Source organism: Phascolarctos cinereus, unplaced genomic scaffold, assembly GCF_003287225.1.
Source record: "Phascolarctos cinereus isolate Bilbo 61053 unplaced genomic scaffold, phaCin_HiC Scaffold_9;HRSCAF=440, whole genome shotgun sequence".
NCBI lineage: Eukaryota > Metazoa > Chordata > Mammalia > Diprotodontia > Phascolarctidae > Phascolarctos > Phascolarctos cinereus.
Window position 1 is genome coordinate 176,674,808 of NW_027556402.1, and position 575,267 is coordinate 177,250,074.

The window sequence follows — 575,267 nt, forward strand, 5'->3', positions numbered from 1 at the left end:
CAATATATATGTAGCTTATGAAAAAACAATTGTTTTTACATAATCTAACTTTCAATATACACCTTCCCTTCCCTACCACACTCCAGAAGTTTTCCTTTATTACCAAAAAAAATGAATAAAGTTTAACAAAACTTCCCAATGTACTGAATAAAGTCTAACAATATAGAAAGTGTTCCAAATCTATAATATCCTACCTGTGCCTTCTCAAACTGTTTCTTTAGGACCAGGCTTGGTCATTACAATTTCCTAGCATTCAGACTCAGTTGTTTTAGTGGTGTTTTTCCATTGCAGCATATTATTTTCCTGGTTCTGCTTACTTCACTTTACTTAAGGTCATATAATTTCCCCCATATTTCTCTGTATTCACTATATTTGTTATTTCTTATAGCACTGTAAAATTCCAGGTAATGTAACTTTTTTAGTCCTTCCCTGGTAGATGGGTAATGGTATATGGTTATAAATTTGTTAGTTGCTTGCATAAAGGGGTGTGTTAGAGTCAGGTTGAAGCAGCTCAAGAGCCAACTGTTAAATTTTCACTGTGAGCATTTGTACTTTCATAAATCAGCAAACCCACAAATAAATGATGCTTTTATTGTTTGCTGTCTAGAGTTTAAAAAGTGATGGAGAAAATGTGAGTAATGCAACTCAGACTTAAAAGTGTATTATGAATACATTTTTCCTCTCAGAGATCTGATTGTTAAGCATTTACCAATATATCATTTTGTATATTACCCCCCTATCAAAAATATTTGATAAAAAAATCTTTTCTTAGTTGGTTGTTTCACTTGTTATCCTAGTTGTGTTAATTTTAGTTGAGCTAAAGCATTTTAATTACATATAATTGAAATTTTCTATTTTACCTCTTGTGACCATCTCTATCTTTTTTTTTTTTGGTTAGTAATTCCTCCCTCCCCCCAGCCATAAGCTGTGAAATGTACCTGATCCATTTATTTTTTCAAATTTTAAAATATCATTAATATTCAGGTCACATACTCATATGATATATGGTGTTGTTCTAATGCCAGATTGCTTTACATTCTTCCCAGAAATTTGTGTCAATAAGAATCTCATCTTCAGGTAATTTGTTTTGGGTTTGTCAAAAAGTTTAGTTACTTCTGATTCTTCCTTGCCTAGTTCTACTATTCTGTTTTTCTATTTTTCAACTAACACCAACTAATTTTGTTGTTTACTGCTTTATAATACAATTTGAGGGCTGAAGTGCTTACTTTTCTCCCTTATTTTTTTTTATTACTTCTTTTGATATACCAGAACTTTTGTTGATTGAAACAAATTTTGTCATATTTTCTCTAGCTCTGCATAGTATAATCTTGGTATTTTAGCACTATTATTGGTATTATACAACTAAATCTATAAATTATTTTTTATAATGTTGCAATTTTTATTATATTGGTATGGCCTAGACAGAACACTGAATAGCCATACAATTATTTAGGCTTTTATTTACTTCTTTAAAGAGATTATGTGTGTGTGTGTGTGTGTGTGTGTGTGTGTGTGTGTGTGTGTATAAATATATAGACAATGTAGATAGGTAAAGGGATAGTGCTTTGATAGACTGCTACCCATAAATTTTATTTTGTAGTTATTTTGAGATTTCCCTATTATTCCCTCCTAGATTTCATTGAGATACACTAATGCTGTTTTAAAGGTTTATTATAAGATCTATAATTTTAATGAAGCTCTAAATTTTATCAGTTACTCTCTATGTTGATTTTCTAAGTAAAGCATCATCAACAAATAGGGATGGTGTTGTTTACTCTCTATTTTTATGCCTTAAATTTCTCTTCTTCATTGTGATTGCAAGTACTTCTAGAACTGGAAACATTAAGAAAGTGTCCTTGCTTTACCTCTCTGTTTATTGGTAAAGCTTCTACTATTTTATCACCAAATATAGGGTGTCCCAAAACTCTTAGTGTAGTTTTAAGCTTTAATAACTTTATAATAATAAATGTTACAAACTTAAAAAAAAAACATGCAAGGCTAATTATTTAAAATTTTAAAGTACTGATTCTTATTAAAGTTTAACATAATCACTGTTTTGTGATATACATTGATCTAATTTTTAAATATTGTAAAAACATGCATCAGTTGCTGCTTAATGATTATAAGTCAGTCAATAAGCATTTATTTATTAAGTGCCCACCATGTGCCAAGCACTGTGCTAAGCCCTGGGGATTCAAAAAAAGTCAAAAGATAGTCTCAACCTTCAAGGAGCTCACAATCTAATCTAGCATTTGTAATCCTAGTCTTAAGATCATCCAAACTACAAGTTTTGCTGCATACATAACAGTTTTGATGTGGTCCTACAAGAAAAATTTCTAACGAAGACAGGTATGTGACTGAGGTAGGCCAAGCATGATCTTCACCAATCCACTGATCTGAGAAAGCACAATCCAGAAACTTTTGCAAAGCATAATAATGATAAGATGTCCCTGTCAAAATTCAGATTAAAATTTACTATTCACAATTCATGACTAAAAAAATTCACAAAACTAAATAAATTTAAACTTTAAAATTATATATTTTTATAAGTTTGTGGCATTTATTCTAATGAATTTATTAAAGCTTAAAACTCTACTAAGAGTTCTGAGACACCCTGTATAAGGATAAATTATGGCTTTAGATACATGCTTTTTATAATTTAAAAATCTGTTTTTTAAAGCTTTTAGCATCAATGATTGTTGTACTTTATCAAAGGCTTTTTCTGCATCTAATAATGAAATCGTCTGCTCTTGTTTTTAGTATTATGTTGTTTTTCCTTATATTCCCAGTGTAAATCCAACTTACTATAGTAAATGATTTTTTGACACAAATTACTGTAATCTTTCTACCAGGATTTTATTTAAAGATTTTTAATCATCATTCATTAATGAGACATCTTGGCATAAAGATAAGATCTGGATTCAAGATCTCCTCTGACACATACTGGTTCTGTGATGTTGGGCAAGTCATGTAATCTTTCAGCTGTCTAGGCAACTCTCCAAAATGATAAGTTACAGACAAAGTGCTAACCTGTATTGGTAGAGGGAGATTTCTCACCCAAGTATTCTCCATAGCAATGAAATCACTGGTTTAATACTTATCTGTTAGGTCCACAGCTCCAGTAACTATTCATTAATGATCAAGTGAATAACCAAGCATTTAAGTATTTACTGTGTGCCAGGAACTGTGCTGGTGTGGTGAATGCAAATAAAATGAATTTTAAAAGTCCCTACTTTCAAGAAGCTACATTCTAGTAGAAGCAGACAAGTACTACAATAAGAATACACAGAATAAATACAAATACACAAAAAGTAGTTAAATACAAGGTAGTTTGAGAGAGAGGACATTAGTAGTTCAGGGAATCAGGAAAGGTCTCAAGTAAAAGATACTTGGACTACCTCTTAAATCCCTCTGAAGAGAGGGATTCTATACGGCTGAGATGAAAAGGGAGAGAATTCCACATATAAATAACAGCCAACGCAAAAACAGAGACAGGAAATAGTGTCCTTTTTGGGGAGACTAGATTGTAGAGTGAAGGACGGAGCACAAATTACAAGGTTGGAAAGATAGGATGGAGCAAGGAAAGATAGTTTGGTGCTTTAAAATCTAGACTCTTAGATATTATTCTAGAGGATAAGGCTTTTCGTAGGAGTTTCACTAAGAAAGGGAAAAGAGACACAAGAACAACTAAAGGTTTATTGTTAATAAAGTTAGAGAGCTGGGGACGTTTAGAGGCAGGAGGGAAGGAACCAGTAAGAGAGAGATGTTGGTTCCCCATACTGATTACTGTTTTTATTGTATTATGTGAAATGCAAGCATATAGTTAGCATTTCTGCCTTTTATATTATTTTTCTCTGCTTTGGTATAGGGTTAATTTTCAGAAAGGTGTCATGTGATGCTAAGAATCTATATTCTTCAATGTTCCCATTCAGAAAACACCATAAATCTTTTAGCCCTAACTCTGACAGTTTGTCTGGCTCTATATTCTTCTTGTTTTGTTTGTAAGGTATGTCTAGTTCTGAGAAAGGAATATTATTATTACCCTGCCTTTTTGCAATTCCGTTCACTTTTCCTTCATGTATTTATGTAGCCATTTGGAGCATGTATTTAATATTGCAATAGCTTATTTGTGGTTCCTTTAGGGATAATTTCCTTGTTTATCTAGACTGATATTTTTATTTTTGCTAATACAATTGCAGCTTCTGCTTTTTGGGGGTTTACTTGATGCACAGTAATTACTCTTTCATTTGATTTTGTTTTCGTCTAAAAAACAAATTATGAGGTTTTGTTTTCTTTTCCATTTTATCACTCTTCAATGTTTTTGAATTGTTTAGTCCATTCACAATTAAAGCTATAACTTAAGTTTGTTTTCCTCAATTTCCTTGGTACTTTCTTTTTTTAAAGAATTTTGCACACTGAGGGAGCAAGGTGGTTAGTGGGTAGAGTGCTGGACTTGGAGTCAGGAAGCTGTGTTAAAATTCTTCCGTAGACAAGATACAAGTTATTTAACCTTTCAGCTGGTTTCCTTTCTATAAAACAGATAATGGCATCTACCTCACAGGGCTGTTCTCAGAATCACACAATAAAGAGCTTTGCAAACCTTAAATTATCCTATTCCTTCTTTAAACTCATCGTGCGTTGCCCCAGTGATTAGTTTTCTTTAGACTCCTTGATATAATTCTATTCCCTGGGCTCTTTTCCCTAATTTCAATACCATTTGCCTACTGTTTCACCATTTGGGACTTTTATTTTTTTATGGACTTAGCTCTTCCCCTCTTTACTCCTTTCTTTCAGCTGTTGTGGTTAGCTCAAAAACTTCAACTTCTGTTTTCTTTTTAGTGTACTTTTCTTGAGTTTTCTTTGTTCTTTTCCCTTCTTGGCTATTTTGAACCTGTATTTTCTGAGAAGTAATGCTGGGCTGAACCAGTGCCATATGGTAAAAATTACGATGTCCCAAATTGTGTGGTCCCCTTCTATTCCCTACCTTCCCCCAGTGCTACGCTACCACATCTCTGGCTTGATGTTGCCATGTGTGGGATCCAGCTGCCCCAAAGAGTATAGATTAAGCTTTTTCTGCATCAGAATACTGTGCATAAAACAACACTCCTAGAGAAGACAGCCTCCCAATGCATCAATTCCTTTTAGATTTAACCCATCATGTGGTTTCCATCACACGTATGCACACACATGCAACACACACACACACAGCCTCTCACCTCTTCCACCAGGGGAGTACCCTTCAATAGGATCCCTTCCCTTCCTCAACCCAATTCAATCACCCAGATACAATCTCCCCTTTCTGCTGATAAAGCCATTCTAGCCAAGATGGCTACCCATCTGACTACAAGAATCTCCTTCCCTTGGTTGTTCATACTTTGGAAGGAGTTTTGCCCTTTTTCCCCTACCTTCTCTATCCCTGTATGTACCATCTAACAATTCTGTCCCACATAAGTTTCATGTACTGATGGGGGACAGAGGGGTGTTCAAGGTATTTGTCCTGGGCGTACCAATACTGGTTCTTTCTTTGGTTCTACATCTTAATCCCCACCCCCCCTTTTAAATTCTCTGGTTTCTTCTTAACTGCATATGAGAGAATTAAAAAACAAAACGAAACACTGCTTAACAAAAAGCAATTAAATTTTTGTTATTGATTTTTCTTTGGTAATTGTATTTATTTACTTTTATTTCATGTCACATATTTTGCTCAGTATTTTTCTGTGCAGAAATGCCCTTTGAGTATCAATTTTTGTTGTTGTTAATGATTAAGCTTAATTTTGTAGGGTATGCCATTGTTATTTTGGGGTAGTGGCTTTAATTTTTTCCCCCAAATTTGCTACTTTATTCTCTCCTGCAACTTCTAATCTTAAGAGGAAAAATCTTGTTACATTAAATTCTCCTTTAAAGGAATGTTTGAAGGTCTATCCCTTGGCTGCTTAGACAATTGTTTTTCTTTGCCACTGAAAATGTTACATTTAACCACTGTTTTTTGGAGTTTGAAGAATAAGGGTGGTGCTGGTGGTGGTAGCCATTTAGAAGGCAAACTTCTTTTAACTGGCATCTTTTGATTAATGTAGTCTTCTATATTTAAAAGTATCAGGCAGCTTTCCACCTCCTGCTTTGTGGTGTTCAGGTTTTCTGATTTACCATGTTTTTCTGGCAGACCTAGTGTCTGTAAGTCATCTATGTGTATTCTATTAGTAAGGTCAGTTGTTTGGCTGTTATAAAGTTCATGTGTACTTTTAACATTGTTTTCTTTGGCTTCTCCATTGTCAGATTTCCGCCATTTCAGTGTTTTTATATTTAAATATATATTAATCTCTCCGTTCTTCAGAAGTATTTTATAGTGTTATCCTCTATTTCTGTCTCATTCCATCATTTCCACCTTTGTAACATCTCTCATTTTTCCCCTTCTCTCTAAAAAGCCTTAACTCTGGTGCACATCTGGACTACTGCAATAGCCTTCCAGTTAGCCTCTATCTCCCTCAAGTCTCTCCTCACTCCAACCTATCCTCCACTCAACTGGCAAAATGTTCTTCCTAAAGCACAAGCCAGATCATGTCACTGTTACTCAAAAAACTTCACTATTAACTTCCAGGATCAAATATAAAATGCTTTTTGGCATTTAAAACCTTTAAAACTACGTCCCTCTATATGTTTTCCATTCTTCTTATACTTTACTGTCCTCCACATACTGTATGATCCAGCAACATCAGCATTCTTGCTGTTCCTCACACACAACTCCATGTCTTTTCAATGTCACCATACCTACAATGCTCTTCTTCCTCATCTCTGCCTACTGGCTTCCCTGGTTTCCTTCAAGATTCTGCTCAAGCCCTACTTTCTGCAGGAACTTTACTAATACAGACACTCCTTCCTCACTCCAACAACTGACTTCCTGAGATTACCTCCCATCTACTCTGTATATAACTTCTAGGTGCATATATCACCCACTACAATATGGAACCTTATGCCAGATACCAGGCTAAGCACTTTACAAATATTATCTCATTTGACCCTCACAACCACCATGAAAGGTAGGTGTGATTATCATCCCCTTCAAATAGAGGCTAAGTAAATTGCTCAAGGTCACATAGCTAGTAAGTAACTGAGACTGGATTTGTACTTGGGTCTTCTTAACTACAGGCCTAGCATTCTACCCATAGTGCCACTTAGCTGCCTCCAAAATCTGGAGTTCTATAAAACAGGGATTGTTACGTTTGCCTTTATTTCCCTGCAATTAGCATTCTACCTGGCACAGTGAGTGCTTAATACTCCAGATGACTGCACCCCTCTATCTTTCACACTCCCTCTGCTTTCTTTCCTATTGCCTACAGACATGCCCATTCCTTCATCCTCAAACACTTGATCTGTCCCTGCTAGTTATCATCCTTTATCTCTCATTCCTTTTAAAGCTAACTTCATTAGGGAGGTTTCCAGTAGGTATGTCTACTTCCTCTCACTGTTCACTCTCTACAGTCTGTCTTCCAACTTCATTATTCAACCAAAACTGCTCTCTGAAGTTACTACTAATCCCTTAAATGCCAAATCCAATGGCCTTTTCCTCAGTCCTCATCCTTCTTGATTCTCCTTCTACTTATGTGACCACTCATCTGCTTTGCCAGATCTTCACCCAGGTCAAACCTACTAATTATGGGTGTCCCACAGGGCTCTGTCCTGGGTCCTCCTCTCTTCTCCCTCTATGTCACCTGGTGAACTCTTCATTATCTTTTCCCAAACAATTTCTTATTATCTTCAAAGGCACTATCATCACTACTATCCTATGATTCACCCTGGCTTGCAAATTAGGTGTTATCTTCACTCTTTCACTCCCCCCTGCCCCCATCCCAATATCCAACCTGCTGCCAAGGCCTATTGATTTTACCTTTGTAACAGCTCTCATGTATCTGCCTCCTTCTATCCTCTGATACTGCTACCACTCTGCTCCAGGCTCCCATCACCTCAGCTGGACTACTGGAATAAACCTGCTGGTTGGTCTCTGTCACAAGGTGTCTCCCCACTCCAGCCCACCCTTCACTCAGCAAACTTCACGAGCAAATGCTGCTCTCCACGCCTAGAATGCTCTCTCCTCATCCTGCCTTCCTTCAAAGTCCCAACTACAATTCCACCTTCTATAGGATGCCTTTTGCTATCCCCTTAATTCTAGTGCCTTTTGTTAATTATTTCAAATTTATCCTGTATATAGTTTGTACCTACCCAGCTGTTTACATGTTTTCTCCCCATTAGACTATGACCTGAGGAACAAGACTGTCTCTTACCCTTCTTTATATCCCCAGTGCAGACGCTTAATTGGTTGATTGTCTGGCAGCAACTTTGACCAAAAAGTTAACTGGAATATTTTCTTTCTGGAATAAGGTTGAGCTGACTTAATCTTTTCTCACCACCCCTGGCCTAATGTGAAGAGCTCTTCTAGGTAATATAGGAAATCGTAAGGTAAAAAAGAATGAGAACTACAACATATTTATTACATATTTTTAAGGGGAAAAGGGTCAATAAGTTAACACTAAAAATTTTGTGAATACCATTTGGAATTTCAAGAGTTGAATTCTTAAATATCCCAATTTGCAAGTCACATTTTTTTAAGAAAATATAAAAAAAATAACATTTACTTATATATTAAACATCTAAACTCATGTATGGTTTTAGCAAGTTATAGTAAAATAATAATTTATGTTATAACACGACAGAATTTTACACTATTCAAACATTCATATTTTGAAATGTTCTGGATGTTTTCACCAGGCATTGCACATCATAAAAATACCTGTTTATAAGCAATAATTTATCAGTGAGTTACTAAACAGTTTAACCATTCTTACTAATTTCTATGATAGGTCTAAAAACCCTACAAAGTATGACAAAGTAATTATGAAAAATTAATGCAATCACTTAAGTGATACTACAACTGAAAGGCACTAAAATATAAACATCAGATCTTAAACTGTAAACAAAACCGTGGTCCTTAATACAGACCAAATGCAATAAGAAAAAAAATTGGTAAACCCCACAAAATTATCCCACAAAATTGCACTATAGAAGTCCTTTCAATAGTTTTCCATAATTAACTATTTTCCCATGCTGATAAATGCTTATTTACTATGATTCAGTGGAATCAACTTTGTGTATTAATTTTTATCACGTAAATAACAAATCAGTAGCTGTGATAAAAAAGGATCCTACGATGTTCACCACAAGCTTCTGACATCTCTCACCACTTAGCCAAATGGTTTTATCATTCCTTTGGTTTAAGAGCAGATGGAACAATAGGTTGGAATTTTAGCTTTAATAATCATAAGGCTGCCCTGTTGGTAGAAAAGATTTAGCATCATTAGTATGTTGTAGTACTCAGTGGGGCAGATTGATTCTACATATAATACTTTTAAACAGAATTTACCAAAAGTTTATTTAAAAATGGAAATGAAAAATAAGATAGTTTTTTAAAAAGAACAGAATATCATGTGTAGTATTAGCAATCAACTCTGACCAGCGAAGAGTCAAACAAAATCACTGAACAACAAAACTTATCAAAGCAGGTTGTTCTTTCAATGCTTATTCTTGAAAACTTTGAATTAGGGTAAGTGAGAGAAGACCTAACACTCAGTATGAATTGGGATAGCCTTCCCAAATGAAATTTGGGGCTACCTAAGGTGGTAATTGTTCAGTCATTCAGTTGTGCCTGACTCTGTGGACTGGAGCAGCTTGCCATTTTCTTCCCCAGTTACCTAAGGTTAGGATAGTACAAAGACCAGATAGATAGTCTAAAGAAAAGTCATAAAAAAATATAAAAATAAATAAGTAAATAAATGAATGAATAAATATATATAAATACACACACACACACACACACACACGGAACCAGCAGAGAGAAATGAAATGAAATAATTAATGCCTATCTTTAAGTATGATGTGAGTCAGAAGTCTCTAGGTATCTAAACCATAACATATGGCAGAAATATAATACATATTTAACTCATTTGAAAAAAAAACTAATAAGAGAAAAATGGATTTAAATCAATGGATTTAATCTTTATTTTTTAAGGCACAGAAAAGGGTAATTTTATTCTTAACTGACTTCGAAAGGCAACTCAAAATGACCAGTTCTCTGAGTACTGTTTCAAAGACAGCACCAAACACTTTTTTTTTTTGCTTTTTTGGCGAGGCAATCAGAGTTAAGTGACTTGCCCAGGGTTACACAGCTAGAAAGTATGATGTGTCTGAGAATAGATTTGAACTCACGTCCTCCTGACTCCAAAGCCAGAAGTCTATCCATCTGTACCATCTAGCTGCCCCTACCTAACACTTCCGATACAGAGTTTCAAATCTCCTCAATGGAATACTGTGAAGAGTATTTCTGAAAATTCTTCTATCTCATTTGGGGGAAAAAAAAAGAAAGAACAGGTACATTTATAAGTCCTAGAAATAGCGATAGAGAACAGAGAAATTCATTTCTTCATTCTATGCTATTATGTGCACAAATTATGCTCTATGGGGTAGAAAACACAATTCAAAGCCTCCCCTCAAGGAATTTGTACTTGAGAAGTACTGAAAAGGACAAGAAAGCATGGTGGATAGAGTTGGCCTCTAACTCACAAAGACCCAGGTTCAAGGCTCACCTTTATAACACCTACTGACTGTACGACCTAGCAGAGTCACTTAACCTTGCAGTGGTGTAGACAACTTCCAAACGCTAGAAGTAGTAGAAAAGATGCCTATCTGGATTAGTAGAGGTCATGAAATAACACAATACTCATTACCCCAAGAAAGCCACAAGAGAATCAGGCCAGATTTTCCCTCTAGAAGTGCCACAAAGCCCAGCCCTAACATCAGGTCTGAAGTCAGGAAACATGCTAAAAGAATGGATAAACAAAAAACATCATCATGATCTACTGAGACAGCACGGATGCCAAAACATCTACAAGCAATGCCTCCGTGAAGCAATAAAAAATATTTAAACAAAGTCAAAAGGCTGGAAAAAAGTCACAAAAGAAGTATTAACAACTGCCCTGTAAAACTTATTAAGGAAAAAAAATTAAGAATCACTAGACTATCAATGCCATGACCGAAAAAAGAAAAAGTCTATACAGCATATTTCAAGAAATCTTTGCTTTCTTAGAACCAGAGAGCCAAGTGGAAATAGAAAGAATCCACCAGTGACCTCCTGAAAGAAACCCCTAAATGAAAACTCCTAGGAACTTCACAATCAAAATCCAGAGTTCCTAGGTCAGAGAAAAATGCTGCAAGCAGCAAGAATTCAAGTACTAAGGTGCCATAGTCAGGATGACCCACAATTTAGTAGCCACCACCACGAAGTGAAGAACTTGAAACATAATATTCTAGAAGGTAAAGGATATGAGCTTTACTGTCAAGAATAACTTACCAAACAAAATGAGTATATGGCTAGAGAGGAAAAAGGAGGACCTCTAATGAAACAGAGACCATTCTTGATGATAAAAAGACCAAAACTGTGAAGAAGCTTTGAAGTTCAAACACAAAAGTGAAGCAAAACATAAAGGCAAACATAAATGAACAATGACAAAAGACTAAACAAAGATTAAAAACTGCTTATATTTAAAAATGGGGAGATACCTGTGTCCCCTTCTGACTCCCCTATCATCATCAGAATTCAGAGAGAATTCCAATTAGACAAGGCCTAGGAGTGGGTATATATCTTGATAATATTAAAAACACAGAGTTAGGTATAGAAATAACATTTCACTCAATAGGGAAATCAGAGGGAAATTAAGACAGCAGATTACAGGAGGGATTAGTCCTAAGCAAAGCAAAATGTAAGTATATCCAAAAATATTTACACAGCTCTTTTTGAGGTGGCAAATCATGGGAATTTGAGGGGCTACTCATAAATTGGGAAATGAATGAACAAGGTGTGGTATAGAAATGGATAGAATACTATTGTGCTGAACTCTTATCAGCACAATGAAAAACCAGGATTCCAGAGGACAAATGATAATACATGCTACCCACCTTCTGACAGAGAAATGAATTCAGAATAAGAAAAAAAATTTTGGATGTGAATAACGTGGAAGTTTGCTTTGACTGACAACACATATTTTTAATGGGTTTCATTTTTCTTTTGTTCTCAATGGAAGGTGAGGGGATGAGGTAGGAGGTTGAGAAGGTAGGTCTTGAATGATTAAAATACAAAAAAAATTTAAAGTGAGGAAAAATATTTAACCTTACAGTTGCTTCTAAATAAATGAAAGGAAGAATAACTTTTTACTCACACTTCCACCATGTTGTTCTAGCTTTTGTAAAGCGGTGGTGATTGACTCTTTGAATTTCTTATCCATTAGTCTCTTGGAAAGCTTGAAAAAGAATGACAACATATTCATCCAACATATTATGCACAAGACACTGGGTGACACAAAGACAAAAATGAGACTAAAAACTCAACCATAACCATATGAAAACTTTCCAAATTTCACTAACATACAACCCTTAAAAATAGGCTAATTGGGGAAAAAACACCAGTGACATTATTAGAGCATCTGGGCATTCAATTTCTTTTAGAGTAATTTTAAGTCTTCTCTTGAGAATTAACTTTAATAGAAATCTAAAATACACTAATGTATAATATTAAAAGGTACAGATTAGAATCTAAAATTAGACAACCTGTCACAGCTGGCCTCAAGTACAGAAAACTTGGGATTCTCTTCCCCCTGACTTATGGTGGATATGTGACCCTCACACAAATTCATTTAACTTCTCAATGCCCCTGGCAATTGTGGTAGAGGCGAGTAACTCAAATGGCATTTCCTCAGTGCAAGTTAAGCAATCAAATTACTATGGAAATCACAAGTCCAGCCCAAAAATTAAGAGGAAAAGCTAAAAATATTAGAGAACAGCACAATCAAATATTTTTGATACTTACACTTGTAAGCAAATGCTTCAGATGATCATTTAGAGAAGGCCCAACTACACCACTCAATTGTACTAAAGCATTTAATCCCCTTCCAAACACTTCACCATCTGAATGGGTCTTTTGGGGGAGAAGGGAAGAGAGAAAAGGTCATGATTAAATAAAATTCAACATCTATGACTACAGGATAATTACCAACTAAACATACAAGCTTTAAAGCTATAATTCTTACCCCAAGATCCAGAAACAAGTGCAAATTCTCAACTGTATTAAAAGCACTGGATATACTTTCCAATGGAAATATTTAGTGTATTATTTAAATGTAAATATAAGATTAATTTAAAAATATTGTTTACTCTTGGTACCTCCTCTAAAGATATCTGCCCTTCAAAACCAGATTGTAATTCTGAGAGCATCAAAGTAGATACCCAAGTTCAAAGACAGATCAGTCTTTCTTGCACAGATTAATTACATAAAACATAATTTGATGAAAACCAATTATGCTAAAATATTAAAAAATAATCCCTGCTGGGATTTTTGATTTTACACGAAGTCTTTGAAATTTAAAGGAAAAAAAAAACATACCAGAGCTGCCTTCAAGACAGGAACCAATCTAGGTAGCAAGGGCACAGTTTTTTCAGTAGCACCTTCAACTAAAAGTAATTCTTTAAAACCTTCTTTTGATACAAATGTATATGGATGTTTAGTCTCTCTTAGACCCTGTTAAACACATAAAAATGTGATTTTATATAGGTTTGGTCATATTAAGAAAAAAATCAAGAAGCATCATAATAACAAAAAGAATATGTTCATTATTACACCTTCCCAGTCAGGAAGTACAATTTCAGTAATAATCAGTACTACAATTAAAACTGGGACCAAAAGGAAAAATAGGAAGCAATTACCATTCTGACCTTCTAAATAAAACAAGGTGCCATCTTTGATACTTTTATTTTTCCTACTAAATATTAGTTGTATTCATGCATGCCTAAGGCTGTGCAACATTCCCTTAGCAAGAGAGGCTGTAAGGACACCTCCATAAAAGAAATCACCCCAACCTATTCTAAGATTAGCTGGATTTAAATTCAATTCAAAGATGACTTCTTTTCACATTTCTGAGTTTTAAAAAAGGCAACAACATGTAATGGAAAGAGTACTTTTTGTCAGAGGACTTGACTTTTGAGTTCCACCTGTTGTACACAATAGCTAGTTAGTGTGATCATGGACTGAACCTTTGACAGTTCCCTTATCTTTTAAACAGGGATAACTAATACTTACCAACTCACAGGATTATTGTGAGGAAACTGTTTTGTATATACAAAGCACTGTAAAATACTACGAATCCCTGTAAAGTACTATACTACAACCATTTTTATTAGACTTTTAACACCAAATTGATCCAGCACACTCTGCTCTATTCTATGAAAAAAGAGATCCCATAAAGTCATTGGTGAGAGAAGAGACAGAAAAAAAAATGAAGACTGCTATACACATTCATAGGAAGTGCAAATCCCTCAGAAACTTAAAAGGAGAAACTAGTATCCTGGCTCATGAGTACAATGATGAAATACTTGTTAAGAATATGTAAGATGAGAAGACATTTTCCCAGGGTCTATTTTCCTTCACAAGATGGCACAGTGGATAGAGCTCATCTGGGAGTCCAAGGCCCAGGCTGTGTGACCTTGGGCAAGCTCCTTAACCTTTCAGTGCTGCAAACAACTCTATAAGACTATAAATTTCAGAGAAACTACTCATTTGCACTGGTAGAGGATTTTCATTTGGTAGAGCATCTCTCTCAACCGGAACTTCCTGTACTGATGAAATCAATCACAGGTCTAGCTTAATAAATAATAAAGAAATCCCCCCTCAAACCTTTCCACTTATTTCCATTACTACAATAACAGGAAGGGCAAGATTTTTTTTAATAGGAAAAGAAAAGGTTCTGTTTTAATTTTTTTATTTATAAGACTATTAACTCTGTGACCTTCTTTATGATTATACTATTACCTATTTATATTAATGTGCTGAAAGCAGCAAGCCTAATAATTGGCTCAAGGGATATTAAAATGCAAAAAATAACTCACATTTATTTTCTAGAGTTCACAAAGTGCTTTATTACTCATAAATAATCCTCAAAAGTATATAGGTGGCCTCTTACTATTCTCATTTTAAAAAATAGGAAACTGGGGTTCATGGAAGTTGAGTGACTTCTTCAAAGTGACACACAATTTAGTGTGACAGAGCTGGGACTCAAACTCAGGTCTTCTGATTATAAGTCAATCAATTAGGAAAGACTTATTCAGTCCCTTCTACATAACAGGCACTGAACTAAACTTGGGACATAAAAAAAAAGGCAAAAATACTGACCCTGATCTTAAGAAGCGCACATCCAAATGGAGGAGACAACATACAAATAATCAGATACTTCTTATAAGATACATACAACAGAGTAGATGAGAAGTAAGTAATCTCTAAGAGGAAGGCACTAATCAGGTAAGCCAGGAAAGGCCTCTTGCGGAGACGAAGCAAAGAATTCCAGGCATGGGGACAGCCAAGTGGAAAGTTGAAAAACTGAGAGACGGACTGTCTTGTTGAATAAAGAGCAGGTCAGGGTAAATTCTGCAGTGCCATTTGCCTTTCGTAATACCAAACCCATGTGAACAGCAAATGCCTAATAGGTTAGAGTTCCCTGCAAGGCAAATCTATTTCTAAATTATAAGAAGAATTCTTCCCCACAGATGGCATTATCAGAAGACACTACTGCTTCCCCTTGGGGCTTCTTACACTACCAGCTTTTTTGTAATACAAATTTTAACTAAAATGCAATTACAGTGTCCCTTCCAAAAAAAAAAAAGTTACAAAAACAATGTATTTGAGTATTATGAAAAATATCTATAAATGTGTTGTTATAAAAGAATACTTATGTTATTAAAAAGATGTCAGTTTCTTATAACACATTATAACAAAAATATTAAATGTATTTTTTAAACAGATCAAATATTTGTCTCCTTTCATTTAAAGTTCTCATAGTATAAGCATTTTTCTTCTGTACAAAGATCAAGTATTTGGATTTTTTAAAAATCTAGTTAAAAATTTTTTTAGTCTAAAAAATTTTTTTTCATGTGTAATAAATTCCTGTCTTTGCAGAAAATTAGCTTCTTCTAGTTTATGAAATAGTTTATAATTAATCCTTCAGCAATGAATCAAAGGTAGTATTCCCACATCAACGTTTCTTATCTAAATACCAAAAACATTAAATAAGCTCCAGGAAATTACCTATTTCATTACCTAACAATTAATATGGCTTCAAAATGTTTGATAATAATTGGGGAGAAAGAAAGTCTTTACCTCTGCTAAAGTAATAAGAAGAGGATCAAATGGAAGAGTTTCAGGAAGACAGTCCCACTGTAATTTGTGTTTTACTGAACCATGTACCAACCTGAGGCATAAAAGACAGTGAATCAGTAAGTATGAAATGGTATTCTTTGTAAATATTCTTAACACAATAAACTTTTATCAGAGTGTCTACCAAGCTCAATTATTTTGTCATTTCCTAGTATACAGCAATGTTGTCACATGACAAAGAGCTTATTAAAAACATCTTGTGAAGTAGCTTTTAGTTATAGAAAAATTCTCCCTTGATAAGGATTCATGATCAAGTAATATTGATTTGATGAAGGAGGAACCATGCTGTAGTGCAAAGAACATTGGATTCAGAGTAAGAGACTCAGGTTTGAATACTTGAGTGACTTTAGGGAGGTAATTTAAACACATCTGTAAAAATGAAGGAGTTGAACTTGGTGACTTTTAAGGTCACTTCCAAGCTCTAAATCTGTAATCCGATGAACTCTTTAAGTACAACTAAATTTTATCCCTGTGGGGGATGTTAAGACATACCATTCTGGAACTCCAGCCAGTTATTAACAGGAAGATCCTTAATGTATGCCTTGACCTTAATTTATGGTCTTAACATTAATATTTAAATCACTGTTACAGCTACAATAACAAAGCAGCAATGTATGCTAAACATTTTATCTAAGGTTACAAAAAAAGAAAAGGTAATTTAAAGAAAAACTGAAGGTTTAAAAAAAAAGGTTTCAAATAAAACCAAAATTCATAGATATTGAGAAAGGTTTACAGTGGGCCTTAATCTGAAGAGTATTTTGCATGAAGACCCAGACCATAGGAGAAGAATATTTACTGATCATGAACAAGGACAGCAGGACCTAGATGCTGAACCTGAAGAGCACCTACATGAACTGAACTTCCACCCAGCTACAAGGGCAACAGCTATGCTAACATAGTATAGCAGTGGCAACAAAAAGATAGCCAACTACTACAAAAGGTGATTTGTTACCCCCAAAAAAACCTTCTGACTGAGTAACTTTCTTTTTTTTTTAAGGCAACTGAGGTTAAGTGACTTGCCCAGGGTCACACAGCTAGTAAGTCAAGTATTTGGTCTGAGGCCGGGTTTGAACTCAGACTGAGTAACTTTTGGGGAGGAGTGATGCAGTAGTTAGTAGAGGTGTGACAACAAATAAAAATGCTAGTGCTGAGAAGCTGGAATCAGGCTGCATTAGTACTGGGAAACAATCCCTAGAGCTTAAGGAATCAACAGTACAGAATCCTGTTAGGTTTTCCTACATTATCTATGAGTGAGGATCTTCATGGCATGTGGTGAAGAGGTGGGCGACAATGGGAACAAGCACCAGGGCTAATAACAGCCAGGGACAGCATCTAACATGACCCTGCCTGAGTTTTCCCAGCTCCAGAATAAACAACTACATTTCTTTCCACTAAATCACATATGGCATGATCTTGGAGGCCTTTCTCTGTGAACTTATAATTACATTAACAACAATGGAAATGTATATGGTACTTTTTAAGTTTGCAAAGCACTCTTTCATTTGAACCTGATAACAACCCTGCGATGTGGGTACCACAGATATTTCCATTTACAAATGAAGAAACTGAGGATCAGGGAAGTTTAGGTGTCCTGTCCAGTCACACAACTATTAAATACTCACGGCAAGATTTAATCTAGCACCATATTCCCCACCCCTTCTTAAAATATGGTGCTCAGAACTGAGTAATACTTCTATTATGGTCTGACCAGGGCAGAAGACAGTTGGATTATAGTCTCTTTAGTTCTGGACACTAAACCTTTCTTAAGGCAGACCAAGACTGTATTTGGTTTTTTGTTGTCATATCATGTCAACTCTTATCAAAACTTGTAATCCACTAAAATCCACAGATCACTTCTAGATGTGTGTGTGTGTCACGTTGTTGTCTAGCCATACATCCCAAACATAAAGTTCACGTTTTAAAATTCAAGTGTAAGACTCCACATTTACTCTTGTTAAATGTCACTGAACTAGATACAGCCCAAAGTTCTAGCATATCCTGCTCCTTTTCGGATTCTGAATATGTCATCTAACAAGCATAAGATCTGCAAATTGGATAAGAATGAAATAATTATGTCTTTGTCAAAGTCACAGAAAAAAAAAGTTTAATAGTATAGGGTAAAGCATAGGTAACTAGGATACTCCAATAGAGAACTTTCCCGATGACATTAAGTCCCAAAGGCAATTGATATTCTTAACATACTTAACCTATAAAAACTATTTAATTTGATTAAAGTCATTTCAGGAATATGATCTATTACATCGCTAATTGATTTTACCTGCAAGGAATACCTCCTTTGGAGTAAATAGCAGCAAATGCAGAAGGGGCACGTGGCTGATCACTAAACTGAAATGAAATTAAATAAGAAAAAAATGCTACTTTATTGTGTACATCAAGAGTTTGCATATAAGCATTACACTACTATATCTTCATAATATATAAGGAAGGCCCAACCTCTAAGGTAGTAAGATATTATATATAGAAACAGGGAAAAGATCAGACTTAGAAGCTACAATGATGGTTTAAAATATATACATATACATATATATGTACATATAAAATCTGTATTGGTTTTATATTTGTCAAAAAAAATTTAGATTGTAGTTTTTCATCACTTCAACCTTGTTATGAATTAGTGAGAAGTCTATACTTCAGGTGAACTAGGTATGATGCAGTATAAAGATACATGCTTACAAAAACTCTTGTCACTAAGCCACACAAGTAGTAAATGAAACTTTCTGGTCACCCAGAGGGTGAAAAAAAATTCATTTTAATTTTCCAAACAAGAGAGTTTAAGAGAATTCACACAAACAACATTTTCTTTTCTACACAGTGCCAAAACCAGAATATATCTGCTTTCTGAGAACCAGCCTAAATACAGAGAGGCCCATCAGCAGGGGGCAGGTCACTTGGTACCAAATTCTTTAGCACACATAAAAAAAAAAATGAAAAAAATTGCTGGGTCCTGTATGGCTTCCTACCATGTTTGACACTTTGATGGGGTGGTGGAAAAAGAGGACCAGAATGATAATAATTACAGTTTATAGAATATCTATACATCCTGTTAGAAAACGTGAGATTCTTGGCTACGACCAAAAAGTAAACACACAAAAAATTACTATCAGGCCTGACATTGTAGAAGTTTTAAGTTAAATGGAAGGATGACTCACAGGTTCTCCTTGGAGGAGTAAAAGAATTGGAATTCTCATTATTGTACCAAAGAGGGGGGAAAAAAATCAAGATTTATTTCATAGGATACAAACATTTTGTATCACAAGCTTGTCTAAGAAAACAATGAAAATAATTGCAGCTTACATACCAACATTTCCTGCAGAGGACATAGACAAACGCTAGCTAAAGACTCTCCAAATTAGATCAACATTTATTTTAAGACCTCGCGAACATTAAGGCAAAGGTGGAGAAAATCACACACATATGAAAATATGATTCAGGACTAGGAACAAGAAAGGTCAAAAGCCTATATATCATAGAAAAATCTCATGGCTATATATTATAAATACTTTCTTAGAAAAGAGATTCAGGAGCTATTGGATATGGAGAACACCAATAATATTATAAATAACTAAAATGACATTTTAACAAATGAGAAACAACTATTTACTATGTGAGACATTTCAGAATCAACTGTGTAGTACAACCATGAAATTATCAGAACAAAGATCAAATCAAAATCAAACTAAAAATACAATAAAAATAAAATTATCACCTGACTGATTTAAATAGCACCCTGTAATAAAAATGGAAAGCAGGTTAAAAAAAAAAAACAAAAAAACACTTGAACATCACCATTTTCTTGAGATATTTAACTAATGTAAGCTAACTGACAAAACAAAAATACCAAAAGAACTGCAGTCTAGAAAAAATAAAAAAAAAACACACAGAAAACTCACTTCAGCCAACACACCACGTGATCTTCATTCTAAGTAGAGAAATGTGTAATCAAAGGAGAATACTGGTTTAGAGGGAAGTTTGGGAGGCTCTAGGTAATGCTTTGAGAGTAAGATGATGAGTTCAGTTTTGGATATGTTGAAATTAAAATCCAAGTCATATGCCTGCTTTCCCATCTCTAATTTCATCAAAACTATAAAATATTTTGGGGAGATGTAACTATGGATACATTTTTTGTATGACTCTCTGATTATTATGCCAGTCAAAAAAGGGGAGATGAATGCTTGCCATTGTCAGGGAGGCTGAAGTTGAAATAGACAAGTTGTAAGGTCCACCAGATGCTACTGTTTGCAGATGATATTTATGCTGATTTCATCAAGCTTTAAAATGCTATATGGCTACCAAAATCATACCCATAACTGCCCAAGAAAGTGACCCAAATATACAGAATGGAAAAACTAAATGGATAACACATGCTAGTAGTTTATACTATGATATTCAATTGGATACATTACCCAAAGAATTGCTCAACCATTGTGTAAAGTGATAACGAACTCAATGAAGAACTGAATATGAAACTGACCTGTAAATTAGAGCACTTTAATGACCTTAAACTTCAGTCTGAAACTAAGATTTATGTTTCAAATATCTATCTTCTTCTTGTGATGCTTAATGGCTATAAATAATGAACTACCACAATCTCAAGGAATAACCAAAGGGCAATGAAGAAGGGCACATTGGGTACATATGCAAAACATTACCAACCAAGAACTGCAAAAGAGAAATGGCATTAAAAAATGTCATTAGGTAGATTTATGACCAGAAAAAAAAGTGGGCTAGTCATGTGGCAAGAGTAATTTACATTCTTCAAAAACTGTGGTGGTTCCATGACTTTTAGTCACAGCATTACTGAGAAGTTAAAAGTAGATAAATTTCTGCTTACTATAAGGAAGAACTTTCAAACGATTAAAACCGTTCAAGCTAAGCCTTTGATGACAACTGATTACATATATTATAGAAAAGATTCATGCATCTGGTAGGGGACTGAAATAGATGATTTACAAAATACATAATCAATAAAATGTTGAGATGTATTTCATTTTAGTATTCTGAGCTCTTCTTCCTCTTTATTACCACACCTATTCATTGTATTCTATTTTAAATTGGGGGTGAAGAAATTCAAGATATCAAAGAGATAACATCAATTATCACAATCAAGTGTATTCTTTTTAAAGTGAATAATATGTTAATTTTAAGGTACTCCTTTTACTTACCGGGTCAATAGTTTTAGGATTAAGTTTATCACTTGGCCGAGGGTGAGGTTTCTTTACAAAATCTGGAGAATTGTTGGAAGGTAATGACTTGTTTTGGTGTACTACAGATCTATGTTTTGCTTTGGAACCTGATGATGTTCTTTGTTCATAGGTCCCTATATGTTGGGGAAAAAAATTCAGGGTAAAATAAGGTTCACCTTCTGCACCCCTATGTATATAAAAATCCTATCATTAGAAAATGTACCAAATTATTTGACTACCTCTTCAGTGTGATACAAAGAACGTACCTGTCACTCTGTTTCTCATCTGTAGGCTTCCATGACTCTCAGATTTCTGCATTCTTCCTTTCTTAATGGTTGCTCCTGAAACTAAGAAAAAAATAACTTTAGTCAGCAGAAAAATCTATTAACAGTAGTAAGGCACAAAAGTAACACAGCCACAAGAAATAAAAGAAGGGAGTAAGTATACATTTTGCACCTATTACATGCCAGGAACTGTGCTAAACACAAATCTCTCATTTGATTCTCATAACAATCCTGGGAGGTAGGTGCTATTATTATCCCTATTTTACAGTTGAGAAAACTAAGGTAAAGAGAGGTTAAGTGACTACCCAGGATCACACAGTCACCAACTGTCTGAGGCTAGATTGTAACTCAAGTTCTCCTTGACTTCAAGCCCAGCACTCTAGCCACTACGCTACCTAGCTGGCAACAACACATTTTTCTTAGGCAGTTTAAAAGAGAAAGGAGAATTAGGAGAGCAAAATTCATAGTGTACATAGGAGAAATAACTGGCATAACAGAAAAACTTGAATCTGTGATGCCAAGCTTCAAAGATACAAGAGAGACAATGATTCATTTGGAATGCAAATACACAGAAGTAAAGAAAAATCTAGGAGGAGCAAAAACAACATTAAAAGAAAATATGCTCTCTAAGCAAAACATACTGATTTAGAAGACATGACAAGCAGAGACAAACCAAGAATTACTGGCCTCCCAGAAAAACAAGACAAGTCAAAAAACCTGAACAACATAAATAATACTAGAAATAAAACAAGAAAATTGCTCAGAACTTCTGAACACAGAATACTAATTAAAAGAATTCACAGGTTGATCAAAAAACCCAAAGCTACAAACTCTAAGAAACATAGTGGCTAATTAGCAATTTAATTCAGAAACAAATTCCCTGCAAGTAGAAACCTCTTCAAATACCCAGGCAGGCAAAGTTGAATAAAACAAGAGAGAATGGAAAGTATTCCAAAATGGAGCTTCAAAAGAATGGAGCTCAGGATGCAGCCCAGGGTGACCTGCCCTGCAAATCTGAGTTTAGCCATAAGTGAAAAAAAAAGATAGATGCTCAATAATAAAGAGGCATTTGAAACACTGTTAGAAAGAAAATCAGACCTGACGAGATTATATGCTTCTGACAGAGCAGAAAGACCAGTAAGAATTCTTTCTAAATGTACACTAGGAAACGGCAGTGAAAGGGGAAGTCAGGGCCTGGAGCATAAACAGACCCTGGCAACACACTACCTACAGGTGACTCAGTGTTTTTTTGTGGGCCTACATTATGAAACGGAAGGTTGTGTGAAATGGTGAGAGGAGAAAGGAGACAGAGGACAGTGTGATGCACATCTGGGTCCAATGAAGGTAAGGTCACTTCTTTGGGTTCTCAGGAAGAAAAGGGCCTGCAGAGTAGATGAGGAGGAGGGAGGGAAGATTAAATAGGGGACAGGAAAAAAGAGGGAGGCTTTGTTTTGGTGGTGGGACAGGGTTCCACTGATGAATGTTCCTGTGGCTGAAGAGAGGTTGGTTTATTTGACCCCTCAAGGTTCAGGTTAAAACAAATACCTGGGTTCAGAATTTCCAGAAAATTAGTACTCAGGGAAATGATACAATCACAGGCTTTATTGTTATGTCATGCAGCAAGCAGACAAACAAAGCACATATACACACTGTGGCAATAGAAAGATATAAAGGTCTGTCCCCACGTGCAAGAAACTCAACCCAGTGGGGCTGCAGTCAGCAAGATTACATACCCCCAAACAGGCTTGGCTGAAAGCAGGTAGGAGGGTCATTCCTAATCACAGCCAGATGTGTTCTTGGGGTCCTTCATGGACACCAGGCTTGGGTGAAGCTTGGACAAACTGGTGAAAGGGTCTAACATCAACTGAAGATAACTAACATCAACACATCGCACTCTCCTCTATCTCCTTTCTCCCCTCACCATTTCATACAGCCTTCCATTTCATAATGTGGGCCCACAAAAAACAGAGTTGCCTGTAGGTAAGTGTGTTGCCAGGTTCCACTTATGCTCCAGGAGAATGACTTAAGATCCCTACAGCAGATTTGAGTTCATACAACCAAAAAGGTGCAAGCCTTATCCACCTGATAGAGAACTAAAAACAGTGGGAAAATACAGCTATTTTTCCTATATGCCTCTATGGACATTAGGACCATTTAGTCTCAGTGATTCCATATCAAAGTCCTATCATTATCTCAAACAATATCCATGACATATGATATCAAACAACAAAAGTTTACAATTATCACAGAAGTGTTCTATGAATGGAGGTAGGGACCTTGTGCTGGATATGGTCTGAGGTATTTGGGGCTAAAAAAGACCTCCTACCTGGGGAAGGGACAGGCAGGGCTAAGAGGGCAGGGCAACGAGGGAAGTGGGAGGATACAGCCATAGGGAGATTCTGAGGAAAGTGGAGGTAGAGACTATCCCACCAAGGCACAGTATTCTCCCTGTTACCTGCAGGAACTAGAACTGTTCAGAGAGTGAGGGACAAAGGAGAAAGTGATAGAAACTGCTCAGAGGGAAAGGCCCAGAATGGGTACCTGGGAAATTCTGATTCCAAGAAAAATAACTATATGGGTTATGAACCAGAGAATGTGGATCTAGAGTAGAAAGAGTATGGATAATGAGGAAGTGAGAGAAATCCTTTCTAAAATAGGGTGAGAAAAAAAAAATTTTTTTAAACTAATGAAGACTAGTTAGTTTGAATGAAGAAGAAGTGGGATCTACGTGAAGGGCAAGGGCAAAAAGAGGGGAAGAATCAAATAACCATATAAAAGCAGGAAAGATAAAGGAATGAATAAACAAAATTCCAAGGAGAAAAGGGTGACAAATGGGGGTGGGAGGAAGAAGTGTAATTATAACATGAAAATACTCACTATTTGAGAGAAATGGAGGAATATGTGAATCTAATTCACAATTTTAAATGCGAATCCTAAAAGACAGAAGTTAAAATTATGCTATCTGACAAAAACAAAGATATTCAAAAAATAAAAAAGGAACAAAGAAATTACATTATGCTGAAAGGAACTAAGAAACAACAAACCAATGCCAGTAATAAACTTATACATTTGAAATGCCTTAGAACTAATTGATAAAGGAAACATTAACCCACTTACAAGATGTAGACAATAACATAAACAATGACAGGAGACATCAATATCCCCCTCTCAATTTTTTGGTTAAATTTATCAGAATGATAAACAAAAAGGCAAACAAATAATTGAATAAGTTCTTGGAGAAACTAAAGCATCTTCTAAATGGGAATATAAAAGAATCAGGTATTTTGCAGCACCACATGTAACTTTTACAAAAACTGATCATATAGCAGGGCATAAAGATTTCATAAACAAATGCTAAAAAGCAGAAATAGTAATTATATCCCTTATAGAACACATCTCAATAAAAACAGCCATTGATTCAGGAACCACAAACAAAAGACTCAGATCCAAATGGAGACTTAATGAATCGGTCAAGGAACAAATCATAAAAACTAATAATTATGTGAAAGAAAATGATAATACTGAAACAACATACCCAAATTTCTAGGTTGAAGCTAAAGTAGCTGAGGGGAAAGGGGGTTAATATCCCTATAAACATACATTAACAAATCATAAGAAGAGGGTTAATGAACTGAATACGAATTTTTCAAATTAGAAAAACAAACAATCCTAAAATAAGCACAAAACGAGATATTAAAAATCAGAAATGTTAAACTAGAAACCAAAAAGTCACATTAACGATAAAACAGCTTGCTTTTTTAAAAGATTAATAAAATTAATATACCTTTAGCTAATCTAATTAAAGGACAGAAAATCAAATCAATAAAATAGCAAATTAGCCAGCAATAGCCATATGCTAACAGAACTGAGAACACGAAAGAAGTAGAGTATTTAAAAAATATATAAAATACCCAAATTTCTAGAAGACCAGTTAAAAGATCTTAAATGACCCCATCTCAGAAAGGGCAATATATCTAGCTACAAAAGAACTACAAAAGAAAAGAGAAAAAAAAAACCTCTGTACCTGTTGAATCGATTGCCATCAAACTTTTAAACAATTAGTATCCTTACTTCATAAATTATTCTCAAAAACTGAGGGGGAAAGCATCCTACTAAAATCCTTTTGAGACAAATATAGTCCTAATACCTAAACAAGAAAAGAAAAAACACAGGAAGAAAACTATAGGTGAATATCATTAATGAATATCGCCTAAAAAAACTTAACAAAATCCTGTCAAACAAATGACAGCAATGGGAACTTGATTATATTTATATCTTCAGCTGTTAGCATAGTGCTTGGCACATAGTAAGCGCCAAAATATTTAGAGATAGATATATTTGTTATGTAGATATATGTATTTATTATATAGATGTATTTATCTATCTAAACAACTCTGAAAACGTCAGTGTGTATGGAGAGAGAGAGATAGTGAATGTGAGTGTGTGTGTGTGTGTGTCCCTGGCCAAATCACTTACTTTACTTTGTATGCCTCAGTTTCCTCATCTGTACAATAACCTGGAGAAGGGAACGACAAACCACTCCAGTATCTTTGCCAACAAAACCCCATAGACAGAAGAGTCGGAAAGGAGTGAACATAACACATTTGCCAGGCACTTTGCTAAGCAGTGGGGACACAAAGAAAGGCAAAAGGAGTCCCAACCTTCCAGGGGCTCACTTTCTATGGAGGAAGCAATATACAAAAAAGTACGTACACCGAAGAAATTCCTACAGTGTAAATGGAGGGTAATCTCAGAGGGAAGGCCCTAGCTGTGGAAGATTCTTGAAGGAAGTCAGGGCTTCTAAGAAGCTCAAGGGAAACAGCACACCACGCATTGGGAGAACGGCCAGTAAAAGGCAACGGAGTCGGGAGACTTAGTGTCTTTCCTCGGGGTCTCAGTTTCCACCTCCGTAAAACGAGGGGATTGGACTACCGATATCCAAAGACCTAAGGCGTTGCAGGGTCAGCCTTCCAGCCTGCACTGTTCTCTCGACCATCCTTCGGGCCAGCGCAGCTCTGCTAACAAAAGGATTAAAAACCGGCTCTCCAAATTCCCAGGCTGAGTCCGGTTCCAGTGAGAGGTAACAGGTCACAACTGGGTACTAAGAGGAGGAAGAGCGGGGGTGGGGGGGTCAGGAAGAGTAACAAGAGGTACCAGACATTAAGCCGAGTCACGAGAAACGTCTAGCGGTTCCCAGACGCCCCCCCGCCCACGCCCCAGGCAGAGGGATTTTCTCCACAGTCAGCCCGAGGCCAAGAGGGCGCCGGAGCCGCCACGGCACCATAGCAACGGGCCAGCCCGCCCGCCGCTGGGGACAAACAGGAAAAGCATCAGAGTCACCTGATCTCCAAGAGCGCAGGCCTCCGCCGCAGCCGTCCTACCACATAGCTCCCGGCCCCGAATCCCTAAGTCCCTTCATACAGGCCGCGATCGGCACAGACACCCGGACCGGGGCCGTCGGACCCGGTACCACTCGAGCCAGTTCGGGTTGCCGCGGATAAGGCGCAGAGGAAGAGACAACAGCTCCAAAGGTGCGTCATCTGCCTCGACACGTCGTCGCGGTGACGTCAGACGCTTGGCGCGCCAGCCTCCCGCTGAGCCAAGGAGAAGGCGCTGGCGGGCTCGGGGCGGGCGTTAGTGGCCCCTCCATGTAGGGGCGGGTCACGTGGTTCTGGAAAGCGAGAAAGAAGAGGCAGAAAAATGAAGAGATATTGGGAAATTCTTCCCAATTTGAACTAGTTCGTGGCGCAGTGGCTACAGCATTGGCCCTGGAGTCATGAAAATCTGAATTCAAATCCAGCCCCAGACACGCAGTAACTGTTAACGCTCTCACAAGTCATTTTATCAGCCTCAATTTCCTCATCTGTAAAATGAGGATAGTAGTAATAGCTATTTCCCAGGGTTGCTGTGAGGCTCAAATGAGATCTTTGTAAAGCACCTGGCACATAGTAAGCACTATATAAATAAATGTTAGCCATTATTAAGAGACCTATTCTGCAGTCATTCAGAGACTGCCCTGAGCTAAACTATCAGCATGGTGGAATGGACAAGAACTGTCCTGGAAATGAGATATTTGTGAAGCAGCATGGTACCTGGCATACAGTAGGTGCTTATTAAATGCCTGTTTCCTTTCCTGCCTGGAAATTAGGAGACCACCATTCATGTTCTGCCTCTGATACTTACTGATTGTGTGGCTCTGGGCAAGTCACTTAACCTCTTCAGGGCTCTAGGCCAGAAGTGTCAAATACACCTGGGGCAGCAGAGCTCCCTAGTACAGCCCAAAGCAGATTAAAATGTAATTGGAAATACATAATGAAATAAAAATACAATTAAACATAGATAACACTACATTTTGAACCTAAGTCAATGTGTGACCAGCAAGGACTTTATGTATGGCTTAGTGGCTCTCAGTTTTTCTCTGAGTTTGACATCGCTGAACTAGGCAACTGTCTAAGAATTTACATTTCAGAAAATATACTCATTTTCCTTGTTAGAGGGAGTTTTCTCATTCAGAAAGTTCCCTATACCAGTGAATTCACATTTTATCTAAAATGCTAAATTTACTTCCTGAAAAATCCACTCAGAGGACCAAATATAATGTGGCATAATGTCTGTAGGGCATGCAGGTGGTACAGTGGGTAGAGTACCAGGCCTGGAGTCAGAAAGGCAGTCTTCCTAGTTTAAAAGTGGCCTCAGACACCTAATAGCTGTGTGACTGTAGGCAAGTCACTGAACCCTGTTTGCCTCAATTTCCTCATCTGTAAAATGAGTTGGAAAGGGAAATGGTAAACTGTTACTACAGTATCTTTGCCAAGAAAATCCCAAATGGAGTTATGAAGAGTCAGATATGACAAAACTTAAGTGTCTGTAAATCAGTTTTCAGATTCACTTATTAGCAGGTTTCCTTCTAGGTAATTACAAACATTTTCATTTCCCTTAAATGCTTCATTGCTGTGTATCTTGGGAAAACTTGTAGACTGAATTTTCCCAAGATGGGAGAAGTAAGGTGGGAGCTGGGGCTGGGGGAGTGTTTGGAGATCCCAAGCATCCATTTCATTCTTATACAAAACACTGAAGTGGGGTAGTATGGGGGGGGGAGAGAAAAGACTGGTAGGTGGGAGCCAGAATGGGGGTGGGGGCACTTTAAATGCTAAGCTGAGGAGTTTATATTTTTATCCTGCAGGAAACAGAGATCCATTAAAGATTGTTGAATAGTGTGATGACATGTTAGATCTAGGTTTTAAGACTATTAACTTAGCTTGGCAATACCTTAGCTCTACTCATATAAACTGCAGCCTGGCTGAAACCCTCATGCCTGGACATGGGGGTGGGGGTGGGAAACAGGCTAGATAAAGGGTAACCAGGCATGAGGTAATGAGCGTTTGGGCCAGGCTGGAGTTTATGTGAGTGGAGCTAAGGGGCAGGGGCTGATAAATGAGAGGTAGGAGAGACAAGACCCAGAAACTGATTGGCTGTAGGAATTGAGGGAGACAGAAGAATAAAAAGTGTTTCGAGGTTTGTCATTAGGTTCCTGGAAAGATAGTAGAGTCGTTAAAAGAAATGAGAGATTTTGGAAGAGAGATGGGTTTAAGGAAACTATGTGTCCTGTGCCTCTGGAACAATGGAAGGAGAAATCCTTACCTGCTTAGTTGGAGAATGGTTCTTCTGTGCTGGAGGAGGGAAGATTGTTTTCTCCCTTTCCATGGAATATCTATGGAAATATCCATTTGCTGAAAAGGAAAACAAGAGGGTTGCCAGCTGTGTTGGACTTAGGTGCAGAAGAGAAAGAAACTATTGGTATTTGTATCCAGACATTGGTTTGATTATTAAGATCAGTACACTGAAAACATGCCTTCTACTGCCCTGTAGTTTGTGTGCCAGGGTGCTGCATAATCTAAGCTTTAAAATAGCTGTACACTACTTTTATATAGACATGTTTGAGAAACTACTCAGTGCTCATAGAAACTCTACTGCACCCCTGAAAAATAGTGACCATATGAAATGTGAACAGTGATAGATGAACCTTTTATATAGAGAGAATTTGATGTCAAATCAAAAAAGCCATATTTATTTCTACCTGAAATGCTTTCTGAAAATATTATCCCTTCTAGTCATGGCCTTTAGAAGCCATGTGTTTTTAAATACCCTATCTTAAATACACTATTTTAGGTTCAAGGATTTTATGATACAGATAAGTAGGAGTTCATGACGAATGTTTTCAAATAGTTTATTCATATGTGTCATAGGAAAGTATCAAGTTCAAGAACATATTTTGCATTTTTAACTTTGGTCTCAAACCTTTCCCAATTTTGTAATTTCTTGTCAGGAATGTTTGACTCTTTTGGTAAATCTAGATTGTCACATAATAAGAAAACATATTATTGTACATGCTAACTATGGAATGCCTGAAACCACTGGGAACCTTCTCTAGCTAATAATAGGGTTATGCAAACTCAGTTGGTGGAAAGGAAGCAAAATATATACCATATAATCTGGGTCCACTTGATATGCCATAAAATATACATTAAACATAGCATTCATCTTACAAACTTAGACAATAATTGAAAGAAATGAAGATTAGGAAAAGATGACATTGTAAATAAAACAGGCCATTTTTTTTTACAGTTTCTGAAAGCTCCTGTAGATATTAGCAATTCAAAGCTAGTCTTTATGCTAAGTCCTGTTGAATTACCCTGTATATTTGGATTTGTTCTTTTAATAGTTCTTTGACAGTTTAAAAGAACAAATCCAAATATACAGGGTAATTAAATAGCATGTACATAGTGGTATCTTTTCTAAAAAGATAACAGTTATTATGGACTTCCTCTTACTGTTATTAACATTAATAATATAGATATTACAAATTTAAGTTTAATTATAATTAACATTAAACAATAACAATGGCATTTACAATAATCTCTTGATCATTAACCATTTTTTGCACATGAACTAAAATGTCATTTTCTCATTAATAGCATATTAAGCATATTTCCTTTCATTCAAACTTTGTAAAAAAAAATGCTTACCATCATTCTGGAATTGACCTATATAGTTCTGTAAGTGAGAAACATAAATGGTTTGATGAGATGTAGGTAAACCTAGTTGGTATCTTGTATTTTGGTGGATCCATGATGAGTAATCTGAATTCGTACTTCCTCCCTTGGTGCTTATACAACTCCACTATGCCATTCCATTCTGTGTAAATCTGTATTTTTCCCTTAAATCCTGAATAGAAGATCTGCTCAACAAGCTGTATGTATTCCTCTTGTTCTTTCGATGTTCCAGGCAAACCGATGAAACAACTGGGCTATCCATCTGTTGTCTCTCATTCTCAACACATAACTTGCTCATCTCTTTTTCTCTTCTTACACTTGCTTGTTAATGTCTCTTCCATTGTTTCTTGTGTGTAGGTGGTCATTGGTAACATGAAGCAGTATGTTTATGCCCACCATGCCTCTTGACATTGCTCTTAACTCATTTAAAATTTTAATCCTGTGATTGTCACGTTTCAGGATTCACAACCATGTAAACATTGGAGTTAAAAATCACCTGCTGCTCTTTGAGCTTTTACTGGAATAGTTTGTTATCTTTTGAAACGTTATATTTCAAATGTGATGTAGCTTAATTTCAGTTCATTGACTATGACTTACCTGCCCTCTCATTCTGGCATTTCCCTCAGTGCCAGGGTGCTTTTATCCCATACAATGTACCTTTGCCATGCTGGACCCCTTGTCCCACTGGTAAGCTTCCGTTTTGGAGATAGGCCTAGACTGGCCGTTCTTCATTTTCTTCTTCATGCACTTCTGTCTCTACAGATTTTGCCATCGTACCCCTCTCCCTTCCAGCCCCCTTTTATATGTTAGTCTTCCACCATTAAAATATAAGCTCTGTGAAGGCAGGGACTATCATTTTTAGTTTGTATTTGTATCCCCAGTACTTAGCACAGTTCTTGGCACGTTGTAAGCATTTAATGAATGCTTGTTGCCTGCCTGATATCTGTAATACTTGTCAGATATAGATATAGATATAGATATAGATATAGATATAGATATAGATATAGATATAGATATAGATATAGATATAGATATAGATATAGATATAGATATAGATATATAAATATATATAAAATCCACTTTGTTTTTTCCTTGTGGAACATTACACCAATATGTGCAATTGTTAATGAAGAGACTTTGCAATATTCCAAACTCAGTGTATAATGCAGCATTATGCAGGCTAGGGAGAAGAACATTCAAGGAATAAATAATTGTTTTGTTTAGACTTTGGGCAAGATATCTTCTGATACATATAGGTCAATGTGTATCTTTCCATTTGACACCTTGTTGATGACAGTAGTCAGCAGATAAAGCCAAAGGGATCAAACAACAGGTAAAGAAAAATCGAAGTGAAAATGTCACAAAGTCAATTTTATAATGAAACTACATGAAGTTTTACAAATTCACTTATTTATAAGATAATAAAAAGGAATTGCTCCTCAGTAATTTTTACAGAACTGGAACACATTTCATTCAGTTTTTTACTTAGCTGATGAATGGCAAGGAAATGTGAATGACAACAAATGATTCCTATTGGAGTATGAAAAGGTACAATGACTCTTTTAAGCCTCAGAAAGTCTTATAAGCCTCTTTTAGACTTAAAAGAGCCATCATACCTTTTCATATTCATATTCTAATAAGAATTTTTAAATTTGAAAAAATCATGAATTTCCAATTATCCTAATATTTTATGTTTATATGACAAATATAAAATTTTTAGCCAATTCACATATATCATCTCTTCTGATCCAAAGCCCAAGAGATAGGCAGGGCATATATCATTCTAACTGTTCCTTCTCAGTAAAATGGGTATGTGGCTTATAAAATATCATACAAGTAAATGGGAGAGCCTGAACTAGACCCCAGGTTGTTCTGATTCCAGATACAACATATTTTTCATGATACATCCTGCCTCAAATATGAATTATCCCCATTTTTTGTGTTATGTACAAAGGTGTGCTCGAGCCAACTGGTACTAGCTTGTGAGAGCCAATGTTAAATTTTCATTGTGAGCATTTATACCAAATCAGGGCTTGATTTATTGTTCTTTTTGATTGCTAGACTTAAGAGGCAGCTAAGTGGCACAGTAGATAGAATGTCAAGCCTGGAGCCAGGCCTGGAGTCAGGAAAACTCATCTTCCTGAGTTCACATATGGCCTCAGATACTTACTGTGTGATCCTAGGCAAGTCATTTAACCCTGTTTGCTTCAGTTTCCTCATCTGTAAAATGAACTGGAGAAGGAAATGGCAAACCACTCCAATACGAAAACCCCAAATGGAGTCATGAAGAGTCAGACATGATTGAAAATGACTGAACAATAAAAGACTTTAGAAAGTAATGGGAAAATGTTAATAGCAAAGAGTAAGCTTAAAAGTGTGTCATGGGTGTATGTGTGTGTGTGTGTGTGTGTGTGTGTGTGTGTGTGTGTGTGTGTATGTATGTATGTGTATATTTGCACAGGCCAGTTGTTAAACTTTTCCAATATATCCCTGGTTATATGTTAAAAATATTGAACCTCAAATTGAGTCTCACCTGTCCTCCAACATAAATTTCAAACTGCCATGTCTATTAGTTACTGTAAACTGAGAGAATGAAAACAACTTCTTAGTGCCCCTCGATAACTCTCTAAGACTAAAAGTTGCAGAAAAGTTATATGTTGGTGAGGAGAGTTTTCTTATTGTGAACTCCCCATATCAGTGAAATCTTATGGTCAAGATCAAAAGAAAAATCTAGATCTTTACATCCATCTTAATTCTCATCATCATTATCATTATCACCCTGACTGTGAGGAATTCACTTGGTTCCTACTATTTGTTCCCATAACACCTTACTTTGTATTAATTCCATTTAATTCCATATATAAGCTATAACCACTGGTAGCATGTAAACTCCTTAAGTGCAAAGAATCTGTTATTTTTACCTTTGTGTCCTCAGTGTGCCTTGCACACAACATAATCTTTTTTTAAAATGTTATTAAATTCCCCTCAAAAAGAGTATAAAGGAGTAGACTCTTGAATGGAATCTATATATTCTAATCTATTTATTAGAATCTAAGTTCCCTGAGCATAGAGACCAGTTCATTTTTGTCTTTGTAGCCACAGTGCCTAGAACAAGAGAAAGGTTTAAACAATGTTTGTTGATTGATTGACATACAGGAAGATATAGAAATTCAAAAGGGTTTCTGAGTTAAAACTTATATCACTAGAAGAAGCACCCACATCAGTTAGATCCCAGATTCATCAGTATGAAGACTGTTATCATTAGAGATGATACAACCAACATAGATGTGTACGCTCAATATCCCCTATGTTATATGGGGGAGTAGAAATGACATGTAGAAACATGAGGTTAGAAAAAGAAGCCAAATCAAATAAAATGCACACAGAAGAAATCTGTGTTGAAACAAGTATAATTTTGAAAGCTTTGAGATCAGTTTTCAATATTCCTCAAAGAGGGAGTAAATATCACATACGATATTAGCCCTCAAAAGACATGAAGAGGCATGAGATGTTGTCCTTGACTCATTTCCTACCCGAGTATTCAAGACTATCTACAATCTGGCTCCATACTTGATTTATTTCCTTTAAGGAAACCAGTCTGCTCCATAGAATTGCAAAATCTTAAGTCAGAAAGAGATCTCAGAGATCATCTGGTCCATGACCAGTAAACTTATCTAATATCTGTCCCAGGTCATGCGTTTCTTCTGTTCCCTTCTTAGATGGCATTGGCAGTACTGGGAACAACTGCAGTAACTAGTACACTTCCCTACCAAGCATCATCCCTTCCCACCAAGAGCTCTCAGTCTCAGAAACATCTCTACTAGAGTCTACAAGGAAGAAATTCCATTGAATGATGAAACAAGTCTCTGCATGGACAAAAAAAGGAAACTGGGATTTAAAGGGCTGTATGCCATTATTGTCCCTGACATTTCACTGATCTCCGTCCCCATCATCACCTCTGTAAGGGGGAGGAGCCATTAGAAATGCCCTACTATGTATGTTTATATCTTGTGTCTCAAATTATATTGTAAACTCTGTGAGAGCAAGGATCCTGTTTTATATTTCTACGTATCCTCAGATGGCCAGAACATAAATGTTTACTTATGAAGAAGATGATAGTGGTGGTGAAAGTGATGATAGAATATTGTGTAAAGTTCATGTATGTGTCTGAGCACTGAGTCTAAAGTATTGAGAATTCTTTCTGAACATATTAATATCTATCATAAACTACATAAATATGGAAGCATAAACATGAACTTCATTATTTATTTTAGTAACATTTGTTAGTAGATTCTAGGTCATCAGAAAATTATTGCAGGAGTCTCCAACTTTCTTATTAAAAATTCTACAAAGCCCAATGACAGAATGTGTGAATTTGAAAGAAAAGAATTATTCCAGTATGGGATAGTGTAGGAGTACTGAACTGTTTACAAGGAAATCTGTGTTCCAGATTCTGATTTAACCTAAATTTTTGTGACTTGAGGCAAATCCCTTCATATTTCTGGGTCTACATTTCCTTGTCTATAAAATGAAGAGATCGTAACTGCTAAGGTCTCTTGCAGCTGTCATTTATAGTATACCTCATTTGTGTTTCACTATATTAGTGATAGATAGCTAAGTCTATGTACTTTGATCACAAGTAGATTATCTTGGCTCATACTAGCACCCTGAGTTCCTGCATCAGCCTCTTCTTCAACTTTAGGTAAACACCAGTGGCAGTTCCTCTGTTTTTTAAGGAAAACAGAGAAACAGGCATGTTACCTGGGTATCTGATCCAGCCATCTGGCTGCCTAGGAAAGTACAGAAAAACTCAAGGATAAAGAAACCCAGACTACCCAAGAGATAGTGCCACTATTATACATTGCAATGAGACTTGCTCTCATGTGTCTCATTCTCAATTTACTTAGAACTGCTCTTTGCTGATACAGAAAGAGTGGAGCTGGTTTCTTGATCACTGGTGATCCTTTGCTGCTGGTTCCTTCATTATATAGCTTGAAGTAGAATTGCCTGCAGGTGTATCTGCAGCTGTCAAGCCCTGTGTGTGAAGGCACTAACTCCACACTGTGTTGACCTGCTCCCCTGTGTCACCACCTACTATACCACTAATATTATGATCTTGGAGGAAAGAAATGAACACACAGGTGATCCAGTACGTTTGTCTTGAACCTTGCCCTCCTTTGTCCACATCTTCTATGTTATCAATCAAACTCAGCATTCAAAGCTCCCTACTTCTTCCACTCCCCCTCCCTAAGTTTTTCTACTCTGGTTAGCTTTCTTTTGTTAGTATGTGATTTCTTGTTATCCACTCAGCAGCCAGCTGCTCTGCCCCACTGGTCACACCATGAACACTTGTTCTTGTACCAAAGTCGTTCTTGTACCAAGCATGAATCAGAGATGGAGAAAAAATTGACTTGGTTTTGACTGAAATGAGTGATTGCCTGAATGTCAAATTTCATTAGTTTCATTTGTATATTTCTGTGTAAGTTTATTCATTTGTGCATTAACTTCATTTATTGATTAACTTCTCAGGTTAAGTTTGGGTTTTGGACAGATAGAGCTCTCAGACCTTAAAGGTGGTTTGGTTTGGTTATTCTGGAATGTTTCACATTCTGTTTCCTATTTTGTTTAATTCAGAAACTTAAAAAGATGTATTTTATGAAATAACTAGGTAGCTACTTTTTCCATCACTTTTCACCTGGATAGTTATGGAAAGCCCACTATTAAAGGATATACGCATACCTCGTACCAAGACTTTATGGGAAGTCACTCAAAAATTTAGTGTTCCAAATCTTATTTCAAACTTTGGGCTCAATTAACTACAAATCTTTTGTCATTTAAATTCTGCCAAAGGAGGGTAGCATACCATTCTCCCTCTCCTATATTGGGATCCTGATTTTGTAGTCTTAATGCCTTTTTTGAAAGTGGAAATCTTAAAGTGCTATATAAATGCTAGATATTAGCTATTAGAAAGAAAAACTTCATTCAAAATAACTACAGAATATATACGCTTTAGGGGAGTCAACTTATAAGACACACACACATGAACTATATGAATACAACTACAAAACACTCTTTACAGAAATAAAAACAGACCTGAATAATTGGTGAGATATCAATTGCTTATGAGTGAGCTGGACCAGTACAATAGAAAATGATTATATTACCTAAACTAATTTACTTATTCAGTCCTATGCCAATCAGACTACTAAGGGGAAACATTATGGAGAAGAAAAAACAATAATAAAATTCATCTGGAGGAACAAAAGGTTAAGAATCTCAAGTAAAAACATGAAAAAAGTAAAAAGGAAGGGGTCTAGCAGTACAAGGTCTCAAACTATTTTACTAAGCAGTGATCATCAAAACTATTTGGTATTAGATGAAAAAAAAAAGAGAGTTTTCTCTGTGAAACAGATTTGGTATACAACAAATAGAAATAAATATAGCACAGTTTAATAAAAGCCCTTAAGTTCTGGGGCATTTAATTAAGCATTCACTATTTAACAAAAATTGCTGGGGAACCAGAAAGTAGTCTGACAGAAAAAAGGGTTTAGATCCATATCAGGCATCATATATCAAGCTTAATTCTAAGTTGGTTACATGATTGAAATATAAAGGGTCACACCATAAGCAAATTAGAAGAACAAAGATGGAAAACATTGTGATTGTAGACATGGGAAGAATTTGTAACCAAATAAGGAAAAGAGAGTATGACAGAAAATAAAATAAATAGTTTTAATTATATGAAATTGAAAATGTTTTGTAAAAACAAAATTAATGCAATTGAAATGAAAGGAGAAACAGTTAACTGAAAAAAAAATCCTTGCAGCAAATTTCTCTGATAAAGATCTAATTTCCAAGATTAACTTTTAATCTTGGAATTTAACTTTTAAACAGCTAGGGTAGAGAGCTGGACTTGGGGTCAAGAAGACCTCAGTTCTATTTTGGCTTTAGACACTTACTTGCTATGTGACCCTGGGTAAATCATTTTATGCCTGACACCTCAGCTCCTTATCTGTAAGATGGGAATAATAATAATAATAATACCCACCTCCCAAGGTTTTGGTAAGGATAAAATGAGATAATGTTTGTAAAGCATTTCATAAACCTTAAAGAACTATATAAATGTCAGCTGTTGTTGTTGCCATTGTTAGACTGACTCAAATATATAAGAAGACAAATCACTCTCCAATAGATAAATAATCAAAGGAACTTGTGGTAGGAAGGATAATCTAATTCCTTGCCCCGAGTGAATTAAATTAACTCTTTCTTAAAAGGTTTGAGGCCTTCCTCAGGACTTAGTTGACTCACGAAAAAGGCTTATACTTGTTGCATTTGCTTTCTCATAGCCTTCAAAGTGGTCACAAGGAATTCCAGGACTGCTCTCATCATTGGTTAGTGGATCATGATAGTTAACTCAGGAAAAAAAGTTCACTCAACTGAATTAACTCAAAATTTTCTTAGTGCCTCTCCTTGCTGAATATATGTCATGCCTAATAAATCTCTCTTTTACAAAACTATTGAATGACAAGTGACTTATTTTGTGCCAGTCTAAACTACCAGAGGATGAGCCTGAAAAAGGCCCAGCCCAGTAAAGATGTGAATAGGCAGTTTTCAAAGAAGGAAGTTCAGGCTACTGATAGCCACATATAAAAAAATGTTGCAAATAATTAATATGAGAAATGCAAACCAAAACAATTCTGAGATTTTACCTCATAACCATCAGATCGGTGAAGTTGACAAAAAAGAAAATGACAATTATTGGAAGTAACATGGGGAAAAAGACACATTGATTCACGATTGGCATTGGTCCAGACATTCTGCAAGGCAATTTTGAACTATGTATGATCTTTGATCCAGCAATTCCACTACTAGGCCTATATTTCAAAACAATCAAAGAATGTTCAAAAATATTCATGACAGCTTCTTTTTTGTTATAGCAAACAAATGGAACCCAAGGGGCTGAATATTAAGAGATCACTGAACAAGTTGTGGTTTATAAATATTACAGAAACCTACTGTGTTTTAAAATATGATGAAAGGGAGAGCTTCCAGAGAAACTTGGGAATGCTCATATGAAGTGATGCAGAGTGAAGTGAGCAGAACAAAGATAACTCATACAACAACAATAGCACGGTAAAAGCAAACAACTTCAAAGGACTTAAGAATCCTCTGATCAAAGCAATTACTAACTACAATTCTAAAGGACTCATTTGGCAATAGGCACTAGGAACTTTAGAGAGCTCGATTTCTTTAGAGTGGTGGAGGCAGAAGCAAAATTGCAAGGGGATGAGAAGACATTGCATAGCAAGGGAGTAGAAGACAAACTTTTTAAAGAAATTTAGCAATGAGTTGAAGAGAGTTAAGGTAAAAGCTGGATGGGATAAAAAGATCAAATGTAATAGCAATAATATGTTTTTGCAGTGTCTGTGCTAGATGCAATGCTGTAAAGCTAAAGGTATACTTGGAAACTAGCACACAACACCCCTTCCCCATCCCTTGCTCTCTCAACGTTTGTTTCTGTTTTAGACCACTCAGGAACTGTGTGTTATGGTTCCATGTTCTTCTGAAATTCCACAGGGTTCTCTGTCTCATCAAATGTTAGATCAATTTCCTTTATTTTGCAGTATTTATTCATAGATGACTGAAGTGGTTTACTAGATTTGCAAGTCATATATCCTTTTCTTGTTATTATTTTTCCTATTGATTTATCAGTTTGTGTTCATGTCCTTTGAGTTTTTTCTTCCTGAAATTTTTGGTTCTTTCAGTCTTCCCTCCTCCACCTTATTTTCCTTATCACTCACTTCCTGACTCCTTCCCCTCTGATTGTTGTTTTCCTTGGGGACTGGATCTCAAAGCATTTAACATCCTCCCACATTGGACAATTCATGGTTCACCAGCCTAGGTATCTGCCCCCAATGATATTTTAATAGTCAGAACTGGTTCCAGCTGGGTGGCATGATCTTTTCCTCAGGTTTGGTAGAGTGCTACACAGCTTCACCTGTCCCTACCACTCTCACACACATGGTGTTCTGTCCTTGTGACCAATCCCATTCCTTCTGTTCCTTAGTTCTCTGTCCTGGTACTCGAAATTTAGTTCGTTTTCCCCAGCAGTTCAGAGCTTTGCAGCTCTGGAGCTTCTGGGTTGCAACCCCTGGAAGTGTTTTGCTTCTGAAGGACTGTGGTCAAGCTGATCAATAGGCCTAAGCAAACTTCTGGAGCCGGAGCCTGGGTCTCCACAGCACTAGAAGGAAGAAGGGAGGACCAAGGTGTAGAGGTGGGTTTTGGTGTTAAGTGTTGTGTCCTTGTGTCTGCTAATGCAACCAGTGTCATGGGAGGAGGGGCAGAGGTATTGAGTAAGTTCAAGGTCAGCAAGTGCCAATTCCTAAGTTTTTGTTTTGTTTTGTTTTGTTGTTATCTTCTTTTGGATTCTGGGTGTCCTAGATTTTGGAGACTGCTAAAATTGCTTTATTTTTGCTATATAATTTCTATTTTGGAGAGGTTTGAGAGGTCATGGGGATCAGAGAAAATGTCTAGGCTGACATCTTGTTGCTCACATGACCTGGAACATTCTCTCCTTTAGGAATTTTGTTCAACGACATAACTTTAACTTTACACAGTGATTGCATGATGACACAGATCCTCTATGCAGGTGATTTGCAAATTATTATCTTTAGGCCCTGAATTCTTTTCTGATGTTTATGTCTTCAGTGGGCGTTGGATGTCTCTAACTCATTGTCCATCAGCACCACAAATTCTACATGTCCAAACCTAAGCTTACTATCTTTCCCTTACAGTTGCTCTTTCTAAATTCACTATTTCTATTTGTGATTTCCCAAGTTCTGTGGCAACTACCATTCATTTCTCTAGTCTCTCGTATTTAAGGCCATGGTGTCATTTTTGACTTCTTCCTTTTCCTCTTCCTCATTTCTCAAATCATTTCCAGGGTCTTACTTTTATATTCTACCCCAGGAACTTAACTCAAATTTCACATTTCATTGTAGCAACCTTACTTCACCTTATCTTGCTTCTACCCAGGCCCAACAAACCACTTCCTGGACACTTCTGTATCATACTGCTATAAGCATACCCTTCCTGACTCCAGACCTGGCATTCTATCCACCTTACCATCTAGCTGTCCACCTGGCACATAATAAGCACTTAATAAATATTTTTTTTTCTTTCTCCCTTCCTTCCTTTCTGTTTTTTCATTTTTTCTTCCTTCCTTCCATATAGCTACTCTGTTGTCATCATCATTTCTGTTCCTGGGTTTGTTTCAGGAGGTAGACTCCTAAATGTTTTATAATGTCTGCAGTAAGTTTAAATGGGATTTCTCTTTCTACCTCTTGCTGTTGGGCTTTGTTGGTAACATATAGAAATGCTGATGATTTATGTGGGTTTATTTTATAGCCTGCAACTTTGCTAAAGTTGTTTATTATTTCAAGTAGTTTTTTACTTGATTCTCTAGGATTCTCTAAGTATATCGTCATGTCATCTGCAAAGAGTGATAGCTTTGTTTCTTCTTTGCCTATTCTAATGCCTTCAATTTCTTTTTCTTCTCTTATTGCTAAAGCTAAGGTTTCCAGTACAATATTGAATAACAGTGGTGATAATGGACATCCTTGTTTCACCCCCGATCTTATTGGAAATGCTTCTAGCCTGTCCCCATTACATATAATGCTTGCTGAAGGTTTTAGATAGATGCTATTTATTATTTTAAGGAAGACTCCATTTATACCTATGCTTTCTAGTGTTTTTAATAGGAATGGGTGTTGTATTTTATCAAAAGCTTTTTCTGCATCTATTGAGATGATCATGTGGTTTCTGTTGGTTTTGTTGTTGATATGCTCAATGATCATCATCGTTTCTGTTGATCCTCATTACTATTCACCTTCACCAATGCTATAGCCTACCAACAGGTTTTCCCCTATTTACTCTTTCCCTTCTCCAACCTTTCTCATACTTTTGCAAAAATAATCTTCCCTATATATACGTAGGTCTATTCATGCCACTTCCCTGATCAAAACTCTTGAATACCTTTCTATTGATTTCTAAGTAAAGTTCAGATTCCTTTGTCTAGTATTAAAAGTCCTGTATAATCTACCTTTCTAGCCTTATCTCATATTTCTCTCCTCTATGTGATCTGTATTCGAGGAAAAATGAACTATTCTCTGTCCGTTGGATGTGGCCTGGGCCTTTCCAACTCTGTTCTTTGGTGCATGCTGCTCTCTATGCCGGAAGAAACTTCCCTCTCCTTCTTTACTTCCTATGGATTCCTATCCATCCTTCAAAGCCTAATTCCAATGTCATCTCCACTAAGAAGCCTGCTCTGGTATTTCCTTTCCCTAATATCTCCCTTACAACTTACGCCCTAGCTTGTTTTATACTTTTCTACTTTATTTATCATCCAATCAAAAACTTTTAAGTAGGTATATTATCCCCTTATTATACTTATGAGCTTCATCATGGCAGGAACTATATCTTATCTAAATTTTATCTCTCTCCTCTTTCCCCTGAATAACTATTTGGTGAATAAACAAAAGATGCATCTTGGATAGTAAAACTTCAGTTACATCCCAAACTCCTAACCCAAGACCACTGAAACACTTTTAAAAAATTTGTGTTCCAAGTTGTATTCGATGTCTGTCTTTTACTACTATGAAATACACTAAGAATGGTTTGTTTAGAATGAAGTCAAGGGGAGGTAAAGGGAGATAAGCAATTACCTAGCCTTATCTATTTGATTAGTGAAGATAGTCGATCTGTCTCATTCTAACTCCCCCCCCCCGCAAAAAAAAATCCCAACAACCCCCAAACAAGATAAAAAGTCAACAACGAATTATCTTGATTGACTGTCTTCACTGATCAGATTTCTAGTTGACTGCCAAATCTTTGCTCTAATTAAGGTACATGTGGGCAGTATTGAACATACTTATTTATAAGATATTTGTCCAGGGGCTAAAGTGAACGTAGGTTCTATGTACATGTGAATTGTTTAAAAACCTCATTAAAGCAAAAATAAAGAAGAAAAATTATGAGAAGGTATGAAAACACCCACACAAGCTTTTCTCTCGTAGGTTATAGGAAAACAATGAAGGCCAAGAGTGGCCGACAAATCTTCATGTTGAGCCACTTGATGGCGCTAAGTCACTATCTTTTCAAAGCTTGGTTACCCAAGTCATCCTGGTGCTTCTTTAGATTTCACAGTTCGGAAATTAGAAATGGAAAGAATGAAGTCTATTCAGTGATGATCCTGGCAAAATAGAAATTTTTCTCAACGGAGTCTTGGACATATTTTTAAAATTTGATTGCTAAGGAAATGTTTTCTTCATTGGCAAATATTTATACCATTAAGAGCCGGAAACAAAACCAGCACAGAAACAAATGGAAAAAATGTGTTCTAAATTAAAGTAACAGGGCTTTGTTGGAACAGCTTTTGGGCTCACATATTATGTGCAAAGGAACAGCTATATCAGGTGTATTCACACCTGCCTGCTAAGGTTGTTATTGATCATAAGTGATAGACCTTTTGTCCATTATCTGCATTGACTGGAGTAAATACTACATAAGCTTCCAAGGGGGGCCATTAGACGGCTGCTACACATCTGTTTATTTTGAATTTAGTGTAGAGGCAAGATAGTCTTTCTCAAATACTTGCTCTGGGGCCTAGAGTTTAATCATACCACTGTCTATCCCCTTTAAATTGATTTAGATTTCATGAATACTTTTTAGGACCAAGAAACCATATAGTATATACATGTAATCAAGGCTTTGGGGTTTTTAGATGATGGAACTCACATGTGAAATGGATAACAGTATACTACCGTTTTGGAAAAGAAGATGGTTCACTATTTTTAGAGTTCTGAGGTTAACTAACAGCAGCATCTTTAGTGAGAAAAGTGGAGAAGATCTTGGCGATGATAATAATAACTCAGTCTAATGTATATAATAGCTAGCATTTATATATCACTTTAAGGTTTGCAAAGCACTGTGTATAAATATATATATATGTATATATATTATCTCATGTAATATATGATAGTGACTGGTCCTGTGATTTTGATGGTAGAGGGAAATCCTAAATGAGAGGCTTTCTTCTACCAATGCATTTTGGCACCTTCTCTGTAACTTTCAGTCTTAAAGAGTTGCCTAAAGCACTGAAAGGTTAAGAAACTTGGCCACGGTCAACAGAGGCAGGACTTAAGCCCAGGTTTTCCTAGCTCTCAGCCCAACTCTCTATCCATATGACATGTCCCTCTCTATATTATTTGCTTTCCTGAAATTCTGTTGTGAAATTTAAAATTTCAATTTGGGATTTAAAAACGAAACTGACAGTGCATAAGTATTGACTAAAACATGTTATGGGTGTGAAAATGAACTAGGCAAATAAGGAGAAAGGTTCATAAGAAAAATAATATCTAATAATTAGAAAGCCATTTCAATAGTCCAGGGTAGAGACCATACGGGTGGGGAGAGGGATGGGTGTGAGAGATGTTATGGAAGTAGAATTGACCAGACTTGACATTGAATACCTATAGGGATAAGAGAGAGGCAAGATTCAAGGATAGCTCCACAGTGGTCAGGCCGGACAGCTAGAAGTATGGTGGTATCCTTGAAAAAATAGAGGGGGTTAGAAAATGAGGTAGGTTGTAGAAGAAATATGCATTCATTTTGTACAGTGAATATATAGTTTTGCATCATTAGAATGTAAGCTGGTTCATAGCAGATACTTAAAGGATGTTTGTTGTAGTGAACTGAATTGCTTTAAGATTATGCATAACATAGCGGATAGAGTCACGATGCCTTGGGTTTGAGTTCTGTCTCTGACAAATGCTAGCTAAGTGATTATGGACAAATCACTTAGCCTTTCTAAGCTGCAGACACTATTGCTGTCTACACTGAAGAAGTTAGGAGACACCAGAAGTGTCTAGGAGCAAAACTCTCTTGTGCAACAAGATTAAAATGTAATTGGGAAATGTTAAATGAAGTAGATACAAATATAACACAATATAGATAATGTTAACTTGTGGTTTTCTAAATCAATACTGTCTTCAGGAATCTGTTTTTATTTGAGTTTGACAGTACTGATCTAGACCTTGTTATTCCCTCCAAATATCCCAATGTTTATGAAGTGCTTTGTAAATTTCATCTTGTTTGATGAGTTAGAATACTTTTTTAAAAAGTGAGGAGGCAAACTAAGGAATATAATTTGATACAATTTTAGTTATATATTTATTAATTATTTAGGGGAAAAGAACATGAAGAAGGTCATAGGCAATAACCTAAGAATTACCAATTCCTACTCATCCTCCCTTAAGTGATAGCATGGATTGGGGGAAAAGCATGGTGACCATGGAATCAAAGAATGACATGTGCAAAAGGAGTAGAATGGAGAAATTCTCCCCATTCTACAGCAAAGCAGCATGAAGCCTTCTTTCTCACAAGGATGAATTAGAGTCAATAACCTTATGAAGTAAGAAAGAGGGAATTAAGAGGATATTTACTGAACTCTCTTTTACCCCAGTGCTAAATCACCCTCCAGGAAGCACTTAGGAACGTGCCTTACAGCACTTTAGCATATTAAATAATGTCATAGTGACCTAAAAGGGTTAATATAGCTTCTTAAGAAACTAATTCCCTACTGAGGAGCTATTTGAACATGGGGACAATTTGCTTCATTACATTTATAAATGACACCTAAGTTGTGGGGAAGGAGTAAGCAAAATCTTGGAAAACAGAAATGAAATTCTATTTGTCTTGATAAATTAGAGGGAAATTATCCATTAAAAACCAGTTGATGTTCAATAAAGAGATATGCAAAGGTGTTATATGGGAAGGTTCATTTGATCCCCATTTTTAAAAGCATTTACTAAGTTTATAGGAACTTTGTAAGAAAAGTTTGGAGTGCCTTCCTGTGATTTATTCCCAAAGGTTAGGTCAGCATAGCATAACAGGGCTTATTAGGGGTGCCTTTGGTTCAGGGCCATGTGCTCAGCCAGATGTTTAGGATGATCTGATTTTTATTGGACCTTCAGCCTCATGGTAACAATACTTCCAAGGGGGTAGGGAAAGCCTTCATTTGTCCCCAACAGAACAAGCACCTGCCAGCACCAATGGACAAGCTTAATATTCTGTCTTCCTAATGCACTAGGGCAATATGAAGGGGTGAACCCCTAAAGAGGTAAGCACATGAAGATTTATTGTGGTGCCCAGTTGCTGGCTGAGTGCATTGGAGAAACCTGAGAACTTTCCTTGACAGAAGTGGAATGACAGCTGAGTTCAGGGTTTAGGGTCCTTCACAAACTGAATGTAATTACTCGGGGAGTTTATTTTACATTTACACTGCAAACTCTTGCACTCCAACTGATGTATTTGCAGTTGTCTAGCTAAGAGGAGCAAGTAATACAGACTGACTCAGAGAGGCAGTGTAGGATAGAATGTTGAACTTGCCTAAGAAAATCCTTGGTTAAAATCCTGCCTCTTACATTTATTTGGTGTGTGAACATGAGCAAGTCACCCTCGCAGAACCTTAGTATTCTCATATGCAAAATGTGGATAATAATAACCAAAATATCCACCCAAGTGGATTGGTGTAAGGATCATATAATGTGTAGTATAAGTACAGCAGAATTCACAGTTCTGTTTATATATCTATTATTATTATTGGTTCAGACCTATAATGTCATTGGTATAAGGAACTCCTGGTGAGGAAATTCCCTCCACCAATAGTTAAGCAACTGTTGAAACTTATTCTTGTGGTCTGGCAGTACTGAGAGTTTCTGATTGTCAGAGGTGGGACATGAATCCACTTCAAAGCTATCCACCACACCAGGTGGTGTCTCTAATAAGACTGATTGAAAAAGATGAAAACTGGTCCTCTGAGATAGGTCCAGGAAAATATCTCGATAACTAACACTTTAGCCACAACAACAAAATCAGAGGCAGAAAGGTAATAGACTATAGCCATAGCTTTTTGTACTATAGACTATAGTCTATAATAGACTGTAGCCATATGCCTTGGCTTTCTCAACTTTTGTTCCCTCAGTTGTTCCCTAGTGAGGATGCTATTTTATGTCCCTAAAGCTGGGCCTAGTATCCATGGAGGTTTAGAAAGCTTGCCCTTCCTGTGCCCTCCTGCTGGCTAAGGAAATGGGAGGAAACTGATCAGTCTTGATAATTTTTAGTCATTGACCTTATAGATGAGGGATTTTTCCCAAATGATTTCTAAAAGCAAGTTTTGATTTTACATAATTTGTGTGTGTGTGTGTGTGTATATATATAGATAGATAGATAGATAGATAGATAGATAGATAGATATAATACAATATATAATTATAATAATATAATAGTATATGTAATATAATATCCATCTTATATAATGCTAAAATATCTTGGTCAAAATAGAAGAAAAATATAGTCAATCCAGAGGTTTCTTGGGAATTAGGTATTTGGTGCCATGTTGACACATCATCTGTATGATTGGTTTAAATTTTTGGCTTTATCTGGATATTCTAGTATGATAAAAATATAACCTAGGATTAAAAGTAAGATTTTAAAACGGGCATGTGAAAACATATGAGAAACATTCAAAGTGTGCCTATTTTATCAAATCATCTCTGATAATAAGAATATAATAGCCTATAGTTAAAAATAATTGAAGTCCAGTGATTAAAAACAAAATCAATCATTTGCATGTTTGTGTTTTGATTGCCAAGTGAAGAACTAGATGGTTTTTTCTTGGACCTTTGTTATCAGATTCCTTTGCAAGATGACTGAAAAAAATCAGCTCCTTGAGTAATTCTAATTTTGATGAATTCCAGTTTTGATCAACTTCCTTATCCACTCTTCCATTGGCTCTAATAAGTTTACTTTCTCCTTTTAGCTACCAAAATAATCTTAGCAATGAGTATTCTGATGCTCTTGAGTATTTTCTCTGGCTGTCCCTGATACCTAAAACTCTCCCTCTTCAATTCTACCTATTAACTTCCCTGGTTTCCTTTGAGAAACAACGAAAACCTTATCTTTTATGGGAAACCTTTCTCAACACCTGTTAATGATTGTACCTTCCCTCCATTAATTATTTCCTACTTATCCTATATATAGCTTGTTCATACACATTTGTCTGCTTGTTGTCATCCCCCATTAAATTGTGAGCTCCTTGAGGGCAGGGACTGTGTGCCTCCTTCTGTATTCCCAGAGCTGGAAGGCAGTAGGGATCCAATAAATGTTTACTGATTAATATTCTTATCAATTGTAGTATATAATAGTTGTAGTACAGTGGTACAATGTAGTACAATTAAAATATATAAATAAATAAATAAAATATAAAATATGGAATAACTCCAACCAATGCATTTTCCAGGACAACTCCCAAACCTACTAATTACTTTGTCCCTTTTTTTCTGGACAGTACCTCCTACCTTTTATTGACCATCTCTATTCATTTAGTGTTACTGATGTTCAATTTATAACCATACATTATTAATCAAATAATTAAAGTTAGCCATTAAAGGATATTGACTTAAGCACATGCTTGTGCTGCTCAAAAATCAATTGTTTTGAAGCACAGTGGATTGTGTCCTAGGGTAATGTCTGTCTCTGCAAAGTCTTAACCTTTGTTAAATCTCTTAAATCAAAGGAAAGTGTTACATGAGTGCTAATTATTAATAATGAAAACTTGAAATTCATGAACTACTTTTGGAATAAAATAGTGAGAGTAGAGGAATGTAGTAAGATGGAAAAGCCATTGTACCTGAAATCAAGAGATCTGGGTTGGACACTGGACTTGGGTTTAGGAGGTCTGAGTTCAAGTCCTTGATTTGCTACTTACTAAATGGGTGATGACCGCAGGCATATTTTTTTGCCAGTCTAAGACTCAGTTTTCATGTGTGCAAAATGGGAATAAAAATAACAATAATGATAATAATTCATAGAATTCACAGGATTTACAGGTGAAAGTGAACTTAGAGGATATCTAGTCCAACCCCCCCAGATGAGAAAACTAAAACCCAGAAATTTAAATAACGTGCCCAGAGTTATGTAGGTAAGATGAAAATGGAATTTTTGCCTAGCTCTTCTGATTCTTTCCATGGCATCAGAGCTATTGTGAGGAAAATGCTTTCTGTGGTGCAAAACACTTGATAAATATAAGTTCTTATCATAGAGATACATGCTTTCATTTATTTGTTCAACAAACATTTGTTAAACACCTACTGAATATAAAGTATTGATAGGTATGGAGGACGGAAAGATAAAACCAGTGGCAGTCCCTGACCCAGCAAGATTACATTGTATTAGAGGGAGGCACGCAGTATGTATGCTTCTTGTTACTTCCTAGTAGAATGTGAACTCTGTAAGGGCAAGGATTGTTTTTCATTTTGTCTTTGTATTCCCAGTGCCTAGAACAGTTCCTGGCACGTAGTAGGCACTTAATAAATACGTAATTGATTGATCTACAAAGAATCTCTCTTGCATTTGGACTCTGTGTAAGAGATACTACATAGCAGTAATAACCAGATTTGATGAGCATACATCTCTCTCACTCAATACTGATAATCAGAGAATCATTTAACAAAACTATCTGTGGTTGTATTTATCAATAAATCTTAAACAATTTTATCATATACAAGAGGGGAGGAGCTCTTTAAGGAAAACTTTAGAGCTATATTCTGGCCTATGGCCTACTATGAAGAGCTTTTTTTGTAAATAATAAATAAATTTCTAAGGATAAGTTTAGGATTCATGAAGTTAAGTTTATAGGAGAAGGGATCTTCTCTACACCTTTCAGTCACTGGGTGATGGTAAATATGCAAGAAAAATCCTGAGAAATCCCACCTGTGCCCTTTTCCTAATATATGAAAGATAAGTTCAATATGTGTTAATCATCTCTCAGTTATAAGTTTGATAAAATAGCTACATCACTTAATAATTGCTGATTAGCCCTTGATAGCTTCAATGTCATCTATGATTTTTTTTTCAGATCATTTGTTATCTCTGTGATATCTGGAAAATCAGCCCCCCAGTTCTTTCAAATTGTGATGCCTACTTAAATATCTTTTATGTGTACCTGTTCTAGCTCAGCTACTCTTCCCAACTTTATCCTCTTTTAAACTCATGCACGTGCTCTGTTTTAAGTATCAATATGTAATTATGAGACTTTTGTAAGCATTTATTTTGTAAAGGAGGAAATAAATAGCTGTCCTTTATCTGTTCTACATTGAGTACCTTTTTGGGGAGGGCCCAGACATGAACCAAACTTAAAACTATCAGTGGTTTGCCCTAGGGATCTATAGTGGGAGTAGAAAGATCCAGGGAAAAATGATGAAGAACATGACTCCTCCTTTTAGAGGTTTGGCTCCCCCTAGGAATGAACCCAGTATCCGATCTAAGGATCCCGTTACTGGCACCTTGGACAATGTTGGTCTGTTGTTACACTAATCTAAATCATTTGTATTTTATCCTAAAGGACAGGAGTTCTTCACATTTTTTTTTCAGTTTTAGACCCCTTTGACAATCTGGTAAAGCCTATAGACCCTTCTTAGAATAATGTTTTTAAATGCATAAAATAAAATACATAGTATTACAGAGAAAACCTATCATATTAAAATGCCATTGCCAAAATATTTTTTTAAAAAAAAAACAAGTTCATGCACTGCAGGTTAAGAATCCTTGCTATATCTCAATGAGTGGGGGGGAGAAAAGGAGAAATTAAAACTGAAAAATTTTTTAAATGAATGTTAAAAATTATTTTTACATGTAATTAGGGGAAAATAAAGTATTGAATTATTCAAAAACAACAACAGCAACAAAAGAATCCCTGTTATAGGCAACCCACAGTTTTAGGTTCTGAGAAAAATAGAAAGCTCCAGGACCTAAGAAGCTTATAGTCTAATAGGGGGAGAGAAAACAAATACTAGAGAAAGAAATGCAAACCACTCCAGTATCTTTGCCAAAGAAACCCTATGGAAGTCCAAACGGTCATGTAGAGTAGGGCATGACTAAACAACAACAGAACATATGAAATATAGCACAAAAACAAAACAAAGAAATATAATTCAAATTTGAGAAGTGTATAAATGACATATAAAGAGGGGGCAGCTAGGTGGTGCAGTGAATAGAGCTATGGCCTTGGAGTCAGGAGGACCTGAGTTCAAATGCGGCCTCAGACACTTGACACTTCCTAGCTGTGTGACCCTGGGCAAGTCACTTAACCCTGATTGTCTCAACTCCCTCCCCCCCAAAACAAACAAACAAACAAACAAAAAACACCATATGAATTGCTTGGAAATCAGCTTAAAAATCCTTCCTATACAAATACAGTCCTTCTTCATGGGGTCGAGAAAAAATTGAGTGTCATGTAAGGCCACTTGCAATTGAGTTCAGTTTACCTCATGATTATCTCAGCAGCCTGAACAGTGTTAGACAAGTAGCCATACAATAAAACTCCCACAGAATCTGTTCATTCCATTTGGATGGGACCAGGAGAAGTCGGTAACTCAGTAGCTAGAAGGGTTTAAAGAAGGCTTAATTCATGCTTTGGTACCTTTCAGAACAGCTGAAATGGAGGTGAGGGTTGCTCTTAAGATAGCAGCCACAAAGCTTGACATGGTTATAAGATAAAAAAAAAATCAGAATTAAATGGATTAAGAATAAAGGCAGACAGGGCCAAGACAGTTTGATGATGTTATCCAGGTGGGATAAAAGGTTAATTCTCAAGGGAAAGTGTTTTCCTGTTGCTAAGCTGACTAGCAGTGGTGACTCAGTTGTTTATCTTTTTGAAAAAAAAACACACCTATATCTTTTTTCCTTGACAACTACAATATAATCTGTCTGGGAGTTGTTCATCATTTAAAAAGGGGAAAAAAAAACACCTCTCCCCGAAAGTGTTCAGATGCATGAGCCAAAATGATGATAACATCATGAGAGACATCATATTTTATCTGGAACATGTAAATCACCAGGGGCCCCCTCTGTGCATGCTGGCTAGAATGATGAATGACTGTATGCTGGAAGTGACCCTAAGGAATTCACCAGCAAATCTTTGACAGGGAGAACTGCCTCCCAGGTTCTTCTATTTGGGGAAAAAGCAGCAGCTCAACAAACTTGAAAACACAGAGATTTAACTACTTAGCAAAAAGTTTAGTTTAAAGATATATAGCCTCCTAGGCAAACTCAGTGCTGGAGTTGAACAATTTTTCCAGAAATTTGATCAATGTAAAATTGACCTGATTACCTGAGAGATATCGAAATCCTTCTCTTCAGGAGAGCATTTTTTGACCTGGCAAGTTAATTTAACTCTACATTTGTTAAGCACTTATGCGCAGATTATAATATGACAGCGCTGCTATTACAGGTTGGAGGGAAAACAAAAAAACAAAAAAAATAGTCCTTCCTCTCAGGAGCTTACTTAGGGGAGAGGGAAGGAAAAAGGCAATATATTGCATATACAAATAGGCAAATACAAAGTGTAATGGGGGCCCTTCCCCACCCTTTCACTTCTTACCTGATTGTTCACCTGGATTTCACTCTTGTCTCCAGCAACTCATTTTCCTTCAAGATCAAATCAACCAAGAAACTCATACTTCTTCAGTACCCCCTCCCTCCCTTTGACTCTGTGATTGAGAGGATGATAGGTGAGAATTGGAGAGTGCCTCCCAAATCCCGTATTTAAGAGGAGGCCCAGGCAGACACCTCATCATTTCCCAACTGGCTATAGGACCTCTTCATACCAGCCCTTCCCTCCTCTGCCTCTCCCCAAGTCTTCTCAGATTCTTTTGTGTTTTCTTGCCCTGTTAGATTGTAAGCTTCTTGAGGGCCTGTCTTTTGTCTTTCTTTGTAACCCCAGTTCTTAGCACAGGGCCTGGCACATAGTAGGCCTTAATAAATGTTTATTGACTGACTCACCCCACTCCTTCAGCATTCTCAGTTACCGTACTCTTGGTTCCAGGAAACCATGTGGAAGTTTGGGGGTGGGTCCTTTCCAGTCATGTATGAGGAATTGTTAAAGAGCTTGCAATGGGAGATATCTTAGAGACCCTCAAATAATCAAGGAGAAAGGAGTATTTCGTGTGTGTGTGTGTGTGTGTGTGTGTGTGTGGGTGGGTATGTGTGGACAGGAGGGGGAATCAGATGGAATGATCAAGGTACAATGATTAAAATGTGCATAGAACATTCCGGAATGGTGAGTAGGTCAATTAGGCAGAAACAGAGGGTTTGCACATAGAATAGAATAGTGGGAAATGAACCTACTGGGGCCTCTTGGATGCCACTGTCCAGGTGACATCATATGATTGCAGTGAGATTGTAAAGAAAGATGGTCCTTCTCTGCTGTGGTATCCTGGTGCCGCTTTTCATATGAAGTGTGGACTTGACAGGCTTAGATCAGAGACCCCCGGCTGCCTTTTCCCTGTCTGTGTTTGTCCTTTCCTGATTCTGATAGGGCAGACTGGGCTTAGAGTCAGGAATACCTGAATTCTAATCTGACCTCAAATAATTCTAGCTGTGCAATGCTGGGCAAGTCACTAAATCTCTGTTTACTTCAGTTTTCTTCCCTGTAAAATGGGGATAATAATAGCACCTACCTTCCAGAGTTGCTGTGAAGATCAAATAAGATTAATTGTAAAGTGCTTAGCATGGTGCCTGACACACAGTAAGTACTGCATAAATGTTAATTATTATTATTAGCTATTTTAGGTGAACTAATATCCAAAAGTAAATGTATTGAAGACTGACTGCCATCATGTGAGTTCAGAAAAGTTGGAAGGTGATAGGTGGCCTGCCAGGTGGTGACTGTGGTGTGTCCAGGAGCAGCAGGGGAAGCTTATGCATTGGAGAGGAATGAAAATTAACTCAGACTTTGCAGTTTGATTGGATAGTGCCCAGCCCAGAGGAAATGTAAAAAACCTAATTAGCAGTATAGCAAAACTGCTTAATATCATGATGTGGCTTAAAAATTGGCCTCCTCATTGACTGTAACCATAGTTATAAGTTGTTATTGAATCCTGTTAAATTTGTTAATATGTAATGTGATTTTCCCAAGATTAGCATGTTTTTTTCTGTGTAGAAATAAATTACATATCCCAAACCTTATTCATATTGTATATCAAGCACTTCTTTCACACCCTCCTTTAGGGAACCTCAGACTCTGGAGTTAGTGAACTGTGAGGTAGACTGTGGATAGCCTAATCCCCCTAATTGGAGGTCAGACTTCTCCAGGACTGAACCTAGTCCAAAAACTGCATGGCTTTCTACGGATCAAACTGAACTAAGATTTTTGGAACACTGTGGTGTTTGTGTGTGTATGCATGTGTATATTCGTGTGTGTGTGTGTGTGTCCTCCATCTGTTCGTGTCCGTGTCTGTGTAGCTATGTAAACTAGCCATTCTGGCCCCTATAGCCTGGAAGGCCAGGTAGGTCAGGCTTCGTCTCTCCCCTTTAGGGTTCCCTAGTATCCTTAAAGAGATTTGGGGATGTTGTAGCTCTTTGCCATTAGACCCTGCCCTGACAATGGTTTTCCCTCAAGTGTAGTGAGGATCCCCTGTATTCCAATTCCACTGGGCACTGGCAGCTGATTAGCTTTTACAAAAATAAATATTTATTTCAAAAGATAAAATTACAAATATGCCAACTTATTCCTGCAGTGTTTGGGAGGCATTATCCCTCTCCCCTCTTTGTATCACCATACTCTTTGGGGAGGGGAAGGGGGTGAGATTCATAGCTTGACTTAGTTCCTATACAGCACAGTCCCACTTTGAGTCTGTGTGTATATGTATGTGTATACATATGTACATATATGATATATACACATACAATTTGTGATTTTATGGATATAGGGAATTCTCAGTAAGGAAGTCCCCTATGCCTTTCCTTCCTTACCTCCCCCAGATAGCTTCTTTCAATCCTCCCCTATAACCCCAATTTCTTCATGGAGCCTTTTCTGGTCATTTAAAGTGTTAGTGTTTTTCCTTTGAGGTTGTTTCTAGATAGATAGAGATATAAATATTGATATAGATTTACACACACACACACACACACACACACACACACACACACACACACAGCTAGGTGGTGCAGTGGATAGAAGGCCAGGCCTGGAATCAGTATGACTCATCTTCCTGAGTTCAAATCTGGCCTCAGACATTTACTAGCTGTGTGACCCTCGGCAAGTCACTTAACCCTGCTTGCCTCAGTTTCCTCATCCATAAAATGAGATGGACAAGAAATGGAAAACCGCTCCACTGTCTTTGCCAAGAAAACCCCAAATGGGGTCACAAAGAGTTGGATGTGACCAAGAAAACGGAACAACTATGTATATGTACATGTATGCATATACATACATGTGCGTGTATATATGTGCACATACATATATGTATGTGTATGTATGCATATACATATATGTATGCCTGTGTATGGTTACATTTACATATACACACAAACATGTATTGTATAGCTGTCTGCATATATACACAATATGTACACACACATATACATGAATGTATATATTTACACGTGCACACATATACATTTGTACACAGTTGTTTGTATGCTGTTCTGTTAAATTGTGACCTCCTTGAGGGCAAGGACTGGTTTTGCCTTTGTGTCTCTAACACTTAGCACAATGCTTGGCACATAGTAGGTGCTTAATAAATTCTTCTAGCCTTGTCTAGCATCACACAGCCAATATATGTCATAGGCAAGACTTGAACTCAAGAACTTTTCTGACCCTGAGTCTGACTTTCACAGTATATACAAATTAATTTTTGTCATGAGAGGGTGCTAACAACTTGGGGGGGGGGAGTGGAAATCAGGAAGAGCCTTAGAGGAGGTGACACCTCAGCTGTGCTTGGAAGGAAACAGAGGAGCCTCCAAATGGTAAAGAGGAAGAAGTGTATTCTCCACAGAGAGCCCAGAGGCAGGAGATGGACGGACACCAGCTTGATTTGAGCAGAGGGTAGAAAAAGAAAAGGGATAATGAAATAGTACTGGAAAGGTTAGGTGAGAATCAGATTGTATAAGCCTTGAAATGCCAAGCTAGCCCAATAGCCATTTCAGCTTTCCCTTTCTTTGATGGTGTAATAGTCATAAAGTCATATAAGAAAGCCTCTTCCCAAAGAGGCATCTCTGGCTTTTAGGAGGTATTTTCTCAGTTGCCCAGCTGTCTCTCCACACTGACTGTCCTAACTATCCTTTGTTGCATGAAACTGACTGAATATATATTAATGTTGATGAGAAGGTGTTGGAGTGGCAGGAAGATCATTATTTTCTGGAGAAAAACTAGCTGGAGAGGTGAGTGAAAGATCAATAGGTAATAATCAGCAGAAGTTTCACTCCATTGTGCTAGTGATGTGTGATCCTAAGCAGAGCTAGGAAAAGGCTTTGGCACTCCCTAGGTGAGGTTTGAAAATGGGATTTTACTGAAAAAGTTGCAACAACAACAATGTGCCGTGGAATGAATAATTTTCTGGCATTAATATGTTTTTTATTAAAGTGTCCCTCTTTGTATTTGATAGATACCATCCCCAGCTTTCAGTCCCCCCCCCATTCTGACCCCAACCTACCTTTTGAATATTATTACTCACTACTTTTCAATATACCACTACTACCACTATTCCTACTCCTACTACTACCACCACCACTACTACTACCACCACTGCTATGAATGATAGTTAATATTTATATAGTACTTTAAGGTTTCTAAAATACTTTACAAATATCATCTCCCACTGCTTCTCAGTGTAATGTCTCTGCTGGAACAGTTGCTGGAAAAGTGAACCTGCATATGCTCTGGATGGAGCAGGGCCTTCAGTGACTGTAATAGCTCCTCACCAGACTCATCTTCTCTTGAAGTAGGCCAGACAGGTTACTTAACCACCGTGCATTTTTCAGGGCAGGACACATCTGCCTAACAGGTCAGTCTGTTGATTTCTGGGGCTCTCTCTTAGAATGACAGCTATAGGCTTTTTTCCCCCATGTTCAGCTATTCCCTGGGCAGGGTGGTGGTGGTGGTGGAGTGTACTGTACTCTCTTCAGCTGCTAGGGCAATGTGACCCTTAGCTTTTCCACCTGTTGTTCCTCCTCAAAAGTACCTTTCATCCATAAACCATTTTACATAGCCTTAAGATGGTCAGTTATTTTTTACCTCATATGTTCCAGATCTTATGTAGCTCATACAAAGGGGTGAATTCAATCAATGCCCTCCAGACATTCCTTTTTCAATTGTTAGAATACTAACATTCCCAGCCTTTTTGTGGTAGGGAAAGTCTATTTTCCACCAGAAGACGTCCCTCTTCACCTTTAAATGTCTCTGTCTTTTAGCTTCTATGATGTACCTTTAACTTTTGCTGAAGTCTCATTGGGGCATCCCACCACATATAAGTCATCTAATCCCTTTGGGCCTCAGTTTTCTCATCTGTAAAATGAAGAAGGTTGGATTAGATTACTTATAATGTCCTTTCCAGCTCTAAGTCTATGTTTTCATGATCTTATGATCATTTCCCAGTTCCTTCTGTAGGTTCAGTTTGGGGGCTGAATTTTCCAAACTCTCCTTTCTTCCAGCCCCAGGGAGGGCCTGTGAACTTTGCTGTCCTTTCGTTGACCATATTGTTGGAAAAAAAAATAAAGGAAAGTTGTGGTCTTTGCCTTCCAGTAACATCATGGAGTTGATTTCTTTGGGTTTGGCAGAGAAAGGGAGTTTATGGCATCTCAACAGTGTCCAATTACTTGTGGCCCTAATTGCGGCATATCCAAAATGGAGGACACATATTACGTGGCAAAGAAAATTCAACCTGTCCCAAAGCATCAAGTTCCTGTGGAAGCACAGGGCCTCTACTGTTGATGGCATTGCTCAGAGAGAGACAATTTGAGTTCAAATATTTTAAAAAATAATAGAACCGTTCCTGTTCTCTGCTGCCCTAGGTCATTTGTGTCACACACACACACGGCCTTCAGGGCCTCCAGAGGAACATAAAACCAGCAAGTCTGTCTTTGATCTCCCACCTTCTTTGGAATGTTTTAATCAATTAACCATGAAACTCCTCAGCTTCTCCTCTTCAGCCTTTGGTCTGGCTGACACTTTACTACGTACATCCTGAGATCAAAGATTGTAGCAAATGCCAAATCCAACCAGGATAATTATGAGATACTTTTTTCTCTAAAACTCTTAGGAATATCTTTGTCCCAAAGACAGAGAAGAGCAGAGCATTTGAATGTAGACTGAAACAAAAGCTTCATGAGTATTTAAGGAAGGAGTTGATCTATGCCTTATGGGAAGGCCAGGATTAACTCAACCCAAACAAAGTCTGTTTTAAAAGTTAGTAATGTATGTGACAGATGAAATTGGAAAATGTTCCTTGAGAGAATTTTAAAAGTGGTCTCCCATTTAGGAAGCCACTTTTCAAGTCAATCTAGTGCAGAGTGTTGGAACAATTAGAAAGATGGGAAGATGGGAGTAATCCCACAGGCCCACTAGTTAAAGTTTAATCTAATTACCTGCTATTATGTATCGCAGTCCATTCAAGGAGCCATCATTCCTGGAAACATAACTGCTTCTCCCAGGTATGCAATGATAAGGCTGTAGCACTGGCAAAGGATCTATTTATACTTAGGTTTTATACCCTAATTTAGTTTGGGACTATCAGTCCTCTGGGTGTGAAAGCCCAGTAAAAGCTTTGTATAGCCTATATTTTATACTAACAAAAATATTAGTGACTCATTATTTATTGTCACCTATTATTCCATATTGAAAATATTTTCAAAAACTTTCTCATAAAGAGAAAGAGAGTATTAAGAAATGCTTTTCCATAACTGACTGTTTACTTTTGAAACCAGAAAAAGGTGGTTAGCAGGGAAGTCAAAGAGCAAAGAAAAACAGTCTGACATTTGAATAGCAAGAAGAGTCAGGAAGTGAGAGAAGAATCCAGAGACCAGGGGAAGGTGGGTAGCACTTAGCCATAATCATAGCATAGAGCAAAGTGGCAACTTTTGAGATGAGATTTGGAAAGAAGAAATAAGCAATTCCGTGGCCTGAGAGAAGAATGAATTCCAGAGGGATGGGTAGCAAGAGAGCAAGTAGAAATTGGGAAGTCAAAGAGAGTATGTGGTAGGGGACGTGATTGGAAGAGTTGAGTGAATGGGGCGAGACGGAGGGAAATGGAGGTTTATTTTCACACATGGTGTGGGATAGGACTCAGTTGACCCAGAGTTTTGAAAACCAGAAAGATGGCTCGGATTTGAAATTAAGGAAGAAGCCAAGGAAAAGAACTAACATCCAAGGACATAAAGTGTGTATTTTAGGATACTTGGTACTGGACTTGTGTATCTGTCAGTTTACCATCTGAGGAAACACATATTATCTAATAGAGGGGGAAAAAATGGCTTGCAATCAATGCAAATATCACACATGTGGTATAAAGTCACTACAGAATCATGAAATCTGAGAACTAAAACCTAAACTAATCCAACTCTTGACTGAACAGAAATCTTCTCTCTAACATTTTGGACAGATTCAATTATTCCCTTGAAGATCTCCACATTTGGAGAATCCACCAGAGCAATAATGGGGGGAGGGGTAAGTAAGACTTTCCTCCTTGATAGTGAATTTAGAGGGTATTGACAGTACTTACAGCACTTCCTCAATGTAGAAACAACAGAGCTCAGTGCCTAGCCACCAAGAGTAATTTGTGATCATGTTGATCCCCATTCTTCTCTATCCCTTCTCTCTGCACTCATTTTGACAGAGATTCCCACAGGAGGTGGTCATGATGCTGCAACTTGCTCTCAGAGTCTTAGAAGTAGCCCTGGTGAAGGGGAAGACATTTTTACTTACAAGAACAATAGTTTCTGAGCCACTGTCAGTGTGCTTCCCACTTAACAAATAAGCCGAGATATCATTAATTGTTGATCATAAATATTTATTAAACATATGGCAAAGCAAAAAAATATAAAATATAAATTAATTAGTTAAATAGAAAAAATAGAAAAATTTATAACATTTCACCCACAAACTGGAACATACTCCTCTACCAATTCATATAGTGCCTGAGTGGCAGATTAGGCACAAACTTAGCATGGCGGCTCATAGGGGACATGCACCCAGGAAAATTTACAACTGTAGTATATAAGTCACTGACAGGTACAGTCACTCCTCTGCTGGGTCTTTTCTACCTCTCTGTTAGGCAAGCCTATTTCAGTGCATCCAACCCACTATCCTCTGGGCTGTTTGAGGAGATATCAAACTTTTAGTAAAACATAGACTCTAAGTCTGAGATTTGTAAAGCTTTTCTCATGCTGGTTCCTTGGCTGGGCTTTGAGGGCTTGCCACCTCTTAAACACTCTACTTTCTGAGACCAAAGTAGATGTCAGTGCAAGAAGAGGTGTAGCTAGAACCATTCCCCTTCAATTTGTTCTTCCAAGGAGCAAAGTTGTTTGTTTGGGTTTTTCTTCCTTCTAATCAATGTTTCAAAGCAGCAGGCTCTGTGCATATTGTTAGGTTTTCCTTCAGACTCTTCCCAGAACCACTCAAAGGTCTGCTCTTGACCAACCCTTTTGCTCCAAAGCAGGCTGTCTTGTGTGAAATGACTCATTTCTGTCTTATGGTAGGAAACCAAAATCCACATTTCCGTCAGCCAAGCCACCAAGCCACAAATAGGCAATATACAATTGTTTCATATCCACCAAATATTTCTATGTATTAACTTGTCCCTAGCTTTCAATAATAAGGTCCTGTCATAAAGTCTAATCATGTTAATTATACATAAGATAGATTCTGGAAAGATGGCATTTTGACATGTTGGCCAACTTTACTCTGTGTGAATCTGTTTTATTTATGGGAAGGGGAAGGGAATAAGCATTAATATAGTGCTTACTAGGTGTCAGGCACTGTGCTAAGCACTTTATAAATATTATCTCATTTGATCCTCACAAATTTGGGAGATAGGTACTGTTATTATGCCCATCTTACAGTTGAGTAAACTGGAGCAAGCAGAAGTTAAGTGATTTGCTCAAGGTCATATAGCTACTATATGTTTGAGGCTGGATTTGAACTCGTCTTCCTTATTCCAGTCCCAGCACTCTGTTAACTTCATGACCTAGCTATCTCCTTTTTCAATGTTTCTCAAACAACCATCTTTGTTTCTGTTCCTTTCAATCAATAAAATTGTCTCTGTCAGAGACTGGTACCAACTTACGTTAAAATGGAATGTTATCATGTAGCCTATGGGGGTAACTTTTTCTGCTGCCCCAATATTCCTTTCTCTTTCAGCAACCTCCCTAGTGACCTCCTCACATCGGGTTCCTTGGTTTTTTCCCTTCCCTTTCTTCCCCCCACGACCCTCCACCAAGAGGCAATGTTCCAGCCTGCCCCTAAGGGTACATCTTAAGCTGCTTTCACCTCCCACAGAAATTCCTGATTCCTTTCACACAATGGTTTTCCAAATACCTAAGGATGGTTATTGCCAACAACCCTCACCCCACCAGATCTTCTCTTCTCTAGGATAAAAATTGTTAACTGATCTTCACATGGCTTGATTTTCAGTGTCTTTGCCATTGTGATCTTGCTCTTTTGAATGCTTTTCAGCCTTTCCATGCACTTCCTGAAGTGTGGTGTTGAGGAATAAACATAATATCTACAGTGTGATGTGATCAGTGACATTATCAACTACATTTTTCTGAATATAATGCCCCTCTTAATATAACTAGAGATTACATGAGCTTTTTTTGGTGGGAATGCCATGCTGTTATTTTGGATTGAATCAATGAGACTAGCAAAATATCCAAACATCACTACATGATGGCATTTTCTTTAATATAATGGGATTAAAAACACTTCTTAGTTATGCAATAAATATATTTCCTTAATATACAGTTTGAGAAAACTGTTTTCAAATTCCTGGTTCAGATATCTTAGTAGAGATCATAAAATCATTAGAGCTATAAGAAACCTTAATGGTTATCTGGCTTACCCTCTTCATTATACAGATGAGATAAATAAGGCCTCAGGAGATGAGCTGGCATACCAAAGGTTGAACAGGAAGTAATAAGTGCCAGACTTGGGTTTTGCATACCAGTCCAGGTATAGCAGAAAGAACAACCAATTTAGAGTTAAAGGCTCAGGATTTAAATCTCACCATTGTTGCCATTTACAAATTGTGAAACCTTGAGCAAATTGCTTACTCTTTCTAGTCTCCCATGAATTTCTCCAAGAACTATTAGGGAATAGGCTAGCTACCCTTTTCTAGCATGTGGTTCCCTTTCCTCCCCAGTGTGAAACCAAAATGGGATCTCAAATTTATGTCTGAATTAAAATCATGTAATGCATGTGGCTTAAGAAAAATTTAGAGGTCTTTTACTTGGCCTCTAAATTTATAGGCTATTAGTTGATAATCAAAACAAAATATCTTTTGTGTAAATTCTAGCATACACTAAAAGATATCAGAAGATACTAACGTTTTTTGTATATGATAAAATAGAATTTAACTCATCCTCATAAAACTGCTACTGTTTAAATCTGATTTGTAATTTTTTTTACTTTTTTACCAAATATAACTTTGATTTATTTGTCTTGTATGTGTAACATATGCTTTTTTTTTTCTTTTGGTGAGGCAATCAGGGTTAAGTGACTTGCCCAGGGTCACACAGCTAGTAGGTGTCATGTGTCTGAGGTTGGATTTGAACTCAGGTCCTCCTGACTCCAAGGCTGGATCTTCATCCACTGTGCAATAGATGCTATTTCTAAGTTTAACTTTAATGTAAACCCTCACAGTATGTGATAATTTCTAGAACTTCCTAATACTTTCCATCATGATTTTCACATGGGTCTATTAGACTCAGACTATTTGTGTCAAACTGAGATACGTAGTTGATAGAGAGGAATCTGTTGGGCAGTCATTCTTCAAAGATTGTTTGGATATTTTCTAATTAAAATGTTGTTCCTAATATATTTAACTACTAAACACAGTGATTTAGTTTATTTGCTTACGTGGTAAGGTGCCATGTCCTTATACCTGCAGAGTCAGTGAACACCTAGTTATGGCAACTGAATGGCATTTTGACCATAGTATCCCTAATGCTAAAGGCCTTCAGGGTGGTAGAGTTCAGGGGATCCCCCATGTTTAGTTTCATATATTCACTCTTGAATACTGTGGATAAGTTCGCTTACCTTGGCAATATACTTTCTAGGGATGTACACATTGATAATGAGGTTGACACATACATTGCCATAGCTAGCTCAGTTCTTGCCAGGCTCCAAGGGAAAGTGTGGGAGAGAAGATATATTAGACTACCTATCCAGCTGAAGGTCTACAGAGCCATTGTGCTGACCTCATTGTTGTATGCCTGAAACCTGGACAGTATGCCAGCGCCATGCCAAGAAATGGAATCGCTTCCATTTGAATTGTCTTAAGAAGATCCTGAAGATCACCTGGCAGGATAAGATACCAGACACTAAGGGCCTTTCTCAAACTAAACTGCCAACCATTCAGACTCTGCTGCAGAGAGAGCAGCTACAGTGGGCTGGTCACGTTGTTTGAATGCCAAATGTAAGCTTGCCTAAAAGACTTTTTTATGGAGAACTCTCATAGGGCAAGTGTTCACATGGTGGTCAGAAGAAGCAATACAAGCCATTGTTTAAGTGGAATTTTTCTTTCTATCTCTTGCTGCTGGACTTTCTTGGTAATATATAGGAATGTTGATGATTTAGGTGGATTTATTTTATTTCATGAAACTTTGCTAAAGTTGTTAATTATTTCAACTACTATTTTAGTTGATTTTCTAGAATTTTTAAGTATATCGTATTTTTAAGTATATCATCATCTCTTCAAGAATGAAGGACAACAACCACCCAACCACCCAACCAGCTGAGTCTCAGAGTATTCAGATAGTGCCTGCAGACAAACTTTGGCCTAGGAGCATAGGACTCTCATTTTTCTCTCCTCCTCCAACAGGGGCCCAACATTTCCTTTCCCTTTAAGAGTGTCGCCACTCTTGCTCAGGTTCTACACAATGCAATTCCATTATACTGAACAAGTACGGCATATACTTTAAATTCTTGGATAAGTTCCAAATTTAATTTGTATAATTATAATTGTACAATTTATATATAATTGTGAATTTAATAAATATAACAATTTAATAGTAAAGTACAATCTCCATCGTACTTTGGTGGATTCTTGATTTCTTTTGTTTACATACTCCATCTCACAACTATATGCATTGTACTGTCTGTCTCCCATGCCTAGAATGCTTTCCTTCCTTACTTCTATCTCTTAGTTTCCCTTGCTTCCTTTAAAACAACTCAAATTTTACCTTCTACCTTTTGCAAAAAAGCCTTTCTGTGTCTCTCTAGATGCTAATGCCTTCTATTTTTAGATTGTTTTCCATCTCATCTGAATATATCTTTTATGTATTTAAGTATTTACATGTTTTCTCCCACATGTGAGTTAGTCAAGCATTCCATCCCAACAGGCCTGGGACTGTTTTTGTCTTTATTTCTTACCCCAAGAACTTAGTACAGTGCCTAATGAATAGGAAGTGTTTAATAAATCCTTGTTGACATACTGACCTCTTGAGCACGAGCCATTTCAGTAACATGCTGAAACCAACTTACACTCACCATTTATCTTCCATTATCCACTGGATTGTTGGTCATTTTAATTTAGTGTTACTATAAATTATGGTGTTTTGATTCATGGAAATAGTCTCAAACAGTCTATTAAAGAAGTGGTTAATTAATTTCTAGAAAGGGAAGAGGTTATCATGACAGCATGCTTTCATAAAAAACAGCTTATTCCAGGCTATTCTTATTTTCTTCCTGAACAGTGATACTAAGTTGTTAGATCAGGGTAATGCTGTGGTTGACTTAAACACAATATTAGCAAGGAATCTGAAGAAGTATCTTGAGATATTCTTTTGGAAAAGATGGAGGAATGTAGGTGAGACAATAGTACAATTAGATGTTTTTAGCAATTGACAAGTCAATTCCAAATTGAAAAGTGGTTTTCAATGGAATGTTCCAAGGATCTGTGCTTGGCCCTGTACTAGTTAACATTTTTATCAATGATTTTGCCTACTCTTTATGAACTTATCAAATTTTGCCTTTATTATCCAATCAGTTCTAAATATATTTAATCTACTTAATTATACTTTTATCTCATCCACTTTTCTCCACCTGAATATAATCCTGGGTGGGGGAAGTGGCTCTGATCCTTGGTTGTGGCCTCCACCAACTAGTTTTGCCTTCTCTTGAAATCTTGGCCAAGGTGGTATCCTGTGCACCTGGGAAAGAACTGGAACTCCTGCCTCTAGACCAGAAGGAGACTTGTTTTGGGAGTTTTTCTTTCCCTGAACAGGATTAACAACTTTGGGCACCAGATTGATTCTTCAGTCCTCTCATCCACTTCTCTGCACTTGACCCTGCAGCAGATTCTATATATGCTTATGCTTTTATTTATATATGACATATGCTTGTGCTTCAAGATGCTGTTGATGGTCCTTTTCTTCCCTTGCTATACTCTTCAAGGGGCACAGGGGAAATGGTGAAGAGTCAACAGCTGAATCCTTTCAAGAGTGGACTGACTAGACTGGCTCTGTTAGGGTCAGATCTGGGTCAAATTCCCTGTTTTTGTTTTTTGTTCCCCTGAGGCTATCCTTGCCAAGAGAAGTCTCAGCCAATCCTTACCCATGTCCTTTCATATGTAAATCATAAGTCTGAAAGGAGTCCATCCCTACTTCATTGCCTCTCTTATCTCTCTTCAAATAATTGCTTCAAGTAGTTCGGGAAATTCATTTAGTCAAAAGGACCCTCATCAACCCCACCCCTATTCCCTTACACATATTCACTTTGTTTTTTTGTTTTTGCCTTTTTTCTGTGCATAATTTCCCATCACACATTAGGAAATGATTTGTAGTAATCATGATGAGAATGAGAACTGAATTCCAAAAAGGAAAAACCCTGGACTTTCCCACATGGCCAAATCTTTGGTTCTTGCCTAAGGCTATTGTGGCTACACCCAATCTCCCAATTCTGTTACCCTTAACCTAGCCTAGACTTCCCTATGGCCTCTGGCCATTTCCCACACTTAATCCTAGCTAGACTCTATTGTCCAGGTCCCAGGAGTTCTGTTCACTCCAGTTTACTGGCCACTCCCATCCAGATTTCCTTAGACCCCTCCTCCAGTCATCCCAAACTACTTCGCCACTCCTAGATCCCTCCCATAGTCTTTCTGTATATAAGGTCCATCTTGTCTCTGTTAAGAGGCTCAGATTCCTAAAATATAGCCACTGTTCATATCTTTAGAATCTAGCCAATACTTGCAGACTCCTAGGTTCCTCAAGAATCTGGCAATAAACCTTTTTTTTTTTTTTGGCTGAAGGAAGGCTTGGGTTGAATTCTTTTGGACAGGACCCGTGTTTTGTGATCTCAGGTCTCAGCACCCCTAAATCTCTAGACCTCATCAGTCAGAGGCTTCTGCCTATCACCTATCTTGATCCCAAGGCCTTTCCTTCTTAGTTGTTTTTTTTTTTAAACTCTCTCTGGCTAGTTTCCCTTCCCTTGATTTTTGCCCTGGAAAAGGTCAAGGCCACGGATGGTGAATGGAATGCTAAAATAGTGAAGCCCCCTCAGGGTAGCTGACCCCTCCCTACATTTCTCAGAAGCTGCCTGTCTGAGAAAGCAGAGTGACACAAGTAGATCAGGTGACAGAGCCACATCCTGTTCATCCCTCCTCAGGCCCCCCTCCCTAGTTGTTGAAGCAAACCATTCTGTTTTGAGCCCTTTTTGTCCTTGGTGCTTGGGAAAAGTTTTGCGCTTAGACTGTGAGCTCTGAAGCCCAGCTAGTGGGAAGAAGAGCCAGTGGGTAGGTGGGGGAATTGCAGTTAGGATCTAAATAATCTACTGAGCTGAACACACTTCTGCTCTCTTCAGTCTGTGCCATCTTTTGGGTGCTCTGAGGGAGCCCTTTCTCAAGAAAGCCAATAAAAGAACTATTCTTTTTGTTAATATCTCTGAATCTCCGATTTATTGGTAAGGGTCTTTGTACCCCATACAATGGGAAGGAGAGTGAGTGAATATGGAGCTGAGCATTTCTCTGTTTCTCTAGGTCTTCTATGTGGGACCATGTGAATAAGTACATAAATACAGCCAGAATTCAAAGGTCATCATTCTTTGATTTTCTCTTGTTTTATTTCTCTGTTCCAAAAGGCAGGAGAATTGAGTTTCCAACTCTGACCAAACATTTTATCTTTTCTCCTGCTAGCAAGATGCTGAAAGTGTAGTTTTATTATTGTCATTATTGGTATGACCCTACTTCAAAGTATATTGTCAAGCACTTATGTGGGCATAGGTCTTTTGTGTGCAAAGGCAAAGGGTTATGTGGGTAGCTTTTAGAAAGGCAATTCAGACAAAATGTCAAATATTCTACTATATATACATACATACATACATACATACATACTTACTTACTTACATACATACATTTATAGCTTAGTGTTTGGAAGTCTCTGAAGGATAGTGTGGAAGAAAAGAGGTATTAGACTGCCTACCACACTGAAGGACAACAGAACTGTTGTTCTGACCTCATTGTTGTATGCCTGTGAAACCTGAACACCCAGAGCCATACCAGGCAACTGAATCATTTTTATTTGCATTGTCTTAGGAAAATTCTGAAGATCACCTGGCATAAAGTACCAGACACTGAAGTCCTTTCTTGAGCTGAACTGCCAGGTATTCAAACTGTATTGCAAGAGAGTGCAACTCTAATGCATTGGCCATGCTGTTTGAATCCCAAAAGCAAGTTTGCCGAAAAGACTATTTTATGGAGAGCACACACAAAGCAAATCCTCACATGAAGGTGAGAAGAAGCTATACAAAGACACTCTCCTGGTGTCTCTGAAGAATTTTGAAATTGATTTTGAGACATGGGCACAGGACTCCCAGCATGGTGTGCCTGTATCAAAGAATGTTCTGTGTTCTATGAGAAAAACAGATCTGTAGTATCTCAAAAGAAATGAGATGACAAATTTAGAGACTTCTCCACTCCAAATATTCATATGGACTATGTGCCTGACTTGTGATAGAGCCTTCTGAGCTCTGATTAGCCACAGTTGAACACACTACCATACCTTAACCCCAACATAGAGATGTCATTTTGGTCTTTGGTCCTCTTTGAGAGTGAAGGACAACCAACACACACACACACACACACACACACACAACACACACACACACACACACACACACACATATATGTACACACACATAAGTAACTGTTTAAATTCATAAAATTCTACTTAACACAACTTTATTAAGCACATATATAAAAAACAAAAGCAAAAAAGCGATCTTTGTCCACAAGAAGTTGATATTATTCTAGGGGGACATACAAAAATATGGATGACCATCTTTAATGTGATTATGAAGAAATTTTTAATATCATAGAAACCAAGAAAGCCCCATTTGTATAATATTTTATTATTTTTCATATTTAATTATTTTGTGGTTGGAAGTGAGCTCTATCCCCTACTTGTCTTTAACCAGATAATTTATGAGTTTGTATATTTTCATTAATTAATCTTCATGTAAAAATATAGCTTAATGTTTGTAAATGGCTATTATTTTAATTTAAAAATGTGCTATCATCATAAATGGTTATAATTTTTATTTTTAGTAATTATAAGTACATTTTTATCAGTTTATGAAAGTACCCAGTCATCAATTAGCAAATTATCAGAAAATCTACCACATTCAAATTTCCCCAATGTCCTGGACTATCCCAGCTCCTAGGCCTTTTGGCTTGATGGATCACCTACAGTAGAAGTAGCATTACCCAGGAGGTTCCACATTGCTTGCTTGACACATAGTAAGGTCTAAATAAATGCATATTGACTTCATTTCATAGGGTGGGGATAAGGAATCGTGGCATGACTTCAGACTGTCCACCAAAGGAAGAAAGAAGAAAAGCAATAGGTTGCGTGTCACCAACTGGTTGTTCAGTTCCTGGCTAATTGGAGGCTGCCTGCATTTTTCTTCCTTAGTCATTTTATAAGAAAATAATTCTGGGCCAAAGAAAACTTGCAAACTTGAGAAAAGAGGAGTTTTGGTTCCAAGTCTTTATAAACAACAAAATAAATCCAAGTCCCCAAATAAAATCTAGTAGACTTTATTGGATTGAGGATAAAGCTTCTTTTTATGAGCATAGAAATTAGCACACAGTAGGGAGTCCCTTGAGGCCCAAACTTCAAAGGGTGGTCTCTCTTTGTGTATACCTAATTTTTCAACCACAAAAACTTGCCATCACAAAAGCTGCTCACACAACTAATCATAGTCACCACTGGTTAATTGAGGTACAATTTCCCTCTAATTAGAGGTTGCCAGTAGCTCATTGAATCCCAGTCAATGTGGGCACAGTTAGTTATGCATATGATTTTACTACAGGCTGTTTCTTGGGGAGTGGGTGGCAATATGGCAAGAATGGCTCTGGGGATGAAATAGTCTCATGGATGGTTGATGTAGGTGAATCTTTCTTCAGTTCTTTGTCTATCCAAAGTCCCAGAATAGGAAGGTGGAGGAGAAGAAGGAGATAGAAGGAGAGAGGGGGGAAAGAGATAAGATAAAAGAGACAGAAACAGAGAAGAGGAAGGAGGAGGAGGAGGAGAAGATAGAAAGAAAGAAAGAAAGAAAGAAAGAAAGAAAGAAAAAGAAAGAAAGAAAGAGAGAAAGGAAGAGAGAAAGGAAGGAAAGAAGGAAGGAAAAAAAGAAAGAGAAGTACAAGAAGAAAAGGGGGAGAGGAGGAAGAGAAGAGAAAGAAAAAAGGAGACAGAAAGGAAAGACATCAAGGTGAAGGTTGGTGGATGATAACAGTAGGAAAGGAAGCACAGGGTAAACCTGTTCTGTGGCCATATGAAAGGGGAATTGAGAAATGTTCCCAGGAATTTACAACTGCAGGCTGTTTTGGCTTCCACTAGGCTCTCAGCCCAATGCCCAGGAGCCCTTGATCTGGATCATCTCTGAATCACATCCTCTGTCCCACCTCTAGCCCCATGTTTTTCTGGGGTCCTTGGCTCATGTCAAGGAAATTATGAGGACTTCGTCCCAGGGAGCAGACATGGGGCCAGCTGTTGTAGCTCCTGGCTTCATCTTATCTGAAGATATTCATGCAACCACCTCTGGGTTTCAAGCCCAGGTTCCCTTCACTATAGTTTGCTTTTGCTTTCACTTCCAAGTCTTTTGTCAGTATGTGGTGCTGATATTTCAAGTTGTAATTATGAATACATTTCTTCATAATGACATTACTACTCATACTGTATTTGGGGGTATGGTATAACTCAAATGGAAGTTGGTGGGCCAACCTGAGAACACTACGGGAAAATATAATATGAATTCTAAATGTTTAGTAATGATTTGCAAATTATGTATAGCCTGTATACCTGAAGTTGTCCATTTAATTAAAAATGAAACAAAACAATAAATCTGAAGTTGTCAGATAATAAGTTTTCTATGAAATGTGCTGTTATAGGTGTTTATGTGAAATTAACAAGATGCATATTTATTGAGAACCAAACTCTTTGATTAGAAAGTAAGCCAGTTTAAAATAATGGCCAAATTTTCCAAGTTGGATTTATTTTGAGACAAATATGGTTGCAGTGAAACACATTAGTATGTGACACTCTTAGTATGTGACCCCACATACATCTAAAATTAGTGTTTTATGTCTTGTGGGAAAAGTTGTTGGGCAATTGATAATATTGAATGAAAACCTTGCTGATTCAATTTAATTCAATAGTTACTAATATCTACAAAGTACAAGGCACTTAACTAAATTGGTGCTGGAGATACAAAGATGAAAAACAATACACTTCTTGCCCTCAAAGAGCTTATAATTTTCCAAGGTGGAACATGAAATAATATACACAAATAAATATAAATTGAAATTGAGTGTTATAGAGCAAAGAAGAGGCCAGGTACTCTAGGAAAACTTAAGGAGCAAGAGGATACTTTCAACTTGCCCTCAATAAGGAGCTGGTCAATGACGATGTCCATAACCTGTCAGTCAATAAACATTTATTGAGCACCTTCTGTGCACCAGTCATTGTGTTAAGGGCTGGGAGATCAAAACAAAACAAAACAAAAAACAAGAACAAACCCCACCAAAGACAGTTTCTGCCCTCAAGGAGTTCATATATAATGGGGCAAGAAAACATATAAAAGAAAGCTAAACAGGGTGGTGGGAGGTGGTGAGCAGGAAGTTACCAATATAGAAAGGACCCTGGGCAGAAGCATGATGGTCATGAGTCAGAGAAGTTTCAAAGCAATGCAGCCATGTGGGAAATGAGAAGATGGCTGTACGGGCTCCCTCTTTTAATGGGGATTTTGGAGTTCATGGTTGTGTCTCTCAATAAGAGGGGCAGAAGGCAGGGTAGAGCTTGACTACCAAGGCTGATTCCATTTCGTAGGATGGTGAGGTTCCTAGAGCATGGTGGAGAAGTTAGAAAAAAGAAGTAAGCCCTGAAAAGAAAAAAAATAAATAAATCTCACAGAATTAGTATAAGACAGAGACAGAAACAGAGGGTGGGGGAAAGGAAGGAGACAGTCAAGATATAGACACAGAGGGGAGGGAGTAAGGGGAGGGAGGAAGGGGAAGGAGAGAGAGAGAGAGAGAGAGAGAGAGAGAGAGAGAGAGAGAGAGAGAGAGAGAGAGAGAACAAATAGTGACAAAGAGAGTTAAGACAATTACATCTTACTAACTGTAATACAGGCTATGGCTGGGCCTAAACTCATGACAAAGGAGGGTATCAGCCCTCTGGTACTCATAGGATTTGGAGGACATAAGTCCCTAGGTTGTAGTTTAGTTAGAATGTTAGACTTTGTGGGAACTAGGGAATACTGGTGACTAATAATTGCCATGTAAGCAGCTAGAACACAAAGGTTTCTTTTGATTCAAGAATGATGAAAGATTTTGCATTAGTGAAAGGGTACCTAAAAGGTTCACAGAGATATAAAAGCATGAAGGAGGCCCTGTGCCTTCTCAGATCTGGTAGGTTCCTCATTCCCATGGGGACTACCCCAGTCAACATTATGGGCATATCTTCATGGGCAAAAAACCAAACCAAACCAAACCAAACAAACCAACCAACAAAAACAAACCCAAAAGCTACAATGGAGAGACCAGCAAAGGTCAGGACTTTCAGCATGTATTTTTAATCTGGGTTGACAATTGTATTTTTGTGAGCTAAGTAAATATAATTTTATACGCGTGGGTTATATAAAATCAATCATTTAGACTACTCTGGAACCTAGATATAGGATGGCTCTCTTAGCTTCCTACAATACTAACTCATCTTGAAGCAGGTAAAAATTTTTCCTTCTTCCCTTCCTTTCCTTTCCTTCCTTCCATCCTTCCTCCCTCCCTCCCTCCCTCCCTGTCTCTCTTCCTTCCTTCCATGGAGAAAATGAGGTACAGTGATTAAATAATTTGCCCAATGCCATCCAATCCAAATCCTCTGACTCCAGCCAATATGATGCAATATGGCTTTCAGAGGAAATTGATAAGCAAGATCTTTGAGCAACTACATACAATGAAGTTGGAGAGATATGTTTCTCAGGTAGAGCAACTTTGGTCCCTGAATAACTTCCTCTGTCCTAATAAGTACACATCTGTATTTTCATCTTTTTTTTTTTTTGGCAGTTGGGGTTAAGTGACTTGCCCACGGTCACACAGCTAATAAGTGTCAAGTGTTTGGTCTGAGGCCGGATTTGAACCCAAGTCCTCCTGACTTCAGGGCCGGTGCACTATCCACTGTGCCACCTCGCTGCCCCTTTTTTTCATCTTTTTTTTTATATCTGTATTTTCTAATTGATGGCAGTAGATAGCCAAAGATGTTAAACAAGTCCTTCCAGAAGTTTAGTCTGGAATAATGCAGATGACTGTAGTTTTGGTAGCTTGGCTGTCTCTGACCTTGTGATCAGTTAGGCCTTGACTAGGGGGCACTACTGTGCAGCAGTTGAATTCTGTTGTTAGAGCAATGATTGAATGTGGTGTAATCCAGTTTTTTTCAGCTTACATAGCCACAATCTAAGAATTATTAGCAAGATACAAAGCACTTTTTCCTAGAAGAAAGACATAGAAATATCTAGCAAAAGGAGCTTCTCTGAGAATGAGCAGATCTGGTGATTTCACTTATCCACAATCTCCTAAATTGGTATTCTAAAGAAAAGAGGAAAGATGTAAATCTTTGAATCTAGGCAGTCTTGCAGGCACCTGGTTCCCCACACAATATTACTATTCAATAGCCTCAATCACCAGTCCTTACCTTCAATTACAACTCGATATTGATTTTTTTTTCCTGCCCATTATTCCTGCTTTAGCTACAATAGTTCTCTTCTGATGCTTGTCAACTCCATTTTAGGAGCTGTTAAATGAGAAGGAACACATCTGTGAATGACACACACAATACACTGCTTGATTAGGAAATAAACCTCTTAGCATTTGGGGAGAAGTGAGGTGGTCTCAAGGTTCAGACAATGAATGAGGTGGCAATCTTGATTTCTATAGCTCCTTTCCCCCCCAACCCTTTTATTTGTTGTCGACTAGATTTTTCCAGACTGAATGAGGCCCATTGAGAAAGTATTTGCCAGATAAAGGTAAGTGTACAGAGACATGTGTGCCCTGTTTGAAATAGCCAACCTCACATCTAGCCCCACTTGCACATAGAAGCCAAGATTCTTTGCGAGGTGCTACCATGGAAAATGTTTTAGAAGTGCAGCAGCTGTGCTATGATCCCATCTGAGCTGAGCTGAAATGTGTCCTGCAGCAACATTTCACATTGAAATTAATTGATTTCAAAGTCAGGACAGATTAAGTCCGATTCCATAACTCTGGACATCTTGGATCAATAGCTACTGGTTATTCATTCCAGCTATTGAGGGGGGAAAATGCCTTTGGAAAACTTATCTGCAATCAAATAAATATGGAAGTTTCATATCATTGTGACATTTAAAAACGTTTGAGAGTAGTTTCTAGGGAATTTAATAATTTTATTAATAAGGCCAGCGCACACATTTAGGGTTAAATAATAATAATAATAATAATAATAATAATAATAATAATAATAATGATAATAATAATAATAATAAAAGATGGTCATTTAGAGTCTCTCTTAGACCAAAGACAATCATGGCAGTGACTCAGAGTTTATATATCCTTCAAAACAGTAGGTGGTCTATCAAACAGCCATCAAATCTAATTGATTTGTGATTGGAAGTGGGATATATTAAAATGAAGGGCTGAGTATCTCTTGGTTAGGGAAAGTACCTCTATACCAGACCACCCATAGCTTTAGGCTATCAGTTCAAAGAATATATACCCCACCAAAGCTTGAGCAGAACACTTTGAGCTCCCTACCTTAAATCAAATTCTTTGTAATGTTGGGTGGGGTCTGACTGAGATTGAGGAGAGTGAATGTAATTTTATTATCAGTAAAGTCCTACAAGAAAACTGAATTTGAAATCAGGACTTTGGAAGAAGACAGGGAAGCTCTGAATCTCCCTAAGACTTTGGTTATTAGTAATCATTTCTCACATCATTTATCCAATATGGATTTATTAGGTATTTATGTGCCAAATATTGTGATAGAGGATGAGAATACCAAGATAAAAACATAGTATTCCTCATCTCCAGAGATTTATATTATATTAAGGAAACAATATGTACTTACATGAGCAAGATCACTGGCTTTGGAGTCAGAAGTCCTGGGTTCAAATTCTACCTCCAACATTAATACCTATATGAACTTGGACAAGTCATTTAACTCCCTTTAGGGCCTTAGTGAACACATTTATAAAATGAGGAGGTTGGCCTATGCCACCCTGCCAGTTTGAGATCTATGATGCTCTGTTCCTAAGTGACTTTAGATTTAAATGATAATAGTACCTGTCTTGGAAACAAAGTCTCTGGATAAAAGAAGAATTTTTTTCCCCTTCATTTTTCAGTTGTGTCCGACTCTTCATGACCCCATTTGGGGCTTTCTAGGCAAAGATACTAGAGTAGTTTTCTGTTTCCTTTCTAACTCTCTTTACAGATGAGGAACTGAGGCAAACAGGATCAAGTCACTTGCTCAGGGTCACACAGCTAGTAAGTGTCTGGAGCCAGATTTGAACTCAGGAAGATGAGTCTACTCTAAGCCTGGAAGTCTATCCACTGCACCACCTAGCTGCCCCTAGAAGAAGTATACCCTTAGTGAAATAAAGAATGACTTTTGGGAAATACTATATAGTTTCCATAGTCATTGGAAATCAATCTTTATCTTTTCCTAATCTTTGTATTTGCTACAGGTTTATACCTATAAAACTCTATAGGCTACTGCCTTCAAATGGAGATCAATTCATTTCAATTCAATAAGTATTTAGTGATTCAATTAGTAAAATATTTAATGAGTCATAAAAAGAGACTAGTCAGGGGCAGCTAGGTGGTGCAGTGGATAGAGCACTAGCCCTGGAGTCAGAAGGACCTAAGTTCAAATCTGGCCTCTGACACTTGACACTTACTAGCTGTGTGATCCTGGGCAAGTCACTTAACCCTGATTGCCTCACCAAAAAAAAAAAAAGAGAGAGAGAGAGAGACTAGTCAAAAAAGCGATATGGAAAGCAGTGGTGCACTTAGCATACTTGACACTGGAAGCAGGAAATATTTTAATACCTTGCAACAAAATTATTTTCAATAATAATCACAAAATGAATAATAATGCCCAGAAAAGAAACACAGTGAAAATGTTCCTTTATTGTTGTTCTTTTATTAATGTTCTTTGTGTATGTGATCACGTCAGTGAAAATAAAATTAATATAGTATTAAAAAAAGAAAACTATAATATAGTAATGCTTTTAAGTTACATTGATATATTTTAGGGTTGTTTTCTCCAAAGAAGAAGCCTCCCTTAAGCTGTGGGAAGTTGCCCATTGTCAGGTCCCTACAATTCTTGCAGGTGGCCCTACCTTCTCTGGGTTTCAGAGGAGAAGCTCTGAAGCAGCCCCCCAGGGCAGAAGCACATCACCCTCCCTCCAACACCCTGGGACTGCCCATGTCCTAATCTCAGCCATTCATTTTTGCAGTTTTCACTCCATGATTGCTACAGGGAAAACCAGTCTTTGTCTGGGGACTCTCCACTTTCCTCTAGGCTATCCTTCTTAATGTACTCCCTTATTGCTTGCACCTGGGGCAAACTGCCTCCCACCACCTCAGCCTTGATACCACCATTGGTGAAAGGTATACGTGCTCCTGTGTTCCTTTTTCAAATAAGCTAAATTCTGTTTCTATATAACATGCGACCTCCAAAAAATATTCAGTTCCCACTAATAATGTGCACTTCACTGTAAGTAAATCCCCGGAGACTTGTGAGACCACTGAACAGCTTTCACTCTCTCTTCAGTCTGATTGTTAGAGCAGTAATTTGAGGTCCATATTTTCTGGCCAGTCAGATGTACATGACTTATCCTCTTGGCAGTGGTCAACTCGTCTGACAAGAGTGCAGCTGTAAAGATCACATTCTACTGCCATTCAGCACCCAGGAATCCCTCACTCTTTGGACTCATATGATTCTCACCAGGGCTTGAAACACACATCTCTTAGGATTGCTCTTTGGTCACCTGTGCTTAAGGAAAGAAACACAAAGCACAGGAGGCAGTCAGGGATTTGAGATCTAGTCCTAGGCCAGTCCTTGCTCCCCTAGAAAACTATATGTTCCTCTTGTCACATGCTGGCAACTTCTATGCCTGCTTCTAGGGAGCAAGAGGGGAGAAAAATCTCTTAAATCCTTCTCCCTTCCTGCACCTAACAGTCCAAGGGAGGACTGGCATTAGTTGTATCCTAAAAAATAGGCTGCCTCCAAAAGAGGGAGTTTTTCTTCTCATTCCCTCATCTAGTCTAGCAATACTTCCTGGCTCAGTCATCAATCATCTTCAACACACCCTCACAGTTATAGGGACTAATAAAAGAATTGCTCTGTCACCCCAAAGCACAAGTCTGGGGGGACAACTAAGTTTACTATATCATCTCAAATGACAAGTTCATCAGCAAGGGGCCAGAACATATGTGGTCCACCAGAAAAATCTAGATTATAGGCCCATCATTTGATACGCTCTATGAGAGGGCCCACTGCCACAGATATCCAGGAGGGACATGCTCCGAGATTTCGTTCTCTTATATCTTCCTTCCTTCCTTCCTACAGCAACTCAAGCTAGGTAGTATAGTAGTGGCCTTGGAGTCAGGAAGATCCTGCCTCAGGTACTTACAGCTGGGTGACCATGGACAAGTCACTTAACTGCTATGTGCCTTAATTTTCTTATCTGTAAAATGAGAGGATTGAACCCAACGGCCTCTGGTACCTTCCAGCTGTAAATGTATTATCCTATGATTCCTAGTAAAAATAAGGTGAAGTTGGTCTTTGATGGTTTTAGACCTTCTGTTTCAAAATGTCCCTTCTCTTTTCTAGTGATTGATGTTTCTCTCTGCTCCCCCACCCTCCACTGACATTTGTTCAGTGTCTTGTTATTATCCACTGTTGACTATTAACTGGGTCGGTAGCCTGGTAATATGAAGGAGTAATAGGAAAGAAATTAGAGCAGATTTCAGAATAACTCTTAGGTTCCTTGGCTTCCTTCATGATTCACTTCAAATCCCACTTTCTGCAGGAGGTTGTTCTAGCTACCCAAGCTAAGAGTTCCTTCCCTTCGGAGATTTTCTTCCATCTACTCTGTATAGATCTTGTATATACTTACATGTTGTCCTCTTCTCCCCCATTAGACTGTGAGCTCCTTGAAGGCAGGAGACTAGTATTGCCTTTCTTTGTATCCCCAGTGCTTAGCTCAGTGCTTGGTACTGTATAGATGCTTGATTACTGACCAATTTTTGAAATTTTAATTCTAATTAATTTAGCTGTGTGACCATGGTCAATTTCTTTAGCCTCTTGGGGACTCATTGATATTATATATGAGGAGATTAGACTAGATGACTTCTTTTCTTATTTTAAATGAGTTTTTATAGTTCTTTTGTTTTTTACATCATCATAGCTTTCCCCAGTATCTTCCCCTCTCCCTGTTCCAGAGTCATCTCATATAACAAATTGTACTTTTTAAAGAAAAAAAAGAAAAAAAAGGAAAAATCTTCACAATTTCTCAATGTATTGAAAAAGTCCCATACCATGTGTGTGTACAACATCAGCAGATTGGACTTCTAAAAATTTCTAAGATCCTTTCCACATCTCAAGTTTTATGGTTCTAGAATTTTAATCAAATGCTCAAATGCTATTCTGTAACAACTCAAAGTTGTATTTGTGTCTGAAAGGATAATTTTAAAGCCTGGAAAGCTCCCTGCCCACCCCCACTACCACCCCCCATTCCCATCTAGGGAAAGTGACTGTCTCTTCTGAACCACAGAAAGAGAGAATGAATGGTTCACCACTTCTAAAAGTTTGCTAACTGTTGGTCTAGAGCAAGAGTTGCAAATTCTGGCCTCAAAACCACTGGTTTTATGTGGCTTGTGAAGTAAGGATGGTTCTTATGTTTTTAAATACAATAAAACTTATTTAAAAATAAAAAAAAATCTGCTACATTCTTGATTCACTGGCCCTACAAGAACAGGTGGTCAGTCAGATTTGGTCCACTAGCAGTAATTTGCTTACCCACAGAAGGCACACAAGGAGACCTGTATGTGCCTCTGCCACTAACCAACTTTTGTAATTATACCCTAGAGGCTCTCTAAACCTCAGCTTCTACATCTGTTAATCCAAGAGATTCATCCGTACTCAGCCTTTTATATCTAAATGAGGGACATATGTCATAGGGATGTGGTCAAGATCGAATAAGACAATATCTGTAAGAACACTTTGAAAAGTCTATCTAAATTTCTATTATTACATCCTCTTGGCATGGCTACCTTATCTCCTGTTCAATTCAGCATTTATTAAACATCTGTGTTCAAACAGGCCCTTGGTACATTGGCTATACTCCATGTACTGTTCTAGGTCCTAGGGATAAGGAGACAAAAATGAAATGTCCTTGACCTCAAGGAGTTTACATTCTACCATTCATTTATCCTTTAATACCGATGTCTTCTTTCCAAAACTGTATTTCAAATCCCTGGTGAATAGGCTTCCTATCTATCATATTTCTTTGTGTCTTTATTGTCTAACCTACTTTTTACAGGATGACTTATAGCATTTTGACATGTTAACTATCAGATGAGAAAATAAGGCTCACAGAAAGCAAATCTGTGTGGTTACCAAAGAGAAGTGGAGCTAATTTCTGTAATGGGATCTTCCCTAATGACAATTTATATACCTGATATTCTAAATACTTGAAAAGGAATTCATAACATATAGGTGGTGAATATCCATTTAGACAATATTGTCTCAAACAAGATGCTGCTGAGAACCTTGATAAAACATGCAGAATAGCTTGCTTAATGATTTCATTAACTCCAATGGGTTCAATTATTATCCCTATGCAGATGAGTCCCTGAATTATTTATATAGCCCTAACCACTTTCCTGACTTCCAGGCTTACAGTAGCAACTACCTCTTGGCCATTTTGAAATGGATATCCCATAGACATCTCAAAATCAACTTTCTAAGACTAAGATCATTACCTCCCACCCCCCCAAAATTCCCCTTTTCCCAATTTTCCTATTATTGTTGAGGGTACCACCATTCTCTATTCATCTAGGCTTCCAATCTTGGTGTTATCCTCAACTTTTCCTCACTCACAGTCACCCTTCCTCTATATCTAATGTGTTGTAAAGTCTTATTGTTTCTACTTTCCTAACATCTCTTGTATATAGCTCCCAATGTCCACTCACACAGTCACTACATTGGTTCAGGCTCTCATCACCTCATATCTGAACTATTACAATAGGCTTTGGGTTGGTCCTCCTGCCTCAAGTCTCTCCCTACTGCAATCCATCCTCCACTCAGGTGCCAAAGCAATTTTCCTAAAGTGCAGGTCTGACCATGTCACCCCCTTCCCCACTCAATAAACTCCAGTGACTCCCTATTAACTCAAGGATAAAATATACAATGTTCTTATTGGAAATTAAAGCATATCATAACCTGTCATTCCATACCTTTCCAGTCTTATACTTTACTCTTCTCCATGTACACCATGAACCAGCTACACTGACCCTTTTGCTGCTCCTCATTCATGAATTTCAGTCTCCCAACTTTTCACTGCTTGTCTTCCATACCTGGAATGCTCTCCCTTCAAATCTCACTTTCTGGTTCCCCAGGCTTCCTTTAAGATTCAGCTAAATTTTTTTGCAAGAAGCCTTTCTAGATCTCTCCTCACCTCCCACCCACAATTACCACTGCTAGTATTTTCCCTTCCATTTATACTGTATATGTCTTGTATGTATATAGTTGTCTGCATAGTCTCCACCATTAGAATGTGAGCTGCTTGAGGGCAAGCACCAAGTTTTTTGTTGTTGTTGTTGTTTTTTATTTTCTTTGCGTTCCCTGTGCATAGCAGGGTATTTAGCACATAGTAAATACTTAATAAATGTTTGTCCATTGACTAACTGGTTCACTTTATGAGATATTTTTAGGTCCTTTTAAGCTAATTAAACATCTATAGTCTTTAGTGTAGCTGTATTTCATGAGGTCATATTACTGAAATAATGGAAAAATACAGATTTTGTCTTTATGTTGTATAACTTCTCACTAATGCATAATTAAGAAGAGTTTCTTAGATTGCCACAATATTATCAAAGGATTGAGACATTCCATTGATGTATGATAATTTTTCTTACAATAAAGTTCACTATAGACTATAATTCAGATCTGAATATAAGATCCTAAGGAGTAAGCAATGTTTTTGCCTTTCTTTGTGTCCTTAGCTCTTAGCTCACAGCCTTGCACAGAGTAAGAATTTAATACATGCTGACTGATTGGTTGATCTAAAGTTCCTTTAAACATGGAATTTCTCCTGTGAAATTTAAATGATCCTATCTGCACATGAATTTCAGTTGTAACTCTATCATATAAAGCTAGAGAGTCAGGGAAGCTTAGTGCATAGAAGGTCTGCCTTGGAGTCATGAAGGTTTGAGTTCAAGCACTGCGTTTGAAACACACCAGCTGTGTGGCCTTGAACAAGATGCTTAACCCACCTCTCACTGTCCCAGGTCAGTGTCCAAGACTAAATTACAGAGATGTTGCTCATATGCACTGGTAAAAGAAATTCCCACAGCAAGGAGTTCTCTCTACTGAAAAGTTACATATGAGCAACAAAAACAGCACAAACACACACCTCTATTGTTGAGATAATATTAATCTTTGAAAACCTCTACAGAACATGAAGTCTGACACACGCTAGAGACAATGTTCTGATTTTCAAAGAAGGGGAGAAGGCAGATTCTTCACACTATAATCTAAAGTTTGACTAGCTTGATTTCAGCTCCTGGCAAAATTTTGCAATATAGTATTTAAATGGCTAATATTTGAATCCTTGAGAAAATAGTGATTACTAACAGTCAGCATGGGTTTAGAAAGAAAGGATTATTCTAGACTAAGTTGATTTCTATTTTAACATAAATTAAACTGGCAATTCAAAAGAATTCCATGTATACATTATACTTGGATTTCAGAAAAACACTTGACAAAATACCTCACACTAGCTACTGTTTTCCTATCCTGTTTCTCCCTCAAAGCTCTTTGAGGATAGGGGTTGTTTTGTTTTTGTCTTTGCATCCTAGACACCTAGTGACTTAGGTGTTTACTAAAGGTTTTTGAGTTGTGTATAGGATGAAGAAATGTGTGTTAACTAGATGATATAATTGTTAGATTCATTCAAAGGTAGTTTGATGTTTTGCCCCCCAAATTAGTGATTTTAATAATAGTGATTTTAATCTCAACTTAGGACAATAAGATTCAGTGCTATATAGCATCTGAAAGTTCATTTTATCCAACATCCACATTTTTCTGATGAGGAAACTGAAGCCCAAAGAAGTAAGGTTGCCTGCCCAAAGTCAAACAGGTAGTATGCAGCAGTGCCAGGATTCAAACTCAAGCCCTTTCATTCCAAATGCATGAGTACAAACTCAAGCTGACTGCTAGTTATCACCATTCCCCCATGTTCACACATTAACCGTTTAAAAATTCCAGAATTTTGTCAGGAATTCAAATTGAGCTAGTTAAGATTCAAAATATAGTTTGAAGATCCCACTCTCACCCTCCCACCCTTTGAAAATCATAACATCATCTGTTGCTATCCTTATGGCATAGATAGACTAATCACTATGCCAAAGCTGTTTCAGGAGGTTTTTAGTGTAGAAAGGTCAGGGATTTGTCCTTGGTTTTGTTGCATTCAGTGTTTTGTTGTTGTTTTTCAATGATTTCCATGAAGGCGTAAATGGCATATGTTTATCAAATCTGGAGACAATACAAAGGAGTATTGAACAACAAAATGGGCACATAAAATATTAATACCTAATCATAGATTTAATCTTGGGTGAGATCTAATGGTGATAAATGTAAAGTCTCATACTAGAGTTAAAAAAATCAATGGCAAAAATATAGGATAAAAGCATGAGGGCCGTGTGACTAGAGAATTGTTTCCATGAAACTGACCTGAACATTAGTATGGATTGTAAGCTCAATATAACTAAATGTGGCATGGTAGCCAAAATGACTAATGTGATCTGAGGATAGAATAATTGAAGACAGATTGTGTTCAGGTGAAGGTAGCAAAAATATTAGAGATTTGGAGACAATGGCATATGAGGATAGATTGAAGGAATTGTAGATGTTTGGTCTAAAGAAGAGAAGACTTATGGGATACCTGATTGAGAGATGTCTTCAAGTATCTGAAAGGCTGCCATATGGAAGAAGGACATTTACTTGTCCCCAAGAAGGTAGATCTAGTAAAATGGGTAGTTGTTCCAGAAGGACAGATTTCATTTTTTTCAGAAAGCAATGTGTCCTATCCATTAGGACTGTCCAAAAGTGAACTGGGTAAAGCCAGTGAGCTCTGGGTTGCTCAGGTGGATCATTATTTATCTGTTGTAGAGATTTCTTTTGGACCATCATTGGGTGGGTAGAGAAGCTGCTGGTAAATACACCCTTAGTTGGAATGGGAGTAAAATGTTGAGTGCAAAGGCCTCTGGTACATTTTTTTTTAAAGCACTAAAATCTTACCTAGCACATTTACATGTGTTCAGTCAGTCCTTTTGATTGGAGAACCAATGATAATGAAGAAGATAATATTCCCTTTTTTTGAGCAACAAAGTTTGTATTGTGAATGAAATATGGACCCCATTAATATAATAGGAAAGCCAGAGAAGAGATAAAGTTAATTATCGAAAGTGAATTGGTTGTGAAGAGAATTTTTGGTTATCAAATTATTTCTTGTATTTGTAAGTCAGGGGCAAACAAGAGTCCTAGGTGTCTACAGACTATACCTTGGAACAATCTTTTTTTTTTTCACCCTTGTCTAATGAGTGTAATGAGGAATTGATGGCAGCTTTTTAGAAATGAAAAGTACAATAATGACAAAAAAGAAATTGAGTGAAATATTTAAATACTAAAAAATAGCGGGGGGTGTGTGTGTGTGTGTGTGTGTGTGTGTGTGTGTGTGTGTATAGATGGTCAGGAAGGAAAAGAAATAGGTATTGGGCAGGTTAGAGAGGAAAAAGATGTTTAATAACTTTCATGTAGGGATGGGAAACTGGGGTCCAAGGCTCACACAGTGAGTTTAAAGTAACATAGCTCCTTATTGGTATGCCAACAGAATTTGGACATGGCTTACTTTGTGACACTCATTGATAATAGGAAGGCCACAAAGTCACTGTCATTGATTTCTAAAGCTCCTTGAGGAGCTCCTAGCTCTCCAAGTGTTTGTAATTTTTCATTTTAACACTTTAAAACAAGGTTTAAGTTAATAGCTAAAAGGTGTCCATTTCCCAAATGCCCAAAGAACGCCTACCCTGTGAGAGCAAGCCCAAATGTTATGATGTCATCTAGGAGGGATAAATAACCTTTTCTAAGGTACAAAACACTCTTGGAGATCTAGAGCTTAAAAATGTTCCCAGGATTCATCTTATTATCATTCACTAATGTGGAATCCAAGAAATTTCTTAAGGGTCCTAAATTACTTTTTAAGAACTTAACATGAGATTTATGAGGCATACTGAAATGTTCTTGTTCATCACAAGCTTAACTCACTTTACAGAATGGAAATATTTCTCATAGTATTTTAGCTGTATTTTTTTTCAGGGGGAGGGGAGGGAAGGTGCATCTGATTATGTTTGAAATTCAGTAGAAGTATGGTCTATATAGAGAGATTCTGTGGTGAACCTGGTACAGTGAAGAGTACTTTACAAAATGAATAATCACCTCTTAATTTAGCTATTTGGTAAGGTCAAAGTTTTGCAGATATAGTCTTCTTGAAGTGAGGTCCACTTGCCCCAAGGAGCTTGTGTCTAAGCAAATAATGCTTTGTGAACCATTTAATCAATTTCAAGTTCAACAGTGGCTGCATTTTTTGTTTATTTTGCACATTCAGCAGCAAGGAGGAGAAAAATACAATCTTAAAACTACTCAGACTCCACTTTGGGTTCAAAGTCGGCATTTTTCTTAAACAAAAGAAATCTATAACAATGAGTGAACTCCTGGTGGTATCCCAGAGGAATGCCTTTGTAGTAGCACCACTTAGCATATACCACATCTTCATTTTGATCAATAGAAGAGGTTTTACATTGTACCAAACTCAGAGTCCTTTTTCTCTGTCTGATGTTTCATCTTCACTGGTCCTTAAGGTAAACACTGTTCACATTAATATATTCAAAGGAAATAAACACAGGTCCAAGAAAAATAGCAAACATAAACCTAAAGTAAATATTGCTTTACCTTCATAAACATTTTGGTTCAATAATAAACATCACTCAGCATTGCACCCAAGAGACAAGACTTCAATGACTACAAAGTAAATGAATGAACAAACAAGTAAATGGAGGTACAATAAAGACTTTGTCTGGGGGAATGAGGATTACCCATTGAAACCAACCTGTTCCTCTCTGTCCTAAACAGCATTCCCTAAGAGTATAAGTGAAGTGAGGAACACATATATTTGCTTTTTCTTTTGGAAATCATAGGTCAGACACTAGGATTTGGGGTGGAAGAACCTTTAGAGATAATCGAGTCCAATTGTTACTTTTTAATGAATCTCAGACTCTGTTAGGATTCATAATAGTGGTCCAAGGGGTTCACACTAAAAAATTCTTTACTGATACCTTCGTCAGCAAATAATTGCTTATGAGTAGCATATTAAATTACCCTAGGCATTCACAGCACATTTTGTTGTTGTTATAGAAAGGGACTTACATAATAAACAACATTAGGACCACTGATTTAATCTAAATCCTTTAAATTGTTGTGACCCAAAAAAGTTCCGTGACTTCCTAAGGTCACACAGAATGTATATAATATAGTGAGTGTTTAAACTCAGCTTTTCAAATACAGTGCTCTTTCCACTTTCTAATGCTTGCTTAGCTTGCTTAGTTCTAAATGTGGGTGGGATCAGAGACAGACATATTTGGCTCAGACAGAATTCACCTGAAAATGCCCTGTGGAATAACTTCACATTAGAATTTGTTTATAAAAAGCATGGACTTCATTTTTAACACTGTTTTCCTGTGGTCATTCCCAGGTCTGTGATGCAGTATCATGTTAAGCATGCAATAAAAAGGCACGTTTTCTTCTACCCCTCCTCCCACCATGACAACTTTTAATAACAACTAATTAATTAAGGAGAACCCCACCTAAAAACCTCCAAGTTTCTAAGAATGCCACCAAGCTGTTAATGAAGTAAATATCTGTTTAATTTACAAACATCAGTAGCATTACTGATATTAGTCCAGATAAGACAAAGCACACTGCATTATACATGTACATCTAATTTTCTTGGTTTAAAAAAAATGGAAAGAAACATCTGCATTTTACAGGGTACCCTGGGATTTTAAAGAAAGAAGAGCACAACCCACTATAAATCATTACCAATTCTACGTTGTCATTTAGCAGCAAACATGTTAACATTGGGAACAGGGTAATAAAGTAGTTTTATTATTTGGAAAAAAGTCGCAGTTCTTGACATTACAGTTTTTTAAGGGTAAAGAACTCTGAGGAAATATTAATCTGTAAAAAGGTTTATTTTCTAGAGTGATTTTTCTATATACCATCTTATTTGGGGGATGTATATGTTGAACTGGGAACATTCCCTTCTCTACAGTTGCCATCTAACACAATGAAATTTTCCTCTCATACCTTACAGATTCTTGGGAAGTGTCCTGAATGTTGACAACATTTATAATCAAAGGTCAAATGGTCACTTGTGGTTTTAGGTTCTTTTAGTGATACCAGAGGGCAGATGCTAAGAAAAACAACTAGACCGAAAATATTTACCCCAAGACAACAGGCTATGTTAGTCCTATTGCAATAATAATAATAATAATAACAATAAATCCTGATTTTAATTCTTAAAAAATCCAAAATACAAAAATATCAGGACAAATATAAATTAATATATATTAACCATTGAAAAACAGTAAAAGGGATGGCCTAAAAATGTTAAGTACAAAGTACTTTGATATAATAAATATTTCTCAATGAAACTGAATACTGTATAGGGCTGTTTAAACTCATAGAAACAAAAACAATCACATTACTAATTTATCCATCAATAATCTATTGGTTCTGTGTCCCCTTTAACATTTATTTATATTACAAAAAATTAATACTGGAAAAAGGTAGATGAACACTTTTGTGTGCTTCTTTTGCTAACATGCTTGACGTTAAGAATATATTTTGAGAATATTTTAAGAGATCTCATTCCTCTTATGTTTTAAACCAAATCCTTTTTTCCATTACCGGAACCCATCTCTTCAGGATATTTTCCAATTATGCCTAAAACACTCTTCTTATCCATATACTCTGGATTCCCATTAACCCAACTTATATCCTCATTTACATGTGTGTGCATGTATTTGGGGTGTGTGTGTGTGTGTGTGTGTGTGTGTGTGTGCGCATGTGCGGGCACGCTTGGTATGCTCTAATGGAACAGTGATATGTACTGATATGAATGAGTGCACATATAATAGGCCTTCTGTTCAGGTCAATCTTTCATCAAAATGCTCTGTAGGCTGAATGTCCCTTGGGTATTGCGTCCATTTGTCTTCAGCATGTTATAAAGAAGAATCTGCGTTAAAAGCAGTTACGCTTCTTTCCTTCACTGCTGTAATGCTCTTTGTATTGTCTTTCTTCAAGCTCCTCTGGCCTAGGAGAAGTCTTAGTTCAAGCACTTCAATCTTTTGCAAATGCAGAAAAAAAGTCTTTATTCTCATAATAAAAATAAGTCTGTTCTGTATTTTACAATATATTTCAAATATTTCCACTATGAAGCATTAATTAGTCCGACATGGTCAATAAGTATACATTTTCAAAGACAAAGGTGCTGGGGACATGTTTAGGAGGGGCACCTCGTACAGCCACATTTCACCACTTTCTCAACCTCGTCCACAAAGGACGACCCATCAGTGCATTCAAAAGAATATTTCCGTCTCTTGCTCCTCAGAGGTCCACAGCACTGGCCATTTGAGCAGCTGCCTTTACATTCTAGTCGGGATACCTTTTTAGTTGTCTGGCAGGCAGCATAGCCCTGCTGCTTTTGATAGTAATCTCGGATGCGTTCCCCTCGACAAGAAACTTCTAGGAAAGAACAAAAAACAGCAGTAGGTCATGTGCTCTGTAAGAAGAGGATCCCAAATTCAATTTAGGGGATGTCATTTAAAAAATGTGATCGCTTTTTTTAGTGCTAGATTCCAGTAGGTATGTCTTATTGGCTGGTGCCACAGCCCTGCACTGTTTAAAAAAAAAACACCCCCAAGAATAAACAAGAAAAATTCTTGTGTTCTCTTATTTTCAGCAAAACAAATGTTATGTATACTGACTATAAATACAATATTATTGCAGCGACAAGAAAATTGGATTCTTAAATCTTTTCCTTTATTACAAAAATACACATCTTTAGTTTTTTACATGGCTAACAGCTGGTTTTGTTTACCAGAGGGAACTGTTTCAGAGAGCATACAATTTAATTTATTAGACCTGGAGTTTAATATTATTCAATCTGTTACTTAATATAAGTTACATTCCACTAACTTCATAAATTACCCAAGTATAAACCAGCTCAAAAGGAGACATCTGCTAAAAGCTTCCATGGGCACGTTCCTCAAATCTGGTCACACTGATACACAAAACAAAATAAATAAATGCCAGCTGCCGTGGAAAAGGAGGACAAAGTTTGATAGACAAAGGGAATGGGAGAAAGGTGAGTCTAAAAAGAGTCAGTCCATTTTCATCCATCTTACCTGCATAATTTGCTGTGATAAATCAGTTGGACCTGAGAGGTCAAAAGCAGAGTCTGTGACAAAACTAGAATCTGGGGTATAAGATCTGGCTTCTCAGTTGGAGAAAGTAGAGAAATAATACATACTGAAAGGTACAGAACGTAAAAGGGAAAGCTGAGCAGAGCAAAAAATAAATGCTTCTGAGTAAAGGAAAAAAAGTTTTTATAGCAGAACAAATGATAGGCAAATAATTCCATATCTCTAATGTTGGTACAGAAGCTTGAAGGGTTGCTCACCCAGGGCCTTTACTAAGTCATTTGAAAGGAAAAAATAAATTAGTAAACGTCTTTGTTGGTAGTGAAAAATTGGTGTCCTAGTTCTTTTTTTCTTGCATTTTGAAAAAAAACAACAGCCTTATTTCTGAAGCCTTTCATACCCTCCATCACAGCTCTGAGTGATATGAACAAAGCAACTTTACTTACCTCTGTCACAGCTTTCCCCAGTGTATCCACTATTGCATTCACAATAGGCCTGTCTGAGCCCCGAAAGTCGGCATTTTCCATGTTTACATCTAATGGACTGGCAGGGGTTAAACAGCTCTTCTTCCTCATCACATAAGACACCTCCGTGCCCTTCCAGACACTTGCAACTATAGGAAAATGCATTGATTGGCAAGCAGGTTCCATGCATGCATCTAGAGGGGAAGAAAAAGAAACCCAAGAGAATGGAAATTCATTAAACAGGATGCATAGTGGGGAGGGATATTCATTTAGATGAATGAATGGATATAAGAGATATAATGGCAATGCCTTGAGAGTTCCCTGTTTATAAACCTCTTCCTCCTATAGTTCTCCCCTCCCCCTAACATTCAATACAAGTTACCATTTGGACGTACTTATTTCCAAGACAGGGATCATTGGTCCGCTGGTCGCACAGTGGCCCCATCCATCCTTCTTCGCAATCACAGGTGAAACCTGACTGGCTCGATGCCTGGCACGTTCCATGGGCACACACCTTTTTATGGCATGGCTCACAACCAGGCAGAATGCCTGTCTGCATGGGCACCTTCCTGAAGTCTTGAAGTTCACTATTGATGTACAGGTGGCGAATGCACCCATGGAAACTGGTGCCATTCTGTCCTGGGGCTTGGCGCAGAGCTGCAACATTGTTCTTTCCAGGCATTCCTTGGGGAAGAATACACCATCGTTAGAGGGCAGTTCTCTTTTCTGGCCTCTAGCCACGCTAAGATCTTATGAATGAATGTCGCGCCAACTTGTACTATACTACCCATGGAGAAGTGGCTATTGAGCTGATCATTTGGGCCCATTTTAGGCTCTGATCTGTCAGAGGCAATACTGGTTGGGATGTGGTCAGGGCTCAGTGGAATGGTTAACTTTGGAAAGAAAGAACTAACCACTGGGGAAGGGTGTGTGATTCATTCATCTACTTTTCAGTCACTAATTGAAAGGGAGTCTTCCAACTCCAAGACATTAATAACTAAAAATGGGATGGCTTGGCAAACAATTTACAACCACAGAAGGAAATATAATGAATGTGTGTGTGTTTGTGTATACATACCACAAGTGACAGTCATCTGGTAATTCCTATATTGGCAGAATGGAACAATTTTTCCAAAGGTCTAAGCCAGGCCTCGGGGAAAAAAAAAATCCCTGGATGGGTTGCTGATGCAGCAGTCAACCAGTTCACCTCAGGGTCAAGAGAAAGTCTGGATGCATCTGTGGAAGCAGATTCCCTTCTCTTCCCTTTTGTACACATCCTTCTCTACCCAAGGAAGGACTACATGTTTAGGGTACCTCATATTCTGATCCTGGTAGTGCAAATTGCCAGTACAGACCAACAGAGTAGGTTTTGAGGCTTTGAATTCTGGCAGATCTCACTTCCTCCCAATAAAGCTGAGGGATGCAGCTTTTCTCAGTAGTACAGCCCTAATTTTGAGGTCCTCTCTGGCCCATAAAACTCCATTATCAGTCTATTAAACTGTGTATGATCATTCATCTAGCAATACTGCTCCAAGGGCTATTCCCTGAGGAAAGAAGAAAAGGACTTGGATGCACGAAAGCATTTATAGCGGCTCTTTTTGTGGTGGCAAAGAATTGGAAACTGAGGGGATGCCCATCAATTGGGGAATGGCTGAACAAGTTGTGGTATATGGATGTGATGGTATACTGTTATTCTATAAGAACTGATGAAGGAGATGGCTTCACAAAAGTCTGAGACTTATATGAACTGAGGCAAATCGAAGTGAGCAGAACCAGGTGAACAATCTACAAAGTAACAGTAATATTGTAAAGATAATCAACTGTGAAATATTTAGTAACTGATCAACACAACAGCAACCACATTTCCTAAGGCCTCATGATGAAATATGCTATTATCCACCTTCAGATTGAGAACTCATGGACTCATAGTGCAGATTGAAGCATATTTTCAAAAAAAAATTAGAACAGGCTATTGTGGAATATGTTTTACATAACTATACGTATTTGCAATAGATTTCATTTTTCTTGCATCCTCATTGGGTGGGGTAGGGGGTAGAGGGAGGGAGAAATTAGGAACTAACAAAAGAATAAAAATGTCTCTGTTCTTTAAAAAGAATAATAACTCATTTATTTACAAACAATTTTTAAAAATATCAAAAGCTATTTAGTCATCATTATTTCAAAGTGAATTTTCTATTCAAGGTTTTACCTCCCTGTGCTGCTGTTTGCCCTGTGTCCTCTTCATTCTCCCCTCCCATAGCAGTTCAAAAGACTTGACAAAATAGTTTTTTAATCAAAACTTAACAAAATCAAGATCAAGGGAAAGTACATAATAATCACCTCACAGTTAAGTGATGCAAAGCACTTTTTTATGGCAACCCTGATGAGAAGGGAATGCAGGTACAATTAGCCTCATTTTGCAAATGAGGAAACTGAGGGTCAGAGTGGATAGTTGACTTTCTTCTAGGGCATATGACTAAGGAGGGACTGGAATTGGAAACTAGATTTATTGACACCAGGCACAGAGGTCCTTATATTATGCCATGCTGTAAGTGAATCAATAGGGCTCTGCTTCATCCCCTGTGCCGAGCCCATAAAGAAAGCTTGGTGAGACTCCTATTTGGTGTGAGATCTGCTATAAGGGTTAAAGTTTTTAAAGACAAATTTCCTTTTGAAATTTATTCTGACAAAATATGAATGTTCTTTGTAAGGCCTTTCAACTAGGGCCACAGAACCTACAGGTTGCTTTCACTCCTCTGTTGTCATTGGACTAGCTTATACAGTATAACCAGATTGCTCAGTTGTTTCTGCTGGTAAAAAATTACCTTTTTTTTTTCTCTCCTAACATTCAGCAACAGCTTTGGCCATGTCTGTCTAGGCCATAGACATGAACTAGGGGTGAGGGAAAGCAAGGCTGACAGAATGACTCTTCTCTTATTATTGGTAGACTCTACTTACTGTTGCTCAAGGTCACAAAGCTGAAAGTATCTAAGGCAACATTTGAACCAAGGTCCAAGAGAGAGTCCAAGACTCTATCTACTGAACCATCAAGCTGCCTAGGATCAAGAGAGAATAGATTGCATTTGTGAAAGTACACAGTGCTTTTAATGATCCTAAATCTTTACCTGAAACAAAACTCCACTTTAGGACACCTGATCTTTTGGTGGTGACATGTGGCTAACTTATGCAATGCCACAATTTCTAAAGAACCAAAATTGAGGGTTACTCAAAGGACAACGGGAGGCAGCTAGGTGGCTCACTGGACAGAATTCTGGGACTGGTATCAGGAAGGCTCTTCTTCCTGACTTCAAATCTGGCCTCAGACACTTAACTAGCTGTGTGACTCTGGGCAAGTCCCTTTGCCCTATTTGCCTCAGTTTCTTCATCTATAAAATGAGCTAGAGAAAGAAATGGAGAACTGCTCCACTATTACTGCCAAGAAAACCCCAAATGGAGTCACAAAGAGTTCAACATGATGGAAAAACAGCAAAGCACAATGTAGAAATGTATTTTGGGGAGTAAGTGGGCTACAGGATATTACTAGTGATGACTTATAGAAAGTGGGATAAAATGTATTATATAAGACATCAATGACTGGAAATGGAAATGCCATTCATGTAGTAAGAGAGAAGGATAAAAGATGGTAGTCCATGTGCTTCACTGGAACAATACAATGTTTAAAAACCTAAAGGAAGGCCTGCAGAACATTAGGTGGATCCTTGTGGAAGATTTGTGGCAGGATTTGTTGAAAAGTTATATTGGTTGATAAGGCATGAATGGGCTGTCATCCATACTGTTGGAAGGTGTATTCGTATGGATGATGTCACAGAGTCTACTCTTGGGCAAGTCATTCAATTTTTAGGGTGCTTATGAGTGATATTAGAAATTCACTTTATAGTAATACTTTGGTTTTCATGCGAGTAGCCACCACATTCCTTTGTTAGCACATTGATTCTGTACTCTTACTACATGCCTTCCCTTACCTACAACACCTTTTGATGGTTACTGTCTCCATTTCTGGATCAGGAACTAGTGAGGGCAGATGAACAGCTGGTGTAACAATAGCAGGTAAGTAAAGAGTTCCAATACAGTTCAGTAGTTGTATGCTTATAACCTAGCAATTTTTGCCCCAACTGTAATAGAAGTAGGTGCATGTGTGCTCAAATAAGAGGTATATTTTTTAAATAAAACAAATCTACTACCAATTTATGATATGGAATATTTCTTGGACAAGCAATGCAGATAGACAATGGGATGGGCACAAAATGGACTGAAGGGCAGCAAGCTGGATAACATCTGGAAAACGGCCCAACTGCTCCCTAATACAAAAGCTTCTATTTTTAATGCTAGTATTCTCCCAGTAATGGAACATATCTATTTCAGAGATATGAAAATCAAAAAATCAACGCAAGGCAATGGAAAAATGTATGCAAAAGCAAGGTGATACTAAGTAGGTTGCAGCATACTGCAGCATACCTACTATCAAAAGCTAACATTTATATAGAATTTTATATATATTATCTCATGTGAAGATCACCAAAAAACCCCCTATGGAATAGATGCTATTATTTTCGTGCCCAATTTGCAGATGAGGAAGCTGAGACTCAGAAAGTTTAGATAACTTGCCTAGGGTCACATGGCTTGGAGTGTCTGAATAGGATTTGAACTTTTTGAGTTCTGAGTCCAGTGCTTAATCGACTACACCACCTTAGCTTCCTCTACTGATGACTAGAATGTGACCAAGGATGACTTGGCTGTGGGAAGAGATATAAAGGACATCACAAATGGCATACTAGACTAGAACAGGAGGTTGTCTGGTTTTGCAGTGAAAGTAAAGGAAAGCAGATGAAAAGCCCACATGTGACACTATTGCTAATATCTCCTGCACAAGTGCTACAGATAGATAATGACCTGGGTCTAAAGCTGAATAGTAGGAAGAGGCGATTGGGCTGGATTGAATTAAGGAAATCATGCAGCACAGAAGATATCAATAAACTCCCTGCTGAAACATTAAATAAGACAGAGAATGAACTCCAATGCGTTGAGTAAATACTTTACAAGAGATTTATGGAAAGACATGGACAAAATTCAGAATTTCAGAGTTTCAAGGGACCTCAGCAATACTCTTGAGAAATCCTCATGCAGCCTTTGCTTGAAGCTCTTTTATGGAGGAGTGGGGTCTCACAGGATGAGAAAGTATGATTTGCAATCTCCACTCGAGGAGAATATACTCACATTTATTAGCTTATGGGCACCTTGGAGTAATGAAACAATCTCCAAAATAAGATTCTTTTCCTGAGGTTTGGGGCTGAGGCATCACCCTGATATTTACATGCCTTTTGAGTTTTTTTTTTTTTTGGCAGTGTAAGAGGTATGATCATAAAGAAATAAAACTCAGTACCCAAGTCACACATGAGAACCTGCCCAATTGCTATCTATTTACTCTTTGTATAATTATTTTATATGCATTTGTTTGTATCCATTGTTACAAGACACAATGGGCTAGTTTTTCAAAAAAGCATATAACCAACCATTTCCAAAAGGATCAGTATAACTCATATTTTAGAAATAATCAGAGTTTCATAGAATTTAGAAAGAGACTATGGATGTGTATTGATTGCGGTAAAGAGAGAAGTTTTTATTGGTACTTGAAACAAGAGCTCCTGTCTGCTTTTTCTTCCAAATACTCTGAAATGTCTTTTGACCTCATCATTCAGCTGAGACTTCACTCCAAAGTTATTGATATCTTAATTGCTGAACCTTGTATCCCTTTTTAACTTCTTCCTTCTTGAACTTTTCGCAACCTTTGATAGAGTTTAACACTACTCTTTCCTCTGGGTTTTCATTACCCTGTTCTTCTGCCTGGTTCACCTTAATAGTTGGAGCTCCCCTTCTCAATTCCTTTGTTACATCTTCCTCCAGATCATGTCCACTAACTATTGCTATCTTCTGAGGCTCTGTCTTGGATCCTTTTGTCTTCTTTTTCTATTCCACCTTGCTTGGATCTCCTCAACTCCCATGGCACCAATTACTATGCTTGTGAAGATGATTTCTGGATCTATTTATGTGTAGCTCTTACCTTGATCCTGATGTCCAGCCTTACATTACCAATCACCTCTTGGACATATTGAACCCGATGTCCCTCAGGCATCTCAAACTCAGCATATCCAAAGTAGAACTTATTATCTCTTCTCCTGAATTCTCTATTACTGTTGTTGTTCCCAGTAATCCAGCTCACAATCTTAGTGTTTTCCTTAACTCCTCTCTTGCAAGCACCCTATATATCAAATTTTGTCAAATCTTCTTGTTTCTCTTTTCACAGTATGTCTCCTATGTGCTCCCTTTTTTCAACTCACAAAGCTGGTCCCCCTGGCTCAAGCCGTCATCATCTTACTCCTAGACTACCGCATATTTTCCCCACTCCTGTCTAACCCTCCCTAAGCTACTAAAGCATTTTTCAAAAGCAGGTCTGACCATGTCACCTACCCTAATTAATAAACTCCAATATTTCCCTACCACTTCCAGAGTAAAGTGTAAAATGATTTGTTTGGCTTTTAAAACCCTGAACAATTTCACCCCCTTGTAGCTTTCTAGTCTTCTTATAACCATACTTCTCCGTACATACTCTATGATCCAGTGACACTGGCCTCCTTGCTGCTCCTTACCTGTGGCACTCTTTTTCCTCCTACCATACATTTTCCTTAGCTGTCCACCGTGTTTAAACTGTTCTCTTGCTTAATTTCTGCCTCCTGACTTCCCTGGATTCCCTCAAGACACAGCTCCCAGTCTACTCCTGCAAAAGGCCTTTCCCACTCCACCCTCACCAACCCTCTACTAGGGTCTTTCTTCCAAGTTTACCTTTAATCTATGCTGCATATTGTATGTAAAATTTTTAACATGTTTTCCTCAATGGAAGGTAAGCTCAATTAGGTCAGGGAGTATATTTTGCCTTTCTTTCTTTAGCATTTAGTACATGCTTGTTAACTAACTGCCCTTAGTAGGCACCATAGTTTCCTTGAAAAGTCATATTTGGCAGCAGTTCCAATGCCAAAATTCACTACTTTTTAAAAATCAATTAGAAAGCATTTATTAAGCACCTACAATATTCTAGACACTATATTAGGCACATCAGAGATGGTCTGATTATGACTTCTAACAGTGAAGTGGCTTTCCTTTCACCACTGAGCGCTGGGAACATAATGGATTTGTGAAGTACTTTTAACAATTAGTCAATGTATGTTAAAAGGATAAGCAAATGTTGAGGTTGTCAGTACTATCAAAACCAAGTGAAAATGCTATATTTATAATAATGTGCTTTTATCTTCATATGCAGATTAGATGTATTGCATCTCTCAAGGATAAAAATCATCTCATCTCTATAAGAGAAATTCTTCATTTATGATTTGGTTCAGAGTAGTAATATTTGAAAATTCTAATTATGGATCACAGGGAGAAAAGATGCCCAATATAAACATACTGAAAGTTAGAAGAGACCTATTTCACACTAAGGAGAATTAATAACCAAATTTTAGACTTAAAAGATCACCTCATCCAATTCCCTTATTTTATAGCTTAGGAAACTAGAATTTAGGAGAGTTCGTGCTCACACAACTTGTCAGTTGAGGGGCCTAGACTAAAATCCTTCTCTCAGCTCCCAGAGCAGTACTCCTCTTTCTATTACTTATCTTTCTAGCTGGCTTATCTTTCTCTTAAGTCATCAGTCAGTACCAATCTACAACTCTGTAATAGCTGGGGAATCACATCTTTGTAATAATCTTGCTTAACCTTCTTGTAATAGGAGTGGCTCATATCAGGAAATACTTGGATTTAAACAATTCCTTACCTCCTACATAAAGTGGGGAGTCAAAATTCAGAGTGGATTGCTTTGATAAGTTGGTAATGGTTTTGGGGCTTCCACCATCAACGGATAGTGACAGACTCTGACCCACTGCAATCAGTTCCACTATGTGAAAGTTTCCATCATTAATTGTCTCCACGCTGCAATAGAAAAAAAAAATAGCATTTGTTTTAGGTAGTTGATTTTGGTTCTGAACTTCTTTGATTATTCTTGTTTTTAAAATTTAAAAGGAGGCTATACTTAGAACTCCAATAAACATTCTATTTTTAAGTCAAAAGCAACTAATTAATAAAAAGACATCTCAGATATATAATAAATCAGCATTCTAGTTATCAACATAGATAGGTTCATGTGTTTGCTTCTCATTGGAGAAGAGTAGAAATGAATAAGTTTTATCATAGTTCAGTCAGATTTTCTTAATACCTATATAGCAAAGAAAGAATAAATTATGTGTTTGCTTTTAAAGATTGCTGGAATCTCATTTAGTAAATTAATGTTTCATTGTATTGAATAGTATTCTAGATCTAAGGTATCTAAATAGTGCCTAATATAAAAATGGAGGAATTTATGTTTGATAAATGTCCACTTTCTTTCAACTTCTGCAAATGAATCTCTGAACCATCATTTCTCAAATTTTTTCCACTGAGAATTCTTTCACAGGACTGTTACTTAAGACTTTTGTTTTCGGAGTCTTTTCCAAAGGATGGTGATGATGATGAAAATAGCTGGTCCTTTAAATTTTACAAAGTGCTTTCCTCACAACAATTCAATGAGGTAAGAAGTATAAATAAATGACTGCAAAGGGAACACTACTCAATGGAGAAATGAAAATAAACATAGGCTAAAATATCTAAATATAAAACATTCTCCTTGTAATATTGTTACCCACTGTAATGATCATTATTTATGATTCTGCTTCAGAAAAGCAGTGAGATATGGGATGGCAAGTTTCTTTTTTTGTTCTATTAAAAGTTCAAGTGGTGAAGTTATTCAAGAATACATTAATCTTTCATAATAGAAAATGAAAATATACAAAGAACATGGAGTAATGAGATTTTGCGATAAAGAAAACAAATAATTTCTCTTTGTGTAACAGGAATGTAATTAAATGTTAAAAGGCAGTGTGGTATAGTGGAAAGAACCATTATTTTGGAATCACAGGACCTGAATTCAAATTCTTTTTATTGTTATTATTTTTTAAAATTTTTAGGCAATTGGGGTTAAGTGACTTATACAGGGTCACACAGTAAGTGTCAAGTATTTGGTCTGAGGCCTGATTTTAACTCAGGTCCTCCTGACTTCAGGGCCGGTGCTCTATCCACTGCACCACCTAGCTGCCCCTTGAATTCAAATTCTACTTCATTCACTATTACCTAGGTGACCTGGGAAAAGTTACTTAACTTCTATGGCCCTTAGTTTCTCATCTATAAAATGAGGGGGTTCAACTAAATAGCCTCCTAGCTTTCTTCTAGTTCTAAATCCTATGTTTTAATAATAATAGAATAAGCATTTAGAAGAAATGTATGAGGGAAAAAAGCTACAAGAAGAAAAGACCAACTCCTTTGGGTAATGTCTGGAAGGAGTTCACTCTCATGCATCTCCATTCATTTAATTGCCATCAAAACAGCCCTTAGCCTAAAAGAGAAGACTGACAAGCGTGCAGAATATTTACAACTTTTAGTGAAATAATAGTTTGTACACCATCTATATTTGTGTTATTATTATTTTTTAAATATTACCTCTTTTTTTACAAACAACCTTTATTTCTGAAGCTTATAACTTGTGAATGCACGACTGAAATTTATCTTGTTATTGACTCAAAAATTAGAAAATGTGAGACACAAAATAAGACATGTGTTTCTGAAAATAAATTGCCTCAGTAAGGTTTTTAGGATCTCCCGAAGACTGATTTCTCATTTGGTGAATGGCTATTGTGGAAATAAAAAAAAATTAATCCTTGAAGTTTAGAGAAACAAAGACAAACAGTACTGCAATTTCAACAGGATACTTAATCTTTGGTATCACCAGCTGTTTATGAAACTTAGCTGTTTTCTAATTGGGGAGCAAGCAGTGTGTGATTTGAGAAGCATGTGTACTCATCTGTAAACCCCTTCACACTCAAGAAGACAGCTAGGTTAGTTAGTTAGGCAGATGAACTTCTCTTCTCGCAAAGATTCCTTTATGCTCTTTCTCGTTTGTTTGGTGACAATTAAAAAAAATCACTGGAATTACTCTTGGGTGTTTTACTCTTACAAATGTAATTACTGCAATGCTTAACACTATTTAAAACACAGTAGGGGAAAATATAATGGACAGGGATAGGGACTGTCTTCTAAATTAAATTGTAATGCTAGTCATTAGTGGCCTCAAATACTTTGCCTTTTCTAAGCAATAGTGAACAGCCAAATATTATTATGAAGTTTTTACTGGGAGGTGATTAAACATTTTTAATCTTTGATATTTTAAATTAATTATAATTAGTTATAATTAACAATTTATTTTTGTTATTAAATACTATTCTTTGGATTTTTTTATTATTATAATTAAAATTCTATAGTACGTTTAAGATAACAAAAGGCTTTTCTTTCAAAAGTCCTGTGAGGTAAGCAATGTATTTATCATCATCTCTTTATAGATAAGGAAAGTAAGGCTTAGAGGGAAAAAGAAATCTGCCTCATCAATAAAAAATAATTTATTAAGCACTTTATTTATGCCTGACATTGTGCCTGTGGTACAAGGAATAGTTCATGCCCTCAAGGAGCTTACACTCCAATGGAGGAGACACCATGTACATAACTAAGTTCATACAAAATATATGCAGAGTAGAAGCAAGGTAATCTCTAGTAGCTGAGGGGACTGAGAAAAGCTTCCTGCAAAAGTGATTTGAGCAGAGATGTGGAGGGAAACAGAGTTAGAGGTAAGGAGGGACAGCATTACAGAAACGAGAGACAGCCTGTGCAAGGTGAGATGAGAGCTGGTCCTGTATAAATATTGCAAACAGGCCAGTGTAGCTGGATCATCAAGTGGGTGAAGGCAAGTGAAGTTCAAGAAGACTAGAAAGGTCACCTAGCTGTTCAGTGTCAGAACCAGGCTCTGAATCCATGCAACTTGACATCTGTCAAGTGTAGCACTCTGTCCACTATGAACCATACACAAATAACTCAGCTGATCCAGTAGAAGGCAGACAGACGCTGGCACCAACTGAAAGGTTATATTTTAAGTATCATGTAATATCATAGAAAGTTAGAGCTGGAAGAAAAAAATGTAGGCTCAGCACAGCTGATTGTTTCTTCCCTATCAATATTCTTCAATGATAACTAGAGATGAGTTTTGAGTGATGCACAGGTGGGCAGCCTCAAGAACCTCTTGCCCTTTCAAAGATCAAATGGGACCCACTGCCTTCAAAGGAATGGTGACATCCAGCCTTCACTGTTGTAATGGTCACACCCAGCTTCATAACCAGTTTCACAGACACAATCTGTGAGCTAAACTTAACCATTAAGTGATAGGCCAGGGTCACTGATGTTGAGGTTCCTTTTTAGTACCACCAAAATTATTCTCAATACAACACTTTACCTCTTATAGGTTACATATATACATAGATGACAGTAAATAACTGGACAGTAGCTGTGTAGGCCTATGGAGTTGAAGTGACTAGCCTAAGTCACATAGGTCTTAACTAGTACACTTGAGAATGAAACTCAGGTCTCTTGACTCCAAATATTCTAGTCTTTCTACTGTAAGACAAAATTACAAAGTATCTATTGGATGAGTGAATGAATGACAAGTTGAATAATGTTGATTATAAATAGTATCAAAAAGGCAACTTAGCCTGCAGCCCTTCTTGAGCAAGATCATTGGGCCAACTATGAGTCTAAGCCAATATATCGATGAGAATGAGGCTCCAAAATCTATAGCTACAAATCAAAGGAAAATCATAGTGTATGGAAAGGGTTATAGTTAATGTATTGTGTTATTATGATGAGAATGCATTAATGCATTTGATACCACAGAGGAATCAATTGCTCATAATTTTATAATTTCTGATGTGACATGACTATGTGGGATATGTATGGAAAAATATAGACATAATCCATAAACATCCATATATAGGTAATGGAAGGAATAGCCAATAAAGGCTCATTGAAATATGAGTGATGGGGTCTTCCTTGGCTCAGCCCATGAGTAATGTTGGTGAGTATTCTTCCAGAACTGCATGATGATGAATATTGGAGTGGCCCATTTTCTGATTCAGTGCATGTACAGATATTCACTAATAGTTTCCTGATGGTTTACTATGCTGTGATTAATTTTGATTAGCTGCTGAACCAAAACTGAGGATACATACAGAAGGAACAAACAGATGAAAACTTTCTCTCTCTTTTTTCAAGTGAGAGAGAAGAAATTCTGTAAACCTCCAGGTAAGGGAGCCTTTTCCATACCTGATCACCTGTGAATGAATGTCACTTTTTGTTTCTTTCATTTTTGTTACATTTCTTCATTTCTGTCTTAGGTGAATGAGTATTAGAGATAGAATGGATCAGCCATTGTGAGTTTCAAAAGGTCCAATGACAAGAGTCATAGCAGCATCTAATAGCAGCTAAAGTAGCTGAATCCTGGGCAGAACCCAACGCTAAGGAATGACTTGCTTGATTCAGCCCAGCGGTGCGTTGACCAGACTACCAAGACACCTTGTTCTGAAAGCAAGGAAGTGATTCATTTATTGGCTCTATTGCACCTAAAAGAGAACTTGATGGGAAGAATATTTTTTGCAACCACTTTTAAGTCAGAGAGCCCACTCTACCTGGGGAGTAAGGTGGTAGATATGGTCATGCTTTCATTTGCGAGGTTTTTGTATGTTAAGTCTTGTGATATCTTCTCAGTAAATATCCCTTTGTTAAAGCTAATTAATTGAGGTTAAATGATATTGAGGAGGTATCAACTGGTTATCAACAATATTGAAGACAATTTGTCAAACTGGTTTTGGGGAGACATTAATTAGTGATTTATATTGCAAGGGTAGCTAGGTGGTACAGTGGATAGAGTGCCAGGGCTGAAGTCAGGAGGACTCATCTTTGTTCAAATCTGGCTTCAGACTCTTACTAGCTGTGTGAACCTGGGCAAGTCACTTAACTATATTTGCCTCAATTTCCTCATCTGTAAAATGATCTGGGTAAAGAAATGGCAAACCACTCCAGTATCTTTGCCAAGAAAACCCAAAATTGTGTCCCAAAGAATAATACATGACTGAAATGACGGAAAAACAAGCAACAATTAGAGAGGCTTCTGATACAGCATTAGAAAACTTCACAATACCCACAGGGTTGCCCCTAGACTCCTGAGTGAGGGAAGAAGTAGTCTTGCTCTATAGATTTACTTGCTAGTTTATATGTGGGAGAGTTACTCTGGAGCCTATCTGTGCCACACAAAGTTAGCTCCTGCACTTAATGGTGCTGATTACATGGTTGGGACTCAATAAACATTCATGAGTTAAGTGATTTAATGTCTGTGTTTATACATTATTGAGTGTAAAACAATGACTATGAAGAATGGTCAACCCTTGGAGCAAAATTTAATACTGAAAAGGTCCTGGAATACTATGCTGTGCATTCCAAAAAAGGATATTATAAAACTGGCCATGGAAAACTACCATGACACCTTATAGCTCTTTGTAATAGGCTACCATAGCAAATACTAGGGAGATAGTAGAGGGTGATGGAAATAATATTGGTTAAAGAGCCTGGAGACATGTAATTTTAGCTCTGCCATTAGCTTCAGAAGCTGGAGAACATTTCCTATTACCTCTATTTTCTATCTGTAAAATGAGGATGACACCTGACCTCCCTCAAAGAGTTCTTGTGAGAATCAAATAAGACAATGTATACAAAAGCACTTTGAAAAGTAACAGTTGCTATATATAATTCAAGCTATTATAAAAACTACTAAAACTATTCAGTATTCCTTTTAAAAAAATCAGTCATTCAGTAAGTATTTATTTAAAAGGCATAGCAGTGAGGTTCTAATAAAATAACCTGTCAATAACCAAGACCCTGTCTGAAACCTACTAATATCCATGTGGAGTAGTACCTTAATTTGTAAACTGGTGTTGACTTTCTTCTTGTAGAAGAGTAAACCCCAGAATAATTGCAAAGTTGTTAAAGCCAAGTTAAATGATTCTGGAAATCTTTCACAAAACAAACAAACCAACCAACCAACCAACCAAAACACAAAAAACCCTTTAAAGTTCAAGCCTGGATATTCTAGAACTTCATAAAAAGAACTCTCCCATTCATTTCTATTGGGCTATCAAGGAAATTGTGCTGGATTGGGAGATGGGAAACCCTGTTTCAAATCCATGTGATATCACTAAACTAGTGGGTGACCTTGAGCCAGCCACTCTGCTCCTCTGGGTCCCAGTGGCACCATCCATAACACAAAGGGCTTGGACTAGGGGAATCTTTGAAGTTCTATTCATTAATAATGTCCCAAGAGTCCATGAGTGAAAAATGAGAAAATTTTGGAAAAAACTTACAGACAACTTTTGGGCAATGCTACAAAGAGCTTTGAGGCACCTCTCAGGGTTTAAATAAAAAAAAAAAAGGAGGGGTAATTAAGAATATGTGATTGACCTTGGCCACTTGACAAATAGTGAAGTATCTGCACTGAAATATATTGTTCTCCTTTATTTTTTAAGACAATGCCATGATTTATGTGGGTGGCTATGGCTTAAAAGAACAAGTCAGAACCAAGAGTCCTTTCCATGCTGGGCATTTCGCAGAGGTTTCTTTCTTTTTTTAAACAAACAAAAACATGAGAGGCACTGGACAGTGTCCATCAGGCATTTGCATATACAGCCTTTAAAATGAAAACTGTCAATTAGGAGTCTTAATGCTACTCAATAAAAGAAGGCCTGGGGTGAATCAGCAAGGTGGCCCCCTATCCCATCTTTATATATCCACCAGCAATACAGTGAAATCCTTTCAGATCATGATAGGAATTGACAAGCCCTCTTTTATTACTCCCTTGGGAATGATATGTTTGATGACTCATAAGAGTCTTGATTGAACCATTTTGTTCTGGGCCTTTACGCTGAAAGCATAAATTGCGTTTATAACCATTATTATGTAATTTAACTTTACTGCACCTATCTATTACCTGAAACTTTATTTCTTCTATTTCTGGGCTATGTAATGGATGTATGAAAGCAAAGCAATTACTAAGCTATGCCTTGAGGGTTTGTTATTAGAAGAAGTGGGTTTTTGTTGTTAAAAAAATCGTCTTAAAAAAGAGAGAACAAGATCTTAACTTGAAAAATCTGGGTTTCTTTTTCTGTTGCACTTGTGCCAGGATACATTATAATGGGGAAATCATATTTTATTTTAATCAGAATTCTGAAGACTTACAGATGGTTTAAGAAATAAAAAAAAGTTTATTTATTAGGCTTGGCTTTATGAAAAATCAGGATTTTCTATTTAAATTTAAAAAAAAATCTGAGAGAACAGTTTAGTTTAAAAAGGGGTTGGTGTGGGTATCAGAAGAAAAATTAAATTAGACATGCTACTTACTCCCTCTAGGCCTAAATTTCCTAATTGATATTCAAACACGTAAGTGGATCTGCAATCTCCACCATCTTTCCAACAATGCAGACATGTATCACCCATGCCTGCTTACCCTGTGTGACTTTATTCACATTCTCCCAAAAGTTCACTTCAAAGGGTTCACTCAATGGGCCATAGCCTTCTCTGCATTCTCCCCATATCATAAGGCTATCAATGGAGCACATCACTTCCACCTCTCCATCCCCTACATGTTAAAGGGCTAGGAAGCCAAATGAAATTATAGATGTGTTCATAGGCTATGTGTCTTTCAGAAATAAAGTGGTTTTTTTTATAAGTTAAATATTAACTTTATCTTTTAAGACCACATTTTTAAAAGCATATCAATACAAGACCACAAATCCCAGAAGGAAGTAAACAAAAAGTTAAAATGGGAATGTTGGATTTGAAGAGGTAGAATATCAAATCTAAGGGACAGTCAATGACATTTAAGTTATTGGTATTTCAGCGCAATGGGGCAGAGCCTCGGGGTAAATACAATCCTTTCTGAACTGTGTACCACTAACTCACAAAGCATGCCCTCGGAGCTAGCTCCTTAGGATCTTCAGAACTCAGCTAATTCCTATAGCTTTGATCTTTAGACATCACATAGCACTTTGTTTTCCACTTCTCTACTTAATTAAAAAATGTATTACTGTATTTGTGTCAATACCCTCTTAGACTGAGATCTCCATGAAGACAAAGGTCCTGTCTTTAATAAATTTTGTATCTACCCTAGGGTTTAGCACAAGGCTCTGCACACTATAGGCACTTGATAAATATTTGGTCTCTTATCTATAGCTCTCTCCAGATACTACCAAATGCAAATGTTTTATAAGGATCACTGTTCACTTCCAGATGATAAGGAAATTTGTGTTCTTTACTGACTAGTCAATAAATATTTATTAAATGCCTACTATGTGCCAGGCACTGTGCTGTGTTGGGAATACAAATACAAAAAAAAAGTCCTTGCCATCAAGGAACTTACAATCTAATGACTTGTCTTCATAAACTTAGATTACTGAGTATAGAATCCTATATACTTTACCCTTAAAATGATAGGATGTCATGTCAAGGACTGTCCCTGTTTATGTAGGTGGACAAGGATGTATTGGATATTGAAACAATAATTAAATGTGTATACCAACTAAATTCTTCCCTCCCCCTTCAACTAATTAAAAAATAATATCAAAGAATAAAGATATCTTGGGTTGGGGATTCTTAACCTGGGATCTTGGACTTTTTTTAATTTTGTACATAATTTGATAACTATTTCAATATAACTAACTTTCTTTGTAATTCCTTTGTATTTTATCTTATACATTTTAAAAGATTCTGAGAAGGGGGTCGGTCTATCGGCTTCACCAGACTTCCAGATGGGTCCATACACACAAAAAAAGTTTAAGAACTCCTGCCTTGGATTCTCTATATTTGAGTGACTTAGAAAGCTAACTTAATTCAATTCAGTAAATATGCATTAAAGCGTATGTGTATGTGCTTTAATAATAATTCCTAATCCTAATTTAATTCATAATATCATGTAAAAGGTCATTTTTATTTTTAATTTCAAATAGCCTCTAGAGAATTCTAATAGATTTAATTATTTGTTACAATTAATAACATACCTCTCAACTAGTAAATAAACCATTTAATTTTTTCCCTCATTGTGCTTAACAATGAGGAAACAATGAAAATGTCATGTGTGTTATGAAATTATTATAAATTTAAAATACATATACAATATAACATTATTCCTTTAAATATTCAAAAATTTTGATTAAAATTTGAATTAAACATGAGTTAAATTTAACTTATTAAAAATGTAAAAATTATGCAGCATTTCAATGGAAAATTATATTAATATGTTCTAAGTTTAAAAAACATTAAAATCTATATAAATATCAATCAATTACTCAATAAGCATTAATTTAGTTCCTACTAAGTGCCAGGGCACTGAGCTAGGTTTTAGGGCTAAAAAGAATGAAACAATTCTTTCTCTCAAGTAGTTCATCTCCATATTCACCTAGTCCAACCTATACTTAAGCAGGAATCTCATTTATAACACTCAACAAATGGTTATCCAGCCACCACTGTTTACCTTTTGTGAAGGTAACTTATATAACACACTTCACTTTTGGATACCTTAAATTATTAGGGCTGTTGTTATACTAACCAAAATCAACCTTTATGACACTTCCCCTACGGCTCCTAGTTCTGCCACGTGAGGGCAGAATAACAAATCTAATCTCTCCTCCCCATGCTAGCTCTTCAAATACTCCAAGATAGTTATCATGTTCCCCGTGTTTTGTCTTTTCTCCAAGCTAAATATCCTAAATTCCTTCCACTGCTTCTCATTTGGCATGGTTTCCAGTTCCCTAAACATCCTGGTTACCATCTTTTGCATCAACAAACTCCAGCCTTACTGGTATCCTTCCTAAAATGTGTGTCATCCCAAACTGAACGTAACACTCCTTAGTGATCTGACAAAGACAGAGTATGGTGAGACTAGCACATCTCTTGTCATGGGCACCATGATTCTGTTAGTGCAATCGAGGATCACATGAGAGTTTTTGGTTATTATTCCACACTGTTTATGTATACTGGGTTGAAAGTCGACTAATATATTAAAAGTCCACTAAAATAAATATAAAAGTCCACTAACCATTTTCACACGAACTGTTGCATAGCAATGTTTTTGCCATTCTTAACTTGTAGAGTTATTATTATTATTATTTTAAACTGTGACTGGAAGTCTTAACATTTATCCCTGATCAATTTTATCTTATTATATTTGGACCATGGTTTTAGTCTATGGGGAGTTTTTTGTATCCTGCTTCTGTCATGTGGCCTATTTAGCTATCCCTCTAAACTCTTTGTCATCCATTCGTTTGATAAGAACACTACCTTCCATTCATCAGAATTACTGCTAAAAATATGACCAGAATTGGCACTCAAGTTAAACTTGAAACTTGAGCTGTCTGCTTAGTTTAAAGTGAAGATTTAGTCTATGAAACTTTAAGAAATAGTGAGGCCAAATTGGGGTGAGAGGATAAAGATAACGTAAAAAAAAGGTGAAATTTATTTTTGACATCTTACCACTTACCATCTCTTCCTCCTAGGGTGTTTGCCTACAGCCTGCTCTGCCAGGTGTCTATAATGCATAGTATTCTTAAAAGTCTAGTTTTTAGCTAGAGATCAACTGATTTCAACTAATGTGTTACTGATAACTGTACTACCTATTCAAAGGATATAAATTTTGCTGGGGAATTCTTGAAAATAGAAAATAAAAGACTTTATGATCCAAAAGAATTTGTCTAATGGTGGGATTTTAAGTATAAGGAGAAAAGTTATGGAAACAAAAATTGTGGGTCTGTGGTTATGCCAGGTGACTGTTAAATTATACCACATGCCCTAGAGGAGTATCATGGTATAATGGATAGGGCCCTTAGTTTAGAGTCAGGAAAATATTGGATTCAATTTCACTTCAGATGCTAACTCGTTGTGCAGACCTAGGCAAGTTATTTAACCTCTCTGTGCCTCAATATCTCCATCTGTAAAATGAGAGGGTGTTGAACTAGGTAACCTCTTAAGTCCTCTAAATCTCTGAGCCTATAATCTTTATTGCCTACACTACATAATTAAACAGCCACCAATGCTATCAAGAGCAAGAGATTGGTATAGAATCAAAAAGTTAAGCAAATGATTACTTTTTATGTAAAGGTACCTTTTAATATACACAGATGTGTATGATGTATTGACTTACTGACTTTGTCAATATCTGTTATATTACTTATGCAATATTTAATTGAACATTATATGGGGACATTGTTGTTCAGTTATTCAGTCATGTCTCACTCTTCATGACCCCATGGACCAAAGCACAATCAGGCTCTTCTATCCTCCACTATCTCTCAAAAATCTGTCCAAGTTCATGTTCATTGTTTCCATAACAGTTTCTATCCATCTCATCCTCTGCTGACCCCTTTTCCTTTTGCCTTCAATCTTTCCCAATATCAGGGTCTTTTCCAATGAGTCCTGTAGTTCCATTATGGGGCCAAAGTATTTAAGTGTTAGCTTCAGTATTTGGCCTTCCAGTGAATAGTATGAATTAATTTCTTTAATTATTGACTGATTTGATTTTGCTCTTCAAGGGACTCGAGTCTTCTCCAACATCATATTAGTATACATTTTTAAAATGTTTTTATTGTATTTAGTGCACAAAATTTATTACTGATAGTGAGTTTCTCTAAATGCACATATTTAAAGACCCTGAAGTAGTTACACTAAACCTATATAGTTTTGGAGAAATACAAAGGCAGAGTGAAAGAGCAGTTGGTCTAACCATCCACAACAGAAAAACAAAGTGGAAAAAATTGCCCATTGTCTAGATTATGACATAACAAATAGTTTGTTGAATTAGTCCATTAATATTTGAACCATGGATAAGCTACAAAAAATGGATAAACTAAGCATAATGGGAGGATATTACGCAAAATTACATTTGAGAAATTGTGTAGCACATTTAATGATCTCAAATTGCTTGCTGCTAAAATCAATCTCTTTAATATAAGTATTCTCCTGGTTAATATTATACTGCTATAAATCATGAAATACCATGAAGTTAGAAGAATTAATGATTACAAATAACCAAAGGGCAATAGAAAAACCTAAGTGGCCATAAGGAGGGTATATCATGTTACTTGAACATAAAAGGTAGTGTGAAGAAAACCTCCACATTATTGAGACTATACGCAACCAGAAAACAAGGTGAGCCAGTCATTTATCAATCATAAGGGCAATAGATGGACAATCCATGTAGGACACTGGCACTACCATTATACTAAAAGAGCAAGAGGAATGCCCCTGGAATTTAGAATAGGTTCTGGATAGAGAGCTGTGAAGAATTTATAGGAAAACGTAGACAAGATGAAAAAATGGCTGGATTGAGATCTGAATTAGTAGAAAAAGCCACTGAGAAGATCAGAGGTCCATTGCTATATAATGTTTAGAGTTATTGGTTGAATCAGTAAAAACATTAATCCTTGGAGTACTGACATATTAGTCTTACATCTTCTAAGAATACACATACATACATATACATATATATATATATATATATATGCACTCTTTTTTTTCTTTGAAATTTTGAAAAATTGATATCTTTTGGGCTTACTTACTAGCCAAAGAACCTCTGAATGGAAGGGACCATGCCTCATACTTTACCTCTCTCTCTCCCCTAAAGCTATTCCACAGCCATTAAGACTATCTTTGAAAGGCAGGGAGGGGTTATAATCTATATTGGTGGAATGGAACAGCCATTTCAAGATTATGGAGCTATCCATGCATCAAAGCAAACACCATGTGATCATGACACCTCCTTTCTCAGAGCTCATAGCATAATGTAATGTAATATAATATAATATGATATAATATAATATAATATAATATAATATAATATAATATAATATAATATAATATAATATAATGTAATATAATATAATACAATGCAATATAATATATATGGAGAGAGAGAGAGAGAGAGAGAGAGAGAGTTGATACAGCTGCCCAATGTTGCAAGACAAAACTTATGTTTTCAGGGTATCAAATATAAACATAGGGCTATATTGTCATTCACCTTTGAAAACTGTCTATTACTTCAGAGTAAATCTCTTTTGCAAGATGTATCTGAATTAAAAAAAAAACTGATGGCATAAGTCAGGTGAATGTCAACCTGGGTGAGGATTCTGGATCACTGTATTCAGATACTTTCAGTAAGGCCAAGCACTAGTCCTATGGTAGAAAGCTTGTAATTGAATGGATTTTAAAAATTAATTTTATTATTTATATATATATATATTAATAATTTATTAATTTTATTATAATATATTATTTTAGTAATATTGAAATTTCATTTCAGCATGCTGAAGAAACATTATATTAAAGTCACAAATATATAGCTGGAAAGTCTCAGTAAAATTGGGCCAAAAACTTAAAGTCAATAGCCATAGAATCAAGATTAGCTGCCTACCTGCCAAATGATTAGAATTTGTCAGAGTTGGGGAACCTGTGGCCTTGAGGCCACATGTGGCCTTCTAGGTCCTTGGGTGTGGCCTTTTGACTGAATCCAGGTTTTACAGAACAAATCCTCTCAGGGGATTTGTTCTGTCAAGGTTGGATTCAGTTTAAGGGTCACCCTTGAGGATCTAGAGGGCCACATGTGGCCTCAAGGCCACAGCTTCCCCAATCTAGTTTAGGATACTCTCATTTATCATTTCTTGTCTCTGTTGTCTGACTTAAAGAATAGCTACAGTAACAAAATTATGACTCTGCCAAGGTCGGTTTGCAATGGCTACCTAAGGTGGGTAATACTATAGTCCTATTTGTTGACTGACATGTAAAAGTGGTAGAAAAGTCTCTGGTCTTAGTTTGTCCCAAAGTGTCAATAGGCATGTGAAATGTATGTAAAAGGAGCTCTCAATTAAATCTCATTCGTGACATGATCATCTGTTATCTATAAGCCAAGTCTGGTAGTATTTTGATGCTTATTTCAATATGGACCCATATTTAAATATGGCTTATTTGTTGTCTGAAGACCAGCCTAATTAAGATCAGTGAGATTTATCCCTGGGTTGACCATAAAGACCTTTTTCTCATCTAGAGAACTCTTGAAAACCAAATTTCTAGCATGGACAAGTTTCAATCTGGCTGGTGCACCTACAACCACAAAATCATGAATCCTTGAAATATTCAAGCATTAGGTACTATCAAATTTTGCATTTAATATGCTGTCATTAGCAATGGTGATCATATTTCAAAGTCTTCTATTACTGTTCTTTGGATGAAAAGAAATGTGTTAATCCAAAATAGATTTAGGAACTTACATACATTGGATACTATGATTTGACAGTGCTACCTTGAAAAATGGAATGTTAGAAGCAATATCTAACTTTCTGGAGGTACATTAACACTTTGAGTCCATTATTTACATATAATTTAGTGTCTGCTTGAATCTTATTCATAGGGTACAAATGCTGACCATTTGCCATTGGGACTGACATGAGACAGTATTCAAGTCTTTGAAATATAGTCCTAGAATCTAGACCAGGGGTGTGGAACTTGTGCCTTTGAGGTCACAGATTCCCCACCCCAGCTAGACAAATGCAAGGCATTAATGTTATTAAGTCTAATATCTTGACCTTATTCCTTCAGATAAAATGAGATTGCTTTAATTGGAAACTGATTTAGAGAAATTAAGTAACTTGCCCAAAATAATTAGCAGAATTGGTGTTTTAGTTATGTGGGAACTCAAATAAGTTATCCTAACTCACCTTATTCAAAGAACCCAAATCCATATTTAATTTTAAAATTATAGCAAGCAGAATATAAAACATACATTCCACTAATATCATAATTTCTACACATTGAATTTTATCATATCAAACTTTCACATTCAACTACTAGCTTCAGTTGTGTTATTATATAACATTAAACAAGAATTTTAATCAAATTATTTCTTTCTCACCCATTAGAGATGACTATATGGGAAGCTAATTTTTTAAATAAACACTTTTTTATCTCTACTGCTACTTTATGGGCCTTCACCTGTAAATGGCAGATGCCGGATAAGATCCTGTGTCGTAGCTGGCCCGCACACGCCCACGATACAGCTCCACTGCTATATGATCTTTGTCACCTTTATACAGAAGAATTCCACTGTCCTCATCTGTGGCAATCTAATGAGAAAGTAATCACTGAATTATAAGGAAAAAAAGTAGTCACACTAACACAATGCTTCATTCCAAACACAGTGGGAAGACTATGTGAATTTAAAGTCTGTTTTCTTAAAGTAATGGGGATATATGAATGCATGCCATAATTACCTACTATAATAGGAAAAGAAATTCTAGCCTTTGCTTTATAGTGAAGTAAGGAAATATTAAACAAGTAGATAAAGCGGTGGTGGGAGGTGCATGTGTCCAATTGATCAAATAATGATAAAAATTTTCCAGGCTATTTCATCTGTTGTTGCTGCTTCATTAATTAATTAATTCATTCATTCATTCATTTATTTATTTATTTATTTACTTACTTACTTACTTATTTATTTATTCATTCATTCATTCATTCATTCATTATTTATTTATTTATTTTTAATGGATGTTTGCAGTGATGCTTATGGACCTATGTAACCCTAGACAAATTACTTAACTTTCCTAGGTCTCAGTTTCCTCATTTGTGGGCTTGGAGCAAATGCCTCCTCAGGGTCCTCCTAGCTCTAGCTATGCTCCTATATTTTATATTTCATTGGCTTTCTACAATAGCTCTCATTACAAAATGATGAGCCTGGTTTTGATAAGCTACCCTTACACAAAGCTAATCTCATTACTTAAGAATCACATCATGTATGTGACAACTTAAAAAAAATTCTTTGTTCTTTAGGTCTCAGAAATGACACTGAAACCACTTTTGGGTGTGAGCCCCATGGCCTCCTGAGTTTTTTTCCATCTTGAGCTAACATAAGAAATGTTGGGCAACAGCAGAAAAGTAATTGGATCTACTAAACCCATCCTTGGTTTATTGTAGCCCAATGTCAACAACTATTTCTTCTTTCATCACCTTGAAAATTATGTATTTATACACACACACACACACACACACATACGCGTGCACACACACACACACACACACACACACACACACACACACACACACATTCTCTCTTATAGAGAACTGGGGTATATGTGAGGGACAGTTTTCCCACGTAGCCAGGCTATATTCCATTACAAGGATGGCTCTACGTGGGTATTTCTTTTTCCTTCTCTCAGTCTAGAATGACACATGAGGAAATATTATGTATCCTCATTTACATGTTTAAAAATGATAAAGGCCAAGTGATATTGTTCACAAGTTGGTATGACCATGAATCACAAAACAAAAAAAGTTTCTAATTTTCTGGTATCCTCAGAGGTTAAAAATTGACAGCTATTTGGTGAATGAATAGTGAATGAATGAATTTGAACACTGCCTACTCCTTTTCTGCACTCAAAGACTACTGGGATCATTACGTAATTACTCTTTTTGCAATATAAAAGTGGCAAAAGGGGGGTAGAAGTATACACATTTTTAATGAAATTTATTCCATGGCTAGCAGAATACTTACAGCTTCTTAGCTGTAAATATTAGCATTTTCCCTGATGCAATATATTTATAAAGTAATTACTAATGTGCTAGGTACTATGGTGGGCCTGAGTGGAATAACCACAAATATTTATTGAGCACCTTTTGTGTGCAAAGCACTATGCTAATGCTGGAGGAGATAGAAACTTGAGAAGAGACATGGGCTCTGCCCTCAATGAGCTTACAATCTAGTACAAATTATTATGTGCAGATTATTGTTCCAGGTGCTATAGATATAATGACAATGAAAAAGCAGCCTGTCTTTAAGTGATTTTTTACTTTCTATTGATAGTGATAGAACATATGAGTGACATAGCCGGTAAACAGAGAAATAAATACAAAGTGATTTGTAGAGGGACAGAACATTAACAAGTTGGCTGGGGTTCTTAACCATTTTTGTCATGGACCCTTTTTACAATCTGGTAAAGCATGTCGACCTTTTCTCAGAATGATGTTTTTAAATGCATAAAATAAAATACATAGTATCTTACAGAAAAAACAATACATTTAAATAAATATGTATTTTTTTTTCTATCCAAGTTTGCTGACCCCTAGAACCCACTGAACTAATGAGGTCTGGAAAGGCTTCAAATAGGATATGACCCCTGAGCTGAGGCTTTAAGAAGGTCCAGGAATTCTGAGGAACAGAGGTTAGGAGGGAGTACAAGGGACCTTCTAGAAGAACCTTTGAGTTTTCAATTTTGATAATAGTTGCAGTCAGAATTTTGAAATTATATGGTTTTCTTCAGATATGACTAAGTATATAATAATAAAACCAACAGTTTCCAAGAAAACAGAACTAAAAAGACTCACTTTTTATCTTCTGCATTTTTATCATTAGTTCAGTTAATAGAATTACATAATTTCTATTCAATTTTAAATACATATGTTTTGGGAAAAAAAATTATTGAAGCTTTTCCCACCTGAATTTTGTCTCTCCCCTTTCTTCAAGGTTTAATAAAGCCAAGCAATCCTCATTGGCTGCTTTTATTTTCTTCTTTTTTTCTTTTTCAGAAAAGTATGATCTATAACTACCCCAATGTCTGCCTTTCCAAACAGGAACAAAACAAAACAAAACAAAACAGAACAAAACAAAACAAAACAAAACAAAACGAGCTTTTGCTCAAGATTAGGCATCTTACCTGTAGAGTGATGTTTGTCTGAGGCTGAACCTTGGCTGAAGGTATTTGAAGATAAGATTCCTTGTTGACAAAATTGACACTGACCAACTTTTCACACTTTTCACCCTGGTATCCAGACAAACACTGACATATTGGCTCATTTATCTTTATAATGCACTGGGCTCCATTCTGACACTCAAAATTATCACAAGGGCTGGTGCGTGGTAGAACCATTGGTGGAGAGAACTCACAAAATAAGCCACTGCATTACGAACAAGAGAAAATTATATTTTACTTACTTATAGTCTGGAATGAATGAAAAAGAGATTAAGTTTAAAAACTCATTTCTAATTCTTTTCTTACCTGTAACCTTCAGGGCAGATGCAAGTATAGCCATTCACTGCATCTGTACAATGGGCTCCGTTCTTACACTTGTTATCCTGGCAGTCGTCATAGTCAATATCACAGTGTTCACCTACATATCCAGGGGTGCAATCGCATCTGTTTTGATAAATAAATAAGTTGTTACGTCTAAAAATGAGATGTCACCCTCTTTAGTTAATTGATCACAGTAGCCTTGAAAAGAGACGGATTATCTGCAAAACTTATCCTCTTTCTGGAGTAGAATGTAAACTCTTTGAGGAAAGGGCCTATTTTTTTTTCTCTTTTACCTCTAGCCCATCCCAATACCTGGAGTGCAGTGGGTGCTTAATAAATGTTTGTTGATGAGCATCATTGCTTATTTACTGTCTTTCCTTGTATTTCACACAGCTTAAATTTATGTAGGGCTTTTCAGAAATCATTTCAATTTATGTAGGGCTTTTCAGAAATCATTTCAATTTATGTAGTGCTTTCCTTACAACCTTTTTATGAAGTCTACAGAATAAGTGTTGTTGAGTTGTTTCAGTCATGCCTGACTCTCTTTGACCCAATTTGGGGTTTTCTTGGCACAGATACTAGAGTGCTTGCCATTTCTTTCTCCAGCTCATTTTGCAGATGAGGAAACTGAGGCAAATAGGTTTAAGTGACTTGCCCAGCGTCACACAGCTATAACACTGAGTTTAAAGTCAGGTCCTCCTGACTCTATTGTTGGCACTCTATCCACTGAACCACCTAGCTGCCTAATAGCACAAAAATATTATCCATGTTTTATAGATAAGGAAACTGAGATTTAGAAAATCAAAAAAGCCTGCCCGAGGGACATATAATAAGTAACAAAAACAGTACCCAAAGTGAGGTCTTCTAAATCCTAATACATCAATCTTCCTAAGCAGGGATAGTCTTACTTTTCCATTTGTATCCCTAGCATTTAATATAGTACTTTGCACATAGTAAGCACTTAATAAATGCTTTATTCATTCATTCCTTTCTTCTACTATATTATAATGGCTCTCTTACTTATTAATGCCAAAGTGATATTGACTCAGCTAATGGCAATAACTATCAACAATGTAAGCATTTCTGGAAGCCAAGATGACAAAGTAATGGGTCATTCTCATACTCCCTTGTGGACCCAGAAAATATCACCCCAGGAGGAATCCTGAAACAGTGGAGCCAGCAAAGAGATGGGGTGCAGTAGCCTTTGGCTTATGAGGCTGGGGCGATTGTCAGGAAGGGTTCCTCTTGCTGTGGCAGAAGGGGACCAATACAGGATGGGAGGCATCTTGGCAAGCCCCACCTCAGTGGAACAGTGGGAGATCCTGAGCCTCAGAGTGGTGGAGTGGGCAAATGCCAACACAAGAACTCCTGCATGCCTGGGCACAGCCAGGGGAACCAGCAGATGCTAGCATGGAGAACCACTTGTGCTGATGGATGGGCATCCATCAATGGCTGAGCTTACCTGTGCTCTAGCACAGCCCCAGGTGAGGAGGAGACCTGCAATGGCCTGACTACCCCCTTCTCCAACCCCACCATGTGAGCTTCAGTGTAATCCTGGGGAAACACAGAAGGACCCCACCTCAGCACACACCAGCCACCACCACTAGCTCAGCAACAGGTAAGCTACCAGGCCACTACAACCTCTAGCTGCCAGCACCTGAGGCCCCAGCACATAAAGTCAGTAGCCAGGCCTCTGGCCCCTAGCACAAGAAACATGGGATAGTGCCCCCTGTGCCCTAGAAGCAGAGATCACCTTTAAAAACCAGAAAAAAGCAAACACCATGAGCAAAAAGCACCAAAGAAAAACAAAGACCATAGATTGTCACTATGGGGACAGGGTAGATCAAAACACAGATTCAGGAGGACAGCATTGTCAATATACCCACATCTGAAACCTCAAAGGGAAATATGAACTGGTCTCAAGCCCCAAAAAAGCCTTCTTGGAAGAGCTCAAGAAGGATTTTTAAAGTCAAATAAGAGAGGTAGAAGAAAAATTGGACAATTTCTTTAAAAATGCAATTGACAAAATGGGGAAAAAAGTACACTGAAGAAAACAACTCCTTAAAAAAGCAGAATTGGCAAAATGGAAAAAGGTACAAAAGCTAACTGAAGAAAACAATTCACTAAAAATTAGAATTAGGCAAGTGGAAGCTAATGACTCTATGAGATACCAAGAAACAAACAAAATTAAAAGAATTTTTAAAAAAATAGAAGAAAACATAAAATACCTCATTGGAAAAGCAACTGACCTGGAAAATAGATCCAGCAGAGATAATTAAAGAATTATTGGTCTACCTGAAAGCCATGAACAAAAAAAAAAAAAGAACCTGGACAGCATCTTTCAAGAAATCATTGAAGAAAACTGCCCTGAGGTCCTAGAACCAGAGGGTAAAATAGTCATCAAAAGAATCCATCTATCACCTCCTAAAAGAGATCCCAAATTGAAAACACCAAGTAATATTGTAGCCAAATTCCAGAATTATCAGGTCAAGTAGAAAATACTGCAAGGAGCCAGAAAGAAACAATTCAAATATCTTGGAACCACAGGCAGAATGACACAGGACCTTGCAGTTTCTATATTAAAAGATCAGGGGGAATGGAATATGGTATTCTGAAAGGCAAAGGAGCTTGGATTACATCCAAGGATCAATTACCCAGGAAAATTGAGCATAATCCTTCAGGTGAGGAGATGGACATTCACTGAAATAGGAGACTTCCAGACTTTCCTGATGAAAAGACCAGAGCTCAATAGAAAATTTGATCTTCAAATACAAGACTTAAGAAAGGCATAAAAAGGTAGATAGGAAAGAAGAAAAAAACATGTTATTCAATAAGGGCAACTTGTTTACATCCCTACATGGGATGTAAACATGGGAAGATGATACTTGTAACTCTTGAGAACTGTATCTTTATTATGGACATTTAGAAGGGATATGCATAGATACAGGTATGAGTATGAATTGACTTTGATGTGATGATAAAAAAAAACCTAATGAAGTGGTGAAAAGGTATTGCAATGCAAGAAGAGGAAAGGGGAGTCGGAAAGGGTAAATGACATCCCATGAAAAGGCACAAAGACATATTACAGTACAGGGAAAGAAGGGAGGGAGATGAGCATTGTTTGGACCTTACTCTCATCAGATTTGGCTCAAGGAGGGAATAACATACTCAGTTAGGTGTAGAAATCTTAGAAAACTTGCCCTATAGGCAGTAGAAGGGAAAAGGGGAAAGAGAAGGGAGGGGATGTTGAGAAGGGGGGAAGATGTAAGGTAAAGAAAAGGGAGGGGGTTGATAGAAGGGAGGAAAGATTGAGGGAGGTGATGGTCAAAAGCAAAACTCTAGTGAGGAGGGAAAGGGAGAAAGGAGGAATAAAAGCATAAATGGGTAGAGGGGGAGATGGAAAGAAAGACACATAACTGTGAATGTGAATGGGATGAATTATCCCATAAAAAGGAAGCAGATAGCAGAACAGATTAAAAACCATAATCCTACAGTATATTGTTTATATTTGACATATGATTATATTTCATATTTGAAACAGAAAGATAAACACAGAGTAAAGGCCAGAGTAGAATATATTATACTTCAGCTGAAGTAAAAAAGAAAAAAAAAAGCAGGGGTAGCAATCTTCATCTCAGACAAATCAAAAGCAAAAATAGGTCTAATTAAAAGAGATAAGGAAGGAAACTACATCCTGCTAAAGGGCATCATAGAAAATGAAGTAATATCATACATCAATGTATTTTTTATTTTTTATTTTATTTTTTGGCTAGGAAATGGGGTTAAGTGACTTGCCAGGGTCACACAGCTAGTAAGTGTAATGTGTCCGAGGCCAGATTCGAACTCAGGTCCTCCCAAATCCAGAGCCGGTGCTTTATCCCCTGGGCCACCTAGCTGCCCCCCAATATCACATATCATCACTAAACATATATGTACCAAGTGGTATAGCATCCAGATTCTTAAGGAGAAGTTGAGGGATTTATAGAAGAAATAGACAGCAAAATTATAGCAGTGGGGGACCTCAATCTCCCCCTCTCTGAACTAGATAAATCTAACAACAAAATAAAGAAGAAAGAATTTAAGGAAGTGAATAGAATTCTAGAAAAGTTACATATGGTAGACTTCTGGAGAAAACTGAATGGGGATAGAAAGGAATATACCTTTTTCTCAGCAGTACATGGCACACAAAAATTGACCATGCACTAGGGCATAAATCCCTCACAATCCAATGCAGAAAGGCAGAAATATTAAATGAATTCTTTTCAGATCATGATGTAATAAAAAGTATATGTAATAAAGGGCCATGGAAAGATAGACTAAAAATTAATTGGAAACTAAATAATCTAATGATAAAGAATGAGTGGGTTAAACAACAAATCATAGAAATAATAACTTCATATGAGAGAATGACAATAATGAGACAAAATACCAAAACTTATGGGATGCAGAGAAAGTGGTTTTTAAGGGAAGTTTTGTATTTCTAAATGCTTACATGAATGAAATAGAGAAAGTAGAGATCAATGAATTGTGCATGCAACTAAGAAAGCTAGAAGAACAAATTAAAAATCCCCAATTAAATACCAAATTAGAAATACTGAAAACCAAAAGAGAGATTAATAAAATTGAAATTAAGAAAGCTATTGAAATAATAAATAAAACTAAGATCCGGTTTTGTTAAAAAAAAAACAAAATAGATAAACCTTTGGTTAATTTGATTAAAAAAGGGAAGAAGAAAACCAAATTACCAGTATCAAAAATGAAAAGGGTGAATTTGCCACCAATGAAGAGGAAATTAGAACTATAATTAGGAGCTATTTTGCCCAACTGTATGCCAATACATCTGACAATCTTAGTGAAATGGATGAATATTTCCAAAAATATAAATTTCCCAGATTAACAGAAGAGGAAATAAAATACTCAATCCCATTTAAAAAAAGAAATTGAAAAAGCCATGAATGAACTCCCTAGGAAAAAAAATCTCCAGGGTCAGATGGATTTACAAATGAATTCTATTAAACATTTAAAGAACAATTAAGTCTAAGTACAATGTAGACTATTTGGGAAAATAGATGAAGAAAGAGTCCTACCAAATTATTTTTGTGATACAAATATGGTGCTGATACCTAAACTAGGAAGAGCCAAAACAGAGAAAAAAAATTATACACTGACTTCCCTAATGAATATAGATGCAAAAATTTTAAATAAAATGTTAGCAAAAAGATTACAGCAACTTATCATGAGAATAATACATTATGACCAGGTAGGAGTTTTACCAAGAATGCAGGGCTGGCATAATTGACCATGTAAACAACAAAACTAATAGAAACCATATGATTATATGAACAGATGCAGAAAAATCTTTTGACAAAATACCACACCCACTTATATTAAAAACACTAGAGAGCATAGAATAAATGGAGCCCTTCTTAAAATGATAAGTAACATTTACCTAAAGCCACCAGCAAGCATTATATGTAATGAGGATAAGTTAGAAGCATTTCCAGTAAGATTGGGGGTAAAACAAGGATGTCCATTATCACCACTAATATTCAATATGGTACTGGAAATGTTAGCTTTAGCAATAAGAGAAGAAAAAGAAATTGATGGAATTAGAATAGGCAAAGAAGAAACAAAGCTATCACTCTTTTCAGATGATATGATGATATACTTAGAGAATCCTAGAGAATCAAGTAAAAAATTACTTGAAATAATAAACAACTTTAGCAAATTTACAGGATATAAAATAAACCCACATAAATCATCAGCATTTCTACATATTACTAACAAAGCCCAACAGCAAGAGATAGAAAGAGAAATTCCATTTAAAGTTACTATAGACATTATAAAATATTTGGGAGTCTACCTGCCAAAACAAACCCAATTGAACACAATTACAAAACAGTTTTTACACAAATAAAGTCAGATCTAAATAACTGGAAAAACATCAGTTGCTTATGGGTAGGCTGAACTAATATAATAAAAATAACAATTCTACCTAAATGAGTTTACTTACTCAGTGCCATATACCAATGAAAACACCAAAAATTATTTTATAGAACCAGAAAAAAATAGTAACAAAATTCATCTGGAACAACAAAAGGTCCAGAATATCAAGGGAATTAATGAAAAGAAATGCAAGGGAAGGTGGCCTAGCCACGCCAGATCTAAAACTGTATTATAAAGCGGCAATCATCAAAACTACTTGGTACTGGCTAAGAAATAGAGCGGTGGATCAATGGATTAGATTAGGTACACATGACACAGTAGTCAATGACTATAGTAATCTACTGTTTGATAAACCCAAAGACTCTAGCTTCTGGAATAAGAACTCACTATGACAAAAACTGCTGGGAAAACTGGAAAATAGTATGGCAGAAACTAGGCATAGATGAACATAAGATGTTCATATACCTTATGCAAAGATAAAGTCAAAATGGATACATGGTTTAGATATAAAGGCTGATACCATAAGCAAACTGGGAGAGCAAGAAATAGTTTACCTATCAGCTTTATGGAGAATGGAAGAATTTATGACCAAACAAGAGATAGAAAATATTATGAAATGCAAAATGGATAATTTTGATTACATTAAATTGAAAAGTTTTTGCACAAAGCCAATGCACCCAAGATTAGGAAGAAAGCAGAAAACTGGGAAAGAATTTTTACAACCAGTGTCTCTGATAAAGTCCTCATTTCTAAAAATATGTAGAGAACGGAGTCAAATTTAAAAGAATACAAGTCATTCCCCAATTGATAAATGGTCAAAGGATATGAACAGTCAGTTTTCAGAGGGAGAAATTAAAGCTATCTATAGTCATATAAAAATATTCTAAATCACTATTGATTAGAGAAATGCAAATCAAAACAACTCTGAGGTACCACACCACACCTATCAGATTGACTAACATGACAAAAGAGGAATATGATAACTGCTGGAGAAGATGTGGGAAAATTGGAACACTAATGTATTGTTGGTAGAGTTGTGAACTGATCCAGCCATTCTGGAGAGCAATTTGGAACTATGCCCAAAGGGTTATAAAAATGTGCACATCTTTTGACCCAGTAATAGCACTTCTAGGTCTGTATCCCAAAGAGATCATACAAGTGGGAAAACGACCCACATGTACAAAAATATTTATAGCAGCTCTTTTTGTGGTGGCCAAGAATTGGAAATTGAGAGGATGCTCATCAGTTGGGGAATGGCTGAAGAAGTTGTGGTATATAAATGTCATGGAATACTGTTGTGCTATATGAAATGATGAGCAGGCAAACTGCAGAGAAATCTGGAAAGACTTATATCAACTGATGCTGAGTGAAGTGAGCAAAACCAGGAGAACATTGCACACAATAACAGTAACATTGTGCAATGACTAACTTTGATAGACTTATCTCTTCTTAGCAATGCAAGGATCTAAGACAACTCCAAAAGACTTATGATGGAAAATGCTGTCCACATCCAGAAAAAGAACTGTGGAGTCTGAATGCAGATCAAAGCATATTATTTACTGTTTCTTTTCCTTTCTTTCTTTCTTTCTTTCTTTTTTTGTTGTTTCTCCTTTCTCATGGTTTCTCCCATTGGTTCTAATTCTTCTTTACAATATGACTAATGTGAAAATAGGTTTAATATGAATGTATATGTTGAGCCTATATTAATTTACACTTCCTCTTGGGGTAGAGAGAGGGGAGAGATGGGGAGAAAATTTGGAAATCAAAATCTTGTGGAGGTGAATGTTGAAAACTAAAAATAAATAAATTTATTTTAAAAATTAGGAAAAATAACCCATCACAAGTATCATGAACTGCTTTTTTCACTTTTATTCCATTTTTTCTTGTGCTTTCAGCACAATATTTTTCATGCTCTGCCTCTTTTCCTTGAGTCTTGTATATGTGGTAATGATAATTTAAATACCTGATTTCTAATATTAAACATATATTTTAAATATTTGCTTAATATATTTTATTTCCCAGGATAGATTGGAAGCACTTGTAAATGCTGTGAGGTTAAGAATGGATTTAAACATGTTAACTTTGATAGAAATTAATTTATAACTCATTCCATGTTTAAATGTTGATAAAGATGATACTCTAGGTTAGCCAATCTCTCTGGGGTCATTCTAACCCATTAATCTATAACTAGGATTATTATTATTATCTGTCATTCTAGTACCTAGTAGAAATTGAAAGAATCTACCAATCACCTCCTAAAAAAGATCCAAAAGCAAAAGTCCCTGAAATATTATAGTCAAATTCAGGTCAAAGAGGAAATATTGTAAGCAGCAGAAATAAACAATTCAAATATCATAGAGCCACACTCAGGATAACAAAAGATTTAGCAGCTTTTACATTAAAGGATCAGAGTGCTTGGAATATGATATGGTGGAGGGCAAAGGAGCTAGGACTACAACCAAGAATAACTTACCTAGCAAAATTGAGTATAATCCTTTAGAGGAAAAGTAGACATTCAATGAAATAGAAGATTTTCAAGTATTCAAGATGAAAAGACCAGAGATGAATAAAAAATTTGACTTTCAAATACCAGATGCCAAAAAAAAAATAGTACACAGAAAAGAGAAATCATAAGGGATTCAAGAAGGTTAAACTATTTAGATTCCTACATGACAAAATGATTCTTTTAACTTTTAAGAACTTTATCATTATTAGGGCAGTTAGAAAATGTATACATAGATGGAGGGGATGGGTGTGAGTTGATTATGAGAGGATGATATATAAAAAAATAAAATTCCCCAGTCAATAAATGGTAAAAGAATATGGACAGGCAATTTTCAGACAAAGACATCAAAACTATCTATAGTCATATAAAAATGTTCTAAATCACTATTGGTTAGAGAAATGCAACCTAAAACAACTCTACCACCTCACACCTATCAGATTAACTAATATGACAAAAAAGGAAAATGACAAATGTTGGATTAGATGTAGGAAAATTGGGATACTAAAGCACTATTGGTGAAGTTGTGAACTTGTCCAACCTTTCTGGAGAGCATGGAAGTATGCCCAAAGAGCTATAAAACTCTGTACCCTTTGACTTAGCAATACTACTACTAGATACTAGAGATTTAAAAAAAGGAAAAGTTCCTATAGGTACAAAAATATTTATAGCAGCTCTTTTTGTGGTGGCAAAGAATTGGCAATTGAGGGGATGGCCATCCATTTGGGAATGGCTGAACAAGTTGTGGTACATGATTATGATGGAACACAATTGTGCTGTAAGAAATGATGAGCAGGATGCTTTCAGAAAAACCTGGAAAGACTTACATGAACTGATGCAAAGTGAAGTGAGCAGAACCAAGACAACACTGTACATAGTAATAGTAATATTATATGATGATCTATTGTGAATTACTTCGGTATTTTTAGCAATACAATGATATAAGACACTTTTGAAGGACTCAGCATGAAAAATGCTGTCCACCTCCAATGAAAGAACAGATGGGGACTGAATGCACATTGAAGTATACTTTTTTAATACTTTATTTTTCTTGGTTTTTGGGTTTTGGGGGTCTATATTTTCTTTTACAACATGATGAACACAAGAAATATCTTGTGCATAATGGCACATGTATATCAAATTGTTTGCCTTCTCAATGAGGGTGAGGGGAGAAAAAGAGAGAAGGAGGGAATTTGAAACTCAAAATTTTAAAAAAATGTTAGATTGTTTTTTATATGTAATTAGAAAAAATATTTAATTAAAAAAAGTAAATAGCTGAAAGTCAATGAATATAAACAATGGTGGGGCATGTAGTTGAAAGCAGTCAGGTGTAATGCAACTGACTTTCAGTTTTGAATACCATACAAAACAAATCATTTTTGGCTAAGAGTGATGGCATTATGGCAAGTTTTGTGTCTCACTATGAGAGTGCGTGTGTGTGTGTTTGTGTGTGTTTTAATCATCACAAAAGCTAAGTAAAAAATTTGATTGAAGATGGCCACTTAACTGATACTATCCATTCTCAACTAGCTGGGTAGGCACGAGTCAGAGATCTTCCATCAGTGTTAATGGGAGTAGTGTAGCTAAGCCACTAAGCATTAAGATGAGGAAAAACTTTGAATTATTTATCTGAAAAAAAATCAAAGGAAGAGATATGAGAACCATATGTACAGTGCAGAAGCTAAGAGCTGATTTTGTATTCTCCTCTACACAATTTTTTTTCCAAGTCCATTATAACTTGAAATCATTTTGAGAGGACCAATATCTCTGTCAACTTTTTACTCACTAAAGTGGATTTTATAACACAATGTATAAATTTAAATAAAAGACTCCTAACACCAGGAATGTCAAAATACATATCATATGCTCTCAAGTCACTTTTGTGACAAAGAGTGATGGCTAAGTAAAGAAAACTAAAAATATAAACTATTCGATTAAGAAGCTAAAAAGCTGACTAAGTGAGATGCATGCTTCAAAGTACTGTGGATGGCACTCTGGCATAAAAATATCAAAGAGCAATATAAAAGATTTATGAGATAGGTAATAAAGCAAGAAGGGTAAAAATCAGCTTTATTGGTGTGGTGCAGTTAAAAATGAACTACCAGTACAGCTCAGAACTACAGTAGATAAGAGTTGGGGCTCAGATTCCCTCTAATAGAACCCTCTCAATATGAGAATGAGATAAGTGAGCCTTTGGAAGGTGTATCAACTTACTCAAGGTCATACAGCTAGTTAGTTAGCTATCTAACAGCTCATTAAGCAGCTGATAGAACAGTAGTCATAGGTTACTAGAACTGGGAGTGAATTTAGAGGCCATTGAGTTCAATCAACTTCCTCATTTTACAGCTGAGAAAATTAAGGCTCAGAGAGAAGGGATGTGACTTGCCTAAATTCACACAGAATAAGTGTCAAAGATGAGAATCAAATCCATGTCTCTACTCCTCTATACCACAGCATGCTGCACTAAAGAAAGAGAATCAGCATACTAATTAATGGAGACAGCAGAAACAGAAGCTGGGGTCTAGGGTGGGTGAAATATATGTCAGAAAAACTATCTTTAGCATTTTCAAATCTGTTTTGTTGGTGTCTTTTGACTTCTATTTCCTTTCTTTCTTCCCAAAGAACATATGTCACTGACATATGCAAGGAGGTTAGTGAAAGCCAACACTTTGCCTTATTAACTTGTTTTTAGCCAAACTAGCTATAGAAATAAAACCAGTGTTCCCACATTACTGATAGAAATAGCAGGTTTTCCAAATCTGCTAATTCATGGCTTAGTAATAACTACTTTGTAACTTATGCATCTTAATTGATGAAAATAAGGGAGTTATTTAATTGTGGATTAGTCTTTCAGAAGATGAATTCCTTTATTTTCAAATGATTTCCAATGAGTCTTACTAATAACCTATCTTGTAATTACCACTTAAAAAGCACTGCAGTAATCCTGCTCTAATGTTAATTGCAGTGAAGTCTATAGAAGAAACAACCTGTGTTTGAAGACCGCCTGCCTCCATGGCTTACTCTTCTGAGAAATGATTATATTCTTTATATGTGTGACACATTCTGAGGCCAGACTTTAATGACCACCTGTGGTATACAACCATGGAGTTCACAAAAGCTCTAGGGGAAAAAATGATCTCCCAAGGAAGAAATTTCATCAAAATTAGTGCATTTTTTTCCAGATTCAGAAATAAAACCATTAATAAACTTGTTTACCCTTAAGCAGGGATCCAATCTGAACCCAAAAGGTAAACCAAAATATGTAATGAAACACACCCCAAATTATTTTATCACAACAACAAAAACAGCTAAAACACCTGCAGAAATATTATGTTCCAGAAAGAAATCCACAAGACTTCTAAAATGACTAAACTGGTACATAAAATGTGTTTCTAACATAAAAACTGATGGAACCCAAGCTTCGTTTATAAAAGGCAATATAGTCTTGGGAAAGAGCATTGTCTTTGAAATGAGAGGATCTACCATTTACTAGCTGTGTGATTCTGGGGAGTCTCTTCTGTGCTTCCATTCCCTCATCTGGTATATTAAGAAGTTGGACAAGTTCAAGGGTTCTTTACCTCTTTTTTTTTTTTTAATACACGCTTAATAAATACTTGTTGACTTGACGTTTTTGTGTCATGAACATCTTTGCAAGTCTGGGGAAGCCAATGGACCCCTTCTCAGGGTAATATTTTTAAGTGCATAAAATAAAATATATAGGATTAAAAAGGAAATCAATGACACTGAAATAAAATGGTCATAAATGTTAAAAAGGGCTCTTCACTCGGGCACAAGACACAAGCCTGTGGATAAAACCCCTTTTCTAGATTATTTAATTCCCCTTTCCTATAAAAGATAGAACAGCTTTTCCCTCCCCTGAAATATCTTCCTTTTCTTTTTTTCCACCAACCAAAAGCCTACATTTTGTTCAAAATGCAACACAAGTATTATCTTCCCCATGAAGTCGTTCATGATTACCCTCCCCCAATCATCCTATAACATTTATAAGCTATACCCCATGATGCAGAAAAGTACATGAAAGCATTTAGAAAAACCCCGAAGTGGTATATCAATGTAAGGGAATGTGATATGTACTTATTACCTTTTTTTTTTTAAACTTTACAATATTGGGCAGTAGATACTTCATGGGGATCAGTCAGGAGACATGTTAGAATTCCAGCTTTGGCCCTTATCAGCAGTGTTAACTTAGCAACTCATAAAATGTCTCTGAGACCCAGTTTTCTTATCTAGAAAATGCAAATATCCATACACACATTCCTTATCTGACAGAGTCTTATGAAGAAAGTACTTTGTAAAGTTCTATATAGTTATGAGCCATTATTTTTTCTAGGTGATTCATATGTGGCATATCATGTCTCACTAAGGAGAGTGCAAGCTACTTGAAGAGAGGCTGTGTTATTTTCTTTTTGTATCTCCAGATCACTTAGTACAGTAAAAGCTACTCAAAAGACATTAGGAACCAGTAGAAAAATCAGTCACTTGTGGGACAGAAGAACTTGTTCTAGATATGCCAGTAATTTAGCTAGATTTAGTTCTATAAACATTGAAGTGTCTATTATGTTCAAGCACTGTGCTAGGAGAAGGGAATACAAAGATAAATATGGCATATACCCTGTTCTCAGGCACCTTAAAGTCCCCTGGAGGATGTAGGGAAGGGATACATATAGAAATAAGCATGATAAAGGAGAAGCTGATAGAAGCACAAAGGAGATATAGCCTAAGTATTGTTCTATGAGAAATGTAAGATGGCAGAAATTACTTTCAACTAAAGGGCGAGGATGATCGAGGGAAGACTACATGAAGGAGGTGGTACTTGAATTGGGTTTTGAAAGAAGGGAAAAACATCAATAAATGGAGCTCAGAGGAGGTGAGTTCATTCCAGGTATGGAGACACTATAAACAAAGGCACAGAATGGGAAAGGGTAGGACAGGAATAGAGGGTAATCCAATTTAACTGGGATTGGGGTTTGATTTTAGACGGCCTTAATTGTCAGGGTACTAGTAGGCAACATGGAGCCACTGAAGGCTTTTGAGTAGAGCACTGGCATGATTGGAGAAGTGCATTAGGAAGATTATTCACATAGCATTTTAAAGGATGGTTTAGAGAAGGGATAGAATGGAAGGAGAAAGACCAGTTAATAGGCTATATGTCTTAGACAAGGCACTTAATTTTCCTGGGTCTCAGTTTCTTCAGACTTAAAGAGACTGAACTAAATGTTCTGTAAGGTGTTCTTTCTAAGTAGACTGGGTAACTGTGTTTTTCCTCCGTAACACACAATACCCAAAAGGCTTTTTTGCTGACAGAGATTGCTGCTCAAAGAAATCGAACTCTTATTAATTTTCTTCTCCAGTGCTAAGAAGTAATTGTGTTGTTCAATGTCACATATGCTGCTAAGAATGCCATTGAGACCAGTGAGCAAAGGCCTTATTTTTCCTGAGCGAAAGGGGCTGAAGGGACTTTTTTAAGGAAGAAAATCTCTACAGGCCACAAGATCATCTGGAAGTGAAATATGAAAATATTTCCACGTACTTGTATCCCTTTGGTGTCAGGATGCACTTTGAGTCATGCTGGCAGGGGTTAAGATCCTGGGCACAAAAATCGAGTTTCTCCTCACACAACTCACCTGCAAACAGCAAACAGCGTTAGTTCAGTGGGGAGGTTACTATGAAAAGAAAATGAAGCTTCAACAACTTCCCTCCGGCAGCAAAATAATTCAAGTTGGCCAAAAGGTGACCTTTTTATAACTAACTCAGATGGAATTAGAAGGACATCTGTTATTTCCTGTCTTTTTATTTTTTTTTTCCACTAGAAAAGAGTGACTCAGAATTACATCACACTTTCACAGGTCTCCTCAGGTGATGAGATAAATTACTGGCTAAGAGCATTCTAGGAATATAGTACCTTTAGAATAATATCAAAAATTCTAAACAGTGATGTTTCCAACTCACTCATCCAAATCAATAGGAATAGCATGTACAAAATGGGGGTCAAAGTAGATAAAAGTCATGCATAATCATACAGGCTTTAAGAAACTCATGAACAAAACTATAATTTAATAAATGCAAGCATATGATATCATTTAGTAGCTCAGATATGCACATCCATTTGGAGTATTTATATTTATTGCCACATTTATGCATCTCTTAGAAGGATCCCTAAAGTATAAGTAGTAACATGAGTCCATTTTCTTGATCTACAACTACTTAGCACAATTCTGCCTTTTTATAATATGATTTCCATGGAAAGCAGAAATTTTCAATTTCTTTTATAATCTATCAAGTCAACTAGAAAAGTACAAACTACCTTAGTATTGAGTCTTGTTCTGCTTTACTTCTTGACTGTATGTGGACTTTAGAATATGCACAAATATTCTGTCACTGTTTCTTGATCCACTTACCATATAGTGAAGAAAAGCTTTTCAGTTGAACAATTGAGATATCACCTCTACAGCACTTTGCAAACTATAAAGTGCTACATAAATGCTAGCTATTATTATGTCTAAATTAATTTCTAATTGTTTTCTATGTAACAAATGAACCCAAAATGGCTTCATCAAATAAACCATTGGTCATTTCCCAAAGAGTGACACGGGCTTTCATTTACTGCAAGAACTAGGGATTGAATATCATTAATTACATAAATAATTAACTATATTCAGTGCTTTAGGTGGAATTTATTTGTAAGAAATGTGCAAATAAACATGTGTTAGTGGGGAGATATAGTTCCACTGGTTCACTATTGCTCACCAGATCAAGTCTGAACAATTTAGAATGCCACTCAAAGCTCATCTCAGTTTGCTGAGAATAAACATGACAGAGTGGATCAAGCCCTGGCCTCAAAGCCAAGATGACCTAGGTTCAAGTCCCAACTCTAATACACCTTGTCTGTCTCACCCTGGGAAAGTCACTTAATATCTCAGTGGTCTAGGCAACTCTTGGAAACTATCTAAGGTGCAGAGATGGAAACTGCTTCCTTACCTGGGAATTTCCTACTGGTGAAACCACAGGTACAGTTCCTATCCCTTACTTTTACAACCTTTATATCACATTACTTCTTATTATATACTTTATGCTACAGTGAAATTGGACTAGCCACCACTTCTATATTAATACCATGGTTTCTGGCCTCTGTACCTTTTTTTAATATACCACTTCGGATGTTCTCCCCCTCTCCCCTAATCAATTCTTCATGATTTGACTCAACTGGCATCTTTTCCATAAATCTTCCATGACCCCATTTTGCATATTGTTTATGCTTTTACCTTCCTTATTTAATAATGGCTAATTGTGTCTTATTCCTTCCCTGTTCAATTAAGGGAACACGTCTTGTTGATTTATGTGTCCTCCTCCCCCAGTCTTTGGAACACTGCTTTGTAGAAAGTAGATATTTCATGTTGTTGTTATTGTTGTTTGTCCTTCATTCTTGAAGAGGACCATGACATTAAGAAGGTGATGCCATGACTTGAAAATGAATTGGATTTAAGTGACGGAGGGCTGTGCAAAGTCACCAGTCTTACTTTCTCTTCTGGAGATACTTTATAAATACCTTTTGAATTGAACTTAGTTACTTTTGGAAACTTCTTTAGCAATAAAAAAGAGCATACATAATTAATACATGACTTTGGATATATTTCAGACAATATCATCTTTCTTGAAATACACCAATGTAGAGTGAAAGCCAGATTTAACATAGTTGTTCTTTCTAGAATAACCTTGGCCTTATCTCAAAAACCAGCATTCAGCAAAGGGATCTTTATTGTGGGCTATTTAAAAAACAAGTTCCAATTAAGACAGCAGCAGGTTTTCCATTGAGAATCACTTTAAATGGGACTATGTTCTTAGACCTTAGCTTGAAAAGGCCAGGGTCTCCCCCCCCACTGGATCCTGGGCCATCTCCAGTTCTGATCCATATCTGGCCACTGGACCCAGATGACTCTGGAGGAGAAAGAGAGGCTGGTGCCTTTGCACAGCCCTGCCTCACTTAAATCCAATTCACTTGCATGTCATGGCATTACCTTCCTGATGTCATGGTCATATTTGAGAACGAAGGAGAAACAGCAACAGCAACTTAGCCTGGTGCAATCTCTCACAATGGACTGACTTCAGAGCATGCACAGGTCTTCTGGGAATGTTTCCTGTCCACTTGTCACATGGAGAGGAAAAGCTTTTGGACTGGTTTCTGAGCTAGAATTGAGCATGCATATAAAAGGCCCAACTTTGTCCTCTTTCCTGCCTAGCTGTGTTCCACTGAGGAAGAAATAACTACTGCAAGCTTCCAGTGACGAAAACACCAGTGGCCTATTCATCTCATCCACATTCAGATAAAGCCATCAAGCATTGCCCATTTTACTTCTACCTCTGCTGTATCTATTCTTTCTTGACTTAAGTGAAAGAGTAGTAGAAACAGAATAGATGAAGCTGTAATCTAGTGAGCTTCAACAGGACAGGAGGGAACAAGGAGTCCAGGATCTGGAAACCAAGCTTGTGGATTTTCTGAATGCATGCTCAGTTATGGCTTGGAAGCCAACAGAAAGAACCTTTTGGAACCACCTGGTAAGGGGATCAGAAACAGTCACAGAAAACCTAGACTTGCCTCAAAGTTCACTGGAGGGATTGTTTTATTCTGAGCATGCTGTCCATTCATAAGGCCTGGGGTCTCATTGACCAATTCTTCCTTCTATCCATTTTAAGTTGTTTTAGAAAAAAAAACATTCTGAAAGGATACCTTAGAAATCCATTCTTAAGATCTGTTTTGTTAAAGCATTTTCTTTCTAAGGAAATTTATAGAAGCTGCAGGCTGGTGGGAAGTAATTTTTCTTACTAAGAGAAGCATCATTGTGTGTGAATATCAGGCTACATGCAGCTAAGGTACTCAAAGGGCTATAAGAGATGCTTCATTCCTCTTCTTGAGAGTGAAATAGGCAGGAAAATCTATGATTGAGGATGGAGCTATATGAACTCTTCAGGTCTCTACTAGTCTTAAGTCTGTGATCTTATGAAGTAGATTTTATAGTACAGGCAAGAAATAGCAGCCGTGTGGTGTGCTGAGTTTCTTTTCCTATTTCTATAAAATAAAATGAAGGGCAAGAAGGCTGAGGCAAGAAACCAGAGAGAAAACACACTGACTTCAAGGGGAAAATAGAGAATGCTGGGCACTGACTTAGCAAAAAAACCTCTGGTAGTCTACTAGGCTCATAATACATTAATTATAAATATATGTTACATTAGATATTGAATATTAATTATAGATTATATTAATAGCTTATGCAAATGCACATATGGACATTCACGTAGTTATATGTGTACACACACACATATATGTATATAGTCATGTGAGCATGTGTATATATGCATATATACACATGTGTATCGTCTAACAGCTGAGGAAAAAAGCTAACCTTGTGAAAAAAAAAAACTGGTCTAAAGTATCTTAATTAGTTCTTTGGCCCCTGTCAGAAATGTTGGTGAAAACCTGTGACTTGATGGAGGGGTTCTACCTTTAGCACATTTCTTGGCACTAAATTTTCTAACTTTGTTGTTCCTAAAAAGAATTTTTGGGATTAAGTGCTCCTCAATTCAACAGACTTATACGAAATATTTATTATATGCCTGGCATTGTGCTAGGTGCTGAGATACATGTTAAAAAAATGAGACAGTCCTTGTTCCCACGAAGTTTATTTTTTTAGGTGGAAAACACAATGCACATAAAAATTTAAGAAGTATCATATATATATTTTTAAAATTTTTTTTTTTTGCTGTTTTTGTTTAGCCATTTCAGTCACATCTGACTTTGTGACCTCATTTGGGATTTTCTTGGCAAAGATACTGGAATGATTTCTCATTTCCTTCTCTAACTCATTTTACAGCTGAGGAAACTGAGACAAACAATATGAAGTGACTTGCCCAGGGTCACACAGCTAGTAAATGTCTGAGGATAGAGTTGAACTCCTGACTCCAGGTTTGGTGCTCTATTTACTATGGCGCCACCTAGCTTCCTGTTACAAAATATATACAAAGAAACTTTCTGGGGCGTGAGGGTAGGGAAGAGAGGGCACAAGTAACTTTGGAGATTGATAAAGACTTCCTATAGGAAATAACACTTAGGTGGAGCATTATTTTCCCCCTAAACCAGCTTCTCCTTTTTAACTTCCCTAACACTGGTAATCATATCATAATTTCTCATTTTAATGAGACATCATCCTTAGGGTTTACTGGGACGCACAGTCCCTGACCTTTTGGCTTCTAGATTGACCTTCCATGAGATCATAGACTTAGAACTGTAAGAATCCTTAAAGGCTGCTGAGGCCAACCTTTGTACTTTAGAGATGAGCAAACTGAGACTAAGAGGGGTTAAGTGATTTGCTCAAGGGTCACATGGCTAATAAGTGCCAGACACAGGATTTGAACTCAGTTCTTCCTGATTTCAAGCCCAGAGCACTATCAGCTGTCCCACCAGCTACTTCCAAAAACTTTAGGCACCAGGGGTCCTGGCCGGAGTCTCTCTCTGTCTCTGTCTCTGTCTCTGTCTCTGTCTCTGTCTCTGTCTCTCTCTGTCTCTGTCTCTCTCTCTCTCTCTCTTTCTCTCTCTCACACATGCACAGCTGAAAGGGACTTTAGAGTTCAGATTCAACCCCCTCATTTTATAGATGAGGAAATCGAGCCAAACGGGTGAAATGTCTTGCCCAAGGTCACACAGAGTTAGTGGCTTTTTAGATTGACTGAATAGTACTAATAGTCCACTGAAAATCATTCAATGACTACTCAGTGGATAAAATCTAATACCTTCCATCTGGCCTTCAAGACTCACCATAAGATAGCTGTGATTCGTCTTTCTAGCCTTTCATCTTTCATATTCCTGGCTTCCATACAAATACTCCACATTGAAATCAAACTGTACCACCACTGCCTGGTCTTGCTCTAAACTCTCCTTCCCTCTGCTGGCAATGGCCTAGCTTCTGTCTCTTAAATCCTCTAGCATTCAACCCTTTTTCAAATTCCACATCCTTCATGAAGCCTTCCCTGATTTCTCTAAATGAATGTTCCCAAGTTTTTTTTTCTTGTTACCTCTCTTTTCTGAATCCCACAAACTTTGTTTTTACCTCTGCTAAGGAGTATTTTTTTACATCTTATTTTTTAACTATAGTTATTTGTTTCCTTGTTTTATCTATCTTACCAGATGTAAGATCCTTCAGGGGGAAAATGTCATTCATTTTTGTATAACTCAAAGGGCTGTGCTATGTATATCATAGGGGCTGTGCTATGTATATTATAGGGCCTCAGTAAACTTTAGCTAAATTTAATTATGGAAATCAAAGTGATCTTAATTTGAATTTACAAAGAGGGACTAAACAGAAGCATAACACTCAGAGATGCTTTTCTCTGATGTGATAGATGATAATTTGTAGGTGATAGCTAATACTACCACTGTTTATTCTGTCATTATGGTACTTTATCAATTATCCTTCAAATAGATCTTTCCATTTGAAAGGTAAAGTCCCAAGTGAATTCTTTGGGATACACACACACACACACACACACACACACACACACACACACACACATATACATGTATATGTATAAAAGTTGTGAGCCCTATATTTTAAAAAAAAAGGTAATCTACAGTACAGCAATGTTCTCTGGAGTTTGGCATCTAGACCAAAAAAAAAAAGAAAGAAAGAAAGAAAGAAAGAAAGAAAGAAAGAAAGAAAGAAAGAAAGAAAGAAAGAAAAAAGAAAGAAAAGAAAAGAAAAACAAACATAACTATAGCTTTTGGCTCCCAGCATTCTTTTGTTGATACATTAGGAACTTAATTCCACCCCCCAACACTACTGGCTTCTATGTCCTACCCAATGAATTGCCCAACTTAACAAATAATGACATGGAGAACATTATATCTCATTGGCTGACCATGACTGCTCTACTTCCTGAATTGCTGCTTAATAAATGTTTGCTACATTGGATTGCCTTCACTTTTAGCATGGCATTTTATCTCCTTGACTTCTGATTTGCCTGTCTTTGCTGATAGGAATTTTATCTTTTTTTTTTTTTGAGAGGAAAAGGGAAGAGTAAACTTACAGAGGGCAGATACAGATTTTTAAAAAATTCTGGTTATACCTAGGTCAAATCAACTCATAACTTTCAGTCTGCTATATTTCATTTTCCAAGCAACCACAACCACATTAATGTCATTTGTGAATTTCATAAATATATATGTATATAAACATACACATATGTGTATATATGCTTATACATATGTGTATATATAATATATACATACCATTTATTCTCTTGAAAAAAGTCAGACTACTTCATACCTAACACATTTATAAAAACAAGTAAAAATTAAAATTATATATATTAAAATATATATTAATTTATATTAAAATTTATATTGTGCTTGGTAGAAACTAATATACTTCTATATTGTTGGTAGAATTGTAAATAGGTAGGATCTTTCTGGGAACCAAATTGGAAGTACCACATGAGTCAAAAAAACAGTCATCCTACTGTTGGGAAAATATCTAAGGAAGCTTATTAAAAACAGGCTATTCAAATATATAGAAGCATTATTTGTAAGTGGGAAAAAAGAAAAACAAAGAATCCCTATCTCTAACAAATACAAAATGGCCAAATTACTATATACATTAATATAAATAAATACTACAATGCAACTAAGAATGACAAAGATTAGAAATATAAACAAATGTGGGAAAACTTGAAATATACACAGATGGTTATACAAAAGGAAAATACTGTAGCACATGGACAAACAATTTAATGCCATACAGAATAAGAGTGACTTAACATTATGGTTATCTGCATGTTAAAGGTGAATCACTTAAAACATTTAAATCATTGAGAATGTTAATTTAATGAGCTTTGTTACTGTTTACAGACAAGTTCATAATAGTATTTTTTAATATAATTAGTAAGTTGATGATATATGAATTTGAGTTACAATTGCTCAAATTTCCAATTTTATATCTCTTAGGATATTAAACCTTTGGATTAGACCCAAATCAGATTATTTTTCAGCACGATTCCACCTCCCATAATACACTATGTTTTCTTTCCTAGTTTCTTAAGCACTCACACTTGAACGTCTGAGAGCTCACAAGATTCCTGCCTACAGCAATTCAGTTTAAGACTAATGTAGAGCAACATTGAGAAGTGCAGAGACTAATATCAAAGAAAAATTCTTCAAAGAGCACTTGCATCTGAAATGTTTTCAAGCACTGGCCTGTGACTGTACCTCAGTGGTGTTGTAAAGATTCTTCTTCTCACCTTTCTAAAAGCACCTGCAGAGTGAAGGCAAAGACTGTCTTCTATTTTGTTCCACTCCCCTCCCTTACCCCAAGACCTCTTAACACCTAACACCGAGGTAGCCCCTTTACTTATATCAACTGAATTAGTAAGGTAGTTCTTTAGTCAGTAGGGAACCGAATTTTTGACTATGGAAATTAATCTCTTTCAAACCATTGATTATTCATGTTGAGGCCCAGTCAAAAAAGAATACTGAAAGCAAATCACACAATTTGCTCCTTTGTAATCCACCCCCTATAACTTTAATAGTAACCTCGGTTAAGAGTCACCCTCAAGATGAGAGCTGTTGAAGGCTGTATTCCAAGATAAAGGCTGACACTATGATCTTAGACATAGACTCATCAAAGCAAAGATTAAATTAGGGTCACTGTGTGGAAGACTGAATATTGTGGATTTTACTCCTTGATTATTCATAAATCCCTCTGTGGGTCAAAAGAAAGAATGAGGTTTCAGGAAGACCTCCATTCCTGTCACTCCCTTGCCCTTCTACATCCAGGGCAACTCCATTATGAGTTAATGAATGATGTATAAAATCAAAAAGTCAGATTCGACTAAAATGACTGAACAACAACATTGAAGAGCTAATGGTCCAAAGAAAATAGTACATCTGTCCTCCATGGGTCTTGGCTTATTCATTTGAAAACTGAAGGGGTTGAGATGCTGTCTGGTGTCCATCCTAGCTCTAACATTCTTGTTGTTTGTCCTTCATTTTGAAGAGGACCAATGACATCACAGGATGATGTCTTGATTTATGCATCAATTATATATAAGTGAGGCAGAGTTGCACTCTGTCTTCAAGAGTCATTAAAATCCAGTGACAAGACAAAAGTCAAGACAACTGGGGATGGCCTGGGATGCCTTGGTGTCTTTGATATCTGACCAAACTCTAAGAGCTCCACAGTGCCTGCCGGTTTCAACTGCCTTCATGGCTTTTGGAACAAATTATTCTTATTCACCCATTTTGCAGAGGGATGTCTTCACCCACTGATGGGTTTGAGGCTTAACATTTGAACTCAAACATTCTATGATTTCTTTGATTCTCAAATATCTGTTATGAGGCACTATATGCAAGGAACTTTGCAAAATCATAACTCTATATAAATGTTAGCTATAATTTATTAATGGGAAACTACAAATTAAAGTATCCTTGCAGCAATCCCTTTCAGCTGTCCAAAACTACACAGGTGCCATCTTAACCGGAAACAAGGTGATGCTAGTTTGCTGGACTTGGAGATGGAGGACCCAAATTCAGATCCTTGCTCTGCTACTTGCTACCCATGTGACTATGGGGTCACTTAAACTCTCTGAGTCTATTTATTCATCTCTAAAATGAAGATGGAGTATATTACCTCTAAGTTTCCTTCGAATTCTAAATCTCTGCTCGTGTGCCCCTATATTTTTGAAATAAATCAGAACTATGAAATAAAAGAGGGAAAAAACAAAAGGAACAATTCGTCCATTATAAAGATAAAACAATTTTGAAAGATTTTATAACTCAAATAAATGCAATGCCAAGCCATTTGAAGAGGGCCAACAATGAATCCTGCTACCCACTTGCCAACAGAGAGGTGATGAATCCAAAATACTCAATAAAGCATACATTTTTAGATATCACCAATGTGGGAATTTGCTGTGGTTGACTAAACATATTTTCCTTTTTTTTTTTTGTTCAATTCAAAGGGCAAGAGGAATGGTGGGGGGGGAATAAATGCTTGTTAATTAAAAAAAGTTAAATTAAAAAATAAAGTGAAAAATAATGTAGTAAATCACAATTAAATATCAGGGTAAGTAGAACTGTGACTGGAACAACCGGGCCAACAAGCTGCAGGTCTTGCCTTGCCAGCACCACAGTAGTAATCCAAGGTGACATTGCAGTGAAATGGAAGTTCCTTGAAGACAGGGAATGTTTGTGTCCTTTTTTTTTTTGTCTTTGGACCCCCAAAAAATACCTGAATGCCTGGTACACAGCAATGGCTTAATAAATGCCTACTGAATTAAATGGAATTCTTTAAAATAACTAATGTTTGAGAATGCTTCCAGAAAAACCTTAAAAGACTTACATGAGCTGATGCAAAGTGAAATGAACTGTGTCCAAAGTAATAGTAATATTGTAAGATGATCAGCTGTGAATGACAGCTATTCTCAGCAATACAATGACCCAAGACAGCTCTGAAGGACTTATGATAAAAAATTCTATCCATCTCCAGAGAAAGAACTGATATTGTCTGAATACAAATTGAAAAATACTTTTTTTAACTTTATTTTTCTTGATTTTTTTTTGGGGGGGATCTATGTTTTCTTTTTCTTAACTGTAAATATAAGATTTGTTTTTTTTCCTTTTTAATTTTATAAACAATTTTTTAACATGTGTTTTTAAAACTTTGCATTACAAATTTTCTCCCTTCTTCCCTCCCTACCCACCATCACTGAAATGGCAAGCAACTCGATACAGGTTATAGATGTGCAGTCATGCAAAACACTTCTATAGTAGTCATATTGTGAAAAACTAAGTATATTTCCCTTCATCCTATTCTACCCCTCATTTATTCTATTCTCTCTTTTGACCCTGTCACTTCTCAGAAGTGTTTGCTTCTGATTGGGATCTATGTTTTCTTTCACAACATGACTAATATGGTAATATGTTTTGCATGTATAACCTATATTGAATAGCCTTCTCAATGACAGGAGTGGGGAGAGAGGAAGGGAGAAAATTTAAAATCCAAAGTTATAAAAATGAAAGTTAAAAATTATTTCTTACGTGCAATTGGGGAAAAATAAAATACTAAATTAAAAAAGCCCAATTAAAAAAATTTAAAAATAATTAATTCTTGGAGAAAGCAGGAAAAGACAAACCTTTTATTTCCATTGGTTTCAGTCTCCTTTTCAAAATGAATTATGAAAATCTGTAATTATTTGAATATGAGGGCTGAAGGTATATATTAAAGTAAAGCCTTTCTGCTGATAAATTATTTGCTCTGTGCTTTAAAAGATCATTGATGCAAAACTTTCTGAATATCAGTATAGGAGGAAAGACATTTTACCCAGTAATGACATTTTCATTATTTTGAATTTAAACTTAGGTGAAATAGCAAAATCATATGCTAGGTTTATGTATGTATTTAGTGAATACTATGCCATTTATTTGTGAAGAATTTATTAAATGCCTACTATGTACCAGGAACCTTGGTAGGCACTAGGGAGACCCAAAGACAAAATGAAGAACAGTCCCTGCCTTTAAGGCACTTATATTCTATCGAGGTGGGACTTTTTTTTTGGGGGGGGTGAGTGGGAGGGTAGAATAAAGCTAACCAATTAGCTACTATAAAGAAAATGATCATTAATTTATAGACATTTGTGATTCTTAAGGCTCTCAAAAGAACGTGCCTGATTACATGATTAATAACAATTTATGGCAGGCCAACAAGAAGTAGATTTCACTATCTGGTCATCTTCGGTACACAGATTTGAGGGATGAAAGATAGATTTATTTAATGCATCATTTATTATTTAAGGATATTTTAAGGACACTATCAAGATGCCAGCAGAATTTAACATAGATTCATTACAGATAAGAAAAGGAAAGCAATCATGTTGGAAATTATGATTAAATAGTGATATAAGGATTAATATGAATAAACAATAGCCACGTGAGTTTTAGAAAAGCAAAAAAAAAAAAGATGTTCAGGAAGTCAACAAAATGATATGTGAACTTAAAAAAAGTCAACTGGAAGACATTGATATATAACATTTAATAAACTTTTCATAAAACCTTGTTAAAATATATTATTGAATTTTAAAGAGAAATCTACTTAGTCTGATGGGGAAAATGCAAATGTGGATTAAGGTATGATCCTTCTGTTCACATTGCATTAGAGTAATATCACCATTCATTTCAATTCAACTAATATTTATTAGGTGCCTCAAAAATGCATTAAGTGCTTCCCAAAATGAACCAGTTAGAAAAAGATCATTATTAGGTTCTAGCTGAAATAAATATATTTGAACAGTCATCTAAATGAATCTTTGCTAACAATTTTAAAGCATTATCACTTTTGAAATACTTTTACTATTATTTTTAGAATTATTCTACAATTGCCTTTCTTGATATATTTTAGAATTTTTCAGCAAATAAACGGAAAGGCAGCATGGTGAAGAGGAAGTAACATTAGATTAGAAAACTAGATATCTCAGATTTTCCTTCTGGATATTTTGGAGTAAATGGCTGTGTGATTTTGGGCAGCTCTAAAATGTAAAAAAATGATGTAGTTGAGCTATATCATCTCTCCCAGCTCTAAAATTCCATGATTTTAAATCAGATTTCAATATTGTCATGTGACACATAACAGTTATTAGAAGTCTAGGAGAGATAAAATAACTTTTAAAATATAGTTACCAAGTACTGTCACTTTCATTATTTTCTCTTCTTCTTTCCTAATTTTAAACTTGTGATTCTCTTCTCTCTCCAAACTAACTTTGGAAAGGTTTCTTCAATCACATAAAAATTCATTAGATTGGGTTTGTTGTGTTATTAACTATCTATATTACCATGGGCAACCTACTTTACCTCTTCTAGCCTCAATTTCCTTATCTGCTAAATGGTGGGTGGGGAAGGAGACACTGTGAGATTATATTTTTTTCTAAGTTCCTTTTTGAACTCTACACTCTATAATACTTAGTAAGTAGCACAGAATTTGAACAGGATTTAATTTTGCTTCCATTACTGATTCATGTTGAGAAAAAAACAAATCAAAGAAATAACTCTCTACCTCACTGCTTCCTTCACTCTTGTTCAACAGAGCTGAAAGCTTGTCTGACAAATATTTTTGCTTATGCCTCATCTCCTTCAAGATAATGCCAGCTTAACTCACTTCATTGGGCCCCAACAGTAATAACTGACTTTTTGGAGGATAATCCTGACCCATCGCACCACACTTCTAGCAGTTAGGTGCCCCCCCCCTTTTTTTTACCCATTCCTGGGCTTCTACCTGGGTCCCCTGGTTCTTAAGTTCCCTGGATTTTGAGCTACTTCCCTGGTTCCTTGGGTCTTTTGGCCCTAAAGATCCTTCTTTGTTCTCACCAGTCCTCCCAGGGAACATTCCTCTGATGCCATTCTTCAACTTAGATGTTGTCAACTTTCCTAAAAAATAAGAATTTTTTGGAATTGGATTTTTCTGGGTCTGTTCTTCAAGGAAAATATAAGTTTTCATTTGGAGGCTGAGAGCAAGATACAGTGGGAAGGCTCCCTAAAGTTTCTCTTTCCTCACCTGTAAAATGTGGGGTTGGATCAGTTGGTCTCTGTGGTCCCTTCTGTCTTTAAATCTATGATTCTATGACTATATAACTTCAGGAGGTCTATATTCCCCTAAGAAACTATATGAATTAAAATTACTATCATGATCACTCATTATTATAGCAAAATTTAAATAACATTATACAGGACAAAATAATTTCATCATTCTACCTATTAGAAAATCCTAATTAGTTTTACTTAGAAAGTAACATTTTAAAATCAGTCATGGGCATTTATTAATTTATTTCCCCTCCCAAAGTAACTTCAACAACATGTGTAGACATATTCTTTTCCTAGAGCATCTTTAGTGGAAAAGAAGATTGTCATGAGCTCACTGATTTAAGAATTTTCCCCTTTCATTATATTTACAATACATTTAAACCAAATGGGACAGGAGAACATGGATGAGTTTAAGGTATTTTTCCAAAGGTATCTTTTTATGTTTAAGGCATTCTTTTCTATAAAAGATAAATCCTCTGGGAGGTTGAGTTTCCAGTGAGGGGCAGTGTTGAATAGAGTACTATGTTTCTTAAATCTCTTCTTATGCCAGAAGATGCTTTCTCCCTATACACTTAAAGCATGCATCAGTAAAGCAGCACAAGACAAAACAAAACAAACAGCCCCCTTCCCACACACTAGTTTTAGGGGTACTCTGGGACCCGAGAGGAAATGGAGCCATATCCAAGGGAAACAATAAAACACAATGTTCTTTGGTTAGCTACAACTGCCAGATTATCCTTCTTGTGACATTGCTGCTTGACACTGGGCAAGTCTCTCAATCCCCCCTCTCATCTGTCAAAGAAAAAGGTTGCAAGAGCAAGTCTCCGGAGCTTCTTCCAGCTCTAACAAATTACTGGGTCCACTGATACTATTTTTCCTATTCAAAAATTGCCTGAGGCATAGCTTAGTTATTTTTCAACCAGAAAGAAAAATTCATATTGATAACTAAAGGGAGGTTGCTTAATGTGACAGCGTGAACCAGAATGCTCTCACTGAACTTTATTATATATGACATTTTAAAATACAATTTCAAGAGAGGCATGAAAGTTTGTTTGGTTTCCAGAATCCCCAGGGTACAATATAGATTTTGGAGACTCAAGCATATTGTTCTTCCAATGTTTTTATCCTTAGCTACCACTTACATCCATAAAAAAACAACATAACAAAACTAATTAGAATATGCTATTGCCCTACTGTATATATTGGCATAAAAAAAAAAGTAAGTAGCAATTTAGACTAGATGGTCTTTTTGTTTGTTTTTTTAGGCAATTGGGGTTAAGTGACTTGCCTAGGGTCACACAGCTAGTAAGTGTCAAGTGTTTGGTCTGAGGCCAGATTTGAACTCAGGTCCTCCTGGCTTCAGCAGGGCCAGCGCTTTATCCACTGTGCCAGTTAGCTGCCCCAAATTTGGGCACAGCAAATAAAATTTATTTGCTTACTAGTCACGGCCAATCCTTGTTCCACTACTTCATATAAGGGACTACTTAATAACTGCCTTTGATGACAGTAAAGCAAATCAATCTAAGCTACCAGATGACAAAATTAAAAAAAAAATCTCATCCACAAAGGGGCAAGAGACAAGTTTAGGGAAGTAATTGAAATAGGAAAGGCCCACAGGTGAGATCTATGCCTGAAAAGCATGTCTTGAGGAACAGAATGAGTAATTGTTGTTATATGACAGTGGGAGAGTAGAATGCTATCACATCTCAAATTATATTTCCACATATTTCCTCATATATCGAAGGCGCAGGGTGAGCTCAGAAATTGAGGAAGTACGTGCTTAGAGGACTGGGTAGGGAAAACATTGACATATTACATGAGGCCATTCCTTATCCCCCCAGTTTTTAGTGCTTTTTTCTTTCCGAAATTATTTTGCATTTACTTTGCATCAACTGTGTACTTACTGACTTGTATCTTCCTATCTCCTGCTTATTTACTGACTTGTCTTATGTTGTATCCTGCTAGGAAAATACAGTCTCCTTGAAGGTTAAAAAAATCCTTTTGTCGTTTTTATCTTAGATCCTAGAACAACTCTTTGTACACAGTAGGTGGTTAAAATGTTTGTTGAATTGAGGTTTAAGAAATTTTTAGATAAAGGGAATCTAGGAATCCCCAAAACAACATTTTCCTAATTTCTGTTGGCTTAGATTATTCATATCTCTTGCTGATCTGTTCAAGATTAAATTAAAAGTCATTAAAATTTATAAACATAGGTAGGCCCCAACATAAGACTCTGGAAATTCACTATAAGTAGCAAATTATTAGTAATTGTTAATGAAGTCACTCTGACCTATGAGTAAGTTATTTATTGGGTTTGATGTGTTCCTTTTTTTGCAGAATGGGATTTTATGTCATTTAATAATAACTCACATTTTCGCAATATTTTATAACTTTACAATGAGCTTTCATTTTTTCACATGAACTCTCTGAAGTAGGTAATATATGGGCTTTTGTCCCCATTTTACAGATGAGGAAACTGACATTTTAAAAGGTGAGTGACACATTTATGGTCACATAACTAAATAGTGATAGAACTATGATTTAAAGAGTCTCTAGATTTCAAGTTCAGTGCCATTTTTATTATGCCACACAGCCTACATCAGTTTACTAAATGGATATTGCTTTAATTTGTGCCTAGCAGTCTGAAATGCATCCTATTACTCTGAAATAATTAATTCACCTTCAAGATATAAGTAATAAATTCCCCAGAAATAGTTTATTTTCCAGCAGGACAAAACTCATTATCATTAAAACCCCTTAAACCTAACTTAAGCACAACCCTTTGATGTACTCCATTACAAGTGAATTTTTGGTGGTGGTCTTCTGTGGATTAAATAAGATGATGCTCAATTTCCTTTTAATTTTAATAGTGTATAAATCTTGTTCCCTGAGAGTACATGGGATAAAAGAACCATAAACATCCATAAAATAATACTATATTCTAGCTCATGACACTTATGTCCCATAATATTCAGTGAAGTAAATTCACTCATCATTCAGACTATCAAGAACACAGAAAAAAAAAGGACTGATCAAGATTATTCTAAAAAGTTATAATTATATGGGAATAAAATTATATTGTCAAATATTGCTATTGCTATTTATTGTTTTCTTTTAAAAATATTTAAATGAATCCGTGATTTCTGTGGGTTTCCCATCTAAAGATGTACATTGCAACCCACTTATGATTGTCTATCCTGCCCATGTCCTCTTGTAAGTTCATCTTAATGGATCTATCTAACATTCAGGGGACTTGCCTTCTTTTGTCTTTACATTTAAAAATAACAGTGGAGCATAAGGGTTTATCCCTTACTCTTTCCACACAGGATAAGAGATTTTATAGTTGGCAGAGAACTCAGAAGCCATCTAGTCCAAAACTTCAATTTTACAAAAGATGAAACTGAGACCCACAGAGGTTAAATGACTTGCCCGCAGTCATATTTCAACCTAAGTTGTTTGACTCTATGGATAATTCTCATTCTACCATACCATCCTGTCCCCCTAGCCCATCTTCTTTATCACTCAATATTTTTCTTTGATGACGTATTTTATTTATGCCTCCATGATAGTTCTACTCTGCTATCTCATTTTAGCATGAAAGAGATCCTAGGTCCTAAAAGTCTATGTTGTTGGAGGGCAAGTTCTCGTGCTTCTTACCAAACTGGAAAAATGTGGGTCACTGGCTCAGCAGTGAACTATACAGTCTATTGTCAGACAACCAGTCTAATTAAGACAAGAAAGACTGATCATCAGAAGTGTGACAACCAGTCATGATTTCTTTGAGTCACAATAATTCCTGATACTATCTTCCAATAAGTGAAGGATTTGTAGAAGGACACACACTAATGAAGTATCACAGCAAAAGAAATTTATAGCTGGAAAAGACCCTAAAGGTTATCTAGGCTAACCTGCTCATTTTGCAGGTAAGGAAATGAAAGGCAATTAGAGACTCAGTGACTTGCCCACAGAAGAAAATAGACAGGCATTTTGGCAGAATGAAAGCATGCTGGATGTGAAGTCAGAGACTCTGAGTTAGAATGTTGGCTTACTACTCACTTACTACCTGGGGGCCTGGGGACAAGTGACTTAACCTCTCCACACCTCAGGTCATTCGTGAGATGAAAGGACTGGGTAGATCAATAGTGCCGAACTCAAACAGAAACAGGGGCCACTAAACCATATATAAGAATCATATTGATTTAGAAAACCATAGATTAAAATGATCTGTTTTACTGTATTTTTATTTGTTTTGTTAGATATTTTCCAATTTAATTTTAATCTGGTTCAGACCAAGCCACAGCCTGTGGGCTGTGTGTTTTATCCCCTCTGGTGACATAGACTGTGATATTCCTTCCACCTCTATATCTATGATTGTTTGGTCATAGATCTGAAGTAACTAATTTATTACAAAACTGTAAGGAACAAACACCAATTACAAGTTATATATAAAATTTACCTTTAAGATAGCCTAGCTTTTGTTTTCTGGACAAAATTAAAGTCTGTTTAATAATTCTTCAGTGACATATGGCTTATTCCTACTGCTTTGGTGTAGAAACCCTTTATTTCGGGAATTGTTAACTTTTTTTGTGTTTCATGGACTCTTGTGGTAGTCTGGTAAAGCTTATGGATCCCTTCTCAGAATAATGTTTTAAAATGTGTAGAGTAAGATACATAGGATTATGAAAGAAATCAATTATATTGAAATTGCTGTTGTTGTTGTTTAGTTGTTTTTCAGTTGTGTCCAATTCTTTGTGACCCTATTTGGGGTTTTCTTGGCAGGGATACTGAAGTGGTTTGCCATTTCCTTCTCCAGCTCATTTTATAGATGAGAAAACTGAGAAACAGGGTTAAATGACTTGTCCAGGGTCACACAGCTAGTACGTGTCTGAGGCCAGATTTGAACTCAGGATGATGAGTCTTCCTAACTCCAAGCCCAGTGCTCTATCCGCCATACCACTGAGTTGGCAATACACATGATTAACTCAATATTTAGAATCCAGTTTACTGCCTTTGAAAATATTTTCAAAATAGTTCTTTCATCCTAAAATGACATTGTGCTGCTTTTTCTCCAATTCCATCACAATTTCATTGGCCACTGAAAGCAGCAAAGGGGATGGACTTTTTAGACATTATTTGAATGTTCTGTCAGTATGTCAAAAATGCAAGAATGTGGAAGTTCCCCAAAGAGTCAGATCTCATGGTCTTAGAAACAGCCTAAAGAGGTTAAGTGACTTGCCCCTCATCACACAGCTGAAAAGTGTCAGAGCCTTAGGTTGAACTCCAAGCCTCCTTAACACAAAGTACTTAATCCGCTATGCCAAACTGCCTCTCTAAATAAAATGAAATAAAACTTGAATTACCAAGGTCTAAGATAAAGGGAGAAAAAAGAGTGAAAGATGGGGGAAAGTCTTTCCCATAAATTAATATACTAAGTTTTAATTTCCATTTTCCCCTGAGAATATACTATGATTGGTATTTGGGTTTTATGCATTATTTGTATGGTCGTGTAGATTGTGTAAGGTTGAAGGAGAAGAAATATGATTCACACTTTATTCACATTTATTGGGAAGGCAGCATGGTATAATGTAAAGAACATTGGACCTATGGTTCCAATATTTGAGTTTTGCCACTTACTAGCCATGTGGTCTTAGGCAACTCCTTAACCTTTTTGAGTCAACTTCCACTTTTGCAAAATGGCCATAATATTACTAGTACTGCTTGCTTCACGGCATTGTAGTGAGAATCAAATGGGAAGATGTATTTTTTAAATATTAAAGTGCCATGCAAATATAAGCTGTTATCATTGTTGTTGTTGCCTTGTCTATGAAAGCTGAACACTCAAAATTACTCAGGATCCTTACAGTTTGTTAAGGGATCCATAATTTGTTACATGGAGCAGCAAATAAAGAGTACTTTCCTCTAAGATACCCTAATCTAATGTCCTCTGATCACAGGACTCCTTTTGCAAAGTAGAACTGTGACACCACTATAGAACCATTTTGTATATGGTAAAGAAACAAAAATTCTTTACCTCTTTAAAAATCTTTCTTGTTTTTTTTTTCTGAAGTTTAAGTTAATTTTAAAATTATTCTGAAGAAAAGAAAGGGTTGGTTCTTTAAGGTAAAAATTCAGTTAGTAAGGTAACTTTTGGAAAGCAACAAGATCTTCCAAAGGGATGAAGACAACTATTTAAATGATTTAAAATAGCAAAGCCTTACTCTGTGTTTTCAGAAGGAGGAGGAGGAGGAAGAAAGGTATGGATTCATTTAGGGAACTCCACAGCACTTTCAAAGAGCCTAAGTTCTTCCCCATGATTGAAGCCCATTTTTCTAATATTTATAGCGTCATACGTATGTGAAATGACTGTAAATTACAAAACACAAAGAGCTCAGAAGGATCAAAATAGCGGGTTACCCAAAGGACATTGGAAAGGCAAATGGCAGCACACAAACAGTAACATGTGGCCCTCAATGGTTATGTGATGTGACAATGAAGACGTCTTCAGTGATGGGACCTACAAAGCTGGTGGCTGGTCAAGTAGGGAGAGGGAGATATAACAGATGAACAGCTGCAATGTTAAAATACTGAAAGGACGAGAGGAAGTATTACAGATTTTCTGTTGAGAATTTGTAAGATGTGGAAAAAAATCACACATGACAAGAAGGTTTGGGTAGGTGGAAGCATATTCACGTAGATGAAAATCATAGATTCATTAAGGTGCAAATAACTATTCAGAAAACCCTATGAAGTAAGTATCATGATTTTCTCAGATTTATAGGTGGAAAAAATGGAGGCTTAAAAAGTCATACAATTCATAAATAAATAATTAATAAATGCAGATAGCATTTGAACCCAGGCCTTATCTGATCTCAAGTGCATTGCTCTCCCTACTACACCACATTGGCTCTCATCATGTAAGACAAAAAAAAGGTATTAATAGCTTTTGTAGGTGCTAAAAGGATGAATATTTGCCCAAACAAGATATAACTGTTGCATGAACTTACTAAGAATTAGACATGTTGCTCTGTTGACTCCTAAAAGAACCCAAATATACATTTGTATAGATGCATTCAAATAAGTGACACAAGTTGGTTGCTAAACCATAACCAAAACAATACAGAGCAACCTTAATTTTGCATTACACAAATAATACACAAATAAAAGTAGGAAGCTGCTAAATGCAGTATTTCTTTATTCATTCCACAACCCTACTTTATATGTCTAAGATTATTTGTTTCCCTTGATAAGTATGTACTGAAGTCTACATGGAATTTTAGCTCTTTTTTTCCCTCAAGACTTAATTCTTCTTATTTCAGCCTGACTGTGGATATAGCCTTAAAAACAAGGCAACTAGGTGGCACCGTGGGTAGAGTGCTGGGCCTCAAGTCAGGAAGACTCACCTTCCTAAGTTCGAATCTGGCCTCAGACACACTAGCTGTGTGACCCTGGGCAAGTCGTTTAACCCTGTTTGCCTCAGTTTCCTCATCTACAAAATGAGCTAGAGAAGTAAACAGCAAGTCAGTCCAGGATCTTTGCGTAGAAAACCCGAAATGGGGTCACAAAGAGTCAGACAAGACTGAAAAAATGACTGAGCAGCAGTCAAACCTAAAAACAGCTTGTGAACTAGTGTGAAAATGAAGGTCTAATCATTTAGCAATTACAGAACAGCATGCATTAAGATCTATATTGTAAGTTTAAATTCTCAGCTCTACCTGCAGTTTTTTTTACATAAATACCTCCCACTTCTTTCCTTTTTAGTTATGCTTATTATTGCAATGACTTTCTATACTAATTTTTTTTGGAGGGGAGTCTATCATTTAATACCAGGTAGTAAACTATTTTATATCACCATAAGCCTATATGGTGAGCTTTGCAGCATTTATCTTATGGAATATGCCAGCCAATGCTATATCTATGAAACTTGTCCCCCAGTCTGTAAGGACCTGAAATAGATCTGTGATTTCATTGCTGTAGGGAATTCTCATGTTAGTAAACTTCTACCAATTCAGGTAGTCACTGCCTCAACTTAAGGGTTGTAAAGACCAGTAAGAGGCTAAGTGATTTGCCCACAGTCACATGGCCAGTATGCATCAGAACTGTGACCCGAACCCAGGTCTTCTTAGCTTTCAAGCCAGCTCTCTATTCATTACACCATGCTGCCTCTGTTTACCAAATTTATAACAGAATTATTAGACATTTTAAAGTAATGGGGTTTTCCCTACCCCTATTCGCATAACTGTGTTATAATTTCAGGATGTTTGCATTTTGGAGCACATGATTCTTGTTGGTATTTTCCAATAATTTTAAATGTAGAAAGGTATCTCTCACTATAAATATACATACGTACAGGAACATATATATCCCCACAACACATCAAGGATGTAAATGTCTGATCTGACATCTTGATTTTGGGGTTTCACATTATTTCTTTTACGATGCTCAAACAATAGAATCCATGCATCTTTAAAGGGAAAGGAAAGCAAGACACGAAAAGGAAAAATAGGCTGAAAACACAACTAACCTTTTTCCACCTCATTCAGATTAGCAGCTGGCAGCAACAAAGACAGAAGAGACAAAAGACTTTTTACATTCTAATACAACAGCACAGCACATTAAGCCAATGCACAACTATAGCAGCAGAGATGCCAGGTTGACAGCAAAGTGAAGCAAGTTTGATTTTTTAAAAAACCTATAGCAGGGCAAAAAACAAACAAACAAACAAACAACCCCCGCCACAAACACACAGAAACAAAGTAAAAGAAGTATGGGCTATCCCTGTCAATGAAAGAGATCACCATTAACTCAGGATGGCCAAGACTGAATAGCTGATGGTATCATGCAAAAGAAATGACTGATTGATTTGGAAGATGTACAGTTAATGGCAAATATTTAAGCACTACGATTTTCTTTTAAAAAGTGAATGCAATAAAAATTAAAAGTAACCCATACTTGATACAATATAGCTATAAATTTTGTTTCAGTGTTTTGTGATTTCTGATTTGCATCTATTCTTACATCTTTTTATTGCTAAGTTCTATGGCAATGTTGGACCACATGATGTTTGTGGCATCCTTGTACATGGCACTGAGATTCTGGTGTTAATTAAGAAACATAATCTTGACACTGTAGATACAGTATTCTGACTGTTAGAAAATATGGAAAACCACAGTTTTTCAATTCAACACCTAAGTTAATACCAGCTGTTAGGAAAAGGCGTCAATTTTCAAAACATCACGGGGCAGAGGAAGGAGTTGCATGCCCCAAATTTCATTTTTTCCCCCTTGTTTCTAGCTCATCTTGTCTAAGGAATGGCCTCAAAGATTTACTTCCAAGGGATGTCTTGATTGTTGGTAATTAATTTGAGACTGATTCCAACAATCTTATCAAGGTAGAACTGAATCTCAAAGTGCCTGATTTAAGTATCATTTTGACAATTTCAAGATCATATTCTTCACGGCAACTGATTCTGTCCTTCTTCAGGATAGGGATTTTAACTCTAAGTTGTAGAGAACCTTCTTTTCAATACCCTACGTGACTATGAGAACAGATAATGGCTTGGACTGGATAGATAGATAGATAGATAGATAGATAGATAGATAGATAGATAGATAGATAGATAGATAAGGAAGAGCAGCTTTGATGGGGGAAGTGAAAAAAGATTACACACATATGTAAAATTATCTAATCTACATCCATCCATCTATCTATCTATCTATCTATCTATCTATCTATCTATCTATCTATCTTTTTATGACTCATTCTGTCACTTCGTGGGAAGTGAAAGAAAAACACTTTATAACAAATCCATTACTATACACTGTGTTGTTTTAGTCACATGAATTTTGGGAAATAATTAAAGCCTAATGATTAATTAAAATTTTCCTTACTAGTATTTCATTTTGTTATGAATATGTCAATGAATATGCCCCCCTAGTTTTCCTTTACGTGCCTAATGGTTTCCCTGTCAGTTTGTTTTTCATTCTCTGTTATTTAAGAATTTTGTCTTACTAATTACATGAAGATCTTCACCTGGACTCTTAAAATACTTAAGTAAGTGCTTTTGCAATATGAATTTGCAAGGATTTATTTTATAATGCTGTTTTATTTGCTCCTCCTTAATGGAGTTCACTTATCTCTCACTGTAAGGCTTTGAGGTACATTGGAAAAAAATACAAAACTTTCAAAGAAAAAGCAATTTGTGACTTGAGTGATTTTTAAACAAAGGCAACATTATTTTATTCCCTGAACAAAACAGTGTTTCTGTTCCCAGGTCTCATGCTCGTTAATCAGCATTCTAAAGTTAAATTTAAAACAATACAGCCACATTAAAAAAAATCCTCCCTAACTGCAGGCTTGGATGAAGCAGGATATGGAAACCCTCGGGCCCAATTTATACTTTCCTATAATTAAATGTGCATCTATGTGCCACTGATTTCAGTCTTTGCAGATGGCTGTTTGATATTTTGTAAATGAGCTCATTTCACATATGGACAAGAACACCATAGATGTTTCAACTCATATTCAGAAACCTTCCAAACATTTTGCAACTCATAATCAGAAGCTTGTTTGTTCTGTGGTTGTTAACTACCTGGGAAAGAGTAAGACAGACTCCGTCCAAAGTCAAAAGGGTAAAAAAAAAAATTCAGTCTTTGTATTGCGAGTACTTCTGAAGAGTCATCATTTTGTTTAATTTTTTTTAATTTCTTTGAAAAAAATCTGATATTTGTAATCTGTTAAATATTATCCAAAGTGTGCTAATACTAATTGAAACTGATTTTAGAATAACTTTAAGAGTTCTTATACATATGTGCTGAACCCATGTGGTCATCTGAAATAGGCAATGACAAATTTGAACGACAAATGGACAGGCTTCCACATTTTGTTTCCCTTATGTTTTTGGAGAAACCTATGCTGTTGTTTGTTTAAAAAGTGTTTTGGCAGTGTTGGGTATATTCAAAAAACAGGTTGGAAACAGTTGCTGTCAGTAAAAGCCAGGTGACTGATAATGTTTCCTAGCAGAAACTAGAGGAATTGGTAAACAGTTCCCACTGTGTCATAAAGAATCCTTAAGGCAGCTCTGAGTACGACAGATGGTAGGAGGAGCTGATAGGAGTGTGTCAGGAAGACAGCTTGGAGAATATAGGTGTACAACATAGGAAGAAGTCTCAAAAGAAAGGAATTAGAGATGAAAAGCCAACAAGAAATGACTATGCTAAAGACAAAAAAAAAGTTAGGTTTAAAAAGAGAGTACAATCCAACTCCTCATGTAATATCTTATGTAAATTATCACACAAATGGAAAAAAGGTTAAATAACTTGAAAATCAAAGTGTGCCAGGTTATTACTTCTACTTATTCAGGTACTCATCAGAAAGACACACACACACACACACACACACACACACTCACTCACTCAAGATTACTAAGTCAGCCCTAGGCACAAGACACATATTAACATGCTTCCAATTTGTACAATTGAAGAGACGTGAACCTTGCTTTCCTGAGGTTGTCATTTTGCTAAACGAAATATTTAATCATGTATTAATTGTTGTTCAAGTAAATATTCTTGAAAAGTTCCCAGGTAATTGGGGACTCATGTATATAATATATAATAAAGCCCAATGTAACTTATTTTTCAAAATTTTTTTTCTTTGAAAAATTATATGCAACCTTTGCTTATAAATATCAACGTCTCTACATATTGAATTAGTTATTAAGGAATAAGTTTATTAAAATATAATGCTCGTTTTGGGGAAAGGAGATGACTGTTCATGTTAATTATCAAGCAAGTAATCTATAAGTCAATGGAAATGGTTAAGGCTAACACGTTGTAAACTTGATGTTTTCTTTATGGCAAACTAGCTTTGTTCCAGGACAAAAGTATGCACATGATCAATAAAAATTTATAAGAGAAAGAGGTTGAACAGTATGGAGAGTCCTAGGAAAATTGATACTTCCTGTTCTATTTTGGTGGCATTTCTGCCATCTTATTGGGGCCATTATGAAACTGCTATGGTAGTGAAGAGCTTACATGTGTAAGCTCTTTCAGTGTCACTATGTTTTGATTTTAATTTTTGATTGAGCCATTATCTGTTCTCATAGTTTTTGGTTGAGTCACTATGTTTTGTTTTACGTATACATATGGCCTGGTTGGCACTGGGGTACTTCTTTGTCTGCTAACACCATTCATTTGAGAATCAAAGCTCTGTATAGCTCATACAGGCACATCTCTATGCTCATGGACCCTTTATTACTCAGCTTGCCTGATCTTGTTCTTGGCCCCAGACCAGCCATAAACCATTTCTTTATTTGAATTATCTCAGATTTCTGAAAATAACTCACCTTTCCTTCTCAACTCCCACAGTACATTTTACTTGACATACCCTGTCTAGTCTTATTGAGGCTTTAAAAAGGCACCCTGAATTGTTCCCGCAGTACTATTAGTGAGTGTAAGGAAATCCTACCTGTGTACTCAGGTGGGCAAAGGCATGTGTAGTTGTTAATTCCGTCGACACAGGTGGAATTATTTTCACAGTCATTGTCTTCACAGTCATCAACATTCACTTCACAATTTTCTCCTTCAAATCCATCGGCACAAGTACACCTGCAAACCAGAAAGGAGGAAACAACAAACATTTCCCCCTATATTTCTGAACACTCAGAGTTCATGTACTGAAAATTACAGATTCACCAATTACAGAGCCTTTCAATGTGTAGAAATTGAGTTTTAAGTGACTTTAAATGACATGTTGCAAGTACCAATTTAAAATAATGCCCTGAAAACCAGAAACTAAAAAGCCTCTTTGGAAAAGGAAAAATCATGCTTGTTTTTATGATGGCAAATGGTTCTATGTCCTTGAAAGTCAAAAGTGTGGGTATATTTGCAAGTCAGAAACACAAGCAAAGTGTATTCTAATGTCCCAGATGTTTTCAAATATCTAATTGGGCTCCTGTGACATAATTTGTGATTCTGTTGTAAGGTTGCTCATGACTGATGAACAGCTGGTTTGGATTTTAAGAAGAAACCTATTATCCTCTCTTTGATGCCCTTTTCCTGGGGGTGGGGGAGAGATAGAAAAAGTTTGGTTTTTGTGGGCTGACAAACTGTGTCTATGAACCTTCAAGTCCTAATTAAAATACAACTTTGATGTGGTATAAAATGTTTACAGTTTCATCCTGATTAAGTAGCCAAATAATCTTTGGCAACAGTCTAGATGGAAAATATAGGGATAATTTCTTAATGAATTGCAGGAATGAAGAACGTATCTTTTAAGAGTGGCATTTCTAACAAGCTTGAGCAGTAGATTAGCATTCTTATGTGAAATTATTAGAGTCCTTTAATAAAGAACTGTATTTCATAATTCATGAAGTACATCTGGACTAATTGTACTGTATGATTAAATAACTCCAGATTAAAAATGCTCACAGCATGTTTATCTACTGGCATAGTAGCTTAGAAATGAATCATTAATTTTCTGTTTCACTGGGATTTACATCTTATCATTTACATGCTGTCTGTTAAAGCAATACACAAAACAACAGCTGAATATGAGACTTTCAGCAGGGGGCTAGCCAGCTATTAATTAGCATAATGGAACCAATACTATGCCATCCCCTGATCTGCCTTGACTAATCATAATGTGTTGTTATTTTGTAATTCTCATTTTAAAAAGCACACTGAGATTTCTGAGGACGCTGCAGCTTCTTAACATTTCATGCCATGAAGAGGGGACAGAATGACAGTATCCTTATCAACATATTCTCAAGGTTCTCTCCCTGTTAATATCTGGGATGTGAAAGTAAAAGCAATTTTTGATTAGTTTTTCTTTTTCCAATGTTTCAAGTTCAGAAGGTTGTTTACACATGATATCAGCTTACCAGAATCCATCCTTTTCTCCTTCTTTCAAGTGACAAGTTCCACCATGTTTGCAGGGGTTACTGATGCAGGAGTGGATTGGAACATCACAATCCTGGCCCTGAAAATCACACAATCAAAGAAAGCAAACGTTGAGTGTCAACAAAGCAGCACTTGAAGTACATAGATGCAAAGAGGGAAAAATGTTCTCCATACTCCCTTTCCCCATCTCTGTCTATACTCGGACACAATGCACTCTCTCTGACTGTCTCTGCCTCTCTGTCTCTTTCTCTCTGTCTTTCTCTGTCTCTGTCTCTTTCTCTCTGTGTCTCTCTGTCTCTATATCTCTGTCTCTCTCTGTCTCTGTCTCTCTGTCTCTGTCTCTGTCTTTCTGTCTCTCTCTCTATTTAGAATATCTTTTTCCTGAGCCTTTCACTCCACTTACCTTGAAACCGTATGGGCAAGTGCATCGATAGAAGTCGACAGGATCATTGTTACAGGTGCCATCATTTTTACATGGATTCGATAAGCATGGGCTACATTTAGCAAGTATGTTAACATCCACAGGACCTAAAAATAGTTTGGCATCATCAGAACCTATATTACCTAGGCCTTCTTTTATTGCTATGAATTTCCACCATTCTTTAAAGGAACAGTGAATTATTTTCGTTGTACATATTAGTGAAGTCTCAAGATATATTTGAAGTTTTCCTTTATGCTATAAGCTGAGAAACTATTTTATCATCATTAAACTTTGTTAATAAGATGATTCCTTGCATAGTATCATAGAAATCTTTACCCTTTGGGGGATTGCATTCTATCATACATAAATGAAAGTCATAAACAAGAAATAATGTTTCTATTTTCATAGGACTTTTAAAAAATACAACTCTTGGATCTATGAATTAATTTTATTGTGGGTTGATAGATTTAGTTCTGGGAGGGACCTTGGAAATCCTCATTATCCACACTATCATTTTACAGGGGAGGAAACCAAGGCATAGAGAAATAAAACAATTTGCCCAAAGTCACATAAGTAGTAAGTAGTAGAACTGGGATTCAAAAGCAAGTCTCTGACCCCAAATTCGGTGTATCATTTTGCTGCACTACACTTTTAGTAATCTTATGAGATATAGAAATTAAGAAATAGAGAGTTAAAGTGATTACCCAAGTTCATATAGCTAGGTAGTGATGAAATAAGAACAAGAACTCCAGTTTCCTGGTTTCCAGCTAATCCTTTTTCCCCCAGAAAGAGGTACTTCTGATAAAGAAATACTTAGTTTTCACTATTTGTAAAGTGGGGGCCTACGAGTAAAGGATTGAGGAAGGAAAATAACAAAGGAAATAACTATTGTGTTGGGTAGCTTCCTTATGGGAACAACTATAGGGAGTGTTGATGTCAAAGTAAGACGGTGTTGTTAGTTTAATTGGTTGATGCCTGGTGCTAATGGGGCCAAGGTCACAGGTTCAATTCCCTTAAGAGCCCGTTTGCTTTTGTGGCTGTGTTCCATGACCACAGACTGCACCCTTAACCCTGGCCAGCTGTCTTGGAAATATATGCCATTGGTCCCAAGGGGGCCTGGATAAGGGGCGGGAGGAGGGGATGGAGATTGGATGAATATGTGCAAATTCATCACCTCTACTGGGGGGGGGCCAAAAAAAACCCCCCCAAAATGAAAAAAAAATAAAACTGGTACCACATGCTAATTGTGAGAGTAGATAAGCAGAATGATCTTTGCACAGGCAACACAGACAGGCTCATTGTTTAATGTTGTGAGAGTAGTAAAGGGCAAAATGTGAAACTGTTACCTGTTTTACTTTCTGCTTGCCTTCCTTCAATAAGGTGACAAGCGGGTTTATCCAAAAGGATTTGTATACTTTAGTTCTCAGAAGTGAAACATACAAGTAATGGATGAGGTTTCTGTACTTCCTTTTCCAAGAATAAATTTCATTGTAAAGCAAAGCTGTTTCTATCTGATCATTTAGGAGACACTTTTAAATATAGCAAGGATATATGGGTTTTTTTCCAATGAAAATATATATGTATATGTAAGTATATGAATATATACACTTCAATGGAGAATACCCACTCCAGTGAGATTTCTTATTTATATATTATATATGTATATTATGTACATAATATATATACACACATAAGAACTATTTATATCCATTTAATTAAATTATTAATATATTTATACATAAACATGTTCATTTAATTATGTGATTGTATGTGTGTGAAATCTCTCCATTGAAGTAAATGGCCATCTCTCTGTGCCTTCATAGATGGCCTCTGTACATTCTGGTGGCCTGCTCCTTGAATGCAGAACTGCTCCAAAGTCAGCTAGGCTTCTTCTTGGAACACAGAAAGGCAACTCTAATCCCTACTTGAAGCATTTTCAGGTTGGTTGCACCCACCAGAACTTGGACATGGCTGGCATTGCCTTCAAGAACCTTCCCAGGTCATCTCCAAGGCCACACTGGGCTCTGGAGTAGAACTTTATGGTAAGAGGAACTTCTATAACATGCAAAATAGAAAAATATGGGCTAAGTGTAGAGGTGTCTTATAGCCTTCTCTCTCTGGCAGCACATACTATAGCTGAAATGAAAATTCTACTGGTGTACAAAACTGTACTTCCTGTCACAGAATAGTGGACCACTAATTCTACTATTATTGCTCCCTCTTAGAAGTCGGCAGCTAGGTGGCATTGTGGATAGAGTGCTGGGCCTGAAGTCAGAAACATTCATCTTCATGAGTTCAAATTTGGCTTCAGATGCTTACTAGCTATGTGACCCTGGGCAAGTCACTTAACTCTGTCTGCCTCAGTTCCTCATCTGTAAAATGAGCTGGAAAAGAAAATGGCAAACCAACCCAGTATCTTTGCCAAGAAAATGTCAAATTGAGTCATGACTAAAACAACTGAACAACTAAGACGTTACTAGAATTCATTTTGGGAACCATAGTTAAATAAGTAGTATAATAACAGGGAAAGATATATTAAGCATACATATATTAGGATAATAGCATTGGTATTTGATGCATCTTTAAACTTGATGTAAATCTGCCTTTCTATGCTTATCTCGTACTGTTCCCCTCTGTGTGCATTAGGCCCCATTCAAAGTGGAATATCTGATATCCCTTTAAAAGACCCAGGATTTTATATCCTCTATTCCTTTGCTCAAATTGTTCCTTTTATCTGGCTCTTTACCCTATCTCTACATCCCCATCCACAGCCTGTCTGGTTCTATATCCCTGTCTCTTCCCACCTGTCTTTTGAAATCCTACCCATCCTTCAATGTCCAGTTCAGATGTAACTTTGTTAATGAGGTCTTTCACGATTCTATGTGGCTGCTGCCTTAAGGAATGATTTTTCAATCCTCATACCACATTGTATCATTCTTATGTTTTCATGTTGGTTTCTTCCACATAATTATTGGGTAGCATTACATAATTGTGTATATATTATATCTTTCCTTGCTAGATTGTAAGCTCCATGAGGCAAGGAAAGCATATCAATTATCTTTGTATCTCACCCAATACCTACATAGTGCTTTGCTTAATAGGCCCTAGATAAATGACAGAGAAAACTCGCTACATACTTTTTGTTGTTGCTGTTTTTAAGATTGGGTCTCCTTATTTTGATGTGGCTGGAAGTACACTGGAAATTCATGGGCTGATCCCGACAATACCCAATGGTTGGTACTGAAGCTTTAACCAGATCATTTTTTCTGACTTGGCTGGTTCACCCCTCTTTAAGCAACCTGGCAACCTTATGATCCCTGAAGGCTCACCATATTAATGTTTGTCATACTGTGGACAAACCATAGCCTTAGTCCTTCTGTATCTCAGAACCCTGAAATCAAGCAATTCATCAGCCTCTGACTCCCTAGTAGCAGGGATTATAAGTCTGTGCCACCTTTTCTAGTGGTTAGGAAGATAAAAAGGGGGAAGTCGAAAAAGAGGTCGAAATAGTAGAAAGATAGGTAATAAGGAAGCTTCCAAATCTCAACATATATTGAGCAATACCTAGGAAGTTTATATGATTTAACTCCATGTTGTCTTCTTACATTATTGCTGTTATTTCTGTTTAGAATTCTATAGCCAGGTAGTCATTCTCACCATCATTATTAATTACAAGCTGTTTTTATTTGCACTTCCAAAAGGTTTATGCATATAAACCCAGAAGCACTGGGTTTGTGGATAGAAACTGTTATAATTGAAAATCTAAATCAATTTTTCTCTCCATACAAGTAATATATGTTTAGTGATCTCTTTGCCCTGACAAATATCAGAAAATCCTCTAGTGATACTTTTTGTAAGGCACAATCCAACAAGTTATAGGAAGGAATTTAGTTTCATAACCTAAACGTGTATGCTAGGGAGTAGTTCAACATTTCTTTTTGGACAGGTAATATACACACATCCTTATTTTTCTTTTAACTACCTGGAAATAACTGGTAGGACTAGGGATAGTGGAAGAAAGATACATGTCCTGCCTTGTCCATTATTACTCCCTTTTCTACACTTTATTTTCCCATCATAGTGCATTACTTTCTGTCTCCCATTCTTGTTCTTCCCTCTCCCGTCATTATATCTATGCTCATATACTTCCCCGACACGAGTACTGGAATGGGCCCTCTCCCTGATCTCTGTCTATTAAAATTCCCTTTTTCTTTCCCAGATGGCACTTTCTTCCCAAAGCTGTCCTGGGCTACACTGGTGAAAATGATTTTTCCTACTTCAAATTTCTTGTGTCATTTTGCCTGAAGCTCTTTTTTTTTTCATGGTTATTTGTGTTTCTTGTTGTTATTTGTGGCCAGTTATTTGTGGACTTGTCTTTCTTCTTCAAACCCTCATTAGATATAACAATTCTTTAACAGTAGGCCTTTATTGTATTTTTCTTATTAGCCCCAGCACCTAGCACATTGTCTTGCACACAATAAACATTTAATAAACATCACTTCAATATGGGTAACAAGTACTATCACTCCTTAATTCAAACTGCATGGTGAAATAGACTCTAAAGAAGAAAGGATCAGGTGGCTTCTATTATCATTGCCTACCCCAACTCCTTACTGCATAACAAGGGAAACTAATGCGTTTGATACATCAGATTGTGGCTAAGAGCCTGCCGCCATTCATTCTGAGACAATCCTCAAAGGAATCTAAGCTCTTTTTCAATAATATACATTAAATGCTTTATAATCCTAGTGAGAATTAAAGTCTCATTGAGTCAAATTATATATGTATATGTATGTATATATGTGTGTGTGTGTGTATGTGTGTGTGTGTGTGTATATATATATATATATATATATATACATATATATATATACATATATATATATATATATAAAATCTAACTACTCAGTGATGTAATATATTTCTAAGTAACCAGGCTTATAAAGACAGTGCTATAAATGCAAATATGAAGTTGTCTTAGGTTAGGATCATTTAACTAGACTAGGGAAGAGAACATCAAAACTTGGAACAGAAGTATAGGGTGAAGCCATTAAAATGTATAATGGAGAAATATTCTGAAGGAAGGGAATCAGTAAATTCTGGGAATGTTAAGACATTTATGTTATTTTCTGCAGGAATTTTTGAAACAATTGGTTTTCTCTTTCTGTGCCTTCAAGTAATAAAATTATTTTGATCCGCAGGGACAAAAACCATGCATGCATGAATGACAGTAAAGCAGTATCTGATCAGGCCAACCAACAATGAATAAAACTGGGTACAATGAGCCTTCTGTTAAGCATGTACACAGTGAATGATCTTTATGATTATAAGTTCTACCAGTTCTCATTGGAGTGTGCTGGCTACAAGAAATAACTATTTGTGGTCAATTTCATCTTCCCCACCCCCACTGCTATGGAAAGAGTTCAGATTTCTCTTATACATTTTCATGCAATTTACCTTCCTTCCTATTTATCAGAGTGCAAGGGATTACAAGACACATTAAAATAGCAGTGTACCATACACCAGCATATTCATATGGTAACATACACAGAAGAGAAAGGAAAACACTTGAAGACATAGGTTGTTTCCATTGCTCTTGGAATGAAAGCACCCAATCTATGCTCTGATTTAGTAGCATTAGGAAAGCCTGACAGCATAGGTTCTCCCATTGTCCACAGACAGGGATGGGCTTGGCTTAATAATTCAAAGGGCACAAAGTTTTGATGAACAATTTGTCTTTGCCATTTCTTTTCATCTTTAATGGAAGTCCTGTCAGGCCTTAAAAACCATTACAGCTTATATGCTGGCTTGCTTATTTGACTCAAACGACTGGCTATGCACCTGATACCAATATTGCCATCCATAGAGAATAGGATCTCATTTTGATTTATTACCAAAAGCTCCAGCCAAAATTTTCTAACTGTAGCCTGGAGTCTGTCCTCACTCAAGCATCCCTCAGAAACATGAATCAAATAATAAAATATTTTATCACTGTCCTTGTATAGAAGTCAGAGCTGTATCAAAGACAACTCAGGAAATACTCTGGAAGAATTTTATGTTGAGACATAATCACTTAAAAGGAGGTTTCCACTTGAAAGCAATGATTTTAAGCTCCACATGTTTGTAAAACCACTTTTGATGATAAGCCTATCAAGAACTTTGACATCACAATTAAGTTTCAATTGAAACACAGTAAATTTCCTTTATATAAAGTCACAATGGAAAGAGTAGAAATTTTCACAAGGCTGTACTTTTTCAATATAAAAAAGATCTGTTCTAGATTTTACATGGGACTTGTTCTCATTACATATACATATATATATGTGTGTATATATATATATATATATATATATATATATATATATATATAATTTTTTAAAATGAAAAATTAACCAAGCTTTATGGAGATGTTGCTCTTGGCTACTAATAATGGATATGCCTACATATTTTTATTAGTTTTTTCTTCTAAACTAACTCTCTTGGCATAAATCCTGATTGTCTCATAGTTTAATCTGTGTACCAAAGATAATAAGCCTCAAATGTTAGAAATTTTGGCTAAGAAAGCAAACATTTGCCAGCTTATTGTTTTTAAATGGGACTAAATATCTTGGGAGGTTAAAGAATCTCTAATGAGTTTTTAGTTATTTCTAATTTGAGCCAACTGATTTAACCATACTTGTATTTTCACTATAAAATTCAAAGTTAATAAGAGAAAGCAGACTTACATATTCCAGTCTCTTGCAAAAGAATTGAGAATTAAAGTCACTGTCATTTAGTCAAAACTATGATGTCATAAATTTAATGACAAGTGATTTAGAATTTGTAACACAAATTCCAGAAATCAAAGGCCTTTCAATGACTAAATCACAAACAATGGATTCACCATTTTTGGCTAAAGGCTGACTCTTTAATAATATGGCAAAAGTCTAATAATGAAATCAATAGGAGAAAGAACACATACTATTATGCAAAGAGTGCTAGACTGATTGTTAGAGTCCTGGGCTGCAGCTCCAGGACTGTCATGAACTAGCTCTATGACCTTGGGCCATTCAATGAATTTTTCTGGGTCTTGTTCTCTCATTTCTAAAATAAGATGGTTGAGCTCTCTCTATGTTCTGTAAGTTCCCTTCTCACTCTAACATCCTATGAATCTATTACTATGCTGTAAGCTAACCTTTTTTCACGACTCAACAAAGTATTTAGAGTGCTACTCTCATTGGAGCTTTCAAGGCTTGGATAAGAAAGAGGAATCTTTTATGCTGGCACAGCATCTTGGCTTTTGGTACCCTTTCTTCTTCTGCTCTACTTCGATTATATATATATTCTCTGTACATAGCCTCAAGACTTTCATAGAGTTCTGGAAGATATTATTTGTTTTGGTATTTCATATTCTGCATTCCAAATTTTGTTATTCACTATATGTTATGTTTTGCTAATCCACTGTCAATGAGGGGACTGTATGTACAGCAATGGTGCACATTCTATTTTTTCATATTCATTTCCTTACAAGAATCTTTTCTATCGTTTGAGACCTGTGGCCTCAGCTCTTTGTAGGCTGCCTGATTACATGAATCTTTTTTAAATTTTTTTGGTATTTTGGAAGGTGAGGAAGGAGTTGTTGCAAAGCTCAACCATGATCAGCACAGGAAATCACTGATTAAATTTCTAATAATCAATTACATTGTACAAAATTGAATTTACCTAATCTTCTCTAAACTTCAAAATTCCACTAAAAATAAAAACAAACAAAATAAATACTCCTTTGCAAAGATATAAAAAAGTATCAGTTGATCAAAGGAACAACAGATTTTTTCTAGCTGAATAGAAGTCTAAAATTAGATTTAGATATAGCAGTTTGTCTTCAAACAATATATCTTTTTTACTGTAAGTATACATGAAAAGTGTCATCAGCAGAAATTCTAAATCTGCCTACTAAAATTATAGAATTACAAAAATCTCAGAGGTAGAAGGGATTTCAGAGGACAGCTAGTCAAGCCTCTTCCTGAGCACCAATCTTCTTTCTGACATAGAAAAGGGGTCAACCAACCTCTGATGGAGGATCTTTTTTTGTGAAACCCACTATTAATTCAGAAAGCCTATTCCACTTTTGAAGAACTCTAATTATTAACAATTCTTTTTCTTTTTAAAGTATAGGTAAAGATGATTCTTCTGCAAGTTCTACCCATTGTTCCAAATTTTACTATGTGGGTCAAGGAGAAAAAATGTGCCACATGATGACCCTTCAAAAAGCTGAAGACAATTATCATATCTTCCCCAAACTCCCTCACAAATCTTTTCTTTTCCAAGCTAAATATCCCCATTTATTTGAAATGATCCTGAAATGGCCAGAGGATATAAACAAGCAGTTTTCAGAGGAGGAAATAAAAACTATCAAGAGACACATAAAAATAATCTAAATCACTATTGATTAGGGAAATACAAATTAAAACAATTCTTGATTTACCAACTTACACCTATTAGATTGGCTAATATTACAGAAAAGGCAAATGACAAATGCTGGAAAGGTCATGCTAAAAATGAGACACTAATGCATTCTTGGCAGAGTTGTGAACTTGTCCAACTTTTCTGGAGAACAATTTGGAGCTATGCCCAAAGCACGACAAAATTGTGTATGTCCTTTGACCCAGCAATACCACTACTAGGTCTGTATCACAAATAAATCAAAGAAAAGGAAAAAGAACCTATTTATACAAAAATATTTATAGCAGCTCTTTTTGTGGTGGCAAAGAATTGGAAATTGAGGGGAGGTTTATCAATTGGGGAATGGCTGATCATGATAGAATACTATTGTGCTATAAGAAATGATGAGCAGGATTATTTCAGAAAAACCTGGGGAGACCTGTATGAACTGAAGCAAAGTACAGTGAGCAGAACTAGGAGAATATAGTAACAGCAATATTGTATGGATGATCAACCGTGAAAGAGTATCATCAAGACAATGATCCAAGATAATTCCAAAGGACCCATAATGAAATATGCTCTCCACCTCCAGAGAGAGAACTGCAGATTGAATCATTATATTTTTTACTTTCTGTATACTTCTTGGTTTTATTTTTGGGGGGAAGGGAGGGTTCTGTGTGTTTTCTTTTGCTACATAGCTAATAAGAAAATATGTTTTGCATGACTTCACATGTATAATCAACATCCTATTGCTTGCCTTATCCAGGGGTGGAAGAGTGGTGAAAAGGAGAGAATTTGGAACACAAAAGTTTTAAAAAGGAATTTAAAAAATATATTTTACATGTAATTGGTAAAAAAATTAATGAAATAAATAAAATATATTTTAACAATAATCCCTATGTGGCTAAGTTTCTAGTCAGCTCATCATTTTTGTAGACTTCTGGATGGACTTCAGGTTTGTCAAGCTTCTTCCTAAAATGTGATGTTTAGAACTGAATGCACTGGATGGAGAAACATGAAATACAGTAAAACTATTACCAACTTGACCCTGGATGCTATTCTTTTCCTAATCCCCCCAGGCACTAGTGAGGGCCTTTAGCACAGACTTGCCCTTTAGAATATTAAGCCATGAAATCTTACTTATTTTTCTTCCAAACTTTTAAAAATTGTCTTCTCCCAAAATCTAGGATGCACATCAGAGTATGTTTGGCTTTTCTCTATCACAGACTCTAAAATGGAATGTTCATTTCTTCCCAAATCCATCATTTCTAATTCAGCAACCAGTTCCTTTTTATTAGCCACTGTGAGGTCCAGAACAATAGTTTTTCTCATTATTTTAAAAAGTGAAATTAATATTCATTCAAATTGAAAATATGTCAACTGTTCAACTTTTTGCTGAGAAAGAGCTCCTGCAGAAGTCCAAATAATGGAAACCCCTAATCATTTTGGATATTGCATGTCCAAGCCAAGTTTGTAGCCAGCCTCTAGAAATTATCTCTTTCCTTCTTTCGGCCAGGTAACCTGTAGCTGACTCCTGCCATCACATCACTTCTGTTTCTTTTTCCATTGATTCTTACCCAAGAGTTCATCACTGTTTTCCCCTGCTATGCTTTCTTGCATTTCTTTGCATGAATAAATCTTTGAAATATACAATACCACTCCACTACTTGATTTATCTATCATGTTCCATCTGAATAAGGTATGTTCTTTAAAAACTATATTCCAGTCAAGAATCTTATCCCATCAAGTCTCAATGATAACCAGGATGTTTAATTTATTTCCTTATGTTAAGATCTTTTGTTTTTGACCTATATTTTCTCCACTTTAAGATGGGTATCTGTGACCACAGCTTTTAATGCTAACCTTTTTTTTTTATATTGTCTCCTATGAACTGCCAGGCCTCTCTAATAATTACTTTCTTCCTGTATTGTTAAACTCTACTATTTCAGGGTTTCTTGTTTCATCAGTCCACAATCAGTTAATGAGCATTTTTAAGTGCTTACTGTGTGCCAGGCTCTGTGTTAGGTGCTGGGGATACAAAGAAGGGCAAAAATAGTCCCTGCCCTCAAGAAGCTCACATTTGAATACACCTGCTTGGCAGATATATGTGGGTAGTTTCTCCTTTCCCTTCCATTTTAAGTTTTAAGCTCTAGTTATTACATTCAACATTTCTAAGCAGATGTTCTTTTACAAGTCCTCTTTATGTAGATGCCACCCCGGCAATGATTTAGTCATTCTTTGATCTTCAGCTGGGGCCTAGAAATCCAAATCCTATTCTTAGACACCATCTTCTAAACCAGAGTGTTCATTTGATCCTCACAACAACCCTGTGAAATAAATAGCTGCTATTATTTTCAACTCCATTTTACAGATAAAACTGAGGTCGAGAGAGTTTAAATAACTTGCCTAGGGTCACATAGCTTGTAGGATGTGAGGTAGTATTCAAATTGAGTTCTTTCTGACTGCAATATAAATCCAGTGCTCTGGCAGCTAAGCCAAACATGAAGACAAAGAGATTGGCTAAAAAGCATTGGAGGGAGGGAGGAAGGGAGGAAGGGAAAAAGGGACAAGGAGATGGAGAGAGAGAAGGAGAGAGAAAGGGAGAAGGAGAGGGAGAGAGAGACTCAGCTAATGGATAAGAGTACTTTGTCTAAATGGTTTATAAGTAAGTGATTCTTCAAAATGTCTGAAGATTATAAAAGGTTTTTTTTATAGCTTAAATGCTATTTTTAGCAACCTTATTTAGATTATTCATTTGCTTGAAAAAACCTTTCTTCACAGGTGCTACAAAAGTTAACTTGTATCCTATTCCTATTGGAATAATCTAAAATTTTGGGTCAGTGGAGTCTGAATTACGAGATTTCACTGTACTTACTTGCAAGTTTTTGAAAATTACTAAGAAAATGACCTATAAAGCAGTTCCTAAGGGTATCATAATTTCCTTTGTCTCAGATGCAGAGGAAGATATTAGCTGGAGATGTTTCCTCATCTGTAAAATGGGGAGGTTGGCCTAGGTAACCTCTGAGGTGTCTTTCAGCTCTGGATCCTAAGATTCTCAGATGATCTTTAAGGAACCTTGCAGCTCTAATATTCTGTAATTCTAAAGAAGGCACTAAAGGATTAAAATTTCTGTAGGAAAAAGAGCCCTATCAAAATAAGTTATATTTCTTTTGTCTTTAATATCTACACAGCTTCACACTTTGTCCAAAGAAGGCTTTAAATTGATCTGTTCTGGAGCTTTGTTGATTTATTGCCACCTACTATTTGTTATCATTCAAGACAAATTAAGGCAGCTGGGTGGTGCAGTGGATGGAGTGCTGAGCCTGGAGACAGGAAGACTCATCTTCCTGAGTTCAAATCTGGCCCCAGATGCTTAATAACTGTATGACCCTGGAAAAGTCACTCAACCCTGTTTGCCTCAGTTTTCTCATCTGTAAATGAGCTAGAGAAGGAAATGGCAAACTACTCCAGTATTCTGCCAAGAAAACACCAAATGGGGTCACAGAGTTGGATTCAACTGAAAAATGACTGAAGAGCAAGACAAATGAAAATCAATGATTTGCTCATGTAGAAGATAACCAGAATTAAATTTAAACCAATTTATCTTGGGTCATTGTTCCTCCTTTAAAAGAGGGCACTATTCAACAGACAGTTAAGGCCTTGCACAATCGGGTTCCAATCCACTTTTCCCACCTTTACTCTCCTACAGAAGCCCTCCACTCAAGTCCCAATTATTTCCTCATTCATCTCTCAGAGGGTCTTTTTTTTGTGGTGCTTTTCTGTCTCAGTGTTTTTTTTTTTTTTCACATTTCACCCACTGGAATTGCCTTTCTCCCTTTGCTGTTGTATCCTACAACACTGGGCTCAAATATCACCTCTTTTGCTTTTGTTTGTTTGTTTGTTTGTTTGCTTTTAATAAAAGCCTTTCCTAACTGTCTAAGCCTGAAGTGTGGTTTATTTCTGGTCTCTCTCCTCAGGTTCTAGTCTTATGTCACCAAATACTACCAGATGTTTCAAACTGGATGTCCAAAGGATAACTCATTATATCTCTGTCTAACTCAGCCCCCTTTGGAACTTCCCTATTTCTATCAAGAGCATAATCATCCTTCTGGTCACCCAACTTCACAACCTCAGTATCGAATTCAAATTTTTATTCTCACTCAGTCCATGTAGATAATAACTTGGCAAATCTTGACATTCCTATCTCCACAACATCTCTTCCTCTTCCATGGGTCTCTTCTCTACCTACAGCTACCACTCTATTTTAAATTCATCACCTCTAGCCTGAATTGCTGCAGTAACTTCTTTTTTGGTCTCTTTGCCTCAAATCTCTTTCCAAGCCAATCCATCTTCCACACTGCTGATAAAGAGCTTTTCCGAAAGTATAAATGTCACCATATTATCTCCCTACTCAATAAACCCTACTGTTCCCCTGTTATCTCCATGATCAAATGAAAACTTCATCTGGAATGTAAAACTTTTTATAACTTGGATCCTCTTTGCCTTTTAAAGCTTCCCACACATCATTTTTTTCCATGCACTCAGTAGTTCAGGGGTACCAACCCATCTGCTGTTCCTCACAGAACACTTTCTCCTTTTTCCTTTCTCCTTGCCTTTGTCCTAGCTGACCCCCATGCCTGGACTGTTCTCTCTTAAAATTCCAGGTTTCTGTCAAAATTCAGAAGTCTAACCAATCAATAAAAATTTATTAAGTACCTACTGTGTGCTAGGCACTGTGTTAAGCACTGGTTGCCTTGTTACAAGAAGCCTTTTCTGATCTCTTTCAAAATATCTTGTATTCATTTTGTATGTATTCTGTATACACAGTATCTCAAAACTGTGAAAGCTTGAAGTTGAACTAAGACTTTTGGGACACCCTGTACTGGTACATTTTATTTCACTCATTAAAATGTGAGCTCCTGGAGAACAGGGACTGTTTTACCTTTGTCTTTGGGTCCCTCACACTGAGCACAATACCTAGCACGTAGCAATTGATAAATACATTTTTGTTGCCTTATTGATGGATTGATTGCAGATCTGTAGAAGTAACTGTTTTAAATTTAGCATTAATTATTTAATATTAAAGAATACATTTAGTAATTAATTTTGTACCACTACCTTGCACTCATTTTCAATACTGATCATTATTTGCCTTTTAGACATGTATGTCTTGTTCCTCAAAGCACAGACTAACGGAAAGGGCATACCATTTGGCATCAGAAAACCTGATCTTATATTCTAGGTTCCCTACTTACTACCTGTGTGATCTTGAGGCAGTCTCTAGGCATCTGTTTCATTAACTGTAAGATGAAGAACTTCAGTTAGATGATCTCCAAGGTCCATTCCAGTTCCAAATTCTATTGTTTTATTTTCTTTAAATCATAGAATTTTAGGACTAGAAGGCCTTTTAAGACCATGTAACAAAACTCCTTTACTTTAAAGATGAGGAAAGAAAAGTCCAGAAAGATGAATCTATGTGCTGAAGGTAAAGCAGCCAATTAGCAGCAGAGCTGGCCCTCCAAGTCAGGCCAATAGAATCTATGTCCTAAGGGCTTCCTTTTCTTCCCACCTACCACTTGCAAGCCCTTGGAGGGCAGGGAGTGTCCTTTATATCTCTGTCAACCCCCTACAGTGGCCAGCCTAGTGCTTTTGACAAGGTGTTCCATCAATATTTACTGATTGACCTTTTCTAGAGTCTAGGAGCTGTCATGCACATCAGAAGATTTTTGTTTTGCTTTGTTTTGTTCTTAGGCAATTGGGGTTAAGTGACTTGCCCAGGGTCACACAGCTAGTAAGTGTCAAGTGTTTGGTCCGAGGCCAGATTTGAACTCAGGTCCTCCTGACTTCAGGGCCGGTGCTCTATCCACTGCACCACCTAGCTGCCCCCAGAAGTTTTTTTTTAAGCTATCAGTGGCTCTTATGTAACCCCCTCCTTCCCAAAAAAAGTATGGAATAATACCCAGAATTCACAAAAAACATACACCAAAGGGAAAGAGGCTGAAAATCGAAAGTCTGGATTACATTAGGGAAGTCAGAAGGTTCAATTTCAACACATAAGAGTATCCATTTATTACCTTACCTGGTATCAGAAAATGACAGGGCCCTGGAATCTCTAGAAACAGGGCATAAGTGGTGGAAGGGCAAAAGTAGAAGAGTAAGAGTTTGTTAGAGGCCACATGAATGAAGAACTTTTTTTGGTCAGGGAAGAGATGTTTTATGTTAAAAAAGAAACCAGAATAGTTTTGTAGGTTCCCCTTCCCTCCCCCAATTTTAAAAGACATCTTAGTAGTTGCCAAAGAATAATGGGATCTTTTCTTTAATTAAAATGAATCATATTTGAATAACTTAACTTTTTCTTGTAAAATGAGATCCCAGCAGACAGTTGCTATGGTTATTGAAAAGGCCAGACTTTGGACCCAGTTAAGCATGGAAGAAATTAACTAGGCACAATGTATCAGCCTGCCAGGTTATAACAGAATTTTATAACAGAATAGTGATATCTTGTTGTGTAATAATCTTTTATAAATTTCTGCATAATCAGCAATCAATAGAAGTGTACCTTGGCATGTAAATTTTTTGGATGGTGTCGTGAGCAGTAGTTTGTCTGCCATTTCTCCAGGACCAGCACATCGAGCAATTCCAGGTTCTTTGTATTCTGATTTGACCCAGTCTGATAACCACTGCATATTACAGTCACAGTAGAGAGGGTTTGCACCAATGGCTCTGAGAAAGAGCATAAAAACAACAGCAAGAACAAGACAGGATATATTTGCTTTTGTTTTTACATTACAGTAAGTCAATCAAAGTGTTAACTTAGTAGAACATCTCCATAGTTAAAGACACTCAACACTCAATAATAGCTTACATTTCTATGAAGGTAATAATAGTGAAGGCAATAATAACTTACATTTCTATACAACTGTTATTTACAGATCATTTTGTGGAGATAGTATAAGCACTATTATTGATATTTCCTAGATGGTGAAGCTAATTAAATTATATAATAAAAAGATAGAAATTACGGAGATATTAACTTCTAAGAGGTTAAGTAACTTGCCCAAGTGTCAGAGATCTCAACTCTAATTCTAGCCCTCTAACTTAGAAGAAAATTGAGATATTCATATATGGTCATTACAGGGATAAATACTAAACTCGTAATTTCATTAGCATAAGGAACTCCCATGTTAAGGAATGCTTTCTATCAACACAGGCTGGTGCCTTTTCTACAAATCAAGAGTCTTAAGAGAGTTGCCTAGAACACCATTAGGTAAAGTGACTTGCCCAGAGTCTCATAGCCAGTATATGTCAAGGCAGAATTGAATTCAGGTCTTCCCGGCTCCTAGGCTAACTATCTGCCATAACACGCTGCCTTGTGCAAGTAGCAAATATTTGAATTCTATGCATATGATATTTACAGACTTAATATTAATATAAACGTGGATTTTTTTCTGCTAATATGGCTGTCATTAAACTACATAAAAGAGAGGCAGCTAGCAATAATGCTAAACAGGATTGATAGACAGGAAATATTAGTCACAATTCAAGATTACCAGTTTGTTATCTGTTTGACTAGGGCCAAATCATTTTACTGTTCTGGGGAATCATTTGTCTCTTCAGAATAAAGGAAAGCAGACTAGAAAGTCTCTATTGTCCCTCCTAAGTCTATTCAATAACTCTTTCCTAAAAGCCAGATTATAATTAGGTGTGAAAATATCTTAAGCAAATACTAATGCCTAGGTATCCCTGAAATTATAGTCCAGGGGCCAATGGTCTAATAGGAGAACCAAGAAAATTAGAACTCTGAAACTGTTTACTTCTTATGACAAAGAAATGAATGACTTTGAGTATTTAATTTTTTTTTCAGTCTTTCAGTTTTGGTGACTCATCTAGAAAAATTACACATCAAAACTATCAAGTAACTCAGAAAAATATGTATAGCTGTTTTACAGTCCGATAAACTTATGATGCTCATAGATATCTCTGTAGAAAATTTAAAGCTTTGGGATTATGATAACCCATACCTCATATAAGCCAGCTTTAACCTTAAGAATCAAAAGGATGCAACATCATTGTGAGTTGTTGAACTCTCAAAATGGTGACAAAGGCTAGGATATATTTGCCACTGAATTACAGAATCTAAGAGTTAGAAGAGATAACAGAGACCATCTAGTTCAATTCATACCTAAAAAAAAATCCCCCCCCCCAAATTCCCTTTACGACATACCCAAGAGGTAGAACTTAGTACTTCCTGAAGCAGCTCGTTCTTCTTTTGGAGAGCTCTAGCTATTGAGCAGTTTTTTCCTTATATCAATTTTATTTTTTTCCTTTTTGCAATTTCTACTACATAGTTCCACCTCTGTCCCTTAGGATGAAGCCAAACAAGTCTAATTTCATTCCCAACATGACAGCCCTTTAAATACTTGAAGACAATATCCTGTTCCCCCTAATGCCTTCTCTCCTTCAGACTAAGCATGTATAGTAACTTCAACCAATTCTCATATGACCTAATACGAACCCCTTTCATTGTGATAATCTCTTCTGGACACCCTCTAGTTTATCAATGTCTTTTCTAAATGTGAAACCCAGAACTGAACATAACACTTCACATATGGGATAATGAGCAGAGTCTTTCTTCTTGCCTATTCATTTTTCACATAGCTGTGAATACCAAATAATACTGAACAAACAAAGAGACAAACAAACAAAAAAATCAAGTTTCTGACTGAGCCTCCTGCACAGCCTGTGTGATCCTATTAAATTTGCAGCCTCCCCCTTGGAAACTGTGACCAGAGGGAGGTTGATTCTAGTATTCAGAGGATTTGTGCTATATCATAATGAAACACGGTAGATCAGAATATGAATATTTTAAATAACATTTTTCTTCATATTTGGGGCAATGTTCTTAGGTCTATGGAAGAAAAAAACAAGTTCCATTTTATTTAATATGAGGTAACCTATACACATTATTCTCCTGTATTTTAATTTGTAGTGTTTTAAAACCTACTTAGTCCTGATCAGTTTCTCTTACATAATTAAATAATCAACCTTGGGTTCACTTGTGATTGGCAGACTGAAAAATGCATTTTATACTAAAATGGCCGGACATCTTTTCAAGCAATTTGAGTGCTTTATATTTTTTTGAGAAGACTCAATATACTGAGATTTGGGGCAGTCAAATTATGTTTACTTTTTTTTTCAAATACAGATGAGAGACTTTAATGCACTTAAATAGACATTAACATTCTTTATGGAAGAACTACTCACAGATGGGATAAGGAGGAAAGATCATTGAAAGCTCCTTCAGGTACAACAGAAATATCATTTCCATGTAAAGACCTAAAGATAAGAAATAACAAAATTAAATCTGTTTCTTTGAATAAGTAACTTATAGCATCATTAAAAAATAATGTATTTTATATATGATACATAATCCAATAAAATGAATCTATAATTAACCAAAGCAGAGTTTATTATTGTATGGCATGCTAAGACATTGATTCCCTACTCCCCTTCCAGAAGTAAATTAACTTTGTCTGTCTTTCCAACCCCCAATCAATCAGGAAAGGAATTAATAAGACAAATTACCTAAGGACATTATTAGTAAAATGGGCTGCTTGTATAAGATGGCATTTTATTAAATGAAAGATTCTTACAGTAAACGAAGAGACTTCAACCCATCGAAGGTCCGAGTGGGTATACATCGGAGGCGGTTGTAACTAAGAATTCTGAAAATATATAGGATAGTTTTTTTTTATGGTAATAAAAATAAGAGAAACAGAAAATAATTAAATGCAGTTCCTGTATCCAAAGCAGTTAGGAAAATAGATGTTTTCTAGGCTTCTAAATCAAATAAGATTTTAATACTTTTCTCATATTACTTGTCTACCAGATATCAATTTTATTCAGCATGACTTGTAGATTTTAACAATCAGTGTTACAAGTTTAAACTTACAAGGTCAGTAGCTGTGTCATGTTGCTGAAGCTCTGATTAGAAAGTGTACTGATTCGGTTGTTACTTAAATCTCTACAAAAAAAATGCAGAAACTTAATTATTTGGAACAAGGCAAAAATCTGAAAATGTAAGAAATAGTTATAAGAAAATATTGTTTTTGTTAGTAGAAATAGTCAAATTATTACTTCAGACAACGTAAAATTTTTTAAAATGCCTAAATTTAATAAATGAAACTACATTCAATTTAATAAAGGGGTCATTTGAACTGATTACTTTGTTATCTTAAAATACAATTGTAAGGCATATTGTATCTAAATTTATAATTGTGTCCAAAATAAAGACTTTGATATAAATATTGATTTTTTTCATATATCATCCCGATGAAATTTACATCTAAGAGAGAGTAGTATCTAAAACACACACACACACATACAGAGATACATACACGATTCCAGGTTCTAACTGTTGTGGCTATCATCTGAGATCTAAATGTACTTTATATTTATTCTTCTAAAAGAAAATAAGTCTCTTACTTGCACCATAGGGTTCATAGGAAGGAGTCTTTGAACTTATCTAGTGCAACTACATATTTTTAAAGACGAAGAAGCCAAGCCTCAAAAAAGTGAATTGATTGCTTAATGTCATGAGATTAAGCACCACACTCATGACTTGAGCCTAGGTCTTATGGCAAAATTGAAAGGACAGATAGACTCCATCTAATCAATTCCTATTGTTTTCTGTATGTTCCACAAACTACTTATCTTCAAAGATCTTCAATTTTTCTTATTCAATTATGATTACATCTCCCCCCATTCAAACAAATCTGTTCATATTTCTTCAAAGTGTTATTTTCAATAAGCAGAATTATTGGTTCTCAGAATCAAAAGGTGCCTCAGATACGATCTAAGTCAATCCATAACCAAACAGGAACCCCTTGTATAACACCCATTACAAAAGCTCATTAAACTTCTCCTTGAAGAACTCTTGAAATGAGGATATGCTTTCTATATCCCTTAGCAGCTTAGGTTATACTTGAAGAACTCCTGGAGTGCAGAAGTCTTCTCCCTCCCTTAGGAGCCCATTTCCATTTTGGAGGGCTCTAATTGTTAGGAAGGTTTCCCTGAATAAAATTGACACCTGTCTTTGCAACTTCTTTTTTGTCTTGGTTTTGCCTTTTAGGACCAAGTTTGAAAAGTCCAATTCCTCTTTCATGGAGGGGCCCTTAAGTTACTTGAAGATGACTAACAATTGATACAACCTTGAAAATTATTCCAGCACATTGACTGATCCATCATAATTTCACCAACCTCATCCTGAAGAGTGAATTTTTATTTAGCTAAGAAAAATATTTCCTGTCACCTAGTCATCTGGCATGTACTTTCATACAAACACATTGACCCATCATAAATCTCTCAAATCCTTGTAGAATTCTATGGAAGTAAATTAAAATGAAAAAATGTTACCAGCTTGTTGCCTTAACATTTATCATACTTATTACTCTAAAGCTGCGGCAATCAAAATGGTGAAATATATGTGCTCTTTAATTATTTAATTACCTGATTTTTTTATATTTAGATAATTTTTAGATTTAGATATTTAGATACTTCATTTTAAAGTACAAATAATAAAAAATCCAAATACCAAATAGGGTAAAATTGTATGTGACTCTGTTTAACTTAATAATATGACCTAAAAGATTACGTTGTCTAATATTAAATCAGAGAGAATATGTCAGTAGGACATTACCACAACAGGAAAATGAATGAAGTTATTTTGTAATTCATTATATAATTATGATAAACTTATTTGAAGACTGGATCTTAAAGAATTTGTAATACTGAGATCCTTTAACTTACATAACAAAAATATCTATAAAGGTAAGATCTAATAAATTAAATCAATAATAGAGTCAGCAGACATTATCAGCCTTGTCAAGAGAGTTCTACTAGTGATATGATTGTGGACAAGTCAATTAGCTTCTGTGAATATTGGTTTTATCATCTGTAAAAATATCAACAGTAATGCAAGCAATGGAAGTTAATACTCATAAGATTTCTGTGAGGATTATAGGAGCTAATCCATGCAAAATGCTTTGTAACTGAAAATATTATATCATAGGCTAATACATTTAGAGGTGAAAAGGATCTTTGAGGCTATTTAGCTACACCTTTCATTTTACAAATGAAGAAACTAAGGCTTAGAGAATTGAAATGACTTGCCCAGAGTCATATAGATAGTAAGGGCCAGAGACAGGATTTTAACCTTTTTTTTTTTCTGGCTCGAAAGCCAGAGTTTTTTTCTATTACTTTTCCTCATGGTCATTTTTCATTATGAAAGGTCCTCTTCTTCAATGCATGACATGAGATCAAGAATACATGATAACGTTTCTTTATGTTCTTGGTTTTATTTTTTAAATCAGTGGAAGCTTCCTATTTTCATGACCATTTATACCATTCTATGTTTAGCCAGACAAGACATCACTGTGGTTGTGTTTCCCCAAGAAGTGAAGGAGAAACCCTGCTCTAGGACTCTATCCTATTCTGGTATATATTATATGTTTCCAGATGTGGCTTATGATCCAAACCCAGATGAGAGAAGCTGGAGGCATCTGTCTGTGAAGGACTTGTATAACCTGAAAGGTTCATGACGTTTTCTACAATGCCCTCCCTGTCTCTCTTGCACCCCACCCTTACCCTATTTCATCAAACAGAACAGAAAGTCTAAAGAAAAAAATACTGGGGGAAAAAAAGGTACTCACATAAGTGTTAAATGTTTGTAGTTAGAAAGTTCCTTGGGAACCAGGGTAAACTGGTTCCCATCTAAATACCTAAATACAAAGAAAAATACATTATTCATGTTAAAATAACAGCAGTGTCAAAATATATTAGCTTAATGATATTTCATTTTTAATCAAGGCCAGGGATTATACAACCTAACTTCACGACAATATGTGCTTCAGTGGGGATCCATTACTTAAGGGTGAAGAAAAGATTACATCTGTTGAGTGTGTGTGTGTGTGTGTGTGTGTGTGTGTGTGCGTGTGTGTGTATGTTAAACTTCGGTCAAATTCATCCAGCTGTGGACAGAGTAGTTGGTTCATTTCCCCATGGTTAACTTAATAGAGTCAAGTACCTATGTATTCACATGACAGTAAGATAGTCCCAGTGAATTTAGTCAACCAAATGTTTTGCTCATCATTCCTATTGCCTGTGGTCACATAGTCTGATCCCAAGGACATAGTAACTATTAATAGGAGCTTACCAATGAAGAAGAGATTTATTATACTATTCTCGTATGCATATAAACTGATAATCTTCGGGACTGAGACACTGTGACATATCAGAGAATATCTCATTTAGAGATGAATAGATGCAAATAGAAAGCTCCTAAGATTCCTTTCATCCCTCATTTTAAAGATAAGGAAACAGGCTTAGAGAGCATGAGTGGCTTGTCCAATGTCATATAAAGAGTAATAGTACAGCTAGGATTCTGGCTCCAAACCAATGCTCTTTCAACTCTTCCACAGCTCTGATAGACTTAGTTTTACTTTAATATAATAAAGCATCATTTTGTTCAGAATGTAAAATTTTACAAATACCTGCTAAATTATTAGTAATTTTAATAGGAGATGTCAACGAACTGTAGTTGAGTATTCAACAATGCAACCTGAAACTTGTCAAATATACAAAGAAAGCCTACATATGGTGAAAAAATAGCCATGTAAACAAATACATTTGTATGTGCCGTGTCCTGTCAGAGCCAAACAAAATCAAAGGAAATATTGATAGAATTTTAGCCTAATCTTCATCTAGAAAGTCCTTATGCCAATGAAATTTCTAGTCTAGTTCCTATCCTATCCGTCAAACTAGAAAAATAAATAAAAGATAAAATTCATGCGAAAAGAAAATTCATTTCTACATCTTGGTCCAAAGGCCACATCTTCTCCCACAATCTGTTCTTTCTTAGAATATGGATGCTGAATGATGCAGATATCTTTGAACAACACAAGCCATCTGGCTGTGAATGTGTCTACAAACAGTTTTGGCATGCTGGACATGTCACAACTCCTACTTTACTGTTGTGGAAAAGCTGCAGAGTGAAAGCTGAGGCTGGTATTTTTTTTTTAATATATGGAGGAGTAACTGTGAGAAGATTCTTAAGATAAAAATTTGATCCCAGTACTTAAAAATGAAAACTGTTACAAAAACAACATATAAGATGTTGAAACCCATAATAGATATTTGTATACAAATGGGACATCAGTCATGATTCCTTCTTAGCCCCACACAAGTTTTCTGCTCTCTGCCCATTACTTTGGCCTTATTATTATTATTTTTTAAAATTTATTTCCTTCTGTTCTTTCATCATCTCTCTGTGGGTTGAAGCCACTAGAGGGAGACAGGATCATACATACTTGAGAAAGAGAGAGGTATTTTGAGTCTTTATTAGAGCCTTACTGGAAAGTCAGAAATATTCAGTGTGTGGTATTGAAATCTAGATGTTAAATAACGTTAAGGGGAAATTATATGACAATGATTAAAAATAATAGAAACCATTTGTCCATACTTGTCCAGAAACATCTACTTATATTTGTGCCAAATTATGTAATAATTTAGTATTATTTCACTCACATAAAGGATCTTGTCAGTGGAATTTGATTCTGCTATAGGAGTAAGTTGCTTGCATATAAAAATTCATATCAGCATATATGACTACATATTTCCATTACATGTGCAAAATATTTTAGTAGAAAGCATTATGTTTATTTTGTGCAGAAACATTAGTGTATATGACACTCAAAAGAAGTGCATAGTAAATAGATTTAAATCATCTATGATTTCCCATATATGCATTCAGTAAATATCTGCTGAATGAATGAATGAGTTAATATTTCTAAAGCTGATGCCTGCGTTCTTCAGAGGAAGTCAAGTAAAAGGACAGGGACCATCTGGTAGAGAGGGATGGTACAATGTGGGGACCACTGAAGCCCTGATTATAATAGGTCACTGCTTCTACACATAACAATTCTGTCACTTAAGTGCTAAAGTTCAGGAAGATACATTTGAGAAGAAATGCATGTACATTGTAGTTATCAAATGTTATCTGGGAGGACAAGATATTTTAAAATGTACATATTTAGGCTATTATTCATTGTTGCAATTAATAAAACGGAAAAAGTACTGAAAACTTTAAAAGAATGGAAATGAAAGACAGTTAAGGGATTTCTCCATGCTATTTTATGCTTAGGCAAAATTCATTGCAGCAGGGAAAATGCACTGCCTCTAGAGTTAGAAAATCTGGTTTCAAATCCCACTTTTGATGATTACTGCCTCTGTGACCTTGGACAAACAACTTAAGTTCCTTGGGCCTCTACTTCTTAATCTCTTAAATGAGAGGTTTGGACTGGACGGCTTCAGAGGTCCCTTCTCTCTTTAGATCTATGATCCCAGGAAACTATAAAGAACAGGTCAAATGCAAATCTGCAGAATTATAAATGAAACAAAGTGGAATCTAACAATTAAGTAACTCTTTTGAATCACTGTATTTTATCTTAAATGACTTAAGTCAAATACGCTGTTATTGATTAAAAAAAAATAGGAGCTATAAGTGGAAAGGCTGTTCTTATAGAATAGGATGAAAGCCTTGAGAGATATAAGGAACTTTAAGGATTATCTTTAGTCTGACCCCCCTCTCATTTTCTTTTATTTTTTGCTTGGCTTTGTGATTTCACTGGAAGGTCTCCCAGAGAAACCTCTTCTACCAATGGAGATTTGCAACTGTGTTGAAACTGATAGTCTTAGAGAATTATATGGGGAAAAGTGTCACCCAGGCAGTGTCAGAGATGGGACTTGAACCCAGGTCATTCTGATTCTGCGACTGGCTCCCTAGCTACTACATGAAGCTGAGTCTTTTATCGTATCTTATTTTGCGGTTAGTTTCCTGGTATCTTTTGCTTTTTATTTCCTAATACACATGACTTTTCCCCTATCCAGTGAGTTAAGCCTTTCCTTGTAACAAGGATTAAAAAAACAAAACAGTTTAGCAAACCCCACCACACACTGACCACATATGACAACACATGGAACATCCCACATATATCATCTTCCACCTCTTCAAAGAAAGGAGAGGTGAAGTTAGGATCATTCACAGCTCATTTCCTAGCTTGATCATTATGATTACACAATATTTGATTCAGTTTTCTTGTTCTTTAAATTTCCATTTTCATATTCATTGCATGTATAATATGTGTGCTTAAATTCCTCCATTTTACAGATAAGAAAACAGAGGTCCAGACAAGGGAAGAGACTTGTTTTATATCCTCTCTAAAAGAGATGCCAGAACTGAACATAATGTAGTCTGAAGGGATTTGAGGTGGGGAGAGAGTACAGAGGAATTATCCATTCTTTTTTAGGGAAGCACTATCTTCCTCAATAAAGCCTGACTCCATTAGCTTTCTTGCCTACCGTTATGAGCCACATTGAACGCTTGCAGTCCAAGAAATCTCCCAGATCTTTTTTTCAGATAAACCACTGTCCAGCCATGCCTCCTCTGTCTTGTTCTTGCAAAACTGGTTTTGTGAATTAGATGTAATACTATTTAATACTGGCTAAATTTGATTTGATTTTATTTTTGACCCAATATGCTGGACTGTCAAAATCTTTTTTAATTCCAACTCTCATCCAGCATGTTAGCTATTGCTCTTAGCCTTGAATCACCTGTAAATGTGATAAGCATGCCACTTGTGCTTTCATCTAAATCCCTGATAAAAGTTTTAGGCAGTACAAAGCCAACCACAGATCTCGGGGGCAATCCACTAGAGCTTTTCCAGCTGACATCAACTGATTAGGGACTCTTCTTTTGGTTCAGTCATTCAAGGGGTTCCGAATTTACCTAACTGTACTATCAGTCTCTCCACATCTCTTCATCTTTTCCACAAGATTGGTATGAGATACTTTATCAAATGCTTTGCTAACATTTAGGCAAACTATCTGTATAGCATTCCCCTAATTTATTCAACTGACAAAATCACTTCTGTTTCTACCTCCACTCTGATTCCCAGATATTCATCTTCACATGAACACTAGGGTGGCAGTGGGTAGGAGACCTTTGATTTTATTGCTGTAAGGAAATCTCAATGAAGGGAACTCCCTTTACTAATTCAGATCTGGGACTGCTCTGCAAAATACAGCCCCAGAGGGTGGGCTATGAGTACACACACAAAATCATATTTTGGTAGTCAGTCTTATCCCACTCAATGAAACCTGCAATCTCAGATTGGCCTCCTTTTATTAGGATATCTCTATATTTGTATCCGTCAGATTTAAATATCGTGTCTTAGATCTATGGCTCTAAGGGTTCTTGTAAGCTATTTAGGATGACTCCTTCATTTTAGAGATGAGGAAACTGAAGCCTAGAAAAATGAAATAATTTTCCCAAAGTAGGCATCTGGCTAGGTGGCACAGTGGATAGAGTGCTGGGCCCGAAGTCAACACAACTCATCTTCCCAAGTTAAAATTTGGCCTCAGACAATTACTAGCTGTATGACCCTGGGCAAGTCACTTAACCTTTGTTTGCCTTAATCCACTGGAGAAGAAAATGACAAACCATTCCAGTATTTTTGTCAAGAAAACCCCAAATGGGGTTTCACAAAGAGTTGGACCCAACTGAACAACCATAAAACTAGCTACTAATGCTAGCCCCTTCTCTCTGCTGATTATCTCTAAATTACTCTGTATATAGCTTATGGGGACATTGTCTTTACATTCTCTTCCCCATTATATTGTGAGAACTGTGTTCTTGAGAACAGGGGCTGTCTTTTGCCTTTTTTTGTATCCCCAGCACAGTGCCTCGTACAGAATAGCAGCTTAATAAATGCCTATTGATAACTGAAAGTTAAGGTCTGGGATTTAAATCTGGGTCCTCTAACTCCAAATAAATTACTCTTGTTAATCATACTTTGTGCAGTTCTTTATAGAAATGTGAGGCTATGTGTTTTATTATTGGGTCCTTTTGTTCCCTGGGCTCCTCTTTGCTGTTAGCCTTCTTTCTACACTGTTGCTACTCGATACACTTTAGCTTTGTGGCTATAATTAGGAAGTTTTCTTCTTCCCTCTGTTCCATTTAAAGACCTTCTGATAACGTTTTTAAGACCTCAGGCAAATGCATTCTTACCATCCCTATCCAGGAAACTTCCCTTCCAAACCCCATTCTCAGACACCATCTTCCTAACCAGCTGCTCATTTCCCATTTTAAATACAATGCATAGAATAACTGAGGTGGAACGATCTTGGAAATCATCCTCTTCTTTTTGTTTTTTGTTTTTATAACTGAGGAAAGACACTAAGTTACCTTACTATTGTCACAGTACTAGTATATGGCACAGCCAAGACTTAAACTTAAGTCAGCTTACTTAGCCTGTGGGTCTTTCCACTATAGGGCAACTAGGAGGCAAAGTGGCTAGAACACCAGGCCTGGAGTCAGGAAGACTCATCTTCCTGAGTTCAAATCTGGCCTCAGACACTTACTAGTTGTGAGACCCTAGATAAGTCACTTAACCCTGTTTGTCTCAGCTTCCTCATCTGTAAAATGAGCTGAAGAAGGAAATGGCAAATCATTCCAGCATTTTTGCCAAGAAAACCCTAAACGGGGTCATGAAGAGTCAGACACAACTGAAAAACTGAACAATAATAACTTTTCGTTATACCATATGCCCCAAAGTAATATACAGCTGATTGTTCTAATGCAAAGACAACATGCTGTTGACAGTATGGGTTTTCTTCTGTCCTACATCCATTCACTATTTTTCTTTAGTATCTCTAGGTGGAACCAGGGAATTCCATTTGATTGGTACATGAACCTTCTTTGGTCGTATTCAACTCAAAGTGCTACAAACACCTGAGAGAAAATATGGCCTTGGAAATTAAGGAAAGGAAAGTATGGGGCTTACTTACAGTTCAGTGACATCTTTTGGGATTCCTTTGGGCAAGGCTTTCAGTCCCTTGTTACTACATCGGACCACAGTATCAAGGCAAGTACATTCTGCTGGGCAGCGGGACAGTGGAGAACAACTGTTGTCATCATTTCCTGATTTGCCAGAGGAAACACAAATATGCCAAGTTTTATATCTTTGAAAACGACTTTATAGCCAGCAGGAACTTAATCTACTTAATTCTATTTAACAAACACTACCATTTTATACCACAGGATCTCTAAAGGCACAGAACATTAAGCTACCACTGAACACTTATTTATATACATTGCATTTCAAAAGACACCAGGAATTTTACATAATCCTTTTTTTTATAACCTTTTAAAGCAGAACTCCAAATAAACCCAAAATGTCTATAGCAGCTTCTCATGTGATATCTTTGTTTAGCTACTTGTAAGAATTAAACATAGATTTATAGAAACAAATAAACTAAACTAAAGCAAAATCAGTAATGGAGAGAGTACAGTTAGGTTCCAATTAGTGAAGATAATGAAGCCCCTAAAGTGACTGCAAATATTCAAATTTAAATGATTCCAAATTAAAATTATATAAATAGAAGCTACTTCTAGCCCAATGAAACTTCAGTGTGAATTCAAACAATCCAACTATTTCATGAGATTCATTATTTGCACTAATCAAGACCTAGCTGTAAACATGTTGTCAATTATTTTCTGTATGTGCGTTATCCTATGCTGAATTTAAAAAAAAATATACTTACAAGATGAAAGAATCAACAACTGGTATTTAATTTGTCAATAATGATATCACTACTAATGATAATTTCCCATTTATGCTATACTTTATAGCCTATAACATTTTGTCACATATATTACATCTTATTTTCTCTTTGCAACAACTGATTGAGGTAGGTAGGGCAAGTTCATTTACCTCTATTTAGCAAGTGATGCACCCAAGGTTAAGAGTTCAATTAGCTCTCCTAAGATCACATAGTGATAGAGCTGAGACCAGAACTATGGGCTTCTGTGTCTTTCATAGCTCTTAGAAGCATTGTCATTATTTTCGCTATACACACATATTGTTAGATTAATCAACATTTTTATTTTTAAGCAGCCCTTTGATGGAGAAGCTGTAGCTCACATGAATATGATCCCTTGAGATTTACAAAGTAGTTTCTTCACAGTAGCCTTATGAAGTACATAATTCTATTATTATTGTTCCTACTCTACATATATATGTTGACTTGGTGAAGGTAACACAAAAGAATAGCTGAAAGAATAATTTCCAATCATTGAGACAATAAAGCATTTTTGAAGCTATGTTAGTTACATAGATATCATTGTAGAATCATGGAATCTCTGAGAGCTGGAAGGGACTTGGGGCATTCTATCTCACTTTCACATAAAGAAACCTAAAGGTGAATAGGATGAGATGTCCTGGATCTACTGCAATCTTGATGAGATTAAGCATATTCATGAGATTGTAGACTCACTGAAATTTGGAAGTGTAACAGTAGAAGCTGAGGCCTAGAAAACTTTTTAAGCTGGACTCAGATAGTGGCAGAGAGCTAGGACCAGGACTTACATCTGCATCTGCATTTTTAAGAGTGCTAGGCCACACTGCCAACACAGCAGTATAAATAAATATTAGAAAGTAGTCTTGTTAAATATTCAGAAACAAAATCACATGTAAAAGTACAGTTGATGGAATTTTAAAAGCACCAACACTTCTGGGTATATACTTAGCTGCTTAGATATGTGACCTTGTCATAGAAAAGAAATATTTCCTAATTGAATATTATCTTGGTTAATTTTGAAAGCATGAAAGCAAAGAAACCAGCCATGTGAAAGTTTCATTGACCAAATATGTGGCATAGAGCCTTGTACATAGTAGACCCTTAAAAATACTATATGAATTAATTCCATATAATTAACATTTCTAAGTACCTGTTATGCTCAGCACACTGTACTAAGGACTAGGCTTTAGAGAAATAGTTCAGATAAGACATTGTTCCTGCCCTCACAGAGTTTCAGTTTAGTACAGAAGAGGACATATAAGGAACTAATTATGATATAAAACTGCACATAACAAGTGAGTACACAAGAACATAGAATGAATGAATGGAAGCGCACAAATGAACATCTATATTTCTTACCATCATCACAAGTAAAATCTTGAATTGCAACATCCTGGATTGGAATCTCTTTTAGGAAGTAAGGCTTCTGACATCGAGGATTTCCTGTTACAATGCGTTTCTTCCTAAGCCAATCTCCCAACCAAGCCAAGTAGCAGTTACAGTTAAAAGGATTGGCCAAGAGGTTTCTAAGAACCATATATAAACAATTCACAATTTAGTTATGCAACTTTATTTTTTCACAAAGCACAGTATGTTAATATAAAGACAGGAAGCCTTTCTTGGAGCCTACTAGTTTAGTTCCTGAGAAGAGAAGATTGTAGAATGCAGAGAGTTGGGGGTAAATCTTTTGAATTGCTTCTATATTCTTCCCATCTCTCATTTATACACAGGTATACACCACATACGAGATGTATTTTCCCTGGCTCAAACATTCCATTTATACTTGGGAGAGAAAAAAAATCCCAGTAGAAAATCCTTCAAGTGATTCTATACAAAAAATAAAGTTGAAGGCAGCAATTTTGGATTTATGCAGTGTATCTTGATATATCTCATTTAGAAGTAATTTAAACTTGTCTGAGATCTGACTTGCTGTCAAACTATCCTGCACTGATAATGCGGTAATTCAATATAAAGATGAAGGCTGATTACTTTATATTATTGGGTTTAACCTGACAACAGCTATTTCATTAATTTGTCATCTCAAGATTTCCATCTCTTATTTGCTCCAGAGAATAGGTTTCCCATCTAAAGTGACAGCTGAGTTGATTACATGCCAGTTATAAAAATGAATTTACTTCTACAAATCCCAATACTTTTGGCATCTCACCACTTGAACACAAACCTATTGACAATTCCATTATTTATAAACATGCCATCTTTAATATGCACAAATTAGTCACTAGGTGTAAAATGTCACATTTCATGTGGAAAGAGGATTAAGTGCTTTACTGATGGATGCTTCCCTCAGAAATAATTCTGTTAGTGACTTGAGTTATGTGAAACAAATTTTTTTTTCCCTTTTCCATCCTTTACAGTAACCTTTATTTCCTACCTATTAAATTATAACAATATATTTAGATGCAAACCACTGCTTGGAAATTAGTTATTTCCAACACTACTGTTACACACTATACAAGGTATGAATTAAGTTGTAGGCACACAATACACAAATAATCTCTGAGAGGCAGCAGCACACTCATCCCCAACTCTTTTTTCTGAGATTATGAAAATTCTTTTCTTCAAACTTTAGGAAATATTTCACTAATAACTTGCTCCCAAGCCTGCTTGGCTTAGGACTTGTAGGGTTGGGAGGGACCTTTAAGGGTATCGAATCCCTCCCCCTCACTTTAAGAGTGAGAGACCTGAGCATCAGGGAAGAGGAGTCGCATTCTCTAGGGTTCCCAGTTGGTCAATATGAGAGGTGGGATTAAGATCCAGGTCCTCTGACCCTAAATCTAACATGGCTTCCACTGTCCCGGCTAGGTTCTCTTTTCAATATAATAACTCCACACTGAGAATTACTTTTATGACCCACCTTACCAACTTTATTTACATTATAAATAATCAAGTCAATGTAAATTATTGGGTTGGGGAGTATGCTAACAACTTTTCTATTTCAGTAGTATCATGTTATAAGATGTAGAAATAGTTCCATTGGTTAGACTGATTTATTCATCTGTCTTGTCACATTTCTACTTGATTAAAAGAAGCGATCTACATTTTTGTATAGAAGTCAGTGTAGTTTTAGAGTTAAAATAAGCAAAATCCATCAATTTTCCACTTTTTAAGAAAAACGCACAAGCCCCTAAGTAGCAGTGGTGTCTTGGACACTGAATTTTTAGTAATACTTTTTTTTTTATTATTATTATCTATGCCTAATGAGGACATCATATTGCTACTGAGACATTATTGAAAATATGTAACTAAATCTTCAATTGGCTAATTCAATCAATAAATAAATTACCATCAATACTCACAATGTGGATAAGGAGTGAAGGGTATCAAACGCTCCTGGAGCAATTGTTGTAATTTGATTGTCATACAAAGAAAGCAAACGTACGGAACTGAGTCCTATGAAACTGTCATTTCCTACACAGGTTATGCGATTACTTCTCAACATCCTGAAAAAAAAAAGGACATTGTTACAGAAATAAAAAATCATATTGACATTGTATCTAACAGAGACCTAGAACAAACCCGTCCTATAGAATTTCATTGTTATTTTCTGTATAATTTATTAATAAGAAGTATATTGATAAGCCACAAGCATAGTGCTTATTAGTGAAACACTGCAAAAAACAGTATTATGTCTGAGTTTAATATAGCTATAACTACACTCTTATTTCCAGTGCTACTGTCATAAAAAGAATTATACTTGATTATAAGAATTTCATTAGTAAGATTCCAATGTTTATTACCATATATTATTATTACTATGCTGTTGCAATCATGATTTCTTATAATGAGCTTTTTATAACATTGCAACAAAAGTGATTCTGCCCATAAAGCAGCTGAATTGTTTATCTCTTGACTGAGAAGTCTTTTTAGAGGTAAAATTTTGGCTGATTATTGTGATATTCTTCATATATTCCTGCATCATTTAAAAAACCAATTTTCCTGTTCATGCCACTAAATAAATGATATAATATACTAAAATATTAAAACAGGGGCATGATTGCACTTCCCTGAGATGCATTTAAAAACATTCCTGTACACAGAGAATACATCTCAATTACCAAAACGAACTGTTATCCTAACTTCATGGATACTGATATGAAACATGGTAAAAGGTTGAATGTCTTTATATCATTATACAATACGTAAGAGATACGCGCTTTTATCAGCAGGAAATCCTATGCACCTTAATGAGTAAATCCTGGGAGGATGTCTGAGGCACCTGGAATTTCAATGATTTGTCTGGAGTCACATAGACAGAGGTGGTACTTGAAACTGTTCTCCAGATTCAAAGCCTAGGGATTTATTCACTTTGCCATTTTGACTATATTATTAAAAGCAAGTAATAGGGGATAGTGCACAGTTTGGCTGTCCCCCCTCTCTAGAAAAGGGGGAGATATAGCTTGAAATTTATTTTAAAAGAATGCCCTGTCATTTATCTTCAATCATCAAAAGATGTGAAGATCTAGAATCAAAGAATTTCAGAATTGGAAGGGATTTCAAAAGCCATCGAGCTGAAACTGTACTAGAGAAGAAATTCTGTTGTTGTTTAGTTGTTTGCCTCAGTCGTGTCCAACTTTTTGTGACCCCATCTGGGGTTTTCTTGGCAAAGATACTGGAATGGTTTACTATTTCTTCCTCATCTGTAAGATGAGAAAACTGAGGCAAACAGGATAAAGTGACTTGTCCAGGGTCACACAACTAGTAAGTGTCTGAGTCTGGATTTGAACTCAGGTCTTCCTGACTGCAGGCCCTAGTGCTCAGTCCATTGCACTACCCATAACTTAAATAGTGTTTCTATTCAGTTCCAGAAAAATATAGCTGCTTGGCTCTAGCAATCATAAATGCTGAAAAGCAAAACAAGAATGAACCAGGGTCTTGAAAGGACTGTGGCCTGGGTCCTACCATGATCTGGTTAATTCAGCTCTCTTGAACATTTTGAAATTAGAATCATAGCATTCTAGATCTAGGGCTGCAAGAGTCAATGCCAGAGTTGATCTTCATAACCTACTCATACATTCTCATTCAATTAGTAGGCCGAGGAGAAATAACAGAGATCCGAGGCAATGAGAACTATAGTGGGAAGGATAGAGAAAAGTTTGAGAATGAACGGCTTCATCATCTGTTAGTTACATGGATAATTACAGAGGAAAAGGCAGGAGGATCATGGAAGAATTCCCATTAAGTAAGAATTGGTGATATAGTCTAGAGAAAAAAATACATACATACATACATACATATCCAACTTACAAATAGGTTGTGTTCTAAAAGTTCATTTGCAATTAATAATTAAAGCTAGCATTTGTAGAGTGCTTTAATTTTTGCAAAGTGTTTTAAAGAAATTATTTTATTTTGGGCTGGCAATAACTGTAGGAGGTAGGTACAATAATTACCACTGTTTTGAGATGAGGAAACTGAGGCAGAGAGAGGTTAAGTTACTTGCTGCTAAGTGACTGAGTTCACATCTGAACTCAGGTCTTCTTGACTCCAATTCCAGTGCTCTATCTACTGCACAACCTAGACATATAATTTGCCTTTGTTTGGTGCTTAGAAAGAATTTTACCATGTATACATTGCTTACATGGTGGTTAGATTCCAATCTATTCTACTGAAGCATAATGTAACTGAGGCATATCATAGTATGGTGAAAGATGTGTGCAGGGCTCCTCAAGGGAGAAAGCTCTTTAGGTTAGCCCCAATATACACATGGGTCAGTGAGAAAGAGGAGTCTGCAAAGAAGTAAGCACACAGATATTACAGAAATGTATTATCATGTCTGGTCAGATTAATTGGAATAATTTGAGAGCTTTTCCCCAGTCAATATGGGTGTGAAAGTTTAGGCCAATCTTCTTTATGGAGCATCCTCATCATTCATCATGATCACAGCTATTTACTCTTGCTTAAAGCAGGCAAGAACCAGAAACTCAGATGACGTGCTTAATCATTACAGGGAATGTCGTGATATTTAAAACAATGAGTTAGGACATAGGTGAACCAGCTATAGGCTTGATGCCTTAAGCCTTAGGATGGTATGTGTTCTCTTTGACATTATTTTCTTTCTCCAGATTTTATCTTGTCTAGAGTTTCATTGTGATTGATGCACTGCCTCAGTTCTTCAATTGCGTGGAGGATCTTCCAAAAACTATGTAGATCAGGAAGGAGAGAGGGAACTGAGAAGGGAGCAGGAATATAGTTCTAGTTTCCATGCCTCATGGACAGGTACCACTGATGGAAAAACAGCTGTGCATAGGATTGAACATGAAGAGAGCAGTGACCTGGATCATATTTGGGAAACTGAAGCTCCCAATATCAATAAAATCAGAGGTCCAGTAAAAAAATTTCAGATCAGAGTACTAGCCTCAATAAATGGTTTTCCATGATTTCTGTGGCTGAAAAAATTATCATATTATAGTTAACCTTAGGTTAGGCCTTTCTGAATTTAGCCAGATTGGTCCTTATCTTGCCAGGAAATGGGCTATCAATTCACTTCCTGGTCATCTCTATACCATGCCATCCATCCATATCTCAGTCCTTTCCATCTTCCTTTTTATGTATTGCTTCTACACGTAGGCTCTTTGAAATCAGGGACCATCTTTCCTGATTATATTTGTACACCCAGCACTATTTATCACAGCACCTGGAATCCAGTAAATACTTAACTAATGGTGGTCTGTCTATCTATCTGTCTATTGATCTATCTATCTACAAAAAGAGACATACAACTTATCAGCAGGCATGTCTTTAAAACCTTTTGCACTTGGTACAACTGCTATAAGTTGCAATCCACTGCCATAGACTTTAAGAATGCACTATTATCTCCACACAATCATGTGGTGACATAATAGCAATTCAGCAAGGAAATGTTTTATTTTCCTACTAAATTATGAGCTTGTAGAAAACAGAGACCACATTAATTTCCATTTTTGACTCTTTAGTATCTAGCATATTGCTTTGCCAGGTATTATATGATTAATAAATTCTTGTCGAACATAAATTTCTGTACCTCTTCTAGCAAGGGAATATGTACACAGTAGGTGCATAACCAGTGGCTGCTGAATGAATGTTTGCCTATTTTAAATTACCTCCATGTGTGAAAAAGACAATTATTCACAAAAAAAAGTTACAATGAAAACAAGGATGCTTACAGAGTTTTCAGGCTTTCTAATCCCTTGAACATCTTATGGCGAACATTTTCCAATCGGTTACTAGTGAGAAGAATTTCATTTACACCAGAGGCTCCTTCAAATGCTCCTTCTTCAATATCTGTGATCTTATTGTTGCTGAAGTTTCTAAATGAAAATCAATGTGATAAAGAAAAACAGTTGGGGATTTCTTCATGATTATTAATGGACATCAAAAATAACATATATTGAAGAAGAATTGTATACTATTTCTCTGTGTGTGTGTGTGTGTGTGTGTGTGTGTGTGTGTGTGTGTGTGTGTGTGTACCTAAGAAGCTAGTTATCCTTCATTTCTCCCCTGGCTCCAGTTCTGATACCTGCCACCATGCCTCAGCTGCCTTTTTGCTCTCAAGGTCCCTCTAATCCTTACAATTATTTTCTCCATTGGTGAGTTCTTCCTAGGACCTTCATTCTGAGGAAAGGCTCAGGCCATCCATCCTTCATTCCTCAATTGGCTCAGTATCTGACTCTGGACTTTGCTACAATGCCCCCAGGTGGGTACTCTCTTCCACCCTCCTCCCTTCACTTTTCAGTTCCCTTTTATGTGTTATATTCATCCATTAGAATACAAACTCTTAGAGAGGAGGGATTGCTTTTTTCCCCTTAAATTTGTATAGCTTAGCACTGAATTCAAACCTATGCTTTTCTGGATTCCAAGTTCAATGCTCTTTTAATTATACCATGTTGCCTCTCTTAATCCCTCTACCTGTGACCTTTAGTTTATTTTCTCTATAGTCCTTCAGGAATTTGTCTTTCAGTTTTCCCTTCTTTCTGACTGGACAAATAATTAAGCACTTTCCTTGTCTTTTCTAATGGTACTTCCCATTTATTAATCTCTATGAGAGAGATGCCTATGTCTATTGCCTTCACTTCAACTCTACTTGCTTTTGTCCCCACCACTCTACTGAAATTGTCCTTTCAAAGATCTATCTCCCTTTTTGTCAACTCATACAGCCATAACTCTAGTTAAGGCTCCCATAACACCTTTCCTGAATTATTGCCATGGTCTTCCACATGGCCTCCCTTCTTTAAGTCTCTGCCTATTCCAATTCATTTTCTTCTCACTTGCCAGAGTGATTTTTCTAAAGTAGGGGTCTTGTCATGTGCAAAGTACTGTTATCAATGATTTCTAGCAACTTTATATTATTCATAGGTTCAAATAGAAACTTTTCTTCTTGGCAGAGAAACTCTAGCCTTTCTTTGTATCTTCAATGCTTAACATAGTTCATGGTACAAAGTAAGCACTTAATAAATCCTAATACAATAACTCTTTAGCAGATCTTCCTGAATCCTCTTTCCAATCTATTCTACAATCTTTTTTTTTTCTCCTTTCCTTTCCTACTCTCTCTTGATAATCTCATAATTTTCCATGGGTTCAATTTTTACCTCTAAAATGACTCCTAAATCTCTGTAATGTTGCCTTAGATATTTTTCCTAAATATATGTTCTTCATATCCAGCTGCCAATTGGATAGCTCTATCTCCTACTGTAACCTTGAATACAATATGTCTAAAAGTGAATTCATTATATTCTGTCTTAGACCTGCCAAATCTCAAGACTTCTATTTCTACTACCATCCCACCAATTGTTCAACCTCAAAACCTCAGCATCATTTTCCATACTTTCCTCCTGGCACACATCCAATTATTTGCCAATTCTTCCCAGTATAATGTAAGCTCCCCAGGGGAAGGGGCTATTTCTACTTTACATTTCCAATGCTAGCACCCTTAGATACTTCACAGATAGTAGGTGCTAAACAAATATTTATTGAATTGAATTAGTAAATGTTTATTGAATCCATAAGTACTGCCACAACAAATTTTCCTTCCACATAGATATGTCCATGTCAAACCTCTGGTCAAAAACTTGTGCCCATTAAAGAGCATACTTCTTTATCTCATATCCAAGTTCCTACATAACTTAGCACCACTTTGTCTTTCACAATTACTTCATGTCACTTTCATTTGGGTACTCTATGCTCCAATCATACTAGAGAGTATTACTAGTCCTTAGACACCATGAATTTTTCTGCCGCCACAGTTTTGTTCATCCTGTTTCCTATATTCTCTCCTCTTTTGCCTATTTATACTTATCCATCCAATTTAAATGTTACTTATACTAGGAAGCTTATTCTGATGTCCCAAGTCAATAATAACCTTTCATAACTGAGTTCATATAAATATCAAGTACCTTATACTAAGTCATTGGATATTATAATTATCTGTGATTAAGTCTTAACATATTATTATAATGTAACCATAAGGACAATCTTTTCTAAACTTTGCATCTTTCCTACTCCTTCAGAGAGTGATCTACACACAGTAGGCCCTTAGTATCTTTTTGGTTGAGAATGAATGAATGAATTCATTCAACACCTCCTCAATGATGCCTTCCTTCCAACTCCCTACCCCATTTCCCCAAGTGAAAGAGAATAAAGATGGCTTTTGATTCCATTAACTCACAAAATTACCAACATAATAATTAACCCACAAAATTAACTGTGCTATATTAAAAACTTAAGATCTATTTCAACTTAGAATTAATGTATCATTATAAGGCAGAAGATAGAAACAAATTAATATTTAATATATATCTAGAAAGAATATGTCCAATTTTATACCATCTAATGAATATATCAGCTCTTCACTAAGCATTTAGGTTAAAGGCTACAAAAATTTTTGTTTTGAAAAAAATCTTGAAACTGCTGAGTTGGTAAACTTATTTTACAATATGAATTGTGGACATGGAATGACGTAGATGAGCTAACAAGTCAGTTTTCCAATCATTTGATTTTGATTATTTTCTGATGAAAATTTAATGAAGCAAAAAAGTCAAATGTTTTTTCTTTGATATGCTAAAAGAGGCATTAACAGTATGGTTTGGGGAGTAGTAAAGGAAGTTACAAAACATTACTGGGTGCATTTCTGATGAGCTTAGATTGCTACATTCCTGCTGTGTCTTCATAACCGACCAGCTGTCTAAGTCTAAAAGAAGATGCCCAAAGATGCCATGATAAGTCTTGCTTTTGCTCGTGTCTAGACTTAGAGAACAAGAGCAGTCAGCTCTGACCTCCATTCATTAAGCTAACCCACAGAAGAGCTAGCTCATGGGGGTTTGATTATCTGCTGGGCTGGCACTTTTCACATTTCATAATTTTCGAAGATGCTGAGAGGAAATGCACACATGTGGAAAGAAGATGAAGAAAATAAGCTTACATTTTACGTAGCTGAGGGAGCTTCTTAAAGATCCCTGTAGCTTCCAGTACTGTGAATTCATTGTTATTGAGACGGCTAGAAAACACAAATAGAAACAAACAAATGACAAGTTAAAAAGTCAAGAGAATTCCTGTCACTACTGATTAGCAATGGATTTACAGCCAGAGGACCTGGGTTCAAATCCCACCTCTGCCTCTTATTACCTGTGTGACTGGGCAAATCATATGAGTCCCAATTTCTTCATGTGTAACACAGTTAACAAGTACCTGTGTACAAGGTATTAACACTTGGAGCCATGAGAGAGTCAAAGAAGTATAAGTTCTTGCCTTCAAAGATCATAATTTTGTTTGAAAGACAAAGCATACATATAAAGAAATAATCGATAATACAAGGCAAGAGATGATAGCATGCCAAATGAGTGGCACAGATAGCAAGTGGTAGAGGACTCTAGGAACAGGACAAAACACTGTCTTTTTAGACGACTAACACTAAATAACAATATGCAATACTATGTCACACTTTTTTTAAACAGAAAAAGGAAAGAAGAATTTAATTAAAAATCAAGTTGCCCAATTCCTAGTTTTCTTAACTATATATAATACTTACATAGAAAGTATCAGTTTTTTGTCTGCACTGAAATATCCCACTGTTTGGATATTCCTATGGTCTGGTGAAAACTGTCATTTAGAGTTAAGTGTTTGATATTCACATAATGCCTTTCATCCCTTGAACTCAAAGCAAGAGTTAATTAAAAAAATCATATTAGTCTCCCCTAATTAAACTCTCATAATTAACAGAAATTTCCAAATAGTGACTCCCATTAGCACTGCTAGTGCTAACTGCACAATGAGCTGAAAACTGATTTCTTGAGTTCTCCTTAGGGGCAGAGAGATGAACTGAGATACTCCCTAAAATACTAATTTACACAGAACAATGGTTATAACAAAGTGTATCAATTTGAAGAAATTTTAATTATTGAGAATACAACAAGAACATTGTAATTTCCACTGAATTAATTCCTTCATTTAGAGTCAGAAGACACCTATTCTTGGCTTGGCTCTGACAATTGCTTGCTGTGTAACCTGGGCAAGGCACTTCAACACCCTTGCTTTCAGTTTCCCATAAAATGAGAGGGGTGGAGGATGACTATCTTTAGGGTGATTTCTGGCTTTAAATATGGTCTTTTGATCCTATTTATCTCCTACCTATCATCTAGAATTGTTGTTATGCCCCTCTTATGGAATAATGAATGTGAAAAGCCCATTGTAAGCAATATAGCACTACGAAAATATAAAGAGATATCATGTGGGGGGTGGTGTGTGGGGTGAGATGGACTCACAGTTCTGCAGTGTACTGAGGAATGTGATCTGGAATCTTGTTGAGTTTTTGATTGGAGCAATCTACCGTAGTCCCTTCACAGCGGCACTTTTCAGGGCAAGCCAGATCTGCAAAGCAGTCTCCACTTAATTTTGATCGATAATCTTCTGTGCCTATTGAGGAGTCAAACCAAGACAGAGACTGAGCATGAAGTTTAAGATATTATTCTTTTTTTGAAGGAAGGAAAAAAATAAAGACATCTCCAATTCAACAGCAAGTGTATAGCTTGGGCAATATTTGGTCAGTACTGTGATACGGCACAGACAAAAGGGTGTCAGGAGAGGGTTAATGCAAGGGCTTGAAATTCACTAGGGGAAAAAATGTGACCAGATTCACATGATAGGATAACATTAATAAGTTGAGCTTTTCACAGCTGTATTTCCTGCTGATCCTGTTATGAGCCAATCTAGCCTGCTTCTCAGCTAATCACACAATTATTGCTCTTTATTCTCCCAGAGTTTATTATTCCTCTGAGTAAAGATTTTAACTGACATCAGTGTATCTTTGTATGTCATCTTTTGTTTAGGGCTTTTTAATGCCCCCTTCTCAGTTGACTGGGCATTATTCAGTCTTCAGGATTCATTTATGGCTCCCTACCTTTCACATAATCTCAAAAATACACCAAGCCCTCTTTTTAAAAATTTTGTTTTAAAAATGTATAATCCTGATTTAAGCCTCAGCAGCTTGTCATGCTGTAGAAAGCTGCGTGACGTTCCATGGTGCTTGACAGAACCATGTTTTACTCATACCTCACAACCACATGGTTAGATCAAGCACAACAGAAAATCTCGCCACATAATCATTACGGCATCCACTAGGCCAAGGATCAGACCAAGAGGAAAGACAAAGGAATTAGGGGGAAAAGCAACAGAGACTGGCAGTGGAAGACGGTGTACAGGAAGGACATGCATTCTCCTTGCAGACTGTTTACCGCCAGAGTTCAGTGTTATGATTGCCTCTTTATGGAAAAGACAAGGAAAGGGCTACACTGAAAAGACCTCTTGCCATTTCTTACAATCTACAGAATGGAAGCAACACCTTTCCCTTTTTCAGAATACATCCAGGAAGAAATTGAGGATTTGTTCCAGGGAGAAAAGAGAGAAGCTGTAAACACCTTTGGCTTTTCAAGCAAAGGTGCGCAGGCTAAGACTAACAGTAGGAGGTGCATCAGGATTGGGAAAGGCCGCCATGATTTAGTTCAGACACTAAACTTTTTACTTACAGCCAAAATGGTGAACTCCTGCAAAAGTAAAGATAGCCAAGAAGGAAAGAGTAATCCTATTTGCAATCAAGGCATGCAGCTTAACTTTTCCCCCCCTCTCATTTATATGGGAACAATCGGTTACGCATTATAGGGGTTCTTATGTGTAATACTTATTATCTTTTCTGTAGTATAACCGTTTTACTTAAAATGAGACCACTTATTTTGTGGCCTTTTAATTTATCACTCCTATACTGACAGTGAAGCAGAGAGAACTGAAACCACAGAATCATAAATTCTGGCGTCTCTTCTGAGTACTGGCAACTAACATATGTGGATTGTCCCCATTAGAAAGTAAGCTCCTTGAGGGCAGGAACTGTTCTCATTTGTATTTTTGTATCCTAGACACCTGGCATAGTGCTTGACACCTCAAAGGTAGTTAGCTATTAAATACTCATATAATTTTTTAAAAGGGTAATGGCATAACACGCACATTACAAATTTATTTTTTAGCATACCTTTCTATTTTGGTGACCTGTACCTGAAATTTGATTGGTCGGTGAGTTTTCAGAATGGAAACTCCCTCTACTGATACAAATAAACAATTCTGTAATTTACGGTCACAGAGAAATGCCAGGGTACTAACTGACTGAGTGACTTGTGCAGGGTCACATGAACAAGGAACGTGGACCCATGTTTTCCAGTCTCCAAAGCTGGTCCTCTGTTAACTCCATTGTGCTCTCTCTTCTTGAACATTTTACAAAATAAATTTGTCAATGTAAAATCTTAAACTATATAGTGTTGCTATAGCAAGTGAACATTTAAACCAATTAAGAAAAAAAAGGGTTCAACAGATATTGAAAGACTGTAGCCAGTGATTTTAAATTAAACTTTCACATGTGGCCTAACAGGTCATTATATTCTAATTTCCAAATATCGTTCAGTGAAATAACACACTTGCTGCTTAGACAATGCAGGACAGAATAACTATTTTGCCACTTTTATGAATAAATAGAGCTGAATGATGTGTTTCAGCGATAGACCAGTCCTTAGTTTCTGAACATAGCTACAAAAGATGGTCATGAACATAGTTTAAATGTCAGGAATGCTAGATTTCTCAGCTACACAATGTATACATTCAATCCATTGACAATGATGGCTCTAATGATGATTTTCCAGGTTCAGCTTGAATAAAATGGGGACCTGTATATTCTTATGAGATCTGTCTTTGACTAATCAGTTCTCCTAATGGTTCAAATGAATAGATGTAGGACTATATCTAAGTCATGATCTTTGATATTTCCTTTGAACACCTTTTATATTTTAGTTACTGGCAGTAAAAGAGTGCATACACATAAACCATAGTTCAATTTTTAGATGAATACTTTGAATTTCTTCTCTTCCCCAAATGAAGGGTACAATACTTTGTTTTATCTCTTTCTCTGTTATCAAAGAATGACATAAATAAGCAAAACTAAGCAATCTGAACAGCTTGGTACTGATTAGACAGACAGTGAAGAAACATCACCATCCGAGGATGCAAATCATAGTGACTATTTTATAGGCTTTCTAGTGACAAGAATACAGCTGTTCCACCCATTATTAATCTCAAATGGTCTGCTACTTTGAGTAATCACAAGATAGCCAATCACCTTCTAGTTTATTTCTGTTTTAAAATAAAGGGGTTTTTACAACTGCCAAAGATGTTAAATCATGTGCCTCTTCCATTGCTAATTTTCCCATATTCAGTCAATATATGAATGTGAGAACACAGAAACATCCCACGATTATTCCAAATATACCATATACAAAAGAATGAAAATGAATGTCTTAAATGCACCAAGTTCTCAGTAAAAACTGTAATCAACCAATTCTTCATTATTTAAGCTAGGGAACAAGTATATACCTATTGTACTTAAAAGTACAATTATTGCTTTCACAGCCAACACTGTGGCAATTCCTTTATACTAATAACTGACAAAAATACTTGATAGTTGGAGGATACATCTAGTTGATGTACATTGCTAATCAATTAATGAAATATATATGTATATACATTGCTTTATTTTTTTAAAGCAAAATAACAAACCAAGAACACATTACACACATTTTTGCAGGCAAGGAAAAAAGAAGAAACACATTTCAAAGAGCTAGGACCAAAATCAGCATTTGCCTCAATAATATTAAAAAATCTGAAGTAGTAAAGATTTATTGTTTATTCTTTTAAACCTACTTACATCTGCTTAAGTTACTCATAGCATATGGGATCCGTGTGAACTTCTGATGCCTTTATGAAAGACACCAACATTCTTTTTGTGGAATTCTATCATGGTCCCAGAAATGCAGGGATTGTGAGGTCATAGGTGAATAAGTAACAGTTGCAGACAGTCTGCAGGAAACTACTGTTTCAGCATATGAAGGCAAAAGAGGAGAAAAAATGACCCTTAAAAAACCAAAACCTTAAATGTTTGAAACTGACCAAGTAGAACTAGCTCTTTGACCGTGGCAAGATCTGTCTTTAAAACCAGCTCAGGAAGCTATATTTTAAAAACAGAACAAAAGATAAGATATAAAAGGTAAGCAGTAAAAGTGATCTAAATAGAAAGCAGCAGGTTCTATCTAGTGTGAGTAGTTTTAGACAAATGTGCCAATATGTGAGTGAGAAAAAAAAGTGAGACTTTATTTTAGATCAGAAGCTTGCATGCAAAGGCCACATCTTCAGGAAAGAACTACTAATCATCTATGTAGGAGAGGTCAACCTATCTAAAAGACACTCCATTTTCAGATACATGCATCAAAATCTAATATGTTTTGAGAAAACTTTGTGTTTCAGGGTGAGAAAAGAGTGTCTGCAGTTAGTCCTACTACAGAGCAAAACCTACCTGGAATGAAATACTGTTCTTTAGCTAAATAAAAAAAAAAAGAGAAAAAATAGAAGAGGCACCTGAATGTCAGCAAGCAAAGATATGAAATATATTAGATCAAGAGTGGACTGAAGTTTCTACAGATAATTAAGTGAAAATGTATATTTGCAGCAGGAGCTATAACATAACAATGTAGAATGAGTTGTAAATGTATCTTGGATCATGGACAATAAATAATTATCGTTTAGTTTTAGCATTAATTAACTGCTAAAAATAAATTGCACCTGTAACAACTGTATATCACGCTATCAAAGATTTAAAACAATTATTTACAAGATTTTATAATAGAAAAAACAAGTTGTAATTTCAGCATGAAATTAACTCATAATTTATATTAATATAATATTATCCTTATTTAGCAAAACGGTATACAATAATTTGGATATTGTTAAGTTGTCTAATGACGGTGTCTTTTCAAAGTATAGTTAGCCTGATGTCCTTGGTCAAATTAAGAGAGGACCAGTATGAGAGGGTGATATTAAATGATATAAAGTCAGAGATCATCTCTTCCACTTAAGTAATCTGAACTTGGGGAAGTAGTTTTTTTCCCCCCATTCTTCAGTTAATTTTGGGGAGAAATGAAATATTTGGTTATACTGAAGTTGTTCAATAGAGAACTCAGTAGAAGACAACAACATTTACAGAACTTTCTAAGATGGCTGTAAGGTCCTACTGGAGTCAAGGGTATGGCACAATATGGTTTTCAGTTGCTTTTCAATGTGTCAGATAGTCTCTTTCTTCTGCTGTATATAATACCCAAACTACCTCCAGCAATATCCCATGAACAAAGTCTAAAGTCTTCCTCATGGTCCTTTTGTTTAGTGGCACAAGATAAAAAAGTAAATTCTGCAATGTTTAACAATTCCAACAATGTTCAACAATTACTTCTGTAACCACTGCTTTGGGGCAACACAAAGAAAATAACAGATGAACTAAGCAAATTACCTGAGCACCGGAATTTCTTGCTTTTGATCTGTCCAATCCTTTTGTTTGCCAGCCGACGGGGGCTGGTGCATCGGGCACCACTGGTCTCAATAGGGTTTGTATGAAGATAATCCGCTAACCACTTCAGATGGCAGTCACAAATAAATGGGTTCTGAGCCAAATGCCTTTCAGAAACATACACATACACACACATACAAACAATTTTACTCATTATTTAAAACTGGCTCAACTATTTCTAAAGACAGAGCAGACTACTGGAATGAAAAATGCAAAAGGCTCAGGACCATCAAATTAAATCCAAATTATACATACAAAGTCTGAATAGCACGCAGGGGTGAAAAGGTGCCCTTGGCAATGGTCTGTAGTTTGTTGTCATACAAGGAGAGAAGGTTCAAGTTGTGGAGATCTTGAAAAGCATCTACTCGGAGGCAGTTTATCTTGTTAGCATTCAGTAGTCTGATTGATCAAAGACAATAAATTAAATTAGTTTTCAAGTCATTCAGCTTCTTTGAACTGTCTGTTCTCTGAAACCTTACCCCAAATAATTGTTTCTTTTGAGTACAATCATGAAATTTTAATTTGAAGTATTTAGGAGCTATGTGACACCACCATGTTCTATCAGTTAATGGAACAATGTTCAGTCTTATTGTCTCACAAATCACAATGTCACCATTATCTGTTATCATTTGCATGACTTTGCTCATATTTTTTTCCCCTAAATGGTGGTGAACTGCCTTCTCCCCCGCCTCCACCCCCGCCATTAACTCCCCATTACTGTAAAATGATTCAAAATCCTAGTTGTCTTTAAGCCTTACTCAGGTTCCTTTTCTTCCATTTCTTCTTCAGCTTTCTTCCATCACACAAACTCACCCTGATCTTTTCCTCAATTTAATTTAAGTATTAATTACTAATTGCAAGGCAATATGCTAGACTCTGGACATATAAAATAAAAAAAGGGATATAGTTCCTGGCCTCAAGGAACTTACATTCCATGGAGGAGTAGACATTATATCTATATCTATATCATCTATATCTGTATCTGTATCTATATCTATATCTATATCTATATCTATATCTATATCTATATCTATATCTATATCTATATCTATATCTATATCTATATCTATATCTATATCTATATCTATATATCTATAGACATAAAAGATTATACATATAAAGATTTCTGCAATCTTGAAAGTGTCATCTAAGTCTCAGTGGCAATAATTATTGCACAAATAAATCTTTGAAAAGGTAAGTTAGATAGAGGCATGGGAGATATACAAAGTATTCTAAGAACATTTAATTAAGGAGGGAAATATTTTCTTCTGGGAAGGGTTCATAGCAAAGAAGTCACACCTTGAAGGAATTTATTGCTCTTAACAGCAATAAATGACAAGGAGCATATTCTGGATATGGGAGACATCTTTACAAAGGTAAAGAGTGGAGGGGCTGACAGGCAAAAGGTCAAGAATCAGAAAATTACTAATTTGGCTAGGACTTAGTGTACCTATAGGGAGTTAGGTGAAATAAGGTTAGTAAAGGTAGACCAGGTATTGATTTTGAAGTGCCTGAAATGCCCAGTCAATAAATTTGCATTTTTTTTCCTATATTCTACTAATGGTATTTGAGCAAGGGAGTAAAAGATCACACTTGTGAACCAGGAAGCTTAGTTTTACTGTTCCATAAAGGATAGATTCAAGAGAGGAGGAACCAGAGGCAGAAAGATCATTTACCAGTCCGGTTAAGGGGGTCTTCAAAATTCTTGTAGATATTATTTATTTTTGATGACCAATCATGTTTCCAGGTATTATCATTTAACAACTATTTAATGTGTCTGTCATCTCTCAAATAGATTACCACTCCTTTTGGGTTGGCAGCCCTGAATAAATTTGTTACTAATAACACCTACTACATTGTTTTCATACTGTAGCAGTTAGAAAATCTATATTCTAGTCCTCAAGTGTGGCCCTTTGACTGAATCCAAACTTCCCAGAACAAATCCCCTTAATAAAAGGATTTGTTCTGTAAAACTTGGACTCAGTCAAAAGGCTGCACCCAAGGACCTAAAAGGCCGCACGTGGCCTCAAGTCTGCAGGTTCCACATCCCTGTTAGTCCAACCCTGCTACTGACTTGCTATGTGACTATAGGCAAAGCCACTTATCTTCTCTGTGCCTAATTTTCCTCATCTCTAAAATTGGAAGATTGAACTAGATGATCTTAAGGACTCCTGACTCCAAATTCTCTGTCCCCTGCCCCAAAACAAAATAAAAACAAGAAAGCAAACAAAAAACAAGTAATAGGTGGGAATGGTAGGGGCAGTAGAGACATCAAGTGGTGGTTATCAAGTTGAGTTTAGCTACTTGGAAGTATCAGGACAGAGAAGGATGTAAGGAAAAACTGGCAAATGGGATATACTAAGAAGTAGGAGGGTGAGTGATAAACACAATAACAAGGAATGGACAAAGGTATTAGACATTGACTGACTTTTTTGCTGTTCAGTCCTTTAAGTCATTTCTGACTCTTTGTGACACCATTTGAGGTTTTCTTGGCAAAGATATAGGATGCCATTTCCTTCTCTAGCTCATTTTACAGATGAGGAAACTGAGGCAAACTGGGTTAAGTGACTTGCCCAAAGTATTATAATGTAGAAAAATTTTGTGACTATAGTTATCACTTCACATCTATATCCATGGCCATCCCTTTTCCACTCTGGCCATTATCTCTATCACTTCTCTACTTGAACCTTGGACTCCAACCCAAGAACTACCTTGGCTTACTGATAACTAAGTGGTCTTATCTTTCGAGGATCCAGACTTGATCTTACTTCCCTACCATCTCCATGCCATGTTCATCCTTCTTTCTAGTCCCCTTATTGTACTGTCTTCCTCCAATAGAAGGAAAGCTCCTTGAAGGGAGGGAATGTCTTACATGTTTGCATTTAGAACCATAGCACTTAGCACATTCCTTAAAACATAATAATTGTTTAATTAATACTTTATATATCTAAAGGGACTAAGGCCTTTGTATTACAGATTAATATATCAAGGTCTAGAAACTTAAGTTAAATACTCTACCCCCCAAGCTCACATGGGTAGTATGTGGCAGAGATTCAATATCTGGTTCTATAAGTCCAAGTTTAGGGCTCTTTTGACTACCTTAACCAGTCTCCCAAATAGAAACATTGCTTATAAAATTGCTTCTTAATGTATAAATCACTGTTGAAAAATTAAAAAAAAAAACCTTAAAGACAGAAAATACTCCTCTATTCAATAATCTTAAGGTGGTAACAATAAAGAGGTGCTATATTTGTGACTTTTAGATATTAAAAGTATCAGGAAGGTGTTTATCATAGTGGTTGGATCTCTATGAAAGACCTCTAGAAAGATATGGATGAGAGTTGTGTAAGATGAATAAACAGGAATGGTTACACCTTGGACCAGTGGAAAAAATACTCAAAGCAATGAGACCACAGATTCAACTAAGTATACAAGTGCAGAGGAGGAGAGAAATCCACTTTAGAATGCACAAGTAGACCACATCTAGAGACAGCAAAACTGAAGTGTGTCATGTAATAGTGACAAGACTGGAAATCAGATGAGTAATAATTTGTCAAGAGCTTAACCTTTTTGTGTCATAGGCCCCTTTGGCAGTCTGGTGAAGCCAGGGGATCCCTTCTCACAAGGATCTTTTTTGAATGTATACCACAAAATACATAGGATTTCAATGAAAACCAATTATGTTAAAATGTAATTCAAATTATAATTCAAAATATTAAAAATATAACATTCTGTGAGGTTAAGAATTCCTAGAGTAGATGAACTGGAGATGTTTATGTCTAATTAATATGTTAAACAGGGAGGGCAAGTTAGATATCTTCAAATATTTCAAAGGTTGCCATATGGAAGAGGGATTAGATTCATTCTAGCAATTTAAGGGGTAGAATTAAGAGAAAAAGGTAGAAATTATAAGAAGACATATTTTGGCTCAGCATAAGAATTTTCTAATAATTATAACTGTCAAAAATGAAATTGCAGGCCTTGTAAGGTAGGAGCTCTCTCTAACTATAAATTTTCAAATAAGCTTTTGCTTATTAAGAAAAGTGGAGAAGAGATGTATCTACTGGGTGGGTCATTGATTACACGTCCTACAAAGTCCCTTCCAGGTTGAAGGTCTGATGGTTCCAGATACTTCCACTCATGTCTATTACTTAGTGTCCAATCGTAGCTCTATGAAGTTTGGATAATGAATGCTTCTAATCAATGAGTAGAATTTTTTCTGTAGCAATCCAGTGATTTCTAAATAATCTTCCCTATGGCACCATTGTTTCTTTTATGACCTACTGTACAGCATCTATTTTGTTGTCGTTGTTGGCGGACAGCATTATTTCAGCACTGCTGCTCCTGCTGATTCTTTTAACAAAGGTTGATGAACATGCCATCATATTTCTCCCCTTTCCAGCCACTGTTAAATCAAGACAGAGTTGTCTCACAAGACCAAGAGCAAGGACTGCACAAGTGTAAAGTGGTCAAACAGCTGGAAATCATAAATGTGTAACAGTGTGCTGAGAAAAGTTTTAAAGCTAAGTGAAATTGTTGTTTCTCTAAACAAATGATCTTAAATAATACTACCTTTAACCATTATTTTAAACTTTTTTGTTAAAACATGTCTATATTGGCCCACTTTTTCTGAAGACTAAATGGAAATTTACATTTTCAGACTGACAAAGCATGGTAATTACATTTAGAATTCTAAAAATAAAAAAAAAACACCAAATACTCACAGAAGCTGTAAAGAAAATAGTCCTTCAAACAGGCTTTTTGGAAGTTCTGTAATTTTATTTCCATAGAGGACGCTATTTTAAAAAAAAGTTAATGATTAGGAAAATCAGAAAGTGCCAAACGTAACTATAGAATATGCGCACATCATATTGGAATCTGTACTATCACAACATTAAGACATATTACAACATTATGAAAATCTGATTTCTAGTTCTGGCTTCCTTGCTCATAAACAAGTCAAATAACCTCTCTTTATCAGAGTTTTCTCATTTGTAAAATGGCAACGATAATGCTTTTTTTTTCCTCACAGGACTGTTGCGGGGATAAAATACCATATTTGAAAATGGGCTAAAAACTATGCTAAATGAGAATATTTAAAAGCATGTCTACTAATAAGCAGATTTCAAAAATCAATATGCTCAAAGACAATTTACAAATTTTTCAGTGATCTAACCACCATTTATCAATGCTCTCCATTTACAGGCTAAAATAGAGGATGAGTATATTTTCAATAAATGTGCCCAGTTTTCTCAAAACTATTCCTATAAGCCCCCAAAAATGACCAAAAAAGAGAAATGGAACAGAGTAGACATATTTTGATTATGTGCTGATTTTCCTTGGGTACGATGCCTGATTTCTTTTAAATATAAGTCACTGCATTTTCATAGTTATGTCTATAAAGTTCTAATTAATTAAGTTTTTAACTTTAAAAAAAACATTAAGGACCATTTATCTGTCATTTAGGAATAAGCAGTGTACGAGGTGAAGTAGTATTACATTGATACCTACGAGTATCAGTACATAGGAATTAGCAGAAAAAATTGAAAAGTTGAAGTAGAAAAACAGCTTCTGTGCAACTAGTAAGATGGCTATAATGAAATTGTTGTTGTTCCAACTTTTATTTCCTAAGCTAACAGCCTTCAAGCTTAACTCCCTGCTTCCGGTTTGCTGTGAACAGTATTGCTAGCCCAGAGTCGTGAGCTTTCCAAGGCCTGACTTTCACTATGCTACTCCTACCTCAAAGACTTCCTTATAGTGGCTTCCCTTTCAGGGCCAAGTACAAACTCTCCTCATTTGTTTTTCAGAGCCCCTCAAACCTTCCCCTGCCCTGATAATTTGTTCTCACTTTACCTACCCTACTGTATGGAAACTCTCCTACTTCTCCTCATCGTGCACTCTCTGCTCTAATCAGGCAAGGTCATCTCACTGTCCCCATGGGTAGATTTTATGTCTTATCAACGTGTCACCTTAGCTAACATGAGAGACTTACTATTACCAGAGGCTGGCCATCAGATAATTTTTTCACTGCAATCCATGAAGCCATCACAAATGACACAGAGGGGTTATAATCCAAAAGATTAGAAAAAGTTTTGACACTAATGAAGTCATAGACATGGTACTGAAATAAGTGTCTGTATCTTTACACCTAAACATATTATACTGCCTGTCTGTAAGTGACATCTGTCACTTCAAGTTTGTTTTAAACATATACACACATGTGTGTGTGTGTGTGTGTGTGTGTGTGTGTATATATATATATATATATATATATATATATATATATATATATATGTACATGCCACTTATACAGAGGTGATGTGGAATAGAGAGTTGGCCTCAGGGACAGGTATACCTGGGTTCCAGTCTTGCCATTGATATTTACTGTGTAATGCTGGACAAGTCACTTTAGCTCCCACTGTTCCAGACAACAGTCTGAGACAAAAAAAAAAATTGCAGAGAAGGTGCCAACCTGAATTGATGGAGGGAGTTTTTACTCTGAGAGTGCCTTATATAATCAGTGAAATTCTACATCATGTTTCTGTCCCTATGATCATTTACGGTAAAATGACTTGATGTTCTTGTGTTGTTTATTTAATTGAGCTGAAACGTACATGTGAAAAATGGATCACTAGGTGACACAAAGGATAGAGTGCTGGCTTAGAGTCAGGAACACCTGTGTTCAAATCCAGTCTCAGACAGTTACTAGCTGTGTGACTGTGGCTGGGCAAGTCACTTGACCCTGTTAACCTCAGTTTCCTCATCTAAAAAAATGAGCTAAAAAATATGGAAAAATGGGTGATCAAGAGTCACACATGACCAAAAAGTTACTATACAAGAAAATATGTAAAAGTCCTTCATAAAACGTACAGTTTCCTCTTACCTGACAGAATACATAATGATAAGGCTAAATAATCTTTCCCCACCCCACCCCCAGGAAGATTTATGTGAGGCCATTCAGCTTTTGTACTATAAAAATGCCAGTGTCTAGAATAGCAACAGAAAGTGCTCACATTGGGGGAGAAGAATGAAATCTCTGGTGCTGAGGTGAGTATAGTAGACTTCACTATAATAATTCCTACATTAAAGAAATTACTGGCAATAAATATATTATACTTTGGCCTCTCAATTCCTCTCCTATTGGCCAACCATCTGGAACTAATTGTCTTCCTATATACTTTCTATTCCTATAGACTGGTTCTTGGATTTTTGGCTGCTGTATCCATATTCCAAGCTTTTCCAGCTGGGTGGGTCCTGCTAGAGGCTGTACTTTGCTATCACAACTTTTGGCATTCCAACATCACCTCCACAATACAAGGCATTGGAGTGTGTGTGTGTGTGTGTGTGTGTGTGTGTGTGTGTGTGGAGAATGACCCAGAGGACAATGAAAGGTGAATGTGTAAGTAGTTTTTAGGTTATTAGTAACCTTGACATGCAGGCAAGAAGTGGAGGGAGGTAAGGCTCTAAAATGGCCTGGATACCCATAAGAAAATATATGTTCAATTTAAGAAAGGTAGATATTAAAGATTCAAAAGAAACTGAAATTGTAGTCTGTCCCCCAGTCTTGACTCAAAGAAATGCCATCATACTGTATCATGTTGGCAGTAACAGAACATAATGAGTATACCAACTAAGCTGAAACAAAAGTCAACTCAACAAAAGTGTAAGCAAAATAATAGCACAAAGAGAAATATAAGTGTTAGAAATGTAAATATGAAAGATGGGCTGGTGAGATCAGTAAATGCTTGCACAGTTTCTCAAATATTTCCTAGCACATTTTTTTTTCTCCTTATCAGATTTAGGGCCCATCTCATTGTTCATTTTCAGTTTGTGTCTGAGCATCTTCAGCCATCAGGTGCAAAGGGAAAAGAAAAATGTAAAGCTGGAATAGAAAACTCCATTTACAAATGCAGTCAGTCTTTCTTTCCTTCCTTCCTTCCTTCCTTCCTTCCTTCCTTCCTTCCTTCCTTCCTGCCTGCCTGCCTGCCTGTCTGCCTGCCTGCCTTTCTCTGGTGCAATTTGTTAAGGAAAGTTAAGGGGTCCCCTGAACTTATCTTTTTGCATTTCCAGAAACACTGTACCTAGATTATACAAGAGGCCCTGAATGTGGCAAGGAAGAAGCCCCACTTGAACTGACATAATGTGTTGTATGCATCCCAAACTGGATGCCCTGTGTATCCGTGTGAGTCAAGACAAGTGCCAGTCAGTCTGCACTAGGCTGGGAAATTGCTTGTTTAGCTAGGACCTTTGTAGATAAGTAGACCATCTTGTCTTCATGGTCTAGCAGTTCCCAAGGGAAAAGAATGTGGCTTTTGCCATCACCTTGTTCTTCCTCTTCAAGAAGGGTTTTGTCCTTTTCCCACCTTTACTAAGTCTTTCCCTTCCCATGCCATATCCCTTTAAATGGAGATTTGTGTTTTCTTCTCCTTCTTTTGTCCTACTGTCATAAATAAACAAACTTCTGTATGGACTGTGAACTCTCTGGGTACCACATACATGCTAATTTCTCTTATAATAGATCTAGTTTTCATGTAAGTTTCATGAAATTGTGATTGTCTGCTGACATGTTAAACTCTAATCTTAAATTGAACTAGCAAAATAAATTACTACATTTCTACAGGATCAAAGTGATCAATTAAGTTTAGCTTCAAAGAACCTTCTAGAAAATAAGAATAAGATTTTAAAACATTAAATCTGCCATATAACTCAAGTACTATAGTTCTTACTTCCAAGTTAAATGCTGATATTAACATTTACTAGGAAGGAATAAAGACATTTTGGAAATTTGGTAAATATTTTAAAGTTTTTAAGAAATTATTTCAATCCAAATGGAAGATTAGAAGATAAAGTGAATCACTAAACTCTTAAGGTGGCATAAATGAAGATATCAGTGTTGGCTCTGATCATTTCAACTGTACTATTTAGAGTTCACAGGTGCCTTCTCTCCAAGGAATACAGAACACTTTAAAAAGAAAAATCTGTCTTGCCTGCAACTATGAACTACTTGATTCTGCCATGTTTCCCTTATGCAACATATTTATTTTTAATAATATACAAACTTCCCTCCTCCACTTCCCATTTGACCTTACTCTCCACCCCAGATACACACAAAATTTTGAATTGGAAATATGACATTTTCCTTTTCCAAATTCTTTCTTTCCCTGAACTGCCACTGTCAACAGCAATAAGCCAAATAGTAAATTAGAAGTGACTACTTTATGCTTTCCCAAGACCAGATCATCAGGTCAGCTTGGTTTAGTATTTCTGAATACTCATGTGAACACCTGAAAATAATTACTTCTCCCTTTGCTCTAGAAATGAAAATAACTTTCCCAAAATGCCACAATAATATCTATTATAGAATATTAGTCTTAAGTAAATTATTCTGCTGGCAATTGAAGGTGTTTATTAGGGCCCTGAGGCATGAAGGTAAGTTGCCACCTATTATTAATACCCTTTGAAATTCTAATTAGTTCTACAGCCCTATTTCCATAAAACCCCTTTTTTCCTTTTCCAAATATATTTTTTATTGATATATTTGTTAATATTGCCTAAATTACTCATTGTATCCCCTTTTCTCTCCTCCCAGAGAATCATCACTAAAAGAATTTTTTCTATTCTTTTATGATTAAGTTAAATTGGGAAATTACACACTTAATTTTATTTTCAAACTCTGAAGTTTAGTTTTTTTAAAAAAATTCTAGATTTTTTTTTTAGGCTCATTTTTTTTTTTTTTGCTGTGGAATTTGGAGTGTTCTGCAAGAAGAAAAGGAATGATCTGTGATAACTAAACAAGCTTTGGAAACTTCACCATTTATCATCAGAAAATCCTTTTGTTAGTCAAAAGCTGCCATTGTGGATTTAGTCTTTGAGAGATGAAAGTGACCTCTTTCAGAAATGTCTTTAAAGTTATGAAGTCAGTGATAAAGCCCTTTAGCGATAGATGGCTCCATCACTTTTCACCACTCCAACTCCACTTTTATTAAAGAGGCTTCATCTCAAAAAGATTTCTCTCTTTGATAGTCATTATTAGGTTCATCACTATTAGGGCACTTTCAATGGAGGATGCTTCTTTTCCCTATTGTAGAAGTAATATTTCTTGGGAGAAAGTAGGAATGGGATATAGATGTGAAAGGGTGTTCTTTAACTCCCACTTAAAATACTAGACACTATTTTTTTCTCTTGAGATATCCTAATATAAAATTTTGTATCATAGTACAAAAAGTACAAAAAGAAAATATACATAGACTAGATCAGTATTTAATCAGACCTTAATGTTATTAAATATTTGCTATGAGAATACTTACAGCGAGTTCAGTGATCGCAGACCATGAAAAGCATCTGGTGCAATTTCTGAGATTTGATTATTGCTCAGGTCACTAAAATGAGAAATTAGTTTATGTTATATTAATTCAACCTGATTCTCTAAAAAGTAACAAGTAATATAGAATGACTTAGCATTGGAAAAAATGAAAAATTTCCCTGTAAAGTATTTGTTTGACATCTACAGATGAAAGTTGAAGATTGTTCCATAAAATACTATTCTTAGTAAAAATAAAAGGTCATATGACTACAAAAATTAAAATCAGTTATGTGAAGCTCGTGTTCCAAAACATTTATAGAGAGATTGTACTCACAGATTCTGCTTTTGAAAAGAGAGAACGTCAGAAATTTTTACTTCGAAAGTTCACATTAATGAAAAATCAATCATTAATCATGGATCAATGAAAATCTAAGTTAAATGAAACAATGCTACTATTAATGAACCAAGAATTACCAAAGAGCTAGCTAGCTATCTGTTATGTTAGTGAGTAATCAAACTCTCTTAAATATCCATGCTCATATGGGCTTGTTTTTACAAACATGAACTATTTTTTAAAAAACACATATAAATTGCATAATATTCTAGAGTGTTTTCTAACTCACATTCTTCGAAGCTTTTTATATGGTGAAAAAGCTCCAGGAGGGATGACCTTGATTGAATTTTGTTCTAAACGTCTAAAATGAAACAGAAAAAGAAAACAATGTTAAAGTAGGAGGAGAGAGTTTTAAATATGCATAATGCATGCCCAGATTCCTAAAAGAAGCCAAATTTATGATCACTATAAATGCTCTCATACTCCTTTTCCCAAAAGCATTTAGAGAACTTGGGGCCTAACTGTATTTATGCAACAATTTTGAGGGTGGGGTGATCAGACAAGACTTCATGAAGAAACTAGCTCTTGATGGTTTGTGGGATGGTAATAGGTAGAGGGAGGTGGTGGGCTAGAAAATTATAGAGATAATCTCTGTCCCTCTCCATATAGAAAAGCTGACCTTAGAATTCATTATTTAATTCTAGGCTCAATTTTTGTTTTTATCCTTCTGAATTTTTTTTAAAAAAGCAATTGTATATATGTAAATTTTTATTTAAAGGTTTCTAAAAATCTGAGAACCATCCTCCCTAATTCTGTGATTGTTGATTTGATTCCCCTTCCCCTTCTATGCCATATAACTTTTTTTGATGATTCCTTCGTAAATTAACACATATAAGATTCTCCTCAGCTGAAGCTACCAAAACAAAAGTGAAGTGGCTAAACATGATTGGGAGATATCATCTTGCCCATTGTCCTGCTCTCCCAACTAAAATTTTTATCCTAGAGATATCCAGAAAGTAGGGAAAAAAAATTAGCTCTCTTTTTGGGGATTGGAATCTCTTTAGGAAAGATTTGCCTTCTGTCTAAATTGCAACCCAAATTTTGTGGCTTCAGACTATTTCTCTTTTTTTTCTAAGCACGTATTACAAGTGGATCAAAGAATCATCAGTTAAGAGCTGGAAGATAGGCCGTTTAGTCAAACCACCTCATTTCATAGATGAAGAAACTGAGGTCCAGGGAGGTAAATGACATGTCTAGGATAACCTGGCAGTGTCAAGGGCAATATTTAAACTGAGTCCCTTTGTCTCCAGAACCAGGGCTCCTTCTACTATACTAAGCTGCCTCTTCATATCTTCAACTACATCTTAATAGTACAGAATTTCTCTACTTCTCCCTACTCTATCCCACAAATCGGTAATAATCAGCCCCCTAGTTTTCTCCTGTCTGATTTTTTTTCTTAGATTTCATTTTTCCCAGGTTTCCCTTGACTCCTTTAACCCACACTGAAAACCCTGTCTCTGAGTTCCTACTGCACTTATAGTCAAATTTATACAATTTTGTACTTAACTATTATCTATTTGACATGTTACTTCTTGGTAGTTAGAATAGATATTATACTTAAGGGCTCAATAAACACTTGTTTGTTTGATTGAATTGATAAGTATACTATTAATTTAATTCAATCAAACATTTATTAAGCACCTCTAATTTGCAGGTTACTGCATTAGGACTAGGAATAAAAAACAAAATAAAATTGACATACTATGACATCGATGATTCTACCTTCTACTAGAGGATATGACATATAAAAGATAAGTAAACATCAGATCATTTGAAGACAGAGGAAGCATTACAAACTAGAGAGCCTAGGAAAGGCTTGGTATAGAAAATGTCATTTGAGCTAAGCCTTGAAGGAAGCTAAAGATTCTAAGAGGTAGAGGTAAGGAAAAAGTCTATGCCAGCCATAAGGTAAGGAAAAAAGCCTATTCTAGGCATGAGAGACAAAAATTTGCAAAATCCTTGGAGGTGGAAAGTGGAATGCCAAGTTCAAGGAAGGGCAGGGAGACTAATTAGGAGGCTATTTCAGTCATTCAGGTGAGAGCTGATGAGGGCTTGAACCAGGATGATGGAGAGAAAGGCACAGATGTGACAGATGTAGAGTGGACCACAGTACAGTCAATCTGGTGTTTTTAGACAGCCTAATGACTAAAATGGGTTGTCTCACAGTGTTGCCAAATCCTGTTGGCTCTACTCCAGTAGAATCTCTCACTTTGATCCCATTCTCTTCATTCCTATAGCCATAACCCTAGTTCAGGTGCTAATTCTCTCCTATATGGAATATTTTCCATGTTACAATAGTAACAAATGTCTAGCTGGTTTACTAGACAGCAGTCTTTCTCCTTTCCAATCTATTCTTCACACAGCTACCAAAATAATCTTAACATATAGGACTGACCTATATGTCACTTCCATGCTTAACAATCTATACTGAAGACCCCCAGCATCCAATTAAATACAAACATTAGGTTGGCATATAAGTCATTCACAACCTAGCTTCAATGTACTTTTCCAGCCTTATTCACGCTACTTTCCACACGTTTTAAATTCAAGACAAAGTAGACAACTATTTCCTGATCTTGTCCTACACTCTTCCAACCACCATGTGCCCTTATACATGGTCCTGGAACATGCATTCTCCTTATCTTTGCCTATTGAAATTCCTTCCTTCAACAAGGCCTAATTCATATGGTACCTTTAGTTATGAAGCTTTTCTTAATTCTGCCACATGAAAATGTTATTTTCTTTCTTAAATTTTCCTAAGCTTACACTGTCAGCACCTTCCATTTACTCTACCACACTCTCATTTTCATCATGTGTGCATATCATATGCTCTTCATCGAAATATAAGCTTCTTGAAGGCAGAAATTGTATGGATTTAATACACAGAACTATCCGATCCATATAGTAGAAACTTAATGAGTGTTTCTTGATATCCAATTAGTTGATCCACCTAAGAAAAATCAATGAAGCTACCAAGTCAACCCTTATGCCACTGATTTCTCAGTAACATTTAACAGAAAAGGCCAAAATCTGCTTCTAAGGAATTTTGGATGATTCTCTTCAAAACCTTTCCAAGCAAATGGTAATTAAAAGCAAAACTAATACTTATTACCAATAGAACACAAAGAAACTTGATTCAATGAGTATTACCTAAAAGCCCACCAAAAGTTATCTGCAGGACACAAAGAACTTGAGTGAGTCAGAAGTCAATTCAAAGAGGTATGATATGACCAGGACAGAGAGATTAGGTATTGCGCCTCAAAGTGATGAATCTGGAGAACATTGATAACACTCGTAGTCCTTCAACAGAGTGGAAACAACAGTTTTGTTCCCAGTTAGCAATAATGATTAGTTAAAATAATGAGCTATTAGATGGAAAGCTGGCATGATTCCTCTACACTAATCAGCTGCGTCGGTTTATGGTGCCTGCCTTGTGCACAAAAATTCCTAGTATGACATCTATTTTCTTTTACCACTGCATCCAAACAATGACAACAACAAAATTAAAATAATCTTAAAAGGCACCAACTTAGACAGACATTCCTGGAATTTTCTGGGCAAAGGAATCACCGTGCATTTGTGATAGTTATTAGGAGAGGGATATTTGGGAAGTTTATGGCTCTGTGTAGACTTCTTCAGGCGGGTAATTATGATATTCAGCATAAAAATGCCGGACAAAAGAAATTCTCTGTTCAGGATATTTGTTTTGTTTCTGGTGAAATTTTCTCCATGACAAACAGGTTGTAAAATGCTAATTCCATGAACCATTGGAAATTTTCCCATGATTATGAAGGTACCTAAGGATTCTGAAATTATCCTGGGAGACAAGAAATGTGACTTAATAATGTGAAAATCTGGACTTATGCACCTGGATTATTTATGTATGTCTTATAAAACAGCAAAAAAGATTTCTAAAGCTCTAATTACATACAGTACTGAGATTTGGATCATTTTACAGTTTCATATTTTGCTAGTATAAATGGAATTCATGGGGGCATATGGTTTTCAGCTTGGTGCATGCCTGCAATCATTTTTAAAGGTTATTTTCATCTCTTTAGTTCATTATAAAAAATTAAACAGAACAACAATGGTCAGACTGCAGTTGGAATGGTTTCTTGTCATAGGGCTTTAAAAGCTAAAAGATTCAATCATCACTGACAACTTGCATTAATCTTTCAAATAAACCACTTTTCAAAAACATTGCTTTGCTAGATCCCCTTTTTTTCTTCCTTTGTAGTGCAATGAGATTATAATGACCTCTGTTGTTTTTCTCATGTATATTGACACAGCATTAAAATGAGGGTAGGCAATAAGGCACAAATATCTTGAAGCAAGTTACTTTCACTATTTCTGTTCTAAATCTGGTCAAATGACTAGAGTGAAGAAGAGACAGTCCAATTCCTCAGGGTGCCCTAGAACCTTGAAAGGAAATATAGCAGTCTTGGCCATGGGAGAGTAGGGCCAGAGTACATGTAACAGATCCTTTGTTCAGAGGCATGCATATTTTCAAAGAAGAAAAAATATGTGATCATTGACAGATACTAAGCAAAATATTTTGAAGAGTATTAAGAGAATTAATTTCTTCCTTTTAATGCACAGTTCATAGACAAATGTACAATTCTGGGATAGACTTTTAAGATCTTCTGTACAAAGGGTCTGCTAACAGCAGAATGGCATAAATATCTATTTGATTAACTAATACCAGTGTAAACACCTCATTTTATAAGACAGCCTACCATAAAATGGGGACGGTAATGGTGAATCAATTTATGTAAATATAAAAGAAAAAACATTGGGTATTCCACTTTGTTCACAAAGGAAGCAAAGCAAATTCATGTTTTCCAACTCTGTTATCCTCTAATCTTCTGCCTTATCTGCCTAGAATCTGCTGAATTTCAGAGTGCAAATTTGTATCCACCCTTCCGTGAAGAATCTAATTAAATACATGCCAGGGTCACTAAAACCGATAGAGTAATGTCTAAAATAAATTTGCATGCTTCTGACAAAATCCACCATAATTAAAAGCATTGTGTGTGCTATTCCTTCATGGAAGATTCAGTATTTTGAATTTTAAGATGAACATGAATTTAGTCAACTGAGCAGAGGGAAAAAAAGGAAAGGTGCTCATAAACCACCCTCTGCAAGGCAATCTGATGTGACAGTGGTCAGTGGAATTTTCCGACATATTCAGGTGAATTTCAAAAAATATTCTATCACAATGTATCTATACAAATAACAAAGAAATGGCTTCAGTTTCTTCTTAAGGTGATGAACAAAATTTTATATTCAAACTATATGAGATATGATCATGGAGACAATTTAGTAAATAAATCATCAAAAAAATTCATTCTTTCAAGTCTCACCAAGGACAGAAATTTCTCTTCTTTCCATATGCATTTCCTCTCTCTCTCTCTCTCTCTCTCTCTCTCTCTCTCTCTCTCTCTCTCTCTCTCTCTCTCTCTCTCTCTCTCTTTCTCTCTCTCTCTCTCTCTCTCTCTTTCTCTCTCTCTTAATCTCTCTCTCTCACTCTCTCTCTCTCTCTCTCTCTCTCTCTCTCTCTCTCTCTCTCTCTCTCTCTCTCTCTCATACACACACACACACTTTCCATCCCTCCCCCAACTGATTTTTTGTTGTTATACTTGTTACTAACTTAAGCATGAAGTTAGTGAAGTAAAATGAATATATGTCAATTTACATTATCTCTCTCAAAGATATTTGCTGCCCAAGGAAACTTACAGTTATTACTGAAAATGGATTTTTCTTTCCCCATTCTATTCAAGTGAGCAGTGGTGTTCTTGCATGTCTATACACTTTTATTGAGACATCATTACTATGTGTAGCTCTAAATTCCAGAGCCTACTATATTAAAATTCTGTCTTTGAACATTTGACTCTTCTTCTCTAGTGAGAAAGCCACTGTGACATAAGATATATTTCCCAGTAGTTATGTGATAACCTATGTCTTTTAAGTTTACAATTTAGGACGTAATTTGGTAACTAAAGATGATGACTAGCATTTGACAAATTTCCGAGACATTAGACAATTCTCATTCATTTTAAATGACTCTCAGCTCACTGGCTTTCAATTCTCATGAATGATAGTCAATATCTTTCTAATTAAATTGTACTGACATACTTCATAAAATAACTTCCACATGCCAGATTTGAAGTAGTTAAATTAAAATATACTTAAACATTCCTCATACTACATTTCTGTTTATATGTAATCTGTTAAGTAAATCTCAGAATAAGAATCAATTGAAACTCTAAGTTATAAACTAAACATTTATGCAGCAAGCAGTATTTTCATATACATTTTCAATTTATTTTATTCAAGACTGAGTGATGGAGATTATACAGGTATACATCCACATGGATACTGTCAAGATGGAGTTTACTTTAAATGACCCAAATTGTTAGAAATGTGGTATTTGCTTATTTTAGAGTTGTTTTTGGGAGCTTGGAACAGTTTTCACAACACAGACAAAAAAGTGTGAGCTCTGTGATGTGTGTGTAACACACTGCACAGATGCTGATTATGCATGGCAATAAAGCTCACAGTTCTTCTCTGCATTTTCCCCATCTGCCTTTAAAGTCAATGGCAAAAACAGCTGTCAGAGAGCAGAAAATAGATTTCTGCGGGGGGATTCTCTCCAGCTTCTGAATCTCAGGAACGTCTATGTGTAGCCAACACATTTCTCATCATAGGTAACATCTGCCAGTCCTTTGAAAAGGAGGGAGTTGCAATGTTCCTTTTGCTTCAGGGAATCTCCAGGCTATTATACAAGTATCTCTGAAGTATTTACTGTTAAGGAATGTTGCTTCTAATTTTAACGACAAAAGAACTCCACTGAAATCTGTGATATCATCTGTATGTAACAACCAAATGTATTTTAAAGTATAATACTTTTGAGATTTAAAGTCTTCAGTCGATTGTGGACATCATAAAAACCCCTAACAATTTAGTGAATATTTGCACCCTGAATTACTACTACAACATAGCCTACATTCTCTAAGATTACATATGTGCTAATTCTTTATTAATTAAATGCTTTATTGAGATGACTGGTTCTTTTTTTTTAAATCCATTTTCTCGTTCTTAGTTTTTTTAACTCTAAAAAACAATCTAACACACAACCAAATTTAAATTAATTTCAGTTTCCCAAAGCCTAATGATAAGTATCCGTTAGAACTTTAAGCATATAATCAAGCCATAGCATAGTGTTTGTTGGTGGGTGTTCTTTCCCCAGAAAATGGAGTGCTTTTCAAGATCAGTCCTTCCCAGAAAAGGCCAGAGCTCAAGGTTTGAAGTCAGGAGCATCTGGCTTTGAATCCCAATTTTGCCACTTAACTTTTGATGTAAGTGGGTCATAGTTTCCTTATCTGTGAAATAAATGGCTGAATCAAGTGACCCTTATGGTTGCTTTCAGTTAAAAATTTATGATCTTATAAATTGTCTTTGCTTATACATATACTAACATGGTCACAAATATTCACATACATCTACATATAAACCTTACACTCATAAGTTTTAACCATACTGAAAACCTTAGAGATCATCTAGTTCAACTCATTTATTAGGTAAAGAAATATAGGCACAAGAAGATGAAATATGTCCAACATCACTCACTAGTAAGTGGAAAAAATGTAGCTCACACCTGATGATTTGGAGTTCAGGTGCTTGCTACTAAATTATTAATAACATGAAATTCACAGAACACTTTTAAAAATGAAAGAATTTGACAAAAGTCTGATATTATCTGTAAAAATCACCAAAGAACGTATTATCAGACCTTTTTTTTACTGTTTGTATGTGACTATTGAATTAAATAATACATTTCTTAAACCAACCAGTAAATTAGGTACATCTTTTTGACCAATTTCTTGATTAAACTGACTTAATAGAATCTAATGCCTCTTTGAATTCTCTCCTCTTTTCTCTATTAAGAAAGCTCCCTGTTCTATCCCATCTCCTACCACATATGGCACTCTCATGCACTTATTCAGTATCTTCATATTTTATGATATTACTGTTTCTCTACGCCAAGAATCTTTACTAGATTGTAAGTCTAGTTATGAGCTCAATGAAGTCGGGAGTCATATCTTAACGAATTTTTCTTCTTTCCCAAATTATAGATATTTACTAATGATCTACTGAATGAACAAATTGATGCGTACACAGCACTATAAAAATGCTTGTTAAACACAGAATCATAGACATAATCAGATCTTCAACTAATTACTAGAGTTATTCTCCTTGGTTTTCCACAGAAGGCATTTTCCTAGATTGATTTACAGGAGGAGTTCCTTAACAATTTAAACATTTGCCCTCTCCCATTTTCCAAAAGCCAAAGTACCTCATCTATTTTGAATGACTGGAGTATTTGCCACATTCAGCCACGTTCTAGTTACTTCTATCAATCGCATTCAATAACATATTGAATAAATTCAATTTCACATTTGTTTTGAATGCCATAGTCCTCCTCTGGTGCAATATAAGCTGAGGGCAGGGAATGTGCTTGTTGTAAAGTTGTGTCTTGCTCCTCATGACCCCATTTAGGGTTTTCTTGGCAAATATACTGGAGTGGTTTGCCATTTTCTTCTCCAACTCATTTAACAGATAAGGAAACTGAGGCAAACATACTTAAGTGACTTGCCCAGGGTCACATAGCTAATAAGTATTTGCAGCCAGATCTGAACTCAGGTCTTCCTGACTCTAGGCTCTCTCCACTGTGCCACCTTGCTGCCAATGTGCCTTTTAAAAATCTTTATATTTTTTGTGTCTAGCACATTGTTTTGTGTATAATAGTTTATTATAATTTATATTATAATAAATAATTTTAATAAATGTTTGTTAATTTAATAACTACCTACATTTATGTAGTGCTTTATAGCTTACACAACTTGCTTGTTTCAACAGTTTATGAGGTTGTTAGTTGAAGCATAGATTGTTTCAGTAAGAGTTCCTTCTAACTTTGAGGTTCTATGAAGCATTGTTAGCTCTATTTTACAGATCAGATAAATCAGGCTAAATGAACTGCTCATGGTTACATATCTACTGAGAATTAAGTGATGGGATTAAATCTGGGCCTCCAAACCCTGAGTAGTCTAAGTGCTATTTCTACTACATCATCTTGATATAAATGTAATTCCAAATTTTGAATTTCAATTTATTACCATTATTGTTCTACTTCCCAATAATGAGCACTTTTCTCTTATCTTTATGGCTATATTTCCATAACTAGGTCCTAGAAACTGTCTCTCTTACTGTCCCTTGGCATGATCCCAAAATTATGACATCTACTTTTAAAAAGAAGGCTTTAGCTTATTTTAAACAACAAAAACAATTGCTTGCATTTATTTCACATATTTATTAGCTTGTAAGTCTACAGGGTCTTAAGAGATGGTAGGATTCACAAAGGCAGGGGTGATGTCTTAATTATATTTATATAGTCCCCTAGACCTAGCTTAGTATTTAATAGAAAAAAGGCACTTAAGTGGTCATTGAATGAATGAACAAATGAATTTTAGGCAATGTGGGAAATATAAATAATAATAAGATCTGATCCCAGTCTTCATGAAGCTTAATATTGAGCTTTGGGATATTTATTAAATGAGTGAATGTGTATACATAGATTGCACTACAAGAATTTTGGAAAGGTTATTTTTAATTATATTCTTGTCTATACTTCTATCTTAATTTGTTTTTCACATTCTTTGTTCAGACAAGTACAATCAATATTCTTTTGCTTCTTAAGATTATCCAAGATACTGGGATTTAGAACTACAAGGAAACTTAGAGGTCATTTAGTCCAGACACTAGCTGTCTATAGCCCCAGCAAAACTCCCAGTTTTACCAGAACCATATTAGGTAGGTAGACCTACCAGTGTTGATTCTACCTCCACAAAAGCTTTGGAAATTTTCCTCTTTTATACTCCCATGGCTACTGCCTTTTTTTCAGGTCTTTATCACCTTTCACCCATCCATGTCATCTCTGGTAATAATTTTATATATTAATGCTTTGACAATGACATGAGATAATGGAGAGGATGACATGACAGGATTTTGTAAACTGACTGAAAATGGGAGATAACTTAGAGAAAGAATCAAAGATAAACTCTTTGAAAGGGAGAAAAAGTGGAAAGCTGGTGGTATATTAGTACCAAGAAATAAAAGAGTATTTAATCACTTACTAAATGTCAGACACTGTGCTAAGGACTGGGGTTACAAAGAAAGGCAAAAAACAGTCTCAAAAAAGAAAAACTCTCAAGTAGTTCAGAATCTAATAGTGGAGACACATAAACAACTATGTACCAAAAAGACATATAGGAGACAACCTCAGAGTCTTGCAGAAACACCTCACACCATATTCTATGATAAGCTCCAAATGGAAACATGGCTCAGATATAAAAGTCCCACAACAAATTAGAGGAGCTAGGAAGAAATACCTTTTGTGACTATGGATAAGGAAAGAATTTGGGACCACATAATGATGAGGTAGAGAGGATCATAGAAGGCTAAATGGATAATTTTGATTAAAAATTTGTTAAAGTTTTTGTACAAACAAAACCAATGCAATGACATTTAGAAGGGAAATAGTTAATTAGGGAAAGTATTTTTACACCAAGTCCCTTCAGTAAAGGTCTTATTTTTAATAAAGATAAAAAACTGATTCAAAATTTTAAAAGTGCTCTTCCCCAAAAGATACATGGTCAAATGATATTAATAGGTAGCTTTTAAAAGAAAAGAAAAAAAAACTATGATCAGTACAATTACCAATCAGAATTCCAGAGAATAGATGATAAAGCATGATGCTTACCTCCTGATGGAAAAGTGAAGAATTCAAGATGCAGAATAAGAAATATATCTTCAGATATGGCCAGTAAGTTTATTTATTTTGCTTTATGCATATTTGTTACAAGGATTTATTTTTTTTCCTAGTTGAGGGGGTGGGGAAAGAGGGATTAGAGATAGGATAGTTCTTCTAAAAAAAGAAAAAGAACTCATTGAAGTATTTTTAAAAGTATATGCTGAAAAGAACAAAAGGGAAGGTCAGAAAGAATTAGAGACCACCGTGGCAGGTTAAAATCGATCTGTTAAGTTTGTAGCTTATTTAATAAGAAAATCAAATTGTATAAAATAAAGATTCAGATTTTCTTTCTTTTTTTGTTTTTCCCATTTAATGGTATTTTATTTTTTCCAGCTACATGTAAAGATAGTTTTCAACTTTTCATAGTTTCTTTCTTTCTTTCTTTCTTTCTTTTCTTTCTTTCTTTCTTTCTTTCTTTCTTTCTTTCTTTTTTCTTTTTTTTCTTTTCTTTTCTTTTTTTGTCTTTTCTTCTTTCTTTCTTTCTTTCTTTCTTTCTTTCTTTCTTTCTTTCATTCTTTTTTTAACTGCTCTCCTGTGTACATAGAAAATCTCATTCTATTTGGTGTAGCAAATAAGCCTGGATGATTAGTCTTCATACTAAAAGAAATAACAATTTGCTATTTTCTAGCTGTAATTGTTAAGGTGAATCTCTTTACCTTTCTTTGACTCAATTTATCTATCTGTCAAACACATATAATATCTTCTACTTATCTAAAAGGATTGGCCTAAAGAACATGTTTTATAAAGCAATGAACACTGGATTGCTACAAGAAAGAGCATGACAGTCAAGCTCCCAGTGACTCCATCCTTGTGACTTCCCAAACGGATGCTTCCTTCTGTAGCCACCACTCTCTTGTATGTGTTGTCTCTCCCTATTAAAATGAAAGGTCTTTAAGGTCAGGGATTGTCTCATTTTGGTATTTGTAACCCTATTGTCTCTCACATGGTTCCTGACAAATTGTTGTGTTGAATTGTTTCAGTCATGTCCAGCTCTTTGTGACTTCATCTGCAGTTTTCTTGGCAAGGATACTGGGGTATTTTGACATTTCTTTCTTCAGCTCATTTTACAGTTGAGGAAAATGAGGCAAACAGGGTTAAGTGACTCAGCTAGTGAGTGTCTGAGGCCAGATTTGAACTCAAGAAGATGAGTCTTCCTGACTCCAGGTCAGACACTCTATCCACTGCTTCACCTAGCTGCCCTGAGAAATAGAAAATAATGAATTCATATTAGCCTTTGTCCATAGACAATTCATTTAACCTTTAAGTGCCCCTGGTAACTCTATAAGACTAAGTTACACATGAGTTTCTGCTGAGGGAGTTTCCTCACTGAGGGTGTCCTACACGGTGAAATCAAAGGTCTGAACAACAGCATTATTAAAGATAATAATAGTATATATTGGATAAGAATGGGGAAATAATAGAATTTTATAGCAGGCAGGGTCTTCAAAGGTATAAGTATAACTCATACCTTAAAAGGCTACGGTAGTACTAAAGCTAATGCAAGAAAGTAGAGAAGGAAATAGTGTAGAATAAGTAATCAGGAAGGAAAGAGAGGTCAGAGTTCACAGTCATTTGAGTCATATATGTATTAGTGACAATTAAAGCAATCTTTTGAATGACAGAAATTGCCTGGGGAAATGAGAGAGAATTGAAGAGGGCCAAGGGAAGAAACTGAAGGATAGAAAGAAAAAGTAGTTGTAGATATGGAGGGGGCTACAGAAGGGAGCATCCGTTTGGGAAGTCACAAGGATGGAGTCACTGGGAACTTGACTGTCATGCTCTTTCTTGTAGCAATCCAGTGTTCATTGCTTTATAAAACATGTTCTTTAGGCCAATCCTTTTAGATAAGTAGAAGTTTGACAGATAGGTAAATTGAGTCAAAGAAAGGTAAAGAGATTCACCTTAACAATACAGCTAGAAAATAGCAAATATGAGATTTAAATCCAGGCACGCTGACTCTAAATCTAATGTTTCCTCCACAATATTGCCTTATTTTAGAGATTCCAATTTCATTCTCTCTTCATACTATACCCATTTGTCTCCTACAGTAATATAAACACTCATTCAGTCTACATTCTTCTAAGATGCAGAGATACTTGGCTTTTGCTTGTAAACTCTTGCAATGTTTCCAAAAAATATGAACCAAACAGACATTTTTATCCTTGTTGGGGGAAATGAGACAAAAAATCCACTGAAATTAGTTTCTTGTGTTCCCAAGGGCACCCAGTCTTAACACAAAGAAGGGTGTTTGTTTACTTGGGTTTTTTTAGCATAAATGGGGATGAAAAAATTTTTTTAATGTTCCTGTTTGTTGGAAAGACAATAACAGAAATATATATTTTTTAAGCTGCAAACTTTTTTCCTAATGAAATCACTTCCAAATCATTCTTATATGACTAGAAATTAAATTATATATTTTACACACATATATTTAATTCACACATGTGTATATATTACACATATATATACAGACACACACACTTTTTAAATACCCTATCTTCTTTTTTTAATGCCCTATCTTCTGGGAGAATATATTATGTGCTCATGTTTCATACATGTCTATATATTATGGAAACACAATGAATTTATTTTTTACCAGGGTATGAAAGTAAATTAATTGGAATCAGAGGGTGTATATATATATATATATATATATATATATATATATATATATATATATATATATATACATATATATATACGTATGTATATATATATATATACATATATACGTATGTATGTATATATACACACACATATACATATGTATATGTGTGTATACATATATACATATATATGTGTGTGTATATATATACTTAAATATTCATACATATATGCATATATGTATATATATATATTTAGAGACATTTATAGTACTTGAATAACTTGGAAGACAGAATTTAAAATAATTGAGAAGAAAAATAATTGTGATTAACATCAACTATAAAGTATAGCTTTTACCTCAAAGGATGCTATACATTCTCTTGTAGTGATTAGTACTGAAAATAATAGGATTGGACCATAGAACTCTCTTTTTTTCCTATCTCAAAAATCTTGTTAGAATTCCTTAAGAAGAGGCAGCTAGGTTGCGCAGTGGATACAGCACCAGCCCTCAAGTCAAGAGGACCTGAGTTCAAATCTGGCCTCAGACACATAACACTCACTAGCTGTGTGACCCTGGGCAAGTCACTTAAACTCAATTGCCTCACCAAAAAAAAAAAAAAAAGAATTCCTCAAGAATATGGTAATTATTGGTTTACATTAATACATTCATATGAACCTTTCTTTTAAGCAAAAAAAAATCTATCTATATTGTATTATATTTTTATTTTGTTGAATATTATGCAATTAATATTTTTTGGGGGGCTAGGCAATGGGGTTAAGTGACTTGCCCAGGGTCACAAAGCTAGTAAGTGTTATGTGTCTGAGGCTGGATTTGAACTCAGGTCCTCCTGAATCCAGGGCCAGTACTCTATCTACTGCACCACCCAGCTTCCCCTATCCAATTAAATTTTAAGCTAGTTCCAGTGCATGTGCCAGCTGGCCTTGAGTCTAACACCATCTGATATAAATGATCACATTATAATCAAAGTACTAGGAATTTTTAGAATGTTGTCATATTCTTAAGTCCTCTGATTAGAAGTAACAAATTAATGCAAAAATGGCTAATTTTGGTGAATGTCTGAACTTTTAAACTTTTAAAATGACTTCTTAATCATGCCCATTTTCTATTACAGTCCATAATCCACTGAGTTGAATGCATTCTTTCAGAAGTTTTCATCAAATGTGCTTAAATGCCAAAGGCAAATTGAGACCAAAGCCTGAATATTGACTGAAAATATCTTTCATACCAAGATAAATTTAAGGAAAAGAAAAAATATATATATTGTCGGGTTCCATAGCTGTGCTAGCTAGCATCTTGTTTAAATATTTAGGATGGAAACTAAATTTGTTACATAAAAATTCACTGTGAAATAACAAATAAATGGAATATATTTCAAGGATGCAAACACTGTGGCGTAAATTCAAAGCCCACTAACTCTTCTGGGAAAATGGTATCTTTACTGACTGCTCATATACTTTTGAGTGCATATTTGATAAATAGAAAAGTGATGACTTATTCTGGAAGTATATATAATTATTCAATGCAGAATGGACATCTTCAAAAGTGAAGATTATTAAATTTGACTTGCATATGGCCATCACTATTTTTCATTGCTAAAGATAAATGAATTGAGATCATATGGGTCAGAACAGGGAAAGAAGATGAAAAATAATGTTTCAAGAAGGGGAGATACTATATTATAAGAAAGGGAAAAAAATAATGTTAGATCTAGGAAGAACTGGTCCTGTAAAAAAAAGACTTAAAAGGAACAGAGGGAAAATTAATATAACCTATAGGAGCAGATGGTGCAGTGGATAGAAAACTGGGCTTGGAATTAGGAAGACTCACCTTCCTGAGTTCAAATCCAGCCTCTAACACTTACTAGCTTTTGTGAACCTGGGCAAGTCATTTAACTCTTTTCCCCCAGTTTCCTCATATGTAAAATGTGCTGGAGAAGGAAACAGCAAACAATTCAATTATTTTTGCCAAGAAAATCCCAAATGGGTTCATGAAGAGTCAGACTCAACTGAATTGACTCAATAACTACAACTTATGTATAGTAAGGATTTTGTATTCATCAAAAATGTCTACCTAGATACACTGGTTAGGGTTTGTGATATCCAAAAGTTTTCCATGCAATATGATCTAGGTGATTGGTCCTTCATTTGGAAAAAAAAAAAGAAAAGAAAAAGGACATAAGGTAGATACTAAAGGAATCTGAATTATTCAGTTTAGCTAATTCAATTCAAGCTAACAATGGTCTTCCAATGCATTAAATGGTATTGCAATGAGAGCTGAATACTCTTATTCACTGTGAACTCAATAAGAAAAAAAGGAATCAGAAGCACAATACCAAACCAAGGGTGATACACTGTCACATTTTATGCTATTAAATTTTACCATTATATAAAGCTCATAAACCACCAAAAAGAGAACTTCACTGCAAATCAAAGCATATGGAAGTATTTTCAGTATGAAATACTATAAAACTGTCATTTTCACCTCACATTTCTATTTCTATGGCTATTCTTCCTTTCTCACAGCCTCCGATGAAGGAGTTTTCCAATTTTCCAAAGTGAACCTTCTGGTTTTTTTTTTTTATCCCATCCCTTACTACCTCCTGAGAAAACTTGCCACTGCTCATATTTTCTCCCTCTCTAGTATAGTCAATCTTTTTGTATTTCAACCGGCTCCTTTTAATTTTCACTAAAGTATGCTCATAATAAAAGTAATAATAATCAATATTTTAGAGTGTTTTGTTTTACCAAGCACTTTATGTACATATTCTCATTTTTAACATCAACACCATGATATAAATATTATAATATTATCCTAATGTTATGATTTATCCTAATTTTATGAGGAAACTGAGGTTTGGCAAGATTAAATGACTTATAATTTTCACACAGATATTAAAGAGTCGAAGATGGGATTTTAACTCAGGTATCTTCTGATTCAAATCTATTTCTTTTTCCACCATACCGTACCATTTTCTATGTTTAAAGAACAGGTTTTGTTGATCCTTTAACTACTGTCTCATTTCTGATAATTTCTTTCATTGAAAAAATTCTCTAAAAGTTTGTCATACAGACTACTTGTTTTACTCTTGCTTATTCCTTTAGTGCTTTTTCAATCTACATTCTATATTTAGCATTCTATAGAAATTTTACTCTGAAAGGTCAACCATAATTATTAGTCAATCTCCTCCTCCTCCTCCTCCTCCTCCTCCTTCTACCACTCTACTACTTGTTGTTCAGTCCTTTCAGTCATGTCTGACTCTTCATGACCCCATTTGGGGTTTTCTTGGCAGAGATAATGGAGTGGTTTACCATTTCCTTCTCCAGTTCATTTTACAGATTAGGAAACTAAGGCAAACAGGGTTAAGTGACTTGCCCAGGATCACACAATTAGTAAGTGTCTCAGGCCAGATTTGAACTCAGGATAATGAGTCTTCCTGACTTCAGGCCTGACACTCTCTCTACTGTACTACCTAGATGTCCATACTCCTCCTCTTCCTCCTCCTCCTCCTCCTCCTACTACATTATCATCATTTTCTTCCTCTCTCTCCCAGGCTAGACGTGAAGAGGCACTATTAGTAATAGGCTTGATCTCAATATCCCAATACTGTTTGGCAAAGAAACTTTAACTTGCTCCCTTTTTCTGACCTTGGCACTTTTGCCTGCCCCTCCCTAATGCTTTAGCCCAGGCAGCTTGGTGGTTCTCTGCCTCATTCTTGTACTGGACTTAGTGATGACATATGATCAGAATTATCCCTACTATCGCTCAGAACTCCCAAATCCAAGACATCCACCAGTTCCCTAGTGGCACAGACTACAAGCATGTACCACCACACCTGGGTCTTCCTTAATGTGTTACCAGTATTTGGCACTGTTGACTAATAATCTTGAAAGCTCTTTCCTCCTCGGCTTCTATGAATACCACACTCTAAATAATTTTATGATAATTCCTTCCTTGTGCCTTTTGCTTCCCTCTTTTTCCTCAACCACTAATTGCACATTTCCTGCATGGTTCAGTCCTCATTCAGAACCTAATTTTCCTCCCCTACATTCACTTTCTTGGGTTGCTTTTAATTCTCAAGTGTATTCTAATGACTCCTATATCTGGATGTCCTATCTTGATCACTCATTCCAATTTGAGTTTCTGTCATTATCTTCAAAATATTTTCTAATAGATGTCCACTGTTACTTCAGTCTTATGTATCTTTAGTTCTTTGTCTAAATCTCAGTCTATATAGCTAAAAAGGTTCCATCTCCATCTTTACTTTGGTATTTCTGTATATTCTCTCAGTCATAAAACTCTTGAGTCATCTTCTTTCATCATTTTCCTTTATGTTTCAAGTATGATCATTCACTAAAGCCCTAACAATTTGTATTTCAAAATGTCTTACAGAAGCCTTACTTTCATTCTCACTGCTCCAACACATGGCCAACTCACCATTAGATCATGATGGCCTATTTTATCAACTCTAAATTATTCTTTCTGTGTCTGGCCTCTTTAATTTATCATCCACATTCATGCCTTATTATTCTTTCTAAAAGGCCAATTTTATCATCGTATTCCCATGCCTAAGCATAATGGTTCTTATTAGTTGCTGTATTAAAACTAAAGTACTCAGTCTAAATTTAAGGTTCTCACAATTGTGTTTTAGCTTCCCAACTCCGTTTTTCACTCTTATCAAAAATGAACACTTTGCTCCATTTATGGTCTTGTATGTATCCATCAAGCAACATGTTCACTTCTATTGATGTCTTTGGTTCATGCTGTTTTCTCACATGGAATGTTTCCTCTACCAGTATCAATTTTATTCCTATTTCAAAATCTGATTCATGCCCTACTTCTATGCTCTTTTAGTTTTGTTATACAAAATAATAATATACTGTTATATTTTATAAAGACACCATGCCATAAAGCACTTTATTATGTCATTTATATAATCTTAAAATGTGCATAGATCCATTTGGTTCATTGATTGTTTCACATGGACAGATCATGTTTTCCTAACTAGAATCTAAGATTTTTGTCGTTTAAATTGATTTTAAGACTCTATCAAGTTCAGTAATATTCATATAAAATTTTTCATTGATTTAATGATGTGGTGTCTTGAGTAGTAAGGATATTTTGAGTTTTCAAAAATTAATTTAATAAAAAATAACCAATTTGTGGGAAAAAAACTTGATGAAATTGGTTGTTTCATGTTGAAAGCAATCTTGCTTAGTGAAATCTTCAATTTTTAATAAGTTTTGCATGTGGCATTGTAAAGATGATCACTGCTCTAGCTTTTGGAAATATTAAGCATAAAAGTGTTTTCAGATAGAGTTCTTCATTCTTCTCTAGCTATTTGGTTTATATCACTACATCAAAGTTTTCTTGAGTGGTCTTATTGATTTTAAAATGTGCCTATGCAAAGATGAGAAAAGATGGGAATAGTCAAATTTGGAGGGGTTGTAGAAATATAGGCATACTATTAAGCAGTGAATCAGTACAATCATTATGGAAAGCAGTTTGACATATGCAAATAAATTGACTAAAATGTACAGACTCTTTGACCTAGTGATCCCATCACTAAGCTTAAATCCCAAGGAGGCCAGTTAAGTGACTTGCCCTGGGTCACACAGCTAGTCTCAAGTGTCTTGTCTGAGACAGGATTTGAACTCAGGTCCTCCTGATTCCAGTGCTGATGCTCTATCTACTGCGCCACCTAACTGCCTCAGCGTTGGTTGCCTCTTGCTCAGTTCTCTTCATGAAGCTCATCTTATGCTAGGCATCTATTACATCCCTTCTTAGATTGATGTAAAGCATTATTCTCCCTTTCTAAAGTTGTGGACTTATGCTTTTCTCCAGAGAAGGGAGGTAATTATTTTCTCTCTAAAAAAAGTCTTCTTTTAGTTCTTTCTGGGGCACAGTAAACAACGATCCTCTTCATATCAACAACACATCAGTGAGAATCTAAAAGCAAGATTTGCTTTGGGTGAGCCCTTGGGTTACTTTTCAGTAATGCCTCAGATTTCCCACAAATTATCATGACGGACATGTACTAGAAACTCGATGAAGAAATGAAATAATAATAGAAAAGATCAAATGACATACATTTCAGTGATGGTTTCTGGTAGATTGGTAGGTATCTCAGTAAGACCTTTCCCACGACAATCCACAATATTGTTACTACAGGTACATGCAGCTGGACAATGTAACACACTGCAAGAGGGAGCCATAAATGACTGGTGGCCTGAAAAAGAAATTGATAGTAATTGTTTTACTGTCCAGTACTGTAAAATTCTTGGAGACATAGTTTTAACTCAAATACACTGTTACACTGTTATCGAAAGTGTAGGGACAGTGTCTCATTTAAACTTTCTATTCCCCATTTCCCCCTAGGACTTAGCACAGTGCTTGGTGCACAGTATTTGCTTTGAAGTGTTTATTTTACTGTATTGTATTTCACTGAAGCTATGTACAAATTATGATTTATAATTATTTATATCAATAAGTAATATTTAAAAAATTGGATTAATCCCAATAAATAATAAATTCAAATTCACAATTAAATTTCCAGGTAAAACAGTAGTGGGTTTCAAAAGCAACAGTGATATTCACATAAATTAAATTTTGGGCCCAATCCTAAGTTTGCTTTCTTTCAAGTAGGAGTACGTTTCTGTGGTTACTTCTTTTTGTCTTCCCTTAAAAAATTATAGGAATAAAAAAGGATATAGTAATGGACATACAGTATACATACACACATGTGCGCGCGCGCGCGCGCGTGTGTGTGTGTGTGTGTGTGTGTGCGCGGCGCGTAGATAGCATCATGGCAATATGGGTAGAAAACCTTACTTGATGGTTGCTTATAAATATGAATATAGAAGTTGTACTACTAAATTGCATCATACTACTCAAAATAATAACATAAACAGGTAACTAACTGTAGCTATAAATATAATCACTCAAAAATTTGAAAACACAGAGATTTAGTCCATTGTCATTAGCAATCTAATTTCAATCCTGCTTCTGTGCTGGAAGAGAACAAAATAGTATATATGGTTATAAAGCACTATTATTTCCTCCTCTCCTCATAACATCTTATTTAGCAGATGTGACATAATTTACATTAGTAACAGAATGACAGGTAATTCCTTCATACCCATTTTTTCTTGTTGTGTAGTAACGTCCCCCAAACAGAGGTAAGAAATAGAGGTGATTATTAAAGCACATCAGAAACAATCATCATGGCTACCTACAATGAAAATGGCTATTGAATTGATGAAGCACTGGGTAGTAACTGTAGGACATTTACTATTTGCAATTATTTTAAACAATCTATACACTTTCACACAAAATATATACACATATATGTATTCTAAGTGTTTTTTTTTAAAGAGAAAGATAGAGAACTTGCCTTCTTCCTCATCTAGAATAAAAGGAAGGGAAAAGAAGTAGAAAGAGAGAAAAAGTGGTTAGTAATGAATGGTTAGTCATTTCATTATTTAATTACAATAAACATTCAGGTGAATTAAAACATGCCAAAGGCATTGTTGGAGGGTTTTCTTTGAGGTTATGCAAAGTACTTGAAAATGCATGCCCTCTAAAAGGACTTTAACCTCTTTGTCCTTCAGTTTCCTCAACTATAAAATGAAGGAATTGAACTTTCCAAATTGGAATCTATGATTCTATGAAAATAGAAAACTGAACCAGCTCATACTTTCCTCCTACAAAATAGGTCATTTGATATATCAAGTAACATTTATAGTGATACAAATTTTTAAAGGATTTAAAAAATATCTTTAGATATGCCTTAGACTGATATAAGTGATATAAACATATATATAACCTTTCTTTCACATATATTTGTGTACATATCAAAGATATTTGAACCTAGATAATACATGTACATTTAAAACTTTTGTTATTGTCTCTTCATTTGTTTTAAGTGAGATATTCCATCCTGATTGAGACTGTTTGTGTCCAAGGGAAACGGAAAATAGTTTTGCTCTTTAAAACTGTGTTTGAATTTCTATACACCTTGCATTTTATGGCAGGATTCTAGGATTAGCCAATGCTTTCATTATATAATACCCATTATCCAAGCATCAGATCTTATTGAAACTAAAAAATGGCTTATTCTCAGCAGCTGAAATGTAAGCACAATCCTAATCCATGAATTATCTCATTCTCCTCCCCCAAGTCTGGACACTAGTTATATTCAATTTTTAAACAAAATACAAATGTGAATCATTTGTATGTTTGTACTGGCAAAACATCATAAAATTTCTCAGAGCTCATTAATATCATCCAAGAAAATGCATCTAAAAATCAGAGAAGGATTAGTGCACAAATGCACGTTAGTGATATCATTACATTTTTTAAAGGATTCATTAGAGACAGAATTTGTTCATAAAACCACATAAAAGTAGTAAAACAATTTTTCTCCCTTACCACTGCAGACAAATTCACGTTTCTGAACTTCAGCTACATTATGGCCCTTCAGGTGGGATGGACCCATACATTGAGTGTAGAGGCCAACCCGTGGTCTTTGACGGAGCCAATCAGAGAGCCAGGCCAGGTGGCAGTCACAGTAGAGGTTGTTGGAATGAAGTCGACTAAATGAAAGGAAACAAGTCAATATGTTTAAATTACAAAGGAAAAAAAGATTACAGTTTCAATGACATTGAAGACTTATTGATAATAAGCTTTTAATGAAAATCAAGTTTTCAAAATTTCAATTCGAGACCTTTCCCGGTTGGCATTATTTATTAGCATGCCAGTGTATAAAAAACAAGCAAGTCAAAATCTAATTAGTTTAATTTTAAAAAAAGTTTACTAACACAATAGTAATTTTGTATAGTTTCTTCTCTTTTCCTTCATTTTGAGCTAAACAAATATATGAGAACTTGAAAATACCTCTGGAATTCTTTGGCTTGGACCTTTGTAAAAAGGTGAGGAGACAAAAGTCTAAAATGAATTGCTCTGCAATGGTAACATACTGACAGTGAGGGGGAAAAAAGGTTAATAAAAGCTTTGGCTTCCAATTAGAAATATCAGTGAGTCTTGCCATTATTAGTCTCTATAGAAACTGCTTACAAAATCCTTTTAGCAGGTCACATGCATTTTCTGCTGAACAAGACAGAATAATAATTCAATATGAAACATGTCTTTCACGTCCCTTTTCTGATTTCCTTCCTTTTTGTTTAATCATAGAAAAGGGGATTAGCTGCTCTTGGCTCTTGGGAACCCATACTCAAAGCAGTGCCTGAAATTCAAAGACACGAATGGCAGCCAGTGAAGGAATTAAGTAAGTTGCTTCTCTGTTGGCAGAGAGCTACACAAGACCATGGCTCCTTTCCAAGTGGCAAAAAGCATTTCACCATTAATAAAATATAAGACAAATGTATTCATTAAATTAGGTAAATTACTTCAAACTGGCTTTTATGTTTTCACAAACTAAAGAAAAAGACATTCCAAGCTATAAATCAAGGCATTGTTTCCAGAATCATCCATGACAAAGCAATGTCATATTAGAACTTTTTTTGCTGATGTGCTCGATCCTAACTGAATAATAGTAATGCACTGTAAAACATGGAACTCAGTCCAGAAAGTTAATTCGACCATAAAATGGCATTTTAAAATGACATTAATTCTATAGAATGATAAATCAACCGAAGCAGAGAAATTTAAATTTAAGGAAGATTGCTTCCAGTCTCACTGAAAATTAGGAACAATAGCACATAAGGTACAAAACAGAACCTTCTACTAAAGAGAAGGCACTCCACAGTACCAAATTAGTGATACTGAGATAACCTTTGTACCTTTTTCCCTTTGAGTTCTCAGTGGCACATTTTTGAAACCTAAAAGTTCATTCTCCATGTTGGGAAATCTCTTCCTGAATCATTCTTGCAGAAAACCAAACAACTGCAATGACTCAAATACGCATGAATGAATTTTAAATGAGTACACAATATAAAAAAATTCATAAGCTAATAGGCTCCACTGGTTCTCTGGATAGACTATAAAAATTACAAAGAATCTGTCGAATAGATTTTTTAAAGCCATAATTACTATGTTTATTCACCATCAAACTAGTTGTCTGATTTAGAATCCCTGAATGACAGAACTCAAAGAGAACCTAGAAATAATAATAGCTGACGTATATGGTTTGCGAAGCATTTTACAATCATTTTGTTTGATTCTCACGGCAAACTTTCAAGCAAGGCACTATGGGTAATGGTAGCCCCATTTTTTGGATAAGGAAATAGGCTAAGAGATTAAGTGAGTAAATGATTTGTCCCCAGTTACACCACTAGGCAATATTTGAACTCCAGTCTCTCCTAACCACAAGCCCATGACTCTTTTGACTATATTTTGTTTCCATCCAATTCTATGAATCATTTAATCAAATCTTTTCATTTTATAGATGAGGATACTGAGGCTTAAAGATGTTAAATGGCTAGTAAGTGTCTGAGCTTGCTTTTATATCTAGGTTTCTTGCCTGCAACTGCAGTATTCTTTTTATTAAACTATATTAGATCAAATAAGTGAAACAATGTATTAATTCTATAAAGATATAATATATGTCACCTAGATGAATTGGTCAGTTAATGCTAGATCTGGTAGCTTCTCATAGAATTGTCCAGGTTAACCATATTAGCTTTTTTTGAAAGTTCGGTATTTAAGATAAAGGATCACACCTCTGGGAGATTATAATTTAAAAATAATCTCATTCAAGACACTAAATTGATACTAATAAATCAAAAAGGTACCTAATTCAATATATGATACATTTGCACAAACCTTTTAAGTATATACTCTCTCTCTTTCTCTCTAAATGTATAGGAAATAAAAAATCCCTTTGGGAGATATACAATTACATTTGAAAAAAAAAAGTAACAAAAAGCTTCTGGCAATGATTCTACGCAATTTTTTTTTAAAAGTTACTGCTTTTTTTAGGTAATTTTTGAGACATCTAAGATAATAAATTTAGTATTGGAAGAGATCTTAGAACTAATCTAGTCCAACTCCTTAAATTTACAAATGAGGAAGCTGAAGCCGGAGAAATTCAATGGCACGTAAAGGTCACACTACAAGTAGCAGGGCCACAATTCAAACCAGGATCCTCTGATTCCACATATGGTGCTCTTTCTACTGCACCAAATAACATTTATTAACATCAAATAGTCAATGCCTGGTTTTAAGGTATCTTTCTCATTGAAATGTAACAAAGACCAGCTATGTCTTCGGAAAGTATCTTTCAATTAGCCTGGAAGGCATTTTAATGTCTTATAACTTCTAAAGAGGTGTGTGTATGTGTGTATGTGTGTGTGTGTGTGTGTGTGTGTGTGTGTGTGTGTGTGTATACCAACACAACCTTACTTGTAACAGCACCGGAGGGGTATGCTCTTAATATTATGTTACAAAGAATGTTGGAGGGTCAGTTAGGTTTGATTATGTCTACTTGCAGAATGGTAATAAAATCATAAAGATTTCTCATTCATCATTTATGATGGCCAATCAAAAAGACTTCCATTTCTTAATGAAATGTGACCTATATGAGTATAAAGTAAACCATCTCTCATCATAGTCAAAACCAATATTTTAAAATAAAAATTTCAAATTGAGATGTAACTTAACCCTTCCCTTATTACCTTCTCTTTCATTAAACACACACAAGCGCGCGCACACACACACACACACCCACACTCATACTCCTTTATGTTAGCACGTTAACACCAAAATTAGACTCTTTAAAAGATGAAACTGGTATGCAGTTTTACAGTGACTACTTACAAAGTCCTAAGTTTTGGCATATGGTTGAAACTTGCCACTGATAATCTAGTAATGTTGTTATTGTTGAGAGTGCTGTAAAATATGAAGAAATAAATTAGATAATTTCAGAAATAAATATATACATATTGATATATTTCCAGATTTAGAAAAAATCTAAAGAAATACATATATGATGGCCAATTTTCCTGAAGAGACACAGGCTGTGTTATATTATAGGCAAGTTGATCATTTCTGAAAATACATTATCAATTTATATTTTGAACTATTAAATACTTATTTCAGTTAAACCTCACAGGTATGAATATGGTATGTATGAATCCACAAGTATGTGAATTTGTGATTATGTATGTTTTACTCTGTTGAGTTTCACTGTAGATGGCAAAGAAGATGAAGATAATAGTAAATGTTGTAGGAACTGTGGAAGGACAAGAATACTAATAATTGTGGGTGGAGATGTGCATTCGTTGATAGTTTTTGGAAAACAATTTAGAATTATATCAGAAAGTTAATAAAATGTATAAAACCTTTGACTCAGCAATATCACTGAAAGGTTTATATCCTAAGCAGATCAAAGAGAGAAAAAGGTTACATATAAATATAAATAAAAGGATAAATATATGCACATGCATATATGTTTATATATATAAAGAAGATATATGTACATGTATCTTATATATGAATTAGCTTATGTATACATATGTATATTAATGCATACATACTATATATATATATATACACACACATACATATGTATGTGTACATACATATGTGGTGCATATTGTGCAGTTGCAAAAAAAAAATGGAAAGGACAGTTAATATCCATGGATGGGTTGGGAAATGGTTGAACGACTTGTGGTATATGAATGCGATGAAATATATATATATTTTTTAACCATAAGAAATGACAAATAGGAAGACTTCAGAGAAACTTGGCAAGACTTACATGAACTGCTACAGAGACAAGAAAGCAGAATCAGGAAAATAATTCACATAATGACTACAACATTGTAAAGAAAATCAATAATGTAAGACTGCTAGACTCTCATCAATGCAGAGGTCAATCAAGAATTCAAAGCAACCACTGTAAAGTGTCTCCTGCCTCTTGTCCAAAGAGCTGAATAGAGGTGTGAAATAAGGAATGGATTGTCAGTCCTGGCCAACATCGATTAATTTCTTTTGCTTAAATGCACTTGTTTGTTACAGGTGATGGTGCTATTAAGATGGGATGGGAGTTAGAGTCACTGGGGAGTAACAGAAAAAGACCATAAATAAATTTTTAAAGTTAAATATGAGTTAATGTAAATAACAAAATTTTAAAAATGAGCAAAAACATCAATTTATAATTTACATTTTCTTTTCAAAGGACTACCTTTTTTGTCCAAGGAAAGGTATTTGCGTTTGTTTAAAGCTACTGGTATCCAGGAGTGAATTATAACATGCTTAGTTTTCAATGTAACACTTCCCCAAAATGTGAAATTTCAGTCAATGCTCATATACTAGCTACTATAATTCAATCATGTGGCTTTAAACTTACAATGTTTACAATTCATGACAATGGGCATACAAAGAGGACTCTGTTTCTAAAGATCTTGTCTGCTTCCTTGCTGAGGAAATAGGCCACTATTCAATCTTGACTTATTAACATCAATATTTATGGTGAAATGCTTGAGTTACATGGGATGGAATGAAATTATATTCTTATATACCTTTGCTAAGGGTTTCAATTGCATTGGCATTTACTAATCTAGCTTATTCCTTCTAGAGATGGGGCTTCTCCTCCCACTGTTGAAGGAGATGATGGAGGCATAGTGGCAGTGCTGATGGTGAGAAAGTTTTGTGATACCAAACATAAGAAGGGTGGGTGGTCAGAATAATTGTGGTAGTAGAATAAAGGCTAGTTGTTGCTCCAATAATGCAGTTTCTGGTCCTAAATGAGCATTTCTCTCATATATGCTATGTGTTCTCACATGTGTATATACACCATATATTCATTTCTCATACTGTTCTCTGCTTCACCAACGAATTTCACTCCTAATTTATAAATGGCTGGTGTCCCTATTAGCTTAGGAGCTTTCTAAAGACACAGTATGTAGTTATTTTTTATATTTGTCTTTCTTATGTTTAGTATAGTGCCTTGCAGGAGTGCAAATGCTTTTTAAAAAATAGCTCAGATTGAACAAATGTATGTTAAATACCTTCTATACAGAACACAATAAAGACCTTTCGCTCCCAATGCAGATTGATAACTTCTCTGCAACTTAAAAGTCTTTAAGAGTTACCTGGGCCACTGGGAAGGGAAGGTGCTTACCTAGGTTCACATAGATTTTTGGGACTCTTAGGCCAGCTCTCTAGAAACTACGCCATTTTGTCTCTCCTAGAATGACTATTAGAGTAGTTTACATGTTGAATCAAAAGGAACTCAGTTAATAAAATAACTACTTTTTCCTCTATGAGAATCTGAGATAATCTAAGACAATGAACATTTTCAGAGTAGCTAAAATATTGAAAATACGAATTCAGGAATAAAATTGGTGAATTATTAGTACAAATTAGACATTATTAATTTTGACGGGTTGTGACCGTCCTCTTACCATTACAAAGAAATTTAAGTATTTCATAAATGTTTTCTGATGATAAAAGCTGCCTAACATCAATTTGAAGACACCCCTTAAATTTTCTGCTTTAGTTAAAGAAGCAAAGCAAAATAGATTGTCTTGGAGGTTACAATTAGTGTTGGAATTCTATAAAATTATATTTGTGCTAATAATTAGTAAACAATATTATACATAATCAATGACAGTAATAATTATGAATAATACATCTCACATTTATGTGGTCATTTAATATTTTCAAATCTCTCTCATTACAATAATCTGCATGTTAGGCAGTGTAATTTTCATTATTATTATCCCTATTTTACTGAGGAAAATGAGCTTCAGAAAGGTTAAATAACATGACAAAGTTCATATATCTAGTCTTAGATTAGATTCACAAAATTATGTAATTTGAATAAGTATGCTAACTCTCTACCCAAAATGCCCTGGGAAATATCTAATATAGAAAAGAACTTATGCATATTCTGTATTTGATTTAACAATAAACTTAATGCTGATATATTCTAAATTGAAATCAAGGTAATATTACTTATACTTCATTTTTGTCTTACTTTAGTTAATGTTTGATAAGTTATTTAAAGCACACCCTAACAATGCTTTTAATGTTTATATTAATGTAACAAGCACTCTTCTCCATGAAAACATTAGATCAGAAGAAAAATTGTAGCAGGACATATATAATTTTTGCTTTGATAACAATATCATTCTTGGTAAGGCAATATCTGCAACAATGCAAATAGTCTATGTTGACCATGTCTTTCAATTTTTTTTTTCATATAAGGATGGACAAGCTCGCAAACTCTTCCTATAATTTCTTCAATGTGAGGGCATCTTACAAAGGCACTGGTCACAAAGTCTCATTAAAAGTATCCTTCCCCCTCCCCCTGAAATCAAGACTCTCCTAGAAAATCTTTGATCTTTAATTATCTACAGCATGCTTGAATAAGAAATCTGAAAGACTTCTAGAAATTATAGATAGTGAAGTTATATAGAAACAATTCCTAAGGGAAATACTTGTGATTAGTAGGTTAGGGTTTTGGTGCTGAATTCTCAAAAGTTTGCTGTCAACATAGTTCTAATTCACCGGATGATCTCATATACACATTTTACTTTCTAAGACAGTCCAAATGATGATCATCTTATTTTTAATACCTTGCTTTCTGAGATGGAGGTCATTTACAAGAAAAATGCAGAAGTAAATTTATTGTATGAAGATGGTTTTACATCTCTACAACATTTCTTTCTCTACCATGGTGCCCCAAGACATCAATATACAGTGAAATATTTACTGGGAAATCACAATTTCTCTCTTGAGAAATTTCTACTCTTTTCATAATCTGTATCTGCATCAATGCATGGCCCACTTGTACCACTCATCATAAATGGCTTGTGTTTAAAACAATCATACCCTTCTCTTTATTGTCTTATGGTTTGCCAAAACAAATTTCAGAATTGAAAAGTGTACTGAAGTAGAAAAAAATGCTACTTTGAGAAACTTGCTGATTCTGCATATGATGACACATTTTCTAGAATTATGAGAAGAAGGGGGGGGTGGAAATAACACCTACCTTTGGCAATTCCTGTGTGAAGCTCAATAAATACAAATTCTCCAATGCACATAGAAACTCATAGTCCTCCTTCCACATGAATTTGATTGACCATGTTTTGACTTCAGATAACTGTTATAAATGCTTTTTATTCTTTTAATTATTCCAATTCCTATTTCATAGTATCATAAGCTCATACAACCAAGCTTAAAATAACCTGAGAGGCCATCTGATCCAAGCTTCTCATTTTCCAGGTGAGGAAACCGAGTCCCAAGCCCTCTGTCTCCAGAGCCACTGCTCTTTCCATTGTACCTTGAATGATGTCAGATTTTTTTTGTCTTTTATTGTAGATAAATATATATATCAACCAGAGTTTTAATGAATCACAAAATAAAATGACTTATAGGTATGAAATCATGATTAAAGATTTTCTCTTACTGTATATTATACATTTATTTTTTCTTCTTTTGAATTTGTTATGATCATTAGTGAAAATTCAAGTGTATGTTAAAGTTTAAGGAAAAGGGGGAGGGCTTAGCTATGTAGTATAATTCACAAAGTTACCAATAACTTCAAGACTCAAAAGTATTCCTCTAAAGTTCACTTAAATACTATACATATAAAAATATTGAATATACAAAATTCCACTGGATTTGAAGTATAGATTGTAGAATCTCCAACATTTTATTGACTTGCAATGAGAAATTCACACAAAGATTGTTACTAAATTTGGGACAATTTTATGGAGCTAAATGTAAAAAGAGGATGTCAATGATTGTGATTTCACATAATACATGCCTTAGAATCCTTTATTTATTGATGAAGAATTATATATAGATATGAAATATTTGGAGGAAGAAATAGAGAAGAGTTACATATGAGAAGAAGGTGTGGGTGGGTTGGAATATGTGCTAGTAGAAGGGATTCTCAAATTGACAAAATCAGATTGACCCAAGCAATAATTAGATATGCAAATGTGAATATATATATGTGTGTATAATATTATCAGTATATTGAAAGTTTTTTGTATTAACCAAACTTTCTCTTTTTGATTCCATCAATCAGCTATCTTTCCCAAAATATATACAGAATATTTATCTTATGTTTTATACCAGTTTTTCTAGGTAGAATCACTATTTAGAATATCCGTTATCATGCCAAACAAAACATAATAAGTGAATGTGCTTCCAATAATTGGCTTTTCAAAATTATGTTTCCAAATTTTAGGAAATCTAGACATATTCAATAAAGAAACTGCATGATTACAATAATTAGGGACAAAAAGTTATTTTACATTGCAAATGCATTTATATTTAGTATCCAACAATTTATGTATGTGTGTATACATATGTATGTATATATAAACATATCATATATGTTTATAGGATTTAATTTAGCTAATCACTTAGCCATGTTTCCATGAAAATTAACTTGAGGTAATTTTGATTCTCTTTAAGGAGTCTCAGTTGTAAATTTGGGGGGGATGAGGAGGAGATTACATTTAACTGAATTACATATACATACGTACATACATACACTTATTTCCAGGCACAAAGTTTAGTTAGTTTGTCTATCTTTTTGACACAATGCTACTACTATGGGATCACGGTCTAACTTCAAGCATGCTGGCTTTGAAGTGTCACCAGGAATACTATCATTTTTAATATTATTGGCAACAGTTTTATTGTAAATTTTAATTTAGGCAGTGTGCTAGAACAGCAGTGTAGTAGATGAAATTTAAATCATGACTACTTTAGATGTGTTTCTTGGAGGTAAACTTACAATGCCCACAGGATTTTAAAAACAAGTTTCCAAAACATAGCGGAAATATACAGAACAACTTAAGTGACTAAGGAATATTAAATATCTTAATCATTAACAATTTTCTTACCACCAATTAATGTGCTTTTACATACTGATTTTTAAAATATCTATTAACACTTGGTAATTGAACTGACTCTATTAGTTTACTTAAGGGATTGAAACTAAATATTATGAGGGAAAGTATAAAATATACTCCAAATAAAGCACTGCCACTGAGCAAAAATCTACTGTTGCTGCATAAATGCTGCTGAATCAATTTATTTGATTGACCACATTCTGTTTCCTGAACTCAATTTATCAGGAGAATTTTCTGAATTCTGGATAAATTCCAATGAAAAGACTGAAAATTCAAAGCTTCTCTTTGATTTTCTGACTATTTTATTTGGGTTGAGGATGATTTAAAACACAGGGGAATGCTTTGCTGGGAGAGAGCAAAATTCTTTTGCCTTTCTTGAATGTAAAAAAATAACCAGGATTGTAAGGTTGGCAGGAAAAAAATATTCCTGGAATGTATAAAAGGCTTCAAATCCTTGGTAATTACATTTTCATTTTCAGTGAAGTTACCATTTTGAGGTGAAGGGTTGTGAGTGTACATTATTTTATTATTATTTTCTACTTTGCCAGATATTTCAAAATAATAAAAAGTAAACATTGCAATAGAAGATCAATTCTTGTGTGTATGTGTTTTCCACTTCAATATTAGTTATATAGTCCCTGAAAATAAACTGCTTGGGTAGTTCAGAAAATAATGGTGTTGATCTAAACAATTAACTCTTCCAAAATACTGTTAGATTATCTCATTGAAAAAATGACATTTTTTTTCTTAGAAGAAAAAGTTATCATTGGCACAATAATATGCAGTATCAACAAGATAATATCATGTAAACAATGGAACACTTTACTGCCAAAATGGCATCATTTGTAATTTTTTCCCACTTTGGGTTAATTGCATTTATCTCAATATTTGCCAATTCTGGTTATCTATGAAAGAATTCTGTAAACAATCTACCTTACTATATGAAGAGATACTTCCATGGCAGACTATGCATACGTATTTGTGCATTTCTTCCAATATACAAACAGATATATGCATGTATTATCAATACTAATATTTAGGGATCTTTTATAGCGGGTAACTGATTTATTTAAGGTGTCTCTTCACTAGGCCATTTTGACACAAGGATTTCTGTTAGAAGATAAGCTCTTACATTAGAACTCCCTAGATATAAAGCTTTTCTTAAGAGTAAGAGATACAAGCGGTACTTACAGCACTTCCAGGTCCCGTAGAGCCCTAAATGCCCCATCTTCAATACAGCTGATCTGGTTGTAATCCAGTTGCCTGTTAAACAGATTAGGAGGATATATGTAAAAAGGAAGGAACACTGGTAGTGTTATTCCTAAGAAAGTCTCTTCAAGGATCTATGAATCTAGGCTTCACCAAATGAAATGCTTTCCCAAATAAACTCATCTGCTTAAGAATGTCACACGCCATTCTGGCCTTGATACCGCCACTGAAATCTCTTTTTGTTCTGAACTGTCTGTGCAAACAGCAGTCTTGGGAAAGCTCCAGTAAATAATAACTCCACCTTATATTAAATGCCATAGGAATGCAATTTCATTACATCAAGAAAAGCTATCCATTAAAAGCTCTCAGCGTCATCTTGCTGAAACAATTTCATTAAGGTAAAGGATTGTAAATCACTTAATGTCACATGCATCCCCTCAGTGACCTAACAGAATCCATTTATCAGAGAAGCCCAGCTGCATGTTAATTTCACTATCCTTGGCAAGAAAAAGCAAGAATACTTTGAGTTTTCTTTTTAAAAAGCTATTTCCTTCTGGAACTCCAAATCCAGAAACAGAAGAATCCTTCATATCTGCCTTCCTTTCCCCAAATAATATGTTTTAGAAAGCATGCACTTATTCTATATCAAACTTGATTCTTCACTTAATTTGATTCCTTCAAATTATCTGCATTGTAAGCATGGCTACTTTTGAATTCTGTAACTTAAAAGTGTATAATATAGATATCTAGAGTATACCTTACTAGTCTTCAAGTGACTAAATTTTGGAAAATAATTTTTTCCATTGGATGATATTACTTCATTTACAAACTCACATTTCACATGTAGTACATTCCACACAAGGATTGCTAAAATCCATTTTATGTCCATACACTTCAGCACAGTAAAAACTTAAATATAGCACTGTATTCAAAATAGCACATATTTCAAAGTAACTGCTTTTCCCCTATTGAAAAGAGTACCTAAATTGTTTGTCCTGAATACAAAATCAAAGAGTAACTCAAACCTAGTAGTTTTGAAGTGTCCTTTTCCTTTTTTTAATTAATAGGATTTCCTTATAAAAAATAGCAATCTGCTTTGTTGAAGTAAGCATCCAAGTACAGAAGCAACAAGATCTTCATCGTGAACAATTACTTTTCAGAAGGGTAGCCTGAAGAGTTGTTACTTAAAGCAGGTGACGAGGTACTTGAGGTTATTATTATCCCAGAAAAGCAAGTATTTCAGTGTTTCATTTGAAAGAGTAATGGAATGTTACCAAACTAGTACAAAACAAAACAAAACAAAAAGAAAGAAAAAACCCCCATCATTTTCAGATGCAGAGATGAGTAAAACCCATCATACAGAACTATGAATATGACCACAATACAAATACACTTGCCCTTCATGTTTCTAATTCTGTATTAGCCACTGGGACTACTTAAGAGCTATTTCTTGAAGCATTGGCAAGCATATGACTGCAGGCTAAGTGCTTTCCTCATTAAAACATTGCAAACCAGCACAATAATTTAAGCTAGTCACTCCTCAGAATGCTTCTTTAAGTTTCTTGACTTATACATTATATATAAATATAATACATATGCACACATATAGGAAGTAGACATTGTTTATATGTACATATATAATATATAACCATACACATATATAGTGGTGTCAAGTTCAACAGGTCCACTAAACTGGACATAAAGATCCCTGTGGGCCATATATTGACAGTTTAAAATATAATATTATCTATATTTTATTGTACTTTTAGCTTTGTTGTTAATTATTTCACAATTACATTTTAATCTTTTGGGGCTGCACTTTGGAGTGGACCACTTGCAGCCTGTGGATAATGCATTTTAAACCTATGCATATACACATACATATATTATTATACATATACACATATGCACATAAGCATATGTGCATACATAACTTGTCTGTATACACATACACATAAATAAATATACACATGTTCATACATATGCATGTGTGTTCATATATACACATACACACATACATGCATCTTATGATGTTATGATATATCTCATTTTGAAAGGCATCTGGAGTGGCCGCCATTATAAATGGGTACACCTTTACATGATGTAAACAGTACAATCCATGCCATCCAATCTAAGATCAAGAATGCTACTCAGAAGGCTTAGTTTTTGTTGCTTTATAGGAAAAGGCTATCCAAAGTGAGATCTACTGCTTATTATGATATAGAGTACCAGCATTGTTCTTTGTGACGAATTCATGAAGAAGAATAGTTTTATTTTCTAAGGCTCCTTTTAAAGCAACTTGATGTGATTTTGGAGCCCGAACATTAAAAGACAAAGTTTGTATTCCTGAGTTCTCTTGTTTTTTATAGATTAATCTCATCTAACAATTAAGTTAATAGCCTTTTTTTAGAGTGTTAAAATATATCCATAGTACCATTTTCTAACCTCTAGTACAATTTATCAAAGCCATTTAAATTAGTACAATGGCATGAAATGTTACCCTTGACACAGTACAAAAGAGAAATTGTTTCCAGACAAATTGGCAAAATCTTTTAATGCCATCAAATTTGCCTAATGCAGTCAGCCTGCAGGTTAACCTGTAAGAGGGTGAGCCTTGTATTTGCCCATATCTTATTATCCTTAGCTGTCAATGTATAAATCAGCGCTGACGCAGCTTCTTTTAAATCATCCAGACTATAGACAGAGGGAAAGCTCAGCATGAGAAAAAGCACTGAAGCAAATCTTGTCCTACAAGAAATAACTGAAAGGCAGATGACTTCTTTCAATAGGTACAAGTTGAGGCTAGTCAGAATCAAAACAAAACAAACAACAAAAAAAACTTTGTTGTCATTAATATTGTTGGTGTTCTCTTGAACAATGTCTATATTTGCACAATACATGTTTCTTTAGGCTACTATTAGTAATAGAAGTGCTTCCATAGGTTTAATCACTAGGGTATTATGGTCTTTTGGGGATGTTGTGAACAAAGTACAGTCTTACTTACCCATTCCTCTGGGAATGATGCTCCTTTAAAACCATTTTGCAAATGTCAAAACAAACTAACACAGTCTCCATAAATCATGTGAGTCAGGGTTAGGATCCAAAATCCAGCTCAGTGACAGTATCCCTGATAAGCTCCTGTATGTCGGCACCTCTGTGACATAAACATCTACAAGTACTACTTTTTGTGGGGAGGTCAGTGTTCCCTTCTCCACTTTGGTGGTATTGGTGGCTGTAAGTGACCCAGATTGCATCCTCCTACCACAACCATCACCACCTGCAAATAGCCAGTGTCCTCCTGCTCATCAACTCTCAATATCAAAAAAGGATATAAAAAAGTTATTAATACTTGTGGATTAGCTGAATCCACAAGAATTAAATACTTTTCTTTTGCACTTAAGCCTGTTGCCTCTTAAATGTGGTGCATCACAGGATTAGACATCAAAGGGATCTTAGGGGGGCAGTTAGTGTAACACTACCATTTCATAGATGAGAAAACAGACTCAAAGAGATTGTAGTGATTCTACATTGATAGTTAATGAACAAAGATTGAACATAGAATAATAATGATAGTAATAATAATAGCTAATAATTATATAGAGCTTTAATTATATAGAAGCTTTAAGCAAATCTTCTTTCATATTATCCTCACAATAACCCTTAGTAGTTATGCTATCATTCCCATTTTGTACATGAGGAGACTGAGACAGACAGAAGTTAAATGACTTGCTCAGCATCATATAACTAGGTTGAGGCTAGATTTGAACTCAGGTCTTCCTGACTTCAGGACAAACTCTCTCTCCACTGTGCCTCCTAGCTAAAGAGTACTAAGAGATAATGATGCTTAGCACTTTCTGCTCATCCTTTGGAGCCATTTAAAAAATTTGATCTCTTTCTAGGTTGCCACTACATGTAGCACCTAACATCAAAGTTGGCAATAGGCAGCAAGACAAAAATTTTGAGGATAATTTATCCAAGAATGAAGGACATTTTTGATCACAATAAGAGAAGGGAGCAGAAAGACTTTTCCTGAAGACAGGTACAGAAAGCCACACACAGACACACAGACACACGCGTGCACACACACATATGTATGTGTATATATATGTATATAGATATATATAGATATGTGGGTGGAAAGATTGGGTGTGGGAGTGGCAGGCTCCTTAAACAATGCCATATCAAAATGCCAGTACTAAAAAGCCCACCAGATTTAATGCTTTCATGGTGATAAGAGTAGCAATGAGGAACTCACACTAGGTATTCTGCCACCTGTGGTAAATTCAGCTGAGTACTCTTGGGGATGGGAGGAGAGATGTATGGTATGGGTAGTTCTAGGCACTGACATTTCCTATTTGTGGCAGAGGTAGACCAGAGATAGAAGACAAACTGGAATGTCTGGGTATACAAACAGAGCTGTGGATGGAATGAGGAAGAATACTTTGTATTAAGTACTAAATGAATTAGGGAGCATGAAAAGGTCCATAGATTACAGAAATAATCATCTGGACAAGGTAGAATGAATTTTTATTATCAATCAGCAACATTTTGAGGGAATGTCTACAATTTCTTTCTCCTCTCACTTCCACATTTTCCCTCTTCCCTTAATGAGACTGTGGTGTCTTAATACCTGAATATCACTAAAACTGAGAGAGAGACTTTTCTGAAGAGGGTAGTTTAAACTGAGTCCTACTGATGAATTCTACATATCTGATGAATTCTACATATACTACATGCTCCAGGGACTCAATTTTAAATTAAATATTATTTCTAATAAATAGTAAAGCATTTCTGATTTGATAAGCCCTCCTAGAGACTGCACTCTACTTGAAAATTCTTTAATGGTGCAGGTTTAGCTTTGCCCTAAGATGAGGAAAGAATCTGATTATACAGGAGTCACACAGTGATGGACTAACTATAATCCAGGGATCAGCCTAGTTAAGCATGGAGGCTCATCACCAGGTAGGCTACAGGATGATGAATTTGGGAGCTTAAATAATATGCCTTTCAAAGCCACCCAGTAAGCAGTAAAGAAACTGGAATTACTGTCTTGAGGAATTTATATCATTAGCAAAATCACAGATCTTTAAAATTCCTTAGAACAAGCCCAATTTACTGACATAGGTGTTCCAATGCTTTAGTGCTTTTCACAATTTTAAGAATATTGAAATACTGAAAAAGAAGGAATATCGAATTAGATTTAAGGAAACTGATCAACTCTAAACCAGAAGGAGAACGCCCTCTTAACAAGAATGTTTTCTAATGCCTCATAGAACAGAAGCAGTAGGAGTGACCAGATAGATTTTACAACTTAATCCCATCAATGGTGAATCAGGACTAGTCACTTTTCTATCAATTTCAACTTATCTCCTGGTACTGGTGAAATAAAAATTTCAGACTCTTCATGAACATTCTAAGAAATTATTTACCTTTACAATATTTGATCATTCATCCATTTTTATTCACCAAAAATAATTTATGGAGCATATGCCACGTGCAAGACCTTGCTCCTGCTAACAATGCAGTAAAGGAGGTGACAACCACCAAAAGAACCAAATGACAAACAGACTGCAAGAGCTACCTTCCAAGCATGTTTGAAGTTTGAATTATTAAGAGTGGCCCAAAGGGCCAAAAGGACTATGGCTTGAGGATCAGGAGTCTAAATAGCTGCAGAATATTGGATAGGTCAAGTCACCACTCTAGTCTTCAATTTCTTCACATTTCAAATGAAAGTTTTAGAATAGGGTTTCCTATCCTGAAGTCCACAGATTTCAATGAGACAGTAAACTTGAAGAGGAAAAAAAATATATTTTTATTGCAATAAGTGAGATAACATGTAAAGACTTTGCAAACCATAAAACATATAAATACTAGCTATTATGATTATTAGCAATTATAATAACATAATGCTTCCTTTGAAATTATATGGATTTCATTTTATGCATTTGAAAACATTCTGAAAAGGGATCCATAGATCTCACCTGACTTCTAGAGGAACCAGGACAAACAAAATGTTAAAAAATCCTGGTTTAGGCTATGTCCTCTAAGATTTATTTATAAACACAAAGGCATATGCTGTCACACCCACATATTATTTACCTTTCCTGAGGATATGACATATCAAGTTTGCCTCTGTAGTATGCAAAGTATTTCCCTCCTAACCATCCTTTAAGGTTGGTAGTACAAACATTATCATTCTCATTTTACAAATTAGTAAGAGTTTACTTTAAGGTATGCAGGAGAAGCATGGCTGGTCCTGAATCTCTGTATACGACATCATTTCCCTTCCCTTGGCTCCTGCTGAGCCTAATAACCTTCTTTTGACTCAAATCCCCAGGCCAGATAGCACAGGGAAGTTTGGAGGAAGCCACTGGATCCTGTGAAGGGGCAGTCTTGGGGATGAGCAAGGGAAAGGAAGTAGTCTAAAAGTAGGCCTTTTATACTGGTGAGAAAATAGAACACTTCCTCCCATCCCCAACATGTCACTGCCTGGGGTCATAATCTCTCCTCATTCTGCATTATTTCTGGTTTTGGAAGAAAACTGATTTGGTGACTATAGAAGGTGGCCTAGCAAAAATGTATGGAAGCCTATTCCCTGTAGCTTATGGGCACAAAGAGGCATGTATTCTGTAAGCAAAGAAAGAGTCTGGCATTTGGAGTGATAGAATCCAGAATCTGGATGCCAGTTCTGCCACTTAGAATCAATGTGACCATGAAAAAGTCACTTAAGCTTTCTGGGTCTCAGTTTCCTCATCTGAAAAATGAGAGGGTTGGACTATTCCAACTTTAGAGCTTTAGTGCCTTCTTATTTTCTGCACAGAAGTTGCAAGAGAGAAAAGGAAAAGAAAGAATCCTGAAAAGAATCTTATGGAGGTTCTGTAAGCTTATTTTAATAGTTCATGCAACAAGAATCTGTCATTCTAAGTTCCAATTAGGCAATTATTAGGAATTCTCTATAACCTCTAAATAAATAACTGGGATGAATGCTTAAGGAGGCACCTCTAAACATAGTGGCAATAAACAAGGCCCACATCCTATAATTTTGCCAATTTGATTGAACTTATCAAAACGGATAATGAATCCTCCCAATCAACCTCCCTTACATTCTTGTTCCAGCTAAATATTTGTGGGCAAAGTAAACGAAACTAGAATGCTTTGGGGGCATATTGGTTCACATTCACAGTTCTGGATAGCTCTCTGGTGACTTAGGGGAGCTCTATCAGTTGTATTATTCAAGGTCCTGTGCCCCCCAAATGTCCATGATTCACAATTCTTAGATACTCCCTAAATTACTGTCTTGTCCAGGAACATTATTGCTAGTGTGATAGGTGATTATTTACCAGCTAAGTAAATATCTATACAAACTCAATTAAAAAGCTTTACAGGTTTTCTGTAGCCTTTGTGTTTGTAAGATCCTGTCAGAATGCAGAAAAATTTTTTTAAAAAGGAAAAGTAAAACAAACAACTCACAATACAAAAATTTTCTTAGAGAAGTCTAGTCCAGACACAGATGAGCTGCCAAAATGTGTGGGATTACCCCAACTAGGATTTGGGATTAATTGCAAATCAATCACTGACCCTCAGATGAAAAACCAAAGTATCCTTGATGATATTTTCTCCCTATACATCTTAAAAATGTGTATTGGGCAATGTGATTAAAGGTCCAAATGGAGACCCAAAGTCAGCAGATGATAAATGTGAAAGGCTTTCAGAGAAAAGGAAGGTCATTGTGGATTGAAGTATCATGGAGGCCTTATTGGGAGTGGTCAGATTTGAGTTGGTATTTGCAGGATAAGAAAGTAGTACTTGGGGGCAGCTAGGTGGAGCAGTGGATGGCACTCTGGCCTTGGAGTCAGGAGTATCTGAGTTCAAATGTGGCCTCAGACTCTTGACACTTACTAGCTATGTGACCCTGGGCAAGTCATCTAACCTCGACTGCCTCAACCCCCCCCTAAAAAAAAAAGCAAGAAAAAGAAAGTAGCATTTATAGAGATAAAGAGAAAGCATTAGCATTCCAAAAAAGAGGTTGTGATGGTGAAAAAGAAGGAGAATATACAGCATATTTGGGGGATAGTGAGTAGATCAGTCAGCTAGAGTTGAAAGCTATTACAAGAGATTTCTAGAATGCAATGTTAGAAAGATAATTGTGGTTCAGATTGTGGAGGACCTTGACTGCAAAGTTAAATAGGAAATGTTGACTATGGTTAACAGACAATCACTGGAGGTTTTCAAACATGGAAGTGACATAATGAAAGCAATGTCTAAATTATTAGGCCAGTGGCAATCTGCTACAAATATATGATAGACTAAGGCTGGAGGAAAAGGTATAAAGATTCTGCAATAATTTGGTTGTATGAGATGCAGTTTGTAACTCAGGTTTCCAGGTCTTCTCAGTAACCTTCGATTATTCCCTACTAGATGGAATATTACATAGGCTGTAGTGAGGCGGAAGGGGGAAGGGTGGCTATGCACAGAAATGAAGATTATTGGCTGCTTCTGTCCTATCCAAGTTCACCCAGAGAATCTGGCACTAAACCAGACTTTGGACTAGGAAAGACCCTGGCCTTCAAGCATAGGTACATGGTACCATGGGACTTTACATATAGGGGGAGGAAGCTTGATCCTACTCTGAGAGTTTCTTTTCATCTCATCTTTCCCTCTGAACTTGCTTCAGGTGTCCCAAAATGACTTTGGGGTAGAAGTCCTAAAGTTGTGCTTCCTTACCAGACATGGAAAGTTTAGGAAGAGAAAGTAGAAAAGTAGAACCAGGGGCTAGGAAGGGGATTATCTCTCATAAGTTTATATACCACACATATAAAATTAGAAGGTATTTTAGGGGACATCCATTCCCTCAGGTTGCAAACAGAGGTTAAGTGATTTGACCAAAGTCACATGGATAGTAACTAAGATTCTCATCTAAACTTAGGTCCTCTGATCCTACATATGAAACATTTTCCAATGAATCCATCCATATTTCTTCTCTGCCTCTACTCTTACACACAAAATAGATTCCTTCAAATATGTCATTCACCTTTCTTTCTCTTGGTACTTTGGAACCATTCTTTTAAAGAAGCCCCCCTTCTCTACCTCCTGTAATTTCTAAGTGATTGCAATCCTCCAGTTATGCAAAAATATGGTCAATTGGCCTGTGATTACTAAAATTAGAAGGTTCAAAAATTGACTAGGCTGATGGTAGAAGGAAGGGAAAGAAAGCAGTGTATGCAATAGGCATTATAGACAGAACAGACCAGATTAAAAATTTTAATTAATTGAACAATCAGTGAATAAGCTCATATTTCTCAGAGGTAAACAGAACTTATTTCATAAGACAATAAGCTTCAAATTATTGGTCATTTAATTTGTATAGTTTCTACATACCTGCAACTCAGAGATAACATAGGAGTTAATAAGACACATGTTAGAAATTTTAGTATCCTTAAAAAGGTCTGCTAAAGGTAATTAAAATGTTTGCAAAGTATAAAAGACACTAGACAAGGAATCTAATAGTGGATTTTTCCTAATCCTAGATCTTTTAAATAAGGTCAGGGAGATGTGGTTAGATTTTTGTAAGGCTCCAAGTTTATATTGGGGAGACTCAAAATCTTGGTAATAATTTTATAAAACTTCCTTTGTCAAGAAAGAAAAAAAAGTCCTCTAACTTATACTCAGGCTGATATAACAGATTAGAAAATATAGCAATTTGGATGGTCTAGGCTAGGGCATCAAAACTTTTTTTAAAAATGTAAATGAGAAATAAGTTAGAGGTAGTAAGGCAATCACAGAACCATGGATAGCTCCCCATATGAATTATTGTTCTTTTAGAAACTGCATGATTTCTGAAGCCATTTCTATCCCTTGCTACTGAAAGATACGCAAGTTCATTCCAACCCCTAAGCAAAACTTTCTGGATATTAAAAGAGCCTTATGTAGCTCTGACCTTCTTGTTATAAGGAATAATACTTCTAACAAAATGTCACTTGTGTGAGCTTAGGGAAGTTATTTTATGTCTCTAGACTTCAGGGTCTTCATAGCTTTGATGACAAATGTTCAAAATCAGAACCATAGCCTCCAGATAGATTTGAGGCTCATCAAAGAGTTTTATATCACCAAGAAGTCCTCTGGGGTCATGTTATAAGCTGTTGATTCAGATACTGTGAAAGAGGCTTCTTCATTGGAGTTTGTCTGTTCCTCTCCTCTCATCTGATATCCCCAATCAGGTAGCCAGACATACACTTATACAGGAACTAAGGCTCTAACAGACGTATGGGAGGCACTATCAACATTAGATTAGGCATAAGAGATTTTTACCTTTCTGATATCAGGAAAGAGCTAAGTAATTATAAAACTATCTGAAGATAAAACATTAAGCAATACTTATTAGAATGGACAAAAATTAATGGAAGAAATAATTGTCAAGCACTTACTATTTGCAAAGATTTTGCTAAATACTGGGGATGCAAAAACAAAACCAAAATAAGACAGTTTCTTCACTCAAGGAGCTCACATTTTAGTAGGAGGAGACTGTCAATCTATCATCCATCGAACTATCTATCTATCTATCTATCTATCTATGTCTATCTAATATAGATATTGTTTGTATTTATGTATGTGTATATATGTATATAATACGTGTTATACATACATATAGACAGTTTTACCCACAAGTCGTATGGAAGGGTTGAGTGCAGGAGCAAAGCAGATGGTCTTGCATCTTCTTTAACTGAATTTTCATTCATTAAATAACATCTGACATTGAACCATCTGGTGGTGCCAAGAATTTTGGTAAGACTTTTCTTTTCCAGGTCCTTAAAAGCTGTGGCTCTTGAAGAAGTAAGGTTGTAGCATCTACAGAAACATTTTCCAAGTCCCAACTCCAAAAGGGTTGTTTCTTTCTATGTCTATGGGCCCCAAACTGGAAATAGTCTCTGTAGTCTGGGAGGTGCTGCTTTTTCAGGGACTCTTGGACTTTGGATCCTACATTCTCTACATTGGTGTATGAGGGATAATGTTGGTTAGGGTAGGGTGGTGTGATTGGCTTGACCATGGTGGAATATGCTACCTTTACTCCTCCTTTTTTTTCCCTTTGCTTTTATTAATTGGTGGCCTGACATTTTATTTACTTGACTGTTTGTTTAACTTTATTGATAGCTTTTGTTTTTATATCATCTTTATTTCCATTTATGTCCCCTTCCTACCCATCTCCAGAAAACTATCCTTTGTAGTAAATAATTTTTAAAAAGCAAAATGCAGTTAAACAAAGATAATCAGCATATCAAATCCACATTCTCCCATTTCTTTAAAGAAATAAGTGAGGTGTATTTTCTCATCTGTGTAGGGACAAGTTTGCTCATTTTAATTATACATTATTCAATTTTGCTTTTTTTGATCTTTCCACTCACAGTTATATTCATTATGTATATTGTAGTATTGGTTCTACTTACTTTATTTTGCATCTCTTCACATAAATCTTCCCAGGTTTCTTAGATTCTTCACACTAATTGTTTCTTAAGGTATAGTGATAATGTATTATGTTTATACAAAATAATTTGTTTAGCCTTTTCCCAATCAAAGAGCATCTAAAGTGCAAGAAAAAACTTGGTTTTTAGTTACTTTCTTCCACAAAACGTGGTACAATGAATATTTTGATGTATATGAAATTTTTCTTTCTTTTTTTTAACTTTCTTGGGGGTACATGGTACATACATAGCAGCGAGATCTTTGGGTCATGATGTGTGGACATTTTATTAACTTTCCCCATCCCAAAATTCCAAATTGCTTTCCTGAATAGTTGGAGCAATGTATAATTCTCCAAGAGACTGAATTTTTTTTAACAAATTCGAAAGAAAAGATATCATGGATGATATTATCCAAAAAAGGCAAGCAAAAAAACATTAGTAACAATCTATATCTACCTGATTCTCATCCTCATAAAAAAATTTTATAAAAATGATCCATGAAAATACTCTTGAAAAATGGCAGAATTCAGATGATTCTTTACAGTAAACAACATCACAGGCACAAAACTATTTGAAATATTTCAAGAATAAAAAGTAGTACTCATGCAAAGATTGGGGTAGGTGTTGGCATACCCTGGAATGGGAGCATTAGCACTTCCCCAAACCTTCTATCACCACATTCTCCTAAAGGGAAAAGTCAGTGGTAATTCTCTTCCCATGGTATGCAGGTACACCTGTAACATATGATCTACTGTATTCATTATTTATTGATTATGAAAAAGATGGACAAAAATTGTGACTAGCTACAGCAAAACAAAAAGCCCTCAAGGTTCTCTACAAAAAAAGGTACCTCTGATATGAAATCATACCTTAAAATTATATAGTATACTAATCAGTTTAACCATTGAAATATGTTTGTCTCATGATTCTCGATTGCCAATAGCAAATGAGGTATAAAAGAGGGAGACAAATGCTCCTCAAAATCATATCCCATAGTCATGAAAGATGTCTTGGATAAAGGCCAACTGGAACAAGGAAATATGGAAGACTGTTCTCCATGTGACATTATGCTGATTATGTTGAGTCTTAGACCACTATGGAGTCTCTAGTATGAGATCCAGGTTCATGCAAAAGATTTTGGCTGAGTAATTCACACAGCACAAAAAGAAGTGGATAAAGAATTAGTATTACCTAGATTATGAAAGATGTATGGGAAAACTAGTTAATTGATCAGTACGCATATGTAGATATGCGTTGCTGATGGATAATGAATTTGGTTCAGAATTCAACAGAAGACTTGATTGAATCACATTTAGGAAATTCATTTTGCCTTCAACAATTAAATATATCTTTACTTTTATTTTTAAATTATTTTTTAAAATTCTGAACTTGACCAAATTAATAAATATAAAGATGCCCACTAAGAGTAAAAAAGAGGATTTTATATCAAGTTGTATATAGTTAGTCTTTAAGTATGTAATAAATTCAACATGTTACAAACAACTTTTTTAAACATCAGTATACTCCAATGGCACTATACAACTGGTAATCATAAACAACCATAGTCTAAGAAATGATAAGATATTTAATTAGTCCATAGCATATTACTAATAATGAGCTCTGTATAAGAAATAGTGGAAAAGCCATCATTAAGAAATAACAGCTAGATGTTGAAGAAGCATCTATGAAAGAATAAAAGACCTTCAGTGCATTGGGTAGATATCTATAGATGGTTTACAGAATGGCATCTGTATTGTTGGATTTCATGCAAAGAGTAGCCATGTAGATGAGATTATGATTAAGCTATATTGTCAAATACTGTTAAAGTGGAGATAGCCATTATTGCTTTAGTCTGAAGCATATAAAGAAAACTTATATGAACTTAAATACACATGTTCCTCAACTTATGCAATGTCTATATTATTTTTTTAATGATTCTATGATTTTAAATAACCATAATGACCTCATTAATTAGAACTGGTAGTTAATTTTATTATAATACAAATATTAAGGCTATAATTTGAAGTATCTTACCAATTTATCTCCTCTATGTTACTATTATTATTTTCTGCATATTTGTTTTCCTTAAGGCAAGGAATAAGAAATGAAATAAAAAGTGCAGTCTAGTTTAAGAGAAAATTTTTATGTGTTTCATTTATGAAGCTAGAGAATAAAATCTTCATGATGAGGGCAAGCTTTTGTTTGTATATTTATTGATCTCTAACTAAGTAAAATAAATCTGATCACATGTTTTATAATATATATCAATTTTTTTCAGTTTATTAAAGAATAAGAATACAATATAATAAATTGTGGAGGACAGAACAAGATCAAAGAAGGGATAGGATTATTGCTTAAGGCAGATGGGACAATAATATCAGAGAAAAGGTTGTGATAGTGAACTTACACATTTTACCTCTGGTTTTTTGTGAATGATTGCTAATATATAGTTGATAAACAGATGAAGTAATGTAACCAAAATAAAAGACCTGATGATCTACATTCTAGGATACTAAAAAGCTAGTGGATATAATTACTGAGTGACTAAGTATATACCCATGTGGAGAAGGCAACCTCCATCCTTGTCATCACTAAAACCAATTGCCAACCAACTGCTACAGACAAATGGGAAAGCCCAAGAGCCCAGGAAAAAGCAGTCCCACACCTCCTCCTAACTGCTACTATGAACCCTTCTTTTAGGTAACTACTAGAAACATCATCTAAGGAAGTAACCTTCCGGAAAGCAACCTTCACTGTGGAGATATGACAAGGCAATTGCCTGTTATGGGTGCCATATCGCCCACTTCCTCAGAAGCCTTTACTCCTAAAGACCAGAAAAAAAAGTTCTCCAAACAGAGGCCTACTCACTATCCAATGGCTCAAAAATAGAGAGGCATGGTTTTATTAATGGAAATAACACAGAGAAGATGCATTGCCATCTGATTTCCTGTTGTACTCTAAGGTCCACTGGGCCATTTCATCTGATTTATAACTGAAACCACCTTTAAATCTTGTCTCTCTTTATTAGAATGTAAGTTCTTCAAGAGCATGAGCTGTCTTGTTTTTATTTGTGTCCCTAGAGGATTGTATATAATAAGCACTTAATAAATGCCCCCTTTCCCATTCATTTACAAATCCATCCATCTTAAAAAGCTAGAATATTGAAGTAGACTATAATACAATGAAACCAAGTAGAGAGAAACACAAAGTCTACATTTCATTTTTTTAAAATTGAATTTACAAGTAAAAGGTATGGGAGGCATGACTAGAGAGTAGTACATCTGCAAAATAACTTGGGTTTTAATGAATTATAAGCTCAATGTGAACCCCCCAAAATAAGCTGAAGATGTTAATGTAATCTTGACCTGTACTTGAAAATACACAGTGCTCAGGATAAGGGACGTGAATCTTGTTATTAGACCATAACTGGATCATTGTGTTCAGTTTGGTCCACCCCATTTAAGGAAGGGCATTGATAAGCTGAGCAATGTCTGAATTAGGGCAACCAGGATGTCAAATAATCTTGAATCTAGGCCATTTGAGATTGATTATTATAAATTGACTATTATTATTATAAATACCCAAATTAACTGCAAAGGACAAATGAAGGAAGATGCTATCTACTTAGAAAGAACTGATAAATAGTTTTACATATGTAAAATATATACACACACACATATATATATATATATATGTACACAAACCACATATATATAAAACCATTCTATAAATACTTCTATTTATCAGTTCTCTCTCTCTTTATATGTGTGTGTATATCTACACATATATACATACACATACATATATAAATACGTATATATATATATATATATATATATATACAGTCTCCACATACACACACATACACACACACACACACACACACACACACACGTATCTATTGTATCCATCAGTGGGGGGGAAGAAGAAAATAATAAAGTTACAAGATAACTTTATTATATAATTAAAAGGAATAGCAAGTTGTATATAATAGATTGCAATTTCATGTACAATCATCTTTTTTTATTATTCTACAATGTTATAGAAATACTTGTTTTATTTCTTAAATTCAGAATAAAATAAATATTTTTTAAATGTCAAAAAAGATAGAAGGAAACGGACATCACTGAAAGAAGAAAACATTTTGGAGACAATATATCATTGATTTCTTCAAGTATTAGAAAGGCCATCAGATGGAAGGTGAATTAGACTTGTCCTATTTGGGCCAGAAGGCAGAATTAGAAGCAAAGCATAGAAATTGAGAAGATGCACATCTAATATTAAGGTAAAGGAAGGGTAGTACATTTTCTCCCTATGTCTTTTATGATGTCTTTTAACATCACTGGCCCTCAGTTTCTTGATGTTCTAAACATCTCAGTATATGTAAAAGACTAGGTTTTTAATCTTTTAAAAAACATAACAACGTATAAGTCATGCCCATATTATGAAAGAAGCCTGGGAACTAGGTGCTCAAGAAGAGTGAGAGGCAGTGTGGTATGATGGATATCTTACTGGCCCTCAAATTAAGATCCCATGCTTCAGAAAAAAGAATCTGGAGATTGAAGTTTGATGCTCATCTCAAGTACCTCCTAGATATATGATCAAAGGCAAGTCACTTAATCTCTCTAAGCATCAGTTTCTTCTGATTCATAATCTTTTATTATTGATTTGCAAAGGTTGTGGTGGAGGGGGGAAAGTGTTTTGAAGACATTGAAATATTAGGTAAATTGTTTTTATTAAACATAGTACTAAAACAGTTATCTTACTAAGCTTAGAAAAATACCTCATTTGCCTAATTGAAGAAAAAGAGGAAAATTATGCTTCATGGAAAATTTTCATATCGCTTCAAAAACAGATTGCAAATATCATATAACTTTATAAGCAGATAAGAAAAATTATAGTCCTGATGTCATTTGCAGAGATTTTTAAAATTTATTTTCTACTTATTCTCCAAACTACTGTTGAAATCTAAGAATATATACATGTTACTTCCTAGCATCCACTAGAGTTCAAACAAAATCACTTTTATGGCATAATAAAGTCTTTAAATTTTTAAAAAGATATCCATTTGGAAATACTTGGTTTGTCACTGAGTTATCTTAAATCATAAAAAAGTATACACTTCAGGAACTCTATGCACTTAAAGGAAACACTTATACATGAGATGCTGGATTAAAGATTTATCTAGGCAAAGAAAAGACTGACATATGTCTTTTTTAAAAAAAAACATGGCATAAATACATTTTTCCATGAAAGATATAGAGGAATATAGGATATGAAAATATTCTTACAAAAATGTAAATGTGCTCAGGTGGACTCTTCCTCAAGCCTATAGAATTTAATGAAAATGATTACTGAAAGCCCCAGGCAACACAGATCTTTAAAAGAAAACTGTTATCTACTCTGGCCAGCAAGAATATTTTATTCCCTTTCCAATAAACACCTATACTAACTGAGCAATGGATATTAAACTTGGCTGGAAAAAAGGGGAAGAAAATGCAACTTTAGCAACACCTTTTAATCAAAGTTACATTTCAGGTTTCATGACATTATTTCTAAGACTTGAGGAATCATTTTGGCAATTAATAACAATTGAATACTTCTTCCTTATGCAGCCTTATTCTGAAGAGCTTGTAAAACCACACTTCAAAGAATCTTTGGTTACCAACTTTCCAAAATTTCAGAATGTAGTAGTTTTCTTTGGATAATTTTAAGATATATTACTTACAATATGGTTCCAATCTGGTCTATACATACATACATACATACATACACATACATATCTGCATACATACACACACGCACACACACATATGTATATGTATATATAACCCAACATAAAACTCTTTAGGAATATACTTACAGGTTTTTAATATCAACTGCACCACGAAAAGCCTTCCTTGGAATTGCCTGAATCTGATTTTCACTGAGATCACTAAAAACAACAGCAAAAAGAAAAAAAGTAAGAATAGGCTGTAACAAATAGACACTTTAGAAGTGTATGAAAAAAATGTTAGACACATTAGACTACTAAAGAAAATTCTACAAAGCAAATTTAAATCTACAGTATTACTCAATTTAATACACGCAGAATGTGCATCACATGCAAAGTATCATTATCTAGATAAAGAATAAGAATGATAAAACATAGTACTTTGCCCCCAAGAAGCATATGATCTGGTAACATAATATAGATTTAAAAAATCCAATAAAAGGAGAGCAAAAATAAATGTGCACTTAAATGGCCTCTCAAAGTATTTTCTATTTCTCTAATTCCATAATTCAATAGACTATGTAGTTCCTTTTTATCTGAGGCAGTGTAATAAAATGATTCCTTTAAAAAATTCTAATGAGCAAATAATTCAATTTCAAGTTATTCTAAGGCTTAGATGTTTGGTGCTTCTCCAATTTCATTGAGCTATCCATCAGACTACACACACACACACACACACACACACACACACACACACACACACACACACACTTCAGTTTAATCTTGGAAGAAGGGAAAAAACAGATTAAACCTATCAAGTGTGATTAAATTTTCATAGAACTTTAAGTAATCTTGGAAATGGAACATGACAGCACTAGCTGACAATAAAGCCAATGCCTATGCATGAAATATTAACAATGAACTGATTTAAAACCTTCCTTTAAAAATTCTGTTATAACTATAAACCCAGAAAACCTATATTTACATTTTATTCTAATTGAGAAATAAATTCCATTTGAGTAAGGCAAAATAGCTCTTTTAGATAGAATAAGAGATTAATAAAAATCATTCTTATCCTATGAAGTAGATCATTATTATCAAGCCACATGTTTCTACAAGAGCTCATCTAAGCTTTCTCAATCTTTATACTAAGTTATACAATTGTATAGTCAAGTCAAAAACTAGAAGAAGAGAGGGCAGTGAGGTGGCACAATGCACAGAGTGTTGGGCCTGCAGTAAGAAAGACTCATCTTCCTGAGTTCAAATCTGGCCTCAGACACTCACTAGATGTGTGACCCTAGGTAAATCGCTTAACCCTGTTTGCCTCAGCTTCCTCATCTATAAAATGAGCTGGAGAAAGAAATGGCAGACTACTCCAGTATCTTGGCCACGAAAACCTCAAAAGGGGATGTTATGAGTAAGACATGACTGAAACAACTGAACAACAGCAACAACAAAAATATAATTGTGTAGTTAAATAAAACACTAGAGGCAGAATAGCATAATTGAGTATTAGACTATGAATGAAGATATCTGAGTTCAAATCTTACCTTAGTCATTTATATATGACCCTAGGCAAGTTTTTGTACCTAGGAGAGATTGCTTCCTCATGTGAAAAATAGGTATGATGACACTTGCATAGCCTATCTCTAGGGGTTGTGGTAAGGAAAGCACTTTGCAAGTCTTAAAAAATGTTAAATGTGGGTTATTAAAACAGAAATCTGATATTTCTTTTTAGGTGACAATACCACTTAACAGAAAGCTGAAATAAAAAGTAGATAAATATTAATAATACTTGAAGATATACAGTCCTGCCATCCCTTTTCATGTCAGTCATTACTATAAGTACTTGAAAGCAATCATACTTCATGTCCCTAAAACTATTTAATTAATCAAATTTTTCATTAATCCAAAGTGACCAAGAAAAGAAAAGGCTCAAGGGAGACATGAAAGTTGTCTTCAAATATCTGATGGGCAGTCACATGAAAAAGTGATTAAACTGATTCTTTGTGTCTCTAAAGGACAGAACTACAATGAAGAAATAGAAATTGAGGGGGAAGAGATTATAGTTTAATATGTAAATAACTCTCAATTCAAATTGTCCAAAATGGAATAGGTTGCTTAGCAAGCGAGTTTTCCAACAGTAGAAGACCAACACTTACACCTGTGGTGAATTTGTATGGGAAAAAAAGGTATACTTATTTTCACTAATATTTAACTGAAATTTAGTATTTCCTTCAATTATTTAAAAACAGTATTCTGAGAAGCCGTTTACAGAGTTTACCACGCTGTCAAAGGAAGTTTGTGACATAAAAAAGGTTAAGAACCTCTAACTTTAAAAGGATATGTAGAGGGAATTTCTGCATTTATTAAGAGGTTGAAGTAGATGGTCTGAAATATTCTTTCCACCTCTAATTTTTTTATGATTCTATGAACTTGTCCCTCCCTTGCCTTTTGGCAAATTCATGAAGCTTTTATATTGTGTAAAGAGAATGATAAGACTTGTCCACTTGAATGGACATGGGGGAAAGGAGAGAAAAAAAATCAAGGGTGACTAAGATTGTAAACACAAGTAACTGGAAGGATAGTGGTGCCCTCAAAGGAAATAGGATGAATTAATATGAATAATCTAAACTATTAAGGAAAAAAGTCAGAGAGTTGTTTAAATTCTGTTAGAAGAATATATAACTTTGCCAAGTATTTCCTCAGGCATTTCAGTATGGCCTGTTTTTTTTTTCTTAATAGCAACTAATTTAGATTTAAAAAACAGTTTAACTTAGGCCATTTTGCAAAAAGCCAGGGAAAAAAGTTTTTGATACAGCTTTTTATATTCAACGTATGACATACAAACAAGTAATCAACCATTCACAAATTTACAGGATACCTACAACATGTAAGACCTTGTACTAATCACTATAATACAAAATATGAGGTATAGCCTCTGTCTTCAAAAAGCTTATAAGCCAGTTGAAAAAATAAAACATGAATATAGTATATTTATTTCAACAAATGTTTATTAAGATTCTGATAAGTACAAGACATTATTCTCAGCCCTAAAGCAAATATGGAGATAAATATTATTAATTATTCTTCTTCAAATGGAGCTTTCACTGTAGTAGATAAATAGCAATAATACAAAATAGAACAAAATACATAAATAAGAAAAATGCCATGTAGTTAAGGAGATATCAGTTGGGAAAAACAATATATCACTAGGTGAATCAAGGGTATTTTGTATACATTGGAGAGTTAAGAGACCTAGTGATTCCTGAATACCAGGATAATGAGATTTGCTTCTATTGAGTAGGTAATGGGAAATCTTGAGCAGGGCCCTGCCTTGATCTTACTGGTGCTTAACTAACATTAACCTGTCTAAGTGGAGAGAATGGAGGCAGGAAGACTAGTTAGGAAGCTATTGTAATCATTCAACTAAGTGGTAATGAGGGCCTTTAGTGCCACAACTCATGTTTATAAAATGCTTTGTGATTTGCAAAGCATTTTCTTCATAACTTTTTTTTTATTATTTTCGTCAAAGAGATGAGAAAATTAAGGCTCAGAAAGGCTAAGTGGTTTGCCCACTAATATACAACTAGTAAGCATCTGAGCTACAATTCAAAGCCCAGGTCAGCAGATCCAGTGCAAATCCCATTTCACTAAGCTGCATTTCTAGACCTAAATTCTCTAAGACTGTTCAATGACTCCTCTTTTTGTCTTCTAGTAGCAGGAAGAAACTGAAAGAGGCCAAATGGTAACATCTGAAACAGAAAGATGATGGCATTGCAATAATCCATAAGGGATGGATTTGGAAAATAATATAGAGGAAGAATTGAAAGGTTTGGTGACTGAAGGATAAAATAATGACATTCGATTTTTGTAAATGTTTCCATATATATTATTTTTCTGAATTGGAGTGTACAAGCACCATTATGCCCAAAACAAAGGAAGCTCAGCAAAGTTAGATAATTTGTCTAAGTATTAAGTGGGAGAGCTAAGACTCAAACCCATGTCTAGTGATTTGTGAATGTAGATTCCATGACCATACTGCCTACGATATAAGACAATATTTATATATGGAAAACATTGCACCAGGACTTCAGGGAATATTCATTTTGATATGGATTGGCAAGAGAAATCTTCAAAGGATACAAGATGTCAGGTGAACTTTGAAGTATGGATGGTAAAATTCAACTGGGCAGTAAGAATACCCTGAATAAAAACATGAAGGGAGCCATGTGAATAGTTTTGCAGATGGAGAAACAAGAGGCCAAAATGGAAAAATGGCTTGCCTAACATTGCAGAGAAGGTAAGTAGCAAAGAGGCCAGGACATCATGACTCCAAGTTCCATCTTCTTTCCCCTTTATTAAGCTTAGTATTTTGTCTTGTAACATTTCTCTAGTTGTTCAATTTGCATCACCTTGTCTACTAGCTCACTAGACTACTATTTCTCAAGGCAAGGACAATCCTATTCATATTTTGTTTTTCTACAAAGTGCCGTGATTATGACTGTTTCACAGTCAATGTTTATTGGAGAGATGAGATTTCAGTTATTTCTTAGCTTCATCCCATAGTGGCCTTAACATAGAGAAAGTAGCCTCTTAACACTGATACAAAGCCATGTTACTAAAATACTTCATGTACAAGAACACATTAGAGCTGGTAGTGATTACTGGGGTGAAGGTAAAAGAATTCACCTGCTTCAATCAAAAAGATAACAAAACTATAATTCCCTGGATAAACAAGAAAATTGTCAAAATTTATGCCGCTTCAAACTTTATATAATACAATATCTTCTGATTAGCTATACTAATCTAGACACAACGGAGAATGATCTTATAAAGCCTCTTTATTATTAGATAGGGACTGTTTTCTCCCCTAAATCATGTCAATCATAGGGTTATTTCAGAGTTGCCAAAATCACTTTCATCAATCTTCTCATGTAACTAACTCACATTTCAAGTTGCCTATAGACAACGTTTAGACAAGGAAATGGCAAAATACTCCAGTACCTTTGCCAAGAAAACTCTAAAAAGGGGTCATGAAGAGTCAGACACAACTGAAAAATAACAGAATGGGCTAACTACTTTGTTTAAACTTACAAGAAATGACAAATTGTGAGCTCTATCTGTGCTCAGAAATACAATATAACTTTCGTCTATAGATAGTTTGAATAAGACAAATAGGCTCCTTATCCATTCCCAGGACACAGCTAGCAGTACCATCTTATTCTAAGGATATTTGCCTATTTATCCACAGAGATACAAATTTATTAATCAATATTATCGATTATTATCAATATAATCGATATTAATCAATGAGTATGTATTTAACATTTATTATGTCCAGGCAATGGCTGTGTTAAGTGCCATGAGTATAAATGCAATGAATGAACCAATCTTACCCTCAAGTGTCTTACATTTTAATGGAGCAGACAAGTATATTCTGCATATACAGAATAAATACAATAATTATATAGCCAGCAATAGCAAGAGTGTAAAGCACGTTCAGTGATTTTTGATCAAGATGGAAGAAGATCAGAGACTGTTTTACAAGAGGATGAGTTGAAATTAATGAGGATTTTTAGCTTAGAGAAGAGACATATTAAGGGAGACATGAGATTTTCCTTCAAGTATTTGAAGGGCTGTTGTACAGAAGTACTATTAGATGTAATATGTTTGTGTAGGACTGGGAGCAATAAGGAGACATTTAAGAGGAACAAATTTCAGCCCAGTGTAAGGAAACAACTACTAAAAATTAGACCTGGACCAGATTGGAAGAATATCTTGGGAGGTACTATGTTCTTCTTCTCTAGAATTCTTTAAGCAGAAGCCAGACTGACATTTATCAGAAATGCTATAGCCCAGATTCCATATTGGGTTTGGGATGGATTATCTTCAAACTGTGATGATTATGACTGAGTGAAAGAGATGAATGCACCAATACATGCTTACTGGCTGGTGCCTATCAATGACCCTCAAATCATCAGGATAAGTTTATTGACATTTATCTTTTCAATTTCATGGCTTATTTTTCAACAAACATTTATTAAGTGCACAATCTGTCCAAAGCTTTGTGCTAGGCACTAGGGATACAAAGGCAAAATTGAAATAGTCCCTGTCCTCAAAGAGCCCACATTCTTCAGGAGAGTCAATATGCACAATTTAAGGACGGTTGGAGTGTGATCAAATATCTCGTTCAGGTATTGTTAGTATTTCCAAATTATGTTTGGCGTTTGCTGAGCCTGACAAGGCAATACAATATATCTATGCTTATTTTAGTTTTTTTTTCTAGGCTTGTCATATTTTAAAGATCCATTCTTATAACAACTATCTAATGAAGGAAATCAAATATGGTCTCAAGTTTGGAACTTAAGTCTTAAAATCAGTATGATATATTCATTTACTAATCATTGATGGACTTGGTACATATGCTTAGCACATAAATTTTGTAAATCTTTAAATATGGTTTGAAGATTGTGGGTCTATAAATCTGTGCTTTTCAAATTCTGAATTATATCAAACCAAAAGATCATGAATGGCAACCAGCAAATAAAAAGTACACTTAATATTAACTCATTAAGCATGTACTGAATACCCTCATTCCTGCCAAATATTCTACTAGTCATTGTGGGGAGATGTCGCTTAAGAAAATGGCACTGATGCTCTTCTCAAGGAGTTAATAGTGTTCCAGAGCAAATGTGCATCAGAAATTTAAAAAAGGAAGAAAAGTCTGATTAGAGTCCAAAGTAGACTAATGACTTGCCCAACTTTTTTGTAAAATCAAAGTCTCAAATCTTTGCATAAAGGATTTGGCAATACCAGAGACTTAGGGGAGAATGATGAATGTATATTGCTCCAACTAGTTGAGAAGTGATCTAGGTCTTCAAAGAAGTAATAGAGGGTTCTCTCCTTGTTGAGTAGACAGTATGACCACTGTTACAGAAATAGAAATCAGAACTAATACAGCTTTCATTTCCAATTCAGAATACCATAATAAGAGCAAATGACTTTCAGGAACAAAGTTTTTAGTGTTTTTTTTTTAAAGGGGGCAAGTGCTGTGAATATAATGAGTCATATCTTTTAGTGAGAAGACAAAGCTCCTGGAGCCAAAGCATATGCTTCCATGAGACCACTCCTATTACAGAAAGAGAAAAAAAAACCAGTTATTTGAAATGAACCAACAAAGTTCTGACAGTGTTTGCAGCATTATGCATCCACAGCTCCTACCCTCCATCCCTCCTCCCTTTTCTATCAAATGGAGGGAAATTCACTCACTCATCTCTTCCAGTTATTTTACATGTAGTTTATCAAGAAAATAATTAATGTAGCATATACATTTAATCTTATACACATATAGGAATATAAATTTATATTTAAAGGCAGTATCCAGGGGTGTAACTCTTGTGGTACATTGTTCCCTCCATTTTTCTTTCCCTTTTTTTTTCTGGTGAGGTAATGGGGTTAAGTGACTTGCCCAGAGTCACACAGTTAGTAAGTGTTATGTGTCTGAGGCTGGATGAGAACTCAGGTTGTCCTGACTCCAAGGCCAGTGCTCTATTCACTGTGCCACCTAGCTTCTCCTTGTTCCCTCCATTTTTGATAGCAACACCAACCACTAACCAATTGTCACGCGTGTGGAACAAGCCTTAGCTAAAGCAGCAAGGAATCAGGAAGAAGAGAAAGGAGGAGTACTGTGCCAATGCATCAAACCACAGCCACTACCCTGAGCACCAACCACCTCTTCTCAGTCCTTGCTGTGGCAGTAGCTTGGCACCTTCCAGGCTGGGAACAGCCCCTATATAGAAAGTCAGTTTGGCAAGTGCCTTTGTATGTACTACTGCCACCGTCTCTTGAGCATTACAGCTCCTGAAGACCCAGAAAAGAAAGTTCTTGCTACAAAATTCCTTGAGCATGTTGGAGGATCCAACCTCAGAAATAGCTATGATTTTATTAAAATTTACAATAAAGAAAATGAGCCACCATTTACCCTGCCATTTTTCTGTCTGCATTCCCAGTGCTTATCACTGTGTTTGGCACATAGGAAAAGTGCTCAAATAATTTTCCCCCCATTCATTTATTCAATATAATATTTGAAGGGAGGGTCAAGAGTCCCTAATGGAACATTATGATCTTCAACCAGAAAATTATTTTTGAAAAATTTCCAAAAGTGTTTATTAGGAAAAAAAGTTCAAGTGAAAAGTGATAAAGAACAAATAATGAGTATGTAAAACAAGTCCTTTTGATTCCACTATTCCTTGTTTTAATGCCAACTCATATTCACAAAATGTTCGTTTTCACTTTGTGCCTTTGGACAAATTATTCTTGTCCATCGACATGACCTCCATTATTGGGGACCCAGTTTAAGAATCACTGCTCTGAGCAATATGTCCCTTCCTTAACCCAAACTCACTCTGTGTTCCTTAATCTTTTGTCTATCTCATATATACTGCCACAAATTTTCTTTTTTTTTTTCTTTTGGTATTTCTTGTTCAGGAAAACTCAATCTGAAAGGATTTTAAATATGAAAATGCTTTCACCATAGGTTGTTATGTGAGCATATTCAAATCAATAACAACCTTAGCTCATATATGGTTGATTCAATGTACCCTAAGAGTCCCTTGTAACTCATTTGCCTTCTGTTTAGTGATTCCTAATACTGCAGAATCCAAACGATAAGACCATAATCATCAAGAACTAGTTAACTTTTTTAAGCACTCTCTGACCTCTTAAGATACAACTATCCCTGGGGTTACTGAGACTGTTTTGGGTCAAATCCATTAGTTCCTAAATTGTATAATCCCTACTATAATTTTACTTCCTCCATATGCCTGAAACCCTTCTACAATATAGAATAGTAATCTTAGGACTAATATAAGAACAGCAGCGGCAGCTTTAGGTTTAGCCTGAATGTGGTATGAAAGAATAAAACTAAGTGGGCATATTTTATTATATGCAAGCGAATGATGTAGCAAATACATTTACTACCATATATGTATACAATCACATATATCTTTAAAGAGACTATAATTCAAGACATAATATGCATTAAGACCTACCTAATCCTCTTAGAAGTCTAAATATAAAGATTTATATCCTAAAATGTTTTATATATAGCAGAATGATTGGGAAAATGAGGAAAGGGGAATAATTTCCAGTTATGTTTCTCCTATAGACAGACTCTTCACATTTTAGGTTGACCAACAAAACAGCTTTCAAGAGCAAAATCTTGTCATTGGCCCTTTCTTAGCTTCATGCTTAGCTTAAAGAAAAAGAAGCAGTAGAACTTATTATAAAAGCTTCTGATAGTCAGCAGAAGCTCTTAACAAAAGGAGCCAATACTGCAATGCGGCTATTTTATTACCCAGTACATATGGTTTCCAGTTGAGTATACCATTAACCTTACAGCATAATGATATCATTTTAATTATATAAATTGAAATAGCAATGTATAATACCTATATCATGTAAGGATGGATCTGCTCTTTCTGTGTGTGAATATAAACTATCTTTCACTTGGAGGCAATAAATTTGTTTTAGATGGCAAACCTGCTTGTAAATTTAATTACTGGTAATTTTATTTTCCTCCATGTTTTAACCTCCCTCAGAGTCTGACCAGGAATACCATAAATCTATACTTCCATTGACTACTTCAGAAACTGCTGAGGAAAGTACTGAGTAATGGGTAATGAGTAATGTGCCCTGATTTTAAAAGGGAGAAAAAAAGTGTAAATGTGAATGTAGATGGAAAATTTGAAAGGCAGCCTGTAAAAGCTATTATTTCCCATTATGATATGATGTGCAGTTTGCCTTATAAATTTCCATTTATTAAATCTCTCTATAGATATGTAAATGGAGAATAAATCTTTTTTGGAATAATTGCTTTTAGGGATCTGAGCTCCTAAGAGCTGCATTTAGGGACTGAAGCAACTTTGGGGTTCATATATTAGTGAGATGCAAGGGTCAATTTCAAAGAGAGAATGACTTTTATTATTATAGTATATACAATTATTCAGCAGAGTTACAGTATCTTAGTGGAGAAACAGAATCAGAGAACTATTTCAGGATTTCAATGCAGAATGGGGATAGAATGGTAGGAAGTGAGAGAGAGAGAGAGAGTGCATATAAATGGAGTGCTGTTTCCTTTCCTTTCTTGGAAGCTTCTTTTTAACCAAAATGTGGGCAGTTTTACAGATAAAAGATGAAATAGGTTTATAGAACATGGCAGGTAGCATATTTTCATATTAATTTAATATGAAGTATACGAGGTGAATATAATCTCAAGTTCCTCTTTGGGAATAGTTTGAAATGGAAACTGGGAAAATCTTGACATTTGCTTTGCCTTCAAATGGCTACATATCTTCTTACAGTGAATTAGAGATCTGCAGTTGCATAAGAAAATCATTGAGATTTGAATTTTCTTTTTATGCAGAAAGTGTGTCTTAGAAAGTGTCATGGTTCATACTTTGTAATAAAAAAAGTATATACCAAATGAGGATGTTATGGTCAAGTTTAGAACAAAAATATTCTGCATCTTTACCATTATCACACACTTGTGTACAAATGAGAATAAACAAGACACTTTAATTAGTTAGCAAAAATATTCATGTAAATCATTATGCTTGATTTGTTAATTTTCTGTCCACTAATATGAAGTTAAGGATAAGGAAATGACCAGTGATTTTTTAATTAGTATTAGAGAACTCCTGAATGAGAAAGGCCCCTCTACCAATGCAAGTTAGCACCTTCTCAGAAACTTATGGTCTTAAAGAATTGTTTAGAAATGGAAAATTTGTGACTTTTCCAGGGTTACATACCCATTATGTGTCAGAGGCAGGACTTGAACCCAGGTCTTCATGGTTCCCAGTCTAGCTTTCTACTCATTATGCCATCCTTTACCTCTACTTATAGGAATGAAACAGCAACAAAACCCAACATGCTGTTTATATCTCCTAATGTATACCTTCCTTAATACTTGTCACAATCACTGTCGTCACTAACAAAGGATATTCAATTACATGAATATTCCTTTTTATTTAGGAAGTTAAATTTTAGAACTTTTAAGTCCAGGAGCAACACAGAGACATAATAGCAACAAACAACTGAGTTGAGAGAGCTATTAGATAATTCCCAAGTTAAAAAGAAGAATGTAAGAGACTCATATCTCAATTCTGAACATTGGAGAACATTCTAAATATCACCCTGAAGCTATGTTATAATAACAAAGTAAACACTTGTACTAATGTCCCAAAACTGAGTTAACATATTCACTGTACAATAACCAACAATACCAAACATGCAGTTAGGAGACATTCATGAAAGTCTGTTTTCCTAGCTATGTGACTTCTGATTTCTGTTGAGAAAGAAATGAACTGCAAACTGAAATGCCAAGAGACAGTTACAAAGTAAATGCTTAATACTTGTTTGTTGACCAATGGACTTAAAGGGTTTATCTCTCACTTGTGCAAAGGGAAGGAGGGAGAAGACAGAATGTAGTGTATATGGAACAGTGAGCAGGCAGTTTGAGTCAAAGGGAGAGTACATGTAAGGGAGTAAATGATACTGGAAAAGTTATATGGGAACCAGATTGTGGAAGGCTTAAATAGTTGGCTGAGGAGGAGACCACATGGACCAGACTCATTGACTTGGTCAATATGAACCTTATTATTCATTAGACCCAAGTTCCATAAGATGCAGATAAATTCATTCGTGGAAGATATGTATAAGATTGCTAAGGGGAACCAGCATGTACAGAGGTATGTCTGGAAAAGCTCGGTTTAATTTCAAGGAGAACAGTGATACTCTCTGCATAGCTGTGTCTCCCTGACCAGTGTCAGAGAAAGATTGGAGGACTAGTTGGACAATGGATATATAAAAATAATTATGATTTATGATTGTTTAGAAATGCTTCCCTTATAACAACTTAGGTGGTTGGTACAAATTTAATAATCTCCATTTAACAGATGATGAATCTAAGTCTCTGTTAGGTGTAGCGACTCAAGCCCAGCATCACATAAACTTCTAAGTTTATGAGGTAAAGTTTCACCTTTGAATTAATAGGTGAATTCAAGATCTGTGTTCTTTCCACAACGACACACTACCAATTATTTTTACATCCTAATATTCCCTAATGGTTCCTAAATAAATGAATAGAACCAATGGGATCTCCCACAGCACCCACTTAAACACATGCTCCTTAATCAGTCATTGTGGCCCTTGGATTTTTCCTTCTGGCCAGCTTTTGAAAAGCATCCCATTTGTATGAGACACTGTCCTGTAGGAAAGGTGGATGTTAGCTAAGGACTCTCCAGGCTTGAAAAAAAAATACCGGATATGCCAAGGTTCTATTAGCTCATCAATACAGGGAACTTCAACTATGACATATCTTGGGGATATATACAAAGAGGTAGAGTAGCTTGCGTATAGTGACAAAGTTACAAAGTATCTGAGGCAGTATTTGAATATCCTGCTGCCATCTCCAGACACACTTTTTAAGTGAAAGATGTTATAAATAATGGTATAAAAGGGATCTGGCATGCACCTATTGATAAAAAATAACCAGCAGTTTCTATAACAGAGTGCGGTATAGTAGAATAAATATAAGATGTAAAGTTAGGTAAAAACCCTGGTGGTTAAAACCCTATTTTTCTTTTGTTTTTCTTTTGTTTTTCTTTTACTCATTATACAAGTAATCTTAGACTAGTCACGATCTCAGGAACACGATTTCCTGATCTGCAAAATCAAAGAGTGGAACTAGGTTATCTAAAATTCTTTCTGTTTCTAATCCTATAAACCTATGAGGATATTGCAACTAATTACGTACTAAGGTCCTCAAAGACAAGTACTGTGTGTGTCTCTCTCTCATCCCTACTCTGAGCACCTAATGTGTTGTGCTATAATCAGTGAATGTTGCTGACATTTCTTCACTATAAGATTATCTTAATATACACATTTCATACTTGGCTATGTATCTTCTCTGATTCTTTAAATATATTGGAAGTAGCAGCGTAGGACTTAGGCTGTCCAAATGCCAGCTCTTCTTCTCACTTGTGACCCGGCCCATCTCCTTTTCTCGTCAAACATGTCTAAAATGATTTTTTTCCTATGCAATTTCTTTCTCACAAGTCATTCTAGGTAACATGTTATAGTCTATTTCCATGTGTTCTTCCACCCTCTATTTGTCTCTTGATTACACTTAGGGTTACTTATAATTTTAGCTGTGCTGAAATTATTGTGCTTCTCAGTTCACAGCCAAATAACATCCCTGGGATTCAGAATGCTGGCACTAACAAGATGGGCTTTTGTAGTATAACACAGGCTGAGACATTGAATATACTATGGAATTCCTCAAATGCAATACCACCTGGTCTGCTATTCCTCCTCTATTCATTGTCCATCTAAAATTCCTGCCTCAGATTACATATACATATATTTAATATATAATACATACATACACATATATAACATATACACAAATGTGTGTTTATGAGTATATGTGTTTATACACCAACTTAATAAGCTACTTGCTCATTTTTTATTTCAGACTCTATTATGTCTTTTAACCACACTGTTTTTCTAGGAGCACTGGGCAGACAAATTTCTTGAACCGGCATGGATCTCACTGAAAGGGGTTTATAATGTTCATGGGGAACTTGATAATTACTTTTAAAAATATGTGACTCCTGGGGCCATTTTTTAAAATTTATTATTTATTTTTAACATTCATTTAAAATTTTTTTGAGTTCCAAGTTAATTCCCTGCCTCCCTCACCCATTGTGAAGGCAATAAATGTGATAATTAGACACATAAAATAATGCAAGGCATATTTCTATATTAGCCATTTTGCAAAAACAAGAAAAATCAAGAAAATTTTTAAAATTGTTCAAACTGCATTTAGACTCCAGTTCTTTCTTTGGAGGTGGAAAGCATTTTTCACCATAAGTCCTTTGTAATTGTCTTGAATCACTGTATTGATCAGAATAGGGACTTGAAAATTACTTTAAAATTAACATCAAAGAGGAAGAGCTGGAGAACTTCCCGATTGATAGGCAATCTTTCTGTTGAACTCTATTCAGGATGTCTTCTGTGATGATGGCCAAAATATAAAGTAACTATTTTATATCCTGCTGAGTGTTAATAATCACAGTATAATTAAATAAAGTTATCTATTAGGATCATCTATAACAAAGTGTTATATAATTTTAATGTATGAGTGGGAGGCAGTGAGTTTGAGGGAAGCATTTAAGATTACATATTGTTCTGAATTAAATGCTTTTAACAACAAGAAAATACAAATACCAGGATATTATATTGACTACACCTTTTGGTCAATTATGTGACCATTAAGATGTGATTTGCTATAGAAAATTCTTTGTGAAAACCTGCCTATTCCCTTCTTTTCTGTTCATTAATGTATGCATAGTTTACTCTCATAAATATTTTATGTAAGTGAGAAAGTAAGTATAAGGGCAATTAATTACTACTGTCTTCTAAGTTGAATTTTTCCTGGTAGAAGCAATGTCTATGATTTTTTTCCCCCATTTTTTGGAGTCTGTATCACTTTGATATCTCTTTAAAATCCATCCTAAAACATGCCTTTAAAAAGATGTGTTGGCTCCAGCATCCTCTTAGTTTTATATATATTTGGTCAGGTTGAATCATTCTTTTTGACTTCACTTTTTCAAGTGATATTGGCACTTCCTCCCAAAATAGATTGTGTAGTTGAGATGCTAAAGTATAACTGTGATGGTTACACTATCACAATTAAAACACATTATTACAAATCACAGGAAAATCTTTCATTTTAGATTTGTTTCATCTATATATGTTGGCCTTTATGTCAAGCTTTATGTAAGTTCCTCTTCTTTTCAACTCTATTTTTTTGTTACTGTTTTATAAGGCCATACTGCTAACAGTCTTTCATAATCCTTTGCCAAAATTAGCTTGTACTCTCAACTAATCTTATCCTTTATGGACATGTCTCTCTGTGTGACAAGGAGATTGAGTTGGTAAGCTGCTACAGCAGCAATTTATGGGCTCTCTCAACCTCTTCATTGTGGTGACTGTTTGGACAAGTTCAACTGATCTAAGAAGTACTAAAAAACCAATGTCTTCTCTTGTATTTCTTTTTTTTTTAAACAATCTATCAATTAGTAGCTACTATGCTCATGTTGAGTATAACTCTCATCTTTACTCTAATTTGCTCCTTTGATTCTAGTTCTTTAATCATAAAAAATAGATTTTTAGAGTTGAAAGGAATTAAACCTTACACTGACAGTTATTTCTAAAATGACTACTCTGCCTGTTACCATTTGTTTTCTGTTTGTAAAAAAAGAAAAATAAAATGAGTATCGTTGTTATGTCATCTGGTACTCGCCAAATCTTTTGATTCTCTTGTGGAAGAAATGATATGCATGATATATATGTTTGAGGCTAAGTAGTCTACAAGCCTTTCACTTCTTTAATTACTTGATCTTGATTCATTCATTCAACAAGCATTTATTAAGCTTCCATTAGGATGTCAAGTACAGTGCTAAGCACAGGAAATACCAAGACAAAACAAAAAACAAACAACCCAGTCCTTGGGCTTAAGGAGTTTGTACTATATTGGGGGTATACAACATTGTCATAGTTAAAAGAAATACAAAACATATGCAAAGTAATAGGTGGAATAAGCTAAAAATTTGAGAGGATGAGAAGGCAACTAAACCTTGAATGAAGCTGGGAATATGAAGCAGCATAGGTGAGAGGGGAATGTGCTCCAGATATTGCAGATAATTTATGCCTAGGCACAGATTCTAAAGATGGAATATTACGTACAGGAAACATCAAATATGGCAATTTGGCTGGCATTTAAGGGAGGAATGTGCAATAAACCTAAAAAGGAAGGCTGAAGCCAGATTGTGAAGGGCTTTAAATGTCACATAAAAGAAACCCATATAGGCTGTCCCAAAAGTCTGACAGCAGTTTTTGACAGCTTAAAACTCCTCTAAGACTTTTTTGGGACACCTTGTATTTTATGTCAGAGGCAACAGGGACCCACTGCAGTTCCTCGAAGAAATAAATGCCATGCTACAGCTATGCTTCTGAAACATATTTAATCCCTTCAGTTATAATGCAACATGATCTTTATAGATCCATCTATCTCTATTTTTATCGAGTTTTCTTTATATTTAAACATATCCAACTATTAGCAAAATACAAAAAAATTGGCAATCACTTCCCACTACAGGATAAGAAAAGAAATAAACAATGAGTATGTGCTAATTTTAGGGGAGACTATCTGGAAGGAATTTTGCTTTAATAAAAGGAGTGGTGATTATCCACCACATATTAATATGGGATAACAGCAATCTGGAACTAGGACACCACCATTCTGTTAAATCAAGATGTGGAGCAGAGCAGTCTGTGAAACAGTGATCTGTGACTAAGTGTAAAGAGGCCACTGGTTTATCAGGGAGCCTTGAGTCCCCATCTTGTGCATGGATGCATGTGTAGCCTCTGTGTGTGTGTGTGTGTGTGTGTGTTCTGAAGGTGCAAGTGGCTCAAATGGAAACTCAGGGAATGAATGTTTTCAACTCTACATTTTCTTGACTGAGTATGCTTTGAGAATAAATGCTACTGTTAGTGCCTATCTGTGCTACAGAAGTAATCAGAGTAGACAACAGGATAGAACAGCTGTGAGGTGAAAATGCCTACAAGAAGCCAAGTTCCTCTTAGAGTTAACTGCCTATTGAGGAGACAAAGGTGCCTACTTGTCCCTTCCCTTTCACTCATGGTAGCATTCATAGTGGAGGAGTCTCACCTCAGCCAAGTATTATATTTTATATCGTTACCTGTGATGTTTACTATATACAATTTCAAACAAATTTGTCTCAAAATTTCTATCATTTTAAGACAATTTCTTTTTCTGAAATGCTATGGATATGTTTTCTTTCTGTACACCTCTAGGTCAGGCAAAAAACTGCATTGCAGAATTTTCAATCCCTGTCATTTATTTAAAACTGTATTTAGATGTCAGAATAAAACAAACCTCAGTCTTGCTTTGAAAGTCAATGTATCGACCACAGAATCAATTCCATCTTACAATCGTTCCAAAAGAGCACTTAAATCAATTTGTTACAAAGGCTTTGCATAATTTTTTATAAATGCAAAGTATATCTTGTTGCTATATGCAAACAATTAACTAAGCAGATTAATTGCTCATACTTCAGGGCCCTTGAGTGTCTTAGGGTGACATACAGTAATTATGAAATTAAAATACTTCAGTCAGAAAAAAAAACCCCAGCAGAACCCAGACATATGCATTTTGGCATTAGGGCAGAAATCACAATAAAAAAGAATACTCTCTTACAAATTTAACTCAACTACTACAAAATTAAATGCATCATTTTCTTGATTACACTATCTCTTTTTGCTGTTTTGGCAGAAAACAAAAGGATCAACCTCTTACCATCTGCAAAGGAAACAGCAATTAGACAGATTCAGACAGAATGTCAATGCATTAGTTCTGCAGAAAATAGAACTTGAAACTCCTAAGATTGAGGGAGAAATTAGACTTATTATTTCTCCCCCAGCAGAGAAAGTCACATTGGTCACACCAATAGAGGAACCTGAGTGACAGCTATTGACAGCTTGTTGTCAAGCATTTATAATGAGAGTGCATGTCCCTTGATGATTGGTGAGATAACAGCACAGCTGGGAAGTGTAAGGACACTACTGACCTATAACCTTAGCTAAAGCTTTCCTACAAGGAGGTGACTTTTAGCAGTATAAAGAGAAACTCTTCATTATGGCTTCAAAGAAAGCAATATATTCAAATATGTATATTTTAAAGTTGGAAGGCGTCTGTTTGGCTCATTGCCATTTTTGTAATGCAGCTGAATTTGAATTAATGTTCTTTTGTAAGAAGTTATTTTGAGGTCTATTCAAGAGGCTCTTTTCTTTTTTTTTTATACAAGTTAACCATTTTCTTCTAAATGTAGCTTTAAATACCACTACTTAATCGTTTGATTGCAAAGGTAAAATATCAATTACATATTACTACCTTACTATTATGATATATAAAGGGATAGAATGTCAAGTCAAATGTCACATTCACACTTTATTTAAATCCAATAAACAAAATAAACATTGTGATATCTATACTGTACCAGGCAATTGACTAAAATTAGGATGTAGGAGCCATTCCTTTATAGAGGCTTTTTTTTAATTACTGGAAATATCAATACATCGTTTTGGAGTCTAGTTAATTGATAGCTTTACCATAGCACAATGACTTGTACTTTGTAAGCACATAATAAATGCTTATTAGATTTAATCTCAAACAAAACTGTATGGAGTTCATTTTTAAAAAAATATATCAGTAAAAATAGGTTATCTTTTCAATTGTCTAGAAAGGATCAGCTATACTCTGTTTGCAGGTAAAGGAATATGACTACAACCAGATCTGAATCCCTGATCCTATGACCAAAGTCCCTACCACCTGGTGACTGAAAGTTTCTAACAAAAACAATTTTTCTTCATATTCATTTAGAGGCTACATGGGACTAAGGTGGGACAAAATGCAATTTAATCTCAAATGCCTTATATCTGATAAAATGATTGTGATTTAAAAATACTTAAAGCTATTTTTTCTTAATGATCCAGAAAAATGAAAAAAAAAAGGTGACCTGTTGATTGGATCCATTTACTTAGGCCTAATAATTAAAGATTTGTTATTTTGGACAAGTCTTAAAAGTAGCAAAGATTGATTAGTCTTATAACACCACACTGGAGCAGACAACCCTTTGTCCACTTGACAGATAAAGAAATTAAGGAACAGAATAGTTTGGCCATTTATTTTCTAGAGATCAGGAAGTCAGCATCAAAATAAAGGAAGATTCAGGATGCCTGACATCCAATTTGGTTTTAATTAGCTAAGATTTATCAAAGACACTTTTTCTCAATCCAGAGGAATGAAACGATTCTACACAGAGTAGAGTCTATATCTTTTTACTATATGGTTGCACCCTTGGAAGATTAGCTTTTTCAAGATTTTTTTAAAGAGCTCTCCACAACAAACTTTCCCATAAATACCAAAAAAGAGCAATAAATTCTAGCTTAACATGTATCTCATAGGCTATATTGTTTAATCTTAAATGTAGAGTTGAAAATGAAGTTTTTGTTTTCTAGTTCTGATATTTGACCCATAAAATACTGGCAGTGTTACACAATGGATAGAGAGCTGACCTGAGAGACAGAAAAAACTTGGGTTATAATAGTGCCTCTGGAACATATAGGATAATATCATTTAATCTCTTAGTGCTCCAGACAGTTCTCTTTAATATTGTTGTCATTCTCTTTCTTTTAAAAATAATTTTGATGTATTTCTATATTTATAGTGTTATATTTATTGTAGATATTGTTTTCTGGCTCTGTTTATATAATTTCATTTTTTTATACTTCTCTATCACGTTTATAATTTCTTATAACACACAGGAATATTCCATTACATTCATGTATCACAATTTGTTTAGCCTTTACATAATTGTAGAAACCGACATTCATTTTCATTCTTCACTAGATGACTAAAGAAATGTTGCTTTTGTATGGCCTACACAATACACACTCACTGCTGTGATACCTTTCTCATAGCTCACTTGAGAAAAGGCAGGGATCTAGTGAAGGGAATAAGTCTGAGACAAAACTCTGGGAAGTGACACCTTCAAACTCTCAGACTCTGTGATCTGACTGCCTAGACCTAGCAGGTTTCAAACCACTATGAATATCTTTCCCTAACCATTTAGAATCATTTAATTCTATCTATGAAGGGTCAAAGGAATTAACCTGGAGTTAAGAAGGTAAAGGCTGCCGTAAGTATGTTCTTTAAGCACACATGGCTATTATTCTGAGAATAATGCCCAGCTGTTTTCAATCTCCAATGGAGAAAGAACAAGAGGAAATGGAGTTACTCTATCATAGGAATAATGAGATTTAGGAAGAGGAAGAACTTTTTTGATGGGGAGAGCTATTAAACACTGGAATAGGTTATCTTCAGGATAAATGATTCTTCTCTAGAGGAAATAGCTACTTTATTACATGCAGAAGTGCCTGGAAGACAGGGAAATTGCCCAAGTTCTTTTTCAGCTTTTTGATTTTGTGTCTAAAAATCTCTATAAATTGTCTTTATAAAAATGGTAAAACTAATGTAGAAAATCTTAAAATGTGATACTTGGATAACTACATTTATAAGGTAGTGAAGTAATTTTTTTTCTTTTTCATTTGGTATGTAAATACCAAAAGTGAGTATTTCCATACACATTACAGAACACAAAAGGAATATTCTCTATGAAACTGAGTTTAATTTCATACTGCATACTTTTTAAAAAGTAGAAAAAAGATAAAAGCTGAGAATTTTTTTTTGCGGTTTCTCTGTTCAAGTCTCTTTTCTCAAATGTATGAAGTACTAAGCCAAATTTGTAAGAATAAGAGCCATTCCCCAATTAATAAATGATGAAAGGATGTGAACAGGCAATGTTCAGAGGAAGAAATCAAAGCTATTTGTGATTACATGGAAAAATGTTCTAAATCACTATTAAAATAATTCTTAGGTAGCACTTCCTACCCATCAGGTTTTCTAAGAAAAAGAAAATGATAAATGCTGGCAGGGATATGGGAAAGTAGCTACACTCATACACATGTATGTTGGTAATATTGTGAACTAGATTGTAACATCCTTGAGGGCTGGGACTGTCTTTTGCTTCTTTTTATATCCCCAATGCTTGGCACAGTGCCCAGCACATAGCTGGCACTTCATAAATGTTTACTGAATTATTGAATTGAATAGTCCAACCATTCTAGAGAGCAATTTGGAACTATGCCCCATAAGCTATAAAATTATTTATGCCCTTTGCTCGAACAATATCACTACTAGGTCTACACATGAAAGAGATCAAATAAATAGGAAAAGGACCCATATGTACAAAAATATTTATGGCAGCTCCTTTTGTGACAGTAAAGAATTAGAAACTGAGGGGATGTCCTTCAAGTGGGGAATGGCTACAAAGATATAGTATATGAATGTGATGGAATAATTTTGTACTGTAAGAAAAGATGAAAAGCATGATTTCATGAAAACCTTGGGGGACCTGAATGAAATGATAAAGAGTGAAGTCAGCAGAACCCAGAGAACAGTGCAGACAGTAAGAGCAATATTGTACAGATAATCAACTGTGAAAGATTCAGTAACTCCGATCAACACAATGCTCCACCACAAATCCAAAGGACTCATGATAAAAAATGCTATCCATCTCCAGATGAAGAACCAATAGACTCAGAGTGCAGAATGAACCATATCTTCTTTTTTTCCTTTTTCTTGTTTTTTTTTCCCAGGCGGGAAGGAAAGAAGAGGGGGAACATGGTTAATGTGAAAATAAGTTTTGTGGGACATCACGTGTATGTTGAATATCATAATCCTTGCCTTCTCAGTAGGTAAGGGGGGGAGGAAGAAATTGGAACTGAAAATAAAAATAACATCAAATAAAAATATATAAAAAGTATATAATAAATTTTCCCCACTATTTTTAGAGTCACTCTGCTTTTCTGTGCTTCCTTCTAACCTGCCCTCTGCATAAAAATGTTTCAATGGTCCTCTTTTTGGGGGAATCTCTGTTATTACTCCCTCCTCCCTAACCATCACCCTAACTGAAAAAAAATATGGCAAAGCAGTCTTGTAACATATATGCATAGTCAAGCAAAATAAATCCACACAGTGGTCATGTCCAAAAATAAATGTCTCTTTCTGCACCTGTATCTATCATCTCTTTGTCAGGAGGTGGGTAACATGCTTCATCACAGCTCCTCTGGAAACATAGCTGGTGATTGTATTGTTAAGAATGCTTACATATTTCAAAGTTGCTTTTCCTTAGAACATTGCTGCCTTTGTATAAATTGTTCTCTTGTTACTATTAACTTCAGTGTCAGTTCATGCTACCAAAGATTCTATGGTGCAATAATATTCCAATACATCAATATACTACAATTTGTGTGGCCATTTTTCTAATTGTTTCAGAGGCCAACTAAGTACTCCTTTAGATTCTAGTCCTTTGCTTTTTAATTCTTTTCTTACAATTTTATTCTCCTTTTAAGGATCAAGGTATTTTTTTTTGCTTGCAGCTAGTCTTGCCCTGAGTTTATTCTCACTTGTAATGCCCCTGCCCATCCTCACTTGTTTTCCTGTGGAAATTGATATCTTTCTACATCAAGTTCTGTGTATGTGTTCAATATTCCTTTGTCTATTTCAAATATAAGAAGTTCTAATGTTCACTTTCTCCATATTGGCATATACTCACTCCAATTATGAGAAGTAGCTAGGTCCACTCCCTTCCTTTTTTTCCCTACATTAATGTATTTCTTTTGTCCTACCTTCTCTTTCTCCTCAAGCCTTCAGGACAGAACCAATTTACTTTGAGAACCTCCACTTATTAAACTCTCTCAATATCCTTTGAAGACATTAAGGTTCTGAAGAGATACTTCTTTCCCTATCATAATGTTAGCAATACATGAACATATAGCCCTTTCTAATTGCTCACATAAATTACCTTCTTATGTTTCTCTGGACTCACATTTTCAAAGTCCCTATTCAGCTCAGGTCTTTTCATAAAAAAAGCTTGAAACTCTATTATATTAAAGATACATTTTTTCCTATAAAATTATATTAAACTTTGCAGGATAAGTTACTCTTGGTTGTAAGCCCATCTCTGTTGGGATTTAGTATATTATATTTCAAGATTTCTTCTTGTTTGTAGTAGAAGTTGCCACATCTTGTATTTCTTACTTTGTGAATTCAACCGGCCCTTTTAGTCAGAACTGAATAGTGACAAATGGAGGAGCTCTGGGGAAGCATTCCAGTGCTCTTGATGAAGATGAGCTTCACCAAGAAGAGGACTGGCCCAAACCTGGCCCATTTTACCAACATACATCTACTAGAAATTGGTTGGACAGTTCAGAGCTGAGGGGAACTGTAAAATATCTAATCAGTGATCACACAAACTGCTTTGTAGTTTAATGAGGTTTAAGTGGTAGCTTCCCAGTAGACTGTAGGTATAGGGACTGGACATGGGATTTAATTAGTATAAGGAACTTCTGGGTGAGGGAACTCCCTCTACCAATGCTGGTAGACGTCTTCTACACACCTTATATTATCAGAAGTTTGATTAGAGCACTGAGAGGTTAAATGACTTGCTAAGATCACATAATTATCATGTGTTAGCAGCAGGACTTGAACTCAGATCTTCCTTACTCTCAGACTGGATCTTGATCCTCTGTACTGTGTTGCTTCTCAGCAGATTGTAACAGTAATTATAAATACAGTTACTGAATCTCGTTTTAAGTTTGTTTTGGTAAAATGCATGCTTAAGAATTTTTAATGTATAGGAAAAATATTCATCTTATTCCTAAATCATATTCTTTATTAAGTACCTTTTTATCTCCCTTACTGGGAAAACACTACATATAAGCCTAAATCTAAGCTTTCAGTAATTTATCCGGGAGGTGTAAGTCAAATAATATAGGGAACCTGATCTCCTTTACTAGAGACATAAGACATAACATGAACTGAGTGTGGGCCCAAAGGTAAAGTATCCCAGCTATATTATACACAAAATACATACATGCACACATACATATATAATACAGTTTGATGGATTAGAATTGGGTAACTGGCTTGCAACTGGAAAACTATGCAATAATTTCAATGATCGCAAAGTGCTTAATGCCATAAAGGCCATTTCTTTAACAATATTCTAGAGAAGCTATGTGATTGTGAATAATAGGATACCATGATCTCTGAAGAAACAAAATTACAAACAACACAAAAGGAAATGGAAAGACAAATGATGAGTATAAAGAGGCTGTAACACATTACCAATAATGACTTCCAGTAAAAAAGTGGGGTAAAAATGTCATCAAGGACATCTGGAAAAGGAATGGGGTCAGCCATGTATCAAGAGTGAAAGGCCAAGTGTTGCATTGGTGTCCTTCAGATATTAATAAAAGATGCAGAGGAAGGCCTATAGTTCATTGGGTAGATTCTCTATGGAACATTTAAAGCAAGACATGGACAAAAAATTTACAGGATGTGGAGATGTGGAAGAACTCAAGTTTCCATTTTGGGAATGTATATCCACACTGATGAAATCATACATTTATTTAAGTATCACTACCAGCAGTCTGTTTCTTCTGATACTTCATTATCTTTACAGACAACTGGAAATCAAAAATTGTAAGTCTGTAATGATTTTTTTATAATTATTAAATCATTAGGAGATTTATTGGTTCTAACTTCTCTTGTAAAACATGGGTAGATGCAACTACCAAGGTCCATTTAATGCTCAGTCACCGGAGGTCTAATTGAGAGGCAAAGATTGCATCTATTAATATCCAGATCAATGGCCAAAATAAGGAAGCCCAGTGCTCAAAGAGGATTTTGAATCCTTTAGTCTTCTCTTGTGAAAAAAGCAAGGACTGATAAAGGTAGCAGTCTCCTCTGGCATCTGAGTTGTACTACATTCTTCTCAATGTACAGAAATTTTAAACAAGATAATTTGCCTATATTGAAGTATAAGTATGAGGACTGTAAATTCTGATAATGTAGATACTTTCACATGTTTCAGAGTTTTCAGAAATCAATATGATGAATTAAAGGCATACCACAGAAATATCATTTTGTTGTATTTTTGTTGTTGTTGTTGTTGTTGTTGTGGGGGGGGGGTTGCCCAGAGCTGTGATTTTATTAGTAGAGGGAATTACTTGGGGGAAACTGGTATATAAGGAACTGGTCTGTAACTTAGAGTCTAAGAGAATTGCCTGGGATACTGAGAGGTTAAATAACTTTGCTGTGGTTACACAGGTCATATGTGTAGATTTGGGTTATAAACATAAATTTTCATGTTAAGATTGTCCCTCAAATATTTTATTAGTACTTTATAATAAAAAAGTAATGTTCAAAACATAAATAGAGGGGCAAGCTAGGTGATGCAGTGGATAGAGCACCGGCCCTGAATTCAGGAGGACCTCAGTTCAAATCCGGCCTCAGACCAAACACTTGACACTTACTAGCTGTATGACCCTGGGTAAGTCACTTAACCCCAATTCCCTAAAACAAACAAAAAAAAGGCAAAATATAAATACGAGAACCTTGAACCTCTCTGCCTCCCCTAACTTTTTTCTATCTCTCCTCCACTTCACAGATCTCATAACAGAAGATAAACACACTAGTTAGCCCAATTTCCTATAGTTTTATGTTGAACTTCCTAATGAATATTAACATTCATGATAATGAGTTATCATTAAATATTGGAAGATTTTCAGTCTTTAAAAATTGATTATATTTTCAGTGTACTCTACTTGGACAGAAAACAAACTTTTATAAATCTTTCAATTGAAATGATTAAAATAAAAAAAATATTTTTAAGACTCATTTAAGAATAAAAGAAATCATAGGATCACAGAGTTGGAAGGGACTTTGAGCCATGTAGGCTAATACTCTTCATTTACAGATGAAAAAACTGAAAATCAGAGAATTCATGTGACTTGCCCCAGGTGGCCACAAATAGTACAAGAACATCCTTGTCCCTTCTGAAGGCCTTCCCTTCCTTTGAGTTCTAGCTCAGCTACTATCTCCTTCATTAGCATACCCAAATTGATGAAATTGCAGATCCTAATAATTAAAGATGCTGTCCATATTAACCTGAAATAGTTATTCAGGGATGCAACCAATTTTGTCCACATTGCAAATGCAATACTGTAGCTTGCAAGGCACAATTTTTTTAGAACTCTTATAATGAGTCTGATATGTAATCTTTGCTAAACTTTCACTCAACAGTAGATTTAAGATGTCCTGGAATTTACTAGGATAGGAGTGAAAGAGCCACATCAGGTCACAGATAAATGAAAGGCCCTACACTGACTTTTATGGAGTCTGTGATTGAGAACTAAGGTTGAAGAATTTGGAGTTTACATCCTCTGAGACCTTTGCCCTATACAACTGCCAAATTAAAGTTGGTAAAGAAAAGTATTTCATAGTCTATATGGAGGCCATCCAGATGTTCAGATTTGGAATGAAATTGAGAAGATACAACTATATTTGAAATACAGAATGGAGTTTCTCCAGAAATAACCAAATGAAACCTTTTCAGTAATTTAGAATAGCATATATGTAAATACATATACCTTTGCCAAGCCAATCAACAATCAACAGAATTATTTGATCTTCAAACAAATTGAAACTTTATGAGAGTATTATTTCTATGTCTGGCTCCTCTTAGCCTCATTTCTCTTGAAAGCATTAGTCTTCAAAGTTCTATCCCCACAAATTTGCCCAGATTTCTGTAAAGAGGTAGTACGTTCCTGTTTGGGAAAAAAAAATCTATTTGTCTCTGCTCACAACGGAAATGTAAGTCAAAAACTTTTACATATGTTTTATTTTAAAAAACTGGAAGGGATCCTTTGTACCCTGTTTAAATTTCTCTTTTAAATAAAAGTTTTTAATCTCTAAATTTGTTTGCTTATTATGCACATGTAATATGAAAAGTACAATCTTGAAATGTCTCATTACATTCCAACTATGAGGAGAATGGAATCTTGTCAGGAATGATGTGATCTGTGTTAAACTAAATTCTTCCACATTAAAAGGTATTTATTTTTTATCCTTGCTACTTAAAAGCTACTGAAGCAGAGGGTAGAAATCTTTCCTACTATATAATATTATATGCACAATTTTTATTTTCCATTTCTTTCTTTTCCTTAGTTACCTTCTCCTTCATGTCTCAACATGACATTAATCATTACCTAGAAAAATATGTATAAATGCAACTTTAGAGATCATTTCAACTGCCTTTAAAATTTTGTTACATTTCTTGGCAATATAGTAAGACAACTTAATCTTTCCCCTCTGTGTTTTGCTCAGTATACTATAATCTGCTTAAAGTTCTTAAATGACTCCCTTGAAAATTAAAATATAGTTAAATGATGTTTAGCTTTTTAAAAAGAAAAATACTATTTCCACACATGTGAGTGTGTGTGTGTGTGTGTGTGTGTGTGTGTGTGTATCACATTTAATCCAAGAAATTGAAAGTAACTATAACAAGGTTCTCACTGAAAGCAGAATTCAGAACTCTGGAAAGATTTAATAATTTAGCCAAGAACAAGGCAAACTTTATACCGTAAGTTGGTAATATTACAAAATATCTAAAGACATGAGAATAGGTATGTAGGGTTTTTGTTTTCACTTTTTATTTTTCATATTGCCATATGTTTTGTGATATCTTAGGCAGCATATGTCTGATGAAGTTCACAATATTGTATGCTATTTTATGGACATATAGCAGCCAACATCTGTAGAAAATGTTCCAGAAATTGATTTAAAGCCTGCAACATAAGCATATCCAATCCAATTTCTACATAAGACTATATATCTTTGTTGGAAGACTGACACATGGATCCCACATGGTTGGGTGATAACACAATCTTGCCAGACTTGGACATCTTTCTATCTCTGGAGAGATGGATTTTAATGATAAATAGGAATAACCCAATCATATGAACATTTTTATTTATAAACCTGAAAATGTAGCATTGACAGCATTTCTATAATTCCCTACTGCACTTCAAGCACATCAAGATATTCTACCAGGAAGACAAGCATATGATCAGATTTAATGGCATATAAAGATATGACAGACTGCTTTTCAAAGCAAAACTTACTAGTTGGAAGTTTTAACAATTAATTGAACTTCTGGCAAACCTATTGAAAATTAAATTAGATACTGGAACTTTTTCATTAGAATGATCTGGCAGAATAAACCTAATAGATATAAAGTTTTAAGTAATTAAAATTGACAGGTGTGATGCTTTCTGGGTGTTTTAATATGCTTTATCTGCCAAAAAGTTTATAAAAAATTATACTTAAATTTCTTCCATTATACTAAATACTCAGAGAAGTTAAAAAGTACAGTTATTATCAGAAATACTGAGTTTCTTTTACAAGGGTTAACAAAAAGCTATAATGACCAAGAAAATATTAATTTGTACAATACATTGAAGAAATTTTAACATAAATGGGGGTTTATTAATTGATTGATAGCTAACTACAATAGCTAGCCTTTATATGGCACTTTAGGTATACAAAGAGCTTTACAAATATCACCTTATTTTATCCTCACAACATCTCTAGAGGTAGGTGATATTATTGTCCCTCTTTCACAAATGAGGTAAAAAGTTGTCATTTCAGGCCATAGAAGCATGTCACACAGCTACTGAGTGTCTGAGGCTGCACTTGAACTCAGGTCTTCTTAACTCCAGGCCTAGCACTCTGTCTGTTGCTTCATCTTCCTGTACCCCTGAACAATTTGACAAGTTCCCTCAGTTAGTTTTATTTCAAGGCTTCAAGACGTAGACTTTTTTCTGAACTCATTTTCCAAGGAGCTAGATAGGCGCTCTAGCATCTTTTTGAGATGCCACAAGGAATTCCTTTGATTGGTTCCCAAAGACTAGGACTGTCTCCAAGACAATTGGTGACAAAATGATGAGGGATACTCTTTCTTGGAAGAGCTTACCTTCCCCTTATGGTATATAAAAACAAGTTAAGAGAACAACTGGCTTCTTTACTGTTCTCTGTTTTGCTCTTAGGCTTCTAGATCTAAATTCAGCAAAAATGGGAAAGAGGGGAGGTGATTTCTCCTTTTCCTCTTTGCCCCCCAAACCAGAAATGCTAATTTGTGAGAGAAACACAGGGTAATGCTGGGAGGACAGTTCTTGGACCTCCAATTCCTGGCCATGACATACTGCTTTTTTGTTTCCTTTTCTCGTCACAGGGCAGAAATTATAGGTCTTGAGAAAGAACTTTTTGTCAGTCTTGGAGGCTATTGTATTGGCAGTTCCAAGTTTGTGAATTCCTGAATTTGAATGTTTTAGATACTATACCTTCCCAAAAGATATTATTTCCTCAACAGTGGAAAAATAAAAGGACTACCTGGTTAATGAAATACTGAAGCTATGAAATGGGAGTGGGGTGTATTTGAAGATTGGCAAGCACCAATCCCTTTAATGCTATGAGTTGTTAAGACAGTCTGATATGCATGGAAATTATTTGTTCAGTAGTTCTGAGAAGTGACAATACCTTGGGGGATGAGGGGAGCAAATCTGATGATGACCTACTTAAATTCTTTATATTTCTGTATTTGTGGGTTCCTGTGAATCTTTCATATTTTATATGTTTTCTGACAGATAAAGTAAACGCTGACCTATGCTTGAAATCCACACTGTCCATTGAATTCTATGTAGGAGATAGATAGAATCCTCTTCCCTCGATTTGGGGAAATAGACACAGGGTGTTATTCAGAAATTTTGTCAAAAGTATAGTTTTGGGATGAGGAGAAAGAATCAAGAAAAAATAACACTTTCTGGGTTAGGGTTCCAGGATTGGACCCAGCTTTGTGAGCCCAGAGCACTGAGAGATACTCAATAAATTTTAGGTCAAATTAATTATTTTATTGCTATTACAGTTTATTCAACAAAGTCTACAAACACTGCTGTGTGCAAAGAATCATCTGAACCTACAACCATATGTCTTCAAAGAAGTTAATAGGGAGGGGGGATTAGATAAGAAAGAGTCTAGTGTACAATATGGCACCTAAACTATACTCAGATAAAAGACAGAGATCTTAAGAGATGGAGGTGAGAGAAAATCTAGAAAACAATAACCCCGAGGATGTTGGGTGAGTCTCCAGTGTTAGACATATGGAAGGACATGAGAAGGAGTGATAAATGATGGAAAGGTATGGATGGGTTGAAATCTGCATCACTGGAGAGAGGGTCTGCATTGAGGAGACCACAGATACATGGAAATATCTAAATAAGAGGCAGCTAGGTGGCACAGTGAATAGAGCACTGATCCTGGAGTCAGGAGGACCTGAGTTCAAATCTGGCCTCAGACACTTGATACTTGCTAGCTGTGTAACTCTGGGCAAGTCACTTATCCCTGTTTACCTCAGTTTCCTCATCTGTAAAATGAGCTGGAGAAGGAAATGGCACTCCACTCCAGTATCTTTGCCAAGAAAACCCCAAATTGGGTCAGGAAGAGTCAGACATGACTGAAAAAATGACTCAACTGAACAAAGTAGAACTGTCTACTGTAGGAGTCAGTAAATTCTCTTCCATTAAAAATCTCCTAAAAGATACTGAATGACCACTTGTTGGTTATATTGTAGTGAGGATTCTTGTTCAGTTATGGCTTAGATTAGATGACCTCTTAGGTGCTTTCCAACTCTGATATTTGATATCCTACTGATTTTTCAGAGCCCAAATCAATTCCCACATTCCATGTGAGCCCTTCCTTCCTTAAATGCTATAGAACTTGTCTATATCACTAATTCTCAGATTTAATCTTATATTTAACTTAATATGCTGTATTATATTTTAAAATATTTTATGTTCTTTGTCTTTTGAATTAATCTAAGTTCTCAGAGAAATTATTGTCCTAAATCCCTTATATCTTCTTCAGCATCCAATATGGTATTCTGCACAGAGTAGACACCTAACAAATACTTGAACAAATAAATGAATGAATTAGTATTTCTGCCACAAAATTTAAAACAGAGTAACTATACAGATGATAAAATATAAAAATAGCTTTGACAAATTCTAAGATAACTTCAACATTTTAAGATATACAGTGCAAGAATAATGAGAAATCATAATTAATTGTAAAACAGGAGGTTTTACCACTAATTAATTATAAACATGTCAAAGTTTTAGATTGTCAAGTCCTATTTAGAACAATCAAAAAATGAATTGTCTTTAACAATGCTTTTGTTTCTTTTCCAATTTAATGGATTTTAATGAATGATAATCACATTCTTAATTGTTAGTATGCATTCACTCATTCATTCCTTCATTCAGTAGGCATTTGTTAACATTTACACTGTACAAGACACTTCACTAGACACTGGGGATTCATCTACAAAGAATGAAATAGTTCATTTACCCAGGAAACCCACACTCTTATAAGTCAATAACAGGCACACATGCACACATAAATGCACAGCAAATACAAAATAATTTGGACACTAACATATATCAGGCTCATCTAAAGCTTTGTTGAAGGAGATGATTTTTGAGCTCAACCTTGATATTAGCTACTCCCCCAAATCCCTTAAAAACATACTACATACACACACACATCTTTTATTCCAAATGTGACTCTTTGATGAGGGTAGTTTCTATTAGTGTGTGAACACAGGAATCAACCATGCCCAGCCTACAATCTTAATGATTGCCAATGAACATTCATTATATAATTGATGAATTTAGTTGTAAATATGTGTGTATAAAAATCTGTGATGAAGAGAAACTGAGGCACAAAGTCTGAGCATGATCATTTATTAGCAAGGCTAGCAATTGCCAATAACCCTTCAGTGGACAGGGATGCATTAGATTAGACAGTGCTTTCTTTTATGCAGTTGGTAAAGATGTAGGGTGGGCTTACAGGAAGAGATTTCCAAGATTCATGACAACAGAGTTAATCAACATTCTCTGGAAAGTCTGGTGTTAAACAACCCTCGACTTATGACTGACCAGCCAGGACATCTTACGACTTCAGGGATTCATTTCCTCCCACCTCCCATTCTGGGTCAAAAGCACAAGCTGTAGCCAAGAAAAATAGTGAAGTTATTCTCATAAAGAAGTCAGAACTTCTAATGTTAAGTAGTCAAACTGGGCTTAAATCAAGCTAATTCATAACTACTGATTCCAGTGATTAGATACAATTCTCAAGCAATAATAAATAATACAGAATAAAGTGAGGCATCAATTTTTTATTTCACATACTTAAAATGTTCATATCTACACAACTTCAAATCATTATATTTTAAAATATAGCTACTGCATGATCACTGTCAAAGTGTACAACATCACTTAAAGAGCTCAATGGGCTATTTGCCATCAATTTCATGTGAAATTAACATAGGTAGGTTGTATTGTACAAGGGAGAAGTATGTTTTAAAAAACCTTGTTGATCCAGAAGGCAAACCATTTAATCATGTACTGACATTAAAATGAGTAAAGGGTGCCCACACCAAAATATGAACCACACCTATAAAATGAGATCTCTTTGAAAACTGTGCATATCTACGTCTATATCGACATGTATATATTGATGCTTATATCTACACATGTCTAGATATAGATGTCTAATATAAATCTATATATTTAATAGCTTGAAACTACACAAAAACTTTTGAAAAACCTTTTATATAAAATTAATCTCCACTACCCCTTTTTTAAAACAGAGAGTACTTAGATCCCAACACTTCGACAGGCTTTTTCTAATGGCTGAAGAGTAAGTTAACATAGACCATCAGCCCTTCTTATGTTTCCTTTCTTCCTCCCTCCCCTCTTTTCCCTATATACTCTTTGAACAGTTCCTATTTTCCCATTCCAGGATTCTGTGCTTCATAGAATTGCCTGTACAGCTGCAGCATTGCTGGGGTCATCTATCTGCAACTGGGAAGCAGAGCCCCAATGGAGAGACAAATTACAAACTCCTGAGATCTCTTCCCACCACCTGCAGAGGAGGGAGGGAGGGAGAGCTGATCAACTTTGCAGTGAGGTCCATGTTCTCTAAGAAGGGACCCAGACATACACAAGCAGCAGCAGGAGGGACTTCCTTGGCAATGGAACTTGAGTCCTGAGGTTCCTTCAACAAGCTGACTGCTCAGTGGCAAAGATATTGCTACTGCTTCTCCTGCTGTTGTGGACACCAGGGAGGTTTAAGCTTTGTCCCTGATACTAAAAACATAATTATAAACCACACTAGGTTTTTATACAAGGCAGATTTAGAGAAAAAAGTGGTGCCAATATTCAAATCAGTAATATTATTTTATATAGCTACTCTAGCTATATAAATGGACTTCTTGTCCATTCAGGACAAGAAGATGAAAAAAAAGATCATAAGTAAGTAAAATTCTGACAATCTAAATAAAAGTGTGTTTTTAAAAGTTAATCCAATTCAAATCATACACTTTTTTTTTGCAAAAGTAAAAAATAAAATTTGGTCACAGACGTGTGAATTTGTTAGTATTTGGAGAACCAATGTTGGTCAGCATTATTCTACAAATTAAGAGTTGCTTTGGGTGTAATGATTTGCTTAGGGTCACAAAATCAGTTTGTTTTAGAAGTCAGTCATCAACATGTATATATTAAGCTCCTACTATGTGCCAGACCCTGTGCTAGATGTTAGGGAAAGACAAAATCACTATCTCTGCAACAACACAAACAAAACCAGTCCCTGTTCTAGAGGTACTCACCCTGATTCTGACCACTGACCCTGAGCCCCTATGCCCTAGTCCTCTGAATTTAAGCAATCATAGTGGTTAATTCATTGTGATTTTCCACCTACGACTGAATCAAACAAGTACTAAGGTTCTACTATGTACAATGAACTGTGCTAGGAATTCAGGTACACAAAAAAAGACATGATAAGACGCTTACATATAGATAAAAAAGATAGTAATTTGAGGTGGCAAAGAACTCTGAAAACTGAAGGGAGGGTTGGTTTGGAGAAGGCTTCATTCCTGAAGTTCTGTGAGTTTTTCTCCAGAGGGAGATAAAGATTTTGAAAGCTGTAATGAGGATGGAGCATGCATTCCAGGCACTGGTGAAGTTCATTGTGAATAAATAGAATTGTGAGATGGAGTGTCAGGGAAAAGCTATTAGTTCAATTTGGCTCAGATGTAAAGTATAAGAATGGTAGGAAAGTGAAATTAGTCTGGAAAGGTAGGATAAAAGCCAAACTGTGGATAGTATTGAATACCAAACTGAGAAATTTTTGTTTTATTCCATGGGCTATGTTGAAATCACTGGAGGTTTTTAAGGAAGGGAGTTATGTAGTCAAACTTATGCCTTGGGATGATTATTTTATCAACTGTGGGAAGGGTGAATTAGAGAAAGGAGAGTTGGGAAGCCTAGAGAGCAATTAGGTGGTGATTATAATAGTTCAGGCAAAATACGATGAGAGCAGAATTAGGGCTATTGTCTCTGGACAGAGAGAAGCCAATGGTGGCAAGAGATGTTGAGAAGGTAGAAGAGATTTGTTCTCCTGTAGATTAGCTTTCTTTCAATTCCTATTGTATACACAATGAAGGGCTCATTGGCTGGTGCCACTAGACATTTCATTTCATTAGACAGCAACGTCCCACGTTCATTCTAAGATGCCTAGAGTTAAGTCACCATAACGTCAAGGTCAAGTTGAAATTTGCTAACATCTTGCAGTGGTTTTGATCAAGCTAGTGGTTTATTTGACATTCCTGGGCATGTGATTTTTTAAAAAATTAAATGGGAGGGAACTTTTGAAGTATTTTCCTGCAAGTCTTTGAGAAACTAGACATTCTAATTCACAGAATATTACTTTTAAGAATGTTGAGTCTTTCTTTTTGTATAGTTATCAAAGGGAAGATAAGGAAAGGAAAGAAGGGAAGGATTTTCTGTTTTAAAAAATTTAATGCATATGAACTTCCTAAAACATAATTTGCTAAAGTTAAAATTATCCAAACAAGAATAGCAATACTTAAAAATTAAAAGTACCTCCCTCCTCCACTTCTGTTTGCACGTTCTCTGCAATTAAAGTAATGAATCTATTCAAGAAATCAGTGTTGAATTTTTAAACAGTTGTTCTAATTGCATAATTTTTTTGCAATTTGTAAAATTTATAACAGCACTTCAGATTTTCCAAAACACTCTTTTTATATCATAGGGTAACAAAGACTTTGAAGTCAGCATTTATGTACTTGAAACAGAACACAGGAACAGCCTTAACTGTTAAATTAACTAAGTCACTTTCTTTCACACTTCTGGTGGCAAAGTCAGGAAAAGTCAAAAAGTCTGAAGCAATGAATGAATGCTCTAGGACTCTTTCATAACATTAGAGTTGATTGAGGCCCTATTGGAGAGGTCTTACCTCATTTCCCACACATTTTCTGACCTATTTTGTCTGCCTTTTCTCAGAAGGATTTTGCCTACTCTACTGTGGGCTAAGCAGTAAACTAATTATCTTGTTCAAATCCCTTTGTAACGCCCCTAATCCTATTAGTTATAAGACTGTCTGAATAAGGATTGCACAACTTTTTTAAGGAAGAGAGACAGACACACAGACACACACAGACACACACAGACACACACAGACACACACACACACACACACACACACACACACACGCACACACATCCAAATGCCAAATGGCATGATCTAGGAGTATAATCTATTCATTGGTCAGATAAAGCAGACATCCCAAATTTCAAACTATCTAGTATGTAGCAAAGATATCCACATCCTGAGAAGGGAGAAAATTCTTAGCATCTCAAAAATGGATTCAGCTGTTATTTATGTTTAGAAGTTCCTGGTAAAAATAAAGTTCTGAACTCTGTTACTCACAGTAGATCTTGCTGAATGGACCCTGGCCCCAACTAACAGCTCAACTCATTTCTCCTTATAATGAACATTTTAATGAAGAGGTTGACAATATTACAATGTGTCAAAGAAGTCATATGAAGTGTAGGAAATGAAGAAATGTTAGTACAGAGCTGTATTGGCCCTATGAGCCCTGCTTCTTTTCTTCAAAGAATCCTCCCCAGCCTTATTAAAGGGCTCTCATTCTGCTGAAGATAGGAAGGCTGTTGCCTCCTGCTGTCCAATACTGAGTGAACTTTAATCACTTTTCCTATTTTGTCCACAATGGGGAAGGAGCCAGGCTCTAGTGAAAAGCCTGCAGTCACAGTGGATGTTAAAGAGCATGAAATTTATCTGACTTCCATAAAAGATGAGCTGTGCTCTTCCATTCCTCCTTTTGCTAAGCTGGCTGCTTTGGGGATAACTATTCTCTCCTCTAAAAACAAATATTTGCTTTTAATGTGGATGGATGAAGCTGCCTAGGAGCATCCCCTCTACTCCCCATTCTCCTTCTTAATGACTGCAAAACTAGCTTTGTGTTTGATATTTTTCCCTACTAGGAAGATTATCTGTCTTCTCAGAAAAGATATTTAACTTTATCACACTAACATAATTATTCTACAAAGAATTGTTCTGAAATATAAGCAATAATGTTTTTAAAGTGACAAATATAAAGGTTGTTTGAATTGGTAGCCAAGGAAGACATTTCTAGGAATTCTATCAAATGGGAAGAAATATGTGAAAAGTCCTCCTTGAACTTTTTCTGGGGACTCAGAGAACATATGCAAAAAAATAGTAAAGTGTCAACTGTGGAAAATTGATCAATTAAAATATGACTTGTAAAATGAATTGACAATCCCTTCCTTCCTGGAATTAAATATTATGAATGTCTTTAATTCAAAAGCATTATTTAATGTCCTACTGTAGGATGACATTATGCTAAGCATTGAAGATATAAAGAAATGAGTTGACAGTCTCTTCCTTCCTGGAATTAGATATTATGGATGTCTTGGCCCTAGGAAACCAACCAGAGCCTCCTCAAGAGACAAACATCAGGGGGCAACTAGATGGTGCTGTGGATAGAGCTCTGGCCTTGAAGTCAGGAGGATCTAAGTTCAAGTCTGACCTTGGATAATTGACACTTACTAGCTGTGTGACCCTGGGCAAGTCACTTAACCTCGATTGCCTCAGCAAGAAAAATAAAAATAAAAAAGGGAGAGAGACAAACATCAGGCTTCATTATTGGTGGCCAGGGTCATGGTTACCTTTTGTTAGGTAAAAGAGTAACTTTTATTATGTTTTAGGATCACAGTTGGAAAGCCATGAAGTCATAAGGAAAATACTAAACATTTGTCATCAGTTTGTATTAAAAAAAAAATCTCAGGACCATTAAAAAAAAAACAACAATGGCACTATTTTCCAGTATTTGGAATTGCTGGACTGTTCAATGGATCCAGAGTGCTTCCAGTGGTGAGCATAATCACATTCAGACAATTGACTTGAGTTCATTTCACAGACAATACACTGATATTGGGAAGGAGGGAACAGGGGACTATCAATGTTAGAGGAAAGAGGATAAGCTAAATTCAGTAGAGCATAAAGGAGGTGTAATTGATCAGGAGAATTCAGGTATGCTGTAAGATAGAAAAAAAACCAGACTCATTAGCTCAGCAGTTAGGCAGACTTAAAAGTTGGAGTTAAGGGAAAATGGAGTAATGATTTGGCTGCTCACTGATAAATAGCAAAATTCATAACATACATGTAAGGATGGGTGGGTGGCATACATGTATGATTCCTGCTTTTAGGGAGACTAAGGTAGTGGATCTCTTGGAAATTGGGAGTTATGAGCTACAGTGATTAAGTAGACTGTTGTCCACACAATATCTGGCAGTAATATAGCGAGCCTGAGGATTTGGAGAGGGCCATCATGCTGTCTAGGGAGAGACAAAAGAAGGTAGGCCAGAAATAGATCAGATTGAGTTCCTGTGCCAATCAGAGGGATCCAGCCTATGAGTAATGATTAAATTACCAGATTGGATAAATAAAGACTTGTTTGTTGTTCAATCATTTTCAGTCATATCTTACTCTTGGTGACCCCCATTTGGGGTTTTCTTGTCAATGATACTAGAATGGTTTGCCACTTCCTTTTCCAATTCATTTTACAGATAAGGAAACTGAGGCAAACACATTAAGTTATTTGCCCAGGGTCACATAGCTAGGAAGTGTCTGAGGCTGGATTTGAATTGCGGAAGATGAGTCTTCCTGACTCTAGGCCTGATACTCTATCCATTGTGCCACCTAGATGCCCTTAAGAAGAGAGACCAACTCTTAAGATGATGATGATGATGATGATGATGATTATGATGATGATGAAGAAGAATCATGTAAACTGTCTTGGACATTTATTAATGCTTATAGTGAAAACAACTGAATGATAACTAGTTTCTGAAGGTGATGCATGATAGGGAGGCCATAGCGTGATGTGGTAAGAGAAAGAATACAGCAACTGAAATCAGGGCAGCTAGGTTCAATCCTGGCTCACTGCTAGCCACCTGTGTTATTGTTTTGACACATCACTTGATGAGCTTCTGCTTTCTCATCTGTAAAATCAAAGTTTTGGGCTAGATGACCTCAAAGGTCTCTTCCAGCTTTGAGGTCTTATTATTACATACATTAGGGTTGTTGTGAAGATCAAATGGGATATTTGTAAAAGCACTTAGCATCATGCCTGGTACATAGTAGGCATTTAATAAATGCTTGCTGCCTTCCTTCTCCACCCCTCCTTCCCTTATGTATTTTTATGCAATCACAACATACACATTTATTGGGGACATCATAACTGTAAAATATTAAGGGGCAAAGGTACAAAACTTGTTTGGGGCTTACTTTTCCAAAGAAGATGATGCAAGAGCTGAGCTATCAAAATAAAATATTACTATCTTTGGGTGAGGGCAATGTCTCTATGGAACAAAGTGACTCTGAAGATGGGAATGAGTGAATAATCACTACAACCAGATTTACAATTCTTACTGATGGGCAGTTTATTCCCTGGTCTGAAACAAACCATTTCCCCCATGAGGTCTCTGCTGGATAATTTTTAAAAATAAGGATAAATTTTAATATTCAGATAAAAATTATCAATGGGTTTTTGCCTTGGTTTGCACCATCTCTTGTTCAACTGAATTGGGAATTTTGAGAACTCAGTAGAGAAAAATGTGATTTGTGGGCAAATTATAAATTATGCTAATGTAAATGAAGGGTTCCACTGTACTATGCTTACAGGAAATAGCATACAGCTGCATACTTTTCCCAGTGCCTTCCTAGTTTCCCACGTACCCATTCACCCTCCTCCTTCCACCAAAACAAGCACAGGAGATAACCTAAAATGTACAGGTTAAGAAATGGCCAAATTTCATTCTATATGTTTACCACCAATCAATTTTGTTTTTCTTTCAGAGAATCAAAATTAAAAACTGATTTAAAAAAATCCATCTACACCCTTAATGCTTCTTTTTCCTTAGAAATATTTCATTTTTTTTTTTACCAAAAACAGTGATTATGTTAATAAGAAATTTTTTTTACCCTAAAATGTGGAAATGGAATGCACATGTAGCTTCTTGTAGTTCTACCTGAGAAAAGTCTTCCTTGAGGACTAAATTAGGGCAAGAACCACAAAGCCCCATTTGGTGCATGCTTCTTAGACAAAGTAGGTATCACAAGTGGTATCCATTTATTTCCATTTCATTATTAGAAAACTTCTGCAAAATACAGTATGTGCAAACAATCTCCATCTGCTCCAAAGCAGCATGACCTCACCAAGAAGCTTCAAAAGAAAGCAAAAGGCAGAATTTTCATCTGTGCCATTAAGAGATCTGACAAGAGTAACAAAGCTACAGCAAATGGACTTGCTCTCTAAGATAGGAGAGTGTTCAGAGTGAATAAAAAGCTGTACTTATACACTGACCATCAACTCTGCATGCCATAACCCAATCTAATCCCCAATTGATACTGACAACTGCAATAGCGAGGGCTAAATTGGAGTCCTAAGTGGGAGTAATGATAGACTGCCACTTCAGTCTGTCAGCAATTTCCCGATTAAAAATGAATGCCACACAAATGCCCTTCTGTAAAGCTAAGACTTTTATCAAAGCAAACGAACCGCTTGTTTAATAGAAAAGCCTTCGGAAAGCGTGCCGCTGAAAGTTTGAGAACAGCGACCAGGAGACAAAAGAAGTTAACTATGTCTCAGAGAGCAGGAAGGAGATAAATACCCCAAAGCTATAACACGCTGTATTTTTAGTTATGTCCACCTAGGGGCACTCAAAGGCTTAGAAACAACTTTTAGATTCCATATTTTTAAACAACCACTATCTCTGATGGGAACGTACACAATGTATATATCTTCAAACTCTTTGCCTTGCAAAACCTTCCCTGAAGTCTATAACAACATATTATTATACCTTTTTCGGTACTGTCACTTTTTTTCTTGTGGCATTTGGCTATGTTTAGCCACCTTTTGGGAGTGCATTATTATTCTAAAAGCAGAATAAAAGCCAAACACAAAGCTTATAAATAAATCTGAACGTCTTCTCTCAGTGTTTCCCAAGAAACTATTCTAAGACACATAAAAGAAAATGCAGAAATAAATAGATGAGCGATATCAAAATAATGGCTCACCTAAGGATTATAAAATATGCCCCCTTCTCTCCTCTGACGCAGGCCCTCATCCCCTCACGCATGGACTGTGCAATAGCCTGCTGGTAGGTCTGCCTGACTCAAGTCTCTGCACACTCCAGACCATCCTCCATTCTGCCACCCATGTGATTTTCCTGAAGTGTAAGCTCCAGCTAATTACTCCATTACTCAATAAACTCCAGTGACTTCCTATCACTTCCAGAATCAAACACAAAATCCTCTGTTTAGTGTTCATAGCCCTTCACAGCCTAGCTCCCTCTTACCTTTCTAGTTTTCTTATACCTTTTTCCCTGTCATATACTTTTCAGTCCTGACACTGACCTCCTGGTTGTTCCACAAACAAGACACTCCATCTCTTGGCTCTGGGCATTTTCTCTACAAGTCCCTGCTCCCCCATGCCTAGAATGCCCCCCCCATCTCTGCATACGGTCTTCTCCGGTTTCCATTAAGTCCCAACTAAAATCCCACCTTCTACAGGAAATATTTCCCAACCTCTTGTAATTCTGGTGCCTTCACCCTCAGTAATTTCATATTTACCTTGTCTATAGCTTGTTTGAATATATTTGTTTGCTTGCTGTCTCCCCTATTAGACTGTGAGCTCATTGAGGGCAGGGACTATCCTTTTTCTCCTGTTGTATCCCCAGTGCTTAGCACAGAACCTGGCACATATAGTAGGAACTCAATGTTTACTGATTGACTGGCTGACTCACCACTTGGTGGGGTTATGTTTGCATCTAGTGATTTCATCAGTGTAGGCAACTTCTAGTATAGAAATTCCCTACACAAGGGAGATCAGCAACTCATCTGTGACTTAGTCTTAAAGAGTTGTTTGGGACAATGAGAAGTTAAATGGCATGCCTCTGGTCCTACCACTAGTATGTGTCAGAAGTAGGACTTGAACCCAGGTCTATCCAACTTCATTCACTGATTACCTTTCATTCACTACACCATGTTGCCTCTCATTATCACCATTTTGTAAATGGGAAAATGAAGGTGCTGAAAGGTTTAAATGAATACACAATTAGATTGCTAGCAAGTATCAAAGGCATTATTTGAAACCAGCTGATTCCAAGTCCAATCTCTTTGTACCATATTATGCTTCCACCTTTAAAGTTAATTTGAAGTTTGAGTCAGAAACTTTGGAAATGAAAAATGAAAAAAAAAAAAGCAAGCACCACTACACTAGTAGATTCCATCCTACAAAACAACAAAATCAGGAAGCTGCTTGTGGTCCGGAGAAGGTAATAAATTCGTCCACGAATCCAGTGTTGCACCCTGGAATGCATTCTACACTGGAAGTCAAAGGACATGGTTTTGAAATTTAGCTCTGGGAATTACTACCTGTGTGATCTGGGGCAAGTCAATTAACCTCTCTTGGACTCAGTTGTATTGTCTCTAAAATGAGGGAGTTGGACTAAATGGTTTCTATGGAGTTTTCCAGCTGTAATATATATACCTATGTACCCTAGGGAGGAAAGGAGGAAGGGAGAGGATGGAGGAAAAAAGGAAAGAAGGAAGGGAGGAAGGAAAGAAGGTAGAAGAGAAGTGAGGAAGGGATGTAGGAAAAAAGGAATCATTTATTAAGCAACTTCTATATGCCAGACACTGGGCGGAATGTACCTTGGACCGACCCTATGTACCATGGACCAACCTCTAGTCTCAGAGATAGAATTTAAAAATTGGTTTTCTCAATTCCAAGTCTAACATTCTGTATATTAAGCCAATCCAGGGGAAAGTCTCAAGCGAAAACTGTTGAAAAAATATTCAAAGTAAGGTTGAAAGTAAAAAAGGAGGGAAAAAGAAACAAATTCTAGAAATATCAAATTCCAATTACATTAATTTCTTCATATTCAGGTGGCACAGTGGATAGAGCATTGGGCCTGGAGTCAGGAAGGTCTTTAGTTCATATACAACCTCAGATGCTTTCTAGGTATGTGACCCTGGGCAAGTCATTTAATCTCTGTTTATCTCAGTTTCCTCATCTGTAAAATGGGAATAATAATAGTACCTACCTCTCAGGGCTGTGTGAAGATCAAATGATGTATATTTATAAAGCACTTAGCACAGTGTCTCGCATATAGTACTTCCTTAATAAATGATTCCTTCCTTCCTACATCCCTTCCTTCCTTCCTTTCTTCCCCTCTTTCCTTCTTTTTTTCCCCCTTCCTTCTTTCCTTTCTTCCTCCTTCTCTCTCCCATTCCTCTTTCTAAGTCAGGAAGTGCCACTTTTACTTAAGACTTCACAGGAAAGGTACATTAGAGAAATGGGAGAGGAAATCACTTGTTTAGGTTTAAATACCAAATTTTAGGAATCTTCTAGCCAACTATAATGTTTTATAATCATTTTTATAGTATGAATGTTAGGACTCTTTGTCATTTAAAAAAATAGTTCATTTAAAAAGTAAGATGCAAACGCACTGCTTTCCCTTGTGGCTGATTTCACTTGTTCAAAGCCTTAGAAAACCTTGGAACACTGGCCTGCAGCTGTTATTAACTAGCTTTGGATGCTTAGACCTATACACATAAGTGCCTCATGGAGAGAGGTTTAAAAATTGCTACCATATGCTTTTAACTTTTTTAAGCCCACAATGTGAAAATTTTTCAAATGATATTTTGCTGCTATGGATGTACAAATATGTACAAATAAACCTGTATTTCCCTATCACATTTAATTACAATAAAATAGTGAAATAAATATATTTCATATACTCTAATTGTTCTTACAAGCAAAATAAGATATCGGATCTTCATACCAAATACTATTTCTCCTTTAGAAGCTCCAATTCTACTTAATTGTCAAAAAGCACCCAGGTACTCCCGATTGCTGGTTTTCAGGGCTCCAAATTATAAATGAGTATATTTTGTTCTCTTCTGAAGGTAAATTTTATAAACCTGTTTATCCTACCTTTATTGTATAAAGGAAATACAATGTACCCTGCCTTCTCCCAATCCCAAGAACGTTAGCTTCTTGAGGGCAAGGGTCGTTTCTCAGTTTGGCTTTGAGTCCCCAGCTCATAGCACATGTCTATAGTGTAATCCCTGCTTAATAATTGCTTATTTGATCTGTGCCTTACAGTTTTAATTGCTAGACAGGTCCCTACAAAGTTCTTCGGCCTCCTTCTGTCTGTGCCTCTTAAAAACACAGGGACAATTTCATTTTTGGTTTTCTGCTCCCCGTGCTCAGCACAGGGCATTGCATATAAGAGACACTTAATAAATGTTTGTTGATTGATCAAGACTTGGTAGGCTTTCCTAGCTCATCAAAAATGCCGCCATATTGCCTTGATCTTAGGGTTAACCAGTTTACTTTCTACCGTCCTCCTACCTTCTTCTTTCTGTGCCCTATTGTCCTATCATAATCATGCCAGATACTGCTGGGCAAAATCACATAATTGTGCTGACTGCGACTACAACAGATTTGTATTATGTAACCTTAACGTGGATATCAAAGATATACAGTTATCCTCTGAGCTGACAAGCGTTCTCCCCAAGACAGTAGTTCTAGGATGTTTTTTTTCAAGTCCCGTATACTATCCTCTTCCCTTTCACCTCCCCCTAAGATGTAGGGTTTCTTATAGCGAGGTCCTTGAAAACTTGCTTTTTAAAAATATTTTGATAATTTTAATGTAAGTGGTTGCCTCTGTAGTACTTTTTATTTTATTTTATGCATTTATTTAAAACATTTTTTGGGGAGAGTTCACCAGATGGCCAAAGAGGTCCATTAGCCCCTCCCCTTAACAAAAAGTTTAAAAAGACTTGTTCTAAAGAGATGCTCCTACCTTCTTCTTTATTAGAAAACTAGACAACTTGTAGAGATCTTCCTTTTTGCTCCTGTTCTACACCTCAGAACTCCTCTGCATCATCTCCTACTCCCTCTTCCCTGATTCCAGCCTATGCCAAAGTAGACCAAAAATCTAAGGCTAATGGCCTTTCTTCTGTTTTTCTTTTCCTTTAAATTTCTGCAGCTTTTCATCTTGTGCATGACTCCAGTCTCTGGGACAGGCTCTCCACTTTTGACTTACAAGGAATTCAATATCTTCCCCCCTCAATCCATCCCATTTCTTGATTTTATTGGAGGCCCTGTTGTTCTTCCACTTGACCAGAATCACAATCTCAAAATCATCTTTAGTTCCTTATTGGCCCTCATCCCGATATCTTATAGTTGCCATGTGTTTTAACCTTCACAACAGCTCCTATATTTTCCCCCCTTTTTCCAATTCACACAGCCACCCCCAGCCCCTGGCTGAGGCCCTTTATCACCTCTTTGCTAGATCATTGTAATAGCTTTCTAATTAGTCTCCTGTTTCCATTTTCTCCCTTCTCCAATTTACTCCATCGAACAGCAGCCAAAATAACATTCTGAAGACACCAATTATGTCACTCCCCAGCTTAAAGAAAACAAAACAATGCAAACAAAACCAAACCTTGTAGTGGTTTCCTTTTTCTTCTAGGACAAAACACAAACTCTTCAGCCTGGGATTTCAGGCCTTCCACAACCTTGCTCTACTCAGCTTTCCAAGTTAATCTCATGATTTTCCCTCACAAATTCTATGTTCTGTTAAAACACAGCATGCCTTTTGTAGAAGCATGTAGCATGAAGCATGTAGCAGCATGACTATCTGTTCTTGATATTCGACACTCCATCTCCTCACCTTTCTGCAGACCCAAAAACCATAGCACATGTGGAATCCCCTCTTCCCTCACTTCTACCTCACAGAATCCTTAACTTTCTTCAAAGCTCAGCCGAACCAGCCCCCACTTTGTGAGACAGACCACTCTCAACCCTCCAATTACTGTTAACTCACCTAATTGACCTTGTATTATACTCATAGTCGGACACTTCAGATGTTCCAGTAGAATCTAAGTTTCTTGAGAGGAGGGACTGATACCTTTTTGTTTCCACATCTAATGGCACAGTGTTTTGATGGTAGTTGGTGCTTAATAAATGTTTGTTGAACTGAATTAAGTATCTTTGTACTCATTACTGCACTATAAACTTTCTTCACATAGATCTTAATTTTTTACTGTCTTCCTCTCAACATAACAAAAACAAGTTTTTCTTAACTTCAGAAGACTCCTGAAATCCCTTATTAGCTGTTTTTATAGACATGTGAAATTGAATCTTTTTTTTTCCTTGCTTAAAGTCTTCTATATTAGAGATGCATGGTAGCTCCTTTAAGACTGCCTATGATATCTCTGCTCTCTAGATCAATGCCGTCTCTTTTTTAGTTCAACTCAATTTCACCTGATAGTTTGGAAACTGTTTAAGAAAAATCTATCCCCAATTTCTTTTTAAAATATATTTGGACATATTTTTTTGAACAATATACAAAGAAATATATGTCTGTAATCCATATCTCTTTCCATTGTTTTGGTGAATTCAGCAGTTCAAAAAATGTATACACATTTTGCTTACAGGCCTAAGGAATATACTATAGATCTGTCATTCAAAGCCCAATCTAGCTAAGCTTGGAGAATCTCCTCTTTACTTTGATTACAGGTCAAGGAATTTTTCAAGCAATCCACCAAGGAGCTGGGATACATAGGCAGAAGGTGTTCTCACTGATGAAGTCACAGATGCTTTATTACTTCTATGAAAATGTATGTGGAATTTTTTTTTACTACTCATAAGCAGATAAAATTGTATCAGTCTGAATAAGTAAAACTATAAGCCAAAAGGCATGTGCTGTCAACAACTGATCTCCATCTCCCTACTCTGCATGTTCATTGGTTGTCCTCCATGCTAGAAAGTCTCTCCCTCCTCATCTCCATCTCCTGGCTCCCCTAAATTCCTTCAAGCCCCAGTTAAAATCCCACCTGCTAACTCCCTCTTAATGATAGTGTTTTCCCTTTGTGATTATCTACAATTTATTTTGCATATATCTTATTTTGCATATAAATGTTTGCATGTAGTCTTCCCCATTAGACAGAGTTGCTTGGAGTACAAACTTTTTTTTTCTTTGTATCCCCAGTGCTTAGCACAGGGCCTGGCCCATAGTAGATATTTAATAAACGCTTACTGATGAGACCAAAAAGAATAAAAAAGAGCCTAGGTTGTGTATCAAACATATGTCTATTTCCATGTACCTCTTCTAGATAGTTCTAAAAATCTATCATTAACTTTAATTTCCAGACTGAGCCCTTAGATCTGGGACGACAGGCTGACATATATCTTCTGCTGATAGACTAATTGATGTTAAGGGTCCATGGCCAAAAGCAAACCACATTACTTTCATTGGATTACTCAAATTTCATTGGGCACAATTGCATAATTAAAGAGCAAAAACTTCCTAGCTTCTTAACCCAGTGAACATTGCAGAAAAGAGATGAACAGTTGTTATCTGTGAAAAGCATCTCCTTTTAGCCAGTGTGTCAGTGAAAACCCTTATTTCCGAAAAAGCACAACACTGCCTTCTTGAGCATAGTGTAGCAGATAGAAAGCTGGTCTTTGAATGGGGGAGATCTAGATCCAGACTGTATCTCTGACACATACAATATGTCTGATCTTGAGAAAGTCACCTAACCTCGAAGGCAACTCCCTAAAATTAAGTGGTATGCCAATCTGCTGATGAAGAAAATGTCCATGCCTTGAGGTCCCCACACTGATGAAATCATCTGGTTTGGACAAAGCAAACCCAAAAACACTATTAAAATGAATCGGATTCTAAATGCCATGAGCTGGTTAAAAACCATATTAAATTTGAACACTCTATCCAATTTCTATACATGTGCAGAAAGATAAATGGATATGCCTAAGCACATATTCAAACATGATAATTTTTTTTCAAACTACAGATTTGGCTTGTGGGTAAAATTTGATGATGTCTGATTTTTTTTATATCTTCATTAACAATTAATATATACTTCACTTAAAAATCACAGAAATTTGCCCAACCTTCCTGCAATCTGGGTGTGTAGACATATACATTTGAAAGAGATTAGAGAAGGATTAAAATCAAAGTTCCCTTTGGAGGCTAAGCGGACTTTGCATACATCATCATGCTATAAACAAGCAAACACTTACAACTGAAATCTGGTGGGAGGCAAAGACAGTAAGGAAAGAAAGCAAATTTATACCAAACACTAAAAACAGTTTGAAATCTGACTTTATCTCCTGTAGTGGCACAGTAGGTGGGTGACAGAAGCATATTCTGATAGAATTCCATCTGTGGGATACCACAGATCTGGGGGATACTTAGAAAATCTCTAAGCTATTTTCTAGAGGACTGTGATAAGATTGGTCTGACTCATATCAGAGAGATCAACCAATCACTACTTTTGAAATCAAAGCAAAGATGTGCCAAATAATCCTATCTGGGCAAGTATAAGCATTGTCAATCAGGGAAAGGGAAAATCAGAAAAAGGGGGCGGGGATGCAAAGGTAATTACAGATCACTTAAAGCTTCTATCTAAGATGGATTTGATATGTTGCTTGCTATTGTATTCCAGGTACTCATGTGCTTTAAACAGCTTTTTTCTTTTTTTTACCCGTCAACAGAGTAAAAATTAATCTTTTGCTTTTTTTGCATACCTATGGAAAAATGGCCCTAAAACTGTGACCATCTTTTAATTATGCTTATTTCTTACCAAATATTAAAGGACTACTTCTTTAAAGTAATTGAAATCAGAATCTGAACTACCTTCAATACCAACGACTATAGCCAAGTCTAAGTTATTTCTCCATCTCTTCCACTTACACTCCATTTAATACCAACAATGAGAAGATATATGATGAAGAATTATTAACAGTGATACCAAGTCTGAAACAACCTTCCTCATCTGAGGAAAAAAATAGCTTTAAGTGTAAAATGTTGCTAACAAATATGTCAACAACAGGACTAGGAGTTGGAAAAGAATGTGAAGGAAAAACTGAAATCACTCCAACAGTACTTTACACAACAATCTCATTTTATTATTTGAATTTCAAAGCTGCATTGCCAGGTGCCATGAAATACAAGAATTTGCATGCAGAATTTATAAAATAAAACTTAACCTCTTTCCCCTGAAATCTGCTGTTCCTTCTGACCTCATTGTTTAAATTTGTGGCACTAGCTTTCAACTCATCTCCCATCCTTAGTTTTATCTTTGACTGTTCTCTCTCATTCTCCTCTTATATTAAATCACTTGCTATGGTCCATCAATTTTACCTTGAAGTTTTCCTCTCCTCCCTGTTCCCACTACTACTCCCTTGGTAGTTATTGTGACCTGCCTGGACTACTGTTAATAAGCTTACTAGCATTCCTTAGCACTTTCCTTTCCTCCCCACCTCCTTCCAATTCATGTTTATTTTTAAATGTAAATGGTCTCCTTATTAACCCTATATATTTTGTTTTATGCATTCAAAACATTTTTCTGAGAAAAGGTTCATAGGGTCCACGTCTCTCTCTCTCTCTCTCTCTCTCTCTCTCTCTCTCTCTCTCTCTCTCTCTCTCTCTCTCACACACACACACACACACACACACACACACACACACACACACACACACACATGGAGAACCCCTGAACTTGTCTTATCTTGTGGATGTATGGACACCATCCAAGAAGTTTTAGTTATCAGAGTTACTAGTGCATAGTGGACTTGTGGGAAGGAAGGACTCATTAAAATTACAAAGGATTTTTGGGTGGGTAAGCCAAAATTCAACAGCTAAATAATCTCTGTTTACCATATTCACAATATCAGGTGTCCTTAGCAGTTTATGCATTTCCCCTCAAATAAAATAAAATCTGTCCCTTCACAAAATCATATTGTACATTCAGTGCCTTTGCAGGATTTGGGGACTCTGCTATATATATATATATATATACATATATATATATATATATATACATATATATATATATATACATATATATATATACATATATATATATATGTATATATATATGTATATATATATATAATGTATATATATATATATATGTATATATATATATATATATATATATATATAATATATATACATATATATATATATATATGTAAGACACCCTCTACAAGAACTATACCTAAGTCTTACCTTTATCTTGGATACTTTACTAGAATTAAACTAGATGGGGGCCAATGGGCCAAATGAAGAGCATTTGACCTTTGAGGTCAGGATCCCAAGCAAACTCAGAGCCTTCTTCAAATATATCTACCTGCTGCAGGCTGTTTGGCAATGCAGAGACATCTCAAAATATCACATGGATGATTTGTGCGATTCATCCATGTGTTTCCATGTCCAACTCTCTCTTCCCCATCAAAAATTATTACATGAGAACCTTATTTTTTCCATTGATTAAAAACCTTATAGTAATGCTTTTTCAATTGCAATCCAAAGACATAACTTCAAACTATTTTGAGCTTTGCTCTTCACAGGAATTCATATTGACCACTTCACACAAAGTGGATAAAAATCATTTGAAACCTCCTTCCATATTCCTACAGCAGAGTGTTTCATCATAATGGGCACTACTGTCTTAAGTCCTTATGTTTTCCAAGTTTGGCTATTGGCTTAAAATGAATGCTTTTTTAATGGGGGAAAGCTGTATTCTTTCACATTGATCTGGAGAGTGCCTTGTTGGGTACTTTCCAGTTGATAAGAGTCCACTATTACAGAAGAAGTAAGAGGCATAATGAGAAGGTTTCATGTAGAGACCACCACTCTAATAATGTATACTGTCTGATTAATCTACACTGTGGAATTTTACTAAAACTGAAGAAATATGAATTAAATATGAAGAAAATGGTGGTTGTCAAGAGGGAGAGCAGAACATGCAGCATGTCCCCTAAATCTCAACAACTACACGAACTCAGGAATCACAGTTGAGGTAGATGCCTACTTCTAAACCAGGGGTATGGAACCTGCAGCCTTGGGGTGGCTCTTTAACAGAATCCAAACTTCACAGAACAAATCCCCGTAATAAAAGAATTTGTTCTGTAAAACTTGGATTCAGCAAAGGGCCACACTTGAGGACCTAGAGGGCACATGTGGCCTTGAGGCTGCAGGTTGCCCATCCTTGATCTAACCGACAAGGAAATCATCTTCTGTGTGAATTTCTAGCCACACAGTCTGTATCTCATCCTCCTCCCTCTCCCTCTCTGAATACCCCACTATTGGGCTCAAAAAGGCCCAGGAAGGCATGGGGCTTTGGGCTCAGAGGGAACTGTGTGCTACTATTCTTACTACAGTTCTGTGAGTTAAAGAGGCTTTTGTTGCCTACCCTGGGAACGAAGCATCATTTATGATACTGTTTCTATGGGAAAATATGTTCCAAGGCTCAAACAACTACCTTATAAACATACTTTCAAAACATATAATTTGGGAACTGTCCATAGCTGTCTGTCAAAATCTGCTGTGACAGGCTTTATGATCTGTAAAGTGCAGAAAGTAAAGTGTATATTACATTTTTGTTGCTGCTATTTTGTTTGTTTTTTTCAGGTGATTGGGGTTAAGTGACTTGCCCAGGGTCACACAGCTAGTAAGTGTCAAGTGTTCAATCTGAGGCCGGATTTGAAATCAGGTCCTCCTGACTTCAGGGCCAGTTCTTTATCCACTGCGCCACCTAGCCACCCTGTCATTGCTATTTTTGAAGAGACCTATGATTTCATTAGTATAGCATATGGGACTTCTAGTAAGGAATATCCCTTTACCAATGCAGATTGGTACCTGCTCTGCCACTTATAGATTCACAGAAGTACCAAGAGCACAAAGAGGTCAAACAATTCCCCCAGGGTTACACAGCTAGCATGTGTCAAAAGTATGTCTTGAATATATGTGGCTTTAACTCTGAGGCCTATTTTCTATCCACCACACCAGAAGAGTCAAATTCAAATAGATACAGGGGTCCACAAAACCACACGAAAGGATCCTTGCAAGATACATAGTGACAGAAAACCACATATTAAGGTTATTTATATTCTATTGTATTTTTATTTATTTTGTTAAATATTTCCCAATTACATTTTAAACAGATTAAAATGTTTGGTTCACATTTGGTTCACATTTGGGAGTATTGCCGGCCACAACCATATGTTTGATACCTTTGTATTATACTGTACTGATATGAAATCATAGAATTATGTGACTAAAAGAAATCTTGAAACACTGCCTGCCTCTTCCCCTTGTCTTCAATGAACAGTGTGTTGGACTTGGAGTAAGGAAGACGTGAGGTGAAATCTAGCCTCAAACTCTTACTAAATGCTGACACTGGGCAAGTCACTTAATTGTTTGCCTCAGTTTCCTCATCTATAGAAATGAGATAATAATAGCATCTACCTCCTAGGGCTGGGGTACAGATCAAATGAGATATTTATAAAGCACTTTGTACATTTTAAATGCTAGTTATTATTATTATTATTACTATTGTTGTTCAGGCATATATCACTAAAATCAACCTAGATAAGGTTGCTAATCAAAGGATTAAAAACTTTTATTGTCTAGAAATTTTCTACCATAATTTCATTCCCATTTTCTCTTTCAAGACTGCATATTAATAATAATTCCATTTGCATGGTTCTTTATAGTTACAAAGAACTTTCATATCAATCAAACAACCAGCACTCATTAATTGCTTATGATGTTCCAAGAAGTGTGGAAGATGCTGAAGATACAAATACAAAAATGAAACTGACCCTGCCCTCAAAGAGCTCCCAACCTATAAAACAGGTATATTTAGACATGTGTGTATACACATGAACACATATAAATGCAGCTACGAATTATATTTTAAAAAATTCTGGGCAAGAGGATGTTGGCAACTGGAGGCATCAAGTAAAGTCTTCACTTAAGGAGAGGCAACTGAGATGAGTTTGGAAAGAAACAAGGACTTTTACAGAGTGGAGATCCTCATATCAGACTATGACAGGTACTGATAATATTAATAATTACTTGTACTTATAAATAAGTATCACTGGTGAAACTTACAAGAAGACTCTTGAATTCCTTCAGCTTACTTGTGCCTCCAGAAACTATACATTTTGCATTTATTTATATTATGTACCCATGTTACTTTCCCCTCAGAATGTCACCTCTGATTTTTGACTCTGTATCTGTTGGCACCTAATATGCACTTAATAAATGCTTGTTGATTGATTAAGGAAACTGAGGACCAAAGGTAATGAATGGACTTGCTCAAGATCATACAGAAACTACAAAACAAAGGTAGAAAGTAGACTCCTGGCGAATGAAAAGGGCCATGACTTGAACCCAGGTGTTCTGACCAATTTTTTTTCCTGCTATACCACTACCTACAGGGAGGAGAGAGGAAGAGAGGCAAAGATATGGTTGGAAAATATATCATAGAGTATATAACAGTGGAAAAGAGGCAGACAAAGACCTACATTCAGATTCTGCCTCTGATAGGCAACTTCTAAGGCCTATCTACTAAGTCATGGATGGGTCCATAATAGAAGGTGGGGGGATTTGCCAACTGAGACATCACAGATCTTTCCCAAATTCACTTGGCTGCAGACAGAAGAAGTGAGGAGAATAAAGAATTCACAACATTAAAGTTGAAGATCACATACAGAAATGATTTAAAATTTAGGTAAATTATGAATTTCTACGTCAATGGATCCATGAACTCATCAGTGTATGTACTCCTTTCTAGGGTAGATTATGAATTATGCAATAAAACCCATCCTAGGGTTTGCACCATATTATAATTCATGGAGGCCAGAGTGAAATTTTAGACTGTCAAAGTATTTTTGAAATTTCATAGTCTTTTTTTTAAAAGACATACACTTTTTCAAAATTATTCCTAACCACAATGACTTTGCAGCTACTTCACTTAGCATGGCCAAACAACAGTTTCAGTAACACAGTGCCATCTACTGGGAAGACACCATCAGTTTATTAAAAATAGGGATGACAATACATTTAAGGATAACAAAACAGCAGTTTTAGATCCCTTTGATCAGTGAATATCTCCTGGACAATGTAGGATTGTGTGTGTGTGTTGGGGGGAGGGGCTGTTGTCATTTTTGGCTTTTTTTTGTTTCACGCGTTTTGTGTTCGGTTTGTATTCATTTGGTATGAGTAGCCTCTCACTCAGTATCCGACACTTCCCACCACACCTTTCTAGTGTGTGTGTATTTACTGGACATAAAATTTAGAGGTATAAAAAAATCTTAGAACTTATTCATGTTTTCTCCTTATTCATATTCTCTTTGCCTTATTTCTTCCCTTCCAGCAGGTCTGCCCCATCCCCAAATTGATCATTCTCTTTCCTTGAATAGCAAAATAGATCAAATAACTAGCAGAGGATCTGAAACAAATGCCCTCCTCTGGGTGCTCACTACAATTGTTTTTGCATCTAAAATACAGTCATTGATCCCTGGAAATGTCACTCAGAGCTTTGCTTTGGTTCCTTGATTCATGTAACATTCAATGGGAATTGGTGAAATAATCCTAAAACTCTTATTGTCATCTGTTAAAGACTTTCTTACAGGACTAGGATCAAATCACACAGGAATGAAACCTAATATTCATTTCTACTTGTAATGAGTCTAACCAGTACCTTTAATGTATAACTAGGGTTATCTGAGTATAGGAATGATGAATCATTAGTCCAGTTTCTAAATTTCCAATGGGAAATGTATTAAACACTCCCACCCCAATAGATTAATAACAAAGTTCTAGTTACCTTTGAGTAGATGTATCCATATGTGTCTATATCTTACTCTGAGTGGGAGCCATGGAATACTTATAACCACAATCTGTCTTCTCTCATCACCTAGTACTGTTATACACACTTACATATACCTTGGGTTACAGTTTTCAGGAAAGCAAACCAACATTTGTGTAAGAAGAATACAATGGTGAAATTCAAAGTGATTTTAAAATAAATGATCATCTTTTACTCTCCTACCATTACTATGGGTAATTAAAATACGATTCCTATCCGTTACTGTGGATAATTGAATCCATGATCACACATATTGATCTATATGAATATTATGGGAAATATATAATAGGATATAATCATAATGATGATCAGCATTTACACAGAGCTTTAGGGTTTTCAAAGCATTTAAAATATTATCTCAGTATACTCATAAGACCCTGGGGAGGTAGGTGCTATAACTGTCTTCATTTTACAGATGAGGAAACTGAGGTGGAGAGCAGGTTTAATGACTTACCCAGGATCACAGAGCTGTTCCGAGATTAGAGTTAAACTGGTCTTCCTCACTCTACATACAACACTCTACACAGCTTGGGCCAACTTGCTGCCCTCTAAGTTTCCATTCTCTTATAGTATCCAACTTAAGAATGGTACTCAGATAATGTGTGTGTGTGTGTGTGTGTGTGTGTGTGCATGCGCGCACATACACACACATACACATATATACACATGTACATATATACATACATATGCACACACACATACATATATACACACATATATGTATCTATATATTATTGTTCAGTCATTTCAGTTGTGTCCAACTCTTTGTGACTCCATTTGGGGTTTTCTTGGTAAAGGTACTATAATGGTTTGTCACTGCCTTCTGAAACTCATTTCACAGATGAGGAAACTGAAGCAAACAAGGTTAAGTGACTTGCTCAGTTTCACAGAGCTAGTAAGTGTTTAAGGCTATATTTGAATTCACAAAGATGTCTTCTTGACTCCACTGTACCACATAGTTGCTCCAATATATATTTAGAGCCCTTAGATATCAAGTTAGTTTTTAATCCCTCTAATCAAGTTACTTTCATGCTCCAAAACCTTCAATGTCTCCTTACTGCCTACAAAATAAAATTCTCATTCCTCAGTATGACATTCAAGATTTGACATATATTTCCAGTGTAATTTAGATTTTGGACAAGTCACAATCTACTTGTGCTTCAGTTCCTACATCTGTACAATGGAAACAAAATATGTTCCCTAAAGATCTTAACAACAAATGTTAAAGATCACATGGAAAAAGTACTTTGAAAAGTATAATTTGCTAACCAAATGAAAGGTATAATTATCTTATAGAACTACCAGGCAATAAAAACATCAAAAAGAAGAATCTGTATAATCTTTTCTAACACACAAATTCCAATTAATATAACTCCCTTCTGTTTAGATTTATTATATTCAGGCTAGAATTATTTCCTCTGGAAATATGTTCTTCATTGAAGTATAAATTATTACAATCACAATGTCCTAAATGTTTTGAATCAAAAATAGATTGACTGAGAATGTTTGCTTATGGATCTTCTTCATGTCTCTCCCCCCATATGTGTTATGTGGCAGGAAGGAAAAAATGAGAAATGAGGAGACCAGCTATGTAACTTCTAATTCAAATCTCTCCTCAAATCCTACAACACGATCTTTCAAGACGACAAACCATAGGAAAAAACAACCCATTGATATATACATAATTTAGACAGTAAACAACCAATCACCAAGCTACTTGACTCTGAAATTAAAAGCAAAATCCTTTCAGTAGATATTTGAATAGTTGGCAGGAAGAGACAGGAATTTGCAGTTAAGAAGTAAAAAATACACAGACTGGTAGCCAAGTTAAATAGGCCATTTGGTTTAATTTTTTTTTTACCTAAAAGGGGAGAAAATTTCCAAATGATCCTTATGTGAACTAATAATGAAAATAACTTTAAACTTTGAAAAGTGCTTCATAGAGATCACCTCACAGAAACCATGTCCAGTTGGTACTACAGTATTCCTATAGCATGTTAAAAATAAGGTCACTGTGATAAATATGATCTCATTTTATACTCCCAAGAACCCAGGGAGGTAAACCAAAAACAAACAAACCAAAAAACAGACAAGCAGCTTATCCAGAGCCATATAAGCTAATTAGGTGTCAAAAGTGGTGTTTGAACCCAAGACTTCCTGGGTACAAAGCACTGATGAATTATGATGTGATATATTTATGAAGGGGACTTTTTTCCCCACAAATTTTTCAGCTCTTGATTTTTAAATCTGTTCTAAAACTAATCTTCAAGTAGACTAGATTTATAGCCTACTAAAAGGCATATTCCATGAGAAAATTATCAAAAGATAATTCTTATAGAGGAAGGGTTAAAATCAGTATTTATATAGCACCTACTTACATGTCAGGTATTGTGCTAAGCATTTTAAAAAATATTATTTCACTTGCTCCACATGATATGTAATGTGGGTACTATTTTATCTTCATATTGACAAAACTGAGAGAAACAGAGGTAAAGTGACTTAATCAGGGTCATGCAGGTTAGTGTCTGAGGCCTGATCTTCCTGACGCCAAGGCTATCTACTATGCCACCAGCTACCTCCAATATTTACACTAATTTTTTAATAAAGTAATCTTACTTTAAAAATAGACATTATTTTGATCTCATATCTTTAAGGATAATTTATCTTTGCAAAAGAGACAACATGATTCACCGCCATAACATTTGTGTTTAGCAACTCAGTAATGTCATCTGGGGAACATAGGAAATGTTAAATAGAAATTCTAATGAAATGTGGCATTTTTTTTTCCTCCTATCTGTTTACATTTTAATGGCAAATGTTCCCTTAGAATATCAGATTAATTATCCGAAAGGAAACTCCAGCTCTGGAGTCTGTTACAATGACAGTTACAATGACAGCCCATGTGGCAGAGATTCTTCTCTATGTTGTGATAAGCATCTTGTCTCTCCATTCCAAAGGGGTGATTTCCTACAAAGGGGGAAAAGCAACCCACAGCTAGATCTTTAAATGAGTCTTCTGTGTTATCTTGAGTCAAGGTAATCTCATTGGTGAGATGCACTTTAAATTTCTCTCTAGAGATAGCTCCTTAAGTAAAATTCTTTTTGTTTAGCCCTTTCTCCTCTTCTGTGCTCTCTCTTCTTACTTTTACAAATAATCTTTGTTGTAGCCCTTGGGGCAAACCTTCCTCTAAAATTTACTAGCACCAATTTCCAGAAAGCCAAATCCCTACTTCTTTGAGGCACAGTACTGCTTTAGGGAAGAGAAGGGAATAAACATTTAAACAGAGAGTTCAAATATGGCCTCAGACATTAACTGGCTGTGTGACCTTGGGCAAGTCACTTAATCTTGTTTGCCTCAATTTTCTTGTCTGTATAAAGATCTGGAGAAGGAAATGGAAAACCACTCCAGCATCTCTGCCAAGAAAACTCCAAATGGGGCCACCCAGAGTGGGGCACAACTGAAAAACCATTCAACAACAACACCCTGTGCTACGTACTGTGCTAAATACTTTACACAGATTTAATTTGATCCTTGTGGCAACCTAGTGAGGCAGGCGCTGTTCCTATCCCCATTTTACAGTTGAGGAGATTGAAGTCAACGGAGGTTAAGTGACTTGCCAAGAGTTACCCAGCCAAGAAAGGGTCTAAGACTAAATTTGAACTTAGATTTTCCTAACTCGAGGCCCTGTTTCTAAAGGTATTCTACTACTGTGATTGCCAAACACAATGCTGCTGTCATCTGAATAACCCAGAAAAACAATCATTTATTAAATATCCTCGGAAAAATGCTAGCCAGAATGCTGCCACTACTGGCCAGCATAGAGGCTCGTGCTTCCTTGTCCTTGACATCTCTTCTAGCTATCGTCCTGCGTTACTTCTCTCTTTTGAGGCTAAACTCCTTGAGAAATCTGTCTACAATCAATGCCTCCACTTCCTTTCCACTCACTGTCTTCATAGATCTCTAAAATATGGCCCCAACCTCATCATTCAACCACAATTACTCTCTCCAAAGTTACCGGTGGCCTCAACTGTCAAAATCTAATGGTCTTTTCTCAATTCTTATTTTTCTTGACTTCTCTGTGCAGCCTTTGGCACTGTCCATTACCATCTTTTCCTTGATGCATTCTTCTAAGTTTTTTTTTTTTTACACTCTTCTCTTGGTTCTGCTCCTATGGGTATCTTTCTCAATCTCTTTTTCTGGATCTTCATCCATCCATGTCACATCTACTGCCTGTAGGTGCTCCTGACCTACATATTCATTGTAGTTACAAAGAAATATAAATATATAGAATTATAGAATTTTAAAATTAAGAGTATATCTATAGCCTATATCAGATTGTGAGCCATCTTAGGGAGGGAAGTGGGGGTAGAGAGAGGGAGAAAAATTTAAAACTCAAAATCTTATGAAAGTGATTGTTGATTAATCAAAATAAATTAATAATCATCTAATCCACTCCCCTCATTTTACAGATAAGAAAACTAAGGCCAAAAATAGTGAATTACTGGTCAAAAGTTACATCTCTAGGCAGAACATATCCAGTCAAATGCTCCTGTCTTAACACCACATTAACTCATTAGGGATGTCCCAGTGGAATTATTATTTGGGAAGGTTCTGTTATGTATAAAAGCTGTGGGTGATTTTTGAGTATTAACTTTATGCGCTACCTTTTGCTGTTGACTTGAGACAAAAATAGAAATGCATCCATTAGGTTGGCTTTTATTATTCACCAAGCTCTATTATGCTAGTTAGATTCATTCCTATTATCTTAAGGATTAAATATAAATCTTCTGTTTTCATTTTAAAGCCCTTCACAACCTACCTACCTTCCAATCTTCTTACACTTGACTCCTCTACATCTATTTTGTGATCCATTAACATTGGCCTTTTTGTCTGCCTCCCATAAAACATATGTAAATAATGTAAAAAAATATTATTGGACACTATTCATCTGTAGTGGGATCATTTCTTCACAGCTATATATTTTTATGGTTTCTTTCTTTTTTAAATAGTTACTTCCAAATCTAGAGCCATTCTAGATGTCCAGGTTAACAGACAGCTGGTTTCCAAAGAGCTTAGGCTTTAGTAATAAATCTGTCTCTGTCTTTACCATATTATATTATGACCTGCTAAAGTACTTACCAGGAAGGGAAATTTCTGTGATTCTCATACTTATTATCCTTTTGACTTACCAAAACAACAAAATAGGGGCACAAAGAAATTGCTAATGCATTCTTCCTCCTGGCTTTCTGAAAGCTCTCTCACAAGCTGAGAATCATGGTGTCATACTGCCTTATGTCATACTAAACTAAAATGATGGCTAAGTAATGGTAGTGATTGCCAAAAGGCAATGCTGAATTAGGGTAGTGGAGGAGATGGCAGGAGAAGTTGAGGAAAGACATCATTTGGCTTGAGCCAAAAAGAAATAACAAAGGCCGGAAAAGTTAGAAATCCTTTCTGCCTAGTTTATTTTTTCACAATTTGAAAAAAAAAATTACTTAACCCCAAATTGTAATGAGCAGCATTCTAAGAAACCATACTTAATTAATCATGTGTGTCCATTAATTTTCTTTCAAATGGACCCCTTCTTCTTCTTTGCAAAAAAAAAGATGAAACCTTAATTTACTAAAGTGAATGAAAGGAAGGGGGAAGAGGAAAAAAAAAGATTGAGCAGGAAAAAGACTCTATGGCCTTAAAAGTCAATTTTTCCAAAAAATGAACTGCCAGCATCCATAGTATACATACTACTTTTTGAAATATTTTATTGTTTCCCAAAGCAGCATCATGTGCCCACAGAAATGGAGGCAGCCTGGGAAACTAGCTAGCATATATTGTGGACCAAATTTAACCTCTCCCGATTTATTTCTTAAATATTTCGAGATACTTAAGTTGATACAAAGGTTTATGGTTTTCATCCTAATGACCAAAGTAAGACTATTTAATGGTTGGCTTAAAAATTTGTTCAGACAGAATAGTTTTGATGATTAAAGGGAGCATTAAAACCCTGTGGATAACACATATACTTGAACTCTGAGGTAAGCTGCAAAAATTGCACCTGTTCTGAATATCTGGCATTCTTTTATTTAGTCACATAAAAAGACAATATTAAGAAGCCACTTTAAGAAACTTTAAGAAAGAAGGAGGGGAAAACGCAATGAAAAATCTGAAAACCTGTTGTCTTAATCCAGGCAAGCTAAAAGCTGTTCTTCAACCATTGAAAGAGATTGCCTAGAGCTACTGGGGAGCTTACTTCCTGGGCATATGGAATACCAGCACTGTACAAGAACAGAGAATGTAATCCTTTTAAAAATGTTCTGGTATAAGAAGAAATTATATGGTAAAAGAATGTCATTGAGGATATCAGAAAGGAGGACTAATGGTAGGAGAAAAAAGTACAAAAAAGAGAAGAAATCCTCTGCAGAGGAAAAAAAAATCACATAACAAAGTAATAATGAAATAATTGTTAGATCATTCAGTCGTGCTGACTCTCTGTGACCCTGTGGACTGTACTGCCCACGGATTTTTTTTTTTTTGCCAATGAAACTAGAGTGGTTTGCCATTTCCTTCTCCAGTGGATTAAGGCAAACAGAGGTTATCTGACATGCCCAGGGTCACACAGCTAGTGAGTGTCTGAGGCCAGATTCGAACTCAGGTCTTCCTGACTTCAGGCACAGCATTCTATCCACTGTCACCTAGCTGCCCTACTGAGCCATCTAGCTGCCTTTAATGAAAGAATAAGATCTAGCATGTATATAATGCTTTTAAGTCTGCGAAATACTCCATATATGTTTGCTTATTCAATCTTCATAGTAATCCTTTGAGAAAGGATTGTATTATTGACTCTATTTTACAGATAAGAAAATTGAAGCTTGGAGGGTTTGGGTGAATTGCCCAGAGTTACACAGCATGTAAGAATCTGAGGCTGGATTTGGAGTTTAACTGTTCCTAACTCCAAGTCAAGTACTCTGTGTCTAAGCCACCTAGCTGCCTCAATGAATACAGAATAAAGCTCAGCAACAATCATTAGGGTAAATGAAAGCAAGGATAAATATTTGAACAGGAAAAACAACACCCAAAATTATTAGATCTCTAATACTGTACCTTGTTCTAACTTTTGAAAATTGCAACAATATGATTGAAGGAAACTAAACTTTAAAATTATAACCTGAAGATTAACAAATCAACCTTATACATAAAACTAATACAATTGCTAGACAGATTAGGAAATAGAATTCAACAATAGCTCTCCTATTAAAAGCATATCTTCGTTTGAAATTTATTGCCATTTAAAGTGATTGGCTCCAATAAAATATACAATGCTAATTCCACTAAAAAATAAATTGCAATAATGATTTCAGATAACACAACAGTAAATATAGTTAGATCAAAAGGGATAAACAGGGAAACTACATTATGCTTAAAGTTACCAAAGATAATTAAATAATATAAATGCTAAATGTATATATACCAAATGGAAAAGTAGAAAAATATGTAGAGGAAAGGCTAACTGAAATTAAAAAAAATAACTAGAGAATAGGACTCTAATTGTAGTAGACTTCAAATATCTTTTCTAGGACCTTCTCAATTCTAACAAATATTTTTTAAAAGAAAAATTGTAGACCAGAACAGAATTGGAAAACTGGATTTGATGCCCAATAGACAACTTTGAATGAGAACTTTAGAGAGTGTACTTATGTGAAAAATTTTAGGACTTTAAAAAATTTGATCATTCCTGAGGCTGTAAAGAATTAAAATTAAATGCAGAAAGGAAAAATATTAAACACATCCTTTATAGACTATAAATTCAATAAAATTGTAATCAAGCCCAGTATATATAGAAAAAATGATGACTGATTAAACATACACATTTTTATTATCAAAAGCACAGAAGACTAAATATTGACATATGGTAAACATTTAACAAATGTTTGTTGACTGACAAAGGAAACATTTGTAAAATTTGATATTTCTTTGGTCATAGCCAATTAACATTTATTAAATGTATACTATGTGCTGGGGATGAAAAAAAATTAAAAAAGGAATATTGCCCTTGCTCTCACGGATAAGGGAGGGTACATGATAAAGTTACAAGGACTACAGCCAGGTGGGAAAAGAAGAGATGGTAGCCTGAGTGCCCTAAACACATGAAGGTTTTGGGAAGAGCTTTTGTTCTCCCCTTTAGTCAGGGAGGCAGAGAGAACCGATGAGGTGTAAGTACCAAGGCTGAAGCAATATTGCAGGACGATCACTATTGAGAGCAAAAGGTTAAGGAGATCCAAAGAGTAAAAGCGGTGCAAAGATTAAAATAAATAATTTAGCATCGGTAAAAAAAATGCCTTGAAGGTTTAAAACGTAAAGAAATCAAAAACAAGAGTCTTTTTTAGGAGTAAGTGGAAAAAAATTCTAGTTCTCTATAATTTACAGAAGTCCAACACAAGGAAAATATTAAGAGGTTTCAAACAAGAAACAGAGAATTTATGCAACATTAATATAACGAATGACGACAGTTACGTTAAAGGAGGTGACAAACTGTAAGATCCATAATTCCTATGGACTCCTCAAATGCTTCACAGGGGTGTGTGAATTATTAGCAGATACTCATCCAGCTTCCTTTCAGTTCCCAATTTTTTAATAAAGCCATAATATACCTATTACTCAAAGATTTCAACACCAGTAACCCCCTATAAATTGTATGTTTATGTACTTTATTCAAAATATTGACAGTTCTTATCACTAAAAAACAAAGTCTATAAACATTCATAAGGAAACAATATACTTTTTGAAGAGCAAAAAAGGTCCCAGGAGTGTAAAGAATAACTTATTATCAATTCAGTAATTCAGCTCCTTGAAAACACATCAATATTTATACTGACTGCATACTATCACCAAGCCTTTGGCTCAGTTCTGCACTCATGGCTTATTCACATACTGCAAATACATAAAACAGACCCAAACATGGCAGCTATACTAAAGCCTTTGATATCCATGTGGAAAACTAGTCTCTATAAAATATACCAGCAATATAATAATATAACGTCAAGAACTATTGCTATGAAACATGACATTTTTTTCAAGAACACTGTTTAAATCTATTACAGTTTTGCTTAGCCCTAAATCCATAAACATCTGTCCTAAATAGAACTAAGTATAGCTTCCAATTTAAAGAGCTAAACAAAAATCTCTTATTAATCACTTTTTTTATGCATGGATCACACCTAGTTATATGGCTCTATTGAAAAAACACATTAAATAATTGCTTTATCTCATGGAATCTTTGCCCAGTGACATCAAAAATATCATTTGAGTTTGTTAGTATAAAGTTCTGAACATAAACCAAGGAAAGATAGAAAATGAAGCTTCAATTTTAATAGCTCAATGGAAATAAGCAGTGTGAACTCAAATATTTCCACTTTACAGGATTCATTATTCAAACTAGCTGGAATCTAACTGTAAAAATTTCAGGGCTAACACCACAAAAAAGTCTAAATAGGCTTTCAAAACTATCCCTTGGTTTACTTGTACATTTTCTTTTACCTCGTATAAATCGAGAACGTGGACAAATTCTAATTTCTGGTGTATAATTCTACTTGTCCACACATTTAAGAGTGTGGTGTAGTATTTGCTATTTAGAAGTAATTTCTGCATCTGGATTCAGTGCTAGATTCTAAATTCTAGATGCTGGTAGTGGAAGGGACCTTGGTAATCCCTGATTCCACCCCTTTATCTTACAAATAAGGACACTGAGGCCTAGGAGTTGAAACAGTCTACCTGAGATTAAACAACCAGTAAGTAGCAAAGATAGAAATCTACTCTATATGCCATGATGGCAAATAGATGTAGTAAGTAGAAAACAATGGACTTGGAGCAGAAGGCCAAGTATTTTGAATCCCAGTTGTACCCCCTTTTACTAGTTGTGTGACATTGGGTAAGTTGCTTTAAAACTCTGTAGGCCTCAAGTTTCTCATTTGTAAAATAAGGGGCTTGGAGTTGACCACCTCTCAGTTCCCTTCCAGCTGTCAGCCCTGTAAGATCCAATTCTCATTCCCCACTCTACCATACTGGCTTTTACATTTGAAATCTCCTGTTTCATGGCTCCCCCAAAATCACACAGATGCCAAATCTGCTTCTTGCTCTTTTCCCAAGAGATGAACATGACTGTACTTGAAGATAATGTTCATTTTAAAGCCTTAAAGTAAGATGGGGATCTCCTTGTTGACACTTGGTAAACTTGACATACTACACTAAACTACAGTAAGACCAATAAAGAACTGAAAAAAAAACAACTCATTGAAACAGCTCACACAGACTCATTAAAGTAGAACGTGTTCAAGCCCCTGTTCTGAGCATTGGCATAGGCATGCAATTCGCCTCCATTTATAAACAAGCAAGCATCTTTAACTCTTTTTTTTCAATGTGTCATGGTCATCTTTGGCAGTCTTGTTGTATCTGTGGATCCCTTCTCATGATAATATGTCTAATACATAAATAAAGTACATAGGAATTCAAAGGAAATCAATTACATTAAAATATAGTGATCAAAATATTTTAAAAACAAAAGTAATGGATCCCAGATTAAGAACCTCTGCTATGAAGGATCAAAAGATCCTTCTATGTGGATCAAAAGATATTTTCCAAGCTGCGAATTTTTTTTTTAATCAGCCACTGTCTGTGGACTTCTCTTCAATTTCAGCAAGTCAACTAATAACACCAAATAATCATCAATAATGCCCCCCCTTCACAGCTAGTTGAAATTATGTGAAAATGTTGCACCTGCACGAGGCCCCAACTTGCAGAGGGTCCTGCAGAATCAAGCCCTTCTTTAACAGCAGTTAGCCTTTGTATCAGAATCACAGCAGACTCCTTTCTAATAAAGTCCTTCTTTTTTTTTTTTGTTAATTAAGACAGTACAAAAAAAAAGTTACTTAGTCATGAGGACTGAATGCTCCCAGTAGGTAGTCTTCTCACGATTCAGTTTTCCCAACGGGCTCAGAAGAGGAAATGAAACAACAAGACATACCCCTGATGATCTAAGCAGAAGCTGCTATTCTGTGGGGAAGCCTGCTAGGTCAATTAGTTCATCATGTTCACAGAATAGCAATCCAGAAACCAGTGTCCCAAAGACAAAGGGTCCAGAATGGGAATTGCAATGGCCTGTTGTATGAAATTCTGTTTTCAGGAGAAGTTCTTAACTCAAAACTGGCCTATAGGTTAGCCCTGTCACATTGTAAAGTATAAGAACAGCAAGGCATCCAGAAAAATCCAATGGAACATTATTTTGTACATAGATCAATTTATTTGTTGCAATTTTATGAGACTACATGATCTTTACTGGATGTTATACTCATTTTTTCTAAAAAGGCAATTTTTCGTTTAGTTACCATGAAAATGGCAATATTTATCAGAAATAAACACTGTGTTTTGTTCTAACGAGTAGTCTTTTAAAAAAAAACCCAAATTTTAATTATATCTTCTTTTGGGTTCCAATTTAACTCTGCCCTTAGTGAGTGTGTATATGTATGTGTGTGTATATGTATGATGGTTTTTACATACAGTTAATAATACAGTGTGGAAATTTGGGACAACTGAGTTTATTAAAGTAATTGAGAATTTGTTTTTCTTAGGGGCTTTATTTATTTGGTATAAATTAAAATTTTAATCTCAAATGAATATATATATATATATATCATTTTATGTATCTTGCTGATATTTTCTTTCATTTTCCATATATGACTCCTTAAATTAAAAATGGAAAAACATACCACTGATTCTACAAGGGTGTCCCAAAAGCCTTAGTGCAGATTAAGCCTTAATAGCATAAAATGGCACTATGATTTTTGGGATAATCTGTATTTATACAAATGACCCATGGTCATTTTAGTAGTAGTACTAGTTGTTGTTGTTACTAGTAGTGATAGTACCTATTTATCTAATCCTAATATTCAACTTGCACTTATTTTATCTATCTGTGTAACAGCTCAAGTGACATTGAATGAACAGCAATAATAGCAGGATAGTGACTTGACCTTTGCCCTTTCCATCTGAATCCCATTGAAAGATGAGAAGAATGAGAAAACATAATAATGGAAATGGAAGTCCTTGGCCAATATCATTATTCTTACTTTATTTGAAGGTACTGAAATTTTGAAACATAGCAGGATAATCATCTGTGATTCCTAAAGTCTCAATAAACACTCTGGCTTCTAGGTTCTAATTTGTTTTTTAGCCCATTAAGAGACAATAGCTTAAAATTTTATAAATCACCTTTTATGAAATTATGTTGAGGATTCAAAGCAAAATATGCTGTATAGACAGAGCAAACTATACTACTAAGAAAATATTAGAAAATGAATATGTCAGTGTAGTTATTCATATTAATAGCCCATTATATTCGTTACAAGGAAAGAAAACAAAGGGGTTTTTTTGATAAATGAATCAATCAATCAGTCTTGGGAAATACAAATACAAAAGCAAGATAGCCCCTGTCTTCAACAAAAAGGGTGAGACAATGCATAAAAGGAAATGGTGACTAGGGCCAATTTTTTATGGATAGTCAAAGGGATGGTCAGTGAAAACACAGAAGATAATTGTATATATCTACATCTATGTATATATATATATATATATATACATATATATGTATATATATGTACATATATATACATATATATGTATATATATGTATATATATATATATAGTCATATATCTCTATTTAGCTATCTATCTAGTTTCTAGTAGTAATGTCAATATTGATGTGATCATAATTCCAAGAGCAATAGGAATATGTCTTGATGACATATATTTGCCTCACATTTTTTTCTTTGTTTTTTTTTATTAGTTTTTTTAGGCAACTGGGGTTAAGTGACTTGCCCAGGGTCACACAGATAATAAGTGTCTGAGGCCACATTTAAACTCAGGTCCTCCTGATTTCAGGGTCAATGCTCCAACCATTGTGCCACCTAGCATCCCCAAGCCTTACATTTTTTTTTAGCTTTAACTTCCCACTCTTTTTGTTACAGATGCAAATGGAGAAAAGAGAAAAAGAAAAACCTCAGGTTTCATGAAAGTGATCAAATCCATTCTCTCAATTTAAATGGAGCATAACATAAAATGATTCAGTTTGTTGTGTCTTGATTCTCACAGTAATGTCACAGGAAGGACATGTAAAGAAGGGGAGTTTCTTTTTTTGTCTAAAAAGGTTTTTTTTGGTAAGAGGTACAGTTTAGCAGCAGTGATTTACCGGAGCTTAGTAAAGTTCGTGGCACGGAGTAGGCACACAATAAATTCTGACTGACTTGACTTGAATAATAAATGATAGTATTCAAATACACTATAGATGGGTTTACATAGGACACAAGTAAAATGGTGACAGAAAATGTTGATATTGATGGCATAGGAACTCTTATAATATTATTCCTCCTAATATTTGTCTTCTATCACAGGGACAAAACAATTTTCTTAAAAACAGCATATAAGCATTGAATGCTTACAACATGTTCCTGTCTTTAGAAATTTCTGGCAATTCATAATTAGAAGAATAATGAACTAAAGTTTAATTTTCCTGTTTGTGTAACATGCTAAGATAGGGCCCTTATTTTTACTAGATTTTTTTGCTATAATAGAATTTTTACAAGGTCACTTTAATAGTAAGAAGCTAGGTATTTAAATAAAACATTATTAATATATCACACATCATGCTGGTATTAAAGATTAGAATTAATTTTAATAAAATGATTCTTTAGTAAAAGTCCTAAGTAAATTTTGATCAACTTATAATTTGTATTCACAATAAGGAAAATTTAAAATTACCTTATGATATATACATGACTCAAGGTGAGGGCTATTAGTTAAAGGTATGCATAATTGTCAACATATAATAAATGAAATGAGATACAATCATAGACCTATTCCTATGCCTTCTAGAAATTTACAACCTAAAGCTTGTATTATTTTTTGGCAGAAAGAATACAAATAGAATAAAATTCAACAAACATTTACAAAGTACCTAGAAAGTGTTGGGCACTAAGAAAGCTTTTATAATCTAAATCAGACAAAACTCTATTCTTGAAGATTTATAACTTAGTGGATTATATAATTTAGCGGATAAGCTAAATAAAACAAAATGTGGTCAGAACATGAGAAGCACAAAGTTGTATAAGAGTTGAGAGAATATTGCTTCTGGCTGGGGTGGGGAAGGAATAGCCTCATAGGGGAAGGGATATTTGAGTTGAAGGAAAGGTAGGATTTCAACAGCAGTATACAAACATTTTAGGAAGGGGTATTGTGGTCAAGAATGCCTTCATGAAGGATGTGGGGCACAAACTTAACTTTGAAGTAGTGCAAGCTACTGGAAAGAGTAATGGATTTGGAGTCAGAAGGCCCGGTTCAAAACTCAGCCCTACTACCTAATAGCTGTAGGACATTTAGCAAGTGATTTCACCACTAAAGGAATTCAGTTTCTTCACCTAAAATTGATAGGAGTGATGATGATTATAATAGGTGATTTCCAAATTCTTGTCCTATGCAAAATGACACTTCTCCATTTGGGACACTGTCAACCTACACCCCACCAGAACCACGGACATAGCTACTGGAACCATCCTGGGCTCTGATTGGTGCACTTTTGCCTTAGCATGTCTGGAATCAGATGTCTACATTATTTCTCAGCCATGTCCAAGCCATTTAAAAGGCAAATCCAGCCCAGATTCCCCATCCCTTTCCATATCCCCTTTTATGTTGTCTTTCCCCATTAGATGGTTAGCTCCTTGAAGGTAGGAGATGTCTTTCTGGTATTTGTACTCTATGACCCCAGTACTTAGCACACAGTAATAACAATCACAACTCTCTCTGTCTCTGTCTCTGTCTCTCTCTCTCTGTCTCTCTCTCTCTCTCTCTTTCTTCTTCTTCTTCTTCCTCTTCTTCCTCTTCTTTCTCTTCTTCTTCTTCTTCTTCTTCTCTTCTTCTTCTTCTTCTTCTTCTTCTTCTTCTTCTTCTTCTTCTTCTTCTTCTTCTTCTTCCACATACAAGAAGATCTAAGGATGTTGACCTATTGTGATCTGCCCAGCCTATAATCAAATTCAGATTTTTCATGACAATGAAAGGGCAGAAATTTGGTTGCAGACTAATATGTGTACATGCCAGGGTGCTAAAATCTACATAAAATTCCATGAACAGTAACAACCCTAAAGTGGTTTATATCTCATGATGAGTGCCAATGACATATGGGAAAATGTCATAACACTCACATATATGACTATTCTAACCAAGAATCACTACACCTGGTGCAAATCCAGTTGAGGAAAGGGGAAGATAGGTATGAGGTGAGCGAGAATCTTAGAGTATAGTGTGACTACAGGTGTAGTCTTTCAGGGAGAAGAGGCAGGACTCTCTATTCCCTGCCTCCTTCCACTCCAAGTTTCAAGTCACCAAAGATTTGGGAGACAAGGTGGGTACCATGGTAATTGGATCCTGTGGTTTTGTCTAGAGACAGAAGTCAATGCAGAAAGGAAATCCACCCTCCAGGGAAGGAAGTGATTCCTCTTGGGAGGAAATATGCCCTCCTAGGTATTAATACCTGAGCTAAGTCATATTTGTCCTTTATTAGTTTTGGCTCTTCATAATACAGTGAAACATCATACACAGAAAGGTAATACTGCAGCAAAATATATTCTGCTCAAGATTTAAACTTTGTATAAAATTCAGGTCTAGATAATTTAGAATGGCTCCATATATAAGCTCTACATATGAAAGATAAAGAGATCCCCCTGTTTATTTAGTAGAAATGATAGAAAGACACATTACTGGGCACATCAGAAGTACAACAGATTTGTGGAAGAGGAACCTACACTTTCCACCAGAATGTCTCTGAATGTTATTATTATCTATTTTCTGAGAGAAAGAGAGAGAGAGAAAGAGATTCTTTTCCCCCATGGGTTGGTCACAGCTGTACACTATCAAGATATAGAAAGAAATGGGGATTATTCTGTCCTAGTTTACTGCCATCAGCTACTAAAATATTAGACCTCAGTACTTTATTTACCAAGTTTCCTACTGATAAAAGATAGCACTGTATAGTAAGTACACAAATTCATTTTCAAGAGTAGATCTTGAAAGCTGTTTTTTTTTTAAATGCCTTCTGGCTGCACTACTTGAATGTACTGTATGCTGACAGTCAGAAGGGACAATAACACAGATGTGCTTTGTTTGGCTTCTAATGGATTCAGTACTGAGTAGCATGAAAAAAGCTGCAGCTTAAGTATTATCCAATGGTTTGGATCTCTCTCTCTCTCTCTCCATGTGGTCCTACAGTTTGAAGAATAGTAGGATATGTGTACAGTAGCTTTTCTATTTAAAAGAGAACATAGTCCTGTTGTATTTTTTTTTATTTTCCAGTTTGAATAGATAGGAGATTAGTAGTTTCCTAGGACATAAGTAATGCTAAAGAACATCTTGTCTATACAGTTAAAACTTCATTAGTTTGAAACACTAATACCCCACAGTTCCCAGCAATGAGGTGTACCACTTCAACTTTCTGCTCCTTGAAGGGAAAACTTAATAAAGTTCTCAGCCCAGTTCTACACAAGGAACAAAGCTCTGAATTTGAAACATTAGTAAAATACAATCTTGAATGTCATTATGAAATGTGGATAGCATTGTAGATATCTGCAAAGCTGTACTATTTTCAGTAATTTTTTCGTTACATTTTAAAGCCCAATTCTTTTTACATGGTGCCACAAAGTAAACCCTTAATATTTGCTTGATTTTAATCCATGAGTTGGGAACATTATCTGAAAGAGTCATGAGACGCCAGCTGTCAATACTCCCCACTGACATTATCATGAATGTTTTTATTGTTAGGCTATGACCAAGTATCACCAAAGAAAAGTCATCAAATTCAGTAAAATAAAATAATATCAGCAACATCATTTTTTTTATTAAATCATGCTGTGCAGGGGAAATTTGCATATAGATCTAAACACCATGGGAGCCCCATCCTACAGATGTGATTTATTGGATACCACTGGCTGTTCCCATTCAAAAGTAGAATCCAAAATCCCTAGGATAACCAATATAACTAATTTTAATGCAGATGCTTCAAGAAAAAGCTAATCTACTTTCAGTTTGACAAGACATTAATTGTCTATAACAAGTCTGAACTTACAAAGTACAAAAAAAAAAACCATGATGACTTCACTGTCTTATGAAGGTATTCTTGTCAAAAGAATGGGGGATATGGAAGAATAAGCAGAATGATATATAGGATGTAAACCTGAACTATAATGCAATGCTAGCACAGAACTTACATGGCTTAACAATTCAATCTACATTCCACGGGACCATGCACACGTTGTCAGCTGTAAGCAGTATAGTCAGGTGGGAATCAAAGAAGCCAGGATCGCCTTTTGTGAATCGACTGAGAGCAAGCAAACAAAATAATAAAGCCAAACAACCAAGTTCCTGAAGTTTTTTCCCTCCAGATCCCCTAACAAAAGTAAAGTCAGCGCTATAGCAACCTATGGAAAACATCTTGCTAACAGCAGGTGATAAAGATAATTCATGTTGGAAGATAAAAAAACTGCCACACAAGGTCCGTAGTTACTCATTGTTCACAGACCTCTTTTCCTAGGGATGGGCTTTGTGCTAGATGGGGGATATCCAGAATTGAAGAAATTTATTGGATTTCTGGATTTGTGAGATGCTTTTTCCAAACCTCAGGGGAAAATACTATTAATGAAACAAACTGAATGGCCTATTTTAAATCTCGCTTTTGACTTTCTTAAAAGTGATAGAAGAAATTTGAGGCCAACCTAACGAGAAACTATTTACAAGTGTCCCTTCATCAAAAAAAGAAATATTGGTTTTTACAAAAAGATTTATAGCAGCTCTTTCGGTGGTGGCAAAGAATTGGAAATCCAAGGGATGTTCATCAATTGGGGAACATCTAAACAAGTTGTAGCATGAAATTGTAATGGAATACTATCATGCTATAAGAAATGATAAGGGGGGGCGCAGCGGAGCCAAGATGGCGGAGTGAAAGCAGTGACTTGCTTGAGCTCTCCCCCAAACCCCTCCAAATACTCATAAAAAATGGCTCTAAACAAATTCTGAGGCAGCAGAACCCACAAAAAGACAGTGTGAAACAAATTTCCAGCACAAGACAACCTGGATGATTGATCTGAAAAGTGCATCACGCCGGGCTGGGAGCGCAGCGCAGCGCAGTGTGGGCGCGCAGGCTGCAGCAAACCTGGAGCAGGTCTCAGAGGACTGAATCTCGGGCAGCTATGGAGGTTTCCAGACTCCTCAATCCACGAATACCAAAGACAACTTAGAAGGTCAGTGGGAAAAGTCTGTTTCTGTCAGTGGTCAGAGAGGAAGGCTGGGTTTCAGCTCCATTCCCCAAGAGCCTGGCCCTGGGGGGGGGGGCAGCTGCTTCCCGAGCTTCCGGCCCACAGACTGAGGGGGAATCCAGTGGCTGATCAGAGAGGGACTGCAGGGATCTCTTTGCCAGTGCTGAGGCAGGAATCTCTTGCTTTGCCCTGTGTGGATCTGGGTCACAGTTCTGGGCAGTGCTGGGTGAGGAGGAGCGCTGGCTGGTGGAGCTTGTAGTGGCTGTGAGAGGAACCCCTCCTCACAGTTACAGGACAGAAAGGAATACTTGTGGTCACAGGCCAGGAAAGGAGTAAACACCTCACCCCTTATCATACCACCTTGGAAGAACTGAAAATTTACAGGTACAAAGTATCTCTGAAAACAGCTACACAAACCCCTGAAGCTTGGGACAGTACACTCTTTGGAAGCAGACTCTTACCTTAACAAAGAGTTTAAAACTCAAGTAATTGGCTGGGATCATGAGCAAGCAGCGCAAAAAGAGTCAGACTATATTATCTTACTTTGGTGAAAAAGAAGATCAAAATATACAACCAGAAGAAGACAACAAAATCAAAGCTCCTACATCCAAAGCCTCCAAGAAAAATATGAATCAGTCCCAGGCCTTGGAAGAGCTCAAAAGGGATTTTGAGAAGCAAGTAAGGGAAGTAGAGGAAAAACTGGGAAGAGAAATGAGAGTGATGCAAGAAAATCATGAAAAACAAGTCAACAGCTTGCTAAAGGAGACCCAAAAAAATACTGAAGAAAATAACACCTTAAAAAATAGCCTAACCCAAATGGCAAAAGAGGTCCAAAAAGCCAATGAGGAGAAAATGCCCTAAAAAGAAAAATTGGCCAAATGGAAAAGGAAGTCCAAAATTACTGAAGAAAATACTTCCTTAAAAATTAGAATAGAGCAATTGGAAGACAGTGACTTTATGAGAAATCAAGACACTGTAAAACAAATCCAAAAGAATGAAAAATTAGAAAACAATGTGAAATATCTCATTGGAAAAACAACTGACCTGGAAAATAGATCCAGGAGAGAGAATTTAAAAATTATTGGACTATCTGAAAGCCATGATCAAAAAAAGAGCCTAGACATCATCTTTCAAGAAATTATCAAGGAAAACTGCCCTGATATATAGAACCAGAGGGCAAAATAGAAATTGAAAGAATCCACAGATCTCCTCCTGAAAGAGATCCCCAAAGGAAAACTCCTAGGAATATTGTAGCCAAATTCCAGAGTTCCCAGGTCAAGGAGAAAATATTACAAGCTGCCAGAAGGAAACAATTCAAGTACTGTGGAAACACAATCAGGATAACACAAGATTTAGCAGCTTCTACATTAAAGGACGCAGGGCATGGAATATAATATTCTGGAGGGCAAAGGAGATAGGATTACAACCAAGAATCACCTACCCAGCAAAACTGAGTATAATCCTTCAGGGGAAAAAATGGTCATTCAGTGAAATAGAGGACTTTCAAGCATTCCTGATGAAAAGACCAGAGCTAATAGAAAATTTGACTTTCAAATACAGGACTCAGTGGAACATGAAGAGGTAAACAGGAAAGAGAAATCATAAGAGACTTATTAAGATTGAACTGTTTACATTCCTGCATGGAAAGATGATATTTGTAACTCATGAGAACTTTGTCAGTATTAGGGTAGTTGAAGGAAAAAAATTGTATGTATGTATATATAGATAGATAGATAGAGGGCACAGGGTGAGTTGAAGATTAAGGGGTCATATCTGGAGAATAAAATTAAGGGATGAGAGAGGATGATACTCGGAGAAGAAAGGGAGAGGTAGAATGGGGTAAATTATCTCACAAAAAAAAACAGAAAAGAAAAGTCACAGTGGAGGGGAAACAGGGGAAGGTGAGGAGGGAATGAGGGAATCTTATTCTCATAGGATTTGGCTTAAGGAGAGAATAACATACACATTCAATTGGGTATGGAAATCTGTCTTACCCTACAGGAAAATAGGGGGAGAAGGGGACAAGAGAGCAGGGGGTGATAGAGAGGAGGGCAGATTGGGAAAGGTTGTAATCAGAAGCAAATACTTCTGAGGAGGGACAGGGTCAAAAGAAAGAATAGAATAAATGGGAGGGCAGGATAGGATTAAGGGAAATAGCGTTAGTTTTTCACAACATGTCTACTAAGGAAGTGTTTTGCATAACTGCACATGTACAACCTATATTGAGTCACTTGCCTTTTCAATGAGGGTGGGTGGGGAGGGAGGAAGGGAGAAAATTTGGAACTCAAAGTTTTAAAAACACAATTTAAAAAAATGTTTTCACATGCAACTGGGAAATAAGAAATACAGGAAATGGGGTACAGAAGTCTATCCTGCTCTACAGGAAAATGGAAGGGGATAAGAGAAGGGAAGAGGGGAGAGATGGAAGAGAAGGCAGAACAGGGGAAGGGGTATTCAGAATGCATGCCATCTTGGGGTGGGGGGAGGGGTGAGAAATTTGGAACTCAAAAACTTGTGGAAGTGAATATTGAAAACTAAAAATAAATAAATTTATATTAAAAAAAAGAAATGATAATCAGGATGATTTCAGGAAAACCTGGAAAAACTTAGATGAACTGATTCATAGTGAAGTGAACAGAACTAGGAGAAGATTGTACATAGTAACAGCAATATTGTTTGATGAAGAGCTGTGAATTACTTAGATATTCTCAGCAATGCAATGATCTAAGACAATCCCAAAGGAGTAATTATGAAGCATATTATCTACCTCCATAGAAAGAACTGATATTGATTGAACACAGACTGAAACATGCTATTTTCCACTTTCTTTCTTTCTTTCATTTTTCCCTTTTATTCGAGTCTTCTTACACAAAATCAATAATATGGAAATGTTTTACATAATTATATATGCATAACCTATATCTGATTACATACCATCTCAGGGAGGGAGAAAGGAAGGGAGAGATAGAAGGATAGAATTTGGAACTCAAAACTTTAAATAAAATTATGAAAAAATTGGAAAAAACAACAAGTCCCTCTTGCAAAGCTACATCTAAATGCTCCAGGCATTAAGAAACCCCAGGTCTTCTCCATTTCACATTTAAACACAGTTGTCAGACTGTTTGTATAAGACTTTGTATACTTTATGTTATTGCATCTAGGATCAGATACAAATTCCTCTGCTTGGTTATTCAGAACTGGACTTCAACTTATCTTCCCCGGATTATTTCATATGACTCTCCTTCACTAACTCTATGTTATGGCCAAACTCGCCTTCATCATTCCATCCCCCAAATTCCCATGCTTTTTCCTTGCCTTCCTGTCATCTATGCTTGGAATGTAATTCCTAATCCTCTCCACCTCTTAGAATCCATAGCTTTCTTCAGAGCTCACAAGTGTCTACATGAGATCTGAATCCATCGCCGCCCCAAATGAAAGTGCTTGCTCTGAAATTACTCTGTATGTTTAGGCATTAATATAAAATATTCCGAGTGATTCATTGCTCTCTTATGCTCGACATCATATATTACCTATTTTGGTCTTGAATAATGGGGTTGTTAATAAATTCCACTACAATTTCTACCTGATTGTTATCAAATTTTTATTTACATTTAGAAAAAAATGAATGCCTTCCAAAGATACTGTAGGAAAAATGTCTGGATTCTTAGCAACTGGTTAGTCTTACATTATAAGTGCCAAGATACACAGGACAACAAACATGTTTTTGTTTTGTTTTGTTTTGCTGTTTTGCCTAAATCCCAATAGGTACAGAGGTGGCATTTAGCCATATGAAATGTTCATTTCTGCTTTTGTTACTAAACAACTTATAAACCAGGATCCCAGGAAAATTGTGAGCTTTTAGTAAAGATGGCATTGGTCTCAAGGCCTTCCTTAGCTAATACAGCTGTAACAGGTTAGATGAAGAAAACTTGTAAAAATCTTTGTTTTAACTTCAGATACAATCTCTGAATTCTTAGGTACTGAACAATTCAATAAGTCTGCAAAAAAATATACATGCTAGCTTGAACATGATTATTTTCATGCAAAAATTCAGATGTAATAAAACCTTTGGCACTTCTCCTGGTAGTCTCAGATCATGTCTGTTTAGTGCCAGTTACATCTCCATTTCATACACTATGCCTATTGTTCTAACCAGTCATCCCATGAATCAGGGATAGTGTGACGACACTTGAGTGATTTGGTTCATTGTAGTAGATACTTCAAATAGCTACCATCATCATCATCACCCAAAGGAAAGCATACTAGCTGATATAAAATTCTTTTTATTAATTAATTTTAGTATTTTATTTTTAAAAAGGGACAGATAATATTTTTCCAAAAAGGTCTTTTGGTGCCAGAAGCAAATAGGTAGATAAGAAGATGGAAAAATATTATTTGGCCATTTCCTGACTCCTGGGATTTTTTCCATGTTACAATAGATTACATATACATATACACATATATGTAAAAATTAGCATGACTGAGAAGGAGATATAAATAATAACATATTCAACAGATCTTTTTTTTTCAGGTTCACTTTCAGTCTAGATTGAAAGCAACCAAGATCTTCGTAATCATGAAATTAATGACATATGATAAGCATTACATCAAATGTATTAATATAATGCAAAAAAATTAATACTTTTTAAAGAAATAATAAAAGTAACTTTTGGCATGTTAGCATATTGTACAGCTTTTAGTACATTTAGAAAGCATAGTCATCAGTTTCATTTTCTTATATCTATAGACATGTCTAAAAAAGGTCAAACTTGGTACTTTTCTGAGTTAACTGTTTTAACAGCAGCCCCTTAGAAGTATCAAAAATGCCCTTCTAATGTATCAATACTAGTGGGTGAAGAACTGCAGAACAGAAATCTGAACTAGTTCTTTTCTTCAATGCAAATGCTGCCCTGCAGTGCCATAGTAACTTTGTGATGTATTTTTCAAAAGGCCTTTCAACTCAACCTACCAGGTGGTTTTAAGAATGCTATCCATGTCCTGGAACCCCTCTGTCAGCAGATATCAAAGGATACACAGCTTGCATCCTAATATTGCAACAGTATATTCTGATTTTCTCTATCATTCTATTCTGTGTTTATAATATACTTTGAAAACAGGAACCTTAAAATCCAGTTAAATAGCTTACTTTGCCTACTTTAGTATTTTTTTAATGTTCTCCATTGGTAACATACAATTTCACTGTGTTAATGTAATCCACTCAGAATATCATACATTTCATTCTAAGAGACTTGAGGATTTGTTTAGACAGATGCAGCTACATTTTAAAACATATTATTTGAATCTAGTATTTATTTTTTCCTTCTGGTCAAACAAAATGTGCTGTGGTTTGAGTTTCTCAAAGGGTATCACTTTATACTTTAGAAATCATAAGTTGATTTTCTTTAAATACTTTAAAAAGTTCCATTTCTTCCTGTCATGAAAAAAAATTACCTACATTTTTTATTTAAAAATTTTTATTGCCTAAGCAAATTAGTTCATCTGAGCTTAAATAGTTTTCTTTTTTTTAAGTATTTGGATGTGGGGGGGGCAGTGAGAATGGTAAGGGATACAAGACATATTTAAGGAAGCAGGTCATGAATTCAGCAAATTTTGTTGACACCAGAAGAAGAGACCCATAGGGTAGAGTGAAAGGGATTAATAAAGGTTCCAGCAAAGTTGGGATGGGGTAGCAGAGGGAGGGGACACAGAGAAGTGAGGGAGCTAAACTGGACCTAACCAAGAATGCCAAAGGAGATATAAGAGTTAAGGGATGTCTCCTTCTCTCATTGGTGAATTCTTCCCAGAACCTCCATTTTAGGGAAAGGTCCCAAACCAACCATCCTTTACGCTCTGGACTCAGCCACTATGATTCAACACCCTTTCTCTTCAACTCCCCTTCTATGTATCTTCCTCCATTAGAATATAAGCTCCTTGAGGGCAAGGGCTATCTTTTTGCTTTTATTTGTATGCGCAGTGCTTAGCACAGTGGTGAGTATGCAGTTAGTGCCTAATAAGTGCTTGTTGACTAACAGGGTACACCAACTTCCAAAGTTGCACAACTTTTCATTCAATCCAATTTCACTTTATTCAGTACCTACCATGTGCAAAATATGCTAGACACTAAGGGATATACAAAGACAGTTGAGGCTGTCTCTGATAGAAACATGGTCTCCATCAGAATGGGATTTACATTCTTATAATTATTTATTTCATTAAATAATAATCGCTGACCTTTGTATGGCCCTCTAGGTTCTGCAAGGTGCTTTACATATGTTAATTTATTGAATTCTCTGATTCATGTATAAATCTGCAAAAGCTTCTGTATGTAGCTTTATAAAATCCCAGCCTTAGGCCAAAAAGTCAAAGTTTCAAGTTCAATATTAGTAATTTCCATAGTTCACATAAAAAAAAATCACTGGGGCTCTACCAACTAGTTACATTACAATACTGTATCATGAGAAAATACTAATGATAGGACGAGACTCTTTAAGTACCATCTTCTAAATTAATACCAAGACATATGCTATAAAATCCTTAATTTATCAGAATTTCAGCTAATGTAATAAAACACATCATGACCTAGAAGCAGCAAGTATCCAAAGTGTCAAATGGGACTATGAAGCTGATAGGGATCAGGTTTTTAATACACAAGGTTGGTAAGGAGATAATCAGATGTCGGATGCCAGATTTGAACTCAGGTCCTCCTGAGTCCAAGGCTGTTTCTCTATCAATTGCACCATCTACCTGCCCCAATGCTATCTCTTAATAAGTTTTATTACAAACCATCTATTGAGTTGATTCCAAAGAGAACTTCAACATTAAACACTTAAATCCCTCTGATGTAGATGGCATGTTCTTCTAGAATATCTTCTAGAATCTGTAGACTATTTAGAATAACAAATTATCCCTTGCATGGATCCTGAAAAGTAAAGTGAATATTACCAGAAACCGGCTGTTTCTTAGTAAAGCAAAGCTTCCTAAATACATCTAGATTCATAAACTATAAGAGCTGGAAGAAACTGGACAGATCATGCAGTCTGTTCCTTTTGTTTTATAGGTTAGAAAATGGAATAACAGAAAAGGGGTATGACTTGACCAAATTCACATAGAGAAAAGTGGTAAAACTCAGGTCTCCTGACTCCTACTAGTTCGATAGTTTTTCTGACTGTGCCATTAGTCATGCTTGTTAAAACACTGTGGGAAATAATTTAATATCTTATTTTTGAGCTGAATGATTTGATTAACCCTAAGTATGGCATGCTTTCTGCTGTAACTTCTACAAGTCTATTTTAGAATGCAGTGTTATACCACTAGATGAAAGTTTCAGGGAAGCATATCTCAGCTGAACATAAGGAAGAACTTCATTTGATATGTCCCAAATACAGTGGATTACCTCCAAGGATCCATTACTGATCCATCATTTGACATCTTCAAGCAAGGGCTGAATGTCTACTTGACAGCCATGTTCTTCAAGTAGGAGCTAGACCAGCTGACCTCTAAAGTCAATTCGAGGATCACATAATTCTATGATACCAGCTTTGTTTGGGCAAGTCCATCTGGTCAAGTCAGAAATTTTGGTAAAGATAAACAATAATTCTTCTACTGAAAAGTACATAGTCAAGGATTAAAGTTTCTCTTTGCAAACAGTATTTAATATACAAGTAGGCAAGTCAAAAAGGACTTTATTTTAATGTAATATTAGATGTCACAGAGAGATCATACCAGACCATACACTGGCTCTTGAGCCTTTTCTGCTTTACTATATGCCTCTAATCATCGAACTAAAATAGCAAATGACAAGCAGATTGCAAATGCATGGCAGAAGCCACTCTAGATTTACTGCTGCTTTTTTCATTTTGTAGGAGTAGGCACAAATATGCAGAAGAGAAAGAAATCAGTGAAAGCATTTTGTTCAAATTTCAAATTTTATAGTTTTCTTGATTTAATTTGGAGAGATAGAGGTATAAGTAATACTTTCAATTACACCCCTCCCAAATGATAAATTAATTAAAGTTTTGAAAAGGGTAGAATGATATGACCTAAAGAAATGCTCCAAATAGGATGTGGAAATTTACAGAATTGATACATCTCTAAACAGCACTAAATAACCTCAAGGTGACATGGAGCATGCTGTCAGCAATAAATGAAGGGAATATACAGGGTGTTCCAAAATATTAGTACAGTTTTCAGCTTTAGAGCCTTAAAAGTACACTAAGACTACTGTAAAACCCTACGCTATGAGAAGCTAGATTATAATCTGATAGACACAGGTTAACGGCAGCAATTTAATCTATTTGGAGTAGAATAATGTTTCACTAACATTTATCTTTGCTTTTCATTATGGAAAAAAGATAGCTTTACATGACACATAGGTATGGAATTATGCATGTCTATGAATGGGAGCCAGCTGTTCTCTCTTCCTGGAAATCTCGACTATCTTAAGGTCATTTACAGGTACTCTTTGTGCATGATTTTTAAAACATGAAGAGAATGTGGTCACCTGAATGTGGTCCTAAGCAAAAACCCGTAAAGGACCAGTGTCAGAATATATGCATTGTTGACCTACAAGAAGCAAGTCAAAAATAACGCCTAATAAAATCAAATTATTCCAAAGTTTATTTTTTAAATAACTCAAAATTGTCTTTCTCACATCAAATTACTTTCAAAAAGTAAAAAAGAAAAATGTCATGGAAGCAAATTTTCAGTGGCAGGTGGACTGACTATAAATATAATTGATGCCCTTTTCCTTGCATTTGGGAGTCCACTCATAGATACAATGATATCTCCCTTAAAACCCACAAAAGACAAGTGGTATGAGAACCCCTCAGAAGCTCTCTAATTCACTACCTAAAAAATTCTTCACTCTCTCCCCCCCACCTCCTCACTTATAGTCAGCTACCTGGCTAGTTTTAAGAGAAGGCTTCCTTGTTACCTTCCTCCCTTGTCTGCAAGTATAGGAAAACTGCTACCTACTATTTCCACTCAGACTCACTCCTCCCTCTTCCCCACAGAGCTCAGATCTTTTGGCATGAGTTCCGCCTACTCCCACCCTGCCATAAGAACAGAAAGAGATCAAAACCTTGATGTCTCGAACTTTAAAGTGGGCCAAGCTCTGCTTTATTTTGTCTTTAAATTAAGATGCAATAACACAAGAAGTACAAAGAATCTTACTCAAAAATTTGGGAGGGGGAAACATAAACAATATTTCTTATTGCTGAACAATTATTGTCGTAATAGCTAGCATGTATCTAGTGTTTGCATGTTTGAAAAATTCTTCACATACATTATCTCATTCAATTCCTCATCAGAACCTTCAATGTAGGTAGTGTTTTTATCCCCATTTAACAGATGAAGAAACTAAGCCTGAAAAGTTAAATTGCTTGCCTAGGGTCTTAGAAAAAGTAAGTATTTGAGGCAAGATTTGAGTTTGGGTCTTCCTGACTCGATGTTCAGCATGATATCCATTATACCACCTAGATGCCTCTTTACTATGCCTTCAGTATTACCATTCTAAATAAGAAATGGTGCCAACCTGATGCACCAGAACTAAATTGCCCAAACAGTAAATCATTTCACTATACTAGAATGTAGACTAGTGCTCTGATTTATTATACCCCTTTACACAAAATCTTAAACAGAAGGATTAGTAGAAAATATCTCTCTATCTACAATTATGCCAACACTTTTAAGAATTAGAAACTTGGTACTGTAGGATAGGTATAGCAGGTCAGATAACAGAGGGTCTGGCAGGGCCACATGGTAGCATTCTCTGATGTTTCCTTTTTTATGTGTTCTGTGGAACTTCTGTTTCATTATTGGCAGACTCTTCTATATTGTTAGACTTTTCCCTGACTGGTTCCTCTACCCCCCTTTCTCTTTAATTGAATCTTTGCTCTCCTTAGACAACATCAATTTCCCTTCAGTTCTTTTCAATAGAATTTGCTCTTGTACTGGCTCACTGCCTCAAAAGAAGAGGTGTCCCTCCTCCTTTCCTAGGATTAGTTCTGAACTATGCTCCCTTTTGCATCTTATTCCCCTTCTCTACGACTGTGTTGTATTGATTGTCCTCTCTGTCTTCACCATTAAAACTCTCCCTCTGCGATGGCTCCTTCCTCTCTACTCAGGTGGACAGTATGCAAATAACAAACTAAAAATTCAATGTGTCTAAAAGTTAATAAGTCACTTTGCTTTATAGCTTCCTTTCCTGACATCCCATGTTTGTTAATGTCACTAACATTTCCAAGTCACCTAGGATGCTAATTTCAGCATTATCTTTTTCATTCCTACCTCTTCCATACCTCCAACTTTCAATCAGTCACCAAAGCCTCTTGATTTTTTTCAAGCTATTATCCATCATATTAGTATGGCTTACTATCATTAAAAAAATCACTTAGTAGTCAATTTTCTGATTACAAGCCTATCTTAACATATCTGAATTGGTCCTTGATGTACAGTACATCCTTGTACCCACAGCTGAAGTTGTAGCTCAGTAGGGTCTAACAGAGTCTGTACTGTGCTAATTCAGCCTTTGAGAACTCAGTTACCTCTGTACCATGAAGATACATGACTTGTAACCTTAAAACTGCAAAAAGATTTTTGGAACATTATGTAGACTATATTTTTATTAGCTTATCTTTGAACAAGTAGCTATATATCTCAGGGTACACGGTACTCCATTTAGCATTAGGAAGACTGAGTTTGAATCCTGACTCAGGTATTTACTAGCTGCATGATCCTGGGTAAGTCACAAACTCCTCCGTGCCGACATTTCATCATTTAAAAAGTGGAGACAATTAGAACACTTAACATCACAGGGTTGTTGTAAGAATCAAATGAAATCGTGAAGTGAAATCATGAAGTGAAATAATAAAACACAAGCTATTATTAATATCCCATGTTTTATCTCTCCTGCTAGAATTTAGACTCTTCTGTAGGGGCAAGGTGTGACTGTTATACACATTTAAAAAAAATTCCATACAGCATCTAGCAGTGATGCTAAATATTTTTTGAAAGTATGAACTATATAGTGGGCCATGAGGTAGAACAATTATAATCAACATTTACTAATTTCCCTCCTTATCCAGTTTCAATCTCTGCCATTATTTCACTTAGAAATTCTATTCATAGATGACCTAGAACTCATTGCTCTGCAGGAGATATTCCTTTAGTTATTAGACTATATCAACTGAGGGTAGAATTATGAAGGTAGTATGGAGACCATCCAAATTTAATTTCTGAAAGACACTTTTTAATAAGTACACTCTCATTGGACAGTAAATTTTAAAAAAAAGCAGTATAAACTTAGAGAAGATCAGAAGAATGGTAATTGTGATTCTTCTACATTTCGATATTGTCAAAGACAGAAATACATAATGGCAAAGAGGCTTGGATTTTGCCCATTTTGTGACAGGGTCAGAAATTCAAAAGTACAGATTTAATTACAAGATATGATGGGAAAACCTTTTGACAAACAAAAACTATCAATGTTCTTTGACTCTGCCATTTTTTCAACTCCACCTGGAAAACAAGGAGTTAATTGAGACCACAAGATAGATACTCTGGAGGTGAGGTCATAGAAAACAAGTACTAGTTGGAGTCAGCTGACCAATTCTTTTCGGAGTAATCCATTCCACTTTGAGATGGCTCTAATTGTTAACAAGTTCTTCCTTATACGGAGCTGAAATCTGCTTCTCTCCAACTTCCATTCCTGGCTCCTCGTTCTGCCCTCTGGGGCCAAGAAGAACAAGTCTAATCCCTTTCCTACATGACAGCTTTTCAAATACTTGAAGACAGTTATCATGTCACCAAAAGTCTTCTCTTCTTTGTGCTAAAAACATTCCCAGTATTAGTTTCTAAATGTTCAGCTCTATTCCTTCCTTCTTTATTTTCATCCATTCACTTCTAAGCAGAAGGATTAGAAAATAAAAACCAATGGGAGAAGATGAGGAGAAAAGAAAAAAGAACAAGGAGAAGAAAAAAAAGTGGTAAAGGAAACAAAAGTAAGGAAAAGAAGAAAGAATAAAGGAAGGATCAGTGGTTTGTAAAGGAAAAAGGAAATGGGATTTACAAAAATCAAACAGCTAGGAAATGCAATATAATAATCCTCAAGGAGACAACAGAGTGCTGAACTAGTTAGCAGTAGTAAAAAGGAGAACAAATGATAACTGATGTGCACATATAAATATTGTTAGAAAAAGAACATAAGAAACGTAACCAAAGAAAAGCAAAATTACTTAAGTTGAAAAAAACAACTACTACTATGTCCCATTTTCACTTAAGTTCTCTCAGAGGATCTAGTTCTAAAAAGAATAATTTTCCACCGAATTATGCAACCGTAACATCCTATCTTCCCAACTAAATTATATTTATATGTAAGAAATAAGAAGCATGATGATAAATGATGGGATTCAAATTTCAGCTCTGCTAATTGCTTCCCTGTGCACCAATAGACTTCCCATTCTGGCCTTTGACTTCTACATCTGTAAAATGAAGGGCTGGGCTAGATAGCCTCTAAAGTCCTCTTCCACTTTAAATCCTCTGGGTCTCTGTCTTTATATTTTTATCAAATGTATGTTTTCTTTCCTTCATATTTTTATAACATTGTCAAATGAAAACATTCAAATCAATACATTTAATCCTAGTATGGTGATGATAATATCTACTACTACTACTAATACTACTAATATTTTGTTGGCTCAATGGATCCATGATAACATCAGATTACAATCTTTTCATACTTTCTTATCATTAAAATTCTCATTCATGTTTTCCCATATAAAAGATCTGCTTAACACAATGTAAGAGTGTTGATGTTTGAAAAGTTCTTTACACATATTATCTCATTTAATCCTCATAAGAACCTGCAAGTGATTTTATCCCCATTTGACAGATGAAGAAACTGAGACTAAGAAATCAAATTGCTTGCCTCGGGTCTTACAGAAAATAACTATTTGAGGTAAGATTTGAATCTGGGTCTTCCTGATTCCATGTTCAGCATGATATCCAGTATACTACCTAGATGCCTCTTGACTATGCCTTCAGTATTAACATTCTAAATAAGAAATGGCATCAACCTGATTTCTCTAGTTTTATTCACATTTTGTCAATGAATAAAATAACATTCATTAAACATTTACTATATACTAAATACTCAATATTTAAGATGACTATTTCTAGTATGTCACTTCTATATAACCAGGTCCTTTTCCAATGATATTTGCCATCAGTTTGTTTTTAATGCCACTTTAAGAGGGTAAGTAATCACTTGCAATTTTCAACAGCCTATTTATACTCATCATGCTTCTTTCAGTCGTCTTTTGGGTTACGTGAATTATTTTTCATATTTCCACTGTGGTACAATTTACAGCTATAAAGTACCATGAAATTTATATCAGGTGTGGAATAATTTGCAACCATACACACAATACCAATGGTGAGAAGATATGATTCTATGGCAGAGACAAGCTCAGGTCTTTAGAATATCATCTATCATTTCCTAAATGCTTTTCAATCCATTCTATGACTTTCAGTTGTGGATCAAAATTGCTGTTCATCACCAATGCCTGGCTAGGACATATATCTGGATTATTTGCTGAAACTTTTCTCATAACTTAGCTACTTAGCTTCTCTGGCTTTGCCACTATTCCTCTGCTGCCTTCTCATCCTCAAATTTCCTTCTGTGGTTGTGTATCTTTAGACCTCGAACATCCTTCTACTTTTCCATCACCCTTCTATCGTTTGTGAGTTTAACCAGGAGCCTCCATTTTGAGGAAGGCTCCAGGCAAGCCACCTTTCATTCCTCTCCCAGCTCTGCCTCTGATTCTCTGGACTCTGCTACTAAGCCCCTGCATGGGTATTTCCTCCCCTCCACCCCCTTTCAGCTTCCTTTTACATGTTGTCTTCCTCATTAAAATCTAAGTTTCTTCAGGGCAGAGATTGTCCTTTCTTTTTGCTTGTATTTGTATTCCCAGAACTTAGCACAGTGTCTGGCACTCACCAAGCATTTAGTAATTACTTACTGACTTGTTGACTAAGTGACTATTATAATTCAGATTGGTTCACCAAGGGGTTGAGGTAGGGAAGGGAGGAAAGTACAACTAACAGAGAGGTGAAAGCTTGGGAAAGAACTGAAGGGTTAAGAGAATGATGGTCACAATAAACAAGGTTAAGTTGTAAGGAATAGGAAAAGATGGAATGAGAAAAGATTAGAATCAGATAAAAGGAATTTCAGAGTTTGTGAACAAAGAAATAGCACACTTGTAGGTAATGACAAGATGAAAGGAATAATCAACTTTTTGAAGATGAAGTAGAATGGAAGAGAAGGTCAAGGGAATGGAGTAAAGTGATGTGCTTCATCACAGCCATGTGCAAATAAGATGCCAACCCTATGGGTGCCTAAGAAATGGCAACTACTAGCACGAGACCCCCTCCATGGGCTCTAGTGGAGCCACAGGAAAACAGAAAACAGGGAAACCCCATCAGCCTCAGCACATACCAGACACAAGTACTAGGCTTCATTTCTAAAATATATAGAGAATTAAGTCAAATGTATAAGAATAAAAGCCATTCCCCAATTAATAAATGGTCACAGGATATGAACAGGCAGTTTTCAGATAAAGAAATCAATGTTATCCATAGGCATATGAAGAAGTCCTCTAAGTCACTTTTGATTAGAGAAATGCAAATTAAAATAACTCTGCGTTACCACCTCACACCAGCGGATTGGCTAATATGACAAAAAAAAAAAAAAGGAAAACGATAAATGTTAGAGAGGATGTGGGAAAATTGGAACACTAATGTGCTATTGGTGGAGTTGTCAACTGATCTAATCATTCTGGAAAGCAATTTGGAACTATGCTCAAAGAAATGATGAACAGACAGATTTCAGAAAAACTTGGAAAGTTTTACAAACTGATTTAAGTTAAATGAGCAGAACCAAGAAAACATTTTACACATTATCAGTCAACATTGTGTGATGATCAATTATGAATGACTCAGCTCTTCTCAGCAACATAATGATTCAAGACAGGTACAAAGGACTCAGGAAGGAAAATGCTATCCACATCCCGATAAAGAACTAATGGAATGTAGATCAAAACATACTTTTTTTCACTTATTTTATTCTTTTTCATGTTTTTTCCCTTTTGACCTGTTTCTTCTAATTCTTCTAATATGGAAACATATTTTACATGATAGCACATGTATAACCTATATCAAACATTTTTCTAAAGATGAAGTAGATGCCAATGTCTTCTTTAATACCATATATGTCTTCCATTCTTTTTGAATCTTCCCTTTTTGGAAAGGTAAGTTGGTAAACTGACCCCTGAAAGACTTTAAAATTATTATCTCTGGTATAGATTTCATAGCAACATAAATTTAGAAAAGAACTTATAACCCAAACTCTTAATTTTACAGATGATGATACTGATGCTCAGAATGGTTCACTGAATTGCTTAAAGTTACATGTCTTCACTACCCAAGTCCTCTGTTTCCAAATCCAGACAGTGTTCTTTCCATATATGCACATACATACATCTATACGCAGTTTTTTTTTCTATAAGTAATTGGTCTCCAGACATTTCCAGAGAAAGTCCTGAATTACATTGGAAGAGAGATTTTTGCTGTGAGCTCCCTATGTTCATAACATTTTATAAATCATTTCATATTTTAAATCTGTTTTGCTCTTAGCTGTTACATTTCTTTGTTACTGTTCAGTCATGCCTGACACTTCATGATGCTATGGGCCACAGCACATCAACACTGTGCATGGGTTTCTTGACAAAGATCCTGGAATGGTTTGCCATTTCCTTCTCCAGCGGCAACCAGAGGTTATGTGACAGACAACTAGCAAGTGTCAGAGGCCGGATCTGAACTCGGGTCTTCCTGACTCCAGGCTCAGTGCTCTAGACTCTGAGCCATCTAGCTGACTATATTTTTCCACTTGGCAAAAAATATCAAGTCTTTCTCAAATTTCTCATTTCTCTAAGTCACACACACACACACACACACACACACACACACACACACACACACACGAGTTAGTATCTTTATATTTAGTCATTAGTTTCCTGATAAGATACAATTAGTTTCATTTGGAGGGATGTTATTCCGTGTCCCCCACTTCTAGTGCCTTCTAAGTTGCTTTTTGAAGAAAATATTCACCTCACCTGACAATGTATTCAACATCAGATTTACCAAGGAGTCAGTGGTGTGCTCGTATGTGTTTAACAAACTCCTTTCTGGGAAAAAATGTATGCATGACACATTTTAAGTTTTACTTGTATTATTCAGACTTTCTTAAGTTTAGGTGGCCAACAAAACAATAAATCAAGCCCTGATTTGTAGCATTTGTAAATTTCAAAGGTGTAGATACTCACAATGGAAATTTAACAACTATCTTTTAGAAGCCTATTCAAGCTAGATACAGTTTAAGAGAGTTATGTTTCATAATCTAATCTCCCAGATCATCAGGCATTTTTCAATAACTCAGAATTTAACTTCCTTTTTCTTCACATTGTTGGAATTGTGTTTATTGTCTATTTGGTCCAGCTTATTGCACTGTCTCAGTTCACTTACATCCACTCATGTTACTGTAAATTAATCATTTCTTTCTGCACATAATATTCCATTACATTGATATGCCATTGTTTTTGCAGTAATTCTCCAATAATGGGTGCCCATTTCCCCACTCCATATCATTGCAAATAAAGCTTTATTTCTTTCTTTGACCTCCCTGGACCATATGGATTTGATTGATGACTAGGTCAAATGGTATGGACAGTTCAATCATTTGTATTTCAAAATTCCAAATTAACATCAAAGACTGGCCAATTTATAGTTTTACCAACAGTTCCTGTCTTCCCACAACCTCTCAAAATGTTCCCATATTTGTTGTCATCTTTGACAATTTGCAGTCCCCAATATATTTTTCAATTTCTTCCCTTGTGCCCTCCTTCACATTGAAGTCACCAAATATCAATATGTGTTGATATGGTTCAGAGATTTTTGCTACACTCTACACAGGATTTTTCTACTTCTTCCTCTGCAATGCATGTTAGTATAAAAGCTGCAATTATCCTCATTGCTCTCAGCTTGCTTTTGTTTATTGTGAGGGCTGCAATGCAATATGCCCAAGTGTACCATGAAATTGTGTTTCCTTTTGTTGCTTTCAGGTGCATGATGAAATCAAGTCTGCAAACTTCTTTACTTTTCTCTCTGAGGAGAAACTGTGCACAGTCCTTCCATTTAGATGCACTTTTTTTCTTCTTGTTTCATTTATCTGGATATAGGTTAGTTCTACTAGTAGTATGTATCAGCTTGTTGCTCACTGGAGAGAGACTGTACTTTTTTAGCACCAACAGTAAATTAATATTTGTAGAGGTTTTGATTTGTTTCACTTTCTGTCTCCTTTTCCTTTACTACAGAGTGTATAAGTACAAACAGACCATAATGGACTGAGGGTCATTTTGTCTTTTTATCTCTTTAACAAGTCACCACAGCTGGAAAATTCATTGCCTAAATCAGATCAAAACTTTGTTTATTTAGCTATGCTAGTCCTTGGACAGGAGACACATTCTGGTGCTGGGATCATACAGAATGTCTTTCTAATTTGATGAAAACTACAGGAACTCCTATTTGAAGAGCCAAGAATCACCTCCATGGAATAAGGCATCAGAAAAGGCATTCTATGGAAAAGAACACAAAACTTTAAAGCAGACTTAAAAACTGTTATTGTTATTGAATTTTAATAGGTTGTTATCAATCTAATAACAATAACAGTAAAAATTCAAACAAAGGCCTTTTATACATACCTGTAGAAAAGGAAATATTGGAAATACAGAAGAGCTCTTTTGGCAGTCAACAAGCATTTATTAAATACTGCCTATGTGCCAGGTACTATGCTAAGTATTGAGGATAGGAAGAAAAATACATGGTCTCTGCCTTCAAAGAACTAACATTCTAACGGAGGGGGCAATATGCAAACAACTATGCTTATGCAAGATATAAACACAGTTGATGGAAGATAATACCAGAAGGAAGACAGTGACAGAGGGTGGGAGTGAGGGTGTCTGAAAAGATCTCCCATAAATTGCAGGACTTTAGTTGACTCTTAAAAGAATCCAGGGAATCTAGGAAGCTTAGGTGAGAAAGGAGAATATTTAGAATATTTCAGGTATGGGAAACAACTAGCAAAAGGCATTAAACTGGGAGATGAAGAGTCATGTAGAGGAATGGCAAGAAGGCCAAAGTCCCTGGATCACATACTACATGGAAAGGAAGAGGGAAAAGAACTAGTATTTATTAAGTTCCTACTATATGCTGGACAGCATGTTAAGAATTTTACAAATATCATTTCCTTTGATTACAACCACCCCATGAGGTAGGTGCTATTATTATTCCTATTTTACAGTTGGGAAAACTGAGGCAGAAAGAGTTAAAATGATTTATCCAACATCACAAAGCCAGTAAGACACTGGAAACCGTATTGAATTCTAGTCTTTCTGACTCCAGGATCAGAGCTCTACCCACTGTGCCACCCTTCTGACTCTAGGGAAGCACATGGAGAGAAGTAAAGTATAAGAAGACTGGGAAGGTAGGAAAGGACCAGATCTTAAGTGTTTCCAATGCCAACAGAGGAGTCTATACTTGATCCTCCAAGTAACAGGGAGCCACTGGAGTTTATTGAGTTGGGAGTGGAAGTGACATAGACAGCCTTTAGAGTGAGGAAAATCACTTTGCGAACTGTACAGGAGATGAATTGAAGAGAAAAAAGCTTGGAGAAATGACTTGGGCACTTAATAGTTAATTAATAAATATTTGATGATTTATTATCTGCTATCTCAATAGATAAAATGTGCTTCTTTTAGGGTAGGGGGGAGGAAGGAAGAGAATCTCTTTAAGTCTCCATACTGAAAGCAGTTCAGTAAAGGAAGGTGAGGATTGGGGGTTGGGAGAAATGGGAAGCTTTGTCACTAAGTAGTTTTATGGCTTTGGGTAAATTGATTGACTCTCTGGGTCTCTATTTCCTAATCTCTGAAATAAATGATATAGGCTAGATTGTCTTTAAGCTCCCAAAGTTAAAGTGTGATCACACTATTTTTCTAAGATAAGTGGTACCAGGTCCAATATAAGGAACAACAGAACAGCAATCCTATTTTCAATCACACTGAATGATCAATGCCAATGAGGAAAGGGTAACTCTTTCAACTTCCTCTGTTATGCAGTTACACCTACCACATACAGAAAGCAGATGCTGATGCATTGCCCTTAACAGGAATTAGTAAAGACTCTTTTCAACAGCAACAGAGTAGCTAATGCTAGACAAGATGAAAAATGAACAAGATGAGTTCCTAAGAACTTCATGTGTTTACATTTAAAAAGATATGGAGTCATCATGGTTAGTGGAAGATCATGTGAAAATGTGATTTAGATGCAAAAATAAAACGTCTTATTGTAATTTCTTAAGCCTTTTCCCCCAAAGGCCTCAAATAGATAATTTCACTAATTATCACACCCTACTAGATCAGTTTCCTAGAAATTGGATACTGAGTAAAAAAATGTTGTTAAACTTTTACAGATCAACAACTTAAGGTAGAAAAAAATCTAAAGATACACTAGTAACAAAGTAGCAGGTTCTTGGGCGTGATGACAGAGAAAGGAAGTAGAATCACTTCTTTGTACCGCACTTCTGGCTCTAGATCTCTGAAAGCTGCCAAATGAATTTTACGTATAAAATCCCTAACAGGCATGAGAACCCATGGGAAGAGGAGGTCAGAGGCAGATGCTTTAGTTGAAAGATATGATTTGGGCTTATGAGTACTTGGATATGATATTTTTTCCACATATAAACATGATGAAATTTATCATCAACAAACATTCCTTTAACACTTACTCCATAGGAGGGACTGACAAGGTAATTGAGTAAAATATATTGTAGTTGGTCAAAAAGCACCTGCTTTGTCCTATTGAGCTTATCTGCTAAGATGTTCACATTAATGCAAACATATATATATATATATATATATATATATATATATACATATATATATATGTATATATATGTGTATATATATATATATATATATATATATATATATAAAACAGAAAGGGTTTAAAAAGACTACTGATTTTGTCAAATACTAGAGAGATACTATATGTCTTCCTTAAAATCAATATAAAAGGACAAAATCACGTATTTTTAGAGTTCAAAGCAGTTTTAAAATCAAATAATCATCTTTTATGTCATTTACATAATTTGGTCCAAATAATGAAAAGGTAATTCAGAAAAGAAAAAAAAGAAAGCAAGAAGGAACAAAAGAAAAGCTTATAATGATAGCTAAAACTTATAAAGGATTTTAAGGTTTAAGTGCTTTTCATATACTATTTCCTTTGATACTCACAATAGCCAGGTAAGGTAGGTGCTAATATCATCCCTTTCCCCACCCCTTTTACATTTTTACATTCATTTTTTAAAAATTTTGAATTCTAAATTATCTCCCTCCCTCTAGTTCCTCACCAACCCACTGAGAAGGGAAGCAATATGATACCCATTATTCTTGTGAAGTCATGCAAGACATATTTCCATATTATCCATATCATCCAATTTTTTGCAGATGAAGAAATTGAGATGAAGAAAGGTTAAGTGTTTTGCCCAGGGTCACACATCTAGCAAGTGTCTGAGCCAGAATTTGAACTCAGGTCTTCCTTATTCCAGGGTCAACACTCTATCTAGCATACCACCTAGCTAGAAAATATGACATGCATGTTTTATTAAAGAATATGCTTTTTTATAATCTGGAAAAAGAAAAAAATGGGGTTACACAGCAATATTCACATATTCAGAAAGTTACGTAGAAGGATTTAATATTTTCAGGTTGACCCCAGACAACAGAGTTAGGAATAATGCAAGGAAGCATATTCCATATAAGTAAAAGCATACTACCAATGAGAGCTGCCTCTGAGTGGAATGGACCACTTCTAGACAGAGTGGTTAGAGACCATATAACTGCTTATTCATGATGTCATCATGATATTTAAGTAGTTAGTCTAAATGAATATTAATTCTGAAATTCTATTGAAATGGAATTCCTCATCTTACTTTTAAAATCTTTAAATTTGAGACTCATATAATGGAATTAAGTAGATCATTTTATTGGGTTATTTCTCATAATTAAAGTAAATTAGAATAAAATAATCCTTGAAAAGAAATTAGAAAATATAAACTTTCAATGTTATTTGTTTATTTAGGGATTAGGACAGCCACTCAAACTGGAGTGTATGTAAAGTAGAAGAAATCTTTTTTGACTCTAACCTGATATATACTGTGAATTAAGCTAGGCACATAGCTCTCTGTAAAGCTAGCTAAAATGGTAACATTATGGAACTTAATAGACTCCTTGTTAGTACACTGGAGGTTTAGAACAAAAAAATCTTAACTATAGCACTCTAGAAAAAAATGTCTTGAGAAGTCAGAGTATAAAAATTTCCTTATGCAAATTCTTCCGCTGATATATTTGGAAGACTTTCATATGAAAGCTCTCATGTTGTGTCCTAAACAGTGTATCTACTTGTATTTATTTTTTTAAAATCATAGAATTCTCTAGCCGGAGGGTTATATAAAAATAATTGTACTATGAAAAAAACTAATAACTGGATAGTTTCAAAGTGCTCTGGTGGTGTAAAAATATTCTCTCTCCCTCCCTCCCTCACCCCCCCATCTCTTTGTTAACTTTCTTCCTTCCAAAAACAATCTGTCTTCGGATAAGAAGCTGAAAACTCTTGCAACACAGGCTCCCCTGAAATAACCTTGGTCCTATCACCACTTTAGGAAGTATAAAAGAACGAGTCAAATAGAACTTGTTTCCCTGTAAGCTTTTCACTGACAGAATTGACCTGCTTTCTGAAAAGATAATGATTAGATGAAGCAGTTAAAAAAAGAGTCAATCATACTCCAAAATCCATCTTCTTCTCAGCCTTAAACACTGATAGGAGAGAAACAGGGACCAGTTAACCAGTCAGAAAATTTTAATGAACTCACTTCTACTAAACAAAAACAAAAATTGGCATTCTAGAAGATCAAACAGAAACATCTCTCGCCTAAAGCTGTCTGACCTAATCAACTACACAGCAGTTTAAAATAATTCAAATGTCAATGTCTTTTTAACAATGTCATAAATGCTTAGAACTACCTCTCTGAGAGATATGGTGCTGTTTTCCACACCTTTATTCCTTGAAATTTCATATATATTTGTCTGAAATGCTTGAATTAATCTTTGTTACTTCTGTGATGAGACCACTATGATTTGGTATTCTGGTTGGCTCTAGAGAGATAGTGGTTGGTCTGTACACTTTATTTGACTCTGACAATTTTTTCCCCTTCATTTAATTAGAGCATTGTTACCTTTAAATAATAACTTTATAAAATTAATTCAAATATCTTTACTGATTTGGGAGCAATAGAAAAAAACCTTACCAACATTTATATTTTAATTTGGACTTGATTTTATGTTAATTTGCCTGATTTTATTTGCATGCTAATATGCCCCATACTGTAATAATTAAAAGCATTTCTTAGCCTAAATAAAGTTAAGCTAACAAGAAGCTGGAAAGTTATTTAACTTCCCTCTCCTTCCTCCAGTTCAATTTCTCAGTGTTTCCACTCTATTCTAGCAATAGGTGGCAGCACCTTTTAGAATAATTCAAAGGATAGTTCTTAAAACAGATGTCAATTATCATTTACATAATTTAGTCATAATCACTTGATCACATAGTAATTTGACTAAACCTAATTCTGAAAGTAGTACATTTACCCAGTTCTTGTCATTTTGGCTCACAGACACAACTAGTAGTGGGGCTTTCAAGAATTCAGAAGAGTCAACTTTAAGATATCATAATGGCATAGGTAGACCCTTATCTCTAAGATCTGAAGAAATCATTTGAAAGGCTGCATTAATCTGAAAACCATCTTTTATTAAATGAGATTTAATTATACTTTGGCATCATGAATAAATTTACCTAAAACAGTCTGGCTTCAAGTAATGGTTAAACTAAATTATCTGGTGGGAGTCCTACTGGAAATAATATTTCCATTTTCTGAAGAACATGTTGCCAGGTAAAATGTCCATTCTAGATTGATGGCTCTGAATGAAAGCTTTATAGAACAATCCTCAAAATTATTTTGATACCAAAAATGTGCATGACTAGTGATTTCCAAGCCTATAGAGGTATGGTATTCTATCTTGAAAGATGCCCTTTTGTCTTCTAAAAGTTTGGGGTGACATACTTAAAAAAACCCTAAAGCAATAAATTAAAGTTAATTTGGTTAATGGATTAAAAATCTTATAACAACCTTTGAGAAAAATGCAGGCATCTACTTGTTCATAAAGTAGCATATATGTATATGAAGGAAAGAACATAAGACTTCTCTCAAAATAACCTTCAAAAAAAAACCTCAGAATGATATATAAGAAGATCCTACAGTAATTTTGAAAAAAAATGAGAAATTGGGTGGTAAAATCATTAAGAATGAAAGTTAAAGGAAAAGACTATTCTGGCTAGGAGTTGGAGGGAAAAAAACCTAGAAGATAAACTGAAGAAAAGAATGACTATTTCTTGATTCTCAAGTAATAGAATGATGCTTCAAAGAAAGAATACATATTTATATTGCATTCTCCTAGTCCAATAGCTACAAACTTTACATATCCAGGACATTTAATTTTCCTTTTCTCTTCATGGGAGTAAGATGATATACAACTTATCCTTCCATCTTGAACTCTAAAATCTTTTCCTTTTGAATTATTTGAACTAATGAAAATGAATGCCTCTACTGGCATAATTCGAAATATATAGTGTAGTGTGCATACAGTTTTCTTTGTAAACACAGAATTTCATTTTTGAACCCTACATGTGGCACAGATTTTATATTCCTCTAATTCTCGAAATACAAAGCTTGTCTTTGAGAATAGATCATTTGCACTGAAGCTGAGAAAAGCAATCCTCTGACTAGTCACAGCGAAGTCCAACTTTCACTTCAAGCACTATTCAATGTGAGAAAATCAATGGAAAATGGACTTCTGGAATAGCTATTTTCTGTTGTGTAAAGTGAGCAAAAAGAAAAAAGAAAACATTTCCAAAGACCATTATAAAAAACACCTAAATATACAAACTGGACAGCAGTTATTAAAAGAAATATTTATATTAAGTATTTACTTTTATCCAAAACTCTCTGAAAGAAGTCAACATTTCATCTTCCTTCCACATGAAATGCTATTCATACATCTTTAGATTTTCTTATGGATGTGGAATTTATTTCCAGCTACTCAAGATCAATGCATTGCACAGCCTTTTGTATTCTATATAGTGAAATAAATGTTGCTAATATATGAGTTTTTCATTCAATTTTTTTTATTGTAAACATTACCTTCAGCTTCTTGATGAGAGTAAATAGGTCCCTCTTATTCACAAATTTATGTCATACAGATTTGAGTCTGCCCAGAAAGTTTATGTGCTTTGTCTTCTTGGAATACAATTAAAACATTTTTTATTGACTGAAATTTCTTCTTATTAACTCACACCAGATTTCAAGAAGAATTTTGATAGTAACATAGTACTTATGTGTTATGAATTTACCCAAACTGAAAGCCCAATGGAAAACAGGTGGCCTTACTTTTACATATTACTGTGGGACACAAGTAAAACTCAAGGACAAAAGCAAAATTAATAGAAAATAGATGTAAATTCTCTTCATCTTATTCTTCTTTGTCCACAGAAAAGAGCATTAGTGTTGGCATAACTGGTTTCTGCCAATTAACAGTTTCTATGAATTATATATACATTTATACCTCTCTCTATATATATTCTATATAGAAATATATTTTAAAGGTTTTCTGGTTTGTTTGTATGTGATTTATGTAGCATGTTAACTATTATACATGTGTTTCAAATTACCAGAAAAAAATCATATATCACATATATTTGGATTCTCTTTTTAATGTCATGACTGTTTAGTCTATACGAATACTTTTTCATATTTTATAGATTATTCATTTTTAAAGAATGTATTTTTTTGTTAAAGTAGCAACTTCTGTGTTTAACATATACTGCTTATGAATTGAAAAGTCAAACTTAATTGTTTTTATTATCAAAGAATGTTCTTGAAGTGCAAAAAGCCTTTCCAAGTACATATTTCCATTGTTAATACTTCCTTAAAGTTTGAGGCTGAAACCAATGATTGAGCTTATTTTTCTTTTTCATATATATATATATATATATATATATATATATATATATATATATATATATATATATTTATCATTTTAGTTGAATAGACCAGAGCTTCTGGGACTGATTTTTATTTCTGAAAGTACATCTCAATTACGGACAGTTAGAAAGCCAGAAACGACAGTAAGCACCAACATTTCTCTTTTTCATTGGAGATACTTTTGTAAAATTAGTTTTTCAAGTAAAAATAAACAAATAGAAACTATAATGATGGAGAGGAAAAATTCTTTAGATGAAACCACTATCAGAGAAGAATGTAAGTACTTTAGCATGATTATTAATTTAAGAGATTAATTTGTCAAAAATTAGTTTGTAAGAAAATTGAACTGGATATAAACATTTACAAGATTAAATTAGAAAGAATATTTAAATATAAACTTTACATTATATAATAAATACATAAGCAACTTTCAAAATGAAAATAGTGCCTATTACTATAATAATGAAATGTTCATTTTAAGATGTTCAAAGGAACACGTATCAAATATTTACCTAACAAAATAGCTTTTTTAAAAAAACACTTCTGAAAAATTTCAAGAGAAACCACAAGAAACTTTATGCTATCATTTTAATAATCCAGTTTAAGATGGTGATAATTTGCAGACCTGCTCACAAAACAAAAATGATGTGGTTGACTCTGTGCTGCAAAAAAAAAAAAAAAAAAGCTGCTCCTTCTTTCCATTTCTCACGGCTTCAGTAAATGTGCTCATTAGGTCCCGCCATTTCTCAAGTACCCAATACCGCTTACTATTTTCACTTGTGATTCTGCTCGGCCCTGTCAGAGCTGCAACTTGTATTCAGTTTCTTGTTATGGCATTTTCTTCCCTTTCTTCCTCTCCCCATCCCCCAACTTCTTAAAAAAAAAAAGTTCCATAAGGCAAGCCGGGTAGTCTTAAAAAAGCACGTTTTAATCTTCAAGTGAAATCAATATATGCTTTGTTCTGGTCTAATGATCTCACTTAGTGGGATAGTTTCATGCACTCTCACCCTACCTAAACGAAGATATTATCTTGTTTGGGTGAAGCAGGAATGAGGGAGAGAGAGGGAAAACCTATGCTAATCACGCTGACACTTGAAAATACTTCTTAGACAGGAGACTCCAGTCGTTTCTTTCTTCATAAACCACAGCATATTAGCATTCATTACAGAGGATGAGAGAAAAAAGGAATTGTTATTGAGATTTGTGATTCAAAATAACTTTTATCTTTCCACACATGCTCATTTAAAGAACTATCTGAAATTCCCTAAAATCCAAGGCATTTTAGTACAATGGTAAAAGCCCAAAATGATTTTAAAATACCCAGCGCTCTCCTTGTTGTTATAATTTTTTTTGCAACATGTCTGTGTTCTTATCACTTTTACTTGATAGCTATAAGTCCACAAAAAATAGTTACTTATTAATACATCCATTATAAAGTTTCTTAAGTACTGGAAAAATACACAGAACACTATAGGAGTTGTTCACATGAACACAAAATTTAGACAACATACTGCTTTCCTGGGCTTCATAGGGCTTATGGTCCAGCCAGTTATTCACAATCAGGTTCTATGATATCTAAGGCTACCATTAAGACTTATGAGACACAGAAGGAAAGATAGTATAAAGAAAAAATTCTTAAATCTTTTTCTATTGTTTCAAGTCTAAGAACTATGTGAATTTCAGTCAGGCAAATACAAAATTAAGGAAAACCAAACCAAATTAGTACACTAACTAGATTTAAGCCACAAGGGTTTTATACTCTATCCTGTCGTATAATAACAAGAGCTCATATTTACATGAATTTTAAAGCTTAAAGTATTTGCATAACACTTTACAGTTTGTAAAATATTTCCCTTGTCACAACTCTGTGAAGTACACAATATAAATGCAACTGTGTTCATTTTATAGATTTGGAAGCTGACTAAGGCTCAGAGAAGATGTGATCTATCTATGAAGAGCTGGAGCCAGGACTGAAGACTTCAGGCTTTAGGGAGAAAGTTCAATGCCTCAGAGTCTCACCTCCCACTATGTTTCTTATATGAGATAATATACCTGTTCAATTCCCTCACATTTCAGACTAAACGCAAATACCACTTTTTGCAGGAGGTCTTGGACAGTCAATCCATCTAGATGCTAATGTTTTCACCTTGAAAGTTTAATCCAATTTACTCTTTATGTCCTTTGTACATCCACATACATACATGTATACACATTCACATACACACATGTAGTCTCCCCTCTTAGAATGTAAGTTTCATGAGGGTAGGACTGTTATTGTTTTTTCTTTGTATCTACAGCCCTTAGAATAGTGCTGGGTACATAGTAAAAGCCAGACTGCTATACTTGGAATTTAAAAAAAAAAAAGAAACAAAACAAACAAACAAAAAAAACCCTGAGTTTGAACCTGGCCACAGTCACTTACTAACCACATGATTTGTGCAAGATAATCTCTATGGACTTCAATTCTCTCATCTATAAAATGAGGAGGATGTCCTTGACAGCTTCAAATTTTCCTACCAGCTCTAAATCTATGATCTTTTAATCATTTGATTTATAGATCATATACATATCAAAAAAATATTCATTTTACAGTTACCTTTGCACCTATTTTTTGTCCCTAATGATATATCTCTAATTCTAGAATTCAAGACTGCATTGAAACTTACAGACTGGCCTGTGAGGCAGGAACTTCCAACTTAAGTCCTGATTCTGCCACTTAGTACTGTGTGATTTGAGGTGAGTCATGAGTTTATTTCATCTTTTATATAATTAGCACAATAACATTTGCCCTATCTGCCCTAAAGCATTGGTGTGGAGTGGGAATTTATAAAATATTTATGGGTAAAAGTGATTTTAATCAGTAGTAAATAATAATAATAGAAATAGTAAAAAAATAGTAAAAAGTTGTGCAAAAATGTTGTTGCAAACCAAGAAAATAGAAAGAGCATCTCACTTTTTTGTTTATCTTCAGTGTCTTGTTTGCACTCAGTATTAAGTAAATAAATGTTCATTTAATTAAATCCGTAAATTTAAAACTCAACATTTTGTCACTTTTAAGTCTACATAATGCAAGGGAAAATTTTTCAATTATTTGGGTAAGTAAAGAAATCTTTCTTTAAAGAAATGCTCAGTTTGGTATGTATACTTACAGAGAAGCTTCATTATTTAATAGCTAGTTTTGACCCATGTGTTTTACCTATATGGAATTTGGTAATGGTAAGTGAAGCACAAAATATCATTACATTTAGCCTTTTTGAGGGATTAGGGTTGGAGACCAAGCAGAAGAACATGGTACATATTAGAGTAAAGTTGCATTATAATTTAAATAACACATTTCTGTACTATTTATATTCACAAATGTCAGACTCAGTCATACTTGGTTAATATACTGATTTCTCTGTCCCGGATTATATTCCAACCATTTACAAGAGTTGGAATGAAGAGTCAACGAAAAAGACTAAAAATCATATAGATTTAAAAGTACTCTAAAAAGTAAAAGCCATGTAGACATTGTAGTGTTCTACCTTTAACTCACACACCTATTTAAGAAATGTTATTTTATTTTACAAGTAGGGAATGTGAAAAACAGAAAAGTTAAGTAAATTGTGAATTGTCATTGAATATGTAAAAGTATAATATTTAAAACACAAAAAGGCTCCAAATGAAATCTGTTGCTGAAATGACCATATCATGTGGCTTCTTAAATTCAATTTCATTTGCATAACCTTCCAACAACAACTGCTAAACTGTAAATCCAAATTAAAAATAAGTTTGTTGAATGTTGAGGGGCATGTGCAAATAGGTATGCATGCAAAATGTTTATTAAATAAATATGGTCAAAGGACATGTGGAAACAATGTTCAAAAGACAAATAGAAAATTATCAACAATTGTGAAAATAAGAGAAATGAAATTTTAAACAACAGAGGTTTCACTTCACATTGAAGAAACTGCAAGGATGCCAAAAAAACATAAACAGTCAATGGGCTCATGGGAAGTAGGGCACATTGCTGATGGAGCTGTCAAGTTGGCCCCAGCACTCTTAAAAAGTTTGGAATTGTGCAAGAAAAGTAATTAAACTGTTCATACCCCTTTGACTCATCTATGCCCCTGCTGAGCATATACCCCAAGGAGGCCATAGAGAGAAGAGAATTGATCACAAATATATGGAAATATGCATAGCAGTCCTTTTCTAGGATAGCAAACACACTCCCACACACACAAAAAAAGTGGAAACAAAATGAGTGTGTATCAATTATGGAATTGTTGAACAAACTAGTATATGAGTGGAATGGATTATTATTTCCCTGTAAGAAACAATGAATAGAAAGAATTAATAGAAACAGGGGAACTGTATTGCCAAATGAAGTAAACAGAACCAGGACAAGAATATACACAATAACTACACTAGAAACATAAAGAACACTAAAGGAAGCCAAATACTGTGGAATTTAATGGTCAATCTTGGTGTAAAAGAAGATGCAAAGTTATGTAACGCCCTTCTTTCTTTGGAAAGGTGGTGAACTATGATTATAGAACATTGCATATGTCATCAAACACAACTGTTTGTGTCCATTGGTTTTGCTAAACTGTTTTTGTTATTTAAAAAAGGCTCAGTGGGGGAGGATAGTGGTAGTGGGAAGTGTATCTGACAAGAACTGTAATATAAAAACCAATGACATCAATGAAACTTTAAAAAGAAAGAAATACTGGGTAACATCTGGCAAACCACATATATTAGTTATTCTGAAAAGTCACGTAGCTTCTCAGAAATAAGTTGTACAGCTTTGACTTAGAAAGAGAGAATGAAACAACAAATTTATTTTCAAAGAAGTCTCTATTTAAAATTTAAATGCAATAAAACCTAAAATGCCAATGGATATCCTATTAAATTTAAAGATGTGGATTTTATTGAGGTGTTCCTTTCATTGGGGAACTTCATGTCAAAACTTAATGGTTATAAAGGTAGTCCATGAAGAATATATCTCCAAAGAAGGGGCAACTCATTTTAAACATGTATAAACTTCCCAAAATTCTATGTCAATTCTGTTATTGATAATGTTTCTGAATATATTTTGCTATCATTTTAATCTGAAATGTCAACAACATTTTATTTCAAATATGTCTGTTTCTCCTCCACCTACCATGCTCAATAGAATGGGCAACTGGGTGACTTTCTATCTTCTATATTTATAACATTATTAGCTTCTTAAGGAGGTCTCAAAAAGCAACTCTAGTAAGCTGAAGTTTACAGAATCTTTAAGCACTGGACTGGGAGGTATGGAAAGTGATTGGAGAGCTTTACTCAGTAGAAGGAGGGTTTCTAAGCAACCTTACACAGTTGAGCAACCACAAGCAACTGAAACAATGGCTAACATTGGCAGTGATCCATTAAAGGAAAGTCTGTGGGAATACATTGTCATTTTTTTTCTTGGGTGGTGTGTGTGTGTGTGTGTGTGTGTGTGTGTGTCTCCTAACCACCAATTAAAGATGATGAAATAAACTGTGAGTAATAGGCAGGGAAAATCAATAGTAGGAAAATAGGAAATGCATTTTAAACCTTGACATAATGCACATTTTTTTTGAGGGACGTTCTTAGCTAAGAATAAAGCCTTCATTTCTTACTGGGGATTTCAACATAGCTGATCACATTTTGTAAAGATCTGTCATGTAAACAAGTTATCTGGTCTTGCACTAGTTAGTAGCTTCAGGTTTGAAGTACCCTTAAAAAAATGAACTCTAAATCTAAAAACCACACCATTGGAAAAATGAAATGAGAACATTTAAAAAACACCCAGGAAGAGTTCAGACATAGCCTTTCTTTAATCTTGTGTTGAATCTTCAATCAAGAATTATGTGATGATTAGATTCTCAAAGCTTCATATTCAGTTTCTCATGCAGGTTTTCATTCTGACACACCTTATGTATTTGGTTATTAATAAATTCAATCAATCTTTGGTATTGAGTAGCAGCCTAAAATGATTTTTTTCCTTCAAAAGCAGTATCTTCTTACATGAAAAAGACATGCAATTTTCTTAATCAGAACACTTTGTCTCCTCTTAACTAGTTGTATGAAAAGCTGGAAAGCCACTTGAAAAATTCCTTACCCTGTTTCTTCAGTAAACAAAGGATGTAATTATATTTGTAAATGACATCAAATGATAATTAAAATGTAAAAATAAAGACTCTTACTTATTCCATTGGTTTAAGAAATACCTAGAGTTTTGAATCACTCATATAAATTTGAGGGTTCAAATCTGGTGATTCTCCTGTAACTTTATAGACTTTGAAATGCACACAAATATATGAAGAATGTGTCATTGCAGAAAAAATATAGTCTTTTTAATTGTCTCAATATTTAAAGCTTATTCATATTTTAAAAGTAAACTCTTTAACAATGAAATTGCAAGGAAAAATGATGTCTCTAAGGAACACTAAATTTGTATACGTTCTAGTTTGAATGATTTCCTGAAATGCACCCCCTCACCCAATGTTCAGATGCTGATGTACTTGTTAAAAAAAATTAAAATCTAGAAATCTGCCTGTCTTTCATGGCTTTTAATGTCAATTGTCATGAACACACATTTTGTGGAACAAACCAGAAACAATAAGTATATACTCTTTTGAAAGGAATTTTAGAAAAAAGAAAAGAAAAGAAAAGAAATGTGAGCAGCAATTAACCACATCACCCTTGTTTTGCATTAAATGAAATAAAACTAGATTTTCTGTTATGCCCTGATAAAGTGAGAAAACACTCAAAGGAATAAATTACCCCAGTCAATTGCTCAGCAGTAAAAGCCATCTAGAGAAGCTAGATCAATTTACAGGCTAAGGCTGAATGAAGCATTCTCTGTTTACCAGAAGAGGAGGTATTAAGAAGTATGATTTAATATTTATTTAACCAGAAGAAATTCATTACACAGAAAACATATGTAATGTTGTTAATTACACACCTGTTGTCATAGTCATTTTGAAAGTTGAAACAGACAGAATTAAAATTCTAGCCACAAACAAATCACCTTAACCAAAACTTGATATAACTTTAATCAACTTGAGACCAAAAAAGACATTTAAAATATTCAGTGTTTCAGAGCTGTAATTGGGTAGGGAAAAAAAAATCAGCTTGGCTAAATGCAGATATAGCTCTTCACATCCTTAATTTCTTTCTGTGTGTTTCTTAGACATTCTTATAAGCATCCCACATGTACAAATATTTTTTCCGTTTCAAAAGCTGAAAGTGCTGATGTTTATTCTGTTATCATATTTCAGCAGATGGTGATAATGTATAATTAGATTTGGTGGGCTTAGCTCACTAAGATCACTTTCTATAGTTTCCTCCACCATTTAACCATTTAGATTGTTTGCAAACCGTATTTAATAAAGTGCAAAGACATTTATATCACACTGTGCTCATTCATGTAAAAATATTGTTATTTTTAAAAATGAACTATAACAAGGTATACAAATGAAATTATCTGAATATGTGCCACTAAGAGAAGTTTCTAGATTTGGAAAACAAGTCACTTATACCTGAGAACCTTTTCTGCTTTCTCTAAAAATTGTACGTAGCTATTGCACAGTTGGGTGAGGGTTTTTTTTTTTTTTTGGTGCCCTTAGCCATCCAATCAGTCCAGAATCCAGATTAGGACTGTCAGGTTGTGTCAGGACTTTACAGTGAGTGTTCACTCGAGTGCCTTTAATCCTCTAAGGTTTACTCAAATGTCACAACCATCTGGAGGAAAAGGAGCTTCCCTGCTGAGTTCCACTGACCACAAATTACTTTCTAAAGAGAAGGACAATAGAAAGCAGTTGATAAATATTTGATTTTTTTTCCAGAAATGTTAGACAAAAAGTACTTTTTCCCACTCTAAATTAGGATTAAATGAATCCCTCCAAAATATAAAAACAACTAATTAGCAATCATCTTTGGAAGTTCTATGACAAAAATGCAATTATCATTATAAAATGCTGAAAAGCTTGAAAAACAATTTCAGTAACACTGATAATGTATGTCTCCCATTAGTGTTTGCATTGTTTTTCTACTTTAGAAAAAGCTGACCAATTCTGAATATATGATTTTGATTCATTTGAAGCCAAAGAAAACATGCTTTTCTTTGCTTTATTTTTGTCTCTCTTTCAAATAATCCTGCAAATGCAGATTGCCAGTCATATTCTTTTAAAACATTGGAATTCATTAAAGCTTCTTACAACTCAACAACAACAAAAAAAATTCCTTCACAAACAGCAATGAGTAGTCAAGTATCCCCAGTGCAACTACTCAAAGAAATCTGGTTCTAGTTTTCCTCTTTTAAGGCTATGACCATAATCCTCTTCTCTAAAGAAAGTCACTTCCTTGTCTGGCAGAGAAAACACTGAGAACCCAGCTGCACCATATCTTGTAAGTGACAATATTTGCAGCTGCACTTTGGTCCCATACAGTTCCTAAGTTTCTACCTGAAGCTCTCCAATCATCAGAAAATGCTGCTGGTTAATACAATCAATTCAATCCTTAGAACATATTTATGTAACACAAGGGGAATGGAATATGGTTTATTCTAAATAAGATTTTTTTTCTTTCTTTCTGGTAAAATGTTTTACATTCTCTGCATTGACTCTGGCTGTGGGTGTCCACGTGATATGTCAAGGCATGAAAATAAATGGGGAAAAGGCCTGAAGATAGTGTTCAGCTTTCTTACATCTTGATCATACTACAGTCTATTATCATTGGAGCTGATCATTCTTTCTGTTGGTGCTTGGGTAAAATCTGATCCTCTACCATCATTTCTGGCAAATGTAATTAAAATATATGATTCTGCAATTTGTATTATGTTTAAAACCAAATAGATATATGCTTTCCAGTAGACTTATTTTTATCTTTCTTGAAGGCCTAACAGTGCCCCTCTGCCAAGTATCTACCCACTGCCAAGTATCATGTAATTTAAAAGCAACCCCTCCCCGTCTTTTAAATAAACACAAACTTGAAAAAAAATCCTGGATGGGAGTGGGGGAGAGAAACTCACTATTCACAAAATACTTAACATTGTGATAGAACTTGACAGTTCATCTGACACTTCCCTGTTGTATTGCTAAAGGTCACATGACATAACCAGATTACACAAAAAGCACATTCAGTTAATGCAATTTACTTTAATCTTATTTATAGCAATATGGGGAGGGGATAAGATTTCTGCTCCAGATGAGGCCTTTTTTGAAATGGTACAACATTTCCAAAGTTTAACATAAGGTAAATATACTTGATTTTGAAAAATAATAAAATTTGAATAGACTAAATTCATATTTTCATGACCATAGCCATATTTTAACTGAAGTATTTTTTATCCAATTTGACATATTTATATGAACAAAAACTCTGGTCATCATTATTCATTTTCATTTTACATCATTATAAATACCTGACCTCTTTATTTTTCATTATCTTGGCAAAAAAACCTTAACTGTTAATAACACACACAAAAGAAATGATAATATGTCAGCTAAAATATGGGTATATAATACACTAAATCTATCTGTTATTCTAGACAAGAGAAAAAAAGTAGCTTTTATTCATCAGGGTGAGCAGGACTATAACAGGTTAGCAAGATGACAGCAGTGTTATAAAATGAGCTATAGTGATGATTCTAAGTCCAGTAAGTGGCAAATGTAAGTACTGCTGTACCAGAGTGGCTCAATCAATCAATAGACAAGTAAGAGAATAAATGACAGCATTAAAGAAAAAAATGCATGCATCGAGGCACCCAGAATTGACATTTTGCTAGAATGAACTGAGCAACTATTCAACAAGCAGCAGATATGTCATTCCCACCCTACAAAATAAATAGAAAGATCTGCATGATTTAAAACATAAACAAAACCCAAGAATTTGACTGCTGGGTGTCAATCTTTAATAAATGGAGAGAAAATAGCTAAAAGAATCAAACTATAAAATATAGCATTATTTATGGAACTTTTGGAAACTATGATCACAGGCAAACTCAGCAGCATCAGGTTTTCAACACCTCATCAATGTTCTATTGCCTATTTAATGAGATAGATGCTCAAAGAGACATTTATTGCTGCTGCATGCTCCATAACATGAGAGTCAAAACTAATTGTCATAGCCAAACAATATTTATGTTGTTTTACAAATATATGCTAACCCTCAAATCTCAACTTGGACAAAAGAACTGCCATGTTCAAAGAAAAAGGGAAAAAAATAGACACAAATGTTTAGAAGCATTTTATTTTAAAATGCGTATTGAAAAGCAATGATGAATTTTAAAGGAAAATATAGTATTTATAAATTTCATCCACATATTTAAATTCATTGTAAAGGATTTTTTTTAAATCACCTAAAACACAGCATGTTTGTGCCATGATATTTATTATACAAAGAATGAGTCATTTAAATATAGAAAAGAAAAAAAATCTAATGTACTTACTTCCTAACTTCAGAATGATTAATAGCTTTCATTTCTCAACTCACAAAATAATTACACATGCTAGATAATAACTGTGTCACAAAACAAAAAGTTCCTCTGTGTTAACAAAGCTAAAAAAAGTATCTAAATTTCATTCATCCTAAATAACTGTACAATCTTGAAGTGTGTCATTTGCATAAGTTAACTATAAAAGTATAAATGTTATTAATTGAACAACTTGAAACTTGCACATGTTCTAGAAAATGTAAAGGTTTCAGGTTAAAATGATAAGAACAACCAGATTTAATCATATTGATATATTAACCATACAAAACTCAAGAAAAAAAAACAACCAAAAATATGGTTTCAAATATCATAAAGAATAATTAAGGAAATTTGGAAGGATTCCCAGCTCAGTAAGTATTTATTAAGTTATATTGTTCATTCTAGTTGTAATAACAAAATCTTTGCCTTAAAAGAGCTTACAATCTAAGTGGCAAATTCAAAATGAACTGTGGTCTACTCTCTATTATCCATATTAATGAAAAAGAGAAAAGGAGTAGATTATCTAATGTAGCCATTTAAAAAAATTACTACTGCTAATTTTTGAAAATATATAAAGAAACTGGGATTTGTTTTCCATACCAACTACTTACTAAGTTATCGTGGTTCCTTAGGAATAATGAAAAAAATTGAATTAAAATGAGAAAAATGAGAAATATTTCAGAATAAAAATGATTTTCAAAAGCCTGTAGACTATATAGTTAACACTATTGATAAATTCTGTAGTAATACCTGAGGGAACTCAGTAAGGAAAAGGATTTAGGGAGTACCTAATCATGGAATTCAGATAGCTGCAGGATTGTCAGATTAAAAGGGAAAATAGACTTATTCTGCTTGGCCTCAGGGGAATCTAGGAGAAATGGGTTGAAGTTAAAGGGAGGAAGATTTCAGTCTAATTTAAGAAAGAATTTCATAATAATGAGAGTTGCCCAGCAATTCATGGAACTATTTATCTAAATAGCAATTTAACATCTAAGGATATGTTGTTGTTATTGTAGAGGTGGTTGTGGTAATAATAACATCTATAAAGCACATTAACAGGGCTGCTAGGTTGTACAGTGGATACAGCACTGGCCCTGGAGTCAGGAGGACCTGAGTTCAAATCCAGCCTCAGACACATAACACTCACTAGCTGTGTGACTCTGGGCAAGTCACTTAACCCCAATTGCCCTCACCAAAAAAAAAAAAAAGCACATTAACATTTCAGAAGTACTTTTCTTGTATTATCTCATTTGTTTCTCATAAAACTCTGTAAGATAGGAGCTATAATTATCCCACATTTTACATATGAGGAAACTGAAGCCCATAAAGATTAACAGATGACTTTAAACTATGTTGAAGAAAAAGTAAGCAAAGCCATGTTCCAATAATGAGTATAATAATAAAAAAAAAGGAATCAGATTTTATTTATCATGGCTCTTATGTATTGCTTTATATTTATTTGAATGATAATCAATATTATTTGAATGTATAAGCGGCTAGGCAGGATTTAAACTAAGGCCTCTCTGACTCCATATTCCATACTCTATCCACTGTGTTACCTAGTTGTCAAGGAAGGCAGGGACAATAAAGAAGAAATTTCTGCACTAGAAATCAGACTAAATGATCTCCATTTGAAATCCAACTTGAACTCTCAGCAAGTCTCTTAACCTTGTTTGCCTCAGTTTCCTTATCTGTAAAACGAGCTGGAGAAGACAATGGCAAACCACTCCAGTATCTTTGCCAGGAAAACCTCAAATGGGGTCATGGAGAGTCGGACACGACTAATTGACTAAACAACAGCAACCAAAGAAGCTGAGTCAAGCACTAAGAGCGAGGAAGCTGTTCGATAGGAGAGATGATTTCCCCATGTGCACGCTGATCTGATAAGTTAGTGTATGTAAAGTGCTCAGCAAAGCTTAAAACATTACATAAACATCAACTACCACTAGTAGTAGAATTTAAAGAAAGATACTCAAATGTGGGGTGGTTAACTTTAGCATGGCGCCAAAAACGTATCATCCTCCACATAAAGCATAGACTGGGTTAAACTTCATCTTTGCGGGCTGGTGAGAACATTCTCCATGTCGTGCAGAGGGTATATAAAAAGAAATGTTGTGGGTTTTTTTTTTAAATTCGGGAAGAAAAAAAGGAAACTGGGTTAGATTTAAAGAAGAGGTAGAAAAAATTGGCCCATGGGCCTTTCATCCTATGAGCCCATTTCATCTGAGAAATGGAATAAGACAAGGAAGACAGGGAGTATATCTTATGATTCTTTGGATTTCCAAGTAGTAGATATTCAATGAATATTTGTTGATTCTATATCTCTCCCTCTGTCCCAAAACATACACAGATAAGGAGATGGGGATGTAACTCAATAAAGTAATATTTCAGCATATCTATATGTACAAGAAACAGAAAGAGAAAGAGAGAGAGAGAACACTCATACATTCATTCATTCCATCCATTCATCAATATCTAAGCAACCATAATGTGCTGTCTGGAATATTTATTATATAACATATAACAAAATGTAACATACAGTACAATATAACATGCGCACATACAAGTTGCTACTGTCAAAGATCTTTATAATCTAGTAGGACTTCATGAGCAGGATCCAAGATTTAGAATTTTTATAGACTTTAGAGATCATTTAGTCCAATTCTTTATTTTATAGATGAGGAAACAGGCCCAGAGAGGTTAAAGTCTTATCCAAGATCACAAAGGTAGCTAGGCATAAAAGATTTAAGCTTAGGCTATTTCACTCCAAACACAGCTGAGCAATTACACCGTGTAATTACACTGTGCTGAGCAATAATATATACATTCAAATAATATTGATTATCATTCAAATAAATATAAAGCAATGCATAAGAGCCATGACAAATAGAATCTGATTCCTTTTTTTATTATTATACTCATTATTGGAACATGGCTTTGCTTACTTTGTTTTTCTTCAACATATTTTAAAGTCATCTGTAAAATATGTATTAATATTACCTGTCCTATAATTTTACTAATAATAATCAATATTAGCATATGTCTTTAGAGTTTTAATACATTTTATCACATTATTTCATTTGAGGTCACAACAATCCTATTGTGTAAGCAGTTAAATATTATTATTCTCATTTGATAAATGAGGAAACCATTTCACAGAAATTAAGCTAATTTTACAAGGTTATATAACTACTAATGTTCAGAAATGGGACTTAAACACAGTTCTTCAATGAAACAATCAACAAATATTCATCAAGCATTTACTATGAACCGGAAACTGGGCTAAATACTCTTGATACAAAGAAAAAGAAAAAAAAGTCCCTGCCTTGGAGGAATTTTCTTTCTAATGGCAGAGACATTCTAACCTTCTTCAATCTGTGGCACTGTTTCTCTAGATGCAGGCAGGTACTTTAGAAGTAAGCTTGTCCTTACAGAATTGTTCTGTGGGGCAGCTAAGTGGCACAGCACCAGCCCTGGAGTCAGGAGGACCTGAGTTCAAATATGACCTCAGACACAAAACACTCACTAGCTGTGTGACCCTGGGAAAGTCACTTAACCACATTTCCCAGACAAAACAAAAACAACAACAATGACAAAAAACCAAAACAATTGTTCTGAAAATTAAAAATGATAGAGCTACAAAAGCCCTTTACAAAGAATTCAGTTTGATTCAAAAAGCATGTATTAAAGGCCTATTGTGCATAAATGTGTACTAGGAATCAGTGATACATATTTAAACATCAAACAAAACAATAAACAGGCCTTACTGTGGAGAAACTTACTAGGAGGGATGTATCATGTGTGCACACAGGGACATAAATACAAGGTAATACAAGGAAGGAAAGTATCAACAACTAGAGGATGGGAACTGAAGGAGTTATCAGTTTTTTCAGTAGATGTCATCAGAATGAGTGTCAAAAGGAAGATTAAGATTCTAAGACGTCTCTAAAGAGTGAACAGCAGAAGGGACAGTCCAAGTGAAGGAAATGAAATGATAGTGGGAAAACTTGAGTGAGAAAAACACCAACAATCTTACTTTCAGGCCTTAGGCCAGGAGCAGATTCTTCTTATCAGAAAGCCTCTGCTATATGGACTAAAATCCTAAAAATAAGGCATTTTAAATGTTCAACCAGAAACATGTCCTCAGGATGAATATTATATTTTCAGGTGGCTGTTCTCTTTATCTGTCTAACCAGGAATTATATATCCTTTCCCCACAACAAACTTTATGACCTAAAGATTATATTACCAACTGGTATTGTTCACTCTGTTTGGGTTCAAATCCCACTTGTTTTCAGTAAGTTTCAATTTCTGCTGGAAGATGTGACTCCATATAAATAACACAGAAAGGTCAAGGTTGGCTCTGCCTGTTTTTTTTTCTTTTTTTAGGTTTTCTCCCAACTTTTACTTTACTGTATGACTGACTGAATATGTTAGATCTAAAATATAATGTTTTCCATTCAATATTGCATTCTCTTCATCCCAAGGCTAGAACACATTTACACCTGGGTTACATTAATTGGAAATTTGCTCTTTCAAAGTAAAGAGAGAGATACTTTCAAAACGATAAACTCCCAAGGCTTGAAGTTTCCAAGGATGACTGCATTAGAACTCAGGGTAAGTCTTGAAAGATTGATGGGAAACTGCACCAGCAGGCTGAATGAGAAATTGTCCTCGGAATAACAACTGGATTCTTTCATGCTTCCCAGATTCACACCATTATCTCAATCATAGCACAATGCCTTTAGTGCCCTGGAGATAATTACTTAAATTCACAGATACTAAAATATTGGTTATCATATCATTCTTAATAAGGAAAAAAAAAACATCCTTTAGCCAAGTATTATAAGTGCAGTTTTTGAGGGTATGTCCTAGATCCTGCTTACTGTACAAAGTGTGCCCACAAACTAGGGCAAGATCTTCTATAAGAGCTAAAGTCCCCTAGGATATTCAAAGAACTATGCACCATGATCACTGCTAACAAAAGTTCAGGGAAAAAAATATGGAACTTCCTTGATATGAATGAACCTTTCCCAACTATGAAGCCTATCTTTTTCAAGTTACAAGATGCCAAGTGGCTGTAAATCATGGAATATCATGATCCCTAAAAATGAAGATTGTTGGCAACCCAAAGAGCAATAAAGAGCTTTATGGCAGATATAAACAGATTACAGCTTATTACCAGTGATAATTTATGAGAAAGGAGTCATATAAAAGATATAATCTAAGACAGATACAATCTAAAAAGAAGATCAGTTTGTGTACAGGATAAATGAGGGGTGGACAGCCAAGACATTACAACACAGTGGAATGAGCACTGGATTTTGAGTCAGATGACCTGAGTTCAAATATTAATTCTCCTCTCTTACCTTTGTGACCTTCAGCAAGTCACCAAGTTCTCTAGACCTTCGTTCCTCATCTTAAAATAAGTTCATTGGGAAAAAAAGATTGGACTAAAAGGTCTTTAAGATACTTTCTAGTTCTAAATCTCTGGTTCTTTGTCTCCACTTGCTATATTAGTAGCCACAAAAATGATATAAAAAACTGAGAGGAGCATCTCCAGTATGTTGAGAAGATCTATCATAGAGGATTTATTGGATAACATTGAGAAGAACTTCATGAGATGAGGATGGATCAGGAGAGAAGGCACTATCTTTTGCCTTCCTTTGTATCTGCAGCAGCTTAGCACAGGGCATAGCACACAGGAGGCTTTTATAAATGTTTACTGACTACATCAGTAAAGGGAGAATCCACAGATGAGATCATACACCCACTGAAATACATTCAGATCTCAATTAAGTACTAATTGTATGGATCACTAGTATGAATTAACAAATCAATCCACTTGTGTCTGTGGACTGGCCTCCATTTCCTCAGCACTTTAGGTACCACAGGGAATAATGCAAGATTAGCAGAAATCATGGTTGGGCCTTGGATGAATTATAAAGTTGGCTGAAGAGAAAAGATTGTATAAAAAATAACAGGAAAAAAAGGCAGAGGTTACATGTTATCATGAAAAAAATCAGTCAGTTTAGAATTGGATGATCTAGGTTCAAATCCTGACTCAATCACTTAGGACATGTGGAGGAAAGTCACTTAATTTTCCTGGTCCTCAGTTTCCTCACTGATAAAATGAGAGGTTAGGGAAGTGATGGTTTAGATGACCTCTCCCAACTCAAAACATATAAACCTATGAACCAGAGTATTGCAACATCATAGGAATTAAAAGAGGAGCTTCAAAAAGTAGGTATGGCATCAAGTGGGAAGAATAAATGTCTCCAGTGAGGAAAGTGCTTTGCACACCTCAATGTTCTACATAACTGTGAATTAGTAGGAACAACACCATCACCATCATCTAAGCCATGAAATGGAAAGGGCATTTAGACTGAAGCCACTGGTCCTAGTTAGAGGATGGTAGCAAATGATACTTGAGAAAGTAGCTTAAAGAGACTATATACAGGAGGAAGTTAAAGAAACAATGAATGAGAAGCATGGTATCATGGAAAAGAGCATTAGATTTGGAGCCAAAAGTTCTAGGTTGGAGAACCAGCTCTGCAATTCTGCTACCCATCTGCTCTTGGGCAAGGCTCTTTGGGCCTCACTTTTTTAAACTGTAGAATTCAAGGAATGGCCTGGATAATATCTAAAATATCTTCCAGAGAGGGATGGGTATAGTTAATTTTCAAGAATTACATAATAAAAGAACAATTTTTGAGAAGTATTCCCCAGGTGAAAACTATTGTTTAAATAGGAGTAATATATGTAAAAGATTATCAACAACAATTAAGGTAATTATTTTAATAAGTTAAGAATATGGTCTTATTATTATTATTATTTCTACTTCTATGATTCCAATGTGTTTAAATGTAGAGCACCTTAGATCGCCAATGCAATATATAAGAAATTTATCAAGTTTATATCACTGTTGGCAAAAATATCCACAATTACTTTATGATGCTATATTGTGAAATCCTAAGTCAAAAAATGTTAAAAATTGAGAAAGCTTTACAGATTATGGTACAACCAAAAAAATTTAGACTAGGAAGTTCTGTGTTCAAATGTTGTCTCCTTCTACTACATGTATAATCATAAGCAAGTCATATCACTTCCCCAAGCTTCAAATTTCTTATGTTTAAAATGGTAATACCTTCACCACCTACCTCAAAAGCTTATTTTAAGGGAAACACTTTGTGGGAAGCACTAAGCAAATGTGAGCTATTCTTGTCAGTAGTAGTAGTAGTAGGAATAAAATAATATAATTATAAACACATAAATAAAAGAATCCAAATTGATTTCATCATACATCATGAGATACTAGGATTTCATAATGAACTTCCCAGATGCTAACTGCATTATAACACCATTTATCAATACTTGGCTTTGGATACACTATAAGTAGAAAATAAAGTGCTATAAAACAAAATAACTACCTGTAGTACAAACTAGATATCACAAAACTTTAAGAAGAGTCTCAGACTTGTTCACTAAGACCAATATTTTAAAGTCCAGTGTAATTGCTTTAAATGTTATCTCAGTGACTAACCTATCATCAAATTTTCCTTTACTTGAAATTTCTTAATACTCTTTACCTTATCTTTCATTTGCCAATACCTTCTTTACATTGCTTTAAAAAAATTTCAAATTAAGAAAGACGATATTACAAATCTGTATCATTATCCACAAAGGTTGACACATAAGGAGAATCAGTTAATGTATTTTAGTGGCAATGAGGACAAAAATAAAAGGGGAAATATAATTTCTTTGAAGAGCTATTAGTCCTGAATGGTGATATAATTCTCACACTTCAGAGATTCATGTCCTAACTAGACTGTGTTAAAAAAGAGTCTAGCAAGGTCCTATTACCAGCAGCTCAGAAAATGTCAGAGTTTGTCCTGACATTGACAGCTCTTTCTGGAGTACTTTGACAGCTGATGAATTCTTCTTGGGTTTTGATTTCTGGGAAGGAGAGATACCACAAAGCAAAAGATGCAAGCCAAAAGATACATTACTTGGTACTATAATTAGTAAATATTACCCACATAAAATATAACCAATATGTTCATAAATCATTAAAATATAACTGGAGGAATTTTTTTTAAGTTGACTTGAGCCTGTTTTTTTTTAAAGAAAATTTGAAAATGTCAAATATCCAATGTAAACACACAATTTAAATGACTTCTAGAGTTCAACCTTTCAAAATGCTAGGGTTACTGAGTAAATGCTAAGTTCCCAGTAGAACCTACACTTTGTTTTTCAAAACTCATTCAATTTTACAATTGCAGGATTTCTGTCACAAAGTAAAGGCCTGTTGCCTATTGTTGTACAATAGTAGAAAGAAACAATATGCCTCCCTTAAATATAATTACTACTCCTGTCAAATGAAGGCAATCAGGGGTGTTCCGCTAGATTAAACTCCCAGACTGGATAAAAAGGTTCATTTTATCCACTCACTACTCTTTTGCTGCTGATTCATGTCAAAGTAATGAATGCCAAATACCAAGAAGAATTTTTCTTTCATACTGTTTGAAAACAGTTCCATTAAAACTCACTTGAAAATGTTTACACAGCATTAAAAAGTTATAATAAAGGGTAACAAAAGGTGGTGAAGCCTAAGCAGGTTTAGGCTGAACTCAAATGCCAATATGAAAGATTTAGTTATTTTGAGCCCAAATCTTAGTTAATGAAATAATCTAATTCTCCCATGCACAAGGGAGGACCTATGTTGCCCTGGTCACAGGGAGAAAAAGGAAACTGATTTCTTCTGTTACTCTCCCTGGTGTTGCACATATTTAGCTGTAGAAGAAACTTGTTAGGAAAATGTTAACCTGTCTTTAATGATTTCATTCATTTATTCATACATACATGAAATCAATAAGTATTTATTGAGCACCTACTATGAAGAAGCATTATTGTAGATATAAAGTTTATGTCCTATCCTTCAAGTAGTTTATACTCTAGTAGGGACACATTTACAAAGAAGCCAAACAAAATACAGAATATGAGAAGCAATATGAGGAGTCAAAGCAAAGTATTTTAAGATTTTTGAGGAAAGAGATCATTGTATCAGAAGTCAGCGAAAGCTTCCCAGAAGTGGCAATCAAGTCCTTCATTTTGCATTTAAAACTCTTTACAGACTAGCCTCTTCTTATATTTGTAGTCTTCTTACTCTTCAATTTCCTCCTTGAATTCTATGATCCAGCCATATTACCCTACTTGCTATTTCTTGCATATGACTCTCCATGTTCCATATACGTACCCTGTAATAGATGTCCCCATTTCTAGAATTCCCTGTGACTTCATCTCTACCTCTTAAAATCTCTGACTGCCTTCATGACTTTGCTAAAATGCCATTTTCTTCAGGAAGCTCTTCCTAGTCCCTTTAGCCGTGAAGGACTTCCCCTCTCAGGTTATCTTCCAAGTACTCTCTATATATTTTGCATATACCTCCTCACGTACATGTTGTCTTCTATCCTAGAATGTAAACTTCCCAAGGACAGAGGCCATTTTTGTTTCTTTCTATATACCCAGTGCCTAGCACATAGTTAATAAATATTTTTGAATGACTGATAATACAACTACATATGCAATTTGAAGCTATTGAAAAGCCTACTTAGCAGTTCCTTGAATTAGTAAAATATGTGCACAGACCTGAACATAACAAATAAAAGAGAACAAAATCCCAAAGAAGGCAACTTTTTGTATTCACAGGCCTGCCATGACTCTCATTTGACATTCTGATAATGTGAGAAAGCGTGATCAATTTCCTGGAGAATGAGATGGGTGGTGAGGAAATGAAGCTATTAGATATAAATAACTTATTTAAGAGTTCTGGTCTTGACATTAAAGATAAAAGTAGGGTGGCAGGTAACACCAAAGTCAAATACAGTCGTGCGTGGTGTTTTGCTTTTTTTTTTGTTGTTCTTGTTCAAGATAGGACACTGATGAATATTTAAAACAGGGATAAAGCCAAGGGGAAGGGATAGATTCAAATCACATGTGCTGCCTAGCTAGGCTATCTAAACTTATCTTTCCTCCAGCAAGGATTACTCATTCTTCCCCATTAAATCGTGCTTTTGATAACTGCATTTTTGCCTTCTTGTCTGTGATTAATCCCCTTCTCCATCTGGTACCGCAGACCCAATAACTGTGCCCAGTAAATAAGTTCATGAGAAGCAAAATCTCCATCTCTTACTGATGCTATTTAACATGACTTTCTTTTCATTACAACTATATTCAGGCTAAAATCTTAATCAACATTCCCACCTAAGATAGTTGGAAATCTCCATATAGCAAGGACAGGAATGAAGAGATATAGTCTATGTGAGGCTCAAAATATAAAAGCCAAAAGGAGAACCTACCTGATGAGAAATTGAGATCCTGGGATTAGCCACATGGAACTTCATTCCCATAAAGGGCATGAAGAGCAGCCTCCTAACTGTCCACAGCCAAGTCTTCTATATCCTTAGATTGTGGGAAAAGAAGGAACCAAGCCTCTGGTTTGGAGCCCAAAGAGAATATATGGGGCAGCTAGGCAGCACAGTCATTAGCAGTGCTGGACTTGGGGTCAGGAAGGCCTGAGTTGAAACTGTCTTAAACACTTACTAGTTCTGTGACCTGGGCAAGCCATTTAAACTCTGTACTTCAGTTTCCTCACTTACAAAATAGACATAATAATAGTACCTACCTCCTAGGGTTGTTGTGAGAATCAAATGAGATAACATATGTAAAATCATTTGCAGACCTTACAGTGTTATGTAAATGTTACCTGTTGTGATCAGATGGGGAAGTGAATCTTATAAAAGATAATAATTCTCCAGCAAGTGAGAACGGGATTGCCTTTGGGCCACTATGGGGTAGATTAATTGACTGCAAATTCTTTTTTGCATCCTAGAGCAGGGCCAAAGCTGAGAGTAGCATCAGGGTCAGAGGCAAGAAGAATTGGCAATCAGCATGGGGTCAGAGAAAATATATCATTGGAGTGTTTGGGGAAAAGAATACTTCACTAAGAAGAAGGGGACCAGGATTCTAGTTTCAATTCTGCAAGTGACTGTGTAACCTCAGGCAAGTCAACTGACTTCTCTGGTATTCTATTTTCTCATCGATAAAGGTGAAGAGTTAGACCAGAGAGGAAGTTTATTAATTTTCTTCTAGCTTTACAATCCTGTATTTCCATGGTCCAGAAATTGAAGTAGCATTTTTAGTAAATGAAAGCATTCAGGCTTCCAAGATAAGTAAGGGCAATAGGGAAAAAAAGTTAATGATCTCCTCATCCTCTAGTGCTATTATCTAATAGGCAGAAAAGGAGGAACCTTTAATCTGAAAATGTGAATTTCCCTTACAGTCACTCCAAGGTCTAGGCAACTCTCTATTTGTAAGCATTCCAGCAGCTGGAAGGCTGTATTCACTGGCCTTCTACACATCATTGGTATAATGATAATTGTTGTTAATGATGATAACCCAGGGAAGCTGGAATATCCTAAAGTGCCTTCTGATTAATGGAAGAAAGACTAAATTATTCTGATCACAGTTTAATAGCTAAGTGTAGGCTAGTATAGGCATTCTGGATCTTTTAAAACTGGCAATCAACATTTAGTACATATGGACATTCACTGAGTATGTGATTAACCAGGACCTTTCCTCCTCCATTCCATAATCATGTTAGATAAGTGAATGTTTAATTCCAGGAATGATGTATATGACAGAGTCTGTTCTCATGATAAGAAAATGTACCGGTAAGAGGAACACTGTTATGATTCTACTTCCTCCATTAAAAAAAAAAGTTATAACTACCTCCTAGAGCAAGTTTGACCTCCATTCTCCCAGAAGATGTTGAGCCAATTGGTTTTTGTGTTCAGTTTTCCTGAACATATGTGTCCATTTTCCTGAAATATGTTTTCCATGTATGTCAGGAAATAATGTGAATTTCACCTGACATTAGGCTTCTTGCCCATTTCTATTATTTACTGTGATATTACTCAAAGAATGGGCCATATAAATCACATTACATCTATCCTCTGTACTTTTGCCCAAACTTGATCCTAAGGAACATGATGCCTCAGTACAGACATGTCAAAATCATCTTCTAAATCTATTTTAGACTCTACCTATTTCCTTTTTATTTTGCTAAGATGCCTTTTTGTACTATTAATATTTTTAAAAGTCATAATGGCCATAAATACTTTTGTAAATTAAAATTTTGAGTTTTAGGTTAGACACCTATCCCTTTGGCAATTCTTTAATTTTCGAACATGTAAAGAAACATCCAGATGAACAGCTTCTCAAACTGTGACAAAATTTGAATGAATGCAATTTTTAAAAAAGAGGGAAACTGACAATGAATCCTTTAAATATAAAGAAAAAAATATTTGATTATGAGCAACATGCTTGAAAAATTACCTAATAATTTACCCAGAATGAGAACTCTCCAAAAATGTTATATTTGGCAAGTTTCTCACTTCTTTGTGCATTTACAAACAATTTATTAAGCACATTTTCAAGCAATTTCTATGGGCTTAGAGCTTCAATCTAATGAAAAAATCTGCATACTTAGCAACACTTATCTTAGAAAGCAGATGGTACCCCTCAACTGAACTTTTGGTTTCCTTTTACCTGAGAGAAACAATAAAAAACAGTGAGAAATTGGCAGAAGGAAGATGGAAGACATTTCTATCTGTGAAGATTTGCTACATCTTATCACTTCCCCAGGCATATTGAATGTATAAGTTACATACATGTTGGGGTTTTAATCCTTATTCTGTTTATCTAGAAATAGTTATTGCCTTAAAGCATGCCAAAGTGGTGGGAAAACTATTGAATAAGAGTTAAGAAACTTAGGTTTTATTCTTAGCTCTATCACTAATTAGCTATTTGACCATGAATATATTAATTAATGTTTTCTCATTTGTCAAATGATAATGAAAATGGTAATGATAAGACCCACTCAATCAATTTGTAATATATTAAATAATTACTATGTGCTAGGTGCTAAGGGAAGAAAGACAGATGTGGCACATATCCTGCTATCAAGCACATGCATACTCAAACATATATACCAAAATTGAAAAAATAACATCATTATGCAGGAGGGAATGAGTTAAGTACAAAGAAAAGGCATTGGTAAAGTACTGTTAGAAATTTAATGAAGAGGTAACTTTCAGTTGAGAGTCAAGGAAGAAGTTGAATGGGAGAGAAGGATATAAACCAAATGTTGCAAGATGGTGGCCAGGGATACAGTATCTTTCAGAGGCATCCAGGCTTCCATGAACACCTAAAGATGGAAAGAATGTGAGATGATATAAAATAGGTAGAAGGGAAGATTGTTAATAATACTTTAGGGATTCCAAAAGTCAGAATGAAACAGAAGGACAAATGAGGATATGGACAGGGGATGAGTAGTACTGAGATGGATAGAGATTAGGGTATAGAGAGAGGTAGAAGGGACTAAGTACTAGGCGGGCAGAGAACGAGTTGATCAAGGTTTACGTACAAAGGGTCCTATAGTGATGGAGCACAGATTTGGTATTGGAATAGATGCATCCCCTTATTTGTATTGTAACTCTAAATAAGAGGGATCTGGGAATAGAGACATGAGGCAGAGGGGACAGGAAGTTCTGTCTGGGCTCCTGGGTGATAGAATATCTGGTGTTCAGGCTCCCTGGGCCAGAACGAACTCATTTTGAATAGCAGCCCTGTAGTCTCAATTCAACATAGGAGTGGATATGGTATACTCCAAGGATAACTTTGTACTTACATGGAGAAAATACTTAGATTCCATTCTCTGAGCCCTGGAAACTTAAACCATCAACAGGAGTTCTTAACCTGGAGTCTATATTTGAATTTTATACATTTTGACAACCGTAGTTCAATAGAATTGGTTTCCTCTGTAATCCGTTGTATTTTGTTTCATACATTTAAGAACATTATTGTAAAAAGACGTCCATAGGCTTCACCAAAATGCCAAAATGACACACACAAAATGTTAAGAATCCTCGTTCTTATACCTTTGACCTCTTGAAATTAATGATCTGTTAACTCTGCCCAGGGTTACAGATGGATGTAGATCTCCTTCATTAAGGTACCTTTAGTGCTCCCGACTCCATAAGTCTTGGGACCACATATTTCTGAGATCCTTGGGGTGGCTGATGATAATGCCTGAATGCTGGGGGACAGAACTGAATTTGTGGTTGTGCAGCCTTAGTGGGCCTCACCACAAAAGGATATACAGAATCCCCAAAAGATTACTCTCTAGAGGAACAGAATCTCAGCCACCACATTCCAGCTAGTAACCTGGCTGTTTTAGAAACACTGTGGCTAATCTTGACTGGACATTAATGTTAATTATGGTTTACTGCAGATACTGATGAATTTCATAAAAATGCCAGATGTGCCTCTCTGCCAAATCTAAATCTATCAACTAGAAAGTTACCTATTTACTAACACCCTCCAGAAGGTGTTTGGTCTGGTGTAGGATATGATACCACTGGGACATGGTATCCACACCCAGTACTCTATTCACCTTGAAACTGAAGTGCTCATAAGGTGCAACTGTGGCAGATTCAATCAACTGGCAAATGTGGACTCAGACAAAATTCTCAAGACTCACTTTAATCAGTAGTGTCAAAGTCAAATAGAAATAAGGGATCCCCGTGGGAGGCAGAATGACTTACTTTTAAAATGTAATACTATTTGTGTTTTACTTTGTTTGTTTTTATTTATTCTATTAAATATTTCCCAAATACATTTTAATCTGGTTCTGACCACACTAAGGAGTGTTGTGTATTTGACACCTCTGACTTCATCCAAGCCCCTCATTTTTCTAAAGGTCACACAGGTAAGTGATGAACCAGGACTCAAATTCTCATCTTCTGGCTCAAAATCTCAGCCCTTTCTATTACCTCGGGCTGATCTTCCCTTTTCTAGAGCACTGCAGATTTGTATCTTGCTTAGTCATTGATGACTAGAGGATGGAAGGAAGGGAGAAGGCTGTTAGTCGACCAAGTTTAACGTTCTGCTATAGTTAATAAATGAAAATAAATTGAATTGGAATGTCAATGGGGATACTAACACTTTGTTTCTTTGTAATAATAACCTATTTCCTTCTTAGAAAGGTGATAAAACAATCCAATGAAGTAATATCTTTGAACCTACATCCTAGAGTGAATTTTGCAGTGAGAAAAAGGCTTCCTTCCCAAACATTTAATTAGCAGTGAATCAAGATGAAAAGTTTATCACGCATGTTGTCAGAATGAAAATTGGGTTCTGTGACACAGCTTTAGTGACCACTTCTAATTCAACTCAAACACCCAACTAGTGTTCATCCATATTTTCTATTAAGGAAAATAGATATTTATTAGTTGCAATGATAGAGACATAATAAGGAGGAAAAGGGAAAAGAAGGGAATAATTATACCTAATATGTGCCAGGCACTGTGCTAAGCACTTGACAAATATTATTTCATCTAATCCTCAAGACAACTCTTCGGGATAGATGCTATTATTATCCTTATCTTACAGTTGAAGAAACTGAAGCAAACAGAGGCTACATGACTTGCTCAGTGTTGCACAGCTATGTAGTAACTGAGGCTTGATTTGAACACAGGTCTTCCTAACTTTAGACCTAGCACTCTATACACTATGTCACCTGGTTTCACAAAATTGAAATAATCTATTCTGAGATATTTTCTAGCAGATATACTCCTACCCACCCCCAACATTTCTAGACTTGCTTTCATAAAAGAAAGTTGAATATAAATGAACTGCTGAATTCTGATAATGTATAGATTAAATGGACTTGAGGGTTGTTTTAATCCTGAGTTTGTTGGGAAAACAAAACCAATCAAAAGCACTTCTTTCCAAATTTAAAATTTACCATTTACATATTGTTCTGCCGATCTTTGGGAAGCTAAATGGCTCAATGGATATATTGCTGGGCCTGGAATTAGGAAGACCTGAGTTCAAGTATAGCTTCAGAGACTTACTAGCAACCCTGGACAAGGCAAACCCTGTTTGCACAGTTTCCTCATTTGCAAAATGAGCTGGAGAAGGAAATGGCAAATCACTTCAGCATCTTTGCCCAGAAAACCCCAAAATGGGGTCACAGTAAGTTTCTGAGCTTGCCTTGGAAGCAATCATTTTCGAACTGCTTAATACAACACTGCTGGCTAAGTCCACCATGGCTAATTTTACATTTTCATTATAAATCAGAGGATATTCCAATATGAATGCAGTTGAGATACTAGTTTCATGCCTCCTCCCATAAATTAATTTCTGAACATTTTAAACACCCATTATCACTAATCTATACAGTGAAGATACATACACATAGAGCTGTAGATGGAGTTATGAATACATTTGTTTGAATCTTGCTTCAGACACTTAATGGCTATGTAACCCTGGACAAATCTGAACCTCAGTTCCCTCACCGGTAAATTAAGGATGATAATAGTACCTACCTCACATGGTCACTGTGAGGATGAAATGAAATAATATATGTAATGCTGCTGTTGTTCAGTTGTTTTGCTTGCTTCCAACTCTTTGTGACCCCATTTGGGATTTTCTTGGCAAAGATACTGAAGTGGCTTGCCATTTCCTTTTTCCAGTTCATTTCACAGATGAGGAACTGAGGCAAACAGGAATAAATGACTTACCCAGGGCCATACAGCTAGTCTCAGCCTGAATTTTAACTCAGGAAGATGAGTCTTCCTGATCCCAAGCCTAGTGCTGTATCCACTGTACCACCTTGCTGCCCCAATATATGTGGTAGTGCTTTGTTAAACTTTAAGTACAATCCATGTTTGTGTGAGTAGTCAATTCCATGTACTATACCTTTAACTATCTTTTATCATCATCATCATCATTATATTGATAATAACAGGAGAAGTCAGACTAATAACAGCTAACATTTATATAACCCTTTAAGCTCTTTACATATTATGTCATTTGATCTTCAAAACAACTCCTGATTCTTCAGGAAAAAGGGACTTCTATAAAACAAGATATGTTTGCTAACACATTCTGCTACAGGACTATGCTAAGCAAACTGACCTGACATTTCCGCATCTAAGGAGAGTTGACTTGGATCAGCTTTAGAAAAAAACATCGAGACCTGTCTTCACTAGATGTAATTTGATAGACAAAGCAAGCTGGGACTATTCCAAAATCAATCTACTCTCAGGAGGGAGGAAAAAGGTGTAAAACATGCAGACAAAATTGCTAGAAGTTATCACATAACAACTTAAAGGAAAAGGTGTGTAAGACCTTTATTGATTTAGGGGCCCATTCTGGTAGAGCCAAGGGGTTATTGAATTGTACATTCAAGTTTACTCCACTGAGAGAAACAAAACAAAACAAAACAGAAACAAAACCAAAAAAGATTGATGACATCCAGAGTCTATTTCCTAAGTTTTCAATTAAGATTGTCAAACTCAAAAGGCACCTCAAACAATTCATTTTAGCAAATATCTATTATCAATGCATATCAGAAATGATTCTTTTAATGACAGTTCTAGCAGCATGTTTAAAAGCCTCATTAACATATTTAATTGTAAATGATTGTGGCTAAGGGAGTTTTCACCCCAGTATATATTCTTTTCACTCTCATACCTGAAGAGTATTTAATATCTATATAAATGTTAAGGTTTTAATCTGCAAATCAAGTTTGTTTGAAAATTCATTGAGAAGCAGTGTTTAAAAGGTCTGGATTCAAAATTATATTTTCAAGGAAAGTTACTCTTAGCTCCTCAACTGATGCTTCTCTGAGGTGAGCCCTTCTAGGTAGTACAGCCAATTCCGAAGACTTTCATTATTAGATATTACTTATCCTGTGCCTCAGTCCCCCTAGTAAGTTAATGGATTTTTTTTGACCTCAAGTACTCATGGCTTTATGTCTTACTCTTTTCTCCTCCTCCTTCAACTTCTCATCCTTTCCTTCTTCCTCCCCTACTAGATCTCATTTCCTTCTCCCCCCAACACTTCTACCATAACACATGCTTACTAAGATCTTCTATTTCTTATCCCAAAGGAACATGTTAAGTCAGATTATTAGACAGTATCTTATTGGGGAAGAGGTTTTTGGACAGGGAGGCCATTTCTGTAACACATATCTTGTAAGGTAAAAATCTTATTACATTTGTAAGCTCTAAATTTGAATTTAAATTTTGAATTTCTTTTTTAATAGATCCCAAATAGATTTTTAAAAAATACTCCATTGTTAATGTATTAGCATGGCATAAACCATTACTAAAATAGAAAAATTAAGACACTTTTGAAACTGATGGCTTACTCAATAAATTTAAAGGAACAATAACTATAGAAATATTTCTGTCTTCAAGTATATCAAAAGTGTCATTAGTATATGCATTAATTAGGATCCTATCTGTGGTTCTTTCATAAAGGACAATAGTTTCATAGGTTAATTGAGACCCATGTTTTGAATATAAATGTAAGTACGTAAAAATATTTACTGAAGCAGCTGAAAAGGCAATTCATGCAAAATTAAAATATACTTGTGGAATTTTAAACAGATCATCATTGTTTTGATAATGCGTACAAAGTCTTCCTTCTCCAATCCATCATCCACACAGCTGTCAAATGAACATTCCTCAGATAGGAGTCTGACCATATCATTCCCCTAATCACAAATCTTTAAGGACTGGCTTCCTTTTGCCTCTAAGATGAAGGAGAAGCATAGAATCAAGACTGTAGAGATGAATGAGCCTTCTGAGAGACATCTATAGTCCAACCTTAAATTATACAGATAAGGAAACTATGCCCCAGGGAAGTTAAGTCACACAGATTCTAAGCAACGGATCCAGGGTGCTCTTTCTACTATACCACCCTGTGTCAGCTGGGCATTTAAAGCTCTTTTTTTAACCAGTTTCCCAACCACCTTGAAGAACCCTAATAGCTGACATTTATGTAAAGCTTTAAGATTTGTGAAGTCCTCCTTCCCATATGCTAGAGAAGAGCTACTACTTCTCCAACTCAGTGCCCCATTTCCTATCTCTTTGCCTTTGCACATGCTGGCCCAAGCCTTGATGAACAGCCTTCTCACTTTTACCCTTGATGATCCCTAATTTCCTCCAAGATACACATCAGGCACTACCATTCATTTGAAGCCTTCCCTCTCCCTGCCTCAACCTTGACCCTCCCACCCTTTCCTGTCTAGATATTAGTATAATTTTCCTCTACAAATTAGAGATATAAAAGAAGTCAAGTTGCAGGAAATTAGAATCTTAGATATAAGACTGGAAAAAAAGGTCATAATTCATCTGAAAAGCTTTATTGTAACAACTGTCTTTATACTACCTCTGTCCTCTAATATGTATCATCTTCCTAAAGGAAAACAAATCTATCAAGGAAGCACCAAAACACTGTAAGAAATTACAGTCTATCTGTTTGTATTAAGAAATATAAATAATTATCTTGGTGTATTACATAAACATTATATGTAAATAATTTATGCTTCCTGAATGCTTCTAAGTTATTAATTAGATTTTTCTGTCCAACAGGCTATGAATAAGGCCATCCATCAGTATGTCAGCCATCTTACCATGTTAACCCCACCCCATACCAAAAAAAAAAAAGTGAGTGACTTACCCAGCAGAAAATTACAGCATAGTACAAGGTAGTCATGAAATTCAGAAAAAGTCTCTACCTATTGCCAAATATTGTACCTATAACATAATCGCTAAAAAAAAAAAAGACAATTTGCCTCTGGATTTGTTCATGACAGGTACATTGACAATTTCCATGGCATCTGAGACCTCTGACAAAACTTGGTTGAGTTTTTGCGCAGTCTTGTAATATGATAGACCAATAAGCTACACGTACTGCCAAAGCGTGCTAAGTATTGATTCACTCTATGTACAGATTGAAAAGGAAAAAAAACTATATTTAGTTCAACAAACATTTCTTCTTCTTTTTTAACAAACATTTCATAAGTTCCCACGATATGCATGGCACTGTGCTTCATGCAGAGATGTTATATACGACTGAGGTCCTGCTCTCAAGAAGCATCTCCATAAATCCAATTCAACATAAACCAGAAAGCACCTACAAGGTGCCAAAAACTGTATCAAATACTGGAAATACAAAACACAAAATCAAACAGTTTCTGCCTTCAAAGAGCTTACATTCTCTTGGCTTACACATTATGACCCTCTTTTCTGATTTTTCTCAATTTTGTTTGGTACCACATAAACAAATTTTAAATTTAACAAAGAAAATAGTCTTAAACAATGAAGCCATCTCCAAGGGGAAATGGCTGAATGAAATTTATTATTTAAAATATTTAAATTTATTATTTAAATATAGTAAAATATAGTAAAGAAGTTTAATAGGGAAAGGACAGAGATTTTAAAAGTAAGAAAAGGACAATGTGAAATAACTGAACTGTTGTGAAACTACTGAAGCAGGGAGGAAAAAGTTCTATTCTGATCATGAAATGTCTGGGGCAGATCAATAATGAAGGGACAAACAGCAAGAGAGCTTTGGTATTCCTAGCCCATCTCTTCTGATGGACACTGAGCATTTTTCATTTAATAATGCCAGGAGTCTAACACCATTGTTACAACTTAGATGTGGTAAAGCTTTGCTTTAAGCTTTGTTCCCAAATGTGCATAGTCTTGGCAATAAAGCTAAGGCAGATTTTTTTAAATTGGGCATTGTAAAACTAAAACCCACAGCTTCTTGCAAGAAGTATTTCTAATGGAAATGGGTTCAAGAAATAGAGAAACCATAGTCACAGCAGATTATTAATTAACTTGTGATTAAGTGATTTTATTTTTGAAATATTTTATTTTTTCCTACCACTTTCACTTAGATAATCCATGTTCAAAGTAAGATTATTGTGATCTGTATTAAAGATTCTCCATAGATTCCTCAGTAAAGTTGCATTTTGATAATGATAATAACCAGGGCACAGGAAAATTAGGAACTTAATGTCTGTCCTACAGGTGGGGTAATGGAAACACACACACACACACACACACAACACAGATTCAGAAGACCTGAACCCTAATCCTGACTCATAATTGACACTTATTTACTAGATGTTAGACCATGGACAAGTTACTCAAACTTTCTAAGACTCAGTGTTCCCATCTATAAAAGAAGGATGATAATAACTTGAGGATTTGTGAGTAAAGTGATTCTGAAATGATTAATGTTACTAATAATTATGATGTTAGGATCACAAAGTTAACCTTCTACCTAACCAATCTAATGAATATCAGAGCTACAAAATTTCAGTGAAACATGTTACCTATGGTGACTGGCCATAATGTCCCCGACAGGGACACAGAATGTAGTCATAGTGCCACAATCCAGGGTCCTCAAATAGGAAATCATATTCTTTTAGCTACTACTAAATAGCCATAGATCCTTGAGAATGAAGGACCGTAGAATGTTAACCTCTGACAAGTCTTAAGAAATTGATGAGACATCAAGTATGGGCCTAGAGATAGGCTGTATATCTCTTATCCCATAACTAGCTTAGCTAAGTGAGAAGAGGCCAGAGGATGATGAATCTGCTGGCAACAGCACCTCTCATATCCTAAGTTACAGCTATGGCTCAAATCTATGTGAATGGGAAAGAACCTACCCCAAGGAAATCACAAAACATTGAAGTACTAGAAAGAGTCAAGGCAGAATGGGTGAAATTGGGATGACATAGAGGCAGCTCTGCTAGAATTCGGAATAGCAACATTCAACTAAGAAAAGTAATGCTCATGATGAGGGCGAAGATAGGGTTATGGAAAGTGACTCTAATTTCTAGGAAAATTTCACAAAGGTTTTAACAAGAAATAATAATCTATTATAATTGGCACCTTAAATCTTTAAGTATGGAAACCAAAAAAAAGGCAAGTTTACATTTGCATTATGAAAATTGTTTGTTACACAAATTAACAAGATAAGCATGGAGTGGATTTGTCATTTCATAGTGACACCAACAACATTTCTTTTAATTTTAAAACCACTTTAATGGCAACAACTTGCCTATAAATATTTAATGATCTCTTAATTGCAAATGATTCATATCAGCTATTAGAGAAGGAAAATAAAGTGAGCACTAAATAGTCATCAATATCTTCTTAGAGACAGCTAGGTGGCACAGTGGATAAAAGATCTGGGCCTGGAGTCAGAAAGACTTAAGTTCAAATTTGGCCTCAGACACAGCCTGTGTGACCCTTCACAAGTCATTTAACTTCTGTCTACCTCAGCTTCCTCAACTGTAAAATGGGGTTAATAACAGCACCTACCTTTCAGCGTTGTTGAGAGGATCAAATTTGTACTCAGCACAGTGTAGGTTAGCTACACATAGTAGGTAGTTAATAAATGCTTGTTTCATTATTACAGTTTTTTAAAAAATTTGCATACCTCTTTAGTATTTTATTTTTCAGATGATTTACTATTTCTAAAATGTTAGGGATTTTTTTTTTTTTGCCTTTTTGGTGAGGCATTTGGGGTTAAGTGAATTGCCCAGGGTCACACAGATAGTAAGTGTCATGTGTCTGAGGCCGGATTGGAACTCAGGTCCTCCTGACTCAAAGGCCAGAACACTATCCACTATACCACCTAGCTGCCCATAAAATGGTTTGTAATAAAGAGTGCTGATGTGTGGTTCTGTGGGAAGAACACAACACTTAGAATAGAAGCCCTGGGTTCAAGTCCCAGATGTGTCAAAAACCTACTGAGGTGCTTTGGGTAAGTCATTTTACCAGAAAAGGGCTCAATATCATTAGCAAATATGAAGGGTTTGGAATCTGACCTCCAAAGCCTTCTTCAGATATGACACCATGATGCTAGCATTTGTCCACCCCTTCTTATACCACCACATTTATGTTGAACCAGTAAGGTTTTACTGTATAAGTGAACAAAATGAGTTTCCTGGAAAAATAACTGAGTAGTTTTAAAAAATAAACACACAAAAAGCTAGGTATCCTTCTCAATTAGCCAGACCTCTGCTGGGTCTATGTTTGATGTCATAAAAACAATGAAATAATCTGGTAAATGCAACTGTTAGGTACTAGCATCATTAGGACAAGTCAGGAAATTATTGCATTGCTGTGTGTCATCAGCATGTGCTTGATAATTAAAGGCATATGATGCAATCAATCTGGAAAGAATAAGTATTTTAAAAGAAAAAAAAAGAACATAAGCTGGTTCCGAAAATTGATTACTTATTATATAAGCACTTCATTTTTTTAATATTTGAGAGGCAAAATTTCAAAAGGGAAAGGTAACTATCGATGAATTTTTATCACATTGGTAATTAACATGGATATATTTTAAACACGGAGGTTTTAATCTGTGAATTTTGTCAACTATGTTTAATGAACACTCACAAAGCAGAGCACTGACAAAGGTGTTATAAGGGTCATAAAGAGGAAATAGAAGAGCTAGACCCTGCCTCAAACAGTTTATCTGGGTTGGCAGAACACCTACTAACACACAGTCATATCATAGTCTAGCTCGTCATCCTTTACGTGTGACGCTTTTTTTTTAACCAGAGACTAGGGTTTTATATTATTCCTTATTAAATTCCTTCTTCTTAAATGTATTCCACACAATGACTTAGATTTTTTTTAAAGCCAATTTATTTTTTTAATGTACAGAAGATGAAAATAAGGGTGGTAACTGGGATAGATATAAAAGATTTGAAAATAATGCCAGCAACTCTTAAGTGAAGATTGAGCTGAAATTGCCAGTGGATTTCAAGAACAGAAAGGATATTTTTAGGTGTGTTTGGGACAAGAGGAAAATCAAAGAAAATTTTCGTATCCAATTTGTTGTTAGAGATGAAGAGCTTTGCCATTTTAAAGCACTATACGAATGCTAGCTATTATTGTTATTGTTATTATTGTTGTTATTTACTGCTGCTATTGCTTTGCTATTACAACTGCTGATACTTCCACTATTGCTACTACCACTATTACCACTGCTGCTGTTGCAGCTGCTGCTTCTACTACTACTACTACTACTACTACTACTACTACTACTACTACTACTACTACTACTACTACTACTACTACTACATAAGCTTCCTATCTGGAGTTCTTCAGAATCAGGTCAGATATTGAATATTGTAAAGGGGATTTTTATTCAGGCACAGGTGGGACTATGTTACTGCTACCTGACATCATTGAGACAAAGCATAGACTCTGGATTCAGAGCACCAGTCTCCCACTTCTGACACTTATTACTCATAAGACCTTGGGCAAATGTCCGAACCTCCTTGGGCTTCCTTCCTCATCTACAAAATGAAGCCAATATGATCCCTTCTGGGTCTAGATCTATTGAAGCCTATGATTCCTGGGAATCCCATCTAACACTAGTGTTCTATGATTATCCCATAGGGCAGGATAAATATGGAAATGTTGATGGAATCTAGAACTAAAAAAAAAATTCTAGGAAGGCTAAATCACTTAACAAAAGCATTTTAAGTCACTTTTGAAGAGAATGGCTAAGAGCAGAATGAACAATTTTCAGATGAATAAAATGTTATCTATCAAAGCATATGGGAATGTGAACTGACAGACTTGCTTAGCTAGTGTAAAAAGTCCACCCTGAGGAATAACAAACAATGATGTTGGTGAATTGACATAGCCTTGAAGGTACAGGAAGGAGGCAGAAGAGTTGACAAAGACCAATGAAAGCAAAGCTCAGAATTTCTAATTGCTACATCATTACACATTAATGTTAATAACAACAACAACAAAACCCTGTATATTACTAATTCCACAGAGAGGCTATCATCCCAAGGCAGTCACAGAAACATTAACACTTTCATGTGTAAAAGGAGGAGAAGGATTTATAGACATTCTAAGAGCCTATAGACAAATAGGTTTTTTAAAAAGCTATACAAATTTATTCAGCACCTACTGTTATTTCAGGAACTGTGTTAAGCACATAACAAATACAATTTTATTTGATCCTCACAGCAACTCTGGGAGGTAGGTGCTATTATTGCCCCCATTTTATAGTGAAGAAAACTGAGGTTAACACCAGTTAAGTGACTTGCCTGGGATCACATAACTAGTAAGTGTCTGTGGCCAGATTTGAATCCAGGTCTTTCTGACTAAGGCCTAGGACTGCACCATCTTGCTCCCTCTACTTCTAGAATAAATAGATATCTCTTCACTAATAGTAATGGCTGATGATAGGTATATGCCATTGGATTTTTCTGATGTAACTGGATGAAGACTACGAAGCAATGACCATCCAAAAGCAACATCTGCATAGACTTAGGCAACTCTATAGAAACAAAAAAGAATCAGACGAATCACTGAGTCATGTGGATCTGTGTGTAGAAAGAGTGGTTTATGATGCCAGTTAAGGACCAGCTCACAGGCTGAAATTAGAAACTACAGAAAGCTTACCCTTAAATGGCCCAGACTTGGTGAATAAGGTAGATTGTGAAGGAGATAGTGGGAACAGTATGACACATCAATGCAGGCCGCAAAAATTTAGCACCTATCAAAATACCTAGAAAGGCATTACTTGGTGACTTGAATTGCACAATCAGAAGCATGCAATTTTTCATGGTCTGACAGACAACAAATCATGATAATGCAAATACAGACTTCAAAATATCCTGGAGAACTCAACCAATAAAATATAGAGAAATTGGATCATCACGGATGCATTTTCTATGTAAAAACCTAAAAAGAACATTTTAAATAAATTATGCCATCTAAAATCCTCATAATCTGTAAACTACATGGAATAAAAAAGGTTTCAAAATGTAAAGACCTAGTCAAGGGGATAAAATCAAGAGAGAAAGGATTAGGCACACATCATCCCTGTTTTCTTGCCTGATAATAAAGCTATATTAAGGATGCTTTTGGTGACCCTTCAGAGGATGGGTTTATACCCTAATACTGTTATTCAACTATAAAATATAGTCATTTTATCACCCATGCAATCATTTATAAAACAATCAATACAAAGGAATAATAGCAAAATAGTAAATTGTCCCAGAAATGTTTTTCTCTAAACCCTTTAACAGTAAAATATGAGAAGACTGAGACAACACCAATAATAACTACCCTCCTCTAAGCCCAACCCATTATTCATGTCATAAGGGGGGGGATAAAGTGAGAGAAACTCAACCAGCGTGATGTGCAAAGTGAGACTTCAATTGTTCTGAAATGGCTGAAGCTCTGAAATACTGCTGGTCAAACAGGCTTCTGCTATATCATTGATTGGGCAGATTTGGCCCAACCCCTGCACATTAAGGAGCCTAAGAAACCCAACAACATATAAGAGCTGACTATCCCTATTGAAAGCTGTCATGATGATTAGCTTGATACAGACAATACCAAAACAAGCAGCACTCTTTTTTACTCTGGTACCACAAGAATGTAAAATCGATCTGAACAAAACAGAAATATCAATACCCTATGTGCACATGCAATATAGGAATAGCATCTAAAGTAGTTAACAATTACATAATACCAGTCTTCACGTATGCTTTTAGCATGATATTGACGACAGTAGATAAAGGAGTTGTCAAAAAAAACCCCACATTTTAAAAAATACTCAAAATATCTTTTTTGGTTTTTACACTAAATACATTTCTCCTATGTCCCTCTTCCCCTTACGCTCAACCTTTAAGCAAACAAAATTTAAATGAAAATAAAAAGAGAAAAAAATCAGCAAAACCTATGAATATGTCAAAAAATTGACAGCATACATAAAGAAACACAGGAAGCTATAGAAAGATAAACACTTCCACTTCAAAAGGGAGGAGGACTGATGGGTGTTCTGAATCTACAGCAGAGGAGCTTATAGTTCAATTCTTTCCTTCAATTATAAAAATAGTTGTTTTATCCATCTGTGCAGTAATTGGCAGAAAATTAAATATAGAAGAACAATAGCAAAGTAGCAACTTGTCCCTGGACTGTTTATTTTTTAATTCTATTGAAAAAGATAAGAGCAATAATATTAATAATAACAAGAACAGACACTTATATGGGTTTTAAGCAACTACACATCATGATGGAAATAGTGTTAAACAAAGGAACAAAACCAGGTATTTGTATGGATAATATTAAAAATAGATGAGTAGGAACATTTAGCATTTTCACAATATAATAATAAATAAAAATTTTAAAGTACATGTCTTTCAGGTGACTAATGATGGAAAATGATGAGAAGAATCTAGGAGAAAAGCTTTTCTAAAAGTCATGGTGAGTAAATTAATATTTTGGTCTCCAGGGGCAGCTAGGTGGCACAGTGGATAGAGCACCAGCCCTGGAGTCAGAAGGACCTGAGTTCAAATCTGACCTCAGACACATGACACTAGCTGTGTGACCCTAGGCAAGTCATTTAACCCCAATTGCCTCATCAAAAAAAAATGGCCTCCCATAATGAAACATTCCAACAGATAGAAAAATTGCTGGAAAAATTCAGATGAGAAAGAAATAATTTATAAAATCTTAGAAAAGTCAGGTGTTATGAAAGCATCATAAAATCTTGATGTTGTCCTGGAATGTGGACAAAAACATTGATAAATTGGACATTTTAATATGAATTCTGAATACTAATCTGTAAACAAAGTCAAAATCCATTTTTAAATGCAATACTATTCAAGATATTTTGTTTTAAATTAATGATCACATGCAAATGACCTCAAATTTCTCTGCATGGAGGTCTTATGCATGTTACATATACACAAATATATATACATATATGCATATACAAAATATATATGTGTATACTATATATACACACTTATATGTAAATTCTTTTGTTTATATAAACATCAGGGAAAGAATTAAATTCATTCAGCTTTTTACTGGTACACAGAGCTGTTGACTTTGGGGCCACCTGAGAAAAAGATGTATTTCTTACTGTTTAGGATTGTACCAAATATAAGGAGGTGATCTCAGGGGTAGCAAGTAGTGGAAAGAGTCCACCCCATTACCAAGAAAGTACAGGAAAAATCTTTTTAAAATAAGCAAAACTTCCCATGATAACTTCGCTTTTACTCATTGACTTTGAATAACAGGTCTTTTGGTCAGGTGAATTTTAGGCATGTTACACCAGGTGGAATTGAAAGATTCGTTCTTTTTGCTTCTCTGAGGCTCATCTAAATTGCCTTTATACACTGGGGACAAGGAAATAGAAATACCAGTCCTGCCATGCATGTGCAGGTCCCCTCCAGGGATTCCCCTCTGGAGAATATCAAGGCTCACATGCTTTGGTCCTGGGACTGATTTGTCTCTGCAAAGAAGACTGACCAGCATTAGGCTGAGCTCTTAATTGTTTTACCATATGAGCTCCTGATTGCTCTCTTCCCTGCTCCTTCTTCGTGTTACTTTTTTTTATGTTTGCCTCTACTGTCCTATTTACCTCAACTCTTCTCCTTGTGTTTCTTTGGTATGAACTATTTTACAATTTATTATTTGAGAACAGCTTGCCATTCTATGGAAATGCTTTATCCTACTCTGGGAAATACCCAGAATAAAACTAGTAAAGTTAATCTAGTTGTAAATATTCCCTCATGCCATAAATTTTATTGAGTGCCTACTGTGTGAAAGACTCCAGAAATGTGACAGAGACCTATACCTTCAAGCAGCTTTTATTTTACCCAGGGAGACGTAACCAAGCTACAATACAAGATGATATGTGATGTGAATTACAAAAGCAGTATTTCGCATGGGAAAGAAGGCTAGCCATGTAATTAGAAGACACCAGAGGTCAAATCCTGCCTCTGATATTTGCTGATTGTGTGTGGTCCTGGGAGGGTCACCTGACCACCCCGAACTTCAGTTTCCTCATTTGTAAAGTAATTGTAATATTTGTATTGCATATCTCTTACATGTTTTTTGTCTAACTTTTAAGTGCTGTAGGAATTTGTGCTGTACTGGAAATTGGCATAATGGAAAAAGCACTGAATGTGAACTTTGGGAATCTTGTTCAAACAATAGCTCTGTTAACTAACTACTTGTTTAACCTTGAGTAATTCCCTCCCTGGGTCTCAATTTCCTCAGTTAACATCTAGTAAGCAGCAGAGCCAGTACTCCTAAACCTAGTCTTCGGTTTGTAAACGTGGTGGCATGTGTATATCTCTATATGCATATATGTATTTTATGGGTTGCTGTACGTATATGTAAATATACATGCATGTATGACTGTATGATGTGTGTATAAATGTGGACCCACCCATGATTTCATTGATTTGAGATTTCATTCATATAGAAAACAACTTTTGAGGAAAGTGCTTCTACTTATGAAGATCAGTACCAGGTCTGCAAATTGGGGTCTTAGAGTTGCCTGGTACACTGAGAGGTTAAGTAAATTGCAAATTAATACAAGGTAATTGGCAGGGCTCTGGTATCTAGGGGGAAGGGTGTCAGGAAAAAGTCTTATGTAAGCCATAATATTTCATCTCAGATGTGAAGGAAATTGGGGATTCTAAGAGTCTGGGGTAAGGAAAGAGTGCATTATTTACAGGCATGGGAGATAAAAGCAGGGAAATGGAAGATGAAATTCCATGAGTGAGAAACAAAAAGGTCAGTTTGGCAGGACCATAGAATGTGAGGGGTGAAACTATGGGGGAAGAGAATGAGCATTTATTAAGCACCTACTATATGCCACTGCATTACAGACTACATGGAAAGGAAGAGGGAAGAGAACAAGAATTTATTAAGCTCCTACTATATACTGGGCATTGTGCTAAACATTTTACAAATATTATCTCATTTGATCCTTACAACAACATGGGAAGTAGGTTCTATTATTATTATTGTTATTCTCATTTTACAGCTGAAGAAACTGAGACATAAAGCTTTAGTGACTTGTCCAGAGTCACATAGCTTTTAAACATGTGAGGCCAGATTTTAACTTAGTTTTTCCTAACTCTAGGCCAAATACTGTATCTACTGTGCCACCAGCTGCCTATAATCATGTCAGGTATGGTTGAAGTATTGGTTGGTTTTGCTTAACTGTTTTTTCTTTCTTGATTGTTCACTAGACAAGGTGAAAAGTGGAAAAGTGAGGTAGGGATAAAGAAGGACCCTATGTGTTTGGAGATGACTGGTATAAATGCATGACTATTTTTAAAATAGCTAAGTACTAAACTATATATGAAATATAAATATTGACCTGATATATTGAAAAAAAAGTTTGATAGACAAATTAAATCCGCCCAAATACTTCCTTATTTCTACAGGGTACAACAATATGTGATCCAAGCCACAAAACAAGAAAAAAAACCATTACCAATAATGTTCCTAGTTTCTGATCCAGGTAGTTCAATGAAAGAATCATATTTTGTCAGCTGGTAGCCTATAGGGCCATTTTGAGACTTCAATAAACACCCATGAGAAGTATCCACACAATAATGAGGAAAGGGCATGAGGATGGTTCCGCTCTTTGGAAATTTTTGCAAGGAAAAGAACAATCTTAAATTTCCTCAATTATTACAGGACTAGATCAATCATGAACATAACTCTACTCCCACAAACATGTATGCAATTGGGTGAAGTGGGGGAGTGGGATTGAATGGATTCTTCCCCTTCCCCTGGAGTAAAAAGTTTTCCAGCTGTCAGGGTCTGGCTTGTTCCTAGAATAAGATTATTAACAGACACTGTGGTATCCAGAAGTGATTACTGGACAATCCTAAACTATTCGTTGCAATTCAAGAAAGGTCATTATCTTTTTGGGAAAGAATTTAGATTGAAGAGGAACTGATTGGATATGGGACAGGGGTGGGGAGAGGATGAGCTTAGATAATGAAGAGTGGAGGATAACTCTGAGGCTGCAAACCTGAATGTATGGAAGGATACTGGTTCTCTCAAAGGAAGTGGACCAGTTCAGAAGAAAGATTGGTCTCAGGAGAAAGAAAATAACTCCTATTTTGGTGATGTTGTATTTCAGATGTGTATTGAACAGCAAGGTGGGAAATAACCATATAGTGGACTGTTTATAGTGCTCAGTAGCAACATGAGGGCTAGAAAGATGGCACACTCCACACAGAGCTTTATGGTACACACTTGCTTGGAGAAGGATGGGGTGGAAACCTCGATGATGATTTAGCACAAGAGTCTTTTTTTTTTTGCAAGAGTCTTAAGAGGAGTTGTCAGACAGGAGAACCAAGAGAGAGCAATTTCTTGAAAACCCAAGAAGAGTAAGAACCCAGAGGAGAGGATGGCCAACACTGTCAAATGCTACATCAGCCTAGTTCAAACTAATATGGTAATGCATTAACAGGATAATGGCTTAATGTGGGATTTCCTGAATACAGGGAACATGGGATTTGCCTGGCACAAAGTAGGCACTTAATAAATGTTTACCGATTGGGTGACTGACAAATTATTTGGACAGACAATCCTTCCTTAAACAAAAGGAGGATTCTGAAAGGTGGGAACTTCAGATTGATTTTCTTTATAATGATGATTTCATATTTATTGATACCTGTTTGTTTTTACATTATATTTATTTATGAATCTATCCCATATTCCACATCCTGCAAAGACTCTTTATAATATAGATTTTTTTAAAAGGCAGTTTGGCAAAACTAACCAGCACATTGACCCTCTCTGATTTAACAGTGTATGCAGTATTCCACAACTATAGTCCCCATCTCTTCAATGAAGGAAAAGAGACACATTTTTCAACTCTTTTCCAAGTCAATGGTTAGCCATTTTGCTTACATTGTTCAGATTTGGTTATTTTTCTTTTCTCTTTACATTTGTTTTAGTTATTATGTGTGTTATTTTCTTGGTTCTGTTTGCTTCAATCAGTACTAGTTCACAAAACACTTTCCCATGTTTCTCTAAATTCTTCAAATTTATTATTTCTTATGCTATAATAATATTCTAATATTTTTAAGTACCACAAATTGTTTAGCCATTCCCCACTGAGTATGCATCTATTGTTTTCAATTCTGTTTCCACAAAAAGTCTGTACAATATTTTATACCCTTTCCCCCACATATAAGCTGACCCTGGAATAAGTTATTTCATTTATTTCCATTATATGTCAAACAAATTCAAACCCCTGTCCTTTTTTTAAGCAATTCTGATTATTGCATTAAGGAGAATGGGATAACATATTCATGGCTCATTTCATCAGTGAGGACTGGCTAGATAAGCAAGATGTGCTGTTTCATCTGATATGACACAAACATCCACGTTTCCTTCAAATATTCTCCTTAATCACATAAAATTCATGTCAGTGAATATTCCAAAACCTGGAAGCCTAAATCTAAAACCTGAATCTTGAATTAAAAAGAACTTGATTAAAATCTTGCCTTATGTTATAAAAATATTTTTCATTCATTCATTAATTCATTCATCCATTCATTCATTCAACAAATACTGATTGAGTACCTACTACAATTCATTTGTTCAGATACAAAAACAAAATGAAAAACTGTCCCTGCTTTCAAGGAGCTGGAGGGTGGGGAGAGATGGAGGATTACAACATTTACATGGATAAATGCAATCAATAAAATGCAAATAAATGCAATAGGGTTTACTGGACAGTGAAAGCAATACCAAAATTAATAAGATAAAACATAAACAAAAATAATTTTAGCTTTTAAAAATAGAAGAAACATGGAGCAGCAAATACAGAGTTGGCAGGGGTAGGCTCAAGTCAAATGAGATATTTGCAAAAAGCTTAGCAGAATACCTAGCACACAGTAGGTACTTGAAAATGCTTGCTCTCTTCCCTCTTTGTCTCACACTTCTAACTATACTACCTATTTGATCCAGAGCAGATCATTCATCAACTAAGGGCCTCCAGGCTACTCTCTAATACTGTTAGTTGCATAGGAATTACATACCTGCATTAGCAGGACAGTTTATTTGCCAAGATCACAGGATACCACTTCAGAGATTTTCTAAATTTTGTTTTTCCACAGTGAAAATTAACATCTATTGCAGGAATTAATTCTAAGTACAGTAGTTTTTTTGGTACCATTTATTTAATATGTGGATATGATAAGTTAAAACCAGCAGTGATATATATGAATAACTTTATAGATTAATAATACACATCCCCCTTTTGCCATTTACATTTGTAGTTTAGGAAATTTAAGTAATGTTTTACATATAAATAAATGAGAATACATATGTGAGTGTATATTTTTGTTTGTTTTTGCTAGAAACTGCTTGGGTGCTAAAAACACAAAGAAAATTGTCCATTCTTGCTTTCAAGTGGCTTTCTATCTAAGAGGGGAAAAGAGGATATTTATATGAAATTTTTTATGTATGTATATGTGTGTATATGTACAATATATGTATATTTATATATAAATGTGATATAATGACTGCATTACAATGCACTGTGACCAATCTGAAAAAATAGGAACAACTTAATAGAAATATTTAGATCGCCTCTAATTTAGACAGATAGTTCACTGGGCAAGAACTGTGTCTAATTCTATGTTAGTTACAGCACACAGCAAAATCCTGGCACTCAATAAATGTAAAATACTAACAACAGTCTGTTCCCTTTTAAAGTATATAATTACAAGTACCCCCTACTGAGAACCGAGAGCAATGACAGATCTTTTGTTTACTAAATCCACAGGCCTGAAGGCATGCAGCCCTATGCTGCAATCAGAGTTTCAGCAAGTTCCTCTGACTTTAGGTTAAAAAAAAATTCAATGTCTACAAATGCACAAAGATCTTGTAGCACCAGAGTGCTCATTAAAAAAAAAAAGATATAGAACCTTCTCAGAGCCCCCAAAGTAGAATGCTGACACCAAGGCAGAAAGTATTTGTTCTCAGCTGCTTAGGAAATATGGTATATAGAAGTAAAATTACTCTTAGTCAATTTACCAATTTCTCAGCTTTAAAGGAACATGTGAAGTGTTAAATAAGGCCTTTCAGGCTTCATAGAAGAAGCATTCAGTAGGCTCTGATGTCTGTGTTCAGAGTGAGCTGAACTTTGGAGAAAAACAACTCAAGGACAGCTTTAAGTAAGACGTGCATCAAAATGAGCCGAGTATGGGAACAGGCCAACTTTACTGCAGGAAAGAAGAAAGCAGCAGCAGCAACAGCAGTAGAAAGCCCCCTGGCGGGGCATTTTGGATGGGAGAGAATTGACTGGCTTTATTTTTGTCATCCCCAAATTTCCAGTGTTCATGCCTAAAGTTCAGGTATTTGGGCACTGGTTTCTCAATCACCTATTTTCCATTTGGTATTAGTGAAGGTCAAAATATGCATCATCTATTCACTGCTACTAAAACAAGAAATGCAAAATCAGTTAAGGATGTGGTAGGTCTACTGTTAGGCAATGATTTTTTTTTTTGACAAAGTATCACCATTAGTATAGAAGGGTTAATGGCAGAGGCTGATGAGCGTTTAAAAATTCACATTACCAAAGTGGATTACGTTGCATCTACTGGGGGGGGGGATCAACAATATAAGCCTACACTAAGCCATTATTGCAGAAACAAAGCTTTCATTTTAAGCCTTTGGAAACAAGCATAAAATGGACAAAAGGAAAAATTCTTCTGATGTAAGAACAAGGCAAACACTACATGCTTTTCATACAGACTCACATTTCTAGAACCATGCTGGTGTATACATGAAAATGGACTGATTCCTCAAAGAGCTCATCATGAACTTCTGAGGGGATGGAGGAGGATGGACCCAACAGAGAGATAGATTGTTAGTTACCCACAAGTTTCTTTTAAGTCACAAGGAATTTTTTTTTAATTCTCTTTCACTTCTGCTGAAAATACAATGATTTTAAGTCTCACAATATTAAAACATGGTTTCTTTTGCACTCTACATTTGTTTTTCCTTGTGTAAAACAATGGTCTCAAGATTAGATCACAGTGGAAGACAATGAATCATGCATTTCTCCAATTCATCCAATTTCTCCAATCCAACTCAGAATTTTTAATTTAAGGTACTAGAATACACACACACACACACACACACACACACACACACATACACACATATACATACACATATATATGTCTGTGTGTATTATATATACACATATATACATATACATACATATATGTATGTATAAATCTTTAAATAAATTTAAAATTTATTTTGAAAATATGCCACAACTGAATTTTGAACCACTTAACAATTTTTTTTTTTAACAATTAGAGGTTATCCTAATATTAAGAGAAGATTCAGCTGGCTAATCATTCTATTTAAATGTTATGGGGAAAAAATGTTACATCTTACTCTTCACTAAGGCTTCACAATAATGCCGTCCACGCCACAGAGCCAATATCACTTTTGGTGTGTTTTAGCTAAACTTTCTTGAATAATGTCTCCTTTTTTTTTTTTTTTTGCTAGGCAATGGGGTGAAGTGACTTGCCCAGCTAGTAAGTGTCAAGTGTCTGAGGTCATATTTGAACTCAGGTCTTCCTGAATCTAGGGCCAGTGCTCTATCCACTGCACCATCTAGCTGCCCCTTGAATAATGTCTCCTAACAATATGGATTCATTCTATTTACTAACTTCAGCATAATGTTTCTCAGATACATGTTACACCAAAGACTTTTATCATTAAGAACATTCTAAGAATAATAAGGACTTCAAGGAAATAATAGCATAAGTTTCAGCTTCTAAACTGAAGTCTAAGATCTATTAGGATAGACAGTAGACCTGTGATTTCATTATTACAGCAAACTCCCTCTACAAAATGCAGGTTGGCACCTTTTGTACAAATTATAATCTTAGAGCATTTCCTGGGGCACTGAAAAATTAAATGATTTGCCCATGGTTACACATTCAGTACATATCAGACTGTTCATGTTAACAATGACATTAACACTTCACTCATCCGAAATTTATTGATTAGCCAACCTCAGCCATCTAGAATAGAGAAAAAAACCAGGAGGTAAATAAAAAACAGCAAAATTCATGACTTGTTATTTAGTCATTTTTAGTCCTGTCTAACTCTCTGTGACCCCATTTTTGGGGATTTTTTTTGGCTGGAGTGATTTGCCGTTTCCTTCTCCAGCTCATTTCACAAATGAGGAAAATGAGGCAAACATAGTTAAGTGACTTGCCCTGGATTGCATAGCTAGTGTTTAAGGCTGGATTTGAGCTCTACCCCCTATACCATCTAGATGCAAATCCATGACTAACACTCATCAATTAAACAAGAGGCAGAATTCAAGACAATCAAACTATTATAGCCTCAGTTTTCTTTGTTAATAAAATTAAAAATAATAGTTATACTACTTACCAAATAAAGTTGCTGTGAGAAAATAACGATCACTATTATTTTGCTCATGAAAGAATAATTTCAGTATCTACAACTGTGACTAAAACAGAGGCCTCCCATTTGGGAGAGAGAATGCAAGTTATCAATCACCTATATTGGCAACCTTTTAGAAAGGCCAGGTAGGTCGGATAACCTCCTTGGCTCTTTGCTCCAGAACTTTACCTTGATCTAGTTTATCCCTTGACCTTGTCTCTGGATTCCATCATTCTCACATTCTCAAATCTATTACTGTATATTACAGAAATTTTTTTTCACCTCTGAAAATATAATTTACTGACATACTCAAAATGCCAGGCAGGCTGAAATTAAAAATATGGGAATGTAAAGACATAGTTTTAAGTTTTCTAGAAAATTTAGTAAAAGAACTAAATCCTAGTTGCTATTTTCAAATATTTGAAAACTTGTCTTGTGCAAGATGGTTAGGACTTGATTTATTTGGCTTGAAAAGAAAGCAAAGGACAATGGATAGAAAGCATATGGAAAATCTTTCCAACAAATGTAATTGTACAAAAATTGAATGACTGAAAAGACAGCAAATACTTTATCACTCTGCTTGATATGGGATTAAATTTTGTGATAAATTTATGGTGATAATAAGGAATTGTCAGGAGCTTGACTGAGTGGGAAATAATTTTCTGAACTGGAAAAGTATCATTTTATTGAAGTGGGAATCATCAATAACTAAAAAAAATGCCCCTCAAACCCAGAAAGGTCAAGTAATTTATAAACTTTATTTATTACTTTATTAGCAATGTTAATAAGTCTAACCTAACCATAAGTAAATAAACTATATGCTATTTGCAGGTACTACATAGAGAAGTGTGATCTTTAAAAAGTCAGATCTCTAGTTCATGTCCAATTATATGGCTATTACATAAATGTGACTATGTGCTTAGCAAGCAAAGCATTTTAACTCTTTAAAACCCCAATCATACCAAATGCACCATATCTGGCTGGGTAGAGTAGTGCAGAGCAGAAGAAAGCACAATGAACATGGGGTCCAATCCCAGGTCACTTACCCAGCTTCAAGACCTTAGGCAAGTTCTTGAATTCCAGTTTCTTAATATTTAAAATGGGATAACACCCACTACCTCAGAAAGTTGTTGTGAGGGAGAGTAGTGTAATAGATAATGCTGGATTTGGAGTCAGAAAGATATAACTTCCAGTACTTATTAACTCTGAAAACATGGGAATGTCACTTTGTGACTATGAACCTCACCTTTAAAATGGGCATAATACTACCTGCAGTACCTACTTTACAGTGTAGGTGTGGGTTCAAATGCATCAGTAGGATGAGAACATAATGTAACAATAAGAATACAACTCCAGCAGAAGTATATTGTCATGTAGATATTTATGTCATATGTATATTTCTATATACATATATATGTACATGTGAATATACCTCTTTACATGTGTGTATACATATATACACATCTCTTTATATACACATATATAACTCTGAGACCTACAGAAACAAAAGTTCAGGATCATTTTTTGACAGAAAAAAATAAAGAGCTAAACAGAGGGTTAACTCCTACATATGATTAGGTAAATTAATATAGTAAAAAGTTAGCAGTCCTAGATTGTTATACATTCAATGTATTAATTAATATATCAACAGCCTATCTTATAAAAGAATATCAAAAGCAAGGATTGCAAAAAAAGATGAATTGGAATTTTCCCTGTCAGATTTAAAAATATATTATTAAAATTACTTTATACTAGATTTAAAGATAGAAAAGCTCATTTGTGGAACAGAAAAGAAAAATTTAAAAAACATTAATTCATATTGTTTAAACTGCCATATCATGAGAAGTACCAGCCATGCTTTTATTACTCTCCACTTCCAGCTCCCCCTCAGGTCTACTCTACCTCCACACCAGCTTTCTGGCCCCCATGAGTGTACCATTCCTCCCTACTCCTCTCCCTTTTTTTCTTTTAGTCTTTCCAATTAGAATGTAAGCTCCTTGAGGACAGGACTTTACTGTTTTCTTGTTTTTGTAACTGCAGCACCTAGCACAGTGCCTACCCTATAATAAACTCTTTATAAATACTATCTATCTATCTATCTATCTATCTATCTATCTATCTATCTATCTATCTATCTATCTACCTACCTATCTATCTATCATCTCTATATGCATATATAAGTAAAAATAATCATTTTCGATATGAATTGTTGAAAAAATTTTGCATAGCAGTATGCAAAAAATTAGTTTAGACCTACATCTCTTAGGTCAATACTTAGACCTACACACATATAATGAGTTTTACCTACATTGATATAAATATTTTAAGTATGGTGGGTAGGAATAAAAAGTGAGTAGGGTAAAAACAGTGGGTAGGAAAGAACATTATTTATCTCATAGGTAGCAATTAGCAATTTTTGGCTATCTGGGCTCCAGATAAATCTCCCCATCAACCTTAGAATGATTTTTGACAGAATTAAAGAAAGACCTGGACAGTTAGAACAATATTCAATATGGTTAGTATATGTGCATTTGTATATTTAATGGAATTAATCAGAGGAGCCCCTCTGCTCTGTGGGATTGGGGGCACTTCTCAAGACCAGAGCAAGAACATGCACATTAGTTCTTTCTAGTGGGCCACATGCTTGGGACTCTTAGGAAGGGTTCATCAAGTTAGAAAGGCTAGCGCCATTAGAAGTCAATAGTTCCTAACAGTTCTTTATTTCAAATTACAAATTGCTGGAGAAAAAATAGATGGTTTTGACTATATCAATTACACATATACATATACGTGTATATATACATATATATGGGGTCTGTCTGTGTATGTATAGGTACATATGTGTGTGTGTATACATATGTATATATATATACATATAATACATGTTTCTCTATATTTAAATTTTTGCACAGCAATAAGTAAAAAAACATCAAAAAGAAAATAAGTAGACTGAGGGAAAAGTTTTTGTAGTAAAAATTTCTGAAAAAAGTGTAAGATTCAGAAACTGACTAATGATACAGGTCTTAATTGCAATTCCATTTCCTTTTTGCTTTGAGATCTATTTGTACTAGGTTTATAACATGATATCATTGTAAAAGAATTTTAGAAACCAGATTAAATACTAACAGTTTCATCCTACTGCCAAATTTTATGGCCAGTCAAATTCTCCCAGGGAAGAGACTTATAAAGGGGAGACAGACACATATATAATGAGCTACTGTAGAAAATACCAGTGCTTATCAGGGTTGGTTCATAATGAGAGACTGACATATAATCATTGCCATAATGCAAGTATTGTCACAGAATCACTTGTATAACACTATTAAATGAAAAGCCTTCCCACCCAGCAGCCAAATACTTTCCTGTGGCAATTCAAAACCTTTGGTGTTATTCCTTTATTCAGGGTTACAATTCAGTTCTTCTATTCCTTGTCAATAAACCTTCTATGTGAAAGAATATTCTTAAAAGACAAAAAAAACTTGGTTTAAGGGTGATGAAACAACCTTGACCAAGAAAATTCTTTAAAGATCAGAACACTTCATTTTCAAATGTAATGTTCATTGCTATTGCTATTCATTTTATGGCAGTCAGAGGCCCTACAAAGCACCAGTCTTCAAATAAAATGTTACTAAAAAATACACATTGAAATGATATTAAATTTGGGAAATAAAATCTTAAAAAGGATAAACAAAATAATATATTTTGAGGAGAAAAATATTAATTATAAGATTTTTGCTAAATAATATGTATTGTATTTAATTATTAATCTTAAGTGGATACAAGATCATGAGTTGACTTTATTTCTATAGCCTATCAAATATAAAACTACTCTAAACATATTTAATATTTTTTAATTTAAAGAATAACTCATAATTTTAAAATAATATGTGACTCACTGAAGCATAGACATTTCTACTTGCAGAGAATAAAAATATATACATAAGATGTTTTTGCATTAACTTTACAAAATGACTTTGTAACATGGATCAGCTTTACTGTGTCCACGTGAAAACCCTGAGTGAAATGTATTTCAGCAATCAAAGGTATAAATGATTAAATTGTGATTTGATAATAAAAAATAATTAGTCTTATAAAACATAAGCTAACTTCTCACAAATTCATCTAAATGTTTTATTTTAGTTATTTACATTTTAATGTTCATGTACTAGTGCCAATTCAATAAAACATGAAAATGACTAAGTCTGTATGTAGCATTTACTGCCTAGAGACAATTCCAACAGTATTATGAGTATACTGGTACATGTAATTCATGCTTCTCTCTGTGAAGTTTTAAATATCTCTTGTATGCATCCTGAATTTTACAGATTATCAGCATTTAAATACAACACATATTGTTACTTCCAAACTGAAGCAGTAATAGTCACCATTAAAAAAAATACAGGTAACTATCCTGGTCTATCTCCATCTCAACTAGTAGTAAGTCTAGATGTCATAGATGTATCCATTTAAAATGTTAATTTGTAGTTAGATCTTAATAATTTCAATTTTAGTAGGGGTAGATTCTGTGTTGAAAACTAGACTCAAAGTCAGGGAGATATTTTCAAATCCTACCTTTCACACTTGCTGGCTATAGGAAGATGGGCAAGTTAGTATACTTTTCTGAGCCTCAGGTAACTCTTTTAACACTCTTTTCCTAAGTCATAGAAGGATGGTGATCTGCCTTGGTGGAGAGTTTCCACTGTGACACACATCCCAGATCCTTGATATATTGTAGATCTGGCCAATGTTTTTAGTGTTCCAACTAGGGCACACACATGGTATGGATAATACTGACTGACTCACTTCAGAATGCCTAACGATCCCTAGTTTTCCTTACTGTAACTTGAAACTATATATTTTACACAGTTAGTAGAAACCCAATATCTGATCCTATAAGAAAGAGTTTCACTTTCTTTAAAATAACACCCTGAGAAACTGTGGCTGAAAATACTAAGTTCTCAAGTTGCACAACTAAACTGTCACGGTCATAAAATGTTACTAACTCCTGGGCTAATGTTAGTCCTCAAATATGGCACATGCTTTTAAAACATGCCACCATGACTAAGCACCGTTATTCCATTATACCTGAAAATAACTGAGGACCTTTAATGGTAAACACATTCTTTACATGAGAAAGTATAAAATTGTCACAGAAATTAAGCTACTTAGAAATCTGAGTAATTTAATACATTGTAATGTGAATTATTACAGATGTATATTTGGCAATGTTTCAATTGAAAATATTTGTAAGATTAATAACTCACAGTAATACTATGTTTTCAGATTTGCAAAGTACATACACAATCTCATTTGAGCTTCACAATAAAGCTCTGAAACAGATACTGTGAGCATTGATATTCTGCTCCTCCCCCTACCCTTCTTAGGTGAGGAAATGTAGTCAAAGAGCTTAAGTGATTTGCCCATAGACACAAAGCATACATGGCAGGGAGTAAGGGGTAAAGGTAGGGAAGGTGGGAGGTGACTAGATTATGAAGGGCTCTGATTGTCCCATAACATGTTGCATGTTTAGAGGCAGAAGTGGCCATATGCGAGAGTTTCCCATACAGATGAAAATCCAAACAGAAAAGACTGACACCCACATGTTTATAAAAGCTTAGCATATTTTTAAAGTAGTGTAAAACATTAATTTTTACCTATAAATCTATGGATAGGTATGCACTAGGGCTGTCATATGTTATTAATACACTTTTAAAATAAGCTTATCAACTTGTTAACTTGAAGAAATATTCCTCACAATTTAGGTGCTAAAGTAGAAATAAAATCAGCAAATGATGATCTTTTAGAAATCCTTTATTTTCCCAGAAAACAACTTGACTTGTATTTTATAAACTATGAAACTTGCAGCCTCAATTTTTTCTTTATAAATAAAATATGTCCACTTAAAAGTAGCATAGCATAGTGGCTAAAGAGCTGTTTGAAGAGTCTGGAAGACATAGGTTCAAGTCTTTTCCTTTGATACATCCTGGCTCTGGTCCTAGGCAAATCATTTAAACCCTTAAAGATTCAGGCATCTCTCAAAGACCAGAAATTGGAAGAAAGCTATAGGTCTGCTTTGGTAAAGGAATTCCTTTACCAGGAGCTCCCTGTGCCAATGAAATCAAAAGTCTGGTCCAAAAATATTATGTCCACAGACTGAGTTTGTTGAGAGGTTTCCCACGCTAGATAATTTTATAGCTTTGGGAAATTAAGGTTGTTTCAAATATTTTAAAATAAATAATAATATCTATAATAAACACTTTTTTCCAGCTATAAGTACCAGTGGGTACAATTTTTTAAATTTTCACATGTGAAAGAGAACAATCTTGATTGGAATACATTTTAAAGGAATAATAAAAATAAACCTAAAACTGAAGGCCTTCAAAACTTTAGTAATTTTTCAGTTAAGCACATAAATTCAAGTTATCATGTGCCAAACCCAAAACACTCCCCCCCCCCCCACCATTTGCTCCTTTTCCTGACTTCTCACTTTTTATTGCTGGCATTGCTATCCATTCAATGACATGGGCTTGAAATCTCAATGTAATTTTAGCATCCAAATTAATGCAGTGAACAACCATGATTCCAGAGCACTGATGATTAAGCAAGCTATTTACCTCTTGAAAGAGAGGTGAAGGACTCAAAATGAAAAATGAGACATGACTTTGAAAACGGACAGTGTGGAAATTTATTTGTTGAGTGTGGGGAGTGTTTTTCTTTTTTTTCTTATTGTTCAGTTGTGAAGTGGGATGGGAAGGAGAGAAAATAAATGTTTGTTAATTGGAAAAAAATATTAAGATTTAAAAATGAAAAGAAGTCATATTTTATTCTTCTCTCTCCTTTATACTATGCAGTTAGTTGTCATGTCTTGTCAATTCTATCTCTACAATCTCTCTCCAGTCTCCTTACTACTCACATAATTCAATTCATTTCAGCATTTAGGGATATGGAAGTAACTCCTGGTTTTTAACAGCTACAATCCAAGCTTTGGTAGAACCTGCCAAGCTGGTGAGGCTTCCTTTAATGTTTTGTCCAGCTATGTTAATGTCCATGGTCCAGCCAAGCTTTGGGCAAAGAAGCTCTTAACAGACTCCTCACTTGTCAGATAATAATCTGAAGGGAGTGGAATTCAGTGATCCAAGAAAACACCATCAACCATGATTCATGGAATCTTGGGATCTGTATGCATCAAAGGAGCACCCAAACCAATGAAGTTTTACATCATCAAAAGTGTGGAAGTAATTATGAAAGACACCATTTTGAAGCTGACTGCAATGATAGATATGGAGATAGCATTCAGGAGTTTGTAGAAGGAATTTTTAGGTGTGCAAAAAGTACACATGGACTAAATGTTTAAACAATTCCAAGACTGGTAATTCACTCAGAAACATCTAACCCCAGATTTTGAGAGTGAAGATGTAGCCAGTAAATATCCTCCACCAAAAATATCCATCAATTGTCACTGAAAACATTTGTATTGCTGCCATTGAAATGGTGCCAAATACAAATGCTTGAGCCCAAGTGTCTGAACAAAGGTTCAGAAAAGGACAAGCATAAAGAAGATAAAAACTTTTATCTCTAGCAGATCTTCCCAGGATTCTCCAAAAAACAATAAATTTCTATAAATTTAATTAACGAAAAAAAGACTTATATGTCCTGTCTAGTACCTTTAATGTCTGTAACATATTGATCTTATTTTAACAATATTATTTCATGATGATGTTAGCATTCTCAAAATGTATTCCCCTAACATACCTAATTAGCAGGCTTGACTCATATAAAATATTGATGATATTTGGCATCCTTAAGAAACATATAATTGAAATTTTTGTTCCTTTTAAAGTTTGGTAGTTCAATTAAACATTTCCTAATTTTCATTCCAAAAGCAAATAATATCAACAACAACCAAAACCAAAGCCAAACAAAATGAAACAAGCACCTCTTGCCTGTAATTCTTTGTTAAAAACAAATACCTTTTCCCCTCTTATAAAGTTCATGGCTGCTGTTGACTATTCTAACACAACAAATATAATAGTGGTAGTTATCTCCCCACCCCCAAAATACTGAAACACATAAGAGCTCCTTCAAAATGAAAGTCATTCTAAAAATAAATTACTCTCTGGTATGGAAATGACATTTGGGAGACCATAGCAGGCTGTAGCATTAAACCAAACATTATCTGTATGAAAGAGATAGGGACAGTAACTAGACTTGTAATTTTGTTGGTATCCCTTACCCTACTCCCTCCTGGATGAAGAAACGATTACAAATACTGATGAGCATCTTCTCTGTAAGTTATAGACTTCAAGTGTTGTCTATAGCACCGATTGGTTAAATGATTTGTCCACATCGTATGGTCTGTATTTGTCACAGGCAGAATTTGAATGTGCTCTTCCCAGCTCCAAGGTCAGATAGCTATCTACTAGGGCATGCTGCCTCTTTTGCATAATATTGTAAAATATCTCATTCAGAAAATGAGATGGATTAGTCATGTAACAAGAATGGGTGAAAATAGATGGGTACTCTGAGTCATATCCTGGTCTTCCCAAAATATTTCCCCTAAATATTAAAAGAAGGAAATGAAGGTCTCTAGCACATTAGGCAGCTGCTCTATGGAAGACATATGGAAAATCATGGATAAGAATTGCCTATGATAAGAGACTATGGCTAGCCTAAGAACTGTACCCATAGCACAAGCACCCACACCAATAACCTAATTGAAATAAAACAAAGTCTAACCAAGCAGCTTACGTACAATGAAAAAAGTATATTTATATCATTTTACTTGGGGTACATAATGATCATGACTCCTTAGCCAAATGCTTCTTTATAATAAGCAAAATGGCTGACTTCCAAGAGCCACCGTAGGAAAAAAGTGCTTTTAACAAATCCAGTAGCTGAAAATCTTGAATTAAACTTTACCCTTTTGTTATTATAATAAAAACAGTGAATTAGCATTAAACATAAGCTTTGCATGTCATGAGACTATATTATTCAACTATAATCATAATTTTATTTCAAAAACTATCACGGAAATATTTTCATTTTACTTTTCAAAGGGTACATATTATAAATTATTTCTTAGAGTGAATCATAAAAGCAATACATTCAATGGTAATAAATGAATAAATGTTGAACCAACTCACACAAATCCATTATGGAACTTAATCACTCTGGACACAGATTCAAACAATCATATTTGAATATTCACTTCAACATTTACTAGCTATGTGACACTGAGTATCTGAGTCACTTAGCCTCTGTAACCCTCATTGTCATCTGTAAAATGGGACTAACAATACTGACATTAGCTGTCTTACTCATAAATATGAAGAGCACTATAAATTTAAAAGCTCTAAAAAAGATTATAATGACAATATCACCACCTCTACATCACAAGCAATTGGATAACAAGTAGCTGAATCAGTAAGCCAATTAATTCACGGTTGCAAATGCCAATTTAAGTGATAATATAATTCTGGTTTTTAAAAATTGTTTTAAAAATAAAGAAAGGTCAGCCATAACCTGACCCCATCCTACCAGTCCTTTTAACTTCTCATGACTCACATTCATAGACCTTACATTATAGCCTTTCCCTACACATTCAAAGCTCTTCTTTGCATTGTGTTTGCTCTTACGGTTTGTTCTGCCCGAAATACCTCCCTCCCTTCTCCATATCTACCTATCAAATCCTAGCCATTACTCAAAGCCCAGCTCAAACACTATCTTTTCTATTAAGCTTTCCCTGATATCTTTAACCAAATTTTTTTTCCCTAATATGAACTCCTAAAACATTTGGTTTGTACCTCTCTTATGGCATTGACCACATTCTAATTTTTTTTTTCTTGTAATATAACTACATTTGTATATGTCTATCCTCCAGCTCCCCCTAGCTTTTTTTGTTGTTGTTATTTTGGTCCAGAACTGTGGCTTCATAATTTTAAGGAAATAAGGGAAACTTTTTTAGAAATGCAGGTGGGCAACTGCCTGTAATTTATAGTCTTAGACAGTGGCCTGGGGACACTACCACATTAAGTCTATGTGTCAGTCCACGAGTACTCACCAAGCATCTCCCGTGTGTTGGGCATTGTGCTAACTTCTACAGAAATCAAGAGAAATGAACAAGCAATAACAACACCTGTTTTCAAGTTGCTCACAGCCTAAGGGAAGGTGGCTTGCTTGGGGACACAAAGTCAAGATGTGGTGGAGCTGGCACTTGATCCTAGACCAGTCAGACATTTTGACCTACTCTCTGTATGCCACACCGTGTTGCTCACCTGTCTCCTTCACTAGATCACAATCTCTTTGAGACCATGGACAATGTTGTATTAAGCTTTATGGACTCAATCACCCTAAGCACAGAAAGTAGTAGGTACATTTCCTTTTCCTGAAGATGAGAACTAAAACTGCTTAATAAATATTTCTTCACTAAAGACTAAAAACACTAATAAATGCTATAAAAATGTAACCCTTGTCACATTAATCTTTTCTGTGCAAACAATTGATATTATAAATAACAATCCTATAATATTTTATAATTTACAAAGCATGATCATCCACAACAGACAATATCATTATCTCCACTTTACAAATGAGGAAACTGGGATTGAGAGCAGCTAAATAATTAACCCAAGAACACCTAGCTAATAAGTAGCAGAATGAGGACTAGAATACAAGCATTTTGATGCTAAATGAGATATTTTTTCTTCTACTTCATCTTTATATGCTCCAATACATAAAATGAAATGTGATCTATAGTGACATATATATGCATATATATGTATATGTATATGTATATGTATATGTATATGTATGTGTATGTGTACGTGTACGTGTACGTGTACGTGTACGTGTACGTGTACGTGTACGTGTACGTGTACGTGTACATGTATATGTATATGTATATGTATATGTATATGTATATGTATATGTATATGTATATGTATGCGTGTGTGTTTGTATTCCCTTCCTCAGGACAGATTGTAATCCAAGCGACATCTCATTAGCGAATTTTTTTTTAATTAATTTTCTCTCTTACATATTTCACAGAAAATCTATGATCCAACATTTTGGAAGCCTCCTTCTGAGATTTTATTACATTTCAGAGTGTCAATACAAACTTTGGGTTCTCAATCTATTATCCTTCATTTTCAAAACAGGACTCCTTTTCCATTGACACATTTCCTCTATGATATCCCTTGCTCTAATTCTTCCACATGGACCATTTTTGGGAACAGGTTGCAACATCCCAGAGGCCATGTATCTCTCCATGGCCAACTTTAACATTTAAAGAGAATGGTATTTCAAGGTTCATAAATATATGGGACAGCTAGGTGACACAGTGGATAGAGAACCAGCCCTGGATTCAGGAGGACCTGAGTTCAAATCCAGCCTTAGACACAAAACATTTACTAGCTGTGTGACCCCGGGCAAGTCACTTAACCCCATTGCTAGCAAAAAAACCCAAAAAACCAAAAAAACCCAAGATTCATAAATATACAACATGACCACAAGAATAATTGAATTAAGAATATTTTAGGGGGGCTGAAAGTAGTTTAAGATCACAGAAAACACTTCAATTCATCCCTTCTCTATTGCTTCTATTTAATTAAGGGCCTAATTCTACCTCTTTTTAAATAGTGGTAAAAATTTTATGTAACTCCATGAATAGCGAAGGGTTACTTATTATGCTGAAATGCAGTAAATGCATGACAGAATAAGATTGGTGACTTCCTGAGCAAGCTCTAGAAAGAGAAGAAGCAACTGGCTTTTTGGCCACAAGTAGCTGGACTAATGAAAGCTTGGCTTCATTTCATATGAGACCCACCCTTACAATAGCAATGACTAGTATACAGCTGTAAGTTGATTAGAAAAATTACCCATCAATTAAAAGCTAGATAAATACAATTTGTTGATTCTTAAATTATTAATTGCATGCAATGAAATGTTTTGCATATGAAAACTACCATTATTTTTGCAAATCTTACTTAAGAAATATAAATAATTCAAATTTACATTTGAAACAGTGATTAAAATTGTTAAACCACATTAATGTCACCAATTAGAGAAAGATGTAGAGAAAGATGGAATTTTATAAGGTGACAAAGGAAAAAAATTGTAAATAATAAGTATATAACTTCAGTCAACGGCACAAAGGGGTTACTGTGATGCAAAATGCTTCCAATCTTGGTGAAAATATAATTTTCTACAGCTCGATGAAATATACTATAATTCCATGCTCATTGATTCATTTGTGAAATTGCCATGAAAGTCAGTTTGACTGGTTGGAGTCTGAATTGTTGGGGAAAAATTAATGAAATCCAATTATACTATTTCCATTCGGTCAATAAGCTTTTAGGTGCCTATCATATGCTAGGCACCATGCTAAGCACTAGGGATGCAATGAAATACAAAAGACACCCCCTGCTCTCAGGGAGTTCACAGGCTAATGAGGGAGACAACTTGAAAATAACCACATACTAACAAGATATATAGAGAAAAAGCATTTATGAAGCACCTACTACATGTGTCATGAACTGTGCCACGCACTTTACAAATATTGTCTCATTTAATCCTCATAACAACTGGGTGTGGTAGGTTTTACAGCTGAGGAGACTAAGGCTGACACAGGCTAAATGACTTGCCTGACCTCACGCAGCTAGTAAATGTCCGAGGCTGATTTTGAATTCAGGTCTTCCTGACTCCAGGCCAAGTGCTCCATTCATAGTATCTCCTGATGGCTTTTGAAGGATAAACAGGAGATAAGGAACCTAGGGAAAACACTAGCCTTAAGGGGCATCATGCAAAGTTTCTTTGGAAGGTGGGATTTTAGCTGGAACTTGAAAGAAGTCAGTCAAGCTAATCAAAGAGATAGAGACCTGGAGGTTTAAAGAGGGATAAAAGGGTTTGGATAAGCTGCTGTGGTGAGTGGGATAGTGATTTAAATAGGTTAACTAGGGAGGAGTAAAAAGGATTTCATCAAATTGCCAAAAAGGTCCAATACACAAAAAAGATTAAGAACCTCTGTTTTATAGACAGAAAATCTATCAACTTTCCATACAAACGAACGATCTGTTTGTTGCATGCTGCCTCCCTTCACAAAGGCTTGAGAGTATTCTACATCACAACCAAGTTGTCTTGGACCAACTCTGTCACCCAATGGCCAACACAAGAACCTATGTGACCCAATAATCCTTACAACCTGATTTCTATTCCCCTGCCCTTACTCTATGAAGTCAAATTTTGTTTCTGGTCATCTTTTTTTCTTTCATTTCTACCTCTGATCTGTATATCTATGTAATTTTTTAAGGTAAATTTGGAATAAATAAAGAGAGTGGCAGCATGCCAGAGTAAACATGGTGCTAGGAAAATCTGGGTTTAATTCCTGCCTTCTAACAAACTTGGTAACTATAGGCACCTCTCAATGTGTCTCAAAAATATCTTATGGGGGGGACAGCTAGGTGTCCCAGTGGATAGAGCACTGGCCCTGGAGTCAGGAGGACCTGACTTCAAATCCGGCCTCAGACACATAACATTTACTAGCTAGCTGTGTGACCCTGGGCAAGTCACTTAACCCCACTGCCTAGCCAAAAAAAAAAAAATCTTATAGGAACATTGCACATTTTTATTAATAGGAGTTTTGATATTGGGAGTTCCTGACATGGATGAAATCATAGATTAAAAAGAAAAGAAAAGAAAAGAAAGCTCCCTCAATCTCTAAGGTTTATGGTCTTAACTCTTACAAAGGTTTCCTTGGGGAAAGTATGACTAGAAGAATAAAATAACTTCCTCATGTTTTCAAAGACAAGAAAATGAAAGCAAGAATTCAAACCCAGGCCCCCTGATTATGTGTCATGTTCTTTATACTATATGGAAATTAAATACATTGAATTGCCTTGGGACACAATTGTGATTTATTTATAACATTTTTCTATGGGAAAATCCATTTGAAGAACTATTTATGAGACTTACAAATAAGACTTTAGAATGTAACCTATTTGTAAGTTTTGGACTTCCTGAACGTACCATAAATGTAATTGCTAACAAATTGCCTCCACCAATAGAGGCAGTGACTCAGCTTATTCAACTACTGCTTTGACACAGTGGATACAAAAGTGTATTATTATGCATAAGTATAAGACAGTCAAAATTTCCCAAGGTAAAGATAACTTTAAAACCATACCCTAAGTCCATTATTATTATTTTTTCTTTTAAATTTTTTAAAAATTTATTTTATTTTTAATTTGTGAAACAAAACATTTTCAAAACATAGCATTTTTTTTTTACATTTTTCGTTTCCATATGAGAATTTAAAGATTGCTTTCAGATAACAACTCCTTAAGGTTTACAGGGTGCTTTCCTCACAACAATCCCACTAAATAAGTAACCCAAGTTTCTTTATGCCCATTTTAAGTATTTAAGTTCAGAGAAGTGAATTTCCTGTGATCACAGAGCAAATAGATGTCAGAAGTAGAATTTAAACTGAGCTCTCTTGACTCTAAGTCTATTCTTTCTACTCTACCAAATCCAGCAAGTAGTACAGATTCCCAATCCCCAATACCTGAATTAATTTTTACTTTCAAATTTTGGTAATGATAAATGCTCATCCAAACAGCTCATAGATCTCTTACTTTATTTTCAAATAAAGAGTTGGAAATTTGTTCCACCTTAAATTGGACATAAAAAAAATATTTTTCAAACATATATCATGTGCATAATGCATGCTGGGAAATACGCTCTCATAGGAAACTACCAAAGTACTATAACCACAAATGCATGTTTTTAAAAACATAAAATGATGACAATTTTAAAATTCAGAGGAAGGGGAAAGGTAGAAGGCTGTATTCTAAACTTCTGAAATCAACCAAATCAATTTCCTTGGCTCAATAATAGTTCCTGTTCTGTGAAAAGGTTAATACCAATGATTAAAGGATTAAAAGATTTTCCAGTCTCTGACACCTTTTCATCACAAAGTATAAGAGGAAGAAATCTTCTTTAGCTCAGTGAGATAGCTATTTATCCTTAACTAAACTAACAGAAAAGGGTCTCCATATTGCCCTTTGTTAACTTACAGAATAAAACAGAATTAAAAAGTTATGGAAGGCCAGTATCACTCTTGGCATATTATCTTAAATTTGGGCATAGACCTTGATTTTAAATGAAGAAAGCAAAATGGTCAGGAGATTAATGGTTTACTAAGTATGTATTTTTAATTCTTTTAAATTTAAATTTGTATGAATGGTACATATGAAGGAACCACAACCCAAATTTAACATAAAATATGTTAAGTAGTATGTATTAAGTGATATTAAGTAATACACACATATTCAGAAAACATTTTATTGAGAAGATTAACTTGGACTATAATATAACTGCTGAAAACAAATGTTTCTTTGGAAAGTTGCATCTTTTTTTTTTAAATTAACTTTGGCAGAATTTTATTTGTGTCACCGTTATAAATTATTACTCCAGAATGCCAAGCCTAAATATCTTCCCCCAAATGTAGTCTTCTTTGTCTACAATAGGACATCAATAGACAAGTTCTATAGTATCTGAGAGACAGGAATCAGAAAGAAATCCAGGATAGCCCAGCAGAGGGTCCTTAGCATATGGAATTGGCTCCCCCTGTTGGGCTGAAAACATCCACATTTCTTGACCGTTAAGGCACAGCTCTTTTAAAAAGTTTCAGTGATTTGTCTAAAGCAGAGGTTTCTTAATATTGTGTGTGTGTGTGTGTGTGTGTGTGTGTGTCTTTGTGTGTGTGTCACAGACTTCTTTGGCAATCTGCAGAAGCCCATGGATTCCTTAGGATAATATTTAAAAATAACTGGAAAAGATACTAAATTTCAGTTGGAACAATGGTTCTTAATTTTTTTTTCCTTTGGCAATCTGGTTAAACCTATTAGACTCCTCAGAATAATATTTTTAAACACATAAAAATAGGATTATGAGGAAAAGGATTATATAGAAATATGACTATCAAAATAACAAAAGAAAACAATAATATTGAAATATAGTCATCAACGTATTTTTTAAAAGGTCAGATCTCAGGTTAAGACTTTTTGAGTTAGAGGTTAATGAAAATAAAAATGTGGAGGTTTTTTTTTTAACCTTTCCAAGTTTACAGACCTCTAAAATCTGATTAAGAATGCCTTGTCAATAGGAAACAAAGATTTACAGCAGGGAGTTTAAAACTATTGTCAGTACTTCCTTGGTTTTTATTTTTTAATAAAATAACAGAACTGGAATTAAAAAAAGCATGCATATAGATTTTTAGTGTGAATATAAAATCAACTGATTTATGTCATCTTGGAAACAGCTCAACAATGTGGTCAGTAATCTCTAATAGCAGCATCTCTCCTTTCTCACATGCAAATGTCTCAAATGACTTCTAAATGAAATTAATATAAAAATGCTGAAGCAATCCTTGCATTAACAAAATCATTTGGGAAAATGTTCTGATAATAAATCTCATTCTCTACTCTGGATGCAACAGATTTAGTTGAACTTTGCCACTTTTTTTTAACATCTTAAATTTTTAAACCAATATGTCTACATGTCTAATGAATTATGTCTTTATATTATTAAAAAAATCACTTGTGACCATAAATTATTTAAAATATCTTAGAAATGTCTATAAAACTATGCTAAAAGGAAATAATATAAAAATGAAATGGCTTATTATTAATGATATTCAATATGCTATAACTTGTTGACCTATTTGCCTGGGGTTACACAAAGTTTTCCTAACTTTTGTGCTTCAAAGTCTTTTTCCTTGATCCACATCTCACTCTTGTTTATCAAAAAAGAGTTGAGTAAGGTGCTGAAGATAGTCTATAGTCAGATCTTAACTCATTCATTCCTACTAGGTTTTTTTTTCTCAAACATAAACTTCAAAATCTAAGAAAAAAGTTTTTAAACACAGAGGTGGTGAGGTATTAGGAAGGAATAATAATTTTTAAGATTTTTGTCACTCATCCTTATCTCCTCACCCTAAATTTAATTGGTCAGCAACTTCCAAACCAACCTCCCCAACCCGAGAGGTGAATGGTGTTTGCTCTGGCAGGGAAATAAATGAATTACCAAACTGCTGGATACCACAGGACTGAAGACTACTGAAGCCCTAGTATTTTGTCAAACATTTAAAATGTACTTATTAGTTATTTATACCAGGTTGTTTAGGAACTACCCTCAATTTACTCAATGTAGTATTTCAAGAAAGTGTGATTTCAGCTGCTTGATTATTCCTTCCTCCTATGAAGATCACAACTCTTCTATGCTTTCTTTAGCAGAGGGTCTCTGTGAGTCACCATATTCAATGTTCTAGTTCTTTTCCTTAATGTATATCATTTTATTAGTAAATATATTCTATCAATAATATGGTGGGACTGTGAAGCATACTGAATGGCAAGCAGTCTTGGAATCAGGAAGACTTACTTTCAAGTGCAGCCTCTGACATATTACTATATGATACCAGATTGATGTCATTTACCTTTTCAGTGGGCCCTAAGCAAATCTCTGAGAGTATAAGCCATAGAACAGTTATTGATCTACATTAAAAAAAAAGAGTTTTTCCTCATTTTGAGGTCTTTATAGAATTGAAAATGCAGGTCCAACTCCTTCCCACATATGTATGTATAAGTATACATATTTAATGCTCAAAATTTTAAATTCAAATAAGGGAATAATATGATATATTGAAATATAACTGACTTAGGAGTTAAGAAACTTGGGTTCTAATCCTGGCTCTGCCACTAACTGATTATATAAGTTTAGGTAAGTTACTGCACCTCTTTGACCTATAGTCTACTCAGCAAAATGAGGGGATTGGCTTAAATGACCTTTGATATATCTGCTAGCTCTTAATCTTATGATCCAAAAGTTAAAAGGAACTGTAGAAGTCATCAAAGTCAACTCTTATCTGAAATGATACATAAAGGGGTGGAAGAGAAAGAAAAATGAGAAAAATCAGAATTTTATTTTTGGTTTTAGTTGTTGCTATCAGTTTCTTTCTTTTTAGAGGATTGATTGTAGCAAAATTTCAAAATCCTTTAAGTGTGTCTTTGACATTTCCTTACCTTCCTTCCTGCCTAACTGATATTCAGGTTCTTAAGAGCTCTAAATGTTCTACATTTTCAGAGTGTCTGTTTAGTTGATATATACATTTTCTATAACCCTTAAGAGAGCTAAAGAAGAAATTTTTCCAGGGCACTAGTTTACTTCCTACCAGAATTTTGGTTGTCCTTTTCAGGACAATTATGTGGGAAGTACACTTCCTCCCTGCATCTAATGTTGGTCCAAGCTTCAGTATGGCACAAATGCTCCCAAGCCACCAACTTCAGAGATTAGTCACATGACCATGGTGTCCATCACCAGGAGGCCACTCCCCTCTCCTCTACCCACAAAAACATTCTCAGTGATGAGTACAGGTTACTCCTGCCATGACAATTTACACCTCTGGGTAACATACCACACCCCTATCCCCAAACTACACCCGTAGTTGAACAATCCTTTCTGTCCCTTCATATCCCCTCAGGTTAGGGCAGCTAGGTGGTGTAGTGGATAGAGCACTGGCCCTGAAGTCAGGAGGACCCGACTTCAAACCCGGCCTCAGACTAAACACTTGACACTTACTAGCTGTGTGACCCTGGGCAAGTCACTTAACCCCAATTGCCTAAAAACAAAAAATAAAAAAAAAGCATATCCCCTCAGGTGAATTTGATCCAGGTGCAATAATTCCTACTTGCAATTCTGTTCTTTGGGTAGACCAGTGCTTAAAGATTGCAATTAAAAGAGAAAAATTATATTCTTCGTTAATTCCACTAGTATTTGTGCTTCCATAGTTATTGGTTGAGGGTCATAAGATCATGGGGTTATGAGATCATAGGATTATAGAATTGGAAGTAATCTAAGAGGTCATCTGGTCCAACCTTTTTATATGAGGAAACTGAGGCTCAAGAAGATTAAGTGACTTGCTCAAATTTACCCATCAGAGGAGGTTCTGCACCCCATGTCTCTTGATTCTAGAGTAATTCTATATTTCTATATAATTCTATATTTCCACGGTGCCACACTATACCACACTACCTGTGCAGTCCCCTTCTATATGCAGGCAGCCTCAGACTTACAAACACCCAACTCATAAAGCAAGCAAACAAATAAACATTAAACCACACTTAATGAGGGCTTTACCATCTACTGGCTTAGGGAGACAACACCGGGAATAAATTTCTAGAGAAGGATAGTTTCCCTAATGTTGGTCCCATTGTTCATTGCCAGCCAAGACTTTTACCTTGTTATTCCTGTATCAAATCATACCAATTAGAGAAGGACATCAGAAGGTAGAAGAAATATACTGAAAGGAAGGTAGAAGGGTGACCAGAACGAATTTTATTATGCAATTTTATCTAAAGTTAGTCTTACACCAGAAAATGAGCAAATTGTCATTGCCTTCCTCCTCTTAAATGTAAAATCATAAGTTCTCCTCCTTGGAACTCAGATCAATGCTCTTAAAACCATTCTCTTAAACTTAAGAATATTCAGAAAAATCATATTTCAAATAGGTTAATTTAGAAACCTACTTACAAATGAATTTTTGTAATAGAACTTGTTAAACACTGCTCATAGACCTTTTTAATCTAGTGTACTTTGGAAATAAGATTGCCAATTATGGTTAACTAAGAGTTAATTTCTTTTGCTCCAGGTGGTCTCCCTTGTACCACTTTCCTTGTCATCCCCTCTAGGACCTAGCAGTGGATGAAAGGGCAGTGATTTACAAATGTAAATGATCATTATTTGTGAAAGCCCCAGGAGACTTCCAAAAATAGTAGACATAACACATTTCTAACAACTTTAACCTAATTCCATTACAGTTGGAACATTTTATTTCAGTTAGCTTATACCAGTTTCTAGATGGATCATTTTTCCTAAGGGATATTAGAAATGCTGGTTCTTGAGTCTGCCAATTAGTAAACACATACTTTAGTGCATTTAATTTTTATTTCACTTGGAATTCATTCACTAATAAATAACTTAGTTTAAGCTTCATTCACTAATAAATAGCTCGGTTTGAAAAAATTAAGCACTTGGTGAATACATTATGAAACTGCTTTGAAGCATAAACATTAAGCAAAGTTTACCTCTAAATTATAAGGAGAACAAAAGAACAATTCAAGGGTATAAAAATAGGGCAAAGGTAAGAATTCCACTTTTAAAATGTTGATCCTCAGCCCTAGTGAGGGGTTTAGCTCAGTCAATTCAGTAGTACTTAACTGATGAGTTTATTGGAGGATCAAATAAGAATTTATGCTTAAGACTTTTCCAAACATAAAGTGCTACATAAAGGTCAGTTATTATTGCTAACATTTTTAATTTTATAAATCAATATGACACATTTCAAAGAGAATAACCTTAGAATTACAATAACCCACGCAAACATTCATATCCCACTTTAGTTTGTAGTCACACATCAATTATTTCTGAAAATTTTATAGACAATAGGAAAAAAACAATTAAAACATAGTAACGATAACACCATCTACAAGGAACAGCACAGGAGGTGGCACGACACTACCCTTTTGCAGGAGGAAAGAAAGAACAGCTTTTGATTGCGTTAAAACATGCTCATGTTGAGCCATCAGTCACTACATTAATAGAAAATAAAATGTAATTTTACAGTAACTTTGGTAAACCTTATAAAACCAGAAAACTCAAATTAAAAAACACATTCTGATTCTCTGAATTGTTTGATTCTAAACCTCCCCCCCACCTCTTCTTTCTTTTTAGAGACCCTAAATAAAATAATAAAAGTAATGTGTCCATTTGACCACTCCAGAGAAACTCTACCCTACCAAATAGGAGACACGGAAGCAGGAAAGACAATGGCACATGCTGTCAGCCAATAAACAATATTGTCTACATCCATTGGCACTAAGCATTTAATAAAAACTGGATTGTGGCTACTTCCTGAGGCTTAGTACTCGTGCGGTTGCATCACAGAATAGAATATCAGAACACAGTGGGGTTGTTTACCCTGTCTATCACTTGTCAATCTACCTAGCTCTTTACAAATAACCCTTGTATTTAGAAACCCCTTTGCCTGTTGCTGTAATTAGAATTTTTAAACACTAAGGTAGGCACATTTTCTAAAACTACTAAATTAAAACCACTAACACACACAAAAAGAAAGGTGTCATGGTTACTTCTGTTCAACTAGCAAATTACACTTTTCCAAGTTCATAGGGATATTTGTTTTACAATGTAACATTCTGTGATTATTTACATCAGAGAAATTTCCACACCTGTGTTTTGCGTTGTTTAAAATGTTGTAAGTAAGTAAAGTAATCAAATGCAAGTTCCATAAGTAACCTGATATTTCTGTGCTACTGTCGAGCAGTCCTGGTAAGACACTTATAATGATAATTCTTAGAAACATACAGAAAGAAAAAAATGAAAAGTCGAATTTGGGTAACATATTTGTAAAACTTATTGTATACCAAGCACTTTGTTAGCTTACCACCACACTAGATCAAAAGAGACCAGTCAGTAGAAAATGTGCTCAAACATGTTTCTATCTTTGACCCAAAACTTCTCCAAGGACTTAAATAGTATATAGGTTGGCATCTAAATAAATGCTTAAATAAGTCTTCTGCAGAGATGGGGAAAATAGTACACTGTCCATGTAATCAATCAATAAATAAGCATTTATTAAGTGCCCATTATGTACCAGGAACGGTGCTGGGAATTGTGAAATTTATGTTTCCACTCACAAATCATTAATTAAAATTAGCCTTACCTTTCTGAAGCTTTCTGAAACTCAATAAGAGAATCAAAGATCAAACCATGTGTTTTCCCCGTATTGATCTCCCCTCAATACTTTTTCTGTAATGCACAGTTTGACTAGATTTGCAAGAAGGAAATACATTTTTTTCAAAGACAAGTTGTCCTGAGACACTCTATATAACCAGTCTAGGCCACAAGAAGTTCAAGGAAATAGGGTGCTTGTGAAGTAAGAGTGGACAAAAACCAGAAATAAAATAGGCAAGTGTGAGCTTTTTGTCATGCTTAAGTAGATCCCTTTATCACATAGATAGGCTTTCTTTCTAAGCTTCTCCCCTCCAGGACTAGCATCTGTCATATAAATACACAACTGAAAGAATCCTAACTGCATTCCCAGGTGTGCAGGTATTAGCAAGTATTACAGAATATAACCCAAACAATTTGGATAAAGATGCCTATAAAATACAAAGTGCAATGTCAGCTGGGAAGCACATTTCTATGTAGATTTCATAAATCAATTCAACAAAGCATTAACAAGTGTGCAGTGCACTGGAATAGATAACCAAGTCCAAATAAGGAAGACATCATGTCTGGCTTCCCTGGAATTGCAGGCGATTGGAGAGGGAGGAGAAGTTAGACACAAAGATTACTATAATACAATGTAAGATACACACAGTAGAGAGATACAGGACAAATTCCTGTGTCTAGTCCAAGGTAGAGAGCGATGGGTGGTTCTTCCTGACTAATTTACTAGATTATGCCAGCAGAGCCTAAACTCTGGAATGTCCTATTAATGTTGAAAGACTTTGATTATGGCCTAGCAACAGACTATCATTATCAGGTTGGCCAAAGGGTGATGTAATTCTCCACATTCAACAACTCTCAAAAACAACCTCACAAATAATAGAGGCTTTAATCTGTTATAAGTTTTTATCTTTATTATTATAGGATATTATTATTCGGGTACTGATACCTATAAAATGATGGATTCTTGAAATATTTAAGAAAGACATTCAATATATGGATTGTCAATGCACCTTCTTTCCTCCTTTCTGGTCCAAACCTAATGTCTTTCCTTCAACATTCATGACCATTGGAAAGTTAAGTTGCTTTACTTTGTAGACCCTAGGTCCATCTGTCCAATTTAGGCAAAAAGTGGATTCCTTGGAACCATCTCTACTTTTACTTTGTTGTGTAACCTGAATTCTATACATAATCTTCAGTTATCATGAACTTTCTTCCAAGAATAATTAAATGATTTTTCAGAACTGCTAAGAATTAAAAATTACATACTCTCTTTGGACGACCTGATTGATGTTATTAATTCTTCAAGAAACTCTCACTTTAGCAGTGGAGATACTCCATGCAACAGATTGCTTGTTTGCTTACTTCCTTCAACTAAAAAAAAAACCATCAACTTGTGAACAACATGGTGTTGAGCCTATCCAAATTGAGCTAGTATAGTCCTTGAAAAGGGAAAGCTAGGTGCAGTGAATAAAGTGCTGGGCCTGGAGTCAAAAAGATTCATCTTCCTGAATTCAAATCTAGCCTTAGACACTAGCTGGGTGACCCTGGACAAGCCACCTAACCCTGTTTGTCTCAATTTCCTCATGTGTAAAAGTATCTGGAGAAGGAAATGGCAAACCACTCTAGTATCTTTGCCAAGAAAACCCCAAATGGGGTCACAAAGAGTCAGAGGTGGCTGAAACAAATGAGCAACATGGGACAACAGACCTACAATCTTGAGTATTTACATCTACCACAAAATACCTGCAAATATTTTATATTCTAATTACCATTGCTCTGTTCCTTAAAACCTTGGCAATTGTAGCAATAATTACGTTGCCTATTTTAAAGGAATTTTCACTAATTTTGTTCCCCTGCTTTGCTTGGTTTTGTTTATTTGTTTTAATACGGACTGACGAAGTTTTCACAAACCACAAGGCTCACACTTGAATCATTTCCAGCTCCACAGGACCTGCCAAAACTTGTACTGCACTTATAGAGCCTTCTTAAAAACAAAGATCACTTCCATACTACAATGAGAAAACAAGATAGGCATTCAATCAAAAACAATGCAAAGGAAGATAATTCTATAAGAGACGTGAACATTGGCAGGAGTGGGAGGCAAGAAGAGAATGCAGTTAGGAAGACAGATTGGGTGATTTCTATATTCTACAAGGGTATAATGAGGTCTTTTTAATAGGGCAGTAGCAGTGAGAAATTAAAGAGGGAATAGATTCAAGATACGTTATAGAAGTGAGACCAACAGGATTTGGTAATTTACTGTGTATGAGAATTGAGAAAGAGAAAAAACTGAAATACAACCCTTAAGTTCTGCACATGGCAGGTAAGTGGTTCAAGATTCATAGACCCTTATTTGGAACAGACCTCAGGTGTCATGCAGACCAACCTCCACCCAAAGCAACAATACTTTCTACAAGTCTTATCATGTTCATCAAACCTTTACTTAAATACTTCTAGTGACAAGAATTCACTACTTTATAAGGTAGCCCATGAAGTGTTTATACTCAAACAAACTGAGGACTGGGAAAGACCTTAATTTAGAAAGGCCAGGGTCATCCACTGCATCCCAGGCCATCTCCAGTCATCTTGACTTTCGTCTTGCCACTGAACTTAGATGACTCCGGAGGAAAGAGTGGGGCTCAGTTCTGCCTCACTTAAATCAAATTTCATGTGCAAGTCAAGACATCACCCTCATGATATCATTGGTCCTCTTCAAATACTAAGGAACAACAACAACGATAACAACAACAGTAACAATACAACTCTAAACTGTTAGAAAGTTCTTCCTGAGCTGAAATGTCTCCTCTAATTCTATAATCTAAAATTTTACATAAAATAAATCCAATCTCTCTTGTGACAGATGAGCTTTTGACTTATCTTTCCCAGAATCAGGCATCTACTTCATTTCCCAACTTTCTTGACACCATCATGTTGCCAACATTATAATGATCATCCTCATCTCCCTACCACCACATTCTTGAACCATGTCCCTTACTTGCCCAGGAGAGCCTTTGCCTTGTCTTAACTATACCAAGGCTTCCTCTCCCCTTTGTGGCCATCTACATGGGCCTCTCTTCCGAGCTCCTCTTTATATAAAGCCATCTTCTTTTAGAATGTCAGCTTCTTCAAGTATTGCATTATTTAATTGTACTTGTAATCCCAACACTTACCACAGTGCCTGGCAAAAGTGCTTATATAATGCCCCCCTCCCCTCCCTCTGTCTCATCAATCTTCCACAAAACAACCCTTCAAGTATTTAGGTTTTCTCATTTTCAGACTAAATAACCCCAACTCATTCTTAAAGGTTTCTAAGCCTTTAATAATCCAACTACCTTGCTCTTGACCAGGAGTTCTTTTACTGGGAGTCTATGTACTTGGTTTTTTAAATGATGTGATAGCTGTATTCCAACATGTTCCAATAATTCTTTTTTAATCCCATGCATTTTGATTCTATACATTTAAAAACATTATCATGAGAAGAGCTCCATTAGGTTTTACCAGATTGCCAAAGGGTTCCAAGTTAAAAGCCCCTGCTCTAGGCACATTTCAGTTTAGGGATTTTAGCTAGGACTTGAAGAAAGCCAGGAAGGAAATAAGGTAGATATGGAGATGGATTCCAGGCATGAGGGACAGACAATAAAAAAGCATGGAGTCAGGGGATGGAATTCCTTGTTCCAGGAACTACAGCAAGGAGGTCAGTGTCATTGGATTGAAGCATACTTAGGAAAGAGTAAGGTATAAAAGGACTTGAAAAGTGGAGGAAGCCAGGTGATGAAGGGTTTTGAATGGCAAGGAGATTTTATATTTGATACTGGAATATACTGAATGGGAGTGAGGGGAATGTGTCATGGTCAGACCTGCACTTCAGAAGAAACTAGGAAAAAAACTGGGCCATATGGTGAAAAAAGGCATGTGGGTTCAGCCATTTCACCCTTACTGTGACTCAGTTTTACCATCTCTAAAAAATGGGGAACATTAGGCTAAATGATCAAAGGGTTCCTTTTCACTCTCAGTATTATAACACTGAAAATTAAAAGGTCCCTTGCAAAGGGTCTACATGTAAAAAAAAATAAGAACAACAAAAAACAACAAAAAAGGATATTTATAGCATATATTTTGATAGTAGCCAAAAATTAGAAACTAAGCCTTTAGAACTTTTGGTCAATGCAACAACAAATCACGAATCCAGAGGACTATAGCTGATACACCTATTCCCCTGCCACCAAAGTGAAGATAAACCTAAAGTGTAGAAAGTGACATACATTTTGTGGCATAGCCCATATGGGAATTTGATTGGCTGAACTATGCATACTTACAAATAGGGTTTTGTTTTGGGATTTTTGTCTCTTTTTCATTCAGTAGAGGGGAAGGGACAGAATAAAAATGCATATGAAATTAATTTTATTTATTATTTAATTTATTGTTTAAAAAAATAAGTTTTTTTAGATAAAAGTTCTTAAATACTATTACTCATTTTAGGAAAGAAAGATAAAAGTTAGCATCAATGTCCAGAAGCCTCTAATCATTGAACAATCAATAAAAGGATAAGGAAAATACAAGGCAGAATTAGCAGTGAATCCAATGAGTGCTGCAAAATTCTAAAAGATCACAGAGACTTTTATGCTTCTTTAGGATTTATACAGGACTACAATTATGTAAGAATTTAGCTAAATAAGCAATAAACTTTGATTACTCAGAATATTCATTCAAGAAGCAAGGGTGTCCTTGTTGGAAATCTTTCTAAGATGAATTAATCCATTTCTGTGACTTAAAAAGAAAATTAAAACAGAAATAATTTTATTGGTTTCTGATGATATGAAATCTTGAGGTGTGCCTGAGGGTCACCTTTTTAAAATATAAGATATGATATTCCTTTACAATAACTCCAACAACTATGCTTTAAGACCCTGCTCAAATATCAGTACCTTGGTTCTAGATTTTATTATTTCTGCACAGGCTATAGCAACTGGTTTTTAACTGGTCTTCATCACAGTTAAATCTCTTTTATAATCTGTACTATACCTCACTACCAGATTAGTCTGTAAATTATTGCTCTGATCCTGTCACTTTACTGTTTAAAACTTTAAATGCTTCCTCATGCATGCCTACTAAATAAAGTTCAAATAACTAAACAATCCATAATCTGACTTCAAACTATTTTTAAAATTAAAATAAATATTTATTAGATCCATACCTTTCTAGTTTTAGCTCTCACAACTCTTCCAAATAAATCCTATGCCCTAGCTAAACTGGACTATTTATTTCTCATTTGTACCATCCTATGGGCTACTAGGTAGTACAATGGATAGAGCACTGGGCTTGGAATCAGATTCATGAGTTCAAATTCTGCCTGAGACATTTACTAGCCATGTGACCCTGCCAAGTCACCTAATCCTGTTTGCCTCAGTTTCCTTATCTGTAAAATGAGCCAGAGAAGGAAATGGAAAACCACTCCAGTATCTTCTCCATGAAAACCCCAAATGGGGTTACAAAGAGTCAGACATGACTGAAATGACCGAGCAACAATACCTTCCAATTTTTGTGACTTTGGAATGGACATACTCATCCTCCAACTCTCATTATAAAAATTTTACTCATCTTTTAAGGCAATTAAATGCCACAAACTTTATGATACCTCTCATGAACATATGACACTTAATTTGTACCAATTACTTTTTCTTCTCATACCCTATCTTGTATTTCATTTCTTAGTGTTCATACTATCTTTCCTTCTAAAATGTAAACTCCTTGAGGCAGCTAGATGGAGCCCTGGGCCTGGAGTCAGGAAGACGTGCGTTTCAATGGGGCCACAGAAACTAGCTAGGTGATCCTGAGCAAGTCACTTAACCTCTATTGTCCTCCACTGTAAAAGAGAATAATAACATTACCTACCTCACAGGGTTGTTAAGAGGATAAAATAAGATAACATTTGCAAAGCACTTAGCACAATGCCTAGCACATATAGCATATACATAGTAGGCATTATTACATGTTTATTCTCTTCACTCTTAAATGCTATATTTATTCATTTTTGTATTCTTCAGAGTGCCTAAAACTTGCCAATTGCATGTAGCAAGTGTTCAATAAATATTTGTACATAGATTGAATGAATAAATGAATTGATATGACTATGCATTCATAAAAGATTGGGCTAAATATACTGATCTTTGAATCTGCCTCAAGCTTTTTAAAAATTAATTCCATGACACTAGTTTATTTAATTGGTGTCTCATAAAAGTACAATGTTGAGTGATTAAAAAAGAAAACACTTCAATTTGATAACTTCTGTTGATCCAGATATTATTTTACTTAGTCTTCCCAATATGTCATTTAGGAAATTGGATCCTAAGAAGTACAAGTGACAAGGTCTCATAAGACTTCAGAAACAGAAGCAAGTCCAAGGCACTCAGGTTTTAGTGCGCTTTTCAATGTTCTTTTCCTGAAACCCAACCCTCACCCCTACCCAAATGTCAAACAAGTGTAAAACTTTCAACTCTAGGGACGCAAAGGTTAAGAAGAACTCTCTCATAAATAGGTTAAGGCTCTCTGGTATCAATAGCTTCCAAACCATTTCCTAAGATCTCAAGTATTATACGTTTTAAAAGTTCCCTTCCCACTTCCATTAGGCAACTTAGATCATCTCATGCCATCTAAGAGCATATTCTCCTTCTTTCCACATCTTTCAAAAAATGGCATAACATCAGAGACCCCAGGAGGTTTTAGGCTACTTATTCCCTATTAAATTGACAGTTGAAGAAGACTGGTAAAAATGATCAAAGTACTGACCACATATTAAGACATAATTAGTTCTAGTAGCCAGAAAAGTCCTGAAATCATTTGCTGAATCAAGAAACAACATAAAAGTGCCAATTAGAGTCAGAAGATAAGTTTATTTGGGAGCACATTTAGTCTGAGATGATGTTGAAAGATCCAATGGGACTGATTTTGTACATGGTTGAAAGCTCAGGACTCAAATGTAGGGAAGACAAAGGAAAGTAGTCCTAACTAGAGGAATACAAGAATAAATGACAATTCCAAAAAGTTATCTTCTTCATTTAAAATAAAAGTTGCTAAAACACTTTAAAATCTGTAACAGTAAACCTTAACCTATATAGCCACCTATTTCACTAATTTTAAATAAAATTATAACTATGTTATTATGAAACTTAGTAAATGACTTATTTTGTCATGACAATCCATAATAGAGGTCACTAAAATTTAACCTAAACATAAAAGGCACAAAAATTGGTTGCTGATAAATTCAGATGGGTATATTACATAGCTAAACCTAGAGTCAATCAGTCAGCAAACATTCATTAAGTATTTACTATATGCTAGGCACTATGCTAAGTGCTGGCAATACAAAGAAAAACAAATATAGAGTCCCTGCCCTAAAGGATTTAACATTCTAGTGGAGGAAACAACACAAAAACTGTACAGATCAGATAGGTGCAGAGCAGAGGGAAGGCACTAGCAGTAGAACTGTGGGCAGATGGGATAGGAAAAGCCTCCTGCAGAAGAAGGTGATATTGACTCTAGAAAAAAGGCAGGGAAGACAAGAGGGGAAGGTGAGGAAGGAAAGCATTCCAAGCATGGGGGGACAGCCAGTTCAAAGGCTAGGAGATGGAGTGTAATGTGGGAGGCACAGCAAGTAGGCTGGTGGGACTGCATTGGAAGTATACACAAATACTTGGTGGCTCTCACCTGTAATCGCTGCCTCTTAGGAGCCTGAAGTTTATGGATCGTGTAGGCTCAGAATTCTGAATGACAGTAGACTAAGCTTATTAAGTGAGAGTGCACATGAAAGCTGGCACAAGTATGGTGAGCCCCTGAGAGAGGGGCAAACTGGTCTATGTTGGAAATGGAGCAGGTCAAAGCCCTCCCGGCTGATCACTAGTGGGATCCAGCTAGTAAGTGACTGCTTGCACTTCCAGCTTGGGTGAGATGAGGACACTTAATCTCAAAAATAAATTCATTAGGTGATATTTAAAAAATAAAATACATGGATGGATGCAAAGTGTAAAAAGACTAGAAAGGAGGGGAAAAACCATGTTGTAAAGAACTTTAATTGCTGAATAGAGGGATACACACACACACACACACACACAGAGAGAGAGAGAGAGAGAGAGAGAGAGAGAGAGAGAGAGAGAGAGAGAGAGAGAGAGTGTAGATATAATAGGTAACCACTGGATATAATAAGTCATGCGGGGGAGATGACACAATCAGACTTGTTCTTTAGGAAATCACTTGATCAACTGAAGAAAATGAAAGTGAATCACTACTACACTAAATATCCTTCAAACATAGTGTCTAAGGCCAGAAATCATGACACTTGTTTCAGGAGTATGCAAACCCTGAACATTCAGGAGCCCTAGAGGTACCAACCCTTTGAACGAGTGTTCAAATATTATATCTAAGGAGATGATTCCCAGGTCTATATTATCCAGCTTTAGTCTGTCCCCTTAGCTCTAGCCAACCATTATTAACTGCCTATTGGATATTTCAAAATAGAACTTTTCTATGCACCTCAAACTCAACATGCTCAAAACAGAGCACATTGCCTTTTCTCTAAAACCCACCCCTTTTCCAAACTTCTCTGTTGTGGGAATCACTGTGCTTTCAATCATCTAGGTTAACAACCATGGTGTCATTCTTGGCTCATTCTCATTAATCCTACATATACATTCAGTTGCTAAATTGTATAATTTTTTTCCTTCAAAATATCTTGTTTGTGTCTCCTTCTCTATACTCACGGAGCTACACCTCTCATTCAAGTCCTTATCACCTTTTACTTTGACCAGCCAACAGCTTTCTAACTGCTCTCCCTACCTGAAGTCTCTACTCACTCCAATCTATCCTCTATATAGTTCCCAAAGTGCCGCATTCCTGCTCAATAAACTCTAGTAGTTCCCTGTTACTATTTTGACAAAATAGAAAACTCTTATTTGGTATTTCATGTTGTTCACAATCTGGTTCCTTGTTATCTTTCCAGTCTCCTTACACATGAATCCCCTCCATGCACTCTATGGTCCAGCCATACTGGGATATTAAATGTTATTCACACCCAAAGCTCCATCTCCCATCTGCAGGTCTTTGCACTGGCTATTCCCATGTTTGGAATACTCTCCCTTCTTTCTTCTGCCTCTTACAATCTGGCTTCCTTCAAGACTCAGCTCAAATATCACCTTCCACAGGAGGCCCACCCTAGTTCTCTGACCTTTGAGGGCTTTTCCTGCTAAGGTTACCTTATGTCTTTATGATGCGTGCATTTTGTATATAGATATTTATATGAATGTTTTCTCTTTAGAAAAGGGTTTGTTGAGGGCAGGGATAGTTTTTTCTTTGTATCCCCAATACTTAGCACAGTGCCTGGCACAAAGTAAGCTTGTAAAAAATCCTTAATGATTGCCTAATTAAGTATCAGCAGTGCATTCATTGATCCTGGTCATGTCTTTCAATTCCTACTCCTGCCTTTGTTTTGGGTGTACTGGTTTCAAGGCAGTGGACACAGCAAGAAATATATACACTGTAGTTCAGAGAACAAAGGTACACCTCACACGACATAATCCCAAATGGAACAAACAACCACACAAGACACTTCTGGGGAAGGCGGAATATGTTATAGATAAAAGGCTGACTTAGACATTGGTCCTAACTAATGTAATTTCTTAGGGTAATGTAACTGAGGAAGAACTGGTTTTTGGTTTTTTGTTTGTTTGTTTTTGTTTTACTAGAAATGATGATTGCTATGACGATGTTGGGTGACTGATGATAATGATGACTCATAATTACAAAAATGATTTACAAATTAGCATCAGTAACTTTATACCATATATACCTTATTTTACTATATAATCTTTAAAAGAATGGCTTATGCAGTCAATGAGGATAGCCTGCTATGTATCAAGCATGAATAATAAGAGAAACAACTCAAGTGGTAAACTGCTACCCCTTTAGATGTTACAATTAACTCATATTTGAAAGATTTTTTTTAGGTTCATTAATTGACTATCATACTGGATTATGGATTCTTTTGCTTTGTTGACAAGTTAAAAACTAGCATTTTTACTGACCTAGCCACTTTCTCTATCTAGGAAATCTTAATTCCAACGATAGATGAGTATGGCATCCTTGGAAAATAAGCATGCATAGTTAAAACAGCATACTCTGCTTGCAATCATTGCCATCAATTTGCAAGCTAGAGTTAGGCTTTTGTAACAGAGTTTTCTCTGTGTGAAGTTAAATGGTTTCACTCTGGATTGAGCCTCATTAGTGTTATATTCCAACCAAGTGAGCCAAACATTTAGCATGATACACAGAATACCAGAAATACTTTTGAAAGTAGGACTCAGTGTTTTCCATTCATTTGCTTTACCACCAACATTCCCTATAACAATGAAAATCTTCATAAAGTAAAAATTTCTAAAATTATATAGAAGCCCAGTGACTTGAAGAACCAATACTGATAATGAAAAACTTTCTTAATAACATTTGCTGACTGTCAGGAACCAAGGCCTTTTCCTTTATTTATTTTGCTGTCTTAGATATTGAAAGAAGAAAAACAAAAGCTATCATTTTAATGCACATGCATAAAACTCTGAAACACAGTGCAATTCATCATTTTAGAAATGTGCATATCAAGGTTGAAAAGTGTTAAACATTGCTTAAAAACCTAAGGATACAATTATCAACAAATGATCACTTACCCAACAAGTATTTTGTATTGTCACCTAGTTAAGGTGCACAAAACATTTTGCTTAGCTTTAAATGTGAAATATATTTAATTACAGAATATCATTAGTCATCCAGCCCACACCTTTACAGGAATTCTTTCCCCAATATCCATAACGTGATCATTTAACAATTGCTTAAAAATCTCATGTGAGGGGGAAATCATAAACCCTTGATGGGAATTCTCTGTTCGAATATTTTTCAAAAAATAAAGCTTAAATGTGTCTTTCTACAATTTCCACTCACTGATTCTAGTACTCCCTTCTGGATGAATACAAACAGCATAAACTGAGTCCCTCTTCTGTATAACAACCACTCAAATACTTAAAGCCAGCTATCAACCTATCTCAGGCTTCCCATCCCCATCAATGTTAGTGATTTGGTTAATCCATTCCAAGACTGCTTCTTGAAAAGGAATTTCAATTTTTAAAGAAGAAACATTTTTGTATAAATGCGATGGAAAACACTGAGGCTTTAAAGATTTAAGGGCTGCTCTAGAATTTTATTTTCTGTGGAACTTTAAAAACAGGAAAGATGTTTAATATCAATGTGAGAAAATAAATTTTTGCAACTACTTTCCTTAAATATATAGACTGAAACAAGCTTATTGATTACTGTGCTATTTTAACCAAGACATGACCAAGGAAAAACAAATGTCAGGACAGAAAGACTGATAGAGAAAGCTTTAAAATATTCTCTATATTAGAGCAATCAAGTAAAAAGATTCTGCTGATTCTTTATTGGTTCTGCATTTTAGGCCTGGTTATATTGTGTGTGAGAGCCAGCTTGAGTCATTATTGCCTTACTCTAAAAGTCAAACCTATAAGGTCTATGATCATCTAAGCCTAAAGGAAGATAGTTTTTGGAGCAAAAGTCTTCTCTCTCTCTCTCTCTATGTATATGTCCATATATATACATACAAACAACCAAATAGATATACATATATACTTAGACATGTATATGCATATGTTAATATACAAACACATACATATTTAAGCCAAATTTATAGGTAAATAGTTTATTTTATGTGATATTAAATATTCATTAAACAATCCCATTATATTATTTATTACATTTATATCTTATTTTATATGTATTTATTATACTTATATATGGCTAAAATATATGTGTATGTACTTACATATACATGTGTATATATTTATATTTATGTACTATATATATTTATGTGTATGTATGTGTGTGCACATATACATATATTTGTAATATATCCAGGTCACAGTCTACTTGATATTGGTAAATGTTAAGTCAACAATTCTCAGTTTTCTTGTCCTTTGAATATGCTCCTTGTATTACACCTCTTCTGAAAGTGGAGGACTGGGACTAAAGAGAAAAGAGTCAGAAAATAGGTTTTTAAGTCTCTTGTAAAATATCTAGGTGTACCACTTGCAAAAGATGGCAATCTAATGCTATTTTTTTGGCTTTAAGAGAAAGTAGATCTCAAAATCAAGTTGTCAAAGACAGATTCACTAGAAAATATACAAGATACAAATAAAGCAGTAATACTTATTTAAAATCTCATAGACTACAAGAATTATAAACAAGGAAAATTAAAGTTTGTTCTCTTTTCCTTTTTTTTTTTTAAAGTATCAATCATATCTAATACAAATATTTAGGTACCTTAGGAATCTATGATTTAGTCCAGGTGGAATAGTCTCTCTATCAACAATGATCACAACAACTTCATCTTATGTGTTTTCACAGAACAGAAAAAAAAATTTACCACAAAATTGGTTTAGCAACATATCACACCCCAGGAACTGGGACTAGTGCTATGATTTCACTGGTATATGAAATTCCCTGATGAAGAAGCTTCCTCTTACAATGTAGATTCATATCTTCTTTTCAATATGTAGACCTGAAGGACTAAAAGGATAAGGGACTTGTTGAGAGTCACAGAGCCAGTATGAAACAAAAGCAGGACTTGAGCCCAGATCTTGCTTTGAGGGTAAATCATTTGGTATTTCTTTACATTGCCTCTGTCTTACAGCATACACCACAACAAGTTTTAAACGGATAAGAGGAAGGAAGGAAGGAAGGAAGAAAGGAAGAAAGGAAGGAAGGAAGGAAGGAAAAATCAAAGAAGGTATCACATAAATTTATAGTTAGGTAGAATATAAATGAACAAACAAGTGATAGAGATTACAAAAGACAAATGAGACTGTTGATTTTTAGGAAATTAAAATATTTTGGCAGGGAAAAAAACCCAATGCAATTAGAATAAAACATAAAGCTAATTGTCAAATAGAAAAATATATTATATCAAATAACTTTGATATAAGTATGATATCCAACTTAAAGAAGTTCTTGACAGAAAATGCATAGGCCTAAGAGACATTCTCCAAAAAAAACAAGCCAGTGTCTGGGCTGTGGAAAGGCACACTAAAGCACTGTTGGTATTAATGTAATATTATGCTACCATAAGAAATAAAAGATTTCAAAGAAACATGGGAAGACTTCTACGAACTAATTTTGAGCAAAGACATAGAAGCAGAACAAAACACACAACTAGGAAAATGCAAATTAAAACAGTTGAGCTCAGAATAAAGTCATTGACTAAGTTGGATTCAGGCGATAAATGATTAAACATGCCATCTACCCTCTACCACGGACCTTTGTGAGGAATTTTGTATATGTTGACAAGTGCCAAACAAATCAGTCAACATGGATTTATTAAACACCTACTGCATGTTAGACACTGGATATACAACAACAGCAAGAAAAGGAATTAGTTCCTGCCCTAACTTTGCTCAACTTTTTCTCTGTTACATGGTAAGGTTGCAGAGGATGGGATATGTTATGAGATGCCTCTTGTATAATAATGAAACATATCAATAAAACTTAAAATAAACACTTGCCATATTCATTTGAAATGGTTAAACACATTAACAAAGAAGCATAAAGAATGTGCTTTTTTTTAAAAGGTCCACTCACTTTTAAATTGATATATAGTGACTCCTTTATGGATTATAGTTAAAACATAAAGCATCTGCTAATTCCAAGGTCACATTCAGATTCCATTCATGTTATTAAAATTCAAATACATTTCCTCCTTTTCTTCTAATATCAGGGCTTCAATCTGCACATGGGATCTAGACCTTATACTAAATCGTATATCACTATAACCATAAACATCCTAAACAGACTAGCTCTTCAGATATGTTCCAAAGCCCAAAGTTCTGTGGGGATGAGGTTCTACTAATCTGTGTGGTTCCTTAGGCTGTAATTTCCCCTAAAATGTAAAAAAAAAAAACAAAAAAAAACAGCAATAGAACTCTTTGCTTTAGAAACAACAGAAAAATGAAAGTGACTGAATTATTTTTTAAAGTTCCCAACTAGAGAATTACAATAGGATTTTTAGTAATTTACAATGTATGAGCCTGTCTCACTTTTTAATTCAGTATCCACCTCACCGTTGGCCAGGAGTGACTGAGACTTGATGATTCAGACAAGAAGAAATACCATACTATTAGTTTGGAAGGAGCAAATTCCATCTGGATCTGACTCCTAACCCCCTCCCCCACCAGTGGTTGAGAAGCTTAAGCCCTAAAGCATGATGAATGATATGCCTTGTAATTTTTTAACCTAGCTATTGTAGTTACAAGTGCTATTCTTGTTCATATAACTACTCTACATCTGAATCTCAGTTGACTCTTTGTTTCAATAGTTTCCTGTATCAACTAAATTCCAAGGGATTACATGGTGGGTGAGGAATGGGGAGAAAAAAAAAACCTCTCTTTTGTATGAACTGTAACTTTGCTGTCTTCCAATTCCATCATATTTCTGTCTGATAAAAGAAGACTCCAGGGTGGTCACTAGGAGGACCTGATTAACAACTCTTTCTTTTGTACACTTTATTAGGTGTGGGATTCATTCATTTACCACTCACTAAAGGACCAAAAAACAAAATAAAATTCAAAAAAAGCTTTTCAAATCTCATTCTTGAATTTAATTTCTTTCAGGCTATTTAGATGACACTTGAGAAGTCCCACTGTGAATCAATAACGTTTATTGTGTGCTCACTAAGTGCAAGGTACTAAGCTTTAGGATGTTACAAAGCAACACACACACACACACACACATACACGCACACACACACACACACACACACACACAGACACACACACACACACCCACCCACCATGAATTGCTCAGCTCTCTCACCTTCAGTGACCTTCTCCTTATTTCATTCACGTCAGCATGTTCACAACATGTGCTTCACCATCTCAATGAAAAGAGTCACCTCCAAGATGTGGATCATGGCTATCCTACTTTTTGGGTCCAGACTTACCATTCTTTTATATTTCTCCTTCCCTCACTCAGAATAAACTTGCTTTTCACCCTTATCAAGACTTCCAGTGTCCTGGCCCATTCCAGTTCTTCTAATCCTTCTTCAGTCTGTTTCTACCTACAACTTAAAAACTGACTAGCCATTCTCCTAGAAACCTAGCAATCCCTAACCCTCCAAACAAACAAACAAACAAACAAAAAACAAACAGTAACAACATCAGAGCTGCTGAGCACTGCTGGAGGAAATCACAAAATTGAACTGATTTTGTTCACTATAGACTTAATAGTTCATGCTTGATGTTTGGCAATCCTCTACTCTACTCTAACTTAAATGAACTCTCTTCATAGGTACTGTTACAAACTTTTTTTTTCCCTTCCCCTAAAGGATCCCAATACATTCCCATACCACATGCATACAAATGATAGCATAGCCTCCTACTTCCAGACATCCCTTCAAAACTTGAAGACCATAGCAATCTGTATTTTCTCTTCCAGGGAGAGAATCTGGAGGCATACCTTAGGGAAGCATTCCAATTGACCTTTTCTCTTCCTCTCAAGGCAAAGGGCAATGAGAATGCTCCCTTAGGGTGTCCAAATGTACCAGGCCCACAATTTAGGCCTAATCTTCCTGAAGAGATTCAGGCAACCCAAAAGGAGATCTTTCGATTTCCCTCAATTTATCTTCAAAATTTCATCATCCACTCTCTTTCCCAAATCACATAATGTCAACATCTCAGAAGTCTGAATCTAGTTCATTTCATACCTAGAAACAAAAATTCTCTTTACAACAAACCCATGTTTTCTTCCAGTCTTTGCTGAAGACCTCCAGTGAGGAGAAACCCAAGGAAGACTACATACTTTTGCATAGTTCTAATTTTTTTTAGCAAGTTTTCCTTACATCAAGATTAAATTTTCCTATTTACAACCTTGGCCCACTGTTCTTATTTCTGGCCTCTGGGACTGAGCAGAATCTGATCCCACTATGATAAGATATCCTTTCAAATGTTCAAGGAAAGATCACGCCCAGACCCTATCTTCTCTTCTCATCTCTTCTTTCAACTGATCCTCTTATAGCAAAATCTAGACAATCTAGACAAAATCTAGATGAGCATTTTGCTTGTCTCCAACCCTAAACTTTCCAGCTTTTTAATTTCCTTCTGAAAATGTGGCACTCAGAATTGAATATAATATTCCTGATTTGGTCAGAGCAGGGAACAGATTACAAATGAACCCCTCCATAGTCCTGGATACTCTTTTGCCCTCCCACCTCATAATTACAAGAATCTCTTCTCCTTGTTTAAATTAATCTTTAAGGGGACAGCTAGGTGGCACAGCGAATACAGCACTGGCCTTGAAGTCAGGAGGAACTGAGTTCAAATCCAGCCTCAGACTAAATACTTGATACTTACTAGCTGTGTGACCCTGAGCAAGTCACTTAACCCTAATTGCCTTAAAAAAAGAAAAGAAAAAGAAAGATTCTTTAAAAATTAATTAATTAATTAATTAATCTCTAGGTCTATCCTTGATCCCATCTCCTCCTGACCCCCATGGAATCATGCTTCAGCAGTCATCCCCACTCTCTCACAAACCTTCAGACATTCTTTCTCCTTTGGCTCCTATCTTCCATATACTATAAACTTTAAATAAATTGGACTAATATCTGCCCCCAAACACATTCTAAAATTTTTGGCCCATATGCCTTTGATCAAACTATTTTCTGTGACTTCTTATTCCTCCCCCTCCCCATACACCCTTTTTTCTTGGTATGAACAAATTCTTACTTGTCCTTTAAAACTTGACTAAAATTCTACAATTCCAAGACAATCTTCCCTGACCTCCTAAGATCATGAAGATCAGGTTGATGATAATTTTCCCCATTAAGAACTCACATAGCACTTTACTTAAACTTCTGATTCCATTATACATTATAGAATATATACCATAATTATGCATGTATGTGTTATATCTCATTGCTAGACTATGTGCTAAATGAGGTCAGGGGCTATATTTTATCCTAAGTATTTACTCTGTCAGAATTTGGGACAATTTTATAAATATAAAAGGTATCTAATAAATATTTGCTGAATTGAATTTAAATTACTGCTTGTGTCCTCAAGCAGCTTATCATTTAACCAGAGGTAGTAGGGCCAACAAAGACATAATTCAATTCAACAAGCATTTGCTAATATCCATGGCCAAAGCATTATGTTAGAAGCAGGAGACTGGAGGACAAAAATGCAAACAAGTCTACTCTGAAAGAGATTACATTCTACAATAGAATTAGATGGTGAGCTTCTTGAAGGTAGGGACTGTTTTGCCTTTCTTTATATGCCCAGAGCTTAGCACAGTGCCTGGCACTAATAGACCCTTAATAAATTCTTGTTGATTTAATGACTTACATACAAACTTTACAGAGATAAATACAAATAAGAAGAAAAAATACATATTTTGTATTTTCCCCAGTAGCTCTTTGCTTAGCACTGTGACAGTTCTAATTTCTTTTCTTACTTATTTACTTCTAACAGTACAGTGAAAATATCAATGGATTTGAAGTAAAATTTCAATTATTTGATGTTATCCTGAATATTTAACTATGTGTGTCACTGGGCAAACCACTGAACCTCTCTAGGCCTCCCTTAGTTTCCTTATCTGTAAAATGTGGTGGTTGGATGTAATGGGCTCTAAGGTCCCTGCCAGCTCTAAATCTATGATCTTATGATATATTAAAAAATGTAGTTGCCAGCTCTCTTGAATATTTGTTAATACCTTAGTATTTTATAGAGGTAGAATTATACCTGCCAATAAAATTGGTAAGCGGGAAGACAATTGTTCTGAGCACGAGGAAATCTGGGCTCTACTCCCTGTTCTGAGACCTAACTTGCTACATGATACTGAAAGAGTCATAGATCCATAGTTTCTTTCTTTCTTATCTGCAAAAATAGAAGACAATAATGCATACTTTCTAAAGACCCTTCCAACTCCAAACTTGTTGTTTAAGGCTTTGACTTCCTTTCCTAGGATCTATTTTTCATCCTATGATGAAAACTTTGCAAAGAAAATGGACTAATTCAGAAAGAACCTTTACTTCCCCCCCAAGCATTCATTATTTTAAAACAATTCAAAATTTCTCATTTGATTTTTTAAAAGAGAAATAATTACTTGCATCCTTTGAATATACAGACAATAATCATTTCATCCATTTCCTATTAACCAGTTTCCAAATGTGACTGATTATTAGGAGTAAAAGAAAAAGAACAACCCCAAAGCCTTCCAACCCAGTAAGCTGTGTGGAAATAATAGATTATGAGTCTGAAGTCATGGCAGAAAGCAAATAATGTGTGCAAGCAGGTTCTTCAACAAACAGAAGTAGTAAAATTATTTACGTATTTACCTATATCTATATATCTATATATGTACATAAACACATACAAAACAAAGTTAATTTTTTCTACCTTTTTAGCCTAAAATTATTTTTTTTGCTTTCCATAAACACACATAAATATGTGTGCATAAGCATCTGGTTTTCAAAGTAATTTTAATATTGAATTGCTGGTATGTACTTGTGCAGGACCCCCAAATTGAATATTACTATGTGTTATAACATCTGTTAATTGATACTTCCCCCAAACTTCTTTTAAATAATAATTTAAGCGTTACTTCTAAACTACTCAAATTATGCAGCAGGTAGATCAAAGCCACCAAAAATTGAAGAGTTTATGTTATTCTTTTAGTTCTCCAAAATTTAAATTTTTAAAAAATTTTCTCTAGTAAGTCAGAGAACTCATCCAAATGAGCTCCTCATTAACCTGTGTAATTCCTAAGTTTATTGTGAACTATTATACTTCTCATTTCCAATTCTAATTTGTTAGTGCTATGAAAAATATTCTTCTAGTCATAGAAAAAGATGAATTATTTCAACTAATCTGGTGATTTATCAAATACTAGGGCATGTTACTCAAGCACAAAATGAAATTTAGAGGAAGGTGCTTCTTTCTCTGTATTTGAACACTGCATCAAAAGGTACAAGTTTTCCTTTACAGCAAGATATAATCAGAAACAAACATCAAATAAATAACCCATTTATTATTTTTTTTAATAGTGAAAACGGTTGGTTGCACCTTGAGGTGTAAATCTCCATTCCACGACAGAACACAACCAGTAAGAAAGACTCACAGCCATCACCAAAATTCTATATGAGGAATTTCAAATTTAATATTAGTGATAGAGAAAGGCAGCATGGAATCATTGCTCATCATCACCCTGTGAGCTACTAGAGTTTTCAACAAAATGCTTGCAAGTGAAGCTACAGAAGATGAGCTTATTAACCCAACTCTTTTATCCAATAATAAAAGGCAATCACTTTATCCACTTGTAAAATCATTTGTTGACTACTAACTTCCCCAAAAAATGTTTCTGTACAAACTCAAGGGGTGAAGTGAGGGTAGTAAGTAAATAAATAAATAATACCTTAAAGGTGGTAAAGTACTTTGCATAAATCATCACATTGGATCTAATATAATAACCCTATGAGGTAGGAGGTCTTATTATCCCCATTTTACAGTTGAGGGAACAGGCTCAGAACGGTTCAATGACTTGCCCACAGTCACACAGCTGGTAAACTTTATAGACATCATTTGAACCCAGGTCTTACTCCAAGTCTAGTACTTTATGTTCAAATGCTACCTTGAAGTACTATCCTTGAATCACGCAACCATGAGAAAAACAAATTCTCAGTGACCCAAGCAAATGTCGAAGACTATAATTTAGAGATGAATTCCAATATATTCCAGTGGAGGGAGTTTCCACACAATGAGTGGTCCTTATACCAGTAAAATCATGTCTTGACCCCTCCAAAAATCTTAAAATTAAAAAAAATAAAGATAATCTAGTTGAACTTCCTTAAATTGCAGGTGAAGTAAGTGAGACCAACAGAAGTAATGATGTCCACTCACAGTCACAGAAGTTGTTAATCACAAAAGTTGAGTTAGAATTTATTTCTTTTTGAATCCTGGGTCAGGGTTTTTCCAACCATATCCAATAATGTCAATTTCAAATGGATTTTGAATTTTCATTTTCATGTCTCAATTTAATTTTAATCAGCTAAACAGTATTTCTTGAAAGTCTGTTATACAACAAGCACTGGTTTAGGAACTTTAAGTTTAAAAAAGTATTAACAAGAATATATGATCTCTGCTCTGAGTGAGCTTACAGTATAGATGAAAACACCACTGAAGACAATCACATGGAAGCCAGTATATAATTTTTAATTAAAATTATTTTTATATTATCAAGCATTTATTTTTCTTCATCCTACTTTCTCCCAACTGAGAAGAAAAACAAAATCCTAGTCAAACAAGCATATATAATCAAAACAAATTTCCATACTGGCTATGTCCAAAAACACGTAAAGACAACAGATTACGTATGTTGAACAGATTATATGTGTTGGAGAGTAGTGTAAAGGGGGCAAGATAGGTCAATTTCTGGAGGCCCCTGAAAGTCAGAAAAAAAGAGTTTGGGAGAGAAGTAATTGAGAGGCCAGTAGAAACCCAGGCTTTCAATGCCCAGGACTTCATGAATTACAATTTGCAATTACAACAGTTGGCACACAATCACTCTAGTAGTCTAATTATAAAGCAAAATATTTATAACACAATCCTTTTATTTCTGAATAGTTTTATTCTTCTGAGACTTCTTCAGTGAGTTCATTGAAGCTAAATTCTACAAACTTTATTTTGTGGATCTAAGATGTTATTGATAATCACTGTATGTGAACACTAAATTCCCCTTAGGATATAATTATCTAACATTTGTCCATATTAAATGAAACATTTTATCTTTCCCAATCCGCACCAGATGAATAAATGGAGAAATAAAGGAGCTAAAATTAAATCAAAAATTTTATTCATCAATCTTTCTTTTTAAATATATGGTCAAAAAGTGTTATAACTATAAGTTAAAAATGAGGATTTTACTTTATCTGTGGATTCTGGTTATATTTTACATTCCTGTTCCCTTTTACAGTGACTAATAACAGAGCTGGCTACAGAGAAGGAAAATATCATGTGGATTTAAATTGACAAAATATAAAATGGAACAAGATTTTTTTTAAGGTAAGTAAAAGTAAACAAAATAATTTAGGAAAGCCAAAATACAGTGACTTATTTAGCTCTGGGAAAACACACAGAGATTTCTATCCAACAGGTGCATTTGTAAATGTTTTAGGATTTTTTTCATTTTTTCTAATATATTAAAAAGGAAATGGCATGCAGATAAAATGTGGATTAAATGGATCCTTCATTCTAATTCTAATTTATCTTTTAATAAAGTACTTTAAAGAGCAGAGCAGCTGCTTTCCTTGGTAACATCCTATATAGTATTAGTCCTTTGTCACGAGAATATGCTTTCTTTTATGAATTGCTGCATATATGGGCAAGAACAGGTGAAGAAATTTGGCGGAATCTAGTCTCTGCAACAAACAAAATGGCTATTGACTTACTCTTCATTTTAATTTTTAAAAATAATTTCATTGTTTTCTACTTAGTCTTTGATAGATTTTATGAAGTCCTATATAATAGTGATTCTGCATGAAGAAAAATTAATGTTTCCCAGTACATTCCCTGCAAGTGATTACACAGTTAAAAACAGATGTTTTTAAATGATGTGATATTTTATTTCTAAAAATTATACAATTAGTGCTTTGCTGCAAAAGTTTCATAAGATAATCAACTAATTACAGATGTAACACATGTCTTCTACATGAATTTCATTTCCTAAAATAGTAATTAAACTACTTATTAACAATCCCCTCTACACAGAAGTGAGGTCTCCAATTAAGAAGTCTGTTAGTCTACTCTAAAAATGTAATATAAATTAACATTTTAGATAAAAGGTCAACAGGGTTAAATTGTTTGTCTTCCTAAAAAAAAGTTTATAAATGCCTTTTGTAGCTATGCTTTTAAATAGAAATTGCAATGAAACTTGAATATTAAAACCTCCCAGGAAACCAACAATAAAAGCCACTAAGAATTTCACAAGTTTTTTTTTCCTTAGGTGTTAATTAAATGATCATTTAACACTGCAATGTAAACACTGCATTTTCATCTACTGACAGCATAGCCTATTATAAATCCAGGGCAATAAAAGTCTTGGTGTTAATACTCTGAACCAAGTTCCCACAACACTCTAAGATGCCTTGTCGTGTCTAAGGTTAAGCATCTAGACACAAAACAAAGATTGCGCCTGCTCGACTTCCAGTTCAATTTTCCCATCGCCCAGTGACCTAGGTAACACTTGGAGCAATAAAGAATAAATTTAATTTCTCCAGCATTTTGTGAGGATTAGGAACAATTGTTGGCCTGCAATGACTTTTTATCCTTGGATTCTTTTTCCTCCAGAGCATTCCTTCAGTTCCAAAAGAGAATTCTGATGGTTTAAGACGTAGAACAAACAGAACTTTAAATTAGTCTTTTTTTCAATCAATTGGAACTGTTGGAGGGGAAGCAATCAACCTTCCTCTGGGCTTTTCTCAGCTATTCAGTTACTTCAGGCTTTAATCTTTCACTAGTGGAAGAAACCTATCATGATAGGGCAAAGCTATCTCTCCCCATTCTCTTTCCAGACTTATTTATTTCTCTTTTCTTTAAGTTTTTTTTTAAACACTTAAATCAAGATGCCATACTTAGGCTTACACATTCACTTGGGGGAAGATTCAAGAGCCACAGATGTTCTCTTAATAACCCTGCACCCCATGTTTTTACACCACAGCCCAGTGACATAAACCCTGAAATGCCTTTTTACTTTTCATGACTTCCTTTTCTAGCATTGTTTCCTTTTAAAGTGCTGCCCAAAAGGTTTCTCACATCACAATTTACCCAAGCTTTCAAGGTTAACTCCTCCAAGAAGAACTCAGTGAAGGAACCACCTTGACAATTAACTTGGTTATAAAAAGGAACAAAAACGAACTAAGCAGACCACTCACACCTTTCGATCGAGTTGAGTTAAAAAAAAAACACCACAAAAAGAAGTATTTGTGTTGGGAGCCTAACACATGTTATTAGAAGTAATTTTCCCTCAGTCTAATTTCTCTACCAAAATTAGTTGACTTAAAAAAAAAAATGCTACAAATTCTTTAAAAGTACCATTAGGTGAGATTGGATAGTTGAAGGAATAGTCCTATTCATTCACTGCCATATTTAAAAGAGTTTGTCAAACTATAATTCTCACTACATGTTTTAAGTTATCGCCAGATTTTCCTATTTGTCGTTTCCTGGAGTGGTGCCACATTTTTTCCATCTATTTTTCCTAAGGTTCATTCTTGAACCTAGGATGCCTCCTTCTCCCCTGCTGAACACCTAGCTATTATTGAAAGGACCAACTCAAATACCACCTTCTCCAGGAAGTCCTTCCCTGACCCTTCCTAGCAGGTAATGAATAACCTTTCTCCACAAAGATCTCATACAACATTTTAATCACTCCTCTCCTATGCCCTTACCAGGTTTCATTTTGTATTGTTATTATTGTTAGTGTCACACGCCCCTTTTATTAAATAAGTTCCAGAAAGACAAGAATCATTTCTTACCTACATTCTCCTATCTTACCAAGCACTCAGAACACAAAGTATATAACAGTGGGTAAATAATCTGCATATTCAAGCATGTTAACCTATTTGTGTTGATTCTCTCAGATGGATTAAATGAACTTATCCTATTTTAACAGAACACCAATTAAAAGTGCAAAATGGTACTTACTACATAAAATGAATTTGCAAATAAGTAAATAACACTAACAATTTAGAAATGGTTTAATGTAATGACTGCATTCACAACATACCAATTTCAGGGGAGAGAGAAAACAACAGAATTACTGAGAAATTCTTCCCATGCAGCAAGCACACATACATTTTAATGCTCAAACTTTAAAAGTTACCACATTGGTTCTTCTAAAGTAACACTTAGGAAAAACGCTCAGAATATATTCTCTCTTCCATACACACACTGCTAGGTAATTTTTTTAAAAATTGAAAAGTGTACTACTAATCATCTAAACTTCATAACCCAGATCAGTTGTAACTTAAGCATAAGAAGTCACTTTTCTTTTCTCCCCTTAAATTCCTATGAGTAGAAAAATATTCTACAATATGCAGAGAGGAAAGAATAAGGAAAGTAAGTTGGTCTAAAATTACTATGCCTTCTAGGCATTAGTTCATGATAAATTTGGTATTAGCAAGTTAAAAAGAGGAGCTTTGAAATGAATTAAGACATCTAACTATTCCAAGCTACCAGGCCCCGTCACACCCCCATCAGCCAACACCGATGTTTGCTATTATTTGTTGGTGATTACTGGGCAGACAAAATTGCATGATGGCAGAAGTTTAAAATCTGACGGAATTAACAAAAGGTCCCAGGAAGAGCAGTGAGGCAGATAACAAAGAAAGGAGAATATAATAAACAAGTTAACTTAGATGCATTGTTGAAGTTCCTGTTACTTCTCAACTTTTTATTATGAACAAGAGATTAAAACCAAACCAAACCAAAAAAACAAAAACAAAACCAAAAACCCAGTGCTTAGCACTCTAACTCTGTCCTATCAGTATTCTCTCCCACCCTGCCCCCCAACTCCAAGAATGCATCCTGGTTTAAAAATAAGCATAATTGTGAGATTTCATTTTTTAAAAAGTGGCGCTAAGATTTTACTAATAAAAGTTGCATAGGGATACCCTTTACCTTTAAGATACTGGGTTTATTTCAGACTGTCACTGTGCCTGATACTTCGTTTGCAATATAAAGACAAATTTGCAAAATGACACTATGAAGATGTTTGTTAATCTAAACAAATCTTGAGTTACTTTGTTCCCACCCCAATTCATTTTGTGCCAGAATTTTTAAAGTAATAGGACTCGGCTTGTTAAAGGCAAGTGGGCCTGACTCCACTTATTTTCACCCTTTTCTAATAAAGGGAAGAAAATGGGGGAGAGGGAGGAATGTCAATGCACGTTGTGGGGGGCAGGTCATAAATTATGTAGTTTGTGGGGGAAGGTATAAAAATTTGTTATAAATGAAGAATACACATCTAAAATTTACAATTGATCAAAAGGATTTTTTTAATGTGGTTAGTTGAATTGTAGAATTATTTTAAAGCTGAAAGTGTTCTTAAAAACCACTTCCTACCGACCTCTAATTTTTCAGATAAGGAAACAAGGAATTAAGATTACAAGCTAGGTAACAAAGCCAGTTAATTAGTTGCAAAGCCTTGAGTAAAACTGAAGTTTCCTAGCTCCAAGTCTGATATTATTTTCTCTACAGGATACTATCTCTCTTGTAGGATAAATTCACTTTATTTTCCCAGGTGTTTAATATAACCTAAGAGAATGAGGAGTGGGACTACATCTGTAGTTTAACTGTTTTGTCTACCAATGCTCGTGAGCACTTTTTGTACAACTTACAGAAATTTTCCTCTGTGCAACTGTGTGCCCTGGGTCACAACTGCTTTAGTTGTCAGAGGGGATTTGAACCCTGGCCTATCTGTCCATAAGGCCATGTCTCTATACACTACATCACACTCTCTCTCCACATAATCCAAACACTTTTTTTTATTTGCATACAATTTCATTTAGTATTTAACTTTTAAACACTCTTCCAAAATTTGGAAATGGTGATTTCGCATCCGCAACTTGGGTATTTATAGCCTAGTTTCCACATGTCTCAAAAAAGATCTCTCTCTTTCTCTCTGTCTCTGTCTCTCTCTCTGTCTCTGTCTCTCTCTCTCTCGGCAAAAGAATACCATCAAAATACCCAATGTTCTGTTTTTCACTGGCTTACTTGCTTTGAATAAGTATGACGTTTCTAAGATTTGATTGAATTTTGGGTAATAAATAATAGGTAGGGCCTTCAACAGTAGAGACAATATTTTATGATTTCTTTTAGTCACAACACTCAGCAGAATGCGCTACACAGAGAAGGAATTCTACAAATGTTTGTTTTTTAATAGCACACACACCTATTTACAATTCAGGAACAAGTGCTGACATATACATGCAAGCACTGTGTAAGTGGAAAGACATTAATACACATGCTTTTCTTATTGGAATTCACTCTCCGTTGGACTGCTGCTCAGAGATCAAGCCGTTGAGTGACTGTAGCATTTCTAACAGCAGAAACCTGCCAATTGCTACCCGGTCCCTAACAGCAGCCCAGCAACAAGTCATGTCCTAACCGTCTTTTGGAAGGAAAAAAAACATTCAACAACCAAGCCTAGCACAATCTAGAATACAGTCTCATTCTTTATTGGATTTCTAACCTCTAAACCAGGAGTTTGAACTCGGATTTGAATAACATTCAAAGCTTGAGCTTGTTGAATAAGGTCCCACTTTTCACGGCAAAGCGGTTCCTAACAGCTTTTAGGAACTAGGTGGTCAGATAAGAATGTATCAAACCTTTCCTCTGAGTACTTAAACATAAACCCTTGCTTGTAGAGTAGTAACAGTTAACGACAAACCTTCAAGGCAGGATGCGCATTGTTAAATCTCTATCTTATTAGCTTCTCCCTCATGGCAGCACAGAATAATGAAGACAAAGTGGAAAGTAAACCCCAAACCCTGCATTAATAAATGTGAAAAGAAAAAAAAAAAGTTGGTGTTTCCAATCACTTACAATGTTACACACCTTTCTGAGCCTCACCCCTCTGGTTCTTTGTTTTCAGATATCAACAAATCTACCTTGAGCCAGCTAATAAAATACCAGTGTTAACAGTGTAAATCACATGTTCTCTTTCTAGCAATTAGAAAACAGATATGACAGCCATCTGAAGAACTTTCATCCTTAGTGCATGAAAGATCTTCAGTATTCCCAGGAATGGAAATCAGCGGTAGCTATCATGGTAGCTCACTAGATGAGTAATGATGTCGATGTGGCCGGACAACGGTAACCGTAGCAACTGTAACCTGCAATTCCTGCGTAACCGTTGTTGGATTTATTGTGGCAGGGGCCAAACAGGCCAAGAGTAAAATGAAGCAGGAAACTATGGTATCTGACACATCTAGTACCACACACTTTAATCATAGCTGGCAGAAATTAATTCAAGAGGAATTTTTGCAAGGGCTCCCCATGCAGTGCTCTGCTATTATTCTATACTACAAGGATTTTAAGTAACTAAATTGACATGAGTGAACTGTTTGGGGAGTTAGAGGATTTTTTAAAAAAATATAAATAGATTAAATAATGGTATTTTTTATGTTAAAAAAAAACACACTGTGGTTTTGTGCACCCTGTTGTATCTCTCAAAACACTTCAGTGTTTAGAAAACCCTAAGGGGGTAAAACAGGTAATTAATCTAGGTTTTTTTTTTCTCTCCTAACCATTTAATTTAGTTTTCCATTATCTAGAATGATTTCTGGGATTTAATGTTAGCTCAATCAACTTGCATACACTGAAAGTTACAGAGATTTAAGAAATAAAGTCTTCTTTACTAGAGTTTCTGTTCCTATCAAGTTATTTTTGAAAATTTCTCAAAGAAAAAAGCCACACTAATTTTTACACATATAGATGCCACAGGGGTATCAAAATTGCATATCAAGAAAGATGAAAAAGTATGAGTTTTTATATTGGCATTCATCCTTCAGTAAATAGCAATTAAGAAGCTGTGGTCTTAAGAGAAAAATTGGAGGTTAAAAATATTTCATTTAAGCATTCACTAGGCTTTTTATGATAGTTACTATTGATAATGATGTACAAATTCCAAATAGTGAACATCTAAGTACCTGAAAACAAGAAACTCCACTTGAAAACAGGAAAAAAAAATCTTTCACAAAAAAAGATTTGAAGAAAACTGAACAGCGAGTCACTTGGATATATGTGGTACCTATGTTCTTTTTTTGTGGTAGAGAGAAAAAGACTTACAAAGAAATGCTTTGAATATTAAAGTTTATGTTATATGGCTGGGCAAATATAATAATGCTCCAAAAATAAACTAAAGACCACAAAACAAATATGTGTAATCCAAAAGGCTAACCACAGCACCACAAAACGAAATTCCTCTCTAACAAGACAGGGTTTGTAGTCAAAAACTCAACTTAAAAGTGTGAATTGCTCCTGAGTCAATCAAATTTCAGGTAATCTAATTATGTGAATGAGCACCTGTGTTGCCCCACTAAACTACGTACCTTACACATGATAGGTGTTCAAGAAGAATCTACCAATGTATGAATTCACAGATACTAGCCATATGTAACAATCAAGGACCAGAAAGAGAAAAGGCACAGCTAACTCCTTCAGTCCACGATGTAAATGTCATCTTGGTTACAAGGATCTTCAGGTTGCTTTGACAATGATTTTCCCCACTCAGAAGAATACAATAGAAATAAGTGTGGGCTGGGATGGAAGGTACGGGAGGGTGCGGGGTATCTAGTTGAGCTGAGAAAATTATGTACTGTCTCTTTTAAACTCCTCCACCTATCACTTTCCTTTACTTACACTTCCCATCTGTCAACAAGTGCTTGTAATTTTATTACACTGTCCTGTAGTTTATGCAGAGTTGGTATTATTTTACAGAGTTCTGTTAATGGACTGGATAAATGGTAATGCTATTTAAACTAGTCTCTTGCTCCAACAAACACAGCTGCAACTGTACTACTATTTCTGAGCAAACATCTTGACCTGAACATGTAGTGCTCTCTCAACCCGTCCAAAGAGAAATTGGAGCAGACAGCAAAGGGAAAGCATAGTTGGCCGCTGGCGGCAACCAACCATGTCTAATCATAATTCATATACAGTGTACCCTCTTTTTCTTTTATATTGCATTTAGGCTACGCAATGAGCATATGGGCTTCTTCACCTGGCATCTCATTTATAGTCAGGAGTCAGTCAAATGGTGATCATTCTTCACAGAAGCTCAAAGAAAGTTTACAGAATGTGTGCTCCTGATCCAATTTTTAAAAAATAGCTAAACTTACAGTAGAAGAAGTGCAAATTTGGTCTCTAAAAATATATAAAAAAATAGATTAACATTTTTAATTGATAGTTCCTCAGAAGCAGAAATATAAATCAATTTGGAAAACTATTAACACTAAAGTAATTACAGCATTATGCCAATTGACGTATGAAACCATGTACAAAAGAAATTCTTATTTGGAATTTTTGAGCTGGACAAAATTTCTCTAAATAAGTGACTTTACTAGACCAGTACAGTCTGGACAAGTACACGTTTGCTTTTTTTTTTGTCTCCATCCAATTATCTTTGGTAAGAATAAATTAATACTACAGAAATAGCTCTTTATCAGCTACTGTTATTTCCCACCCTACCTGAAGAAAAGTTCATTTTAAAACAAAAAATACCAAGAACATACTCATAAGACTGCAGGGTACATATTTTATTGGTTTAAATTTGAGTTTCCAGAGAGGGTTCTTTACCTAACACCTTCTTTACACAGGTACTACTGGGGCTTAGTCAATCCTAAAACACTATAAAAATATGAATTGTTATTGCCTTTTTACTTTCTCTTCTTTTAATGATTATACTAAGCAGTAAACCCATTTGATAAATCCTTGCTAAAGATGAGGATAAACCAATTCTTACTGTTCATCACCCAGAAGACCACTTGTCTTCTTATCACATAGAAAAGAGAAGTTTCCACTTGTCACTGTATTAATGAAATGTACTATTAACCATTCAAACTGTCTAAATTTTGCAAGAGACAATTATAATTAAAGTTCAGAAACAGCTTTTTGTAGCTCCTAGTAATCTGGTCTCTCAGATGTAAAATTCCAAGTTGAATATGGCCAAAGTATATAAAATAATGCCTAATGAAATAATTTCATAAAATAGCAGTAATTAAGACTTTCCATCAACTGTTTAAACTGCAATGATAATAATAGCTGACATTTATATGGAATTTTAAGGTTTACAAAGGACTTTATATACACAACCTTATCTCTTCACAAACTTTGCCTTCTCCACTACTTAGTGCAATTAAATGTACATAATATGAATTATGTATATGGTTGTTGAATGAATGAAGGGCTAGCTGGTTCAATACGATCTGTTACTGTTACCACCCAAAAAAAACATACCTTTGTCAATGCTGCTTCCTCCATCTGGAAATGCTCACTCATTCCCTCCTCTTGATCATTTCAATCCTACACTTCCTATATGGCCTTTAGGGTCCTACCTTCTCAATACGGAACTCTTGTACTCCGTACTACGCAGTTCTCAACACCAATTTTAGATCAGACTCATAGAATACTTTATGTGAAACCGCATGCCAACATTGAAACCAAGCGCAAATTAACTACTTAAGATAAATTTCCAAAATCTCTGAAGTCCCAAAAATTCTCAGCAGTCAGTACACTTTAATCAAAACCACTTTTGCCTCCCCTCTTTCCCTAAATTTTATAAATATATTTGTATATAAAAGGACTGAAGTCTTATAACAAGCCACATCCTCCAGACCTCCATTCTTTTTCACAATGCTCCCTACCAAAAGACCTAGTACAAATAAAAATTTATTCTCAAGCGTTATTGTTTTCCTTTACTTATTTACAATAAGTTATTTTCATTAAATAAATGAGTCAAATTAATTTGCAGAAACATTTAGTCCTATAGAGTCCAAAAAAGTCTAGTACTTTTAGACAAACTTGTTTCACCATCTTTCCTAAACAGTGGCAAAAAGTTAGAATTTGGAATGAAGACAAGGCATTCCAGCTGGATATAACTTCTTCCCAAATTATAGGAACACAATGAATTAAGGCATATACCAAACATAGTGAGGAAGCAAGCCTGTCTGGGGAAATAAGCAGATGATTCAGCCCTCCTGCTTCTGGGATTGCTGAAGTAACCCTGAAACGGTGGGGTCACCTCTGCCTATCCCCAAAGAAATTGCATGTTTGTCTGCTTGTTATTCATCCAAATCCTCCCTTGAGATTAGCCCAAATATTCAAACATCCTATGCATCCCCAAAAGGTATTTTCACATTTATAAAGAATCATATTTTATTATTCATAATTCTAATACTTGAATGAACTCCCATATTCTTGTGCTACATGCCCATGACCAGAAAATCTCATGTTTAAAATTCCAGGGTATTTTCTTTTTATTTGGGGGGGTTAATATTATTTCATCTTCCACGAAAGTCTTCCTATGTCTCACTATGACATGAAGTAACTCTATAGAGTCAAAGTTTCACTCAGCATAGTGAATAGTTTGTCAGGTCTACTAAATGGCAAAGACCACAGGCCTTAAAGAGACTTTGGCTGTTGTTTAAGGACCGTCCCAGATAAACATGGAGGAACTCATCCCTGAGTTAGCTGGAGTAAAGCCTTTATATATATATATATATGTATATATATATATATATATGTATGTATATATATATATATATATATGTATGTATATATATACACACATATATACATATATATACATGTATGTATATATACACACACATATATACATATATACATATATACATATATACATGTATGTATATATATACACATATATATACATATATATGTATATATACATACATATAAATTTATGTATAGCCACAAGAACTTTCAAAGACTCTCTAATAACTCACAGAAAAGTACAAAGTTGATTGGCAAAGAGCGTGCCCACACTGAAAAAAATAACAGATCCATTAAAAACTGAGGTAATTATTTGGTAAAATGAACGAGCTGTCTAGGGAGAGCTAAAAATATTCTGTTTGATGTTCAAATAATGGGATATTCCTAAATAAACCCTTTTTTGCAGGGTTGTGCTTTTAACAATGTTTTTAAATGCTGCAAAAAATTCAAATCTTATTCTCTAGTCATTCACACAATTTAGCTTATTAACACAGTTTAGAATAACAAAAAAAATTAAGATCCATTCTCACATATACTGTATTAACATTTCACACCAACAAAGATCACTATTTGAGCACCAAATGATATCACAAAACCAAATTATGAACCCCCGACTATGAAAAATAATCTCACCAACTTCCTCTTAAGCTACTATGTTCCTACAAAAATAAAATACATGAGAATAAAACTTAGCTATCCTTCCAATCAGAGCTCAATTAAAAGCCTTCAAGAGACAGAGGTGTTAAGGAAACCAGTAAACACATGACTACATTTATTCAATTGTGTTATAACTGATATACAAATAAACTATTGTAGGCTAACTTAAAAAAAATAACTGAAACAAACAAAGACTAGTCATATAACTCCTCCCCCCCAAAAAAAAAACACAAAAAACACAGAGCAAAACTTAAAATGCAGAAACCTATAGGTGGACAGATTCCAAGAAAGCAAAGTTAACGGCCTCAAAGTACATTTAATAAAATGCAAGGTACTACCCAAAGCAACAATAACTAACTGTGTCTACTTACAGCCTGTATAACTTCGAAGTCCCAAGAAACAGCAACTCAGGAAACAGCTGAAGGTTATTTTTGTTTAAACGCCTTTTGAGAAAAACAGAAAAACAAAAATAAAAATAAGCTTGTGTTACAGATAAAATATAACAATTCAAGTGACTTTGTATTATGATAGCTTATCCTATATTTTAAGAAAGACAGAAGTAACATTCAGGAGAATTCAAGTACTACAAATTAAAAGTTTGATGCACTTTTTGTTGTGCAACGTTTAAAAGAGTTTCCATTACGTAAAACTACACTCAGTTTATGTGTGGCCCCATTAGTGAGAACTAATTTTTAAACCTTACAATGTCTATCTATGGAAATAAGCAGAGGAACAAAGGCTATCTTAAGTCATATTCCAGTCAAGGTCTCCTTAATGTAAGAATATGCTGGGAAATATTTAACAGCTGGCTCTCCAACAAAAGAAATGTAAGCACAACACAATTTTAAGTTTAATCTGCTCTACTGACATTTCTCCCATCACTTTCTTATGTCTAGACAATAAACAAAACAGGAAATTGAAAGCTCTCATTTGTAGCATTCGCCAATTTCCAAAGTATAAATATTCACACTGCAAATTTCACAATTCTCCAGCACACCTCTACCTCAATGACTCCCCTTATTAACTGCATTCCATTTACTGGCATAGACATAAATGAAATAAACTTTTTTAAAAAGTTCCTTTCCCACCTAAAGTGGCTATATTTCAATTAAGGAGTGTAGAGATGAATAGAGCATCGTCTATGATTTCTGCTCCTCCATTCACATTCAGTTGCAAAAAAAAAAATCAATAATAAGTGAATGAGGGGTCAGCAGTATTGAAGTCATCAACACAGTAACATCATGATCACTCAGGTCTTAAAACAATTCCAAAGGGGCCAATTTCTAAATGAGCAGTTCTCAAATTTTGGGCAGGGGGCTTCATATCACAGTATACTTTGTCATGAGGAATCTTGCCACACTGAACAATTAAGTTGGTACCCTAAGGGAGAGTTGGGAGAAGTGAGCCTGGGAAGTTTCCCTTCAAAAGAAGCAGCTGGTTTTGTTGAGTTCTTGGCGAGTTCAAGGTCTGACGTGTTTTGAGGTTAGTATATTCTGTGTAATATATGATTTTGTTTTATTTTATGAATACTATACTTAAACTACACATGCTGGGAAAGTAAGTTTATATTAAACAAGATTATTTACAAAGTTCTTTTATCTTCAATAAAATAAAACTTAGAATTTTATAGTACACATTTTGAGGACTATTCTCCTAAGTAATAAAAATCAAGTTTTTATTTCTGATTTTGATCTTCAACTCAAATCTATAGATTTTGATACTGATTGAAATAATGAGATTTTAAAATATCAAAAGGAATTAATCTCAAATACAATTACATTCAGTGCCACTTAAGCCCTGAGGCTTATATAACTATACCCAGTTCATCTATATGTATTTGCAAAAGAATAGACAAATCTTGACCAAATCTTAATCATTTCCCAATTTTGTGAACTTCAAATCTGCAACTTAACATTTCATTAAAGACCACTGACTTCATTGCCATGCATATACTTTTCTTAAACAAAGATAAACATATTTTTTAAAAAAGTGAAGAAGAGAACAGATGGAATATTGAAGTATCTAGAAATCAGCATCTGAAGGAACTGAAGATGTTTAGCTTGAAGAAAGTAAGGCTTTGGCAGAGCATGGTAATGGTCTTCAGTTATTTGGAAATCTGTCATCAAAAAAGGACTAGATATGTCTTGGATAGCTCCATATGACAGCAACAGACCCAATAGAAAGAAAAAAAAAGAACCCAAAAAAATCAGCCTTGGAAGGCAATGATACATCCATCCCTGAATGTATTCAAGAAAAAGCTAGATGGTTGCCTATCAAAAATACGATAACAGAGTTTATAGCACAAGGTAGAAGATAGGAGCGTCCTTCCAACTTTTAGATTCGGTGATGAAATAGAGAATCGGTATGATTTTCATTCTCTTTTAAGTTAAGTAAATAACTACAAAATAGAGCCTATACACAGGAATGTTCAATGCTTTTTTTTTACAGTGTTTGTTGACAATGATGAAAAGTGTAAAAAGAAATTTCAATGTTAAATGGTGTGCTCCAGTGAAGAGAAATTAAGTTCTAGTCCTTTTGCAATTTACTGCCTGTGTGACCTTGTGCAAGTCACTTAACCCTGCTTGGGACTCAGTTTCCTCATCTCGATAATTTAGACTTGGTATTCTCTGAGGTCCCTTTGAGACATAGAGCTTCATCCTATTGTTAACAGAGAAATTGTAGAACAATTGATAATTCTGGATCCTTTCTCTTTTTTTGTATCCACCATGTGGAGAACTTGTGAATATAGCATCTGGCAATTTTAAACACACAAGATGGTTTATTCTGGAGACTTCTTCAGCTTGGTAGGAAGCACAAACTTCTTAGAGGAACCTCCCCTCTATTTGTCTAGCCTTCAAGAATCCAGAATTACCTTCACACTGAAGGAAGACAGTAGAATTTCTCTCTAGTAAAGCACTAAAGATATTCACAATTCCTCTCAAAGTATGCAAATAATCACTAATATTAAGAAGGCACTTTCAAGGAAACTCACTAGGAATCCCTTGGGTTTCTTCTTTATTTAGCAAAATTTTGTCTTAGGGAGGTATAATTCATAGAAAGATAATCCTGAGCAAGTTTCAGATGTATAAGTTTTCTACATCATTTTCCCATTTCCCCTTCTTTGCCCCTCTTTCACCTATTAGCTTCTCTTCTCTACCTGCTGCCCACACTGGCCCACATGCTCTCTACCTTCTGTTATCATCTGGAAGCCCACAGTTCTACATTTTACTAACTTTCCTAGGCATGTTCTTCCCTGAAATTCATGATATTACAATATTATCTCAGCTAGTCATTAAGATGGAATCAATCTGACAAATATAATTTATCTGAGGTATAACTAATAGTTGCTCTTTAACTTTTTCAGGAGTATTTGCTTTTCATTGAGACTTTTTAAGCCTGAATTCTTCTCCAACTTGTAAAATTTTAAGGTGTTTAGGTTGACTAAGTGAGGAATTTCAGGTAATAGGAGCTATGTACATGTATACAAGTATGATTGGATTATCTAAAGAGGGGGGAAAATCTCTGTAATGCTTTTATACGTAGTTTTCTATCTTCAAGTCACATTCCAATTACCAAAATAGAAGGCTCACTGGATCACAGAATTAAAGGTAGAAGGACCTCAGAGGTAATGAAGTTCTCTTTATAGATGAGGAAACTGAGGCTGAAACAAGTTAAGTGACTTGCCCTGCATCACTAGCTAATAATTATCTAAGGCAGAATCAGGACCCATCCCAAAGTAAAAGGAAATGTAAAATGTTTAGATTAAAACATGTTCCTCCACAACTCAGGCAGCTTAAAATTATAATTACATTGCATTTACTGAAGATTTCATTTACAAAAATTTTTCATGTCTTGCCTCAAGTCAAGCATTATACATTTCAGCATTAAGATTCATTAGAAAGGAAAACCAAACTCAGAATTGGTGTGAGACCATGGGTGCCAAGGCAGATACATTTTCAGTGGAATTTAATGTCGAACATGATCCTTTTTTCTACCACTATATTTTTGGGCCCCTTCTCTTGCCTGTTCCCATGGCTTTAATGACTTTATAGTTATAAGCACATCATACTCAGACAAAACTGAAGAACTTAGTCCTAAATATTTAGTAACATACAGTGTAAAGTCATTGGAACACAGAGCCTTAAAGCAAGGAAAAATAAAGAAGTGGAAAAAATGTCATTTTAAGGACTAAAATATGTGTGAAAAATATAGACCCTTTATTGAGGTCAAAGATTCCGATGAAATCTTATTTTAGTATACTTTCACGGTTCTGTGATTTCATCAGTTTATTTCATCCAATTAGTCCAGATGGCATCGTAGCCATGATTTTTATCCTGTTCACATTTAGGCCATATTCTCCTACAAATCCTCCATGGAGGATTCTCCTGAGAAGCGGCAGAACTTCCGCCAATTTTTTTTAACCTTTCATACCTTTTTCACCTTTCATACACCTAGTCTATCAATCTACTAGCTCTTTTTTGCTGTCACATAACCATTTTTCCCAAAGGCACATTTCCCTTACATCACTTCTGGTAGACACTAGAAATACACTATAGCATACTTGTGGCTACCATGTTTCTGTCCATTGCCTTTTGGAACTTAATGCAACTTTGATTCTTTAGAGACAGCTGAGTGATAATGACCCTGGAGTCAGGAAAATCTAAATTGAAATTCAACCTCAGACACTTACTACCTATGTGAACCTGGACAAATCATTTAATCTCTGTAAGCCTCACTTTTTCCTCATCTATAAAATGGGAATATCAATAATAGCACTTACCTCCCTCCCATGGTTGTTGTAAAGATTAGAATGAGCTTATATTTTTAAAGCACTATAAATATTAGCTATTATTGTTATTATTCAGTCAAAAAGGCATTCCATAATTTCCAAACATATAACATTGCTGGGAGGATGTTTTTGTTCTATTTTTGTTTGTGCATTTATTTTTGTTGGGGAACAGTTTAGGATCATTGAAAACATTATATAATTTCCCAAATGTAATCCAACACTCTTCCTTGCTATTTTTCAATTCTGGGCACAAGTGTTCTTTATTTTTATTATTCAGTACTGAGTATATCAATTTGTATAGACAAGCCATCCTGTCAAAGTCTGCACAACAAGCATATTTTATCTAGTTTTCTCTCTCTCAACTATTAATTCAATCTCTCTTGAGTAATTATATATTTCATTGAGGAGGCCCTAAAACGTTCTGGAGTTTGAAGCGATCAGCACAATATCACCCATGAAAAGGAGCATCAGATGGACCTCCTTATCTATGTGTGGTGTCTCTGCCTTTTAGGTGTTGGGGAGGGCATCTTTCAGGGAAGTGGTAAACTCCCTGTTTTAATCCTCATTTGATAATAATTGATAATTAAACACAATCATCTCTCTAGTTTTACCTATGATATCTTACACTATCACATATACATGTACATACTCATATACACACATTGAATATATATACATATATCATACATATTTATACACACATGAAAAAATATACATACATACATACATATGAGACACATTTTCATTTACTTCATCAAATGTGTTTCTATGTGACCAATGAACACTAAAACATAATGGAGTCTTATATTCTTGGCAACTTTTGGTCAATCCCATCTAAAGATGTAGACAGAAGTAGAGAATCCTTTGTGAAAGACTGTATTATCAAAGATACTCTCAGTATGTGGGCAGGACATGCTCATGAAAATTAAAAAGTAGGCTTAGGGGATCAATAACTATGGCCGTTCTCTTGATTGCATTTTTTGAATAACAACTGTCTACAATTTTCCTTCCTATCCTTTTGGTATTTTCTATTCCCTAATGTTTGTTAAAAAAACAAAAAACAAAAACAAAACAAAACACCTCTCAGTGCTTCCAAGATAGTGAATATTTTAGTAGCCAATGTATAAAATGACAACAAAACTACGTTATCTATAAGAGTAAGTCCATCTCTGCTAAATCCTAGGCATGATTGTGTCAAAAGAATCCCTCCACTTTAAATGAATTAATGAAGTTTAAAATTGGACTCACTGCCACAGAACAATGAAACAGCACAGAATGAGCTAAGGGCATCAGCAAGGGGAATGTATGCTAACAAATAGAAAACTACAGGAGTTCCATTTAATCAAACCAGGTGGGTCAATTATCCATTGTTCAGAGCACTCACACTCAATTATGCAGAAGGCAAGATGTACAAAGATGGAGAATGACATCCTGACATCCCACTTCAGTAAATGGAATGGAATTATGCCCTCATGCATGGCACTGATGCATTTCCTTTCTGCCTCTTAAACACTCTAGTGCCATATCATGTACACACCATGAGTGATTCATAACTCTGATGATGGCTATTCATAGTGTCTGCAAGTGTATGCAACACGCATTTTCCAGATCTTTCTCCAACATAAAGGCAAGAGGGAAACATTTTGCCCCAGCCCAATAGGAGAAATTAGAAAGCACTCTAATAATTTCTTGGTCTTCATTGTGCCATCTTTGAATAAGTTACTCACTGTGAGAGATCTTACCATCCAGCCTCTGAGATGATGCTAACTGCTCCTGCTACTTAGACATGCATATTCAAATGACTTCTCATAAACATTTCCTTTCTGATCTTAGACTTGTTTGAAACATAAAATTTAAACAACTACTACATTCCCCCAATTCATATTTCTAACTTCCCCTTTATGATAACTAACATGAAAAGAAAGCTTCAAGTTTCCACATACTTTATTTTCTCATGCAGTTTTAATTACTGTTTAATTATTATTTCTTAGGTGTTTTAAATTCTGACAATGTTTAAGAAATATCCACAAGCAATTCTGAGCAAATCAGACTTGGAGAAAGTTTACCCTTTTACCACTGGATGGAGAAGCAGAGTGGAGAAGCTAAAAAAAAAAGTGTGTTATTTTTATTTATTTTCTTTCTCAGTCCAGGTCTATGACTTCATTAAAGAGAGGAACTGCTGATACTGAAATGACTTCCATTGATGTGGGTCAGCAACTGCCATTTATAAGACTAAGTGGGTAGTACAGTCTTAGAGCGCTGCCTCACATACTAAAAAGTTAAATAACTTGTCCATAGGTCACATAGTTATCATATCTTAGAGACAGGACTTGAATCCAATTCTTCCTGTTTCCAAGACTGATTTTCTCTGCTATAGTACATCACTTGTTTTCTTTCATTCTCTATCATGACCCCTACATTTCTCAGAATATTTTGGTTTGTGCCCTGCCTTCTTCCATTGGTATTTTTACCCAAATAAAAGACAAAAAAAATCCATCCTTGAAAATTATTTTCATTTTCTAATGATCAATTTGATCACTACTATACTATTACATATCACATTATGCATATACATATATATATATTATATTATATGTCATAACTATACTATTACAATACTGCAAAAGAAAAAAAGAATGAAAAGCGTGTGTGCATATTTTCATAGCTAAGGGTCAAATTTGACTTTTTCAGTAACTCAAATAACAGAAAATTCTGAATAACTTTCTAGAGCTATATCTCTTATGAAACAGCAAGGGGAGATACATGGTGAAGTGCATATAACTTTAGAACATATTTCACATAACAAGGAAAGTTAATTTTTCCAAGGTCTGGAAGGTAACCTCATTGACTCAATGAAGTCCTACACCCAGCTCCCTCTATGAACTTTTTTTTGGGATCAAGCTTGAAAACTTCACCTACCTAGAATCATCACTGTGTGTGTATGTGTGTGTGTGTGTGTGTGTGTGTGTGTGTGTGTGTGTGTGTGTGTGCATGTGACTACCCATAGGCTGATGTAATGACTGTGCCAGCACTAGCTAAATAAATGTGTTACAAAGAGAAGAGACATTTATTTTTTACCATTCTCTGTTTAACAGGTAAGTTTTTGAATGAGCCTTATTCATAGATTGTTCTGTATACATATCTTTCTCCAATAATGTCTATAGCTCTTTCAGTTTAGTCTAGCAATATTTATGCCAGTCTAGCAGATAAAGTTACTCTGGGAAAAAAAAATAGAAATAATATATATTAAAAAAAAGCAGGCAGAAAAGCTCTTCAATAGTTTTTTTTTAAAGTTGGGAAACTAAGTCAAGAAAGTAGAATTCAAACAACAATATTTTTCATCTAAAGATACTCCAAGTTAGTGAAACATACAATTAAATGTACAACATTTAACAATCTCTGCCTCTACACATAGATTGTAACAGTGCAAACTAAACTACCGTTTCAGAGTAAGTATAAAAGAGAGCATCTAGCAAACACTGGATCCTCACAAAGGATGAGCACAAAACAGATGTGGGAAAAATAAACAGCCTTGCTGCTTTAGAATTTATAAAAAGGTCTGCAAAAAGCAAACAGGACTTCTCACCACAATTTAACTTCTAGGCCTATAAAAAGGGTCCCATGAGAAACTCTCATAGATGAATAAAATACACTACTTAAAGTAACATGGAGCATATACAAGCATTAGAGGCTCAAAAGTCAGCCAGAGGAATGAGAGTTTTTTTAGGCTACTGCAACATTTCTCATGCTTCTACAGTGAAAATTGTTCCCATATTTCATAAATGTCAAAGTGATGATACATAGTTGATGATTTAAAGTACTTTTGCCTCATATCTTTAATACTCATACCATTATTTGAGAGCTAATTTGTTAAAGAAGCCCCTTTAAAAAAATGGTTAGTTATTTTAAAACCCAGGTGTGCAGGTGTCCAAGCACAATCTTTTTAAACAGAACTTGTATTTTTTTTTTGTCTGCAAGGAGATTAGCACTTTGAGCTTGTCCTTGCTCCAAGAAAATGAACATGTTCTGTGAAGTGATGTAAGATTAGCTGTGAGAAGAGGGATTCTCCATATCTTTGGTGAACAAGGAATAACTGGTGTTTTCCTTTAGACCTGTTCCACAACATACTCTTCCCCTGAGCTCACTGAGCACTGAGCTACCTACAACAAAAATTCAGGAAAGAAGTAGTTGTTCGTGTTCTATACTTTGAGCCATCAGGCATGGGGAGTGTGTGTATTTAGAATCTTTTTTAATGTCATTTTTCAAAAAGTAGAATTTTTGGGTACCCATTCTGGTTATCATGTCTACTAAAATCCAGATTCAACATGCTGCATATATTTATTTAGATTTTTTAAGGTAAAAGTGAATGTATGTGTTATCTTAAGAAATACTATAAAATGCATCACCAGTTTCTTAGGTTATATAATTATTTTTAGTTGATTACTGTAAAAATTGTCAGATCCTTTTTCTGAGAAAAAAAAACAACCCAGCATTCAAAAGACAAAAACTGTTTTTTTTGAAAAAGCTTGTAAATATCAAAAACAAAGCTACTAAATCTGGAGATTTTATAGTAGGTATATGTAAATCGACAGCAACGTAATAGCAAGTTACCTATTACAAAGTACAAGTACACATATAAAGGTTTTACCCTTATTGCTGTACATTTCAACTCTTCTTCAAGAAAATAGACTGGCAGTAACATAAGCTCATCAATGTCTAATAATAATGATTTTTCCATAGTGTAGTGTCAGTTTTCATTTATGTGGCCCAGTAATATACATTTCATATTTGTCACGCAAATGAATAAAAAAATATGATGTTGTCAAAGGAAATGGCAATCCTGAAAAATCTTCAAACTTTCCCACACTCTTTGCTGTTACTGGAGCATTTTCAATGCTATTCAATGAGAAAAGGAAAGCCTAATTTTCACTACTAGAAAATAACAAGGGGACAGGATCCCTTTAATAGGGTATGAACCAAAACTCACTACATGGAGTATTCACACTGCATTTTACTAGTCCAGTGAAATATAGTGTGACTGAAGAGAACATTTTTTTGATCAACAAAGAATATGAGCTACCTGATTAAAACAAAAACTCCCTTGATTTATATTTTTTAGCTTGAAAATTAATTCAGATAAATAGTAATTTTCAGTTGTTATCTGTGCTTTAACAGACACATAAATATACAATCATCAAAAAAGCATGTCCTTGCTCTTAATGTTTTAGGCATTTTTTCCCTAATTTATTCTTAAGTTAACAGTATGAGTTTTCACCTAATAACATCAATATATTTGATTGTTTTTAAACAATTTGCTGAAACAACATGAGATCTACTAATATAATCCACATGTGCCTTGTACTTAAGGTTTCATTCTAACGTCAAATAAGCAGGATAATATAATTATTGGTTACATATCATTTCCTCAAAATTTTGATACTGGAATAGGTCTGTGAGTATAGAATGATATACATGGAGTCAGAAAGACCTGAATTCAAATCCAGCCTTGCACACTTAATATCTATGTGACCCTAGGCAAGTTAATGAATTTCTGTCTGCCTCAGTTTCTTCTTCTATAAAATAGGATAAGTATAGCACCTACTTCCTAGGGTTGTTGTAAGGATAAAAAGAGATAACATCAGTAAAACTCTTTATAAATCTAAAAGTACTATGTAAGTACTATTTGTTAGTATTGTTGTTATTATTATTATTATCATAGGCTATTAGAATACTCAGTGATGTAGATATATGTCATGCAGTAAAATTATTCTTTTTTCATAACCACCTATATTAATGATGAACCTGTGCCACCTGATTCTGGATACTTTATTTCATTAGACACTGAAATCAAACCTCATCCTGCTATTCACCCAAAATCTTACTGAAATTCTTCAGTTTGTGTTCTTTCTTCTCAATGAGAAAACACACTGGGGATTTACATTGATACTTCATTTTGGTTACAGATACTGTCACTTTTATAAACAATGAGAAGGAAGTACATAAATGCTAGACAATACCCCCCCCCAAAAAAAAATAAAAAATATGTACTGCTTCTCTTCTGCTTTTCTATTTTTCTCCCTGGACAAAGTTGTGACTAAGGCAACAAAAAAGTATGATAAAAAAAATAAACACCTCAGAATATATTTAAGTAGAATTCATTGTAATTATCTTTGTTTCCCACCTATTTGTAAAAATGAAGACAATTTGAGAGTGAATACTTTATACAAACACCTTTACTGTTTTTATTCAATTCTGCTCTTCAAACATTGACAATCAAACAAGTCACTGCACTATTTAAACATATGAATGATAATTACAATGTAAAATTGGTCATAATTATAGTAACCAAAGCTTACTCTGTTGAAAATCAATGTTACAAAGTAGAAAATTCACTGTAAGATTTTTAGGAAGAATACAAGATCATATAATGATTGCAGTTAACTCATTGTACTGTTTTTCAAGACTTCATTTTTAATCTTTCAAGCTTGTCTCTAAAAAACCAATTTTAAAAAGCTTTTGACTCCAAATGAAACATAAAATGGAATAGGAAAGACCATGCTCCCAGGATTGTTGGACTCTTTGTTGTGCATAGAAAACTCCTGCACTAAACCAAAAACAGTTGGTTTCAAAGGAGCTTACATAGTTTAGAGAAATGTGTGCATTCACACAACTACTAACTATTTCACATACAAAAAGAGAAATATTTGAAAAGTGTATCCACAAGTTTCCTAAGAAATGGTTTTGAATTCCAGAGTCCCAAGGAGATGAATTGGCTGTCAGATAACAATGTGCCTCCATCAGATGGACTTGGCAGTTGTAAACAAAAGGAATTTTCTCAGCTTTTCCTCACAAATATGAAATATTTGCTCTTAGCCAACAGCTGGGGTGATTTAAAGAGGTCCTGCATATATATTAGTTTTCATTCAAAATTACAAATCCTCCTCCCACCCTGAAACATCTGACTGAGTCTTAGTATAATGGAAAATTGTTCTGGGATGAAGTGAAATTCCCAGGAGGAAAAAAAAGTTTGAAAAGAAATAGGACCTACTTATAACCCTAATCAAATTTCAGGTCATAAGGAAAGCAACTAATTATTTTCTTTTTTAGAAAAATGCCATTGAAAATTATTCAAATCAACTTCACCTTGCAAATGAACAAGAATAGGATTCAATTTATGTGCATCACCATATTGATTTGTACTTATTTTAAAATGTAAAATAATAAAAATAAGGCGTACCATTTTAAGCCATGAAGATTTGAGCAGCACTTTTAAAACATTCATAATCTAGAGCCTTAACTTAAACTTACTCAGTGTCATAAGTCACTACTTAAAATGATTGAGTCTAAAACACTACCCATTACAAAGGAAGATGATTACTCACTTTAAATGAATTTCTTAAAGTTAAGTCCCTATATAAAATATTTTAAAAGAAAAGAATGGCTTGAAAATGACTTTGGGTGACTAGTGATGATTGATCTGTAACTATATATTCTAGAAATCTTCAATCAGGGGCACAGGAGCATTCTGAAGCCTTGTAAGTAGTCAGTAAACAGAATTTATTGTGAAATAAATTAACTACGATTTTTCTGAAAGTCGATTTCAGATAGTAATAATTAAATTAGTTTCAAACTATAGAAGTATACTTAATAGTAATATTATTAATTTCTTTACATAAAAATTTATAATGTACTGAAGGAGGTATTTTTCTGTTTTACTAAGTTCAAAAGGAAAAAAAAATATGGTCTATAAGTTTACCAACACTTTTTAAATGATCAAATTATTCTTCTTCACTTTTGGGTAACGATGAGAGCATAACTGTTTCCCTTGGGCCCACAGTGAACTTGAATTGTGTTCTAGTTATCTTATGTAAATGACATGCCTCATTCCTCCTACTTCAGGAACTTCTGATCTTACATGAAGCCATTCATATTGATTCAGTAAGAAGTTTCTGTTCATGTTTCCAACTATATGAAATTACTTTCCTGTTAAAGCAGAAGTAGTGAAATTGCATAAAAATATTTGAAGTTCAAGTTCTCAATTTGGGAGTTGATGATATCATTTCCAAATGGAAAGAGAGTAAATATATCCTTTTATCCTAAAAAAAGTATAGATTCTAAAGCTAAAGTTGAAGTCAGGCATATGACAAGTATACATAAATACCAAGATATGCACCATATATTGTACTCTTAACATATTTATCTAGATACTATGAATATATGAATACTAGGAGAAAAATCATCATATTAAACTCTGAATTCTGTTTTTGGTCTACTTATCACAAACTTATCTAAAATTTAGTATACAAGTACAAGAGACTTCACTTACATTTCTACTCAATTTATTCATTTTTTCCCTTTTCTACCAACTAAGAATGTCAAAAGTTGCAATAAGAATGCAATAATATTGTGAAACTTGACTCTGATATTTTATTTGAAATATTAATTTTCACAGAAAAAAATCTTTAAGAGAAAGTAGGAATTTAAAACACATAATTCACTAAATGAGAATACAAAATGTACCAAACTCACAAGTAGGATAATGATTAAGGATTTTTTTTTATTCCTATGCCATATTTTAATCAATTATGATGAGAAAAAACATTTAACCTTGCATACTATGGTAGGCAAATAATATAAACCATTGTGGACAGCAAGAGGAAAATACAAATAAGTCTGACTATTAAAAATAGGACTATTGACTTCCAAGTTAATATCCTTAGTGAGAAAATCAGCCTGTATTTTGAATATTTCCTTTTATTTAGTAATACTTTCTCAAGATCTTCACCTACTGTCTAGTTATCTTGAAAATAGTATATTCTTCTCCCTTTAGAATAAACAGTCCAGCAGTCACAGCCTGTAGTTTTTTACAAAGTACATAGAATCCAAATTAAGTAAAAAAGAAAGAATACCAAGTTATGTTGTAATTGATGCAAAATTGAAAGTACTTACAGTCTCTCCAGTTCCTTAAGGTCCTGAAATGCTCCTCTTTCAATAGCACTAATCTTATTCTCCATAAGCTGACTGAAATAAAAAATGTAAACTTATATTTAAATTCCATCAGGAATCATCAAACACTGTATTTTAAACAACTAGTAGCTTATAATCTTTTCAGTTTTATTTACCTAGTTTTAAGATCTACTGTCCAGCTTAATAATGACATTTTGGGGGACTAAACAAAAGAAAAATATACAATATAGAAATTTAACGGAAAACACTAATGCCAGTTTCTGTTGCTCAAAACTTTTTCCAGTTCAAATACTCAAACTTCTTTTTAAGAATACTCCTGGACCTAAAGAACAACAAATCAAAGTACAGTTTTGTGAGTGTTGTGTGGCAGACATATATACATGTATATGCAAAGATATGTTTATATATACATGTATATATACATACGTGTACATACAAATGTTTATATATGCATGGATTTTGTTCCACTAACCAAGAAATCAATATACAGATACCACAATTCTTAGTTCATAATTTCACCTCAGCTTTGGATGAATATGGTAAATGCCTATCTCTTAAACCGTGAACACTGAAAATAATTATATACTTTAAAAAAGTATATAATCAAAATAATGTAAATAGCTACAAGTCTTCTGTGGGTAAGAACAATTTTAAGTTACATAAATCTTAAATTACTGTTCACTCACAACCAATAAGCCCAGTGGAAAAAAAAGTATTCACCATTCCACATTTTGCCCTAAAAGTCACATTTCAGCAAATTTTATAAACATCACCTCTAGAGCAACTAAAATGTAAGGAACTCTTAAGAAAGGATATTTCCTTAATAGATAAGAGAATTACATTTTTAATCGAACAGCTCACAAAGTGACCGTTTCAAGCCTAGGAATAAAGTGCATACCAGCAATTCTTCTATTGTCAAAACCTATATGCTTTAGGAGACTGAATATTTTCATCTTTATAAACTGCAGTTACAAATAATTTTCTTTCTAGTTCATTAAGAACCAAAAATATACTGATGCTGGGTACTGTAATTCATAATAGGAAATCATGGTTCTGTATTCCATAGTAATCTTCCAATGTTTATAACAATATCTTGAAATTGTTGTATTATTTACATGATATTAAAAAAAGGATGATAGAAAAGACACATAACTCTATTAAAGTTTATGTTTGTGACACTGAGAAGGCTTTTAAAGGGTGCCACAAAATATACAACCCAAAACAAATCTTTACAAGGCATCAAACTCACACTTACAGAACTCTGAGATGTCTAAGGCCAGCAAAATCAGTCTTTGTGACTCTTGTGATGTTATTTCCATTCAAGTCCCTAAAAGAAATAAGAGCAGTGAGATTAAAATTCAATTTTCTTTCAATTCATTTCAGCTTTAAAAAATAATGCAAAAATAGCAAGAATTTTGATGTTCATCGAAGCCAATTCTCTGTCTGTTTATTTTAAGAACTAATTGGGGGTAAGAAGTAACCTGGAAAGAAATTAGAAAGTATTTCCTAACTTTTTAATGAGAGAAGTTTATAAAATTAATTCATTCTGACATGACTATGACTCACATTAAGCATAATAGATTTTCTATCATCCTAGTAGTACTCTTTATCACAAAGTTCTTCTCATACTCTTAAAGATGTTTTTAGTAATTTTTGTATTTAAATCAGTTACTTTGTTACTGTCAGGCATATCCTAAGAAGTTTTCTTCAAGAAGTCAAAATAGCAATTTGTTCAAACAAACCCTGTAGAGCTTTTAAAAAAACATTTAAAAAAGCACACAGCACCTTGTGGCCAAAACTTCCCTAGCCAAGTCCAAGAAGTGCCATCAAAAGCAATGAACTTCAAAGATTTGCATTTACAAGCATTTACCTTCCAACAATCCTATGTTTGTATGAAAACTAAACTCTTCATTTGCAGCCCAAGGAACCCCACTGTGACTGTAAAGTGAAAACTCCTTGCAGAGGCAATAATGGAAATAGGATTCAGGCCCTGACATTTTTGTTCAGATTTCAGCACCATTTTCCCTTCTGGAGTTACTACCTTCTTTTCTGGAATCTTAGGTCAAAATCTAAACTTTCCCTGGTTCCAATCATTGCAAGTAAAACCAGGCTTTGCTGGGGTCTGAATGTACTCCTTGATGGAAGAAAACACTAGTGCAGTGAGCCCTACTTTGACTTTGTTATATCTGTACAAAGTATATGCCTTGTAATAGTAGTATTTAAAAGTCTAGCTGAGTAAACTTCCTTCTGAATCACTTTACAAATTTCCTTCCCCCTCCCCAAAAAAATCAGAGACCTGCAACTCATTGGTGTTTCTTCTCTAAGTGCAGTTCCTCTTTGTTGAGTAAGACATGTTTGTACTTAAATCTTTAAACTGTTCCGAACAGCATGAAATGGCAAGTGCTAAAGAAAGAATTTTGAATCTGGTCTGTTTCCTTCTTCTCATTTGTGCTTCCCTGTTCCATTCCCCAGAAAGTTAGAAGTAGGTTGTTTGCTTAAACCTACCACTCTTTCGGGGGCTATTCCTGCGGATCTATTTAGTATTTTAACACGAAATTCACAGTGACAAATTGGATCGATTACATATTGACAAGAAAATCCCTGATAGGAACACAACTTGCCCATAACTGAAGACTGGGGAAGTCATGTGGAAGAAGAGCAGGGGATGGATGGCCAGTACTGGTGGAAGCCATTTACAAAGGAAAAAGGGGGAAGGAGGGAGGGCAAAATTTGGCAACTTCCTTGTGTGGATCAGAAAATAATTTGTGATTCATGAGAAAAATAGCTCCTATGTGGAAAAATGTTGCCATGTACGTTGGAGGCATGTTGGCAAGTGCTTGAAGATTCTGCCCATTTCTGCATGTCATAAAAGAGATTTTGGGAAAAGATAAACAGTTGTAAATGCCAATTTCCCATCTGCTCCACAAACACAGGCCACTGAAGGGAAGTGTTGGGCAATTATTTGGATAATTCAGGTAATTCTCTCCACCACCACCCCTCAAAGCACATAGTTTTGACTGAAAAAAAAAAGTAAAATAACTGTGGCAAAAAGAGGATGGTAGACTGTGATGGGAGGGGGCAACGGGAGTGGGGGAGGGAAAAATGGGGAAGCATCGCCTAATTGCTTATTACAGATAATTGCCTCAATTCTTCACTTCACTGAACCAGGGCAGACCTATACAATGATCTGGTGGACCATTCAAAACGGTTTCTGGCTTTATTTCTTTATTACAGACTTCTAGGGTTTTGAAGGAGGGAGAAGACGGGGAGGGCACGGATGGAGAAAAATAGAACTGCCACATAAAAGAGAGACAGCAATGGCGGGGGGGGAGGGGGCGGGAGCGAGGCAGGTCGTGAAGAAATGTGTAGACTTGGTTAAGCAGTTCAGAGCAGGGAAGGCCACTGGTTTGCCACCAGAGTGGCTGCTCCACATTAAGTTACAACGAGGCTCAGGTTTTTCCAGTTTTAAAACTTCGTCTACGAATGAGGAGATTTCACCCTAATCTGTATGGCATTTTTTTTTTCAGGTCGACCCTGCATAGTAAAGTGTGCCTCACTCTAACACCCTCTTCCTGGACGTTAGCAAAAGGAGGAGGGGAGAGGGTTGGAAGTGGACTTGGAGGGGGAATTACTTTCTCCCCGATCCTGCGACTTTCAGCCTTTCACTGATCGGTCTCTTACTCCTCCTTCTGTCCTTTGATAACCAGCAGACCGAGCGAGACCAGAAACCTCATTACTCCCTTATTATCCCTCCCTCCTCTTTCTAGTGTGAAATACAAAGCAGTGGGACTAATGTTTTAACTTCTTTCATGTCGCCTAACATTACGCTGCGCAAATCCATGATGAGAATAGCAGCGAGCGGACCTGAAACTAAACCGCGAGTGTCAACAACAACAGGCTAACTGGATTTGGTGTAAAAATGTCACGTTTCACTTACTGAGTCCAATTCTTTCTCCAGCACCCCTCTCCCACCCTCTCCCCGCGGGCCAACTCGGGATTGAAAGAAGGAGGGAGAAGGTAGTGGAGGGAGGAGTGCAAAGAGAAGCAAGCCTATTACACATCCCATAAACCTCAAGACCAGCTCAAAAGCACTTGGCCCTCATTCCTTTTCCAAGGCTATACTCATGGCCTGAGAGCCCTCTTCTAGGGTAGGGAATGGGGGTGGGGGGGAAGCAGGAAAGAGGGAATGCCAGTTAGTGAAGGGGCATGTTTTCTTATGTGCAATCCCTTCTCCCGGATCTTGCCTGAAGATTCCTAAGAACTGACCTTGGGCAAATCATTTATCCTCCTGGGCCTCAGTTTCATCATTTGTAAATGAAGCGGAGAGTCCCCTCTAGCTCTACCTCTACTGTCCTAAGAACTGTCCGGTTCCAGACTCTTTGAGGGGAATGTGGTGGTAGAAGAGGATGGAGGTTGGTTGGTCAGGAGATGGCAAGGAAGATGGGGGGAGGGGAGGCCGCTGGAGGAGAAGGAAGGGGCGCGTTACTCACAGCCTCTCCGTGTTGCGAGGGATATTCCTCGGCACGCTGCGCAGCGCCAGCCCATGACAGTCTACGGTGCTCCCAGAGCAGGAGCATTGCGCCGGGCACGACTGCGGCGCCACCTTGCTCAGAACTACCAGCACTAATCCCAACGACAGGGACAGCTTCTTAAAGCCGAAGCCACACATCTTCCTCCTCCTGTCTCGCCTTTCTCCAACAAGCCTTTGAAGATACCACTCCACCCTCGCCCCCAGGGAACAATCCCAAAAATCGGAGGTACGGATTCAAAGCGTCAAGCCAGACGACAGTTTAAAAAAAAAAGTAGCAGTAATAAAAATAATAATAAAAGCACCGCAACACACACACGCGCGCCTCCCACCCCCTCCTATCTCCACCCTCCTGGCAGGCGCGACTTCGGGAACTTTAGGTCTGCGAAGATCACAACACAGTACAGTGCCCGACTTCACTTATCACCAAGCTTGGAGAGTCCAGCAATTAGTCCGAAGGTTTCACGCGTTCCCTCTTGTCCAAGGATCAACTTGGCGGTAAAAGCAGCCTAGACTCCTCGTTCTCCTCCTGACATCAAAGATGATGCAGGACCAGGCGGTGTGTGTGTATGTCTGTGTGAGGATTTGTGTCTTATCTGCACATTCACACACGCTCAGCCCCTACAAATCAGCAAGGCTCTCTCCGGTTACCGATTTCTGGCGGTGTGTTTTTGAAAGACAGGAAAGGTATGGGGAAGTGGGGAGGGAAAGGAGAGAGAGAGAGGGAGAGAGGCCAACTTAGACGGGGTAGGGGAGAGGCAAAAAAAAAAATGCCCCCGCCACCGAAATAAACTCGAGTCCAAAGAGCTACCAGGCACACGATCCGCGTTTTCCTAGAACTGCACGCTTCCTGCGAAACTGCATTGCGACCAGTGGCCGCCACAGAGCACCACACAAGCAACCCCGGGGTGGCGAGGCTGGGAGCCTGGGCTAATCGCCTCTCACTTCACTCACTCTTCCTCTCCCAACCTGCAGCCGCAGGAGCAACGGCAGCCGCACGGAGGAGTGCGTTCAGTCACACCAGACGAGGAGGGCCGTTTGCAAAACGCACATGCACTTCTGTGTAGAGCTGGGCTTCGCAAATCAACCTCCCAAACCTCTTCAAGACCCAGTCTGGAGGCAAAGAAAATTGTCAAATGGTACTCGAACAGGAAAGACGAGTCATTTCCCAAAGATAGGCTTCTTGGTGTTCCTTCTCTCTACCACCACTCTTTGGGAGGAGGTATAAGGAGGCCAAGTTTAGCAAGCAATCTTCAAGACTGAATGGGTGCAGGCTTTGGGGTTGGTTTACAACTAGGCAGGCAGGGGCGATTTTCAAGAGGTGGAGATGTTCAGGTTGAGCATCCAGCCAGAGTAGTCTTGGGGTCTTCAGTGGTAGTATTATCCGCAGCTGCGGGGTGTACGGCAAGTGGGGCTGAAATGAACTGAGAGGAAAAGACAGCAGCTGAATGTCAAGCGTGTGTGTGTGTGTGTGTGTGTGTGTGTGTGTGTGTGTCACCCCCTCTCGTTTCCCGGATACAGTAGCTCTGCAGCAGACACCTGATGGGAAAGGTAGAAACTGAATCTAGTTGAGCCAGATGAGGGGTCCCTGGCCCTCCGAGAGCACCCGCTTGCAGTCACCTGGGAAAAACAAGGTGGTCCTTCAAAAGTCCAGGAACTTTTCGCTCCTTTTGATCTTCCCCCACCCGCCCACCTCCTGATAGGAAAGATGCCCCACAAAGATGAGCTGTCCGCAGTTCCCGAAGGTGCACCTGACTCTGGGGTTTCAATAAAGAGCCGCCCAACTGGTTCCAATCCCTTCTGCTCTCCAGTCTGATTTTCCCTCCTCCGGAAAGGGAGTTTGGGAAGGGGGAGGTAGTCCACGGGTGGGGTAGGGAGTAAAGGAGGGGGCTCGCTCTTCGAGTTCCCTAGACCCCAGCCAATATCTAAACAATAGGACGCAGCATACACAGGAGGCCAAGTCTCCGATTCCCCAAAGAGGCAAAGGTGGGTTTGTTGTGGCAGGAGTTGTTCGCTGTGGCAGCTTGGCGCTGCACTGTGCGTGTCTTGCAAAAGGACAACAAAAACCCTGGCAAATGCTTCTCAATCAAGCCTGCTGGCCCGCTCGGAGGATTTCGCTTTCCACTCAGCACACAGGGTTTGCCCGGGAGGAGCAGCAGCTTTTTCTCGAGCCCGGGAACAACATGATCATCACCATAGCCATCCTCCTCCTCCTTCTCCTCCTCTTTCTCTTCCTCCTCCTCCTCTTTCTGACCACGTTTGTCGGCTGCTGGGCTGCCGCCTCCTCCGCCGCTGCTGCCTCTGTAGCTGCTGCTGCTCCTGCCGCTGCTGCCGCCGCCACAACAACCGCCTCTGACGTCCGGGCACTTCTCAAATAAATAACACCAAGCGAGAAGTTAACCACGCTCCGTTCTTATATACCAGCTGCGGAGCCCCCACCCCCTCCGGCCACGCCCAAAACCACAGGCGCCGAGCTCACTGGCTGGGCAGCTCCCGAACCCCAAGTACCTCGCTGGGAGAGAGGTGAGAGCACTAGGGGAAAAGGGGATGAGAGTTGGTAGAGAGGGCAGCTGAGCAAGGTCGGCGATGAGCACACAGGAACGCACAGGCGCGCACAAACACACGAACAGCAAGTTAGGGGTAGAAAAGAGATTCTTCCACCTCCCACTTCCCACCTTCAGCTCACCCAGCCTTGGAGAGGTGACCCAATGGCTCGCAGTGGTCGAGATCGCCGTTGCTTTAACGAGAAGAGCAAGCTGTATTGAACTAATGCGAAGAAATACACGGGGCAGTCAATAATGCAGTTTTTACCACATGTTCCTGAAGGGGATCGCTCAGTGTTGGCAAACACATATGCACACAGATCTACAGAAGCAGATCTGTGGGAGCACACACACCGACACAGATACACACACACACGTATGTTTTGGAGAACTATAAAGTTTAAGGTTGCTACAAGTTCAAAATCGATGCCTCCCCCCATTCTTCCCTTCTACATGCTACCCTCTGCCGCTTAACCCCTTCTCTATACTCACATACTTAACAGCACTCCCTTTGAAGGACAGTCTTAAAAATCATGAGATTGATGATGGGCTAGGGATTTTGTTTCTTTACAGTCAAACAAACAAAACCCCGTAGCCATTCACCCTTTATCTCAGGGTGTAGCTCTAATTTTATTTTTCTTTGTCTTTTGAGTTTCTTTGCCTCTTCCTTTCTCTGTAATGTGTCCAAGCCTGCAGTCTGGCCCAAGCACAGCAGAAGTCACCTTCATCCTTGCGCAGCACTTTCTATGATCATATTACTTTCTTCCTAGTTATTCTGTATAGTTATTATTGCATATTTGTTTATGTGTTTATTCCCCCCACCTCCCTCCTTCCTCTACCTCCCTCTACTCTTCCAGATTGTAAATGCCAGACGAGGAAGAAGCAGGTCTTAATTAGAAAACCTTAAGGTTTCCTCCTTTGCCTAGAACAAGTTTTGTGTTTGGCAGAATTTCAATAAAGGGTTGACAAATAAATGTGTGATGGATGAATGAATGAGAATCTTAGCAAATGACCTTTGGCACCTTGTATTTATTTAGTGGTAAGCACTCTGGGCTTCAGTTTTCTCTTCAGTAAAATCAAAGGGTTTGACTAGATAATCTCTTAAAACCCTTCCAGCTCTAATCACATCCCTTTCCCCAGTCACCACTACCCTGATAGAAAGTAAGCTCCTTCAGGGTAGGGACAGGTTTTCTTTTTGTATCATAGTCATCCAGCTGTAGAATGCCTTGCACATAGTAGGTGCTTATTAAATATTCTTTGAATGGATTGGATATGATTCTATGAAATGAACTGACTTCTTCCATGAGAAAGGGAAATCCTATCCTGCTTTCTTCAAATTACTTTATAGACTTACTTGAGACCTCTGAAAATGATTAATTTTTTGGTTTCTTTTGTAGAGATATGCTCAATCAGGATGTTCCAGAAATGCCCTACAAGGTCTCTCCCCTGCTGAAATTTACCAAATTATCCTTCCATACAAATTAGGGATAGCTATGTCTTTGCCACACTGGGATTCTTTGACTCCTTTGTGGCTATCTGTATGATAACTGTATTAACTCCTTCTATTCTGCATTCTAATACTCTGGCTTCATCATTTTTTTTTGGAAGAGTTCAAAACCCAACCTTTATTATCTCATTTGTCCCTTTAGATTTGTGTTTAAGAAAATCTCAAAGTGTGGTCTTATAATATCCTTGAGGATTAGAAAGAATCAGTTATCATACCCATTTCACACACAGGATCACAGGATTTAGTATTGGAAAGAAATCTGGAGATCACCTAGCCAACTGTCCTCATTTTAGAGAAGAAAATGAAGCCCAGGGACAAGGAGCAACTTCCCCAGTGTCACACAGGTAGTAAAGAACATCTGGGATATGGACCATGATCTTCTGCCAGTAAATTTAATGTTCTTTCTACTATCATACTCATACACAGAAAAATGATCTTGTTCAAGGTAACATAGGAAGTAGGAGTAGGTGCTATAGAATCTTCCTTCCTCTATTACCTGGAACAAAAATGGCCTGTCCCTCTAACAAGATAAATTATTGTTGAAAACATTATCTCAACAGTTTATTTCACAACTTTGAAGCTTGTGAACCCCCAAAGAGAAGTAGATTCAAACAGTAACATAAAGCTACCTTTGAGGTCAATGTGCTCCAACACAATTAATGAATTTCCTCTTTCTAAATCACCACACCCCCAACATTCCCTCTTTTCAAACATATCTAGGGATATGGTTAGTCAACAAATCTTTAATTAAGCATTTACTGTGGGCCAGGCACTATGCTAAGGCCTGGAAATACAAATATAAGCAAAAACAAAAACAAAAAATCAGTTCCTGCCCTCAAAGGGCTTATTTGAGAAAGATTAGACATAAAAGGAAGCTGAAATACAGGGAGGAGAGGGAGAAGAGGTGATCCAGTAGGGAACTCAAAGATAACTAATAAAACAGGCCATTCCATTTTTTAAAGATTGCTCTAATTCTTAGGAAGTTCTTACATTGAATTAAATTTTCCTACCTCAAATATACCCCCCTCCCAGCACCTCCTGTTCTGCTGTCTGAATTAATATACAATAAGTTTACCAACCTTGTCCACAGAATAGTCCTTTATGTATTTGGAGATAGCCACCTGTTTTCTCCCTCCCCTTCTTATCTTTTCCCAGTTAAACCTTCTTCAGTCAATCCCTATACAATATAGTCGAGACCCCTCAGTATACTCCTTGCCTGCCTTTGGAGTACAGTTCATCAGTTACACAGAATTTTAGTGTTGAATGTTATTTGTCAATGTACATATTTGTATTTTGTGACACCCTCATGTCGTGCATTATTTAGTTTTTGTGCAAAGAAAGGTCACAAATATGAATTCTGGTGTTATATTTTTCTGATACTAAATAACTGACATAATTTGTGGTCACATGCCTACAGAAGCATAGTGGTTTTTTTTAACGATGTAAAATTTCTACATGAAGTGGCATATAGTTAAACATGGAAGGTACCACAAGTCTGAGTGGATTTCATTAAGAAAACAGCAAAACTGTAGCTAATTATTGTTTGAGAGATATGGCATGTTAGTTGTCTTGGGTCATCAAGTTAATGTTAACTAAACTAAATGGAAATTTAAGTTAACTAAAATGAAAATTTGTATGTAAGTGACTCAGTTACTTTGGGTTTTTTAAAGTATCATTTCATTATTTTTGTAGTGTTCTTGTAAGATGTAGAAGGTAGTGGAATCTATAGTAACATTCATTTCTAACTCCTAATTCAGTGTGTTTAACTTCACCACAAAATTGAGATCTTAGTGTTTCAGTTTGATTCTCTAATACACAACATGGCTAACACAGTCTGTGGTGCCTATTGTCACCACATGAGGTCTCCATAAATCCTGACCTGGATTAGTAGACACGGAATCGGCTGTAGTCTACTTCAAAGACTTCCATGTTATTCTAGGAAAGGATCCAGTCGCTACAGTAATTTAAAAAAAATACACGGCTCCCAACAACTTATACCCCAGAATGGAAAGAATAAAAAAATATATTTTTCTTCATTTTCAGTTTTTAACAGGACTGAGAGAATTGACAGTGGTCTATAATTAACAGCAAAAAGCATTGCTCTTTAAAACTAAACTTTTTTCTTCTTTTTTTCAGGATTGATCAGCTTCATGACACTTTTTTAGTTAAAACCAAAACACCCTGTGTTTGTCTCTTCAAAGATAAAATAAACAAACCAAAAAAAAAAACCCAAACAAACATTCCTAGGTCTAATATCTCCTTTGCCATCCCAGTGCCCATCAACATAAAGGATATGTAGGACCTCCTAACACTGGGGTTAAACTTCAGAACTTTCAGTATGCCTGATGTCATAGCAATCCCTGGGATCCTCCAGAGGGGATAAATCTCACTTGGGTTGGTGAAGGTATAAGCTCTTCAATGCCACTGCACCTTTTCCCCATTCCCCACCACTACCACCACACGTACTTTAATTGGCTTTGGGAAGGAAAGTGATCACGTTGGAGAGATCCCAGACCATTTTAGTCTGACAAATATGGAAATTCCAGCAAGTCCCTAAAAATAGTTTATCTGTAGAAGATTCCCTAGAATCTTGCTAGGCCAGACTGGTAAAGAAACTCCTGAAATAAGCAAGTAGTTGAGGGTGATGGTGATGAGAAATAGACACAGAATAGGCAAATGAGTTCTACAATTTGGCGCCCACATAAGACTGATTGAAAACCTTAAAGTGCTGTATTTCTGTTATTTTTGGACTCTCCTGACACCTTTAGTTTCATTGGGGTTTTGATCATTTCACATGCCAGACACCCTCTAGGGGGCACCAAAATATTTTACCAGGTAACTCCAGGATGGTGTAACATACTCTTATGAGAGACTAGGGCTGGAAGAACATTTTATACATAGGAAACTAGAGCTAAGTGACTCAGGCATGGGGTTGAGAGCTAAAAGAGACATTATAGATCATTTATTCCAAAATCCTCATTTTACAGATGAGGAAACAGCCTCAGTGAGGTGAAATAACTTGCTCAAAATCTCACAGTAGCCATGCTGGGATTTGATCCCAGAGGTTCTAATTCCAAATCCAGCTCTCTTTCCAATATCATTGGAATCCAATTGGAATCCAATATCATTCCAAATAAAGAAGTATAAAAAATAGAAAGGACACTGCTGAGGTTAATTAGTTTTCCATGAATTCCATTTGATGAATTGTATGTGGCGTGTTGATGCTATGATTTGTTTTTCATTTTGAGATTGGGATACTACATTAATTTATGTGTCATAAATTACAATCAAGCCTGTTATCCTAAGTATCTTCTATTGTTTTAGGGTGTGAGGAGGAAATAGTAGTCCTGTTGTAGGTAGAAAATTCTGAGTGAGCGTGTTCTGAACATATCTAGTATTCTGGATATTAGAGAAAATCATCTGTCTGGCCACATGACTAACCTAGCAAAAAGTGGAGGGGAACTAGACCCTAGTCATTTTTTATCATATTTATAAAGGAACTTGGGAACTCAGGCAATGTCCTAGTACTTCCCAGTGGTCAGGCCTCAGACTTTATACCTGGAGCAGGAAATACTGCGGGGTCCCAGGCAGTTCCCTTCTCCTAATTAGGGCAGAAACTCAATTCTAGACCAAAAGGCAAAAGATATTGAAGGTAGTGTGATCTACAAAAAAGACTGGTCCATTGACCAGTGGATTGGATCAAGCCAAACACAGATTCAAGTACTCTCCATGTGTGGGATATTTTGTGTGTCTCATCCCCTGACATGTCAGAGTATAACTACTTAGTTGGTAACATGTATAACCTAGATCCTATTGACCTAGAACTGGGAGCTGAACCAGCCACCCTCACTATCAACTTCAGCACTCAAGGGTTTGGAGAGAGATCACTGATTCAGGGCCATTAACTATTATCACAAAACCTTGGAAGCTAGAGATCTTCACAGCTAGAACCTATGACTACCATATTTATATCTGCTATTCCATTAATCACAGTAATATAAGGCCAGTGTCTCCCAGACAAAAGCCCCCTTTCTTTGTTATATCTCTCTGAATTCTTCTCCTCATCTGGATCAATCCTATCCTTCCCCCAGGCTCTTTCTTCCTTGATCTTTCCCTTTTCTTGTGCCCTCTGGAGCCCCACTCAACAGTGAATAAACTTCCCTTAATTTTTAATCTCTTCTTTTTACATTTCATCTTTCAATGATTAGAGAAACTACTCTTTATCTCTTTTTGGTCATTTCCTCACCATACTACCTATACTGCAGCCAACATCTTCATCTTTTTCCACCTCCCCCAGCCTATGGCAACCTCAGACTATGCCACTGAATCCACCAGCTTGAATAGGTGAGCTTTTATCTTAGCTTACTAGGAAACAGGTTTCCACTTCTCATCCCTAGACATACCTTGACAAAGCTCACATATACTCTTCCTCATTACCTTTTATGTGTTGTCTTACCAATTGGAACATAAGGTCTTTGAAGTCAAGTAGTATTTTGGTGTTTGTACTTGTATTTTCAACACTGCACATAGTGTTCTCTCTCATAAATGCTCTGTCTTTGTCTCTGTCTCTGTCTCTTTCTCTTTCTCTGTCTTTCTATCTCTGTCTGTCTTTCTCTTTGTTTCTCTCTCTTTCCTCCTCCCCTAGAAAATACTGCATCTTTGACCCCCTATCTAGTGCTGGCTGTTTCTTCTTTCCTGTCCCTTAATACACTATGCCAGGAGGAAGAATTAGTTTACTCCTTGCTCTCCACAGTCACTTCCTAACTGTCCCTCTTTCATCATCACTCCCTTGAGGTTCACTCCACCAATTTATACCATCTGCTCCAGATTCTTGTTGCTGTGATCTGCAGGCTTCCAGGTCATTCTCTTTCTCTCCTTTTTCAGACCAGTATCTAGCTCCTAGTCTTTTTTTCTGAGTTAACCCCTGCCCCTACACTTACAGAACCTCAGTGAAAAAGCTGATACTCACTTCAAACACTTGGGCCTCCAGTTTGTCAACATGCTAAATTGCCATGTCCTTCCCTTTATTTCAGTGTTGGATGTTCTTGGAATTCATCATCACTTATGACTATCACTTCCATTATTCTCTGATTTTGAACTCAAATATTTCCCTCCCTGATTGCAATATCCTCTCTTTCCATGTTCCCCTCTGCCTCACTCCTCCTAAACCTATTCTTCCTTCTCACTGCAATCTCAAATCTCTCCATTCTTCCCTATACTCCCAGTCCATTAACCTTGTATTGGGATCACTTTTTTTCTCAGTCTTAGTCCAATTAAACTATACATTGTCTTCCACCTTTAACTAAGACATCAAGGTCTGACCATGGCACTCCCCTTTACAAACAAACTTCAGTGGGTCCCTACTCTATTGTATTGGTACAACACAAACTCCTTAGCCTTCAGGTGATTTTGTTTTTAAAGCACATACCTTTAATAAGTGCTTACCATGTGCCCAGAATCTTGCTAAGGTGAAGAACACCATCAAAGAGGCTATTCTAAAGGGAAAAAAACATACATAGGTAAGTAGTGGTCAAAAAGGACCACCTTAGTCTAGAAAGTTAGTCTAGATAATGAATAAGGTCAGAAAGCAGTGAATTGGCAAATGCTAGAGCTTATTTAATCATGGTTCATTGTTTCCAAACTGTGGGTATTAGGAAGGGAGGAAGGAGGTGGCAAGGTGATCAATGAGGATAATTATGGAGGAGATCATATAAAACTTCCACAAGCCGGATCTTACCAACATTTTTGCCCTCATTTCATGCTACACCCCTTTACGAACTCAATTGCTAGCCATTTCCCCAATTCATTATCAAATTTCCCTCCTCCATGAATTCCCTGCAAGCTTTTCCCCATGTTTGGGATCTATTCAATACCTGCTCATTGATGATCATTCAGGATTGAACTCAAGGGCTGCCACTTTGGCAAAACCTTTCCTCATTTCCTCCAGTTGTTATTACTTGATTTCTCTTAAGTTTTCTCATACTAAACTTATTTCTGCATGCATTGTATCTATCTCGCTGGTTAAAGGTAAGTTTCTTAAAGGTACCTACCTACCGTTTGTTTTCTTTGTATCTTCTGTGCCTATCACACTGCTTTGCACGTAGTGAGTAGCTAATAAATATTTGTTTAATTGAACATAAACCCATCTATATTTCCATAGCTGTGAGGTTTTGGATTGCTCTCTTACAGGAGGAAATCATTCAAAGTAAATGTATACTTTCTAGTCATAATATTATATGCTGCATAAACCCAAAATGCTTGGGCTCTCTCAGGATGCAGTTAGCCTGAGGAAGAGTTCAGTGAAAGGTAGACAGGTGGGTTGACTAAGGACAATTTATGGACCTCAAAACTATGTAAACTCTTCAAGAATTCTAGAAAACAGAGACATTCCTTTAGAAGATTCTTCATAAATAATTTAAAATCCTGATTAACACTCTGATGAAGGGAGGTAAAATTAAAGATATATTTTAAAATATAATCAAAAGTAAAATCAAAAGCATGAGAATGTTTTTGCAAGCCGATATCTCTAATGGTTTTTAATAAGGTTCAAATTAAATACTTCTAAAGATATGAACCTGTTTTCAGAAAAGGAAAAAAAATAATGAAGGCTATTCACTAACTAGGTGCCTTTGGAGAGGTCATATTCCATCTCTGGACCTCAGTTTCCTGATTTGTAAACTGAAAAAAACTGAACTAGATGACTTCTTAGGTTCTCTTCCCTCTCAAGAACTATGACCCCATGAAAGATAGCATTGTTTTAATTGACTTAACACTATTGTTACAGCAGAGAGAAACATTTCACTCCTGATACTTCTTTAGAGGGAAGTGTCCCAAACTTCTTTCTGACAGTGAGTTAGGCAGGAGAGGTCTCATTCACGTTTTATAAATGAGGAGACTGAGGAACAGATAGACTTAAATTTTCCAAAATACTCAGCTGGTAGTAGAACTAAACATAAAATGTAGATCTTCTTACTTCCACCCCAGGGTTATGGGATATATGCTCTTGGTGGGATATCTGCCCTGGGATCAAATTAAGACAAATACAAATCAGACAAATTAAAGAAATTTAAAGGAAAAAAAATGGCTGGAAAAGAAATAAAATAAATATGGACATCCAGTTACCTGAGATGTGGAAATTCCACTAAAGAGAAAATGTGGTGAAGTCTACATAGAAGGTTAATATAACATATTATACTGTATGTACGTGCAAAGCCCAAAATCTGTGCCAAAAACTGATACATGCAGTCCTTAAGAAAAGAACTGAGAGCAATTAAATGGTTCTAATAGAGTGTTGGACTAGAGTCAAGAAGGCTTAAATTAAACTCCAGCTTCAGCTACTTGTTAGCTTCGGGACCCTGGGCAATTCTTCTGGGCAATAACTTCTGTCTGCCTCGGTCTCTCCATTTGTAAAATAGGGATAATAATAGCACCTACTTCCCAGGGTTGTTGCAAGGATAAATCAGATAATATTTATAAAATGGTTTACAATCCTTAAAGCACCGTATAAATGCTTATTCTTATTCTTATTAATTTTCATTTTTCTTTAGTTACATTTATATGTCCCAATAAAAATCCAAATTGTAACCTAATCTTCAATGACAGACAAGGACCAGAAATAAAATCAGGGTATGGATAGGTTAAAGCTTCCCAGTTCAATCTATTTAAGGGATGGTTGACTTTTGTCTATTCTGTTGACTGCATCTCAAATGACTCATCAGTTCATGGTTTTGGTCACCAAATATGAACTCATGTGAGAATGTAAATGAATCAGTGCAAAACCATCACCACAACTGGAAAATAAACCTAATGGCCTCTTGAGTATGGGCTTACAAAAAACCCAGCACCTTGTAGCTTATTTTAAAGCAGAGTCTCTCAAACATTTGAGGAGAAGGGCAGGATATCCCATTTTCCCACAGGGAAATTCTGAGGGATGGCACAAGCATAAAAGCTATGAAACCCAAAGTAGTTGTTTTGTGGTAGATATCAATGTCTTCTTACCTGCTGCTGTTCTTTGTCTAGCCACTAAACTTTTATTCTTAACTTATCCAAGAGGTTTTGTGATTGCAAGTCTCATATAGCACTTTTCTGGGAAGAAGGACAAAAACTGTTAAGTAATCAAATAAAGACTAGCTGTCACAAGTCCCAAAATGTTGGGAATCACAATTATAGGCACAACTCAAGATTGCTGCTATAATGGAGTTTCTGGGGGGAATGTCACTAACCTTGGAGTAATGACTTGAATCCCTTGTAAGATATTTAATAGTTGTAAGGCCACAGGCAAATCACTTAACTTCTCAGAACCTTAGTTTTCTCAGCTATAAAATGGGGATAATAATATCTGGGCCACCATTGGTGTGAATAATGGGCTTTATGAACTCCAAACCATCATATTGTTGTTGCTGTTCAGACATGTCAGTTGTGACCGACTCTTCATGACACCATTTGGTGTTTTCTTGGCGAAGATAATGCATCGGTTTGCCATTTCCTTCTCCAAGTCATGTTACAGATGAGAAAATAGAGGTAAACAGGGTTAAGTGAATTACCCAGGGTCAGTCAGCTAATAAGTATCTGAGGCTGATTTGATCTCAGGTCTTTTTGGATTTCAGGCCCAGTTCTCTATCCACTGTGCCATGTTATAATAAAAATAGAATTAATATTAGCACATTGCACCCCATTGCCATCTTGGCTTCTGTTGTTTTTTTTTTTTTTGGGGGGGGAGGTTTCTTGTTCTTTCACCTTTCCTAGAGATAACCTTTACTTTTCTAGGCAAAACAAAGGAAAGATATTTTCCTTTCAAACAGCCTAGACATTCTGCCAAAGACCTGTTATGTTCTGGGGGGGAGGGTGATGTGAAGCATGAGAGAGATGAAAGATGAAAAGTTTATGGGCTATGTAAATCTAGGGAGAACTGGGTTATAAAGAGGAATCTCTGAATGCAAACCAATGAATCCAACATCTGAATAAATATACATAGCGTGGAACTTGGAGTCACAGAAATATTTGTGTCTTCTAACTTTAATTGCATCTTGTTTTTTGGAGATCAACCCATAAAACTGTATGTTTCTTCCTCTGACTACATAGAACTGAACTGAGAAATGCTGCTACATAATTAGCCCTCAAATAAAATGGAATGAAAAGCTATATAAAATAAAATTGAATTCTAATGGTATCTTTAAAAAAGAGAAAATAACATAAAGATATAAAATAGTTGGTATGTCACTTTAAAAGTTTAATAATTCCAAATTGCTTTTATTTTGTGATACAATTATGAACTCTAGCTGTGAATTAGTTCAGCAATGAAGAGAATTCACTTTAATATTTTTGTGCATATTCCCCAGTGTGTGTGTGTGTGTGTGTGTGTGTGTGTGTGTGTGTGTGTGTGTGTGTATGTGTATTCATTCCTTGGGTTCTTTTGTTGGGTCCTATTTTCTTCTGCTTAACCAATTTCATATGCGCATACCCTATCAAAATAAGGTTGGAATCTGATGTTAGGTATTAACTCCTTTAATCTCTGACCAATAGGTTAGTGTTCCCACTGGGCACAAAGGCGACAGAAAGTCTAACAGAGTTTGACTGTGAAAGGAGGGTGTGAGAGCAGAGGGACCTAAGGAATAAGAGGGGAGGGCCTTAGGAGGAGGGAGAGTCCCAAGGAGTCCTGAGGGGTCCATAATAGAGTACCAAGGAGGGGATTGTCAGAATGCACAGAGGGAGGGAGAGGAAAAGCAAGGGAGGAGCTTGGAGGGGTGGGGAAAAGACCTGAAGTTGCACTAGAAGAAAAGACTGAAGCCAGTATGAGAGGGATGTGTGACATGTAAAGGAGGTGGGGAGAGGAGTATCTGGATGTGGGAAAATTTTTTAAAGAGAATTTGATTAAAAGACCTGAACCAATGTCAAGGTTTAAGGGAGTATCTGATTGAGGGTTGTGCCCGAGAGAAACTCCAGGAAGAGATATGCATATGGGGGAGAGGGCAGTGAAAAGGAGGGAAGAGGAGCTGAATCAGCAAGATGGAGGCAAGGAACAGGGAATAAGAGGCTACATATTTGAATGAAAACACATTAGGCTACAGATTTAGAAGACCTGGTATCTTGTCCTGGCTCCATCATCATAACTATCTGTGTGACTTTGGACAAGTCACTTTAATCTCTCTAGGCCCAAGCAGCCTCACCTACAAAATGAGAATTCAACCAAATGCTGGCTAAATTTCTTCTAGCTCTAAATCTTCCATCTATATGATTTCTTGAACTTCTAAATTCCATGTTGCCATCATTCTGAAGAGATCAATCAGAAATATTGCAGTCTATTCTAAAAATTACTGATGACTCAATGAAATAATCATTGCCAGCTATGGGGGAAAAAAAATAAAACAGTGTTAAGTGTTCTAACTAATTATTCCCAAACAGTGGCAATGTGAAGCATGAAGCAGAGGTGAAAAGGGGAAAAGTGCTGAACTGAGATGTGTTAACAGCAACAAACAAAAACAAAGCTATGGCATATAATGTAGCAATATAACTCTATTGAGTAGATGTCAAGATAGCCCAGAACACCAAAGTGTTCTGTCAGTTTCTTCAAAACAGGATGTGAATACAAATTTAAACAGTCAAAATATTGTTAAGGTGCTGGGTTTGAAGTCCAGTGGATCTGGATTCAAATTCCTCCTCTGATACTTATTAACTGTATGACTCTGGGCAAGTCACTTAAGCTCTCTCTCCTGGCCCCCCTTTCCTCAATCGTAAAATGAAGTAATTAGACTAGCCTTCTAATGTCCTTTCTAACTTCAGATTTATGAGTTTATGATCCAATCCAGGAAGTATTTTTAAATTCCTAGTAGGGGCAAGGCAGTGCCCTAGGCAGTGGAAATTTACAAAGATGAAAACAAACAGATAAACCAAAAAGTCTTTACCCTTAAGAAGCATACATTCTACCGAGTTCTATTGAGTAGATAATAAATATCATAAACATAAAATAATAGACAGGAGGGAGAGAATATTAGTGGGCAGGGGTTCTTAACCTGGTTCTCATTGGAATGGATTTCATGGGTCTGTGAACTTGGGGAAAATGGAGCTTTATTTTCACTTAGAAATTTAGTATTCCCCTCAATTTTGAATGTAGGTAACAAATCACAATAGTATTAGCTTATACCAGACTGCTAAAGAGGCTCAGCACTGGAACACTTGCTCACGTACTCTTGGGCACACACATTGGGTTATAAAACACTGAAGTAAGGGTTTCAGGAAAGGCTTCCTATAGGAGGCAATGCCCACGATGAGCCCTGAAAGGATCCAGAAATTGTAAGAAGGGGGAATTAGGAGGGAGTATGTTCCAGGCATGGGTTACAGTCTTTGTAAAGGAAGAGAGAGAAATAGGAAGTGGACTTTTGATTCCAAGGAACAGCAAGTAAGCCAGTTTTGCTAAAATACAGAGTATCCAAAAGTAAATAATTTGAAATAAACCTTAAAAGGTAGGCAGGATACAGACTGTAAAAGTGAAGCTTCTTGAGTCAGGCAGTGACACAGACAGCTCCGTGAGTTAGGAATAGCATTTTGGAAGTTGTATGGAAAGAGGAGACATTGAATGCTGGGAATCCAGATTAAGAAGCTATTGCAGTGGTGGAGATAAAGGTGATAAGTTTTCGAATAAAAGTGGTAGCAATATGAGTCGAGAGAAGAGGATGAGTGGGAGAAATTTGGGGAATATATAAATTACAAGACTTGGTGAATGTTAGATATGGGAGATACAGGAGAAGAAAGGGTCAAGGACTTTGAAATTACAAAACTGGGGACCTGGAAGGATGGCAAAGCCCTAGGTAGAAATAAGGACTCTTGGAGAAGGTTGGTTTAGTAGAGAAGAAAATGAATATCATTTTGTACATATACATTTATTCATGTACATGTCTGAAGTATACCCAACAGGCAAAGTTAGTGATGCAGGACTAGCACACAGAATAGACATTGGCCTAGACACTGAAAGAAACCTACTTGCCCAGAGAAGTTTATGAGATCACAGAGAGAGGAGATATAGAAAGAAGAGAATTCCAGTAAACAATTTTGAGGAAAACTAGAAATTGAGAAGTTCAGCATGAATCCAGGAGAGAAGAGAGACTGAGAAAGAGGAGTTAGTCAGGTGGGAGGAGAGCCACAATAGAATATCATTAAGAAAGCTGAAGAAGTAAGCATTCACTGAACACCTACTATGTGTCAGGCACTGTTTTAAGAACTGGGGAAACAAAAAACAAACAAACCAACCAACAAACAAAAAAGTAAAAGAGTCCCTGCTCTGAAGGAGCTCATAATCTAATGGGGGAGACAACATTCAAATAAATATGTACAAACAACATAGAGACAAGATAAATAGGAGACAATCAACCTATAAAAGGCACTAACATTAAGGGAAAAGTTTCTTGTAGAAGGTGGGATATTTGCTGGGAATCCAAGTGGTGACAATGAGGAGAGAATTCTATGCATGGGAGAACAGCCAGTAAAAATGACAAGAGTTGGTAAATGAACATCAAGATGCCCAGGGCCACTGGATCCAACAGTATTTTGGGGAGAAGTAAGGCATATGAAGATAGAGTTGTAAGAAAAGGTCAGATTGTGAAGGGTTTTGAACACCAAATAGAGGATTTTATATTTGATCCTGGAGGTGACAGGGAGTGCTGAAGTTTCTTGAGTAAAGATCTGTACTTTAAGAAGACCCCAGGCACACAGGGAGTGGTAAAAAAATGTTGAAAGCTAAAGAGAGGTCAGAAGGACAAGACCAATGAAAAGAATATGAGATTTGGTATGTAAGTAATCCTTGCTAACTTTGGAGAGAACAGAGTTGAGTGGTAGAGTAGAAAACAGGATTTCAAAAGGCTGAGTGGGAAAAAAGAAAATGGAAATAAGGAATATAGATAGCTTTTTTCCAGGTTGGCTGTGTAGGGGAGAGAAATGTAAATTTATAGCATCTGATTTTAACTTTTCTTGCAAACTAGTGACTAGACACACCTTGAATGACTGAGATGTTGTATATGGGAGGAAGAGACTTCTTATACCACCTTTCTTCCATGTATCTCTTCTCTCTTTTCCCATCCAAAGACTCCAACTCTCTGACACACTCATCAACCTGTCCTTTTGATATGAAAAGGAATGTGGCTTAGTCTCAAGCAAAGGGAAAAAAGAATGAGACCCCACTATCAGAAATGAAGGTTTTGCCAGCACAGGACTATCCCTCTCCAAAAACCAGTCTGAGCAGAGTTGTGGGAGAAATGTCAGCCCCAAGGACCCTGTGGTCAATTAGAAAAGCCCACAGAAGGGAGGCTATTGGCCCTGGCTAAGGGGGTGGAAGCTTATGACTTCTAGAGGGGAACCTAAGAGGAAGGTTTCTTCCATCTTTCCCCATTCCTCCATCTAATAAGATGAGAGATGCTTTCAATCCCTCCTGATATCCTGAAGTCTAATGGCAATCCAAATTTTCCCATATGCATCTTCCCTGTGCCCAGGGACTCAGAGGATTAATGATTTCAACGACACTACTCACTCCTCCTCTAGGCACCTACTTCCCATCTCCAAGACCCTTTCCCACCTTCTGCTTTAGTAGAAGAGCACCCAAGATGTTGGAGCCCCAGTACAAAAAAAGTATGATTCCTGGTATTGACTCATTCATGTCCTGATGAAAAGACAATGGTAAACAAACTTCATTTCCTGGAGGAGCCTATTCAGTTAGCAATCCTGACCCCCTAGGATGACTCACTTTTATAGGAACCCATAGCTGCTCTCTCCCTCTTTGGGATGTTGATTTGGCCACACCAGGGACAAAGCCCCACTATCCTAGGACTGTTCTCATAGCTCAACCTTGTCAGGGCAATTAATCAGTTGTAACATCTCATTATGTATTCTTACTTTAAATGTTTTTTTTTTTCTTTTCACTACTTCTATCACTCTGGCCTGATATTCAGAACAATCCTCATTATGGCTAACAAGCAATGTGAAGAAAAAAGCCCAAACATACAATTGACTGTATCCTCAAAAATCATAATCATAAAGACCATGTGGAGAGGGAGATAATGTATAAGCAAATGTGACATTTGGATCCTTAGAATTTGTGCTTGATATAAAATAGAAAATATTTATACCTGCTGGCCAAGCAATGGGGAAATTGAGGAAATAAACAGACTTTATAAAACCTATAACTGTCATTTATATAGTATTTTAAAGTTTGCAAAGTTGTTTACATACTAACTTATTTGAACCTCACAACAACCCCATGAGGTAGGTGCTACAGCTATTATTGTTCTCATTTTACAGATGAAGAAAATGAGCCTCTGCATAAGTGACATACCCATGATGACATAGCCATTAAGTGTCAGAGGCTGGATTTGAACCTAGGTGTTAATTCCTTACTCTAAGCGCAAGACTTTATCTGTTCCACTAGAACTTATCAGAGGCTTTGGAAGTTTCAATATAAATTATTTAACAAATTGGTCTTTACACTTAGGCCAATATATTATGAGTCTTTTAAGTTGATTTAAATTTGGATAACAATCAACTATGTATTTTTTATTTAACTGCACATAGGCTATTTATGCCCTTGTGCATTTGTAAAATCTATATTCAATAAGCATGTTTTCATCCAGTTGGTATACTATCTTGACCATGATACCTAATCATCCATACATATGCATAGCAATTTGAAAGTTCTTAGCTTAAATAACCTTTAAAAACATTAGATTTGATGACACCAGTGCCTTTCCCCCCCCTACTGTTATATAAGTGATAACATACTTTTATATTTCAAAACTGGAGATTAGAGCCTATGAACCCTAATTCTACACAGATTTTTCTACATGTGGCTTTATGCTTTTATATTTTGAAAACTTCTTCTTAATTACTCATGTAATGAATTCATAAATTCAAATCTGCTTAATTTGTAACCAAAAGCAGTAGGACAATGCTATCTCTATATGTTTTCAGAATTTAGTTCCAGCTGTTTTGGGAAAGCAACCAAAAGACTGAGAAGAGTTGCCAAATATGCTGAGGAGAGGCTGAGGAGAATAAGCTATTTTTGCTATAATTACTTGAAAATCATTGTCACTAGAAGTAAATGTAATTACTGCATTCTCTAGTACAAAAAGCGATTCAAAATTTTAACCTGTTTTCCGTAGTAGATTTTTTGTTGAATCTGAATTTAATCATAAAATCTATTAAATTAGATGCGTACAAACTCCTGAGATAGTATTCAATAATCAATATGAGTTCTTGGGCTACTAAGTCAATAAATGTCTCTTTCTAGTACTCAGTACATTCATAAATGAAGGCTTTATATTTAATAGAGAAATCTGCTCATCTGCTTAGGCTGGCAAATGATCTCTAATGTCAAAATTATCACATATTAAAATGGTTCATTCCACATGGTTCTTCAAACATTCATTCATTCAGCAAACATTCATTAAGCAGCTATGTTGTGTAATGTACTATGCTGTGTATTTCCAGGGAGGATAGGCATATGTGTGTATATTTATATAAAATACATTTTTAATGTCTTCTTCATTTGGGCTAACAGGTAGTGTAGAGAATGACATAGTTTTGACCTAAGGAATTTTTCCCTGCTTAACTAAATATCACATAAGGTTATTATTTTGTCATCACTTATAAATTGTGATTTTATTGGTGAAGGAATTCCCTGCATCTGTGAAAATCAGCAGTTTATCCATTTCTTGGGGCATATAGAATTTAAATGACTTGACCATAATATATTTCAGAGATAGGAAGACTTAGTAGGGCAGCTCGGTGGTGCAGTGGATAGAGCACCAGCCCTGGATTCAGGAGGACCTGAGTTAAAATCTGGCCTCAGACAACATAACACTTACTAGCTGTGTGACCCTGGGCAAGTCACTTAATCCCACTGCCTAACCAAAAACACACACACACACACACACACACACACACACACACACACACACACACACACAAAACCCACAAAAAAAAAAAAACAGAGGTAGGAAGACTTGGAGTCAGATCTTCCTGGATTCTGAAAGTCCTAGATTCAACTCTTGCCTCACCCACATACTATTAGCACAACAACAATCCTTTAACCTCTCAGTGCCTGAGGCAATACTCTGAGACTGTAAGTTTCAGATGAGTTTATATTTCCATACCAGAGTTACTGGACCAGTGAAATCACAGATGAGAGAGAGACAGAGAGAATGAGACAGAGACACAGAGACACAGAGACAGAGAGAGGGAGACAGAGAGAGACTGAGAGACAGAAAGAGAGATTAGATAATGACATTTCCTATAGCTTTGCACATAAGCAAGAAGTATCTTGCGATCTTTGCTCTAGCTTTTCAGAATCAATCAATGTGTCGATTTCCATTATTTGTGGGATAAATTTCTAACTAGAACTGACCTTCAGGAATCTATACTCTTTTAAAATTTAGACCTCAGAAGAGGAAAAACATCTCTTTCAAAGTCCTGAGATAAGTGTCTAGAGCCCGGGTTGAATAGAATACATCTTTTGTGGCTATCACATCCTTTACATAGAATACCAGGAATTAGTGGGACTATGGTCATATTAACTCTTTCTTCACAACTAGAAGAGGTTGGACATGAGAGGATACATCGGCAACTGGAATTTGGCAAGGAGAACCTGGACAGAGCTGGAAGACCTGTTCCCTTGGATGGAAGCTATGACAGAAGTATCAGTCCAGGCCATTGTTTGCTCACTCCTCATTGACAGAATTACAAAAACTCTGGGTTGGAAAAGTTCACAAAGATTATGTAGCATAAACAGTGTCTAAGCAAGAATTCTTTCCACAACACATCTTTACTTAAAAACTTTTGGGGAAGCCCAATGTCTCCAGAAACAGTCTTTGTATAGTTCTAGTAGTTAAGAAATTTTTCTTTAGAGTGTGGCTAAATCTTTCTTTCTGCAGCTTCTATCTATTGCTCTAACTAGGGGTTCTAAACCTTGTTTCAAAAAAAATTTTGATAACTATATTTTCATACAGTTAGTTTCATTTGCAATCTTACATATTTGCTTCTGTGCATTTAAAAACATTATTCTGAGAAGGGTCGACAGACTTCTCCACTGGCCAAAGGGTCCATGATATCAAAAACAAAACAAAACAAAAAAACACAACAAAAAAACCCTTGTTCAAATTTCTTCCTTCTGTGTATAGGCCTGCTGTTTTCCTAGGGATTCACAAAAAAAAATTCCAGGTCTCTTTCACACAAAGGTTTGTTTAGAACACTCTCATTCTGTATTTACAGAGTTCATTAAAAAAAAAATCAATTGTAGGACTTTATAGTTAAAGGTACTAAATTTCATTATATTAGATTTAGCCCATCATTCTGGCCTGCCAAGATATTTTTGATTCTGCGATCTAAATTGTTAGCTATCACTTCCAGTTTTGGGTTTCTGCATATTTGACAAGTATATTCTATGTGCCTTCTTTCAAGTTACTGATAAACATGTTAAATATTAAATGGTCCTCATAGGACCAAGAACCATTTGCTGGTATACTCTACTAGATAGAGATCTATCTCTAAGCTGATATCAGCCCATTAATGACAAATAGGTCTTTGGTCTAGTCCTTAAGCCCAGAAGTATATTTCCACAAAACCATATTTTCAGTTAATCCATATTTCCCCATTTTGTCCACAAAGATAGCATGAAAGCCTTTGACAAATGATTAGCTGAAATCTAGGTGAACTGTCACTACTTGGTATGTCCTACTCTTCAGAAGCCATTCTGACTCAATTATTGTTGGTGCTGTTGTTTGTTTGTTTGTTTCAAGTGAAAGGGACTGACTTGTAATTCCATTGATATTGGAGACTCCCTGGAGAAGAAGCTCACTTTACCAATGTAGGTAGGCTGACACTTTCACTGCAATTTAGATGGTTGCCTAGGGCACTGAGATGTTAAATGATTTGCCCAGGGTCATGAAGTGAGTATGTGAAAGAGATGGAACAGTTTCTAGTCTTTCATTTTTTAAGTGTTCAGAAACCATTCCTTTAATAATCCAGTTTGTCAGTTAAATCAGAGTATTTTCTAAGCACCTACTACATGGCAGGCATTGTGTCAACACACACACACACACACACACACACACACACACACTCGCATGCGAGTGTGCGCCAAAAAAGTTTCTGCTCACAGTCCAATGGAGGTGGGGGGAAGAGATCATATGTAAATAACCTTTTCCAATAAAGATACAGAGAGGGAAAATTAGAGATAACCAGCAGAGGGAAGGCACTGACATTAGAGGGGTTGGGAAAGGCTTCTTGTAGAACATGCAGTTTTATCTGGGACCTGAAGGAAGCCGGAGAAGCCGGAAGACGGGAGTGAGAATTCCAGGGTTGGCCAGAAGATGGAGGGTTTTGTGTGGGGAACATCAGGGCTGGTACCAGTGAACTAAAGAACACTTGCTCAAAGAAGTAGAAACAGTAAAGTACAAGGAGACTGGAAATATAGGAAGGAGTAAGATGATAAAAGGCTTTAATGGGCAAATAGAGGATTTTATATTTGATCTTAGAGGTAGCAGGGAGTTACTGGGATTTGCTGAATTGGGTGGTGAGTTGGGTGGAGTGGTCAGAACTGTTCTTTAGAAAGCTCACTTTGATGTCTCAGTGGAAGAGCAGGGAGAAAAGTTGAGGCAGGAAGACTAGCCAGACTGTTGCAATAGTCCCAAGTATGATGTAATGAGATCCTGTACCTGAGCTATGAGTTGGCAGTGCCAGACAAAAGAAGGGAGTGTATAAAAGAGAATCACAGTTGAGCTCACTAGTCTGTTGCTTGCAACCTCTAGCCTTTTTACTTTTTTTCTTTTTTTTAAATGTTGGAACATTTTCCTCCTAGCCTGTTATATCTCTCCTATTCTCCAAGGTCTCTTAAAGATTTCAGATAGTGCTTGGGCAATGGCACCTGGCAGTTCTTTCAGTACCCGTGGATGTAGTTTATGTAGGTCTGGTGACTTGAATTAGCTTAAGACAGCTAAGAGCTTGCTTACTCTCTCATTTTTTTTTTTGAGAAGGAGAGAGGGTTCTGGGGAGATTTGGGTAGGCATGTTGCACCTATGATTTTTTTTTTTAATTTTTGGCATGAGCACTCCTTGTGTAGAAATTTCCTTTAACATTGTTGACTAGAAACTTTTCTGTAACTTACAGCCACAGAAAGTTTCTTGGATCCCTGAGAAATTAAGCAACTTGCCCATGGTCACATATGTAGTATATGTCAGAGACAGAATTTGAACTGTGGATTCTAAATCCAAGGAAAGATCTCTAATGAATAGGCCACATTACTTCTCATCTCCTCACTTCTTCTGGGTTTAAACTCCTTATTAATCATCTCCCCCCATCCTTCTCAGTTTAAAGGTTTTTTCTTTTTGGAATAGAAAACAAAATTTTAAAATTTGAGTAGTTCTGGCTGCTCTCTGTCATCTGTTTCTATTATCTATTTCTCCCAATAGAATAGTCCTATTCCTCTTATATGCTTCTCATACCTACATAAATTTAAAAATAACAAACATTATCTTTAATGTCTTCAGCATTCATTATAAACCTTAGCTCAATATTAATCTTAGTGTACTTGACACTATTCCTACAAGACTATACCTTCCTTTTTTGTTTGTACTCCATTACCTAACCTTGCTTCTATCCTCTATACTTGTTATTATTGTTTTAATTTAAGATGGTTCAAAATTAATTGTGTACTGACATTGGTCTATTTAGGCTGTTGTACTTTTTCTTCCTATTCAGAATACTTTCTGTTTGTATCACTAGGATTTCAGTCTTAACAGTTTCCCATGTCTCTGAAACTGACTTTCTAAATGTGTGCTGTATTTTATCTATTATTTCTCTTACCACACTGAAGAATCTTCATCCAAATTTAGGGTACATGTTAGACTATGCTTGGATTTCCCCTCTGTTATCTTGAATTACCAGGTAAATTAATCACGCTGTCACAAGGATCCATTAAACCAGCAACTGGTTCTTCATTGTTCATTCCGTTGGGTCAAGAATAATTGTTTCCCTTGTTGCTTTCTCCACCTTTCTACCTTCAAGTGGAGGAATTTATAAAAAAAAGAAGGGAAAGAAGAAATGAAAGGAGAGAACAGAGAAAGAGAAAAAGAAAAAAAGAAGAGGGAAAGGGGAAGGGAGGAAGGAAAGAAAGAAGGAAATGAAGGAAGAAGGAAGGAAGAAGAAAGAAAGAAGAAAGGAAAAGACTCAAGAAGATAAGACAGTAAATTATCAGTTACCAATAGAGAGAACGCCAGAAGAGATTTGAAAAATTGAAATTTCCCACCACTATAATATCATGACTCTGTGTCAGGGTTCTGATCTATTTCCTAAACTCATCTGTTTCCTCCTTCTGTCCAGGTTTTCTATAGTATATATCTATGACAATATCACTTTAGCCTCTTGCTTTTTAAAATTTTTATCAAAATACTCTCCAGCATGCTCTTCTCTTTTGATTCCTGGCTTCTTCAAATGAATATTCTAAATATATTGTTCTACAGAGCCCCATCTTTGTATCTATTCTGTTCCTTTCAAGTAAAGCATAATAAAGCTAACATTAATATACTGCTTTAAGGTTTACAAAGCACCATATTTGCATTGTCTCATTTGATCTCAGAATAACTATTAGGTACTATTGTCCCTATGTCACAGAAGAGGATACTAAATTTCATAGAGGATATGTGGCTTGCCCAGGTTTTTATATGTAGTTAGCACTGGAAACAAGGCTCAAACTCTGGTCTCTCCTGACTCAGTGCAACATACTTTCCATTATTCAAATTTACATCTCAAATGTATACTCTTAGATGTATTCAAGTCATCATTCTCATCTAATAAATCTCAGTGATACTGGAGTATCACTCAGGTTGAATTTTTCTCCTTGCTTTAGTATTTGTATTTTATTTTATTACCCATACCCTGTAAATCTTTGTACAGATGTGAGTTTTATTGCTGTCTGCTTTCTCAGATTTTTTTCTCCTCTGAAATATTGGTCATATCTATTGCTATTCTTTTTCCTATATTATACCTTCCTATACCTCTATAATTTCTTACTTGGCAGATGTGTATAGGTAGTTTTGTTTCTTCCCTCTCACTTGTCATGTTAAAGCTCTTTGATGAAACTTACAAGACTCCAGGCAAATTCATTTTTTTTTTAATCCAGGCAAATTCATTTTTTTTTTTACTAGTTCAAGATAGGTGTACTCCATCTCTGGGCAAGAATCCATCATTCCAGAATTCAAAGCCCATTCCCAGATACTGTCTTCTTAAGCAACCGTTTGCTTCCCCAAACAGCCTTTTTGTTTAGATGAACCTACAGCTGTCAGCAAGGATGAAAATACCTCCTGAATCTCTAAGGGCCTCAGGTTCTTTTCTAGAACTTCACAGTTCCTAAGGATGTATTCTTCTTTTTGTTATTATCATGTGTTAACTATTTGAATCAGCAAAAGTTGACATTTAAAGCCCTTCACAATCTGGTCTCTTCCTACCCTCCCATTCTTCTTATACTTTACTACCTCTCACGTGTCATACAGCTGCGCTAGTGTCCTTGTTTCTCACACATAAAGATCCATCTCTCTACTATGTGTTTGCACTAGGTGTCTCCCATGCCTGGAACGTTCTCCTTCCTCACACCTAACTCTGAGCTTCCCTAGCTTCTTTCCATACTCAGCTTAAATCTTACCTTCTATTTTTTTTGAACTCAGTTTTTTACTTTATTTTATTTTGCTTTTTATTTCTTAATATTTTTTAAAAAATATTTATTTATTTGTAGTTTTCCACATTCACTTTTATAAGATTTTGAATTCTAATTTTCCGCCCTCTCTCCCTGCCCCCTCCTCAAGATGTTACACAATCTGATATAAGCTGTACATGTGCAATCATATGAAGCATATTTCTACATTAGTCATGTTGTGAAGGAAGAATCAGAACAAAAGGGAAAAGCCATGAGAAAAAAAAAGAGAAAATGGTTTACTTTGATCACCATTCAGACTCCATAGTTCTTTCTCTGGATGGGGATAGCATTTTCCATTATGAGTCTTCTGGAATTGCTTAGATCATTGTATTACTGAGAAGAGCTAAGTCTATCCAAATTGGTGATTGAACAATGTTGCTGTTACTGTGTACAACGTTCTTCTGGTTCTGCTCACTTCACTCAGCATCTGTTAATGTAGGTTTTCTAGGTTTTTCTCAAATCTGCCTGCTCATTATTTCTTATGGAACAAGAGTCTTCCATCACATTCATATACCACAGCTTGTTCAGCCATTCCTCAGTTGATGGCTATTCCCTCAATTTCCAATTCCTTGCCACCACAAAAAAAGCTGCTGTAAATATTTTTATACCTGAGGGTCCTTTTCCCTTTTTTATGATCTTTTTGGGATACAGACCTAGTAGTAGTAGTATTGTTGAATCAAAGGGTATACATATTTTTATAACCCTTTAGGCATATTTCCAAGTTGCTCTCTAGAATAGTTAGATCAGTGTATAACTCCACCAATAATGCATGTGTTCTAATTTTCCCACATCTTCTCCAACATTTGTCATTTTCCATTTTTTGTCATGTTAGCCAATGATGTGGTACTTCAGAGTTGTTTTAATTTGAATTAAATCTCATCTTCTTCAAGAAACCGTCCTGATTCCTTTTCTCCAATAAAATCTTCCACTTAGTTTATGTTTTGTGTGTTTAATAATTTGCATGCTGTCTCCCTCATTAGATTGTGAGCTCCTTGAAATCAGAGACTGTTTTGCCTTTCTTGATTAAAAGAGACACTCTTGACTTACTCAGACTTTCTTTAAAATATTCTAGCAACTTCCTCAACCTGGAAACTCACTCCACTCAGGGACTTACTTCATACAGTAGAAGTTCCCACCTCTCTTGCAGCCTTTCCCTGTGATTGGCTGATTCTTCCCCAAACCCTCCATTTAAATGAGGAGGGCCAGACCAGGCACATCTTCATTCTTCTTCAGGCTACTTGCACTGCTGACTCTTCTGGACTTTCTTTCCAATGTCTCAGAAACTTCTTCACCCTAGAAGCTTATTCCACCCCTGAACTTGACATCTTGCTGTACTTCTAACTCTCCTGGACTTTATGTTGTCCCACTCCCTCCCTTCCTTCCCCTCTTTCATCTTCCCCTATTGTAATGTAAGTTCCTTGAGAACACTAAAATGGGACTGTCATTTTTTTTTACTACTTGTATGTGTATTTCCTGCACTCAGCAAAGTGACTGACACCTAGTAAGCACTTAGTAAATACTACTAAGTCTTGAGAGAATCTGTCTCATGTTTTGGAAAGATAGTCCCTGTTTGGGTCCTCCCACACACCGCTATTCACCTTTTCTTCCTCTCTCTTTTATTGAATGTCATTTCCTTAGATACTTCCTATAGATCCATATCATTATTTCCTGGACTTCTAGATTCTATTTCTTCTTGAAAGGGTCCAGCTCTTTTACCTACAGGAAATCTGTGACATTAAATTTTAGTAATCCTGCTTCCCTTTCTTCTTGCCTCCAACCCAAAACTTAGGATTTCCCTCTATTTAGATTCCTCATTTTTTCCTCTTCCTCTTTTTTTCTACTTCTTTTAATTTTTCAAGTTTTTTCTTACATTTTTTTTCAAATAAGTATTTAATTTTCCTTCATCTCCTTGGGGAATGACATTCCTCCATCCTGTAAAATGGTATACTAGAAAGAACAGTGACTCTGGGCTTAAAACCTTACCTCTGACACTTTTCGTTGAAGAAGAACAGCTTGCACATATATGCTGTAACTATTACTTCACATGGGCAGAAACACAATGTAGTTGCTGCAAAAGTCTTACTCACCATACTTGTTGGAAATGAGATCCTTAATCTTTTGCCCTTTGTCATTCTTGTTGGTAGTTCTTATGGCCAATTCTCATCTGACCATAACAAACTGTTTAGTTTCTTTTAATTAGGATTTTATTTATCCCTAGTTATACATAAAAACAATTTTTAACATTCATTTTTTAAAACTGACTTCCAAATTCTCTTCCTTCCTCTCTTCTTATTGCACCCCTCCCATTGAGAAGACAAGCAATTCAACATAGGTTATACATGTGTAGTCATGCAAAACATTACCATAATAGTCATGTTGTGAAAGAAAACATAGACCTAAATAAATAAATGAATAAATACATAAGTAAATAAAAACTCAAGAAAAATAAAGTAAAAAAAGTGTGTGCTGGGGCAGTTAGGTGGTGCAGTGGATAGAGCAATGGCCCTGGAGTCAGGAGGACCTGAGTTCAAATCCAGCCTCAGACATTTAACACTTAGTGTGACCTTGGGCAAGTCACTTAACCCCATTGCGTAGGCAAAAAAAAAAAAGATGTATGCTGCAATCTGTATTCAGACACTATCAGTTCTTTCTCTGGGGATGGATAACATTTTTCATCATAAGTACTTCAGAATCTTCTTGGATCATCGTATTGCTGAAAACAGCTAAGTCATTCACTGTGGATCATCTTACAATATTGCTGTAACTTTGTAGGCAGTAAATTTCACAATCAGCTCATGTAAGTCTTTTCAGGTCTCTCTGAGAGCATCCTGCTAATCATTTCTTATAGCACAATGTATTTCATATATATATACACACACACACACACACACACATACATATATATGTATATGTATATATGTCTGTATGTATGTGTGTATATATACATGTCTGTGTGTGTGTGTATATATATATACATACATATATGTATATATGTACATATATGTATGTATATATATATTATGATATTCTTATAGTATTCCATCACAATCACATACAACATTTTATTCAGCCATTCCCCAATTGATGGGCATCCTCTCAATTTCTAATTCTTTACCACCAGAAGAAAACTGCTATAAAAATTTTTTTTCATGTAGATCCTTTTCCTTTTTGTTGTTTATCTTTTTTGGGATACAGATCTACTCATCGTATTGCTAGGTCAAAGGGTATGCATGGTTTTATAGCCCTTTGGACATAGTTCTGAACTGCTCTGCAGAATGGTTGAATCAGTTCATAACTCCACCAGCAGTGCATTAATATCTCATTTTCCACACATCCCCTCCACTATCCATCATTTTCCTTTTCTGTCCTGTTAGCCAATCTAACACTTATGAGGTAGTACATCAGAATTGTTTTAATTTGCATTTCTTCAATTAATAGTGAGTTAGAGCATTTATTTTTTCATATGGGTATACACAACTTTGATTACTTCATCTGAAAATTTCATATCTTTTGATCATTTATAAATTGGGGATTGGCTCTTATTTTTGTAAATTTGACTCAGTTCTCTATATGTTTGAGAAATGAGGCCTTTTTCAGAGAAACTTACTTTAAATGTTTTTCACAGTTATTTTTGCTAACTGTATTTCCCTCCATCCTATTTCCTTCCTCCCGTTTTATCCTATTATCTCTCTCCTTGCACCCTGTTCCTCCTTAAACATGTTTTGCTTCTGATTAACCCCTCCCCCAAATCTGTCCTCCCTTCTATCACCTTTCACCCCTTCTCTTATTCCCTTCTTCTCCTACTTTCCTGTAGGTAAAAAAGATTTCTATACCCAATTAAATGTGTATGTTATTCCATCTTTGAGCTAATTCTGAGGAGAGTAAGGTTCACTCCCTCCCTCTCACCTTCCCCGTCTTCCCCTCCACTGTAAAAGCTTTTTCTTGCCTCTTTTAGGTGACATAATTTACCTCATTCTACCTCTCCCTTTCCCCTAGCACATTCCTCTCTTACCCCTTAATTTTATTTTTTTTAGATCTATCCCTTCATTACTGTGCCCTCTATCTACATGTACTCCCATGTGCCCTAATAATGAGAAAGTTCCTATGAGTTACAAATACAATTTTCCCATGTAGAAATGCAAACAGTTTAACTTTATTAAGTCCCTTATGATTTTCCTTTTCTGTTTACCTTTTTATGCTTCTTTTGAATCTTGTATTTGAGTCAAATTTTCCTTTCAGCTGATCTTTTCATCAAGAATGCTTGAAAGTCCTTTATTTTATTGAATATCTATTTTTTCCCTGAAAGATTATACTCAGTTTTGCTGGGTAGGTGAGTCTTGGTTTAATCCTAGCTCCTTTGCCCTCTGGAATATCATATGCTAAGCCCTCCAATCCTTTAATGTAGAAGCTGCTAAATCTTGTGTTATTCTGACTGTTGTTACACCACACTTGAATTGTTTCTTTCTGACTGCTTACAATATTTTCTCTTTAACCTGAGAGCTCTGGAATTTGACTATAATATTTCTAAGAGTTTTCCTTTGGGAATCTCTTTCAGGAGGTGATCAGTGGATTCTTTCGATTTCTATTTTACCCTCTGGTTCTAGAATACCAGGACAGTCTTCCTTGATAATTTCTTGAAAAATAATGTGTAGGTCCTTTTTTGATCATGGCTTTTGGGTAGTCCGATAATTTTTAAATTAACTCTCCTGTATCTATTTTCTAGGTCAGTTGCTTTTCCAATGAGATATTTCACATTGTCTTCAATTTTTGAAATTCTTTTTGTATTATTTTATTGTTTCTTGATTTCTCATAAAGTCATTAGCTTCCATTTGTTCCATTCTAATTTTTAAGGAATTACTTTCTTCGTTGAGCTTTTGTACCTCCTTTTCCATCTAGCCATTTCTGCTTTTTAAGACATTCTTCTCCTCATTGGCTTTTTGTACCTCTTTTACCATTTGGCCTAGTCTGTTTCTTAAGGTGTTATTTCCTTCAGTATTTTGTGTGTGTGAGTGTGTGTGTGTATGGGTGTGTCTCCTTTACCAAGCTGTTGACTCATTTTACATGATTTTCTTGCATCACCTCATTTCTCTTCCCAATTTCTCCTCTACCTCTCTTACTTGACTTTGTAAATACTCTCGGTGCCCTTCCATGGCCTAAGACCGATTCGTGTTTTTCTTGGAGGCTTTAGTTGTAGGACCTTTGATCTTGTTGTCTTCTTCTGAGTGTGTGTTTTGATCTTCCTTGTCACACCATAGTAACTTTCTATGGTAAGAATCTTTTTTTGTTTGCTCATTTTCCTGGCCTATTACTTGACCTTTAATTCTCTTAAAGCAGAACTCTGCTTCCAGGGTGCAGGGCTCAATGCCCCAAGTCTCAGAGTGTTTGTGTAGCTGTTTTCAGAGATACTTATAAAGACCTCTGAGTCTTCAGTTCCTCCAAGGTGGTATGATCTAAGGCGAGGTGTTTACTACTCTCCTGGTCTGTGTGCTCTTGACTGCGAATGCCACCAAGAACTATTTTCTGAAACTCTGAAGGAGGGTCCTGGCTCCACTGTCTCCACAAGCTCTGCTGTACTAATGTTCCTCCTTGGCCTAGGACTGCCATGCAGGACTATGACCTAGATCCTACCTCAGTGCTAGCAAAGAGACCCTTGTAATCTCTTTCTGACCAGTTGCTTGACCTCCTTACCATCTGTTGGCTGACAGCTTCAGATGCAGCTGCTGCCATTGCTGATTCAGTAGCTTCCAGGGCCTGCTCCTGATTTGCTGGGGTGGGGCTGGGATGGCCTGTGCTCTACTCTCACTCAGGTGTGACAGACCTTTCCTGCCAACCTTCCAAGTTGTCTTGGGCTGGAAAATTGTTTCACACCATCTTTTTGTGATTTCTGCTGCTCTAGAATTCATTTAAAGTCATTATTTAAAGGTATTTGCAGGGGTTTGGGGGAGAGCTCAGGTGAGTCCCTGCCTTTACTTCACCATCTTGGTTCCACTTCCCAAACTGCCTAATTCTAATGTCCATTTGTTTTACCGAGTGCTCAGCATCTGGGAACTACTGGGTAAGGTTTTATTTCTAGGAGAATCCTACCTTTTCTTTCTTAAATGATTCTCAGTCACTTGCTTTTAACTGGCAATTTTCACCTTCTTATACAAACTCTGATGTAAACAGATTTTTTTTTCACAATTGATAACTATGAGACAGTATCTAATTACCAGCTTGTTGTACCCCTTTCAACTTAGTCTATTGTCTTCTGCTGATAAGACTTCCTTCAAGGCTCTACTCTCTTAGTGGGGAAAAACTGGTTTTGGAATATGAGGGTAAATAATTTGGTACATATAAGCCCCTTTTCTTTTTCTTTGATCTCTTTTGGATAGACTTAATAGTGGTATTTCTAGGTCAAAGGGTATGCACAGTTTTATAGTCCTTTGGGCATATTTCTTTTTTTTTTCTGATTCTATTTCATTTTTATTTTTTATTAATTTATTTTGATTTATCAACAATTACTTCCATAATTTTTTAAAAGAATTAAAAAATTTTTCTCTCTCTCCTTACCCACTTCCCTCCCCAAGATGGCGTACAATCTGATACAGGCTATACCTATACATTTCTATTAAGCATATTTTCACATTAGTGATGTTGTAAGGAAGAATTAGAAGGAATTGGAGGAAGTGCCAGAAGGAGGAAACAAAACAAAACAGAAGAAAAAAATAGCAAATAGCATTCTACGATCTGCACTCAAACTCCGTAGTTCTTTTTTGGGATGTGGACAGCATTTTCCATCATGATACCTTTGGAAATGTCTTAGATCCTTGCATTGCTGAGAAGGGCTAAGTCTATCAATGTTAGTCATCACACAATGTGGCTGTTACTGTGTACAACGTTCTCCTGGTTCTGCTCACTTCGCTCTGCATCAGTTCATACAAGTCTTTCCAGGTTTTTCTGAAGTCAGCCTGTTCATCATTTCTTATAGCACAATAGTATTCTATTATATTCATATACCACAACTTGTTCAGTCATTCCTCAATTGATGGGCATCCTCTCAATTTCCAATTCTTTGCCACCACAAAAATAGCTACTATAAATATTTTGTGCATGTGGGTCCTTTTCCCATTTGTATGATCTCTTTGGGATACAGTCCTAGAAGTGTTTATTTCTGGGTCAAGGGGTATGCACATTTTTATAGTGCTTTGGGCATAGTTCCAAATTGCTCTCCAAAATGGTTGGGTCATTTCACAACTTCACCAACAATACATTAGTGTTCCAACTTTCCCACATCTTCTCCAACATTTATCATTTTCCTGTTTTGTCATGTTGGCCAATCTGATAGTTGTGATGTGGTACCTCAGAGTTGTTTTGATTTACATTTCTCTAATCAGTAGTGCTTTAGAGCATTTTTTCATGTGACTATAGATGGCTTTAATTTCTTCATCTAAGAACTGCTTGTTCATATTCTTTGGCCATTTATCAATTGGAGAATGACTTGTATTCTTATAAAGTTGACTTAATTCTCTCTATATTTTAGAAACGAGGCCCTTATCAAAGACACCGGTTGTAAAAATTCTTTCCCAGTTTTTTACTTTCCTTCTAATCTTGGTTGCATTAGTTTTATTTGTGAAAAAACTTTTCAATTTAATGTAATCAAAATTATCCATATTGCTTTTCATAATGTTCTCTATCTCTTATTTGGTCATGAATGCTTCTGTTCTCCATAAATCTGATAGGTAAACTATTCCTTGCTCTCCTAGTTTTCTTGTAGTACCAGTCTTTATGTCTAAATCATGTACCCATTTTGACTTTATTTTGGTATATGGTGAGAGATTTTGGTGTATGACTAGTTTCTGCCATACTCTTTTCCAGTTTCCCCAGCAGTTTTTGTCAAATAGTGAGTTCTTATCCCAGAAGCTGGCATCTTTGGCTTTATCAAATAGGAGATTTCTATAGTCATTGACTATTGTTTCTTCCATATTTAACCTATTCCATTGATTCACCACTCTATTTCTGAAGCCAGTACCAACTACTTTTGAAGATTGCTGCTTTATAATACAATTTAAGATCTGTAATGGCTAGGCCTTTGGGCATATTTCCAGATTGTTCTCCAGAATGCTTGTACCAGTTCACTACTCTGCCAACAATTCATTAATGCACTTACTTTCTCTCATCCCCTCCAGCATTTGTCATTTCTTATAGGTGTGAGATGTTTTCATTTGCCCTTTTCTAATTAATAGTGATTTGGAGCATTTTTTTCCTACATGACTATAAATAGCTTTGATTTCTTCTTTTGAAAATTGCCTGTTCTTATACTTTGATCATTTCTTAATTGGGGTATGGATCTTTTTTTTTTAAATTTTACTCAGTTCCCTATACATTTGAGAAGTGAAGCCTTTATCAGAGAATCTTGCTGTAAATTTTTAATACTACTTCATTGTCCATGGTACCTTTTAGCTAAATGTAGTTTTCCTGATTATCTTTCAATTTGGTTTATTTTTGTTTTTGCTTTGTCTGAGATCATGATTTCCACCCTTGCCCTCTTCACTTCAGCTGAAGCAGAATACTCTACTTTAGTCTTCTTTCTCCTCCTCTTCCTATCTCTCCTCCTCCACCATCAGAGTTGTTATCATCATTATCATCATTTTCTTCTTCCTTTGCTGCCTTTACTGCCCGCTGCTGGTGCTCCTGCCATACCCCAGGATTGTGCCCACCCTGGTATTACAGACCTGTCCTGTGAACCTTCTAAGTTGTTTTGCTCTGAAAAAATTCTTCCTGTGAACTTTTTTTTGGCTCTGCCACTCCAGAATTTGATTTGAGGTGTTATTTTAAAGTCATTTGGTGGGGAATGTTGGGAGAGTTCATCTGGGTCCTTCTCTATATTCCACAATCTTGGCTCCACCCTCCTATCCTACTTTCTCCCTGTTCCTGTAAGTGATTTGTTTATTGCTATCCTATGTCTTTCCTACTTCCCCCCCCCCTTTCTTTCTTTTCTTTTTATTTTTTTTCTGGGAGACAATTAGGGTTAAGTGACTTGCCCGGGGTGACACAGCTAGTAAGTATCAAATGTCTGAGGCTGGATTTGAACTTAGGTCCTCTTGATTCCAGGACCAGTGCTTTATCCACTGTTCCATTTCACTGCCCCCTTTCTTTCTTTTTTATGAAAATTTTATTTTCTTTCACAAAAATTCAGTTTTTCTCCCTCCAAAATTGTTCTTCTCCTAACACACTGAGAAAGCAAGACCAAGGAAGCAAGAAAGACAAAAAACAAGGACAATCTAAGGTTCTCATTTCCAACAAATATGGTGATCAGGAAGAAATTTTCAGCAATTATATTTGTGTTTCTGCCAATATGTATATATACAGTATATATATATATATATATATATATATATATATATATATATGCAAGCTGTTCTTCCTCTTAACGGAAAAGTGTCAGAGGTGAGAGGTTTTCTTTCTACTATTAATGATTTATATATACAAGCAAAACAAATTCTTAGATTGGACCTCTTTTTCGACAAATGTATCTCAATGCCTATTCTGAGTCTATTACCTCTGTATCCAGAGGTGGGTAGCATGTTTTATCATGATTGATTGGTCATTGTATTGATGAGAGTTACTAAGTCTTTAGAGCTGTTTGTCTTTACAGTATTATTATTATTATTATTATTATATAAATTGTTTTCCTGGTTCTGCTCACTTCAATATGAATTAATTCATACAAACATCCCCAGGTTTTTCTGAAACCATTCCCTTCATCATTTCTCATGGCACAATATTATTGTCTCACATTCATATATCATAACTTGTTCAGTCATTCTCCAATTGATCAGTATTCCCTCGATTTCCAATTCTTTGCCACCACAAAAAGCTGTGATGAATATTTTTGCAGATATGGGTCCTTTCCCTCTTTCTTTTATGTCTTTGGGATATAGACCAAATAGTGGCATTGTTGAGTCAAAGGGCATGTGTGGTTTGATAGCTTTTTGGGAATAGTACCAAATTGCTTTCCCACCTGGACCAGTTCAAAGTTCCAAACAGTACAATAATGTACCTGTTTACCATAGCCACATTAGCATTTGTCACTTCCTTTTTTTGGGGGGGGGGGTCAACTTTGCCAGTCTGATGTGTTTGAAATAGAACCTCAGAGTTGTTTTATTTTTTTTTTATTTCTCCGTTAGCGATTTAGATATTTTTCAAAGGACTATTCATAGCTTGGATTTCTTCCTCCAAAATTTGTCCATTCATATGTTTTGATCGTTTATCTTTTGGTGAATGAATCCTATTCTTACAGGTTTGAATCAATTCACAACATATTTTAGAAATGAGACCTTTATCAGAGTGCAAAGGTTTTTTCCCCATTTATCTACTTCTCTACTAATTTTAGCTGCATTGAATTTGTGCAAAACTTTAAAATTTTATGTAATCAAAGTTGTCCATTTTTTTGATCCTCTCTATCTCTTGTTTTGTCATAAACTCTTCCTCTACCCATAGATATGACAAGTAATGATCGTAACTTCTTCCTTGCTCCTGTAATTTGGTTATGAGGTCCCCCCCTTGTATATATGTTTTGGACTATTTTGGAGCTTATCTTGGTATACAATATGAGATGTTGAGCTATACCTAGTTTCTGACAGACTGCTTTCCAATTTTTCCAACATTTTCATCAAATTGTAAATTTTTTCTTTCCTTGTCATGCCCCACCCTTTCCTTTTGGGAACAGTAAAGGAAAGGGAAATGATTGCCTTAAGGTGAATTAGCATTATTGTATTATTCAGTACTGGTACCCTTATGGTTATATAGCCAGAGAAAACAGAAGCAATTTATAATAGATGGGAACCATTGCCATCCCACAAAACACAGCAATTTCTACTCTTCCTCCATGGTTCCTTTTCTTTTTTTTTTTAATGAATTTTTATTGATATACATTTTTATATCACTGGATTTTTTCCTATATCTTTTCCTTCCCTACTCTCAGAGATCCATCTGACATGATAAATAATATATACATATATATATTTTTTTTAAAAAAAATTTTTTTTTTTTTTGGTCAGGCAGTGAGGTTAAGTGATTTGCCCAGGGTCACAAAGCTAGTAAGTATTATGTGTCTGAGGCCAGATTTGAACTCAAGTCCTCCTGACTCCATGGCTGGTCCTCTATTCACTGTGCCACCTAGCTGCCCCCAAATAATGTGTTTTAAAGAAAAGAAAAAAATAAAAAGAGGGAAAAGAGGGGAAAAAATCAGTAAAACCGATAAACACATTGACAAGGTCTAAAAATATTTGCAATGTTCCACAATCATAGACCTTCCTCCTTTGCAAAGGAGTTGGTTAGTGGCATCTTCTCATAGATCTTCTTTGCAGCCACATTTGCTTTTTATAATTTCCAACATGAACTTTTGATTTTTAAAAAAATGGTGATTGTTCTTTCCATTTGCATTGATGTAGTCATTGTACATATTTTTCCTTTTGTATATTCTTAGGCCAAGTCTTTCCAGGGAACATTTTAACTGTTGGTGTCATCACTTATAATACCTTGCATTCACTTTAAAAAGCACTTTCCTATACGCTCACTAGTATTGATTTATAAACACTTTAGGAGTTTGATAAGGAAGGTTTTTGATTTGTGATTTAATTTAATGAATAATGTATATTTTGTCCTCTGATTCAGATAAAAAAATCCCTCCATATCTTTCATTTTGTGTACCAGACAATTCTTTCACTGAAATTCTCCATCTCCCAGCAGATTGTCGTCTTACTCTTTTCCAGATTTGGGCACATCAATGTAACATTTAGGACACATGTATGAATTGTTTCTCATGCTTGCTGGATCAGATCACAGATCCAGAGCTAGAAGCTATCTCATCCAGCACTCTCATTTTTCAGATTAGAAAATTAGTGCTCAGGCTAAAACTAGCCTAGTGTCCCACAGCCAGTATTTCACAGTGGGGGAGGGGGATATGTACGTAGGTCTTCCTATTCCATGTCCAGCACTTCACGTAGTATGGCATGTTGGTTCTCCACATAAAAATCTAGCTCTACATCTGTTTATACATGTCCATTATAGGTATCTATGTAGTGCAATGAATAGAGTGGTGCAATGATAAGAGGGCCAGGAAGAGCCAAAACATCCTAACCTTGTGACCCTGAGCAAGTTACTTAACCTACATCTGCCTCAGTTTTCTCATATGTAAAATGGGAAAATAATAGCACCTTACTTACAGGATTGTTGTGAGAATACAATGAGACAATATAGTTTTGGAAGAGTTTTGGAATACTCTGTTAGTAAAGCATTTGACAGCTTTCATCATTAGCATTATTTTATACTGCCTTTTGAGTACAAGTTATCATTGGCAACCAGCTGCAGTATACTTATAAACCCATCTTGCATCTCAAATGCAAAAAGTCTACTCTCCCTCTGCCTATTCAGTTCCAAGCTCAGGTCATTATCCACCTTTAATGCTTATCCGAAATGCCTGTTATTAATGGTCCAATGTTGTAGGCTGACTATCAGACTTATGCAATATTCTGAGAAAAATTCATTTTCATCTGCTTTGCCTCCTTGTGAATCTTCAAATTATTGTGAATTACACAAAAGAGGCTTTAGAATAACCTAATTCAATTAGAATGACATCATCTGAGAATATGAACATTTGGCACCTCATTATCAATAGGCAATCATACTTTTGTTAGGATTTTATGTAGCTTATCCTCCATGATGTTGTATCTCTTACAGTCTTTCATGATTCTGATATAGGAATAAAAGACATTTTGTGTGAGGAGAAGCTTCAAGGACACATATTGCTCTACCAAGTCAAGCATTTTCTCACTATCAACAAACAGTAAATACATGTGGGATCTCAGCGGTAATCTGGAGATATCATTCCCTTTTTGTACACAAGGAAACTAAGACATAGAAAAGACCTATGTATTACTCAAGGACAATAAGATCATTTACTCAGCACTTTGACACACTAGCTAAAAAAAGCCAATGGAATGTAGGTTGTATTCAACTACTCTGTCCTTATCAGACAAAATGGGGAGTTTTTAATTTGATTCTGGATGACACATTTAAGGAACTTATAGACAAGCAGAACATAGTTTGTGTATACTAGTAGTAAGAGCACTGACTTATATAAGAGGACTTGGCTTCAAATTTCACCTTTGCCACTTATTACTTGAGTTAGCTTGGGCCAATCAATTAACCTCCATGGGCTTCAGTTTCCTCATCTGTAAAATGAGGGTTTTGGACTAGATAACCTAAGATATCTTTTTCCTCCAGGTCTATGATGCACTGAGGTTTTAAGGAGGATGACAAGGATGATGAATTCAAAGGCATGACATCTAAGTGCTGGCTGAATTAATTGGGGATGCGTAAGCTGCACAAGACAAAACAAGGGTATATGATAATTGATTTCAAATATGTGGAAAACTTCGATGTGGAAGAGGACAAGCATCAGTCATTTCACAAAAAAATCAAAGGGAAGTGCTCAACACTCTCAGTGGTAGGCTGGCACCCTTAAGATTAATAAAACAACAACAGAAGGCAGACTTATAGCTCATTGGGTAGGATTTATAGGGGGGGAAAGACTAACAATTGAACAAAGTAAGAAAATGTGTAAGGGTTGTAATTTGTGACTACATAGCATGAATCCACAGTGAAGAAATCATGGATACTCAAAGTACCAATGTTGAAGGGATTCCTAAATTCTAATTAGTGCTTTTTGCATAAGAGATGCTTAGGCAGGTTAGTGGTACAATGAGTAAAGGTGGCTAACTTGGAATCAGGAAGACCTAAGTTCAAGTCCGGACTCAAAGAATTATTAACTATGTGATCTTGGAAAAGTCACTGCCTCATCTGTAAAACTGGAATAATAATAGCACCTACTTCATATATGAAATGCCCTCCAAACCTTAAAGCACCATATGAGAGCTAGCTATTATTATTCATATTAAATGTCTGATGAGTGAGAAAATCATAAGGCAACAGTACTCACTGAACAGGCACTGTACAAAGGTGTCATGATATTCAAAGGGAAATGGAAAGTTGCATGATGAGTCCGAGTAAACTGGATTATGTTACTAATGAAAACCTATATACCAGAAATAGTCTAAAAGGGCATGTAGAAGCAGATAGAGGAGTGGCTTTTGTGAAAAACATTTGTCCAAGTAGCAGTAGTTGGTACTTTTATACTAACAAATATTAAAGATGCCTAACTTTCAAATAGTCACTTCAGGAATAATAGCTCAAATTATTTAAAAAAATACATCTAATTAAATATTTACAGAAGCACCTTGGAGAGAAACCCTAAGTTATTTCTATGACAATATAATTGTTACTGGATGTTTAAGCCCTCTTAAATGCGTAGGTGTTTCATAGTCTTTAAATGTTTTCAAATTCTAACCACAGCAACATTTACTTAAAGCCTAAGAGTTTGGCATTACAATTACACAGCAAATCTTGAGGTTTTTATAGATCTAAACAATTCTGGTGAGCATACAAATTCACCAAATGACGATACCAGGTTATACAGAATGGCAGAATTTGCATTTACAGAAAGTGATATTTAGTCTGTTAATATTATTGAAGCCTTCTATTGTGAGTTTTTCTAGGGAATAGCAGCCATGGAAATCTCTGAGCATGAGTATTAATCTTCCCCAAAACATTCTAATCACATTGCTTTTTAAAGGAACAATGCAATAATATTACAATCATTTCATGGTTAGTGGATAGAGTGCTGATTAAGACTCCTTGGGTTCAAATCCTGCCTCTGACACATACTGGCTGTGTGACTCTGGGCAAGTCAATTAACCTCTCAGTGTTCTAGGCAACTCTATAAGACAGTAAGTTGCAGAAAAGGTGCTGACCTGCCTTGAGAAGGAGTTTTCTCGCCAAGGAGCTTCTTAAAGATCCAGTCCCTATTTCAACCTATGATTCTAAAGAAAATGGGGGAAATGGATGCATAATACCAAACAGTCAAGAATCCCCTCCAACATTTCCTTTTAGGGTTAGAGATACACACAGGTATATGAAGAGATTATGGTATTCTGTTGACTCATATACATCTAACATCACCAGAAGAATATCGATGTTAAAAAGACAACCCTTCTTTTCAAGAAGAACTTTAAAGTCATTGATAGTTCTCTGCAATTTCCCAAAGGCAAACCAGCCACCTTCCTCTTTCTCTTCTTTCTGAGCCTAGCTTATCATTTATTTATAGTGTCTGTCAAATTGCTAGCATCCTTGCCCTAAATGATAGATTCTGAACCCCAACAAGGAAACATTGACATCATCCTCAAAGGGCCCATATTCAAAAGGACCTACCTCAATGTTATCTGTGCCAAATGATTCAGGATCCCTTCTAGAATTAATAATAACTCTGTGGGGGAAGTAGTGTAAGCAATGTTACCTCTATTTTACGGACTAAGAGGTTTGTTAAAAGTCATTAAGAGAGTAGGTGACAGAGCGGAGTCTCAGAATTGTAGTCTTTTACCTACAATTACATGGCATTTTCCATCACACTCAGAAACAGCTAAGGGATGTTTCTGAACAAGGAAATGGAAGCTTCAAAATGTTATAGGAAGTTGGAAGGCAGAGTAATACAGTAGAAAGAATACTATCTCTGGAGTAGGATAAGGTAGGATTTAAAACTACTCCTCTGCTTACTGCCTGTGCAACCTTGGGGAATTGATTTAACTTCCTTGAGCTTTAGTTTCTGCATTTGTAACATGAGGGAGAACACCAGCATTATTCAGACCTACACAATTTGTATGCTCACCAGCACTGTTCAGATCTGTAACATGGGGGGTGGGGAACTAGATGGCTTCTGATGATTCTTCTAGATCTAAATGTGTGATCCTATGATTATTCTGCCGGTGGTATGCAGGAAAGATTGAAGAAGAAAGACATTGAGGCTGAGAGCTGTTCCAAATATCTTGGAGTAGTCTTGAAGTGACACCTGAAGCATACTGGAGATAGTGAGCTTCTGTGGAATCTAGGCCTAAGCTACTGAAACCAAGTAAAGGAGAAGAAATGGCTTCCAAATAGCTTTATGCAATCATACTCTGGTTCTCTGATGGCAACAGAGCATAGATAATGATTTTTTCCTGACCTTGCCTTCCACCCCTCACCCCACCAATTGCCTCAAGAAGTGACTCTCTAGGAAAGCTCTTTTTATTCGTTTAGAGATTTTTATTTTACTTATTATTAATTAATTAATTCATTATTACTCTTATTTATATCTACATAATATTTAATAACATTTATTATTATTTATTATTGTCATTTATTATAATGTATTTTTATTCAGGTCTTCTATATGTCTTTCATCCTCAACCAAACCAAAAACTCTCTGATGGGAGGAACTGTGTCTTAAGCTTTGTTCATATAATAAGTTGGCATATAACTGGGTATTAAATATCTACACCCATTCTGACTTCAAAAGCTCTATGCCTGTAGTAGACTCCACCCACAAAGTTGAAAACTGCAAGAGATTCCAAGATAAGAAATGAATAAAAAAGCATCTGTTAAGGGATTACTATTTGTAAACCACTCTCCTAATGGCTGGGAATACAAATAGAAAAAACAAGATAACCCCTTTCTTCAGGGAGAGAAGGATTCTTTAGGAGGAAATAACACCTCCCCTGCAAATCAGAAAGGTCCAGTGGTCCTTAATATACAAAGGTAAAGAAGATCTTAAGATATTTTCTTCAGTTACATCTCCATTGATACAACCATATTGGTTTCTGATATTTGGCAGTGCCAAGGACTTTAATGGTGAAGACTTTCTTTTCTGGAGCTTCAGTAAATGTGACACCTGAAGTGGAGGAAGAATATAGAACCTGCAGAATCAATTTCCAGGTCATATCTCTATGAGTGTTGCTTCCCTTGATGGTAGCTTTATGGGTTGAGTTGGAGGCAGAGGAAATGATCCATTGCTGTTCTTATGGCTTTTAGGCATAGGGGGCTGAGCTGTCTCTAGTTGAATCTAAGGGGAAGTAGTGGTGGTAGTTTGACACAGCCACCAGCAATGAATAGAGGGAATATAATATTTCTCTTATCCATTGGGGAAAAAAAAAGAACTGAAAGTCCAAAGGAAAAAAAATGTCATAGGTGTTACAGAGGCAGGTTTTTCTTGCCACAATCTATGCCTCCTGCTCCATAAGCAATGGTGATGAGCTAGCTATGGTAAGAAGGCATTGGGGGTCCTTACTAATGCCCAGACACCAAAGGGAAAGAAACCAGCTATAGGGGTGAGGTCTGCCCTTGGTAGTCTATGTTCTGTGGATGACAAGGATGCCCAAGATAGGCATCCAGAGTTCTTGAGTTGTTGGTTGTTGTTCAGTTGCTCTGTTCTTCTTCTTCATGAAGGACCTTAGCATGGCAGGCCCTTCTATCCTCTATTATCTCTCAAAGTCTGTCCAAGTTCATGTTCATTGTTTCCATGATGCTATCTACCCATCTCATCCTCTGTTGTCCCCTTTTCTTTTTTCTTCCAATTGTTCCCAACATCAGAATCTTTTCTAATGAGTTCTGTCTTCTCATTATGTGGCCAAAGTATTTAAGCTTCAGCTTAAGTATTTGACCTTTCAGTGAATAGCCTGAATTAATTTCTTTAAGTCTTGACTGATGTGATCACCTTGCTATCCAAGAGACTCTCAAATGTCATCTCCAGCACCACAGTTCACAAGTGTTGATTCTATGGTCCAACTCTCACAGATATACATTGTTATTGGAAAACCATACTTTTAAGTATATGGACCTTTATTGGCAGAGTGATGTCTCTGCTTCTTAGTATTTTGTTGAGATTTGCCATAGCTTTCCTTCCAAGGAGCAAGCATCTTTTAATTTCATGGCTGCAGTCACCATCTGCCCTGATCTTTGAACTCAAGGATATAAGATCTGACAATGCTTCCATTTCTTCTCCCTCTATTTTCAAAAAGTGATGGGATATGAAGATGTAAGATCTTCATTTTTTTTATGTTAAGCTTCAAGCCCATTTTTATACTTTCCTTTTTCACCCTCATCAAGAAGCTTCTTAATTCCTCTTTACTTTCTTCTATCAGAGTGGTAGCTTCTGCATATCTGAGATGGTTGATATTTCCCCCTTTCCCCTTAATTCCAACTTTTGATTCACCCAGCCTGGCATTTCACAAGATGTACTCTTCATAAAAGTTAAATGAATAAGATGATAATAGAGTTCTTGAATGCTGCATTAAATGATTACCTCTACTGGATGCTGTGAGTTGAACATCAGGTGGAACATGTGTCGTAGTTGCTCTGCTCCTTTGCTTGTTTGTAGAAGAAGCAAGAGTGGGGAGACTAAGCAAACGAACTAAGTTCCAATAATGTTTCTAGACTATACAGAGGTAGTCTGTGGCTTGGAGAAGCTATGTGGTGTGCATATGCATGAAGCATATGCAGTTACATGGTAGATTTTCTCCTATATATAGCTTATTTCTCATATTTATTTTTTAAATAGTAAAACAGACTATATGATAACAAAATATATTCAACTTCACATTGGAGACCAATTCTATTGTGCTATGGTTTAATTACTGGGGCTTACTGAAAGGTAATGAAATTGTAAGGGAAATGAGGTTTTTTTACAGGTGGTAATTAAGTATTGGGTAAATCCATATCCCTTAGATTAGAGTTCCTTAACCATTTTTTGTGTTATGGACACTTGTGGCATACTGGTGAAGTCTAAAGTTTTGCATAATTGAAGGAAATGCTAATTTAAATTAGAAGTCATTGCAAAAAAATATATGCACATATATGTGTGTGTGTGTGTGTGTGTGTATATATATATATATATATATATATATATATATATATATATATATATATATATTTATTTATTTATTTTTTTAAACATCAAACTTCATGGCCCTGCTGGAATCTGTTGGAGTCCGTGAGCCCCAGGTTAAGAACTCCTGACTTAAACCCTATAAGAAAAGGTAGCCACCAAGCAAAAGACAGAGCTGAGGTCAGAAGGTTGTTTATTCTCTGAGAATTATAGAAAACTAAACACTCTCAGAGGGCAAAGTGACTGGGAGGGCCTTCCAGAGCCAGGTCCTTTTTAATGCTTAGAATCATATGTTAGTACCTGGTGGTTAAATCCACATCACTAGGAACACTGCATGTAATAAATGAGTCTTTTAAAGTATTCAGTGTCTGGTTCAGTTTAATCTTATCATTTGTATTCATTACAAAAAAGAAAAAGATAACAGATGGGGTGGGGCAGGGATATATAAAGATAAGAGGAAGAAATATTTTATCTATTGTTTACAACAATCTCTCCAGAATTCCTACATTCTTCTCCAAATAAGGGTGGATTCTGAATCAGAGCAAGGAAATACTGATTCCAAAATGATCTTCAAAGGGATCCACGTTATCTATGCCAAATGATCCAGGATCAACTTTATATTATAAAGTCTGGTAGCATTCCAGGGAAGTCAAAAAAGAAGCTAAAGATCAACCACAGCTAGCATTTGGTAGAATTTTTGTAAATTTATTCCTATTGAATCATAGTTCTGATTCAAATTTAGATAGTAACCTTGAACTCACTTGGTCAAACCATAAACACTGAGATCATTTTATTGCACTATTTTCCCCTTCCCATGGCCATGTTTTTGAAAAGATAGATCTTTGCAGTGTTGTAATTAATTGGTATTTTAAGAAAAATGTATAATATTTCATATCTCTTTATTACCACATATAACAAGTGAGAATCCTAGCTTACATGATTTTTCCACTTATTGCCCTTTCTTTCCAAATTGTTAACTCCTTAGAAAAGGTAACTGTGAAAGTAAAATATTACACAATATTAAAAGTAGAAGAAATTTTTGAGATCATCTAGTTTAACCGAGTCATTTTACAGAAGTGAGGACTGAGGCCTAGAGAGACTATCTGGCTTATCCATATTCCCATTGGTAGCAAAATGGCAGATGTTGCATCTGAACTCATGTATTCTGACTACAAATTCAGAGTTCTTTCCTCTATGCCCTAGAATGTCATCTTGGTCTGATTATACATCTCCAAATGATATTTAATGAACTTAGATTTCCAAATGCACTGGTTTCTATTGGCTTTAGGAAGCTTCTTAGAGTACTTCTAGAAGAATTGTGACATAAAAAACCACATATTTGATGATTATTCAGGTTTAAAGTTACCCTCTATCAATCATCAACACACCTTTATTAGGCACTTATTGTCTGGCAGACACTGTGCTCAATGATGGACATACAAAGAAAAAGTGTCCCTGTCCTCATAGAGTTTACATTCTAATGGGTTAATGAAATACATAGTATAATACCTAGCATATTTCCTAGCACAAAGTAACTACTCAAAAATAGTTGTGGGTTGTCTCATTTAATCCTCAGAGTATTAGTTATTAGCAGATGTGTGAAAATAAAATAAGGAGATTACGTGGTTTATTTTGTTGTTGTTGTTGTTTTGTTTTGTTTTGTTTTTTAAGAGAAGCCAGGTGGCTCATTGAATAGAGTGCCAGGCCTGGAGTCAGGAAGATCTGAGTTCAAATTTGACCTCAGACACTTACTAGCTGTGTGACCCTGTGCAAGTCACTTACTCCTGTTTTCCTTAGTTTCCTCATCTGTAAAATGAGCAGGAGAAGGAAATGGCAAACCACTCCAGTATCTTTGTGAAGAAAACCCTAAATGGACTCATGAATAATTGGACATGACTGAAATGACTGAAGAACAATGAAATTTTTTTTCCTTTATATTTTAAGTTCTATATTGTCTTCCTCTTTCTTCCTTATCTCACATTAGAGAAGGCTACCTTTTGACACAGATGAAAATACTAGAATTACATATCTTAATTAGGGTTGTCATCATCAAAATTTACAAGGAGAGCTTTGGTAAGTGAATTCTTATTCTAGCATTATTGCTTTTGCTGAAAATAATTTGGGAATTTTGATAGTATATATAGTTTTAAAGCAATTTTTTGTCCTTTGAAGATGAGTCTGATTTTTGGAAATGGTCAAAAGTCAATTTGGACCAAAGTCTTGTGGATAAAGTGGGTAATGAAACTTAGTCATATTGTATCAGGTCAAAGATAAATTGTGTGGAGGCATACTTCATTGAAGCTGTGCATAATTGTGGGAGGATTCCTATATTTGTACAATAGATTTTAAATATTAATTAGATTGAATTGAATTTTGATTCCAAGTGCAAGGTTCAAGCTTTCTAGATACACCTATTGAATATATTTTTGTTACATTTGGCTCATTTCACAGTTCCTGGATTATAGGATTTTTAGACTTGGAACAGGTAGGGACTTTAGACATCGAGACAAATCATTTGGTTGTTCAGAAAAGGAAACTGAGACCCAGCGTAGCTAATGGAGAGCCAGGATTTATGACTCCTGACCCTCAGGCACTAGCTCATTTTGACCTACCACATTGCATAAATGCATTTATTAGCAATTTGGACATCTAAGAACAAATATGAGTTCTCAAATCTCATCAGAATCGTCATTATCTTCCTGTACTGATTATTCAGTATGTACAATATGTTAGTCATTGACCCTACTGATTGATAGGGTATACTAACATGGATTCTCTGACCTTCATTTCTAAAATGAGCCTGCATTCTAAATTCATCCCAAATGTGGAATCCACTCATCTAATTATGGATACTGTATTTGGAAATTAGGCTGTCTGAACTTCTCAAGTAACATTCCTTTCAAAGTAATTATTTGTATTACACTGTAATGTTAACTCCATTTTAAATAGTAACTAAATTGATATTTGAATATTTGGTCAGAAAGGGAGATTGGCATACTTTGCCAATGAACATTTTCTTCAACTGAAGTGTATTTCCTTGGAATTGAGTTTGATACATTGGAATGGTTTTCAATATCTCTGTCATTATAACAAGTCTCTTCCTACAATTTTAGTGGTAGGTTAAATGGGGCTTCATATTTATTAAAATTGAAAAGACTTTAACCTAATTGGTGAATCAGCATCTATTTTTAGTCTTAAAACAAAATAAATAGGAAAGGGAGGAGGAACTCTGATTAGGGCAGGATTGCACTTTCAGAAATTGACAAACTTCCCACTTTTATGGATCTCATGTTCCCAAAAATAACATGTACACTTCCTTGTCTATGTAATGGATTGCGATAAAATTGGAAGTCAGTAAAAGAACACTTTCAAAACCACTCTAAAGTGGAAACGGTTCCTACCATAAACTTCTCTTTTAATCCACTTTTTGTTGGTCTATGAATTAAAAGCTTTTCTAGGTCATGGGGTCCAGTCCCTGCAGTCTAGTCTGAGACCTATGTACTCAGAATTTCAACTCTCTTTATAGTCTTATCCATGGCAATAGATGAATGCCTTAAAAAATCCATAATAATGCAAAGAAATAGAATTTATCTCTTGGCTCCCTTCAACCTATTTCATTTGAATCTCAAATCTGAAGGTAATCATAATAGCTCATATTTATCCTATGATTTTATGATAAAACTTTAAGATTCATAAAGCATTTACTAAACACCAGCTTTAAAAATTAAAGTATGCAGATGTTATTATTTCCATTTTGCAGATGAATACAGTGAAGCTGAGAGCATTTATGTAACTAGTCCAAGATCCTTTCCTAATTGTTTCAATACCTCACTGTTTAATGGGAGTCTGGTGCAGGTGTAGACCTTGTCACTTGATCCACGGATGCAACCTCTCCATGTGGCAAACCTAAGGAGCTTGTTTCTGGGAGAATGCCAATCACTCGTAAAGTGCTTCAGATGAATTGTGGAGCATGTGTAGCTATTCTGTCACTGGCTCTGATCTACTAACCACATGGTTACAAGAGATCTTTTTCGATTTGAGGGATAACTACCAATGTGTCCTCAGCCCTGGGCTGTGCCCTCAAGATGAACACACTATCTTATTCTAGGATCATAGTGATAGAGCTGTGGACTCATCCCTGGTAACTTCTCTGCAGGCTCTCTCTGCAAACTTGGGCTAGGAAAACATCCCATTGTGGTTTCTCCTGGAATTTCCAGTCACTACTAAACTGAGTGCTCTTTCTCATTCTCTGTCGGAGTAACTGTGGAAGAGACTCTCAACTATCCAACTTGCTCTCACCTCACCATCTTTTCCAGTCTTCATCAGAGAAACCAACTGCAATACTCCAAGCAAGAGGCAATGAAGGCCTTAATAAGGGGAGCTGATTTATTGGTAGAGACAGAGTAAGATGCAGGAAATGTTGAGGAAGTAAACAGACAAGAGTTAGAAACTGTTTTGATATGGAGGGGAAGGAGCGAGAGTGATATGTGAGGATGGTTCCTAGTTTGCAATCCCGGGACAGGTGCCTTCAGCATCAACAGGGAAGTTAAGGTAAGAGTGAGCTGAAGGGAGAAAGGATGAGCTTTGTCTTGGACATACGGAGTTTGAGTACTATGAGGTATCTAGATAAAGTTCTCTAGCAGACATTAGAAAAACGAGACTGAAGTTTAGGAAAAAGATGCAGGCTGGACATATAGATATTGGAGTCAACTGCATAGCTATCAATTATCATTCATATAGTCCTTTAAGGATGACAAAACTCATCACATGTGCTAACTCGTTTGACCTTCATAATGATCTGATGAGATAGCTGTTATTATTGCTTCCGCTTTTACAGAAGAAGAAATGGAAGGTTAGAAAGTAGAAGAGCTTTGCTCAAAATCGCATAGCTAGTACATGTCTGATTCAGGCCTTCCTATCTCCAGCTGCAATACTCTTATCAACTATGCCACCTAGATGCTATAGTGTGAACTCACAGACAAAAGCTGTGGAAACTGTGGCAAGGAGGTAGCTCCTGGCCACAGTGAACTAACAACAGTGAGCATGATTTCTCATCGTCATTCTAATGATTCGTTACAACGTTCAGTATGACATAAGACAGAATGATTTGGGAGAGTGCATATTTTGCTAGTGGGAAGATATTTAAGTTTATAGTGGAAACCTTTGGGAAAATAGGACCTGATTTACTGTTAGAATTACAACAGGTGATTGATATGGTAAAAAATAAAATCGACTTTACTCACCAGCAAATATTTGTACTGACCTAATTGAATTTAAAGAGTCTCTGAAACTAATCTCACACAATCTCACAAAACATTAATATACTTAAGTCTAGAAGGAAAAATTCTAGGCTTTAGGCACTGTGGTACAATGGCTAGTGTGTTGGGCCTGGAGTCAGGAAGAACTGAATTCAAATTTGGCTTCATATACTTACTAGTTGTATGACCCTCGGCAAGTCACTTAATGTCTGTCTACCTCAGTCTTCTCAACTATAAAATGGGGATAATAACAACATCTACCTTCCAGGGTTCTTATGAAGATCAAAGGAGATAACATTTGTAAAGTACTTAGCTCACTGCCTGGCACATAGTGGGTACTTAAAAACTTCTTTCCTTAGGCCCTTGTGTATCAGTAGGTTGGCCACCAGATAATCATTTACTTTGTCCATAGCTAAAGAAATCTACTAGGGTAAAGAGGGGCTATAAAGGTAGTGCTAGTCTTAAAGCTAGCAAAACATGAGTTTGAATTCAACCTTATTGCCCATATGATCATGAGCAAATCAACTGTGATCACTGTGCCCAAGTTCCCTCACCTCAAATAGGTTAATAATGCCTATAGTAACTCTCCCCCCAAGGTGTTATGGTAAGCATCAAAATTAGAATATATGAATTGAAAGTGTTTGCAAACTTTGAAATGCTATAGATATATAAGCTATTATTTTCATCATCTTTTAAATCCTAGAGCTTTGACTATTATTGATTAGATAGAATCTCTCACCTTGAGTTGGTTTACTAGTTACAGCTCTATGTCCTGATCTTTGTCTTCAACTTGAATTGTGAAAAAAAGTACATAGTATGTTGAAGAAAAATGTCATAATGAAATGAATGGCCATAGTACTCAAAGTGGGAGAGAGGGGAAGGGAGATCTTTCTAGAAAAGGGCAGTTGTTTAAGTTTGAGTATAATGACTTAAGTGTGTTGTAAATGATCCGTCTACCTCAGGCCAACTTCAACTTCCCTATCCAGATGACTTTTTCCAGTTTAAAAAACAATGAATTTTAAAACTCAATTCACTTCAATACTATTTATTGAGCACTTACTACCTGCCCTGTAAAAGAAGTATATGATGTATTTCCTGTCTTTTATTTTACTTGAAGAAAGGAAGGTATAAGAAAGGATATGACAGCTCTTCTTGGATACTTGAAGGCTTTTCATTTGCTGCTTGACAGAATAAGAACTAATGGGTGGAAGTTATAAGAACATAGATTTCAACACAATATTAATAAGGCATTCCTAATGATAAACATATTTGATACTAGTAATTAGAATGAGCAGTGAGGAGACAAAACTGTCACTCTCTGTAGACAATATGATGATAAACTTAGGGAATCCTAGTGAATCATCATCAACAACAACAAAATAAAAACCTAGTTGAAACAATTAACTTTAGCAAAGTTGCAGGATATAGAAGTAAACCCACATAAATCGTTAGCATTTTTGTATACTACCAACAAAATCCAGCAGGAAGAGACAGAAAGAGAAATTCTGTTTAAAAATAACTGCAGACAATATACTGAGGATTCTACCTTTATGTACATCAGCAATGCTCAAATTCAACTCCCTTGGGGGCAAGGAGCGGGAGCAGAATGTGGGAGGGGCTGGGCTGGCGGGATCCAGTGTCATCCTAGGCTTCAGCTACTAGCAGGCAGAGTAAGGCAGTAGCAGTGGTACAGCCCCTCATCAGGGGTCCTCTGCTGTAGGCCCTGAAGCACAGGGAGCCCCTTGACAGGAGGGTGAGGTCTGCGGAACAGTCCACTTACATTAAGTGAGAACTGGCTTTAAAAGGGGAATCTTCCTGCCAAGACAAACCCAGGAACTATATGAATATACTTACAAAACATTTTTCATACAAATAAAGTCAGCTCTAAACAACTGGAGAAATATTAATTGCTCCTAGGTAGATTGAGCCTATATAATAAAAATGACAATTTTGCCTAAATTTATTTATGCGTTCAGTACCATACTAATCAAATTACCAAAAATTATGTTATTTGTTGTTCAGTCATGTCGAGTATTTGTGACTCCATTTGGAATTTTCTTGGCAAGGACACTGGAGTGGTTTTCCATTCCTTCTCCAGCCCATTTTACAAATGAGGACCTGAGGCAAACAGGGTTAAGTGATTTGCCCAGGGTCCCAGAGCTAGTAAGTGTCTGAGGCCTGATTAGAACTCAGGAAGATGAGCCTTCCTGTCCCCAGGGCTGGAATTCTATCCACTGCATCACCTAGATGCTCCAGGCCTAGCACTATCAGATCTGTAACTGTATTATAAAATTTTAATCAGCAAAACAATCTGGAACTGGCTAAGGAGAGTGGTGAATCAGTGGAATGGATTAGGTACACAATACATAGTAGTAAATGACCATAGTAATCTAGAGTTTGATAAACCCTAAGATCCAAGCTTTTGGGACCAGAAATCACTATTTGACAAAAATTGCTGGGAAAACTGGAAAGCCGTTCGACAGAAACCAGGCATAGATGAACATCTCACACTGTATAGCAGGATAAGGTCAAAATGGGCACATGATTTAGACATAAAGGGTGATATCATAGACATATTAGGGGAGCATGAAATGGCCTCAAGTAAAGGAAGACTTGGGTTCAAATCCTATCTATTCCACAAACTGGGCATTAACCCTGGGCAAATTACTTAACCTTCTAGTCTTTTATGCAAATATCAAGAATGTAAACTGCAGAGGTGCCAATCTGTCTTCATAGAGGGAGTTTCCTAATGTGGGAGATCTGTCTGACAATGAAGTAAAAATCATTATCCTCATTTTACAGATGAGGAAACAGAGGCTCACAGTGATTAAATGACTTGTCTAAAGTCATATCACTAGTAAAAATCAGAGATAGTGTTTGAACCCAGGTTTCTCCTAAATCTGCTCCTAAGTCCAGCAGATATTGCTTTACGTTGTTTTTCCTTCTCTAAAATCCTAGAATTCTTAGAAGTTATGGTTATTCCACTAGCTAAGTTTCTAAAGTATTCAGCTCTACAGACTATCTAGCTGAGGCAAAATAATTTGGTTGAGAAGTTTCTTTCTCTCTCTCTGCCACTCCCCCTCTATTCACACCCTTTATCTCCTTTAAAACATGGCTTAAAACGTGTCTCTTCTAAGGAACACTTAGAATGGATCATTTCTGACTTTAAAATTTTTCCCTACTGCTTGCCTGGGGCATCTGTACTCAATTTGTAAATTAGTTTGCACTTCTTCATCTAAAAATATGCTTCACTTATTTCATGTATGTGTTCTGTCTTCACACTATTGGAGGTTCCTTGAAGGTTGGGATGAAGCTTTCTATTGCTTTGGTTTCCTCCTTATAGTGCTTTGGAAATTAGCTGTTTTCTAGACATTCAAAAAATGTCATTGAGAGACCTATTTATGAAATAATAATAGCTGTCATATAGTAGCCTGTAGAGAACTGTACATACACTATCTTGTTTGATTTTCACAATAACCCTTTGACCAACAACCTTTTTAGATAGACTATATGTTTATACCACCAAGTTATAGGCTATACTATTTGTGCCCTATTGCTTAGGGATCCACAAAGTCCGGGTTTTTCTGACTGAACCATTGTTTCACTTTTTTAGCTTTTGCCCTTACCCAGAGTTGTTCAGGAAAATCTCTAAAATGAAGTTGAGGTGTAGGTTACATTCAGGTTCTCCCATATATGTTCCCCCACTCTCATACAGGCACTCAATGTACAATTTGGGTATTGGTTATGGGACAGACTTTATTTCAGCAACTTAAGTAAGTTCAATAAATGCTCAATGACTGACTCACCAGACACAAAACAAAAACAAAACAAAATAAACAAAAGTACCCTTTAGACTGAAGGGACTCGCCCATGAACAAATATAGAAACAAATTACTTAGCGACCCATTAAATTGCCCCCAGATGATTAAGATGCCTTTTAGATGGCTGAACAGCTACTGCTCATTCACATAAGACCTTCCTCCTTGATCTGAGAAACTCGCAAGGTCCAGCTCTGTAGGCCTCTTCCATCATATGTTTCCATCGTTCTAGCTATGGTAGAGGGGAGATGTTGCAGAGCTGACAGATGTGAATTCTGAGTAATCAGGAATATTTGAAATACTGTGGAAAATTGGAAAGGCCATACGAGTTTGGGGAAGATTTTCACAAAAGGAAAGAGAATGAAGTCTGACAACTATAGGATGGTTAGCTTGACTTCAATTACAGGAAAATTCATCCAAAAACAATTAAAGAGATGATTATGGGACATTGTAAAAGGGAAGCAGTGATTACAAAGAGCCAGTTTGGCTTCTTTAATAACACATCATGCCAGACTGTCTTTATTCTCTTTTTTGACAGAATTACTAAGCTAGTAGATGAGAAGACTACTGGTAAATATTGTTTTATTTAGATTTTAGCAAAAATTTTGAAAAAAAATCAACAAAGTTCATAGTGTTGTTGTGGGGGAGATGGAAAGATGTGGACTAGATAAGACAATCAGATGGCTTTAGAGCTGGTAGGATGAACAGTCTCAAAATGTATTTACATGTTCGTGTGGTAGGAGATCTCCAGTGTAGTATGCCAGGTTATCTGTGTTTGGACCAGTGCAATTTAACTTTTTTATCAGCTGCTTGAATAAAGGTGTAGTTTTGGATGGTCATCAGATTTGAAGACACGAACATGGGAAGCATAGTTAACTCACTGTATGACAATTAATATCCCAAAGGATCTTCAGTGTTTGGAATGGGAGTCAGCATACTATAGCCTGGGGCCATACTGTCTTATGACCTGTCTTTGTACTTCTGTACTTTGTACTCTGCAAGCTAAAAGTGATTTTTACATGGTATTTAAAAATGTGAAAACCATTCTTAACTCATGGGCTCTGACCATAGTTTGCTTACCTCTGGTCTAGAACACTGATCTGAATCTAAAAAGAAGAAATTCAGTAAGAATAAATATAAAGTCTTATTCTTGGGTTCAAAAAAGCAACTTTGCAATTATAGGATAAAGGAGGCATGGATAGAAAGTTTGCCTAAAAATAAACTGGTTTTAGTGAACTGTAAGTTCAATATGACTCAGAAGTATGATGAGGAAGCCAGACAAAATAATACAGTCTCGGATCATATTAAGAGAACCTTAGCTTCCGGGAATAGAGAGGTGATAGTTGCACTGTATTCAGGCTTCTCCTGACCTCATCTGTATAGTCCCGTGTTCAGTTCTGGATGCCAAAGTTAAACAAGGACATTGAAAAGCTAAAGACTGTCCAGAGGAGAGCAACCAACATGGTGAAAGGCCTTGAGTTTATATCATATGAGATGCAGTTTAGGGAAATGGCATGTTTAGCCTGGAGAAGACTGAAAGGGAACATGATAATTTTGTTCAAGTATTTGAAGGACTTTCATATGGGGAATGGGATAGGATTATGATATTTGTATCATCTGGAAGATATAAAGAGGCAAATTCATTTTTTATATCTGGAAATACTTCCTAACAATTAGAGCTGTGCAAAAGTGGAATAGGTTACCTTATGAGGTGGTTCCTTCCCCTTCTATGCAGGTCATAGCAGAGGCTCTGTGATCACATATTGATATAGTAGGGATTCTTTTTATGGATGAATTTGACTAGACCATTACTAGATTTTGTAACTAGATGATCTCTGAGGTCTTGTCAACCTTTGGGCATACAATCCTATTCGTGGGAGAATATAAATGGGTGAAATCACTGGAACTCATGGTAATGAATACAAGTAGTGAGAATAGAGGACCTGGAAAGAAAGATGGGTGGCCTTAGAGAGTACAGTGTGAATATTCCAAATCTTGGAGGTAGCATAATTCTAAGAGATAATGAAATCTAAGGTATGGGTGTGTGGATATAAACTACTCTTTCCCCTTTTTCAAGGCAAGGTAAAGGAAGTTTTGGAGTGGGGTAATTGTACAGTCAGTTTATTAGAGGGGTCATCAACATAGATATCAAGTTCTTGAAGTGTGATGACAGGTAAAGACATAGATAGGAACAATATTAGCCGAGTAAACTAAGAAAATTGGAAGAATGACCTAAAGTTTGGAAGTTGATAGAAGCAAGGATAGGGACAAGCTGGTATAAATGGACAGAATGAGTTTCAAAAGAGGAAGGATCATTGAGGGATAGTGGCAGAGGAATTGTCTTGAAGCTGCAATAGAAAGCAGAGTATGCCCATCCCTCTTCCTGTCCCTGGGAGATGGGAGAGGAAGAGACTTCAGTGAAGAGAGTAGCAAAGGATGTTAGTATCCTCAGTGGACAACTTGGTTTCAGATGAGGCAAAGAGAGTGAAGTTGGTTAAAATGTTGGAGGATATAGGGGATTTTTCTTTTTGGAAAGCTGAATGAATATTCCAAAGGGCACAGTGGAACAGGCTAGGATGAAATGGCAGCTCTGGACAAAAAAGGAAAGAAAGAAAGTAAATAATTAATTGAATCACATCATAGGATGATAGATTTAGAGCCAAATCCATTGCATCTAACCCCTTAATTTATAACTAAGGAAACTGGAGCACAGAGAGATTGTGGCTTGCTCAGTGTCACAAATCTTACAAGCAACTGATTCCTGGTCTTCCTGACTAATGCCATACTCTGCCCACCAGTAATCAACACTGTGTTTCCATATAGAAAATGTTCATCATTTCCTTTGTCTCTAGGGAAGTGATATCCAGTTTCCCTTAAGCCTCCTACTTCCCCCAACATAGCAGAAAAAGGGCATTGTTCTGTTCAGATTGTGTGGTGGAATGTAAGTTCTGAGGCCACATGCCTTCTTGCGTCTTTTTTCCTCCAGGCTTAGCAGGGTAGACTACAGAATGCTGATTTCTCATGGCCAGAGAAATGTTATCTTTTTGATGTAGTCTTCGATGAGAATAGCAGCTCTAGTAGCTTTGAAACCAATGCTAGATCAGAAATATGTTTCTTAAGGACCAGAGCTGTGATTTTATTGTCCTAAGGTATGAAACTACCTCCTCCAATGCAAGTCCATCCCTTCCCTGGAATTTATAGTTTTAAAAACTAGAACACCAAGAGGTTGAGTTGCCCAGGGCCTCACATCTAGGATATATCACAGGTAGGGCTTGAATGCAGGTTTACTTGGCTTCAAAGCCAGTGGAGGGAATACCTGCCCAAATCAAATGAATGCTATTTTCCTTACATTATAGATAAGGAAATGGAGGCTCAGAGTTTAAGGGATTTGCACAAACCTTGACTTTATAGCCCGACGTTTAATGCCTTTTTATTGTTGTTCAATTGTGTCCAACCCCTCCTGACCCTATTTGGGATTTTGTAGGCAAAGAGTTATTTGCCATTTCCTTCTCTAGCTCATTTTTATAGATAGAGAAATTGAGGCAAATAGGGTTGTGACTTACCCAGAGTCACACAGCTAGTAAAAGTCTCAGGCCGGATTTGAACTTAGGTCTTCCTGACTCCAGGCTTGGTGCTCTATCCACTGTGCCACCTAGCTGCCTCCAATATCCTTTTACCACTACACAATGTTTCAGAACAGGGCAAGAAGAAAGAAGAAAATAATTAAAGAGTATGTGGTTTGTTCAGTGTTTCAAAGCTCAGGGTTGTTCATCATTGATTCATTTCCCTAACCTTTCAGTTGATAGAATCTTAGTCAACGTGGGTAAAGTGCTTGCCTTAAAGCTCAGGATACTTAGGTTCAAATCTTGCTCCAAACATTTACCAGCTGTATTGCATGGGCCAGTCATTGAAACTCTCAGAGTTCATAGGCTAATTGGTTTAGAGAGGACTTTAGAGGCTATCTTAACCAATCCTCTCATTTTACAGATGAGGAGACCAAAGCTTTTAGAAGTTGTGAACTACCCACAGTCATGAAGTTTACATGTCAGATACAGGACTTGAATCCTGACTCCATGGCCAGAACTTTATCTACCATGCCATGATACCCCAATTTCCTCATTTGTAAAGTTAGGATGATAATCATAATGATAATACTTACCTTACTGGTTTCTGGGGAGGAAAATACTTTGTAGAACTTGAGACTCTTTAGCAATGTGGATTGTTATTATTTTTATGAAAGCCCAAACTTTCCCTTCAGATTCTGGCTTTTCATTTTCTTTTTTCCTATAAACAAAAAATAGTTCCACACATTAAAAAGGTGTTTGTAATGAAATGCTCATGACTCAAATATTTATTTCAAATTGAATGCTAAGTGTTGTTATTACATATTTCAGTTCTTTGGGTTAAACTCAAAGATGTTGAGAAATAATTCTAAAATATGATAACAATTTCAAAAACCCATAAAAGGCCAAAATGCAGAACCTGAAGCCAAATATTCTAGAACTGGAAACTAACAAATATATTAGAACACCCACAGTGAAACCTGCTTCTAGTTTAGAATAAATCTTTTTTCTTCCTCTCAAAAAGATTGCTGCTTTGAATAGGAGAAAACTTGCCAAAATTCAGAGGAAGTTAAGCAATTTCATTGTGTAATTAAAAATAAATTAGTCATAGCTATGATTAATGGAATTTCTGGGCTATAGAGAAGTCTAGAGAAATTAATAATAAAATTCATTTTAAAGCTAAAAGCTTCTTGTTCCATTTAAAATTAGAGCTACCTAATTCAAAGAAGAAGTGGGGTAATGTTAGAATTTTTTCATATCCGTCTTCAGAATACACCAGTATGCAAATAAATATATTTTGAATTCTGTTTACAGCATTGTGAACAGGACGGAGGCTGTTGCACCTCACAGTAACTAGAGTGGACTTAAAGACTATATTATCATATCATAGATTTAGATACTGAAGGGACCCTAGAGTTAGTCTACTTCAATCTTCTCATTTTACAGATGAAGAAACTGTGCCCTAGAGAGACACAAAGCTATTTGCCCAAGGTCACATAGTTAGCAGTAAATAGCAAAACCCAGATTGAAACTTAATCCTCTGACTCCAAATTCAAAACTATTGTCTAGTAAAGGAACATAATAGGACCACATGCAGGGAGTTTGTATTATGAGGGCCCCCAGAAATGGTTATAGGGCATATAAAAATGTAAGGAAATAGAAGGAGCAACGTCCAACTCAGGCTTAGGCATTCCTAAAAGGGGCACTGCCCTCAAAGTCCATGGTGAGGTTATACCTTTGAGATTTAATGACCTAAACTAGACTGCTTTAATCCTAAAAATAACAATTTCCTCCTTACAAAAATATGTGTTTTAGGACATCTTTCTCAAAATGCACTTTACAGGCAAGAGAGAAAGAAAACTTGAAAGGGTGAAAATTTGATTTTAATTTGGGAAAACAGCTGAAAGTTATCACATGTCTGGTGTTTGCCTGAATTCAACAGATTTTTAAAAGGTCTCCTCCCATGAACTTCCCTGTTTTCCAATAAAAGTTTTCTTCACTTTAATGATAGAGGTTCTTATTTATTGAAACAGTACTGGCAGGCTAACTAGTCACAGAGGCACCCATACAACCATACCTGGGGATTCATTGGTGGGCCTAGAGGAGAGGAGAATTGTGGTTCGGGGGATCACTTCAATGAGCACCACTTGACCTATGGTTACCCCTGCCTATGCTGACCCTCTGCTTGGATTTATCTTGGTAGAAAAAACATGTCTTGCCCTCTGAAGCAGCCCAGCCCCTGTCTGCAAAAGGCCTAGGATGCTGAAATGCCCTGCAAAAGGCCATATGTTCTAGGTTGGAACAAGGTCAAGAAAGTGCATCCCTTCTCTGCAGAAAAAAGGTCTCTGAAAGACCTGCTTTCCATAGGGGCAAAATAATTTGAGGGATAAAATCTGCTGCTGTCCTGCACCCCCCCCCCCAGACTATTCATCTCTCTACAGCAGACCTGCACAACATAGCAGCAATGTCCAAAGGATTTCAGGAGGTCCCTGAAAAATGTAGGATTGCCACAGCGTCTTCTCTCCTGTTTGCCATGTGACCCACGGCAACCAACCATCGTCAGTGTTTCTCTACTCTACCCTATCTGCGGCCTGTGGCCACAGAAGTTTAGCCTGTTTTAATTTTGGCCCCTACCTACTGCAAAGCTGTGCAGGTCTGCTCTACAGCATAAGGCCTGAATTTTTATTCTGCTCAGGCTAGCTACCTTGTCTTGAGGAGGTCATTCTCTTCAGAATATCCCATCCTTTTTTGCTTTTTTTATCCCCACATTGACCCATTGGGGTCCTGGATTCTTTCTCCCACCCCATCCCAAATGGAGAATCACTGTGGGGAAGAAGTATGCCTTTGGGGTGCCATCACTCTGAGGAAAGCTCCAGTCTCCTCGCCCTAGTTCCGGTCTGGCTATCAGGGATACTTCATAATCCTGCCCTAATCTCTGCTAACAATGTTCAGAGGAAAACATTGACCAGATCCTTCTGTGAGAAGCTAAGTCATGCTTTTTTTCAACTGACTCCCAAGTGGGAAAGGAAAGCTTCTGGGCTGGATTGCTAGAGTTCTTTTCATCTTCTCCTCACATTCCCCTGTTCCCACCCTTGATGCTCCAAGTATCCATTCTTTTGTTGTAAATCACAGAACTTGTACAGTGAGGCTTCCTGATGAGTTTGAATTCTTTCTTTATTGCTAAGTTGGGCTGGCATGAGCAAAATTGTAAAATCTATTAAGTTTGCTCTCTGCTACACTCTATTTTCCTTCCCAATTGCCCAACTCTGTTCTAGCTTTCTGTGGCCACCTACTGTGCAGCCTCTAGCAGGCAAGTCTCCATGCCCCCAACCATTCAAAACTTACTGTCTTAGGTTCCGTGTGCTCAAGGCTCTGTCTTCTCTACACCAGCCAACTGAATAAGCTAAAGTGAGCTAAGATATCAGTGACTGTTAAATGTCTTAATGTATGATTCTCATACCTCTCCAGATACTTTGGATTTTAACTAAGGATTTCAGCACATTAGTTTAAATCAGGGACTTTTAACCTTTTAAGTGTCATGGATCCCTTTGGGATTCTGATAAAGCCTATGAACATATTCTCAGAATAACGTCTTTTAAATATATAAAATAAAACACATTGGGTTACAAAGAAAACTAATTTTATTGAAGTATAGCTTTCAGAATATTTTATTTTTGGTTATGGATCTCAGGTTTAAAAACCTCTGGCGTAAGATGCCAGTTAAAACTAGTTTAAAAAACAAAACAAAACTTTTTTTTTTGTGGTTAAAGAGGCCTTTATGAAGGGTCTTCAAGTCATATCATATACTGCTTATTAGTAGGGCACATGATGCTTAGAAATCCTTCCTGAGTGCTTTCTACTTATCTTGTGTTAAAAGATGTTCTTCAGTACCCTAAGGATCCATGATTCCATTGGTATGGTCACTTCCTCTACGGACACAGATCCTAAGATGTGTAGAAAGTCTTCAAGAATTGCTGTGGCCAAAAAAAAAATTAATTACCCTGCTGACATCCAGATGAGGAGTCTCTAAGGAACTTCATTTTGCTGATCCTTGGATTGCTGACATCGATTCCCTGCCTGAAGCAATTCCAGCTGGTTAGATGTTACCAAAGCAAGTGCTCCATTGGCCTACAACAAATAAAGAACTTAGAAGAGCTAGAAGATTAACTTTGGAGTCAGGAAGACCTGGGTTCTAGACCTGCACCTGGCATATGTTAGCTATATGACCGTGGTTAAATTACTTGACCTCTCCAAGCCCTAGGAAGCTCTCTAAGACTATGAGTTAGTGGTGAGTCTCGGGTTTTATTGGTGGACAAATTTCTACCTAAGGGATTTCCCTACGCTGGTAAAATCAGAGTTAAAAACAATTAAAAAGAAAAAGAAAACTGACATTTATACAATGCTTTCATCAACACAAAGTACTTTTCATAATTATTTCATTTGGGATTCATAACCCTTTGAGGCAAGTACTAAAGGTATTATTGTCCTCATTTTACTGATGAAGAGGTTGAGTGTCTGAGAGATTAAATGATTTGCATATGGTCATCAGCTAGTAAGAGTTGGAGGAGGGATTTGAAGCCAGGTGCTCCTAGTTCCAAATCTGTGCTCTTTCTACTATGCCCTGTTGCCCTTTCCTTGTGTTATGAAAATTCTCTATGCTAATTGTTATGGGAGACACAATGAAAAATAAAACTCAGTGTCATTCCTTGTATAGGGACCTAGAATAGATGGGTGGACAAATAATGATGCTATCATTTATTATAACTTTTAATCGAAAGGGGCAGGGGAGGTTGATGGGGAGTGTATCATTTCCCAGATTGAAAAAAGGGATTGTAGAACGATGGGAGGCAGAAGATGGGCTGAGAACATTGAACTTTACAGAGAGGATAGGAAGCTAGGGATCTGTACATGTGGATCGGCGCCAGTAGATAGCCAATTGCAAGGGAAGAGTGCACTACCCTGAACTGAATATCATCATGAAAATTGGAACCTTGTCTGGTTCACTGACAGGCCTGGACAGAATTTGCTTCTGCACTGGGATCAATTGAATTTACCCCATCTCCACTTCCTCCCCCTCCTCTGCCTCACTGCTGCCTGAAGTGGCATTGTTTACCCTTAAATCTTATTTATTTGCTGTCTTTGCTTTTATAATAGGTTTTGTATCTAGCTGAAGATAAGCTGATTTTTATTGCATTCTGAGCAAGTCTTTGCTATAAATGAGTGGACTACACTATGGGAAAGGACAAAGACAGAATTTAGGATTATTTAGACTTAATTGTGAGCCTATATCAAAGTGTGCTGTCTCTCTCTCTCTCTCTCTCTCTTTCTCTTCCTCTTCCTCTCTTCTCTCTTCTCTCTTTCATCTCTCTCTTTTTTTCTCTTTCTTCTCTCTCCTCCCTCCTTCTACATTTCTGTCTGTCCCCACTCTTTCGTTCTTGAAAGAAAGAAGTGCTTCACTGTGAAAATAAAATCCAACGCATACATAGAGTAGGTAGGAACAGGCTCCTATCAGAATGTCCATAAGAAGGAATCATCAGCTAATCAACAGAAAGTAGAAAGGCTTCACAACTTTGTGTGCTAGCCTTGCCACAGGGTCCATGGATGGACAAGATTCAACATTCAGAATGGATTTCAACCAACCTATAGCTCGCCTCTCATCACCCCAGCCTATCTGCTGCCATGGTCATTTTCCTCAAGTTCTGATCTCACCAAGTGACTGCCTACAAATAAATACAAGATAGCTAAGTAAAAACTAACTGGGGAGAGAGGACACTAGCAGTTGGGAGGGGAGGATGAGAAACAGAAAAGGCTTCATTCAGAAGATGGTGCTTGAGTTACATCTTAAAGGAAGTAGAGGGACAAGGTATCATGTGTCAGGAACAGAAAAGGCCATTTTGGCTGAGTAACCACATGCATGAGGGGAAATAATTCAGAATGAAGCTGGAAAGATGAGTTGAGTCAGGTTTAAAGTGCTCTGAAAGCTAACACTGAGGGATTTCTTTTTCTATCCTAGAGGCCATAGAAGTGTTGTTTCATTCTTTGCATTAGTATCTCTAGTACCTGTCACAGTGCTTGGCACATAGTATGTTTTCAATAAATGCTAGTTGATTGATTAAATAGCACCTACTAATTTACCTTTCCTTAGCAGCTCATATTTCTAATATATCCATTACTTAAACCTACTTTGATAAATATTTTATTTTTTTAATGTCTTGATAAAGCAACAACAACAATGCTATAGCTCATCTATAGTGAAAACATTGACATTGCATTTACTAGGACAATCACAATAGAAAGGCCAATTATTTCTACATTGTTTTCTTATTACATAGCATTCCTCTATACCTATGATTTCTAGTCAGTCTTCCAGCCAATGAACTGCCAAAACATGCCTCTCACTTTTATGAATTAATTTTGAAACATTATTCTATCATTTCCTCCATTTTTTTATTGCCAAACTCACAATCCCAAGCTCTGAAGTATTCTGTTTCCATTTCCTGTTCCCTGTAAACCTTTGTGAGGCCATATAGAAGAAAGAGGCCATATAAAAGCACCTTGTGTTATTACATTGTTCCCATTTGCAATCATGTTTCACCATATATTAGTTTTCTGAATCCTTCTTACAGTATAATGAACAAAATTGCCTTCAAAACGGAAAGCTTCTGCCCTGGGGCTTTTCCAAGGAGATCACATTTACACTACAATTGCCCGATAATTGCTTTAATGCCTAAGGACATCTAACATATGTTCTGTAAAGAGACACCCATATGGTGATGCTCTCCATATCCTGGCACTTTGTGGCCATATCACCACAAACAACAGAATTCTCTTCAAAATGCTTGTGTCCTCACACTCTTGATGGTATATCACATGGAGGTGAGAGGTAACAACAGCCTAGCATGGTTTTCATCACCAACCATTTTTGACTATGACACTTATAACTTGGAACAGCTACATGAAGTTTTCACAATAAGTTCTCTGGCAGTAGATGAAACCAACATGGTTTTCTCTTTACTGTGGAATTTCAAACTAACCTATGTCATGTTCCCCACACTGTTTTCTCCCCTTTTGTTGATTTTTCCCTCAGTCAGGGCAGTGTCATAAAATGTCAGCAAACACATTGGCACAATCTGTTAGTTGTTGGTTTGTTATAAGACAGATTTGCTGACCTTTTAGTTCACCTATGGTAAGCAAGATGTAAAGAAGGCTAAGCAGAAACTACAGGTGCACTTCACTTTATGAAATACTTGTATTCCTGAAAAATTTTGCACACATTTCATGTAAGACGAGTCATATTTTAAGAGCCTTGGGGGTGCTAGCTAGTTTGAAAAAGTCCTTTTGTAGAGTGAAAACTCCCATTTCTAAATCAAAACAAATGATTAACCATAACTTTTGTGCAAATGTGTGCAATGCTGGGCTGTCACGTATTTCCTTTGCTTTAAACAAGGCAAGATTATATTTTTGTCTATAAGGAGGGATTGTGTTTCTTGTAGCTATGTTATGTCATGTTGTCTTGACTATATCCAGCCTTCTTATATTAGATTCCAAGAAGTCTTATTCATTCCTTTATCTATCTTTTTACTGATTTATTATAAATTTAATATTAAACACTGATATAATCAAACTTGCTTTTGAACTATTTACTTCTATACAAATTAATTTCAGTCCACAAAATAAAACTTTTCAGTCTACTTCTGATCTTCAACAATATTCTTTGTGCATTTCTTCTCATTTAATTTTCCTTTTATATGGCTATAGTTGAGAGGCAACAAGAGGATAGAGTGCTGACTTCAGTGCCAGTATGATCTGCATTCAAATCCTGCCCATGGATATTGAATTATGACCTTTGGCAAATTATTTAACCACTCAGTGCTCTGCAGCTCTCTGAGACTTAACATTACAGAGAAAGTGCTAGATTACATAGTTAGAGAAAGTCCTCAATAGCAATGAAATTCCAGGTCCATTCTGCTGTCCCCATGGTGATAATTAGCTTCTACTTTATTCTCCTTCAGCTTTTCTTGCTTTGAAATACTTCCTAAAGATCTTTTCAGCTTTCCTTGTATTCCTCATACTTGACAGACTTGAAAACATTGTAGTATTCCATTATATCAGTGTACCCCAATTTGTTTAATTATTTCTTTATGGCTGGTCTAGTCTTCTAGTTTTTGCTTTTGTTTACTTAAGTTACAAAAACACTGCTATGACAATCTTTGAACAGATGAGTTTTTTTTTCTAGGGGTGGGGGATTGTTTGTTTTGGTTACACCTTTCTTTTATCTTGCCAGCTGTAGACTTATTGAGTGAAAGGATACAGTTATTTTTGTAACTTTTACTAAGAATTGCAAGATAATAACCCCCCCATTTGTAATTTCACAGAAATGTGGCCATTTCTCTACAATACTGCCAGTTCTGTGTTGCTCCCATTTAATTATTTTTTACAACTGTATGAATCTGAGGGGTAACTCAAAGTTGTTTTAACTTGCATAATCTTAGTAAAGTTGAACATTCTTTTTTTCAAGCAATTATATTCATTTTTTTTCATTTTTGGGAAAGTATCCATACCATGCAATGGGATATTAGTACAGCAAAATAAATAGTGAATAGGAAGGACTCAGAGGAACTGAAGAAACTGATCTAAATCTATTTGAAGAGATAACAGAAGAACAACAGACAAATTATAATAATGTAAATAAAAATAATACTATAATGTAGTTGAACTCTGATTAATTGCAATGATCAATCTTATTTCCTGAGAACTAACAATGAAATACATCAAAGAGAGGTGAAAAACTATGGATGTGGGGTATAATATATATATATATATATATATATATATATATATATATATATATATATATATATATATATATATATATATATACATATGTGTGTGTGTGTGTGTGTGTGTGTGTGTATATTTACGTAGTATCTACTGGTTGAGCTGAAGTGTTTTTTTAAAGGAATAATAATCATAACTATCATTTACATAACACTTAAAGCTTTGCAAAGCATTTGCAAATATTATCTCATTTTATTCTCATGACAACCCTGAGAGGTGGATGCTATTCCTATGCCTATTTTACAGATGAAGAAACTGAGTCAAACTTCTTCTTCCTCTTCTTCTTCTTCCTATCTTACTCTTATATGGGGTTGTTTATGCTTGTAGGGGTTTCAAATTCATAAAAACAAAAAAAAATGTTTAATTGATACCTTAAAAAAGGCTGTCACTTCTTAATTGGATCTTCCCCCGGTATCACTTCCCCACCCTTATTACAAAGCGTAGTTAAGCAAAACAAGACAATAAATTGTCCACATCCGCCATTATATGTTTTATTTCCCACATATAGTCCAACACTTTGATACTGGGAGGAGGGAGGTACGTTTCATCATCTTCTAAAGTCCAGAAGTCTGGACATTAATCATGATTCATGTAATCATTAATTTAGAGTCTAACACTTTCATTTTTACAGATGAGGAAATTGAAGCCCAGAGAGGTTAATGGGTTTGCCCAAGCTCACATAGACAGTAAGTAGTAGAGACGGAATTTGAATGCAAGCTCAAATCTAGCAATTCTTCTGGTTCAAAGTAATTTAATTTTCTTTAACTTTATTATAATTTTTGTCATCTTTGTTCTCTTATGTCTGCTTGCTTTGCTCTGTGTTGGTTCATTTGATTCTTGATTTTCTCTGACTTATTACTATTATTTAATTTATTAATTATTTTATATTAATAATATGTGCAATAATAATATTCTATCCCACACAGTTTGTTCAGTTAATCCTCAATTGGTTGTGTCACCCACTTGTTTCCCATTTTTTCCTACCATAAAAAGCAATGCTATTAATTTATTTTTGTGTAAATGGGACTTGTTCCTCTTTCTTTGACCTCTTTGGAGTACATGCCCAGGGGTGGCATCAATGGGTCAGAGATTAGGTACAGTTTAGTGATGTTTTTGTAGTACAACCACAAACTGTTTTCCAACGTAGTTGGATGAATAGACAATTCTGTCGACAATATTTTATTAGAAAACCCAGAAAATTCAAGAAATAATCTGATACATTAACCTCAATGTTAACACCAGGAAGGATTAGGTGGTTTGTTTTGAGGTGTCACAGGGGGAAAAATTGGAAGAGCAAATCTTTTGGCTAAAATGTTAAAAGTAAGGAAATAAATGCTTTCCCAAAGATGTCATGATGTGTCACTCCATATGTGTGTATGTGCACTACATTCAGAATAGAAGAACCCGGCCTGTTTTAAGTTCAGCAAAACATCTTGAATGTCTTTTGAAATGTTTCAAAATCTCCAAATGTGTTTTGCAAATCACTGTTTCTTAATTTTATAACTCAAGTGTATGTCAAGGGAAATTTAATATGTATGTTTCTGATTCTTTTACATTCAACTCATCCAAGTGTTTCATGAGAAACATTTGATGTCTAAGGTCCTTAGAATCTACTTTTCTCCAGACACATTTAAGCTTATTTATTCAGAAAGTCAAGCACCATTTTCTCAGGATTTAGTGAAATTAAAATTCTACAATTCTTTTTAAAATTAATTAATTTTTAGTTTTCAACATTCGCTTCCTCAAGATTTTGAGTTCCAAATTTTCTCCCTATCTTTCCCCTCACCAACCCCAAGATGGTGTGCATTCTAAATATCCCTTCCTCTAATCTACCCTCCCTTCTATCACCCCCACCCCTTCTGTTATCCCCTTTCCCTTCTATTTTCCTGTAGGGTAATATTTTGCCTGTATATCTTATTTCCTAATTGCATGTGAAAACAATTTTTAACATTTGTTTTTAAAACCTTGAGTTTCAAATTCTCTCCTTTCCCCCCTCCCCATCCACTCTCATTGAGAAGGCAAACAATTCAATATAGGTTATACATGTGTAGTCATGCAAAACACTTCCATAATAGTTACATTGTGAAAGACTAACTGTATCCCTCCATCCTATCCTGCCCCCCATTTTTTTCTATTCTCTCTTTTGGCCCTGTCCCTCCTCAAAAGTGTTTGCTTCTGAATACTCCTTCCCCCAATCTGTCCTCCCTTCTCTCATCACCTCCTTTTCTTACTCTCTTCCCCCTATTTTCCTGTAGGGTAAGATAGATTTCCATGCCAAATTGAGTGTGTATGTTATTCCCTCCTTAAGGCAATCCAATGAGAGTAAGATTCACTCATTCCCTCTCACCTCCCCCCTCTTCTCCTCCATTGTAAAATCTTTTTCTTGCCTCTTTTATGTGAGGTAATTTACCCCATTCATCTCCCAGTACAATCCTCTCTCTCACTCCTTAATTTTATTTTTTACATATATATGTGTATATATATATATATATATATGTATATATATATATATATATATATATATATATACACATATATATATATATATATTCCCTCCAACCACCCTAATACTGAGAAAGGTCTCATGAGTTACAAATATCGTCTTTCCATGTAGGAATGTAAACAGTTCAACTTTAATAAGTCCCTTATGATTTTTCTTTCCTGTTTACCTTTTCATGCTTCTCTTGAGTCTTTTATTTGAAAGTCAAATTTTCTATTCAGCTCTGGTCTTTTCATCAAGAATGCTTGAAAGTCCTTTATTTCATTGAATATCAATTTTTCCCCCTGAAGAATTAGACTCAATTTTGCTGAGTAGGTGATTCTTGGTTTTAATTCTAGCTCCTTTGACCTCTTGTATGTCATATTCTAAGCCCTCTGATCCCTTAATGTAGAAGCTGCTAAATCTTATGTTATCCTGATTGTGTTTCCACAATGCTTGAATTGTTTCTTTCTGGCTGCTTGCAATATTTTCTTTTTGACCTGGGAACTCTGGAATTTGGCTATAATATTCCTAGGAGTTTTTCTTTGGGGATCTCTTTGAAGAGGTGATTGGTAGATTCTTTCAATTTCTATTTTACTCTCTGGTTCCAGAATATTAGGGCAGTTTTCCTTGATAATTTCTTGAAAGTTGATGTCTAGGCTCTTTTTTGGATCATGGCTTTCAAGAAGTCCAATAATTTTTAAGTTATCTCTCCTGAATCTATTTTCTATGTTTGTTGTTTTTCCAATGAGATATTTCACATTGTCTTCCTTTTTTTTTTCATTCTTTTGGTTTTGTTTTATTGTTTCTTGATTTCTCATAGAGTCAATAGCTTCCATTTGCTCCATTCTAATTTTTAAGGGATTATTTTCTTCAGTGAGCCTTTGGACCTCCTTTTCCATTTGGCCAATTCTGCTTTTTAAGTCCTTCTTCTCCTCATTGGATTTTTGGACCTCTTTTTCCATTTGGGTTCGTTTATTTTTTAAGGTGTTATTTCCTTCAGTATTTTTTGGGGTCTACTTTAGCAAGCTGTTGACTCATTTTTTGTGATTTTCTTGCATCATTCTCATTTCTCTTCCCAGTTTTGCCTCTACTTCTCTTACTCACTTCTCAAAATCCTTTTTGAGCTCTTACATGGCCTGAGACCAATTTCTATTTTTTTTTTGGAGGCTTTGGACGTAGGATCTTTGACTTTGTTGTTTACTTCTGGTTTTATGTTTTGATCTTTGTTACCAGAGTAAGATTCTATAGGCTAAGTTTTTTCTGTTGTTTGCTCACATTCCCAACCAATTACTTGACTTTTTAAACTCTTTGTTAAGGTAGGGCTCTACTTCCAGTGTGGAAGGTGTACTGTCCCAAGCTTCAGGGGTTTTGTGCAGCTGTTTTCAGAGATACTTCTAGGGACCTGTAAATTTTCAGTTTTTCCAAGGTGGTATGATCAAAGGCAAGGCGTTTACTCCTTTCCTGGCTGATGCTCTGGTCTATGAGTGACCACAGGCACTCTTTTCTTCCTTGGAACTGTGAGGAGGATGCCCTCTTCACTGTCACCACAAGCTCTGCCATGCCAGCCAGCACTACTCCTTGCCTCAAGGCCTCCACCCAGCACTGTGATTCAGATCCAAGCACAGGCAAAGCAAGATAATCCTGCCTTAGCACCAGCAAAGAGATCCCTGTAATTCCCCTCTGGTCAGCCCCTCAATAGAGAGCTCTGGAAGCAGCCATTATGGCTGCCACCCTGGGGCTGCTCTAGGGCCAGGCTGGATCATGCTCCTCTCTCACCCAGGTCCAACAAACCTTTCCCATTGAACTTCTAAGTTATCTTTGGTGTTTATGGGTTGAGAAGTCTGGAAACCACCATAGCTGCCCGTAATTCAGTCTCTTGAGGACTGCTCTGGGTTTGCTGTGGCCCATCTTTGCCTGTGTATCCCACACTGAACCACACTTCTCTCCTAATCTAGCACAACAGACCTTTCCTATCAACCATCCAGATTGTCTTGGACTGGAAATTTGTTTCACTCTGTCTTTTTGTGGGTTCTGCTGCTCTAGAACTTGTTTAGAGTCATTTTTTACAGGTGTTTGGAGGACTTCAGGGAGAACTCAAGCAAGTCACTGCTTTTACTCTACCGTGTTGTCCCTGCCCCAAAATTCTACAAGTCTTAAATGACTTTGAAAATTACGCATTTGTTAACATTCTCATCATCATCAATGATACCTAATAATAACCTGAACTACTTGTGATACCAAAAGAAGTCCTACTTCTCTAGCATTGGGAATTTGTGGAATAATCTGGTCACTGTATTTTTTCTGATATTCACCGGCTTTCCCAACATATTACAAATAATCCATATTAATCATCAAATAATCAGTGAATAAACATTAGGTGCCCACTATATCCTAGGCCCTGTGCTAAGCACCAAGCATACAAAGAAAAGAAAAACAAAAAAGTCCCTGCTTTCAAGGGGCTCACAGTCTAAGGGGGAGACAACATATAAACAACTATGTAAAGAAATAGTGATCGAAATAATAACCAACCTAAATATAATAAAATTAGTCAGGAGTCTCTATGGTATGATTTGGGAGACATCAGAAAAGTCCCTAAAGTAAAGATATTCCCTGCACTGATGCTGCCGATCTAGCACTAGAAAGTCATTCCTTCGGATTAATCATATGTTCTCCTTAAAAGTGTAAATACCCCTTAGTGAGGTAACACATTAAGTTACTGAAACCATAGCATAAACTAGTTTATTAATTTCAGTTCCTTCCCAACACATGAGAGAACAGTTAATGTCTAGGGATAGGGAAGGACAGATAAGGCCAAAAGGGAGAAGGTAGCTGCAAAAAGGAGGGTTTGGAAGATGTCAAAGTCAAACTTCTTCTATTTCACTTTTCTGCATAGGGCTTCATTTCTTCCATGGTAACTGGGAGTCATTTGACAGGGTAACTTTTTTTGTTCTTAAAGCTTTCCCTTGAGATGTTTTCCCTAAATCAAGTGGGTATTATTTTCAGTTTCTGATCATATCTTTTATAGCCAGCCAAAATATTATGCATCTGGGGCAAAAGGTTTAGAAACACTTATTCTTTATTTCAAAGCATTTTTTCTTTATTTCAAAGAATCACCTGACAAAAAAGCTATTTTCATATGTAGAAGAAATATAATCTTCTTAATGTTAATATGTTAAGTCATGGAATTCAATTAAATATCTTTGATATAAAACAAAACAGCAAATGCTCTTCTCCGAATAATACTATAAAGTAGGTGGTATGAATACAGTTAGACTTATTAGCAGCGGGGCAGCTCAATGGATAGAGAACTGGGCCTCGAATCAAGAAGACCTGAATTCAAATCTGGCATCATACACTCAGCTGTGTGACCCTGGGCAAGTCACTTACCCCTACTTACCTCAATTTGTTTATCTGTAAAATGAGCTAGAGAAGAAAATGGCAAACCACTCTAGTATCTTTACCAAGAAAACCCCAAATGGGGTCACAAAAAGTTGGACATGACTGAAAAACAACTGAACAACAACAAAAAGTGAGGAAACTGAGGCCAGAGAGGTTAACAGATTTATTTTTTTTAGAGCTTCAATATCCAGTTTTAATTCCAAATTCTTTTATAATAGGTTTAGTATTTTTTCCAATTACAAGTAAAAACAATATTAACATTCCTTTAAAAAAATTTTTTTTTGTGTTCCAAATTCTCTCCCTCTTTCTCCTTCACTGTCATTGAGAAGGCAAGCAATTCGATATAGGTTATACATGAGCAGTTACGCAAAACATATTTCCATATTAGTCATGTTTTGAAAGAAAACACAGAACAATAAAAAAACACAAGAAAAATAAAGTTTAAAAAAATGTATGCTTCAATCTGCATTCAGACTCCACCAGTTCTTTCTCTGGAAATAAATAGTATTTTTCATTATAAGTCCTTCAATAATTTCAAATTCTTAAGATGAAAATTTGAGGTACCATATATTAAGATGGATAATGGAGACAGCTAGGTGGTGCAGTGGGTTGAGCACCAGCCTTGGAGTCAGGAGGATCTGAGTTCAAATCTGGACTAAGACACTTACTAGGTGTGTGAGACCTTGGGCAAGTCACTTAACCCCAATTGACTCAAAAAACAAATTATTGGGGAAAAAAAAAGATGGATAATGGCTAACTGAAACATGTCTAGAAGGTGACTAAGAGGGCCTGAGATAATTAAAACTGGTTAAAAGAATGGAAACAATATATCCTAGAGAAGCAATGACTTAGAGATTACATGATTATCATAACGCCTTCTCTTCAATTATTTTCTTATATGTCCTATATGCTTAGATAGTTACATGTTGTTGCTATCCTGCCCATTAGACTGTGTGATACTTGAGGGAAGGGCTCGTTTTTTTCCTTTCTTTGTATCCCAAATTATAAGCATAGTGCTTATAAATCCTTGTTATTGACCGACTGACTCTAAGAAATAGTAACATGACATCTTTAAGATTCTAGTTACCTTCACATTTGCCATGTGTATTCCATCCTTATTTATCCATTGTGTAGAGGATCCTAGAAGGAACCTCCTAGGCATCTAGTCATCAGATCAAAGAAACAGAGCTCAAGGGAGCTCAGAGGCCACCCAACTCCTCATTTCACGAATTAAGAAACTTTTGCCTGAGGTCACAGAGCTGAGATTTGAACCCAGGTCCTTTGATCCTCATTCTCCCATACTTTCCTCTGAACTGTGCCCCACTAGAATTATTAGAACAATTAATAATGTTTTTCGATTGAATACTTTGCCTTCTAGCAGTCTGCCATTGGGATATTTCTCCACTGTTACGCTTGTCACTTTAGCAGATGTTAAACAGGAGAAAACTCGAACTAGTAATTTTTAAGCAGTGGCTTCTGATCCGGGAGTTATTATCAGAGGTCCTTGAATTGATATGAAAACCTGGCATTAATTTAATTTCTGTTTATCTCTGACAAAATATGCAGTGTGACTCATTATAGTAAATAAACAAATGTACCTTCTGGAAATTGAATAAACAGTATGTCTTGCATGTAGGCGTGTATATACTATGATTTCTTATATATATCTAGATACTGTTTTGAATAACAAAACACAATTAATTTAAAAGTGCTAATGAATTCATAGTATTTTCTGAATCTACAGCTAACTAGTGATATAACCACCACCCTATAGTAGACTTCAGAATTTCTTTTTATGTTAATATAGTGTCCTCTTATTTGAGAAGGCCTAGAGCCACTGGACTTGTTGATCTTAGAGATGTTTTCCATCTCAAAACCCTATGATTATTTGTTGCTGTAAATCATATGAGTGAAATGAGCAGAAACAAAAGAATGTTCTATGTAGTAATATCAATATTGTTTTAAGAACAGCTTTGAGCAACTAAGTCATTTTGATTGTTATAAATACACAAATTAACTACAAAGGATGTGTGAAGGAAGGTGCTTTCTGCATCCGTAGTCTAATGATAACCATCTTTGTGGGGGGGGGGGAAGAAAAAAAGAAATTTACAGATTATTATATATTTAAAAGGAACAGCTAGTTGTACATAATAGATTTGCAGTTTCATGTACAATCATCTTTTTAAAAAAATTCTATGTTGTAGAAATGCTTGGTTTATTTCATAAATTAAAAATAAAATGAATTAAAAAGAAAACTTACGAGCTTATGCACATCCAACCTGTCCAGGTGAATTTTGAACTTGAGCTAGACTATGGTTTATAGTCTCTCACATTAACCTCTGAAGAAGCCAATTAATTACTTACCTGGTTGTTGGCTGTGGATTATGATGATTTGAACATTATTCAGCAACTCATTACTGTATGGTTCCAAATGTAAGCCGTATCACCAAGATGGGATTTCTTTGAAAAAAGGAAAAAAAAAGATCTATATTGAAAAATAACATTGATGATGATAATACTAATAATCACCTACTTTTGTACATTTATGGCTTTAAAGTTTACAAAGTTTTTTACTCACAATAACCATCTTTGCAAGTTGTACAAAAATTATAATTACCTTTTTAGGCCTGAGGAAACTGAGAAACAAAGATGTTGTCATTATAGGATAGACTCAGGTCTTATACAGAGCACATTCAGGAAAAAAAATGTGGCCCAGAGTCAGGCCAACACCATATGTTCAGTAGGTTTAACAACATATATTCCTCCAGTTATTTAATTCCTATGAGTAAAAGTAGCTAGGTGGCGCCATAGTGCACAGAGCCCTGGACTTGGAATCAGGAAAACTCATCTTCCTAAATTCAAGTGTGGCCTCAGATACTTACTAGCTGTGTGACCCTGGTCAAGTCACTTAACACCTGTTTGTCTCACTCGCTTTATCTGTAAAATGAGCTGGAGAAAGAAATGGCAATCCAGTCCAGTATCTTTGCCAATAAAACCCCAAATGGGGTCATGAAGAATCGGACATGGCTGAGAAACAACTGAACTACTTGTAGAAGCAGCTCACAAAGTTCACTAAAGCATAGAGGGGTTGCCTTCTCTATCAGTTTTGAGAGTGCTTGCACCAGAAGAAACAAGGCATTATTAAAAGAATTAACGAAGGACAGAATAAAGAATCATACAAAAATGCAGATGATTCAAATCCTTTTTTTCTCCTATGTTCTAGGCCAATGTCTGGGAGATGAAGCTAAATTATATTGGACTTATAGCTGTTCTTTAGCAGGCTAGATTGTTTATATCCTAGTTTACAGCTCCTTAATAAATCAACTTTGGCAAATTTTTCCCTACCCTTCCCCACCCCCCAGTTTTTGAAAGGAAGATTTATTTAACAAGTTTCATTTAGCACAACACACCTAAAAGGAGATTACAATACAACAAAAGCTTTAAATCAGTTCCTCAGAATTTAATACAAACACAAAAACCAAAATCCTAAAGTATCCATATTGCGCCTCAAAATTGTCCCCATTAACTTAAAAAAAGAAGCTTAACTAGAAGTGCTTTACAGTATAGTAAATGAAATAAACTAGAACAAATATGCCAAATATTTCACTTTCGGATCGCAGACATAGCTCCTATATTTGTTTTACAAAAAATCATGTCTCCCAACATGCATCTCAAACAGTGTTCCACGTAATATGGTATAAAAGCAACATTTAACATAATTGAAACTGCTTTAACCTAACCATGTTTACTGCTTAAGTACACTCCTGCAACAAAACTACCTTGAGAAAAACTGAAATTGTTTTGAGTTAAGAGTCTTTACTCAACTTGGTTATTATATCCTAGATGAATGTTTTTTTTTCTGTGTTCAAAAATACTGAACCTGAAGTTTTTAAGATAATCCTGATCTCATTTACAGTAAGCATAAATCATAAGCTTGTATTACAAAACTAGTAAGCTTTTTAAAAAATTCTGTAAAAGAAATGGTTGACCAAGAGTCAGTGATTAAGATTACATTCCCCATTCGTCACTCATACTGGACATGCCAGACATCCCTTCATCCCATTTATTCCCATAGATGTACTGCATCTGCTACTGTAGTAGCTGCTGTTCATCACTCTGGCTCCGTGTGCAATGTTTGATTGGAAATCATTGGCGTTTTCCTGTAAAACTTAGTCATGTCTGCTCATGCTGCTTTGACCACTCTAGTCTCCTTAATGATCCCCACTGAACTGCTGGCTAGCTGGAAGACTGTAACTGGATTGATTTGACAAACTCATGCCTTCTAGCATTTGGCTCCCTGTAAGCACCACTGCTTGCTCTTGATGTAAATCTAATTCAGGAAGAGTTCTACACCTCTATGCTCCATATTTGCTTTGTCTTTTGACATGGCTGCCACGGTATCTTCATGAGTAGCAAATTCAATATCTGCTTCTCCAGGCACCTTGCCATCAGGTTCAATTTTATTGTGCACTCAAATAGAGTTGAGTGATAAGAAAAAATTGTAAATATCATTTTCAGAGCTCTGTAAGGTATTTCTTCTATGTGTATGCAATGGCCTATTGTACTCTGGAAAGTGGACCCACTACCTCCATAGCTATGATCAGACATTGCTAAAAAAACAGTTGTTGAGTTTTCTTCCAAATCTATGTAACCAAAAGCCATGTCCATCATGGTGTCCATTGTAGTCATCATACCCTCCATACTCTCCACCAAAGGCATCATGCCTTCTTCTTTCTAACCCAGCTCTTCTACCAATACTGTTACAGCCACTTCCAGTCCCAGGCCTGTTATAAGGACCTGGCTGCTGCATAGCTGTTAGCTTTTGAGGCTAGTCGTGAGTATGAACTCCTGCCCAACTGCTCTTGAAGATTTATTTCGATGTACCTGTGTTCTATTTTTCCTTGGTTTTCTTTAGACCTTTTCAGCTATCTCCTGTGAGGCAAAATGCATGAAGACCTACCCTGTACTCTGTAACCACTGTACCCTGTACCACTGAAAGTTCTCTGTCAGAGTTATCCCATTTGGCTTAATTTCCAATCCTGAAAAAAACTGAACAATTTCTTCCTTGCTACAGTCAAATGGGGGTCCCCTAAGGTGCACAAAGCCATCATTGGCAGTGCCAAGACTAGACCAATATTCTTCATCACCTAGTACATTTCAATTTTTTTTTACTTAAATACTTCAACATATCTGTGTTCCATAATTTTTCTGTCTTTTTTTTTTAGTGCCAATTTGACTTTATTTTCTGATTCAAGTTCAACAAATTCTTCTCCATTTGATCTGCATTCTTAGATACAGATGAAGTGAATGCCTGGTGCCCAATTTTAAATTTTGCATTCTAAGAAGAAGTGTTATACTTCATTGGTGGAGCAGGATCAGGGCAAAACCTGAATCTTGATCATGAAAACTTCTTTGCCTTCAGTGTTCAGCATCATCATATTCAGTTAACAGTGACAGTTCAATACTTGACTTTGGCATGGCTATGATGAAAAAATTGGCAAATGCATTTTTTAAAATATTGGCATTCTAGTACTGTTTGGTTCTCAAAACCCACTTTCCATAGGCAAAGAAGCGATGTATTTCTAAGTAATCAATGAAAGATATTATGTAACTTGCTATAGTGAACTGATTGATCATTTAAGGGGCCAACCTTAATCTTAATTGAGTCACTTCCTCAAGTTGGGCCCAGTAGTTTTATAATCATCTTTAGAATGAAACAGCTTCATTTTTATAAAGTGTTTTTTTTTCTTCCTGATGGAAACTGTAATGACAGTTTACTACAGGAAATACAAGAGCATTAGCTTCATGGAAATTGATGTAATGACATAAAATTAACACCATACTATAGAAGGAGCTTTAGGGATTATTAAGAGACTTTTTTATTACTTGAATCTTGGATGGGTTTTTGACTGGGTTGTTTGTTAGGGTTTTCATTTTCATTTTTGTTTACATTCTCCATGTGGCATTGCCCTCCAGTTTTTTCTTAAATTCAAGTTAAGGCCCCCAACACACAAAACAGTCTTCTTTAGTCTGTACATTTCCATTGTAATAACCTTCATCTCAGGGAAAATCTCCGTGGGATTCTGGGAAACAGCAGAGTTAGCCAGGCCTGGGGTGAAGAGAATCAAAGAGGCCCTTTTTGAGCAAGTGTTTTGAGAATAGGAATCTGAGATAAAGGACATCAAAGAGTGATAGGTTCTGAAAATAGCTTTTGCTGTTCCAATAATAATAACTCACATTTCTATGGTCCTTTAAGGTCTACAAAGCACTTTGAAGATCCTGTCTCTTTGAATTAAAAGCATAATTGGCATTTAAAAAAATTCAAATTTGAATAAAACACAAAGCTGTGAAGGAGAGCCAACATACCAACTGGCAATCGGGATCCAAAAAGATCTTGTTAGGCTAGAAAAATGAGCTGAGTCTAGTAAAAATGAAACTTAATAGGGTTAAATGTAAAGTCTTACACTTGGTTTCAATAAATTTATTTCACAAGTAGAAATTAGGTGAGGTATGATTAGATAGTAGCTAATCTGAAAAAAAGATCTGGGGAGGTTTAGTGGGCTCCAAGTTCAATATGAGTCATCCATTTGATATTGAAACCCAGAAAGTTAATGACATCTTAGCCTGTATTGAGAAGGAAGGCAAGAAACATTTGTCAAATGCCTACTATGTGTTAGGTACTGTGCTAAATACTTTACAAATATTATCTCATTGAATCCTTACAACAATCTTGGGAAATAGGTGTATTTATTATCCCCATTTTTTTTTTGGTAAGGGAACTGAGGCAGAGATTGTCAAGTGACTTGCCCAGGTACCCACAGCTAGTAAGTGTCTGAGGCTAGATTTGAATTCATTTCTCCTTGACTCAAGGCCAAGCGATTCATCGACTATGCCCTCCAGGATTAATGAAGTTATAATTCTGCTGAACTCTGAGACGACATTTAGAGCATTGGAATCTGTCATGTGATCAGTTCGAGAAGGACATTGATTAGGTGGTGAGTGTTCAGAGGAGGATAACAAAAGGTGAAAAAAGAAGTTGAGTCCAGGCCATGGAAGGATGAGTTGAAGAAATTGCAGAGAAGACTCACACTTGACAGGACAGCTGTTTTTAAGCATTTGGAGGTCTGTTAAGTAGAAGAGGGATTATTTTGTCACTGAGTAGAAATTGCAAAGAGACTCATTTGCGGTTGATACTATGGAAAAACTTTTTAAAAAGAAGAGTGATTAATAAGTTAAAAGGGCTGAGTCAGGATGTACCAGATTCCTCCTCATTTCAGATCTTCAGATGAAGACTGGAAAGCCACTTGTCAAGTATGTTATAGTAGGGTTTTTTTTTGGGGGGTGGTGGCATGGATTGGAGTAAATAATCACTAATATCCCTTTCATCTCTAAATTTCTGTTATTCTATGATTTTATGGTCTTCCCAACAGCTCTGAGAGATAGGCTGTGGAAGTACCATTGCCCCCATTTTACAGTAGAGAAAACTGACACTGAAAGACAAGAAGTGATCTGTTTTGATCATTCAGATAAGTGGCAAAACCAGAATTCAAAGCCACTCCCCTGAGCCTAAATCCAGTATACCTTATGCTGTGTCAAGCTTTCTACTCATCACTCCTTGTAGGACCCCGTCAATGTCATCTCATAGTCAGTCATTCATTGGCTTTGGGGATTAAAGAAAAAAGGGCAATAGACAGTCCCTTCTCTCAATAAATTAGAAGTAATCAACAGAGAGAAGGCATGAGTATTAAGGAGGTTTGGGAAAGGCTTCCTAAAGAAATTCACATTTTAGCTGGGACTAAAGTAAGCTGAGAGGTAGAGATGAAGAGGGAGATCATTTCAGGCTTGGAAGACAGGCAGAGAAAATGTCCAGAGCCAGGAAATGGGCTCTCTTGTCTGAGGAATAGCAAAAACATCAGTGTCAGTAGCATAGTGGATGGAGCTGGCCCTGGAGTCAGGGAGTCTCATTTTTGAGTTCAAATCTGGCCTCAGATGCTTATTTTTTTAAAAAAAATTTCTATTTTTAGCTTTCAACATTCACTTCCACAAGATTTTGAATTCCAAATTTTCTCTCCATCTCATTCCCCACCCCCAAGAAGGAGTGCATTCTGAATACTCCTTCCCCTAATCTGCCCTCCATTTTCCTGTAGAGAAGGACAGATTTCTATACCCCATTGCCTGTATACCTCAGGTGCTTATTAGCTGTGCGACTCTGGGCAAGTCACTTAACCATGTTTGCCTCAGTCTCCTTATCTGTGAAATGAGCTGGAGAAGGGAATGGCAAACACTACAGTATCTTTGCCAAGAAAACCTCAAATGGGGTCATGAAGAGTTAGACCCGACTGAAAAACAACTTGACAACAACAAACTCCTAGCATGAGGGCAGGAGTTGATGAGGAGAGAAAGACTGAGCCAGGCATTGAATTCATTTAAGAAAGAGGGAGAATGTCTTGCAGGTGAATAGATAATAATAGCTACTAGAATTTTGGTTGGGTGATAGATATAGATTGAGTGAAAATCAAAGGAGGAGAGGTTACTGAGTGATGGAGATAATAGAAGGGGAGCCTGGAAGTGGCAATGGGGAGCAAGGAATATTACAACTTCTCCATCTTGACCTGTGATTGGGGGTGGGAGGTGGGAGTGATGAGTGAATGGGCTTCCAGTGCTGGAAAAGGTGGTCAGGGTGACTGTGTGGCCAGGAAGCAACTAGCTGTCACTGAGAGTCAGAAGATTAAGGAAGTGGGAAAGGAAAAGATTTAAGATGAAAGCAAGTTTGTTAACCTATTACCTTTGAAAATGAAGATGGAACCCTATGTTGCAATATAGGCATACTACCATTAGTAGCATTAGAGTACACTACAAAAGAATCCAGGCTTTTCTTTTTTTATTTATTTGTTTGTTTCATGGTAGGTGTGAAAATTGGTCAAAATAATACATTATAAAAATTAAATTCACTACTCTTCAAAAGGAATAAGGAATTATAACAGCTGAAATTCAAATAGTGCTTCGTGTTTACAAAACACTTTCCTCTCCAAAGAATTAAACTCTTTAAAGTTTGCAAAGCATTTCACAAGCATCTCATTTGACCTCCAAAACAGTCCTATGAGATCAGTGGTGCATTATTCCATTTTACAGAGCTTACCTTACTTGGCTAAGGTCACACAGCCAGTAAGGTCAGAGTTGGGACTTGAACCCAAGTACCCTGTGAAATTACAGTACATTGATGGGTTCCTTTACCATAGTGAATCACTCATTAAATGTTCAGAAATACCTTGAACCCAATAATGGCTAAAGGTGTCCTATGCAATAAAGCTTAATCTTCCTATAAACATGGAAGCTAATTAATTAATTAGGGTCATCTTCACACTTCTATTGTTAACTATAATCACATGCTGATTTGATCTGTGGTCTCTTTAGTTTATTACCATCATTACTATCTGAACTATTAAGAATCCTCATGAATTTCAAAAGTGAGCATAAATTACAAACTCTCTCTTACATTTTCTCATAGAGGACCAGAGCTGACTAGACTGTTCACAACTCATGGAGCTTTACTTAAATGTAAAGATGACTATCTCTCATAACAGACTTGCAAACAAGACCTTAGACAACTTGTTAATATGTAGTCCATTTTTCTAGGATTTAGAACTGGTTAGGTCTTTAGTGGACACGCATATCACTTCTTTATTTCCTTCTTTTAGTCAGTGAGTTTTTGTGGGTGCTATGGTTTTGTCTTGGTAGGTGGGTAGTTAGCTTTTTCTGGTTGGAGTTTTTGGGATCTTCCTCATAAAGAGAAAAGGAGGTAGATTAACAAGTTATTACTTCGTGGTAGTTGAACAAAAGATCCTTGAAGATTTTCTCCTATCCTATTTATAGACCAAATAATAGATAATTCTGTGCCTTACTGATAACCATACAGAGATATACCATATCTTGCCTTTTGGTACTTTTGGGGGACCTACTTCTTATGTTAATTATGTCCTCTCTGAACCCAAGCCCCCTTCTTTTTCCCCCCTCTTTTATTTCTTTTTTTCCCATCCTTCAAAGCCTGGTTCAAATGTCATCTCCTCCATGAAATCTTCACTGATTTCCCCCAGCTGAAAGTGATTCCTCACTCACTGGATCTTTCTAGTTCTCTTAGCCACTTCCTAGAGAGCCAGGGTTGAATAATGGATAGTCAACTTTAAAGTCAAGAAGACCTGGGTTCTAATCCAGTTGCTGACACATACTGGCTGTGTTACTTTGAGCAACTCATTTGACCTTTCTGTGCTCTAGGCCAGAGGGGTCAAACATGAAGCCTGCAGTCTGCATGAGACCCACAACATTCTCAAGTGTGACTCAAACTAGACTAAAATGTAGCTTCTATCTAATTTTAATACATTGATGTATTAATTTAGAAAAAAATAAATATATAAACATGCATTTTCAAGTTAATATGTAACTCTCAGGGATCCTAATGTATGGTTTAGTGGCCCCCCCCAATTCTATTTGAATGTGACATCCCTGATCTAGTCAACGCTTTCTGACTATAAGTCACAGAGAAGGTGCTGACCTATATTGGTAGAGGGAGTTTCTTCATTTGGAAATTCACTAAGTCAGTGAAATCTTAGGTCTGGGACCTCCCCTTTTATGCGGGTACCATATTTAGGTTGTATACAGTGTTAGGGAGCTGTTGCAAGGAAAACTATTTGCAAGTCTTAAAAGTCTATAGAAGTGTGAATCTTCATTGTTGTTATCGTTGTTATTATTGTTATTGTTAGACAATACTCAGGCACTTTGATAGACGATGCTAAGGATAAAAGACAAAAGTGGAAATAATCCCTTCCCTCAAGGGGCTTATAATCAAATTGGGAGATATGTGTATATAGAATTATATACGTAATAGATTCAAGGAAGGTCTTGCCACTGAAAGGTTCAGGAAAAACTTCATTTAAAGGTGGTCCTTAAACTGAGTCTAGGGGGGAAAAAAACTCCAAAATAAACCAACCACCAACCAAACAAATAAAGTAAGAAATTCCAGTTTTCTAAGAGGTGGAGGTGAGCAGGGATTGCTTTCCAGTCATGGGAAACTAACCTGTGGAAAGGTACAGAGATGAGAGCTGGACTGCCATCAATCAAAATGCATTTATTAATACGTTATACTATGCCCCCAAGTCGTGCTAAGAAGGTAGGTAATAAAAGAAAAACAGAAGCTAAGCTTGTCCTAAAGGCGGCGGAAACAGCTTGTACATACATAGGTACGTAGAAGCTATGTGCAGAGTAAATAAGATAACTGTAAAGGGAAGGATTCTGCAGCTGGAGGGGTGGGGCTTCTGGGAAAGACTTCCTGCAGAAGACGACATTTGAAATCCTAAGAGGCAGAGGTGAGGAGGGAGAGCTTTCCAGACACAGGAGACGGCCAGTGCAAGGGCATGGGGATGGGAGATGGCCCATCTCTTATGTCAGGAGGAGATCTGGAAATTCTGCCCTTTTTTGTTACTAAGGAGTAGTAATTTAGCATGCAACCAACTATTTCACCAGTTAGGGTAGGTCCTAGGGTCATGGGAACATAGGTCTAGACTGGAAAAGAACTCACAAGTCTCTACTCTCACTGCTTCATTTTTACAGAAGGAGAAAAGGCGCCCTGCGAGGGTTAAATATCTTGTCCAAGGTAACTCAGAAAATAAGAAGACATGATCCTCAAAGCTATGCAGTAGGATAGGTTGTGTTTAGCAGTGACTCACGCTGCCAAAGCAAACTCTATTTTCATGTGTTCAGAGAAATCTGGAAATAAATCTTGCAAATGCATGAATGAATGACAGACCTGGTAGACATGTGTCTGAACTTGACCTTGTTGTTTTTGGTTTGGCAGACTTTGATACTGATAGAATAACATTTACGACATTCTATTTATAAAATGCTAAGAGTCTAAGAAAGAATGGGCTCCCATACGGAATCACAACCCCCATTGCAACATTTATCCCTCTTTTCCCTTTGCACCTTTTTATGCCATGAAGGGCCAATGTCATTATCAAACATTTGTACACCACTTAATATTTGCACTATACCTGGCACTCATTGCACTTTCTTTTTCCTTTGAGCAGCATGGTGAGGTAGGTTATCATTGAATCAGTCACTTTTTACAGATGAAGTGTTGAATCTCAAACTTACCTGAGGTCATATGACTATACATTTGGTAAGGATGGGATTAGAATTTTCAGTCCCCCAAACTCTGTGCTTTTATAAAATTGGACTGAGAGGTGCATCTTTAAAATGTGGGACTAGCCGGGGATGCCGGAGAATCTAGCCAGAGCTATGAGATGGCAGCTTAGCCCTTTAACAATCATGGTTTAAAGTGTGTATTTGTCTTCCATTCTGTCTGGGACCACTTTATAACTCCTCATAATTCTCTTCGGATGATGCTTCCAAGATGAGGTCTGATCAGAAATATGAGATAGAAGCAGTCTTTTATGATTGCCGCTGTCTTTTCCTTCAGCCTCAGAGAAACAGGTGAAAAGGTCTTCACCTTGATTCACACTCACTACACCATCCCCTTATATTCCTCCTTGGAAAGAGAAGGCCTTTCTAGCAACAACTGCATAGTTACACACCCAGAATATCATAATGGGACTAATACTCAAACCTCCAGCCTGATACATTTTTAGTTGTAAATAGAGTCTATTAAAAGTGTATATATTTACCTTATTAGGCTTCTGCTTATTTTTGCACAGAATGAATAAAGCCAAAAATCACAGAGAAGACTACACTCAGCATCTGCATGCCTATTCCTTCTCAGTATTTTGTTTATTTTCATTGCCTCATTTTGGTAATGTGCTCTAAATTAATTAGCTGCAACAGAAACTTTGAATAATTCAAAGAGGCACTTTAGGAAAATTGCATTTTTTCCAATTGGCTACATCATAAGTTAGTTAGAATGAATAATGGCAATGCAGCTGTTTGGGCTGATTTATTGTTTTTAAATAAAATATTTCATATTAAAATTTTTAGCAGAAGAGCTGCTATTTATAGCAATAACCTGTTGTGGAGACAGCATAGTGGAGATGCAAAGGAATGCAAAACAAGAGGTAGTTGGTCTGGAGACTTAAAAAATAAACATGGATAGCAGAACTAAGGAGAAGAAAGGACTGGAGATATATAATGCTCCATCTAGCATCTTGGAGCTGTTAAAAATATGTTGGATTCAGTGAACATTTTATATGACATGAACCATTCTCTTTTAAAAACTGCGAGAAATTTGCTGAGTTCTTAAAACAATCTTATCCTTAGCCTGCTTTCACCTGGTACCCAACTTAGTTAAAAAATTCCATTGGTTTGTAGATAAAAAACAAACCATGTCTCTCACCACTAAAAAGTCTCTATTCCACTTCTCTTATTTACCTTCTGTTGGAATTCTATCACTTGCACTCCTGATTTATACTCAGCTCCTCTGTTCTGCATTGAAATTAATTTAATTTAATTTAATTTAATTTTTTTTATGGCGAATGTACTCCGGCTTTCTCTTAACATGGCTTGGCCCCTCAGGCGTGGTTTCCTGCTTTTGTTGCTTAACATTTATTGAATTAATGCCTTGTGCTAACTGTGGGGCTAAGCTTCCTTACAAGGGAGTATAGTTCTGTTCCAGATTCTCCCTGCCCTTCAGGATTCCTCAGTTAGCATGATAATACTTAGAGTTAAGGCTCCCTTCAGTGTCATTTTGCAGAGGGATCCAGCTGATTCGGTTTGTGTCTGTTATTTCTTTGGCCATCTAAAGCATTCTAAAAGCAATGTATTTTATTGGCAAGAGCACAGACTTTGACATCAGAGGAACTGGGTCTGTATCCTGGTTCTGATACAAGTAGGATGATTTTGGGCTAGGTCATTCAACCTCTTTGTGTCTTAGTTTTGAGAGACTTGGACCAGAAGACCCTTAAGACCACTTCCAGAAGCATCTGGTGACTCAGGGCATAGAGCACTGGACCTGGAGTCAGAAAGACTTATGTTCAAATCCAGCCTCAGACATTTCTTAGCTGTGTGACCTTGGGCAAGTCACTTAATCTCTGACTGCATACGAAAAGAATCCACTGGAGAAGGAAATGACAAACCACTCCAGTATCTTTGCCAAGAAAGCCTGATGGATGGTTGGTCCACAGAGTCACAAAGAGTGGAACATGATTGACTGACCAATAACAAAGACCATTTCCAGCTCTAATTTAATGTCTTTGAAGTAGCTCTAAAATCTCCTTCTTCAAGTAGCTGATTCATTAAGGGGAAGATAAGATTAATAGGGCATGGCATTTCCGAATGTCTTCAAGGAGGAGGTCGTAAGTCTTTAAAAAAAATAATTGTTTCAGAGCCTGATCCTCAGACACTTGTGGTTCTCAGACTGGACCCTGTTTCACTCTTCCTTCTATGTATACTCATTTATGTATTGATTTATACAATCTTATGAAGTTCAATTATATGACTCTTTTCACTTGATACACTTAGATTCCAAAAACATTTCAAAATTTCATCACGACTACATAAGCCAGTCATTAAACTATTTTTGTTCATTCCACTCTTACTTGAAATATCTTCCCTTTCCCCTACTGTCCCATCTGTCGAGACCCAGATCTAAGTTTACCTCCTCTATGAAGGTTTTTTTTCTGAATTTTCCAGACTAGCCACAACTTGTCCATTTATAAAATGAGGTTAGACTAAGTGATTCAGAAGATCCTTTCTTGCTTTTTTGATTCTATGACTTTTTTTTTTTTTGCATCCAAGCAAAACTCATGATAAAAAAGAAAACCTGGGAGGAGATAGAGAATATCTATCCTTTCCATGTCCATGGGATGCTTCTTCAGGGTATACATGAGGAGATGGTAGTAGATGACTTTTAAGGTTCTTTTGGGTTCTATGTTATGGTTCCAGGTTTGTGTACGGTGTTCCTCTTTGGGCACTTATCATTTGTGCTATAAATTCTGGTGTTTGGTTATATTTTATTGTTTTATGCTTGTATATTACATGCTTTGGGGCTACTTTCCCAATCTGCACTGGCACTGGACGTCTGGGGCTATGTTGTAAGTCTCTATACTTCTCTGTATCCAATTTCCAGAGGGTTTGGGGTTTGTCTACCTAGTGTTATCAGTCATGAACCCCCACCAGTGTGCTTCTGTCCACATTTACAAGTTCGCATCAATTAATTGGCAAGACTTAGACTTTATTAAGGTATTTACTAATGTGCTACGGTAAGAACACTTAGTATAAAACAGTCCCCCCACCCAAAAGTCTGTGAAATGCTCTCCCGCAAGTACATAGAGTCCAGGGGAAAGTAGGTTCAGTCTTAGAGTATATTTATGTGACATGAACTATTGTCTTCTAAAGGCTTTGAGAAATTTATTGAGTTCTTAAAACAATCTTATCCTTTGCTTGCTTTCACCTAGTACCCAACTCAGTTAAAAAATTTCACTGTTTTGAAGCTAAAAAGCAAACCACGTCTCTCACCAACTCTCTGTAAAGAGTATTAAAAAATCTCTTTTCCATTTATCTTATTCACCTTCTTCTGTTAAAATACTAGTGCTTACATCCCTGATTTATACTCAGCTCCTATGTTCTAATGTGTTGAAATTGTTTTTTTTTTTTATGGTGAACATACTGTGGCTTTCAAATTAAATTTCAAGTTAAAAAGGGAAAAGCATACTTTTTAAGAGCACTTAAAGATCTCTTAGAAGTTCTTCTGTTGGAATCCTCAAGATATTTCTTTTAGGTACAGTGTAGCTTCTCTGATGGGTTATTTGTATCTGCATTTCCTCATTGTGCCCAGTCTGTCCTCAGCCCCTGACATAGAGACTGCTGTCCACTGTTCTAGGCATACTGCTATGATAGTGATAGGAAGTTCTAAATCTCACCCTCTGAAGTTTACAAGATCCTCCTTTAGGGGAAAAAAAAGTTTGAGGGGAAAAAGCAGACTGAAATTCAGGCCAAAGATTTCAGACACTTAACTGGAAGGCTTCTCTCACTTAGGTTGCTAGATACTTGAATTATCCATTCTAAACTGTCTTGCCAGTTTTCTAAAAGTCCCATAGGATATGTCCAACTCTTTCACCCAATCACAATAGACTTTTTATGTGGTGTTCTTTCACTTAAACAATGGTTTTCCATGGACTTCTAAGCTGATTGATAACTTTCTTCACCTAGTTTAAATGAGATCACATCTAGATTGAGTCAATCAGAGGTATGAAATAAGTGTGAACTAACCTGGATGTCTCTTTTGAATCAATCAAAGGCCTTAAAATAGGTGTTTGGTATTCTTCTGAAGGTGGTTTCCTGCAACAGTTGAAGTAGACTTACAGACTGTTAATCTGTAAATAATAAAAGGAGAAAGATTTTCTTCAAGTAAAGAAATCAGAGAAATACTATGGAATAAGAGAGTTAAAATAAAAATAGAGTCTTTAGCAATCACATTCATTTGGTAGTGTGCTATTAAATGTTTAATAACCAGTTCCCCAAAAATATATTACACACTTTTGAATTTCATCTGTATTAAAAACATTTTCTCCATAATTTTCTTAACTCTAGACAATCAACAAAACAATAAATGACATCCTAATTTGTAGCATTTATCAGTTTCCAAGGTGTAGATCCCAAAGGAAGTAGTTTTAGCACATGCCTACTTTCATTTAATTCAACACTTCAATGGATCCCTGATCTCATTGATTTAGGAATTCCTTCTGCTAATACAGATTGCAATCTATCCACTCTTTCTGTGTAATTCACATATTCTGTATAATGTTCATGTTGTTACTTGATTTTTTTAAGTAAAATAATTTATTAAAAAAACAACACTAAAAGGCATCAGATAAGGTAGTTAAAAAATGAAAACTTTGTGTTTAATGACACACCTTTTTTTACTGCAGGGTATAAGACAAAAATATCTAGACTACATTACTTAAAAAGACATGGGATCAATTCTGGTGGAAGGAATATTTATAGCAATGAGATCACAGATCTACCCATTTATTTCAATATATTTTAGTACTATTTAGTTTTAACTTCCTGATTTCACAACATTTAAGTGGCTTTGGGTTTTGTTTTTACATTGGAAGGAAGCCATTTCCAAAAGGAATTGGAACTCAGTAAAATGTATCAAAAATTAGAATAAATGAAAATAACTAAAGAATATTGAAGATTGAAACACTAATGTATGTGTAATTTTATTTATTTTTATTCTAAGAGGATATGATGTTATTATCTGGCTATATAAAGCATACACCTCAGCAAATATTTCCCTTGATATAAACAGCCATTAGTTACTAAATAAGAGAAAATTCAATGCAGACTATTAAGACATACAAATTTATTTATTTGAAAGCTTAATATAAATTTTTTTTTCTTTTTTCTTTTTAATCTTAATTATTTTCTATTATCATCACAGAATTTCAATGCACAGATTTTATTTCTTTTTATCTACTCAAATGCATGAAAACTATTTGAATATAAACATGCTGATTCTATCCTTAAAAGACTTATAATATTCATGAATCCAAAATCACTCATCTTCATTTTTAATCCAATAATTCCTCTTGTTCTCTCAAATAAAGAGTCATATCCCCCAGATGTAAACACTACTTTAGGAGCCAATGGCATATGCTGGCAGATGGTATCCCATCTGTAGTATAGTTATTAAAAATACATTTCTTGGCTGTGCTCAATAAATGTAAGATGTTCTTATCCATTTTTCAGAAATTCTTCATTTCCAATCATAAATGCAGCAAACTGAACCATGGAGTTAATTTCCATGTGGCCAGTTGGATCCAAGAGCTCATGTACATCTAAAACATTAAAGGTGGGTCTGAGTAGCCTAAGCAAGGGAACTAAGTTCACTCATTTCTCCTAATAGTATTATTGTGGGTTTTTCTTTTGGGTGGTGGAAAATATTGCTTATATAAAAAAGTAAATAGGATAGAGGGGTGGTTAAAAAAAGCCTTAAGAATGAAATATCTTCTACATTTACTTAACTGAAAACATTGACACTCATTCTTTTTGTTCTGCCACTATTTCAAATTTGTGATATGTTACAGATCTTTGGTGAGGTAGCAGTCTTTGAGGAAAAGACATGAAATAGGAACAAATTGGTCTCCAGTAATGAAAAAGTGAGGATTGTTGTTTAGGAAGGATGGGAATGGGGGAACATCTAATAAAACAAATAGGGAATGAAACTGCACAGTGCTGGACACATAGTAAAAACTTGATAAATGCTTGCTGACTGACATATTGTGATACCTATAATCTTAGGGAAAATGGTTAGAAGTAGAGGTGGGGAGGAGAGAGTGACAGAGACAGAGAAAGATAGCAGGACAGAGACAGACACAGACACACTCAGAAAGAAACAGAGACAGAGAGAATACCATGGAGGGGAAAAAGACAGGAAGAGAGAAGATGATTAAAAAGAAAGAAGCAAAGACGATAAAACAGAAAATGGAGAGGAAGATGGAGAAGAAGAAAAGAGGGGATGACAAAGGGAAAAGAGACAATGAAAGGAAGAAGAAAGAAGCAAGAGAAAGATGGGGAGAGATCATCTAAATATTGTACAACTAGGTCTCAGTCGGTGTGAAGAATGAATCCAATGAAGTGGTTGTATTTGGAATTGCACTGCATATTTCCAAAGACCGTATATTATTTAATTATAACGTTGAATACCGTGAAGTTAAAACAAGTGTTTGCATTAGGCAGAAGTAACACTATTGCCTTTCTTGACCCTTTTAGTCATGGTGCTTGAAGGTTAGTGTAGAGGTTCACAATGACTGGCCATCATATGGAAACCAAGCATGGCTTCCTGGTCAGTCTCCTAAATATTTCTCTTCTTCACTCTCTCTTCAAAAACATTCTTTCCTCCCTATGAATCTTCCATAAATAGGTGTGCCCTTTACTAAATCTTTTTATACAATAAAATGAATGAATGGAGATAGAGATAGATTTTTTCCACTTAAGATTCTGATAAACAAGCCTCCTTTAAGGATTTATAGCCTGAAGGTAGGAAATGAGTGATTTTTGCCTCATCTTTTAAGGCCCAAATCAAATGCCACCTCTTCCATGAAGCTTTCCCTGATTCCTTCAGCTTGAAATAATTCCCCCTCCTTTAATCTGTCAAAGTACTTTATTTGCATGGCTCTTACGACCACACTCACTCTACTATTCATCTTTGACTTGGCCCTGCCAATACAGCATTTCACACTTGCGGGTTTGCTGGTGTGGGGCTATCAGCCAAAAGAAGAAAGAAAATCCCTGAAAGCATTACCTGGATCCTTGAGAATCTCTGACAAAAGCATCTCATGTCAAATCAAGTCAGTAAACCGTTTTTTAAGCAATTACTACATGCCAGGTACTATGCTAAGTGCTGGGAATATAAATACAAGAAAAAAGAAAGACAGGCCCTGTCTTCAAGGAGGAAAAGTAACACATAACAGGCAGGTGAAAAGTGAAAAGGAGGGTAGAGAGGGGATGGATAGTGAGGGAGGGGACAGAGAATTCCAGAGCATCAGAAGAAATGGGAGAGGAGTGAAAATGAGCATATTTGGCCTGGTACTTCCTCCAAAAGGATGTTCTGGGAGGAACTCACCAATGGGAAGCATGGGGGGTGGTTCTCCTCCAAGAGTGGAAGGATCTTCCATTTCCACTGAGAAGGCTATAGGGAAGAAACATTTTCCAGGATGAAGAGGCTATTGGAAAATGGTGGGGAGGTTTGAAAAGTCAGGCATGGAGCCAGAAATATGGTAGAAAAAGCACAAAATTTGGAGCTAAGAGTTATAGGTTAGAGTCTGGGCTATGCTACTTACATGTGCTATTGAACAAATCACTTAACTTTCTAGAAGCTCACTGTCCTTATTTGTAAAAAGGCAGATCTTAGTTGTATTACCTACAGTGTTGTTCTTATGGAGATGAAACAAAATTTTATCTGTGATTTCATGTATGTGGGAACTCTGTTCACTGACACAAATGGCAATCTGCTATACTTTGGTCAAAAAAACCCCAAACCTATCTGGCGGTCATCCTTTCGATAGATTAGCCCCTCTTATCTTAATGGGGCTGGTCTGGCCTCGATGATTGACATACAATCTGTCAGTAGGCCCTTACTTGAAGATTTTCCAGGTTGGTAATTGCTGCCAGAGTTTATACTCTACTAGCATTGCCTTCAATTTATTTCATTCGATAAGCATTTATTAATGATTTACTTTCTATGGGGCAGGCACTTGGGGGTATACACACAAAAATGAAACAGTTCCTGCCTCAAGCAGCTCATATTCTACTGGGATGGGATGGGGAGCACCATGTAATCATAAGTAAATACTAATATATAAAAGTAAATGCAAAAGTTTTATGTAATAAAATTAGTTAATAGATGTTAAAGTAGCTGTTATTATTTCCCATGGGACATTAAAAAACCTAGCAGAAGGCAAAAATTGACCAAATTTCTTTTACTGGAATTAGAGGTCTGAAGTGGGATCTTTCAGGAGTTGTAAATGTATCAATGATTAGAAATGCTTAGAAATGTGTGTTATCCCAATCTGGAAATCAGGGCCCTTAAGATAGTAGGACTAAAAGAGCAGCAGCTGTAGCCAATAAGTCTAATGAGGGCACTAGTATCCCCTGAGCTCTGAGCTTACCATAGACAGTATATAAAGTCAGGAAGGATCCAGGCCTCTGGACCTTCTATCATAACTAGGGAGCTGAATATGTTGGAAGGAAGGGGAGCAAGAGGTAGAGCCAGGTGAGAATTTTTTTTTTTTAAAGAAAAACACTTTCTGAATGAGCATCAACTCCTTAATTGGTTTATTGTTTGTTCCCAAGTCTCTCTTGTATTTTCTATAGCTTCCTTCTGTTCACTGCTATAATCTCTGCTTTTCTGGTCAACTTGTCATAGCTAGAAATGGTGGTCTTGTAAACTATTTGTTAAGGTGTGAGTCTTTTCAGTGACATTCAGTGGAGTCTAGGAGGCTGGGATGCTGTCTCCTATTCAATTGGCCTCAAAGGTAATATTCTGATTAGATGAATGATTCTATCTTTGGAATCTTCAAACTTTACGAAAGGAGGAGATCTGGAGGCCCTTAAGGCCAAATCATCTCTAACTCAGTTCTGGCTGTTGCACAAAGATGCTACTGATCAGACAGGAGCCTGTTTTTTGGTAGCTTTCCCTTTGTTACCTGTGTTTACATTCCTCTATGTTGAGTATGCCTCTGGGCAATGTCTTGTAGTATATTTCATTGTAATACAAGCTATTTGAAGTCTTGGACACAGTGCACCATGTTGTTGGGCAATGGTGACACTGTTTCACATAATCAACTCCTTGTAAGACTTTTCTTTTTCTCTCAGAAATGCCCTTTACAGATCTGGGCTGAGGAACCATAGCTATTGCCAAAAATAGTGTCATAGAGGAATATTTCATAGAGTCTTAAAGAATCTAGTGATTTTTTTTGTTTGAAAAATGTAATTTATTTTCTTGAAAAAACACTATTAAATAAAAAAAAAGCTTAGTTTAATCTAATTTTCATTTTGTATTATTGAACAACCTTGAAATTAGGAATAAAATAAACTTAAATGTATATTCTGCACATTCAATAGGTGTGATTTTCATAAAAACTTCTTTGATGTTCCATAATAATTGACACTTTTGAATTGTGATACTGGAGAAGACTTTTGAGAGTCTCTTGGATAGCAAGGAGATTGAATCAGTCAATACTTAAAGAAATTAATTTAGGTTATTCCCTGGAAGGTCAAGTTACTGAAGCTGAAGTTTAAATGCTTTTGGCATATGATGAGAAGACAGAATGCATTGGAAAAGACCTTGATTTTGGGAAAGATTGAAGGCAAAAGGAAAAGGGGAAAGCAGAGGATGCGATGGCTAAGTAGTATCATGAAAACAATGAACATGAACTCGGACAGATTCCTAGAGATAGTGGAGTATAGAAAGTCCTGGAGTGCTATGGTCTGTGGGCTCATGAAGAGTTAGGCACCACAGAGCAACAACAACAATAGAACTATTCATGAGGTGAACTCTAAAAATGCAAAAACACAATTGGAAAATAATGAGATCAGATGATTAGAATTTTTGAGATAGTGGCAAAGAATACAACCTTTGTAAAAAAAAAAAAGTGATAATAACTGCAACTGAGAAACAATAACAGTTTCTAAGCTATGTAATTTATGGGCCAGAATTCAACAGGTAAATATTTGCTCTCTCATCCAGCATTGCTGAAATGTTTTAGGTCTCCACTAGTTCCAAGTGATAAGTGATTGTGCCTGCAGGTACAATCAGTGGCGAACAAGGGTATATATTTGTGTCTCTTGTGTGTCTACCTATCTATACATGATTTGTTTTCTCATCTTTTATTTTTTTTGCTATGGTTAGATAAATACAAAATTATATAAGTTGATTCACTAAACAATGTAGTTAATCATGGGATATAATAGTCTTGAGGGATGTTCAGAAGGCTAAGAGTATGGCTAGTACCTGGGAGATGTGAGAGAGGAAGAGTAGTGGTAGAAGTAGTATAGAGAATGGTGGTAACCAGAGAATAATAGACAGAATGCAGAGCTTTTTAAAAAAATATATATTTGTTTTAATTTTTGAGTGTTATCCTCTTGAATGAGAAAGTCTTGAACTGAGTAGGTATAAAAAGGGAATGTCATGAGGAATGGCTGGAAGTTGGTGAGGGCTGGGGAGAGAAGGAGAGCATATAAGCATATACACAACACACTGCTGTCTCATCCCAAGCATGTTATGATCACTGAGTAAAGAAGTAACTTGTGAAGGAGATTTTCTTTGAAGAGCTCCCATTTGTGGGACTCTTGTGGATTTATAGTTACAAGGCTGGCTGCTTGTTTTGGGATGCCAGGTCTTATTTTTTCCCATTTATTAATAAAGCTTTCTTCAACAGTATTATAAACTACATGCTTGCAGGCATATATAAAGAGGCACCCTCAATATCATTATGCAGCACTTATCCAGGTTTCCTGGGTGAGGGCATAGCACAATAGAAATAAGAAAGTCTCCTAAAGCATAATGGGTCCTTCACATCTTTGAAACAGAGTACATATGGATTTATGTCTTCAATCTTCTATAGTTGGAAAAGCAATGGGTTTCAGAGTCAAAAACATAGACTGGAGTCCATTATACTTCTTACTAGCTGAGTGATATTGGACAAATCACTTAACTGTTCAGAGCAGGGGTTCTTAACATGGGATCTATGAACTTATTTTTAAAAAGCATTTGATTAACTATTTCAATATATTGGTTTCTTTGGTAATCCTATAGGTTTTTAATTTTATGCATTTAAAAACATTATTCTGACAAAGGGGTCATAGGCAACACATTGCCAAAGGTATCTGGGACAAAAAAAATGGTTAAGTCTTTGGCATAGAGCTTCAGTTTTCTCATCCATAAATACAGACAATTGTTATCTTATATCATGGGATTGTTTAGCAAAGAGAGTTAGAAAACTTGCCAATGTGTACCTTTATTCCATGAAATAGACTTGGACTTAAGAGTAACAAACACACAAAATTGGAAATGGTAAATATGCATGTGCATCCCTGTAGACTATTTCCTGACTGAGGAAAAAAGAAACCAAAGAAAACAAAAAAGCTTAGAAGGTTGAAGAGGTGGTATCCTGAGTATATTTTTGTTTCCTAAGGGCAAAATGTTGGCAGAAATAAATGTTTCTATTGTTTTAATTTCAAAAGATGTTGATGGAGTCCTGAAGAGAAACCATGAAAAAGAAATGGTGGTGGCAGAGTTGGACTGGGACTCTGCTAAGGTTAATAAGTTGGGGTGGGAGGAAGAATTGATGCAATCATTCCTCTGATGTACTTGCACATAAGAGAGATAGAGTCTTGGCTGACCTTTCCAGCCTCTGAAAATATTGGAGTGTTTGTGAACTGATTTCACAGTTCTTTCCATCTGCTTAATATGTTTAAATGTTAATTATTTTCATGGTCTCAGAGAAGAGACATTAGCCCTGGGATAAGGAGAGTTGCCCTGGAATAAAAGATTCAATTGCCATTCCTTTTAACCAAGGAAGCTTTGGTGTAAAGGACTCTCAAAGTAAGATTGTTTTTACAAAGCTCTATTCTCCCTTAAGTATTTCCTTTTTCAAGCATGGGGCTTCCTATGGAATCAATAGTTCACTCGATACTGAGAGGTTGTGTGCCAGCCAAACAAACTACCTATGAGTTGAAATGCTTTTTCTCTTTAATAAATATCTTGTCACTTCCTTCATCCTAGATGGTGGGAATTTACTAGAACCAGCCCTTCACTGTGTACTCAAGCAAAGTCAATAGGAATTTTGTGTGTGGAACCAACTGCAATGGTATAGGAAATATTTCTTTTTTCTTTTCTTCCCTAAACTTGGACTTGCTTATGCAATTTTTTTTTCTCTTTATCAAGAAGTCCTTCAAATTAAAAAAAAAATAGGACATTTTCTTGGAGATTCTTGGGTTCAGGAGATGATTAAAACCAAACTATTCCATTGAGAAATAAGGGACCAGATTCTTATACTGCGTGACTTTAAAAAAAAAATCTTGAATAACTTTCTGGCAATTTGCCCATTGTGTTACCCATAATGAGAATCTGGCCCAGGAGGTGATTTTAACCCCATTTTTCTTAATTTCTTGGCAAGAAAAAACTTTCTAGTTATTTAACAATTCTGATTCATTTCCAAATAAAGCCTCATGATCTGTGCCATCCCAAGAAATTATATAGTCAATTTCATTCTAAGTGTCACTAATAAAGAGTCTCTTCTAATGATAGAAGATATTAATGTGGGTTGAATCTGACAAGAGATATACTTAAGAAGCATCTGAATGAGTCATTTAGACAATGGGCTAGTTTGGGAGTTAAGATGTATTTATCTGTGTGAATGATTAATGGCTAAGGGAAAAAAATGGTTCATTTTCTTTGTGTTAATGGAGAGCACATTTCCTTGTTGATGCCTTGGTTGTCATTCAAAGAAATGAAAACTAAAATAATAAAAAATGTTAGAATTTGACAGTCCTTTCTCCATATACATATGGAGATACTTCATAGTTAAAATAGGTTTGAATGAGGGTTGGAAGGGGGAGCACAACTGTATAGTCTGCTCTTGTGATGTTTTCATAGATTAGTAGAGTTATGAGGAACCTCACAGTTCAACTTGCTTCCTGACATAGGAATTCCTTCTTCTACAATACTCCTGGCAAGTGGTCATGCAACCTCCACTCAAATTTCTCCATTAATAAGAAACATGCTATCTCATTAGGCAGCCCATTTCATTTTAAATTATTGGAAAATCCTTCCCCATATTGAGAGAATACTCTTCTTCCCTCTACCTTTTACCCATTGGTTCTAGATTTTTTTTTTCCCTACCAATAGCCACACATAGGCTATTCCTCATTCTACCTGACAGACCTTCAAAACATAAGACAGTTGTCATTCATGTTTTCCCTAAATCTACTTGTCTAAATTAGC

General features: G+C 35.8%; 2 protein-coding genes and 1 pseudogene across 13 annotated transcripts in view; all 3 read right to left on the reverse strand.

Annotated features, from left to right (window-relative positions):
* The window catches only part of PACRGL (parkin coregulated like), a 178,702-nt gene extending 151,341 nt beyond the window's left edge, over nt 1-27,361 (reverse strand). For 2 of the 11 annotated variants that reach the window (XR_002325700.2, XM_078148730.1), the window contains exons 1-9: nt 27,129-27,316; nt 25,813-25,935; nt 21,771-21,851; nt 21,484-21,638; nt 18,579-18,646; nt 16,244-16,334; nt 13,481-13,615; nt 12,908-13,015; nt 12,261-12,341 (exon numbers count right to left, since the gene is read on the reverse strand). Coding sequence is in view for 10 of the 11 variants with exons in the window: in XM_078148730.1 (XP_078004856.1) it covers nt 12,261-12,341; nt 12,908-13,015; nt 13,481-13,615; nt 16,244-16,334; nt 18,579-18,646; nt 21,484-21,638; nt 21,771-21,851; nt 25,813-25,831 (738 nt within the window). In the remaining variant the exon portion in view is untranslated. Of the gene's footprint in view, nt 1-8,462; nt 9,321-12,260; nt 12,342-12,907; nt 13,016-13,480; nt 13,616-16,243; nt 16,335-18,578; nt 18,647-21,483; nt 21,639-21,770; nt 21,852-24,665; nt 24,722-25,812; nt 25,936-26,501; nt 26,922-26,942; nt 27,057-27,128 lie in introns of those variants that run through there. The other 9 variants (XM_078148727.1, XM_020992555.2, XM_078148728.1 and 6 more) reach the window with 9 other exon arrangements.
* Nucleotides 27,362-84,324: 56,963 nt separating this feature from the next.
* Nucleotides 84,325-480,275, reverse strand: SLIT2 (slit guidance ligand 2). Of its 2 annotated transcripts, XM_020992619.2 has the most exons (37): nt 477,849-480,275; nt 474,614-474,685; nt 473,341-473,412; nt 459,974-460,045; nt 261,818-261,889; nt 244,481-244,552; nt 237,228-237,299; nt 233,883-234,046; nt 231,543-231,681; nt 212,189-212,260; nt 211,570-211,641; nt 205,987-206,058; nt 201,518-201,661; nt 201,206-201,369; nt 200,219-200,242; nt 196,098-196,248; nt 194,759-194,833; nt 191,508-191,651; nt 187,665-187,808; nt 185,707-185,873; nt 183,556-183,688; nt 177,363-177,431; nt 174,605-174,676; nt 174,306-174,377; nt 173,917-173,988; nt 171,212-171,375; nt 156,214-156,338; nt 155,792-155,889; nt 154,378-154,517; nt 128,833-128,926; nt 114,818-114,955; nt 114,476-114,716; nt 111,759-111,889; nt 96,547-96,701; nt 89,099-89,387; nt 88,686-88,897; nt 84,325-87,562 (listed from the first exon to the last, which is right to left on the reverse strand). In XM_020992619.2, the coding sequence occupies exons 1-37, from the start codon at nt 478,025-478,027 to the stop codon at nt 87,321-87,323; spliced, it is 4,590 nt and encodes a 1,529-aa protein (XP_020848278.1). In that variant the 5' UTR covers nt 478,028-480,275; the 3' UTR covers nt 84,325-87,320. The 2 variants fall into 2 exon arrangements, with proteins under 2 accessions (XP_020848278.1, XP_020848296.1); XM_020992637.2 differs by lacking the exon at nt 200,219-200,242.
* A 73,544-nt stretch (nt 480,276-553,819) lies between these two features.
* LOC110210784 (heterogeneous nuclear ribonucleoprotein H-like) lies at nt 553,820-555,246 on the reverse strand (annotated as a pseudogene).
* Nucleotides 555,247-575,267: the final 20,021 nt, after the last annotated feature.

What these genes read in the sequence shown, in the direction of transcription:
- SLIT2 (XM_020992619.2), bottom strand. Translation starts at nt 478,027, where the DNA reads ATGTGTGGCTTCGGCTTTAAGAAGCTGTCCCTGTCGTTGGGATTAGTG. An exon ending in CTGCGTGCTATTCAGACTTT is followed by an intron (nt 201,370 to 201,517) that starts GTATGTATAATT and finishes TGTTTCTGAAAG; the next exon opens with GCATTTGGCTCAGAACCCAT. An exon ending in GATCCCTGTCTTGGAAATAA is followed by an intron (nt 88,898 to 89,098) that starts GTACGTCCAAAT and finishes CTTCCCCTCTAG; the next exon opens with ATGCATGCATGGAACCTGCT.